The sequence below is a fragment of the Dendrobates tinctorius genome, unplaced genomic scaffold (assembly GCF_039654945.1).
Source record: "Dendrobates tinctorius isolate UK_male_01 unplaced genomic scaffold, ASM3965494v1 ptg000015l, whole genome shotgun sequence".
NCBI classification, from domain to species: domain Eukaryota; kingdom Metazoa; phylum Chordata; class Amphibia; order Anura; family Dendrobatidae; genus Dendrobates; species Dendrobates tinctorius.
In genome coordinates, this window is record NW_027361683.1 from 21,394,678 (window position 1) to 21,971,393 (window position 576,716).

The 576,716-nt window shown below is 45.3% G+C and overlaps 1 protein-coding gene and 1 long non-coding RNA gene across 3 annotated transcripts; one reads left to right on the forward strand and one right to left on the reverse strand.

Annotated features, from left to right (window-relative positions):
* Positions 1-95,081: 95,081 nt before the first annotated feature.
* Positions 95,082-479,232, reverse strand: COL8A2 (collagen type VIII alpha 2 chain). Of its 2 annotated transcripts, XM_073562830.1 has the most exons (4): positions 479,081-479,232; positions 388,761-388,816; positions 246,726-246,900; positions 95,082-97,496 (listed from the first exon to the last, which is right to left on the reverse strand). In XM_073562830.1, the coding sequence occupies exons 3-4, from the start codon at positions 246,886-246,888 to the stop codon at positions 95,584-95,586; spliced, it is 2,076 nt and encodes a 691-aa protein (XP_073418931.1). In that variant the 5' UTR covers positions 246,889-246,900; positions 388,761-388,816; positions 479,081-479,232; the 3' UTR covers positions 95,082-95,583. The 2 variants fall into 2 exon arrangements, with proteins under 2 accessions (XP_073418931.1, XP_073418941.1); XM_073562840.1 differs by lacking the exons at positions 388,761-388,816; positions 479,081-479,232 and adding an exon at positions 304,424-304,534.
* Positions 479,233-514,173: 34,941 nt separating this feature from the next.
* Positions 514,174-516,347, forward strand: LOC141074693 (uncharacterized). Its single transcript, XR_012227200.1, has 3 exons — positions 514,174-514,293; positions 515,313-515,398; positions 515,529-516,347. It is a non-coding gene; the product is annotated as an uncharacterized lncRNA (long non-coding RNA).
* The last annotated feature ends 60,369 nt before the right edge of the window (positions 516,348-576,716 follow it).

Genomic DNA, 576,716 nt, shown 5'->3' on the forward strand with positions numbered 1-576,716 from the left:
GGTGCGCATATGTGCGCATTGGCATGCTTATGTATGCGTTTTTTTGCACATGCGTTTTTTTTGTTAACCATGGAATTTAGGGGTTTGGGTTAGAGTTAGGGTTAGTTAAGGGGGTTTAGGGTTAGGGTCAGGGTCAGGGTTAGGGTTAGGTTTAGGGTCAGGGTTAGGGTTAGTTAGGGTTTAGGGTTTGGGTTAGGGTTAAGTATGGTTTGGTTAAGGGTTAGGGTCAGGGTTAGGGTTAGGGTCAGGGTTAGGGTTAGGTTTAGGGTCAGGGTTAGGGTCAGGGTTAGGGTTAGTTAGGGTTTAGGGTTTGGGTTAGGGTTAAGTATGGTTTGGTAAAGGGTTAGGGTCAGGGTTAGGGTCAGGGTTAGGGTTTGGGTTAGGGTTAGGTTTAGGGTCAGGGTTAGGGTTAGTTAGGGTTTAGGGTTTGGGTTAGGGTTAAGTATGGTTTGGTTAAGGGTTAGGGTCAGGGTTAGGGTTAGGGTTAGGGTCAGGGTTAGGGTTAGGTTTAGGGTCAGGGTTAGGGTTAGTTAGGGTTTAGGGTTTGGGTTAGGGTTAAGTATGGTTTGGTTAAGGGTTAGGGTCAGGGTCAGGGTTAGGGTTAGGGTCAGGGTTAGGGTTAGGGTTAGGGTCAGGGTTAGGGTTAGTAAAGTCATGGTTTGGGTTAGTGTGAGGGGCCACCTAATGTTTGGAAAAAACGCAAACGCGGTAAAAACGCACTAAAAACGCATACAAACGCATAAAAACGCTGCGTTTTTTTCATGCATGCTCATAAAAATGCTTGAAAAAAACGCAGCAGTTGTATGCTTTTGTATGCGTTTTTTCAATGCGTTTTTTTGCGGGAAAAACGCGCTGCAAAAAAAAGCAAGTGTGAAACCAGCCTAAGGCATGCATTTCAAGCGCAGAAACAGATAACGAATATGACGGTACAGAGAGATGTGGTGTTGGATTATGTGTGTGCGTCCGGGGGTACGAGAGGCGTTATCTCTACCATTTATAGAGATTTATTATTCTCTTGCTTGGCGGGGTTTCCTCTAACGGTAAAATCTAAATGGGAGAGAGAAGTGGGGGATATAGCAGATGAGACATGGGAGACTATCTTAGAATACATACCTAAACTCTCTTTGAGTGAGCCAGGTAGGATATCCCAACTATATATCATACATAGGACATATAAGACCCCAGAACTTATGAGGAAAATGGGCATGAGGGACAATGCGGAGTGTCCAAGATGTGGGTATGAGCCTGCGGGAATGCTTCATATGCTTTGGTCTTGTCCAAGACTCTCGCCATACTGGGAAGAGGTTATAGGTCTTGTCGAGAAGATATACCGATGTGATATAGGAAGAGATCCAGTAGTGTGTGTGTGTTGGGATACGTAGAAGAGGTGTTGGTGGGAAGCGTCTATAAGTCCATCATAGCAAAACTTTTATATATTGCCCGTAAGTTGATAGCACAAAAATGGATTGATGCTAAACCCCCAACGATTGGGGAGTTTGTTACTCGTGTGAATAATGTAATCCGATTGGAAGAGAGAATTTATAGAAGACGACATACAGAGGCACACTTTGAAAAAATCTGGGCCATGTGGTTACAGTGGAGACAAACACATTGAGAAATGTCGGTATTGCAGTTGGGCAGGGGGGGGAGGGAGGGGGGAGGAGGTTGGGATGTTTGGGTTTCTTTTTTTTCTATATGACGGGGAGAAAATTGAATGTCGTATTTTTCTTTTTTTTCTTTCTTCTCTGTATGTAGTGGGGATGATTTGCAAGCTTTGTCTAAATGTAATTATAACGACATTTGAATATAATAAAAAATCTTTGGTTTAAAAAAAAAAAAGAATACATAAAAAAGTGAGAATGTTTAGAATTTCAGTCAGTTCGGGGTCAGTCAGTCAGAGTGTCACTCAGAGAGGAGTGAGGAGAGAAGATCCCTGAGAGAGGGATGGAGGAAGGAGTGCTGCAGCTGCCTCAGTGATCTGAGCCAGCTGGCACAGGAAAGGACAGAAGGAGAAATACGTTGAACAGAAACCTGATCTTCCATAAGAAGGAAAGACTAGTACGGAACTGTTACGCGGGGCTTAGGTCAAAGAAGGCTGAAATACCCGGGGCCCCTGCGGAGTCCCTCCAACTAGGGAAAACCCTGTCTGACCCTCAGTCCAGGGTTTTTGCTAATGGTGCAAATGCCTGAGCCTCCAACCTTTCCTTATCTCCTGCTCAGCCCTAAGCTGAACCCTCCACCCTCCACCCAGTGAGTCGTCAAACCACCCAAGCCCGCACAGTAATGACAAACAGGGAGAACGTAAACCGCACCGCGCCGCATACACACAGGACAATACCGTAATGTGAACAGGGCAAAACAAAACACAAATATAGGAAGGCGAAAAGGTAACAACGGATCATACGCGACCAGCTACAAATTTCTCTCTCCAACACCTCCTCTCCAGACCGGATCCACTTGGCATAAAACACAAGCTATAATCGGCGACGCCCATAGGCCAGCACGACTATTTAAAGACCGTGGGCATGACCAAACATCCCACCTGATTTCCAGCTAGATTAACCCCCAATAACCTGAGCAAAATCAAGCCGGCGCCACTGAGGCTATAGTGGACGGAGATGGAACTAACGCTGCCTGCCGGACGCTGTGGTGTGAATAGCGTCCGACATGACAGTACCCCGTCTTCTACGAGGGACCCCAGGGCCCTCAAGACTCATAGGACCCGGCTTGTCCGGATGACGGCGGTGAAACGAACTGACCAGCCGATCCGCATGTATGTCCGTGGCTGGTACCCAAGACCTCTCCTCCGGACCATACCCCCACCAGTGTACCAAATACTGAAGAGTATGGCGCAGTACTCGAGAGTCCACCATCTTGGAGACTTCAAACTCTAACTCGCCATCCACCATGACTGGAGGTGGCATCGGCGTCGTGTCCACAGAGCCTACCACCTTTTTCAATAAAGCCCTGTGAAACACGTTGTGTATCTTGTATACCGCAGGAAGTTCCAACCGATAAGCAACCGGGTTAATGATGGCAGCAATCTTAAAAGGGCCAATAAACCTTTGACCCAATTTCAATGATGGAATTTTGAGTTTTATGTTTTTAGTAGCTAACCACACCCAATCACCCACACACAGGTCCGGACCTGACACGCGTCTAGCATCAGCCACTCGTTTGTACCTTGCACTCATGCTCAGCAATCGCTGTTTCACACTCCTCCAGACCGATGATAGTTGAATTCCTAGCTGGTCCTCCTCCGGGACGCCCCCAGAGCCACCCTGACGCAAGGTACAAAATTGAGGATGGTGCCCGTAAACACAAAAGAACGGAGACTCCCCCGATGATTCTTGGCGGTGATTATTTAACGCGAACTCGGCCAGGGAAGGAATGTCGACCACTCCTCTTGGTTGTCAGACACAAAACATCGCAAATACTGCTCCAGATTTTGGTTCATGCGCTCAGTTTGACCATTTGACTGCGGATGAAACGCCGACGAATGAGACAACTTGATCCCCAATCGTGAGCAAAAAGCTTTCCAAAATTTCGCCACAAACTGGGTACCCCTATCAGACACTATGTCCGACGGAACTCCGTGTAGTCTGACCACCTCCTGCACAAAAACCTGAGCCAACGTCTTCGCGTTGGCCAAGGAAGGCAATGACACAAAATGCGCCATCTTCGAAAATCGATCAACCACCACCAGGATGACCGTGTTCCCCACCGAGGCAGGCAAGTCCGTGATAAAGTCCATGGAGATTTCTGTCCATGGCCTACTAGGTACCCCCAGAGGCTGCAGAGTGCCAGCAGGACGGGATCTGGGTGACTTGGCCCTGGCGCACGTGATGCAAGCTGCCACGTACGAGACCACGTCCTGCCGGATCTTTGGCCACCAGAAGCGGCGCAATACCAGCTCCAAGGTGCCCCTAACCCCTGGATGACCGGCCAGGACAGATTCGTGGTGTTCCCCCAACACCTTAAGACGAAGATGAAGGGGTACGAATGACTTGTTAGCGGGAAGTCCTGGCGGTACCTCCTCCTGGGCCTCGGCAATCTCCGCCTCTACCTCAGTCATGAGAGCCGATACCACTACACCTTCCTGGAGGATGGGTACCGGATCTTCCCGAGGTTCTCCCCCCGGAAAACACCTGGACAAGGCATCCGCCTTGGTGTTTTTAGCCCCAGGACGGTAAGTCACCAGAAAGTTAAATCGAGTAAAAAACAATGCCCAGCGAGCCTGCCTGGGAGACAGACGCTTGGCCGACTCCAGATAGAGCAGGTTTTTATGGTCGGTGATGACTGTGACCTGGTGGACCGCCCCCTCCAAGAAGTGTCACCATTCCTCAAAAGCCAATTTGATGGCCAACAACTCCCTGTTGCCGATATCGTAATTCCGTTCGGCAGGCGACAGCTTCTTGGAGAAGTAGGCGCATGGACGCATATTGCGCAAGGACGAGCCCTGTGACAGTACTGCCCCCACTCCCACCTCAGACGCATCGACCTCCACAGTAAAAGGTTTAGATACGTCCGGTTGCACCAGAATGGGGGCTGAAGCAAAACGGTTTTTCAGAAGCTCAAATGCACGCACCGCCACCTCAGACCAGATAGCGAGATTGGTACCTTTTCTCATCATGTCCGTGAGCGGTTTGGCTATAGTAGAAAAATTCTTAATAAACTTCCTATAATAGTTGGCAAACCCAAGGAACCGCTGGAGTGCTTTTAGATTATCAGGCCGTTCCCATCGCAGCACCGCTTGCACCTTCGCGGCGTCCATTTTAAACCCTGCGGTGGACACAATATATCCCAAAAAAGGCAACTCCTGAACAAAAAATACGCATTTTTCAAGCTTAGCATAGAGCTTTTTCTCACGGAGCAACTGTAACACCTGCCTGACATGCTCTAAATGAGTGTCCCGGTCGCTCGAATAAATGAGGATATCATCCAGGTACACAATCACAAATTTCCCCAGCACATGATCGAATACATTATTTATGAAATGTTGGTAAACAGCAGGCGCGGTTGTCAACCCAAATGGCATAACTAGGCTTTCAAAATGACCCTCAGGGGTATTAAACGCCGTCTTCCACTCATCCCCCTGACGGACCCTTATGAGGTTGTACGCCCCCCTGAGGTCAAGTTTGGAAAACCACTTCGCACCAGCCACCTGGTTGAACAAATCAGGGATCAGAGGCATTGGGTAGGGATCACGGACCGTAATCTGGTTTAACTCCCGGAAATCCAGACATGGGCGTAACCCCCCATCTTTCTTCTTAATGAAGAAAAACCCCGCTGCTACAGGCGAGGATGAAGGCTGGATGTGCCCTTTACTTAGACTCTCTGCGATGTAGTCTTTAAGAGCTTGTCTCTCCGGACCAGAAATACTAAACATCCTAGCCTTTGGCAATTTGGCCCCGGGTTTTAACCTAATCACAGTCATAGGTTTGATGTGGAGGTAGTTCTGAGCAACCCCTCTCAGAGAATACGTCCGCAAAATCCAGCAATGCCTCCGGAAGGCTGGACTTCACGGCGGACACACATGTGGCCAAGCAATTTTCCTGGCAGAAACCACTCCACTGGACTATGTCCTGGGTTCTCCAGTCAATCACCGGGTTGTGCTTGGACAACCATGGGAAACTCAGGACCATTTGTGCTGGGAGATTATTGAGTACCCTACACGTAACCCACTCAGAATGTAGGACCCCAATGTGGAGTTTAACCTCAGCTACAAACTCAGTAATCTCCCCCTGTGGGAGAGGAACGGCATTAATGGTAACCACGCGAATAGGATGAGGGAGTTTTTCGATCTTAAAACCGGCCGTGCGTGCAAACTCCTCATCCATGAGATTGGTGGTGGAACCGCTATCCACAAACACTGATATTGGTAGCTCTCTGCCCGCAATAATATCCCTGGCAGGGAGCATACATTGAGATACCATCATGGAGGATATGCATACGCTCAGTTGGGCCTCCTCCATACCCTCTGAGCTTACCAGTTTTCCGCCGATGCGACTTTCTTAGGTAGCACAGGACAAGCATTTACATAATGATCTCTTTTACCACAGTAAAAACATGCTCCTTGCTTCCTGAACCCAGGAACGCGACGCTTAACATGTGATACCCCAGCGATTTGCATAGGTTCCGTGAGCTCACCTGCAGCAACCACACTTGCACCCCTGCTTTCCCCCAGAGGCAGCGTCTCCTGCGCCCCCTGACGCAAACGGCGATCAATACGAATAACCAAACTCATGGCAGACTCTAACGATGCAGGAGTCTCATACATCAGGAGGGCCTGTTTAACTCTTCCTGAAACCCCATGAATAAACTGACTCCGCAACGCTGGGTCGTTCCACTGTGAGTCTACTGCCCAACGGCGAAATTCTAAACAATAGTCTTCCGCCATACGTTCCCCCTGACGGAGGGCGCGGATTTTAGATTCCGCTAGAGCCAATCTGTCGGGATCATCATAAATGAGCCCGAGTGCTGAAAAAACATTCTCAACTGAATGAAACGTAGCAGAGTCAGCTGGTAAGGAAAACTCCCATGCTTGGGGGTCCCCACTCAGTAAGGATAACACCAGACCCACCCGCTGAGCCTCATTACTTGAGGAGACAGGGCGCATGCGAAAGTATAACTTGCAGGCCTCCTGAAAGATGACAAATTTGCTGCGCTCCCCAGCAAATCGTTCAGGCAGCGGAATCTTCGGCTCTGCACCTGCACCTACAGAAGCCGCTTGCACATTAGCTACAACCAGGCCCTGCTGTTGAACTGCCCCCTTCAACTCAGTGACCTCTAAGGACAGCGCCGCCAACTGGCGGTTTATGGAAGTCATGGAATCCATGGACTACCAAAATATTGTGGGCTGATTATAATGTTACGCGGGGCTTAGGTCAAAGAAGGCTGAAATACCCGTGGCCCCTGCAGAGTCCCTCCAACTAGGGAAAACCCTGTCTGACCCTCAACCCAGGGTTTTTGCTAATGGTGCAAATGCCTGAGCCTCCAACCTTTCCTTTTCTCCTACTCAGCCGTAAGCTGAACCCTCCTCCCTCCACCCCGTGAGTCGTCAAACCACCCAAGCCCGCACAGTAATGACAAACAGGGAGAACGTCAGATTCTAGACAAATTCACTTATCCAGGTTATGAGAAAGATTAACCGTTTATTTCCCAACGCGTTTCAAAGTGTATACCACTTCTTCATCAGGGGATGACATATCAACATATATCGTGCTGGGAGGCGGGTGGAGTTAGAATACATAAAAAAGTGAGAAGGTTTAGAATTTCAGTCAGTTCGGGGTCAGTCAGTCAGAGTGTCACTCAGAGAGGAGTGAGGAGAGAAGATCCCTGAGAGAGGGATGGAGGAAGGAGTGCTGCAGCTGCCTCAGTGATCTGAGCCAGCTGGCACAGGAAAGGACAGAAGGAGAAATACGTTGAACAGAAACCTGATCTTCCATAAGAAGGAAAGACTAGTACGGAACTGTTACGCGGGGCTTAGGTCAAAGAAGGCTGAAATACCCGGGGCCCCTGCGGAGTCCCTCCAACTAGGGAAAACCCTGTCTGACCCTCAGTCCAGGGTTTTTGCTAATGGTGCAAATGCCTGAGCCTTCAACCTTTCCTTATCTCCTGCTTAGCCCTAAGCTGAACCCTCCACCCTCCACCCAGTGAGTCGTCAAACCACCCAAGCCCGCACAGTAATGACAAACAGGGAGAACGTAAACCGCACCACGCCGCATACACACAGGACAATACCGTAATGTGAACAGGGCAAAACAAAACACAAATATAGGAAGGCGAAAAGGTAACAACGGATCATACGCCACCAGCTACAAATTTCTCTCTCCAACACCTCCTCTCCAGACCGGATCCACTTGGCATAAAACACAAGCTATAATCGGCGACGCCCATAGGCCAGCACGACTATTTAAAGACTGTGGGCATCCCACCTGATTTCCATCTAGATTAACCCCCACTAACCTGAGTAAAATCAAGCCGGCGCCACTGAGGCTATAGTGGACGGAGATGGAACTACCGCTGCCTGCCGGACTCTGTGGTGTGAATAGCGTCTGACATGACCGGAACGTAGGAGTAAAAGGGAACAGAGGACGTGGGTTAGAGGAAGAACCCTGCCTAGAAGTTCTAAGCGCAAGGCCGGGGCCAGGTCCCCGAGGTTGTATGGACACTAATGGTTCTGCAACAGACACCAGTGGAGTAGTGGGCTGTAAATGCACTACTCCCATCTAAGACTTGGGGGCACAACAGCAACATTGATAGTGAGCCGGGATTCAGGAGTAAGGAGTCCCCGAAGCAGGCTACAGCTGTCTGCCATTCAAGTAGAGTTCTTGGGAACATCTGTCAGGAGGAACTCCAGTGTAACTCAGTACTAGGAGATCTTCACACTAAAGGGCGCTATAAGAGGAGACGTTCAGAAAGGTACATGTTGATGGAGTGTTGGAAGGGAGCATTCCATCTGACCTGGAGGTTGACTGAGTCCCTGACCCGGAGGACACGGCACGGAGGCAGGCACCTGTGGGTACTACAGACTGTGAGTAAAGCTTTGGAACTACAAGCCCCGGTGTCCTCCATTCATTCCTGCGCCAACACACTTAGTACCGCTAAATCTGGGTACCAGCGTCCACACTGCCCTGGGACTACAGCTCCACCTGTGGGGAGCTTCACCATCTTGGCTGCAACACACCACCAGTCCCAGAGGATCTGCATGCAGCGTCGGCTTAACATCCCCCTTGCCTGGCACCACAGGTAGCATCACAAACTATTCATCAATTCTACTTCATTGTTCTTTCACCCATTTTGCCATGGAGCCCCAGGGCCACGGACCAGGTCACAGCTTCCGTGACAACTCCCATTGAGATCAACGGGCCCGGCGCCAAGTTCACCGATAGCCCCGGCCCGGGGGCGCTCCATATTGCATCTTTCCTTCCCAAGGGCCATAATCAGGATCAATTGTGCCCCTTATGTTTATTGTGATCAGCAATTCCTGGTACTGACATAACACTTATACTTACCTGTCTTCTCTGCAGTTTAACTCCTGTTTTAATTGTTTTTACTTGCGTGTTGTTATTATTTGTATTTTCAATAAAGGAATAATTTGTTTAAATATGAGAGTATATTTATCGGCTTTTTAATACAGAAAGTTGTAGTGTTGCCTTAGTTTCAAGTAGTTTTGTTTGTATTTTCCTATTCTTAATGCATCAGTATCACCAAAATCCCATATATCATGAATAATTCATGGGAATATGAAGAGATCCCAAATGCAATAATGTTAAAAAATAACTTTTATTAGTAAAAAAGATAAAAGCAAGGTAACAGGTAAAAAGCAAAAAATACTGTCAAGAGGACACCAAGTGGTTAACACCAAATTATAATATACATGGGAAGAATATCCATAGAAATATTATGCCATTATAGATGTAATTTATGAGGCATTTATGAGGCACTAAAAATAAATAATCTTAATAAATAATATATTTAATCATATAAATACAATCAAAATATATAAACTCCTTATATATTACCATAGGACATGGGACTATAAAAATATATAAATATGTAAGACAACGCCACCATGCCTATCAATGTGCAATATTAGAAGGCACCAAATATTATAATAATACACCTACAAGGTTATCAGTCCAATGGACAACATCGTATGACATTATGTAAAGTCCCTATATATGTCAACAAGACCATGGTGGATGGAAGGGGGTGGAAAGAGCTGGCGGCGAAACGCACATCGGGGTGAAGGGACACCGAGTGGACACAGCACCTGCCTTCCGGTAATTATCAGTTTAGGATTTTAACTTTGGGGCTATCATTTGACCTTTTGATAACACTGACTTTCAGACCCTCGTGAATCCCGGGTCTTGTTGATATATATCTTAATTGTTTGGACACATTGGTTGATCCAATTCTTAATGCATAGCTAATAAATTTGACATTTTAAATATGCACATAATGGTCACTTTTATGTGGATCTAATAACAATAATATTTTTTGATGGTTGTTTTGAGTCCACTTCATTATGTCCTGGATTATATCTCAGTTTCTTTCTTGGGGTTTGTTTTGAAATTAATGGTATGCAAGTGATATCCTGTACCAAACTTTGAATTTAAAAGGACATTTTTTTTTCGTTCATCACAACAATTCTAAGTTGCAGTTTACTGGAATGCTGAAATGATGCCAGGCCCCAACACACGATTCAGTGCTAACCTTGCATATATTATTCATACATTCATATATTTTAAAGTATTATATCCATTGCTTAATACATTTTATGCATTTGAATTGTACAAATGATTTGTCTTACCCCATCTCCTCCTGCAGTTTTGTGCTGCCCCAGTCAGTGTACTTGTGACACCCAGTCACTTCTCATGGCCAAGCCGTGAGTCAGGATAGTCAAGGAGTCCGAGGTCAGAAGCCAGGAGGGCACGTCATAAACAGAAGGAAGATACAAAATCATAGTCAGGTAACGTTCTGAGGACAGAATAGCAGAAGGAAAGTGGATCAGAGCAGAAGGGGTTAAACAGACCAATGGTCATAGTGAGGTCCAAGGTCAGGCAATGAAAGATCTACAAACGATCGAAAGGCACAGAGGAAAAACCACACAATAGCTGAATGTACATCTGGCAGAGGTGTGGAAGAAACAAGTCAGTTAAGTAGCCTGGCAAACACCTGGGATAATGAACACTTGGAGACAGCCAGCGCCTCCCAGTCTCAGATTGGAAAGCAGAGCTGTCAATCAAAACACTGACAGCTCAGCACGCCCCTGCACCAGACTGGATGACTGAGCTGTCAATCAATGCATCTCAGACACACTGGGGTTTAATATAATTTCTGAAAATACATTTTGTAAGGCTGGTTTCACACTTGCTTTTTTTTGCAGCGCGTTTTTCCCGCAAAAAAACGCATTGAAAAAATGCATACAAAAGCATACAACTGCTGCGTTTTTTTCAAGCATTTTTATGAGCATGCATGAAAAAAACGCAGCGTTTTTATGCGTTTGTATGCGTTTTTAGTGCGTTTTTACCGTGTTTGCGTTTTTCCAAACATTAGGTGGCCCCTCACACTAACCCAAACCATGACTTTACTAACCCTAACCCTAACCCTAATCCTGACCCTAACACTAACCCTAACCCTGACCCTAACCCTTAACCAAACCATACTTAACCCTAACCCAAACCCTAAACCCTAACTAACCCTAACCCTGACCCTAAACCTAACCCTAACCCTAACCCTAACCCTGACCCTAACCCTAACCCTGACCCTAACCCTAACCCTAACCCTGACCCTAACCCTTAACCAAACCATACTTAACCCTAACCCAAACCCTAAACCCTAACTAACCCTAACCCTGACCCTAAACCTAACCCTAACCCTAACCCTAACCCTGACCCTAACCCTTAACCAAACCATACTTAACCCTAACCCAAACCCTAAACCCTAACTAACCCTAACCCTGACCCTAAACCTAACCCTAACCCTAACCCTGACCCTAACCCTAACCCTAACCCTGACCCTAACCCTTAACCAAACCATACTTAACCCTAACCCAAACCCTAAACCCTAACTAACCCTAACCCTGACCCTAAACCTAACCCTAACCCTAACCGTGACCCTAACCCTAACCCTAACCCTGACCCTAACCCTTAACCAAACCATACTTAACCCTAACCCAAACCCTAAACCCTAACTAACCCTAACCCTGACCCTAACCCTGACCCTAAACCTAACCCTAACCCTAACCCTGACCCTAACCCTAACCCTAACCCTAACCCTGACCCTGACCCTTAACCAAACCATACTTAACCCTAACCCAAACCCTAAACCCTAACTAACCCTAACCCTGACCCTAAACCTAACCCTAACCCTGACCCTGACCCTAACCCTAACCCTAAACCCCCTTAACTAACCCTAACTCTAACCCAAACCCCTAAATTCCATGGTTAACAAAAAAAAACGCATGTGCAAAAAAACGCAAACATAAGCATGCCAATGCGCACATATGCGCACCCATAGACTATAATGGGTGTCTTGCTGTAAAAAAACGTATTGCGCGCGCATGCGTTTTTTTGAGGCAAGTCGGACGCACCAAAAAATGCAACAGGTTGCATTTTGTGCGCCCGAGCGCATACCGCAAAAAAAGCATGCGCGGAAAAACGCGTACAAACGCATGTGTATGCGCACATAAGCGCATCCCATGCAAAGTATAGGAAAAAAAAACGCATGCGCTATTTAGCGCTAAAATACCGCGAAAAAAAACGCAAGTGTGAAACCAGCCTAATACACTCATAGCTATATATGTGTGAACAGGTTTTTCTATGTATGTATGCACGTATATCTGTGCATGCAGCATGACTCTGTATGTATGAGCTCTGTATATGTATGTATCTGTATGTATGTGCTCTGTCTATACATATATGTCTGTATATGCTTGGAGTATACTTGTTTGTATGCTATGCGTATACACATGTGTGTTAAGAACTGTGCATCCACATGTTGAAATATGGGCAATGTAGACAAGAGTTTATAGGGGTACAAATGTTGGCAAAATGCTGCTCATTCATTGGGTGATTGAATTGTTTATGCCGGAACAAAAATCATTGTTCACAGCAGCACATCACTCAGGGTAAGCTGAAGATGTGCTGCCAAGAACATGATATGTATGGGAACAAATCGATCTACTGTACTAGTGATTGTTCTATGCCCATCATTCTTCCTCATCACTTGTAAAAAGGCTGTATACATGTAAGCAGGTTGTGGGATGCAGTGACAGACAGGAGGCAGAGACAGGTTAACAATTTTAACAATTTTAATTAAACAGGGGATTTACTCCTCGCAGGGAGATGAAAGGTTAAACGCGAAAATGCACAGTTCAATTGTAAAGGATGTGCAGAGATAATGAACCCTTGGTAATGGCAGTTCTTTTGCACACTTATCGTGTCAGAAGTTTCTCCGACTGTAGATGCTGCTTGAAAGTCAGGAGCACCAACAACAGCTGGTGCAGTGATTGTCCAAGAAGGTCCTGTTGGTAATGGTGGTCAGTCTTCTGGTGGTCGGTGTCCGATACATTCCACTGGGCCCCTAGTCCATAAGTGGCTGCGGCCAAAGCAGGCAAGGACGCAATACTGTCAGGGTCCTGGTTGAACGATGTGGCAACGTCTGGCAATCTGGGCAGCGACAAACAGTCCTGCACCCTTCCCTGGCTCTTAAGGTTATGTGCAGCGCTCAGCTGAACAGGGCTCCAGGCTCTCTCCCTGTTACTGCGGCAGGCTCCGGCAGCGTCCTGCTGTAAGGTCGGCCGTGTTTCTGCCCGGCCCGCCTGCGCATCTTGCAGAGCAGTCTTTTTGCCTTCCCACAGGAAACAAGGGACGCAGCATCAACAGTTCCGGACCAGCTCTGCACAGGTACTCACAGCCCGGTCTTCCTCCTTACATACAAGTGCTGAATGAGTTGAATATTGTCGATTGTACTCGTTTAACGTTCTGAGATGAGATCATATAAATGCAACCTAAATGTTTGTGTTTGATGGTGCAATATTTAGCATTGGGGTTCCATTTTAAGATTTTGCCCCTGGCCCCACCTTGTCTCAAACCATCTCTGATACCCTTGAGGAGTCCTTACGACATGCAACTATAGTGAGGGGGGCCACCATCTACTGGCTGGGCGCAGTCAGGTAGAACCAACTTGTACTGGAAAGGTTTCCGGGGAGGGAGAGCTTCATGTGCTGATGCAGGTCAGGTGGCTCACAGGGCGAAGTCTTGGATTATAAAAACTTTGCGAACCAAACCTCAGTGGGATTTAGTGCCAAAAGGAAGCAAGGAGAAGTAGCTGACTAGGAATGGCGTGGAGACGGGTGTGATAAACCTCAGCGGGAGACCTACGCCACAGGAGTGCTGAATACCCGCTGTTAAGGATCGTACAGCATGTGTGAAGACCCAGAAACCAGTCTGCATTAGTCAGGAGTCAAGACCCAGTCCTCTCCCCTCTGGGCCAACAGAAACTCGCCGACGATCAGGCCGTGAAGATCGGATTGGAGACGACAAGAGGCACGACTGTAGCCTCAGTGAAACGTCCCAAAGAAACAGGACCGTTACTTCCAGCCTGGACATATGGTACCAAAGTTGGTTGTGGCTAGTAAGACAGGTTGGGAGGGGGTTGTTTGGGGCGCAGGTGGCTCAGGGCATGCAAATAAACTACGTCAGAGAGAGACTTGTAGCCTAGAGGGTAAACACGCTGACCACCGCTAGGGTCAGAATTCTGGAGATATCGAGAGCACCTGCATAGTAACTCTGTTATGTGAACAACTGCTGAATTGCGTGGAGAGGAACTTCCATTGCTAATTATCTCATACTAGTATTTGATTTAATGCTTGATTCGTACTGTTACTGACTGTTCAGTATCGCTGTAAATTATTGCCATATTTAAATAACGTTAAATCATTCACCGACTGTTCTAACCTTATGTTTGCTCTGGGTATTGCATTCGATCACCTGCTTTACATATGATCATGGGGGGTGTATGGTATTTAAACAATTAAAACAGACATTTAAAACAGGTATTTAAAAAATAAAGGGATAACTTTTATACTAGAGGTGAAAAAAAATCTTAGCCATGTGCCTTTACAAAATAAGATGGGACCAGAAAATCTAGGTAAAATCAGGTCCCCAAAACAAGCACTTGAAACTGGCAGCTGTATTCAGTTGTACACATCTAACATTTGATTATCATTCCCAGTTTCTATCTGGTACGTCAGTACTGAAGTAACACACCATGTGCTCTGAGCTCTTATGCATTTTTACTTGCTGTGATATCCCACACATCCTGATTGCTGCAAGGCATTATGGAGAAACATGCATGGCCGAGCCATTAGCATGATCATTGAGTCTTCAGCAGTGTTTGAAATTTGCACCAGGAATATATATATATATATATATATTTTCCAATCCTCTCAAATCGAATCTCAGAGTGTTCAGGAAATTCATTTCAAATCAGTCCTCCGTGGATCAATCAGCTCATTAGTTATTTATTTATTATGCTATGCTATGCACATCATATTCCACAGCACTTTACAGCTCATCTCTAGTAATAACAACTCTATATTCACTTTTGGGCTCTGTCAGTAGCTTTGTATAGAAGTCTATTGTCCATTGTACCTTGATCAAAGCTTAGACTTTATATTTTCATCAGGCTTCTTACACAATATTATGTACCGTATATACTCGTGTATAAAACCTACAAAAGACAAAATGAAAAAAACCCTGCTATAATTAAATAAGTAAAAAGCAAAAGTGCATTTAAATCATACAGAGTTCTTAGTAATACAGTATTTAATCAAACATAGCATAAAAGCCTTCCCACCATCGACAAGGTGACTCTGTGGTCGGGGCGGTCATACAAAACCTACAAAAGACAAAATGAAAAAAAACTCTGCTATTAACTCTGTATGATTTAAATGCACTTTTGCTTTTTACTTATTTAATTATAGCAGGGTTTTTTTCATTTTGTCTTTTGTAGGTTTTGTATGCTTTTTGGCCATGTGAACATGCATTAATATGCTGCATGTGTACCAACTCAAACCAAGCTCAATTTTTGTGTTTTTTCTTTGTATTTTTGCATTCTGTGCAAGCTGGGGTGTGGCCTCTCTCTCCTGAGCTGGAAATTGTATTTAAAGGCTTCCCCTGACTTGTGTCCAGTGGTTGGGACCCGGTCCTTGTCTGCCCTTATTCACACAGACGTCAACTTTGACACATGATAAGGTTATTAATACTAGACAGTGTAGGACCACCCCGAACACAGAGTCACCTTGTCGATGGTGGGACGGCTTTTATGCTATGTTTGATCAAATACAGTATTAGTAAGAACTCTGTATGATTTAAATGCACTTTTGCTTTTTACTTATTTAATTATAGCAGGTTTTTTTCATTTTGTCTTTTGTAGGTTTTGCATGCTTTTTGGCCATGTGAACATGCATTTATATGCTGCATGAGTACCAACTCAAATCAAGCTCAATTTTTTTGTATACTCGTGTATAAGCCGACCCGTGTATAAGTCGAACGCCCTAATTTTGCCAAAAAAACCTGGGAAAACTTATTGACTCACGTATAAGCCTAGGGTAGAAAATGCAGCAGCTACTGGTAAATTTCTAAAATAAAAATAGATACCAATAAAAGTAAAATTAATTGAGACATCAGTAGGTTAAATGTTTTTGAATATTCATATTGAATCAGGAGCCCCATATAATGCTCCATACAGAATACACCCCATATAATGCGCCATAAAGGTTAATAATGGCCCCATAAGATGCTCCATAGAATATGCTGCCCCATAAGATGCTCCATAGAATATGCCCCCATAAGATGTCCCATACATTATGCCCCCATAAGATGCTCCATAGAATAAGCCCCCATAAGATGCCCCATAAGATGCTCCATAAAATATGCCCCCATAAGATGCTCCATAGAATAGGCCCCCATAAGATGCCCCATAGAATATGCCCCCATAAAATGCACCACAGAATATGCCCCCATAAGATGCTCCCTAAAATAGGCCCCCATAAGATGCTCCACAGAATATGCCCCCATAAGATGCTCCACAGAATAGGCCCCCATAAGATGCTCCATATAATAATCCCCATATGCTGCTGCAAATAAAAAAAATGACATACTCACCTCTCCGTTGCTGCTAGCTCAGGACCTGGCACCTGAGACATTCACCTGTCCCCGTTCCCACGCTGCTTGCCGCTGTCCGCCACATCATCTCTAGTGACATTCAGGCAGCAGAGGGCGCGGCGCACATTAACAACGTCATCACGCCCTCTGACCTGAACATCACAGACAGAGGACACGACAGACAGCGGTGAGCAGGGTGGGAACGGGGACAGGTGAATATCGCTATACTTACCCCCTCCTGGCGTAGTCTCTGCAGCCCCATTCTCCCACGGTCTCCGGCGCCTGCCTTCAGCAGTCACGTGATACCTCTCATTAAAGACATGAATATGCGCATATTCATGTATTTAATGAGTGCTACCATGTGACTGCTGAAGGCAGGTGCCGGAGACCGTGGGACAAACAGAGGAGCTGTAGAAACCACGCCAGGAGGGGGTATGATCTCTGCCACCCCTGCTCCCCCTCCCCCGCCAACCCCCGGTATATGACTCGCATATAAGCCGAGAGGGGGACTTTCAGCCCAAAAAAATGGTCTGAAAATCCCGGTTTATACGCAAGTATATACTGTATTTATGTTGCTTTATGCATGAGTGCATATCCAGGAAGGTCAGCTTTTTAATTCTACAGATGGACATTCATAAGGACATTTTTCCATATCGTTTTATAGTTAGATCGATCCCCTGAGGAAGCTTTTGGGAAATAAAAATACCTGTTTTGTGAAGTTGGCTTTCTGTACAATATGCCTGCCCGATGTTTCTAAATATTCAGCATCTTAGTATATTCTTAAATATGTCTCTCCTTTGACTCTCCAGACTAAAAATATTCAATTTTAATGCCATAACCCACAGTCTCCAGCATCCCTCCTAGTCATGTTTTGCAGGCAGCTGGAAAGCTATGTATACGGTGTCAGACTTGTAATGGATCTGTCTAAATGTAACATTCTTAAAATGACATTACACCGCTCTAAAGTGGTTCCAAGTGGCAGATCAAGCACACACCAATGAAAATAACTGCTGAACAGTTGATTTGTTTGACTTAGGTTTATATGTGTATAGTTTATGTGCAAGAGAAAATTGACAATGGGCTGAGTTATCAGAAGCTAAGCCAACTGAGAAGTATGATACTTTGGTATGACATGGGAAAGCTGAGCAAGGCAGAAAGACCGGGTCACACTTACGAGTGCAATGCGAGAAACTCGCGCGAGTCTCTCGCATCAATGCCCGGTACAGCCGCCGGGACTCGGGACCGGAGCGTTCAGCTGCATAGAAATACATGCAGCCACACACTCTGGTCCCAAGTGCCGGCGGCAGTGCCGGGTATTGAGGCGAGAGGATCGCTCGAGTTTCTCGCATTGCAATTGCAAGTCTAACCCTGACCAAATGCATTTCATTTTAGACACACCTATGTAGAGTAGGGGTTAATGAAGTTTATGCAGGAATGTATTCAATGCATTGTATTTGCTACTCTTTGAGGGATTGTCTTCAGTGTGACTGCAGATGTGAATACTCTCAGCTCATGCACTGTAAGCTGTGAAGATTCACTAGTGTCTGCTCTGGGAATGGGTCGTCCTCCCAGGGCTGTGGAATACTCGGTACCGGGCCGGTGTCAGGGGGATGTGTCACAGCAGTGGTGACCTGGTCCGTGGCCCTGGGCGCCCAAGTAATGGGGAATGTAGTTAATGGAATAGTTTGTGACGCCACCTGTGGTGTTTGGCAAGTAAGATGTTAAGCCAACGCTGCTTGCAGATCCGCTGGGACTGATGGTGTGATGCAGCAAAGATGGTGTAGCTCCCCACAGGTGGAGCTGTAGTCCCAGGGCAGTTTAGGTGCAATGGATATGGAGAAATGCAGGATGGTGTGGATGCTGGTACCCAGATGTAGCGGTGCTGAAGGTGTTAGCGACGAAGGAATGGAGGCCACCAGAGCTTGCAGTTTCAAAGCTTTACTCACAGTTCGTGGTACACACTGGTGCCTGTCTCCGTGCCGTGTCCTCCGGGGTAAAGACTCAATCAACCTCCCGGGCAAGTCAGGGCTTTCCTCTCCAACACTCCGCCAACATGTACCTTTCTCCTCCAATGCGCCTTGTGGTGTGAAGCACTCCAGTACTTAGTTACCCTGGAATACCTCCAGTCTACATGTTCCTAGAACTCTACTTGTATGACAGACAGCTGTTGCCTGCTCGAGGATGCTCCTGGATCCTGGCTCTCTATCTGTGTTGCAGTTGTGTCCCAAGTCTTGGATGGGAGTAGTGCATTTACAGCCAACTACACCACCGGTGTCTGCTGCAGAACTATAAGTGTCCATACAACCTCGGGGACCGGGCCCCGGCCTTGCGCTGAGAACCTATAGGCAGGGTTCCTATCCAACCCACTCCTCCTCTCTGTTCTCATTACTCCTTCATTCCGTACTTGTCTCTACTTCGTATGGATGCTTAGGTTACAGTTCTACATCTCTCTCCTTCTCCTTGGACCAGTCCTCAGACTCTCCTGACTGACTGTCCTTCTCTCAGACGGCCCCCTATGGGACTGACCTGTAATTCTAAACCTTCCCAACCTTTTATATGGATCTAAACTCCACCCACCTCCCAGCACATCTCATGTTACGAAGCAAGGACCCACGAAAGGTGCTCTGCTACCCTCTAAGCATGGAGCTGCAATCTGGTCCTTTGCTGAACTATCCTGTGTGTGGGTGCAGGTGTTGGTGTGTGGAAAGGAGCTCCCAACTTACCAGGATGGTGGGGCACTACACCTTAGGAGAAGGTGCAGTACCTGTGGCGACTGAGCCTCAGGGGCGCCACAGGAACAGCGGTCAAGTATGCAATATGCATATTACTGGGCAGAACCCATCTAGTAGGTGTAAGGAGGTCGACTGGACCACAGGTACCTGCATGCCGGGTCCGGAACTGAAAGGGCTGCATACTGCTGTCTGGGGGAAGCTTGAGCGAGTCAGAGCTTCCTGCTGTCCCAGGAGGGCGGGGAGAAACTGAAAAGGGCGCGCAGCGTCGGAGGCATAAAAAGAGAAAGCGTGCGAAGCCGGTCAGTCTGGCACCGCCACTGAGCAGTGCAGAGGGTGGGACAGAGAGCAGCTCGGAGAGCGATGAGCGGCACACCCTGCTTCCCCCGCCAGAGAGTAATGGCGTGGCGATGGGCCATATAGAAGGAGCCCCCGTCTAGTGCAGAGAGAGCCATGCAGAGCAGAACCCTGCAGAACAGAGCAGAGCCCTGCAGAACAGAGCCGCGCAGTACAGAGCTTTGCAGAGCGAAGCTGTGTGGAGCAGAGCAGAACTCAGCAGAGTGTAGCAGCACGCTCAGTAACTGGCAGAAATTGAAGTGCCGTGTGCTTAGAGACTGAGCAATACAGCGCACGTGCCACAAGTAGAGTACTTAGTGCTGCATAGACATTGGTGCCCCTTCACCTGTTTACACCACGGAGCAGAGTTACGCTCTGGCGGTTTCTCACAGCGAACTGAGCACAGTATGAAGGAAGTGTGGGAGCAGGATCCCACTTAACCCAGTAAAGACCCTTGCCTGCATCGGAAACCAGAACTCCATCTGCGCCGGGCAAGTTAAAGACTACACATGCCGCTGTTGTCGGTGCCACCATTGGAGACCAAGGAGCGGCAATCAAGAAGACTACAGACTGACAAGTTCTTCTTATCTTTTCTTACTGAACTATCATTCATCCCTGTCCTGCCCCATCACGCTCCCAGTTCTGCCCCACTCCCTTCCACATCCCCGTGTCCTGCCACTCCCTGCGTGGAGTATACGTATTGTTCATAAAACTGTTAACTCTTGACGTGCCTCCTGTCCATCTACATAGGCATGGCTTCGCTGAAAACAAGTGTAGTGAGCCAGACTGCGCATTTGATGGCCATGCCTACTAGATGCTAGATGGGTGTGCCCACTAGATGGAGCTGAGAGAAAATGGAAACGGTCTTAGAGAGCAGGAAAGAGACTCAGACAAGAGATGGGATTAAACTACAATGCATTTCGACGGAGAATCCTTCTTCATCAGGTGGAAGTTCGACATGATGAAGACGGATTCTCCATCGAAACGCGTTGTGGTTTAACCCCATCTCTTGTCTGAGTCTCTTTCCTGAGCTCCTAAGACCGTTTCCATTTTCTCATTGCTCCTATCCTCCATTGGAGGTTTTCGGCTGGAGCTGCGATGGAGACCTGACATTTTTGTCTGCCCCTGGGTGGCTTCTTAAGCGCTCCTCTATGATCGCTCATCACTGACTCTTATTCACTCGATGGAGCTGGACCCGGGAGTATGCATATCATATGCTTGACTGCTTTCTCAGGTCATACAAAGGCAAATCCTTGCAGAGCACATAGTGTTGGTAGGATCCACAGGTCTGCAGGAACAGACAGTATCTACAGACTTGCCATTCTAGACCGGACAACTCCTTTCACCATATTTTATCAAGTACTATGCACACTTGCCATTGTTGCCCACAATAAAAAGAGATGTATTGATTGAAATACTCGGAATCGCTAGACTCTAACGAGTCCGACTCGGAAACTCGCTATTCGTTGCGAGTCTAGCGAGTCCAATGTTAATGAATGGGGATGCGAGTATTGCAGCGATTTCTGTGCTGCCATTTTTTTTACTCTTTAGGAATGCATTGTTCCGCTTACTTCCCGCATGTGCCTGTGCACACCATGCGGAAAGTAAGCAGAACAATTGCGGATGGTACCCACGGTCCGAAGGAGAGGAGGAGACTGTCCTCCGGGCTTTGGGTACCATATCCCTGTAAAAAATAGAATTTAAAAATAAAAAATATAGTTATTCTCACCCTCCGGCGTCCCGCGCAGCCTTCCCACCTCTCCACGCATCCGTTCCCAGTAGTCCTTTGCGAAAATGCCCGCGATGGCGTCCGTTCTCGCGGGATCGCGAAGTCTTGCGGTCATTCGCACGACGTCATCGCGAATTACCGTGAGACATCGCGATCCCGCGAGGGACGGACGTCATCGCGGGCATTTTCGCAAAGGATTACTGGGAACGGATGCGTGGAGAGGCGGGAAGGCTGCGCGGGACGTCGGAGGGTAAGAATAACACCATTTTTTATTTTTTTTTACATTTTATCTTTAACTACTGAAGCCGCATAGGCAGCCTCAGTAGTAAAAAGTTGGTCACACTTGTCAAACACTATGTTTGACGAGTGTGACCAACCTGTCAATCAGTTCTCCAAGCGATGCTACAGATCGCTTGGAAAACGCTAGCATTTTGCAAGCTAATTACGCTTGCAAAATGCTAGTTTTTCGGCGGGAAAATCGCTGGAATTTAAAATGCGATTTTCCCGCGGAATGGAATTCCGGAATTCTCGCGGCAATTTCCGCGAGAGTTCCGGTACGTGTGCACTTAGCCTTATTTGCATTGGACTCGTTACTGTGTGAGTAATCGCTTGGAAACTCGCAGAGTACCGACTCCTGCGAGTCCCCTACTACTCGCAGAGTAACGAGTCCTAACGAGTAGATTCGCCCATCCCTAGTATTGATTTGGAGACTATAACATACTGACTAGAGATGAGCAAACCCAAACTATAAAGTTCAAGCTCGGACTGCCAGTGAACTATGGTCATGTCTGACGGGAGATGAGAGCAGAGAATTGCTGGATGTTGTGGGATCAATGGATTATGTCAGAGCTGCTGAAATTATTTTGTAATAATAAATGGGTAAATCAGTGAATGTTTGGATGAGTCTTTATTCAAATAAATGTTTTTTCCTGTGTGTGTATACTTTTAAATACGGGGTTAGTAATGGGGGTGTTTGATAGACACCTCTCCATTACTAACCCATGGGCTTGTTACCAGCTGACATTACAAAGCTGACATCAGCCCCAGAAACTTTTACCTTAATTGCCACCGCACCAGGACGGTTGAGGCAAAGAATCAGAATTAGGCTGGCTTCACACTTGCGTAGTCTAGCGCTGCGGATGGCAGCCTACTTTCTTCTTTCTTCCTCCGTTAAGCCCCGCTCATTGTCACACCTCTTCCTTCAGCTCCGCCTACTTATGCATGCGTCCTACTTACCTATCTTTAACATTGGGTACGCAGGTCATGCGGATGTATGCTGACGCATCCGCATGTGTCATTTTGACGCTGCGCCAAGCTGTGCCGAACGCAACAAGTTGCATTTTGTTTGCGGGGGCTTATCTACAGCATTACAGAATGCTGTAGATAAGCCCCTAATGGCGGTGCCGGCAGCTAATACGGCTAAAATGGGGTGACAGATTCCCTTTAATTTATTGATTTGATTGCCAGGTGGCTCAGATTTAAAGGGTTATAATCATTAATCTCCTTTATAATGTAGATTGCAAGTTATTTGAATTTCTGTACTACTGGCATATTTGAGACCGTATCCACCCCATTCATATCCCTCCCATCTAGATTTTGACTAATTTATACTTCGACTTGAGAAGTTCTCAAGTGCACCTATTATTTTCATTACAATGGGAACAGAAGTACTATAATTATTAATAAACAATAACAGGTTAACAGCATAGAAGGCATCCCTTTCTTCCTTAGTTCCATATTTAAACCCTAGCTCCAGGTGCTTCCTAATAATGCAAGCCAAAGGTACTATTGCAAGAGCAAACAGTAGATGAAAAAGTGGACAGCCCTTCCTCCTATGCATATGTGGCACCACCAGGAGTATGGTCGCCACAGTGGCATTGCCTTCCTCCAGGGAGGGTGATGTCAGGTTTGGAAGCAGTGAAGGGTCTCTCTAGCAGTTAACCATAACATGCAACACAGTTCCCACTCTGGGCCAGCAGAGGGAGCTCTGAACCAGAATTGGGGGAGGAGTGCTCTCTGAGGGCCAAGAAGGGAAATTAGTCAGTTCTGTGAGGAGGCTGTGTAGATGTGGAGAGAGAAGCTGGGGGACTGAGCAGAGTTGAGAGCTCGTTCCCAGCTGGAGCGCATGATCTGGAGCCTGGTCTCCACGGTTGTATGGATACTGAAGGTCCTGCAACAGAAACCAGAGGAATAGGAAGCTGTAAATGCTCTATTCCCACCTAAGACTCAGAGGCACAACAGCAACAGGTGAGCCAAGAGAAGAGAAAGAAGGCTACAGCTGTCTGCCATATGAGGTAGATCTAAAAGGAAACAAGGAGGAACTTCAGTGTAACACAGTACTGGATTTACCTCAAGTAAGCGCTAGGAAGGAGACTACACAACCTATCTGCATAGAAAGATTCCTGAGTTGCTTCCAGGCTAATCAGCTCCTGTGCCATCTGTAATCTGGACCCTGGACTGCACTTACAAAGTAAAGGTAAAGAAACTACATTCCGCTGTGTCCTTGCCTTCTTTCTGCAACTTCTCCAGCACTGCTACATCTCTGTGCCAGACACTGCACACTCTTCTCTAACACCGATCTACACTGCCCAGGGACTACAGCCCTACCTGTGGAGGGCTACAACATCATTGCTGCACCACACCATCTGTCCCAGAGGATCTGTCTGCAGCGTCGGCTTAACATTTTCATTGCCGAATAGCACAGGTGGCATCAGGAATCACTCATAAACTTTATTCCACCACTCTACCCCTTTTACATGGGCGCCCAGTGACATTCCCCTCTGAGAGACCGGCCCGGTAACGAGTACCCCACAGCCCTGGGAGGGCGACCCACATAAAAAGTTCAAAACTGTCAGAGGTGTCTCTATTAGCCCTCACGCTAGCGGTCAGAGCTTTATATAGTAGCATAATCTACTTCATAAACTTAAGGCCAAAACCCATCTCTTTTAGCACAGCTCAGATTATCCTCACTCTACACTATCGATGGCTTGATTAGCATCCAGTGAAAGGTTAGCAATATGACCCAGAATCAGCTTGTGCTGCTTATAAATTGATAAATAGTCTCAGTAAATTAAGGGAAGTAGGTTTTGAGGGCCTGAAAGCCACTTGATTAGGTAGAATTACTGAAGTGATGACCAGGCTTAAGCGTGTTGTGAGGATTTTGTCCAGTATTTTAACATCAGAAGTTAATACATTTCTTTCAGCTCTTATGAGTGTCCAACTGTAAGGAAATAGATAAGAAAGACTGAGTAACTGTAAGCGAACGCCTCCATCTGCAGGACCAAACTGAAAGTGAAAGTAAAAGAGAAAAAAGAAAGAATTGTGTTAGCGGGAACCAAATTGTTCTGGGAGGTTTGCAGGGGGAGTGAAATAACCTGCTGGTCCTGATTAGGTGACACAGAAAGGACTTCCTGAAAATAAAAGGCCTGGCCAGACTGAGAAGGGCAGTTGGCGCCAGAACCTGCACCGTGGCAGGTTGTATGCCTGTGAGGTGGGCTAGCAGCCACCATTGGCACAGAAGAGGGGGGCATTTATGTACATGTAATCGAAGTACATGTATCAAAGTACGCTGGCAGTTATAACATGGCTGAATCTAACACGCATCTCTATTCTCTTCATGCAGGTATTTAACTATTTCCAGCAACTTCACTGAATCCTGCATGTGTCCAACCTCTATCATTCATCTTTGCAGCATATATAATGGTATATAATTATTTCAACTCACCCTGCTTGTCCGCTTATGCTATTGAGGTCAAGTAGCTTTTCAAAGTGGTTTATGATCCATGTAGGCCTGGACACTTGTTTATCTGCTAAATACATTTATTGTGTCCTGCTGTCCTAACTTAGTTTGATTGCTAACGAGTAAGGAGAGAAAAAAAAAAAGGTAGATCTTAGAAATGGCCTTCTATAAATTCAGAGCTAGCCTGGGGAAGGCATTTATGCAGGGGGGCATTTATGTAGATGTAATTGAAGTACGCTGGCAGTTATAACATGGCGGTGGGGCAGGAGACAGGTAAGACAAATAAATAAATCTCCCTGTACATTTGGGCTACCGCAAATATTTACCATATGCATTTGTATAATTTATATCCTGGCTGCTGCATTTACACACATCCACCACCCTGGTATTAACTTTCTACACTCCGTCCATATTGGCCCCTCACTCCTTTCCTCTCCTATGTAAAGCACTCATGCTCTTTTCACATTGCTACACAGCACAGATCCATTCAGTCCCACCATTCAACATCAGAGACGCTCTCACAAATCACTTAACCATCTGCTCACTCTTTCTATCCTCCTTCTTCTAGTCGCTGGAGACATTGCTCCCAACCCTGGTCCCCCATGTTATAGAAAGTAAAACCTCCCAACTGCTACACTCAGAAACCCCTCTAATCTTATTAATATTCCCTGCCTGCCATCTGTCTCTCTTAATTGTGCCCTTTGGAATTCTCGCTCAGTGTGTAACAAACTCTCCTTCATTCATGACTTTTTCCTTTTTAATTCTCTTAACCTTCTGGTTCTTACTGAAACCTGGATCCAGCAGTGAGACACTACCGCTGCTGCTGCGCTTTCATATGGTGGACTACACTTCTCCCATACCGAAAGATTAGACAATAGAGCAGGTGGAGGCGTTGGTCTGCTCCTATCACCAAAATGTACCTTTCAGGTTATCCCTCAAGTACCCTCACTTGTTTTCCCTTCTTTTGAGGTCCATGCTGTCAGACTCTACACCCCCTTCTCCATGCGAGTGGGAGTGGTATATCGTCCTCCCAGCCCCTCCCATCAGTTCCTGGATCATTTTGCCACTTGGCTTCCACATTTTCTCTCTTGTGACATCCCTACCCTCATCACGGGCAATTTCAACATCCCCATTGCTCTTCCCCTCTCCCCATCTGCTACTCACCTCTTATCTCTAACCTCCTCGTTTGGCCTTTTGCAGCTTACTAATTCTCCAACGCATGAGGATGGAAACTCCCTCGACTTGGTCTTCTCTCGGCTTTGTGCATTGGATGATTTTGTAAACTTCCCTCTCCCGCTCTCTGACCACAACCTTCTTTCATTCTCTATCAAGAACTGCCAGGCTGCTCAGGTCACCCCCACTGTCCATATTTATAGAAACATACAGGCCATTAACACCCAGAAACTTATGAAGAACTTGCAGTCTTCATTGGCCCCTATCTCCTCCCTCTCATGTCATGATTCTGCATTGAAGCATTACAATGAAACTCTTCAAAGTGCCCTGGATGAATTTGCACCTCCTATATATAGAACACCACAACACAGACGGCAACAATCCTGGCACACCCTGCAAACACGCTTCCTGCAGCGGTGCTCCAGGTGCGCCGAACGTCTGTGGAGAAAATCCAACCTACCTGAAGATTTCATCCATTATAAGTTTATGCTTCGAACATACAACACTGCCCTTCACCTCTCAAAACAAACCTATTTCAACACCCTCATCACCTCACTGTCCAATAACCCTAAACGTCTCTTTGACACTTTTCATTCTCTACTCAACCCAAGAGTACAGGCCCCAACCACGGAGCTTCGAGCTGACGATCTGGCCAATTACTTCAAAGAAAAAATTGACCAGATCCGACAGGAAATTATCTCCCAATCACCTCATACCATTTACTGTCCTCCCTCCCCCACTGCATCTAGCTCACTCTCTGATTTTGAACCAGTCACAGAAGAAGAAGTAAGCAGGCTCCTTGCATCTTCTCGTCCAACCACTTGCACCAGTGACCCATTTCCGTCACATCTCATCCAGTCCCTTTCCCCTGCTGTCACCCCTCACCTAACTAAAATATTTAACCTCTCTCTCTCTTCTGGTATCTTTCCCTCCTTATTTAAGCATGCCGTCATACATCCACTACTTAAAAAACCCCATCCCTCGACCAAAACTGTACCGCTAACTATAGACCTGTCTCTAATCTTCCCTTCATCTCTAAACTCCTGGAACGCCTGGTCCACTCCCGTCTTACCCGCTATCTCTTTGATAACTCTCTTCTCGACCCTCTCCAATACAGTTTCCGCTCTTTACACTCTACTGAAACTGCCCTCACTAAAGTCTCTAATGATCTACTAGCATTTAAATCAAATGGTCATTACTCCATGCTAATTCTCTTGGATCTCTCTGCAGCATTTGACACTGTGGATCATCAGCTCCTCCTCACTATGCTACATTCCATTGGCCTCAAGGACACCGTTCTCTCCTGGTTCTCCTCCTATCTCTCTGACCGCTCCTTTACTGTATCTTTTGCTGGCTCCTCCTCTCATCTTCCCCTTACTGTTGGGGTTCCTCAAGGATCAGTCCTAGGCCCCCTCCTTTTCTCTTTGTATACTGTCCCTATTGGTCAAACAATCAGTAGATTTGGATTCCAGTACCATCTCTATGCTGACGACACCCAATTATACGCTTCTTCTCCTGACATCATGCCAGGGTTTCTAGAAAACACCGGCGATTGTCTAAACGCTGTGCCTAACATCATGTCCTCTCTATATCTGAAACTGAACCTGTCAAAGACTGAACTCCTTGTGTTTCCTGCCGCTACTAATGTACCTATACCCGACATTACCATTTCCGTGTGTGGTTCCACTATTACTCCGCAGCAACATGCCCGCTGCCTTGGGGTCATACTTGACTCCAAGCTTTCCTTTGTCCCCCACATACGATCACTGGCTTGCTCTTGTCATCTGCACCTCAAAAACATTTCTAGAATTCGACCTTTTCTTACTTTTGACTCCGCAAAAACTCTTACTGTTTCTCTTATTCATTCTTGTCTCGACTATTCTAACTCTCTTCTAATTGGTCTCCCTCTTACCAAACTCTCCCCCCTCCAATCTGTCTTGAATGCTGCTGCAAGGATCATATTCCTCGCCAATCGTTACACCGATGCCTCTACCTTGTGCCAGTCATTACACTGGCATCCACTCCAGAATCCAGTACAAACTTATTACCCTCACCCACAAAGCTCTTCATGGCTCAGCACCACCCTACATCTCCTCCTTTGTTACAGTTTACCATCCTACCTGCGTCCTCCGTTCTGCTGATGACCTGAGGTTAGCATCCTCAATAATCAGAACCTCCCACTCCCGTCTCCAAGACTATACACGTGCTGCGCCAATTCATTGGAATGCACTTCCCAGGTCGATACAATTAGTCCCCAATCCCCACAATTTTGCCCTGAAAATGCATTTTTTCAGACTGGCCTACCCCCTCAACACATTAACCTAATCTATGCCTATGTGGCACAGCCAAAAGTTTTTACCATAACCAGGTTCCCCGCATCATGCTCCCACATGCTTTATGCATCCATTAGCCCTCTGCATCTGTACTGTTTCACACTTAACATTATGGCTGGTCCATACAATCAGGGCAACTGTTACCACCCACCTTTCGTGTCTCCCTTTTTTCCTCATAGATTGTTAGCTTGCGAGCAGGGCCCTCATTCCTCTTGGTATCTGTTATGATCAATGTGATTATTGTTATGCCGTAAGGTCTATTGTCTGTACAAGTCCCCTCTGAAATGTAAAGTGCTGCGGAATATGTCGGCGCTATAGAAATAAAATTTATTATTATTATTATTATATAAGAGTCTGAGAGCGGTCAGATGCTGGAGAAGGCCTAAGTTGTGAGGAAGATCCATGCACCGCTCCAGTGGAAGGCTGTGATCAGAGCCAAGCCAGGCCCAAGAGACTCTGCGGCCGAGTTACTGGGACATGCTTGGAGAGCGAGACAGGCAGGACATTGTGCATCAGTGAGCAAGATTTTGGTGACTCCAGTCAAGGTGCGTTCTCCAGAATACGCTGATCAAGTACTGAAGACCAGAGCAACACCGGTCAAGATCCAGAACCAAGGAGACGTCGGTCGTCGGTCAAGCACCAAAAATACCTGAAGAATACACGACCGGAGACTCTCACCTCAGCTGGTGATCGGAGGACGCAAGTGAGCAGGGCCATTGCTTTCAGCACAGACTCACGTTACCGGGAGTGGGCAGGGGGAGGCTGCAGATGAGACGGGGCGTGGTTGACGATAAAGAGCCCCAGAAAGTTTTTTCAGATCCTGCAAAGCTGCCCTAGAAACTGTTCCTGCTAAATACAGCATTTGCCCCCCCTTCCCGGTTAGACCTAGGTTAGACTGTAAACCCCGAGTTAATATCGAGGATACATCTCTCGTAATGTACTAACCAATATACCTATATGTACAGTGGGTATGCAAAGTATTCAGACCCCTTTACATTTTTCACTCTTTGCTTCATTTTAGCCATTTGGTAAATTCAAAAAAGTTAATTGTTTCTCATTAATGTACACTCTGCACCCCATCTTGACTGAAAAAAACAGAAATGTATAAATTTTTGCAAATTTATTAAAAAAGAAAAACTTGAAATAACACATGGTCATAAGTATTCAGACCCTTTGCTCAGTCACTCATATTTAAGTCACATGCTGTCCATTTCCTACTTGAGATGGTTCTACTCCTTCATTGGAGTCCAGCTGTATTTAGTTAAACTGATAGGACTTGATTTGTAAAGGCACACACCTGTCTATATAAGAACTCACAGCTCACAGTGCATGTAAACCAAATGAGAATTATGAGGTCAAAGGAACTGACTAAGGAGCTCAGAGACAGAATTGTGGTAAGGCGCAGATCTGGCCAAGGTTACAAAAGAATTTCTGCAGCACTCAAGGTTCCTGGGAGCACAGTGGCCTCCATAATCCTTAAATGGAAGAAGTTTGGGACCACCAGAAGTCTTCCTAGACCTGGCTGTCCAGCCAAACTCAGCAATCGTGGGAGATGAGCCTTGGTGAGAGAAGTAAAGAAGAACCCCAAGATCACTGTGACTGAGCTCCACTGCTGCAGTATGGAGATGGGAGAAAGTTCCACAAAGTCAACTATTACTGTAGCCCTCCACCAGTCGGGCCTTTATGGCAGAATGGCCCGGCGGAAGCCTCTCCTCAGTGCCAGACAGAAAGCCAGCATAGAGTTTGCTAGAAAACACATGAAGGACTCCCAGACTATGAGAAATAAGATTCTCTGGTCTGATGAGATGAAGATAGAACTTTTTGGTGATAATTCTAAGCAGTATGTGTGGAGAAAACCAGGCACTGCACATCACCTGCCCAATACAATCCCAACAGCGAAACTTGGTGGTGGCAGCATCATGCTATGGGGGTGTTTTTCAGCTGCAGGGACAGGATGGCTGGTTGCAATTGAAGGAAATATGAATGCGACTAAGTACAGAGATATCCTGGATGCATGGGTGGACATACCGCCTGTTTAACCAGTGCGGCTACATGGGGCCCAGAGGCTTCAGGGGGCCCCTGCAAGGCAGCTAATGATGAGGACAATCTGGCCGGTTTCTCTGGGCCCGAGGCTCCGGGGGTCCCCTGGCCAGATTGCCCTTATGTGCGGTGGGCAGGGAGCGATCCCAGCAGTTCTGCTGCCTGCAAGAGAAAATAGGAGGAGCAGAGCTGCAAGGATCCGTCCTGCTTCCTGCCCGGCACCCGCGCTTTCTGTCTCTGACACAGAGCGCAGTGCCGCTGGATGACGTCATCATTCAGCGGCCACTGTGCCAGAGCGAGGAAGCGCGGGTGCCGGTGATGCTGCGGACAGGTGAGAGGTGCTGTGTGTATGTGTGTGTGTTTATGTGTGTGTTTGTGTGTATGTATGTGTGTGTGTGTGTATGCGTATGTACAGTGCCTTGCGAAAGTATTCGGCCCCCTGGAACTTTTCAACCTTTTCCCACATATCCTGCTTCAAACATAAAGCTACCAAATGTAAATTTTTGGTGAAGAATCAACAACAAGTGGGACACAATTGTGAAGTTGAACAAAATTTATTGGTTATTTAAAATTTTTGTAGAAATTCAAAAACTGAAAAGTGGGGCGTGCAATATTATTCGACCTCTTTACTTTCAGTGCAGCAAACTCACTCCAGAAGTTCATTGTGGATCTCTGAATGATCCAATGTTGTCCCAAATTAATAATGATGATAAATATAATCCACCTGTGTGTAATCAAGTCCCCTTATAAATGCACCTGCTCTGTGATAGTCTCAGGGTTCTGTTTGAAGCACAGAGAGCATCATGAAGACCAAGGAACACAACAGGTAGGTCCGTGATACTGTTGTGGAGAAGTTTAAAGCTAGATTTGGATGCAAAATGATTTCCAAAACTTTAAATATCCCAAGGAGCACTGTGCAAGTGATCATATTGAAATGGAAGGAGTATCATACCACTGCAAATCTACCAAGACCCGGCCGTCCCTCTAAACTTTCATCTCAAACAAGGAGAAGACTGATCAGAGATGCAGCCAAGAGGCCCATGACCACTCTGCATGAACTGCAGAGATCTACAGCTGAGGTGGGACAGTCTGTCCATAGGACAACAATTGGTTGTACACTGCACAAATCTGGCCTTTATGGAAGAGTGGCAAGAAGAAAGCCATTTCTCAAAGATATCCATAAAAAGTGACGTTTAAAGTTTGCAACAAGCCACCTGGGAGACACATCAAACATGTGGAAGAAGGTGCTCTGGTCAGATGAAACCAAAATCGAACTTTTTGGCAACAATGACAAACGATATGTTTGGCATAAAGGCAACACAGCTCATCACCCTGAACACACCATCCCCACTGTCAAACATGGTGGTGGCAGCATCATGGTTTGGGGCTGCTTTTCTTCAGCAGGGACAGGGAAGATGGTTAAAATTGATGGGAAGATGGATGGAGCCAAATACAGGACCATTCTTGAAGAAAACCTGTTGGAGTCTGCAAAAGACCTGAGACTGGGACGTAGATTTGTCTTCCAACAAGACAATGATCTCAAACATAAAGCAAAATCTACAATGGAATGGTTCACAAATAAACATATCCAGGAGTTAGAATGGCCAAGTAAAAGTCCAGAAATGAATCCTATCGAGAATCTGTGGAAAGAGCTGAAAACTGCTGTTCACAAACGATCTCCATCAAACCTCACTGAGCTCGAGCTGTTTGCCAAGGAAGAATGGTCAAGAATTTCAGTCTCTCGATGTACAAAACTGATAGAGACATACCCCAAGCGAGTTGCAGCTGTAATCGCAGCAAAAGGTGTCGCAACAAGGTATTAATTTAAAGGGGCCGAATAATATTGCAAGCCCCACTTTTCAGTTTTTGAATTTCTACAAAAATTTAAAATAATCAATAAATTTCATTTAACTTCACAATTGTGTCCCACTTGTTGTTGATTCTTCACCAAAACTTTACATTTGGTATCTTTATGTTTGAAGCATGATATGTGGGAAAAGGTTGAAAAGTTCCAGGGGCCGAATACTTTCGCAAGGCACTGTATGTGTATGTATGTATGTGTATGTGTATGTATGTGTGTGTATGTATGTATGTGAGTGTAAGTGTGTGTGTATGTATGTATGTGTGTGTGGGTGGACGAGGGGAATGATGGGGGTGATGAGGAGAAGTCAATGATGGGGTGATGGAGAAGGCAATGATGGGGGTGATGGGTAGAAGGCAATGATGGGGTGATGGGGAGAAGGCAGTGATGGGGAGAAGGAAATGTTGGGGGTAATGGGGAGAGGGCAATGATGGGGTGGTAGGGGAGAAGGCAATGAGGGAGGTGGTGGAAAGGGCAATGATGGGGTCGTGGGGGGAAAAGAAATGATGATGGGGTGATGGGGGAGAATGCAATGATGGTGGTGGAAAGGGCAATAATGGGGGTGGTGGGGGAGATAGCAAAGATAGTGATGGGGAGAAGGCAATGATGGAGGTGGTGAAGAGGGCAATGATGGGGTGGGGGAGAGGACAATAATGGGATGCGGGGGGATGAGGAAAATGAGGGGTGTGGGGGATTGGGATGGGAGGAAGGGGGACTTATATTAGCCTTAGGAACAGGGGAGGTGGAGGAAGGCATTATCGCTTATTATGTCTAACACAGTCCCTTAGTATATAGTGTACTCACTTATTATGTCTAACACAGTCCCTTAGTATATAATGTACTCACTTACTATATCTAATACAGTCCCTTAGTATATAGTGTACTCACTTTTTATGTCTAACATAGTCCCTAAGTATATAGTGTGTATACTTATTATGTATAACACAGTCCCTTAGCATATAGTGTACGTACTTATTATGTATAACACAGTCTCTTAGCATATAGTGTACTCACTAATTCTGTATAACACCATCCTTAGTTACATAGTTTCCTCTTTTACTATATATAACACTGTCTCTTATTACGTACCATCCTCTTTAGTTATACTGTATATGGTGCCGTCCCTTATTATATAGCTTCCTCTGCTGTTACAGTATGTATAGTGCTGTCTCTTACCTAGTGTATTCTTGTTAATTTTGTTATTCACAGCACCCTCTTTTATTACATAGTCCCCTCTCTTTTTAGATATAAAATGACAGCTGATCGAGGAGCCGGTGACCAGACTACCAGTCCATCAGCTCCTCCATTAGAAAGGAAGCTTTCCCATGATCCATCAGCCATCATTGCATTACATATCTAACAAGAGAGGAGGGTATGTAATAAAAAACAGGTCTCTATATAATCCAATATGTGAGGGAGGGTACTGTACATAACAAGAGAGGGCACTGTAAAAGGGACAGCAATATACAGTACATAATAAAGGAGACTATGTAATATATATACACATGCATGTGTGTGGCTATATGTATATATATATATATATGTAGCTTTGTCGCCATAAAAGGAAGGGGGCTTCGACAAATTTCTTGCACAGGGGCCCCAACCTGTCAGTGTCTGCCCCTGCCTGGATGAAAACCGCTTCCAGAGTGCTCAGACTTGGCTGAAGGTTCACATTCCAACAAGACAATGACCCTAAGGCCTGTTTCACACTTCCGTTTTTGACCATCAGTCAAAATCCGCCGGTTTTTGAAAAAAACGGATCCGCCATTTTTTTTGGCGGATCCGTTTTTTTCCCCATTGAGTTGCAATACCGGCAGATCTTGACGGATGGCCATCCGTTGGATCCGTTTTTTTGCGGATCCGCCAAATTTTTTTCATCCGCCGACATGCCTGCACGGACCCTGCAATGTTTTTTTTGCTGCAGGATCCGCATTTTACAGTGCGCATGCCCAGAGAAAGGAAGTCAGCCGGGAATTTAACCCTGAAATCCTTTCTGGCGGCCGAAAAAAATTCTCTCTCTCTCTCTCTCTCCCCTTCCCGGGCAGCGGTTCCTTTAAAACCCGTATGGGTAGCAGAAGCTGCAAGCTGACGGTGCTGGAACACGGTTACTAAGCAGGAGGTACCTGTGCTACAAAGCACTACCGAGGACCAGCTGACGTTGCTGGAACTCGGATACCGAGAAGGAGGCACCTCAGCCAAAGGCACTGCTGAGAATCAGCTGACGGTACTGGAACCCGGATGGGTAGCAGAAGCTGCAAGAGCAAATGAAACTAGCGAGGACCAGCTGACGGTGCTGGAACCCGGAGGGGCAGCAGAAGGAACCAGAGCCAATGGCACAACCATGGACCAGCTGACGGTGCTGGAAAACGGTTAAGAAGCAGGAGGTTCCTGTGCTACAAAGCACTACCAAGGACCAGCTGACGTTGCTGGAACTCGGATACCGAGAAGGAGGCACCTAGGCCAAAGGCACTGCCGAGAACCAGCTGATGGTACTGGAACTCAGAGGGGTAGCAGAAACTACCCCTGAAAAACAACGCTGCAAGGCCGCGAGTCGGCCGCAGTTACCGAAACCCACAGTCCTACAGGGGGTGCTTGTTCTATTGGCACTACGGAACCAGCCTTTATTACAGGAACCCGCAGCCCACATAGGAAGCACCTAAACTGCAGGCACCATAGACTCGGCTAACCCGACCTCAACACGACTGGACAACGTTTTGGTGGCAAAGTGATGTTGACACTAAACGGAAACAGCAGGCGTGCTGGAACCAGGTTGGGCAGGAGGGAGTACCCGTGCCAAAGACACTGCCGAGGACCAGCTGACGGTGCTGGAACCCGGATGGGTAGCAGAAGCTGCAAGAGCCAATGGCACAACCGTGGACCAGCTGATGGTGCTGGAACGCGGTTACTAAGCAGGAGGTACCTGTGCTACAAAGAACTACCAAGGACCAGCTGACGTTGCTGGAACTCGGATACCGAGAAGGAGGCACCTCAGCCAAAGGCACTGCTGAGAACCAGCTGACGGTGCTGGAACCCGGATGGGTAGCAGAAGCTGCAAGAGCAAATGAAACTAGCAAGGACCAGCTGACGGTGCTGGAACCCGGAGGGGCAGCAGAAGGAGCAAGAGCCAATGGTACAACCGTGGACCAGCTGACGGTGCTGGAACACTGTTAATAAGCAGGAGGTACCTGTGCTACAAAGCACTACCAAGGACCAGCTGACGTTGCTGGAACTCGGATATCGAGAAGGATCCCCACTACTAGTAGTAGGAATGTGGACAGAGCAGGAGACATTGCCGGACACACATCAGGGGATCAACTGACATTACTGAGCACCAGTAGCACAGGAACAAGTGTTGATTGTGCAGACCGCACTTTTGAGCAGCAACTGGCGGTGTTGGAGGCCAGGGTAAATACTAGAGACACTGGAGCCAGAAGCCTAGTTGGAGCACGGTTAAAAATCAGTAGTAGTGTGACTGTGTAGGCAGCAGGAGACTTTGACATCCACACAGCTGGGGAGCCTCTGGCATTACTGAACCCCACTGACACAGGAGCTAGTATTTTTCTCTGTGCGGACGGCACTTCCAAGCAACAACTGGCTGTGTTGAAGCCCAGGATCAATCAAGGAGCAGGCTGTGGCCTACTTGGAGCGAGTTGAAAATAAGATGTAGTGTGATTTTGGAGGCAGCAGGAGACTTTGTCGTCCACACAGCAGGGGAGCAGCTGGCGTTACTGAACCCCACTGACACAGGAGCTAGTGTTTTTCACTGTGCGGATGGCACATCCAAGCAACAACTGGCTGTGTTGAAGCCCAGGATCAATCAAGGAGCAGGCTGAGGCCCACTTGGAGCGAGTAGAAAATAAGATTCAGTGTGATTTTGGAGGCAGCAGGAGAATTTGCCGTCCACACAGCAGGGCAGCAGCTGGCGTTACTGAACCCCACTGACTCAGGAGCTAGTGTTTTTCTCTGGGCGGACAGCACTTCCAAGCAACAACTGGCTGTGTTGAAGCCCAGGATCAATCAAGGAGCAGGCTGAGGCCTACTTGGAACGAGTTGAAAATAAGATGTAGTGTGATTTTGGAGGCAGCAGGAGACTTTGTCGTCCACACAGCAGGGGAGCAGCTGGCGTTACTGAACCTCACTGACCCAGGAGCTAGTGTTTTTCTCTGTGCGGACGGCACTTCCAAACAACAACTGGCTGTGTTGAAGCCCAGGATCAATCAAGGAGCAGGCTGTGGCCTACTTGGAGCGAGTTGAAAATAAGATGTAGTGTGATTTTGGAGGCAGCAGGAGACTTTGTTGTCCACACAGCAGGGGAGCAGCTGGCGTTACTGAACCCCACTGACACAGGAGCTAGTATTTTTCTCTGTGCGGACAGCACTTCCAAGCAACATCTGGCTGTGTTGAAGCCCAGGATCAATCAAGGAGCAGGCTGTGGCCTACTTGGGGCGAGTTGAAAATAAAATGTAGTGTGATTTTGGAGGCAGCAGGAGACTTTGTCGTCCACACAGCAGGGGAGCATCTGGCGTTACTGAACCCCACTGACACAGGAGCTAGTGTTTTTCTCTGTGCTGATGGCACTTCCAAGCAACAACTGGCTATGTTGAAGCCCAGGATCAATCAAGGAGCAGGCTGAGGCCTACTTGGAACGAGTTGAAAATAAGATGTAGTGTGATTTTGGAGGCAGCAGGAGACTTTGTCGTCCACACAGCAGGGGAGCAGCTGGCGTTACTGAACCCCACTGACACAGGAGCTAGTGTTTTTCTCTGTGCGGACGGCACTTCCAAGCAACAACTGGCTGTGTTGAAGCCCAGGATCAATCAAGGAGCAGGATGAGGCCTACTTGGAACGAGTTGAAAATAAGATGTAGTGTGATTTTGGAGGCAGCAGGAGACTTTGTCGTCCACACAGCAGGGAAGCAGCTGGCGTTACTGAACCCCACTGACACAGGAGCTAGTGTTTTTCTCTGTGCGGACGGCACTTCCAAACAACAACTGGCTGTGTTGAAGCCCAGGATCAATCAAAGAGCAGGCTGTGGCCTACTTGGAGCGAGTTGAAAATAAGATGTAGTGTGATTTTGGAGGCAGCAGGAGACTTTGCTGTCCACACAGCAGGGGAGTAGCTGGCGTTACTGAACCCCACTGACACAGGAGCTAGTATTTTTCTCTGTGCGGACGGCACTTCCAAGCAACAACTGACTGTGTTGAAGCCCAGGATCAATCAAGGAGCAGGCTGTGGCCTACTTGGAGCGAGTTGAAAATAAGATGTAGTGTGATTTTGGAGGCAGCAGGAGACTTTGTTGTCCACACAGCAGGGGAGCAGCTGGCGTTACTGAACCCCACTGACACAGTAGCTAGTGTTTTTCTCTGTGCGGATGGCACTTCCAAGCAACAACTGGCTGTGTTGAAGCCCAGGATCAATCAAGGAGCAGGCTGTGGCCTACTTGGAGCGAGTTGAAAATAAGATGTAGTGTGATTTTGGAGGCAGCAGGAGACTTTGTCGTCCACACAGCAGGGGAGCAGCTGGCATTACTGAACCCCACTGACACAGGAGCTAGTGTTTTTCTCTGTGCGGACGGCACTTCCAAACAACAACTGGCTGTGTTGAAGCCCAGGATCAATCAAGGAGCAGGCTGAGGCCCACTTGGAGAGAGTAGAAAATAAGATGCAGTGTGATTTTGGAGGCAGCAGGAGACTTTGCCGTCCACACAGCAGGGGAGCAGCTGGCGTTACTGAACCCCACTGACACAGGAGCTAGTGTTTTTCTCTGTGCGGACGGCACTTCCAAGCAACATCTGGCTGTGTTGAAGCCCAGGATCAATCAATGAGCAGGCTGAGGCCCACTTGGAGCAAGTAGAAAATAAGATGCAGTGTGATTTTGGAGGCAGCAGGAAAATTTGCCGTCCACACAGCAGGGGAGCAGCTGGCGTTACTGAACCCCACTGACACAGGAGCTAGTGTTTTTCTCTGTGCGGACGGCACTTCCAAGCAACAAATGGCTGTGTTGAAGCCCAGGATCAATCAAGGAGCAGGCTGAGGCCTACTTGGAACGAGTTGAAAATAAGATGTAGTGTGATTTTGGAGGCAGCAGGAGACTTTGTCGTCCACACAGCAGGGGAGCAGCTGGCGTTACTGAACCCCACTGACACAGGAGCTAGTGTCTTTCTCTGTGCGGACGGCACTTCCAAACAACAACGGGCTGTGTTGAAGCCCAGGATCAATCAAGGAGCAGGCTGTGGCCTACTTGGAGAGAGTTGAAAATAAGATGTAGTGTGATATTGGAGGCAGCAGGAGACTTTGTTGTCCACACAGCAGGGGAGCAGCTGGCGTTACTGAACCCCACTGACACAGGAGCTAGTATTTTTCTCTGTGCGGATGGCACTTCCAAGCAACAACTGGCTGTGTTGAAGCCCAGGATCAATCAAGGAGCAGGCTGTGGCCTACTTGGAGCGAGTTGAAAATAAGATGTAGTGTGATTTTGGAGGCAGCAGGAGACTTTGTTGTCCACACAGCAGGGGAGCAGCTGGCGTTACTGAACCCCACTGACACAGGAGCTAGTATTTTTCTCTGTGTGGACGGCACTTCCAAGCAACAACTGGCTGTGTTGAAGCCCAGGATCAATCAAGGAGCAGGCTGTGGCCTACTTGGAGCGAGTTGAAAATAAGATGTAGTGTGATTTTGGAGGCAGCAGGAGACTTTGTCGTCCACACAGCAGGGGAGCAGCTGGCATTACTGAACCCCACTGACACAGGAGCTAGTGTTTTTCTCTGTGCGGACGGCACTTCCAAGCAACAACTGGCTGTGTTGAAGCCCAGGATCAATCAAGGAGCAGGCTGAGGCCCACTTGGAGCGAGTAGAAAATACGATGCAGTGTGATTTTGGAGGCAGCAGGAGACTTTGCCGTCCACACAGCAGGGGAGCAGCTGGCGTTACTGAACCCCACTGACACAGGAGCTAGTGTTTTTCTCTGTGCGGACGGCACTTCCAAGCAACATCTGGCTGTGTTGAAGCCCAGGATCAATCAATGAGCAGGCTGAGGCCCACTTGGAGCAAGTAGAAAATAAGATGCAGTGTGATTTTGGAGGCAGCAGGAGACTTTGTCGTCCACACAGCAGGGGAGCAGCTGGCGTTACTGAACCCCACTGACACAGGAGCTAGTGTCTTTCTCTGTGCGGACGGCACTTCCAAACAACAACGGGCTGTGTTGAAGCCCAGGATCAATCAAGGAGCAGGCTGTGGCCTACTTGGAGAGAGTTGAAAATAAGATGTAGTGTGATATTGGAGGCAGCAGGAGACTTTGTTGTCCACACAGCAGGGGAGCAGCTGGCGTTACTGAACCCCACTGACACAGGAGCTAGTATTTTTCTCTGTGCGGATGGCACTTCCAAGCAACAACTGGCTGTGTTGAAGCCCAGGATCAATCAAGGAGCAGGCTGTGGCCTACTTGGAGCGAGTTGAAAATAAGATGTAGTGTGATTTTGGAGGCAGCAGGAGACTTTGTTGTCCACACAGCAGGGGAGCAGCTGGCGTTACTGAACCCCACTGACACAGGAGCTAGTATTTTTCTCTGTGTGGACGGCACTTCCAAGCAACAACTGGCTGTGTTGAAGCCCAGGATCAATCAAGGAGCAGGCTGTGGCCTACTTGGAGCGAGTTGAAAATAAGATGTAGTGTGATTTTGGAGGCAGCAGGAGACTTTGTCGTCCACACAGCAGGGGAGCAGCTGGCATTACTGAACCCCACTGACACAGGAGCTAGTGTTTTTCTCTGTGCGGACGGCACTTCCAAGCAACAACTGGCTGTGTTGAAGCCCAGGATCAATCAAGGAGCAGGCTGAGGCCCACTTGGAGCGAGTAGAAAATAAGATGCAGTGTGATTTTGGAGGCAGCAGGAGACTTTGCCGTCCACACAGCAGGGGAGCAGCTGGCGTTACTGAACCCCACTGACACAGGAGCTAGTGTTTTTCTCTGTGCGGACGGCACTTCCAAGCAACATCTGGCTGTGTTGAAGCCCAGGATCAATCAATGAGCAGGCTGAGGCCCACTTGGAGCAAGTAGAAAATAAGATGCAGTGTGATTTTGGAGGCAGCAGGAGAATTTGTCATCCACACAGCAGGGGAGCAGCTGGCGTTACTGAACCCCACTGACACAGGAGCTAGTGTTTTTCTCTGTGCGGACGGCACTTCCAAGCAACAACTGGCTGTGTTGAAGCCCAGGATCAATCAAGGAGCACGCTGAGGCCTACTTGGAGCGAGTTGAAAATAAGATGTAGTGTGATTTTGGAGGCAGCAGGAGACTTTGTCGTCCACACAGCAGTGGAGCAGCTGGCGTTACTGAACCCCACTGACACAGGAACTAGTGTTTTTATCTGTGCGGACGGCACTTCCAAGCAACAACTGGCTGTGTTGAAGCCCAGGATCAATCAAGGAGCAGGCTGAGGCCTACTTGGAGCGAGTAGAAAATAAGATGTAGTGTGATTTTGGAGGCAGCAGGGAACTTTGCCGTCCACACAGCAGGGGAGCAGCTGGCGTTACTGAACCCCACTTACACAGGAGCTAGTGTTTTTCTCTGTGCGGACGGCACTTCCAAGCAACAACTGGCTGTGTTGAAGCCCAGGATCAATCATGGAGCAGGCTGAGGCCTACTTGAATCAAGTTTTATGTCGGTTGGACACTACTACTGATTGTAATCGTGTTCCATTTAGGCCTCTGGCTCCACTGTCTCTAGTATTTCCCCTGGCGTCCAACCCCGCCAGTTGCTGCTCAGAAGTGGCGTCTGCACAATCCACACTTGTTCCTGGGTTGCAGGGGCTCAGTCACGTCAGTTGATCCCCTGATGTGTGTCCGGCAAGGTCTCCTGCTCTGTCCACATTCCCACTACACGGTTAAAAATCAGTAGTAGTTCGATTTTGGAGGCAGCAGGAGACTTTGTTGTCCACACAGCAGGGGAGCAGCTGGCGTTACTGAACCCCACTGACACAGGAGCTAGTATTTTTCTCTGTGTGGACGGCACTTCCAAGCAACAACTGGCTGTGTTGAAGCCCAGGATCAATCAAGGAGCAGGCTGTGGCCTACTTGGAGCGAGTTGAAAATAAGATGTAGTGTGATTTTGGAGGCAGCAGGAGACTTTGTCGTCCACACAGCAGGGGAGCAGCTGGCATTACTGAACCCCACTGACACAGGAGCTAGTGTTTTTCTCTGTGCGGACGGCACTTCCATGCAACAACTGGCTGTGTTGAAGCCCAGGATCAATCAAGGAGCAGGCTGAGGCCCACTTGGAGCGAGTAGAAAATAAGATGCAGTGTGATTTTGGAGGCAGCAGGAGACTTTGCCGTCCACACAGCAGGGGAGCAGCTGGCGTTACTGAACCCCACTGACACAGGAGCTAGTGTTTTTCTCTGTGCGGACGGCACTTCCAAGCAACATCTGGCTGTGTTGAAGCCCAGGATCAATCAATGAGCAGGCTGAGGCCCACTTGGAGCAAGTAGAAAATAAGATGCAGTGTGATTTTGGAGGCAGCAGGAGAATTTGTCATCCACACAGCAGGGGAGCAGCTGGCGTTACTGAACCCCACTGACACAGGAGCTAGTGTTTTTCTCTGTGCGGACGGCACTTCCAAGCAACAACTGGCTGTGTTGAAGCCCAGGATCAATCAAGGAGCACGCTGAGGCCTACTTGGAGCGAGTTGAAAATAAGATGTAGTGTGATTTTGGAGGCAGCAGGAGACTTTGTCGTCCACACAGCAGTGGAGCAGCTGGCGTTACTGAACCCCACTGACACAGGAACTAGTGTTTTTATCTGTGCGGACGGCACTTCCAAGCAACAACTGGCTGTGTTGAAGCCCAGGATCAATCAAGGAGCAGGCTGAGGCCTACTTGGAGCGAGTAGAAAATAAGATGTAGTGTGATTTTGGAGGCAGCAGGGAACTTTGCCGTCCACACAGCAGGGGAGCAGCTGGCGTTACTGAACCCCACTTACACAGGAGCTAGTGTTTTTCTCTGTGCGGACGGCACTTCCAAGCAACAACTGGCTGTGTTGAAGCCCAGGATCAATCATGGAGCAGGCTGAGGCCTACTTGAATCAAGTTTTATGTCGGTTGGACACTACTACTGATTGTAATCGTGTTCCATTTAGGCCTCTGGCTCCACTGTCTCTAGTATTTCCCCTGGCGTCCAACCCCGCCAGTTGCTGCTCAGAAGTGGCGTCTGCACAATCCACACTTGTTCCTGGGTTGCAGGGGCTCAGTCACGTCAGTTGATCCCCTGATGTGTGTCCGGCAAGGTCTCCTGCTCTGTCCACATTCCCACTACACGGTTAAAAATCAGTAGTAGTTCGATTGTGGAGGGAGCAGGAGACTTTGCGTCCACACAGCAGGGGAACAGCAGACGTTAGTGAACCCCACTAACACAGGAGCTAGTGTGTTTTTCTCTGTGAAGACGACACTTCTGAACACCAACTGGCGCTGTTGGAGCCCAGGATCAAGCATGGAGCAGGCTGAGGCCTGATGGTTTTTGAATGTGGAGGCAGCAGGAGACATTGCCGTCCACACAGCAGGGGAACAGCAGACGTTACTGAACCCCACTAATGGGTCGCCCTCGCATTCCCAGGGCAGCGGGGTTCTCGGTACCGTGCCGGTGTCAAGGCAGGAATGTGTCACAGCAGCGCTGACCTGGTCCATGGCCCTGGGCGCCCAATATCAATGGCGGTAATGTTAATGGTGTTAAAGTTTATTAGAATAGTTTGTGACGCCACCCGCGGTGTTTGGCAAGTAAGATGTTGAGCCAACGCTGCATGCAGATCCGCTGGGACTGATGGTATGGTGCAGCAAAGATGGTGTAGCTCCCCACAGGTGGAGCTGTAGTCCCAGGGCTGTGTAGGTGCAATGGATGAGGAGAGGCGCAGTATGGTATGGATGCTCGTACCCAGGTGTCGTGGTACTGGTATAACTGGAGGACACCAGGGAGTGCGGTTCCAAAGCTTTACTCACTGTTTGCAGTTCACTCCACTGCCTGCCTCTGTACTGTGTTCTCCAGGTCAGAGCTCCAGCCAACCTCCAGGCAGGATAGGATTCTCCCTTCCACCCTCCGCCAACATGTACCTTACTGAATGACTCCTCCAATGCGCCTTTAGGTGCGAAGCACTCCAGTACTTAGTTACCCTGGAATGCCTCTCTCTAGGTGTTCCTAGTCTTTACTTGTATGACAGACAGCTGTAGCCTGCTTCGGGGACTCCTCACTGCGTCCCGGCTCTCTATTCAGTTGCTGTTGTGTCCCAAGTCTATGATGGGAGCAAGGCATTAGCGGCTCACTACTCCTCCGGTGTCTGTTGCCGGACAAAAAGATCCAATCAACCTCGGGGACCGGGCCCCGGCCTTTGCGCTCTCTGGACTGGAAGGGTTCTCTATCTTTCTTCAACCAGCTTCCCACTGTCCTTCTATTCTCCTTCGTTCCGATCTGTTCTATCTCTCTTATGGAATCTGTAGTCTCCAGTCTACGTCTCTTTCTCCTTCTCTTCCTTCCCTAGGGAGCTCGTTCCACTAAGAGCAGTCTCCTGACTGACTGCCTTCCTCCGCCTTGAGCTCCTCTCAGGCTGACCTGCTGTCAGCCTGCTCTCTCTCTCAGACCCTCGTCTGACTGACTTCCTTCTCTGGGACTCACCCCAGACTGACCTGAAATCCTACACCTTCCCTCTCTTTTATATCTAACTCCACCCGCCTCCCCAGCACCGCTCATGTTACGAAGCCAGGGATCACAAAAGGCACCCTATGACCTTTCCAGCATAAAGCATGGCTGGGTCCCTGCTGAACTATCCTGTGTGTGGGGTGCAGGAGCCTAGAACCTGGATGGTGGGGCACTACACCTTAGGAGAAGGTGCAGTACCTCTGTGGCGACTGAAACCTCAGGGGCGCCACACTAACACAGGAGCTAGTGTGTTTTTCTCTGTGAAGATGGCACTTCTGAACACCAACTGGCGTTGTTGGAGCCCAGGATCAAGCATGGAGCAGGCAGAGGCCTGATGGTTTTTGAATGTGGAGGCAGCAGGAGACATTACCGTCCACACAGCAGGGGAACAGCAGACGTTACTGAACCCCACTAACACAGGAGCTAGTGTTTTTCTCTGCGGACAGCACTTCCAAGCGACAACTGGCTGTGTTGAAGCCCAGGATCAATCATGCAGCAGGCGGAGGCCAACTTGCAGCAAGTTTTATATAGGTTGTAGACTACTACTGATTGTAACCGTGCTCCACTATGGCCTCTGACTCCACTTACTGGGGCTCAGTCACGTCAGTTGATCCCCTGATGTGTGTCCGGCAAGGTCTCCTGCTCTGTCCACACTCCCACTGCTAGTAATGGGAGTCGTCTGTGATGATGTAGACATTTGTGGCGGACACACAAAACTTTGCCACATTTGGGCCATAGTGGTCTTGCCTTGTGCTGAGGCGCTGCCTCTGCTCCCTCTTTGTGCCGAGCTTCCTCCACTGCCTCGACGCACAGAGCTGCTTTGTAAAGCACTGTCGGGTGGAATGGAGAACATGATGGACTGCACCAGTGTGTCTTGGTACTCCCGCAGTTTACGCTCCCGGTTCAACGGAGCTATGAGGCTTTGTAAGTTGTCCCGGTAGCGAGGATCTAGGAGGGTGTACACCCAATAATCAGTCGTGTTGAGAATGTGGGCGATGCGGTGGTCGTTTCTCAGGCACTGCAGCATGAAATCAACCATGTGCTGCAGACTCCTCACTGCCAAAGAAACGCTGTCCCCTGCTTGAGTCATCATCTCTGCCTGCTCTGCATCACCCCACCCTCGCTGTACAAACTGACTAGAGCATTGTGTACCTCACTCCTCTGGAGAGATGTCTTCCTCCTCTATTGACTCCTCCTCATCCTCCTCACAAAGTGTCCCCTGCCTAGGCCTTTGTGATGAACCACGTAGCGCAGACTGTCCAGAAGCAGATAGCATTTGTGACTCCTCATCCTCCACCTCTTCTAAAACCTCCACCCTTAGTACTTGCAGTGTTTTTTGAAGCAGGCAGATAAGGGGGACAGTCATGCTGACTAGTGCATCATCTGCACTCGCCATCCGCTTGGAATCATCGAAGGCATGCAAACGAGGCAGATGTCCTTCATAGAGGCCCACTCAGTGGTGCTGAAGTGTGACCGCTGCACAGTGCGACTTGTTTGCGCCTGATGCAGCTGGTACTCCATGACTGCTGCCTGCTGCTCACACAACCACTCCAACATATGTAACGTTGAATTCCACCTGGTGGGTAGGTCACATATGATGCGATGTTCTGGAAGGCGTAATCGGTGCTGCAGAGCAGCAAGGTGCGATCTTGCCGTGCTGGAATGCCGCAAGTGAGCACACTCTATGCGGACATTGTGCAGCAGTGCATCAAGATCCGGATAGTCCCTCAGAAAGCTCTGCACAACCAAGTTCAGCACATGTGCCAGACATGAGATGTGAGTGAGGTTGCCTAGGCCCAGAGCTGCCACCAGATTTCAGCCATTGTCACACACTACCAGGCCCGGCTGGAGATTCGCTGGCACAAACCACACGTCGCTCTCCTGCTTGATGGCATTCTAGAGCTTCTGCGCTGTTTGGCTTCGATTCCCCAAAGAAATTGAATACGGCCTGTTGACATTTGGCCACGGCTGTGCTAATATCGGTCGTAACAGGCTCCTGCAGCGCTGTTTCTGAGGAACTTGAGTAGGAGGAGGAGTCAATGTGTACAGACTGGATTCCTGCAATCCGTGGAGTTGGCAGAACACATACAGCGCCACTCTCCAGATCTGTACCCGGCTCCACAACATTGACCCAATGGGCAGTGAGGGAAAGGTATTGTCCCTGTCCATGGTTACTGGTCCACGCATCGGTGGTCAGGTGGACCTTGCTACTGACGGCGTTTAGTAGTGCATGTTTTATTTTTCCCTCCACATGTTTTTGCAGGGCAGGGACGGCTTGCCTGCTGAAATAAAAGCGGCTGGGCACGGTGTATTGTGGGACTGCCAATGCCATGAAGTTCCGGAAGGTGTCAGTCTCCACCAGCCTGAATGAGAGCATTTCAAGGGCCAGTAGTTTGGCAATGCCAGCATTCAGAGCCTGTGCTCGGGGATGGTTTGCCGAGTATGGCCGCCTTTTATCTCATGCCTGTGCTACCGATGGCTGTAGAGTGGCCTGGGAGTGTGAGGATGACTGGGAATGTGGTGCTGTGGGTGGAATGTCACTGGGTCTCCGGACAACAGTGCCAGAGGTTCTTCTTTGGCGATCCTGTGAGGAAGCCGAACCAGCTGTGTGTGAGCTGGAGGAAGAGGACTCAACACGAGCTGAAGAGGTGGTAGGTGGTGCTGTACGTTGGCCTACGTCTTCAGTGTGTCTGTGTAACTCCACCTCGTGCTTGGTCCGCACATGTTTCCACATATTTGTGGTATTGAGGTTGCTGACATTTTTCCCTCTTTTGACTTTCTGATGACACAGCTTGCATTTGACAAAGCAAATGTCATCTGCAACTGTGTCAAAAAAGGACCACGCACTGCAAGTCTTGGGAGCGCCCATTTTGGCTTTTGAAAGAGGAATGCTCCTAACGGGTGCCGAAGTGGAGGCTACAGGCAACCAAGTCTGCCCCTTCCCTCTCCCTCCTATTTTGGCCGTTTGGGGAATCTCTTCCTCAGAGCTGCTCCCACCACCTTCCTGTTCCTCACGCCATGATGGGTCAAGGACCTCATCATCTACACTCCCCTCTTCAAACACCTGCTTCTCCTGGGTTGTCTCGCCAGCACCGTACACACCAGAAAATGGCACCTGAGTCTCGTCATCATCTGATGCGTACTGAGGTGTGCTGACCATAGGCACTGGCCCACCTGCCTCTTCAGATTCAGAGGGACAAAGAAGTTGCGCATCACTGCATACTCCCTCTTCACATTCTTGAATGCTGCTAGGCTGGCCCCCTCTTTCCAAACCAACAGATTCAGAGAACAGAAGTAGAGACTGTGATGGCTCCAGTCCAGGGCTCTCTGACTGCCTGGGCACTTTGGCAGGTGGTGAAGAGAGAGATGGTTGCTCTTCAATGCTCTGGCCCTGAGAGGACGTGGAAGTCATTGAAGTCGATGCGTTAGCTGCCATCCATCCGGCAACGGCTTCAATTTATTCCTTCCGCAGCAGTGGGGTACGGCAATGTCCTACAAAGCTGCGCAGAAAGGACTGTTGCCTGCTAAAACTGGGGGATGCTGACTCACTGGTGCCCGCAGCAGGCACAGAATCCCCACGTCCTCTCCCTGCAGAATCCCCACGTCCTCTCCCTGCTGAAACTCCACACCCACGTGCCTTGCTCCCTGCCTTCTTCATCTTGGTAGACTGATAAAGATAGGCAGAAAAGTACAAAGGGGGGGCTTAGTGTGCTTATTCCTGAACAGCTGGTAACAGGTATAAGAAACACTAATTTTATGAAGTGTGTGTGTGGACTGCACTTTAATAGGAGCTAATGTGGCCTACACAACTGTCAAATGGAGTGTTTAGTGAACTTTATTTTGTTTTTTATTTTTTTAAAAAACAAAAAGGATGTGACCAAACATTTGAAAGCGATAGTATCACAAACTTTTTGGAGCTATTACTATGCAGGAAGGTAACCTACAATGCAAAAGATGAGGCTCCAAAAAATAGGGTAATACTAATCTGGCTGCAGCTGAAGGGCACAAGCTAGAAAAAAGGCTCCTCTATCTACTCCTATATAGTGTTTGCAACCAACCAATGTAGATGGATACGGATGGATGCACACTAATAGGAGAATAAAAAATGAGCTGCAATAAAAGAAAAGTATGTGTGAGGCAGTAACGCACGCTGAGCAGCCTACAACCAGACGTAGCTGCAGGACACACTACTCAGCGTGAGCTGCACTCACACACAGTCAGAGACCTCTCAGACAGCCATGAACAGTGCAGATAAGTGGGCACTAGCACTGAAAGACTGCAGAGAGGGTCCGCTGTCTATTCCTATAGTGTTTGCAACCAACCAATGTAGATGGATACGGATGGATGCACACTAATAGAAGAATAAAAAATTTGCAGCAAGAAAAAAAAAAATTTGTATGAGGCAGTGACACGCTGAGCGTCCTACAAGCAGACGTGCCTGCAGGACACACTACACAGCGTGAGCTGCACTTACACAGACCTTGCAGACAGCTGTGACTAGCGCTGCTGCAAGGCAAAAGAAAGCTACACTTATTGAGAATGTAGCCTGGTTAAAGCACAGTGATTTGTAAAATCACTATCTCTAACTGTCCCTCACAGTCTTGAACAGCAGCCTGTCCCTAACTGAATTCACAGCAGAGTGAACCCTAAATGGCGGCGGCGGCAGCTTTTATAGTGCATCATGACATCATTTCAGCAGCCAATCACAGCCATGACATTAGTTAACATGCCTACATGCCTAACAGGATGTGCCCACACTTCTGAGGATTGTCATTGGCTGAATCAAATCAAACTGGCTCATAGCATTATGGGAACTTCCGATTCCAGTATTCGATATGCTAAAAGTATCGGAACTCAGTATCGGAATTCCGATACCGCGAATATCGGCCGATACCCGATACTTGCGGTATCGGAATGCTCAACACTATTGGTGGCGCATTTTGTCGAGTTCAGAGAGAGAGAGACACAGTTGCTCAATACGTGAACGCTCTGCAGGAGGTAACGGCCCAGATGATCAAGAAAACCAGTGGTAAATATGGTTAACCAGGTGCCTTGGATGAAGTATTGAGAGGTCAGTTGGTTGCAGTAGTGAGAGACACTTAACAGAGGCAATCCCTGAAAGAAGCCCGCCCTATAATCCCAACATGAGCTTCCTTGAGGTCGGAGAAGATGCTTGAATCATAGAACAAGAGGTCCCAACTGAGGCAAGTATGGTCCGAAGCCAAGAAGTAACAGTCTTGTTGGCTTTCAATGCTGAACCAGACTGGGCCCATGAATTACGGCAGGAAATGTGTGAAATTAGGGCAGAAATATGGAACATAAAAGAAGCACTTGCTGCTACCCTGGAATCCAATCCCAGAACCTCGGGGTAACTTACGGCAGGAGATAAGAGAAAGTAGAGGAGAGATACGGAGCATAAGAAAAACTCAAGCATTTGTAAGGGGATATATTATGTTCTTGCTTTTTTGCTCACCCCGGTACCATATACTCTGACATAATGTTTTTTTGCTGATTTGTGCTATTTTTACATGCCCCATGTTATACATATTTTCTGTTGCTGCTATATGTACGTTTACTATTGTAAGTGTCTAGTAAATAGGGAAAGCGTAGTGCCCTTGCTTGGCCACTAGATGGGGGGCATTTTATTATACATAGAAGGATACTATAGAGACAGGTACATAGAGTTAGGAACCAGTTAATCTTGGAGGGGTCAACTACAGCTAAGGTAGGGAGGACTTCCTCAAAGGAGTCAAATGGGCCATGGTGCCCAATCCACCTGCACAGGATTAAGTGTCCAGAATTAGGATGCAGGTGACTCCATTATGTGGAAACTAATAGCATGGGCTGATGCCCTCAGATCTGGGGCAAAACAGCTGAGGGAACGTCCAAATGCAGTGAGTTTGGACCTAGAGAATGCTGTGTCACCACAGGAAATGGTACAGAAGGGCAGGTCACTCGCCATGTGGCAACTGACTTCGGGAACAGATGATCTTGTGCCTGGGGCAAACCAGGCAGAAGAATGTCTAACCACGGCAGAGCTAAATGAAGGATGCTAAGGAACCATATGAGGCGGTCCGACCCGGGAATGTGCTGTGGGACAGTGCGCGAATTACAGGGAAAGGAAGAGATGTGTAAGGTGCAACATGCGACTTATGATGTGAAATACTTTGATTTGCTGAGAAGTGAATACAGTAAAGTTGTCTTTTTGAAAGTTGAAATAGACTGTGACTCATTTCATGTGAAAACTTTTACAGATAGCCTTCAGTGGTGCAGATTTCCGTATGATGCTGGAACTGGTATGCTGACTAATGGACATTGTTTTCCTGTGATGGGAGGCCAGAGCACAGATGCCCCAATGACTTGGCCATGACTTCCTTCCCTCACATTTGGCAATGCGGAGAAACCGCAAAGAAAGGAGAAGCTAATTACTTAAATGTGACCAGAAAAAGTGTGGATGAAGATGGCATGAATATTGATGGAAAAACAAATGTGATGGACTTGTCTAAAACCCCATATGTGACTGCCATGGTGATGGCAAAGATGGTGGCCATGAAGGTGAGGGAGGATGGCACCAAAAAGGAGAACAACAACATGGACTTCACCCTTCATGGGCGTGCTGATGCTGAATTGGTGCCAAAACAAGCCGGGTTACATCCTCCGGTCCGCCCCTGGTAGGTGCAGGTGAAGAGAAAAAGACCTTGTCCCTCTCTATCTAATGCAAGGAAATTGGTGGAGTGGTCGGAAGTGGCCTCACTTTGGAATGGGTGGGGTCCATAAGTAAACACCGAGTGCAGCTGCGTGGCGCCATTGTGTGACCTGATACCGGCAGCGATGGAGCACTCGTGCACCCGGCACTGCAGAGGAGTAGGTCGCATGGAGTAGAGGTGGCAGCAGGAAGAGGAGTAGAACCAAGCCAGACAGCTTACCGGAGTAGCGGACAAATTTTGGGCTCAGCGGTTTCCGGTGTTGTCGGTGGAGCTGTTGGAAGAACCCACAAAGGAGAACGAGCGGGTGGGATGTTCACAGGAGCCGCAGAGTCAACATAAGCCGGGACGTCCGCAGCAGCAGGGGCCGGAACTACTTCATCGGGAGCCGGAACCAATTTGCCCAGGATTAGAGGCCGGGCGAAGTAGCGACCACCCCGGAGGAACTTGAGATGGAGATGGGAGCAGAGCTGGAGCTGTATCAGTCAACACCAGAGTGCACAGCCGAAACCGCGGAAGAATACAGCGGGCCCGGGACAAGCATGATCATCAAAAGCAAGCAGGAGAGGGTGAGTGCAACACAGCCCTTGACCCCGGATAGATGGTCCCTGCCTCAGCCCGCTGCTGTGGGAGCTGTTGCCCGATCCCTCACCACTGATGAGTGGTCTGTGTCTCGACCTCATACCCCAGAGGCTGGGCCTACTGTTAGCAAGGCCATGTCCCTGGGGGCCTCGCACTTCCATCACTCAGTGGAGGGCCTTTTCCCAACCCCCAGGCAGTCTGCCTGGATTGCGGACATTGTAGAAAAGAAGAAGCAGCGGGAGAAGGAAATTTGGGTTCAGCTGCGACAATATGGAGAAGGTGCTATGGTAGGGCGCCGCTCTCGTGGACGGTTGGGTCATACCAACGTCGACCATAGGTACAACTTCATAAGGGAAGTTGGGACAAATGATAAAATATATGTAAATGCCGCCTCTGTGAAATTTGGGAGACCCCTAGTGGAAGGGGACTGGGTCTACTTTTTTAAAGAGGACAGTCCCAGGGGTTACTTCGTGGTGGCAGTAACCCTGTGTATGCAGGAGGAAAAAGAACAGCATGAGGGCCCAGGTCGGGAACGCTCGGTACCCTATGCCTCTTCTGCATCGCAGTTCCACACTGACTCTGCCACCACCTGGCAACCAATGATGCCTGCGGCTGCAGAAGCGTCAGCCCAAAACCGGGCATGGAGTCCTAAAGAGGACAACGCGGCATGGGACGCGTGCTGTTGAATTGTAAAAAAACCACACTGCTATATAAAAGTTGTGCTTGCTGCACGCTGATGACATGCATTTACCGGGACTGTTCCGTGTCCCTGCGCCCAAAGTAGCCCTACTCACTCCAAGGATGGGGGTAATGTGACCGGATCAGGTCACCAAATACACGTTGAAGGATTTTTTTTTGTTGCGCTTGTTGTGCTCTTTCTGCTGGTAAGCAGCAACTTGCTCTGGGACTATGTGCACTACAGCAACAGACTGTTTCCAGGACAGGCAGTACCATAATGAAAGGAAGGGGGGATGCCTCCCCCTTACGGACTGTAAACCTAATGAACATGATTATATGTTTGGTGCTAATATATGGGACCGTGCTTTCCCCAAAGGAAGGGGGGCTCACCCCCAGAGACTGTGGACCCCACTAATGAGTCATCTTGTATATACGTTTGACTTCAGAGGACTGGAGTTAATGGACCTGGATATCACCTGGAGGACTGTGAGCTGGACTATTGTGCACCGCTGAGTAAAATTGGCTCAAATTAAGCTAACTTAACTAAATGGACTACCTTATTTTGCCTCCCTGCATGGATTATAATCTGTATAGAATAAAATTTACATATACCTTGGTCGGGGATGACCAAATTTCAGGAAAGGGAGAATGTAAGGAGATATATTATGTCCTTGCTTTCTTGCTCACCCCGGTACCATATACTCTGTTTGACATAATTTTTTATTGCTGATTTGTGCTATTTTAACATGTCCCATGTTATACGTATTTACTGTTGCTGCTATATGCACATTAACTATTGTAAGTGTCTAGTAAATAGGAAAAGCGTAGTGCCCTTGTTTGGCCACTATATGGGGGCATTCTAGTATACATAGTAGGATACTATAAGGAACATAGAGTTAGGAACTAGTTAATCTAGGAGGGGTCAACTGCAGCTAAGATAGGGAGGAGTCAGACGGGCCACGATGCCCAAACCACCTACACGGGCTTAAGTGCCCAGAATTATAGCATGGACTTAAGTGTCCAAAAACGTAGCAGTGACAACACAACGTTTAAGGGAGAAGCCCAGTCATCCATAGCTACAGGACAGAACAGCGGTGAATCACAGCAGGTTAGGAACAAAAGCTTAAGGCAGAAACAGTGGCAACAAGGGGACGCAGGTGACTCCATTATGTGGCAGCTTATAGCATGGGCTGATGCCCTCAGATCCGGGGCGAAGTGGCTGAGGGAACTTCCAAAGGCAGTAAGTTTGGACCGGGAGAATGCTGTGTCACCACAGGAGACAGTACGGAAGGGCAGGGCACTCACCATGTGGCAACTGACTTCAGTAACAGATGATCTTGTGTCTGGGGTGAAACAGGCAGAAGAGTGTCTAACCGTGGCAGGGCTAAACGAAGGACACTGAGGAACCGTATGAGGCAGTCCGACCCAGGAACATGCTGTGTGACAATGAGAGAAATACAGGGAAAGAGGAAGAAATATGTAAGGTGCAACATGTGACTAATGCTGTGAAATACTTGGATGTGCTGAGGAGTGAATACAGTAATGTTGTCTTTTTGAAAGTTGATATAGACTGTGACTCAATTCATGTGAAAATGTTTGCAGATAGCCTTCAATGGTGCTGAAGGGATCCGGATGATGCTGGTCTTGAAGTCACAGGTATGCTGACTAATGGATATTGTTTTCCTGTGATAGGAGGCCAGGGCACAGATGCCCCGGTGTCCTCGGCCGTGATTACGGCCCTGGCCCTCCCTCACACAGACACAGCAACCCCAGAATCTAATCCTATATCCTGGGATGAAGAACGAATACAGAGGGGGTATGCCTTTCCCGGAGGACAGCGATAGGGACCGAAGCACCCACCAGACAGGCTCAGAATTTAGTGTTGACTCGTGGAAAAATGGGACAACATGTCAAGGAGTTGCCCTACACGAGGCAGCCAATGACAAAGATTCGCCTACTTCTCCAATGGTTATGCCCACTGGAGAGAATGCTACACCTGGAAGAGACAGTCCTTAGACAGGAATGCCTGACCCTGAAGAATAGAATGGAGAGAGAAGGTCCGCCCGTTGCAGAGTGACCATAGAGGATGCACGAAAACCTGAAAGAAATGGAATGGTGAGCAGAGAGGAACCTCACCCAGAGCAAGGCAGAGCCATGGCGCCAGACACCGAGAAGTGAGAAGGCGTCACTTGCCTGTAGCGAGATGTCTACATTTTTCAGGAGCATGGAAGTGAATCGGGTGGAGCCAGTGTGCGTCATAGAAGTTTAAGATGATGGCAGCTCCAGTGAAGAGGCGGAGGTAGGACTCACATCTAGTGCACAGTCAGATGACTTAGTGAAGGAGGGCACTGAATGCCATGTAGGAGAGCCAGATGTCAAAATTCTGCATGAGGTACCTGAAGTTCTGAGTACTCCGGACCAGAAAATTCAAGAGGTGCCTCAAAGTACTCAGTGTGTCCACGCTGGTGTCCTGTCCATGAGATATGTGCAGAACAATTTTCTTTGGTAAAACATAGCGCAAGAGAGGCAAAAATGGGTGCAAAAACTGTGGGCATCTGGCCCACCTCTGAAGAACATTAAGGGGCACAAAGATTCTTCTCATCTGAGGATTGGCGAGTTTAAAGAAGGGGGAGTGTAACGAGATAGATAAGAGAGACTGAGTAACTGCAAGCGAACACCGCCATCTGCTGGACCAAACAAAGTGAAAGTAAAAAAGAGAAAAGAAAGAATTGTGTTAGCAGGAACCAAGTTGTTCTGGGACTTTTGCAGGGGGAGTGAATTAATCTGCTGGTCCTGATCAGGTGACACAGAAAGGACTTCCTGAATATAAAAGGCCTGGCCAGGCTGAGAAGGGCAGTTGGCGCCAGAACCTGCACCATGCACCAGTCATCATCGGCACAGAAGAGACTGCATTACACAACCATCTGAGATCACCATTAGAGTTATCAAAAAATGTAGTACTACCTAGGCCAAACACTCTCAGCTTAAGAGTCAGTGATAAGCGGTCATAGAGGAGCGCTTAGGAAGCAACCCAGGGGCAGACAAAAATGTCAGGTCTCCACCGCAGCTCCAGCCGAAAACCTCCAATGGAGGATAGGAGCAATGAGAAAATGGAAACGGTCTTAGGAGCGCAGGAAAGAGACTCAGACAAAAGATGGGGTTAAACCACAACGATTTCGATGGAGGATCCTAAGACCGTTTCCATTTTCTCATCAAACACTCTCAGCTTGGCAGGAACAATCATAGAATATTGTAGACCAAGTGCTCTCATTCACCTTTTGATGTCTAGAAACATGGATCTCTTGCAATGAATATCTGCCAAAAGTCCAGAAAGAATGAGAATATTTGTCCACCAAGCCTGATAGCCAGGTTTTCCCAATCTTTCAATAACATTATGTCTAGATTTCTTTACTTTCAAGGACAGATTTTTCCTTCAGCTCTAGGGAACAGCTATGGGGGCAACTTGTGTGCCCTCATATGTTAATTTGCTCCTGGGGCTGTGGGAGAGAGAAGTGGTGTACGATTTGGAGGACTTTGCTGCTGTGATCTCATGGTCCAGATATATCGACGATATATTATTCATATGACAAGGGTCTGAGATGTTTATTGACAAATTTAATGAATCAATACAACACCAAATTAACTTGCAATTACAGTAGAGAGAAAGGAGAATTCCTTGATGTTTTGATTGAGATTGACGAAACCAAATTCATTACAACAGACGTTTTTCGTAAAAGTACAGCGACAAACACTCTCTTACATTGTACCTCGGGGCACCATCCACAGACGATTAGGGCGATACCGGTGGGAAAATTCTTGCCTATGAAATGGATTTGTTCTGACAACACTAAATTCCAAAATCAAGCAAGAATCCTCACCACAAATCTCCAACAGCATGGGTACAATCAAAAGTATATCAGAGCAGGCAATAGGAGATCTCAGCGCATTCCTAGAAGCCAACTTCTGATACAAAGGAGGAAACCACAACATGTGGAACAACTGATTAGGCTTATCACTACATTCAGTTACAGGTGGACAGATATTATGGATATCCTGAAAATACATTGGTCCATTTTAAGGGCAGATGAAGATTTATGCAGATTTTTACCTGCAAATCCATCTGTCATCTGGAGGCACTCAAAAAATTTGAAAGATCTGCTCATGCGCAGTCATTATGTGGCTCCACAAAAATCCTTTTTTTCAGATCGGATAGGTCTTAAATGGGGTAGCTTTCAATGTGATGATTGCTCTGCATGTCAATGCATTGAGAGAGCATTTACATTCGACAATAGTGTTGCTACTAGGACATAAACAATAACACACCATATTTCATGTACAATGGAAATGGTTGTTTATTATGCTTATTGTCCTTGTAGACTCATTTATATTGGGATAACCACCAGGCAATTAAAATTGAGGATTTTAGAACACATAAGGGACATTAAAAATGTGGCAACAGTTCAGGATGTGACAATTTTAAAAACAATACCTAGACATTTCAGAGCACATCATAACAGCAATCCTAAAAGGGTTCAATTAGGTATTCGAGGCGGGGATTATAAAAAAGAGACTAAATGGATCGTTTGCCTTGATACGGTTCCCCTAAAGGCCTTAACGAGTCATTAAGCTTCAAATCCTTTGTCTAAATAGTAAGCGCGAATTTTAAACATTTTTTTATATTTTTTTTGTTTTTGTGTCTGTGCACATTTCATTATTATTTCTGTTCTTTTCTTTTTTGTCTTTTTTTCACAGTTTAGTATTCTATATCACTCCCTTATACACTAAGTTGCAAAATATGTGATGAGACATTGATGCCCTTTATGTATTACAAGATATGCATAATACCACTTGGGTGGATATTTATAGTTTTGGTGCTCCAGCATATATATTTAAATCTAGTACTTAGTTTATATTATGGTACACATGTCTAATTTAGATTGTGAGCACTCATTTTGAGCCCGGTAACAGATTAGGATCATAAATTTTTAGTAGTACACATACCCTCTGGATTACATTGGTTCATCACGGAACAGACAGCTGGAGAGCGTACCGCGCATGCGATGCCTCTTGATGCGGGGATTGGTGCTCTACACAGGCATTGCATTGTCCTGGTAACATGTCCGGTCATCTGACCGGGTCATGTGACCTGGTGACGTACGCCCTGAGTGCCGCTCTCCTCGCGATGCAACATGGCGGGGACGCGCAGGATGCAGCTGCATGGAGTCAAACAATTTATCCTCACTATATAATCTAGCCATATACAGCACTTACCTACCTCCTGATGAAACTGCAGAGGCGGTGAAACGCGCATCGAGGTGCGGTATAGGACCATATATTTTGGTGGCAGCATGAATACAGGTAATCCATGGTGATAATTTATAAGGGCTCCTTAATGGTATATAGATCTCTTAACACAGCTGTTATTTGCACCTAAGTTTATTGTTCAGACCAATATTGTTTAGAATAATATAATCCAGGTGCAGTTTATTGGATGGATATATGTATGTGAATATATTTACCAACGTGGATGCACATTATTAATATCAATATAACCCTTGATTTATCCTGCATGTTGGAGATAGTAGGATATAGGGCAATTGCCACTGACATTTATATTTAATATCTCTATTGCCCTAATGGTTTGCTATTGGAGCATTACCATAGGTGTATGGCTCTATATATTTTCCCTTTATCTGCAATCACTCTAGACTCTTTAGGATAGGTATTTACCATCGAGCATGTACTCTATCTATGTATTTATAAGTGTATTTGTTATGATATCTTATACTTTGAAATATAAATAAATTAGCATTTTTGGATCATATTGTTCCTTCATTTTCTCTATTAGTTTAGATTTTTATAGTGTAGGATTTTAATCACATCAGGTTGTGGGGGTCTTCCCACTGGACCCTGCCTTATAGGAACCCTATGAGCTCTCTACTGCAAACAAGTGGCTTCTTTACTGAAGGTGTTAAGGAACCATTTTTCAAAGAAGCTATCAGGGTCACTCCCCTCCTTTCTCCGGAACCCCCCCTAGTCTGATATTATTGCGTTCCTATCGTTTTTCTAGGTCTTCCACCCTAAACAGCAGGTCTGCCACTGCTTGTATATGACTGAATGTCTCTACTGACAGACAGCTCATTTACTCTGCCCTCGACAACCATGATGTGCTCTAACCCCTTCTGCACCTCTTGTCATATTATGGAAATGAATCCCTGATTCAGATTCCTGAAAGAATCCCACCTGACCAGCCAATGTATAAAGGGTGGTATTACATTTATTGACTGCGTTCAGAATATCCAGTAAAGAAGGAAATTTTACCACTGTTGACTTTACAGGAGCATCCTTTTTCTTTCTTTCCGCATTTGGGTAACCCCGAGAGGTGGAGGTCATTTAAGGGGAACTATCCTCCTCATTCTCCTATTCTAGGGCCATGTATTTGAACCCTGTTGGGCACTTATTTGAGGATCCCTGAATGCTCCTTTCCGGCTTTTGCCTTATTGGTGTTGTATTTTGTGCACTATGGGTGAACTGCTCTAGTCTGGCCTCCTATTCTCCACTATGTTATTAGTGGAGAATAGGAGGCCAGACTAGAGCAGTTCACCCATAGTGCACAAAATACAACACCAATAAGGCAAAAGCCGGAAAGGAGCATTGCTCTAGTCTGGCCTCCTATTCTCCACTAATAACACTGTCTCTGTCTTAGTTCCAGCTGGCTAAAGACCCTTTGTCAACAGAAAGTTCTTCTCCCCCCAGCAGGGATAGTGCCAGAAATAAGAACTGAATCATGCGTGTTTCCCCTCCTTTTTCAGGATTATCTAGCAGAGGCAACCTCTTTATGTTTCGACCGAGGTCTCCCTGGGCCCAGACTATCTCCCTTGCTTGCAGTCCATACACGTTCTTATTAACTTTGACGCTCGTGGAAAGAGGAGTATGGTGACTCTAGGACACTGTGGCATCTTTTCTCCTACCCGTACAATACATAGGAGAGCTTATGCCGCTGTCGAATTGGAGATTGCAGGACCATCTGCTCACCTGGAGACCTGATGATGTACAGTAGGTATGTAGTGTCCACGTGACTCCTCACGAATCCCTCTCCTGCTCTTAGCACCCCTCACCATGCAGCACTAGGCCCTGACATCAAGATGGTTGCTGTCTCAGCAGAAGGTGACCGTCTCCCTGCCCCACTAGCAGACTCTCTCAGCCAAGCAGAGTCTTCCCTACCTTGGACAGGCTCAGCTTCGAGTGGATGTCTTCAGGGTCGGACTGGGGTGTCTGGGGCCCACCAGGGGAATGGACTCTAGGGGCCCACAATACAGCTATATGCAAATATCTGTCAGTCGCTATCCTCATTATAGTGGAGCTTCAGCTGTAAACCACAGGCAGCACCTGCACATCTACTGTGCACCCCCCATAACTGGATGTATAATTACGGTAGTTTACATTAATGGGGTTCTTTGGTTAACACAAGTTAAACTTATCACCGATCCATGGGCTCCACAGGATAGGTGATCACTTAGGTCCGACCATTAGAAACTGCACCAATCGGAAGAATGATGAAGTTTTATCCCTGATAGGACACTTATCCCCATTTTAAAATGGAGTGGCAGGTGGGATGTCTGACCGCAGCTCCATTCATTCTCTTTGGGGCTTCTATAAAAAACAAGTGCAGCCACTGAGGGAATGAATGGATCAGTGATCACGTCAGACATGCCACTCAAGTCTAATGGGGATAAAAGCTCCACATTCTGCTTTTATCTCAATACGTTATCACTTATCCTGTGGAGAGGTGATTACTTTTTTCACAGGAAAACCCCTGTAAGTGCATCTCTACCGCTGTGTGCCAAGTATTTAATTATTAGAGAGAACAAATGACCACTATACACAACACAATCCACTATACCAAGACCAATAATACCACATACAGGGAAGAAATTCCACCACACCATGACCAGACCACATAGTGACCAAATATTACCAGCATAGAGCGACCAAATAATACCACATACAAGGAGAAATACCACCACACCATAACTAGACTACATATTTCACCACATGGTGACCGAATAATACCACATCCAGAAAAGAAATACTGCCGCACCATGATCAGACCACTTAGTGACCGAATAATACTGTATACAAGGAACAAATACCATCACACCAAGATCAGACCATATAGTGACTCAATAATATGACATATTACCAGCATATAAGGACCAAATAATACCACATACAAGGAGAAATACTGCCACGCCGACATCAGACCACAAATTGCCACCACATAATGACCAAATACTGCAATACTGATCATGAATACAACCCACAATACTAACACAGTTATTACCAGCAGTGACATTATACACAGGTGCACTGTATATAGTGTCAGTGTACAGGTAATACAGTGATCACTGGTGACATTATACACAGGAGCTCTGTATACAGCGTATAGTTTATAGTGTCAGTGGCCAGGTAATACAGTGATCACCAGTGACTAGTGTTGAGCGATACTTTCCGATATAGAGAAATATCAGATTGGATTGGATCGGACCGATTCCCAGAAAGTATCGGGTATTGCCGATTCCGATACAGGAAGTCCCATTCAAGTCAATGGGACAGAAATATCGGAATTAAAAAAACCCTTTCTTTACTTGCACATCCAGTTCGGGAGGGGGGAAGAGTGTGGACGGTGCGTGGGCGGACACTGTGCGTGTCTGTGTGTGTGGGCGGGGTCTGTGCGGGCCTGCCGGGGGTCTGTGCCGGCTGCCGGGGGCCTGTGCCGGCTGCCAGGGGTCTGTGCCGACTGCCGGGTGTCTGTGCCGGCTGTCGGGGGTCTGTACGGGCCTGCCAGGGGTCTGTGCCGACTGACGGTGGTCTGTGCGGGCCTGCCGGGGGGTCTTGTGTGTGTGCAGGCATCGTCCGATGGGACTACAAGTCCCATCGGGCTATGCCTGCTACAATGACAGTGATTGACACATTAGCCAATGATGGGACAGTAGTAGTCCCATCATCCGGCTAATGTGTTGAATGCTTTAAAAAAAAAAAAAACATTCACACTACATACATACTACATATATACAACATTCATACAACATACATATATGCTACATACTACATACATACTTCATATATACTACATTCATACAACATACATACATACGTACTACATATATACTACATTCATACAGCATACATACATACATGCTACATACTGCATACATACTACATATATACTACATTCATACAGCATACATACATACTACATACTACATACATGCTACATATATACTACAGTCATACAGCATACATACATACATACATACTACATACATACTACATATATACTACATTCATACAGCATACATACATACATATATACATACTACATACATACTACATATATACTACATTCATACAGCATACATACATACATACTGTATATATACTACATTCATACAGCATACATACATACATACTACATACATACTACATATATACTACGTTCATACAACATACATACATACATAGTACATACTACATACATACAACATACATACAACATGCTACAGACATACAACATACATACAACATACATACTACATACATACTACATACTACATACAATACATTCATACATTCATACAATACATACATATAGACATACAGTACATATGACATAGAGTACATACTCACCATTACTTGTCACTTTGCTCCCCGAAGCCAGTGTCATCTGTGAAAAATATGAAAATAACAAACAACCTATATACTCCCTGATCCGCAGAAATCCACGAGTGTCCCACGACGATCTCTCTTGGAGAACAATAGCAGCAGCTGATGCCACCGCTCTCTAGGGGCCCCAGGAATACAATGATGGGAGGTAGGTATCCTTCCGCACTGTATTCCTCCACCACTGTAAAAAAATAGTCCCTAGTGTCACTTTTGGCATTGCTGTGTGAGAAAGTTCCCACGCAGCTTTTGCCATAAAGTGAGACCAGTGAACTATAGTAACCTCCCAGTGATGCAGTGCAGGAGATCGTCGTGGGACACTCGTGGATTTCTGCGGATCAGGGAGTATATCGGTTGTTTGTTTTTTTCATATTTTTTAAAATTAGATGACACTGGCTTTGGGGAACAAAGTGACAAGTGATGGTGAGTATGTACTCTATGTTATATGTACTGTCTATATGTATGTATTGTATGAATGTATGAATATATTGTATGTAGTATGTTTGTAGTATGTATGTTGTATGTATGTAGTATGTATGTAGTATGTATGTAGCATGTTGTATGTTGTATGTATGTAGTAAGTATGTAGTATATAGTATGTATGTTTGTTGTATGAATGTAGTATGTATGTAGTATGTATGTATGTATGTATGTTGTATGAATGTAGTATATATGTAGTATGTATGTAGTATGCATGTATGTATGTTGTATGAATGTTGTATATATGTAGTATGTATGTAGTATGTATGTATGCTGCATGAATGTAGTATATATGGTACGTAAGTGACTGGAAGAACGACATCATCAGCTCACAGAAACTGACCATGTACCGGAGTCTACAGAGAGACTACAGACTGGCCCCATATCTGGAGAAACTCCCGGACCCCAAAAACCGCAAGATCCTGAGCCGATATAGACTCAGTGCCCACAGTCTAGCCATCGAGGTTGGCCGACACAGGCAGAGCTACAAGCCCAGGGAGGAAAGACTCTGCCAAAACTGTGACCAGGAGGCCCTGGAGGATGAGACCCACTTCCTGCTACACTGCTCCAAATGCTCAGCAGTGAGGGACACTCACTTCAGGAGATTCTCACAACTCTTCCCGGATTTCATCACCATGAAGGAGGAAGAGAAAACATATATCCTGCTGGGGGAAAAAGAGAGAGCAGTGGAGATAGCAGCGCGGTATGTGAGCGAATGTCATAGACTGCGAGAAAGAGAACTATGATATGCCATGGACTTCTATGGCCCCCACCCTGGATATGCCCCATCCCCCCATCCACCTTCCCTATGCCATGGACTTCTATAGCCCCCATCCTGGATCTGCCCCCACCCACCTTTCCTACAGCCTCCTACAGCCCTTTCCCAACATCCCTACAGTCCCTATCCCTATCCCCTTTTGTACACTTGCTTTGGCAAAACTAATGTGTATTTAGTCCTGCCAATAAAGCTTCTTTGAATCTTGAATCTTGAATCTATATGTAGTATGTATGTATGTATGTATGTATGTTGTATGAATGTAGTATACAGTTGTGGCCAAAAGTATTGACACCCCTGCAATTTTGTCAGATAATACTCAGTTTCTTCCTGAAAATGATTGCAAACACAAATTCTTTGGTATTATTATCTTCATTTAATTTGTCTTAAATGAAAAAGCACAAAAGAGAATGAAGCAAAAAGCAAAACATTGATCATTTCACACAAAACTCCAATAATGGGCCAGACAAAAGTATTAGCACCCTCAGCCTAACACTTGGTTGCACAAGCTTTAGCCAAAATAACTGCGACCAACCGCTTCCGGTAACCATCAATGAGTTTCTTACAATACTCTGCTGGAATTTTAGACCATTCTTCTTTGGCAAACTGCTCCAGGTCCCTGATATTAGAAGCGTGCCTTCTCCAAACTGCCATTTTTAGATCTCTCCACAGGTGTTCTATGGGATTCAGGTCTGGACTCATTGCTGGCCACCTTAGAAGTCTCCAGTGCTTTCTCTCAAACCATTTTCTAGTGCTTTTTGAAGTGTGTTTTGGGTCATTGTCCTGCTTGAAGACCCATGACCTCTGAGGGAGACCCAGCTTTCTGACACCGGGCCCTACATTATGCTGCAAAATTTGTTAGTAGTCTTCAGACTTCATAATGCCATGCACACAGTCAAGCAGTCCAGTGCCAGAGGCAGCAAAGCAACCACAAAACATCAGGGAACCTCCGCCATGTTTGACTTTAGGGACCGTGTTTTTTTCTTTGAATGCCTCTTTTTTCTCCTGTAAACTCTATGTTGATGCCTTTGCCCAAAAAGCTCTACTTTTGTCTCATCTGACCAGAGAACATTCTTCCAAAACATTTTAGGGTTTTTCAGGTAAGTTTTAGCAAACAACAGCCTGGCTTTTTTATGTCTCCGGGAAAGAAGTGGGGTCTTCCTGGGTCTCCTACCATACAGTCCCTTTTAATTCAGACGCTGACAGATAGTACGGGTTGACACTGTTGTACCCTCGGACTGCAGGGCAGCTTGAACTTGTTTGGATGTTAGTCAAGGTTCTTTATCCAACATCCGCACAATCTTGCGTTGAAATCTCTTGTCAATTTTTCTTTTCCGTTCACATCTAGGGAGGTTAGCCACAGTGCCATGGGCTTTAAACATCTTGATGACACTGCGCACGGTAGACACAGGAACATTCAGGTCTTTGGAGATGGACTTGTAGCCTTGAGATTGCTCATGCTTCCTCACAATTTGGTTTCTCAAGTCCTCAGACAGTTCTTTGGTCTTCTTTCTTTTCTCCATGCTCAATGTGGTACACACAAAGACACAGGACAGAGGTTGAGTCAACTTTAATCCATGTCAACTGGCTGCAAGTGTGATTTAGTTATTGCCAACACCTGTTAGGTGCCACAGGTAAGTTACAGGTGCTTTTAATTACACAAAATAGAGAAGCATCACATGATTTTTCGAACAGTGCCAATACTTTTGTCCACCCTCTTTTTATGTTTGGTGTGGAATTATATCCAATTTGGCTTTAGGACAATTCTTTTTGTATTTTTTTCATTTAAGACAATTTAAATGAAGATAATAATACCAATAATTTTCAGGAAGAAACTGAGTATTATCTGACAAAATTGCAGGGGTGTCAATACTTTTGGCCACAACTGTATATGTAGTATGTATGTAGTATGTATCTATGCTGTATGAATGTAGTATATATGTAGTATGTATGTAGTATGTATGTATGTTGTATATATGTAGTATGTATGTAGTATGCATGTTTTTGTTTTGTTTTTTTTTACATTCAACACATTAGCCGGATGATGGGACTACTACTGTCCCATCATTGGCTAATGTGTCAATCACTGTCATTGTAGCAGGCATCGCCCGATGGGACTGCCTGCACACACACAAGACTCCTGGCAGGAACGCACAGACCCCTGGCAGTCGGCACAGACCCCTGGCAGGCCCGCACAGACCCCCGGCAGTCGGCACAGACCCCCGGCAGTGGGCACAGACCCCCGGCAGGCCCGTACAGACCCCCGGCAGCTGGCACAGACCCCCGGCAGTCGGCACAGACCCCTTGCAGCCGGCAGAGACCCCCGGCAGGCCCGTACAGACCTCCGGCAGCCGACACAGGCCCCTGGCAGGCCCGTACAGACCCCCGACATTCGGCACAAACCGCGCATCATGATGCGCACAGACCGCGCATCATGATGACATAATTTCAGCAGCCAATGACAGCCACAACAGTGGCTCATTGCATTATGGGGACTTCCAATTCCGGTATCCGATATTGAAAAAATATCGGTACTCGGTATCGGAATTCCGATACAGCGAATATCGGCCGATACCTGATATTTGCAGTATCGGAATGCTCAACACTACCAGTGACATTATACACAGGATCTCTGTATATAGTGTCAGTGTACAGGTAATATAGTGATCACCAATGACATTATACACAGAACCTCTGTATATAGTGTACAGGTAATACAGTGATCACCAGTGACATTATACACAGGCACTCTCTGTATAGTGTCAGTGCACAGGTAATGCAGTAATCACCAGTGACATTATACACAGAAGCTCTGTATATAGTGTCAGTATACAGGTAATACAGTGATCAACAGTGACATCATACACAGGAGCTCTGTATATACTGTAGTGTACAGGTAATACTGCGGTCACCAGTGACATCATACACAGGAGCTCTGTATATAGTGTACAGGTAATACAGCGATCACCAGTGACATTATACACAGGAGCTCTGTATATAGTGTCAGTATACAGGTAATACAGTGATCAACAGTGACATCATACACAGGAGCTCTGTATATAATAATAATAATAATAATAATAATAATAATCTTTATTTTTATATAGTGCTAACATATTCCGCAGCGCTTTACAGTTTGCACACATCTTCATCACTGTCCCCGACGGGAGCTCACAATCTAAATTCCCTATCAGTATGTCTTTGGAGTATATGTATATAGTGTACAGGTAATACAGCGATCATCAGTGTTATTATACAGAGGAGCTCTCTACACAGTATACAGTATATAGTGTAAGTGTACAAGTAATACATTGACTCACCGGTGACGTCTGTAGTTGAAGTCTTTCATCTATCATCCAATGCAGACCATCACTACTTGTTCCAGCAAGGACTCATCTCTGCAGAAAATAACACAGTTATCTATAGTGATCACTTCCAGAGCACATTCCCCACTATTTTCCCCGACTTCTACACTATGTCAGATGAAGAAAAAAAGACATAGTGCAGCCCTTCACAGTAGCAGGACCCCCTTTTGTTCTCCTCTATGGAAGACAGTAGCCTCAAAAGTAAATTAAATTACAGGAGTATTAATGTCCCCTGATTGGCCCCTACAGTAATTATATCCCCACCATAAACCAATAATGTATGTTACTCATCCTACCCTCCATACAGTAATTATGTCACCCCTTTATTTAGACCCTGGGGCCCTTTAATGTCCCCATCCTGGTCCCCAATGTTCACTTTAATAAGGTCCCTATCCTGGGCCCCTTCCAGTAATAATGTCCCCATCCAGGGCCCCTTTATTTAATGTACCCTCCCTGGGCCCCTATGGCCACTACCTTGCCCAATCACAGAGGGGGGATCCTCCTCACCTTGTTGCGCTCCCCGGCGTTGTGGCTTCATATTCGGCGTGGTCATTAAAATGGCTACTGACTGCAGCTGTGACAGGGCACTCTGCTCTGTGACAGGCCCTGCGCTGACGGCATTCATCTTGATGTGCGATGTCACCAGGGTCAGCTCTAAGTTTTCATGGGCCTCGGGCCCCTTTAATACATGCCACAATTCATGATGCACAGATAAAAAATACAGGTATAGTACAATATGGGCACCACATAGTCCTCCATACAGTATTATGGGCACCATGTAGTCCTCCATACAGTATTATGGGCACCACATAGTCCTCCATACAGTATTATGGGCACCACATAGTCCTCCATACAGTATTATTGGCGCCACATAGTCCGCCATACAGTATTATGGGCCCCATATAATGCTCATTCATACAGTATATCACAGGCTACATATACTGCTCATCCATATAGCACATCACGGGCCCCATGCAATACTCAATCATGCAGTATATCACGGGCTACATATACTGCTCCTCCATACAGCATTATGGGCCCCCTGCTCCTCCATACAGAATTATGGGCACCCTGCTCCTCCATACAGAATTATGGGTCCCCCTGCTCCTTCGTACAGCAATATGGGCCACCCTGCTCCTCCATACAGTATTATGGCCCCCTGCTTCTCCATACAGTACTATGGCCCCCTGCTCCTCCATACAGTATATTATGGGCCCCTGCTCCTCCATACAGTATATTAGGGGCCCCTGCTCCTCCATACAGTATTATGGGCCCCCATGCTCCTCCATACAGTATTATGGGCCCCCATGCTCCTCCATACAGTATTATGGGCCCCTGCTCCTCCATACAGTATTATGGGCCCCTGCTCCTCCATACAGTATTATGGACTCCTGCTCCTCCATACAGTATTATGGGCCCCTGCGCCTCCATACAGTATTATGGGCCCCTGCTCCTCCATACAGTATATTATGGGCCCTCTGCTCCTCCATACAGTATTATGCCCCCCCTGCTCCTCCATACAGTATTATGGGCCCCTAGCTCCTCCATACAGTATTATGGGCCCCCATGCTGCTCCATACAGTAGATAATGGGCCCCTTTCTCCTCCATACAGAATTAAAGGCCCTCTGCTCCTCCATACAGTATATTATGGGCCCCCATGCTCCTCCATACAGTATATTATGGGCCCCCTGCTCCTCCATACAGTATATTATGGGCCCCCATGCTCCTCCATACAGTACATTATGGGCCCCCTTCTCCTCCATACAGAATTATAGGCCCCCTGCTCCTCCATACAGTATATTATGGGACCCCATGCTCCTCCATACAGTATTATGGGCCCCCTGCTCCTCCATACAGCATATTATGTGTCCTCATGCTCCCCATACAGTATTATGGCCCCCTGATCCTCCATATAGTATATTATGGACCTCCTGCTCCTCCAGACAGTATTATGGGTCCCTGCTCCTCCATACAGTATTATGGGCCCCCTGCTTCTCCATACAGTATTATGGCACCCTGCTCCTCCATATAGTATTATGGGCCCCCTGCTCCTCCATACGGTATATTATGGGCCCCCTTCTACTCCATACAGAATTATAAGCCCCCTGCTCCTCCATACAGTATATTATGGGCCCCCATGCTCCTCCATACAGTATATTATGGGTCCCCTGCTCCTCCATACAGTATATTATGGGCCCCCTTTTCCTCCATACAGAAGTATAGGCCCCCTGCTCCTCCATACAGTATATTATGGCCCCCATGCTCCTCCATACTGTATATTATGGGCACCCTGCTCCCCCATACAGTATATTATTGGCCCCCATGCTCCTCCATACGTATATTATGGGCCCCCTGCTCCTCAATACAGTATATTATGGGTCCCCTGCTCCTCCATACAGTATATTATGGGTCCCCTGCTCCTTCATACAGTATCATGGGCCCCCTGCTCCTCCATACAGTATATTATGGCCCCCCTGCTCCTCCATACAGTATATTATGGACCCCCTGCTCCTCCTTACAGTATTATGGCCCCCTGCTCCTCCATACAGTATTATGGGCACCCTGCTCCTCCATACAGTATTATGGCACCCTGCTCCTCCATACAGTATTATGGGCCCCCTGCTCCTCCATACTGTATTATGGACCCCCTGCTCCTCCATACAGTATATTATGGACCCCCTGCTCTTGCATACAGTATTATGGCCCCCTGCTCCTCCATACAGTATATTATGGACGCCCTGCTCCTCCATGCAGTATAATATGGACCCCATGCTCCTCCAGACAGTATTATGGGCCCCTGCTCCTCCATACAGTATTATGGCCCCCTACTCCTCCATACAGTATTATGGGCCCCCTGCTTCTCCATACAGTATATTATGGTCCCCCAAGGTCCTCCATACAGTATTATGGCCCCCTGCTCCTCCATACAGTATTATGGCCCCCTGCTCCTCCATATTGTATTATGGGCCCCCTGCTCCTCCATACAGTATATTATAGGCCCCCATGCTCCTCCATACAGTATTATGGCCCCCTACTCCTCCATACAGTATTATAGCCCCCTGCTCCTCCATACAGTATATTATGGGCCCCTGCTCCTCCATACAGAATTAAGGGCCCGTGATCCTTCATACAAAAGAAAATCAAATCCTCACCTCTTCCATTCCACCGCAGGTCCTGTTCAGTCAGTGACTCAGCGTCTCTCCCAGCTCTGCAGCGCTCAGGACAGAGAGGCTGAGCACGCAGTGATGACGTCATCGCACACTCTGCCCTGAGACGCCGCAGAGTCAGAGAGCGCTGAAGACCTTGCAGCTGCCGGAATGAGGAAAGGTGAGTATTAGAGGGGGCCCAGATCGATGACAGCGCTGGTGCCGGGGGGTCCCGGACTCACAGACCCTATGCTGCGTTCTGCGTTTCCCACCCCTCATTTGGTCAGGGCCCCCATGGCTTACCTGGGTTCACCGGGGCGGGTGGTGCTACCAGCCCTGGTCGGGACGGGACTGCGTGCACGGGACAGCATGCATCCCGTGCGCACGCGCGCCTGGGCCTCCTTCAGTGTTAACGGGCCAGTGTCCTTTTTTTTTCTGCCGCCTAATTTTTTTCCCTTCTTTTTCCTCCTCTCTGGGGCGGGGCCCACCGGGCATTTCCCCGGTATCCCGGAGGACCAGTCCGACCCTGGATGTCTTGAATTGCTGACTTTTTTGTAAGTTATAAATCAGGATGATGGTGGCTCTGCTCCAGTGCAACCGCTCAGCCCGACAGTATAGTCATGCCCCCATCCAAAACCCTTCTTTAATGACATATTAACCTTCACAAATCTTATGGTAGAGAGTTCCATAGTTTCCCTGTTCTGTATACATTCCATACCTCCCAACTTATTAAAAATAGAAACAGGGATGGGTTATGCTACGCACGCTGCGGCAAGTTTTGGCCACACCCCAATCCACATCCATTTACCATTTGTTTCTGCCCTGGCAGGAGAAAATGTCAGGGGGGAAATGGTAGTAAGAGGAAAACAGATGAATGAAACTGCAGGGAGTAGATGCAAATGCAGGACTGTCCTCTGCATCCAGGAACTAGAGATGAACTGATGGATTCGTGGGTGTCTGGTCCAGGGTCCAGCTCAGCTGGACATGGCGACTCAACTTGAGGCCTGTGAACCTCCAGCATGGCTATTGATTCACCAGGGTTGGCGTGATGTTTTCTCTGCCTCATGCTCATTTCTAGCTGGGACCTGTGGATTTGTTTTTTGTTCATTTATTCACAGTTGAAGCAGTCAGAACTTTCTCATCCTTAAGTAGTTTCACTACATGACATTCGTTTTTTTGGTGTCTGTAACGCCATGTTCACACGTAGCATAAATGCCGTGTTTTTACATTTTCTGTAGGTGTTCGCAGAAAAGCACTCCATAACAATCTTCTTTGATTATTGCATTTTTGCTGCATTTTTGTGTATTTTCCCCCTATTTGATGTGTTTATGATGCAGATATTAACCCACATTTTTAATTGCTTTTTATAGTACAGGAAAGCTTTGATTCTGCATTTAAAAAAGTAACTCCAGTTTTTTACAAGTGTTTTTTTAGGCTCCACATAGTTCTTCCAAGGGAAAAAAGACACAAAACCACATAGCTCAGCAGCATCATTAGACGCACAGAGGGCAAAGTTTTCACGAAATCACATCCACTTTACTTGGACAGTTTAACACAGTAGAATTTCTGTGCAACAAAGCAGCAGAAAAAATGCAGCAATTACACTACATGTGAACACTGTAAATGTCAAAGTGGATGTGATTTCATGAAAATGCCTGCTCTCAATGTGTCTATATGCTGCTGGATTCTGCGGTTGTGGTGCTTTTTTTCTCTATAGGCTTCTATGTGGAGATTGAAAAAGCCGCAAGAAAAAAAAAGACTTTTTTCATTCTTCTACTTCTAGTATATGAGCTGTCGTTTTCCGGTCTTTGATGTTTACTATTTTGGATTTGACGTATTAGGAACAGGATCTGAGTCCGGATTTGGAAACTACTGGGAAGATCATTCCTCCATTTTGTTACTTATTTATGTATTGTCAGTTGTGGTGTCATTTTATATTGTGTGTATGGATTCCTATCAGGGGCGTAACTCCGATCGGCGCTACCCGGTAGTGCAATTTAATTACCCCAACCACCGGTCCGCGGCCCAGCACCAGGCCGTTGCAGTGCTCTTGCCGGGCCGCGGACACAAGGGGAGCCAGCGGTTGTGTAGCAGCTGATACTCATCCTGCATAGCAGTCCCTGTCGGCGCTGCGGCTTCATCCATCGCTGAGCTGTCAAGTGTACCGCTCATTTAAGGTCATTAATATGGACGCCACTCCTCTCCCATAGGCGTGGCGTCCATATTCATGCACCTTAATGAGCGGTAGCACGTGACGGTTCCGCACAGGAAGAAGCTGAAGTGCCGTGAGATGCAGAGAGGGAAGTTCAGCGACGGGAGGGAAGTTCACCGACGTGAGGGTAAGTATGATGGGGGAGGATGGGGGAGCCGAGCGGAGCCATATATACAAGGGAGGGAGAGTGGGAGCAGAGCCATATATACAAGGGAGGCCAGGAGAGTGGAAGCAGAGCCATATATACAAGGGAGGGACAGTGGGAGCAGAGCCATATATACAAGGGAGGGAAAGTGGAAGCAGAGCCATATATACAAGGGAGGGAGAGTGGAAGCAGAGCCATATATACAAGAGAGGGAGGGTGGGAGTGGAGCCATGCATACAGGATGGGACAGGGGAGCCATGTATACAGGATGGGACAGGGGAGCCATGTATACAGGATGAGAGGGTGGGAGCAGAGCCATGTATACGGGATGGGAGGGTGGGAGCACAGCCATGTATACAGGATGGGAGAGTGGGAACAGAGCCATGTATACAGGATGGGAGAGGGGAAGCAGAGCCATGTATACAGGATGGGAGGGTGGGAGCTGAGCCATGTATACAAGGATGGGAGGATGGGAGCAGAGCCATGTATACAGGATGAGAGAGTGGGAGCAGAGCCATGAATACAGGATGGGAGAGTGGGAGCAGACCCATGTATACAGGATGGGAGGGTGGGAGCGGAGCCATGTATACAAGGATGAGAGGATGGGAGCAGAGACATGTATACAGGATGGGAGAGTGGGAGCAGAGCCATGTATACAGGATGGGAGAGTGGGAGCAGAGCCATGTATACAGGATGGGAGAGGGGAAGCAGAGCCATGTATACAGGATGGGAGAGTGGGGGAAGAGCCATGTATACAGGATGGGAGGGTGGGAGCGGAGCCATGTATACAAGGATGGAAGGATGGGAGCAGAGACATGTATACAGAATGGGAGAGTGGAAACAGAGCCATGTAAACAGGATGGGAGAGTGGGAGCAGAGCCATGTGTACAGGATGGGAGAGTGGGAGCAGAGCCATGTATACAGGATGGGAGGGTGGGAGCGGAGCCATGTATGCAGGATAGGAGCAGAGCCATGTATACAGGATGGGAGAGTGGGAGCAGAGCCATGTATACAAGGATGGGACAGGGGAGCCATGCATACAACAGGGGAAGCCACACAGAGCTGGACAGGACGGGGGAACCACACATACATTTTCTGATGATTAGAAAATAATCAGCATGTACAGTACTCCAGTACAATTTTTCTTAAGTGCTCAATCCTCCATTTCCTTGTAGGTTCCAATCATCATTAGCAGTGACGGTCATCAGTAGAAGTAGCCCAGTGCTCCCACTGAAACAGAGAAACAAACAAGCCAGGTGCTCCCACTCATTCAAAACCTATGGTGAGTTGAGTCACATTATAAATGTTATAATTAAATGATAAGTATGCACTGCTAAACTACAACCGCGTCCATAGCCCCGCCCCCTTACTACAACTTTGTCCATAGCCCCGCCCCCTTATGACCAAAGCCCCGCTCCTGTCACACCTCCATCCCCGCCCTGCCGGGCCATGGAAGAATGGTCTTGCTTGAAGCCGGTCCCTGGTGCAAAAAAGGCTTGGGACCATTGGTGTAGGGGATCCGGGGCCTCGGCGGAAAAAAAATTACACTATGATTTCGCAGCCTACGCTGCATTTCTGTGCCTGCTGTGCGGAGTGAAGCACATATTGGGCCCGCCTCCCTGCCTGCAGCCAGTCACAGAGTGTATTGCTTCAGACTAGTTCAGTCCCGCCCCTTCCCAGAGCCCTCACTGTCTATTAGCTCTCTGCAGAGCTGCCTGCCGCATGGACCTCTGGGAAATGTAGTTCCTGGAGGGGTGTGTCTTTGAGGGGGTGTGTCTTTGAGGGGGCCCCATTTAAAAGTTTGCTATGGGGCCCAATCAGTTCTAGTTATGCCCCTGATTCCTATTGTATAGCATAAGTGTTGTCATGGTCACTCATTTTGTTTTTTACATAATAAACTGAGTACATGTCCTTTTTTCAGATGTAGCACCATAAGTCTCAACACTTGCTAGGTCATTTGACATGGTCACTTAGTAAGGACATTAATATTTATGGAGTTAATTATGCACTGTCACTTTAAATAGGATTAAATCATTTGTGCCATTAGGAATGTATTATGGGCACAATGCATATATATTGTTGTAGGTATATTTAAATATTGGCACTTGTAACACAGAGGTTTTATTAGAGGACAATAATGGGTATGATTATTTATTAATATTAATTTAATATATAGAAAGCCCTGAGTTTGCTAATATATTGATCTTCGTTCTTTCTATTTTGCTTTTGAGAGTATGGTCTAGCTTCTGCGCATACGCCGCTGTCCTCAGCCCCTGTCATTTCCGATGACGCTCTGACACTGAAACGCAGGTTACAGCTTACGTGTCATAGAGTGTTGGGAGGAAGTACATCATAGGGGGCAGGGTTACAGCTTCATGCGCCGCTATTGCAGACTGGCTCTGAGCATTACGGCGCTCATATAAAAACCGGGACGCCCCTCACCTTGGACACGCCCCCTGGAAGAAGCTGGCGTCGAAACGCACGTCGGGGGTAGGGGACGCCACAAGCACTAGCACATACTATTGGTAAATATGACTGTATAGGATTCATGTCTCTGGCATTGATATTTCATGGATTGGGGAAGGTCCCTTCTGTTATAGGATCTGTTTGTGTTACCTCACACGTAGGTCGCCTTTACCTTTACTGCCAGTGTTATGTCCAACTATTTATTATGTATTGAGGCACTCTCTTACGCTCTATCCTTTTTCATCTGGTTTCATGTACTAGCAGGCAATTTTTGTATGGGCACATTTATCTAATAGCAATTTTGGAAATATGTGTGAGTTTGATAGCTCACTTGAATATTATTATTTGTGTGCCTTCCTTTATGCATTGGATTATTGCACTGCTGTCGCATAGCATTATTTACTGTTCTCATTATTGGTGAAATATTGATTGTAGCATTATTTATATGCCCAATGTAATGCTGTATTAATAACCCTTGGATATATAATATTGCAGGTACCTTATTGTTGTATTATTGCATTTTGTGCTCCAGCATCCCCTATAATGGCATTTTGCTTTTTTATGTATTTTTTAACTTTATTTGAAATAAAAAATTGGTTTTACTATATTTGGGATCTCTTCGTTGTCCTGTATAGCGGTGTATGGGATTCGTGATATAACCTTTGTGAAGTGCCCTCAGCAATTGTTTTTGGACACTGGTTGATAAGGAAAAAAAGGTGTATTTTTAAGTGCAGAATCAAAGCTTTTAAAAAAGCTTTAAAAGTGCAGATTCACATCTGCACAAAAAAGGAATCCAGGTTGAAAACTGATTATCCCCAGACATGGATTACGGCGTGGGACAGAATGATGGACAGGTGAGGGATATGGTTGCTTTTTATTTTTGTTTTATTACAGGAGACGAGGGATTAGCAATGGATATGTGTCTTATAGACGCCTCTCCATTACTAAGTCATGGGGCTTGAGGTCACTGGACAAATATGAACCCCACTTGCCACTGCTAGAGAGCCAGTGGGAAGAGCCTGGCAAAGCACCAGAATTGGTGTATCTAATAGATGTGCCTTTTCTGGGCAGCTGCAGGCTGCTATTTTTAGGCTGGGGGGCAAATATCAATGGCCCTTTAACAGCCTGAGAATACCAAAACCCCAACTGTCTGCTTTAGCAAGGCTGGTTGTCAAAAAATGGGGAGCCCACATGCTGTTTTTTAAAATTATTTAGTTAAATAATTTAAAAACACAGCATAGAGACCCCTCTATAATTGATAACCAACCTTACTAAAGCTAACAGCTGAGGGTTGTAGCCTCCAGTGGTCAGATTTGCTTTCAGTTATCAAAAATACAGGGGAACCCTCGCCTTTTTTTATTTTTTTAAATCATTTATTTAAAGAGCAGGTAGACGTCGGCAGATGAATACTCTCATCAGCCACTCCTGCTCTCGCTGTTATTAGCGTCAGTAGGCATAGGTTGATGGGACCGGAGGTAAAGTTTATACCTCCAATCATAGCTGCGTGCTCATGCTGTCATTTGACAGCGTGGGAACCGTGGCTCTCTGACTGGCAGGGATGATTTCACCGCCAATCAGAAGTGGTATTTGCGTTGCTGCCATGCACATGACAGCGCGATAAACACCCAGTGTTCAGGGGGCCAAACCCAAGAAGTAACACCGACTTCCTGGTGAAGTCCGTGTTCGGTGTCCATGCCCAAACAATAGGTGTTCAGTACGGACACCAAACTTTACCATTTGGGTTCTCCCATCTCTATCCATATGTAGTCTGCTTAGTGCTTTGTATAAAAGCAAAAAATATTGTCATCGTGTACATCTAGTTCCCTTGTGATATGTTCCATATACTACCGTATATACTCGAATATAAGCCGAGATTTTCAGCCCAAAAAATTGGGCTGAAAGTCCCCCTCTCGTCTTATATTCGAGTCATATACAAAGGGGGTCAGAGGGGGAGGGGGGGCGGGGGTGTCAGGTCATACTTACCCGTCCTGACGCTGTGTCTTGAGCCCCCAGCTTCTCCCCGTGCTCTCTCTTCCTGCCTTCAGCGGTCACATGGTGCTGCTCATTAAAACTCATGAATATGCGCATATTCATGAGTTTTAATGAGCGGTACCACATGACCGCTGAAGGCAGGAAGAGAGCGCGTGGAGAAGCTGGGGGCTCAAGACACAACGTCAGGACGGGTAAGTATAGCGATACTCACCTGTCCTGCGTCCATGGCTGCTTGCTGCTGTCTGTCATCGGTCAGTGACTTCAGACAGCAGAGGGTGCGGTGACGTGGTTAGTGCGCGCCGCGCCCCCTGCAGTCTGAACGTCACTGACTGATGACGTGGCAGAGAGCGGTGAGCAGCCATGGACGCAGGACACGTGAGTATCTCAGGTGCCAGCAGTGACACCAGCACCTGGCACCTAGCGACGGAGAGGTGAGTATGTCATTTTTTTTATTTTTACATGCAGCAGCAGCAGCAGCAGCATGGGGGCAGCATATGGGGGAATAATCTATGGAGCTTCTTCTGGCGTCAGCATATGGGGGAACAATCTATGGAGCTTCTTATGGGGGAGGCATATGGGGGAACAATCTATGGAGCTTCTTATGAGGACACCATATGGGGGAACAATCTATGGAGCCTCTTATGGGGACACCATATGGGGGAATAATCTATGGAGCATTTCCCACCCTAGGCTTATACTCGAGTCAATAAGTTCTCCCAGTTTTTTGTGGCAGAATTAGGGGGGTCGGCTTATACTCGGGTCGGCTTATACTCGAGTATAAACATAGTTGCTAAAATTAAATTTAGTGTCCATCAATTTCCCAAAGACTCTATGAGTCTCTGTTTGCATTTATATTACATTTTATTATGAAATTACAATATGTTCTAGTCCCAAATGCATAACTTTACATTTAGCTACATTAAACTTGAACTCGAATTAATCTACGTTTGGCACCAAAAGTTTTGAGACTGACACAAATTTTGCTTTTTGCAAAGTTTTCTGCTTCAATATTTTTCAATCTTTTAGTTGAATGTTCATAAGTTTGCTCAAGTACAATTATAAGCATTTCATAATATTTTTCAACTTTATTGACAAATACATCAAATTTACGCAAATACTCAATTTTTATCCTGTTGATCCGTATTTTTCAAGACTTCTGCAATTCACCTTAGCATTCTGGATATCAGCTTCTGAGCCAAATCCTGACTGATGAGAGCTCATTCTTGTCTATTCAGTGCTTAGAGCTTAGCACAATTTCTGTTTTTGTTTTTTTTTGTTAACTCACTTTCTGAGAACTGACCACAGCTTCTCCGTGGGTTTGAGATCTGGGGAGTTTTCTGACCATGGTTCCAAAATGTCAATGCTTTGGTATCCACTTTATATGTTTACAGTTGAATATTGTCATGGTGTGTTTTGAGTTTTGGGTAGGTGGTGTAGGCGTTAACTCTGAGTGTCTCTCTGTGGATCTGGGGAGGGTTTTTATAGCTTCAGGGGAGAGCCATCCCCTGTCGCTTATACTCCTATCTGAGTGTGCCCGACCCTGCTCTGTCTGTGTGTCATGCCAATCATTGTCCGTCTGCCTGGTATTCTGACCCTGCTCTGTTACGGTTTACGTCTCTGGTTTGCTGACTCTGTACCTGCTTTGCCTGTGCTGTGTATGACCCTTGGCTTTGTCTGACCTCCCTCCTGAATATCCCTCCTGTACCGCGCTTGCCCATACTGTGTATGACCTTTGGCTTGGTCTGACCTCCCTTCTGTATATCCCTCCTGTACCTTGCTTGCCCGTACTGTGCATGACCTCCGTTTTGCCTGACTCTGAGTTTTCTGTATAGTGTCCTGCCATCTCTGAAAGCAGGACGCTAAGCCCTGCCCCCTTGCAGTCACAGGACCGTAGGTCCTGTGACTGCTTGCTAAACTTCAGCGTCCACAGGTCCTGTGCATCTGTACTTTCCGGCTGTACCTGTCCCCGGGCCCCCTACAGTGCGGGTGAGTCCCTGCTCAGCGGAGGCTGTACGCTGGCGCTGTCAGGATCCTGACATTATACGTGACCTATAACAGTTCATTCCCCCCGCCCCTGAGAGTAAGGTGTGTGAGTGTGGGAATTACAGCTTGCATCATGGACCCCATGCAAACATTATCTGACCAGGTTAAACAACTATCACAGATGTTTCAGAAACTTAATGTGGAGCAGCGCTCTATGGCCCAAACCCAGCAGCAGCAGGTTAATACTGTACAGGGAGCTCTCGGTCCTGAGATCAGGGACGTGTCACTTACTTCCCCGGAATCTCCGGTTAAACTGCCAGACTCTTTTTCTGGGGACAAAAGGGAGTACAGGGCTTTTAGAGAGGGATGTAAATTGTTCTTTTCTGTGAGAAACGTTCGTCTGGGGGAGAATTTCAGAGGGTGGGGGTGATTATTTCCCTACTTCGGGGTGCCCCCCAAGCCTGGGCGTTCTCTCTAGCCCCCACAGCCCCAGACCGTATGACTGTGGATGCATTTTTTGAGGCCTTGGGCCGCATTTATGACGAACCAGACAGGGTTCGCTTGGCAGAGGACAATGTGATGAGCACACGCCAGGGTCGGCACTCAGCAGAGTGGTTCTGCTCTGAGTTCCGACGGTGGTCAGTGTAAGTCTCCTGGGATGATGCTGCTCTCCGTGGACTATTCTGTAGGGGCCTGTCGGAACGCCTTCAGGACGCCCTGGCTCTGCATCCACCTCCTGACAGTCTGGAGGATGCCATAACCTCAGCCGTGCGGATGGATCGCCGGCTCAGAGCCAGAGGGGTTATGCACTCCGAGTCGTCCTTGTTTTCCAGTAGTAAAGAGGTGGAGGCCAGTCCTGTGCCTATGGAAATTGGTGTCACCTCGGTCAGAGAGAAAGAGAGGAAGCGCCGCCGTGAGAAACAACTTTGCTCCTACTGTGGGGAACCAGGACATTTGAGGAGAGATTGTCCAGTATGTCCAAAGTCCTCCAAGCCGACGGGAAACTACTAGGTCTGGGTAGTGATCGAGGAGGCTGCCCAGACCCCCCAGGTACTTTTTTCCTCATGCCCTAAATTTCTAATTATTGTTGAACTGGTAGTAGACAACTGTCATTTTAGTTCTACAGCCTTGGTGGACTGCAGTTCATCACTTAACCTGGTCAGTTCCAGTACCATCTCCAGGGTCAAGATAGGGACAGTCAGGTTGGAGACCCCTCTGAAAATCGTGGCCATTGACTCTTCCCCTCTCACCCGTTCGGGGATTCATTATGTTACTAACAGTTTTGTTTTGCATGTTGGTTTCTCCCATGTTGAGGAGATGAAATGTTTTGTCATGGACAACCTGCCCGAAGGGCTGATATTGGGCATGCCATGGCTTCAATGGCACAACCCAGTTATTGATTGGGAGAAAAGAGAAATTGTTAAGTGGGGTCCTAAATGTATTGACTGTGTCTATAAACCGGTGTTCTGTGTTACACAGGCAAAACCTGCCTGTGAGTCTTCTGTTTGTCTGGAGGGTATTCCGGAGTACCTCAAGGACTTCGAGGACGTGTTCTCCGAAAGCAAGGCCGAGGCATTACCCCCTCATAGGTCATTTGACTGCACTATAGACCTAATCCCTGGGGTCAAATTGCCCAAAGCCCGTTTATTTAATTTGTCAGGACCTGAGCGTCTGGCAATGAAGGAATACATAATGGTAAGTCTCCGAAAAGGACATATAAGACCCTCAGTTTCTCCGGTAGCAGCAGGGTTTTTCTTTGTTAAAAAGAAAGATGGTGGCCTGCGCCCCTGCCTCGACTTCAGAGAACTCAACAAAATTACTGTCAGGAATACGTACCCCTTACCCCTGATTCCAGATTTGTGTACCCAACTTTCAAGGGCAAAATGGTTTTCCAAATTGGATCTTAGAGGGGCTTATAATTTGATAAGAATTAAAGAAGGGGACGAATGGAAAAGTCTTAGTTACTCACCGGTTAACGGTATTTTTCGGAGTCCATGACAGCACCACCTGAGTTGGTTCCCTGAGAGAGGGGATCCGCCCTTCAGGAACAGGAAACCTACAGATACAAAAGGGCGGCACCTCTCCCACGCATCAGTTGGATTACAGAGCACAAGAGGACCACAATGGTTAATAGCAAAATTATATACAGTACTTTACACAACTATTCTTTACCGGTGTACATACAAGAGGAAGAAGTGCACACCCAAATTTAAACTAAAGGGAGGGAATATACGGGTGCTGTCATGGACTCCGAAAAATACCGTTAACCGGTGAGTAACTAAGACTTTATTCGGTCGTCCATGACAGCACCACCTGAGAGATTTACAGAGAGTAATAACTATTTTAGGGAGGGACTACAGCCTGCAGTACCCTTAAACCAAAAGAGAGGTCTGTGGAAGCACCCAAGTCTAGCCTATAATGATTATAAAAGGTGCTCGGAGAGGACCAAGTAGCCGCCTTACATATCTGGTCAATGGAGACTTCTGATCTCTCGGCCCACGAGGACGCCATGGCTCTGGTGGAATGCGCCCTCACTTTTGCAGGTGCCGGTCTGCCCTTTGAGGTGTATGCAATTGAAATAGCCTCTCTAATCCACCTAGCTAGTGTATTTTTTGACACTCTACAGCCTTTCCTGGGACCTTGATGGGAGATAAATAGGGCATTCTCCTTTTTCCAGGGGTCAGTAACCGCCAGATATTCTTTAAGGCATTCTCTAACATCTAAGGTGTGTAATTTCTCTTCCTTCTCATTAGCTGGATTAGGGAGGAAGGATGGAAGGACTATTTCCTGTGTTCTATGAAAGCTAGAAACTACCTTCGGTAAGTACGCCGGGTCAGGTCTGAGTATTACCCTATCGTCCTTAAACTGTAAATAAGGAGGACGCCTAGATAATGCCTGGATGTCGCTTACTCTACGAGCTGAGGTTAGAGCTACCAGGAAGGCTACCTTGAGGGACAGGTTTTTTATAGAGGCTGATGAGATGGGTTCGAATGGAGCTTCTGTCATGGCTGTGAGGACTAGGTTCAAGTCCCATGGCATGAATCTATCCTTCACCACTGGCCTGGATCTACCTGCTGCCTTGATGAATCTACTGACCCAGTAATTACCCGCGATGTTGCAGCTAAAGAGGGCCCCCAAGGCTGAAACTTGTACTAGTGGAGAGCCCCATTTCTAGACCTTTCTGAAGAAATTCTAAGATTTGATTTATAGGAGCCGAACCCCCAGCGACTACTCTAGAGTTCTTTAGGAATCTCTTCCAAATTCTGACATAGATCTTGGTAGTAGTGATCTTTCTACTTTTAAGTAGAGTGTCAACCAGGTCTGGGGAGAAGCCTTTATCTTTCAGCAGTGTCCGTTCAAACTCCACGCCGTCAGATGTAGGCCAGCCACCTGAGGATGAAAGACTGGGCCCTGGGATAGGAGATCCGGGATCTCCGGCAGGACCCAAGGATCGGACACTGACATGGTCCTGAGGCATGAGAACCAAGCCCTCCTGGGCCAAAACGGAGCGATCACTATAACTTTCGCTCTGTCTCTCCTGATTTTCCTCACCACTAGAGGTAATAGCGATAGGGGAGGGAAGGCATAGGATAGCCCGAAATCCCACTTTATCAGCAAGGAGTCTACCGCCAGGGGGTCTTCTCTGGGATTTAGTGAGCAAAACTGCCTTACTTTCCTGTTTTCTTTGGTGGCGAAGAGATCTATCTCTGGCAGTCCCCACTTCTGTACAATCAGGTCGAAGATAGAGTTTTTTAGGGACCATTCTCCTTGCCTTAAGAGATTGCGGCTCAGGAAATCTGCCGTGGTGTTTTCTTTCCCCTTTATATGTAGAGCTGTTAATGATAGGAAATGCTGCTCTGCTACCTGGAACAGCCGTTCTGCTACATTCATCAGGGATTTGGAACGGGTCCCGCCTTGGTGGTTGATATATGCTATGGTGACCAGATTGTCGGAGAACACTCGCACTTGATGGCCCTGTAGATACACAAGCAGTTCTTTAGCCGCCAGCTCTACTGCTGTCAATTCTTTCAAGTTGGATGACATCTCTATCTGATGATGCTCCCATAGGCCCTGGACCAGAATTTCCCCCATATGAGCCCCCCAACCGGAAGGGCTAGCATCCGTGGTGATTATGCGGGATATGTCATATTCCCAGGGAACCCCTCTGGATAAATTATTCTCATCTAGCCACCATTCTAGGGACTCCCTTGTGTTTCGGGACAAGGTTAGCTGGCCCTCTAAGTAACCCCCAAGCATTTTTTGATGCCTTAAGACCTCGCCCTGTAGAGTTCTTGAATGAAACTGGGCCCACTGGACCGCCGGGATACAGGAGGAAAGTGAACCTAGAAGGGACATGGCTTTCCTGAGGGACATGGTCGGGTTATTGGAAGCGTTCAGGACCTGATAGTGTAGGCGAACCAGCTTCTCTGGGGGCAGACGGCATTCCTGTTTTACGGAATCTAGGATGAGGCCCAAGAATTGTTGGATTCTCATCGGCTGTAACCGAGATTTTTTAATGTTAAGCAGCCATCCTAACCGTTCTAGGGCAGACCTTGCCCTTTGTAGCTGTTGCAAACAATGGTTAGCCGTTTTCCCTACAATCAAGAAGTCATCTAAGTAGGGAACTACTAAAATGTCTGATTCACGTAGATGGGCCATAACTTCCGCTACTACTTTAGTAAACACACGGGGAGCGACTGCTACCCCAAAGGGGAGGGCCGCATACTGGAAATGTTGAACTGACCCATCTAACTGCACTGCCACTCTGAGAAAACTCTGATGATCTGCATGAATGGGTATATGGTAGTAGGCATCTTTCAAATCTAACACCACCATGAAGCAGTTTTGAAACAGTAATTTTATTGTTGAATTAATTGTTTCCATCTTAAATGGACGTGTGACCAGGAATTCATTGAGGGATTTAAGATTTATTATGGTCCTAAAGGAACTGTCTGGCTTGCGGACCAGGAACAAAGGGGAGTAGAAACCTTTCCCCCTTTCTTCCTCTGGAACTTTAGTTAGGACCTTTTTATGGCAAAGATCCCGAACTTCAGCTTCCAGGGCAGACTGTTCTGATGAGGATGACCTAAGAGGAGTGACCTTAAAACGATCTTGGGGAACCCGGGAGAATTCTAGTCGTAGGCCCGCAGTTACCACCCCCAGTATCCAGTTGCTATTAGAGATTAATGCCCAGGCCGGGTAGAAGGCAGCTAGTCTCCCCCCTACCGGAGCAACTAGTCATTGGGGTGGCTTTTTAGTGTCCCGTGCTGGACCTTCCTGGCGCCCCCCTCCTCCGAACATGAATCCAGTACCTCTCCTTCTTTTGTCGTCCCATCTGCCCTGATCCCTGGACGGCCTCCTACGGAAATATCCTTTCCTGGTAAAGGGGCGTCTAAAAGAGGGGTTCGGCAGACTGGGGAACTTCTTTTTATCATCCCCGGCCTTCTCTAAAAGTTCATCCAGGACGGGCCCAAACAGGTATTCGCCCTCACAAGGAATGGAACAGAGTCGAGATCTGGCCTGGATGTCTCCTGGCCAGCATTTTAACCAGAGAGCCCTTCGAGCTGCGTTGGATAAACCTGCGGTCCTAGCCGCCATCCTCGCAGAATCTGCTGACGCATCAGCCAGAAAGGCAGCAGCACTTTGGATAACTGGTAAGGCTTTTCGAATGTATGCTCTCGAGGTTCCATCCTTCAATTGGGAATCCAGCTGATCCAGCCAGACCATCAAGGATCTGGCCGTACATGTGGCCGCTACCGCTGGTCTCAATTCACCCGCTGACATCTCCCATGTTCCTTTCAGAAAAGAATCCGCTTTTTTATCTAGCGGGTCTTTTAAGGAGGCCATGTCATCGAAAGGTATGGAGGACTTTTTGGAGGCTTTGGCCACTGCCGCGTCCAGCTTAGGGGCCTTGTCCCATTTGGTTACCACTGGGTCATCAAACGGGTACCTTCGTTTGAAGGCAGGTGGCAAAGAACCTCTTTTTTCAGGCTTTTTCCATTCTCTATTTATTAGGTTCTGGACTTTATCATTCAACGGGAAGGATCTACGCTTTCTGGGATCTAGGCCTCCGAACATCACGTCCTGTGCCGAAAGTTCCGGTTTTGTGTCTGCTACCCCCATAGTGGACCTTACTGCTTTAACTAACTTATCCATCTGGTCTAAGGGAAAGCAGAAACGGCTCGAGTCTTCCTCTGAAGATGATGAAGTGGAGGCCGGGGAATCTGAGGAGATATCGATTCCAGGTGCGGCCGAGGACTCTGAACCAGAGAGGTTAACCTCTCTTCCCTTAGAGGAGTCTTTTTTAGATAGGGCCTTCATTTCTGTCCTGATTATCTCCCTCAGGCTTGTGGTGAAGTCCGGTGTTTCTTCCGCCACCTGTATGGACGGGGAAGAGTGTAAGGGCCTGTCAATCTACCCCTAGGGTACCCCTATCCAACCCCTACCGTTTGTCGCACGCATGGCTGACACAACTTTTTAGGGTGGCCGTCTGGCAAAGGGCAATTACAGAGGGCACATTCCCTGTGCTTCTGCTTCCCCGTAGCTTTCCTTGCCTGCGAAAGAACAAAAATAAAACACTGCATCAGGGTACATTCACGGAGATCTCTTACCCATGCAGATGAGGCAGGTACCGGGTCACGGAGGGAGGCAGGAGGGTCCTTTAGCCTGGAGGAACTTCTGTGGCTTTGTTCGCCCATCCGTTTCCTCTTCTGCTGGCCACTCGCCTGTGAATTCACTGTGGCCTGTTTCTCTGGGCGCTCCTGCACCTCGTCCTGCTGCTCTGTGGGGGCTTCTGTCGAATCCATTGCTGGGCCTTCAGAAGCACCCCAGCAGCGTCACCTCCTGTCTTTTAATGCCTCCCACAGTGTCCGGGTCAGCAGGGCTCTGGCGCGGCACCTCCCCCCCCGGGTCCTCCCCCCGCGACTCCCCCCCACATGCTCCGTCCCCCCCCCCTCCCCGGGTACCGCGCGCCGCCCCAGACCGCCGAGCACCGGCGGCGCATCCCGGAAAGCCGGCCGGCACCCGACTTCCGGTTTCGGCGTTCCCGGCCCCGCCCCTTCCGCTGCGTCACTTCCGCCGCGCGATCAAGACCGCGGGAGCGCGCGGAAAGGAGCCGGCACGGCGCCCCCGGCTGCGGAATGCCTGCCGCCCCCACATGCGCCGACCTGCGCCCGCCGCACAGGCGCGACCGCCAGCCCCCGGAGAGAGAGAGAGAGAGAGGAGCAAGCGGAGACCGGGTGGATGCAACAGGAGGGGTTCCAGGGGTCATACGTACCTTGTGCCGGCCCTATGGAGACGGCTGTCCACCGGACCCTCTGCTCCGCCTGCTCCAACCTCTGTCGTGGTGACCTACCCGGCCCCACCGTGGCGCATCCAGGGACCCGAGCTTGACCGAGGTAGGAGACCCCCCCGCTACCTGGGTCGGTCAGCCGGCCTGGGAATCCCTCGACGACTTCATGATGGACCATCTGTAGGAAGTCCCGTCCTATAGGAACAGGAAACCAACTGATGCGTGGGAGAGGTGCCGCCCTTTTGTATCTGTAGGTTTCCTGTTCCTGAAGGGCGGATCCCCTCTCTCAGGGAACCAACTCAGGTGGTGCTGTCATGGACGACCGAATAAACTGCCTTTCTCACGTCAGAGGGATTGTTTGAAAAGTTGTGATGCCGTTTGGCCTCACTAATGCTCCAGCGATCTTTCAAAATTTCATTAATGTGGTATTTGCGGACCTCATCGGCCACTTTGTTGTAATTTACTTGGATGATATTCTGATTTACTCGACTGACAAAGAGTCTCATTTGTTCCATGTCAAAACGGTACTTCAAAGACTCAGGGAAAACCAATTATTTGTTAAACCTGAAAATTGTACTTTTTTTTGTCCAGGAGCTAACGTTCTTGGGACTCATAATCTCGCCACAAGGGTTTCAGATGGATCCCAAGAAAGTGCAAGCCATTGTGTAGTGGGTCCAACCTCAGGACCTGAAAGGACTCCAGCACTTCTTGGGATTCGCAAACTATTACCGTAGATTTATCAAGGGCTTCTCACAGATTGTGAAACCTCTCACCGATTTCACATGCAAAGGGGCTGATATCAAAAATTGGTCCCCCTCGGCGAAACAGTCCTTTCTGGTTTTAAAAAATTGTTTTATGTCTGCTCCAATACTTGTGCAACCAGATCCGTCCTGGCCATTTGTGGTGGAGGTTGACGCCTCTGAGGTAGGGGTAGGGGCTGTGTTGTCTCAAGGGCCAGCTACCCTGACTAACCTTAGACCTTGTGCTTACTTTTGCAAAACGTTTTCTCCGGCAGAGAGAAACTACGATGCTGGGAATAGAGAGCTTCTGGCAATTAAGCTGGCATTTGAAGAATGGAGACATTTTTTGGAAGGGGCAGAACATCCGATTATGGTCATCACTGATCACAAAAATCTGGAATATATCAAAACTCATCCATTCCTCAACCTGGGGTAGTTTTAGCTGCACTGTCATCGGAACTGGAGCGGGAGATTATGGAGGCTCAATCTTTAGCTCCAAGGTCTAAACCCGCTAAAAATTGTTTGTCCCGCAACACTTGCGTTCTGATCTCCTGCAAGAGTTTCATGACTCTAAACTGGGCGCTCATCCAGGTATTGCTGCCACAGGTGAGGCAATAAAAAGAGTCTTCTGGTGGCCATGTATGTCGGGGGAGATTAAGAAACATGTCACTGCATGCGGGGTTTGTGCACGTTCAAAGAGCTCTCATTGTCGGCCGGGGAATTGGTGCCTTTACCAATTCCAAGAAGGCCTTGGACTCATTTGTCCATGGACTTCATCACTACCCTCTTTCCTTCTCGGGGTAATATGGTAATTTGGGTAATTGTGGATAGATTCTCTAAGATGGCACATTTTGTACCCATGACTAAATTACCGTCTGCAGAAGTTCTATCTCGACACTTCCTTTCTCAAATTGTTCGCCTCCATGGAGTACCTACTGACATTGTCTTGGACAGGGGGACACAATTTGTGGCTAAGTTTTGGCAGGCTTTCTGTAGGAAGTTGGGGATATCTCTGTCTTTCTCCTCAGCTTACCACCCAGAGAGCAACGGGCAGACGAACGCACCAATCAGTCATTGGAACAGATCCTCCGGTGTTTAACTTCCACGTTACAGGACGACTGGGAGGCCTTACCATTGGTGGAGTTCGCCTTTAACAGTCGAATAAACCAATCCACGAGTAGGTTACCATTTTTTATTAAATATGGATTGAACCCTCACTTTGGTGAGTTCTCACGGCTGGATTCAAGTTGTCCAGGGGCGGAAGACTGCGTCAGCAGAATAAGTGATTTATGGGCTAAGGTTCGGATGAACATTTCCACAGCACAAGAGAAATATAAACGTTTTGCTGACAATAAGAGGGATCCGGGTCTGACACTACAGTGTGGGGATAAGGTATGGCTTTCTATGTGAAACATAACCTTAAAATTACCTTCCGCCAAGCTGGGACCTAAATTCATTGGCCCTTATGTAATAACCGAGGTAATCAACCTAGTGGGATATCGTTTACTTCTCCCTGCATCCTTGAAACTTCATAATGTGTTCCATAGGTCTCTACTCAAACCTGTAGGCTCGGTGGTAGAGGAACCTGGTTCCATATCAACTCCAGTGTTGGTAGACGGTCATATGGAGTTCGAAGTGCAAAACATTGTACAGTCTCAGTGGGTACGCGGTTCCTTGCAATATCTTGTACATTGGAAGGGGTACGGTCCGGAGGACCGATCGTAGGTACCAGCCAGGTTAGTGCATGCTGATCGTCTGGTTAGAGCTTACCATGCTCGGTATCCTAAGAGACCTGGGGGTCCGGATGCCCCCAGTTAAAGGAGGGGTACTGTCATGGTGTGTTTTGAGTTTTGGGTAGGTGGTGTAGGAGTTAACTCTGAGAGCCTCTCTGTGGATCTGGGGAGGGTTTTTATAGCTTCAGGGGAGAGCCGTCCCCTGTCGCTTATACTCCTATCTGAGTGTGCCCGACCCTGCTCTGTCTGTGCGTCACGCCAATCATTGTCCGTCTGCCTGGTATTCTGTCCCTGCTCTGTTACGGTTTATGTCTCTGGTTTGCTGACTCTGTACCTGCTTTGCCTGTGCTGTGTATGACCCTTGGCTTTATCTGACCTCCCTCCTGAATATCCCTCCTGTACCTCGCTTGCCCATACTGTGTATGACCTCCGTTTTGCCTGACTCTGAGTTTTCTGTATAGTGACCTGCCATCTCTGAAAGCAGGACGCTAAGCCCCGCCCCCTTGCAGTCACAGGACCATAGGTCCCGTGACTGCTTTCTAAACTTCATCGTCCACAGGTCCTGTGCATCTGTACTTTCCATCTGTACCTGTCCCCGGGCCCCCTACAGTGTGGGTGAGTCCCTGCTAAGCGGAGGCTGTACGCCGGCGCTGTCAGGATCCTGACAGATATATTGCGCACAAGATTTTATAATGAAAAAAAAGGTATTTGTTTATTTATTCTGCAGTATTTTTAGCATGTACTTAGAGTCAAATTTGATAATAACATACATTGAGCAATTTTTATTATTTTCCAATGCCTTCTATATTGGGCTAGGACATATTTCTTATCTACAGTTTTGCATAATTTTAGCAAAACTCTCCCATTCATTCACTGTGCTATGAGCTATCATTGTAGAGCTAATTATACTTCCCCGGGTTTAAAGGCTATAGACATCTTTGACAATTAAAAAATGTGTTTAGATTGGTTAGTAGTAGTTACCTTTATTTAATAAAAAAATGCAATAAATTTCAGTCTGCAATCTTCATTCATTTTCAGAATCCCTAATTTGCAGCCTGCTCGCAGTTTTGGATTTTTCTCTTGTCAAAGGGTTTCTCCAATAAGTGTAGGGTGGATGTGAGATTGGTGAGTATCCAGGGTGCCCTACAGCACTAAAGACAGGGGCCGGAGCGAGCCGCACAACCCCCTCCCCCCAACAGCGGTTAAGTGGAGGCCCTTCATGACGGTGGGTTGGAGGGAAGGGGTTAATAATACCAGGGGGTGGAGGAGGTGGTTAGAGGGGGATATATTAGGAGGCTCTAGGGGCGGTTACCTTTAGTTCCCGCTCTGGAGCCACGAGGGATTGTCCCGCCCGCCCTAATTTTGTGCAGGATTGGCATCCAGGGGGTATGTTATTCAATGTCACGGGTCATGGTGGCCGGTTGGCGTTTGGGGGGAGGGGGTCCTTGAAGTTGGTGCTAAATTGTTTTTGGGGGATCTGTGGTAAGATGGATTCCTCAATGTTATTATCCGTTGTTTGGGTCTGGTGATTTGGGGGGACTTCTGGCAGTGGTTGGTCGGATCCCCAGTGATTAAGTGGACAGTGCAACCCCGATGGGGTTTTGGTGCTCCCGAGCCAGTGGGGTAACGGCTGGGAGTAATTTATGGTATGTGCTTGTCCACAAAAAGTATTCTTTACATTTTGGTCACCAGATTTGGAGTTTCAAGGACCCTCCCCAAGGTTGCGTTATATTTACAAATGTTGTATGTTACTTAAATAAAAGGCTGCTGTGGCCATTATATTCCATTCTGGTGTCCTGGTGTTATTTGGGGCTCAGGTGGGTGGGGAGTTAAATTGGGGTTAGGGGTTGTAAGTGGCAACTCAGCCGCACATCGCCAACTCCAATGTCATGCTGTTTTCTTTTATCTGGTTGTGCTTTTCTACTCAACTGCATTCTGTTTTCTCTGCATTCCATGAGACTAGAGATAATTTCTCCTCTCTCCACAGAAATCTGTTTATAACACACTCCCTTTAATATTTTTTTCAAAAGCACTGAGCTCGATAAAGGACTTACAGACAGAGATGAGCAAATTTGTTCGGCTTTTGTCCCTGAATCTAATTTTGACATATTCGTGCCATATGTGCCGAATGTATGTCTTATGATTGGTTCTGAACATATTTGATAATTTCTACTCCCATTGGCTCCAATGACGTTCGGCTGTGTTTTACGATTATTGCAAAAACAATATTAGATGCAAATCGTTTTCAGAACCGAATCCGAACAAATTCGTTCATCTCTACTAACAGAGACTCTGCAGCAGCAGATTATTAGCAGATAGTAGATTATCTTTTAATGGAGACTATTTGCAAGTAGAAAGCAATTAAACCATAACAAATGTGCAAAGAGTACATATCCTTTAATTTTTCACATCCATTCTAATTGCATACTTCCTCTGCTTACCATATAAGTAAGGTTGTGAGTCTGGGGTCCGTTTTTATTTCTCAGACTTTTCTTACTTGGAATGATAAGGCAATTTCCTTCTTGTGAGTAGAAACACAAACATATAAAAACCATGCAGTCACAGATAAAGCACACACATGGACGCTGAGCTCACAGCCACCCACATCTATCCAGCACACCTCGTTCCTTCAAATAAAACCACAGACAAGACAGAGTTCAGATATTTTATTAGGAAACTGTCTCTATGTTATCCAGTCAGCAAAAACATAGGCAGTCAGCTCTGGCCGGACAGGAAAACCACCCAATAGAAATCCTGTTTCAGCCACCCAGAAAGAGGCCCTATATAAGTAAGCAGAACAGGGCAAATCCCCAGCAGAACCCCATTCATATTGCTGTGTCAGACAACAGATTCTAGGGTTCTGCTGAGCTTCTCTTTAACTTGTTATTCAACCTATTACTTTAAATGATTTCTTAGAAATGTTCACTGTATAATTGCCCTAATATTTATGATGGAATCAGAACAAGTTTTAATACTTGTTGGGAGCAGATTCAAGTAATATATTTGTCTGTTTGATTAATGATGGTTGATTATTACTTGGCAAGAGAAAACCCTACAAAAGCTAGAACAGTGCAGCTCTGATGACATTCTTATCATGAGTTTATGTGCCATAAAACACTTTGGTCTGCAATGGAAATGTAACCGGACCGTCTAGACAAATAATCCTTTTAATTTCTTGAAAAGTAACAAATGTATCATTAATAGCCAAACAGTTGTGTGGGAAGACATGGAAAACAGAAACCTTCAGGTGATATTACAGATGGTCATTGTTCACATTGAAAAGTACAGACCGAGCTGTAGAAAGAGATGAATTAGAAGACTGCTTCTCTTTCCATGACTAAAGTATATAAAGAGTTGAGATGAGCGAAGAACTCTGGTCTATATTCCATAGCTGCTGAATCGGAGTCCTGCGAGCCGCCTCCTAACTGACATCTGTGGCATCTTCTTCTTTCGATTAGCCAGCCTGATGCATCGCCATCATTGAGGAGTGATGCACGTATGATATCGAGCTAGGCTGACTAATCGAAAAAGAGGAGCTGCAGCTGCCAGAAAGTAAGAGGCAGTTCACACATCTCCCATCCAGTGGCCGGAATACTAATCCGGTTGTTGTTAAAAAATTGAAATGATTTCCCAGGAAATGCCACACTTTTCCATGGGTTGTGTATGGTATTGCAAGAATGGTGCTGTTTCTATGATAGAATGTGAACTACTTCTTTCTAATCTTAGAAAGCTCATTTAGGGGTTTCACTAATATGAAATTGATGTCCTATCTCAAGGTTGACATGACACCCCTCCCTACCAATCAGCTGGTCTCAGTCGGATCTGTACAGCACAGTCAACTGTTTGGTGTAATGAATTGGTGCAAAGATGCAGTACCCCGCAATGGCCACTAAACAGTCATCAATATCATACTAGAGAAACCCCCCTATAATGTTTGGCTGTCTAACACAACACCTCACAACTGCTAGTCAAAAAGTAATAGAGCATCATGTCTGCACACTATATAGAGGTGCATTTTGAAAACATCATAAGTTAGGGGTACTTATGTTTAACCCGTGATCATTAACCACTTCTCTGCAGAATAACCCTGGTCACCCGGCATGTTCACAGCCTAATTGTGCAGTGAGAAGGTTAATATAATATGCACTATGACACATCTCCTTAACCCAAATACAATTACAGTTCAAGCATTATCAATACAAAATCCATTAATATTAGCAGGACAAAACAGGAATGATACTTGAAAAAAAAAACAAAAAAGATGCTGTTTTGAGAATAATATTGCACTATATGAATATATAACATGGGTAAGTAGGCCATAGCACCATTGCAAACGATTGGATAATAAAGTAAAAAAAATATTACAATGAACAGTCATTTATTAAAAAAGCACTGATTGGTAAAAAGAAACCAATGCTTCCTTCCCAATCAAAAATGTCATATCCTTAAAAATGTAAGCATCATATAATGAATGGCAAGATTAAAATAAAAAAAGACTTGGGCCATGGAACAGCTACAACGTTTTCTGGCCAATGGATGAGGACGCTTTAGATCACATTCTTGGTTTCAATGTGGAATAAAAAATATAGATATTAAAAAAAACAAAACAAAACATCTGTTAATGTTAAAACTGGATGTCTTCACTTACAAATTGTGATACTGTTCAATATATGGGATTTCTCTGTAATAGTAGTTTATGATAGAAGGCAATATGAGTAGAAGTACCATGAATAGGTCAGTGCATTATTGCATATGCTATGTAGAGGGTGATTAAACATAACTTTACCATACATTACAGCTGTCCACAATAACATAAATTACACCAGGAACAGTAAATATCAGGTTTCAAAAGTGCCAGTTGGTCATGGACAACTCTAGTCCTACAGTTGTGGCCAAAAGTATTGACACCCCTACAATTCTGTCAGATAATACTCAGTTTCTTCCTGAAAATGATTGCAAACACAAATTCTTTGGTATTATTATCTTCATTTAATTTGTCTTAAATGAAAAAACACAAAAAGAATTGTCCTAAAGCCAAATTGGATATAATTCCACACCAAACATAAAAAAGAGGGTGGACAAAAGTATTGGCACTGTTCGAAAAATCATGTGATGCTTCTCTAATTTGTGTAATTAACAGCACCTGTAACTTACCTGTGGCACCTAACAGGTGTTGGCAATAACTAAATCACACTTGCAGCCAGTTGACATGGATTAAAGTTGTCTCAACCTCTGTCCTGTGTCCTTGTGTTTACTACATTGAGCATGGAGAAAAGAAAGAAGACCAAAGAACTGTCTGAGGACTTGAGAAACCAAATTGTGAGGAAGCATGAGCAATCTCAAGGCTACAAGTCCATCTCCAAAGACCTGAATGTTCCTGTGTCTACCGTGCGCAGTGCCATCAAGAAGTTTAAAGCCCATGGCACTGTGGCTAACCTCCCTAGATGTGGATGGAAAAGAAAAGTTGACAAGAGATTTCAACGCAAGATTGTGCGGATGTTGAAAAAAGAACCTCGACTAACATCCAAACAAGTTTAAGCTGCCCTGCAGTCCGAGGGTACAGCAGTGTCAACCCGTACTATCCGTCGGTGTCTGAATGAAAAGGGACTGTATGGTAGGAGACCCAGGAAGACCCCACTTCTTACCCCGAGACATAAAAAAGCCAGGCTGGAGTTTGCCAAAACTTACCTGAAAAAGCCTAAAATGTTTTGGAAGAATGTTCTCTGGTCAGATGAGACAAAAGTAGAGCTTTTTGGGCAAAGGCATCAACATAGAGTTTACAGGAGAAAAAAAGAGGCATTCAAAGAAAAAACTCGGTCCCTACAGTCAAACATGGCGGAGGTTCCTTGATGTTTTGGGGTTGCTTTGCTGACTTTGGCACTGGACTGCTTGACCGTGTGCATGGCATTATGAAGTCAGAAGACTACCAACAAATTTTGCAGCATAATATAGGGCCCAGTGTGAGAAAGCTGGGTCTCCCTCAGAGGTCATGGGTCTTCCAGCAGGACAATGACCCAAAGCACACTTCAAAAAGCACTAGAAAATGGTTTGAGAGAAAGCACTGGAGACTTCTAAGGTGGCCAGCAATGAGTCCAAACCTGAATCCCATAGAACACCTGTGGAAAGATCTAAAAATGGCAGTTTGGAGAAGTCACCCTTCAAATATCAGGGACCTGGAGCAGTTTGCTAAAGAAGAATGGTCTAAAATTCCAGCAGAGCATTGTAAGAAACTCATTAATGGTTACCGGAAGCAGTTGGTCGCAGTTATTTTGGCTAAAGGTTGTGCAACCAAGTATTAGGCTGAGGGTGCCAATACTTTTGTCTGGCCCATTTTTGGAGTTTTATGTGAAATGATCAATGTTTTGCTTTTTGCTTCATTATCTTTTGTGTTTTTTCATTTAAGACAAATTAAATGAAGATAATAATACCAAAGAATTTGTGTTTGCAATCATTTTCAGGAAGAAACTGAGTATTATCTGACAGAATTGCAGGGGTGTCAATACTTTTGGCCACAACTGTAATTCATCAATTCATGGTTCCAGGAGGAAAAATGCTTGCCCCAGTAATTACAGTACTTTGCTATACTTACTTCTCTAACAAGCATATCAGAACTTGTTCTATGTAGGTTTAACTTGAAACAATATTTTAACGTGATTCTAAAATTGGTTATTGTGGGCCAGAGTATGAAGAACTAGCTAAAAGCAACTTACTGCAGCTTCTACACCACTAAAGACAAGCCCTATCACACATACTCACAGTTTGTGCATCTCCTTAAACATTCAGCAAATTTGCTTTATTTCCTACAAATGTCTTTGAAAATAGAAAGTGTAGGAAACAACTGTAATAAGCATGTACTAGAGGCTTCAGACAGAGTGCATAAAACTTTGAAACCATTATTAAACTGGCAAGGTCATCCTCATTGCATTGTGTGATGCAGTGTTTTACAACTAATATACTATCCAACATATGTAGCAATTACAGATAAATTATTAAAATATCCACAAAATAATCAATAATGAACTTCTAGGCTGTAGAAAACTAGCATAGCATAGTCATCTTGCCATAAGCTTGCTGGTCTGCTCTGTTTTTATATCACTGGGTGATAATGTGACTTTAGTTAATAGTCTTGTTTCAGCATCTTAAACAAGTATCCATGTCTTTTCTCCCAGTGGATATATACGTGTAGAAAGTCTTTGTTGTTGCTTTGCATGTAATTTTTAAAAGATTTAAAAAAAAGTTTATCACTAGTGTTAGAAATGTTACTGTGAGTCCATTATGTGGGACAAAGCAGAAAACCAGAGAATGAGGAATGAATGTACTCTGTTGAATACAACCCATTTGCTTGGTCTGACGGCATCTGCACCCAAACTTGGTCATTTTCCTTGAGTTCTAATACTGCACTCCCAGAGGCTTGGTCCATGTACCCTTTTTTGTATTCATCATATGTGTAAGTAGCAGGAACATTGTTCTTGTAAAGAGCAACCCAGATGTTGGTTCCTTTGATGTGGACATGATAAGCAAAGTAATAAATTCCAGGAAGAGAACAAGTAAATATCCCAGTAAGAGGATTATAACCATTATGGCCATTATATAAAGTCCGATCAAATTTGATTGGCATGCCAGAAGGAGGGAATGGTGTAGTTAATATGGCAGTAAATGCTGGGGCTACTTTGGCAGATAGTTCTCCAGTGCCATACTGAGGCTTTCCTGATTTTTCATTGCCTACTGTACCTCCTTCAACTCCTCCATCTGGCAAGTGCAAGCCAGCAATTGTGCCTTCACTATAGATTCCTGGTGGACCTGGTGGTCCAGGTGGACCAGGTAGCCCAGGCTGCCCATTTAAACCAGGAGGCCCAGAAACCCCCGGAGGTCCTATAGGGCCCATTAGACCTGGCTCACCATTGATGCTTTTTCCAGGTAGCCCAGGGATACCAGGCTCTCCCTTTAATCCAGGTAGCCCTTGCGGCCCAATAGGGCCAGATGATCCTTGCATACCGGGAATTCCAGCTGGACCTCTTGGGCCTGGTTGTCCTGGAATTCCACCTTCTCCTTTTGAACCTTGACTACCTATTTGACCTGTCAAACCCGGAAGTCCCATTAACCCTCCCTCTCCTTTTGGCCCAACTGGCCCTGGAAGTCCTTTCAGACCTGGAAGTCCCCTTTCACCTGGGATACCTGGTTTACCTGCAAATCCATTGGGACCCAGACTCCCTGGAATTCCAGGTACACCTGTAGGCCCTGTAGGCCCAATGTCACCTTTCAAGCCAGGCAAACCATTTTTTCCTGGCAATCCCATGGAACCTGGAAGTCCTGGAGGCCCTATAATACCTTGTGGCCCTTGATCACCTGGTTCACCATCTAACCCTGGCTCTCCTTTGTCTCCTATTTCTCCAGTTATTCCAGCAGGTCCTCTATCTCCTTTCAATCCAGGCAGACCTGGCTTTCCATACCCTGGCGACCCTGGCAGCCCTGGTAAGCCTCGTATACCTGTTTCCCCCTTAGGACCTAAAGGCCCTTGAAGTCCTGGCAATCCATCTAAACCTGGTTTGCCAATTCCATCAATGCCAGGTTTACCTTGTAGGCCCTGTGGCCCAGGTGGGCCAACTGCCCCTGGTGGCCCACGTGGACCTATATCGCCTCTATCCCCTGAGCCCCCTGGCGATCCATTAAGTCCTGGTTTTCCATTACCTGGTGGACCAGGTGGGCCCATTGGCCCAGGTAGACCCCCAGGGCCACGAGTACCTGGCAGGCCAGGTTTTCCAAGTCCAGCTTCTCCTTTAATGCCGTTATCTCCACGAAGTCCTGGCTCACCTTTTGCACCAGGTTCACCCCTGACACCTGGCTGTCCTGGAGCACCTTGAAGACCTGGTTTTCCATTTGATGAGATTCCTGCAGGGCCAGGAATTCCAGGAGGCCCAGGCATTCCTCTAGGTCCATGCTCTCCCCTCATTCCAGGTTCCCCTTTTGTGCCAGGTAGACCCTTAGGTCCAATTTTGCCAGGCATACCTGGTAATCCCGATTTTCCAATGCTAGAAAAGCCAGGAGGGCCCGCAGCTCCTGGCATTCCTTGTAATCCTGGTTTTCCTATTCCTGGCTTTCCGGGAGGTCCAGGAGGTCCAGGTGGTCCACGTGGGCCTGGTTTTCCAGCTGGTCCAGGTTCACCTTTAAGGTCCATTGGAAGCATATCTATAAAGATAATACAAAAAAAAATTGTGCTTCAATGAATATCTTAAGTATTTGTATATATCTTCAGAATATTTAACATTTTCAAATACTGACCAGAAAAGCATTAACTAATCCAATTAAGCTTATGACGTTGTTTATTGTCCAGATTATTCATCATTACTGTAGTTTATTCTTCTACTTTTCTAGTTTGTATAAATACTGTAGCCTATGTACTTTTTCTCAGTGATATACAGTCATATGTTAAAGTTTGGGCACCCCTATTAATGTTAACCTTTTTTCTTTATAACAATTTTGTTTTTTGCAACAGTTATTTCAGTTTCATATATCTAATAACTGATGGACTCAGTTATATTTGTGGATTCAAATGAGGTTTATTGTACTAACAGAAAATGTGCAATCTGCATTTAAACAAAATTTGACCGGTGCAAAAGTATGGGCACCCTTATCATTTTCTTGATTTGAACACTCCTAACTACTTTTTACTGACTTCCTGAAGAACTAAATTGGTTTTGTAACCTCATTGAGTTTTGAACTTCATAGCCAGGTGTATCAAATCATGAGAAAAGGTATTTAAGGTGGCCACTTGCAAGTAGTTCTCCTATTTGATTCTCCTATGAAGAGTGGCATCATGGGCTCCTCAAAACAACTCTCAAATGATCTGAAAACAAAGATTATTCAACATAGCTTTTCAGGGGAAGGATACAAAAAGTTGTCTCAGAGATTTAACCTGTCAGTTTCCACTGTGAGGAACATAGTAAGGAAATGGAAGAACACAGGTACAGTTCTTGTTAAGCCAAGAAGTGGCAGGCCAAGAAAAATATCAGAAAGGCAGAGAAGAAGAATGGTGAGAACAGTCAAGGACAATCCACAGACCACCTCCAAAGACCTGCAGCATCATCTTGCTGCAGATGGTGTCACTGTGCATCGGTCAACAATACAGCGCACTTTGCACAAGGAGAAGCTGTATGGGAGAGTGATGCGAAAGAAGCAGTTTCTGCAAGCACGCCACAAACAGAATCACCTGAGGTATGCAAAAGCACATTTGGACAAGCCAGTTACATTTTGGAAGAAGGTCCTGTAGACTGATGAAACAAAGATTCAGTTGTTTGGTCATACAAAAAGGCGTTATGCATGGAGGCTAAAAAGCACAGCATTCCAAGAAAAACATTTGCTACCCACAGTAAAATTTGGTGGAGGTTCCATCATGCATTGGAGCTGTGTGGCCAATGCCGGCACCGGGAATCTTGTTAAAGTTGAGAGTCGCATGGATTCAACTCAGTATCAGCAGATTCTTGACAATAATGTGCAAGAATCAGTGACGAAGTTGAAGTTACGCAGGGGATGGATATTTCAGCAAGACAATGATCCAAAACACCGCTCCAAATCTACTCAGGCATTCATGCAGAGGAACAATTACAATGTTCTGGAATGGCCATCCCAGTCCCCAGACCTGAATATCATTGAACATCTGTGGGATGATTTGAAGCGGGCTGTCCATGCTCGGCGACCATCAAACTTAACTGAACTGGAATTGTTTTGTAAACAGGAATGGTCACAAATACCTTCATCCAGGATCCAGGAACTCATTAATAGCTACAGGAAGCAACTAGAGGCTGTTATTTTTGCAAAAGGAGGATCTGCGAAATATTAATGTCACTTTTATGCTGAGGTACCCATACTTTTGCACCGGTCAAATTTTGTTTAAATGCAGATTGCACATTTTCTGTTAGTACAATAAACCTCATTTGAATCCGGAAATATAACTGAGTCCATCAGTTATTAGATATATGAAACTGAAATAGCTGTTGCAAAAACCAAAATTGTTATAAAGAAAAAAGGTTAACATTAATAGGGGTGCCCAAACTTTAACTTATGACTGTACTTCTGTTCTTAAAGTATACCGGTCATTTCATGCGACTGTACAGAATAAGCTATTATGTCTGTGTATTTGAGGAATAATACTTTTTCATTACATTATATGACTTCTGTAGTCTGTAATGTTATATGAAGTTAAGTAAGTTTTCTAAGGGACCATCTCCTAAATGACCAGGAGATACTCCAATATGCATGATGACATGATAATGTGTACAGTGACATATAAAGGTTTGGGCACCCCTGGTCAAAATTACTATTATTTTGAATATTTATGCAAGTTGAAGTTGAAATGATATCTAAAAGGCCTAAAGTTAAATATGACACATTTCCTTTGTATTTTAGGATATATATATATGAAAACCTGACCAGCACCTCCTAATGTGAACACGGGCAAGCTGCCAAACTGCATTATATAGACAAAAAAGAGCACAGCAGCACTGTGCATGACTCAAGGCCATGTGAAAACACAGAAAAACATTAAAAATATTCAATTTAGATTATACTCCTCAAAAAGATTTAAAAAAAAAAAAAATTTAAACTTACGGTAATAGATGAAAATGAAGGTTCTCAGCATACAATTGGCCAATTCATGTATGCCCATCAACCACGGCAAGGTGACCTCCCTCTGATGGGTCCCTGCTCTACTGTATATGCCTCTTTTGGGCTACCAGCCTACATTTATGGACACTCATGTCGCTCCCAGGCTAAGTCTACAATTTATGGGCAGGTAGAGCTGATTACGGCCACCTGCAGGTCAATGGGAGGAGTACAAAACACTCCTTCCATTGACCTGCAGGTGGCCGTAATCAGCTCTACCTGCATCTATTACTGTAAATTTAAAAACATTTTTAGAAAAAAAAATCTTTTTGAGGAGTATAATCTAAATTGAATGTTTTTAATGTTTTTCTGTGTTTTCACATTGCCTAGATTCATGCACAGTGCTGCTGTGCTCTTTTTGTCCATATACAGTATAAATATATATATATATATATATATATATATATATACACTAGCTGAAGAGCCCGGCATTGCCTGGGCATAGTAACCAACTGTGGTTAGTTATAACAAATTATAATGATTATATTGCACATAAAATAATTTCACATCATATATTCAACACTACAGATTTGCAACACAAATTAACTAAACGATTACCCAAGTATTGATAGTATTTTATTTTCAACTCATTCAAGAGCCTTTTGATAAACATTTTTGGTTTTTCCTTACGGTGCAAAGATGAACAGATTTTTAGCAGTTCAAACTCTTGAACAGACCACGTAAAGTTGACCATGAGAAAAGCATGGAGATTGCAAATCGATCCCTACTACTTTCAAGGACTGTCCCTGAGCATTGTTTATGGACATTGCAAATAGCAGTTGAACTGGAAACTGGAGGCGTTTAAAATCAAAAAACAAATCAGATGGAATGAGTGGAATTGTTGGAATGAAAATGTCCTCTCATTTGACACATCCTGTTTCTGAGCTGTGTATCTAACCCTATTCTGTGTGATAATGTCGCTGAGCTGTGTACCTAATCCTCTCCTGTGTGATACTTTCTGCTGAGCTGTGTATCTAATCCTATCGTGTGTTACTGACTGCTCAACCATGTATCTAATCCTATCCTGTGTGATACTGATTGCTGAGCAGTGTATCTAATCCTATCCTGTGTGATACTGTCTGCTGAGCCGTGTATCTAACCCTATCCTATGTGATACTGACTGCTGAGCCGTGTACCTAATCCTATCATGTGTGTTACTGACTGCTCAGCTGTGTATCTAATCCTATTCTGTGTGATATTGGGCTCCCCTGCAGTCTGTGTCAGAGGGTGGTCTGTGTTGGCATGGTAATAAATTGTGTTATTTCCAGCTTTACAGAAGGACGATAACACCATAGAAAAGATAAGAATAATAGGCAAAATTGTTTGGTGAATTGGAATGCGCGGGGTTAAAATTTCGCCTCACAACATAGCCTATGACGCTCTCGAGGTCCAGACGTGTGACTGTGCTAAATTTTGTGGCTGCAGCTGCAACGGTGCAGATGCCAATCCCAGATATACACGCATACATACACACACACACATTCAGCTTTATATATTAGAGATTATATATATATATACAGTATATATATATATATATATATTTTTTTTTTTTTACATTTTAAAAACTACAAAAGGAAAATGGGCAGATGCAAAATTTTGGGCATCCTGCATGTTTACTACCTAGTTTCACACTGTTTTGAAAGTATCACAGCTTGTAAATGCTTTTTGCAGTCAGCCAGGAGTCTTTCAATTTTTGCTTGAGGAATTTTCATCCATTCTTCCTTGGAAAATTCTTCCATTTCTGTGAGTTTAATGAGTCATCTTGCAAGCACTGCTATTTTAAGGTCTAGCTACAGATTTTCAATGATGCTCAGATCAGGGGACTGTGCGGGCCATGGTAAAACCTTCAACTTGCACCTTTTGAGATAATCTGGTGTGGATTTTGATGTGTGTTTAGAATCATTATCCATTTGTGGAAGCCATTTTCTTTTCAGCTTCAACTTTTTTACAGATGGTGTTATGTTTGCATCAATAATTTGTTGAAATTTCATTTAATTCAATCTTCCCTCTGCACGTAAAATATTCCCTGTGCCATTGGCTGCAACAAAACATGATTGATCCATTTCCATGCTTAGTGGTTGGTGAGAAGTTCTTTCCCTGAAATGTTGTGCTCTTTTTTCTTCACATATACCTTTCATCATTGTGGCCAAAGAGATCTATTTTAACTTCATTGGTCCACGGGACTCATTTCCAAAATGCATTATTCTTGTTTGCATGTTCTTTTGAATACTACAGATGCTGAATTTTATGGTAAGGAAGCAGGATAGGTTTTTTTCTGATGATTTTTCCATGAAGGCCATATTTGTGCAGGTGTCTCTGAACAGTAGAACAATGCACCATAACTCCAGAATCTGCTACATCTTTTTGAAGGTCTTTTGCATTCAAACAGGGTTTTTGATTTGCCTCTGTAGCAATCCTACAGCTCTCACTCAAATTTTGCTTGGTCATCCAGCTATTATCTTGACCTCCACTATTTCTGTTAACTGTCATTTTTTAGTTACATTTCAAACTGAGGAAAGGGCAACTTGAAAATGCTTTTCTATCTTCTTACAGGCTTCCCCTGCTTTGTGGGCCTCCACCATTTTCATTTTTAGAGTGCTAGGTAGCTGCTTAGAAGAACCCATGGCTGCTGTTTTTTGGCACAAGGTTAGAGGAGGCTGAGATTTTATAAGCTGTGAAATTTGCATCACCCAGCCTTTCCTAACAATGATAGCGAACAAGCCGTAACCCTAACAGACTAATTAAGGTATGAAACCTTGGTCAAAGTTATTTGAGTACACAAATCTCCAAGGGCGCCCAAATCTTTGCATTGGCCCATTTTCCTTTTAGCAATTTTCAAAATGTAAAAGATGAATAAGTTAAGATTATGAAAAGTTAATTTATTTCAATTCTTCAATACAAAATATTGATGATTATGGCTTACAGCCAATGAAAACCCAAAAGTCATTATCTCAGTAAATTAGAATACTTTATAACACCAGCTTGAAAAATGATTTTAAAATCTGAAATGTTGGTCTACTGAAATATATGTTCAGTAAATGCACTCAATACTTGGTCAGGGCTCCTTTTGCATCAATTACTGCATCAATACGGCATGTCATGAAGGCGATGAGCCTGTGGCACTGCTGAGGTGTTATGGAAGCCCAGGTTGCTTTCACAGCAGCCTTCAGCTCGTCTGCATTATTGGGTCTGGTGTCTCTCATCTTCCTCTTGACAATACCCCATAGATTCTCTATGGGGTTAAAGTCAGGCGAGTTTTCTGGCCAATCAAGCACAGTGATACTGTTGTTTTTAAACCATGTATTGGTACTTTTGGCAGTGTGGACAGATGCCAAGTCCTGCTGGAGAATGAAATTTCCATCTCCAAAAAGCTTGTCAGCAGAGGGAAGCATGAAGTGCTCTAAAATTTTGTGGTAGATGGCTGAGCTGACTTTGGTCTTGATAAAACACAGTGGACCTAAACCAGCAGATGACATGGCTCCCCAAACCATCACTGATTGTGGAAATTTCACACTAGATCTCAAGCAGCTTGGATTGTTTGCCTCTTCACTCTTCCTCCAGACTCTGGGACCTTGATTTCCAAATGAATGCAAAATTTACTTTTATCTGAAAGCAACACCATGGAACACTGAGCAAGAGTCCAGTTCTTTTTCTCCTTGGCCCAGGTAAGATGCTTCTGGTGATGAGTGGCTTGACACAAGGAATGCGACACTAGCAGCCCATGGCCTTTCATGGCTGCGGTTATCCCGGTTGCTTGTGCACCTTTTTCTACCACACTTTTTCCTTCCACTCAACTTTCCATTAATATGCTTGGATACAGCACTCTGTGAATAGCCAGCTTCTTTAGCAGTGACCTTTTGTGGCTTATCTTCCCTGTGGAGTGTGTCAATGACTGCTTTATGGACATCTGTCAAGTCAGAAGTCTTCCCCATGATTGTGGAACCAACTGAAACAGACTAAAGGACCTTTGTAAATGCTTAGGAAGCCTTTGCAGGTGTTTTTTGTTAATTATTCTAATTTACTGAGATAATGACTTTTGGGTTTTCATTGGCTGTAAGCCATAATCACCAACATTAACAGAAATAAACACGTGAAATAAATCACTCTGTTTGTAATGACTCTATATAATATGAGTTTCACTTTTTGTATTGAAGAACTGAAATAATTAACTTTTTGAAGATATTCTAATTTTTGAGAAGCACCTGTATATATCTGAAATACAAAGGAAATGTGTTATCTTTAATTTTAGTCCTTTTAGAGATAATTTCATCTTCAACTTGCTTAAACGTTCACAAGAATAGTAATTTTGACCAGGGGTGCCCAAACTTTTACACACCACTCTATATGTTTTGACATTGTCCAAAGCTTATAAGATATTTGAAGAAATTTCAAAATAAGGTGGATATTATATTTGATGTTTTCGTTCCTTTGGATATTGGGTCACCAATTTTCAAAATAATAATAATAATAAGAATAACAAAAACATATATACATACAGTGCTTATCATAAATGACTGCAATCTAATTGCCTGAAAACCTTTAGTTTTCTCTCAGAATAAAAATTTTCTACTGGTTACCATACTACAAAATACTCCCAGAAATGTTGGCCAGTAATTGCAAACAAGATTTGTTATTTTGAACATCTAAAATAAGTTATTTTTCTAACAAATTAATTCAAGACCACGTAGAAAAATAAGCAAACCCCAATGAAAGTTTTAGAAAGCAAAAGTTTAGACTACAAAATTCTATTTAACAAGAATTTAACCACAGATATGTCTATTTATTAACCCCTTCACCTAGAAGCCTGTTTTCACCTTCCTGACCAGAATTTTTTTCAATTCTGACAATTTTCAATTTATGAGGTCATAACTTTGAATCGCTTCAATGGATCCTACTGCTTATAAGATTATTTTTTGTGACATGTTGTACTTCATGATAGTGAAAAAATTTATTTTGTATGACTTATGTTTATCTCTGAAAAAATCAAACATTTATCGAAAATGTTGAATATTTTGCATTTTTAAGACTTTTTATTTTTATGCCCTTAAATCAGAGAGTCATGTCACACAAAATAGTTAATAAATAACATTTCCCATATTGTCTACTTTACATCAGCACAATTTTTGAAAACTATTTTTCTTGTTTTTAGGGAGCACATTATATGTGAAGTGACTTTGAGAGGCCTATATAATAGAAAATTCCCAAAATTGACACCATTCTATAAACTGCACTCTTCAAGGCGCTCAAAATCACATTCAAGAAGTTTATTAACACTTCAGGTGCTTCACTGGAATTACAGGAATTAATGGAATATGGAAGGAAAAAATAAACATTTACCTTTTTTTAAAAAAAATTCCTTTAGTCTCAATGTTTTTTACTTTCACAAGGGTAACAGGAGAAAATGGACCATGCTATTTGCTGTGTACTTTGGAAACTAGACCCCTCAGGGAACTTAAGCTGGAGTCACACATAGCAATCTCGCTAGCGAGATCGCTGCTGAGTCACAACTTTTGTGACACAACAGCGATCTCACCAGCGAGACAGCTGTGTGTGACAGCGATCAGCAACTGGCCCCCCTGCCAGTATCGCTGATCGCTGGAAGAAACCTGGACTTTTTTTTCACCGCTGGTCTCCCGCTGGCCAGCACGCATCGCTGCGTGTGACAGGTGGGAGACCAGCGATCAGCTGTAAAAAATAATAAAAAAAATAAAAAATATTGTTATTCTCACCTTCCGACGTCCCGCGCAGCCTTCCTCTCTCCACGCTCCGGTCCCAGTGATCCTTTGCACGAATGACCGTGAGACGTCATGCTCCCGCGAGACGGTGACAATCTCGCGGTCATTCTCGCAAAGGATCACTGGGACCGGGAGCGTGGAGAGAGGCGGGATGGCTGCGCGGGACGTCGGAAGGTGAGAATAACAATATTTTTAATTTTAATTCAATTTTTTTAAAGGGATGGCATCAGCGCTAACGAACACAGCGATGCCGCGCGCTCGGCATCGCTGTGCTGATCGCTGGTGAAGCTGTCTGCGTGACAGCTCAGCAGCGATCACATAGCGACTTACCAGCGATCCTGACACGTTGACATCATTGTCGGGATCGCTGGTAAGTCGCTATGTGTGACTCCAGCTTTATATAGATGTGTCTTGAGCACCTTGAACTTCCAGGTGCTTCACAGAAGTTTATAATGTCGAGAGGCAAAAATAAAAAAATTTTTTGCATTTTCATAATGGTAACAGGAGAAATTGCACCATACAATTTGTTGTGCAATTTTTACTGAGCATGCCGATAGCTAATATGTGGAAGAAAATTACTGTTTGGGCGCACGGCAGGGCTTGGAAGGGAAGGAGCGCCATTTGACATTTTGAATGCAAATTTTGCTGGAATAATTAGCGGATGACATGTCATGGTTGGACATCCCCCAATGTGCCTAAACAGTGTAAACCCCCACAAGTGACACTATATTTGAAACTAGACCTCTCAGGGAACTTATCTAGATGTGTGATGAGCACCTTGCCATCCCAGGTGCTTCACAGAAGTTGATAATGAGGTGTGAAAAAAAATCAAAATTTTCCCACAAATATATTTTTTAGCCCCAAATTTTGTATTTTCACAAAGGTAACAGGAAAAAATGAACCCCAAAGTTTCTTGTGCAATTTCTTATGAGTTCACCAATACCTCATATATGGTCGATAACTACCTTTGAGGCACAGTGCCTTTAAGGCTGTGTGCACACGCTGCGGATTTTGCTGCGGTTCCGCAGCGGTTTTGGCCGCTGCGGACCCGCAGCAGTTTCTGCTGCGGTGTACAGTACAATGATTCCCTATGGGAATCAAAAACCGCAGTGCAGACGGTGCGGAATTTTCCGTGCGGATTATCTGCGGTTTTCAATCCGCAGAAAGAATTGACATGTCAATTCTTTCTGCGGATTCTCCTGCGGTTTGCCATCTCCTCCATTGAGGAGATAAAAAACCGCAGGGCAAAACCGCAGAGCAATCCGCAGGTAAAACCGCAGGTCTTTTGACCTGCGGTTTCACCTGCGGATTGTACAAAATCCGCGCGGATGAATCCGCACCTTTTCCGCAGCGTGTGCACACAGCCTAAAAAGACACCTGGCAGTAGTATAGGTTGCTATGTAAATATTTAGAGATTAGACTTACTTAAAACAGTGAATAATACTGAATGTTGTCTGTAATCTGGCAATATAAACTAATATTAAATATTCTTTACAAATTACAAATAAGTATATTGGAGAGAGTTTGAAAAAACGGTGGGGCACTTATTGTTGCTCTGTCTTAAAACTACCAACATCCTAGTTTAATGCCTATTAAGTGTTCAAAGGTTGGCACTGAGCCAACTTTTAAACACAACCAAAAGTAATGATTTTTAAAGGATATTATAGATCATTATGTGTAACATTTATAGGGGGTGAGACTTTGAATAAAAATATATTTTTTTCTATAAAACGTATTCTCTTCCTAATATATGCACATATACAGTGGCATATAAAAGTTTGGGAACGCCTGGTCAAAATTACTCTTATTGTGAACTGTTAAGCAAGTTGAAGATGAACTGATATCTAAAAGGCATACAATTAAAGATGACACATTTCCTTTTTAGTAAATTTAGCAGACTCTGGAGTTGCGGTACATTGTTCTACTGTTCAGACACACATTTACCAATATGGCCTTCATGGAGGAGTTATCAGAAGAAAACTTCTCCTGCATCTTCACCATAAAATTCAACATCAGAAGTATGCAAAAGAACATCCAAACAAGCCTGATGCATTTTGAAAACAAGTCCTGTGGACCTATGAGGTTATTATTATTATTATAACGCCATGCATTCCATGGCGTTTTGCTTATGAAAAAGGGTATACATAAAAAGAGCAAGTACAATAATCTTGAACAAAATGAGTGAGGACCCTGCCCGTGAAGGCTTACAGTCTACAAGGGATGGTGAGGATTCAGTAGTTGAGGGTGGAGCTGGTCATGCAGCGATATGGTGGAACGAGGGTTACTGCAGGTTGCATACTTGTTGGAAGAGGTAGGTATTCAGGTTCCTTTTGAAGGTTTCCTCAGTAGGTGACAGTCTGATATGTTGAAATAAAGAGTTCCAGAGTAGGGGGGATGTGCGGGAGAAATCTTGTATGCAATTGTGGGAGGAGGTGATAAGAGGGGAGTAGAGAATGAGATCTTGTGAGGATCGGAGGTTGTGTGCAGGTAAGTACCAGGAGACTAGGTCACAGATGTATGGAGGAGATAGGTTGTGAATGGCTTTGCATATCATGATTAGGATTTTGTACTGGAGTCTCTGGGTAATGGGGAGCCAGTGAAGGGATTGACAGAGAGGAGAGGCCGGGGAATAGCAGGAGGGTAGGGAGATTAGTAGAGCAGTATAGTTTAGGATAAATTGGAGGGGTGTGCGAGTGTTAGGCTACTTTCACACATCAGGTTTTCGGCGTCAGGCGCGATCCGGCGTCGTGACGGAACGCCGGATCCGGCAAATGTTTTGTAAAACCTGATGTTCCGGATCCGGTTTTCTGCCGGATCCGTCTTGTTCTTGACAGATAAAACCGGATCCGTCTCATCCGGTTCATCCGTTTTTCTATCCGTTTTTCGACGGATTACGCCGGATCCGGTTTTTAAAATTGACCCTTGTGGCCTTCCGAACGGGATTGGCTACTGGAAAACTATATATAGAGTGTTCCTACAGCCCTTCTTTGACAGGTTGTCGAGGAGAAAGTGCAGGTTGGGGAGAAGAGCAAGTTACTGGCGAAGATGGATGTTGTGATTGGAAATATTTTGAAGAATTTGGCGGATTTTATAGCGGAGGCAAATCGTTTGAGGGTGATTGTTCTGGAGAAGGAGAGAGCGAGACAGCAGCGCATCAGGCATCGTAGACGACGTTTGTGGATCCACCCCATCACAGCCAAGAGAATGACGCGTGGGGTCTATTCTACACTCTGCATGGACCTTCGACGAAACCCGGATACATTTTTTGGATATGTTCGGATGAAAATGGAGAATTTTGATTACTTGGTGGAGCGCATTGCACACCTCATAAGAAAAGCGGACACCTATTGCCGCTTCTCTGTTTCACCCGCAGAGCGTCTGATGGTGACTTTAAGGTAAGCCACATTTATTGGATGTGATCGCATCAGAGCACACTTTCACTGCAATCTTGTTGGTGGTAGTTTGTATCTCCAAGTGTTATAGCTGAGTTTTGGTATGTAATGCTGTGATTTTAAACTAATTGATTGTTTTTTAATTCCCCACAGATTTCTTGCAACTGGAGAATCCCTTTCATCACTGCATTTCCAGTACAGACTCGGGATTTCCACCATATCAGGAATAGTGAAGTACACATGCCGTGCACTGTGGGACTCCTTAGCTGAAGAGTTTTTACCAGAGCCCACAACAGAGAGGTGGATTGAAATTGCTGACAAGTTTCAACAGATATGTCAGTTTCCCAACTGCTTGGGCGCTGTGGACGGGAAACATATCCGCATTGTAAAGCCAGCCGGATCGGGATCGGAATATTTCAATTACAAGAAATATTTTTCAATTGTCCTCATGGCCATCGCTGACGCGGAATACAAATTTATTGCTGTTGATATTGGGGCCTATGGCCGCTCCAATGACTCTCAAGTTTTCAAACTGTCTGCCATGGGGCGTAAACTGTATGGAAACACCTTCCAGTTCCCACCACCTAGACCGCTGCCGCAAACATCTGGTCCACCTATGCCATTTGTCTGTGTAGGGGGTGAAGCCTTCCAGCTGTCAGAACACCTTTTGAAACCGTACTCTAGCAGAGGATTGACAAGACCAAAACGCATTTTTAATTACCGCCTCACAAGAGCAAGAAGAATGGTTGAATGTACCTTTGGTATTCTGACAGCCAAATGGCGGGTCCTATTGACTGCGATCAACCTCAAGACAGAAACTGTTGACGAGGTGATCAAAGCTTGCGTGGTACTCCACGATTTTGTTATCTGCAAGGAACCCATTTCCATTGAGGACACCTCTGAAGAAACCACCTTGCAAGATTACCATGACATTACCACTAGAAGTTCTGTGACGGTTTCAGTAATGAGGGACAATTTTGCACTATACTTTATGTCACCTCAAGACAGAGTACACTGGCAGGATGACAGAGTGTGAAAGATTTATGCCCTAACCAAACTTGTGTACCTTCTGTACCAACAGTATATACCTTTGCCAACCAAAGTTGGCTATCTTGTCATGGTCTCTATTTTTAGCTTTAGGCCACAGGTGTGTACCTGGTTGTGTTTTATGCAAAGTATTTCACCTTTTAACAAAAGTTGTGTACATTGTTAGGAAATCACCAACAATAAACACAACTTTTTAGGTGAAATACTTTGCTTCAAACACAACCAGGAACACAACTGTGGCAAAAAGCTAAAATTTACCCACAGTTATATACCTGGTTTTGAATACCTTTTTACCGAAATATGTTTAAAAAAAAGGTTAAATAAAGGGTATATTTATTTAACCTTTTTTTTAAACATATTTCGCCGCAGAAAGAAATGACAGACAACCAGTGTAAACAATAATTTAACTTTTATTTAAAATATTTTTTTGTTTGTAAACTGTTTTTAAAGTTAAAAAAACTTTTTTAATAAAGGTTTGAAAAAAAACTGGGCATTTTTATTACAAAACACACATTACAAATCTGTGTAGTGTGGGGTGGAAATACTGCTGGAGGGGCTGCGGGACACTTCGACAATGGGAGTGTGGAGAGAGGACTGGGATCGTGGTGGGGAAGGAACAGTTAGAGGTGATGGTGTGGAAAAAGCTACAGAATGGGTGGACATGTGGGAGGCAGAAGAGGTGGTGGGCGGTGGAGTTGAGGGTTGGGCAGGGACTGTAGGAGCAGATGATGTTGATGGAAAGTTGTATGGGGAAGGAGTTTGGTACGGGGAAGGAGTTTGATACGGGGCAGGTTGCTGGAAGTGGGGAGATGTCTGGTACTGGGGAGGTTGCTGGTACTGGGGAGGTTGCTGGTACTGGGGAGGTTGCTGGTACTGGGCAGGTTGCTGGTATGTAATAGGAGGGGGAGGATGGAAAGTGGCTGGAGGGGGTGCAGATGTAATAGGAGGGGGAGGATGGAAAGTGGCTGGAGGGGGTGCAGGTGGAGGAACTACAGTGGTGGGAGGTGGAGGTTGGGAGGTAACCTGCTGTAGAGCACCATGGCACGAATGCATTACATGCATCTGCTGGATAGGAGATAGTGTTGCCATGCGCTCCACAACAGACCTGAAAAAGGTGTGGTTTGGCGAAGATCTTGCTTCTGAATGCATGGTTTGCAGAAGTGTCTTCACCTCCAGAATGCTGGAGTTGATCTGCTGAAAGCCTGCGGAGATTTGCTCTGACAAGACTTTTAGACAGTTCTGGAAAGATGCATTCAGATGCAAGAACTCTGGCGCATAACTCTTTTCCTGACCCCTCTGCCGCTGCCGCCCAGTACCCGCAGGTGTACTAGAGGTGGCAGGGGAAGAAGGGTGGGGTAAAGGGAAAGCGATCTCCTCACCAGCAGCTTCATGTAATGTAGGCGGCCACGATGCTCCTGTGCTGGTGGATGGGACAGATGGGTCGAATGTGTGGGAAGGCTGGGAAGGTGCAGATGTACCGGGGCGGTCGAAGTGTCCCTCGGTGCCGGTCTCCTCAGGGATTGCCTCAGAAGGGTCCAATCGTGCATGCTCCCGAGTGCTGATCACCGTGCTGTGGAATAAAGAGAAAAAAAAACAATTAAAATAGTGACATGGTATGGCCCTGGCTGAAAAAAAAAAGTTACATCTAAACATTTTTTTGTCACATGTGGTGTGTAATATTTACCTTCTGGTGAGCATTGTCTCCCGGAGGAACGACAGGGTTCGTGCGTACTTGTACTTGCTCCTGCGTCCTCCAGATCCACTCGGGGCCCGCATCTCTTTATTGAACTCCTTCTTGAAACGATCCCTCACAGACCGCCACCGCTTCACAATTCTCTCCCCTGAAACGAGAAAGGACAAAGTGGTTAGTATACAACATCAGTGTTTCCCAAACTCCAGTCCTCATGGTCCCCAGGGGTCATGTTTTCAGGATTTCCAAAGTAAATAGAAATCCTGAACACATAATCCGTGGGGACCACGAGGACTGGAGTTCGGGAAACACTGGTTTAAATCAAGCAACCGGTACTGTATATACTTACGCTCTTTAATCTGGGCCCGAGCTTCGAGGTCCTCCCAGCGGTCCACAAGGAGCGAACAGATTTCCTCCCAGAGTCGTCGGGTAACGATAAGGTCAGCGTGGCGGCGGTCAGCCATATTCCATAGCGGCTCCCTTTCTCTGACGAGATCGATGAGGCGGTCCACATCAATCCCTCCATCCTCACCGTCAGAGTCGGGAGCACGCTGTGAAGGCTGTTAAAGAAAAAGACAAAAATAACATAATTAGCCTCCACAAAAGAAATGAAATAAAAAGTGCAAAAAAAACAAAGCAAAAATATTTATACTTACACGCTGGTGACCGCCGCGTTGCTGTCGCCGACGACCCCGGGAGGCACTGCGAGGACCTCTTGGCCGAGCACCAGATTGGGAAGACTAGAGAAGAAAACAAAAAATGTTATGTCTTTGGATGTAGGCATTTGTTTGCTGTGTGTGGTCTGCAGAACATTGTTTTCTATGTGTTGTGTGTAGTGTGATGTTGTGTTTCTGCGTTTGATGCAAAAAACTTACCAATTGTGAGCCCACTCCAAGTGTCTGTCCACCCCTTCCTTCTTCTTCTGGGAGCTCCTCTTCATCTTGTGATTCCTGTTTTGAAATAAAAGGCAATGAATAGACATATATTACAGAGATGATGGATTTTGGAAATAAAAACTTACCATCAAACGCTGACGATGCGAGGGAGGGCTCCCAGAAGAAGATGTGCTGTCTTCCTCATGGCCAGACTCCATGGCTGTGGGTGGTGTTTCTGCTGCTGCCATTGCTGCTGCTGCTGCATCTATTGGGCGGCTGTTGAATAAAGAGAAACAAAGGGCCAATGAATATCTTGATATTCCATAGCCCTAGTTTGGAGGAATGGGGGATTTGATAATTACCGTCTCTCATCTGCTGCTGGACTCCCCTCCCGTTGTTCAGCATGCTGCTCCATTTGGGGTGGTGCTGATGGTGCTGCTGCAGATGTCTGCTGCCTTCTCCTGCTCCTGGTTCTTGGCTTGGGTGTCATGTTGGGTGTGGCTGAGGGTCCCACTGTCTTGCTTTTATAAATGTCTTGTGGGCAGAGCTACTGAGCATGCTCAGACCAAAAAAACCGGATCCGGCCGCCGGATCCGGCTGTCGCCGGATCAGGCGCATTGCGGCGCTCATAGGCTTTCATTGTATGAAAAAGCCGGACACGCCGGATCCGGCGTGTCCGGCTTTTTCGCCGGAGACAAAAAACGTTACAGTAGCCGTTTTTTCCAGACACCGGATCGCGTCACATTGCCGGATCCGGCGAAAATCGGATGAAACGCATGGCCATCCGGCTCGATCCGGCTCTAATGCAAGTCAATGGGGGGGAAACCGGATCCGGCATTGCATTTCGCCGGATCCGGTTTTTGTCAAAAGCGCCGGATCGTGCCTGATGGCGAAAACCTGATGTGTGAAAGAGGCCTTAGAGGAGAGGCCACAAAGCAGGAGGTTACAGTAGCTGAGACAGGAGATGATAAGGGCATGCACTAGTGTTTTTGCAGATTCTATGTTAATAGAATCTGGTAAATATTTTTGAGTTCCAGTCGGCAAGAAGTTGAAAAGGGTTTGGATATATGGTTTGAAGAAGAGATCAGAGTCAATGGTTACCCAAGGCAGCAAGCTTGCGGGACTGGAGAGCGTAAGCAGCCATTGACTTTGAAGGATAGGTCTGTTGGGGGGATTGATTGAGATGGGGGAAAGATGATGAATTCTGCTTTATCCATGTTAAGTTTTAGAAATCTAGCAGAGTAGAAAGATGAAATAGCAGGAAAACATTGTGGGATTCTTGATAGTAAGGAGGTGATATCAGGTCAGATGGGTAGATCTGTGTGTCATCAGCAAAGAGGTGAAACTAAAAGCCTTGGATCTCTATGAGTTGTCCCAGGCCGAAGGTGTAGATGGAGAAAAGCAGGGGTCCTAGAACTGAACCTTGGGAGACACTGGCAGATAGAGGGCGAGATGAGGAGGTGGTGTGTGAGTGGGAGACACTGAATGTCCGGTGATAAGTATGAGGAGATCCTAGATAGAGCCAAGCCTGTGATGCCAAGAGATGAGAGAATCTATAGTAAGAAAGAATGGTTAACTGTGTCAAAAGCAGAGGAAAGGTCCAGTAGGAGTAGGACAGATTAGTATTGCTTGGATTTGATGGTTAGTAATATTCGCCGACCATAGCCAGACACCATTTAAGTCAATGCGAGACAGAAAAAAAAATACATAACACCTTCAAATGGGCCCAAAAGCTGCCAAAACACATTAAATGAGGGACAGACATCAGGAAAATGGCCTCAATTCATCCACAGTACAAATTGTAGAATGGCATGGCAGCAATCAGCCATGCATGAGGTATCAGGGTCTGGGCCAGCATTTACAGCTTTGAATTGAACTTCATATTAAGTCAAGGTGGGTGAGGGATCGGTGTAGGCCTGATGTGCTGGGAGCCCTGATACTACATGCAACAGCTAAACCTGCTATCATGCTCAGCGACACAAATATCAGTTTTGTATACTACTATTGTCGAAAAATGTAAGGATAGTAACACGGGTAGCTGACACAATGGAAGTGGAGGCCTGATGGTCTCGGAGGCCTACTGCTACAGGCAGCACACATGAAGGATACCCAACCAGGAGTCTACACATTTCCAAAAATTAGTGGCAGACACCAACAACATGGCATCAATTTCACCACAGTAGAAATCGTATAATAGGGAGTAACATCTCTTCCACTACAGCCATACCAGCACATGGACACCCAACCAGGAGTGTTCACATTTCCAAAAATTAGTGTCAGACACCAACAAAGTGGCATCAATTTCACCACAGTAGAAATTGTATAATAGGGAGTAACATCTCTCCTTTTACAGCCAACCCAGCAGTTGGACACATAACCAAGAGTGTTCACATTTCCAAAAATAAGGGCCTGACATCACTGAAGTTACATCAATTTTACCAGAGTAGAGATAGTATAATAGGGACTGACTCATCTTCCACTACAGCCAACCCAGCAGATGGACACTCAACCAGGAATGTTCACACTTCCAAAAATTAGTGGCAGACACCAATAAACTGGCATCAATTTCACTACAATAGAAAGAGCATTATATGGAGCAAGCAGATGAACACCCAACCAGTTGTCCTCAAATTTAAAAAAATGAGGGCCTGACACCACCAAAGTGGCATAAATTTCACGAGAGTTGAAATGGTATAATAGGCACCAACACGTCTTCAACTACAGCCAGCCCAGCAGATGGAGACTAACCATCCATGACTGCTCACATTTTCACAAATTTGTGTTACAATGTTTGTAAAATCTGTGATTGGGGTGCAAAAGTCCTTGGAGATCCATGACTTGTTCACCTTAATGAAAGTTAGGTGGTCCACACTTTCAGGGGACAGCCAGCTGCGCTTATACATCAGGACACCGCCAGCAGAGCTGAAGACACATTCTGAGAGAATTCTGGCTGCCGGGCATGATAAAACTTCCAAAGCATGAGAGACAAGCTCAGGGCACTCATCCATTTAAGAAGACCAAAATGTGAAAGGGTCCAAACTCTCCCTGATGGTATTGATATTCAGTTATAGATATCACTGCACCATGCTCTCCATTCGTTCAGACTTGAACTCTTTTGTACTGGTTCACAAGCTGGTCTAAAAAAAGTGTCAAAGGACTCACTTGCACCATCACTAACAGTTCATCTGTTATCACCAGCCCTACTCGATCGCAGTAATCCACCCTCCCTTGGCACCAGCCTGTGTGATGACTGTCTGTAACTTTGAGACAATGTTATCCCTCCTGCATCCTCCTCTGCTTCCTCCTCTTACTCTGCGTTTACCACCTCCTCCCACAGGCTATTTCAAAGTTTGCTCCAGCATATAGATGACCAGAATAGTGATGCTGATGATGGCATCATCATCGATAACCATCTTAGTAGTCATTTTCGAAACTGTGCAGAAGTCCTTAATCTGTGCCAACTACGTAAACGTGACATGCGCCACATCTGTACTGCATTGGCTCAGGCTATACGACATGACATTATGCGTGAGGTTTCCTTGCTGCTGCCACAGTCGCTGCAATATGTATAGAGTGGAATTCCACCATGTCGGCACATCGCATATCAACCTGTTAACTGGCATGGACAAAGACTTCTGTATCGATGAAAGTTGATAACCTGAGGGGAGCGAATGGCAGAAGTGAGCACACAACTTACATGCTTTCTGCAGCAGCTCACCCAGGCCAGGATAGTGGCAGACAAAATGCTGTACCACCAGGTTGAAGATGTGAGCTTATCTCGGAGTAGGGTCGCCACCAGGTTCACACCATTATTGGACACGGCCTTCCCTAAATGTAGGTTCAGCAGAGACAGTCATTGCTCAAACTTGGCCTGAAGAGCTGTCCACTACTCTTCAGCTGTATGACTGCAATCTCCAAGGCATATCAATTTTAACACTGCCTGACTGCAGAGAGCACTGACCGCGCAGTACGGAGGTGGTGGGGATTCACTCTGCACTGTTGGAACTCGTGTCTCATTAGATCAGAGGTTGAGGGCGCTGTTGGAGGTCCTAGAGCAGGTAGAGTAGGAGGCAGAAGCAGTGGAGGAAGTGTGAAATATAGAGGTTTGTCCTCCAAAACTTTTGGAGCAGCTCCTGCCCCAACAGCCACCAGAGTCACCCAGTGCCCAGTAAGTCAAATATAATGCCATTGGCGACGCTTACTCGTGCAAGTGTCTGTGGTGAAAGGCATCCTGGCAAACAAGGATTTAGTCAAGGAATGGGTGATGTTGTCTGCGACATGCTGGTGTAGCAAAGGCACAGCTTTCTGAGAAAAGTAATGGCGACTGGACAACTAGCACTGTGGGACTGCGACGGCCATCAGCTTTCGGAAACCGTCTGTGTCTACCAGATTGAAAGGCAACATTTCTGTGGCCAGCAGATTGGAGATGGTGGAGTTCAACCTCTTAGCTTTGTCATGTGTAGGAGGAAACAATTTTTACATGACCACAACTGCAGGACCGTGGGCTGGCTGCAGTATTGAGAGAGGGCACAATATGGTGAACTGGACAAACTGCTGGACTGTGATGAAGGTGCAGGCGGAGATGTTACGGTGGATTGATAAAGTTATGGTGTGCTCATTCATTGATATGGGTCAAAAACAACAGGCATGTTCACTTCTGTTACAGCTGACGGCGGGCTCTCAGTCAGCGTGACTGGAGTATGTAAAGAACCCGAGGTTCTTTTGTTCTTTTCTTTTGGCCTGTGGATGGATGAGGCCTGTATAACACTGTCTAGATGCTACAAACATTTTGAAAGTGAGATGTCCGCTACTGTATGACGTTAGTAACAGAAGAAATATTTTTTGGCCTGTGGATGAGGCCCGTATAACATAGACTATAGATGCTACAAACAATTTGAAAATTACATATCCCCTACTGTATGACATTAATAACTGAAGACATTTTTGGGGGCCTGCAGATGAGGCCTGTATAACATAGACTAGATGCTACAAACAATTTGAAAGTGAGATGTCCCCTACTGTATGAAGTTACTAACAGAAGAAATATTTTTTGGCCTGTGGATGATGCCCGTATAACATAGACTAGATACTACAAACAATTTCATAGTGACATCTCCCATACTGTAGAAAAAGAAATGTTTTGGGTTTTTTTGGATGAGGAATGTATAAATAGACTAGATGCTAAAAACAATTTCAAAGTGAGATCTCCGCTATTGTATGACATTAGTAATCAAATAAATTTTTGGGGCCTGTGGAAAAAGGAGAAGGAAGCACAAACGCTAGGGAAAGGACAAGTGAAGATACCTAAGCAGATCTAATAGCATCTTGATTCCTTCCCGTCTCTATATTGGTTCTGTGGTGCCCTGTGTCTTTATCACCACAAAAGGGTTAAATATGTACTTTTCTGCATGTGTTTTGTGAGCAATGGGAGTTATGCTTTCTCTGCTAGACACACACACACAATTTGCCTCACTCCCCCACTTGTCTGAAGCTGAGAGCTTTGCAGACATACCCTAACTGGGAGGGGGAGGGGCCGACTTGTTGCTCTCAGAGTGTGAAGAATGAGGAAGTACGCCTGGACGCTATGATGACATGTGGCTGATCCAGGAGTAAGAGCTAAAAAGCAGGGAACCAGCCCCTAGATCATCCATGCTTTCAGAGCTGGGTGGTAAGCTGAGAGACTGCGTGGGATTACACAACCAGCAGAAAGGTGTTTACCCTCAGAAATACAGCAATAACCTGGAATCAGTGAAGGACAGTGCAAGTGGGAACTTGAGCTGCGTCACAAAGGATTCAAACTGCAAGTTGCTGAAGGCGAAATACACAGTGAGTAAAGGCAAAACTGGGAAGTTCTAAACTCCAGAAAGCCTTGGTCCCAGAAGGGATTAGAATAGCAGGAGGTACACTGAGTCAAGGAAAGAGAAAGATAACTCCCATTCTCCAGAGCAGACTGTAACCTGATGAGAGTTGTAATATCTCCTTTGAACTGCACCTGAACTACAGTAAATGATAAAATGACTTTCCTTGTCTCCTGCCTTATTATTCCGTGCCTTCTACTTGCATCACAATCTCTGGGGGTCCTGCCCTGGTTGGAGAGGGTTTTAACATCTGCACTGCCATCACCATCTATCCTCCAGGGATCATCTGCAGCGCCGGCTATATTACAGTCGAACACTCCAACTGACGTCAGAAATCACTACATAAACTTTATCCCCATTCAATTCTACCCCTTTTACATGACCGCCTGGGGCCAGAGACCGGGTCACAACCACTGTGACATCTCCCATTGAAGTTAACGGGCTCAGTACCGAGTATCCCACGGCCCCTCGGGTGCAACATATTTTTGGCGTCTACGAACAGGATCCGGACAGGATACCGTGCGTGCCTAAAGTCCTACAGGAGCAACGACCTGCAGCAACTGAAACGGTGAGTCGCACCCTGCAAAGGTTAACTAGGGGGGAAGATGTCTAATCCCAGCGACGCTCAGGGTGGAGCAGCTGCATATTGCCTCTCACCATGCCTTATATACCGGGTGCAACATGGCTGCCACAGTACAATGGTGAATCGCACACCTTAAGTGCTTTAAAGCGAAGCTGCACAGCATGTTTGAAATTTACCCTATGTCAGAGGAGCAGAAAGTCAGTACACTGATATGTCAGCTCAGTGGCTCTGCCCAGAGAGAAGTTAAATCTTGGCCAGCGACTGATAAAAAGACTGTAAAATACATTTTTGCTAAATTAAAAGATGCTTTTGACACCCGTACTGCTTCAGAAATAAAGATGCGATTTTTCAGCTGCAGACAGAAGTCACAGGACACTGTCAGAGACTATTCCCTTAATCTGCAGGAAGCACTGCAAGCCATTAAACAAATTGATCCAGGCAGTGTAGGAGATGAGAACAAAATGCTGAAAGAACAGTTTATTGAAGGTCTTCTTTCTCACTCCAGTAAGGCACAATTGCACATGATGTCATTGCAGAACCCTGACATGGACTTTGTTCAGTTTAAGGACAGATCCATCCATATCTTAAGACAATCTACTCATGTCTGCACTGAGCCAGTTAAACATCCAGCAGTTACGTACCACCAGGGGGCAGTATCAACACCCCAGGTTCCTGCAGTACAGCATGTGCAGACCCCAGTTGATGATTCTATTGCAGATTTACGGCTGCAAGTACAGAAACTGACTAAAAATATGGCTGGTCTAAATAAAGCTGTTCAGACTCTCCAGACTTATTCCCCCACAGAGAGGATCCAGCTAGCATCAAGCCCGGATGATCTCCCATGGCGACGGCCAAAGAGGATGTCACAACATCAGTAGTGACTGACTCGCTCCGGCAGGAGAACAACAGACCGATTTCACTCTTCTGGGAGACCCATCTGCAGACGGTGCAATAGGGTGGATCACATCGAAAGAGAATGTCCTTTAAATGGGCGACCCCTGGGGGCGAGGACCACCCCCCAGGAGTAAGACAATCTGGTCCAACTAATTGGAGAAACAGGTATGTTGGAGGACGTCCACTTATACCCGTGGTAGTGGATGGTATCCCCTACACCGCCCTCTGGACACTGAATCACAGGTAACCACCATGCCTCACACACTGTACCAAAGATATTGGACTGAGACTGATTTCACCCAACTTCCTGATGGTAACTTGTCTTTAATAGCAAGTAATGGTCAACCTCTGATACAGGTGGGGTACAAAGAGGTTACTATTAAAGTGGGGAAGGTGGAGCTCAAAGCTCAAGGTCTTGTGGTGGTAGAGGTGGAAAGAGGAGAGTGTCCACCTATCATAACATTGGGCACAAATGTGATTGAAAATTGTTTAAGTGAGGTCATAACCATTTTGAAAGACATAGCCGAGTCGGCCCCATACAAAGAACAGCATGCCCTCAATAAAGATATCAAGGCCCTTATGCAGCCACAGCAGGTGGTGTTAACTGGTGGAGAGATTGGTAGTGTAAGGGTTAGTGATCCCTACTCCATTATGTTTCCCCCTAGGAGTGAGACCCTCATCTGGTGCAGAGCAGCCATAGGCATCAGAGAACGGGACTACCAAGCTCTCCTTGAACCAGTCTATTCAGACAGCAGACCTACTATGCTGAGGGACAGGGGAATTGTTGATGTTAAAAGGGGCAGGGTTCCGGTACGTGTGCTGAACTGTGGAGAGGAGGAAGCTTGCTTGCCCCGTTATGCAGCCATAGCCAAACTATTCACAGTCAGCAACAATGATATTCAGGCTGTAGAACCCTTGACTCCGTCAGAAGCGACGGATGGCAATGGATCTTCTGTTCAGACGGAGGAATGGTTCCAAAACATACATAATGGCACCGACTCCACTCCTGTGCATCAGAAAAATGGAGTGCAGAGGGTGGTGCAAGAATACGAGAGGGTTTTCAGTAAGCATCCTTTGGATTTTGGGCAGGTAAAAGGGTTTCAACATAACATCCATACAGGAGATCACCCACCTATCAAAGAAAGGTATCGTCCTGTACCTCCAGCTCATTATCAGTGTGCAAAAGGTATGCTAAGAGAAATGAAACAAGCAGGGGTAATCGGGGATAGCTACAGTCCTTGGGCAGCTCCCCTGGTGTTAGTCAAAAAGAAAGATGGTACAATGCGCATGTGTGTAGATTACAGACAGCTTAACAAAATTACTCACAAAGATGCATACCCCCAGGGTTGGACTGGCCCACCAGAGAACTGGACAATCCTCCATTGAGCCCTACCTTCTCCTTCAGGAGAGTTCATAGTGCAAATCTTGCAGCTGGTATGGGACTCTTGAGTGGGGGAGAAAAGTGGGCCCTCAGAATCATATCCTCTGGTGGGCCCAATGTTCTTCAGTCTGACACTGCATACCCCTTACCGCAGCATTAAAATCAGCTAGGTACTTCTCCACTTTGGACTTAACCAGTGGGTACAGGCAGGTTCCTGTTGCTGAGGCAGACAAAGAAAAAACTGCGTTCACTACCCCTAATGGGCTATGTGAATTTAACTACATGCCATTCGGATTGAGCAGTGCTCCTGGAAACTTTCAGAGAATCATGGAATGTTGCCTGGAGCACATGAATTTTGAGACTGTGCTGTTGTACTTGGATGATGTGATTGTATATTCCAGGACCTATGAGGAACATCTGCAACACCTGGCAGAGGTCTTGGAGGCGTTGTCCAACTTCGGCTTAAAGGTAAAACCATCTAACTGTCATCTCCTAAAGCCCAAAGTGCAGTATTTAGGCCAATGCGTGAGTTCAGAAGGTGTAGTACCCGACACAGACAAAGTGACATCAAGTGTCATCAAGGACTGGCAAGTACCCACCAACATCCAAGAGGTCAGACAATTCCTAGGCCTAGTGGGATACTACAGAAGCTTTATCAAAGACTTTACTAAATTGTCAGCCCCTCTTCAAGATCTCCTAGTTGGCCAATCCAAAAAGGCCAGAGGCAAAAATCCCCTGATTGAGTGGAATGTTAGGTTGCATGAGTCACTCAACAGCCTTAAGCAAGCACTTACTGAAGAAGAGATCTTAGCGTATCCAGACTATGATCAGCCGTTTATCCTGCACGCCGATGCCAGCAATGTTGGGTTAAGAGCTGTCCTATCTCAAGTGCAGCAGGGTAAGGAGAAAGTCATTGCTTATGCCAGTCGGAAGCTTCGTCCTACTGAGAGGAACCCTACCAACTATAGTTCCTTCAAGCTAGAATTCTTGGCTATCGTTTGGGCAGTGACCGAGAGGTTCAAGCACTATCTGGCCTCATCCAAATTTACCATCTACATGGACAACAATCCGTTAACCCATCTGGAGACCACCAGGCTTGGCGCCTTGGAACAAAGCTGGATGGCTCGGTTGTCAAATTATGAGTTCGTCATTAAATACCGAGCTGGCACTAAAAACCCCAATGCCGATGCCTTGTCCCATATGCCAAATGCTCCTGTTCCAGCAGAAGATCGAGAAGATCTGGAAGAAATAGAGATGCTATCATTCCACCGCCACAGTGTCTCCCAAGACTCTAACCACGTGACAGGGAGAAGTCTTGCCGTTCACGAAGTTTCCCTTAATCCACTACCTCACCATGGTTGGGCAGAGACGCAGAGCAGTGACCCAGCTATTTGTATGGTTAAAAAACTCCTTGGAGAAGCAGATTCATCTCCAGCTCCTGATGCGCCTGCAGAGGTCCAACAGTTGTGGAAAGAGAGAAAGAAGCTGTTCCTTTATGAAGGCAAGTTGATCCGAAGAGCTATTAACCCTCGTACACATGAACTAGTATGGCAGATCATGGTCTCTAAAAAGGACGTGCCCATGGTCTTAGAAGCTTACCGCAATCAAGCGGGACACTTTGGTTGGAAAAAGCTGGAAGTAGTCATCCGTGACCGCTTCTTTTGGACAGGTATGAGACAGTCCATTGAACAGTGGTGTAGAGAATGCGGCCTATGTAATCTCAGAAGAAAGAATTCTGCCAATCAAAGGGCCCCCTTGAAGCCCATCATCAATAAACAACCTTTGGAACTGGTGGCCTTAGACCACGTGCAACTAACCCCAAGCCGATCAGGGTATACCTATGCCTTAACAATAGTGGATCACTATTCCTGTTTCCTAGTGGTCGTTCTGGTGAAAGACCAAACAGCAAGAACTGCAGCAAAGGCATTCCAAGAATATTTCTGCAGACCCCATGGCTACCCAGATCAAGTTCTGACAGACAGAGGTCCAGCCTTCGAAGCAGAAGTCTTTCAAGAATTTTGCTCCCTCTATGGATGTAAAAAGATCAGAACTACACCATACCATCCACAAGGCAATGGTCTTTGCGAAAAACTAAATCATCTGGTGATCAATTTATTGCAGATCCTACCACTAGAAGAAAGGAACCAGTGGCCTGAGAAATTGCCTGATTTGATTGAAATGTACAACCATATCTCAACCAGCTCAATAGGATATGCCCCAGCGTACTTGATGCGTGCACGTCCAGGTAAACTCCCCATCGACTTGGAAATGTAAGTCTTAACTCCTGAAACCATATCCAGCCAAATGGACACGGATTGGAATACAGAAAGACAACTGCAGTATCAAAAAGTGTTGAAGTGTTGAAGAAAGTCTTGCGCAAGCTAGGCAAAAACAGGAAAGGAACTTTAATAGACATGCTGTGGCAACCCCCTTACCAACAGGTGAGCAAGTGCTGAAGAAAAAGAGAAGAAACCACAAGTTAGATGACCAATGGGAGGCTCAGCCTTACACTATTCAACCATCTAGCTATGACAACAGCAAAGTGTGTACAATCTCAAAAGACAGCGGAAAAACGTGTACTACCGTATCCAGAGACAATCTGAAAGTATGTCCAGCACAATTGCGTGAAAGAGTTGAGAATAAGGAAGACTCTCAGCAAAAAAGAAAACACTGATACCAAAATTCGCACTGTTCTAGGTGAATTCCCTAGTTCTTGGCTACAAGTTAACAACACAGTGGTAGTTTCAGTGATGGTGTTCCCACAAAGGTCTTTACCAGAGACACCAAATTGTTCAGGAAGCGATGAATCGCAAATGCCAACCACTAACGCTGTGCATGAGGAAGAATCAGAAAACTTGCCCACAGTCAGCAGTGAACCTGTTGTACCCATGGTAGGTTCAAAGATTAGTAGGAAGTCGTCTAGTATTCCTATCTTGCGCAAATCACAGCGTAGCACACAGGGCCAAACCCCTTCTTGCTATAGAAATGATTTGTAAAATATTCTAAGATTAATAATTTGTTTTTGAGTTGTACTAACATTGAACTTTGCTTTAGGTAACGTTATTGAAAATGTTAAATAAATTGTGCCCATATGGACTAATGTGAGATTTTAATAGTTATTATGCCTTTTTCTACTACAAGAACTCTTGTAAAGACTCTTAAACTCAAGAAGAAGAAACTGTTCATCGTGCCTTGGCAGGAAGCCATCTAAAACAGCCAGTCAAGTGAATGTTCTATTATGGTCTGTGTGCCCTGCAGCTGCACTCAGGGATGATCAAAACAATCTGAAGTGGTTTTGGGCTGTAATCCACGACTTCAACTCAGTTAATGTGACTGTTTATTTATACTCATGTTAACTGTTATGTCATTTGTTATGTGCTTATGTTCCTTGTGTAGCCCGAGGACGTGCTACCTTTAACTAGGGGGAATGTGGCGCCCTGCGTCTTTATCACCACAAAAGGGTTAATTATGTACTGTTCTGCATGTGTTTTGTGAGCAATGGGAGTTATGCTTTCTCTGCTAGACACACACACAATTTGTCTCACTCCCCCTCTTGTCTGAAGCTGAGAGCTTTGCAGACATACCCTAACTGGGAGGGGGGGGCCGACTTGTTGTTCTCAGAGTGTGAAGAAGGAGGAAGTACTCCTGGACGCTATGATGACATGTGGCTGATCCAGGAGTAAGAGCTAAAAAGCAGGGAACCAGCCCCTAAATCATCCATGCTTTCAGAGCTGGGTGGTAAGCTGAGAGACTGTGTGGGATTACACAACCAGCTGAAAGGTGTTTTCCCTCAGAAATATGGCAATAACCTGGAATCAGTGAAGAACAGTGCAAGTGGGAACTTGAGCTGCGTCACAAAGGATTCAAGCTGCAAGTTGCTGAAGGCAAAATACACAGTGAGTAAAGGCAAAACTGGGAAGTTCTAAACTCCAGAAAGCCTTGGTCCCAGAAGGGATTAGAATAGCAGGAGGTACACTGAGTCACAGCAAAGGGAAAGATAACTCCCATTCTCCAGAGCAGACAGTAATCTGATGAGAATTGTAATATCTCCTTTGAACTGCACCTGAACTACAGTAAATGATAAAGTGACTTTCCTTGTCTCCTGCCTTAATACTCCATGCCATCTACTTGCATCACAATCTCTGGGGGTCCTGCCCTGGTTGGAGAGGGTTTTAACATCTGCACTGCCATCACCATCTACCCCCCAGGGATCATCTGCAGTGCCGGTTATACTACAGTCAAACACTCCAACTGGCATCACGAATCACTACATAAACTTTATCCCCATTCAATTCTACCCCTTTCACATGACCGCCTGGGGCCACGGACCGGGTCACCACCACTGTGACATCTCCCATTGACGTTAACGGGCTCAGTACCGAGGATCCCACGGCCCCTAGGGCGCGTCAGTTCCACACCAATCACCGAGCAGGAACCTAATCCCTATATATCCCTAGAGCTAGGACCTATATAGTGAAGGGGGATGAGCATTGGTCAGTCCCCACTGTACACTAAAGAGGAGGGAGACAAACAGGAGGGAAGCAACTTGAGCAGACTCAGAGAAATAACACCAAATGTCCTCAAACAGCATCAGAGAGGAAGTAAGCTGACTGCTATAGCTCCAGACCTTCACAAGGAAAAAATGTGAATATCACCGGTGACTCCCTGAAGCAGACTAGGAATTTATAAACACCCAAGTCAAGGTGTGTCAGTTTGAGCCTGAGGGAGATTGCCACTGGGTCCAAAAGTCAGAAGGATTAATAAGGCAACTGCCATGCCAAATGCAGAGACCTTCTGCAGCCAGATGCAGAGCAACTGTCTTTAGCATCTGGCACACCAGCAACAGTACCCCCCTTTCTACGAGTTGCCTCCAGACACTCAGGAACAGGTTTCTCAAGATAAGAGGTTTGGAATGAATGAATCAGAGTTTGGGCATTCACCTCTGATGCTGAAACCCACATCCTTTTCTCTGGACCATAATCATTCCAGTGCACCAAGTATTGTAATGAACGACATTGGAGGCGAGAATCTACAATCCTCGAAATCTGAAACGCTAGATTTCTATCAACCATTACTGAGGGCGGAGGTAGGGGTGAGAACCCAAGAGGTTCCACATATTTCTTGAGCAAAGACCTGTGACAGACATTGTGGATCTTAAGGCCTTGGGGAAGCTCAAGCCGAAATGCTGCTGGGTTAATGACGGCAGTTATTTTATAGGGACCAAAAATCTAAGAACCAACTTTCAGGAAGGAACCCTCAACTTGATATTCCTGGTTGACAACTACACAAAGTCATTCACATTCAGGTCCAGATCTGGCAAGCATTTTCTGTTAGCCATACGTTTGTACCTGTCTCCCATGATCTTCAAATTACTCAGATACAAAATATTTCTCCTCAGGAACTCCCGAAGCCCCTCCCCCACTAAAGTACCAAACTGTGGATGATAACTGTATGCACCAAAGAACGGTGACATGCCAGTAGACTCCTGATGCTAATTATTAATAGTAAATTCTGCCAGTGGTAAGTAGGATGCCCAATTTTCCTGATTATGGGAGCCAAAACACCTAAGGTAAGTCTCCAAATTCTGATTAATGTGCTCGATATGTCCATTCAACTGGGGATGGAAGGCAGAGGAAAAGGACCCCTAGTCGAGAACAGAATGTCCTCCAGAACTTGGAAACAATTTGGGTCCCCTGATCTGACACCACATCGGAGGAAATCCCTTGAAGCTTCACAATCTCATTTAGAAACATCTGAGCAAGAGTCTTGGCATTCGGAAGTGCCGGTAATGAGACAAAATGAACCATTTTACTGAAACCTATCTACAACCACCAAAAACCACAGTCTTGCCTGCAGATACCAGTAGGTCAGTAATAAAATCCATGGACAAATGCGTCCATGGCCTGCTGGAAATAGGTAGCGGAAGAAGAGTACCAGACTGACGGGTATGCGATATCTTAGAAAGCGCGCAGATACTACAAGCAGATACGCGTTCAACCACATCCCGATGCAACCCTGGCTACCAGAAACTACGAGAAATGAGGTCCGCAGTTGCCTTACCAACTGGATGGTGAGCAAGCACAGAGTTGTGATGTTCCTTAATCTCTTCGCGGCACAGATTAGATGGTACAAATAACCTTCCTGAAGGGCAGGAGGCCGGGGCATCCCCTTAGGTCTCCAACACCTCACCCTCCAGCTCAGGGTACAATGCCAAAATGACTACCCTCTTCTGCATAACCGGGGCAGGGTTCTTATGGTCACCACCACCAGGGAAGCTCTGGGACAAAGCATCATCCTTGACATTTTTGACCCCTGAACAGAAAGTGACAACAAAATTTAACCTAGTAAAAAACAGACCATTTAGTTTGCCTAGGGTTGAGACGTTTAGTGGACTGAAGATATGAGAGGTTCTTATGGTCAGTAATAACAGTAATGGGATGGATAGCCCCCTCCAACCAATGATGCCATTCTTCAAATGCCAATTTAATCACCAAAAGTTCCCTAATGCCCACGTCAGAATTTCTCTCAGCCGAAGACAATTTCTTAGAATAAAAAGAACATGGATGCCGTTTACCCAGGGACAAACCCTGAGACAATACAGCCCCAAACCCCACCTCTGATGCATCAACCTCCACAACAAAGGGGCGGGAAACATTGGGTTGGTTGAGCAAAGAGGCCATGGCAAAACAGCTCTTTAGGGAGGAACAAGCCTGCAGGGCAGCATCTGACCATTTGGAAAAATCAGACCCCTTCCATGTCATGTCAGGAAGGGTTTTCACAACAACAGAATAATTTTGGATGAATTTCTAGGAAAAATTAGTAAAGCCCAGAAAATGTTGTAGAAACTTCAGGTTCTCAGGATGGTCACAGTCAAGAACAGCTGTCATAGTTGTGGACAGGGTTCCTTCCCTGTCCTCTCAGGGTTAATTTTGTATGACCTCCTTTTGGTTTGGGGAGGGCTATATTTACCCGCCTTCATCTAGGGACCCTTTTCACTGATACACCTGTCTTGGCTGTATGTCTGACCCCCTGGTGTGCTTGCATACTGTTTAGTCTGATTGTTTCATCGGGTATGACCCAGTCTGATTTCTCATTCTGTGCATTGCCTTGCGACTCTGTGCTTGTTGTCTGTTTCTGGCTCTGACCTTCTGCTTGATACTCTAACTTCCCACCTGTCTGTCCCATTTGTACTGCACCGCTACCTCCGGCTTCCCGGCCTTTTTGCTACATCCTGACCACTCTTAGCGTCTCACCCTTTGGCACTTTATCGATCTCCCCTGGCTTGACTTTGGCACGTTCAGACTACTCTCCGACTTTGCTGGTCACCGCCACTACTCTGCCTTTGGCTCCACCTCCGGCCACTCCCCCACTGGTCACGTGTCTCAGGTCCTGCGCTCCGGCAGGTAAGCTCACCGCAGCACTCCTCACACACTCTCTGTCCTTCTGTAACACGTGCTTGATAACAGCACAGACTTTCTTTGGATCCATCTGAAAACCTGAAGATAACAAATAACCCAAAAACTGTACCTCCTGGATGGTGGAACCACATTTTTCTAGTTTGGCATGTAGTTTGCTATCCCTTAATATTTGCAACACCTGTTTAACATGCACCCGATGTGTCTCAAAATCTGGTGAGTAAACCAAAATATCATCCACATAGACCACCACAAACCTGCCCACCAAATGATAGAAAATATCATTAATGCAATGTTGGAAAACCGCAGGTGCATTGGTCAGACCGAAAGGCATAACCAGACTCTCGAAATGACCCTCAGGGCTATTTAACACTGTTTTCCATTCATCTCCTTCTCTAATTGTAACCAGGTTGTAGCCCCCCCTTAAATCCAACTTGGAGAACACCTTTGCTCCCATGACCTGGCTGAACAGATCCGGAATCAGAGGAAGAGGGTATGGATCTCGGATGGTAATCTGATTTAATTCCTGGAAATTTAAACAGGGTCGTAGACCGCAATCTTTTTTCTTCACAAAGAACCTTGCCACCATGGGCGTAGATGAGGGTCTGATTTGTCCCTTCTGCAGACTTTCTGCAATGAAATCCTTCATGGCTTGTCCCTCAGGGCCAGGAAGATTATACAGTCTAAACTTTGGAAGGGGTTATGTTAATTGGACAGTCATATGTACGGTGAGGAGGCAAATTCTAACACCCCCTCTCAGAAAAAACGTCCGCAAAACCAGACCAAAATGCAGGTACAGTTGCTGTAGGGATTCTAGAAAGAGAAATAATTAACCCCTTTCCGACATATGACGTACTATCCCATCCATGTGCCCCGGGCCTTAATGCCCATGGACGGGATAGTACGTCATACCGATCAGCCGCGCTCAAGGGGGAGCGCGGCGGATCGCGGATGGGTGTTAGGCTAGCTGATTCTCACAGCCGACACGCGGCACTAATTGCCAGAAGCGGTCACGGACCGCTCCAGGCACTTTAACCCCCGTAACACTGCGATCAAACATGATTGCAGCGTTCCGGGAGCAGGCAGAGGGGCTGTCAGCTGTGACAGCCCCTCTGCTTTTTAATCGGAGACCCCGCGGCATGACATGGGGTCCCGATCGCTCCCACGGTAACCTGATGTTGTCATGACAACATCCAGGTTACCAGAGCTCAGAGTGTCAGTGCACAGAAACTGCAGCGCTGACAGCTTATATGGAATGCAGATCTGCATGCCAAATAAGCAGTCAGCCTGCACAAAATGAGTGTCCAATAGTGGGACACAGGGTAAAAGTAAGAACAAAATTAATTTTTTTTAAATAATTGCAAAAATATTTAAAAAATAATAAATAATAATAAAAAATATTTATTCCATCATTAAGTCAATATATGAATAAAAAAATCTAAACAATAAAAGTACACATTTAGTATCGCCTCGTTCGTAATGACCCGACCTATAAAACTGTCTCACTAGTTAACCCCTTTAGTGAACACCATTAAAAAAGGCAAAAAAACAATGCTTTATCATCATACTGCCGAACAAAAGTGGAATAACACACAATCAAAAAGACAGATATAAATATATGTGGTACCGCTGAAAATATCATCATGTCCCGCAAAAAGCAAGCCACAATATAGCTCCATCACCGGAAAAATAAGAAAGTTATAGCTCTCAGAATAAAGAAATGCAAAATTGATTTTTTCTATTGGGTTGCCCTCCCAGGGCTGTGGGGTACTCGGTACCGGGCCAGTGTCAGTGGGATGTGTCACAGCAGCGGTGACCTGGTCCGTGGCCCTGGGCGCCCAAGTAATGGGGGAGATTGAATGGTGGAATGTAGTTGATTAAATGAATAGTTCCTGATGCCACCTGTGGTATTCGGCAAGTGAGATGTTAAGCCGACGCTGCATGCAGATCCTCTGGGACTGGTGGTGTGCTGCAGCCAAGATGGTGAAGGTCCCCACAGGTGGAGCTGTAGTCCCAGGGCAGTGTAGATGTAGGGGTAGAGAGGCACAGGCGGTGTAGAAGCTGGTACCCCAATGTAGTGGTACAGGATGTGTTAGCGCAGGAATAATTGGAGGACACCAGGGCATGTAGTTCCAAAGCTTTACTCACAGTCTGTAGTACACACAGGTGCCTGCCTCCGTGCTGGGTCCTCCGGGTAAGGGACTCGTTTCTGTTCAATGTCTTTCTCCTTCTTTCCTTTCCCGTGCCAGCAGACCCAGGTCACTGAGATCTGCTGCAGCACCTCCTTCCTCCATCCCTCTCCCAGGGATCTGCTCTCCTCACTCCTCTGAACTGACTGAACTAGACTAAACTGAAATCCTAAACCTTCTCGCTCTTTTATGTATTCTAACTCCACCCACCTCCCAGCACGTTTCGTGTTCCAAGCAGGGAGCCACCAAAGGTGCTCTGCTACACTCCAAGCAGGGAGCCGCAATGTGGCTTTGCTGAACTACTGTGTTGTGATGGATGCAAGTGTTGGAGCATGGTCAGGAGCCTCCAACCTACCTGGATGGCGGGGCACCACACCTCAGGAGGAGGTGCAGTACCTCTGTGGCAACTGAATCCTCAGGGGCGCCACACTCTAAAATAGTTTTTATTGTATAAAAGTGCCAAAACATAAAAAAATATAAATCAGGTATCACTGTCATCGTACTGACCCAAAGAATAAAACTGCTTTATCAATTTTATCACCCGCGGAACAATATAAACGCCCCCTCCCAAAAGAAATTCATGAATTGCTGATTTTTGTTCATTCTGCCTCTCAAAAATCGGAATAAAAAGCGATCAAAAAATGTCATGTGCCCGAAAATGGTACTAATAAAAATGTCAACTCGTCTCGCAAAAAACAAGAACTCACATGACTCTGTGGGCCAAAATATGGAAAAATTATACGTCTCAAAATGTGGTGATGCAAAAAATATTTTTTGCAATAAAAAGCGTCTTAGTGTGTGACAGCTGCCAAACATAAAAAAGGGTTATAAAAACTCGCTATAAATAGTAAATCAAACCCCCCTTTATCACCCGCTTAGTTTGGGAAAAATGATAAAATTAAAAAAATGTATTTATTTCCATTTTCCCATTAGGGTTAGGGTTAGGGCTATAGTTAGGGTTAGGGTTGGGGCTAAAGTTAGGGTTAAGGTTGGGGCTAAAGTTAGCATTAGCATTTTTAACAGAACAAATGCAAAGTACTACATCTGGGCAATAAAAATGAAAAAAGCATATACAGAATTGGAGGAATAGGGCTAAGCAGAAGCACATGTGAAAAAGACTTGGGTATACTAATAGATCACAGACTGAACATGAGTCAACAGTGTGATGATGCAGCAAAAAAGGCAAATACAATTCTAGGATGTATTAACAGAAGCATACAGTCTAGATCACGTGAAGTCATTATTTCCCTCTACTCCTCTTTGGTCAGACCTCATCTGGAGTACTGTGTCCAGTTTTGGGCACTACATTTTAAAAAAGACATCAACAAACTAGAGCAAGTTCAGAGAAGAGCGACCACAATAGTGACTGGTCTGCAAACCATGTCCTATGAGGAACAGTTGCAGGACTTGGGAATGTTTAGCTTGCAAAAGAGAAGATTGAGAGGAGACTTTATAGCTGTGTACAAATATTTGAAGGGCTGTCACATTGTAGAAAGATCATCTTTATTCTCATTTGCACAAGGAAAGACTAGAAGCAATGGGATGAAACTGAATGGGAGAAGACACAGATTAGATATTAGAAAAAACTTTTTGACAGTTAGGGTGATCAATGAGTGGAACAGGCTGCCACGAGAGGTGGTGAGTTCTCCTTCAATAGAAGTCTTCAAACAGAGACTGGACAGACATCTGTCTGGGATGATTTAGTGAATCCTGCTTTGAGCAGGGGGTGGGACCAGATGGCCCACGAGGTTCCTTCCAACTCTACCATTCTATGATTCTAGTGTTTGGATCACAGTTAGGGTTGGGATTAGGGTTAGGGTTGGGAATAGGGTTAGGGTTGGGATTAGGGTTAGGGGTATGTTAGGGTTAGGTTTGTGGTTAGGGTTATGGTTATGGTTGGGATTAGGGTTAGGGGTGTGTTGGGGTTACGGTTGGAGTTAGAATTGGAGGATTTCCACTGTTTAGGCACATCAGGGGTTCTCCAAACGTGACATGCGTCTGATCTCAATTCCAGCCAATTCTGTGTTGAAAAAGTCAAACGGTGCTCCTTCCCTTCCGAGCTCTGCCATGCGCCCAAACACTGGCTTACCCCCACATATGGGGTATCAGCATACTCATGACAAATTGCACAACAACTTTGGGGTCCAATTTCTCCTGGTACCCTTGGGAAAATAAAAAATTGGGGGCAAAAATATCATTTTTTGTGACAAAAATAAGATTTTTTATTTTTACATTATAAACTTCTGAGAAGCACTTGGGGTTCAAAGTGTTCACCACACATCTAGATAAGTTCCTTAGGGGAGATACTTTTCAAAATATTGTCACTTGTGTGGGGTTTCCACTGTTTCGGCACATCAGGGGCTCTCCAAACGCGACAAGGCGTCTGATCCCAATTCCAGCCAATTTTGCATTGAAAAGTCAAACAGCGTTCCTTTCCTTCCAAGCTCTGCCATGCGCCCAAACAGTGGTTTACTTGCATATATCAGGTATCAGCGTACTCAGGACAAATTGTATAACAACTTTTGGGGTCCAATTTCTCCTGTTACCCTTGGTAAAATAAAACAAATTGGATTTTAATTAAATTTTTTGTGAAAAAAAGTTAAATGTTCATTTTTTTAATCATTCCAAAAATTCCTGTGAAGCACCTGAAGGGTTAATAAACTTCTTAAATGTGGTTTTGAGCACCTTCAGGGGTGCAGATTTTAGAATGGTGGCACTTTTGGGTATTTTATATCATATAGACCCCTCAAAGTGACTTCAAATGCGATGTGGTCCCTAAAAATAAAATGGTGTTGTAAAAATGAAAAATCGCTGGTCAACTTTTAACCCTTATAACTTACTAACAAAAAAATTGGTTCCAAAATTGTGCTGATGTAAAGTAGACATATGGGAAATGTTATTTATTAACTATTTTGTGTGACATATTTCTCTGTTTTAAGGGCATGAAAATTCAAAGTTGGAAAATTGCAAAATTTTAAAAATTTTCACCAAATTTCCATTTTTTTCACAGATAAACGCAAGTCATGTCAAAGAAATTTTACCACTGTCATGAAGTACAATATGTCACGAGAAAACAATGTCAGAATCACCGGGATCCATCGAAGCGTTCCAGAGTTATTACCTCATAAAGGGAAAGTGCTTAGAATTGTAGAAATTGGCCCGGTCATTAACGTGCAAACCACCCTTGGGGTAAAGGGGTTAAACAGTTCTCATGGCAGTAATCTCCCCCCTTAATGATCTTCCTGGCTTGCCAATCCACCAACGGATTATGTTTCACCAATCAGGGAAGACCCAATACAATCTGGGTGGGAAAACTGTCCAGGACACAGCAACAGATTATCTCACAATGAATCGACCCCACCCTCAGTCTTACATTATGTAAAATCTGAGTCAGAGATTTCTGTGGAAGTGGCGATGAGACAATGGCAAAGATGGGAATGGGCTTAACTAAAGTTCAGCAAGCCAGCCCATGAGTTCTAGCAAACTCAGCATCAATCATGCTGACTCCAGCTCCACTGTCAACAAACACAGAAATCTCCTCGGTTTTGCTCTCCAGCATCACACCTGCTGTCAGGACAAACCAGGAACTGCAGATTGATGATAAATGCACCCCTTGCTTATTCAACTCCAGACTACCAAGGATTAAATGAGAATCCTTTCGCTTAGGCATCAAAGGACAGGCTCCAATAAAATGTCCCTTTTTTGCACACAAAAAACACTCCCTTCTTTTTGCCAATCTCTGGGGAAATGTACAATGAGGAGACACCCCCCTAACTGCATGGGTTCCTCCACCTTCCCGAGATCTGGTTCATCGCTAGACCGTTCCCCTGGCAAAGGGGCAATACCCCGAAAAAGAGGCTCCGGAGAAGGTGGTCTTATCCACCTATTTCAAAGAAATCTATCAACACGTATAGCCAATGACATAACAGCCTCCAATGACTCTGGGGTTTCATATACTGGCTAACAAAAATAGATATTTGAGTAGGGTGTATATAAACAGCTAACTTACAAAAAAAACCTTTAAAATGTAACTTTTACTAAGTATTTTACTAAAATATGCATCTACCCAACATAAAGGTGAAAGTGCAACGTGCAGAAAATGTATCAAACAAGAATACTAGATAAGAAAGGCTGGCATGAACAGGAAGTCGGCTAATACAGTATATCTAATATATGAAGCTCAAAGTGTGTATGTATGTATGTGTGTGTGTATGTATGTATGTATGTATGTGTGTGTGTGTATGTCCGGGATAGGCATCAGCACCGTCGCAGCTACAGCCACAAAATTTGGCACAGTCACACGTCTGGACCCCGAGAGCGTCCTAAGCTATGTTGTGAGGCGAAATTTTAACCCCGGGCATTCCAATTCACCAAACAATTTTGCCCCTGTCTACATACTGGGGAAAAAGTGTGTGCGTATCAAGCCCCGCCCCTCATTATGTCACAATGGTTGCCATGGCGACGCTGATGTCATCATAGGTTGCGAGCCCCGCCGCTCATTATGATGTCATAATGGTTGACTACGGGATGGAGGATGAGTGATGGGTATATGGGCACTGGACTATGGGATGGAGGATATGTATGATGGGTATATGGGCAAGGGACTAAGGGATGGAGGATGTGTGATGGGTATATGGGCACGGGACTATGGGATGGAGGATATGTATGACGGGTATATGGGCACGGGACTATGGGATGGCGGATATGTATGATGGGTATATGGGCACGGGACTATGAGATGGAAGATGTGTATGATGGGTATATGGGCATGGGACTATGAGATGAAGGATGTGTGATGGGTATATGGGCACTCGACTATGGGATGGCAAATATGTATGATGGGTATATGGGCATGGGACTGTGGGATGGAGGATGTGTGATGGGTATATGGGCATGCGACTATGAGATGGAGGATGTGTGATGAGTATATGGGCACTCGACTATGGGATGGCGAATATGTATGATGGGTATATGGGCACGGGCCTATGGGATGGAGGATGTATGATGGGTATATGGGCCCGGGACTATGGGATGGAGGATATGTATGATGGGTATATGGGCACGGGCCTATGGGATGGTGGATATATATGATGGGTATATGGGCACGGGACTATGGGATGGAGGATAATTTTAATTTGTTATAACTAACCACATTTAGTTACTATGCACGGGCAGCGTCGGGCACGGGCCTATGGGATGGAGGATGTGTGATGGGTATATGGACACGGGACTATGGGATGGTGGATATGTATGTTGGGTATATGGGCATGGGACTATGGGATGGAGGATATGTATGATGGGTATATGGGCACGGGCCTATGGGATGGTGGATATGTATGATGGGTATATGGGCACTCGACTATGGGATGGCGAATATGTATGATGGGTATATAGGCATGGGACTATGGGATGGAGAATATGTATGATGGGTATATGGGCATGGGACTATGGGATGGAGGATATGTATGACGGGTATATGGGCACGGGACTATGGGATGGCGGATATGTATGATGGGTATATGGGCACGGGACTATGAGATGGAAGATGTGTATGATGGGTATATGGGCATGGGACTATGAGATGAAGGATGTGTGATGGGTATATGGGCACTCGACTATGGGATGGCAAATATGTATGATGGGTATATGGGCATGGGACTGTGGGATGGAGGATGTGTGATGGGTATATGGGCATGCGACTATGAGATGGAGGATGTGTGATGAGTATATGGGCACTCGACTATGGGATGGCGAATATGTATGATGGGTATATGGGCACGGGCCTATGGGATGGAGGATGTATGATGGGTATATGGGCCCGGGACTATGGGATGGAGGATATGTATGATGGGTATATGGGCACGGGCCTATGGGATGGTGGATATATATGATGGGTATATGGGCACGGGACTATGGGATGGAGGATAATTTTAATTTGTTATAACTAACCACATTTAGTTACTATGCACGGGCAGCGTCGGGCACGGGCCTATGGGATGGAGGATGTGTGATGGGTATATGGACACGGGACTATGGGATGGTGGATATGTATGTTGGGTATATGGGCATGGGACTATGGGATGGAGGATATGTATGATGGGTATATGGGCACGGGCCTATGGGATGGTGGATATGTATGATGGGTATATGGGCACTCGACTATGGGATGGCGAATATGTATGATGGGTATATAGGCATGGGACTATGGGATGGAGAATATGTATGATGGGTATATGGGCATGGGACTATGGGATGGAGGATATGTATGATGGGTATATGGGCACGGGCCTATGGGATGGTGGATATGTATGATGGGTATATGGGCACGGGCCTATGGGATGGTGGATATGTATGATGGGTATATGGGCACAGGACTATGGGATGGAGGATAATTATATTTTGATATAACTAACCACAGTTAGATACTATGCCTGGGCAGCGCCGGGCTCTTCAGCTAGTTATATATATGATTAGCCCTAGAAATTCCTGACCACTGCAATAGTCCACTTGATACAACATACTGTTCTATAATAATTTGTCGGCCACACATGATTAAATCATACACAGTAAAGTAACTGTCAGTAGGTGACTTCAGTCCTATATGCAAAGCCTCAACAATAAAAGTGATGTAATTAATTGCCTAGGGAATATCAAAATCAAACACAAACTGCTATGACTAGAGTTGAGCGAAATGGGTCGAAAAAATTCAAAAGTCGCCGACTTTTGGCAAAGTCGGGTTTCATGAAACGAAACCCGACCCTAGGATGAGGTCGGCCACGAGGTCGGCGACTTACGCGCCAAAGTCGCGTTTCAAAAGTTTGTTTTGCGCTCTTTTTCAGCCAATCAGGATCCACGGACACTGTGGGCAACGTGATGACATAGGCACGGGTCACCACCATCTTTCAGAAGGGCATGCAAGTGATTGGCTTGCTTTGGTGGGCGTCACAGGGGGTATAAAAGGGCGTGCACGCCGACCGCCATCTTACTTCTGCCGATCTTAGTATAGGGAGAGGTTGCTGCTGATTCTGTAGGGAGAGCGTTAGGCAGGGGAGAAGACAAAAAAACTGCTTCTGCTGCTAGCGATTTGGCCTGCACAACACACAAGTCACTGTGTGTGCAGTGCAAGGGGAGGCTATATTGTGGTGTATCAGTGGTGTTGGTTGTTGGGCTGCCTTTTAAGGCTTCCTGACACGCTGGCATTGCTGTTTACCCACTGCTCCGCAAACTGCTTTTTTAAAAGCAATCCAATCTCCCTTATCCTCTAGTCACTTTTGTCACAGCTGTGCCATCGAGCGTGTCACATAGCGCTCAGATATCAGTGGGCCTCACACAATCCACAAGTGTCCAGTGTCCAAAAGTGTACGCAGAGATTCAAAATCTCCATTATCCTCTCGTCACTTTGGTCACAGGCAGCTGTGCCATCGAGCGTGTCACATAGCGCTCAGATATCAGTGGGCCTCACACAATCCACAAGTGTCCAGTGTCCAAAAGTGTACGCAGAGATTCAAAATCTCCATTATCCTCTCGTCACTTTGGTCACAGGCAGCTGTGCCATCGAGCGTGTCACATAGCGCTCAGATATCAGTGGGCCTCACACAATCCACAAGTGTCCAGTGTCCAAAAGTGTACGCAGAGATTCAAAATCTCCATTATCCTCTCGTCACTTTGGTCACAGGCAGCTGTGCCATCGAGCGTGTCACATAGCGCTCAGATATCAGTGGGCCTCACACAATCCACAAGTGTCCAGTGTCCAAAAGTGTACGCAGAGATTCAAAATCTCCATTATCCTCTCGTCACTTTGGTCACAGGCAGCTGTGCCATCGAGCGTGTCACATAGCGCTCAGATATCAGTGGGCCTCACACAATCCACAAGTGTCCAGTGTCCAAAAGTGTACGCAGAGATTCAAAATCTCCATTATCCTCTCGTCACTTTGGTCACAGGCAGCTGTGCCATCGAGCGTGTCACATAGCGCTCAGATATCAGTGGGCCTCACACAATCCACAAGTGTCCAGTGTCCAAAAGTGTACGCAGAGATTCAAAATCTTCATTATCCTCTCGTCACTTTGGTCACAGGCAGCTGTGCCATCGAGCGTGTCACATAGCGCTCAGATATCAGTGGGCCTCACACAATCCACAAGTGTCCAGTGTCCAAAAGTGTACGCAGAGATTCAAAATCTCCATTATCCTCTCGTCACTTTGGTCACAGGCAGCTGTGCCATCGAGCGTGTCACATAGCGCTCAGATATCAGTGGGCCTCACACAATCCACAAGTGTCCAGTGTCCAAAAGTGTACGCAGAGATTCAAAATCTCCATTATCCTCTCGTCACTTTGGTCACAGGCAGCTGTGCCATCGAGCGTGTCACATAGCGCTCAGATATCAGTGGGCCTCACACAATCCACAAGTGTCCAGTGTCCAAAACTGTACGCAGAGATTCAAAATCTCCATTATCCTCTCGTCACTTTGGTCACAGGCAGCTGTGCCATCGAGCGTGTCACATAGCGCTCAGATATCAGTGGGCCTCACACAATCTACAAGTGTCCAGTGTCCAAAAGTGTACGCAGAGATTCAAAATCTCCATTATCCTCTCGTCACTTTGGTCACAGGCAGCTGTGCCATCGAGCGTGTCACATAGCGCTCAGATATCAGTGGGCCTCACACAATCCACAAGTGTCCAGTGTCCAAAAGTGTACGCAGAGATTCAAAATCTCCATTATCCTCTCGTCACTTTGGTCACAGGCAGCTGTGCCATCGAGCGTGTCACATAGCGCTCAGATATCAGTGGGCCTCACACAATCCACAAGTGTCCAGTGTCCAAAAGTGTACGCAGAGATTCAAAATCTCCATTATCCTCTCGTCACTTTGGTCACAGGCAGCTGTGCCATCGAGCGTGTCACATAGCGCTCAGATATCAGTGGGCCTCACACAATCCAAAAGTGTCCACTGTCCACAAGTGTGTGCAGAAATTCTAAATCTCCCCTGTCCTATAGACACCTTGTACCTTGTTTTACATTACTATATAGTTTGTTGGATTTTGTCTACATTTCTACCAAAAATGAGGAAGGCTGGTGGAAGAGGTCGTGGAATTGGGCGGGGGTTGGCAGCTGGTAATGATGGTGTTGGTGGTGGATCTGATGGTAGTGGCAAGAGCAAAATAGGACCGAATGCAGGAGGTGCTGACCCTGCGTCATCGTCTGGCTACATAAGGCCTCGAACGCTTAGTTTTCTAGGAGTTGGCAAACCGCTTTTAAAGGCAGAGCATCAGGAAAAAGTTTTGTCTTACATTGCTGACTCAGCCTCCAGCTCTATCGCCTCCTCTTCTTCAGTTGTAAAAAGTAAAAGCACTGAGTCATCATTGGAGGCTCATGTTCATGAACCACACCTTTCCTTGTGTCCTTCACCCCAACCAAGATTGAAGGATGACGCAGGCCATACTACTGATTACTCCATGGAGCTGTTTTCACATACCATGCCTGGATTATCAAGTCAAATGGTGAATTACCCAGGCCAAGATGAATCTGACATGGAGTGCACTGATGCACAGCCGCTGATGGATGATTCTGCTGGTACATTCACTCAGAGCACTACATTGTCCTCGCAGTGTACAGAGCCAGATTTTGACCCTGATGAGACTCAGGTGCCCCTTCCCGCACACTATACCACCATACACGGTGACACAGAGAAAGGTGCACATGACATAGAAGAGGAGGTGATGGATGACCCAGTTGTTGACCCAGATTGGCATCCATTGGGGGAAGAGGGTGCTGCTTCCAATAGCTCAGATGAGGAGCATCCACAGCAGACATCGACATCGCAACAGCTGTTATCTGGCAGGCCCGGAGCACTCCAAAGACAGGTTCCAAACATCAAAGGAGTTGCTGGACAGCTTGTCCAGAGGGTCAAAAGATCACAGCGTGCTAGGCCGCAAAATGTCTGCCAAAGTAGGAAGAGTGCAGTGTGGCACTTTTTTGAACAAAATCCTCATGATCAGGCCAAGGATATCTGTAAGAAGTGCGCAAAGACCTTTAGCCGAGGGAAAAATCTGAAAAATTTGAATACCAGTTGCATGCTTAGACATTTAACCAGCATGCACTTGCAAGCGTGGACACAACACCAAACCTCAAGTGCCACATGTGCAACTGATCACAACGAAGGTAGTCAGCAACGCTACATTGTTTCCCCCACTGTAAGCCCACCGGTTAGCACAGCAGCAAATGTTGAGGTGTCGTTGCAAGGCCACAGCAGTCAGGGAATCCCACTGTTATATCAACGAAAGACTAATTCTAGGCCATCAGAAAGAACACCAACTCCATCACCATCATCAACCCTCTCTCAGTCCGCCCTGTCCACTGCTACTTCCACCATATGCAGCTCTCAAGTCCAGCTCACCCTCCCAGACACTATGAGTAGGTCAAGAAAGTACTCAGTCTCTCATCCGCGTACACTGGGTTTGAACGCCCACATTGCCAAACTAATCTCGTTTGAGATGATGCCCTTTCGGTTGGTGGAAAGCACAGCTTTCCGCGAACTCATGACCTATGCAGTACCACGCTATGACATACCCAGTCGCCACTTCTTCTCTCGCAAAGCCATCCCAGCCCTCCACCATCATGTGAAAGACCGCATTGTCCATGCACTCAAGCAGTCAGTGAGCGGAAAGGTGCACCTCACAACTGATGCATGGTCCAGTCGGCATGGCCAGGGCCGTTACGTGTCCATCACTGCGCACTTGGTTAATGTGGTGGATGCAGGGTCCACAGGGGACAGTGGTGGTGGGACAGTGCTGCCTAGCCCACGGTATAGGAAACAGATGGCTGTAGGTGTTCGACCCTCCTCCTCCTCCTCCTCCAGAAGCGAAAGCTCGTCCACAGAGCGCAGTCGTACGAGCACTCCATCTGCAGCTGCCACTGTTGCACACAATGTTTCCCCCTATCGAGCAGCTAGTGGAAAGCGTCAGCAGGCTGTGTTGCAGATGATGTGTTTGGGCGACAGACACACCGCCGAGGTGCTGGCCGAGTACTTGAAGCGACAAACTGAGTCATGGCTGGGCAGTGTACATCTTGAGGCAGGCAAGGTAGTTAGTGATAACGGCCGTAATTTTGTGGCAGCCATAGCCCTTTCAAAACTCAGCCACATACCTTGCTTGGCTCACACCTTGAACCTGGTGGTGCAGTGCTTCCTCAAAAATTATCCGGAGTTAACAGCCCTGCTCCAGAAGGTGCGAAGACTGTGCGCGCACATCCGCCGGTCGCCTGTACACTCCGTTCGTATGCAGAAGCTGCAGCGATTGCTCCACCTTCCCAACCACCGCCTCATTATCGACATTGCAACAAGGTGGAACTCCACCCTGCACATGGTGGAGCGGCTGTGCGAGCAGAGGCAGGCCATAATGCATTTGTGGGAGGATACACGGCCAGGCACTTTGAGAGCAGACATGGAGTTGACAGGCGTGCAGTGGTCGAAGCTGAAAGACCTTTGTAAAGTCCTTCAGTGTTTTGAGGAATGCACACGGCTGGTAAGCGCAGACGACGCCATCCTAAGCATGAGCATCCCACTTATGCGTCTGCTCATGCAAACTTTGACGCACCTTAAGGAGCAGGCGTCTGCAGCCAATGTTGATGAGGAGGAAGAGGAGGAGGGAATCCTTGATGACATTCAGCCATTGTCTGCTCAGGGACCTCTCCTGGACGAGGTGGAGGAAGAAGAGGAGGAGGAGGAGGAGGATGATGGGGATGATTACTTAGGGGAGGAGGATGCATCTCGTGGGGCAAGTGAAAATGTTGGCGTGGCAAGGTCTGGTACAGGGTTTGTGCGTGACTGGAGGGATGTGGATTTGCTAGAAAGTGCTCCTCCACCCAGCACTCGCAGTGCATCATTGACACCGGGAACATTGGCCCACATGTCAGATTATGCCTTGCGGATCCTAAAAAGGGACCCCCGCATTGCCAAAATGATGAACGATGACGACTACTGGTTGGCCAGCATCCTGGATCCACGCTATAAAGGCAAATTACAAAACATCATGCCACAGGAGAACCTTGACCTAATATTGGCTAATAAACAAGCAACTCTGGTAAATCGGTTGCTTGAGGCATTCCCAGCACACAGCAGCGGTGATGGTTCTCACACGAGCCGTACGGGCCGGGGGCAGCTTGGCAGAGGTGTTCGTGGTGCACACAGCAGAAGTGGCATTGGAGACAGGGGTTTCATGACAATGTTGTGGACTGATTTTTCAAATACCGCTCACACAACTGGTAATACTGCATCGATGGAAAGTGACAGGAGACAGCAGTTGTCAACTATGGTTACAAACTACTTTTCCTCCCATATCGATGTTCTCCCACACAGGTCATTCCCCTTTGACTATTGGGCCGCTAAACTGGACACCTGGCCTGAATAGGCCCAATATGCCTTACAGGAGCTCGCTTGCCCAGCTGCAAGTGTGCTATCGGAAAGAGTCTTCAGTGCAGCTGGATCAATCCTGACAGAAAAAAGGACCCATCTGTCAACCCAAAATGTGGATGATCTAACCTTCATTAAAATGAACCACGCATGGGTTTCCAAGGATTTTGTCCCACCTTCCCCTGATGACACATAGGGTGACAGAAAAATGGCTTGCTTTGGTCCACCTCTTCCTGGTACTTCACCTATTTCGCCTTTTGCATCAGCTGAATGTCCAACATCAACATATGCCACTTTCTAAAACTCCCTAACTGTGCTGCCTCCCCCCCCATGGCCGGGGTAACCACCTAGCGCACGACACCGTGTGAGTGCCGTTGCCCTGGACAGGTGGGTAGGCCGACTCTTGGGCGCGGGCACTGGCACAGGGTCCCTCATAGTGCAATCAAGTGTCTCTGACGGTGGTGGTGCACACCCGCCGTCAGACACACCGCTGTACTATGAGGGGCCCAGTGCCAGTACCGACGCCCAAGAGTGGGCCCCCCTTGCTTGGGCAGGGCCCCAGCATTTGCAATCTTTACCTCTCCCTGCTCCTCCGCTGTGTAATCTGGGCCGTCAAATCCATACTGTGCCTGACACCGTCTGAGCCTGCCTCCTGAGACATATATTTTGAATGTGTACGCTATCCATACATGTTATCCAGGGATACGGTACCCTTTCTAACCTTTGTGCAATGACGTGCAATCCATACTGGGCCTAACACCGTCTGAGCCTGCCTCATGCTGTATAGACATATATTTTGAATGTGTACGCTATCCATACATGTTATCCGGGGATACGGTACCCTTTCTAACCTTTGTGCAATGACGTGCAATCCATACTGGGCCTAACACCGTCTGAGCCTGCCTCATGCTGTATAGACATATATTTTGAATGTGTACGCTATCCATACATGTTACCCGGGGATACGGTACCCTTTCTAACCTTTGTGCAATCACGTGCAATCCATACTGGGCCTAACACCATCTGAGCCTGCCTCATGCTGTATAGACATATATTTTGAATGTGTACGCTATCCATACATGTTATCCGGGGATACGGTACCCTTTCTAACCTTTGTGCAATGACGTGCAATCCATACTGGGCCTAACACCGTCTGAGCCTGCCTCATGCTGTATAGACATATATTTTGAATGTGTACGCTATCCATACATGTTATCCAGGGATACGGTACCCTTTCTAACCTTTGTGCCATCACGTGCAATCCATACTGGGCCTAACACCATCTGAGCCTGCCTCATGCTGTATAGACATATATTTTGAATGTGTACGCTATCCATACATGTTATCCAGGGATACGGTACCCTTTCTAACCTTTGTGCAATGACGTGCAATCCATACTGGGCCTAACACCGTCTGAGCCTTCCTCATGCTGTATAGACATATATTTTGAATGTGTACGCTATCCATACATGTTATCCAGGGATACGGTACCCTTTCTAACCTTTGTGCAATCACGTGCAATCCATACTGGGCCTAACACCGTCTGAGCCTGCCTCATGCTGTATAGACATATATTTTGAATGTGTACGCTATCCATACATGTTATCCGTGGATACGGTACCCTTTCTAACCTTTGTGCAATGACGTGCAATCCATACTGGGCCTAACACCGTCTGAGCCTGCCTCATGCTGTATAGACATATATTTTGAATGTGTACGCTATCCATACATGTTATCCAGGGATACGGTACCCTTTCTAACCTTTGTGCAATCACGTGCAATCCATACTGGGCCTAACACCGTCTGAGCCTGCCTCATGCTGTATAGACATATATTTTGAATGTGTACGCTATCCATACATGTTATCCGGGGATACGTTACCCTTTCTAACCTTTGTGCAATCACGTGCAATCCATACTGGGCCTAACACCGTCTGAGCCTGCCTCATGCTGTATATACATATATTTTGAATGTGTACGCTATCCATACATGTTATCCGGGGATACGGTACCCTTTCTAACCTTTGTGCAATGACGTGCAATCCATACTGGGCCTAACACCGTCTGAGCCTGCCTCATGCTGTATAGACATATATTTTGAATGTGTACGCTATCCATACATGTTATCCAGGGATACGGTACCCTTTCTAACCTTTGTGCAATGACGTGCAATCCATACTGGGCCTAACACCGTCTGAGCCTGCCTCATGCTGTATAGACATATATTTTGAATGTGTACGCTATCCATACATGTTATCCGGGGATATGGTACCCTTTCTAACCTTTGTGCAATCACGTGCAATCCATACTGGGCCTAACACCGTCTGAGCCTGCCTCATGCTGTATAGACATATATTTTGAATGTGTACGCTATCCATACATGTTATCCGGGGATACGGTACCCTTTCTAACCTTTGTACAATCACGTGCAATCCATACTGGGCGTGAGAACGGCTGGCGAGCTGTTAAGCAAGCTACAGCACCTGTCCAGACAAGTACAGGGATTCCCTAGCGAGGATACTTATTTGATTGTTTTCAATGTTGGGACAGCAATTTTTGGGGAGCACTATACTCTGGAGAATGATAGATGGGGCCCACCATACACTGGAACATTCCAAAGGTGGACATCAGACACTGGAGCAGCATTTACAGGGCCCATTATACACTAGAGCATTAGAAATGGGGCCCATTATGTTTGGAGCATTATTTGGGCCCATAAGACAGTGGAGCTTCATCCATGGGGACCAACATATACTGTAGCATTATGTGGAGCTCATCATATACTGTTTCAAACATTATATGGGACCAATGATTCTGTATGGAGAAATAGATGGGCCTCGTCATGAGATGTAAAAAGTGAGGTATTTTTCATTGTACTATACCGCTATTTATCTGCCGTATCGGAGCATGATGAGTTGTGGTATGTGTTAAAGGGGCGCTCTTTCGCCCAGGGCACATGAAAACCTGCAGCCAGCCCTCCCCCCCCACAACTTTAGCCAAATAACCCCCATTTTTCAGTGCGTAACTTATATTATGAAGTTAATTAAGGTTGACAAGCTTAAGTAAGAAGAATTGATGCTTTTGGCATTCAAATGGGCACTGTAGGTGTGTTTCCTGTCCTCCTCTCACTGCCGACTTTTATTCCCCATTGACTTACATTGGGTTTCGTGTTTCGGGACGACCCTGACTTTTCCCTATAATCGGACGATCTTGCTCGACCCGACTTTTGGAAAAGTCGGGTTTCACGAAACGAAACGCGACCCTAAAAAACCAAAAGTCGCTCAACTCTAGCTATGAGTAAGGATACATGATATATTGGAGCCCCTTACTGTTAATAGTGTGTTTACCAGATCAAAGATGTACGCTATAACTTCACGATTCACATCAAGCTGAGGTGAAGAAGGCGTGTACTAGCCCTATTGTAGCGTCCTTATGAGCCCCTACCTGATTGGGGAGGTTGGCAACCTAAGATTGTGAGAACTGGTGCGCCTGCTTGTGCGACGGCTCACCATATACTCCTTATACTACTGCAGTAAACCCTATAATAGACGTAAAGTAGAAAAGAGAGGGCTAACTGGCCTGTATTACCTCATAAAAATCCTATTGGCTGTCAAATAGGGTTTCTACGATGATGCTGCAGGGAGGTTATACAAAAACATCAATAGGAGGGAATATAGAGATATATGTGTAAAAAGTGATAGACTTAAAGAGAAGGCACACCTGAATACACACTGGAAAGACCACCAGAGCAGATCATTCATTTTACCCTGGCATTATTCAGTATATATAGGACTAGAGAATAGATGCTCATACATGAATAAAGCTCGAGCACTTGAAATATCCCAGAGCACATGTAGATAAATCACATGGCCTGCACAAGGCAGGAAAGAGATGCCAAAAATATAAAGTCAAAAATGATAGCTTATCAGTTCAGATGTGTAGGTCCAGGTTTGTAAAATTTTGCCAAATGGAATCACAACTTGTTTCTCCCATGCCTGGGTTCATCAGGACATGTATTGATATTGGCACATGGCAGAGGATCAATGTCAGCAGTCTCATCCAAAGGACATTGATCATCTGCCATGTTCATTTTTTTATCATCAGTTAGTAGGTCATTGTTGACTTTAGTCAGGGCAGTTTCAGTGGAATGATGCGTTCTGAAGTCAGATTGTAAGCGTTCGAAGAAGGAGTGGGCGGAGAGGTGGGAGGACAGTTCAAAATGGACGTGTTGTTCCAGTAGTTTTGAGACAGGGGAGAAGTGATATGAGACGATAGATAGGCAGTGAGGATGGGTCAAGAGAGGATTTTTTGAGGATGGGTATGATCAGGGCTGCCATCAGGGCATTACTGTCCTAACAGGCATATGGGGCCCAATTGGAGGCTGGCAGCTGACGTCAGCACGCACTTCGCCGGCGTATGACGTCATTGTCATTCGCCAGTGAGTGCGCACTTGAATTGCCTGGAGGGATCGCCGCCACAGGAGCGCGGCCAGGTGAGAAGAAAGGGTTTTTTTTTTTACATTTTTTTGAAAGGGGCAAGCCACAAAATGTTTCACCTGCAGGATGGAGACACATGGTTCTCCTGTAATAAACCAAAAATAAAAAAACAACAATATACCATACCTGTCCATCGTTCTGTCCCACGCCGCAATCCATGTCTGGGGGATAATTATTTTTCAACATGGACAGTGCCAAGATGCAACTGTTAAGCCTGAAACCACTGGTGAATGAACAGCTGCGAGCGCAGCCTCAGTGATTAGCAGTGATGTCACTGAGGCTCTTTTTCCAGTCGGGATGAACTGCAGTGATCTCAGTGAGATCCCTGCTAGCACCGTGAGAAAATCGCACTGTGCAGAGGCGAGTTCACAGCAGTGAAATTCTCCCGGTGAGATTCCATGGGTGAGAATTCTTGTAGTATGCATTGACACTCTTCTATGTTTTGAATGATTTGTTGCCAAACAAAATAATCCTGATCGAACCAGTTGGGCGGTCTTCCAGCTGTTGACTGCTCAAAATGTCATAAACTAGAAGGATATGTTGAATCCCAGTTGGGTAGTCGAATCAGGTTGGAATGATGGGGGCAGGGACTCACCCAGCTCTTGAGAAACAGCCACTTCAGGAATTTCAGGAGCCCCAGGGGCCTCAGGTATCTGCTCTTCCTCTGATCCAACTTGTAGTGGTACAGGGCATTCTTCATCTTCACAATCACTAATGACTGGGGGAGGTTCTCGGGAACACTGAGTTTCTATTCCTCGTTTTGTACAGTGTCTCTGGATATGCAAGGGCGTAGCATGTTCCGGTGCACAACATGCATAGGAGCATTCTCTTCGGCTTCAGACTAGACTTCATAGATGGGCCCCTTAGAACTAATTTGCCACTTCACCTGGTAAGGTGGTTTCTCCCATTGATGATTTAGTTTTTCTCGTGGGCGTTTTTCTCGAACACCCGATCTCCGGCCTGCAGAGCTGTCCCCCATAGAGGCTCCGTCTCTGGATGTTCCAACTCTCGAAACCAGGTCTGCACCAGACGATGCAGCGTCTGTAGTCGATGGCAATGTTCACGTACCCAGGTGGACACTCCCATCCATGGGTAGTCCTCTTCTGGGTCCAATTCCAAGCTCGGTGACCTACTTCCCTGGCCTGCCGAAGAGTAGGGTGTAAGGGGTGTACCTTGTAGTACGATGCACACGGTTGTTGTATACCCACACCAGTTCAGCAACGAATTCTGGCCAGCACACCTTACGGTCCTCCTCCAATATCTGCAACATTTGATGAGAGTTCGATTGAATCGCTCACACGCTCCATTGCCCTGAGGATGGTATGGTGTTGTTCGAGACTTCTCAATTTGGTACAAGTGATGCAACCCTTCCATTACTCGTCCCAAGAAACAAGCACCCTGGTCTGAGTGTATCCTATTCGGACAACCAGACACCTGAATAAAGTTCTTACAGATGGCATGAGCTGTGGATTCAGCAGTTTGGTCCTGAGTCGGCGTCACAACGGCAAATTTAGTGAAATGATTCACCGTTACTAAATAGTGTTCGTTCCCCTGATGGGCTGGGCCTATTGTCAGATAGTCAATCATCAGCACTTCCAACGGGGCTGAGGTCACTATTGTTTGTGTGGGTGCTCTCTGCTCCGGAGGTTTGAACAGCTTGCAGCTCCTACAGTGCCGGCACACCTCTTCAACCTCCATCTTCAGCATGGGGTGATAAACCAGTTTCTGCAACCACTGAAAGGTCTTTTCCGGGCCAAAGTGAGCCCCTCTCTCATGTGCCTCCATGGCCACTTGATACAGCAGCGCTTCAGGGATCATGACTTGCCAATATATGGACAGGGCCCGCTGCAATTGAATCTTCCTGCACAGCAATCCATCTCTCAAGTGGAGCCTCTCCTATTGTCGAAGAATTTGTAGTGTCCCAGGAGATAGGGCCTCTCTCTCATTCCTACAGGGCAGCTATTTGAGAGCCACCCACTTGGGCAAGCTCTCCATCTTCCTGTTGAACCCGCTCCCACTCGTCACGGGGCTGTCCCAACACGTTTCCTTTGGGGTCCGCTTGAGCTTGCTCCTGTGTAGCTGTCAACTTCCTGACAGAGCCTCGAAACTCAGGAACTTCTTCAGCTTCAAATTCTTCATCTTGATTAGTCCGGGCCTCATGTGTCACTCTGGATAATGCATCTGCATGTGTGTTTTCGGCTCCCGGCCTGTAAGTAATTTTGTAACGGTATTTGGCCATTCTGGCCACCCAGCGCTGCTCCAGGGCCTCTAACTTTGCATTCTCCAGATGGGCCAAGGGGTTGTAATCAGTGCGCACCAGAACTTCAGACCTGAACAGGCACTCCGCAAACTTCTCATGGTCCTCACTAACGCTAACAACTCTAACTTGAACGAGCTGTAATTGTCCGGATTCCGTTCTGAGTCATGGAGAGAGCAAATCGAGTATGCTATCACCTGCTCTTTTCTTGAACCTGTGACAGCACAGCTCCGAGTCCATGCAAGCTTCCATCAGTATTGAGAATGAAGGGTAGGGAGAAGTCGGAATAGGCCAGGACTGGTGCTTCCATCAGAGCCACTTTCAAGGCTTGAAACGCTTTTTCCTGATGCTCTCACCACTGGACTTTCCATTTTTTAGCTCCAGATGGCACTCCTTTCAGCAGCTCTAACAACCGATTCACGATGCGGGTGAAGTCTTTCACGAACCGCCGGTAGTACCCAGACAATACAAAGAAGGCTCAGACATCCTTCATGGTCTTCAGAATGGACCAATCCTGCACCACTGCAATCTTCTCACGGGATGGCCTCACACCTTCTGCAGAGACCACGTGTCCTAGGTACTCAACCTGAGTGCAAAACAGGTGACACTTGGGAGGCTTTATTCTCAGCCCATATTACTGGAGCCGGCTTAATACTTGTTTCAGACGCTGCAAATGCTCCTCGAACGTTGTGGCATACACAATGATATCATCCAGATAAATGAGGGTAGCTTCAAAATTTAGAACTCCCAAACATCGGTCCATGTGTGGCTGAAAAGTACCAGGGGCATTAGCCAGCCTGAATGGCATTCGGTTGAACTCAAACAGGCCCATGGGTAGTATAAAGGCCGTCTACGTTCGGTCATGTTCTAAAATAGGTACTTGCCAATAACTGCTGGCCAGGTCCAGTATGGAGAAGCATCTCGCGTTTCCCAGTGTGGACCTGGATTCCATTATATGGGGCAGTGGATATGAATCTCGACAGTGCAGGCATTTAGTTTGTGATAGTCCACACAGAACCACAGCGAACCGTCCTTTTTCCGCACTAGAACGATTGGGACATCCAACAGGCTTTCTCGAATGACACCAGTCTGAAGCATCTGTGTAAGCATCCCTTTCTGATACATTTGTGGAGGGATTTGAAAGTAGCGTTCTCTCACTGGCGAAGCATTACCCTTTGGAATCTCCTGTCTGATTGCAGTCAGACAGCCGAAATCATCCTCATGGCGAGTGAACACGTCTTGATAGCATCCCAGTAAGGCTTCCACCTGCTCTACCTGTTGTGGAGTGAGTTCCGACAATTTAGCCCGGGTTTGTTCGAGAATGCGATGCTCCGTTTGCTGTTGTTGGTGTTCCGATACTGGGACTGTCTCCACATCTACAGTCCATGGGTCTTCCCTTTTTACCTTCAATTGGACAGCCTGTGGTGGTATCAGCTCCTCTGGCATGCCTACAATTTGCGCTATTTCGCTCTTGGGGGGGAAGCGTCAGTGTGTCCTCCCTGAAATTCACACACCGCACGGGTACCGTTCCATCACGCAATGTAGCCAGGGTCCAGACAACTACGAGTCCTGATGGTAAATCCTGCATTGTAGCCTGCTCTAGTTGTACCTCAACTCCCTCCAGTGGAGTGCAAGCTTGAAAAGGCAGCGAGAGCACACTTTGCCCCGTTGGTATGACAAGATTGGTTGAAGCCAGGATGATCACTTTTCCCAGTACTTTTCCATCACAGGAAACCTCCTTGGTCACTGTCTCCCACTCAGGCCTCTTTGCTTCAGGAAAATGTCTTGTAAAATATTGCTCCGGCATCATAGTTACTTGAGAGCCCATATCTACCAGACAGCGTATGGCCCGACCATCCACTTTGGCCCAGACTACTAAAGGAGACCCAGAAATTAAATTGGTGGGACTTCTGGTTCTCCTTTCTGGCTCAGGGAGGCATCCCTCAGCCTCGGAGCCTCCTAGTTTAACGGGCGGTGCTGGAGCAGCCGTCCAAGTTGTGGGCCAACACGGGCCATATGTGTTAGGAGTGGTGGAACGCACTAAATAAAATTATAAATAAAGTGCGTTCACCGCTCGGGGTCCACCGTGCGGTAGATGGTAAGACCGCTGCTAGGTGGTGGCAGAAGGTATCTGGCGGTAGAGTGCACAGGGTTCAAACTTCACCCAGATGCACTGAACAAGCTCTGTTGCACTCACAGAGCTGCAAGGATAAGCACATGAACAGATAACGCTGGAGCAAGCTCTGTTTCACTCACAGAGCTGCAAACATGCACAAGCTCTGTTGCACACACAGAGCTGCAAGCATGCACAAGCTCTGTTGCACACACAGAGCTGCAAGCATACACAAGTTCTGTTACACATACAGAGCTGCAAGCGTACACAAGCTCTGTTACACTCACAGAGCTGCAAGCATATACACATGTGCAATAACGCTGAGTCTGTTTTAAATGTCACAGGAGCTCAGCGACACAGACGCGGTATCTGGTCACAGGAGTGGCCCTCGCTGATGGCACCAACTCCGTCTAGACCTACCGTGGATGTCTGGAAAATAGGGCGTTGCACGTGTGAATGCACGGAAATCTCCAGAACTCCAATAGGAGCCAATAGGATTCAGAGCAGGACCTGAGCACCTGACTCCTGAGCTCCAATAGGAGCTTGTCCTGTGAGCATGCTCAGAAGCTGGCACAAAGGACTTAGCCTCTGGAGATAAATGTAAGGACCTGGGTTTCTGCATAGGTATGGCAGAACTCAGATTCCTAACATTACCCACCCTCCTAAGGCCCCCCCCTCCCTGAGCCTTCCGACCCACAAGCCTGTGCCCCACATTGGCGTAGGTCTTAGACTCGTCCGAAGGCGAGGCTGGTGTCCTGGTAGGTGGCATGATAACCCGGGACACGTGGAAGGCATCGGTGGAGGCAAGATCACCAGGTCTCAGAAGGGACACCGGGGAGATGGCAGGAGCGGGAGTGACAGTGGGACACCGCCGTGTGTCGACGGTTGTCACCACACTCTGCCTAGGAAGGCTATGGCGAGCACATGAGGTGCATGCCTGAATGTATCTCTTAACATCCCGAGCCCTGTGTGGCCACCAATACGCACCAGCCAACAGCTTCATGGTTTGCATATATCCACGATGGTTGTTCGCATTGGACGCGTGTGCCCACGCAAGAATCTTAGGCCGGAAATGAGGAGGGACAAAGGTCTCGTCGTCCGGCACGGAATCTGAGCATTGCGAGGCGCTGTCTTCCTGGGAAGCAGCGTGTAAACAGTGACAACCACAAACAGACTCCTGAGCCGAAGGTGTATTAAACATGGCACGAGACACCTCCATGGGTTCTGGGGGTAGAACCTCCGGTTCAGGCAATTCCAGAGGCAGAAAAAATTCGGGAGCCGGAGTACCTCTCCGTTTGGAGTGGGCACGCTCCAAACCGCGCTCAGAAAAACGGAGGTCAATGCGTGAGGAGATCGATATTAACTCCTCCAGGCTAGTAGGGATCTCTCTTGTAGAGAGAGCATCCTTGACATGCTCCGCTAATCCCCTCCCAAATACAGGGATGAGGGCCCTAGCAGACCACTCCAACTCGGACACCAGTGTCCGAAAACGTACAGCATACTGGCTCACTGAGAGGGATCCCTGAGTGAGTGCGAGTAGTTGTAGAGAGGTGTCGTGCATGACCCGAGGACCGAGGAACACCTGCTTGATAGCCATAAGCATGTGAGCTGCGGTCCGAATATCGGGATTGCCACGCTCCCACAAAGGCGTAGCCCATTGCAGAGCCTTGCCCGACAGTAGGGATATAATAAATGCGACCTTGGCCCGTTCCGAAGGGAATTGTTCAGCCAGCAGCTCCAGATGGATTGAGCACTGGCTGATAAAACCCCTGCAGGAGGTGCCATCGCCGGAAAACTTATCGGGCAACGGGAGGCGGGTAACTGTCAGCGCAAGGGTGGACATGGACAGACGCGCTACTGCATCGGTTAAAGCCTGGACAGCAGCATCAGTGGCTTGAGCAGCAGAGATAGACTTCTCAAGAGCGGCCACCCGGTCGCCAAGCTGCTTAATGCACTGCAGGAGCTGCTGCTGCTCTGCCATCACTAGCCAGACCCTGGCGCTAGTATAATGTTAGGAGTGGTGGAACGCATTAAATAAAATTATAAATAAAGTGCGTTCACCGCTCGGGGTCCACCGTGCGGTAGATGGTAAGACCGCTGCTAGGTGGTGGCAGAAGGTATCTGGCGGTAGAGTGCACAGGGTTCAGACTTCACCCAGATGCACTGAACAAGCTCTGTTACACTCACAGAGCTGTAAGGATAAGCACAAGAATAGATAACGCTGGAGCAAGCTCTGTTTCACTCACAGAGCTGCAAGCATGCACAAGCTCTGTTGCACACACAGAGCTGCAAGCATACACAAGTTCTGTTACACACACAGAGCTGCAAGCGTACACAAGTTCTGTTACACTCACAGAGCTGCAAGCATATACACATGTGCAATAACGTCTGTTTAAATGTCACAGGAGCTCAGCGACACAGATGCGGTATCTGGTCTGGTCTAGACCTACCGTGGACGTCTGGAAAATAGGGCGTTGCACGTGTGAACGCACCTAGTGCTGCAACTGCAGTGCGGCGATAACTAAGCCGCTGAAGAAACGCCGCTGTCAAGCAGGTGCAAGCTGACGCTAGCTGCTGAGCGCTGGAGCAAAGGCGCGCTGGCGCTACTACTGGCTCTAACTCAATCTCTCACACACTCGTAATAACCAAGGAATGGGGGTTTCAAATGAGTCATTCACCAGTTCATGCATCCATCAACAAACATACAGCAGCAAGTATGACTATACTAGCGCATGGCGGAACAGCCATGCGCGCTTTTTATAGCGTACGGGACCTGCCGGAAATCTCCAGAACTCCAATAGGAGCCAATAGGATTCAGAGCAGGACCTGAGCACCTGACTCCCGAACTCCAATAGGAGCTCATCCTGTGAGCATGCTCAGAAGCTGGCACAAAGGACTTAGCCTCTGGAGATAAATGTGAGGACCTGGGTTTCTGCATAGGTATGGCAGAACTCAGATTCCTAACAGTATGCCCCAGCTCTCCACAGAGATAAACTGTAGGGGGCTCTTCCAGATGGGACAATCTTCCACCCCATTGTGGTTCTGAGAGGGTTCTGCCCCCAGATGAACTTAGCGAGGTCACCTTCCTTTTGGTTTTGGTCGAATCTTCCCGCATGACTTGGATGTCCTTTCGCAAGTCTTCCATCCATCCTGGTTCGGCGATTAAATTCACAGACACCTCCCTGCTCTGGACCTTCGCCGCCGGAACTGTCACCCCCTATTCCTGCTCACACGCCTCGCCTCCAATCTCTGCAAATGTCATGCGTGGGTTACTCGCAAGCGTTCTCGCAGGGCCTGCTTTAACAGCGTGTCTGTCATCCCGGTCACCAACTGGTCTCGAAGCACTACGTCAGTCGGGCCTACTGTCACACTGTTCTTCCTGACTATGGCCGTGCGGATCTCTTGTAATACATTCATGTACTGCGTCACCATCTCCTCCTCTCTTTGAACCCGGCTAAATAGCCGCATGGGCAATTTCCCTACATCTGTGGGGTCCCCATGAGTCTCATCCAGTATGCACAATACTTTGTCAAACGTATCCCGTTCTCGAGGGGGTCGCAGCATAACTGAATCCCTCACCTCTCCCTCCAACGCCATAATAGCGACCTCCACCTGCAGGGCGGGAACCATAGGGTGCATACGCATCATCCTTCTAATCCGCTCAGTCTAACTTCATAACATGGTGTTGTTCCCATTGAACTTTGGAAGATTGTTTAATATTACCCCCAGGGAGATTCTGGACCTAGGGCCCTCCCCAGATGCTTGGTCCGTACGGGTATACTGCATCCTGCCGACTATGCCAAGTGTAGGAAACAGCATGACTTATGGATATGGGACCCCTACTCTATCTTAAAACCACCATAACTACAGTAAACCTAGGCACTAGAATAAATACACAACATATTATTTTGGTTGTCAAAATGGCCACAGCTTTATTTAAATCACAGGATTAAAACAACCACAGTAGGAGTCAGGTGAAGTGCTAGTACATTGGGATTCACAAGTACTGTGATATCCCCAGCTGTCTGACATACAGAACCAGGACAGACAGCCATAAAGGGGCGGCACGCACTGGCTTGCCATTCAAGCAGAGCCAGTAAACTTTCAGGGCACCAATGACCCTATTATCCTTACTCCTGTGCTTAACCACTGTGCCCGCCCCTGATTGACGTTACCATTACAACGTCCTTGAGGCTGGCCACCAAAGCCGAGCCTGTTCATCACCATGAGGTTTTACATCCTATATTAGTTAAATTGAGTCCACCTTAGCTTGTCTGCAACTTCCACCTGACTCCTAAACCGCAAAGCTGTGACGGGTTATAAATTCACATTTGACACCTTTTTTTTTTTCTTTTTTTTAATAAATCACTTTAGTAAACTTATAAACTAGAAGTCCCTGCAAAAGCATTAAGGGGACTAACTTGGCAAACCTCTGACTCACAAAGAGTCATCCTACAGTGCTCAGGAGAGGAAAAACCTGTGGAGGAAACCTCTAGGGAACCATGGCTGAAGGATGGCCCTTCCCTTGGCTTTAGAAGGTTAATGCTGTTAACTCTTTATAGCCATGATAAAATTGAACCTGGAACAAAATATACAATGGTAATTTCAAAAATACAACAAAGCATTCATTATACAAGCAATAATTAAAACGTTTTAGGACATTGATTATAAACAGGGGCGGGAGATGCTTCCTCCTGTTCATCCTGTGTAAGAAAGAGGGAGAGAGACAGATTTCCTGTTCTATATAAGCCCCACCCTCCTCACAGTAACTCACCAGGCACAGACATATTGTGCTTCTTACTCTGAAAGCAACATCACTCTTGCTTAAAATCTGCACCACTATACAAAAAAGCTGCAGGAGTAAAGGTCCACCCATCACCAAGTCATGTCCTCCTCTGCCTATTATGGCTCCAGTGGTTTCTGGAACGCAGAATGCAGTAATGGATTGGAGGCAGAGCAAGGGTTAAAGGGGTTTAATAACACAGAGGATACTCCACGCAGGGAGAAGAAGGGAAAAAAGCCTACTTCAGCGGCGATATTATAACTAGGGAAAAAATAGGTTTAGGCAAATATGGCAAGAAGTTCAGAAGTGTTACACTTATCAAACCAGCAACTTCAACAGTTGGAGTCCTGGGGGTAAATGTTGGCACCAAGGCCGTGGCACGTATGGGGTCCGGCGTGGTCCTGGAGAAGGTGACGTCCTGGTTCCTGGTGACGGCGGTGTTTCCTCGTGGTCCTGGTGACGGTCTTGGGTCCAGAAGATGAGGGAATGGAGAGGATAAAGTCTCTATCCAGGGCAGTAACTGCGCAGAAATTGTATGCGGACTTATCAGGGCACAGTTCAAAACGGGTCACCCTGCTTCCTTGCTGGTTCAGGCATGTGTCTGCGTTCCTCACATGGGCCTTATAACTCACTGTTAGATGTGCCATCAACCTCATTGGTGTCAGCGGTAACAGCGGAGTCGGTGATGTCAGCAGTAGCAGCGGAGTTGGTGATGTCAGTGGTAGCAGCAGTCGGTGATGTCAGTGGTAGCAGCGGAGTCAGCGGACACGAGGCAAGTGTCTGTCGACAGCCTCTGGTAGTGATGCTGCAGCCCTTCAGCCTTGGGCCTGCTCCAACAAGATGCTCTGAGGTCGGAGCACTCACACTGTCCACTTGTGCACTGTACATTCCCGCCAAGACTGACTTGTTTCCCAAGTGCTGCAGCCTTTTTAGCTTAGCTGCGCCCCCTATCACCGGGTGCAAAAGACGGTCCGGGAGTCCGGGACCTTAACCTTTCCCCCCATGCAACAGAGGTTACAGCCCATAGTCCTCCACATAGCATAATGCACCCCATAATCCTTCACATAGTATAATGCACCTGTTACATCTCCCGAATCTCACCTAGGGACCTCCTCCTCCCGGCGCGCGCCCTGTCCACTCTCACGCCGTCCCTCGCCTGGTTTTGCAGGGTCACGGCGCTTCGGAGGTCTGCGCAGGCGCGCTCACGCTTCCCCGGCCGCCAGGCATCCTGGGACCTCATGACCCAGTAGCTCCGCCCCATCATGGTGGCGCCCACCGGGTATTTCTACTTGGCGTCTCGACAGGTAAGACGCCTGTCTGTCATCCCTTGTGGCGCTAAGCTCTCTATGCGCAGCGTCACCCCCTGACTCTCAGGTCTCTTTGCTCCCTCTGTGCCTCTTGCCTGGCCTCCTCGTCCTGTGTCTCCCTGCTCTCGGTTCCTCCTCCGTCCTTCCGTCCTACCTTCCTCTCCTGTACCGTTGCCCCTGTATTTGTCATTTCCCTGTGCTTTGTGCCTCTCCCTCATCACCTTGTATTCTGGTAGTTCCCCTCACCTTGTATGCTGGCAGTGGTTCCCCGTTCCAGTGTCTCCTAGACTCCTTGTTTCCTCCGTCTATTTCAGCTATAGGTTTCCGCTCGTTCTGATCCACTCCAGTCTTCCCTGCCTGTCCCCGCCTGCCTCGGGACCTTACCCTCCCTCGAATACTCTCCTGCTCTATGACCTTCTCTCCTGTATACTCCCCGGGTCGTCCCTTTGGTTCCGGCTGTCGTGGTTCCATCTCCCTTGGGCCTGCCCCTAACGCTCCCTGTATAGGGGGTGGTCATCACCTGGTCCGCTCGCCCTTGGGGGATCTGGGGCCACGACCCAGAGGGTCCACTCTCGGGTTCCTACCTAGAACCCTAACAGAACAGACAGGCCATGGACCCCGCTGGAGCCGCTGCAGCTCAGAAAGACCTAGTCTACTTACGGGAGAATCAAACCCGTACTATGGCTTTCTTGAAGTCTATGGACTCCCGTCTCTCCGCGCTCCAGGCCTCTGATACTGGGAACACTTCCCAATTGGCTGGACTGCAGCAAGAGTTGGTTCAGCAGAGAGATACCCAGACTCATATCCTCAGTTATATGGCCTCTGTAGATGACCGCCTACTCTCCCTGCAGTCAGCCGCCGCATCTCCCGCCCCAGCTTTGGCTCCTCACCCATCACCCCGCCTTGCTAAGCCACCTCGTTACAACGGGGACCCCAAGCTGTGTCGGGGCTTCCTGAACCTGTGCCGCCTCCACTTTGAACTCTTGCCTCAGCAATATCCCACTGAGCGGGCCAAGGTAGCTTTTATTGTCTCCCACCTTGAGGGAGACGCTTTGGCATGGGTTAATCCTCTCTGGGAGCGGGACGATCCGGTGGTCTCCCAGCTGAGTGCTTTCTTTGAGACATTCCGTCGAGTGTTCGACGAGCCGGGTCGTCTGGCCTCTACCACAGAATCTTTATTTAACCTTCACCAGGGGTCCCAAACCGTAGGTCAGTACGCCATCCGCTTCCGTACCCTGTCCTCTGATTTAGGGTGGAACAACGAAGCGTTGGTACTGGTCTTCTGGCGAGGTCTCGCAAGTTGAATTAAGGAAGAGTGGGCTGGTCGCGATACCCCCACTGTCTCAGAAGATCTGATTTTGCTGGCCACGCGTATCGATCTTCGATTTCAAGAACGTGCTCGTGAGAGAGGGTCTTCCCCGGCCATCCGTGGATCGCCCTGTCCTCGGTCCGGAACGTCCGGAGAATTCCTCCGCCTAGGTCAGGTAAGAGAGGCCTCCCTAGGTGTGTGTGATTCCTCTCTACCCCTCACTCTGCCCGTCTTGTTACACGTTGGTGGTAAACGTTTTTCTTTGGCAGCCTATGTGGATTCCGGCGCAGCAGGAAATTTTATTAGGCTCAAGGAGGTCCTTAAATTTTCGGTCCCGGTTAAGACTTTAGAGACCCCATGGATCCTCGCTTCCGTGGATGGCAAACCCCTTCAAGAGGTCATTACCCTAGTTACCCATGAGGTAGAACTTCAGGTAGGGGCCCTGCACAAGGAGAGAATCGTCTTTTATGTCTTAGCGGACATCTCTCATCCTATTCTTCTTGGTCTTCCCTGGTTACGGGCACACGAGCCTACCTTGGACTGGCATAAGGGCAATATTTTGCGCTGGGGGGAGTCCTGTGGGGCGAGGTGTTTGCTGCCGGTGCGTCCCATGGGTGGTCCCCGTTCCCTTTCCATTCCTCCCGGGTTGCCCATTGCTTACAGTTCTTTCTCGGACGTCTTTAACAAGAAGGAGGCTGAGAACCTCCCGCCGCACCGACCCTACGATTGCCCCATCGATCTCGTCCCTGGAGCCATCCCTCCGAGGGGTAGGATTTACCCGCTCTCACCGGCAGAGACGCAAGCCATGTCGGAGTACGTTCAAGAGAATTTGGCCAAAGTTTTCATACGAAAGTCTTCCTCTCCTGCTGGCGCAGGCTTCTTTTTTGTCAAGAAGAAGGACGGCTCGCTCCGTCCGTGCATCGACTACAGAGATTTAAACAGAATTACAATAAAGAACAAGTACCCGTTGCCCTTCATCCCCGAACTCTTGATCGCCTGAGGGGAGCTCAAATATTTACCAAACTTGATCTTTGAGGAGCCTACAACTTGGTCTGAATTCACGCTGGGGATGAGTGGAAGACCGCATTCAACACCCGTGACGGCCACTATGAGTGCCTTTTGGCCTCTGTAACACACCCGCAGTATTTCAGGAGCTCGTCAACGATATTCTTCGAGATCTCCTCTACTCCTGTGTCGTAGTGTATCTAGACGACATCCTTATCTTTTCTCTGGATCTCTCTACCCATCGGCGGGATGTACGACAAGTTTTATAACGTCTAAGAGAGAACCACCTTTTTGCCAAGTTGGAGAAATGCGTCTTCGAGCAACCATCCCTGCCTTTTCTTGGTTACATCGTTTCGAAGTCTGGTCTGAAGATGGATCCCGAGAAAGTGTCCGCTGTCCTTAACTGGCCTCGTCCCCTTGGACTCAAAGCCATTCAACGCTTTCTCGGCTTTGCCAATTATTATAGGCAATTCATCCCTCATTTCTCCACCTTAACCAAGCCTCTCTCTGCTCTCGTACGCAAAGGGGCAAACCCCAATCTCTGGTCCCCTGAGGCAGAAGACGCATTTCAAACTCTGAAGAAAGAATTCTCTACAGCGCCTGTTCTCCACCGTCCGTATGCCGATAGGCCCTTCATTCTCGAGGTCGACGCATCATCAGTTGGAGCAGGAGCAGTTTTTCTGCAAAGAACCTCCACAGGCCGGACAGTCACATGTGGATTCTTCTCTAAAACCTTTTCTCCTCCCGAACGCAATTATTCCATCGAAGACAAGGAACTACTTGCAATAAAATTGGCTTTAGAGGAATGGCGTTACCTCCTCGAAGGAGCCCTCCATCTCTTCATCATATTTACCGACCACAAGAATTTGGCCTACATTCAGTCTGCTCAAAGGCTCAACCCTCGACAAGCCAGATGGTCCTTGTTCTTTGGACGCTTCGACTTCGAGCTCCACTTTCGGCCGGGTAATAAGAATATTAAAGCCGATGCTCTCTCAAGGTCATTTCTCCCTACCGATGAAGATGAGAGTCCTGCTCACATCATCGACCCAGGTAAGATTGTCACCCTAGCTTCCCTCACTCTGGCCAATCCACCACCTGACAGGACCTTGGTATTGGACCATGACAAAGTAAGGGTTCTACGTTGGGGACACTCCTCTAAAGTCGCCGGACATGCTGGAGCCAAGAAGACTCTGTCCCTCATCTCCCACCATTATTGGTGGCCCTCGCTCCGCCAGGACGTCTTAGAGTTCATCGCTTCTTGCTCCTCCTGCGCCCAAGACAGTTGCCCTCTGGTCTCTTGCACCCGTTGCCTGTACCTTCGGTCCCGTGGAGCCATATCGCTATGGATTTCATCACGGATCTACCTCCATCTTCCAGCTGTACCGTCATTTTGGTGGTGGTGGATCGTTTTTCCAAAATGGCCCACTTCATCCCTCTGCCTGGTTTGCCTTCTGCTCCCGAGTTGGCGAAGATCTTGCACCATATTTTCCGACTTCATGGTTTTCCCCGGCATATCGTGTCAGACCGCGGTGTCCAGTCCACCTCTCGTTTCTGGAGAGCTCTCTGCGGCTTAATGAAGGTATCCCTGGACTTCTCCTCTGCCTACCACCCGCAATCCAACGACCAAGTGGAGCGGGTCAATCAAGTGTTAACCTCCTATCTTCGGCATTTTTCTAATGCACACCACAGCAATTGGGTCTCGCTGTTCCCTTGGGCAGAATTCGCCTACAATAATCAACCCAACGAATCCTCCTCCAAGTCTCCTTTTTTTGTAGTTTTTGGGCAGCATCCGGGCATTCCCCTTCCTATTTCCCCCGCCTCGGGGGTGCCGGCAGCGGACTCCTTCTCCTCAGAATTCTCTAAGATTTGGGAGGAGACAAAAGGGGCCCTAGAGAGAGCTAACAATCGGATGAAGAGGTACGCCGACAAGAAACGCCTTGACGCCCCTCCTTATCATCCGGGCGATAAGGTCTGGCTAGCCTCGCGCTTCATCTGACTTAAGATTCCCTCTTATAAGTAGGGTCCACGTTATATTGGTCCCTTTGAGGTTTTAAGTCGCATCAATGATGTGGCCTATAAGTTAAAACTACCTCCCTCTCTGCGGATTCCCAATGCCTTCCACGTCTCGCTCCTCAAACCTACGGTATTTAATCGCTTTCGCCCAGCTTCGTCCCACGCTCCTCAATCTAGCACCACTGAGGACATATTTGATGTCAAGGACATCTTGGCTAAGAGGACCATCAGGGGTAGGACCTTTTTTCTTATTGACTGGAAAGGGTTCGGTCCTGAGGAGAGGTCATGGGAGCCCAGGGAGAACATCAATGCTCCTCACATCATGAGAAGGCTTCTGTCCCGCCTTAAGAAGGAGGGGAGTAAGAGAGGTGGTACTGTTACATCTCCCGAATCTCACCTAGGGACCTCCTCCTCCCGGCGCGCTCCCTGTCCACTCTCACGCCGTCCCTCGCCTGGCTATGCAGGGTCACGGCGCTTCGGAGGTCTGCGCAAGCGCGCTCACGCTTCCCCGGCCGCCAGGCATCCTGGGACCTCGTGACCCGGTGGCTCCGCCCCATCATGGCGGCGCCCAACGGGTATTTCTACTTGGCATCTCGACAGGTAAGACGCCTGTCTGTCATCCCTTGTGGCGCTAAGCTCTCTATGCACAGCGTCACCCCCTGACTCTCAGGTCTCTTCGCTCCCTCTGTGCCTCTTGCCTGGCCTCCTCGTCCTGTGTCTCCCTGCTCTCGGTTCCTCCTGCGTCCTACCTTCCTCTCCTGTACCGCTGCCCCTGTAGTTGTCGTTTCCCTGTGCTTTGTGCCTCTCCCTCATCACCTTGTATGCTGGCAGTTCCCCTCACCTTGTATGCTGGCAGTGGTTCCCCGTTCCAGTGTCTCCTAGTCTCCTTGTGTCCTCCGTCTATTTCAGCTATAGGTTTCCGCTCGTCCTGATCCACTCCAGTCTTCCCTGCCTGTACCCACCTGCCTCGGGACCTTATCCTCCCTCGTATACTCTCCTGCTCTATGACCTTCTCTCCTGTATACTCCCCGGGTCGTCCCTTTGGTTCCGGCTGTCGTGGTTCCATCTGCCCCTGTATAGGGGGTGGTCATCACCTGGTCCGCTCGCCCTTGGGGGCTCTGGGGCCACGACCCAGAGGGTCCACTCTCGGGTTCCTAACTAAAACCCTAACAGCACCCCACAGTCTGTAGCGCCCACATCTCTGCCTGCAGTTCTTCTCTCCTTGCAGAGATATCAGCATACTGACCGCCAAGGTTCCCATCCTGCTCCTTTCGGGTCTGCTGCTGCCTGGGGTGCACGCACTCCTAGCAGGGCTCCAGGCACTGTGCTTAGAGTGCGCGCACGTACATTTCCTCTTTCTTAATGGGGCCGTGCGCATTCCTCTAAAGTTTCCCCAGCCAATAGCTGGATGTCTCTTACTATTTAAACCACCTCCTCCAAGATGGAGATGCCTTTGCAATGCTGTGAATTTGATCCTAACACACTTGTCAGTTCTCAGGTTCCGGTACTTGCATCTCAGCCTGCTGCACCTGACAGTGCTTTCTTCAACGGTAAGTTAGTCTGCTGCACCCGCCAGTGCTTCCTTCAACTGTAGCTGAGTCTGCTGCACCCGCCAGTGCTTCTTTCAATGGTAGCCGAGTCTGCTGCACCTGCCAGTGCTTCCTTCAACAACCGCTGAGCCAGCTGCACCTGTCAGTGCTCACCTCAATAGCAGCTGAGCTAGCTGCACCCACCAGTGCACACCTCAATGGCAGGTGAGCCAAGTGCACCGGCCAGTAGTCACCTTAATGGCAGCTGAGCCAGCTGAACCCACCAGTGCGCACCTCAATGGCTGCAGAGCCAGCTGAACCCACCAGAGCTAACCTCAACGGCAGCAGAGCCAGCTGCACCCACCAGTGCTCACCTCAATGGCAGCCAAGCCAGCTGCACCTGCCAGTGCTCATCTCTTCGTCAGACTGTCCTGTCTGCACCTGCGGTTCCTGCTATCTTCTCTGCCTGCCTGCATCTGTTGGACTTTCTCCCCTGGGCCATTCCAGCTAACCGCTGCTAGGGGTCAGCTGCCATCTACCCAAGGTCAGTCCTGGATTAGTACCTGGATCACCTCCCTTGTCTCTCCATGGACTACAATGTCGTTAGCTGCTGTGTGTCCATGGCCGGCTTGGCTAAGGCTCCTAGTCATGCCCCTCCAGGTCTTCCTTGGGTTTTGGCTCCACCACCCAGCCTGTTAAACAGTCCTCCATGTAGTATAATGTGCACCACAGTCTTCCATATTGTATAATACACACCCCATAGTCCTCCATATAATATAATGTGCACCATAGTTCTCTGTATAGTATAATACACTGCCCTTAGTCCTCCATATAGTATAATACACTCCCCATATGTAAGGTACTCCTGGGGTGGACCCACTAGACCGTGGCAACGAACCTCCCGAGGGCGAGCTGACCAGGTGGACCACCCCCTATACAGGGAGTGTATGGGGCAAGCCCACGGGTAACTATCACCACGGTAGCCGGTACCCGGGAAAGTATAAGCGGACAGACGGGTAGATCCAAATAGCAGGCACTGGACAGACGACACGGCTCGGAGACACAGGAGAGACGGCACGTCTTGGCGGGACAGGAGGGATGGCTCGGCTAGAAGACACAGGAGGAACGGCACAGCTTGGCGAGACAGGAGGGATGGCACGGCTTGAAGACACAGGAGGGAAACGGACGAGGACTGAAGCCACAGAACCTAGGAGAGAGAGCACAAGAGGAACTGGGTAAATGCACGGGAGAAAGCTAGGGAGCACTAGGAGGGCGGCCAGAGTCACTAGCAAGTTCTAGTGATAGTCAGGCATCGCCTCCAGAAGGAGGCGGCCTGATATAGGGAGAGAGAAGGGCTTCCCGGTCATGACCTCCAGCTGGAGGAGGAGACGCGCGTCCTCAGGTGGGGGAGGGCGCGCGCCCGGCCATAGCGAGGAAACGCGCCCGCCGAGGAGGAGCGGGAGCGCGCACCAGGGGGCTGGACCGAGGCGGCCGTGGGCCGTGGACGGGAGACCGGGAGAGACCGCGCCGAGGCCTGCAGCGGCCGGCGTGGCAGCGAGGAGAACCCCGGAGAGCGGGTGAGCCGGGGCCGGAGGGAGGTAAGAGGAGAAGTCCGCGGCAGCCGCCGCGTGACAGTACCCCCCCCCCTTACGCGCCCTCCTCCGCAGACCGGACAAAAATTTAGCCAGGATTCGAGGAGCTTGGATATTCTCCTGGGGCTCCCAGGATCTCTCCTCAGGACCAAAGCCCTTCCAATCAACCAAAAAAAAGGTTTTCCCTTTTTGCTTTCTCATGGCCAAAATATCTCTCACCTCAAATACATCGTCTGCGGCGGCAGGCGGAGGTGAATGAGAAGCTTCAGAAAGGAAACTATTGAAAATAACTGGCTTAAGCAAAGACACATGGAAAGCATTGGGGATGCGGAGAGAGGCGGGAAGACGCAATTTATAGGAGACATCATTAATACGGGACAAGACCTCAAAAGGTCCAATATAGCGGGGACCCAGTTTGTGGGACGGGACTTTGAGGCGAATAAACTTGGAGGCTAGCCAAACTTTATCACCTGGGTGATATGGTGGAACATCCAGGCGCCTCTTGTCTGCGTATCCTTTCACCCTGTTACGCACCAACTCGAGAGCGGTCTTGGTCTCCTGCCAGATCCTGGAGAATTCGCCGGACAGAAGATCAGCCGCCGGTACACCCGAGGCGGGGGGAACTGGTAGAGGTACACCAGGATGTAGACCGTAGACGACAAAGAACGGGGATTTGCCAGAAGATTCACTGATGTGGTTATTATAGGAAAACTCAGCCCACGGGAGTAATTCAGACCAGTCGTTCTGGTGGATATTAGAAAAGTGCCGGAGGTAGTTCACCAAACTCTGATTCGTCCGTTCTGCCTGACCGTTGGACTGTGGATGATAAGATGAGGAGAAGTCGAGAGTGACATCCATCGATTTGCATAGAGCTCTCCAGAAGCGAGAGGTGAATTGGACTCCTCTGTCCGAAACAATATGTTGGGGCAGTCCATGGAGACGAAAGATGTGCTGGACAAAAATCTTCGCCAAGGCGGAAGCCGATGGCAAGCCAGGCAAAGGGATGAAGTGTGCCATTTTAGAGAATCTATCTACTACCACTAAGACGACAGTACACTTGGCAGAGGAGGGTAGGTCCGTAATAAAGTCCATGGCGATGTGTTGCCAAGGTGACGAGGGTACTGGAAGCGGATGTAGAAGACCAGAAGGCAGCTGCCGAGGCACCTTGATCTTGGCACACGAGAGACAGGAGGCGACGAAATCCCGGACATCTTGGGAAAGGGTCGGCCACCAGTAATAGCAGGACACCAGAAGAAGTGTCTTTTTATGGCCGAGATGACCCGCCAGCTTAGAAGCATGGCCCCAGTGGAGGATTCGTCTTCGGTCCCTCTCAGAAACAAAAGTCTTGCCAGGTGGGGAAGCGAGGAGAGAAAGTGGTGCCACGGTGATGAACCTGGATGGGTCCAAGATATGTGCAGGTTCCTCCTCGACATCCGTGGAAAGAGAGGACCTGGACAAGGCGTCGGCTTTGAGGTTCTTGTTGCCTGGACGAAAATGCAGGTCAAAATCGAATCGGCCGAAGAACAGAGACCACCTGGCCTGCCGAGGGTTGAGTCTTTGTGCAGACCGCAGGTACGCTAGATTCTTATGATCTGTGTAGATTGTGAAGGGATGTGCGGCGCCCTCCAACAAGTACCTCCACTCCTCTAGGGCTAACTTGATGGCAAGCAGTTCTCGGTCTCCGATGGAATAATTCCGCTCTGGGGTGGAGAATGATTTTGAAAAGAAACCGCACGTAACGAGCCTGCCGGAGGAGGACTTCTGAGACAAAACAGCTCCGGCTCCAGTTGCGGATGCATCCACCTCAAGGACGAATGGTTTGTTGACCTCAGGGCGATGGAGTACGGGAGCCGTGGCAAAGGCACGTTTCAGAGATAGAAAGGCTCCTTCTGCTTCAGGGGTCCAGACGTGTGGGTTGGCTCCCTTACGGATCAAAGACGAGATAGCGCCAGTCAAAGAGGAGAAATGGGAGATGAACTGCCGGTAGTAGTTTGCGAAGCCGAGAAAGCGCTGAATGGCTTTCACCCCTTGAGGACGTGGCCAGTTAAGCACGGCCGAAACCTTCTCAGGATCCATACGCAGACCAGAGTCGGAGATGATATAGCCCAGAAATGGAAGAGAGGACTGTTCAAAGGCACACTTCTCCAACTTGGCGTACAGACGATTCTCCCTCAAACGGAACAGTACGCGGCGGACATCTCTTCTATGGGTGGACAGATCAGGAGAGAGGACCAGGATATCGTCGAGGTACACCACCACACAGGAATACAGAAGGTCTCGGAAGACGTCGTTCACAAATTCCTGAAAGACTGCGGGAGCGTTGCATAACCCAAAGGGCATGACGAGATACTCATAGTGTCCATCTCTGGTGTTGAAGGCGGTCTTCCACTCATCTCCGGAGCGAATACGGATGAGATTGTAGGCTCCACGGAGATCCAATTTAGAAAAGATTCGTGCCCCACGTAGCCGGTCGAACAACTCGGGGATGAGAGGTAGCGGATATCTATTCTTAACGGTAATCTCGTTGAGACCACGATAGTCAATACAGGGGCGCAGGGACCCGTCTTTCTTCTTGACAAAAAAGAAGCCAGCTCCAGCAGGGGAAGAAGACTTTCGGATGAAGCCCCTGGCCAAATTCTCCTGTACATATTCGGTCATGGCCTGGGACTCGAGTGGACTCAATGGATAGATCCGCCCTCGGGGCGGAGTCGAGCCAGGAACAAGCTCGATGGGACAATCATATTGCCGGTGCGGAGGGAGGACCTCCGCTTCCTTTTTATCGAAGACGTCCGCGAAGGCCCAGTAAGCCGAAGGCAACTCCACAGGGCCCGAGACAGGAGACGAGCATTTGAGGGGTCGTACTGGGCGGAGACATCTGGTTTGGCAGAAGCGGCCCCAGCGAAGAATGTCTCCGGACCGCCAATCCAGAACAGGTTCATGCATCCGCAACCACAGAAGACCCAGGAGCACGGTGTGGGACAAAGACGGCAGCACGAAGAAGGTTATCTTTTCACGGTGCAAGACCCCGATCTGTAACTCCAGCTCTTCAGTGACCAGTGTAACAGCTTCGCGCAAGGGAGCACCGTCGACAGAGGCTAACTGCCGGGGAACCTCCAAGGACCTGACAGGTATCCCTAATCTCTTCACTGCCTCGAGTTGGATGAAGTTTCCCGCAGCCCCAGAATCATAGAATCATAGAATCATAGAATCATAGAATCGTAGAGTTGGAAGGGACCTCCTGGGCCATCTGGTCCAACCCCCTGCTCAAAGCAGGATTCGCTAAATCATCCCAGTCAGATGTCTGTCCAGCCTCTGTTTGAAGACTTCCATTGAAGGAGAACTCACCACTTCTCGTGGCAGCCTGTTCCACTCATTGATCACTCTAACTGTCAAAAAGTTTTTTCTAATATCTAATCTGTGTCTCCTCCCATTCAGTTTCATCCCATTGCTTCTAGTCTTTCCTTGTGCAAATGAGAATAAAGTTGATCCTTCTACAATGTGACAGCCCTTTAGATATTTGTAGACAGCAATTAAGTCTCCTCTCAGTCTTCTCTTTTGCAAACTAAACATTCCCAAATCCTGCAACCTTTCCTCATAAGACAGGGTTTGCAGACCGGTCACCATTCTGGTCGCTCTTTTCTGAACTTGCTCCAGTTTGTTGATGTCTTTTTTAAAATGTGGTGCCCAAAACTGGACACAATATTCCAGATGAGGTCTGACCAAAGAGGAGTAGAGGGAAATAATGACTTCACGTGATCTAGACTGTATGCTTCTGTTAATACATCCTAGAACTGCATTTGCCTTTTTTGCTGCTGCATCACACTGTTGACTCATATTCAGTCTGTGATCTATTAGTATACCCAAGTCTTTTTCACATGTGCTGTCACTTAGCCCTATTCCTCCCATTCTATATATGCTTTTTTCATTTTTATTGCCCAGATGTAGTACTTTGCATTTCTCCCTGTTAAAAACCATTCTGTTAGTTACTGCCCACTTCTCCAGTTTATTTAAATCTTTTTGAATCCTCTCTCTCTCTTCTCTAGTATTAGCTATCCCTCCTAGCTTTGTGTCATCAGCAAATTTAATCAGTTTACCCTCAATTCCTTCATCTAAATCGTTGATAAAGATGTTGAACAATACAGGGCCCAGGACAGAGCCCTGTGGTACCCCACTTGAGACATTCTTCCAACTGGATGTGCAGCCATTTACGACCACTCTTTGGGTCCGATCACTAAGCCAGCTATGAATCCACCTAACAGTTGCCTTGTCCATTCCATACTTAGTCATTTTTTCAATAAGGATTGTATGAGAGACTTTGTCAAATGCTTTGCTGAAGTCAAGATATACTATATCTACAGCATTTCCTTGATCCACCCAATCAGTGATACCGTCATAGAAGGAAATTAAGTTAGTCTGACATGACTTATTAGTTACAAACCCATGCTGACTCTGTTTGATCACTTCATTCTTATCCAGGTATTGAATCAATATAGGCTAACTCCAAAAAACGTTTGGAGCCCAGGAAAAACACAACAGAAAGGGTCAAGGGTAGAGAGGTGTCAGTGACACCTAGGGAGGCCTCTCTTACCTGTCCTAGGCGGAGGAGTTTCCCGGCCTCACAGGACAGGAACGCAGGAGATGGGAGGCGCTGCCACAATAGAGACAAAGGCCATGAGCGAGTCTGTCCTGGCGGTGAAGCTCCGCGGGCCTGAGTCGGTCCACTTGCATGGGTTCGGGAGCTGCGGCCGTGGCGGCGGACCGCGAGCGTGGTGGGCTGTGTGTCGGAGGAGAAAAACGATTGGGCCTTCTCTCCCTGGCGATCCCGCGGGAACGCTCCCGGAAACGTAGATCCACTCGTGTTGCCAGCGAGATGAGGTCCTCCAAAGACGTGGGTGTATCCCGGCCTGCCAGCTCGTCCTTGATTCGGGACGATAAGCCTCGCCAAAAAGCCCCAACCAGGGCCTCATTGTTCCACCCCAGCTCCGAGGATAACGTACGGAACTGGATGGCGTACTGTCCTACCGAGAGAGTACCCTGGCGAAGGCAAAATAAAGACTCGGTAGCAGAGACCAGGCGACCGGGCTCATCGAGACCTTACGAAAGGTCTCCAAGAAGGCCGCGAGCTGGGAGACTATCGGGTCATTGCGTTCCCACAAGGGATTCACCCAGGCCAGTGCCTCACCCTCAAAGTGGGAAATCATAAAAGCCACTTTGGCCCGGTCGGAGGGATACTATAGGGGAGCCAACTCGAAATGCAACTGGCACTGGTTGATGAACCCCCAACAGAGTTTGGGATCTCCGCTATAACGTGGGGGTTTGGCCAACTGGGGAGAGGAGTGTGGGACTGCCACAGGTGCCGGGACTGCGGCTGCAGTCTGTAGGGCTAGTAAGCGGTTATCTACAGAGGCAATGTAGTTCAAAATATGGGCCTGGGTGTCGCGCTGCTGGGCCAGTTCCTGCTGCAGGCCGGAGATCTGGGAGGCAATTCCCGGATCGGAGGTCTGCAAAGAGGAAAGTCGGGACTCCATCGATTTGAGGAACGACATGATCCTCGCCTGGTTCTCACGAAGGAACAAAAGTTCCTTTTGGGTCGGGGTCGAGGTACCAGCGGGATCCATGGCCTGACTATCCTGTAAGGTACTCCTGGAGTGGACCCACTAGACCGTGGCAACGAACCTCCCGAGGGCGAGCTGACCAGGTGGACCACCCCCTATACAGGGAGTGTATGGGGCAAGCCCACGGGTAACTATCACCATGGTAGCCGGTACCCGGGAAAGTATAAGCGGACAGACGGGTAGATCCAAATAGCAGGCACTGGACAGACGACACGGCTCGGAGACACAGGAGAGACGGCACGTCTTGGCGGGACAGGAGGGATGGCTCGGCTAGAAGACACAGGAGGAACGGCACAGCTTGGCGAGACAGGAGGGATGGCACGGCTTGAAGACACAGGAGGGAAACGGACGAGGACTGAAGCCACAGAACCTAGGAGAGAGAGCACAAGAGGAACTGGGTAAATGCACGGGAGAAAGCTAGGGAGCACTAGGAGGGCGGCCAGAGTCACTAGCAAGTTCTAGTGATAGTCAGGCATCGCCTCCAGAAGGAGGCGGCCTGATATAGGGAGAGAGAAGGGCTTCCCGGTCATGACCTCCAGCTGGAGGAGGAGACGCGCGTCCTCAGGTGGGGGAGGGCGCGCGCCCGGCCATAGTGAGGAAACGCGCCCGCCGAGGAGGAGCGGGAGCGCGCACCAGGGGGCTGGACCGAGGCGGCCGTGGGCCGTGGACGGGAGACCGGGAGAGACCGCGCCGAGGCCTGCAGCGGCCGGCGCGGCAGCGAGGAGAACCCCGGAGAGCGGGTGAGCCGGGGCTGGAGGGAGGTAAGAGGAGAAGTCCGCGGCAGCCGCCGCGTGACACCATAGTCCTCCATATAGTGTAATACACTTTCCATAGTCCTCCAAATAGTATAAAACACTCCACATGGTCCTCCAAATAGTATAATACACTCCCCATAGTCCTCCATATAGTATAATACACTTTCCATTGTCCTCCAAATAGCATAATACACTCCACTTGGTCTTCCAAATAGTATAATACCGTCCTCATAGTCCTTCATATAGTATGATACACCCCCCAAAGTCCTCCATATAGTACAATACGCTCTCCATAGTCCGCCAGATAGTATAATGCATCCCATAGTCCTCCACATAGTATAATATACACCCTATATTCATCCATATAGTATAATGCACTCCCCATAGTCCACCATATAGTACAATACATGCCTCATAGTCATCCATATATTAAAATACACTCCTCACTTCTCCATATAGTATAATATACTCCTCAGTCCTCCATATAGTATAATACACTCCTCATAGTCCTCCATATAGTATAATGCATGCTCCATAGTCCTCCATATAGTATAATGCACCCCCATAGTCCTCCATGTAGTACAGTGCACTCCCCATAGTATAATGCACCCCATAGTTCTGTATATAGTATAATGCATTCCCCATAGTCCTCGATACAGTATATTGCAGGTCCTATATAGTTCATATAGTATAATGCATTGCCCATAGTCCAATAGAATATAATGCAGCCCCAATATAGTATAATGCAAACCCCAGAGTAAAATGCAGCCACCCACAGAATTTAATGTAGCCCTTCACAGAGTGTTAGCAGCCCCCTTTAGAATATAATTTATCCCCCTCATAGAGTATAATGTTTCCCTCCCACAGAATATAATGTTGTCCCTCATAGAATATAAGGCAGTCCCTTCATATAGTATAATGCAGCCCCCCCATGGAATATAATGTAACCCCTCATACAGTATAATACAGCCCCTTCATATAGAGTAATGTAGCCCCCCCACCAAATATAATGCAGCCCCCCTCATATAGTATAATGCAGCCCCACAGAATATAATGTAGCCCCCTCATAGAGTATAATGCAGCCCTCTGGAATATAATGTAGCCCCCATAGAATATAATGCAGCCACACAGAATGTAATGTAGCTGCCTCATAAAGTATAATGCAGTCCCCTTTTAAATATAATGTCATGCAAATCTAGATCATGAGTGCTGATCAACTTGGCATTGTCAATTCAGATCTGAAGCTGGGTGTACGCTTCCCAGATTCAGAGGTGCACTTTGCATAACCGGAAGCCATCTTAAGAACTTCCAGTCATGCTGAGCTCTCTGAAGGCGGATGGCATCATTCCTCAACTTTGTGCAGAACCTATTTTCATCCAGCAATGATATGTCATACAAGCACTCACATTATATAAATAAGGAGACCATAAGCTTGTAAAGCTGAAGTTCTCACCCTCTTTATCTGTTTAAGGGCTCTTTCACACGTTCTGTTATTTCTGGTACTGGAAAAAACAGTACTGGAACTGTACATGTCCGTGTGTTCCATGTGTGTACCACTTTTCCAGGCGCTGGTATGTATAAGTGTGACACGTTCCAGCGCCTGGAAAAGTGGTACAGTTCGCACTGTTATCAGGCACTGGATGCTGAAGGCCAAATTTTCTCATGGTGCTAGCGGTAACGTAATGAAGGTTTCCCCAGTTCATCACCTGCCTCACACTGAACTGAGTGTGGGAACAGCTAGCAGTGACCAGCGGTAATCTCTATGAAGTTACTGCATGTCACTGAAGCTACGCCCCAGCTCAGCTCAGTGTGTCCTGGATTCATAGTTGAGTCGCATGTCACTGCTCAACCATGTAGTCCAGGTGTAGCAGAGATGGAGTTCTTCGTGGGACAAAAGGATTGTTGTCCGATAGGTGAAAAATATGTTTTTTTTATTTTTATTTTTACAGTAATAAATGGGAAAAATGGGCAGGGTGTGTTTATTTCAAATAAAGGAGTCTGTCTCTTTCAATTAAATGACTTTATTATTTCTATGTAGTTTTAACAATATCACTATGGGGTTAGATATGGGCATCTTATAGGCTTGATGTCAGTTGTCAAAGCTGACAACAAACCCAATTCTATTACCCCACTTACCACTGCACCAGGGCAAGAGTGAAGAGCGAGGCTAAGTGCCAGATTTGATGCATCTTATGGATGTGCTATTTCTGGGTTGGCTGAGGGCTGATGTTGTTAGCATGGGAAGGAGGTCAATATCCATGGCCCCTTCATAGGCTATTACTATCAGCCCCCAGCTGTCTGTTTAGCCTTTGCTTGCTAGGATTTATAGGGGGACACTAAGTCATTTCTTTTCTGGGGTTCTCGTAAACTCACCAGTAAAGGCTAAGAAAACAGCTGTGAGCTGTTATTAATAGTCTGGCAACCTTTTGGGATATTGTCCTCTTTCCCAGATTAGTAACATCAGCCCAATGATGGGAGTTGTTTTCAGCATCCGCTGTGTACATCGCGTGTAAAATAAATAATGAACCAGAAAATGGCACGGACTCAGGCTCTGTTCAGACTAATAGGATCAGGATCCATGGATATAGACTCAGAGTCTCAGACAGGGCTGATTCGGAGATTGATAGAACAGTCCGGATACAAGGAATACTTGGATAGGCACACATTCAGACACAGTCTCGGACACTGATTCAGGTACTGGGCGCACATGGATTAGGAGACGAGGTTCAAGCACTGTGACCAAGGACTACGGGTTCAAGACTGGCTACGCAAGGACCAGGGACTATGGATTCGGGACTGGCCACACAAGGACCAAGAATTCAGGATTAGGACCTCACAACACACTAGTAGACTACCATATTACCTAATAATAATCGTGCTTTGACACCTCCCTATTGGGGAGGTTTCCTTTTAAAAAAGATGCCTCCTAGCTATTGGCTTAAGGCATCTTAGCAGGCGTGCGCATTGTCCCTTAAAAAAAGGACATACTAGGTGGGACTCAGAATAAGAAATAAAGCAGGGAGCATGCCGAGGACCATGTTGCGTGGCCAGCGCGGTGAGTATGCCAGTGTCCTGCATGGGGAGGGAAGGGGAACTATGCTGTGGCACCGGCAAAAATGTTACAGTTAGACTGTGTAAAGAGGCCAATACACAAACGCGAAAAACTTCAATATTGTTGTTTGTGCTCATTTAATGATCTGAACTCAGCGCATGTAAATTCAACTGAAATGCTTGTATGAGATGGTACAATATGTTAGCATTTAGAACCCCACTTTAAACTTTTGCCCATGACTCCACTTTTTCTAAAACCGGCTCTGTGTGTGTGGGGAGGGAGAGAGGAGGTGTCTTTTTACTGCAGTTTGTCCTATTCATTTTTATTATTATTTATTTATTTATATAGCACCATTAATTCCATGCTGCTGTACATGAGAAGGGGGTTACATACAAAGTTATAGATATCATTAACAGTAAACAAATTTACAATGACAGACTAGTACAGAGGGGAGAGGACCCTGTCCTTGTGGACTTACATTCTATGGGATAGTGGGGAAGAGACAGAAGGTCGGGGATGCAGCAGCTCTGGTGGTTTTGAGGCGGCGGTTCGGGTGGTGGTGAGGCGGCAGAATGGTTATTGCAGGCTGTAAGCTTTCCTGAAAAGATGGGTTTTCAGGTTCCGTTTGAAGGATCCGAGGGTGGTGGATAATCGGATGTGTTGAGGCATTCCAGAGGATAGGGGATATTTGGGAGAAATCTTGGAGGCGGTTGTGTCAGGAACGAATAAGTGTGGAGGAGAGTAGGAGGTCTTGGGAGGATCGAAGATTACGTGAGGGAAGATATTGGGAGATTAGTTCAGAGATATGGGGAGGAGATAGTTGTGGATGGCTTTGTAGGTCAGTGTTAGTAGTTTGAACTGGATGCGTTGGTGAATTGGGAGGAATGTTCATTTGAACATTAGAGGTGATGTTCCCGTTCAGAAAATCTTGCTCCCCTGGTGCAGTATGTCATTACAAATCAAATCCCAACCCGTACGACCATTGTACCCCTTGAAAATAAAACATTACTCATCAATTCTTTGAATAATATTGGCCACAGCGGCCAGTTTATTAAAAAACAATAACATTTAACAAATACATTACTGTTCAAAAGTTTAGGGTCACTTAGAAGTTTCCTTATTTTTGAAAGAAAAGCACAGTTTTTTCCAATGAAGCTAACATTAAATGATTCAGAAATACACTCTATACATTGTTATTGTGGTAAATGACTATTCTACCTGCAAACGTCTGGTTTGTAATGCAATATTTTCATAGGTGTGTAGAGGCCCATTTCCAACAACCATCACCCCAGTGTTCTTATGGTACAGTTTGCTAACTGTGTAAGAAGGCTAATGGATGTTTAGAATACCCTTGAAAACCCTTGTGCAAGTATTTTAGCACAGCTGAAAACAGTTTGGCTGATTAGGGAAGCTATAAACCTGACCTTCCTTTGAGCTAGTTGAGTATCTGGATCATTACATTTGTTGGTTCCATTAAACTCTCAAAGTAGCCAGAAAAAAAGAACTTTCATGTGAAACTCGACAGTCTATTCTTAGAAATGAAGGCTATTCTATGAGAGAAATTGCCAAGAAACTGAAGAATTCCTACAACGGTGTGTACAACTCCCTTCAGAGGAGAGCACAAACAGGCTCTAACCAGAGTAGAAAGAGAAGTGGGAGACCCCGCTGCACAACTGAGCAACAAGACAAGTACATTAGAGTCTGTAGTTTGAGAAATCAACGCCTCACAGGTCCTCAACTGGCAGCTTCATTAAATAGTACACACAAAATGCCAGTGTCAACGTCTACAGTGAAAAGGTGACTCTGGGATGCTGGCCTTCAGGGCAGAGTGGCAAAGAAAAAGCCATATCTGAGACTGGCTAATAAAAGGAAAAGATTGATATGGGCAAACAAAAACAGACATTGGACAGAGGAAGATTGGTAAAAATTGTTGTGGACAGACGAATCCAAGTTTGAGGTGTTTGGATCACACAGAAGAACATTTGTGAGATGCAGAACAACTGAAAAGATGCTGGAAGAATGCCTGACGCCATCTGTCAAGCATGGTAATGTGATGGTCTGGGGATGCTTTGGTGCTGGTAAAGTGAGAGATGTGTACAAGATAAAAGGGATTTTGAATAAGGAAGGCTATCACTCCATTTTGCAACGCCATGCCATACCCTGTGGACAGCGCTTGATTGGAGCCAATTTCATCCTACAACAGGACAATGACCCAAAGCACACCTCCAAATTATGCAAGAACTATTTAGGGAAGAACCTGGCAGCTGGTATTCTTTCTGTAATGGAGTAGCCAGCGCAGTCAGCAGATCCCATTGAGCTGTTGTGGGAGCAGTTTGACCGTATGGTACGCAAAAAGTGCCAAGCCAAACCAACTTGTGGGAGGGGCTTCTGGAAGCATGGGGTGAAATTTCTCCAGATTACCTCAGCAAATTACCTGCTAGAATGCCAAAGGTCTGTAATGCTGTAATTGCTGCAAAGGGTGCATAATTTGACGAAAGCAAAGTTTGAAGGGGAAAATTATTATTTCAAATAAAAATCTTTTTTTCGAACCTTGTCAATGTCTAGACTAGGTTTTAAATTCATTTGGCAACTCATTTGAGTAATAAAAGTGTGAGTTTTCAAGGAAAACACAAAATTGTCTGGGTGACCCCAAACTTTTGAACGGTAGTGTGTATATATAGCAATTATTGATATAATCTCTCATCCACCATGAGGGGAGGGTTCTTGAGGTAAAAGATCTGGCTTTTATTTGGCAATAACACCAACGAACTTCAACCACCATGTTACCCTCAGCCGTAAACCACCAGCTCGAGGGCACCAAACAACCCATTCATGGAAGACTAACCACCAAAAGCTCCCAGGGTAAAACCCCGTCCAGAGGCCATAACCAAATGCCAGATCAACCCCACATCCTTTTTAACTGTCCGGAATTTTCTCACAATTCCTTATCCGACGAATCAGCGTCAACTCCAAGAACCCCCAACCCCGCCAACCTAGCTACTGTGACGAGGTACCTCTCTACTCCCAATTCTAAAACATCCATCAACAATATGAATGTCCCACCCATCTCCACTTCATTGACAAACCCCCTTTTTTTTTCTTTTTTTTACACATTAAACAACCCATAAATAGATACCTGCAAATAAAAAAACACACATGCTAATCCAATCTACCAACAACAAAAAAGCGGGTCTTCACTCTCCGAATTCTTTTTGAAAATGGCATCATTCCTGCATTATTTTTTTCCCCCAAACTCCTCCCTAATCCCGCCCTTATAACACTCCCCTCTTCACCTCCTCCAATCCCCATCCATCATATTAACATCTGTGCTTTTTACAATTCCCTGACTGCGTTTGGCTAAAATTTTGGAATTATCATTCCACTAATTACAAAAATGGTTTTATATGTGGAAAAGGGTGATATATATGCTTATGCTTGGCTTAAATAGAAATATTAATCAGCTAGGTTTGAAAACATTGTCTATTTTCGCTTGACAAATATCCCTCTAATGGGGAAGGCGGAACCTTTCATAATCCAAATGCTAAAATTAGACTGTTAGCTCTATGGATGGGGAAGCAGCCTCTAAAGAATGCTAAGACTGCACTTTCCGCTGTACACCTCCATTACCCACAGGACACCCACTGATTGTAGTGTACTTTAAATCCCCATAAAAGGAAAGCTGCCTTTCTTCACTTGAAATTCCCATTTATTTTCCAAATAAACACCACTCCACACATCCACATATGTGATGGATTTGGATATAATTGCTAAATATAATTTGATTTTGAATGGGCTGCTGTTTTACATTCCCATACAGTACAAAATCACAGACATGCTCATACTTCACCCTGGAAGCATTTGAACAGGCAGCTTGAGATGGGAATGTAACATAATATAAACGCAGTAATTGAGTAATTCACAATGTTGTTTTTCTCATTTTTCAGATTCCACTCCCCTCCATTATTTGCAGATTAGGAGCATTTACCAGATGCCAGAAAAAGGTGGAATTTCCTCTTTATTGTATAAAAGAAAAATAAAGTAAATTTAGGCAATTTTCTCTAAAATATTTATATTTCTAAAGGCACATTTCAGTGATGCAGCAGACATTAAAGACATGCAATAATACTATTTCAAATTAACACAATCCAGTTATCTTTCCACTGGATAAATGATAAGTGCTAGAAGGGATCCCCACTAATTGCCTGAATGGGGACAGTGATTTCTTTTTTTTCCCACTGAAAGACTGCAGTCAGGAAGATATTGAATGGAGTAGCTGTGACATACGTGCTGCCATAATATCCAGCTTTCATGTACTTGAATTGCATAGCAGAGGGTGCCAAATGCTTGAGAATGGCGGGGTAAGGAGGTACGACGTGGACAGGGAATGTGTGTGTATTGCTGTTTCTGTGAGTGCAGATGCAAGCAGAAATCATGCGTGTACGTGAGAGTAAGGCCGGGGTCACACTAGAGAGGAATACGGACGAGTGAGAGGCGGTAAAAGCACGCATTGGCCTCTTTCACACTTCAGTTTTTTACAATCAGTCACAATCCGCCAGGTTTTGAAAAAAAACGGATCCTCAATTTTCTTTTGAGGATCCGTTTTTTCCCCATTGACTTTCATTAATGGCGGATTGTGACGGATTGCTGTCCGTTGTATCCGTTTTTTTTGAGGATCTCTCTCGATCTGTCTCTCTCTCTCTCTCTTCTTCCCGGCCAGCGTTTCCTTTAAATTTCCTCATTTTCAGGATCCGTCTGAAAACGGATCCTGTGGCATCCGTTCACATCAGTTGAGAACGGATCCGCTTGTCTGACTTTTTGGCGGATTTGAACTGATGCAAAAAACTGAAGTGTGAAAGAGGCCTAACAGGAACCAATGATTCTCTATGGGTTTGCTCCCAACAGCCGTATATTTCTCGGCCGTATTCTACGGTCTGTGCCAATCGCAGCATGCTGCGATTGTCAGCGTACTTACACCCGTAATACGCCAATGCAAGTCTATGGGTGCGCTAAAAATACGGATTACACACGGACCACACGTGTGACTTGCGAGAAATACGCAGGTCTTTTGGCTGGTGACAGGAAATGGGCCAATCCATCATCAGGAAGCCTAGACATGCAAATGAGCTCAAAAAGCGCTCCAGACATCCAGGAAGTACGCTTCCATGGAGTACAGCAGCGTCATGGCGCCATATTTCCTAAATGTGGAGATGCTCATTGTACTGGTGCAGGAGCGGCCAGAACTCTGGAACTAACATGATGCCCAATATGCGAACTGGGCAAGAAAGGAGGCATCATGGAGGCGCATATGTCGCCAGATGTTCCATGACTTTGGTGATCGGCCACGTGAGGAGCAGCAGAAACTGAGTAAGTACAAGGCCAAAAAATGATTAAAATTACCTCACATCAAAAAATGCATACAGAATCAGCCGCCCCCCCCCCTTCCTGTGCTTCTACTTTTTTCCTCATGAGGCGGGTAGATTTTGATGTGACACATGGTTTGACACTGCCATAATTTTGCCCAGGCCACAAGCCCCTCATCCTCTTGGCCAACCAAGTTATTAAGTGTAGTTACTTGATACATGAACTATTCTGACCCTGTGTATCTGGCCTGGATGGCCCAATTAGATATGCCACCATGGGTAGAAAGCACACCCCAGAAGGCCACATGCCTAGACTACTGGTAGCAAATGTGACCGATCAAATATGTAAAATTGAGAATATTTCCTGTCACATTGCAGTGGAAGATGTGATGAAACGCTGGCGCAGCATCCGCGATCAGTACAGGCGGGAACGTCAGCAGAGGTCCAGGAGTGGGGATGCTGGCTACGTCAAACGAAAATACATTTATTATGACCGCCTCTCCTTCCTCGCCCCTATTCTGGATCTGAGACCGTAAGTAGATACCTCACACCACACCACATTACACCGATACTTTACAGGGCCAAAAATATTGATGTATTTTTGGCTCTGTTCTATTTCATAACAGAACTCACTCCAACCTTACGGATAGAGGAACGGGCTCAGATACAGAGCCCATAATTGACCCTGTAGGGGATGAGGTGGCTGGCCCATCTTCTCCCCCTACAAGAAGCATGGGTGAAGAATCCTCTCAGGAGAACCCATTGCCTGCGCCCCAAACCCCACCACCAGGACTGTCTGCTGCTGCACCATCACCCATGCTGGAGGAGCAGGGCAACATGAGCAGCAGCAGCCCAACTGCCCAGATCCGGGGCTCCCCACAGCCTGCTGTAACATCCCGGCGAGGATGAAGAAGGCGCCAGATCCCTGCCCAAGATACCAGGACCAATGTGGACACAGGGGTCCTAAATTATCTGGCTAGAGTGAATACAGATGATGGGGAGGAGGCATACTTACGTAGCCTGGCCCTTTATCTCCGTGCCCTTTCCTGTGAGGTGAGGCTCCATATTCGAGGATATTTTCAGATCCTGCTTGATGCAAGCACACCCCCCAATACCCCATATGAGCTGTTTGAATATCTGGAGAGGTGGCAGCTTTCCCCCGAAATCTAATGCGCATGAGACCACCCACACAGATGCTTGCTCAAGCAGGGTCTGAAGATCCTCAAATACGTGGGCCTACACCTCACCCCCTTCCTCCCCCTACCCAACCTTCACAACAGCAGCAACATATGTCTGCCTCTAGCCAACCCCACCAATATGGCCACTTTTACCCACCCAGTGTTGGAGGCTGGTCCCAACCTGGTTGGGGACGACATGGCTATATTGGTGGGTATGAGACACGGGCCTACCCGAGCCAACAAGATGCCCCTCATCATTATTACTCTGGCCAGTACCCCCAACAATCCCAGAAGGAAGGACACTACCCACATCATGGGCAACAGTATTCCCCCACACAGGGCGATGTTGGTCAAAGTAGCCAGCAGCAACCACAGGCTGCTCTTCCGCCTTCTCCTTCCCCAACTTTCCACAAATTATAACAGCATAAAAACATGCAAATTGTTTACGCATACCATACATCAGTGTCCATAAGCGGTCTGATGGCAGGAGATGTCCAGTGTGGTTCAACTGGTACTCAAAATCCCAATCCAAAGGAAAAAAGAGGTGGTCTCCATCATCAAATTTAGATAAAAAGGCTAAAACACACATTTATTAGGAAGGTTTTCTAATCATATTAATAAGCCACCATGACAGGCAAGGCTACCTTATGCGTTTCTGACACATATTACATGTCTGTAAAAAAGACTATATTTCACCAAGCTATACTGGGAAAGTCAAAGGATCAAAATAGACTACTCACTTGATAATGCTGAGAAAAGGCGTGCTGCCCTTATTCAAGTAGTCACTTTTTTGGCAGCTAAATATATTCCAGAATCAAGATGTACAGCCTCAAGAACATCACGCTCTCTCTATGTATTATCAAGTGAGTAATCTATTTTGATCCTTTGACTTCCCCAGTATAGCTTGGTGAATAGTGTTGAGCATTCCGATACCGCAAGTATCGGGTATCGGCCGATATTAGCGGTATCGGAATTCCGATACTGACTTCCGATACTTTTGTCATATCGGATACCGGAATCGGAAGTTCCCATCATGCTATGAGCCTGCTTGCTTTGATTAAGCCAATGTGAATCCTCCGAAGTGTGGGCACATCCTGTTAGGCATGTTGGCATGTTAACTATTTGCATGGCTGTGATTGGCTGCCGAAATGATGTCATGATGCACTATAAAAGCCACCGCAGCCGCCATTTCTGGTTCACTCTGCTGTGAATTCAGTTAGGGACAGGCTGCTGTAGAAGACTGTGAGGGACAGTTAGAAATAGCGATTCCACCAAACATCTAGTGCTTTACCCAGGCTACATAAACCACCACTGTAGCCTTCTTTGCCCTAGCAGCAGTGTTCTCAGCTGTCTGCAAGGGCTGTTTGAGTGCAGCTCACGCTGTGGAGTGGGTCCTGCAGCCACGTCAGGTTGTAGGCCACCCAGCGTGCCTCACTGCTGCCTCATACATCTTTTAATTTTTGAGCTGCATTTTTTACATAATTTCAATCTAGTGTGCTTCCATCCGTATCCATATACGTTGGTTGCAAACACTAGTAGTAGACAGCGGAGCCTTTCTGCAGCCTTTCAGTGCTAGTGTCCACTTTGCTGCACTGTTCACGGCTGTCTGAGAGGTCTCTGACTGTGTGTGAGTGCAGCTCACGCTGAGTAGTGTGTCCTGCAGCTACGTCTGGTTGTAGGACGCTCAGTGTGCGTCAGTGCCTCACACATATTTTTATTTGAGTGCAGCTCATTTTTTCTTCTATTAGTGTGCATCCATCCGTCTCCATCTACGGTGGTTGCAAACACTATATAGGAGTACACAGCGGAGCCTTTCTGCAGCCTGTCAGTGCCAGTGCCCACTTAGCTGCACTGTTCATGGCTGTCTTGAGAGGTCTCTGACTGTGTGTGAGTGCAGCTCACGCTGAGTAGAGTGTCCTGCAGCTACGTCTGGTTGTAGGACGCTCAACGTGCGTCACTGCCTCACACATATTTGTCTTTGAGTGCAGCTCATTTTTTCTTCTCCTATTAGTGTGCATCCATCCGTATCCATCAACATTGGTTGGTTGCAAACACTATATAGGAGTAGATAGAGGAGCCTTTTTTTCTGGCTTGTGCCCTGCCGGCACAGCCAGATTAGTATTACCCAATTTTTTTGGAGCCTCATCTTTTGCATTGTAGGTTACCTGCCTGCATTGTAATAGCTCCAAAAAGTTGGTGATACTATCAGTTTCAATTCTTTGTTCACATACTTTGAGTTTGTTTCCAACAAAGAAACCACAGAAAAAGTTCACCAAACACTACATTTGGAACTTGTGTAGGCCACATCAGCTCCTATTAAAGTGTAGTCCACACACACACACTTCATAAAATTAGTGTTTCTTGTACCTGTAACCAGCTGTTCAGGAATAAGCACACTAAGGCCCCCCTTTGTACTTTTCTGCCTATCTTAAGCAGTCTGGCAAGATGAAAAAGGCAGGGAGTAAGGCGCGTGGGCGTGGGCGTGGAGTTTCAGCAGGGAGAGGACGTGGGGATTCTGCAGGGCGAGGACGTGGGGATTCTGCAGGTAGAGGACGTGGGGATTCTGGGCCTGCTGCGGGCACCAGTGGATCAGCATCCCCCAGTTTTAGCAGGCAACAGTCCTTTATGCGCAGCTTTGTAGGACCTCAACGTACCCCACTGCTGCGGGAGGAACAAATTGAAGCCGTTGTCGGATGGATGGCAGCTAACGCATCGACTTCAATTACTTCCACAGCCTCTCAGGACCAGAGCACCGAAGAGCAACCATCTGTCTCTTCACCACCTGCCAAAGTGCCCAGGCAGTCAGAGAGACATGGACAGGAGCCATCACAGTCTCTACTTCTGTTCTCGGAATCTGTTGGCTTGGAAAGAGGGGGCCAGCCAAGCAGCATTCCTGAATGTGAAGAAGAGGGAGTATGCAGTGATGCGCAACTTCTTTGTCCCTCTGAATCTGAAGAGGCGAGTGGGCCAGTGCCTATGGTCAGCACACCTCAGTACGCATCAGATGATGACGAGACTCAGTTGCCACTTTCTGGTGCGTACGGTGCTGGCGAGACAACCCCGGAGAAGCAGCTGTTTGAAGAGGGGAGGGAAGATGATGAGGTCCTTGACCCATCATGGCGTGAGGAACAGGAAGGTGGTGGGAGCAGCTCGGAGGAAGAGATTCCCCTACTGGCCAAAACAGGAGGCAGAGGGAGGGGGAAGACTTGGTTGCCTGTACCCTCCACTTCGGCACGCGTTAGGAGCATTCCTCATTCCAAAGGCAAAACGGGCGCTCCCAAGACTTGCAGTGCGTGGTCCTTTTTTGACACAGTTGCAGATGACATTTGCTTTGTCAAATGCAAGCTGTGTCATCAGAAAGTCAAAAGAGGGAGAAATGTCAGCAACCTCAATACCACAAATATGTGGAAACATGTGCGCACCAAGCACGAGTTGGAGTTGCAGAGACACCCTGAAGACGTAGGCCAACGTACAGCACCACCTACCACCTCTTCAGTTCGTGTTGGGGCCTCTTCCTCCAGCTCACACACTGCTGGTTCGGCTTCCTCACAGGATCGCCAAGGAAGAACCTCTGCCACTGTTGTCCGGAGACCCTGTCAGATTCCACCCATAGCAGCACGTTCCCATCCATCACAGCCATCGGTAGCACAGGCATGGGATAAAAGGCGCCCTTACTCGGCAAACCATCCCCGAGCACAGTCTCTGAATGCTGGCATTGCCAAACTTCTGGCAGTTGAAATGCTGTCATTCAGGCTGGTGGACACTGACACCTTCCGGGACTTAATGGCATTGGCAGTCCCCCAATACAACGTGCCCAGCCGCTTTTATTTCAGCAGGCGAGCCGTCCCTGCCCTGCAGAAACATGTTGAGGGCAAAATAAAACATGCGCTACTAAACGCCGTTAGTAGCAAGGTCCACCTGACCACCGATGCGTGGACCAGTAACCATGGACAGGGACGATACCTTTCCCTCACTGCCCACTGGGTCAATGTTGTGGAGCCGGGTACAGATCTGGAGAGTGGCGCTGTACGTGTTCTTCCAACGCCACGGATTGCAGGACTCCAGTCTGTACACATTGACTCCTCCTCCTACTCAAGTTCCTCAGAAACAGCAGAGCAGGAACCTGTTACGACCGATATGAGCACAGCCGTGGCCAAACGTCAACAGGCTGTACTCAAATTAATTTCTTTGGGGAATCGAAGCCACACAGCGCAGGAGATCTGGAATGCTATCAAGCAGGAGAGCGATGTGTGGTTTGGGCCAGCGAATCTCCAGCCGGGCTTGGTAGTGTGTGACAATGGCCGAAATCTGGTGGCAGCTCTTGGCCTAGGCAACCTCACACACATCCCATGTCTGGCACATGTGCTTAATTTGGTCGTGCAGAGCTTTCTGAGGGACTATCCGGATCTTGATGCACTGTTGCACAAGGTCCGCATAGAGTGCGCTCACTTGCGGCGTTCCAGCACGGCAAGATCGCGCCTCGCTGCTCTGCAGCGACGATTTGGCCTTCCGGAACATCGCATCATATGTGACCTACCCACCCGGTGGAATTCAACGTTACATATGTTGGAGCGGTTGTGTGAGCAGCAGGCAGCAGTCATGGAGTACCAGTTGCATCAGGCGCAAACAAGTCGCACTGTGCGCCGGACACACTTCAGCACCATTGAGTGGGCCTCTATGAAGGACATCTGCCTCGTTTTGCGTGCCTTCGATGAATCCACGCGGATGGCGAGTGCAGATGATGCACTAGTCAGCATGACTGTCCCCCTTATCTGCCTGCTTCAACAAACACTGCAAGCACTAAGGGATGAGGTTTCAGAAGAGGTGGAGGATGAGGAGTCCCAAATGCCATCTGCTTCTGGACAGTCTGCGCTACGTGTTTCCTCACAAAGACCTAGGCAGGGGACACTTTGTGAGGAGGATGAGGAGGAGTCGATGGAGGAGGAAGACATCTCTCCAGAGGAGGGAGGTACACAAACCTCTACTCAGTATGTACAGCGAGGGTGGGGTGATGCAGAGCAGGCCGAGGTCACGCCTCAAACAGGGGACAGAGGTTCTTTGGCAGTTGGGAGTCTGCAGCACATGGTTGATTTCATGCTGCAGTGCCTGAGAAACGACCGCCGCATCGCCCACATTCTCGTCTCGGCTGATTATTGGGTGTACACCCTCCTAGATCCTCGCTACCGGGACAGCATACAAAGGCTCATACCAACGTTGAACCGGGAGCGTAAACTGCGGGAGTACGAAGAGTCACTGGTGCAGTCCATAATGTTTTCCATTCCACCCGACAGCATTGTTGCTAGTGCTTTACAAAGCAGCTCTGTGCGTCGAGGCAGTGGAGGAAACTCTGCACAAAGAGGGAGCAGAGGCAGCGCCGCAGCACAAGGCAAGACCACTATGGCCCAAATGTGGCAAAGTTTTGTGTGTCCACCACAATTGTCTACACCATCAGCGACGCCTCGAGTCAGCAGGAGGCAACGCTTCCGTCAGATGGTGTCAGACTACATGTCTTGCCCTGTCACTGTACTCCCAGATGGCTCTTCCCCCTTCAAGTTTTGGGTCTCTAAGCTGGATACATGGCCAGAGCTTAGCCAGTATGCATTGGAGGTGCTGGCTTGCCCTGCTGCCAGTGTATTATCGGAACGCGTCTTTAGTGCCGCAGGTGGTGTACTAACAGACCGTCGCACGCGAATATCTTCCGATAATGTTGACCGGCTGACTTTTCTGAAAATGAACAAGGCCTGGATCTCCAAAGACTTTGCCATTCCTCTTACAGACTAAATTAGTGGTTGGCAACTGTATCCAGGTCTGCTGGTGTGTTCATTTTTCTACCACCTGAACTATAATCCCTGTGCTTCAACACAGCCAGTTGTCCCTCAGATGTGTCGTCTGCACAGAGAAACACACTAGCTCCTGTGTTAGTGGGGTTCAGTAACGCCAGCTGATCCCCTGCTGTGTGGACGGCAAAGTCACCAGCTCCATCAACATTCAAACCACTACTGATTTTTAACCGCGCCCAACTTAGGTCTCTGGCTCCACTGTCTCTACTATTTCCCCTGGCCTCCAACCCCTCCATCTACATCTCTGAAGTGGCGTCAGCACAATCTACACTTGTTCCTGTGTTCCTGTGGCTCAGTCCCATCAGTTTATCCCCTGATGTGTGTCCGGCAAGGTCTCCTGCTCTGTCCACATTCCCATAACCAGTAGTGGGAATGAGGACAGAGCTGGCGAACTTGCCGGACAAACATCAAGGGATCAACTGACGGGACTGAGCACCAGTAACACAGGAACAAGTGTAGATTGTGCTGACGCCACTTCAGAGATGTAGCTGGCGGGGTTGGAGGCCAGGGTAAATAGTAGAGACAGTGGAGCCAGAAGCCTAAGTGGAGCATGGTTAGAATCAGTAGTAGTCAACAACCTCCATAAAAACTGCTGCCCATTGGCCTCTGCATGCGGCATGCGTAATCCTGGGCTCCAACAGCGTCAGTTGGTGTTCAGAAGTGTCGTCTCCACAGAGCCAAACACATTCGTTCAAGTGTTAGTGGGGTTCAGCACTGCCAGCTGTTCCCCTGCTGTGGAGTTGGCAAGTCTCCTGCTGCCTACACCTGCCAAAATCAAGTAGGCCCCAGCCTGCTCCTCGCCTGATCCTGGGCTCCAACAGCATCAGTTGGTGCTCAGAAGTGTCGTCTCCACAGAGCCAAACACATTCGTTCAAGTGTTAGTGGGGTTCAGTACTGCCAGCTGTTCCCCTGCTGTGGAGATGGCAAGTCTCCTGCTGCCTACACCTGCCAAAATCCAGTAGGCCCCAGCCTGCTCCTCGCCTGATCCTGAGCTCCAACAGCGTCAGTTGGTGTTCAGAAGTGTCGTCTCCACAGAGCCAAACACATTCGTTCAAGTATTAGTGGGGTTCAGCACTGCCAGCTGTTCCCCTGCTGTGGAGATAGCAAGTCTCCTGCTGCCTACACCTGCCAAAATCCAGTAGGCCCCAGCCTGTTCCTCGCCTGATCCTGGGCTCCAACAGCGTCAGTTGGTGTTCAGAAGTGTCGTCTCCACAGAGCCAAACACATTCGTTCAAGTGTTAGTGGGGTTCAGTACTGCCAGCTGTTCCCCTGCTGTGGAGATGGCAAGTCTCCTGCTGCCTACACCTGCCAAAATCCAGTAGGCCCCAGCCTGCTCCTCGCCTGATCCTGGGCTCCAACAGCGTCAGTTGGTGTTCAGAAGTGTCGTCTCCACAGAGCCAAACACATTCGTTCAAGTGTTAGTGGGGTTCAGCACTGCTAGCTGTTCCCCTGCTGTGGAGATGGCAAGTCTCCTGCTGCCTACACCTGCCAAAATCCAGTAGGCCCCAGCCTGCTCCTCGCCTGATCCTGGGCTCCAACAGCGTCAGTTGGTGTTCAGAAGTGTCGTCTCCACAGAGCCAAACACATTCGTTCAAGTGTTAGTGGGGTTCAGTACTGCCAGCTGTTCCCCTGCTGTGGAGATGGCAAGTCTCCTGCTGCCTACACCTGCCAAAATCCAGTAGGCCCCAGCCTGCTCCTCGCCTGATCCTGGGCTCCAACAGCGTCAGTTGGTGTTCAGAAGTGTCGTCTCCACAGAGCCAAACACATTCGTTCAAGTGTTAGTGGGGTTCAGCACTGCTAGCTGTTCCCCTGCTGTGGAGATGGCAAGTCTCCTGCTGCCTACACCTGCCAAAATCCAGTAGGCCCCAGCCTGCTCCTCGCCTGATCCTGGGCTCCAACAGCGTCAGTTGGTGTTCAGAAGTGTCGTCTCCACAGAGCCAAACACATTCGTTCAAGTGTTAGTGGGGTTCAGCACTGCTAGCTGTTCCCCTGCTGTGGAGATGGCAAGTCTCCTGCTGCCTACACCTGCCAAAATCCAGTAGGCCCCAGCCTGCTCCTCGCCTGATCCTGGGCTCCAACAGCGTCAGTTGGTGTTAAGAAGTGTCGTCTCCACAGAGCCAAACACATTCGTTCAAGTGTTAGTGGGGTTCAGCACTGCCAGCTGTTCCCCTGCTGTGGAGATGGCAAGTCTCTCCTGCTGTCTCCGCATTCCAAAGACAGTAGGCCTCAGCCTACACCCAGATTTTGCCTGGGCTTCAACACAGCCAGTTGTAGCTCGGAAGTGCCGTCCACACGGAAAGAGACACTTGCTCCCGTGTCTCAGTGGGGTTCAGTAACACCAGCTGTTCCCCTGCTGTGTGGATGGCAGTCTCTCCTGCTGTCTCTGCATTCCAAAGACAGTAGGCCTCAGCCTACACCCAGATTTTGCCTGGGCTTCAACACAGCCAGTTGTAGCTCAGAAGTGCCGTCCACACGGAAAGAGACACTTGCTCCCGTGTCTCAGTGGGGTTCAGTAACGCCAGCTGTTCCCCTGCTGTGTGGATGGCAGTCTCTCCTGCTGTCTCTGCATTCCAAAGACAGTAGGCCTCTGCCTACACCCTCCTATTTCCTGGGCTTCAACACAGCCAGTTGTAGCTCGGAAGTGCCGTCCACACGGAAAGAGACACTTGCTCCCGTGTCTCAGTGGGGTTCAGTAACGTCAGCTGATCCCCTGTTGTGTGGATGGCAGTCTCTCCTGCTGTCTCTGCATTCCAAAGACAGTAGGCCTCTGCCTACACCCTCCTATTTCCTGGGCTTCAACACAGACAGTTGTACAGTTGTAGCTCGGAAGTGCCGTCCACACGGAAAGAGACACTTGCTTCCATGTCTCAGTGGGGTTCAGTAACGCCAGCTGTTCCCCTGCTGTGTGGATGGCAGTCTCTCCTGCTGTCTCTGCATTCCAAAGACAGTAGGCCTCTGCCTACACCCAGATTTTGCCTGGGCTTCAACACATCCAGTTGTAGCTCGGAAGTGCCATCCACACGGAAAGAGACACTTGCTGCCGTGTCTCAGTGGGGTTCAGTAACGCCAGCTGTTCCCCTGCTGTGTGGATGGCAGTCTCTCCTGCTGTCTCTGCATTCCAAAGACAGTAGGCCTCTGCCTACACCCTCCTATTTCCTGGGCTTCAACACAGCCAGTTGTAGCTCGGAAGTGCCGTCCACACGGAAAGAGACACTTGCTCCCGTGTCTCTGTGGGGTTCAGTAACGTCAGCTGTTCCCCTGCTGTGTGGATGGCAGTCTCTCCTGCTGTCTCTGCATTCCAAAGACAGTAGGCCTCTGCCTAAACCCTCCTATTTCCTGGGCTTCAACACAGCCAGTTGTAGCTCGGAAGTGCCGTCCACACGGAAAGAGACACTTGCTCCCGTGTCTCAGTGGGGTTCAGTAACGTCAGCTGTTCCCCTGCTGTGTGGATGGCAGTCTCTCCTGCTGTCTCTGCATTCCAAAGACAGTAGGCCTCTGCCTACACCCTCCTATTTCCTGGGCTTCAACACAGACAGTTGTAGCTCGGAAGTGCCGTCCACACGGAAAGATACACTTGCTCCCGTGTCTCAGTGGGGTTCAGTAACGCCAGCTGTTCCCCTGCTGTGTGGATGGCAGTCTCTCCTGCTGTCTCTGCATTCCAAAGACAGTAGGCCTCTGCCTACACCCTCCTATTTCCTGGGCTTCAACACAGACAGTTGTACAGTTGTAGCTCGGAAGTGCCGTCCACACGGAAAGAGACACTTGCTTCCGTGTCTCAGTGGGGTTCAGTAACGCCAGCTGTTCCCCTGCTGTGTGGATGGCAGTCTCTCCTGCTGTCTCTGCATTCCAAAGACAGTAGGCCTCTGCCTACACCCTCCTATTTCCTGGGCTTCAACACAGCCAGTTGTAGCTCGGAAGTGCCGTCCACACGGAAAGAGACAATTGCTGCCGTGTCTCAGTGGGGTTCAGTAACGTCAGCTGTTCCCCTGCTGTGTGGATGGCAGTCTCTCCTGCTGTCCCTGCATTCCAAAGACAGTAGGCCTCTGCCTACACCCTCCTATTTCCTGGGCTTCAACACAGCCAGTTGTAGCTCGGAAGTGCCGTCCACACGGAAAGAGACACTTGCTCCCGTGTCTCAGTGGGGTTCAGTAACGTCAGCTGATCCCCTGTTGTGTGGATGGCAGTCTCTCCTGCTGTCTCTGCATTCCAAAGACAGTAGGCCTCTGCCTATACCCTCCTATTTCCTGGGCTTCAACACAGACAGTTGTACAGTTGTAGCTCGGAAGTGCCGTCCACACGGAAAGAGACACTTGCTTCCGTGTCTCAGTGGGGTTCAGTAACGCCAGCTGTTCCCCTGCTGTGTGGATGGCAGTCTCTCCTGCTGTCTCTGCATTCCAAAGACAGTAGGCCTCTGCCTACACCCAGATTTTGCCTGGGCTTCAACACATCCAGTTGTAGCTCGGAAGTGCCATCCACACGGAAAGAGACACTTGCTGCCGTGTCTCAGTGGGGTTCAGTAACGCCAGCTGTTCCCCTGCTGTGTGGATGGCAGTCTCTCCTGCTGTCTCTGCATTCCAAAGACAGTAGGCCTCTGCCTACACCCTCCTATTTCCTGGGCTTCAACACAGCCAGTTGTAGCTCGGAAGTGCCGTCCACACGGAAAGAGACACTTGCTTCCGTGTCTCAGTGGGGTTCAGTAACGCCAGCTGTTCCCCTGCTGTGTGGATGGCAGTCTCTCCTGCTGTCTCTGCATTCCAAAGACAGTAGGCCTCTGCCTACACCCAGATTTTGCCTGGGCTTCAACACATCCAGTTGTAGCTCGGAAGTGCCATCCACACGGAAAGAGACACTTGCTGCCGTGTCTCAGTGGGGTTCAGTAACGCCAGCTGTTCCCCTGCTGTGTGGATGGCAGTCTCTCCTGCTGTCTCTGCATTCCAAAGACAGTAGGCCTCTGCCTACACCCTCCTATTTCCTGGGCTTCAACACAGCCAGTTGTAGCTCGGAAGTGCCGTCCACACGGAAAGAGACACTTGCTCCCGTGTCTCTGTGGGGTTCAGTAACGTCAGCTGTTCCCCTGCTGTGTGGATGGCAGTCTCTCCTGCTGTCTCTGCATTCCAAAGACAGTAGGCCTCTGCCTAAACCCTCCTATTTCCTGGGCTTCAACACAGCCAGTTGTAGCTCGGAAGTGCCGTCCACACGGAAAGAGACACTTGCTCCCGTGTCTCAGTGGGGTTCAGTAACGTCAGCTGTTCCCCTGCTGTGTGGATGGCAGTCTCTCCTGCTGTCTCTGCATTCCAAAGACAGTAGGCCTCTGCCTACACCCTCCTATTTCCTGGGCTTCAACACAGCCAGTTGTAGCTCGGAAGTGCCGTCCACACGGAAAGATACACTTGCTCCCGTGTCTCAGTGGGGTTCAGTAACGCCAGCTGTTCCCCTGCTGTGTGGATGGCAGTCTCTCCTGCTGTCTCTGCATTCCAAAGACAGTAGGCCTCTGCCTACACCCTCCTATTTCCTGGGCTTCAACACAGACAGTTGTACAGTTGTAGCTCGGAAGTGCCGTCCACACGGAAAGAGACACTTGCTTCCGTGTCTCAGTGGGGTTCAGTAACGCCAGCTGTTCCCCTGCTGTGTGGATGGCAGTCTCTCCTGCTGTCTCTGCATTCCAAAGACAGTAGGCCTCTGCCTACACCCAGATTTTGCCTGGGCTTCAACACATCCAGTTGTAGCTCGGAAGTGCCATCCACACGGAAAGAGACACTTGCTGCCGTGTCTCAGTGGGGTTCAGTAACGCCAGCTGTTCCCCTGCTGTGTGGATGGCAGTCTCTCCTGCTGTCTCTGCATTCCAAAGACAGTAGGCCTCTGCCTACACCCTCCTATTTCCTGGGCTTCAACACAGCCAGTTGTAGCTCGGAAGTGCCGTCCACACGGAAAGAGACACTTGCTCCCGTGTCTCTGTGGGGTTCAGTAACGTCAGCTGTTCCCCTGCTGTGTGGATGGCAGTCTCTCCTGCTGTCTCTGCATTCCAAAGACAGTAGGCCTCTGCCTAAACCCTCCTATTTCCTGGGCTTCAACACAGCCAGTTGTAGCTCGGAAGTGCCATCCACACGGAAAGAGACACTTGCTCCCCTGTCTCAGTGGGGTTCAGTAACGTCAGCTGTTCCCCTGCTGTGTGGATGGCAGTCTCTCCTGCTGTCTCTGCATTCCAAAGACAGTAGGCCTCTGCCTACACCCTCCTATTTCCTGGGCTTCAACACAGCCAGTTGTAGCTCGGAAGTGCCGTCCACACGGAAAGATACACTTGCTCCCGTGTCTCAGTGGGGTTCAGTAACGCCAGCTGTTCCCCTGCTGTGTGGATGGCAGTCTCTCCTGCTGTCTCTGCATTCCAAAGACAGTAGGCCTCTGCCTACACCCTCCTATTTCCTGGGCTTCAACACAGACAGTTGTACAGTTGTAGCTCGGAAGTGCCGTCCACACGGAAAGAGACACTTGCTTCCGTGTCTCAGTGGGGTTCAGTAACGCCAGCTGTTCCCCTGCTGTGTGGATATCAGTCTCTCCTGCTGTCTCTGCATTCCAAAGACAGTAGGCCTCTGCCTACACCCTCCTATTTCCTGGGCTTCAACACAGCCAGTTGTAGCTCGGAAGTGCCGTCCACACGGAAAGAGACAATTGCTGCCGTGTCTCAGTGGGGTTCAGTAACGTCAGCTGTTCCCCTGCTGTGTGGATGGCAGTCTCTCCTGCTGTCTCTGCATTCCAAAGACAGTAGGCCTCTGCCTACACCCTCCTATTTCCTGGGCTTCAACACAGCCAGTTGTAGCTCGGAAGTGCCGTCCACACGGAAAGAGACACTTGCTCCCGTGTCTCAGTGGGGTTCAGTAACGCCAGCTGTTCCCCTGCTGTGTGGATGGCAGTCTCTCCTGCTGTCTCTGCATTCCAAAGACAGTAGGCCTCTGCCTACACCCAGATTTTGCCTGGGCTTCAACACAGCCAGTTGTAGCTCGGAAGTGCCGTCCACACGGAAAGAGACACTTGCTGCCGTGTCTCAGTGGGGTTCAGTAACGCCAGCTGTTCCCCTGCTGTGTGGATGGCAGTCTCTCCTGCTGTCTCTGCATTCCAAAGACAGTAGGCCTCTGCCTACACCCAGATTTTGCCTGGGCTTCAACACAGCCAGTTGTAGCTCGGAAGTGCCGTCCACACGGAAAGAGACACTTGCTGCCGTGTCTCAGTGGGGTTCAGTAACGCCAGCTGTTCCCCTGCTGTGTGGATGGCAGTCTCTCCTGCTGTCTCTGCTTTCCAAAGACAGTAGGCCTCTGCCTACACCCTCCTATTTCCTGGGCTTCAACACAGCCAGTTGTAGCTCGGAAGTGCCGTCCACACGGAAAGAGACACTTGCTCCCGTGTCTCAGTGGGGTTCAGTAACGTCAGCTGTTCCCCTGCTGTGTGGATGGCAGTCTCTCCTGCTGTCTCTGCATTCCAAAGACAGTATGCCTCTGCCTACACCCTCCTATTTCCTGGGCTTCAACACAGCCAGTTGTAGCTCGGAAGTGCCGTCCACACGGAAAGAGACACTTGCTCCCGTGTGTCAGTGGGGTTCAGTAACGCCAGCTGTTCCCCTGCTGTGTGGATGGCAGTCTCTCCTGCTGTCTCTGCATTCCAAAGACAGTAGGCCTCAGCCTACACCCAGATTTTGCCTGGGCTTCAACACAGCCAGTTGTAGCTCGGAAGTGCCGTCCACACGGAAAGAGACACTTGCTGCCGTGTCTCAGTGGGGTTCAGTAACGTCAGCTGTTCCCCTGCTGTGTGGATGGCAGTCTCTCCTGCTGTCTCTGCATTCCAAAGACAGTAGGCCTCTGCCTACACCCTCCTATTTCCTGGGCTTCAACACAGCCAGTTGTAGCTCGGAAGTGCCGTCCACATGGAAAGAGACACTTGCTGCCGTGTCTCAGTGGGGTTCAGTAACGTCAGCTGTTCCCCTGCTGTGTGGATGGCAGTCTCTCCTGCTGTCTCTGCATTCCAAAGACAGTAGGCCTCTGCCTACACCCTCCTATTTCCTGGGCTTCAACAAAGCCAGTTGTAGCTCGGAAGTGCCGTCCACACGGAAAGAGACACTTGCTCCCGTGTCTCAGTGGGGTTCAGTAACGTCAGCTGTTCCCCTGCTGTGTGGATGGCAGTCTCTCCTGCTGTCTCTGCATTCCAAAGACAGTAGGCCTCTGCCTACACCCTCCTATTTCCTGGGCTTCAACACAGCCAGTTGTAGCTCGGAAGTGCCGTCCACACGGAAAGAGACACTTGTTCCCGTGTCTCAGTGGGGTTCAGTAACGCCAGCTGTTCCCCTGCTGTGTGGATGGCAGTCTCTCCTGCTGTCTCCGCATTCCAAAGACAGTAGGCCTCTGCCTACACCCTCCTTTTTCCTGGGCTTCAACACAGCCAGTTGTAGCTCGGAAGTGCCGTCCACACGGAAAGAGACACTTGCTGCCGTGTCTCAGTGGGGTTCAGTAACGTCAGCTGTTCCCCTGCTGTGTGGATGGCAGTCTCTCCTGCTGTCTCTGCATTCCAAAGACAGTAGGCCTCAGCCTACACCCAGATTTTGCCTGGGCTTCAACACAGCCAGTTGTAGCTCGGAAGTGCCGTCCACACGGAAAGAGACACTTGCTGCCGTGTCTCAGTGGGGTTCAGTAACGTCAGCTGTTCCCCTGCTGTGTGGATGGCAGTCTCTCCTGCTGTCTCTGCATTCCAAAGACAGTAGGCCTCTGCCTACACCCTCCTATTTCCTGGGCTTCAACACAGCCAGTTGTAGCTCGGAAGTGCCGTCCACACGGAAAGAGACACTTGCTCCCGTGTCTCAGTGGGGTTCAGTAACGCCAGCTGTTCCCCTGCTGTGTGGATGGCAGTCTCTCCTGCTGTCTCCGCATTCCAAAGACAGTAGGCCTCTGCCTACACCCTCCTATTTCCTGGGCTTCAACACAGCCAGTTGTAGCTCGGAAGTGCCGTCCACACGGAAAGAGACACTTGCTCCCGTGTCTCAGTGGGGTTCAGTAACGCCAGCTGTTCCCCTGCTGTGTGGATGGCAGTCTCTCCTGCTGTCTCTGCATTCCAAAGACAGTAGGCCTCTGCCTACACCCTCCTATTTCCTGGGCTTCAACACAGCCAGTTGTAGCTCGGAAGTGCCGTCCACACGGAAAGAGACACTTGCTCCCGTGTCTCAGTGGGGTTCAGTAACGTTAGCTGATCCCCTGCTGTGTGGATGGCAAAGTCTCCTGCTGCCTACACAGTCCTACTACTACTGATTTTTAACCGTGCACCAATTAGGCCTGTGGCTCCACTGTCTCTCATATTTCCCCTGTCCTCCAACCCCTCCAGTTACAGCTCCGAAGTGGCGTCTGCACAATCCACACTTGTTCCTGTGTTACAGGTGTTCAGTCCGGTCAGTTAATCCCCTGATGTGTGTCCGGCAATGTCGCCTGCTCTGTCCACATTCCCATAACTAGTTTTGGTTTTATGCTGGTGTGGTGGTGGTAGATCCAACTGGTTGGTGCGTAGCCGCCGAGCCATAATGGAAGTATTGAAGACTCGAGAGTCTCCCGTCCTTCCTTAGGCCCCAATGTCAACAATTATAAACTTGTATTGAGGGTCGGCCAGAGCCAACAATACAACAGAAAAGTATTGTTTATAATTGAAGAATTGGGAGCCAGAGTTCGGCGGCTTACGCACCCGGATATGTTTGCCATCAAGGGCCCCAATACAATTAGGAAACTGGCATTCCTCCTCAAAGTCCCTTGATATCCTCAACCAGTCTTCCATCCTGGGCTTGGGCATGACGACTTGATGTAGTCTTGTCCAGATTTCAATACATGTTGACCTGACTATGCCAGAAATGATAGGTCTTCCAATGAGAAACTCATGGTGGAGGGCGGCATAAGACAGGCCAGTGGACAGGAAGCTGAAGAACAACAGAAAAGGAAGATTTTAGAATGCACAAATTCCAAAAAAAGCAGGTACATACATATCTAGTTTGTTAGGAATTCAGAGCGACTACACACACATATTTGGTTGCACAAGTACTAAGTGAGATTCAGTACATATTACACATAACATTCTGGTCTGTAAGTTGAAATATATAGGTGGACTAAGATGAGAGCATTAAACTTAGTCCAATAAGCCAAAAATACATACTTTGGCCAACACATTATGAACATAGAGAATGTGGTTGTGTAGTACATACCGTATTGTGAGTAGAAGTCGCTCCTCTGCAGATATAGCTTTGCGCATCCTTGTGTCCTGAAAGGTTATCCCAGGGCGCACTGTCTCCAAGAGTAGATCAAATGTTGCAAGGCTAATGCGACAGTATTGGTAGAATTTTACAGGATGCTCCCGCATAGAAGAATAGAGGCAGTGAAAATGACCTCTTGTGAGTAGTTGCCTCAAAAGTGGATGGACCCACATGCATCTTCTCCTCCGCGGATCCACTATCACTGGGTATGGTTGGCCAAAGCGGCGTGACAAAAGCCAGATGAAGAGAACCTGCTCAGTTGTGTTGAAACTCAGACTGTTTGCCATGTTGCACATACAACACCAACACACCTAGTGAAGGCAAGGTCACAAATGGACAGAATGGAGGCAGCCACCTGTTCCTGAGGCAATAAATAGGGTGCAGGCTAATGATTTAAATAGTTAGCAGGCCTCAAAACCGTTAAATGTCCATTTTGCAAGGCTGGGAGAAAATCTCGCCATATGGATTGCATACGGATGCCATACGGATTACATACGGATGCAGACATGCGCAAAATACGTGTCCACACCTTGCTTACGGATGACATACGGAGCACTATTTAGGGGTCATTCATCCGTATTACGCATGTAAACTACAGACCGTATTTTGCGTAGTGTGACTCCAGCCTTAGAGTTCATACATCGGAGCAATTAGAGTGGAGAATCAGAGCCACAAGAGGAGTTACAACCAATATGAGGGGTGTGTTGGGGGGCTAAGTTATGCCCTGCATCCCTTCACATTTCTTCCTAATAAAGCAGGTATGTTTCATCTGCAAAGTGATGTTTGTGTACTGTGTACAGTAAGGCTAGGTTCACATTAGCGTTTGAGTCAACAGCGTATCATCCGCATGCGCAAACACATGCAAAAACGCATGTTTACACAGCGTTTTTTATTCGCATCATCTTACGCATGACGGGAAAAAACGCTGCGTGTGCATGCGTTTGAATGCGTTTTTGCAAGCGTTTGTGTTGTTTATGCGCATGCATTCGATTTGACACCAGACACCCTATGGGCGTGTCTCATTGGATTTCTATATATAGACACACTGCACAGATGAAATCCTCGTCTTTTGCTGCTGTATCCAGCTTCAAGATGGATCTTAACGTGGAGAGCTTCCTTTTTCATCTTGATTTTCATTGAAATTGGCTCTTGCCTTTGCTTTTACTTGTGAAGAAGAAAGAAGAAGAGAAAGACAGAGAAGACGTCGTTGTCGCTATTGGCAACACCCCCTCGTTGAAGTCCGAGAGCTCCGTGGAGCCTACCACTCCTTGTACACTGAGCTGTGTGAAAACCCGGAGAAGTTTTTTGAGTACACGAGAATGTCGGAACAGAGCTTCCATGACTTGCTGCTATGTGTCTGAGGATCCATCACCAGGCAGACTCACAGCTACGTTGAGCAATTTCTGCTGAGGAACGTCTGTTGGTGACCCTGAGGTATGTAATTTTGAAAAACAAACATATGTCGTTATTATTATTGTTATAAAAGCCATGTACTTAATTTTTTTTTCCATTTTCTGTCTGACAGATTCTTGGCTACTGGAGAGACCTTATCATCTCTACATTTTCAATTCTGGATTGGAGTGCCCACGCTTTCTGGGATTGTTGGAGACACCTGCCGTGCTTTATGTGACGTTCTGCATGAATAATTCCTCCCCCAACCCACAACTGAACTCTGGCTGGAAAATGTTGCAAAATTCCAGGACATTTGCAATTTTCCTAACTGCTTGGGGGCTGTGGATTCGGATTATGAAACCTGCTGGAAGTGGATCCGAGCATTTTCAATTACAAAAAATACTTTTCCTTTGTTCTCATGGCGATTGCAGATGCTGACTGTCGATTTGTCGCTGTGGACGTTGGCTCATTTGAACGAGGAAATGACACAGAATTTCAAAAACTCTGACATGGGCCAATGTTTGTATGGTAGTGATTTTAATTTTCCACAGCCACAACCTCTTCCAAACACTGAAGGACCACCAATGCCATTTGCTGTGGTTGGGGATGAGGCATTTCAAATGTGTGCCAACCTCATAAAACCATACTCAAGTCGGGACTTGAATCACACCAAAAGGATTTACAACTACCGATTGACAAGGGCACGAAGAACTGTGGTGTGTGCCTTTGGATTGCTGGTATCTAAATGGTGCATTTTGGGAAACGCCATCAATCTAAAATTTTAGACAATTGTTGAGGTTGTGAAAGTGTGTGTTGTTCGGCACAATTACATCCTGGTGAAAGAGCAACAAAAATTAGAACTTGACGAACCTGTTCATACCACATTGCAGGATTACCAAGATCACCCTCTGAGGACTACAGTGGAAATTGCCCAAACAAGGGATAAAATTGCTGCCTACTTTCTTTCGGAAATTGGACGTGTTGCATGGCGAGATGAAATAGTTTAAGCTGCTAAGTAAACTGTACCTGTAATGTTATGTGCCTGTACTGTTTGCTGACTTTAATACTAACACCTTGACTGTAACTTTAATAATAGACACCTTTACTGTAACACCCATTAATACTTCACTCAACAATACACACATGTTTAGATAAAGAGATAAAGAAAACACAGGGTAACACAGGTATTGTGAACCAAAAGAATTTTTATTAACAAACCTAACACCAAGAGGAAATTTGACAAATAAATAACAAAAAAGAGAAAAAAGGGCTTTACTTTTGGGATCTGCGGGAGGGAGTTACATTGTGGACCTGGGGGGTGTTGGGCTCTGAGGGTAGGCTAGGAGTGGTTGGGGAAGTTGTTGTAGGGGAAGTGGCAGTCAATTGGAGGATTGTTTAGTCTGAAGTATGCACGCATATCGAATGCATACGTATGCTTGTCCTTGCGTTTCAATGCATTCCCATAGACAGTAATGCGTTGTTTTGATGCACTCATACGTATGCGCATGCCTGTGCATATTTGACGGATTTTTGATGCCTCAAAAAATGCAACATATTGCGCTCTCTGTGCACCGCCGCACACCGCAAAACGACACATGCGTACGCATCCACATGCGAACGCATGCAAACACATGTTCCTACGTATCCCTGCATACACCATGTTAAAGATCTGTACATATGACGCATGCGGATCATACGCTGCGTACCAAAACGTAAATGTGAAACCAGCCTAAGTTATGTATCTGTATGGACTAGGGATAGAGATAGGGAGATACAGTGTTAGAGTAATGTTTAGTGATAGTACTGGGTAATATACAGTTTAGTACAGTGGGGAGACACTGTAAATTAGAAGATAAGATTAGGTTAGGATAAGAACTGGTTAAGAAATAGAGGATTTCCAAGTTGGGAAGGGGCAGAGTAGTGACAGTTGAGACACTTCATAATTTCAGACAGAGTGTGGGACGAGGTGAAGTGAGGTTGCTGAGGTGACAAGTTCAAGAGGAGTCCAGTGGTCCAGGGCCTTGGGGGCCGAAAGTTATACAAACACGAAGAGACAAGTGCAGAGAGGAAGGAATAGCAACTAGGTTCAGCGGGAAATCCCAAAACGTCCGACACCTACGGTCTGAAAAGGTTTGGAAGCGCCAGCCTTGATTTCGCCCAAGGAGGGGAAAACGGGCGGGCAACCTCAGGCTTGAACTAGTTTGGCTAGTCGGGAAGCTGCAGTACCGGAGGATAAGGTACAGGAATAAAGAATTGCAGGAGAGCAAGGGACAGCACAGAGGAAAAGATCTAGGATTATTACAGATTACTGTGCAATGCATGTGACTGAACTGGATGAATTAAGTAAAGTTGCTTTGTTAAAAATAAACTTGGACTCTGTCAATCAGTGTTTGAAGATGTCTGAAACTGGGACTCTACAACCTGAGGAGGACTCTAACCTAAAAGTGAGTGATTTGTTCTGCACACACATCAAACAACAGATAGACTGTAATTTATTTGCGGGGTGCCAATCCCTCGCCATGACTACCACCCTGGCCACCTCATACAGGGCCGTACTGGGACAAAAAAGCAGCCCTGCCACACAAATTCCACCAGCCCATAAAGTATAACACTCCTCACCCCGATCAGCGAATTTTGCATTACTTTGTCATGCCCCTCACTCTCCTAAAAGGAGATATTTGAAGAGCCACACGTGATTGCCGCCACAGTGCATATGTTTGACCACAGCTGCATTTACATGGTGCTCTACAGAGCTTCAATTTTCAGGATCATGGGGGTCCCAGCAGTTGGATCTCCAGCAATAGGAAAGTTATCCCCTATCCAGAGGAGAGCAGAATACTTGGGATAATCCATTTAAACAGCTTTTCCAATATTTTATTTTTATTTGGCCATAGTAATATTGAAAATACTAAACCTACATTGACCCTCCCAAATTCCAATGTCGACTCTTCGACAACAGGACAGGAGAAGTGGTACTGTGCAGTGTATACAGGGCCAGCTTCAGGTTTTTGTGGGCCCAGGGTGAAAGTCTCAGTTGGCCCCTTTTACACATACCACAATTCATAATACACAGATACAGCAGAAAAATATAGGTATACAATTTAAAAGATTTCACTTCTTACATTACATGAGTGATAACTATTGTAAATTCTACAATAGGTCATAAATCAGACAGTATAGACCTCCATACAGTATTATGGGCACCACATAACCCCTCAATACAGAATAATGAACCCCATATATTGCTTCATACAGTATAATGAGCCCCATATATTGCTCCATACAGAATAATGAGCCCCATATATTGCCCCATACAGTATAATGAGCCCCCATATATTTCTCCATACAGTATTATGGGTACTGCATAGCCCTCCATACAGAATAACGAGCCCCATATATTGCTCCATACAGAATAATAAGCCCCATATATTGCTCCATACAGTATTATGGGCACCACATAGTCCTCCATACAGTATTGTGGGCACCACATAGCGCTCCATACAGAATAACATGCCCCATATATTGCTCCATACAGAATAATGAGGCCCATATATTGCCCCATATAGTATAATGAGCCCCATTTATTTCTCCATACAGTATTATGGGCACCACATAGCCCTCCATACAGAATAATGAGCCCCATATATTGCTCCATACAGTATTATGGGCACCACATAGTCCTCCATACAGTATTGTGGGCACCACATAGCGCTCCATACAGAATAACAAGCCCATATATTGCTCCATACAGAATAATGAGCCCCATATATTGCTCCATATAGAATAATAAGTCCCATATAATGCTCCATGCAGTATTATGGGTACCACATAGTGCTCCATACAGTAAAATGAGCCCCATGTATTGTTACATACAGTATGATGAGCCCCATGTATTGCTCCATACAGTTTAATGAGCCCCATATATTGCTCCATACAGTGTTATGGGCACCACACAGTCCTCCATACAGTATTGGGGCACCACATAGTCCTCCATACAATATTGTGGGCACCACAATGTTAGGTGTCAGGTTTCTGCATCTGCTCTGCAGGAATCCAGAACCTCACATTCTGCGGTCTCCTGCTGTCTTTCTACTGCTGAGGAGATTACTTTGCAGCAGACTGCTCCAGAGACTAAATCCCTCTGTGCTCCTACTGAGCATGCTCACGAGACGATCTCCCATTGGAGATCGGGAGTCATGTGTCCAGGTCCTGTTCCAGATCTCATTGGTCCATCTCGGAGATCTGGAAGGTCCCGCACGGCTGTAAAAAGTGTGCATGGCCATTCCGTCATGCGCTAGTATAGACTATACTGCTATGTGTGAATGGTGATGGATGTATGATTCTGGTGACTGACATTATGAAACCCCTTCCCTCTGCATGTGGTTAGGGAATTAGTTCAGTAGTCTGCGCCAGTCTGTGGCAAGCCTTAGGCCACTGTGCACACCGCTCCTCTGCGCTAGTGGCAGTGTCCTGCGCCGCGCTGCAGTTGCAGCCCTTCTTGGCGTTCGCAGTAGCGACGCCACACACACGGTAGGTCTAGACGGATGCAGACCCTCTGTCTTAGTTCCTGCTCCTGTGACCTTATATCGTGTGTGCATTTACCTGAGGCCTGTGACTCTAACAGGCTCAGCCTTTTGTATGTTTTTGTTGCGGCGCCTCTGTGTGTGAACAGAGCCCGCTATGCGCACTTCAGGTGAAGTTGAACCCGTGCGCATTATATTGCCATATTGCTCGTCTGCCATTACTCAGCAGCGGTTGTAACACCTACTGCACGGTGGACCGGGAGCGGCGAACGCACTTTATAATTATTTTTATTTAGTGCGTTCCACCGTTCCTAACACATAGCATTCCAAACAGAATAACAAGTCCATATATTGCTCCATACAGAATAATGAGCCCCATATATTGCTCCATAGAGAATAGTGAGCCCCATATATTGTTCCATACAGAATAATAAGCCCCATATAATGCTACATACAATATTATGGGTACCACATAGTCCTCCATACAGTAAAATGAGCCCCATGTATTGTTCCATACAGTATAATGAGCCCCATGTATTGCTCCATACAGTTTAATGAGCCCCATATATTGCTCCATACAGTATTATGGGCACCACATAGTCCTCCATACAGTATTGTGGGCACCATATACAGTAGCTCTCCATACAGAATAACATATAGTGCCATATAGTGCTCCATACAGTATAATGAGCCCCATATATTGCTCCATATAGTATAATGAGCACCATATAATGTTCCATACTGAATAATGATCCTCATATATTGCTCCATGCAGTATAATGAGTCCCATATAATGCTCCAAACTGTATAATGCGCCCCATATAATACTCCATACAGTTAAAATGAGCCCTATATATTGCTCCAAGCAGAATGGGCCCCATATTAGTCTCCATATGATGCTCCATATATACTGGGCCTCATATGATGCTCCATATATACTGGGCCCCATATGATGCTCCATATACTGAGCCCCATATGATGCTCCATATACACTGGGCCCCATATGATGCTCCAGTATATAATTGGCCCCATATGATGCTCCAGGGTATGATGGGCCCCATATAATGCTACAGTTTATGATGAGCCCGATATATTGCTCAAAACCTTAAAAAAAAACCTGAAATCCTCATCTCTCCTTGCTGGCTGCTGCTCTGCTTCAGACTCCTAAACTTCTGCATCTTCTGTCTCTCTGCACTGTGACTGTTCAGCCAGAGGGAGCACAGACGTGATGTCATTGTACCCTCTGACCTGAAACGTCACAGTCAGAAGACGCAGCAGCGGAGGAGCGGGAAGAGGTAAATATCGCAAGTGCCGGGGCCCTGAGCAAGCTGGGGGGGTGGACTCTTTATTAGCCCATGTGGCAACATTTCAGTTCCACAGCAGAGAAAGGTTATCTTAGGGATCTGAAACACTGCCACATGGGTTAATAAAGAGTCCGCCACTTTTTTCAAAACTTATCGGAGGATAGGAGAAGTATATACAGCTCCACAATATATACTGTGTCAAGGAATATAGAGTGGAGCTGTGTATATAATATATAGTGTAGAGATGTGACCGTGTATATAGTGTGGATTCCACACTATATACACAGCAACATACTCTATAAACATCTGTACATTCTATACTATATACTCGTATATACACACAACTCTATATTATACACTATATATTAAGACAATCAATATACCTGAAATCAGTCCAAAGACCACATATATTCTGGCACTTCTAAATAATATCAAAACAAAACATTTTCGGATCTATATACCATGGTGGAGCTGAAAAATATGAACAGATCCAGTATTAGAATAAAATATCAAATTTTATTGAAAAAACATTAAAATTACTTTTAAAATAACAAAAATGCCCAGCAGGAGGCGCTCAAAACACCAATGACTGAAATAGTATAGTCATGGGGTGGAGGAGGCCGCGCCATTCACTGTCACCAGTTATCTGTCACCTGCGTCCTCACAGGTATAATCTATTTGGGTTTCTTTCGGATTAATCCTTCGGGTCTTATGTGGCTAGTTTTTAGTAACTCTCCAAATTCAGATATACACGATTTTCTCACACACTGCGGTCATTTATTTTAGTTGTATATACCTGGTTGAATTACCCTTATCTTGCCACATCCCGTTTTCGATATATAATATATTTATGGAGATGGTGTACTCCTTTTGATATTACTGATATTTACCAATGTGTTAGGATTTATATTTTGCTACACTGTTTGTGTGACTATACTATTTCATTCATTGGTGTTTTGAGTGCCTTCTGCTGGGCATTTTTGTTATTTTAAAAGTAATATTAAAGTTTTATCAATAAAATTTGATATTTTCTTCTAATACTGGATCTCTTCATATTTTTCGGCACCACCATGGTATATAGATCCAAAAACGTTTTGTTTTGATACTATATTAAGATGGAATTATACTATATACTATATACTATATTATGTTGCATATATCATACAGGTGAGTGCTGTATATACATTATATAGGTGATACTGTGACTGGTGTGTATAGGTGCAGTATCACCTATGTAACATATCAACAGCAGTATCACCCACATATTGTATTTATAAGTCACAGTATCCCCTATATAATGTATATAGACTGCTGTATATACATTATATAGGTGATACTGTGAGTATACACAGATTTAGCAGCCAGTATCACCTATATAATGTATATACAGTATACAGGTCATAGTGTAAGTGCTGTACATACAGTGGGGCAAAAAAGTATTTAGTCAGTCAGCAATAGTGCAAGTTCCACCACTTAAAAAGATGAGAGGCGTCTGTAATTTACATCATAGGTAGACCTCAACTATGGGAGACAAACTGAGAAAAAAAAATCCAGAAAATCACATTGTCTGTTTTTTTTCATTTTATTTGCATATTATGGTGGAAAATAAGTATTTGGTCAGAAACAAGCAATCAAGATTTCTGGCTCTCACAGACCTGTAACTTCTTCTTTAAGAGTCTCCTCTTTCCTCCACTCATTACCTGTAGTAATGGCACCTGTTTAAACTTGTTATCAGTATAAAAAGACACCTGTGCACACCCTCAAACAGTCTGACTCCAAACTCCACTATGGTGAAGACCAAAGAGCTGTCAAAGGACACCAGAAACAAAATTGTAGCCCTGCACCAGGCTGGGAAGACTGAATCTGCAATAGCCAACCAGCTTGGAGTGAAGAAATCAACTGTGGGAGCAATAATTAGAAAATGGAAGACATACAAGACCACTGATAATCTCCCTCGATCTGGTGCTCCACGCAAAATCCCACCCCGTGGGGTCAGAATGATCACAAGAACGGTGAGCAAAAATCCCAGAACCATGCGGGGGGACCTAGTGAATGAACTGCAGAGAGCTGGGACCAATGTAACAAGGCCTACCATAAGTAACACACTACACCACCATGGACTCAGATCCTGCAGTGCCAGACGTGTCCCACTGCTTAAGCCTGTACATGTCCGGGCCCGTCTGAAGTTTGCTAGAGAGCATTTGGATGATCCAGAGGAGTTTTGGGAGAATGTCCTATGGTCTGATGAAACCAAACTGGAACTGTTTGGTAGAAACACAACTTGTCGTGTTTGGAGGAAAAAGAATACTGAGTTGCATCCATCAAACACCATACCTACTGTAAAGCATGGTGGTGGAAACATCATGCTTTGGGGCTTTTTCTCTGCAAAGGGGCCAGGACGACTGATCCGGGTACATGAAAGAATGAATGGGGCCATGTATCGTGAGATTTTGAGTGCAAACCTCCTTCCATCAGCAAGGGCATTGAAGATGAAACGTGGCTGGGTCTTTCAACATGACAATGATCCAAAGCACACCGCCAGGGCAACAAAGGAGTGGCTTCGTAAGAAGCATTTCAAGGTCCTGGAGTGGCCTACCCAGTCTCCAGATCTCAACCCTATAGAAAACCTTTGGAGGGAGTTGAAAGTCCGTGTTGCCAAGCGAAAAGCCAAAAACATCACTGCTCTAGAGGAGATCTGCATGGAGGAATGGGCCAACATACCAACAACAGTGTGTGGCAACCTTGTGAAGACTTACAGAAAACGTTTGACCTCTGTCATTGCCAACAAAGGATATATCACAAAGTATTGAGATGAAATTTTGTTTCTGACCAAATACTTATTTTCCACCATAATATGCAAATAAAATGAAAAAAAAAACAGACAATGTGATTTTCTGGATTTTTTTTTCTCAGTTTGTCTCCCATAGTTGAGGTCTACCTATGATGTAAATTACAGACGCCTCTCATCTTTTTAAGTGGTGGAACTTGCACTATTGCTGACTGACTAAATACTTTTTTGCCCCACTGTACATAAAACAAAGTTTCCATATTGGGACTCACCCAGGTCCCTGAGATGGGGGAGGATGAACATCTGAGGTGCGTCCATCGTTGGGCATGCACAGGAGCGGGTCCCTGGCTTGGACAGTGAGTAGAGCAGGAAATAAAAAAAGGGGGATATACAGCACTGGTGGGGACAGGCATCGCCGGGGAGGCACATAGATCACCGGGGAGACACAGAAGTCACAGGAGGGCACATAGCTGGAGGGCACAGAGATCACGGAGGGGCACATAGCTGGGGGGCACATAGCTGGAGGGGACAGAGATCACAGGAGCACAGAGATCACATGGCAGCACAAATATCACAGCGGGGCACATAGGGGGCACAGGAATCACAGGGGTGCACATAGCTGGGGCCACAGAGATCACTTGGGGTCACATAGCTGGCGCCACAGAGATCACACGGGGGCACATAACTGGGGCCAGAGAGATCACAGGGGGGCACATAGCTGGGGCCAGAGAGATCACAGGGGGGGCACATAGCTGGGGCCACAGGGGTCACGGGGGCACATAGCTGGAGCCATACAGATCACGGGGGGCACATAGCTGGGGCCAGAGAGATCACAGGGGGGGCACATAGCTGGGGTCAAAGAGGTTACATGGGGGGCACATAGCTGGGGCCAGAGAGATCAAAAGGGGGTCACATAACTGGAGAGCACAGAAATCACAGGGGGAACAGAGATCAAGGGGGGCACAGGGATCACAGAGGGACATATAGCTATGGAACACAGATTACAGGGCGGCACATAGCTGGGGCCACAGAGATCACAGGGGGGCACATAGCTGGGGCCACAGTGATCACAGAAGGGGCACATAGCTAGTGCCACAGAGATCACGGGGGGAACATAACTGGAGGGCACAGAAATCACAGGAGGAACAGAGATCATGGGGGGCACATAGCTGGGGCCACAGAGATCACCGGGGGGCACGTAGCTGGGGCCACAGAGATCAGAGGGGGCACATAGCTGGGGCCACAGAGATCACGGGGGCACATAGCTGGAGCCACACAGATCACGGGGGGCACATAGCTGGGGCCAGAGAGATCACAGGGGGGCACATAGCTGGGGTCAGAGAGGTTATATGGGGGGCACATAGCTGAGGACATAGAGATCACAAGAGGGTACTTAGCTGGGGCCACAGAGATCACAAGGGGGGCACATAACTGGAGGGCACAGAAATCACAGGGGGAACAGAGATCATGGGGGGCACAGGGATCACAGGGGGACATATAGCTATGGGGCACAGATTACAGGGAGGGCTCATAGCTGGGGCCACAGAGATTACAGGGGGGCACATAGCTGGGGCCACAGAGGTCACGGGGGAACAGAGATCATGGGGGGCACAGGGATCACAGGGGGACATATAGATCACAGGGGGCACTTAACTGAGGGGCACAGATCTCCAGCAGTCACAGAGCTGCCAGAACAGAGATTTCTCTGGCAGCAGCAGCACCTCTAGTTCCGGGACAGAAGAAACTAGAATGGAGTTGATTTTATGAGGTATTGATGTCACTGGAAGGGACGTGACTAGCGCTGTCTAGATTGGAGTGGCTAAAATGTCGAGGATCACAAAAAATCAACTCTAATCTAGACGGCGCTAGTCCTGCCCCTTCCAGTGACATCATTACCTCATACAATCAACTCCATTCTAGTCGCAACTCTCGTGCTCTCAGATTTAAAGGGCTGGCGGCCTGAAAAACGGGCTGGTAGCTGGATAAGCGAGCATCACCGGCCCGCGGCCCACTATGATGAAAACCATCGCAGCCCAGCGGGAAAATGCCCAGTCGGGCAGATTACCAATCCAGGCCTGACCTCACGCCAATGCAGACTCTCAAGGTAGAACCTGGAACTACTAGCCTCAAATGGAGATTAGAGGGACTCTACTCTGTCAGCACAGAATGACTGTTGAAACTAAGTACCGTCGTTCTGGTGGTTCACCACAGGGCCAATCATTTATATACACATTAACACCTGCTTGTTTTCCCTCTATCTCACATACCCCTCTTGTTTTGATTGACAGATCTGGCTTCATAGAACCACAGACGTGTGGAGATAGGTAGAAACTAAGCAGGTGGTAAAGAATATATAAAGTATTGGCCCTGCCATGTGGTATCAAGCACTTGTACTTAGTTTCAACACTCATTCTGTGGTCTTCCTTGGGCTTTGGTATAGTGGTTCCACCACCCTGCCCGCTACCCTCTTACAGTTAAATGCACAGAAACAGTTAACAAAAACAGTAATCAGGGGTAATGAAGTAACATTTTATTATACCCTTAACGAATATTGACATTAGAACTCAGCGGATCTTTTTAAATTCAAATTTTCCCCAAAAAATTAGATTTGCTAGGCATAATTTTGCGCTAATCTCAATACTGGAAAGCTCATAATTTCTCAGAAAATACATGGGGAAGAGAAGAGAGAAACCTGCTGACCATAAGAGCTTATGCACTACAGGCGAGAGAGAAAGAGAGAGAGGACACAGCTCACCATAATGCATTTTGGCATATCAATTTTTTTTTATAATTGGGTTTTTTTAAAAATGAAATTTCTTTTTATTTCTGTGCACATTGTGGAGAATGGATCAGTGAGTGTTTCTAATACAATACAGAATGAAGCCCCCATGTCTCCTGTGATGTCAATACTGTAGTCTCTGTGCCTCCTGTGATGTTTATACCACAGCTCCATGTCTCTTGTTATGTCTATACCGCAATCCCATGTCTGCTGTCATGCACAATGTCTCAAGTGATGTATATAACGCAGCCCAATGTCTCGTGTGATGTACAGTGATGAGCAAAAGGGTAACAATGTTTTGAACTTTTGAATTTCAGGCTCAATATCTCACCATCCATTACTGCTAAGATAGTGAACTACCATCATTTTATAGACAATCATCTTGGCTATCTCATACATAAATTTGACTTGCAACTAATTGGCATATGATGCAGATTCTTCTCATGTTACTTCATTGTTACTATTTTGTTCTGAAAAAATCTAAATTTTAACTTTTATTATTTTTTAAATCCACCTTTTGGCTTTCAACACTGCCTAAATTCTTCTGGGTATGCTCTCAATCAGATTCAAGCGTGTCTTGACCGAAATCTGATCCCAGGTCTCTCCTACACGTTCCCAAAGTTGGTGCATACTGGTCGACTCACTTAGGTATGCATACAGTTTTTTCTTCAACTCTACCCACAAGTGTTTGATTGAGTTGAGGTTTGGGGACTGTAGGGGCCAATCAAGCACCTCTACTTCATTGTCATTGAGCCATTTCTTCTCCAATCTCGATGTACACTGTGGGTCATTGTCCTGCTGGAACACTATGTCATCCTTTTAATACCCATAATACTCAAATGTACAAAGGAACTCGTCTTGTGGGATACTCACATATTGTTCAGTATTGAGGCTACCATCAATACCAGGTTCAAGCATCCAACGCCTTTGGTTTGAAAAAAACCCATATCATCAGGCTTCCTCCAAAAAACTTGACAGTTCCTTCCATTTCTTATTTTTTTGGTCCCTTTTTCCCTTGTTTCTACCAGACCCATTTGCACCAATCAGAGCCTAGTCTATTGACTTTCTTCTCATCGCTTCATATCACCAGTTTACAATCGTCTAATGTCCACTTTTCATACTTTTTTGCAAACTCAAGGTGATACTTCTTATGGCGATATTGAAGTTGAGGCTTCTACACTTTTTTTCAAGCCACCATTCCAGACTTGTGTAAAGTGCGTTGCTTGTATGGGCAACTGTGATCTCACTACTATGAAGCATTTGAACCACCTCCACAGCCGTGCTTATCGCTACAGAACTGATAAACCAATGAGCAATGAGCTTACTTGTTGACTCCAATATTTTGCCTGGATGACCGACTCTTGGCTTCATTTCGCATTCTTCTGTCATGGGACATACGATGCACATGATGCTTACATGATACAGTTTGGCAATTTTCTTGGCCGAGAGACCGCTATCAATGAGCTGGATGTTGTTTCTCTTTTCTTGGGAAAGCTTCTTCATAGCTTCTTCAAAACTCAATTCGAACCAGTGACTTTTCAATTGGGAATAAACTTAATAACACACTAAGCTATTAGGGAATATGAGAACAGGTTGTATTTTGTAGTACACAGAAAAAAGAGTTTTCCACCACCAGGAGCAAAACAGTAACAATGCAGTGATATGACAAAAATCTGCATAACTATCATATGTTAAATAGTTTCAGATAAAAAAGTTATGTATGAGATAGCCAAGATGATTGTCTATAAAATGATGGTAGTCTATCTCACATTCGAAGCATCAGTGGATGGTGAGATATGGAGCCTGAAAGTCAAAAGTTGAAAACATTTTTACCCTCTTGTTTGTCACTGTATACACCACAGCCCCCATGTTTCCTACGATGTATAAACTGCAGCTCCATTTCTCCTGTGATGTATCTGGGGCAGCCCCATGTCTCCAGTGATGTATATACTGCATCCACCATGTCTCCCGTGATGCATATACTTCAGACCTAGTGTCTCCTATGTGATGTATATTCAATGGTCTCCATGTTTCCTATGTAATGGATACAGCAGTCTCAGTGTCTCCTATGTGATGTATACACAATAGTCTTGGTGTCTCCTATGTGATGCATATACAGCAGTCTATTTGTCTTCTATGTGATGTATACACAGCAATCTCAGATTCTCCTATGTGATGTATACACAATTGTTTCAGTGTCTCCTATCTGATGTATATACAGCATCTCAGTGTCTCCTATGTGATGTATAAAATCCTTTCTGTGTCTCCTATGTGATGTATATACAGCTCTTTCTATGTTTCCTATGTGATGTATACACACCAGTTTTACTGTACAGTATGTAATGTACACAGCAGTATCAGTGTCTTCTATGTGATGTATACTGCAGATCTCTCACTGCTTGAGTTCAACAAATGGATGGTGAGATATGGAGCTTGAAAGTCAAAAAGTTCAAAACATTGTTACCCTTTTGTTTGCTACTGTATATACCGCAGCCCCATGTCTCCTGTGTTGTATATACTGCAGCGCCATTTATCCTCTGATGTAAGTGGCGCAGCCCCATGTCTTCTTTGATGTATATACTGCATCTCCCATGTCTCCTGTGATGTCTCCCCAGTGTATCCTATGTGATGTATATACTTCAGCCATGGTGTCTCCTATGTGATGTATATACAACAGTCTCTGTGTTTCCTTTGTGCCAGCAGTCTCTGTGTCTCCTATGTGATGTATACACAATAATCTTAGTGTCTCCTATGTGATGTATAAGCAGCAGTCTCAGCGTGTCTTATGTTATTTATACACAATTGTCTCGGTGTCTCCTATGTGATGAATGCACAATTGTCTCATTGTCTTCTATGTGATGTATAAAATCCTCTCTGTGTCTCCTATGTGATGTACATACAGCTCTTTCTGTGTTCTGTGTTTCTTATGTGATGTATATACAAAAGACTTAATGTCCCTTATGTGGTGTATACAGCAGTCTTAGTGTCCTCTATGCGATGTATACTGCAGATCTCCCACTGTGTGAGTTTAATAAATGTAAAGTGAGCAGTGCTGAATTTCCCACTGTGAAGAGATATGTAGTGTAATGCACATACTGTATGTGTTAAATACGACTTACTGCTACAAGTTCTTTACAAAACTTATTGCAAAGAGTCATCAGCTCTCCAGACCAACGCAAATCTGTAAAAGCATTTGTGAGTAGTAACATCACTGATTAGCCCTAATAACTGACTTGAGTATTGGTTGATTAAACCTACTTAGAAAGAATAGTGTCACAAAGTGAACACCCATTACAAAAAATTGCTAATAGTTGTGTTTTTTAAATCTTATAACAACACAAATGCAATTGGTGATGAATAGAGTTGAGCGAAACGGGTCGAAAAAATTCAAAAGTCGCCGACTTTTGGCAAAGTCGGGTTTCATGAAACGAAACCCGACCCTAGGATGAGGTCGGCCACGAGGTCGGCGACTTACGCGCCAAAGTCGCGTTTCAAAAGTTTGTTTTGCGCTCTTTTTCAGCCAATCAGGATCCACGGACACTGTGGGCAACGTGATGACATAGGCACGGGTCACCACCATCTTTCAGAAGGGCATGCAAGTGATTGGCTTGCTTTGGTGGGCGTCACAGGGGGTATAAAAGGGCGTGCACGCCGACCGCCATCTTACTTCTGCCGATCTTAGTATAGGGAGAGGTTGCTGCTGATTCTGTAGGGAGAGCGTTAGGCAGGGAAGAAGACAAAAAAACTGCTTCTGCTGCTAGCGATTTGGCCTGCACAACACACAAGTCACTGTGTGTGCAGTGCAAGGGGAGGCTATATTGTGGTGTATCAGTGGTGTTGGTTGTTGGGCTGCCTTTTAAGGCTTCCTGACACGCTGGCATTGCTGTTTACCCACTGCTCCGCAAACTGCTTTTTTAAAAGCAATCCAATCTCCCTTATCCTCTCGTCACTTTGGTCACAGGCAGCTGTGCCATCGAGCGTGTCACATAGCGCTCAGATATCAGTGGGCCTCACACCATCCACAAGTGTCCAGTGTCCAAAAGTGTACGCAGAGATTCAAAATCTCCATTATCCTCTCGTCACTTTGGTCACAGGCAGCTGTGCCATCGAGCGTGTCACATAGCGCTCAGATATCAGTGGGCCTCACACCATCCACAAGTGTCCAGTGTCCAAAAGTGTACGCAGAGATTCAAAATCTCCATTATCCTCTCGTCACTTTGGTCACAGGCAGCAGTGCCATCGAGCGTGTCACATAGCGCTCAGATATCAGTGGGCCTCACACCATCCACAAGTGTCCAGTGTCCAAAAGTGTACGCAGAGATTCAAAATCTCCATTATCCTCTCGTCACTTTGGTCACAGGCAGCTGTGCCATCGAGCGTGTCACATAGCGTTCAGATATCAGTGGGCCTCACACCATCCACAAGTGTCCAGTGTCCAAAAGTGTACGCAGAGATTCAAAATCTCCATTATCCTCTTGTCACTTTGGTCACAGGCAGCTGTGCCATCGAGCGTGTCACATAGCGCTCAGATATCAGTGGGCCTCACACCATCCACAAGTGTCCAGTGTCCAAAAGTGTACGCAGAGATTCAAAATCTCCATTATCCTCTCGTCACTTTGGTCACAGGCAGCTGTGCCATCGAGCGTGTCACATAGCGCTCAGATATCAGTGGGCCTCACACCATCCACAAGTGTCCAGTGTCCAAAAGTGTACGCAGAGATTCAAAATCTCCATTATCCTCTCGTCACTTTGGTCACAGGCAGCTGTGCCATCGAGCGTGTCACATAGCGCTCAGATATCAGTGGGCCTCACACCATCCACAAGTGTCCAGTGTCCAAAAGTGTACGCAGAGATTCAAAATCTCCATTATCCTCTCGTACTTTGGTCACAGGCAGCTGTGCCATCGAGCGTGTCACATAGCGCTCAGATATCAGTGGGCCTCACACCATCCACAAGTGTCCAGTGTCCAAAAGTGTACGCAGAGATTCAAAATCTCCATTATCCTCTCGTCACTTTGGTCACAGGCAGCTGTGCCATCGAGCGTGTCACATAGCGCTCAGATATCAGTGGGCCTCACACCATCCACAAGTCTCCAGTGTCCAAAAGTGTACGCAGAGATTCAAATTCTCCATTATCCTCTCGTCACTTTGGTCACAGGCAGCTGTGCCATCGAGCGTGTCACATAGCGCTCAGATATCAGTGGGCCTCACACCATCCACAAGTGTCCAGTGTCCAAAAGTGTACGCAGAGATTCAAAATCTCCATTATCCTCTCGTCACTTTGGTCACAGGCAGCTGTGCCATCGAGCGTGTCACATAGCGCTCAGATATCAGTGGGCCTCACACAATCCACAAGTGTCCAGTGTCCAAAAGTGTACGCAGAGATTCAAAATCTCCATTATCCTCTCGTCACTTTGGTCACAGGCAGCTGCGCCATCGAGCGTGTCACATAGCGCTCAGATATCAGTGGGCCTCACACCATCCACAAGTGTCCAGTGTCCAAAAGTGTACGCAGAGATTCAAAATCTCCATTATCCTCTCGTCACTTTGGTCACAGGCAGCTGTGCCATCGAGCGTGTCACATAGCGCTCAGATATCAGTGGGCCTCACACCATCCACAAGTGTCCAGTGTCCAAAAGTGTACGCAGAGATTCAAAATCTCCATTATCCTCTCGTCACTTTGGTCACAGGCAGCTGTGCCATCGAGCGTGTCACATAGCGCTCAGATATCAGTGGGCCTCACACCATCCACAAGTGTCCAGTGACCAAAAGTGTACGCAGAGATTCAAAATCTCCATTATCCTCTCGTCACTTTGGTCACAGGCAGCTGTGCCATCGAGCGTGTCACATAGCGCTCAGATATCAGTGGGCCTCACACAATCCACAAGTGTCCAGTGTCCAAAAGTGTACGCAGAGATTCAAAATCTCCATTATCCTCTCGTCACTTTGGTCACAGGCAGCTGTGCCATCGAGCGTGTCACATAGCGCTCAGATATCAGTGGGCCTCACACAATCCACAAGTGTCCAGTGTCCAAAAGTGTACGCAGAGATTCAAAATCTCCATTATCCTCTCGTCACTTTGGTCACAGGCAGCTGTGCCATCGAGCGTGTCAAATAGCGCTCAGATATCAGTGGGCCTCACACCATCCACAAGTGTCCAGTGTCCAAAAGTGTACGCAGAGATTCAAAATCTCCATTATCCTCTCGTCACTTTGGTCACAGGCAGCTGTGCCATCGAGCGTGTCACATAGCGCTCAGATATCAGTGGGCCTCACACAATCCACAAGTGTCCAGTGTCCAAAAGTGTACGCAGAGATTCAAAATCTCCATTATCCTCTCGTCACTTTGGTCACAGGCAGCTGTGCCATCGAGCGTGTCACATAGCACTCAGATATCAGTGGGCCTCACACCATCCACAAATGTCCAGTGTCCAAAAGTGTACGCAGAGATTCAAAATCTCCATTATCCTCTCGTCACTTTTGTCACAGGCAGCTGTGCCATCGAGCGTGTCACATAGCGCTCAGATATCAGTGGGCCTCACACCATCCACAAGTGTCCAGTGTCCAAAAGTGTACGCAGAGATTCAAAATCTCCATTATCCTCTCGTCACTTTGGTCACAGGCAGCTGTGCCATCGAGCGTGTCACATAGCGCTCAGATATCAGTGGGCCTCACACCATCCACAAGTGTCCAGTGTCCAAAAGTGTACGCAGAGATTCAAAATCTCCATTATCCTCTCGTCACTTTGGTCACAGGCAGCTGTGCCATCGAGCGTGTCACATAGCGCTCAGATATCAGTGGGCCTCACACCATCCACAAGTGTCCAGTGTCCAAAAGTGTACGCAGAGATTCAAAATCTCCATTATCCTCTCGTCACTTTGGTCACAGGCAGCTGTGCCATCGAGCATGTCACATAGCGCTCAGATATCAGTGGGCCTCACACAATCCACAAGTGTCCAGTGTCCAAAAGTGTACGCAGAGATTCAAAATCTCCATTATCCTCTCGTCACTTTGGTCACAGGCAGCTGTGCCATCGAGCGTGTCACATAGCGCTCAGATATCAGTGGGCCTCACACCATCCACAAGTGTCCAGTGTCCAAAAGTGTACGCAGAGATTCAAAATCTCCATTATCCTCTCGTCACTTTGGTCACAGGCAGTTGTGCCATCGAGCGTGTCACATAGCGCTCAGATATCAGTGGGCCTCACACCATCCACAAGTGTCCAGTGTCCAAAAGTGTACGCAGAGATTCAAAATCTCCATTATCCTCTCGTCACTTTGGTCACAGGCAGCTGTGCCATCGAGCGTGTCACATAGCGCTCAGATATCAGTGGGCCTCACACAATCCACAAGTGTCCAGTGTCCAAAAGTGTACGCAGAGATTCAAAATCTCCATTATCCTCTCGTCACTTTGGTCACAGGCAGCTGTGCCATCGAGCGTGTCACATAGCGCTCAGATATCAGTGGGCCTCACACAATCCACAAGTGTCCAGTGTCCAAAAGTGTACGCAGAGATTCAAAATCTCCATTATCCTCTCGTCACTTTGGTCACAGGCAGCTGTGCCATCGAGCGTGTCACATAGCGCTCAGATATCAGTGGGCCTCACACAATCCACAAGTGTCCAGTGTCCAAAAGTGTACGCAGAGATTCAAAATCTCCATTATCCTCTCGTCACTTTGGTCACAGGCAGCTGTGCCATCGAGCGTGTCACATAGCGCTCAGATATCAGTGGGCCTCACACCATCCACAAGTGTCCAGTGTCCAAAAGTGTATGCAGAGATTCAAAATCTCCATTATCCTCTCGTCACTTTGGTCACAGGCAGCTGTGCCATCGAGCGTGTCACATAGCGCTCAGATATCAGTGGGCCTCACACCATCCACAAGTGTCCAGTGTCCAAAAGTGTACGCAGAGATTCAAAATCTCCATTATCCTCTTGTCACTTTGGTCACAGGCAGCTGTGCCATGGAGCGTGTCACATAGCGCTCAGATATCAGTGGGCCTCACACCATCCACAAGTGTCCAGTGTCCAAAAGTGTACGCAGAGATTCAAAATCTCCATTATCCTCTCGTCACTTTGGTCACAGGCAGCTGTGCCATCGAGCGTGTCACATAGCGCTCAGATATCAGTGGGCCTCACACAATCCACAAGTGTCCAGTGTCCAAAAGTGTACGCAGAGATTCAAAATCTCCATTATCCTCTCGTCACTTTGGTCACAGGCAGCTGTGCCATCGAGCGTGTCACATAGCGCTCAGATATCAGTGGGCCTCACACCATCCACAAGTGTCCAGTGTCCAAAAGTGTATGCAGAGATTCAAAATCTCCATTATCCTCTCGTCACTTTGGTCACAGGCAGCTGTGCCATCGAGCGTGTCACATAGCGCTCAGATATCAGTGGGCCTCACACCATCCACAAGTGTCCAGTGTCCAAAAGTGTACGCAGAGATTCAAAATCTCCATTATCCTCTTGTCACTTTGGTCACAGGCAGCTGTGCCATCGAGCGTGTCACATAGCGCTCAGATATCAGTGGGCCTCACACCATCCACAAGTGTCCAGTGTCCAAAAGTGTACGCAGAGATTCAAAATCTCCATTATCCTCTCGTCACTTTGGTCACAGGCAGCTGTGCCATCGAGCGTGTCACATAGCGCTCAGATATCAGTGGGCCTCACACCATCCACAAGTGTCCAGTGTCCAAAAGTGTACGCAGAGATTCAAAATCTCCATTATCCTCTCGTCACTTTGGTCACAGGCAGCTGTGCCATCGAGCGTGTCACATAGCGCTCAGATATCAGTGGGCCTCACACCATCCACACGTGTCCAGTGTCCAAAAGTGTACGCAGAGATTCAAAATCTCCATTATCCTCTCGTCACTTTGGTCACAGGCAGCTGTGCCATCGAGCGTGTCACATAGCGCTCAGATATCAGTGGGCCTCACACAATCCACAAGTGTCCACTGTCCACAAGTGTGTGCAGAAATTCTAAAACTCCCCTGTCCTATAGACACCTTGTACCTTGTTTTACATTACTATATAGTTTGTTGGATTTTGTCTACATTTCTACCAAAAATGAGGAAGGCTGGTGGAAGAGGCCGTGGAATTGGGCGGGGGTTGGCAGCTGGTAATGATGGTGTTGGTGGTGGATCTGATGGTAGTGGCAAGAGCAAAATAGGACCGAATGCAGGAGGTGCTGACCCTGCGTCATCGTCTGGCTACATAAGGCCTCGAACGCTTAGTTTTCTAGGAGTTGGCAAACCGCTTTTAAAGGCAGAGCATCAGGAAAAAGTTTTGTCTTACATTGCTGACTCAGCCTCCAGCTCTACCGCCTCCTTTTCTTCAGTTGTAAAAAGTAAAAGCACTGAGTCGTCATTGGAGGCTCATGTTCATGAACCACAAATTTCCTTGTGTCCTTCACCCCAACCAAGATTGAAGGATGACGCAGGCCATACTACTGATTACTCCATGGAGCTGTTTTCACATACCATGCCTGGATTATCAAGTGAAATGGTGAATTACCCAGGCCAAGATGAATCTGACATGGAGTGCACTGATGCACAGCCGCTGATGGATGATTCTGCTGGTACATTCACTCAGAGCACTACATTGTCCTCGCAGTGTACAGAGCCAGATTCTGACCCTGATGAGACTCAGGTGCCCCTTCCCGCACACTATACCACCATACACTGTGACACAGAGGAAGGTGCACATGACATAGAAGAGGAGGTGATGGATGACCCAGTTGTTGACCCAGATTGGCATCCATTGGGGGAAGAGGGTGCTGCTTCCAATAGCTCAGATGAGGAGCATCCACAGCAGACATCGACATCGCAACAGCTGTTATCTGGCAGGCCCGGAGCACTCCAAAGACAGGTTCCAAACATCAAAAGAGTTGCTGGACAGCTTGTCCAGAGGGTCAAAAGATCACAGCGTGCTAGGCCGCAAAATGTCTGCCAAAGTAGGAAGAGTGCAGTGTGGCATTTTTTTGAACAAAATCCTCATGATCAGGCCAAGGTTATCTGTAAGAAGTGCGCAAAGACCTTTAGCCGAGGGAAAAATCTGAAAAATTTGAATACCAGTTGCATGCTTAGACATTTAACCAGCATGCACTTGCAAGCGTGAACACAACACCAAACCTCAAGTGCCACATGTGCAACTGATCACAACGAAGGTAGTCAGCAACGCTACATTGTTTCCCCCACTGTAAGCCCACCGGTTAGCACAGCAGCAAATGTTGAGGTGTCGTTGCAAGGCCACAGCAGTCAGGGAATCCCACTGTTATATCAACGAAATACTGATTCTAGGCCATCAGAAAGAACACCAACTCCATCACCATCATCAACCCTCTCTCAGTCCGCCCTGTCCACCGCTACTTCCACCATATGCAGCTCTCAAGTCCAGCTCACCCTCCCAGACACTATGAGTAGGTCAAGAAAGTACTCAGTCTCTCATCCGCGTACACTGGGTTTGAACGCCCACATTGCCAAACTAATCTCGTTTGAGATGATGCCCTTTCGGTTGGTGGAAAGCACAGCTTTCCGCGAACTCATGGCCTATGCAGTACCACGCTATGACCTACCCAGTCGCCACTTCTTCTCTCGCAAAGCCATCCCAGCCCTCCACCATCATGTGAAAGACCGCATTGTCCATGCACTCAAGCAGTCAGTGAGCGGAAAGGTGCACCTCACAACTGATGCATGGTCCAGTCGGCATGGCCAGGGCCGTTACGTGTCCATCACTGCGCACTGGGTTAATGTGGTGGATGCAGGGTCCACAGGGGACATCGGTGGTGGGACAGTGCTGCCTAGCCCACGGTATAGGAAACAGTTGGCTGTAGGCGTTCGACCCTCCTCCTCCTCCTCCTCCAGAAGCGAAAGCTCGTCCACAGAGCGCAGTCGTACGAGCACTCCATCTGCAGCTGCCACTGTTGCACACGATGTGTCCCCCTATCGAGCAGCTAGTGGAAAGCGTCAGCAGGCTGTGTTGCAGATGATGTGTTTGGGCGACAGACACACCGCCGAGGTGCTGGCCGAGTACTTGAAGCGACAAACTGAGTTATGGCTGGGCAGTGTACATCTTGAGGCAGGCAAGGTAGTTAGTGATAACGGCCGTAATTTTGTGGCAGCCATAGCCCTTTCAAAACTCAGCCACATACCTTGCTTGGCTCACACCTTGAACCTGGTGGTGCAGTGCTTCCTCAAAAATTATCCGGAGTTAACAGCCCTGCTCCAGAAGGTGCGAAAACTGTGCGCGCACATCCGCCGGTCGCCTGTACACTCCGTTCGTATGCAGAAGCTGCAGCGATTGCTCCACCTTCCCAACCACCGCCTCATTATCGACATTGCAACAAGGTGGAACTCCACCCTGCACATGGTGGAGCGGCTGTGCGAGCAGAGGCAGGCCATAATGCATTTGTGGGAGGATACACGGCCAGGCACTTTGAGAGCAGACATGGAGTTGACAGGCGTGCAGTGGTCAAAGCTGAAAGACCTTTGTAAAGTCCTTCAGTGTTTTGAGGAATGCACACGGCTGGTAAGCGCAGACGACGCCATCCTAAGCATGAGCATCCCACTTATGCGTCTGCTCATGCAAACTTTGACGCACCTTAAGGAGCAGGCGTCTGCAGCCAATGTTGATGAGGAGGAAGAGGAGGAGGGAATCCTTGATGACATTCAGCCATTGTCTGCTCAGGGACCTCTCCTGGACGAGGTGGAGGAAGAAGAGGAGGAGGAGGAGGATGATGGGGATGATTACTTAGGGGAGGAGGATGCATCTCGTGGGGCAAGTGAAAATGTTGGCGTGGCAAGGTCTGGTACAGGGTTTGTGCGTGACTGGAGGGATGTGGATTTGCCAGAAAGTGCTCCTCCACCCAGCACTCGCAGTGCATCATTGACACCGGGAACATTGGCCCACATGTCAGATTATGCCTTGCGGATCCTAATAAGGGACCCCCGCATTGCCAAAATGATGAACGATGACGACTACTGGTTGGCCAGCATCCTGGATCCACGCTATAAAGGCAAATTACAAAACATCATGCCACAGGAGAACCTTGACCTAATATTGGCTAATAAACAAGCAACTCTGGTAAATCGGTTGCTTGAGGCATTCCCAGCACACAGCAGCGGTGATGGTTCTCACAAGAGCCGTACGGGCCGGGGGCAGCTTGGCAGAGGTGTTCGTGGTGCACACAGCAGAAGTGGCGTTGGAGACAGGGGTTTCATGACAATGTTGTGGACTGATTTTTCAAATACCGCTCACACAACTGGTAATACTGCATCGATGGAAAGTGACAGGAGACAGCAGTTGTCAACTATGGTTACAAACTACTTTTCCTCTCATATCGATGTTCTCCCACACAGGTCATTCCCCTTTGACTATTGGGCCGCTAAACTGGACACCTGGCCTGAATTGGCCCAATATGCCTTACAGGAGCTCGCTTGCCCAGCTGCAAGTGTGCTATCGGAAAGAGTCTTCAGTGCAGCTGGATCAATCCTGACAGAAAAAAGGACCCGTCTGTCAACCCAAAATGTGGATGATCTAACCTTCATTAAAATGAACCACGCATGGGTTTCCAAGGATTTTGTCCCACCTTCCCCTGATGACACATAGGTGACAGAAAAATGGCTTGCTTTGGTCCACCTCTTCCTGGTACTTCACCTATTTCGCCTTTTGCATCAGCTGAATGTCCAACATCAACATATGCCACTTTCTAAAACTCCATAACTGTGCTGCCTCCCCCCCCATGGCCGGGGTCACCACCTACCGCACGACACCGTGCGAGTGCCGTTGCCCTGGACAGGTGGGTAGGCCGACTCTTGGGCGCGGGCACTGGCACAGGGTCCCTCATAGTGCAATCAAGTGTCTCTGACGGTGGTGGTGCACACCCGCCGTCAGACACACCGCTGTACTATGAGGGGCCCAGTGCCAGTACCGACGCCCACGAGTGGGCCCCCCTTGCTTGGGCAGGGCCCCAGCATTTGCAATCTTTACCTCTCCCTGCTCCTCCGCTGTGTAATCTGGGCCGTCAAATCCATACTGTGCCTGACACCGTCTGAGCCTGCCTCCTGAGACATATATTTTGAATGTGTACGCTATCCATACATGTTATCCGGGGATACGGTACCCTTTCTAACCTTTGTGCAATGACGTGCAATCCATACTGGGCCTAACACCGTCTGAGCCTGCCTCATGCTGTATGACATATATTTTGAATGTGTACGCTATCCATACATGTTATCCGGGGATACGGTACCCTTTCTAACCTTTGTGCAATGACGTGCAATCCATACTGGGCCTAACACCGTGTGAGCCTGCCTCATGCTGTATAGACATATATTTTGAATGTGTACGCTATCCATACATGTTATCCGGGGATACGGTACCCTTTCTAACCTTTGTGCAATGACGTGCAATCCATACTGGGCCTAACACCGTCTGAGCCTGCCTCATGCTGTATAGACATATATTTTGAATGTGTACGCTATCCATACATGCTATCCGGGGATACGGTACCCTTTCTAACCTTTGTGCAATGACGTGCAATCCATACTGGGCCTAACACCGTCTGAGCCTGCCTCATGCTGTATAGACATATATTTTGAATGTGTACGCTATCCATACATGTTATCCGGGGATACGGTACCCTTTCTAACCTTTGTGCAATGACGTGAAATCCATACTGGGCCTAACACCGTCTGAGCCTGCCTCATGCTGTATAGACATATATTTTGAATGTGTACGCTATCCATACATGTTATCCAGGGATACGGTACCCTTTCTAACCTTTGTGCAATCACGTGCAATCCATACTGGGCGTGAGAACGGCTGGCGAGCTGTTAAGCAAGCTACAGCACCTGTCCAGACAAGTACAGGGATTCCCTAGCGAGGAGACTTATTTGATTGTTTTCAATGTTGGGACAGCAATTTTTGGGGAGCACTATACTCTGGAGAATGATAGATGGGGCCCACCATACACTGGAACATTCCAAAGGTGGACATCAGACACTGGAGCAGCATTTACAGGGCCCATTATACACTAGAGCATTAGAAATGGGGCCCATTATGTTTGGAGCATTATTTGGGCCCATAAGACAGTGGAGCTTCATCCATGGGGACCAACATATACTGTAGCATTATGTGGAGCTCATCATATACTGTTTCAAACATTATATGGGACCAATGATTTTGTATGGAGAAATAGATGGGCCTCGTCATGAGATGTAAAAAGTGAGGTATTTTTCATTGTACTATACCGCTATTTCTCTGCCGTATCGGAGCATGATGAGTTGTGGTATGTGTTAAAGGGGCGCTCTTTCGCCCAGGGCACATGAAAACCTGCAGCCAGCCCTCCCCCCCCACAAATTTAGCCAAATAACCCCCATTTTTCAGTGCGTAACTTGTATTATGAAGTTAATTAAGGTTGACAAGCTTAAGTAAGAAGAATTGATGCTTTTGGCATTCAAATGGGCACTGTAGGTGTGTTTCCTGTCCTCCTCTCACTGCCGACTTTTATTCCCCATTGACTTACATTGGGTTTCGTGTTTCGGGACGACCCCGACTTTTCCCTATAATCGGACGATCTTGCTCGACCCGACTTTTGGAAAAGTCGGGTTTCACGAAACGAAACGCGACCCTAAAAAACCAAAAGTCGCTCAACTCTAGTCATGAATATAAAGTTAATTCTTGGCAAAAATAAATTATTGAATTCATAAAATACAATGATTCAATATAATTACAGTCAGCAGGTAGCAGCATTATAATAGAAAAATATATTTGATCTTCAAAGTAAATTAAGTGTATGTGCGTTAATACATTATTAAATAGATAAATAGATAATGAAGTAGTAAGGTAACCACCAAGCTGAGACATGATAGCCCAAATACAGCAAAGACCGGACCACGGTGGCAACCCCAACTTGCATTTTGCATTCAGCTTTTTCAAGAGACTGAATGAATGGGATGATGTATAAGTACGAGGAGCAACCAATAATAACCAGAGGCCAGCAAGACCAAAGATGCACATATGCATGTAGGAATTAATCAGAGGCAGCTCATACCTGCCCACAAGGGCACTACAATCCAGATAAGGAGCACCCATGTACTACACCAGTATTCACATTAGCTATAGGCAACCATGCTAATTGAGTTTGTCATGAGTCATAGTCCAGAGATGGAGCATGCATGCTCTAACTGCATACTCCCCACCAGTAATCATATTAAATGAGGGCAATTATACCGTTAAAGAGAACCTGTCACCATGAAAATGCAGTCCAATCTGCAGGCAACAAGTTATAGGGAAGGGAAAGCCAAGCAGATTCATATATAGTTTTGTGAGAAATATTGAGTATAACTGTGCCTTAATCATGTAAATCTCAGCTATTTCTGGGATTTTCTGTCTAATGGGCGGTCCTATCAGTGACTTCTTCCTTCACTACCACCTGGCAAAGGCCATCTGGTTTCAACACTTGAACTGTTTCTTTTCTGATAGTGCTAGTTTCTATTTTTGCTGGAAGCTAACTTCATGTTTCACAATGGGCTATCTTCTTATAGTCTTTTCTTTTCAGTCTTTCCTACCACTATTTGCTCCTCCATTTTTCAGGCATCTATTCCACTGCTAAGTTTATTGTGCACTCCAAACTTATGATAGGGGCATTTCCTAGGCCAGACCTGGCAAAGTGCGGCCCGCAGGCCACATCCGGCCCTCTGGCTGTTCCAGTCCAGCCCGTGGACGGAGACAACCGAGGGGCTGAAAACAGTGGCCCACGGTCCGCACCGTGCCCGCCGATTGTTGTCTCCACCCACCATCTCCACCCGCCAACAGTCTCCACATGCCTGCACGCCTCCCTGCAGGCTCCGCAGTCTTCGCTCTCCATTCACGCTGACTGCATTGGTGGAGGAGGGGCCTCCGGCCACTTCCTCCATCAATCAGTGTGTGAAACAGCTGACGCGATGACGTCATGTCAGCGTGTCAGCTGTGTACTGCCGAGAGTCAGCGCATCGGTGACACAAGCATAGCAGAGCGCCATGGGAACGGGAGGAAGGTGAGTATGTGTTTCTTTAAATTTATGTGTGTCACGATCCAGGTTGGATCTGACAGAGTAAATGCACAAAGTAACCTTTTTTTTTCCTTTGGCTGTGTGCCAAAGGTGGTTTTGCCCCCAGTGGCCATTAGGGTCATTGCACTGTGGTGATTTCAGTTGTAGTTTTCCCCCCGGTGGCCATTAAGGTCATTACACTCTGGTTACCTTAAGTTTGTGCACGTGATTATATAACAGGTGTGATTGCTCTATAAAAGAGTATCAGGTATGTTAATCACGGTTGGTGATAATGTCACGTGCCCCGTCCTGAGTGACACGGCCAGAAGGCCGGTAACTGATACAACAGGACGAGGCACGTGTAATTGTCCTATGTGACACGGCCTGCAGGCCGGTAACTAATACAATAAGACAAAGGGAATAGGGAAAACCTGGGTAACAATAACAATGGTGGCCCTGCGATAGGGAACGGGGAAGTGGAGACCTCTTGCACTCCCCTGAGTCAGTGTCTCTACACTCCTAATGTTCCCTAGGCCGGTTCCGCACCAGGCACTGATCAGGAACCTAAAAACCCTGACTCACCCTGCACCTAAACCCTCATTAGGGAATTGGTCGGTGGAGGAAAAGATGCATGCAGGTGGTGGGCTCTGTTGCTGGGAGTGTAAGCAACAGAGCAAAGCTAAGTGGTGTTCCCCTGTTATGTCACTTTTCCTTATGTGTGTTTAGTGCAGTGGTGGGATTAGTTTCCGCACCGACCAATTCCCTAGTGAGGGTTTAGGTGCAGGGCGAGTTAGGGTTTTTAGGTTCCTGATCGGCGCCCGGTGCGGAACCAGCCTAGGGAACGTTAGGAGTGTAAAGACACTGACTCAGGGGAGTGCAGGAGGTCTCCACTTCCCCGTTCCCTATCGCAGGGCCACCATTGTTATTGTAACCCAGGTTTTCCCTATTCCCTTTGTCTTACTGTATTAGTTACTGGCCTGCGGGCCGTGTCACATAGGACAATTAGACGTGCCACGTCCTGTTGTATCAGTTACCGGCCTGCTGGCCGTGTCACTCAGGACAGGGCACGTGACGATGTGAATGGGATGTTTGGCTACACATGGGGAGGCTGTATGGGTCTTATCATGGGCATGGGGAGACATATGGGTCTTATGGACATAGGGAGGCTATATGGGTCTTATAGACATAGGGACGCTATGGGGATCTTGACATGGGGAGGATATGGGGGTCTTAAGGACATGGGGAAGCTATATGGGTCTTATGGACATGGGGAGGCTATATGGGTCTTATGGACATAGGGAGGCTATGGGGATCTTGACATTGGGAGGCTAAGGGGGTCTTATCATGGACATGGGGAGGCTATGGGGATCTTGACATGAGGAGGCTATGGAGGTCTTAACATGGACATGGGTAGAGGCTGTGTGGGCCTCATGATGGCCATGGGGAGGCTGTGTGGGGCTCAAATGTGGGACATGGAAAGGCTGCATTGGCCACATGCTGGACATTGGGAGGCTGTGTGGGGCTCATATGCTGGACATGGGAGGCTGTGTGAGGCTCATTTGCTGGACATGGGAGGCTGTGTGGGCCTCAGATGCTGGCCCTGGGGAGACTGTGTGGGCCTCAGAAACTATCCCTGGGGAGGCTGTGTGGGCCCCAGATGCTGGCCCTGGAGAGGCTGTGTGGGCCTCAGACACTGGCCCTGGGGAGGCTGTGTGGGTCTCAGACGCTGGCCCTGGGGAGGCTGTGTGGGTCTGAGATGCTGAATATGGGGAGATTGTGTTGGCCTCAGATGCTGGACATTGGGAAGCTGTGTTGGCCTCAGACGCTGTACATGGGGAGGCTGTGTGGGCCTCAGATTCTGGACATGCGGAGGCTGTGTTGGCCTCAGATTCTGGACATGCGGAGGCTGTGTTGGCCTCAGATGCTGGACATGGGGAGGCTGTGTGGGCCTCAGATGCTGGACATGCAGAGGCTGTGTTGGCCTCAGATGCTGGACATGGGGAGACTGTGTGGGCCTCATACGCTGTACATGGGGAGGCTGTGTTGGCCTCAGATGCTGGACATGGGGAGGCTGTGTGGGCCTCAGATGCTGGACATGGGGAGGCTGTGTGGGCCTCATACGATATATTAAAGGGGATGTATTCAGGTTCAAATGGTATATAGCATATGGGGGATGTTAGCATACTTAAGCTGCTCAATATTAAGTTATATAATTGATCTTACTATAATTATTAATATAATTATAATTAATATGTTGGTATTTATACTGAGTAGAATTGATTTCAGCCTATTGGTTCCGCCCTCCATAACACTCATTGTCTCTCGTGTGGCCCCTCGAGAAAATTTATTTCCCACCCCTGTCCTAGGCTATGGTAAATCTGCACCACTTTATTGTTAATTAGCATGAAGTTGGGTCCTCCATTGCCTCCAGTTCTTCATCAGTAAGATCACAGTCTACTTTCACTCTGTTTTTAAATAACATCCTAGCATTTACATTATTACTGCACAATAGGTACTACTTGAACTTGCTGAGCTTGGCCATCTAACATTTCTCCAAGATCCTTTCCCTTGCAGTGTAGAAATGGCAACATAAAGGACCTGTTGTCAGTCCCTGGTACAAAATCTTTTCCTAACAAGATATCAGCTAACTTCTCTGTAAGAGACACACAACTGCCAGCAGCTCAATTGAATCCCTCATGGTCCTGCTAGTATATGCAATTACTATCTACCTTTCACTTGGGTCCAGCCCCTTCCAGAATTAACCAGTATACATTATTATTAGAGACTAGATGGTGGCCCGATTCTAATGCATCGGGTATCCAAAATATGTATGTAGTTTATTTATGAAGTTTTAATAATAATGCAATAATGCACCCCCAATCCTGATATGCGTGGTCCTCTCACCCCCCAATCCTGATATGCATAGTACCCCCCCATCCTGGTATGCATGGTCCCCTCACCCCCCATCCTGATATGCATGGTCCCCTCACTCCCCAATCCTGGAATGCATGGTTCTCTCCCCATCCAATCCTGGTATGCATGGTCCTCTCACCACTCTTTCCTGGTAAACATGGTCCCCTCACCCCCCTTTCCTGGTATGCATGGTCCCCCTCACCCCCTTTCCTGGTACGCATGGTCCCGTCACCCCCCTTTTGTGGTATGCATGGTCCCCTCATGCCCCAATCCTGATATGCATGATGCATGGTCCCCTCACCCCCAATCCTGATATGCATGGTCCTCTCACCCCCCAATCCTGATATGCATGGTACCCCTCACCCCCCAATCCTGGTAAGCATGGTCCCCTCACCCTCCAATCCTGGAATGCATGGTCCTCTCACCCCCAATCCTGGTATGCATGGTCCCCCTCACCCCCCTTTTCTGGTATGCATGGTCCCATCACCCCTCTTTCCAGGTATGCATGGCCCCCCTCACCTCCCTTTCCTGGTATGCATGGTCCCGTGACCCCCCTTTCCTGGTATGCATGGTCCTCTCACCTCCCTTTCCTGGTAAGCATGGTCACCCTCACCCCCTTATCCTGGTATGCATCGTTACCCTCACCCCTCCTTTCCTGGTATGCATGGTCACCCTCACCCCCCTTTCCTGGTATGCATGGTCCCCCTTCCCCCCATTGGTGGTATGCATGGTCCCCCTCACCCCCTTTGCTGGTATGTATGGTCACCCTCACCCCCCTTTCCTGGTATGCATGGTCCCCCTCCCCCATTGCTGGTATGCATTGTCCCCCTCCCCCCCATTGCTGGTATGCATGGTCCCCCTCCCCCCATTGCTGGTATGCATGGTCCCCCTCCCCCCCTTGCTGGTATGCAAGGTCCCCCTCACCCCCTTTGCTGGTATGTATGGTCACCCTCACCCCCTTTCCTGGTATGCATGGTCCCCCTCCCTCCCCCCATTGCTGGTATGCATGGTCCCCCCACCCCCCTTTGCTGGTATGTATGGTCACCCTCACCCCCCTTTCCTGGTATGCATGGTCCCCCCTCATCCCCCTTTCCTGGTACGCGTGGTCTCTGTTAAAAAAAATAGTCATATACTCACCTTCCGACAGCCTCCGATCTTCTTTCCACGTGCCCGGCCTCGCTGTCCCAGTAATGCATTGCGCGAAACACCGCTGATGACGTCGCACTCTCGCAAGAGTGACGTCATCTCCGGTCTAAGGCGCAAGGCATTACTGGGACCGCGAGGCCGGGTGCGTGGAAGGAAGATCGGAGCCCGTTGGAAGGTGAGAATAACATTTTTTTATTTTAATTCTCTTTTTTACAGATCAAGGCCTGCCGCCACATTGAGCGCTGTGCCCGACTGCACCCGCCGCTGACTGGTCGCGGCCGCCAGGCTCAGCTTACCATTACAAACAGCTGCGCCTGTCACTGACTGGAGGCCACGACCAATCAGCGACCCTCGATTTCGGTTACAGACAGACATGATTAGTCATTTATATATAGATGAGAGACCCCAAACAGTAAAGTTCGGTGTCCGTATCAAACACCAACTGTTTAGACATGGGCAATGAACACGGACTTCACCAGGAAGTCCATGGTGCTGTTCGAGTTCGGCTCCCTGAACACCGGGTGTTTCTCGCGCTATCATATGCATGACAGCGTGGCAAACACCATTTCTGATCGGCCGTAAAATCATTACCACCGGTCAGACAGCCGTGGTTCCCACGCTGTCAAATGACAGCGTGAGGCCGTAGATGTGATTAAAGGTAAAAAGTTTTCCTCTAGTCACTGGTGTCGGGTGAACTGCTGCTCCTATTAGACTACGTCTGCTGCTGCTAATAACAGCGAGAGCAGGAGACGGCTGATGAGAGCTCTAAATAAACTAAAAAAATGCTATGGGTTCCCCTGTATTTTTGATTACCAGCCAGGCAAAACTGACAGCTGGTCACCGGACAATGGAAAGGTGACATCAACCCCACAAATATTATCCCACCTGCCATCGCCACAAAGCAAGTGGGAAGAGCTGGGAAAAGTGACAGAATTGGTGCATCTAATAGATGTAGCTTTTCTGGTTGGCTGTGGGCTGCAATTTTTATGCTGGAAGGGCCAATATCCATGGACCCTTACTAGACTGAGAATACCATCCCCCAGCTGCCTGCCTTAGCTTGGCTGGTTGTCAAAAATGACCTCACACTTTTTTACATTGCTCATTTAAAAACAGCGTGGGGACCCCTCTCTTCTTGATAACCAGCTTTGCTAATGCTGAAAACTGAGGAGTGCAGCCCCCAGTTGTCAGTTTTGCCTGGCTGGTTATCAAAAATACAGGTGAACCCACGCCGTTTTTTTTTATTATTCATTTAGAGCGCAGGTGCCGGCTGATGAATACTCCCATCAGTCACTGCTTGCTCTTGCTGTTATTATCAGCAGCAGGCGTAGGCTGATGGGAATAGTAGTCACATCAGCAGATGCCAGTGACTGGAGGTAAACTTTTTACCTCTGATCGCAGCTGCAGGCTCACGCTGCCATTTGACAGTGTGGGAACCGCGGCTGTCTGACCGACGGTAATGATTTTAATGCTGATCAGAAGCTGTGTTTGCCACGCATGGCAAACACTGGATGTTTGGGCCCCACATTTAAGTGAATCTGGTCAGGGTTCGGGTTCAGGTCCAGGTACTGTTCTAGTACCTGAACCCGAACTTTGTTTAACTGTTCGGCCGAACCCACTGGTTCCGAATATCCGGTGGTCCGCCCATCTCTAGGTATGATAGATTGTCAAGAATTTAATTATTTGATATTTAACCATAGATATCATAGGACCAAAATAAATGGCAATATAGTGACCGCTAAAATGTATCATATATATACTGTATACTTAACACCCCATATCCTATAATTCATTATTGCTTTTTTCCCTGTTTTAAAGGGCATCTTCAGTAAAAAAAATCATCAATTTAATTTTCTCTGTAAGTTTGGTTAAAAGCGACTGTGTGTAAAAATGCTCTATGCGAAATTTTTACAAGACATAATTTTTTTTTTACCTTTTTTGCCACTAGTCTATTTTTTTTTTTTTTAAGATGATAATATTAAATAGAAATATTAGGATTTCCAGTAGTAGCAGAGGTAATATTTTCACACACCTGGATAATATGTAATATCTTTAAATAAATAACATGAAATGTCTCTAGAATGATAGATTCAAGTAAGCAGAATCTGATACTTCTGTTGACATTTTGTTGCCCCCTAGTGGTAAATTCTGAGTATGTAAATTGCAGATTCCTGCCAACAAATTTACTTAAAAAGTGTGTTAGGGACAGACAGCTGAAAATACATTCATTAGGAAAGGAACACGTTTCATTTGTGAAATCCGATATAAATAACTCTAAAACTTAAGGTACAGACATGCAAATGTAATTTTCCTGGCCCAAGGCAGACTTCAATTTTGACAAACAAATGCAAAACAACTGCTAGAGGAAATGCATTAAAGAAAACGTTAGCTATTTTTAGACTTTTTCCACAGTGTTAGTAACACAATGTAAGAACTTTGAATAGAGATTCTTCTTGTCTGGACTTTGTGTATTTCCTATTTTGTCTGCAGTCTGTGACCCTATATTTCAATGTGCCCCTCGCTTATGTCTGTCTTCCATCCCTTTGTTTTGTACTCTATCCACCGCATTTTATTATTAGCATTTTTTTATTGTTCTCAACCTTCATTTAAATAACTAAACTGTCTTCCCATATATTGTCCTCTTTTGTTTCCACTGCTTTATGTTTCCTGCTCCTCTCATTTTTGTCTTTCTCCTGCTTTGGCTTTTTATGTCAATTTAAATCAGTGTTTGCCAAACTCCAGTTCTTGTGGCCCCCCAACAGATCAGGATTTCCTTAGTATTGCACAGGTGATGTTCCCTAACTGCCGTCCTCGCGGACCCCCGGCAGACCGTGTTTTCTGGATTTCCTTAGTATTCCACAGGTGAGGGAACCTGAGACTATTCCTGATGTCTTGATAATTATTCCATCACCTGTACAATACTAGGGAAATCCTGAAAACCTGATCTGTTGGGGGCCCTGAGGACTGGAGTTTGGGAAACACTGATTTAAAGGGAACCTGTCACTTGATTTATGCTGCCCAAACCACGAGCAGCATGATTCAGCACTTGGCTGCACCACTGCAGCCTGGTATAGCCACTTCTGAAATGCTCTAGCCTTTTAGTGAAAATATAGTTAGAAAATCCAATTGGGGACCATAGTCTTATTAATCACCTGAAGCTGCTCTAGAAAAAGCCAGCAAGGGGTTGTAATCAGCCGGATCTTCTAACTATATTTTCTCTGCCATTTCTATATATACCTGATTGCAATTCTGCAGACGGACTCTGATTGATGATCCCAGTGGTTTGGTCAGCATTCATCAAATGAATAGTTTCTCCTGTGATGTATGCTATATAGGGTCCGTCTAGTCTGATGGGTGTGGCTTCGGTTCACTCACTCGCTGTGAGATATCGCGCCTGCTCAGTTAATTGACCCCCTCCCTTGTGGGCCATGTAAATGTGGCGCCCCTGAGGGTCCGGTCGCCACAGAGGTACTGCACCTCATCCAGAGGTGTGGTATCCCACCCTCAGGTAAGGAGGGATCACCACCCAGGACTCCTAACACTGCACTCAACACACACACTAGCTAGTCAGGGCACCTGGCGTACCCTTCGGGAGGATGGCCTCATCCCAGACTGGCTAGGAAAGGGGTGGGGGGTTAGTGTAGAAGGTAGGTAGAGTGGCAGGAGCTTAAGTAGTGGAGTGATGGTTGGGCATCCAATCAGAGTTAGTAAGGTGACAGTTGGTGGGAGGAGTTAGCTCTGAGGTAAAGAGATCCTTCTAGAAACTAGTGAGTCGGTGATAGGACCAGTGAGAGAGCAGGATTGCTGTAGAGGACTGTGGGTGGAAGTGAGAGGAACATCTTGTCCACGCTCCTGGACTGGGAAGAAGGGGTCCTAGGGGCACGGGTAGTGCGACTGGCCACCCGTGGAGCCCGCATCCCAGAAGGGAAGGATTTGGCCGAAGTGGGGGAGCCGGCCCCTGAAACTAGTGGAGGAGCCGGCCCCTGAAACTAGTGGAGGATTATAGGACTCAGCTAGAAGCCGGAGGCTGAGGTAACTTTAAGTGCCTCAGCCACAGCCACAAGCACCCTCCAAAAGGCAGCGATATGAGTAACGGACCTCGGGGCCTGACCCACGTCGCCTGAGGTGATCCATGGCTACCAGCTGGGGGCACTACTTGTGAAGGCGCAGGGCAGGGAAAGTAAGGAGAATTCAGCACAGAGACACGGCCTTGAGAGAAGACACAAGGAGGAGTCCTGAAGGGTTTACCCAATCTGCCTGAGAGTTTGCCGGACCCCTCCCTCGTAAGACACAGCACTAAGTGGAGTACCCAAAACTTCTGAGTAAAAACCCAGGAACTGCACCCAACCGTGTCCTTCGAGTTATTTAACAACTGCCTGCCTCACACTGCAAACACCACCTTCCCCGTCACCGGCTCAACTGCCCTGGGATACAGCTCTATCTGTGGAGAGCTTCACCAACTTAGCTGCTAAATCATTGTAGGTAACAGCAGGTTCGCAGGATGCAGTGACGAGACGCGAGACTGGTTGAACTTTGAAAAGCAAACTTTTTATAATTTAAAGCCGCTAGGGCTATACTAGGCAACCAAAAAGGGATAACAACAGTTGTTCTCACAGGGACTCAGCACAACCAAACACTATTTGTAAAGAACACGACTAACCCGGCCGAGGCCGGTTACTATGGGGCCACGGTATGGCCGTCTACGGGTCCTTATATTCTATAATGTCACTTATCCGTCCTGACGTCCCTCGGCGCCTCTGTGGAAGTTGCGTTGCTGATGAAGCTGCTTTGGCATCTTTGATAAGGCTGCTTTGGCTTCTTTGATGAGGCTGCTCTGGCATCTTTGATGAGGCTGCTCTGGCATCTTTGATGAGGCTGCTGTGGCTTCTTTGATGAGGCTGCTGTGGTGTCGCAGCCGCTGGGCTCAGCTGCTGAAGATTTGGAGTAGTCATCGGTTGCCCCACCGCCCAGGAGGCGTTGGGGCCCAACAGGCCCTGATGGAGTCCTGAGATGAAGTAACCCCCTGTTGTAACAGCGGGGTTGCGCTTGTTAGCGAGTTCAACGGGACTCCTTTCCCCAAACAGGGTTGTGTCGCAGTGCTCAAGAGTGGTGGTTTACTGGCAGCGTGCACAGCCTGGGGCTGTGTGCAGAGTGTCTCTGTTGATGAGGAACAGGCCCCAACTGCCAACTGCAGCGGGGTGAAGGCGACTGTGAGCGGTGATAGACAGGCCGCAACCACGGGCTGATGTGAAACAGCTGTGTCCGCGGGTGGCAGCGGGCAGGCCGCAACCGCGGGATGAAGGGGGATGGCAGCAGCCAGGAGAGGGAGCGGACAGGCCACGGAGGGCTCGAGCTCAGCGGTAACAGCCGAGGATGACCGGGGGCAGATCGTAACCCGGGATTGGGGTGAAGAGACAGTCCCCTGTCGGTAAGCTCGGTGCCTCTTTCCTGAGGACCACTGCGTATCCACCCTCTGCTGCTGGTGTCTTCTCTGAACTGTCAGTGTCCTTCCTGCTCTCTCACACCCCCTCTGTCTCCTGCTCCGTGTCTGACGTATCACCAATGGACTCCTCTGGAGCTCCCTGCCCCTTTTATACTCGCCCCTGCCCTTGCTGTCAGGTCACTCTCAACAGTCCACTCTCCTCCTCTGCTCCCCGAATATTGTTTCCTTAGGAACTCAGATGGTGGCCCCCTTGGTTTTCGGCCCGGACACTCTGTGGGGGTCCTCCTCCCTACACTCTCCCATCCTGTAAGCTCATCAGTCCTCAGGCAAGGGCCTTAGTATACTTGGGCTGGTCTGCGGAGGTGTCAGTTTTCGTTGCGATATGAACTGGTCCTGTTCGTATCGTTCGGGGGTTTGCCGGCTGTCGCCTGCTTGAAGCGTCTTAGTTTGGCTAGGGTGGAGTCTTCTGGGGTGGTGGCCGGTGGTGGGCTAGCTGGTTCGGGTGGGCTAATTGTGTCAGTTGGTTTGTCATTGAGTAGAGAGCCCCTGGTTATTGTGGGGAAGTCTTCTTCGTCGTCCGAGTCCCAGAACACGGGCAATGGTTCAGAGACCTGAGAAGCAGCTTCAGGTTCTTTAGGGTCAGTAGAAATACAGGGGCGTAGCATATTCCGATGCACTATGCGGGTAGGCAGCGTTTCATCTTTCTCGAGTAGTATATCGTACACAGGTCCTTCAGGGTTTATACGGCGTAGGACCTGATAGGAACCCTCTTCCCAGCGTGGCTCTAATTTGTTCTGGGGACGTTGATCTAGTACGAGTACTCGGTCTACGCTTTGGAGGTCGGGAGATAGAGATGAACTCTTTCCTGGGTGTTCTAAGTCTTGAAGTTTGGTATATAAGATTCGATGAAGAGTTTGCAGCCTGTGCCTGTGACTTTAGACCCATGATGATACCCCAGTCCATGGCTGAGGTTCCTCTGGGTCCATCTCTACCTCCGTGATCCCCTTGCCCTCGCGTCCGAACAACAGGGAATAAGGGGTATAGCCGGTAACTCGATGTACTCGGTTGTTATAGACCCATACTAGTTCAGGGACATATTCGGGTCAACGAGCCTTCTTGTCACTCTTCAGAGTACGCAACATTTGGATAAATGTCTGATTAAATCGCTCGCAGGCCCCGTTTCCCTGCGGGTGGTATGGCGTGGTCCGGGATATGTCAATACCGTAGAGATGGTGTAGTTCCTCCATTATTTTTCCCAAAAAACATGCTCCTTGATCGGAATGTATCCGTTGAGGGCAGCCGTAAACTTGTATAAAGTTTCTACAACTTGTGGAGGCGGCCGACTCAGCGGTCTGGTCTCGAGTGGGGGTGACCACAGCGAACTTAGTGAAATGGTCTACCATGAGGAGGCAGTGTTCATACCCCTGGAATGCGGGACCAAAGGTCAGGTAATCCACCGTCAGGAGCTCGAGGGGCGCTGAGGTCACGATTGTTTGTACTGGGCTCGCTGTGCGGGCGGTTTAGCTAATTTGCATAGGCGACAGGTCCGGCAAGTCTCGTCCACAACAGCATGCAAGTGTGGATGGTAAATTTTCTGTTGTAACCATTGCAAGGTCTTTTGAGCTCCGAAGTGAGCCCCTTTTTTGTGGGCTTCTCTAGCCGGTTCGTTAAGTTGGGCTCCTGGCGTAACTACCTGCCAAATCGTCATAGATGTTGTTCGTGATGTCATTTTACGATACAATAGTCCCTTTCGGATAACCAGTCTCTCCTATTGTCGTAACATCAGCGACATGTCCTGAGTCAAAGTTTATCTTTGGGAGTCAGTGGGCAATTTGCCAGCGGTTACCCATTTCCAGAGAAGCCCAATTTCTTCGTCTTCTTGCTGCTGTTGGATCCACTTATCTTGGGATTGCTCCAGCATGCCCCTTAGGGTCTCCGTGGGAGGTACTTCCTGGGTGGCAGCTGTAAGCACGGCAGCGGTGAGGGTGAATGGTATCTCTTCCCCTTCTAGTTCGTCATCTCGACTATTCCCTGGGGTTGTATATTGAATCCTGGAGAGAGCATCAGCGTGTACATTCTCGGCCCCTCTTTTATAGATAAATTTATAGTTGAATTTCGCCATCTGGGCCACCCATCTTTGTTCCAGAGCTCCCAGTTTGGCGTTTTCCAAATGGGCCAGTGGGTTATTGTCGGTCAGCACCACTACTTCGGAGCCCGCCAGGTACTCTGCAAACCGCTCTGTCATGGCCCACACTACTGCGAGGAGCTCGAGCTTAAAGGAGCTGTAATTGTCAGGGTTGCGCTCGGAATCATGGAGTGAGCGGCTTCCATACGCGATCACTCTCTCCCGGCCATCTTGAACTTGTGACAACACAGCCCCCAGCCCGTGAAGACTCCCGTCAGTGTGCAGGATGAACGGTTGCGAGAAATCTGCATAAGCCAACACCGGAGCACCCGAAAGCGCAGCCTTAAGGTCTTGTATGGCCTCTTGTTGAGGTTGTTGCCACTGGATTTTTTGTCCATGTGCCCCAGCGGGAGCCCCCTTCAGCAGATTGTGCAGGGCTCAAGCCCGACATGCAAAATTCTTTACAAAACGACGGCCGAATCCGCAGCAGATTCCGCAGCGTGTGCACACAGCCTCAAACCTCACCCATACAAGTGATTGGCAACTTTCTTTGTACATTGTATACAGACAGAAAGCTGCTAATCACTGCTCGGGGGGCCTTGGTTGTGATTGGACTAGAGGGCATGAGAAAGTTTCACCTCTATTGAAAATGTCCATCTGATAAAAATTTGTTCTGAAACAGAAAAACACAGCCTAGTAAGTGTCAAAGTGTCATATCTCTGGAATCAGGTTCTCCTCCCCTTCAACAAGGTTTTCGAAGATTACACAGCAAAAACATGATGACAGATTACCTTTAAGCAATAAAAGAATAACTGCTTATGGCAAATTTTGGCCACACCCCAATCCACACCCTTTAACCATTTCTTTCTACCCTGGCAGGAGGAGATGTCAGAGAGGTGGTGACAGTGATGGACATTCAGCAGACACCCGAGACTGAAGGGCGTAGACCCAAATCCGGGACTGTCAGCTGTATCTGGAATGGCTAGAAACTAGAGATGAACGGATCGATTCACGCGACTCCGGTCCAGCATCCAGATCAGTTGTACCTGGTTGATGGATGGGAAGCCGCAAATCATTTTTTGCTGCAAAAAAAGCAGCATTTATGCTACATTTGGACACAATCTAAATGTCAATGCAAAGTAGATATGATTTCATGAACTTTCCGCCCCCTCAGATCTGAAGACGCTACTGTAGTCTAGGGTTTTGGTGCATTTTTTCTCTGTAGACTTCTTCTGAAAAAAACGCATGAGGAAAAAAACTGCCATTGCATTTTTTCAGCACAGGATCAAAGCTTTTCTGTAGTATTAAAAAAGCTTTAAAAAAACGGATTCACATGTGCACAAAAAGCACATCAAATAAAGGGAAAATGCATAAAAGAAAGTCAGGAAACACGCAATAGTCAGAGAAGATTGTTATTGTGTCATGTGTAGTGTTGAGCATTCCGATACCGCAAGTATCGGGTATCGGCCGATACTTGCTGTATCGGAATTCCGATACCGACTTCCGATATTTTTTCAATATCGGAATTCGGCATCGGAATCGGAAGTTCAGTTGATTGACGGCCTGACGTCATCATGATGCGCGGTGTGTGCGCATCATGATGCGCCGTCATTTCGGGCCTTCCGGGGGTCTCTGCCGGCCTGCCGGGGGGCTGTGCCGGCCTGCCGGGGGGCTGTGTGGACTGCCCGGGGTCTGTACCGGCCTGCCGGGGGGCTGTGCCGGCCTGCCGGTGGTCTGTGCACCCTGTGGGGGTCTGTACCGGCCTGCCGGGGGGCTGTGCCGGCCTGCCGGGGGGCTGTGCTGATGTCCGGGGGTCTGTGCAAGCATCGTCCGATGGGACTACAAGTCCCATCGGGCGATGCCTGCTACCATGACAGTGATTGACACATTAGACAATGATGGGACAGTAGTAGTCCCATCATCCGGCTAATGTGTTAAATGTTAAAAAAAAAAAATAAAAAAAAAAATACTACATACATACTACATGCATGCTACATACATACTACATGCTACATACATACTACATATATACTACATACATACTACATACATGCTACATACATACTACATGCATGCTACATACATACTACATGCTACATACATACTACATGCATGCTACATACATACTACATATATACTACATACATACTACATACATGCTACATACATACTGCATGCTACATACATACTGCATACATACTACATACATACTACATGCATGCTACATACATACTACATATATACTACATGCATGCTACATACATACTACATGCTACATACATACTACATATATACTACATACATACTACATACATGCTACATACATACTGCATGCTACATACATACTACATACATACTACATACATACTACATGCATGCTACATACATACTACATGCATGCTACATACATACTACATGCATGCTACATGCATGCTACATACATACTACATGCTACATACATACCACATACATACTACATACATACTACATATATACTACATGCATGCTACATACATACTACATGCTACATACATACCACATACATACTACATACATACTACATACATACTACATGCTACATACATACTACATATATACTACATGCATGCTACATACATACTACATGCTACATACATACCACATACATACTACATACATACTACATGCTACATACATACTACATATATACTACATGCATGCTACATACATACTACATGCTACATACATACCACATACATACTACATACATGCTACATATATACTACATGCATGCTACATACATACTACATATATACTACATGCATGCTACATACATACTACATGCTACATGCATGCTACATACATACTACATACATACTACATGCTACATACATACCACATATATACTACATACATACAATACATTCATACAATACATACATAGACATACAGTACATATAACATAGAGTAACATACTTACCAATACTTGTCACATTGTTCCCCGAAGCCATTGTCTTTTCCGGAATAAATATTAACATAACAAACCACAAAAATACTCACCCACGATCCGAAGCAGTCCACGAGTGTGTCCCACGACGATCTTGGGTAGAGAACTGCAGCATCAGATGATGCTGCCGTTCTCTACGGGCTGCAGGAATCCAATGACGGAAGGTAGGTATCCTTCCGCACTGTATTCCTCCGCCACTTAAAAAAAAAAAAGTCCCTAGTCTCACTTTATGCCATTGCTGCGTGGGAATTTCCCACACAGCAATGGCATAAAGTGAGACTAGGGACTTTTTTTTTTTTTAAGTGGCGGAGGAATACAGTGCGGAAGGATACCTACCTTCCGTCATTGGATTCCTGCAGCCCGTAGAGAACGGCAGCAACAGCTGATGCTGCAGTTCTCTACCCAAGATCGTCGTGGGACACACTCGTGGACTGCTTCGGATCGTGGGTGAGTATTTTTGTGGTTTGTTATGTTAATATTTATTCCGGAAAAGACAATGGCTTCGGGGAACAATGTGACAAGTATTGGTAAGTATGTTACTCTATGTTATATGTACTGTATGTCTATGTATGTATTGTATGAATGTATTGTATGTATGTAGTATATATGTGGTATGTATGTAGCATGTAGTATGTATGTAGTATGTATGTAGCATGCATGTAGCATGCAGTATGTATGTAGCATGCATGTAGTATATATGTAGTATGTATGTGGTATGTATGTAGCATGTAGTATGTATGTAGCATGCATGTAGTATGTATGTAGCATGCATGTAGTATATATGTAGTATGTATGTAGCATGTAGTATGTAGCATGCATGTAGTATATATGTAGTATGTATGTAGCATGTAGTATGTATGTAGCATGCATGTAGTATATATGTAGTATGTATGTAGCATGTAGTATGTATGTAGCATGCATGTAGTATGTATGTAGCATGCATGTAGTATGTATATGGTATGTATGTAGCATGTAGTATGTATGTAGCATGCATGTAGTATATATGTGTTATGTATGTGGTATGTATGTAGAATGCATGTAGCATGCATGTAGTATGTATGTAGTATGTATGTAGTATATATGTAGTATGTATGTAGCATGTAGTATGTATGTAGTATGTATGTAGCATGCATGTAGCATGCAGTATGTATGTAGCATGCATGTAGTATATATGTAGTATGTATGTAGCATGTAGTATGTAGCATGCATGTAGTATATATGTAGTATGTAGCATGTAGTATGTATGTAGCATGCATGTAGTATATATGTGTTATGTATGTAGCATGTAGCATGCATGTAGCATGCATGTAGTATGTATGTAGTATATATGTGGTATGTATGTAGCATGCAGTATGTATGTAGCATGCATGTAGTATATATGTAGTATGTATGTTGCATGTAGTATTTATGTAGTATGAATGTAGCATGTATGTAGTATGTAGTATGAATGTAGCATGTATGTAGTATGCATGTTGTATGTATGTAGCATGTAATTTTTTTTTTTTTTTTTTTTTTTACATTTAACACATTAGCCAGATGATGGGACTACTACTGTCCCATCATTGGCTAATGTGTCAATCACTGTCATGGTAGCAGGCATCGCCCGATGGGACTTGTAGTCCCATCGGACGATGCCTGCACAGACCCCCGGAGCCTGCACAGACCACCGGCAGGCCGGCACAGCCCCCCGGCAGGCCGGCACAGCCCCCCGGAGCCTGCACAGCCCCCCGGCAGGCCGGCACAGCCCCCCGGCAGGCCGGCACAGCCCCCCGGAGCCTGCACAGACCACCGGCAGGCCGGCACAGACCACCGGAGCCTGCACAGACCCCCTGGCAGGCCGGCACAGCCCCCCGAAAGGCCCGTACAGACCCCAGAGAGGCTGTACAAGGGCAGGAAAGGGTTTTTCTTATTCCGATACCGGAAGTCCCATAGACTTGAATGGGACTTCCGGTATCGGAATCGGCGATACCGATACTTTTTTTAAAGATCGGCCGATACCATCCGATACGATACTTTGAAGTATCGGACGGTATCGCTCAACTCTAGTCATGTGGTGAAGACACCTGCAGAAAGAACGCAGTAAAAAAATGCAGCATTTATTCTACATGTGAACATGCCACAGCGCTACATTTTTATTACATTTTTTATGGGTTAATACAGAAAAAATATCAATCATGCCAGTTTTTTACACCATTTACCGATCCCCATAAATAATTTAATCAATGTGATGTGCAGGTTATTGTGATTACAGGGACACCAAATATGTCTATTATTTGCTAATTTGTAATGCTCATTATTGAAAAAAAAACATTAAAAATGACAAAATTTTAAGTGTTTTTCATTATTTTTTAGCAATTTTATAGGATAAAATACTCTTGTATTCTCCGTCTAGAATACAAATACATAGAAATACACTGCGGTGTACAATGTATCAGTACAATCTGCCTGGGGACAGATCAAGTATACAAAATTCTCTGCAGAACTTGTGACTCAATTGTTTTAGCTCTTCCTGTAATGTTGAGGGTTGTGGGCTGGAATACAGGGGAAAATAACATTTAAAAAAAATTACATTTTTAGAATTAATTTTTAATATTTTTAGCAGTTTTATAGGAACAAAAAAAAAAATCTCTATGTACATACAAAATCTACCTCTTTGTTAACTGCCTGCAATACAGGTCAAGATTACCAAATTCTCCTATGCTTATCATTATCAGCTGTGGTTCATAGATAAAACTGCGGCAAACAAACATTGAGATGTGAATTTGAGTCCTGGGGAGACCTGATCGCAGGAGGAGAAGCAGTGAATATTATAATTTAATTTATGCCCCTGAGGAGGAGGATCGATGGAGAGATGAAGACAACAGAGAGATGTGAGTATCAGAAGCAGGGCCAAAGCTCTAACGTGCCGACACTGAGCCCTGAAAGTCCTACTGAATCTGGGACGTTTGGAAGCTATGAGTTAATTTGTACTCCCATGGGTTTAATGCTCAATGGTAACATTTATGTCAAACTAGCACAGAAGAGGAAAACTGCTGGTGGGGGTCTTCCTATTTTGAAAGGAGTAGTAATACTAAGTAGGATATTCTTCCTAATTTTAACCCCTTTACCCCCGGAGGTATTTTGGTTTTGCCTTTTCGTTTTTTGCTCCTCTACTTCCCAGAGCCATAACTTTTTTATTTTTCTGTCAAAATGGCCATGTGAGGGCTTGTCTTTTGCAGGATGAGTTATACTTTTGAATTACACCATTGGTTTTAACATATCGTGTACTGAAAAATGGGAAAAAAATTCCAAGTGCTGTGAAATTGCAATAAAAGTGCAATTTCACAATTGTTTTTTGTTTTGCCTTTTTACTAGGTTCACTAAATGCTAAAGCAGACCTGCCATTATGATTATCCAGGTCATTACAAGCTCATAGACACCAAACATGTCTAGGTTTTCTTTTATCTAAGTGGTGAAAAAAAATTCCAAAGTTTGTAAAAAAAAAAAAAAAGCGCCGTTTTCCGATACCCATAGTGTCTCCATTTTTCGTGATCTCAGGTTGGTTGAGGGCTTATTTCTTGCACGCTGAGCTAACATCTTTAATTATACCATGGTGCAGATAAGATCTTTTGTTTGCCTGTTATTGCATTTTAATGCAATTTTGAAGCGACCAAAAAAACTTAATTCTGGCATTTTCACTTTTTTTCTTGTTACGCCGTTTAGCGATCGCGTTAATTCTTTTTTCATATTGATAGATTGGGCGATTCTGAATGTGGCAATACCATATATGTGTATCTTTGTTTTTTTTATTGTTTTATTTTGAATGGGGCGAAGGGGGGGGTGATTGGAACTTTTAATTTTTTTTATTTTTATTTTTTAATATTTTTAAAACTTTTTTTACTTTTGGCATGCTTCATTAGTCTCCATGGGAGACTAGATGCTGCCATAACATGATCGCCTATGCTACATACAGATAATGATCATACACCTGTATGTAGTAGAATTGCCAACCACCTGGCAGTGCTCATCGCAACTCTGGCAGTGACAACCATTGAGGCCTGCTGGAGACCTCTAGTTGTCATGCCAACCCATCGGCGACCCCCGATCATGTGACACGGGCGCTGATTAACTAGTTAACAGCCATGGGTGGATTGCAATTCCACCCAAGGCTGTTAGAGGCACATGTCAGCAGTTCAAAACAGCTGACATGTGCCAGAAAAGATGTGGGCTCAGTGCCAGAGTTCACATCAAAGGGAGGGTGCCCAACATAGGTGTACTATTACTCCCAATGTTGGAAAGGGGTTAAAATTACTGTTCATTTATTTATTTTCCCTCAAGATCAGTGGATTATAACACTTGGTCAAATGAGTGATCACCAATAACTATTAACTAATTTTTCTGATCTTGTTTTGCTGCTCCTCTACGCTGTTATAAAAATACCCCCTATACAGGTACGGACTGGGACTGAAATTCAGCCCTGGTATTTGAAGTCACACAGGCCCATGTTGCCCCTGTCCCCAAGAACCAGATGAGATATATTACTAATATTTCCCTGGATGGAGGAAAGGAAGATTTACTACAAGACCAATATTTCTAATGATTCCCTTGGCCTGCTGGGGTAAATGACGGAGTCAGCGACTTTGTGCTCCTTCACAACTCTTAAGCCCCCGTCACACACAGCGATCTTGCTAGCGAGATCGCTGCTGAGTCACAAGTTTTGTGACGTAACAGCGATCTCACCAGCGAGATTGCTGTGTGTGGCACCTATCAGCGACCGGCCCCCCTGCCGAGTATCGCTGATCGCTGTGGAAAACCCTGGACATTTTTTTGATCGTTGGTCTCCTGCTAGCCAGCACGCATCGCTGCGTGTGGCAGGCGGGAGACCAGCGATCAGCGAGCTGGAGCTGGTAACCAAGGTAAACAGTGGGTTTCTAAGCGCAGTGCGGTGCTTAGAAACCCTCTGTGTACTTTAGTTACCAGCGCGCTGATGCAGGGAGCAGGTAACCAAGGTAAAAAACAGCAGGTTTCTAAGCGCTGCGTGGCACTTAGAAACCCGCTGTTTACCTTGGTTACCAGCTCCCTGCACCAGTTTGTCAGCTCACTAGCGATCATGTAGCGGCACACCAACGATCCTGACAAGTTCATATCGTTTTCGGGATTGCTGGTGAGTCGCTGTGTGTGACGGGGCCCTTAATAGTATGGATGTCTTGAGAATTCTGTTAGCAACATAGCAGACAAGGCAGCCCACGACCAGACAGGCCCTTCTGGTATTTTTCCAGATTTGCCAAATGGCCAGTCCGGCCCTGCCCCTATAGCTTATCATGTGATTCCATTTTTTTATGTGAATAAATAACAATGGGTATCATAAAGTGAAAATTAAAACTACATTTCTAGACAAAGAAAGAAATGGAGAAAACTCTTACCTAAATATTGCCCCTTTCCTTCTCTGAATGGAGGCCCCAACGGTCCTTTCATCATTGGATTTACGTATTTCATTTGAGGATATTGTCCTCCTGCAGGCCCACCTCCAGATACAGATCCCATTGCAGCCACCAAAAGGAATAAAGTGCCACGTCCCAGGGACATCTTTACTTCACTCTATGAAATGGAATTTAAGAGTTAGGAAATTCATGATAGTAAGATACATTTTTACACATTATGTAACCTTTTCTTAATTTAAAATGCTTATCTCTCACTTACCAACTTACAAAAGTCTCCACCAGTAACTAAATAGAGCCCCTAAACGAACAATATACGAAAACAAAAAATAATTTTCCAATGAGGATAATAACATAAATATAGATAGTGCACCCAATAAAGGAAAAAGAAAAACAATAGGGGCGACCAATATAATCAATGAAGAAAATAAAGTTTATTGATAAATAACAACAATAAATACATAATGTTAAGGAAAGGTCAGAGTAAAAGACAAATATCAGGAAAAATTATGGAAAATGATCCACAATGATCAAAGGATCCCTGATGTGACATAAAAGCGCACTGGCAAATAAAGCATAGTGGGCTGCTAGCTCAGAGTGAGCTAAATAAGTATGCAAATTCCAAATACAAGTACATAATAATAAAAGTGCTTAGCACTTTAGGACAGAATTTAGGACAAGCAGTCAAGTCACCAAATATCTCTTTAGCTACATCCTATCCGATAAGTGTGTGCGATTATGTAGGAGAATTGATGTAGACATTGATTTCATGCCACACATGTGTCCGTCACAGCACTGTACTTGACAGAAATCAGCATGAGATATGAGAACTGTGCAGTAATACAGCCTTAGTCATTGGGAACTAGTTTTGACTTTTTTTAATGTTTCACTAAAGGACATTTTTTAATTTCTTTTGGACTGGAACCAGAAATCTAGATCCTTATAGCTTGTTTAATATACGAAGATAAGGACAATACAGTGACTGTCTTAGATGTTGTTACATTAACCAACTTCTATCCACAAAGCGGTAGATGTCACGTCATTTTTAAATCTATATATATAAAAGTGAATGTATGTGTGTGTGTGTATCACCAACCAATCATGAAGCATCTTTCATTTCACAAGAGCTGTTTAAAAGAAGCTGAGCTGTGATTGGTTGCTATGAGCAACAGCATGTGTGTGTATCAGCCACGTCCATTCCACATAGCCCCAGCCAATCACTAAGCATGTGTGTGTATCAGCCAAGCTCACTCCACATAGCCCCAACCAATCACTAAGCATCTTTCATTTCACCACAGCTGTTTAAAAGATGCTGAGCTGTGATTGGTTGCTATGAGCAACAGTTTTCCTTGTAGTCAGTTGTAGTAACTGAGGCTTATTATTCTATGGTGTTATTGTCCTTCTGTAAAGCTGGAAATTACACAATTTATTACTAGTGCTGAGCATTCCAATACTGCAAATATCGGTTATCTGCCGATATTCGCGGTATCGGAATTCCGATACTGAGTTCCGATACTTTTTGCATATCGAATACCGGAATCGGAAGTTCCCATAATGCAATGAGCCAGTTTGATTTTATTCAGCCAATGAGGAATCCTAAGAAGTGTGGGCACATCCTGTTATGCATGTTAGGCATGTTAACTAATGGCATGGCTGTGATTGGCTGCGAGCAGACCACCCAGCTGCTCCTCCCCCAGACACACGCCGAACAGTGATCTATGGAAAGTGAAACTAGTGAGGGAGGAGGAAACGACCAGTTCTCATTTCAATGCCAGAACACCCCCCCCTGGATGTTTATCTTAGAAGCAAGAGATGACATCTTGGAAACCGTGCAGACTGTGCAGACTAGCCACAGAAGGTAAATTACTTATTGTCAGCATTCTGCAGCCTAGATATGCACTGAAATTATGTGAAAAGCCCTGTCAACCTGTTCTGTTATGTATTTCCGCCAAGTTGGATCGCCCGCCAGGGCTGGTGGGGTACTCGGTACCGGGCCCGTTGGTTTCAATGGGAGATGTCACGGTAGCTGTGACCCGGTTCGTGGCCCTGGGCGTCCATTGTAAAAGGGAAATGTTGAACGTGTGGATGATGATTAAAGTTTATGAGTGAATGATTTGTGACGCCACCTGTGGTGTTCGACAATGAAGATGTTAAGCCGACGCTGCAGACAGATCCTCTGGGACAGATGGTGTGGTGCAGCTTTGATGTTGTGGCCCTCCACAGGTATGGCTGTAGTCCCAGGGCAGTGTAGATGGAGAGGTAGTGAAGAGATGTAGATGGTGCAGTGCCAGGCACAGAGATGTAGCAGTGCTGAGTGTGTTGGCGCAGGAATAACTGGAGGACACCAGGGCATGTAGTTCCAAAGCTTTACAGTCTGTTGTGCATACAGGTGCCCGCATCTGTGCCGTGTCCTCAGATCAGGGGCTCAGTCAAACTCTAAGCTAGATGAAGCGCTCCGTTACAACACTCCGCCAACATGTGCCTTTTCTGAACGTCTCCCTCTATTGCTACACAACCCCTTTAACATAGTCAATATCTTTGTAACTCCGAACGTCTTTAAAAAAAAATTAATTCCTACTATTCCATTTGATTGGGCTAAACCTCTATGCCTTTAATGTCTCCTCCACCTCCCCCAATACATTCTACATTATTCTTAGTTGTTTTCCTTCATGTAGAATTAACCTACAAGGAAAGTAAGGGTTTATTTTCATTCCGATATGTGTGTCCCATTGACTTGCATTGGTTTCCGGTATCGGAATTGGCGATATCCGATATTTTTGGGGTATCGGTCCGATCCAATCCGATATTTCCCGATATCAGAAGGTATCGCTCAACATTATTTATTACTGTGCCAACATAGACCACCCCCTGTCACAAACTGCAGGGAGAGCCCAGAATCAGGGACTTCTCTTTGTCTGGTATGAAGCACCTCATTAACTTAAAAATTCAAGCACAGATTTAAAAAAAAACAAAAAAAACACAAGACGGATTTCTCCAACCCAGGTATCATTATAATCAGTTTAACAGTGCCATCCTGACAATGTTGGCTCTGATGGGATGATCTGAGATATTAGGGGTAGTAGTCCGGTGGCTCTGACAGGATGATTTAGGATATAAGGAGCAGTAGTCCGGTTGTTCTGGCTGACGGGATGATGTGGGATATTAGGGGTAGTAGTCCGGTGGCTCTGGCTGACGGGATGATGTGGGATATTAGGGGTAGTAGTCCGGTGGCTTTGATGGGATGATGTGGGATATTAGCGGTAGTTGTCCGGTGGCTCTGGCTGACTGGATGATGTGGGATATTAGGGGTAGTAGTCCAGTGGCTCTGGCTGACTGGATGATGTGGGATATTAGGGGTAGTAGTCCGGTGGCTCTGGCTGACGGGATTATGTGGGATATTAGGGGTAGTAGTCCGGTGGCTCTGGCTGACGGGATGATGTGGGATATTAGGGGTAATAGTCCGGTGGCTCTGGCTGACGGGATGATGTGGGATATTAGGGGTAGTAGTCAGGTGGCTTTGACGGGATGATGTGGGATATTAGCAGTAGTTGTCCAGTGGCTCTGGCTGACTGGATGATGTGGGATATTAGGGGTAGTAGTCCGGTAGCTCTGGCTGAAGGGATGATGTTGGATATTAGGGGTAGTAGTCTGATGGCTTTGGCTGACAGGATGATGTGGAATATTAGGGGTAGTAGTCCGGTGGCTCTGATGGAATGTTGGATATTAGGGGTAGTAGTCCAGTGGCTCTGACGGGATGATATGGAATATTAGGGGTAGTAGTCCGGTGGCTCTGGCTGATGGGATGATGTGGGATATTAGAGATAGTAGTCCGGCGGCTGTGACGGGATGATGTGGGATATTAGTGGTTGTAGTCCGGTGCCTCTGGCTGATGGGATGATGTTGGATATTAGGGGTAGTAGTCCGATGGCTTTGGCTGACGGGATGTGGAATATTAGGGGTAGTAGTCCGGTGGCTCTGACGGGATGATGTGGGATATTAGGGGTAGTAGTCCGGCGGCTGTGACGGGATGATGTGGTTTATTAATGGTAGTTGTCCGGTGGCTCTGGGTGACAGGTCGATGTGGGATATTAGGGGTAGTAGTCCGGTAGCTTTGGCTGACGGGATGATGGGGGATATTATAGTGAATGTGGCTATGCGGAGTGGGCGGGGCTCTACACTCAGCTTTATATATATATAGATATAATCATTATAATTTGTTATAACTAAGCATAGCTTGTTACTATGCCCGGGCAGCGCCGGGCTCTTCAGCTAGTAATTCTATAATTCTGAGTCTTGTAAACTAGGTACCAAACTGCCAAACTCTTCTGGCAGTAGCAAATACTACAACAGAGCAGTATATACTAATAATTTCTTTATTTTTATAGTGTCAACATACTCCATAGCACTTTACAAATCAGAGGGTACATGTACAAAGACTAGCCAAACATTACAGAATAACACATGATTCAACCCCTTTCCGGCATCGAGCGTAATAGAAACATGGTGGTGGCAGCATCATGCTATGGGGGTGTTTTTCAGCTGCAGGGACAGGATGACTGGTTGCAATTGAAGGAAACATGAATGTGGCCAAGTACAAAGATATCCTGGATGAAAACCTCTTCCAGAATGCTCTGGACCTCAGACTTGGCCGAAGGTTCACTTTTCAACAAGACAATGACCCTAAAAAAACAGCTAAAATAACAAAGAGTGGCTTCAGAACAACTCTGTGACTATTCTTGACTGGCCCAACCAGAATCCTGACCTAAACCCAATTGAGCATCTCTGGAGAGACCTGAAAATGCCTGTCCACCAACGTTCACCATCCAACCTGACGGAACTGGAGAGGATCTGCAAGAAAGAATGTCAGAGGATCCTCAAATTCAGGTGTGAAAAGCTTGTTGCATCATTCCCAAGAAGACTCGTGGCTGTACTAGCTCAAAAGGTGCTTCTACTCAATACTGAGCAAAGGGTCTGAATAATTATGACCATGGGATAATTCAGTTTTTCTTTTTTAATAAATTTCTACATTTCTGTTTTTTTCAGGCAAGATGGGGTGCAGAGTGTATATTAATGAGAAAAAAATGAACTTTTTTGAATTTACTAAATGGCTGCAATGAAACAAAGAGTGAAAAAATTAAAGGAGTCTGAATACTCTCCATACCTACTGTACATACAGTTAGGTCCATATATATTTGGACAGAGACAACATTTTTCTAATTTTGGTTCTAGATATTACCACAATGAATTTTAAACAAAACAATTCAGATGCAGTTGAAGTTCAGACTTTCAGCTTTCATTTTAGGGTATCCACATTAAAATTGGATGATGGGTTTAGTAGTTTCAGCTCCTTAACATGTGCCACCCTGTTTTTAAAGGGACCAAAAGTAAGTGGACGGATTAAATAATTGTAAATAAAATGTTCATTTCTAGTACTTGGTTGAAAACCCTTTGTTGGCAATGACTGCCTGAAGTCTTGAACTCATGGACATCACCAGACGCTGTGTTTCCTCCTTTTGATGCTCTTCCAGGCCTTCATTGCGGTGGTTTTCAGTTGCTGTTTGTTTGTGGGCCTTTCTGTCTGAAGTTTAGTCTTTAACAAGTGAAATGCATGCTCAATTGTCACTGTCCTGTGTCACATCATCAATAAACACTAGTGACCCAGTGCCACTGGCAGCCATGCATGCCCAAGCCATCACACTGCTTCCGCCGTGTTTTACAGATGATGTGGTATGCTTTCATTTGAGGATATCCACATTAAACTTTGATGAAGGGTTTAGTAGTTTCAGCTCCTTAACATGTGCCACCCTGTTTTTAAAGGGACCAAAAGTAATTGGACAATTGACTCCAAGGCTATCTCATGGACAGGTGTGGGCAATCCCTTCATTATATCATTCTCAATTAAGCAGATAAAAGGCCTGGAGTTGATTTGAGGTGTGGTGCTTGCATTTGGAAGGTTTTGCTGTGAAGGAAATATGCGGTCAAAGGAGTTCTCCATGCAGGTGAAACAAGCCATCCTTAAGCTGCAAAAACAGAAAAAAACCATCCAAGAAATTGCTACAACATTAGGAGTGGCAAAATCTACAGTTTGGTACATCCTGAGAAAGAAAGAAAGCACTGGTGAATAGGGATGAGCTTTCCGATATTGAAGTATCGGAAATTGGCCCGATATTTGCGATATCAGAATTCCGATTTCCGATTCCGATTTTTTTTTCACATCGGAAATCGGAAATCCCATAATCCTTCAGCCTCTGAGCGTTCCGTGGAGCCAATCAGGAGCTGAAGAATTGCTGACAACATTGTGTAACTCCTCTAAGCTTGGTAGGAGACATCCAAACTTGCTAGCTAGGGGCTGCGCTGCGATTGGCTGGCTGGATGGTGTGATCAGGCAGTATAAAAGGCTGCGCCTGCCATTTTAGCCTCACTCTACTGTGAAAGCAGATAGGGATAGGTTGCTGTTGGAGATAAGGAGAGATCTCGGATCTAATAGCGAGCAATAGAAATTGTTGTTCAGCTACTGTAGCAGCCCCTGTGTGTTACAGAAGCAGTCTTTTTCCTCACAGACCCCGCTCAGTTTTTTGTGCTGTGCAGGCTCTTAGTGAGGTGCTTTGTGGGAGTGCAGAGCACATTCACTGCAGCTGCTGCAGATCCTCTTGCTGCAGCACTGTGTGGTGTGTGTCTCACTGCCTTTTCTTTTCATCCCTTAAATCCCCTTCCCCTATTTTTTCCTAAAAGTTAAACACTATATAGGGATTGTGCTGTGAGGGACCCAGACAACCTCTGTGGCTGGTGCCATACAGCACCTGGCCCAGTCCCGGAGAATCCTTCTTTTTTGGTATCACAGCAGTGTCATTTACTGCGCTGTGACATCCGACCGTAACGTATACACCAATACCACAAAAACACGTTACTCTTTGTGTAGGCCACACTAGCTTCAAATAAAGTGTAGCAGACACACCATCATCATACAGTGCCATTAGTGTTTCTTATACCAGTTTGTAGTCCTACAGGAATAAGCACACTAATTCCTAATAATTACTTTCTTGCCGTTCTGAATCCATCAATAGAGATGAAGAAGGCAGGGAGTAAGGGATGTCCCCGCGGTGGCCGCGGAAGAGGTGCATCAGCAGCTAGACATGGTGCACATCCAGAGCAAGCAGCAGGCCCAAGTCACTCAGCACCTACTTTCACCCGGCAGCAGTCATTTATGCGCAGCTTGTTAGGAGTACAGGGCCATAGGCTGACAAGAGAGGATCAAGTAGAAACCGTTGTTGGTTGGATGGCAGCTGAGGAATCCACCTCAATGAGCGCAGCATCCTCCCAGGACCTCTCCACCACATCGGGTCAGGCCACTGAAGAGCAGCACCCATCTGCTTCTTCACCGCCCACTAAATTGCCCAGACATTCAGAGGGCCAGGAGCCAACCTTAATCCTCTTCTCAGAATCTGTTGGCTTGGAATCTGTGTGCCAGCCAGACAGCATTCCTGCAGCTGAAGAAGAGGTAGTGTGCACAGATGCGTAACCACTGTGTGCGTCTGAGGAAGAAGTGGAGGGTGGGTCAGTGCCCACAGTGACCAGACCCCAGTCAGCAGATGATGATGAAACTCAGCTGCCAGTTTCTGCTGACGAAAGTGTATTGGATGACGAGGTCCTTGACCCATCATGGCATGCTGAGGGGCAGCAAGCAAGTGGGGATAGCTCAGAGGAAGAGCTTGCAGGTGTGGCGCAGCGTGGCCGTCCACGTGGGAGAGGAAGAGGGAAAAATTGGTTGTCGGCTCCCTCAACTTCAGCACCCATTAGGAGCAGGGCTCTTTTAAAGAACACAAGGGGTGCGCCCAAGAGTTGTGGTGCATGGGCCTTTTTCGACCAAGTTGCAGATGACGTTACAGTAGTCAGATGCAAGCTTTGTCGACAAACTGTGCGGAGATGGAAGAACGTCAGCAACCTTAATACCACCAATATGTTGACGCATGTCAGGAAGAGGCACCCTGTGGAGTGGCAGCATCACACCCAAGATGATTCACCACCTGCAGCTGGTTCCCCACCTTCCACCTCTTCAGCCACAGTGGCCACCTCTTACTCCAGCTCACAAACAGCTGCTCCCACTTCCCGCTTCCTCCAGAATGCCAGGGTGCATTTGCAGGCAGTGTTGTACGGCGGCACACTGTCTGTACTTTGTCAGCATCAGCATCCCAATCGCTGGCATCCTCACACTCCCAATCCAGTGTGCAGTCATCTGTCACACAGGTGTGGGAGAAAAGGCGCCCGTACTCGGCAAACCACCCACGAGCACAGGGCATGAATTCTCGCATTGCCAAACTGCTTGCAATGGAAATGCTACCATTCTGGCTGGTGAGCAAGCCAGCCTTTATCGATATGTTGGGGTATGCAAACCCACAATACAGCATTCCCAGCCGCTTCTACTTCAGCAAGCAAGCCGTCCCCGCCCTGAAACAGCATGTGGAGCATAAAATTAAGCATGCGCTACAAAATGCAGTTAGTAGCAAGGTCCACCTGACCACCGACGCGTGGACCAATCAGCATGGCCAGGGACGCTACATTTCCATCACCGCCCATTGGGTAAATGTAGTTGAGCCTGGAACTGAAGTAGACAGTGCAAGTGCGTGGGTCCTGCCAACTCCACGGATTGCAGGCCTCTCCTCCGTACAAATTGACTCCTCCTCGTCAGACTCGCCTGCACCCAGATGTACCACAACAACCGATCTCAGCACTGCATCGGCCAAACATCAACAGGCCGTGTTGAAATTGGTTTATCTGGGTGATGTTAGCCACACCGCAACCGAGCTGTGGAACATGCTCAAGGAGCAGAGCGACATGTGGCTTGCGCCGCTCAACCTCCAGCCAGGTATGGTGGTGTGTGACAACGGCCGAAACCTGGTCACGGCTCTGGGCCTAGGTGGTGTGACTAACATTCCAACACTCCATGCCTTGCCCATGTCCTAAACTTGGTGGTGCAGAGTTTCCTTAGGAACTATCCTGACCTTGAGGAGCTGCTGCACAAAGTCAGATACGAGTGCTCTCATTTGCGGCGTTCAAGCATGGCTGCATCGCGCCTTTCAGCCATGCAGCGCAGATTGGGCCTGCCCGAGCACCACATCATTGTTGACCTCCCCACCAGGTGGAATTCGACTTTGCATATGCTGCGGAGGTTGTGTGAGCAGCAACCTGCAATTATGGGGTTGCAGCTGCAGCAGGCGCAAAGTAGGCGACACACATCTCAGCACTCCCACTTCACAACCACAGAGTGGGCATCCATGAAGGACATATGCACCATTTTGAAGTGCTTCAAGGACTCCACTCTGATGGTGAGCGCGGATGCTGCCCTACTCAGCCTGACTATTTCCCTTAAATGCCTTATAGAATCATCACTTAAAGGACTAAGGGATGAGGTTTCTCTGGAGGAGGAGGAGTATGATGAGACACTTGCACCAACCAGGCAATCTTCATCGGCCCGGTTTGTACAAAGCTCTGTGGGTGCCTCACAAAGGTCCAGGCAGGACACAGCAAATGAGGAGGATGGATGAGGAGGACTATGAGGATGAGCCAGAGGAGGAAAGTACACAGCGCTCTACCAGTAGTCACCAGATAGAGTGTGGATGGGGTGACGCAGAGCAGCCAGAGCACAATCCTCCAGCTGGTGACAGCGATGCATGGCCAGTTAGCAGCCTTCAGCACATGAGTGACTTCATGCTGCAGTGTCTGAGAAATGACCCACGCGTGGCTCGTATTCTTCACACAAATGACTACTGGGTGGCCACCCTCTTAGATCCACGTTAACGGGACAGCCTTCAAAGCCTAATTACACCATTGAACCGGGAGCGTAAAATCCAGGAGTACCAAGATGCACTGGTTAATTCACTCATGTACTCTTCTCCACCGCATAGCAGTGATGCGCATGCACTAGCAGGCACCTCAGTGCGTCCTGTGCCCAGCGGAATCCATTCCGAAGCCGGTAGCAGAAGCAGTACATCTGCTACTGACAGGTTCAATATACCCAACCTGTTCCAACGGTTTCTGAACCAGCAAACAGTTCGGGCACCATCAGCACAGACAGTGCAATCCACTAGGAGGCAACGTTACCGTGACATGGTGGCACAATACCTCTCCACCCCTATCAGTGTGCTTCAGGATGGATCTGCCCCCTTCAAGTTTTGGGTCTCCAAATTGGATACATGGCCCGAGCTTAGCCAGTATGCCTTGGAGTTCCTGGCTTGTCCTGGTGCCAGTGAGATTTCTGAACGTGTCTTTAGTGCAGCTGGCAATGTACTAACAGACCAACGTACCAGACTATCCGCTGCAAATGTGGACTGGCTTACATTCCTAAAAATGAACCAGGCCTGGATTTCTGATGACTTTTGCTGCCCTGGGCCAGAGTAGACAGGTTCCATGCATGGTTGGTAGCAGTATGCATGCTCTGTCATGTGCCTATGTTGCACACAGCGTCATCTGTTATGCCAGTGCTCTGGCCTCTACTACCAACATCTACCTCTTGGTTCTGTGACTGACTCTTTCACCTCATACTGTTTTCCATGGGCTCCAGTACCGCCAGCTAGTGCCCATTTCCGTGACTGCTGATTTCACAGCATGCCGTGTTTCTGGGCTCTAGTACCGCCAGCTAGTGCCCATTTCCGTGACTGCCACTTTCACAGCATGCTGTGTTTCTGGGCAACAGTAACGCCAGCTGTACCTCGTTAGACCAAAGTGGAAAAAAAGGACGACAGATGCCAAACACCTATAGGCAGAAGCACAAGAGGCGGGATCCAGCCACGCCGGCTGTTTCATGGCAGTGAAGTGCGGACACAGGTGCCTCCCCCGAGGGGTAAACCGAGTTCCAGCATCGCCAGCTGGTTCTCGGGAGTGCCCAAGGGCACGGGTACCTCCTGCTCCAAACAGTGTTTCGACAACGCTCGCCGTTACACGGTTGTGTCCACCGCACTGTTCCACGCCCCTGCCGTATATCATTCCGGCTCAGTTTGCTGTTATCCGTGGTGTCGGCAGTGTAGGAGCCCCCTACATGGACTCCGGGACCTGGCTCTCAAGGCTGGTCTCGACAGTGCCAGTAAGCCCTCCTCCTCCCCTGCTGCGACTGTGGAGTAAAGAAGACTGTGTCCGGGTTGCGGAGGCAAATGTGGCTCTTGCACCTTCTGCCGAGAAGACATTACTCTGGTAGAAGACCCAAGACAGGAAGACAGATGCAGAAGACCCAAAACAGGAAGACAGATGCAGAAGACCCAAGTAACATTAGCTGGTGCCCGTTAGTTCCATTGGCTCTTATGCTGATTTCTGCTGCCTATACGGGTTCCAGACTCACCAGCTGGTTCTCTCAAGTTCCTGTGCCTACTGTTACTTCTGCGTATTTCCTCTGGGTTTGGGACATTCTGCGACCAGCCAATAGCAGGATAACCATAGACAGAGGTTTAGGAAGCAGTAGGAGCAGATGTACATGAACCAAAAGCAGAATATCAATATGCAGAATTACTGAATAACAGTAATATAATCAGCAGAAGAAGACTAAGCATGGTTTAAAGGGAAGATGAAGGTAGCACACACCAACATAGCTAATACAATGGGGTATGAAATATAATATACGCTACCAGCAGAAGGATAATAATAACCCCATAATACTCATGGTGTTGTGGACTAGAAAAAGACCATTTGTCAAACAGACATATGCAAGGGGGAGGAAGAAAGAAAATCTGAAGAAGATCTGAAGCTGCGCATGCGCCGTCCCCGGACCGGCGGCCATCTTGCCGGCGTCCATGCTCTCGGAGGCCACCGCAACATGGCGGCGCCCAGCAAGGGGTGTGCGGTGGCCTCCGGGCTGCGAAGAAACGCCGGCGGAGCCGCCGCCCCTGCACCAGAGCACAGCCCGCTGCCACCACCGCACCGCAGAGCGCCGCCCGCTGCCACCACCGCACCGCAGAGCCTCGCCCGCTGCCACCAGCTTACCAGATACCGTGCATTGCGACCATAAGATGCACCCCCCACTTTCCCCCAAAATTTTTGGGGAAAAAAGTGCGTCTTATGGTCCGAAAAATACGGTATGTCAGGCACACAAGGTGTAATGTGGGGACATAGCCCACTCAGTATAGCAGTGATACCATCTAGATACATTAAACAGAGTCATGACACAAGAAATAAATCTGTCCTACATTACCTATTAAATGCCCATGCACAAAGACAGGTGGGAGGACCAGGTACCCCTGTCTTTGTGCACGGGCAGTTTTAATTTAATAATGTAAAATCACTAACCCTAACCCTAACTATCCCTAACCCCTAACCCTTACCCTACTAACCATAAACCCTAACCCTACCCCAACTAATCCTAACCCAAAGAAAAAACACCACTGTTAAGAAGATGTTTTCCTGCTACAGCTTTCGCTCTGTGCATTTTTCTAGCGATTTTTTTGCTCCTCTGCAACCTCCTTCCCCATTATCCTGAGGTGTTTCCCCTCCATTTTATCCATTATATAGCACTGTAGTTGTCATTTTGTAATTCCGATTTTTTTTCTCCCATTGACTTGCATTGATATCGGAAATCGGAAATTCCGATATCCGATATTTTTTCAATATCGGAAATCGGAATTCCGATACGATATCAGGCAATATCGCTCATCCCTACTGGTGAACTCATCAATGCAAAAAGACCTGGGCGCCAACGGAAGACAACAGTGGTGGATGATCGCAGAATAATCTCCATGGTGAAGAGAAACCCCTTCACAACAGCCAACCAAGTGAAAAACACTCTCAAGGAGGTAGGCGTATCAATATCCAAATCTACCATAAAGAGAAGACTGCATGAAAGTAAATACAGAGGGTTCACTGCACGGTGCAAGCCACTCATAAGCATCAAGAATAAAAAGGCTAGACTGGACTTTGCTAAAAAACATCTACAAAAGCCAGCACAGTTCTGAAATAACATTCTTTGGACAGATGAAACCAAGATCAACCTCTACTAGAATGATGGAAAGAGAAAAGTATGGCAAAGGCGTGGTACAGCTCATGATCCAAAGCATACCACATCATCTGTAAAACACGGCGGAAGCAGTGTGATGGCTTGGGCATGCATGGCTGCCAGTGGCACTGGGTCACTAGTGTTTATTGATGATGTGACACAGGACAGAAGCAGCCGAATGAATTCTGAGGTATTCAGAGCCATACTGTGTGCTCAGATCCAGCCAAATGCAGCCAAACTGATTGGTCGTCGTTTCATACTACAGATGGACATTGACCCAAAACATAAAGCCAAAGCAACCCAGGAGTTTATTAAAGCAAAGAAGTGGAATATTCTTGAATGGCCAAGTCAGTCACCTGATCTCAACCCAGTTGAGCATGCATTTCACTTGTTAAAGACTAAACTTCAGTCAAAAAGGCCAACAAACAAACAGCAACTGAAAGCCACCGCAGTGAAGGCCTGGAAGAGCATCAAAAGGAGGAAACACAGCGTCTGGTGATGTCCATGAGTTCAAGACTTCAGGCAGTCATTGCCAATAAAGGGTTTTCAACCAAGTACTAGAAATGAACATTTTATTTACAATTATTTAATCTGTCCACTTACTTTTGGTCCCTTTAAAAACAGGGTGGCACATGTTAAGGAGCTGAAACTCCTAAACCCTTCATCCAATTTTAATGTGGATACCCTAAAATGAAAGCTGAAAGTCTGAACTTCAACTGCATCTGAATTGTTTTGTTTAAAATTCATTGTGGTAATGTCTAGAACCAAAATTAGAAAAATGTTGTCTCTGTGTATAAAAATCTAACTATAAATATAAAAATTGTGTATAAAATTCTTGTAAAAATAGAATGTGAATAGCTTAATTTTCTCAATTAGCAAATTGCAAGGTGAGTGAACAAAAGAGAAATGGAATCCAATCAATATTTAGTATGACCACCATTTGTCTTCTAAACAGTTTCAATTCTTCTACAGACAGTTACACAGTTTTTGTACAAACTCAACAGGGAAATTGGAGAACTAATCACAGATTGTCAATGGGTGTAAGCTTGATTCCATGATGTTGAGATCAGGTCTTTGTGGGGGCCATATCATCGTTTCCGGGACTCTTTGCTCTTCTTTATGCTAAACATAATTCTTATTGACTATTACTGTATGTTTGGGTTGTTGTCCTGCAGCAGAATAAATTTGGAACTAATCAGATGTTTCTCTGATGGTATTGCATGATGAATAAGTATCTGCTTGTATTCCTCAGCATGGAGAACATCATTATTACTTTCCAAATTCCCCATTGCACTTGCTAAAATGCAGCCCCGAACTTCCAGAAAACCTTCACCATGTTTCGCATTTGCCTGCTCATTAATGTACTGCTCTCTAGCCATTCGGAAAACACCCTTGATCCCTAAAGTTATGACTCATTTCCTTTTGTATTTTAGGCAATATATATATATATATATTTTTTTTTTTTTTTCCATCTTTTACATTTTAAAAACTACAAAAAGAAAATAGGCCAATGCAAAAGTTTGGGCACCCTGCATGGTTAGTATCTAGTAGTACCCCCATTTTGAAAGCATCACAGCTTGTAAACACTTTTTGTATCCAAACATTCTTGTTTGAGGGATTTTCATTCATTCTTCCTTGGAAAATTCTTCCAGTTCTTTGAGATTCCTGGGTCGTTTTACACCCACTGCTATTTTGAAGTCTAGCCACAGATTTTCAATGATGTTCAGATCAGGGGACTGTGAGGGTCATTGTAAAACCTTCACTTTGCTCCATTTGAGGTAGACTATGGTAGATTTTGAAGTGTTGTTAGGGGCATTATTCATTTGTTGAAGCCATCCTCTTTTCAATTTCAGCTTTTTTACAGATGGTGCTATGTTTGCATCAAAACCTTGTTGAATTTTCATTGAATCCATTCTTCCCTCTACCTGGGAAATGTTCCTAGAGCCATTGGCAGCAATACAACCCCAAGGCATGATTGATCCACCTCCAATGCTTAATGGTTGGCAAGATGTTCTTTTCCTGAAATTCTGTGCCCTTTTTTCTCCCCACATACCATTGAGCATTGAGGCCAAGGAGTTCTATTTTAATCTTATTGGACCACAGGACTTGTTCCCAAAATATATCAGGCTTGTTTAGATTTTCTTTTGCATACTTCTGACACTGAATTTTATAGTGAAGCTGCAGGAGAGGTTTTCTTTTGAGGACTCCTCCATGAAGGTCATATTTCTGCAGGAGTCTCTGAACAGTAGAACAATGTACTACAACTCCAGAGTCTGCTAACTCTTTCTGATGGTCTTTTGCAGACAAGAGGGGGTTCTGATTATCTCTCTAGCAATCCTATGAGCAGCTGACACTGAAATGTTGCTTGGTCTTCCAGACCTTATCTAGACCTCCACTATTCCTGTTAAGTGCAATTTCTTAATTACATTTCTAACTGAGGAAAGGGCAACTTGAAAACGCTTTGCTATCTTCTTACAGCCTTCTTATGCTTTGTGAGTCTTCACCATTTTCATTTTCAGAGTGCTAGGCAGCTGCTTAGGAGAGCCCATGGCTGCTGTTATTCTGTTATTTGGCACAAGGTTAGAGGACCCTGCATTTTTATTAAGCTGTGAAATTTGCATCACTTGGCCTTTCCTAACAATGATAGTGAACAAGCCATAACCCTAACAGGCGAATTAAGGTATGAAACCTTGGTTTAAATTATCTGAGCACATAAATTGCCAAGGGTACACAAACTTTTTCATTGGTCCATTAAAATGTAAAAAGTTACAAAAGATATTTTTGCTTGCCTAAAATAGAAGGGAAATGTGTTATCTTTAACTTTAGGCCTTTTAGAGATCATTTAATCTTCAACTTGCATAACTGTTTACAATGACAGTAATTTTGACCACGGGTGCAAAAACTTTTTCATGCCACTGTAATTTAGATTTTGACTTATCAGCCCAATGCACCAGCTAGAAATGTTCTATCCCCCCAGTTCCTATGTATTCCTGTATAGTTAAGTCAATTGGCCTTGTTTCCATGTCAAAGGTATGAAGTTTTGGCTACAATTCTTACATGAAAACCACTTTTGGCCAGACTTCTCCGAACATTAGATGGGTGTAGCTGTGTCCCACTGTTTGCTGCCAGTTCTAAGCTCATGGCCCTGCTGGACTTCTTCCAAAAGGAAGTAAGCATAAATGACTTTTGTCTGCTGCACTACATTCAGGGTTGTCAACTCGACATTTTATTTTTTCTGGACAGCTTAATAAAAATTCACGGACAGACAAAAATTTTTACGGACACATTGGAAAACTATAATAAATGATAACGATTATAAGTGATACATGTCTACAGCCTAGAAATCTGATATGAAGACATCTGCTGCATCTACTGTAAAATGCTGATAATTGCAATCAAAATAATCAGTATAAGTTTCTTCAGCTTGAAAAAAATTGTGGAGGCCTTACATTTTTCTTATGGAAAGGAAAGAAAAGTGCCCTATTATTGCTGACTGTCCTGGAATTTCTGGATGGTTGGCAACCCTGACTACGTTTCTTTGGCTTACCACTGCGCCTACAGTCTTCAATCTTTCTCAGTTCTTTGAATTTTCAGTGCTAAGAAATACAGGCAGAAACTTATCCATCATGCAATACCATCAAAGAAGCATCTGATTGGCTCAAATATATTCTACAGAAGGACAATGATGCCAATCATACAGCCAATCTCATTCAGAACTTTCTTCTGCATATAGAAAAACAAAGAGTCCTGTAAGTGATGATATGGCACCTCAGAGTCCTGATCTCAACAACATGGAGTCTGCCTGGGATTACATAAGTAGACAGAATGAATTGTGCAAGCCGTCATCCACAGAAGATCTGTGGCTAGTTTTCCAAGATGTTTGGAACAACCTCAGTTCTATCAGGCGTGTGAAAGGGAATCTAGAAGAATAGATGCTTTGATGTTGATTTGAAGGCAAAGGGTGGTCACACCAAATTTTGATTTGATTTAGGCTGTTGTATTGGTTATTCACTTTGCATTTTGTTACTTGATAAAAATAAATCCTAATTTTCTCTAGTTTTTAAAACACATTCTTACTTGGCAGCATGTGCCCCACACCTACTTCCTACTTTTGCACAGTACTGTTTATATATATATATATATATATATACAGTATATATATATAAGCAGCGAGTGAAATAAATATCGACCAGTCCATGTAACCAATTTTGTAAGTAAATAATGTTTGTCTCTAATTGGTTTCTTGTTTCTGCAAGATGTGGAGGTTTCCACCATTCTGTTATGGGCCATGCACACAAAAGCCGTCTTCCTTAGCGTGTCCGCATCGGACATTACCTGCCTGAATCCTGCTCATACAGGTACCATACACATGATCAGGTTTTTAAATACATCGGTTAGGGACTGCTCTGAGATGGGTATACCTTGACGTTTGGTAGAGCGGCTTAGTATACATTTTTTGCAAAAAATATATCAACCAAAAACCCTGTTTTGTTATTTTGTTATCATCTTTTACTAGCACTTGCTGTTTACTGTCACTTTTTTACAACAGAATATTTTTATACGTTTGTTTTACTGTGTTTTTCTGTGATTCAGTCTTTTGGTAGTGTGAACACTGTCATACAGACTTGTTCGCTGTGTTCTTGGCCCATGTGTTTGTGTCTAATTGGTTCCTTGTTTCTGCAAGATGGGTAGGTTTCCACCACTCCCTTATGGGCCATGCACATGTAGGCAATAGCAGGTACGCAGGATGCAGTGACGAGACGTGAGACTGAGTTGTACTTTGAATAGTAACTTTATAAATTGAAGCCGCTAGGGCTATACTAAGCAACCAAAAGCAAAATAACAACAATTGTCCTCGCAGGGACTCAGTACAAGCAAACATTATTAAAGACAACACGAATAACCCGGCAAAGGCCGGTTACTATAGGGCCGCAGTATGGCCGACTACGGGTCCTTATTTCCTATAGTGTCACTTATCCGTCCTGATGTCCCTCAGCGTCTCTGATGAAGCTGCTTTGGCGTCGCAGCCACTGGGCCCAGCTGCTGAAGATCTGGCGTAGTCTTCGGGCGCCCCAGCACCCAGGAGGGGTTGGGGCGCAACAGGCCCTGGGTGAGTCCTTTGATGAGGTAACCCCCTGTAAAGACAGCGGGGTTCCGCTCGTTAGCGGGTTCAGGGAGACTCCAGTCCCCAAGCAGGGGTTTGTCACAGTTACCAGGAGTGGTGGTTGGTAGGCCACATGCATGCCCTGGGGCTGGGCAAAGAGTCTCTCTGTTGGCGAGGAGTAGGCCCCAACTGCAGTCTGCAGCGGGGTGATGGCAGCTGCGGGCGGTGATGGACAGGCCGCAGCCGCGGGCTGAAGCGGGGCGGCAGCGGGCAGGCCGCAACTGCGGGCTGGAGTGAAGTGGCAGCGGCTGCGAGAGGCAGCGGACAGGCCGCAACACGCTGGAGCACAGCAACAACAGCCGCGGATGACTGTGGGCCGGTCGTGACCCCGGATTGGAGTGAAGCGGCAGTCTCTTGTCGGTAAGCTCGGCGAGTCCTCCCTGAAGGGTACTGTAAATCTCCCCTCTGTTGCTGGTCTCCTCTCTGGTCACTGTTTGTTGCTCTGGCTCTCTCACGCCCCCACAGTCTCTTGCTCCGTGTCTGCTGTTCTGCTGACCTCCTTGTGCGCTTCCTGCCCCTTTTATACTCGCCCCTCCCCTTGCTATCCTGTCACTCTTAGCCGTCCACCTTCCTCCTCCGTTCCCCGGGTACAGTTCCCTTAGGAACCTAGATGGCGGTCCCCTTGGTTCCAGCCTGGACACTCTGCGGGGGGCCCTCCTCCCTACACACACAAAAGCTGTCTTCCTTAGCATGTCCACATGGGACATTACCTGCCTGAATCCTGCTCATACAAGTATGAAACACATGATCAGGTTTTTAAATACATCGGTTAGGGACTGCTCTGAGATGGGTATACCTTGATGTTTAGTGGAGCAGCTTAGTATAAATTTTTTGCAAAAAACGTATCAACCAAATACCTTGTTTTGTTATCATCTTTTTACTAGCACTTGCTGTTTACTGTCACTTTTTTACAACAGAGTAATTTTATACGTTTGTTCTACTGTGTTTTTCTGTGTTTCAGTCTTTTGGTGGTGTGAACACTGTCATAAAGACTTGTTCACTGTGTGCATGGCCCATATGTTTGTGTCTAATTGGTTTCTTGTTTCTGCAGGATGGGGAGGTTTCCACCACTCCCTTATGAGCCATGCATACAAAAGACGTCTTCCATAGCGTGTCCACATCGGACAATACCTGCCTGAATCCTGCTCATACAGGTACTATACACATGATCAGGTTTTTAAATACATCGGTTAGGGACTGCTCTGAGATGGGTATACCTTGACATTTGGTAGAGCGGCTTAGCATACATTTTTTGCAAAAAAACGTATCAACCGAATACCCTGTTTTGTTATCATCTTTTTACTAGCACTTGCTGTTTACTGTCACTTTTTTACAACAGAGTATTTTTATATGTTTGTTTTACTGTGTTTTTCTCTGTTATGCTCCTGTTAAACCCTGATCTGTCTCCTTTCCCACCCCATGAGGCATGGGACAGCAATGTAAGTTAACAAGAGACAAAGACAAAACAGGGATAACAGAAAACCTCTATCATACATAAGCACTAACCAACAATAGGGAGGATAGAGATGGGGAGGAATAAACTAAATGGGAACATGGACCAAGGGAGATAAACACACACATACTACAGCAAACCACAGATCACTACTACAACTTCACTCCAACCACTTAGCTTTAGCACACAGCACAGGAAGATTAATCTTTATCGGGTGAGGACAAGAAGGTCTGGCTGGTTAAAATGCAGCTGAATAATTCTGACCAGCATAGAAAGGGTCGTTAACCTCTTCAGCACCATTGGAAACTAAATCCATTTAATAAGGGACACAAATCACACCATCTCTAAAGAAGACCTGCGATTCATTACTTGACGTGACCGTCTAACTCCAGGTCTTTCATGGGAACGTGACACCATCGTGACACAAATGTATTAAAACAAAAACATCAAGAAAAAATGAGAGTTTTTAATCCCTCAGAAAATATATATAAACAAAAAAGTAAATAGAATTGTAAGAAAAGTCTCGTCATATATGCAAAAAATTCACATTATTAAATACAAGATTTCCCCAAAGACAAGACATAATAAAGTTACAAAAATTACAAGAAGTAACATACATAAAAAGGCAGACAGTGATGCAGCCATGATAGTGGCGTGGGGACTTATGTAAACAGATAGGGGCCAGAAACTCCCATGTTAATATATAAAACAATCGCCATATTGTTAATACATAAAAATACCACCTCATAACATAGAGGTGAACAAAGGTGAAGAGAAGTAAAATGCAAATAGGAGCTCCCTATGTAAAGGGAAGCAGTCACAGTATAATCCTTCAAAAAGCGTTAACAATAGTAACCATATACATAAGCAGCAGGAGTTCCCTTATCCATTGTAAAGGTGTCACCACGTCACATGAACATTTAAAATTTGCTAGGTTGATGAAAATGAAATAAGAATGAACATTTGAGCAAAACATTGATCCCAAACACACGGCAAAAGAAACTGTCAATTTGTTTCAAATAAAGAAAATAAAGCTGCCGGAATGGCCAAGCATAGTTACAAAAGTGGTGACGTATTCAATACGTATTTCACCCACTGCATATAAATGAATCTGGTTAATGAAAACCAATGAGGTGGAAGTTGTTAAATTAGAAAGTGTAGAGACCATAGAAAATTTGGAATAACAACCAAAGAACCAGTGGTAGGATTATAGGCACTCAAGGCTCACTGTTGTGTGTTGAGAATAAAAGCTAGCACAGCTGGTTTGATCTTACTAAAGAAGTGTTCTAACATAAGGCTGGCTATGATAGAAATGCACCAGAACATTGCAGCTTTTTGCATAATTGGATGCATAGCAACATACCATTCAAAGTTCCCAGGTTGACCCCTGTCCATTGCTAGAATGGGTAATTGACTATTTGAGTATCAGATTTGGACCATGAAGCGATGAAAGAATGTCCTGTAGTCTGATGATTTTTTTTTCTTTTAGATTGTGTCATCATGTGAACGGGCAAGTGGACGTTTCATAGAGTTTGTATTTTAGAAAGTTTTCACTGCACTGAGGGCATAGATCCATAACGGCAGATTATGAAGTACTTGTAAAGCCCTTGGATAGAAGGGGTCATGTGTGTCCTGTTTGGTCACACACGTATGTAAAAACCTGGCATCATGACCCTCTGTATATTATTGCCACTAGTTGTCTGTTTTTGATACTTAGACATGTACTGTACAAAATTGGTTACACTTAGCAAATCTGTCTACGTTTCACGTTCTTTGACACCTAGTAATAAAGTTCATAGTCTACTTTTTAGACACTGCCTGACTTTTATTCTAAAGTCTGTAAATCCTGCTTGCTTATGTGTGAGAATAAAAGCATTTATCCAAGTCATAGATGTGGTTAAAATGCCTTTACAGCACAGCCGGGTGGAGGTGTAGAAATGTATGAGTGTTTTTAAGTTTTTAAAGCACACTTGCAGTGATTTAAATATTACATCTGGGAAAAGTCTGTGTTATATTAGGGGAGCCAAGGCTGGCAATTGTTTGAATACCAGCAGTAGGAGGAGGCCCAAAATATATACTTTTACAAATATCACAGGGTAAAAAATATGTGAAATAAGGGAGTAGGAAAACATGCGTTTCTACAACAGACGCCTCTGTAATACAGAAGTCCTTGCCTGACTCTCCTGCTTATGACTGTCTAACTAGCTTTCTCCCACTCTCATTAACCTGCCAAGCTATCAGATCTTCTTGACCTCAACATTCTATTTCAGTCCATTAGCTTCTTCAGCAACTTCTGTTTGTTTGTAGTGTAGCCTCATAATTTGCTTTTTTACATTGTGTCTGCTGGCTATTCTCCTTAAAACTAATCTAAACCTTTTGTTATTTACTGATCAGGCACCGGCCTCACAACAGAGCTATGAAACAGACCTGTACTTCTATTTTATGATTGGGTAAAAGAAACCAATTGATATGTAAAAAAATTCATAATTTGTCTTGTCTCTTTTAGAGATGGGTGAACCCGAAATTGTAAAGTTCGGCGTCTGTACCAGACACCTACTGTTCAGGCATGGACACTGAACACAGACTTCACCAGGAAGTGTTAATGTTCGGGTTCAGTCTCCCGAACAGCGGTTGTTTGTTGCGCTGTCAGTGCATGACAAAGCAGCAAACACTGATTCTGATCGGCAGTAAAATCATCACCGCCAATCCGACAGCTGCGGCTCCCATGCTGTCAAGTTACAGCATGAGCCCACAGCTGTGATTGGAGGTATAAAGTTTATCTCCAGTCACTCACTGGTGTCAGCTGATGGGACTACTGCTCCCAGCCGGGATGAACTGCTGTGACCTCGGTGAGATCCCCGCTAGCATCGTGAGAAAGTCTCATGGTGTGGAGGCGCGTTCACGGCAGTTCAAATTCACCGCAGTGAAATTCTCCTGGTGAACTGCGGTGATCTTGCTTCTGCACCGCAAGACTTTTTCTCACTGTGCTAGCGGGGATATCACCAAGGTCACCGCAGGTCAGCACTGCAGGGAACGCAGCCTCAGTGACAGGTAGTAACCTCAATGACCTCACCGCTAGTCACTGATGCTGTGCTCGTAGCAGCTTAGGGTGGTTTCACATTAGCGCTTTTTAAGCGCACGCACGGCCGGGGGTAGCTCCGCCCCCGAGCCGGCTCTCTGCCCGGCGTGCCCGCCCCTTGCTTGTAGCGCCGCCTCCTAGCGCACAGCGGCGCCTGCGATCGGCGCACCCTATCTTTAGCATAGGGTGCGCAGATCGTGCGCAGGCCGTGCGCTAGTTGCGCTTTGACCTGCGCTGCGCACTTTTGACGGTGCGCCGTGTGCGCCAAAATCCGAAAAGTTCGATTTTGGCACGCACGGCGCACCGTCAAAAGTGCGCAGCGCAGATCAAAGCGCAACTAGCGCACGGCCTGCGCACGATCTGCGCACCCTATGCTAAAGATAGGGTGCGCCGATCGCAGGCGCCGCTGTGCGCTAGGAGGCGGCGCTACAAGCAAGGGGCGGGCACGCCGGGCAGAGAGCCGGCTCGGGGGCGGAGCTACCCCCGGCCGTGCGTGCGCTTAAAAAGTGCTAATGTGAAACCAGCCTTATTCACCAGCGGTTCTCAGCCTGGTCGGTCACATCTTGGCGCCATTCAAGTTAAAACCTGTTTACCCTGCAGATATGGATTACGGCGTTGGACAGAACGATGGTCAGATGAGGGATATTGTTGATTTTATTTTTGTTTTATTACTGGAGACAAGTGATTCAGTGCAATTAGGCATTAGGTGCGTATATCTGTGTTTGTTATTTTTAAATAAAAAAGTAATAGTGTGTTTTGTTATATTTGAAACAAAATACTTTATTCTGACTGTGTGTTTATTTACAATATAACTATAGGATTAGTAATGGATAGGTGTCTTATAGACGCTTCTCCATTACTAAGCCGTGGGCTTGATATCACCTGACAATACAAAGGTGACATCAACCCCACAAATATGAACCCCACTTGCCACTGCTGCAGGGCAAATGGGAAGAGCCAGTCAAAGTGCCAGAATTGGGGCATCTAATAGATGCGTTTTTTCTGGGTGGCTGCGGGCTGCTATTTTTAAGCTGGGGGGTCAAAATCCATGGCCCCTTACCAGCCTGAGAATGTTTTTCATTACATTTATTTAAATTAAAAATACGGCTTGGGGACCCCTCTATTCTTAATAACCAGCCTTGCTAATGCTGACAGCTGAGGGCTGCATCCCCCGGCTGTCAGTTTTGCCTGGCTGGTTATCAAAAATACAGGGGAACCCATGCTGTTTTTTTTTTTAATTATTTATTTACAGGAGTCGGTTTAATGAATACTACCATCAGATGTTCCTGTTCTCACTGTTATTAGCGGCAGGCATTGGCTGTTAGGAGCAATAGTCCCATCAGCAAACACCAAAGACCAGAGGTAAACTTTATACCTTGGATCATAGCTGTGGGCTGTTTTGTGCCATTCTTATTGACACCTCTCCATTATTAACCTGGCTTAATGTCACCTTTCAATAGCAAGGTGACATTAAGCTCTTTTATTAACCTATGAGCCACCGCTAAAGGCCATGGGAATAGAGAAGCTAAGTGCCAGAAAAGGCGCAACTTATAGATGCGCCTTTTCTGGGGTGGCTGGGGCAGATTTTTTTAGCCAGGGAGGGGCCAAAAGCAATGGTTCCTCTCTAGGCTATTAATATCTGCCCTCACTCACTGGCTTTCCCTCTCTGGCGGAGAAAATATCACGAGCCCACGCAATTTTTTACAACAAATTTACCCGTTAATTTAACACCTACATGTCCCAAATTTCACACATATACAATAATCTAATTATTAGGCAAATACATATAAAAAGCTAAATAAAATAGTTTGCTGTATGTAAACCATGTGTCCTTTCATGTCGGGTTCTGTAATGATTTTACAGAAGCCGGCAATGGATTTAGAGGCTATTATGCTATGTAGAACTCTATGAACTATAAAAATATATATATGTCTCAATGACATGTATATATATATATGTATATATCTATTCTTTCGTTTGTGTTTGAACCTGTCTTTGGGATCCATTATATGTCCATTTTGCAAGCCGGCGAGAAAATCTCGTCATACGGATGCCATATGGATGTCACACGGATGCTTAGATGCGAGAAAATATGATTATCGCATTACAAAATCGTACCGATTTTTTACACATTGCGTCTGACTCCAGCCTTATAGTCCACAATTACTTTCACACTTTTGCTGGTTGGCATTAGAATAAGCTAGAAAACTCATTATCAGACAAACTTCTACCAGCAAAGCCAAACTTTTGCACTGGAGAATATGTTAATTTTCTAATCATACATGGCCTGATTCATTAAATATTTTACGTATAAAACGTTGAAAAGCTGCATAACTTTGATGCAACTCAAGATGGCACTAAAATTTTTGCTCCTTTTGGTGTTCACACGCCATTTTTGCTCACCTCCGACAAAGCAGCGGTGTTCCCTATGCCACAAAGGGACTGTGGTGAGGTGCATACAGATGTGTACTCTACTTGTCCAATGATCCTGATTCATGAAGAGGCTTAGGTCTCTTCATGAATCAGTAACGTTTGACTCCAGCAAGCTCCTCATGAAGACCAGCATGAACAACGCCACTCTTCATGAATCGGGCCCATGGTGTTAAATCTCATATTATTTGGAATCATACAAGATGTATTAAAAGTGTTTTTTCACTCATTGAGGAAATTATAAGATATGGCAATCACAACAAACATTTTCAATCTGGACATAATAATGAGTATTTACACTATAAATAAGTATTAACGTATATTTGAGTATGCGTGTTATAGTATATTTGACCCCTGGCCATAGGATAGAATGAAAGACTGTTTGAGACTCTGACCAAGTAGCCCATCAGCTCCTGGAGTCAGAGGTGTCAGCCAAATTTGCTTGTGCTTCTGTTCTCTCATGTTAACTGGGTCTGAACACTTTCCAGATTCTACAAACTCAAATATTTTTGCTCTAACAGCAAGGCTTCACACATCTGCCAAGTAGCTGCCATTATATAAAGTACCACAAATGTTGAGATGAAGTAAAAGAATTGAAGAAAAGGTGCGCACGAAGCTGTCTCACTTCTTGACCCTTGCCCACTGTAGCCAAGCAGATGTAGTGTTACTCTCTGGCCCCTAGCCTAAAAATTGGTAATGTTTCAAGCAGGTCATTTACTTTAATTTGTAATAAACTCTATGGTGAGAGAATATAAACATAGAACTCACTTTCTTTCAAGCAGGAGCTCCCGCCCCAGCAGTAAAATTATTTTACATCAATATTTCTCTGAAATTGGAGCCCGCCGGAGACTTTGACGAAAAGAAAAGAAGGAGACGAGGGTGCACATGTGGGGAATTAGTGAAATCAGAAAAAGAAAAATATTTTTCTACTGTCTAAGAGAGTCTGGGGCTTTAAATGTTAGCAACTTGTTTAACAAGCAAATGACAGCCGACAAGTCGATTTAAGTTAAACATTTGTCAAACATAATCACATACACAAATATACACATATGTACTTGAAGGGGCTCTCCGCTGATAAAAAAAATAAATAAGTAATTAAACTTATATTGTGATTGAATTAGCACTTTAACCAAGAGTATTATCCCAAGACGGAACGGAACATCTGAGAATCATCACATAGTGATATTTACAGGCTCGCCACTTGTAGAGGACTTGTCACCAGGTCGAAAGTGACCAGTTTTTGCACTTATTTTATTATGGCTGTTTCCCTGAGCATGCCATTTTCTGTCTTTTGTATTTTTTTTTTACATTTTACAATGGGGTTCCTTGAAATATCAGACTTGGAAAATTAGTACAACATTTTCTGGTCTTTACAAAGTACAAATGAGGTGTGGCTCACAGTGTAATAATGCAGAGCAGCCTAAAGAAGCCCCAACCCCCCAAGGAATTCTGTGAGCCATGTCCCCTGGGTAAAAAAAAAAGAAAAAATAGCACTAACTAAAAAGCCCTGTATCTCAGGAACAAAATCTTCAAAAAAAGAAAATGCCATACTCAGCGGAACCAATAGAATGAAATAAGAGTGTAAATTCCACACTGTCACTTGGGAGGCGCTGTTGCTCTATATATCAGGAGGTTGCATGAAGGTAGAGAAGAACAGTGGTGCAAAAGACACAATCAGGCATTTTCAGCTGTCACATGGCTTAATGTGTCTCAGAAGCACAATAGCATTCATTTTGTAAAATATATAAAGAATAAAAACACTACATGTTTCAGAGCCAACTCGGCTCCTTCATCAGGTGGCCAATATTTCAAATAAAAAAATGTCTCCAAAGAACAAGAATGAGCCAATCATTTGTGACCAAATAACCAGGATCATATTGCCATAAATGAGTAAGTGATCATAAACAAAATACAATCAACTCTAAAGACAAAATCCTTATAAGGAGAGCCATTTTGGTAAAAAACACATTTGAATCCCATAACACACATATGAGTTGCCCAATTTTTATGAAGTGTTTAACCCCTTTCTGACATCAGACGTACTATTCCGTCCATGTGACCTGGGACTTAATTCCCATGGACGGAATAGTATGTCATGCCCTTTAATGCGGCACTGCGACTTAAGTTGTGGCGATCACATTAAAATTATGACGCCATCTTATCTGTAGGAAGATGGTATCAGCGTCCCGGGCGGCATCTTCCCCCATCCAGCCTCCCGATCGCTGTGATTGGTTGTTCAATTGCGAACAGCCAATCACAGCTTCTCATTGTTTTAGCCAATCAGATTGGCTGAAACAGTGACGTCCCAGGCTAGGATTGCAGTTACACATGTTTTGTTATACACATGTTTATTTCTTTTATGTATTCTAACAACACAAAAACAGAAAAAAAGGCAATGTGGACATAATTTCACACAAAATCCCAAAAATAGTCCGGATAAAATTGTTGACACCCTCAACTTAATATTTGTTTGCACACCCTTTTAATAAATAACTGCAATCAATCACTTCCTATAACCATCAACAAGCTTCTTACACCTCTCAACTGAAATTTTGGACACTCTTCTTTTGCAGATTGCTCCAGGTCATATTTGAAGGGTGTCTTCTCCCCAGGGCGGCCATCAGGGCCATTACTGCCCTGACTGCCATATGGGGCCCGATCAGCAGAGGGGGCCCGCATCAGGCCCCGTCACCTCTACCCCTCGGGCCCCACTACCTCATCCCCAGCAGCAGGATTCTACTGATCAAGTAACTGAACCTGCGTCCAGGAAGCAGGTTCAGCTACTCTATTGCCGTGTGGGCCCGCATGGCAATAGTTAAAGCTGCCAGCCAATCGGAGGCTGGCAGCTGACATCAGCGCACACGTCGCCGGCGTCTGACGTCATTGTCAGTCGCCGGCGAGTGCGCGCTTTCAGGTGAAGATCGCTCGCTGCTTGAGTGCAGAAAGGTAAGAGGAAAGATTTTTTTTTAAATTAGTATTGAAAGCGGCAAGCCGGGCCCAGCATGATGGAGATGGGGCAGGATGGAGACAGGGCAGGATGGAGATGGGGAAGGATGGAGACGGGGCAGGATTGGAGTCACTGAGGGCAGGATGGAGACGGGGCAGGATTGGAGTCACTGTGGGCAGGATTGGAGATACAAGGGGCAGGATTGAAGATATTGGGGGCATGATTGGAGATACAGGGGGCAGGATTGGAGACATAGGGGGCAGGATTGGAGACACGGGGGCATGATTGGAGACATGGTGTGAGATGGAGAGAGATGGGGCAGGACCATGGGGCAGGATGGAGACAGATGGTGCATGATCATGGGGCAGGATTGGAGACACTGGGGGCACGATTGGAGACACTGGGGCATGATTGGAGACACTGGGGCAGGATTGGAGACACGGGGGGCATGACTGGAGACATGGTGTGGGATGGAGACAGATGGGGCAGGATCATGGGGCAGGATTGGAGACACTGGGGGTAGGATTGGATACATTGGTGGCAGGATTGGAGACACGGGGTCAGGATTGGAGACACTAGGGGCAGGCTTGTAGACACTGGGGGGAGGATTTGAGACCATGGTGGCAGGATTTGAGACACTCGGGGCAGGATTGGAGACAGATGGGGCAGGATTGGAGACAGATGGGGCAGGATTGGAGACTGATGGGGCAGGATGAAGACAGATGGGGTAGGATCATGGGGCAGGATGGAGACAGACGGGGCAGGATGGAGACAGATGCAGCAGGATGGATACAATGGAGACAGATGGGGCAGAATAGGGAGCTCATATGGGGCAGAATGGATACTCATGAGGGAAGGATGGGAGAACATATGGCTGGAGCCAGGAATGAGACACACGGAGGTCAGGATGGGGGATATTATTACCATAGGGGCTAATTAAGGGATATTTTTACTGCAGTAATGTATATATTTTATTTTTTGAGTACACTGTTTTAAATGGGGGGGATTCCTGTTACTGTGTAGAGTGATACTATGTTGCCTTCTTTTCTTCATGCGGTGTAATGTAGAAGTTGGGAAAAAAATAAGTAATGTGTTCTGCAAGCAAAGCTCTAGATAACTGTGTTATTTCCTGAAGATGAGCCCTGGCTGGAAGAAGTGACGGTGTTCTGTGCTGGATGAAAGATGAAAACGGAAGGTGAAGGACTTCACCTAGAAACATCACTGGTGAGTCAGTGTGTTACCTATACACTGACACTATACACTGTATACTATATACAGCGGTCCTATGTATAATGTCACCAGTGATCACTGTATTACCTATATAATACAGTATATACAGAGTTCCTGTGTATAATGTCATTGATCACTGTATTACCTGTACACAGACACTGCATACTAAGTACAGATCTCCTGTGTATAGTGGCACTTATGGTGATAGTACTGTGTTTTTTTATTACTGATCATTATTGTAATATTCAGTCACTTTGTGGTGGTAATATGTGGTCTGGTCATGGTGCGGTGGCATTTGTTCCTTGTATGTGATATTATTCAGTCACTGTGGTGGTAATATGTGGTCTGGCCATGGTGTGGCAGTATTTGTTCCTTGTTTGTGATATTATTCGGTCACTGTGGTGGTAATATGTGGTCTGGACATGGTGTGGTGGTATTTATTCCTTATATGTGGTATTATAGGTCACTATGTGGTGGTAATATTGTGTCTGGTCATGGTACAGTGGTATTTGTCCCTTGTATGTGATATTATTGGTAATTTTAAAAATTGAAAAATAAATAAAAATATATCTAAATTGCTTTGCCTATTTTAACAAATGTTTAATAGGTTACAGTAGAGTAGAGCTCGGTCAAAAGAGTCTACCGTGTTGTGGTAGCGGCTTAAAAAATCTTTTGGCCAAAACAAAAGCTGCCAGCTATATGTGTTATCTGGTTATGGGAACTGTTAATGATTTTCCAAGAGAGAGCGGTGGGACTGTGGACAGTTTGAGGGGTGGAGGCGGGGTTGGGGTGGAGCCTGGGCAGAGTCTCAAGGGGGCCCCAAAAATTTTGCCAGTTAGGGGCCCCGAAATTTCTAGTGGCAGCCCTGCTTCTCCCAACAGCAATTTTAAGATCTCTCCACAGGTGTTCAATAGGATTTAGACCTAGACTCATTGCTGGCCAACATCAACGCATCAAGCAACACCACCTACCAAGCTATTCACTATTTGGCTGGGGTTAGACTTGTGAGTACAATGCGAGAAACTCGTGCGAGTCTCTAACATCAATACCTGGCACTGCCGCCGATACTCGGACTGGAGTGTGCGGCTGCATGGAAATACCTCTGAGTGTTGGCGGCAGTGCCTTGTATTGATGCCAGAGACTTGTGCGAGTTTCTCGCATCACACTCGCAAGTGTGACCCCGGCCATATGGGAAGGATCTGACGACTGCAGTTCCGCTCCATTTCATCATTCTTAGTGGCCGTGCACTTGGCACAATAACACCAGGTGAATTTCACTGCACCTACACTTACGACTGTTGTGTCGGGTGATGCCTTATGTGCCTTAACACATTGTAAATTAAAAAATTAAAAAATGCCAAAATTACATCGTTTTGGTCACTGCAATTCCACAAAAAAGGCTGTTTTTTTTGCAAACTTCTGATTTTTTTCCACCACTAAAATAATTAAATAAACTGGACATGTTTGATGTCGCCGTAATCGTATCGATGAGGAGAATCATATACCCAGGTCATTTTTACCACAAAATGTACACCATAAAAACAGTTCTCAAAAAAAAATGTCAGAATTGTGTTATTTTTGCCGCACTTGGAATCTTTTTTCCCATTTTCCAGTACACTATATGGTAAAATAAATGGTGACATTGAAAAGTGTAACTCATCCTGCAAAAAACAAGCCCTCAGTTATTTTTTCTTATAGAAAAATTATATTGTTAACACTACTCAACCCACTGGAACACTAAAGCATTTTATTGGGGTCTTCTGTATGCAAATCACACCCAGCTGACATAAGAAGCAGAAAATTTCAATATTCTTATATAAAACAGCATATTTACCTTTTCTTTAAACCAGGGCTGCCATCAGGGCAGTTCAGGATGCAGGTTCAGTTAAACTCTATTGTCATGTGGGCCCAGGCTCGCACGGCAATAGTTAAAAGCTGTCAGCCAATCGGAAGCTGGCAGCTGATGTCAGCATACACGTCGCCGGTGTATGACGTCATTGTCATTCGCCGGCGAGTGCACGCTTGAACTGCATGGAGGGAACATCGCCGCAGGAGCGTGGTAAGGTAAGGAGAAAGTTTTTTTTCCAATTTTTATTGAAAGCGGCTTGGGGGAAGGATGGAGCAGGATCACGGGGCAGATGGGACAGGATCACAGGGCAGATTGGCAGGATCACAGGGTAGATGGGGCAGGATCACGGGCAGATGGGCAGGATCATGCGAGAGATGGGGCAGGATCACGGGACAGATGGGGCAGGATCACGGGACATCACATGGGGGTAGAATGGATACTCATGAGGGCAGGATGGGAGAACATATGGCTGGAGCCAGGAATGAGACACACGGGGGCCAGGATGGGGAATATTATTACTATAGGGGCTAAATAAGGAATATTATTACTGCAGTCATGTATTAATTTTATTTTATGAGGATACTGTTTTAAATAGGGGGGTGGTCCTGTTACTGTGCAGAGCGACACTATGTCGCCTTTTTTTCTTCATCTAGTGTAGTGTAGAAGTTGGGAAAAAATTAAGAAATGTGTTCTGCAAGTGGTGCTCTAGATAACTGTGTTATTTCCTGCAGAGATGAGCCCTGACTGGAAGCAGTGGTGGCGGCCTGTGCTGGATGAAGATGAAAAGCAAAGATGAAGGACTTCACCTAGAGACGAAACTGGTGAGTCAGTGTGTTACTTGTACACTGACACTATGCACTGCATACTACATACAGGTGTTCTGCGTACAATGTCACCAGTGATCACTGCATTACCTTTACACTGATACTACACACAGAGCTTCTGTGTGTAATGTCCTCGCTCACTGTCACGCTCGCGCCTTGGCTGAATGGCGCAAGCCAGGGGTTTGTGGCCCCACTGTGCCACAAGCCAGACTACCCTGGAAGGGTCGTGACTACGACAGCTACCTCGGTCTTCGCTGGAGCCTCTGATGGTGAGGTCAGGCTTGTGCAGCAGATAGCTGTCGGGTGCCACTCCAGGGTGGTGTTTGGCTGTGGCTGCTGGTCCCACTCGGGGACACGTCACTTTGACAGAAGCTATAGGCAGGCAGGTAGACACGACAGGCACGGCTGAGACACTGGGCAAGCAGGCGTGGCTTGGAGTCACAGGACAGGCGGGCATGGCTTGGAGACACCGGACAGGCGGACACAGCTTGGAGACACCGGACAGGCGGGCACAGCTTGAAGACACCAGACAGGCGGGCACGGCTTGGAGACACAGGACAGACTGGCATGGTAAGAGAAGGGACAGGTAGGGACCTGTTCACACAGCAGGTGTAGGCAGGAGGGAGTGGTGTATGATGGAACAGGATTTGGACCTGCTCACACAGGAGGTGCAGGTATGGATATAGGCAGGAGTGTGGAGTAGGCTGGGCTGCAAAGGAGCCGTGCAGGCAGAGCGGCTAGAGAGCCGTGCAGGCAGAGCGGCTAGAGAGCCGTGCAGGCAGAGCGGCTAGGGAGCTGAGCAGGCAGAGCGGCTAGGGAGCCGAGCAGGCAGAGCGGCTAGGGAGTCGAGCAGGCAGAGCGGCTAGGGAGCCGTGCAGGCAGAGCGGCTAGGGAGCCATGCAGGCAGAGCGGCTAGGAAGCCGTGCAGGCAGAGCGGCTAGGGAGCCGAGTAGGCAGAGCTGCAAGAGAGCCGAGCAGGCAGAGCTGCAAGGGAGCAGAGCTGCAAGGGAGCAGAGCAGGCAGAGCTGCAAGGGAGCAGAGCAGGTAGAGCTGCAAGGGTGTAGATGCACAGACAGAGCTGCAAGGGTGCAGATGCACAGACAGGGAGGACACAAGGAAAGACACAGCAGGGAAGGAAGCCACAGACAAGGAGAAAGGGGGACTAAGGTAGGACAGGGCACAGACAAGGTACTGGGACCAAGACTCAAGGGCCAGGATATTCAGCCTCCTGGCAGGCAGACAAGGTACAAAGTAAGACAAGAAGTATTCCTCCAGAGAAGGAGGAAATACACAGGAAAGAGCCTGGCTTCCTCAGCAGCAAGATACTAACTGAGATTAGACATTGCACAGGCAATGTTTCAGTGGGTGTGGCGGAGCTAAATAGTCAAGGGCTCTAGGTGATTGGTCAGGGACAGATTAGACAGGTGCACCCTGACTGCATAAGAACCAAAGAGTTCTGGCGCCGCCCCCCTATACACACATAGCCAGGAAACATACAGGAGAGCAGAGGCAAAGAGCACAGGACTGGCAACAGACAGAATTCACAGCATGACCCGGAGCAGTGAGTAAGTTGATGTGCGGGGGATGGGAGGCCATGCAGTGACGCCAGCAGGGTTGTTACACTCACTGTATAACCTGTACAATATAAACAGCGCTCGAGTGTATAATGTCACTGTTGATCACTGTATTACCTGTACACTGATACCGTATACAGAGCGCCTGTGTATAATGTCACTGGTGACCACTGTATTACCTTTACACAGACACTGCATACTAAGTACAGATCTCCTGTGTATAATGGCATTTATGGTGATATTATTATTGTTTTATTATTAATGATCAGTATTGTAGTATTCGGTCACTATGTGGTGGTAATATGTTATCCGACCATGGTGTGGTGGTATTTGTTCCTTGTATGTGCTGTTATTTGGTCATTATGTGGGGGTAATGTGTGGTGTGGACATGGTGTGGTGGTATTTGTTCCTTGTATGTGATATTATTTGGTTACTGTGGTGGTAATATGTGGTCTGGACATGGTGTTGGAGATCTGTCCCTTGTATGTGGTATTATTATTATAGGTTACTGTTATGAATGAGTCACCGAGGAGGAAAAAACAAAAAGCAAGCTAAGCCCAGAAAACCGGAGAGGTTGGTAACTAGCAGATTGCAGACCCCTGATCCTATCGACAACAACTAGCAGTAGCCATGGAGCGTGCCTACGGTGGTCCTAGATGCCTCGTCACGGCCGGAGAACTAAATAAGCCTAAAGAAAGAAAGGGAAAATCTAAACTGCCCCAGAGCAGACCCCAAAGCAATAGACAGCCCCCAACATGTATTGTCGGTGAAACAAGATGAAAACACAGACACAGGTAGAAAGATAGGCTGAGCAAACGATGGGGCCCTCGCTAACTTGAAAGGACAGGAATGAAAAGCTGCGGTCTGCAATCACGCAAAAAACCCTGCCAAATGGAATGCCCAACACGTTTGATAGAAAAAGGCCCTGAAGTTGATAGACTTCAAATCACTATATCAGCACTCAGTTATATTCTGAAGACAGAGCAAAAGAGATCAACTGATCAGAGACAAAATGGGGATTCAGCCCAGTCCCAGCCAGGGCTGGCTGAACACAAAAACTAAGCAAACCAGACAAAACCTCATATGAACAATAGCAGAGAAAACTTAGCTTTAGGAAGGCAGGAACCAAACTGGAAACCAGGAGCCACAGTCAGGAAAAATCACCAGCAAGAAACTAGGAAGTCGGCTGCCTTAAATCCAATCAGAAACTCCTGATGTCCAATCGTAGTCCTCCTCCTCAGGTGGTCAGTCTCTGCCATTTAGATCAGCTTCATTACCTCCCTTCACCAACAGAGGGAGTCCAGATAGAGAACTCACTACTCCTCTGTCAGCACAGCCAGCTCCATAACCCTCACCAGAAGCCAGAGGCAAACTCGAAAATGAGCTCACAACAGTACCCCCCCCTTGAGGAGGGGTCACCGAACCTTCATCCACGCCACCGGGCCGATCAGGATGGGCCCGATGAAAAGCACGGACCAATCTATCGGCATGAATATCAGAGGCAGAGACCCAAGAATTGTCCTCCTGGCCATAACCCTTCCACTTGACCAAATAATGGAGTCTCCGTCTAGCCAGACGAGAATCCAGTATTTTCTCTACCTCATATTCCACATTACCTTCGACCAATACAGGGTCAGGATGTGCAGCCATAGGAACTACTGGTTCAACATATCTCTTCAACAGCGACTTATGAAACACATTATGGATCTTAAACGTAACAGGAAGAGCCAATCGAAAAGAAACCGGATAAAGAATCTCCAAAATCTTGTAAGGTCCAATAAATCTTGGCTTGAACTTTGGAGAAGCCACCTTCATAGAGATATTCTTTGATGACAACCAAACCATATCACCCACTTTAAACCGGGTACCAATGGTCCTATGCCGGTTAGAAAACCGCTGGGCCTTTTCCTGGGAGAGAGACAACTTATCCACTACTTGGTCCCAAATCTGCTGCATTCTCTCTACCACAGTGTCAACACCTGGGCAGGCTGAAGATTCCACTTGCCCTGAAGAAAATCGAGGATGAAACCCAAAGTTACAGAAAAAGGGTGACATCAAAGTGGCAGAACTAGCTCTATTATTTAAAGCGAATTCGGCCAAGGGCAAAAATGAAACCCAATCATCCTGATCAGCAGATATAAAACATCTCAAATAGGACTCGAAAGTCTGGTTTGTTCTCTCCGTCTGCCCATTGGTCTGAGGGTGAACCACAGAGGAGAAGGACAACTGAATTCCCAGCTTGGAACAAAAGGCTTTCCAGAATCTGGAAACAAACTGAACTCCTCTGTCCGATACAATGTTCTCAGGAATCCCATGCAACCGAACCACCTGTTGTAAAAACAAGGGTACCAACTCTGAGGAAGATGGCAACTCTGGGAGTGGTACAAGATGGACCATCTTAGAGAATCTATCACAAATCACCCAGATAACAGTCATTCTCTGAGAGACAGGAAGATCAGAAATAACATCCATTGAAATATGGGTCCATGGCCTCTTAGGCACCGGCAAGGGCATCAACAACCCACTAGAGCGAGAACAGGGTTTAGACCGGGAACAATTCCCACAGGACTGCACAAAATTCCTGACATCACGAGATAAGGCGGGCCACCAAAAAGACCGACTCACCAAATCTCTGGTACCAAAAATACCTGGATGACCAGCCAATGCGGAGCAATGAACTTCAGACATCATTCCCTTCCTCCACTGGTCAGGAACATATAATTTTCCCATAGGACAACGCTCAGGTTTGTCCTCCTGGAATTCTTCCAGAGCACGTCTCAAATCGGGCAAGATGGCAGAAAGAACTACCCCCTCACCTAGGATGGTAGTAGGCTTGGTAACAATAGGAGAATCAGCAAAGAAACTCCTAGAAAGGGCGTCTGCCTTAACATTCTTAGTGCCTGGAAGAAAGGAGACCACAAAATCATAACGCGTAAAAAACAAGGCCCACCTAGCCTGTCTAGGATTCAAGCGTTTGGCCGACTCAAGGTAAATCAAATTCTTGTGGTCAGTGAGGACCACAACTTGATGTCTAGCTCCCTCCAACCAATGTCTCCACTCCTCAAATGCCCATTTCATGGCTAACAATTCCCGATTCCCCACATCATAGTTGCGTTCAGATGGGGAGAACTTTCGGGAAAAGAAGGCACAGGGATTCATTTTAGACGTCACCGGATCTTTTGGGGACAAAACAGCTCCTGCACCAATCTCTGAAGCGTCTACCTCCACCTGAAAAAGAAGTGAGACATCAGGTTGCTGCAAAACCGGAGCAGAAGTGAACCTCCACTTCAGCTCCTGAAAGGCCGAAACAGCCTCTGAAGACCAATTTAGCACATCAGCACCCTTCTTAGTTAAATCAGTCAGTGGTTTAGCAATACCAGAAAAATTAGCTATAAATTTACGATAAAAATTAGCAAAACCCAAAAACTTCTGAAGAGCCTTCAATGAAGTGGGTTGAACCCAATCATAAATGGCCTGTACCTTGGCCGGGTCCATTTCAATAGTTGATGGAGACAAAATAAATCCCAAAAATGAAATCCTCTGTACACCAAAAAGGCACTTCGATCCCTTAACATACAAGGAATTCTCCCTCAAACTGGAAACCAGGAGCCACAGTCAGGAAAAATCACCAGCAAGAAACTAGGGAGTCGGCTGCCTTAAATCCAATCAGAAACTCCTGATGTCCAATCGCAGTCCTCCTCCTCAGGTGGTCGGTCTCTGCTATTTAGATCAGCTTCATTACCTCCCTTCCCCAACAGAGGGAGTCCAGATAGAGAACTCACTACTCCTCTGTCAGCACAGCCAGCTCCATAACCCTCACCATAAGCCAGAGGCAAACACGAAAATGAGCTCACAACAGGTTACTATGTGGTGGTAATATGGTGTCTGGTCATGGTGCAGTGGTATTTGTCCCTTGCATGTGATATTATTGGTCATTTTAAAAATTGAAAAATAAAAATATACCAAAATTGTATTGGATATTTTAACAAATGATTAATAGGATACAGTAGAGTAGTGCTCGGCCAAAAGAGTCTACCTTGTCGTGGTTGCAGCTTAAAAAATCTTTTGGACAAAACAAAAGCTGCTGGCTATATGTGTGATCTGCTGATGGGAACTGCTAATGTGTGATAGGTGACAAGTGATGTTTTTCAGAGAGAAAGCGATGGGGCTGTGGACAGTTCGAGGGGTGGAGCCTGGGCGGAGTCTCAAGGGGCACCGAAAATTTTGCCAGCATAGGGCCTCAAAATTCCTAGTGGTAGCCCTGCTTTAAACAACCACTTTAGCTTTGAAGAACTACACTGGTGGTACCGTATATAGACGAAAATCAATCCAAACTCAGTTGTATATAGGATATTGCTAGGATATGCCATCACTTGGTGATAGCTGGAGGTCCTATTGCAGTGCTGTCATTCTTAGGATTGGTGAGAGTCCCATAGGTCAGACCCCAGTATCTGATATTAGTGACCTATCTTCTGGATAGGTGATCAATATCAGATCAGGGTCCAACACCTGGCATCCCTGCTAATCTGCTATTCTTAGCTGGATGTATACAGTGTACAGAGCAGAAGAGCACAGCTATTTACACTGTTTAGTGGTGATTGTTATGCAGCGCAGCTAGGCTTCTATTCAACTGAGCTGATAATAGGTGATTGGTGAGTTGCTGGATGTTGTACCCCATTAGTCTGATTTTGGGGACCTATTCATAGGATTGGTCATCAGTATTAGAGTACTGGATAACACTTAAGTGAGAGCATTTCCTTTCAGCATGCTATTACCGCACTTGCTGAGATGGCAAGTAAGTTAAGGCAAAGGTTGAGTCTAAAAGTCAAAGCCATCATCTAAAGCTCCTGCCACACTAAGCAAGATCGCTAGCGATCGCTCGTGAGATCGCTGCTGAGTCACAAGTTTTGTGACGCAACAGCGATCTCGCTACGTTTGACATGTAGCAGCGACCAGGCCCCTGCTGGCCTGTAGCAGCGACCAGGCCCCTGAGGTCGCTGGTTGTGTCGGAATGACCTGGACATTTTTTCGATCGTTGAGGTCCCGCTGGGTAGCATGCATCGGTATGTTTGACACCTTACCAACAACCTCGTTAGCAACTCAGAAGCGAAACACTTAGGCGTGGATTGGCGTTGATTCGAGGTCTGAATCGTTACAAAGGTCACTAAGGGTCGCTGTATTGTTGCTGCGTCGTTGGGAAGATCTGACTGTTTGGTGTCTCACCAGTGACCACATAGCGAAGCAGCAACGATCCCTACCAGGTCGTATCATTGTTGGGATCACTGTAGTGTCGCTGAGTGTGACGGGAACTTTAAGCATAACTAGGCTTTCATTTACTGAAAATAAATATTTAGTTGACCTACATCTAAGTACTGGACTCCCTGGCATTCTCCAAATTAGCTGACCTCTAGGTATGCTCCATTGCATGACACATTTGGTGGCTATTTCCGTAAAGGGAATCTGTCACCACATTTGACCTATTTAAACTATTAATTTGGCCACACAGGTTATAGACTGCTGAAAACAGTCCTCCCTGTGTGCCTCATATCAGATGCCTTGTTACTGAGAAATCATCTTTTATCACTTTATATACAGTCATGGCCAAAAGTATTGACACCCCTGCAATTCTGTCAGATAATATTCAGTTTCTTCCTGAAAATGATTGCAAACACAAATTCTTTGGTATTATTATCTTGATTTAATTTGTCTTAAATGAAAAAACACAAAAGAGAATGAAGCAAAAAGCAAAACATTGATCATTTCACACAAAACTCCAAAAATGGGCCAGACAAAAGTATTGGCACCCTCAGCCTAATACTTGGTTGCACAACCTTTAGCCAAAATAACTGCGACCAACCGCTTCCGGTAACCATCAATGAGTTTCTTACAATGCTGTGCTGGAATTTTAGACCATTCTTCTTTGGCAAACTACTCCAGGTCCCTGATATTTGAAGGGTGCCTTCTCCAAACTGCCATTTTTAGATCTCTCCACAGGTGTTCTATGGGATTCAGGTCTGGACTCATTGCTGGCCACCTTAGATGTCTCCAGTGCTTTCTCTCAAACCATTTTCTAGTGCTTTTTGAAGTGTGCTTTGGGTCATTGTCCTGCTGGAAGACCCATGACCTCTGAGGGAGACCCAGCTTTCTCACACTGGGCCCTACATTATGCTGCAAAATTTGTTGGTAGTCTTCAGACTTCATTATGCCATGCACACGGTCAAGCAGTCCAGTGCCAGAGGCAGCAAAGCAACCCCAAAACATCAGGGAACCTCCGCCATGTTTGACTGTAGGGACCGTGTACTTTTCTTTGAATGCCTCTTTTTTCTCCTGTAAACTCTATGTTGATGCTTTTGCCCTAAAAGCTCTACTTTTGTCTCATCTGACCAGAGAACATTCTTCCAAAATGTTTTAGGCTTTTTCAGGTAAGTTTTGGCAAACTCCAGCCTGGCTTTTTTATGTCTCGGGGTAAGAAGTGGAGTCTTCCTGGGTCTCCTACCATACAGTCCCTTTTCATTCAGACGCCGACGGATTGTACGGGTTGACACCGTTGTACCCTTGGACTGCAGGGCAGCTTGAACTTGTTTGGATGTTAGTGGAGGTTCTTTATCCAACATCCGCACAATCTTGCGTTGAAATCTCTTGTCAATTTTTCTTTTCCGGCCACATCTAGGGAGGTTAGCCACAGTGCCATGGGCTTTAAACTTCTTGATGACACTGTGCACGGTAGACACAGGAACATTCAGGTCTTTGGAGATGGACTTGTAGCCTTGAAATTGCTCATGCTTCCTCACAATTTGGTTTCTCAAGTCCTCAGACAGTTCTTTGGTCTTCTTTCTTTTCTCCATGCTCAATGTAGTACACACAAGGACCCAGGACAGAGGTTGAGTCAACTTTAATCCATGTTAACTGGCTGCAAGTGTGATTTAGTTATTGCCAACACCTGTTAGGTGCCACAGGTAAGTTACAGGTGCTGTTAATTACATAAATTAGAGAAGCATCACATGATTTTTCAAACAGTGCCAATACTTTTGTCCACCCTCTTTGTTATGTTTGGTGTGGAATTATATCCAATTTGGCAAATAGGACAAATTAGGACAATTCTTTTTGTGTTTTTTCATTTAAGACAAATTAAATGAAGATAATAATACCAAAGAATTTGTGTTTGCAATCATTTTCAGGAAGAAACTGAGTATTATCTGACAAAATTGCAGGGGTGTCAATACTTTTGGCCATGACTGTAAATTACCTCTTTCAGGCTTGGGGGTGGATGTTGCCTGGAAGAAAACTCTACCTCTGAGATCATTTTACATGACGGGGTAGTTACCAGTGTGAGAAAAGTAACCAAGGCTGCTTTCACACATCTGGTGGTTTTGTTCCGGCGGCTTCCGGTGGAAAGCCGTACCACCGGATCAGGCCTGCAGCGATGACACCGGATGCAGATGCGGCGCCTGATCCGGCTTGGAAAGCATTTCAAGGAGCCACACCAGGGACGAGAGAGGCGGCAGTATGCGGGGGAGAGAGAGAGAGATACGCTCGCGCGCCGGGCACTTGTGGGTTAAACCTCACAGTGTCCACGCATGCGCTGTAGAAAAAGCCGTTCCGGCGCTGCAAACAAAGTTTCCGGCTTAAAACGGAGGCGCCGCATCTCCTTCCGACACGATGCGGCGATCATTAAATTCTATGTGCCAAAACCGGATTTAATTCCGGATCCGGTTTTCACACTTTTCGCCGCATCGTGCTGGATTCAAAAAGCCGGATGTGTGAAAGCAACCTAACACAGAACAGGAGAAATGAAATCTGTCTTCTTGCCAACACATTTTCTGCAGTTCTCTTAACTCTGTTGTATTGTAACAATATTGCATCTCTGTCTGCACGTGAGATGGAAGCTAAGAGGAACCTGTAGATGTGTCAGGTATAATCACACACAGCTCTGCAGTGAGATCAGAGAACGGCCATTACACATCACATTGGTAACGATTACACATCACACCGGTAACACTGGTAATCATTACACATCACACTGGTAACACTGATAACCATTACACATCACACTGGTAGCTCCTCCTTCATGTATAATAAGCTCTGGAGGCAGAGTTATCTTCCAGGCAGTGTTCTCCCCAGAGCCTGGAAGAGGCATTTATATAAAGTGATAAAGATGATTTCTCACCAACAACACATCTGATATGAGGCACACAGGGAGGACTGTTCTCAGCAGTCTATAACCTGTATGGCCATATTAATAGTTTAGATATGTCAAATGTGGTGACAGATTCCCTTTAAGATATAACTAAATCTGTGATTTATCCATAGTATAAAGCTACACCTCTTTCTGCATTGTTAGACAACTTAACCAAGCAATTAATATAAACTAAGCCATAGTGCGCAGCTTTTTTTCTCCCAAAACGTTTTCATACATAAACTCCAACTGTATCTATGTCGCCATCTGTTGTGCTCAGCTCTTGTTCTTAGCATAAGCATTTGCAGTCTCTGATGTTTCTTAAATATTCTGGCGAAGTGTTCACCAGGAGTATGAGGAAATCATAACTCTGCTCTTGTGTTGTTAGCCAACATAGAAGAAGGTCATTATTGCAGACATAGATCACCTGTGTGCCAAATTGTTAGCAGTGTCCCGTAAGGTGAGATGCTATTCTGAGCGTTCCTTGATACTAGCTCTGCTCAGCAGGTGCACTGACTGCCCAGAGGGCCCTTGTGTGCCAAGCCTTAGGGGCTTTATAATCTTTTTCCTGTTATGAGAAATGATTCCATAGGTTTGGTCTGAGCCTTTTTCCTTTCCAGCTGTTCTGCTGGCTCCATAAAGCTTATAATTGTCCTTCTTCCATTGTGGCAATATTGAAAATGTTTTTTACTTTTTACACTAAGCAGTCTTTATATTGCCTTATATGGGGCACGAACCGAGGTGGAGCCCACCCGAACAGACTATCTATGAATTTTGTGCATGAATAAAGACTTTGTGAGTCTTACGCATAAAATACATTAATTTTTCCCCTTGTTTTAATTGGCCAGAAATGTATTTTCATGTAATACGTTTGGAAAACTAGCAGATTCTGATTTACTTACTGTCTGCTTGTTCCTAAAAATTCAATAATGCTACTTTTTGTCAATGATTTGTTAATTAGCAAGAATGTGAAATGGGATCTGCCTCGGCATAAATCTATGCTGGTGGCCCTCTGGCAGCATGTTGGGCACATAAAAAGTATTAGTCTGGTGTTCCCTTTCACACATCATACTCCTTGGCAATGGCATCAACCTACAGATGTAGACTTTCTTAAAATGGCAAAGATATCCCGATGCAGAAAAGTATACCTCAAGACCGAAATCAATGCCTTTTGTTACATCAATACTTCACTTTCTGTGCTATGATGTCTTTCTTATGTGTTAGTTTAAATGACTACATCTGCATGGAGCTTAGTGGTAGCAATAGCAGAAGCATATTGCTGCATAGAACCCCCCAGAAAAGCTACACATGATTAAGTGCAATAAGGCACCTTGCTAATGAAAGTATCATCAGTATATATTTAACTATTCATTATATAAACTAGCACTTTTTTAGTCTATAGAAATTATACAGTTCAATAATAACACATACAGTATGGTACAGTACTGGTTTGTTATTAGAGAGGTTGTCCACTACTTTATCATTGATGACCTATCCTATGTTTAGGATAGGTCATCAATGTTTGATCGGCCGGGGTCTGACACCCAACACCACCGCCGATTAGCTGTTATCGGTGACGGCGTCCAATCAGAAATACTTAATTGCAGAGCTAGCTGTCTACTTGTAGTGGTCGGGGCTTGGTACTGCACATCCATCTCCTATTCCAATCAATAAGAGGTGAATGTGTAGTACCCTGCGGTAATCACTACAAGTAGACGGCTAGCTCCGCAAGTAACTACTTCCGGTTGGCCTCCTACACTAATAACGGCTGATCAGCGGAGGTGCCAGGTATTGGACCCCAGCCAATCAGACATTGATGATCTATCCTAAGGATGGGTCATCAATGTAAAAAGTAGTGGTCAACCTCTTAAAGCTCAATGACCGCATTCGCACTGGAGCCCACATTCTTCATGAGCCCAAAAAAATATGAAAAACAATTTTCATGTAGAATTGACATTTACATTACAATCTAAAGACTTTATCAGTCAAAATGGGAAAATGGATCTGCGGACTGACAGACCACAACTTGTTCTTTCTCTTTGTTGACTTGAGGCAAAACAATTATATTCCTCACAAAATGAACAAAGTGAACTGAATGAACTATATGAACAAAGTGGAAGGAATCCATCATGCAATCCATTATTTCTTTAACATTTGGAAGTAGCTTATTTATTCCAATAAAATGTTCACATAGACAGATAAATAACGTGATAGACAAACCTACGCGTCTCGAACTTCAGCTATTTTTACTCATGGTATAAATCTAATAGTGAAAAGGCAAGCTATAAGTGCAATGGGCAATTACAAAACTACAAACTTTACCTTATAGACATTTATCTTATAGACATGTCACATGATTGAATGCAAAAACACGTATGGAGTATTTTGTATGTCTAGAGTATTATATAAAAAAATGATACTTATTATTAATGGGAAAATCAACAATTATTGTAACAAGTCATATTATCACAGATTACTATATAATACCTTGAAAACTATTTTCAATAGAAAAGCAGTAGTTCATTTTTATGGTTTATAACAGAGGACATTCTGGTATCTAAAGGCAGGATCCAGAACGCCTATCTGGCTCGGACTTGTTTAGCCTAAATCCCACCATTGATTAATTTGTTCACCTGTTCAAAAAAGGAAAAATTATCTCAATTTATATTATAGAATCATAGAATCATAGAATCATAGAATCGTAGAGTTGGAAGGGACCTCCTGGGCCATCTGGTCCAACCCCCTGCTCAAAGCAGGATTCGCTAAATCATCCCAGTCAGATGTCTGTCCAGCCTCTGTTTGAAGACTTCCATTGAAGGAGAACTCACCACTTCTCGTGGCAGCCTGTTCCACTCATTGATCACTCTAACTGTCAAAAAGTTTTTTCTAATATCTAATCTGTGTCTCCTCCCATTCAGTTTCATCCCATTGCTTCTAGTCTTTCCTTGTGCAAATGAGAATAAAGTTGATCCTTCTACAATGTGACAGCCCTTTAGATATTTGTAGACAGCAATTAAGTCTCCTCTCAGTCTTCTCTTTTGCAAACTAAACATTCCCAAATCCTGCAACCTTTCCTCATAAGACAGGGTTTGCAGACCGGTCACCATTCTGGTCGCTCTTTTCTGAACTTGCTCCAGTTTGTTGATGTCTTTTTTAAAATGTGGTGCCCAAAACTGGACACAATATTCCAGATGAGGTCTGACCAAAGAGGAGTAGAGGGAAATAATGACTTCACGTGATCTAGACTGTATGCTTCTGTTAATACATCCTAGAACTGCATTTGCCTTTTTTGCTGCTGCATCACACTGTTGACTCATATTCAGTCTGTGATCTATTAGTATACCCAAGTCTTTTTCACATGTGCTGTCACTTAGCCCTATTCCTCCCATTCTATATATGCTTTTTTCATTTTTATTGCCCAGATGTAGTACTTTGCATTTCTCCCTGTTAAAAACCATTCTGTTAGTTACTGCCCACTTCTCCAGTTTATTTAAATCTTTTTGAATCCTCTCTCTCTCTTCTCTAGTATTAGCTATCCCTCCTAGCTTTGTGTCATCAGCAAATTTAATCAGTTTACCCTCAATTCCTTCATCTAAATCGTTGATAAAGATGTTGAACAATACAGGGCCCAGGACAGAGCCCTGTGGTACCCCACTTGAGACATTCTTCCAACTGGATGTGCAGCCATTTACGACCACTCTTTGGGTCCGATCACTAAGCCAGCTATGAATCCACCTAACAGTTGCCTTGTCCATTCCATACTTAGTCATTTTTTCAATAAGGATTGTATGAGAGACTTTGTCAAATGCTTTGCTGAAGTCAAGATATACTATATCTACAGCATTTCCTTGATCCACCCAATCAGTGATACCGTCATAGAAGGAAATTAAGTTAGTCTGACATGACTTATTAGTTACAAACCCATGCTGACTCTGTTTGATCACTTCATTCTTATCCAGGTATTGACTTACATGTTGTTTAATAATTTGTTCAAAGATCTTTCCTGGTATAGAAGTCAGACTCACCGGCCTATAGTTGCCTGGGTCCACCTTCTTCCCCTTTTTGAAGATAGGAACAACATTTGCTCTTCTCCAGTCTTCTGGCACTTCTCCTGTTCTCCAAGAATTTTCAAAGATTATGGAGAGTGGTTCAGAAATTTCTTCTGCTATCTCCTTCAGTACTCTGGGGTGTAATTCATCTGGACCTGGAGACTTGAATTCATTTAGGTTAGCTAAGTGTTTCCTCACTATCTTTCTGTTTATAGATATCCTGGATTCTTCTATTCCCTTAATAGGACAGTGAATAACAGTTGGTGTTACATTTCCTTTCTGAGAGAAAACAGATGCAAAATAGGAATTTAAAAGTTCAGCCTTCTCAACATCCTGTCTTACCATTTCATCATTTTCATCCTGTAAAAATCCTATAGCATCTTTGACTTTTCTTTTACTTTTGACATATCCCCAAAATCCTTTATTATTGCTTTTGACATCTCTTGCAAGCCTCAATTCATTTTCAGCTTTAGCTAATCTGATTTGTGCCCTGCAGATTCTGAAGACAGCATTATATTCTTCTTTAGATATGCCTCCCTCTTTCCATTTTATAAACATTTTTTTCTTCCTTTTTAGCATGTGCTTAAGTTCTGTGTTCACCCATCCTGGTTTCCTTAAATGCTTCCTATTCTTCCCTCTTTTCGGAATTGTTAACAACTGTGCTTTGAGAATTTCATTTTTCAAGATTTCCCATCCTTCCTGGACATTTTTGTCTTTAAGGATATCCAGCCATTGGATCCCTCCAATTATCTTTCTGAATCCCTTAAAATCTGCCTTTCTGAAATCTAACCTTGACGTCTGAGTCTTCACAGGTCTTCCGCCTCTAGTTATCCAAAATTCTAAAATAGCATGGTCGCTACCTCCTAGGGTTCCAGCCACTTTTACCTCCTCAACCATTTCCTCCCTGTTTATAAGGATTAGATCCAAGGTAGCAGTTCCCCTTGTTTTCTCCCTTACCTTTTGGAAGATAAAGTTGTCAGCAAGAGAGGATAAGAATTTCCTTGACCTGTTAGTTTTGCCTGAGAGAGATTCCAAACAAATGTCTGGATAGTTGAAATCTCCCATGACAACTATGTCATATTTTTTGGAGAACTTGGCCATTTGATGCATAAAGAGTTCATCCATATCTTCAGCTTGCACAGGCGGCCTGTAGTAAATGCCTACAATGGTGTCCTTTCCATTGTTCTGTCCTTGTATTCTTACCCAAACAGTTTCCACAGAACTCCCAGTCTCTGAAGCTTCAATCTCTGTGCAGATATACGCGTTTCTAACATACAATGCGACACCTCCTCCTCGTTTATCAAGTCTGTTTCTTGCAAATAAGTTGTATCCTTCTAGTCTTGTATTCCAATCATGTGTATCGTCCCACCAAGTTTCAGTGATTCCAATGACATCATATTTCGTTTCCTGTGTTAGTAGTTCCAATTCTCCTTGTTTGTTGCCCATGCTTTGTGCATTAGTATAGAAACATTTTAGTTTGTGATTGGTTTCTCTTTCTCCAATATTTTTATTAATTAGATTCTTTCGTCTTTGTTCTTCCTTTCCACTTCTATTAGCAGAGTTCTCAATAGCATTTGTCAGGTGTATGGCTTTTTCTGGTCTTTTGCTTCCCTTCCCATGTAGTTCTAGTTTAAAGCTCTCCTTACAAGTGTAGCAAAGCGACTTCTAAATACATGCTTTCCAGTCTTCGTAAGGTGCACCCCATCTCTAGCAAGTAGTCCATCGTATAAGTAGTTCACTCCGTGATCCAGAAATCCAAATCGTTGCTGACGGCACCATCGACGTAGCCAGTTGTTCACCTGCAGAATCTTATTCCACCTCCTTGTTCCATGGCCATCCACTGGAAGGATAGAAGAGAAGACCACCTGCGCTCCCAGTTCTTTCACTTTCTTGCCTAAGTCTTCAAAGTCTCTGCAGATGGTTTCCAGGTCGTTTCTTGCGGTGTCATTTGTCCCCACATGTAGTAGCAGGAATGGGTAGTCATCTGCAGGTCTGAAGAGTCCTGATATCCTGTCAGACACATCTTTAATTTAATTATTAATTATTATTAATTAAATTAAATTAAATTAATTAAATTTAATAATTAAATTAATTTAATTTAATTATTTAATTATTAATATTTATTATGTTTCTCAATAAAAATGTTTTGCTGCTCCTGATATTTTTCATCCCTTCTTATTGATGTTATTATTGTGTTCAGAAATGAACCTTTATTTTCTGTATGTGCAGCCTACTTAAAAATGTCACAACAAATCCAGTGTATTCTATATACTACATGATGGCTATCCCAATTTATAACAAAGGATTTGATTTAGAAGGATTGCTGTTTATCACTAGTGAAAAAAAGATCTGTTCTTTTTTTGGCCCATGTACACATATTGCATTTACAGACGCAACCCTGTTTTTGTTTGAAAAACATTCGGAGATAAATCATTCCTCAATATTCGCAGTGTACGTGGAACAAATTGAATACCTTGTTGTAATATATAAGACAAAATGTCTTGAATAAGACTGAATATTTGTGAACATTTCTCTTTATTTTTAATTATCCAAAAAACTAAAATGTGCTAAAAAACACTTTTTTAAGCTTTTTTATTTTTTTACGTAGCAGTTCATGTTGTGCGTTATTTTTTACTATAATTTTTGCATTGCAAAGTGAGATTTCTGAGTAAGCTCTTTTCTTATTGTATATTTTAGTTCTTCTGTTTGAGATAAATAGTCATGAGTTCAGTTTCAGTCTCTTTTTCAGGCAAACAAATTTGCTTTTCAGTATGACTTTAATTGCATATCATGAAGTCTATGGACATCTACAACCGTGTTTCCATATTAATGCCTCAGCATCCCATAAGCAAAGCATCACAGAAGCTAAGCATCATGAAAACGGCAGTTATACATGGCATGGAATTAACATTCATCTTCTCTTCTATATTCACACAGGTAATGAACTGAGCCACCCTGCATGTATTTACTACATTCACTGCTAGCAAGCAGCCTGAATCGTATAGCTTCCTACCTCTGCTGACTATTTCTCTGCTGCAATATATCCAAATGGTAATATACTGAGCCACCCTGCATGTATTTACTCCATTCACTGCTAGCAAGCAGCCTGAATGGTATAGCTTCCTACCTCTGCTGACTATATTTCTCTGCTGCAATATATCCAAATGGTAAAACTTTGTAGTTCTGCTGCTTTACCATTTTGCCACATATTTTAATGTACTTGCTAAAGCTTTGGAATAACTCATTTGTTGCACTGTATGTAATACTTACTGCTTTAGATCCATGACTGGGGCCTGTGTAGATGTTATCAGGTGGAAGGTGCTATAGCACATTAACACCGCCTGGTCTAGTGCCTTTGATCATCTAACCATCCCTTGGTGTGCTGGCCCCAGCTGCCAAATTATACCCAACCAGCTCCCACAATCCCTCTCTCCTGACCCTGTAGTGTGGCCTATATATGTAGTAGTTGCTAAGGGGAAGCACGCAGTGTAGGGTACAGCACACAAGCATCCCATAAGCAAAGTATCACAGAAGCTAAGCATCATGAAAACGGCAGTTATACATGGCAGTTAGTCAGGGCAGGAGTCAGGTAACCGACACTTTGCTCTCCCCCTCAACCATGTGCTTTATTTTTATCCTCCTGTGTTCCTTTGCCATCCATATTCACCACCCTATCCCCCCTCCTTCATGACTCTTACACATCAGCCCCTCTATACTACCCTCTCCCATGTACAGCTCCCATGCACTCCTCACCTTCCTGAGAAACCTCAGCCCATCTTGCCCAAACACATCGCAGAAAAAAACTACCTACAATTCCAACAACTATTTGCTCTTTATCTTCCTACTCCTACTGATTTCAGGTGACATCTCCCCCAACCCTGGTCCCCCATCCCCCAACCTCAACCCCTACCTAACCTCATATCGAAACCATAATAATCTCATTAATATTACTTGCACTCCCTCATCTCAATCTTTTAATTGTGCCCTCTGGAATCCAAGGTCTGCTTGTAACAAGCTTCCTTTCCTACACAACTACTTTCTGAACAACTCTCTTAATCTGTTGGCCCTCACTGAAACCTGGATTCAGGATTCTGACACTGTCTCTCCTGCTGCCATTTCCTACGGTGGCTTACAATTCTCCCAGTCCCTGAGATCCACAAACAGACATGGTGGTGGAGTCGGCATACTCCTGTCCCCACAATGCACTTTCCAGGTCATCCCCCCCAGTTCCATCACTCTTATTCCCTTCTTTTGAGGTCCACACCATCAGGCTCTTTCATCCCCTCTCCCTCAGGGTAGCGGTCATATACCGGCCCCCAGGCTCACCCACCCACTTCCTTGACCACTTTTCAGCCTGGCTGCCGCCCTTCATGTCCTCAGAACTTCCAACCCTTATCCTGGGAGACTTCAACATCCCCATTAACAGCCCTAATTCCACATCTGCATCCCAGCTCCTATCACTAACCACCTCTCTAGGCCTCTCACAGCTTTCAACCTCTGAGACACACAAGGACGGTAACACCCTTGATCTGGTCTTTGTCCGGCTCTGCTCAATCTCCCACCTAAATAACTCACCGTTTCTACTCTCTGACCACAACATTCTCTCCTTCACGCTCACAAATCCTCGCCCACCCCAGCTCACTCCTACCTACCACACAGTCAGAAATCTACAAGCCATTAACCCTCAGACACTTTCAGACTCCCTACACTCATCACTGTCCCCAATCTCCTGTTCTTCCTGTCCTAATCTGGCTGTTCATCACTACAATGTCACTCTTAGAAGCACCCTTGACCAAGTAGCTCCCCTCACCCTCAGAACCACCAAGCACAGAGTAAAACAGCCTTGGCTCACATCGCAAACTAAACTTCTCCAGCGATGCTCTAGGAGTGCTGAACGCCTATGGAGAAAAACCCGCACACCAGAAGACTTCATCCACTTCAAATTTATGTTAAGAACCTATAATGCTGCCCTTCACCTCGCCAAACTGACCTACTTCACCACCCTGATCTCCTCACTAGCCAACAACCCCAAGAAACTTTTTGACACTTTTCACTCCCTCCTCAGGCCAAAAGCACAAGCCCCTATCACAGACATTTGTGCTGATGACCTGGCCTCCCACTTTACAGAAAAAATAGATAACATCCGTCAGGAAATCTGCTCCCAACCATCAAGTGCTGTGACTCCCATCCCTTCCTGCATCTCCCCTGGCTCACTTTCACATTTGATCCCATCACAGAAGAAGAAGTCTCCAGACTCCTCTCTTCTTTTCGTCCGACTACATGCACTACCATCCCATTCCCTCACATCTCCCCCAGTCTCTCTCTCCAGTCGTCACAACCCACCTAACTACAATCTTTAATCTCTCCCTCTCCTCAGGCATTTTCCCATCCTCCTTCAAACACGCCATTGTTACTCCATTACTAAAGAAACCCGCTCTCAACCTATCCTGCACAAACAACTACAGACCAGTCTCCAATCTCCCCTTCATCTCTAAACTTTTGGAGCGCCATGTCTACTCCCGCCTTACCCGTTACCTCTCCACTCACTCCCTTCTAGACCCTTCACAGTATGACTTCTGCCCCCTGCATTCGACTGAAACTGCACTCATCAAAGTGACCAATGACCTTCTGAAAGCAAAACGTAATGGTCACCACTCTCTGCTCATTCTTCTTGACCTATCTGCAGCTTTCTATACTGTTGACCACCATCTCCTACTCTCTAGGCTCCAGTCACTAGGCATTAAAGAAGAGAAAAAAAAAAGAAAAAAAAGCCAGCTCACCTGAAGGCATGTGTAGTGGATAGCCCGGACCACGTGCAGTCTTCACGCAGTAACCAAGGAAAAAGAAAAAAGGTCCAGCTTTGCAAATTCAAGTGCAATTTATTGTTAAAAACAAGTCCAAAACAGAGCAAAAAATGGTGTGTTCACATGAGTAACAAGTAGTAGATTACGCGTTTCGAACAATAGCTTGTTCTTTCTCGAGAAAGAACAAGCTATTGTTCAAAACGCGTAATCTACTACTTGTTACTCATGTGAACACACCATTTTTTGCTCTGTTTTGGACTTGTTTTTAACAATAAATTGGACTTGAATTTGCAAAGCTGGACCTTTTTTCTTTTTACTAGGCATTAAGGACACTGCTCTCTCCTGGTTCTCTTCCTATCTCTCTGACCGCTCCTTCAGTGTTTTGTTCTCTGGCTCCACTTCATCTCCTCTTCCTCTTGCTGTCGGGGTACCTCAGGACTCAGTCCTTGGCCCCCTTCTCTTCTCTCTCTACACAGCCCCAATTGGACAGACCATCAGCAGATTTGGCTTTCAGTACCATCTTTATGCTGATGACACACAACTATACACGTCATTCCCCGACCTTACCCCCTCTGTACTACAGAACGCCAGTGACTCTCTGTCCACAGTCTCCAATATCATGTCCACTCTCTATCTGAAACTCAACCTCTCCAAAACTGAACTACTTCTGCTCCCGCCGTCTACTAACCTCCCTAAATCTGACATTTCCCTCTCCGTGTGTGGCACCACAATAACACCCCGGCAGCAGGTGTGCTGTCTGGGTGTTATGTTTGACACCAATCTCTCCTTCACATCCCATATACAATCTCTTGCCCGCTCTAAAGAACATCTCTAGAATCCGCCCTTTTCTCACCATGGAAACGACAAAAACCCTCACTGTAGCATTGATCCACTCCCGGCTGGATTACTGCAACGCTCTATTAATTGGCCTCCCCGTCACTCGACTATCCCCTCTCCAGTCCATACTTAATGCAGCAGCCACGGTTGTCTATCTGGCTAATCGGTACTCGGACGTGTCCGCTCTTCGTTAGTCATTACACTGGCTGCCCATTCATTATAGGATCCAATTCAAATTACTTGTTCTCACCCACAAAGCTCTCCACAGTGCGGCACCCCCCTACATCTCCTCCCTCAATTCTGTCTATCGGCCTAGCCAATCGCTGCGCTCCGCAAACGACTTTCGACTAACCGCTGCACTAATCCGTACCTCCCACTCCCGACTCCAAGACTTCTCTCGTGCTGCTCCTATCCTCTGGAATGCTCTACCCCAAGAAATTAGGACTAACCACAATTTGCACAGTTTTAGGCGCTCCCTCAAAACACATTTGCTCAGAGCGGCCTATCACGTTCACTAATCAAAGTCATTCTATGTGTAAGGGTGCGTGTGTAGCCCATTCACTATCTCCATCCATCTTTCACTCCCTCAAGATGGCTGGACCATCATTATAAATACACCATTGTAAATACACCCCTGTACTCTGTATCTCCCCCACCTCATTGTGGATTGTAAGCTCTCACGAGCAGGGTCATCTTATTTCGTCTTATTTTGCTTTATTGTATTGTTAATGTTGTTACTTATGACTTGTGTTTTGAAACTGTTAAACTGTAAAGCGCTGCGGAATATGTTGGCGCTATATAAATAAAGATTATTATTATTATTATTAATGCCTATGGTTTTCGAATGGCATAATAGGAAAAAGAAAGCACTACCGGAAATTTACGCACCACAAAAGTATACAAAGTAAAAAACAACAATTTTATTGGCACACAAATACAATAAAAAACACTTAAAAACCATGATACTGTGTCCACAAAGAGTAAATGACTCAATAATGACTCCAATACATGAAAGTAAACAATAATGACCCAAAATGACCCCTCTCCTATTGGCTTATGAGGCTAAAACAATATCCATATGAATATCATATCCCCAATAAGGACCTAAGAAACCTGATGAAATAAACAACCCCAAAAGAAAAGAGCAAAGATGACAATAAGATAATAGTAGTGACCTGAATCACCAGTCTAATAGCTGGTAATCAGCAAAACCTTAATAAGGAGCTCAAACATATGGAGAAACCTCCCGTGAAAACCCTAATATCAGCATATTACCCAGGGAGAGTCAGGAACCAAATGCTCCCATGGATCAGGAATCTAAGTGGACAGCCAAAGTGGCCCCACGCATATCGCCCCCGCAAGTGGGGCTGCGTCAGGGGAAGTGAGACACATTTTGGCCAAACAACATTAAATACAATTGAGACAGATATTTAATAATCCACCAGTGTGGAGCATGCCAGAAACCCGGAACAAGGATACCTCGGGATAAACTGTGCATGACTGCTGTAGTCAAGGTGGGCAGGACAACAAGCCCATGTAATGTAATATGGTTTTAGAATGGCATGTAACAAAAGTTCCTCTTTAAACCATCCAAGTAGAGATGTCAAGTACAATAGGCTTTATTCTATAACTGTAGTTAATACTGTGAAACTGTTTTCTAAAATTAAATGGGTTTTCCCACTAACAAAAGTTTATTTTAATCAATAGATCTTGGAATAATAATAAGTTCCACAATTGGATGTGTTTAAAATAAAATGTTCCTGTGCTGAGATAATCTTATAAATATGTCCCTGCTGTGTACTGTGTAATGGCTGTGTCTTACCATGCAGGAACATGGTCGGATTATATCACAGCTCCTGAGCAGGGGAGGAAGCAAAAGAGAGGATACAGACAGGACAGCACGGGATCACAGCTGATTCTTTTTGTAAAACATTTCTCTGCCTGTTTGTTAGGCTATCCCTGCATGTGTTTCGGCTGTCAAACAGCCGCAAGACCTGCAGCCACGGCGACTTGAAAATGCTATTAGAGTATGCCAAAGACACTATATTAGCACTCGAGCACACTCGCTCATCACTAGTGCTAATGTAATTTAGGATTAGTGTTAAAGTTGCTTTGTGATAATGTTAACATTGCTTATATTCTGCTAACATTTCCTGAAACCACACAACATTTTAATTCCATGTGGCCCTACCAGGTTATTATTCGATTTTTCCCATTCTTTTGGTTCAGCATGTCCTTTTGAGGTGTACAGAGACAGGAGTAATACCAATAGATGTACGAGATTTATAGAAGCTTATTCCTGGATTATAAGAAGGTTGTTTATGTTCCACACACTTATTTCTATAAGTCTGAAAAATCAAATTGTAAATCTGGCTTGTGGTATCCAAATTAGTCAGAACAAGTCAGGCTTTGATTTCCCACAGAATAGTCCTGCCTTGGATCTTGTGATCACATTCAGGGGGCATGACGTCTTCATCATCAGGGCTCAGCAATGGAGGCAATGTTCACTGTTCTTAGTCAAGCACACTGATGAAGATGGGTGTACGCTCCACTTATTTATCTGAACGTTGCGCTCATGCCTGAGAGGTGCAAAGCCTTGATGGTATTGTTGAGTGTGGTGTTTGAGGTGTTGAAAAATCCTAGGCAGGACAAGTCTTGGAAAATCAACACCGCTAGCGTAGTCCTGGCTAATTTGCATACCACAAGATTTATAACTTAATTTTTGAGACTTAAGGGCCTTTAATACATAGCTACAGTATATCGCTAGCGATATCGCTAGCGCAGCACCGATTTTGAGACGCAACAGCGATATCGCTAGCGATCTCACTACATGTGACACTTACCTCTGACCTGCCCCCCCGCTGGATATCGCTGATCGCACGAGAACGTCCTGGGCCGTTTTTTCTCGCTGGAGACATGCTGGCGCCAATGAGCGACGCATGAACGGAGGCGGAAGACGTCATCATCGCTGCTGTCTGACAGGTAAGTAACGACCACCGAGCATCACTGCGTCGCTGGTGAGATCTGCCTGTTTGGCAGCTCACTAGCGACCATTTAGTGATGCACCAGCGATCCTGACCGGGTCGTATTGCTGTCGGGATCACTGGTGCATCGCTAAATGTAACAGGACCTTTAGAAGTAAATGTTCAGCATATAAAGGACATTCTTCTAGTTCAAGAATAGGTTTAAATAAATTTATGCTAGTGGTTTAGAAGTGGCTGGGGAGAAAAATAATCTTATAATATTATACGTTTGTCCACAATCTGTTGTATTAAACATTTATGTGTGGGACTAAAGATGTACGATATTTCCCTAAAATTAGCCATTAATGTATCATCAGTACAGTTGTGACCTCTGAGACCTCCCTTTTCTCAATTTTACAAATAAAACCACTGTCTAGAGTTCAATACAAAGATAAGTATCCTTGCATCTGAGACACTTGTGGTAATCTAAATCTGGGCAGAGATAAGCAGCCTTGTCCCCAAGGAGGAGCAACAGAACGATGAAGACATTGAACAGGTGAGTATAAAAGCCGGGACAAAACTCTGACATGCCAAGGCGGTGAGACTAGGCCGTCAAAGTGGAACAGTTACACTAAATCCAGGATGGATGGGAGCTGTGAGTGTAGGCTAAGTGCTCAGATGTTGTGTACACCTAGACTTAAATGGAGCTTTGCAGTACCAGTCTAAGCTACAGCATAAGAGCAATGCACGTGGAAGAACTGTGCTTCGCATTTCTTTGCATGATCTGTGAGGTAAAAAAAAACAACACATTTGAAAGGTAGACTCACCAAGACCCTGACTAATGCACTAGCAGGATGCAGCAGACCTCCATTGATAAAGGCTGGGGCAGCACAGGTGCAAACCACTGATGAAAACAGCAAGTAACCCAAAGTGGTCTGGCTGCCTAGTGGAAAAATGCACACAAATAGGGCTTGCATACGACATCAGTCACACAGAAAAGTGTGGCGCAAAGTGAATGAACAGCCTATTAATGACGCCCATAGTATTAGCAGGCGGGCTGCGCAGCACTATATATATGCATCACACAGAAAAACCAAGCCAACATAAAGAGGTCCGGCTGCATCCTGCAAGAATGATAAAAAGTGCAAAAAGATAAAGATATGGGGTATTAGTTACTATTTTGGCCAACGCAGATAGGCTCGCAACCCAACGTTGAGGGACCCCAAATTTTGCGAGTCCCTAACACTAAATCTGAATAGCGCTCATAAGGAAAAAATTCCCAAAAATTCAAAAAAACTCATTTGAAAGGTAGACTCACCAAGAATGAGCCACTAGGCAGCCAGACCACTTTGGGTTACTGGCTGTTTTCATCAGTGGGTTGCACCTGTGCTGCCCCAGCCTTTATCAATGGAGGTCTACTGCACCCTGCTAGTGCATCAGTCAGGGTCTTGGTGAGTCTATCTTTGCACGATCTGTGAGGTCCCTACTTCAAAACTAAGACAAACTGGTCTACAACTCCTGCTCCCCCAATTATGTGCTCTAACCAGACGTAATATCCTTTACATTGCAATAAAACAAAATTATCATACTGGATGCTTCTCCCTCAAACTGACCACAACAACCGCATGCACTCTAGTAAGGTCTTCTGGTGTTAGGTTGCTAAATGAAAAAGTTGTTTTATGCTTTTTTATTTTTATTTTTTCCCTAAGAGTTTAGTTACTTTGTATGAGCCGTGTAATCTAAACGTTAATTATCCTCAGGCTACGCACACTACACAGGGAAATAGAAGAGTTGTCATACAATAGGTGTCAGGTTAGCCACACAGGAAAGCCTTTCATACTGACAACATCCCTAGCAGAGGTGACTTGAATATGCTGTCTGCATAGTTGGAATTTCTGCATGCTGTAAGCTCAGCCTGGAATCTACAGTGACTGGAAGCCTTGGGTCAAGCAAAGTATTAAACTGGAGTCTGTGTCCTTGGTGACCTTATAGAACGGTGATCCTTACCAACTCATGGCACATGCGATTAGTAAGGGAATGCAAGTCATTTGACCACCCGGAGATCTGAACAGTATTAACACTGCTACTTTCATAGAAACTTTCTAAACACACCTTATTGCACTAGAAATTTCCATACCTAAAATAAAGCAGCAAAATATATTCCAGAGTTAGAATAACATGTATATTTAAGTAGGATCATTTTGATTTGACTTTGGAGTTGAAGTTTTTTTTTTTTTTTTTTTTAGAGATTTCAAACTGTACCTCCTATTTAAAGGGAATAAGCAGCATAATGTAGAGAAAGATACCCTGATTCTAGCAATATATCACTTACTTTACTGGTTGAAGCAGAGTTTCCTCTGCTGTAGATATAGTATTGCTTAGACTGGTTTCACACTAGCGTTGTGTAGCACTGCGGATGGCAATTTACTTCCTTCTTTCTTCCTCTGTTAAGCCCCGCCCACTGCCACACCTCTTCCTTCAGTTCCGCCTACGTCTGCATGCATGCTACGTACCCTATCTTTAACATTGGGTACGCAGGTCATGTGTATGTAAGCTGACGCATTCCGCATGAGTCATTTTGACATTGCGCTGAGCTGCGTACCCAATGTTAAAGATAGGGTATGCAGGACGCATGAAGACGTAGGCGGAGCAGAAGGAAGAGGTGCGGCAGTGGGTGGGGCTTAACGGAGGAAGAAAGAGGGAAGTAGGCTGCCATCCACAGCCCTGCCGAATGCTAGTGTGAAACTAGCCTTAGAAAGCTGACGATGCTCGCACCAAAGCTTTCTATGTACATTGCATATTGACAGTAAACTGCTAAACAGTGTTAGAGGAGTGGTTGGACTAGGAGACACTGGGAAGCAAATCCAGCAGAGATAATCTCCTGCAGATAAAACAGTGATGTAATTGAAAAAGCGCACAGCCTAGTAAGTGACACATCACTGAAATCAGCGACTCAGCTCCTACCTCATGGTGCTGTCAGATTACTAGAAAAAAAAACTGCTGATTGATTCCCTTTAATTAGAAATGTAAAATTAGCCATTAACCTTCAAGACTCTTCTTTGTGTATACAGAGAATAAATCCCCTGTATTTTTTAAAGTCCCCGAAATTCTTCCTTAACAGAGTATAGAGTTTAGTTTGTCTAATATTGATCTGAATACTTTAAAAGATATAGACACTTTGAAGGGGGAGAGTAGGGAAAGGGCTTTTTTTGTATTTTGAGTTAAAATTTATTTTTGCAATTGAGTTTCATTTAAAATTTTGAACCATATGACTTTTATACCGTATTTGTTTCCCTAAGCATTGATGGCTGCAGTTAACTCAGAATCCATTAGCAAGCGCTTTCACAGCATAATGCAGCCCTCAGAGACACAGTTTAGTGCAGACCCCCACACACAGTATAGTGGAGCCCCCACACACAGTACAATGCAGCGCTCCACACAATATACTGCAGGCCTGTCACACACATAATAATGCAGCCTCCCACACACAGTATAATGCAGCCCCCCCACACACATAGTTTAGTGCAGCCCCCCACACAGTATATTGCAGTTCCCCCACTCATAGTGTAGTGCAGACACACACACTATAATGTATACACTTATATACACACACAATATAATGCACACATACACACAATACTTACCACTCCCCCACTGCTATGGCTTCTGCAGCGTGTCTTATCAGCTCCACTGCTGGCACAGCGTGGCGCACGATGAAGTGACGTCATCGCGCGACCGCTGAGTCACAAGCAGAGGAGGAGTGATGGGAGAGAGTGCATCATCTGACGCTCTTTCCTCCATCACTGCTTTCAACTGTATCGGCATCTATGCTGCCAATAAGTTGAATGTGTGTTGCAGGGGGACAGTGCCAGGCCCCTCTTATGGGCCCCATAGTGACGACGTGGCATGCCACTGGCTGGTGGCCACTGGAGGAGTGGGGGCCCTAGGCAGTGGCCTAGTCTCCCTGCCCTTAACGCCAGTCTTGCACGGCTCCCTACCCGACCTCTGAGGCATCCTTAGTGAAGTCTCGTGAGATCAAGACCAGCTGCTTACACAGGGAGAGCTTCAGCTCTTGGAATGCCATCTCCGCTTCAGGAGACCACTTGGCGATCAACATCTTTGTACCCTTAAGAAGGTCGGTTAGGCTTGGGGCTATCATGGCGAAATTCGGGATAATTTTGGATTACCTCTACCTTACTTGCAGCTTTATTTAGCCACCTCCGATGATGTAGACAAGTATTTTGCTTCCTCCAGTATGGTCTTCTGGTGTTAGGTTGCTAAATGATAAAGTTGTTTTATGCTTTTTTATTTTAATTTTTTCACTAAGGCAGTTGTGGCGAACCTATGGCACGTGGGCAAGAGAGAGCATGCAGAACCCACCCTGTGGGCACGCAACGTCAGCCCTTACTTCAGCTGGATCTGCATCTTCGGACACACATCCAGATGAAGTATATTGCAGCGCACAAACTTGCCAAGTCTATGAGCAGCATGACAAGTTAAAGAGGGATTATTGGTCATTTCAATTATTACCATTATAACTTAAACCTTAAATAAACACATAACTGCTTGTAACTTGGGTAAAATTGGCCACAGCAGGCTTTTATAACATTACAGACAAACTTGGGGCACCCTCAACCCTGGCACCCCAAACATTATAAACAATGTAAACATTATATAAAAATAAATAACATTAATAACCTGATAGGTCTGATCTAGAGGAATTAACCACAACCTTCCTATTTTTCCCTGGCCACACCACACCAGTCCAGAGAATGAGGTATTAATAACCCTTAATTAATACCCCTAATTTTGCAGGACCTACTCGCGCAAGTTACCTTGGCCTATCACAGAAGCCACAATACCCTTCCGAGTGCCTTCCGACCCAAGGCTATCACTACTTGACCAGCCTCTAACTCTCTAACCCAGACCTATCCACTATATTTTTTTTAGCCGGAAACCATAAGAAAACAGAAGGAAGGTGGATGGGCAACTGGATCCAGTAATCAAGAGAAGGTAGAAATTCTCACCTATCCCTTAAATAACAACACCACAATCCTGCCTCCAAATTCCCACCCACCAATCATACCCCCTGCACTTACATCATCAAAACTTCCCTCCCATCCTTATTTTTCACCGGTTAACCCCTTCACTCCCACTCTCTAAATTGTCATGAGGCCTGTGCCCCCTATGGGCTCCCCAGCCTTTCTATACATGCTGCTGGCCAATCAGAGGCCAGCAGCTGACGTCAGCGTACATGTGACTGGGCACATGGCAGTGACATGATGTGCACCCGTCGCTTGGACACTAAAGTCACCTTCTGACTTCAGAAGATGATGCGGCACAGAAGAAGGAAGATGACTAGGAATGCTTATTGTGCTTTTTTCTATGCATGGAACAATGTGTGGAGCAACAGCGGCATCGGCATGGTGGGGAACATATACCAGGATGGGGGAATATGCATGGATGGAGGTCATATACAAGGATGGGGGGCATATACATGAAATGGGGGAGCATATACAAGGATGGATGAGCATATACATGGATGGAGGTATATAGAAGGATGGAGGAGCATATACATGGATTGAGGGAGCATATATGTGGTTTGGGGAAGCATATATATAAAGTTGGGAAGCATATGCAAGGATGGGGAGCATATACAAGGATGAGGAGCATATACAAGAATGGGGGCATATACAAGGATGGTGAGCAAATACAAGGTTGGGGTGCATATACATGAAATGGGGGCATATTCAAGGATGGGGAGCATATACAAGGATGGGGGAGCATATACATGGATTGGGGAGCATATACAAGATTGGGTGCATATACAAGGATGGGGGAGCACATACAAGGATGAGGGGAGCATATACCATGATGGGGGATCATATACCAGGATAGTAGGTATATTCCTTTATATCTGTAGTCTGGTACCCCTGCTTCTGTCTGTGGCTGCTCTCTGTTGCCCCCCTCTGCTCTCTGCTGCCCCTGCTTGCTCTCTGTATAAGTTGTTTTTTTCTAAACTAAAACCTCATTATTCATGTTAAATTGCTTTGTTGGCACTTTGCCATAAATAAGTGGGTTTGGGGTTGCAGTTTGGGCACTCAGTCTCTAACAGGTTTGCCATCAGTGGTGTAAGGTGTTTCTGTGAAGTCTGTGCTAGGAAGCTTCTTCTCACATGGTTTAGTATTGCTGGAAGCTCAGTCCCTTAGAGTTAATAGTTTCTCATTATTTCAAGGTCATAGGCCTAGGAGGCATCTTTGGGTTCAAGACAGCATGATTTGGGATGCCTCCTTTTATGGCTAGACACATTTCACAGTCACTGTAGATCCCTTGCTCGGTAGCGATATTCATATCACATATACATTAAATAGCCTTCTGTCCCACATTCCATACATGGAAGAGTGCCCATCTGACAAGCAATAAGAGTTTAGATTACTTTAAGTTAATGAAATACTTTGCTAAGTTCCTAATTATCACTAGTGATCTGAAATGATTTATTTTGTCTTATAGCACAAATTTCCCCACATATTAGGTTTTGTTTTCTCTTTTCTTTGGTTTAAGTAAGACTAAATATTTTCCAGTTCTTTTTTTCTTCATAGGTCAAAGTTTCAACCTTCAGCAAAGAAACAAATTTTGCACAATGGGCAATACTGTGGTTTCAAAAAGTCCTATCTCACTTTTATATATTCACTAGCTGAAGAGCCCGGCACTGCCCGGGCATAGTGACTAACTACGGTTAGTTATAACAAATTGTAAATATTATATATATACAGTGGGGCAAAAAAGTATTTAGTCAGTCAGCAATAGTGCAAGTTCCACCACTTAAAAAGATGAGAGGCATCTGTAATTTACATCATAGGTAGACCTCAACTATGGGAGACAAACTGAGAAAAAAAAATCCAGAAAATCACATTGTCTGTTTTTTTTTCATTTTATTTGCATATTATGGTGGAAAATAAGTATTTGGTCAGAAACAAAATTTCATCTCAATACTTTGTGATATATCCTTTGTTGGCAATGACAGAGGTCAAACGTTTTCTGTAAGTCTTCACAAGGTTGCCACACACTGTTGTTGGTATGTTGGCCCATTCCTCCATGCAGATCTGCTCTAGAGCAGTGATGTTTTTGGCTTTTCGCTGGTCAACACGGACTTTCAACTCCCTCCAAAGGTTTTCTATAGGGTTGAGATCTGGAGACTGGCTAGGCCACTCCAGGACCTTGAAATGCTTCTTACGAAGCCACTCCTTCGTTGCCCTGGCGGTGTGCTTTGGATCATTGTCATGTTGAAAGACCCAGCCACGTTTCATCATCAATGCCCTTGCTGATGGAAGGAGGTTTGCACTCAAAATCTCACGATACATGGCCCCATTCATTCTTTCATGTACCCGGATCAGTCGTCCTGGCCCCTTTGCAGAGAAACAGCCCCAAAGCATGATGTTTCCACCACCATGCTTTACAGTAGGTATGGTGTTTGATGGATGCAACTCAGTATTCTTTTTCCTCCAAACACGACAAGTTGTGTTTCTACCAAACAGTTCCAGTTTGGTTTCATCAGACCATAGGACATTCTCCCAAAACTCCTCTGGATCATCCAAATGCTCTCTAGCAAACTTCAGACGGGCTCGGACATGTACAGGCTTAAGCAGTGGGACACGTCTGGCACTGCAGGATCTGAGTCCATGGTGGTGTAGTGTGTTACTTATGGTAGGCCTTGTTACATTGGTCCCAGCTCTCTGCAGTTCATTCACTAGGTCCCCCCGCGTGGTTCTGGGATTTTTGCTCACCGTTCTTGTGATCATTCTGACCCCACGGGGTGGGATTTTGCGTGGAGCACCAGATCGAGGGAGATTATCAGTGGTCTTGTATGTCTTCCATTTTCTAATTATTGCTCCCACAGTTGATTTCTTCACTCCAAGCTGGTTGGCTATTGCAGATTCAGTCTTCCCAGCCTGGTGCAGGGCTACAATTTTGTTTCTGGTGTCCTTTGACAGCTCTTTGGTCTTCACCATAGTGGAGTTTGGAGTCAGACTGTTTGAGGGTGTGCACAGGTGTCTTTTTATACTGATAACAAGTTTAAACAGGTGCCATTACTACAGATAATGAGTGGAGGAAAGAGGAGACTCTTAAAGAAGAAGTTACAGGTCTGTGAGAGCCAGAAATCTTGATTGCTTGTTTCTGACCAAATACTTATTTTCCACCATAATATGCAAATAAAATGAAAAAAAAACAGACAATGTGATTTTCTGGATTTTTTTTTCTCAGTTTGTCTCCCATAGTTGAGGTCTACCTATGATGTAAATTACAGATGCCTCTCATCTTTTTAAGTGGTGGAACTTGCACTATTGCTGACTGACTAAATACTTTTTTGCCCCACTGTATATATATATATATATATATAAAGCTGACTGTAGAGCCCCGCCCACTCCGCATAGCAACATTCACAATAATATCTCACATCATCCCGTCAGCCAGAGCTACCGGACTACTACCCTTATATCCCACATCATCCTGTCAGCCAGAGCCACCGGACTACTACTCCTAATATTCCACATCGTCCCATCAGCCAGAGCCACTGGACTACTACTCCAAAGCGCAGAGTGTATTTGCCCTAAATTCCATACCAATGATCCCTTTAAGAGACCCAGGGGTCAGAACCACAGAGCTGAGTGGAGCGGTCCTAACTTCCATACCGGAGATCCCTTTAAGAGAGGCATGGGGTCAAAACCAAAGCCCTGGATGGATTTGCTCTGGCTTCCATACCAATGATCCCTTTAAGAGGGAAGATGTGCCTATGGGATGGAGGATGTGTGATGGGGATATGGGCAGGGAGGGGGGGATTCATTTCTGTCATGTGCTCTCTGCTCCTTTCTGGGGGCAGACAATGGCTGGGAGCTTATGTTCCCGGGGATGCTAGATTTCTCTTGCCATGTTAGTGTCTGCTGAGGTGTTGTCAAGTGGGAAAACTTGCTCATAGCAACCAGTCACAGATCAGCTTCTTTTAACCAGCTCTGGTGAAATGAGAGATGCTTAATGATTGGTTGCAAGGAAAACTGTTGCTCATAGCAACCAATCATAGCTCAGCTTCTTTTGAACAGCTCTGTTGAAATGAAAGATGCTTCGTTATTGGTTGGTGATACACACACACATTCAGTTTTATATATAGAGATATAGTTAAATTGCAACAAAGAACAACATGATACTGATATCAAGTGCATATCTTCTGCACATCACATATGTCCAGAAAGAGGGGCTTAGGCTACTTTCACACTTGCTTTTTTTTGCAGTGTGTTTTTCTAGCAAAAAAAGCATTGAAAAAACGCAAACGCATACAAATGCTGCGTTTTTTTCAAGCATTTTTATGAGCATGCATGAAAAAACGTAGCATTTTTATGCGTTTGTATGCGTTTTTAGTGCGTTTTTACCGCGTTTGCGGTTTTTTACAACATTAGGTGGCCCCTCACACTAACCCAAACCATGACTTTACTAACCCTAACCTTAACCCTGACCCTAACCCTGACCCTAACCCTATCCCTTAACCAAACCATACCCTGATCCTAACCCTAACCCTGACCCTAACCCTAACCCTTAACCAAACCATACTAACCCTAACCCTAACCCTTAACCAAACCCTACTAACCCTAACCCAAACCCTAACCCTAACCCTAAACCCTAGCTAACCCTAACCCTAAACCCCCTTAACTAACCCTAACTTTAACCCAAACCCCTAAGTTCCATTGTCTAACTAATGGTAAAAAAAAATGCATGCGCAAAAAAACGCATACATAAGCATGCCAATGCGCACATATGCGCACCCATAGACTTATAATGGGTGTCTTGCTGTAAAAAAAACGCATTGCACGCGCATGCGTTTTTTTGAGGCAAGTCGGACGCCCAAAAAATGCAACAGGATGCATTTTGTGCGCCCGAGCGCATACCGCAAAAAAACGCATACAAACGCATGTGTATGCGCACATAAGCGCATCCCATGCAAAATATAGGAAAAAAAACGCATGCGTTTTTTAGCGCTAAAATCCAGCGCAAAAAAACGCAAGTGTGAAACCAGCCTTAGACAATAAGTAATCATCAACTAGCAAACAAAAACATAATTCTTTGATGACTTGCACCTTACAAAGGATTAAGATGTGAAACTAACTTTTCATTTAGTTTAGATTAAGGTTTTGTTCAGTACTAAGCTTGAGATTTGGGATGTTTAATATCATGCCCTAGTGAATTTTGGAAATGTTCAGGCTTGGTTGCTTTGTACATAATAGAAAGTTATTTTCTGGTTCAGTGGTTTCTAGATCTTTGATAGTGTGAGTTGATTCTTCATGAGATCCTTGTAGTAGAATCAAAACTATTTAGGCTGGCTGTGTAGGCATTTATTCTGCCTGGCAATCCATTACTGGCCTATTTCCAATAGTAGAGGGGTTAATAAAGAGCCAGGAAAGGTAACCACGGTATGAAATAAACATCTGCAAAAACAGAGCAGTAGACAAACCACATGGAGGTCTCAACAGCCACAAAAATGCACCGGGCCCCGTTTTTGTTCCCTACATCAACTCAAGCAGTACAGCAGACTTTTACACAAGTAGTAAGTCAACGCACTATGATTTCACGACAGAGAGACAGAAAGCGAACAATTAGAAATGAAGGCTTAATAAATGAAAAATATGTGATAAATGCAGAATATAAGTCATTTTCTGCCCAGAAACACTGATATATATTCATTGCATACATACTATACACAGCAGCTTATTCTAAAGTCTTCTAAAAACACAGCAAAAGGGGTACAGTGACCTCACACATTGTTGACTTATTGATAAAATTATCTATAAATGTATATCAGATGTGAGTCCAACTTCTCTGATGACTTGCACCTTTTTTGAGAAAAATGGTCTCTCCACCCTTGACTTGCAGTAGCTGTTAATGGAGAGGTGATCGCACTTGCGTGGCTCTGTTCATTCACTTCTACGGGAGTTACAAAACTAGCAAACATGCATGTGTGATGATTGCCTCTCCATTCAAGATGCTACAAGTGCTCAAGTTACTGTAGGTGTGGGTCTCAGAGATAGGAACACTTCTGGTGTTCTGATGAGTAATATTTATGGCATATCCCAATGAATACAGAGAACAGTTGTCTTACTTGAAACCCTTGAAAAAAGTCTAGTTATATACAAAAAAAGTAAATAAAAAAATAGCATTCTCATCTGTATACATACATTGCTGGTAGGACTATATTATACTTACACAGCAAACATACTAGTGTATATTTTATTCTATAGTTATACAAACCATGGACATTGAAACGACATAAATCACTTGATGACACAAAAAGATTTTACAGTTTACAAACCATACTGGTCACTTTTCCCCTCTTCACTGACTCATTTGGTAAAAAAAAATCATTTTTTTTAGCTATATTTCAACTTTCATGCAGTCTTTTGACTTAGGAAATCCTGAGGACCAGCACACTTTTTAAAATACTTTTGGCAGCAAATGTTCTAACATTTCCACCTCTACAATGATTAACATCTACTGTAATTTCGCAAGCACCATTGACAGATTTGTTATTTTCACAACTGAGATAACATTGCACCACATGGGTACTATGTTATGCTGAAATCTCTTCAATTGCTTGCTCCCAATCTAGTTATTTTTCTCGGTTTCAGCTGTTTACATGGCACATTCCTTTGGTCACTTTGCCAGTACTCAAAACTATTGCTGACTCCATCTTCACCAATAATTTATCTGTCTATATCCTAAATGTTATCAAAATTTTTTACCATGTAAATTATAACTGGCAAATAAAAAATCATATCAACTAGCCATACAAATGAATTACTTAGGTGTTCCTTGGTGAGATCTGTAATATGGACATGGATAGTATGTACATATTGTGAGGTAGCGCTGTCATTCAGTTAGGGGATCCTCGCTAGGCAGCGAACAAAACACATCCGGCACAGATTTTCCATAAACTCATAACAGTCCATGCGGTTTATTTAGCAGCATAAACCCACAGAAGCAACACAAAGTTCATATACAGCATAGCGTCCATTATAGCTTCACTCTGGCTATCCTTATATCACACAGGTCAAGCAAATGTCCATTACACAGGCTCTTCAGCCTCAGTGTTATCTCACCCACGTCAGGGTCACTCATGGTTCCTTCACCATCATACGGCAGACGTCCATTCCCTCCAGGGAATTACCAGGCACGTGCAGCCATTAACACAGCATTCACTTGCTGTCATAAGGCAGCCCCACCTCACTCAGACGGGACCTTCCACACTGGACCAACCAGGTCCCAGCATTCACCACATGTGACCTACCCTGGCCACATTATATGGTCCATAGCCACACCCACCGGGTCAGATGACTATGACCTCATCACAGGTCCTTCAACCACTCACACTCTTTACAACAGTGTTCTTTAAACACACCCCCTGGGTGGGTTTGTAGGTAACCAGGCCACCCCATCTCCCTAGTTACCTGGAGACTTCTCCCTGACACATTGAAGCAACACCTCAGCAATGTCATTGCTGATCCACAAACATACATAAGTCTCCATCTCAAGGCCACCCACCTTGAGATACATAACGGTCCTTCCATATTCTGCCACTCATCCGCTCTCTTGGGACATCCACACAGCGCCCCCTAGCGGACACAGTGGTCATTACACCACAATATATATATAGAACTTAGAAAATATGGAAAATATGGATAAAGGATCACATGAGATCACATAGGATCAGTAGAAATGTTAATTATGGTAATATAATACATATACATAAGGTAGCTATAGAACAAAGGTTTGATTTGCCCTCAGTTATCTCCCCTACCTCATGTACATGCCTGCTCACTTTGCCCAAGCATGTGTGTCTACTTCAGAGGGATAAGCTGCAACAAAACATCTCTGAAATCCATGGCCAAATCAAAATCTGTAGAATAATGGTTCAATAGAGTGCGGGGGGAGACTTCTTTATTTGGCGAAAAAGAAATCAAGCACTATGGAAAAGTGAAAGCCATCATTGCTGTACAGTACCAAAATGGTACAAATAATAATGAGGCAAGGGCCCCTAATGGCCTTGATGCCTCTCAATGTACCAAGTTCCAACGTTACAACGTGCTCAACAACATTCTTGGTTAGCTACCCCATCATAACATATTGTCAGCAACTCTATGGCTAGCTTTTGGGAATGATCTGACAGCTGATTGATCATGCAGAAAAAGTAGACCCTGATTTGAAAGATAATCCATGGCAGAAATCTGAGACTGACCCTTGAATTTCTCCCATGGACTTGCAATTTGCACTACTGTGGATCTGAACACTGGTTAGCCCTATTCAGTATGAATAATCCATGCATGGTTTCTGTGTACTACCTCTGCAGAAAGTACCTGAAGAACTGACCTGACAATTCTTTTGTTCCCACAACACAAATTTCTAATCCATGCACAAAAAAATGGTTTCATGTTAATTTTAGCTGATTTTACGTTGATTTCAGAGTAGAAAATGAATTCTCTGTTATACCCTGATTTCTAGACAGAGAGGCTAAATGTCTTAAATGTCTGAAAATGCAGGAAAGTCACTCAAAAGCATAAACTACTGTACTGTATCACTTAGACATAATTCCATTAAGTTAGTTCATGACTTGGTTATCAGAAACTGTGGGATGAAAACAAAATATAGTAGAATTAAGGGCCAATTCATCAAATTGTTTTTGCCACAAAAGTGGGATAAAGGCTTTGAAAAGTCACAATTTTTTGTGGAGCTGGATAGAACTTAGTCACAAACCGCCTATCCAATTAATAAAAAATGGCGGCATTTTTTACATCAGAAATGCTACATTAGTCTTTTTCTGGAGTTGCTTTTCTGACATGGCACATGGCGCATGCCACTCTAATGCCTCTTCTTCTTCTTCATCAAGACTGGCGTAACGCAAGCCTTCATTACCTAAGTCTTGATGAATTTGGCCCCGAAGTATGCATTTTATATATTGTTCACACCACTAATATTTTGGATATTACAAGTCTCTGGTAAGATTGAGCTATGGCTAGATCACAGAGTATATAAGTTAACCGTCTAATTTGTTAAACCGTAAATCAGTTCACCTGCTATTTGGCTTCGATAGAATCCTCCTTCTGCATTTCACATGAATATTTACTCTGAGTCTCTCTTGAAAAATGTGGAAATACTTTCCATTGTTTATAATGGAACACATTCTGCAGCTCTTCAGAAAACGTGGAAAGGTTTGCAGTTCTGCCTTCATGTTTCATCATGGAGAATAATGATTCAAAGATTACATACGGAGAAGGTGAGTAGCCAAAATATTCCCTGACCTCTACAGTTCTTTACGCCAAGTAATGCATGGTTTGGAACATAATGTCTTAATGGGGTTAAATTTGATAGTGAACCTATACTGAGATTATATATACTTGATGGTATGTATAGTTATCTTCTAGGTCCAAAAATCAAGATGAAAAATCTGGCACTGAACCAGATTTCTCTTATTGAGCTGCTAGCAGTAGCTTGTTGTTTATAGCTTTTATTGAGGCAAATAAACAGGTATTATGGCCAAGAACATTTCAGTGTTACTAAAAGCAAGGCATATTCATACACAGTGCTGTTGACATTGTGCGACCTATTATATTTTGCATCAATAATTGTTTTTTTTGCATGAGTTTCATATTTTTGCTTAATTATTACCATAAAGTAAGGCCGTATTGGGCCCTGCCATAAAAGGGATGCCAACATGACAGGGTTTGAGATGGGAATTAAGTGAAAAGGAGGTTTAGGTGCAGGAAGGGTTAAAAGTAGAGTTGAGCGAAACGGGTCGAAAAAATTCAAAAGTCGCCGACTTTTGGCAAAGTCGGGTTTCATGAAACGAAACCTGACCCTAGGATGAGGTCGGCCACGAGGTCGGCGACTTACGCGCCAAAGTCGCGTTTCAAAAGTTTGTTTTGCGCTCTTTTTCAGCCAATCAGGATCCACGGACACTGTGGGCAACGTGATGACCTAGGCACGGGTCACCACCATCTTTCAGAAGGGCATGCAAGTGATTGGCTTGCTTTGGTGGGCGTCACAGGGGGTATAAAAGGGCGTGCACGCCGACCGCCATCTTACTTCTGCCGATCTTAGTATAGGGAGAGGTTGCTGCTGATTCTGTAGGGAGAGCGTTAGGCAGGGAAGAAGACAAAAAAACTGCTTCTGCTGCTAGCGATTTGGCCTGCACAACACACAAGTCACTGTGTGTGCAGTGCAAGGGGAGGCTATATAGTGGTGTATCAGTGGTGTTGGTTGTTGGGCTGCCTTTTAAGGCTTCCTGACACGCTGGCATTGCTGTTTACCCACTGCTCCGCAAACTGCTTTTTTAAAAGCAATCCAATCTCCCTTATCCTCTAGTCACTTTTGTCACAGCTGTGCCATCGAGCCTGTCACATAGCGCTCAGATATCAGTGGGCCTCACACAATCCACAAGTGTCCAGTGTCCAAAAGTGTGCGCAGAGATTCAAAATCTCCATTATCCTCTCGTCACTTTTGTCACAGGCAGCTGTGCCATCGAGCCTGTCACATAGCGCTCAGATATCAGTGGGCCTCACACAATCCACAAGTGTCCAGTGTCCAAAAGTGTGCGCAGAGATTCAAAATCTCCATTATCCTCTCGTCACTTTTGTCACAGGCAGCTGTGCCATCGAGCCTGTCACATAGCGCTCAGATATCAGTGGGCCTCACACAATCCACAAGTGTCCAGTGTCCAAAAGTGTGCGCAGAGATTCAAAATCTCCATTATCCTCTCGTCACTTTTGTCACAGGCAGCTGTGCCATCGAGCCTGTCACATAGCGCTCAGATATCAGTGGGCCTCACACAATCCACAAGTGTCCAGTGTCCAAAAGTGTGCGCAGAGATTCAAAATCTCCATTATCCTCTCGTCACTTTTGTCACAGGCAGCTGTGCCATCGAGCCTGTCACATAGCGCTCAGATATCAGTGGGCCTCACACAATCCACAAGTGTCCAGTGTCCAAAAGTGTGTGCAGAGATTCAAAATCTCCATTATCCTCTCGTCACTTTTGTCACAGGCAGCTGTGCCATCGAGCCTGTCACATAGCGCTCAGATATCAGTGGGCCTCACACAATCCACAAGTGTCCAGTGTCCAAAAGTGTGCGCAGAGATTCAAAATCTCCATTATCCTCTCATCACTTTTGTCACAGGCAGCTGTGCCATCGAGCCTGTCACATAGCGCTCAGATATCAGTGGGCCTCACACAATCCACAAGTGTCCAGTGTCCAAAAGTGTGCGCAGAGATTCAAAATCTCCCTTATCCTCTCGTCACTTTGGTCACAGCTGTGCCATCGAGCCTGTCACATAGCGCTCAGATATCAGTGGGCCTCACACAATCCAAAAGTGTCAACTGTCCACAAGTGTGTGCAGAAATTCTAAATCTCCCCTGTCCTATAGACACCTTGTACCTTGTTTTACATTACTATATAGTTTGTTGGATTTTGTCTACATTTCTACCAAAAATGAGGAAGGCTGGTGGAAGAGGCCGTGGAATTGGGCGGGGGTTGGCAGCTGGTAATGATGGTGTTGGTGGTGGATCTGATAGTAGTGGCAAGAGCAAAATAGGACAGAATGCAGGAGGTGCTGACCCTGCGTCATCGTCTGGCTACATAAGGCCTCGAACGCTTAGTTTTCTAGGAGTTGGCAAACCGCTTTTAAAGCCAGAGCATCAGGAAAAAGTTTTGTCTTACATTGCTGACTCAGCCTCCAGCTCTATCGCCTCCTCTTCTTCAGTTGTAAAAAGTAAAAGCACTGAGTCGTCATTGGAGGCTCATGTTCCTGAACCACACCTTTCCTTGTGTCCTTCACCCCAACCAAGATTGAAGGATGACGCAGGCCATACTACTGATTACTCCATGGAGCTGTTTTCACATACCATGCCTGGATTATCAAGTGAAATGGTGAATTACCCAGGCCAAGATGAATCTGACATGGAGTGCACTGATGCACAGCCGCTGATGGATGATTCTGCTGGTACATTCACTCAGAGCACTACATTGTCCTCGCAGTGTACAGAGCCAGATTCTGACCCTGATGAGACTCAGGTGCCCCTTCCCGCACACTATACCACCATACACGGTGACACAGAGGAAGGTGCACATGACATAGAAGAGGAGGTGATGGATGACCCAGTTATTGACCCAGATTGGCATCCATTGAGGGAAGAGGGTGCTGCTTCCAATAGCTCAGATGAGGAGCATCCACAGCAGACATCGACATCGCAACAGCTGTTATCTGGCAGGCCCGGAGCACTCCAAAGACAGGTTCCAAACATCAAAAGAGTTGCTGGAGAGCTTGTCCAGAGGGTCAAAAGATCACAGCGTGCTAGGCCGCAAAATGTCTGCCAAAGTAGGAAGAGTGCAGTGTGGCACTTTTTTGAACAAAATCCTCATGATCAGGCCAAGGTTATCTGTAAGAAGTGCGCAAAGACCTTTAGCCGAGGGAAAAATCTGAAAAATTTGAATACCAGTTGCATGCTTAGACATTTAACCAGCATGCACTTGCAAGCGTGGACACAACACCAAACCTCAAGTGCCACATGTGCAACTGATCACAACGAAGGTAGTCAGCAACGCTACATTGTTTCCCCCACTGTAAGCCCACCGGTTAGCACAGCAGCAAATGTTGAGGTGTCGTTGCAAGACCACAGCAGTCAGGGAATCCCACTGTTATATCAACGAAAGACTGATTCTAGGCCATCAGAAAGAACACCAACTCCATCACCATCATCAACCCTCTCTCAGTCCGCCCTGTCCACCGCTACTTCCACCATATGCAGCTCTCAAGTCCAGCTCACCCTCCCAGACACTATGAGTAGGTCAAGAAAGTACTCAGTCTCTCATCCGCGTACACTGGGTTTGAACGCCCACATTGCCAAACTAATCTCGTTTGAGATGATGCCCTTTCGGTTGGTGGAAAGCACAGCTTTCCGCGAACTCATGGCCTATGCAGTACCACGCTATGACCTACCCAGTCGCCACTTCTTCTCTCGCAAAGCCATCCCAGCCCTCCACCATCATGTGAAAGACCGCATTGTCCATGCACTCAAGCAGTCAGTGAGCGGAAAGGTGCACCTCACAACTGATGCATGGTCCAGTCGGCATGGCCAGGGCCGTTACGTGTCCATCACTGCGCACTGGGTTAATGTGGTGGATGCAGGGTCCACAGGGGACAGCGGTGGTGGGACAGTGCTGCCTAGCCCTCGGTATAGGAAACAGTTGGCTGTAGGCGTTCGACCCTCCTCCTCCTCCTCCTCCTCCAGAAGCGAAAGCTCGTCCACAGAGCGCAGTCGTACGAGCACTCCATCTGCAGCTGCCACTGTTGCACACGATGTGTCCCCCTATCGAGCAGCTAGTGGAAAGCGTCAGCAGGCTGTGTTGCAGATGATGTGTTTGGGCGACAGACACACCGCCGAGGTGCTGGCCGAGTACTTGAAGCGACAAACTGAGTCATGGCTGGGCAGTGTACATCTTGAGGCAGGCAAGGTAGTTAGTGATAACGGCCGTAATTTTGTGGCAGCCATAGCCCTTTCAAAACTCAGCCACATACCTTGCTTGGCTCACACCTTGAACCTGGTGGTGCACTGCTTCCTCAAAAATTATCCGGAGTTAACAGCCCTGCTCCAGAAGGTGCGAAGACTGTGCGTGCACATCCGCCGGTCGCCTGTACACTCCGTTCGTATGCAGAAGCTGCAGCGATTGCTCCACCTTCCCAACCACCGCCTCATTATCGACATTGCAACAAGGTGGAACTCCACCCTGCACATGGTGGAGCGGCTGTGCGAGCAGAGGCAGGCCATAATGCATTTGTGGGAGGATACACGGCCAGGCACTTTGAGAGCAGACATGGAGTTGACAGGCGTGCAGTGGTCGAAGCTGAAAGACCTTTGTAAAGTCCTTCAGTGTTTTGAGGAATGCACACGGCTGGTAAGCGCAGACGACGCCATCCTAAGCATGAGCATCCCACTTATGCGTCTGCTCATGCAAACTTTGACGCACCTTAAGGAGCAGGCGTCTGCAGCCAATGTTGATGAGGAGGAAGAGGAGGAGGGAATCCATGATGACATTCAGCCATTGTCTGCTCAGGGACCTCTCCTGGACGAGGTGGAGGAAGAAGAGGAGGAGGAGGAGGATGATGGGGATGATTACTTAGGGGAGGAGGATGCATCTCGTGGGGCAAGTGAAAATGTTGGCGTGGCAAGGTCTGGTACAGGGTTTGTGCGTGACTGGAGGGATGTGGATTTGCCAGAAAGTGCTCCTCCACCCAGCACCCGCAGTGCATCATTGACACCGGGAACATTGGCCCACATGTCAGATTATGCCTTGCGGATCCTAAAAAGGGACCCCCGCATTGCCAAAATTATGAACGATGACGACTACTGGTTGGCCAGCATCCTGGATCCACGCTATAAAGGCAAATTACAAAACATCATGCCACAGGAGAACCTTGACCTAATATTGGCTAATAAACAAGCAACTCTTGTAAATCGGTTGCTTGAGGCATTCCCAGCACACAGCAGCGGTGATGGTTCTCACACGAGCCGTACGGGCCGGGGGCAGCTTGGCAGAGGTGTTCGTGGTGCACACAGCAGAAGTGGCGTTGGAGACAGGGGTTTATGACAATGTTGTGGAGTGATTTTTCAAATACCGCTCACACAACTGGTAATACTGCATCGATGGAAAGTGACAGGAGACAGCAGTTGTCAACTATGGTTACAAACTACTTTTCCTCCCATATCGATGTTTTCCCACACAGGTCATTCCCCTTTGACTATTGGGCCGCTAAACTGGACACCTGGCCTGAATTGGCCCAATATGCCTTACAGGAGCTCGCTTGCCCAGCTGCAAGTGTGCTATCGGAAAGAGTCTTCAGTGCAGCTGGATCAATCCTGACCAGAAAAAAGGACCCGTCTGTCAAACCAAAATGTGGATGATCTAACCTTCATTAAAATGAACCATGCATGGGTTTCCTAGGATTTTGTCCCACCTTCCCCTGATGACACATAGGGTGACAGAAAAATGGCTTGCTTTGGTCCACCTCTTCCTGGTACTTCACTTATTTCGCCTTTTGCATCAGCTGAATGTCCAACATCAACATATGCCACTTTCTAAAACTCCCTAACTGTGCTGCCTCCCCCCCCCATGGCCGGGGTCAACACCTAGCGCACGACACCGTGCGAGTGCCGTTGCCCTGGACAGGTGGGTAGGCCGACTCTTGGGCGCGGGCACTGGCACAGGGTCCCTCATAGTGCAATCAAGTGTCTCTGACGGTGGTGGTGCACACCCGCCGTCAGACACACCGCTGTACTATGAGGGGCCCAGTGCCAGTACTGACGCCCACGAGTGGGCCCCCCTTGCTTGGGCAGGGCCCCAGCATTTGCAATCTTTACCTCTCCCTGCTCCTCCGCTGTGTAATCTGGGCCGTCAAATCCATACTGGGCCTAACACCGTCTGAGCCTGCCTCCTGAGACATATATTTTGAATGTGTATGCTATCCATACATGTTATCCAGGCATACGGTACCCTTTCTAACCTTTGTGCAATCATGTGCAATCCATACTGGGCCTAACACCGTCTGAGCCTGCCTCATGCTGTATAGACATATATTTTGAATGTGTACGCTATCCATACATGTTATCCAGGGATACGGTACCCTTTCTAACCTTTGTGCAATCACGTGCAATCCATACTGGGCCTAACACCGTCTGAGCCTGCCTCATGCTGTATAGACATATATTTTGAATGTGTACGCTATCCATACATGTTATCCAGGGATACGGTACCCTTTCTAACCTTTGTGCAATCACGTGCAATCCATACTGGGCCTAACACCGTCTTAGCCTGCCTCATGCTGTATAGACATATATTTTGAATGTGTACGCTATCCATACATGTTATCCAGGGATACGGTACCCTTTCTAACCTTTGTGCAATCACGTGCAATCCATACTGGGCCTAACACCGTCTGAGCCTGCCTCATGCTGTATAGACATATATTTTGAATGTGTACGCTATCCATACATGTTATCCAGGGATACGGTACCCTTTCTAACCTTTGTGCAATCACGTGCAATCCATACTGGGCCTAACACCGTCTGAGCCTGCCTCATGCTGTATAGACATATATTTTGAATGTGTACGCTATCCATACATGTTATCCAGGGATACGGTACCCTTTCTAACCTTTGTGCAATCACGTGCAATCCATACTGGGCCTAACACCGTCTGAGCCTGCCTCATGCTGTATAGACATATATTTTGAATGTGTACGCTATCCATACATGTTATCCAGGGATACGGTACCCTTTCTAACCTTTGTGCAATCACGTGCAATCCCTACTGGGCCTAACACCGTCTGAGCCTGCCTCATGCTGTATAGACATATATTTTGAATGTGTACGCTATCCATACATGTTATCCAGGGATACGGTACCCTTTCTAACCTTTGTGCAATCACGTGCAATCCATACTGGGCCTAACACCGTCTGAGCCTGCCTCCTGAGACATATATTTTGAATGTGTACGCTATCCATACATGTTATCCAGGGATACGGTACCCTTTCAAACCTTTGTGCAATCACATGCAATCCATACTGGGCGTGAGAACGGCTGGCGAGCTGTTAAGCAAGCTACAGCACCTGTCCAGACAAGTACAGGGATTCCCTAGCGAGGAGACTTATTTGATTGTTTTCAATGTTGGTACAGCAATTTTTGGGGAGCACTATACTCTGGAGAATGATAGATGGGGCCCACCATACACTGGAACATTCCAAAGGTGGACATCAGACACTGGAGCAGCATTTACAGGGCCCATTATACACTAGAGCATTAGAAATGGGGCCCATTATGTTTGGAGCATTATTTGGGCCCATAAGACAGTGGAGCTTCATCCATGGGGACCAACATATACTGTAGCATTATGTGGAGCTCATCATATACTGTTTCAAACATTATATGGGACCAATGATTCTGTATGGAGAAATAGATGGGCCTCGTCATGAGATGTAAAAAGTGAGGTATTTTTCATTGTACTATACCGCTATTTATCTGCCGTATCGGAGCATGATGAGTTGTGGTATGTGTTAAAGGGGCGCTCTTTCGCCCAGGGCACATGAAAACCTGCAGCCAGCCCTCCCCCCCCACAACTTTAGCCAAATAACCCCCATTTTTCAGTGCGTAACTTGTATTATGAAGTTAATTAAGGTTGACAAGCTTAAGTAAGAAGAATTGATGCTTTTGGCATTCAAATGGGCACTGTAGGTGTGTTTCCTGTCCTCCTCTCACTGCCGACTTTTATTCCCCATTGACTTACATTGGGTTTCGTGTTTCGGGACGACCCCGACTTTTCCCTATAATCGGACGATCTTGCTCGACCCGACTTTTGGAAAAGTTGGGTTTCACGAAATGAAACGCGACCCTAAAAAACCAAAAGTCGCTCAACTCTAGTTAAAAGCATTATGGGAGGTGATTGGAATTTGTCAGTATGGGCAGGACAGAGTTAGTGAAAGGTGAGAACAGGGAGAGTCTATAAGGGGTTGTCCATCAGGAGAAGGCAGCCAATTTAGGCATCCATGGAATAAGCAATCTCATTGTGCACTTTCTAAAGCCACAGGAATGGACTCTGTGGACGCAGCGCTCTAGCACCTGAGAGGCGTCACTGGGGTCATGGGAACAGATTGATTGCTGGTAGCTGTTCAGAGCTTGCTCCAGGGGGCTGAGGGTGACCAAGTTCAGTCAGCCCTGAAGTTCTTCGGCCGCTGAGGACTAGGTCTAAAGCATGATAAAGTCCCAAAGTAACCCCCAGGCCAGGGTCCGGTGCCACTTACAGAGCACCTCAAAAGGCCCTCCAGGCCAGGTGGTGGGCCAGCCTGCCGCCTCCAGCCATTCCAGGACTGGGAGGAATCCAGCATCATGGTGGGGCCTACAGTGGGGGGAGGAGTTGGCCTCCCTCTTGATGTTGACGTCAGTAGGGACCGGAACAGCAGCGGCGAGTCTGTAGGACTCTCAAGGACCTGCCCGGCAAAGTGCGCACAGAGAAGCCTACAGATCAGAGCAGGAGTGGGGTCCCACCTGGGGCCTCTCAGCGCTGGGATGTGAATGGGCAGCAGTCGTCTGGCTCCACTCCCAACAGCTACAACATGGCTGCACTTACCCCAAGCCACTATCCCTTGGTGCTACAGGGCGATGACATCATTGGGCAGTGGCTGGCTGGCCCTGCCCCTAACAGTGCTATCATGAATGTGCTCACATTGAGCCTTCCTCCTATCAATGGGTGTTCTGCTAGTGCTGACAGGAGTCCTTCCACAGCACCAGAGGAGGGACAACATCCTCAGGCTTCTGGATCTGCATCTCCTGGGGACACAGCACACAGGCAGTTAGGTGAGAACCCACAAAACTTTTTCTATAGTCATCCGCTACCTGTAGACAGTGGGTTAGGGGTCAAGTCTGGGGGGAGTGGACCAGGGGTTATGTCTGGGGGGGTGGGGGAGGCGTGGGTATGTTATTATGGGGAATACGATAATTAGCGGCAGTACTAGGGTCTGAGGGATGCAAGGTGGGGTTTCACCTTCAGCAGCGTGGACAGGTGTTTCAAGATTAGGTTTGCGGATAGGAGCAAGTATCCAGAGTTTGGCTTTAGGGGGCACTGGGATGGGAGATTAACATCAGGATCAGGAGGCAAGTTGTCAAATGCCAATGGTGACACTGCTATAGCTTCCACACAGATGACAGGAAAAAAAGAAAGGGAGGATACAATCAGGCTAGACGACTCAGCAAAAGGCGAAGTCTATGTGTGTTTTGAGGGGCCACTAGGGGCTCATTTAAAACAGGAAGATAGAGAAAAGATATGGAAAAATAAGTATGTGAATGTTTTTTCACTTTTACCATTGGTGCATTTCAAATTAGATAGACTTAAAAATGACAACACTAGAGAAAAAGATGAGAAGAGAAGGTACCACTTAATTCCGCTTACCTTTTCCAATTGGTTGCAAGCGTTCTCCATTTTGGCTAGTGTCATTGGGGAGAAAGCACCAGAAAAGTGTACGGCTCTATTCTGCTATATGGATGCTATATGAGAGGCATATAGGGTCTTTTGGGTGGCTACATTATGACGAGCAATTTCGTTAACGTAAGGCAGTGCGGTCCAACATTCATTGGGACCATAAAGATATTGCCTTATGGCTTATGATTAATGTTCCTAATAGGTCGGGTCAAAGGGGTCAGTTCTTTCCAGGGAACACTGGGGGTTCAGGATAGTCAGGGCACTCACTGGCTATGCAAAGAGATATTTGCTTCTTATTTAATGAAGGAACTTGTAGATTCGTGGCCAAGTGCAAATTCAAGCATGAATGCCCCTCATGTGGTGGGGTTATAAGTGCACTAAAATGCTTCCAAGGTGGATAACAGAAATGGGGAGATAGTTATGAAAAAAGGAGTGATATTGGATCAGCTGGTAGAGATGCAATCCTTCCTAAATAGATACGCCAGTAGGGCAACATCGATGTTTTAAGAAGGTTCTCGGAATGTTTTCAGGATTCCATTTGTTGGCCAAAAAGTTAAGTTTTCTACAAAAAAAATTGAATTCAAAAGTTTTGTTGGGTCGCATGGATGGGTCTTTTTCCATTGTTCCCCTTGAAAATTTTAGGGTGTCAGCTTCACGGGTTGTGCCAAAAAAGGAGCCAAATAAATATACGGTAGGCTGATTCACCACTTATCCTTTCCAAGGGGCATATCGTTGAATGATAGCATAGACCCGAATTGTATTCAGTAAAATATATGGCGGATATCATGTTAGAGAGAGCTATAAACTTGTGGAGAGTAACGTTGAGGGGGTTACAGTCTTTGCTGGCAAACTAAATTTCGCCTGTCACATTATGCTGATGTGGAAAGTTTTTTGCCGGAAGTTGGCTGCGGCAAACGGCTGGGGTTTAAGGCACCACATCATTTTGTGAGATTAAAAAAGGAATTAAGAGATGCAAGTTTGGGCTGAATTTTTAGGAACGTATAATGGGAGATCCTTGTGGATGGAACCAGTGATTAATGCTGGAGAATTGGGGCTATTCACAGATGCAGCAGGACAGAATGGTTTTGGAGCATACTGCTAGGGTAGTTGGGCTTTTGGCAAATGGCCAGAGGAATGGTACGCTTAAAGTTTAGTCAAAAATCTTTTTCTTTTCTACATTACTGTTTCCCATTGTAGTGTATTTGGCAATTTGGAGGGATAGGTTCAGGAATAAAAAATTAAAAATTTTCTGTGTTAGTATGGGGGTTGTGCCTGCAAGTAATTCTTTATCCGTGTCATCTCCCCCAGTGGTTAAGGTTTTACAACGGTTGGTATTGTTGGGTCTATAGCTGAATGTGTGGATGGTAACAAAATTTATCCCACACATTGAGAATTCTATTGCTGCCTCCATTACTTGCTCACATTGGGAGCAATTTTGAGAATTGACACCTTTGGTGGATTCAACAGGCTTGAAATTCCCAATGGAGTTGTGGGATTTGCCATAGGTTTGATTTCCTCATCTTTATCAGGCGGGCCATGATCAGCATATTCTCTAGCTTTGAAGGTCTGTGAGGAATGGATGATATATTTGGGCAATAGTGTTGGGAGGAAGATTTGTTGTTGCTATTGGTAGGTCATTGCTGGCAAGTAGGATGGTGGGTCCTAAAAATTAACAGATTTATGGCTAGCTAAGCTTTTAGCTTTAAAGAAGGAGGCATGAAGTATCAGACAAAATTCTTCTTAGTGGTACAGGCATTAAGGGGATGGAGGAAGGGTTCGAAGGTATCTGATAGAAGAAGGCAAGTTTTCGTACAAACTGGGAAGGCAAGCAGATGTGGTTTGTAAGTCCCGATGGGAGATTGGCCTATTTAAACTGGCTTTTTTCTTAGCCTTCTTTGCAGCATTGAGGTTGGGGAACTTAATCAGCCACACAAAAAGCAAAAGTGGGAGTTTGTAAGGAGAGGATGTGGACTTATACAATGATAGGATCGAGTTAGTGATTTGTTCATCCAAAATGAATCAGTCAGGAAAAGGTCATAGAGTAACAATTTTCCCAGTCACAGGTTCAGTGAATTGCTGGGGGGAATTTGGTGAAACTAGAGGAGGACTTAACATTCCTTTGTTGGTTCACGGAGATAGCTCGTTCTTGCCTCTCTTTCAATTTGTTTCCATTTTATGTCTGCAATTAGGAGAGGTTTCGCCAATGGATAATTTATTTATTTTACTCACTTATAGAGCACCACTAATTCCACAGCACTTTACAGACATTATCAGCACTGCTCCACTGTGGCTCACAATCTAAATTCCCTATCAGTATGTCTTTGAAGTGTGGGAGGAAAACGCAATAACCATAGGAAATCGACACAAATGCGAGGAGAACATACAAACTCCTTGCAGATGTTGTCCATGGTTGGATTTGAACCCAGGAATCCAGGGCTGCAAGGCTGCAGTGTTAACCAGCCATCATGCTGCCATGCATTATAGTGGTCATTCTTTTAGAATTGGAGCCTCTACAGATGCTGCAGGGAGAGGGCCAGGCGACGAGGTCGTGAAGCAGATTGGTTGGTGGGAATCGGCTATTTTAAGGTCTTGAGTTCAAACCAATTATGTGTTTTGTGTTAAAAAAAAAAAATTCTGAGTAAGGTTATTTTTGCTTTACTTTTCCAAGGTGTCGGGCCTCAGCTAGTGTGTTATGGGCCACTCTTTTATTCTGGGCAGCATTGAGGCTTCAGTTTGGCCCCTAGGCAGGCAACTGTGAATTTTAAGGGAGGAGGCCATTCTATGATGAATCCGAATTCTGGGGATGTTTTAGAGTCAATTTCTTCTAGAATTTCACCAGATTGTGAGGCTAGATCAACCTCCAGATGTATTAGTGCTGCACATTGAGGGTAATGATTTGGAAAGGAGCACAATGCGAGAGTTGATAAGCGACATCAAATTTGATCTCTTAAGGTTATAGGTGATGTTTCCAATAGCAATTACTGTTACTTTCTGACATTATTCTGAGAAAAGTCTGGGGGGTGCTATATCTGTTGAGATGATAAACAAATCAAGAACAAAATTTAATAGAGCGGTGGCTCATTTTATGGCAATGAACTGAGCCGTGGCTGTGCGGCACACTGATTTGGAATCATGTGAGGGCGAATTTTGGAGGCAGGAAAGGGTGCATCTTAATGCAATATGATTAGATATGAGGTATTTAGTAATTCCGGAGGGTATCAAGCTTGGTTTGAAGCTGTAGAGGGACATAAATGTTTGAGAGATATAAAACATTTACATTGGTGGTAAAAGGGGGAAGGTCATCGAAATTGGTGGTGGATGCTGGCGGAATGGTGGGGGGTAACACATAAGGTTCTAGAACCCCCAAGTGGACGCAATTATGGCAATTATGTGGTGGCAGGTAGTGGGACCTCATTGTTAAGAGCTGGAAGGGAGCGAAATAGTGGACTACGGTAGGAAAAGCCTGGTTGGTTAGCAGTTGCCTCTGAGCTGGTGATAAAACAGCTAGAGGTAAAATTCAATCTGAGCGGTTGTGGATATATACTGTGTGTATGTATATATATATATATATATATATATATATATATATATATATATATATATTATACACTGCCCGTTACAGGTCAGGGGCTTCGAGGACCATCCTCCAATGTTCATAAGATTAATGTGTTATCTTTGTTGTTTTTATAATGAAAGGCTGCTGGGGCCAATTTATTCAACCCTGATGTTAGGACTGTTTATTTCAGGAAAGGGGGAAGGGGCAGGATAGGACAGAAGTAGCATCACGTATGACTCGCCAATACCCCAAAGGCATTGGGAATAAGTTGCAGCACCAGACACCCCACTAATCCATCATCTTGATGATCACAAAAGAACAATTATGTATTTTTAGCCTAATCTAAGAACAAGCCATGAATATTTTGGAAGAGTATACTCGGTGTTTCTATAAATTACAATCTACTGCCAATAGGCAAATATAAAGAATAAAATGTATGAGGTAATTATGTGGTTATGTTGTTTTTCTAGAAGATGTCCTATAATATGCATTATAATTTACATTCATGGTAGGTGGTAAAATCCTATGTAACTCCTTAAATGCTAGATTAAATCCCTGGATCAAACACCCATGTAAATGAAACTTAATACTGGTAACTTGACTTTCCATTTCATCCAAGAATGGAATCCAACCATTTAAATATATTTGTAGAAATAACTTTCACTGGCAGAGAATCCCTTAGGTCTAGACACACAGGATATCCTCTTGTTATTCTTACAATCTTTGTATTTATAAAGATCTTAGTATTTTATCTATTGTATCTCATGGCAGGGGCTGATGGCCTAAAATAACAAATAGGCATATACTCACCTATTTAGTCCCACGTGCTAGTCCAATGCTGCCAATTTTGTGACCCTGTGCTGTTCTATATTATATCCACATGCAAGTCACTTGACAAATGGTAAGGTTTTTAATATTAGAGTTTGGAGTGTCCCAATTACGGTCACTGGACTGGTGAGATGTCTATCACGTTTTTGATAAAAAATATGTTAACTAATTACCGTTTATTATTTTCATGCACAATGCTGTTTATTTACAGTGGGGAAAAAAAGTATTTAGTCAGTCAGCAATAGTGCAAGTTCCACCACTTAAAAAGATGAGAGGCGTCTGTAATTTACATCATAGGTAGACCTCAACTATGGGAGACAAACTGAGAAAAAAAAATCCAGAAAATCACATTGTCTGTTTTTTTTTCATTTTATTTGCATATTATGGTGTAAAATAAGTATTTTGTCAGAAAGGTATTTAATCATTATGTTTATGTCTTTGTTTTTTTTTATATTAACATTGCTGCAGCATTGACCACTGCAGCCAGTCACTGACCTTACTGACAGGTATACGGGGCAATTTCCCATGGCTTGGGTGCCCCCTGCCACTGCAGCAGAAGCTACACTGATAGTAGCATTAAAACAATTAAAAAAATACACATATTTGGTAAAGCTGCCTTCATGAAAGTTCAATCTATCAAAATATAAAGTAAATTAGTCAGATTGGTAAACGGTATAGCAGAAAAAAATCAAAACTCCAGAATTATGTTTTTTTGGTACTTGCAAAATTGCAATAAAATGCAATAAGAGGAGCTCAAAATCCTGTATCTGCCCCACAATGGTATCAGTAAAAACGTCCGTTCTGGGCGCAAAACTTATGCCCTAATACAGCCACATATATTGAAAAATGAAACATTACAGGTTTAGGAAAATGGCGACAAAAGCTAATTTATTTTTTTTTACAAATTTCAGGGCTTTTTTCTACCACTTAAAATAACCTTTTTTTCATCTCTTAAAATAAAAAAAAACGATACATGTCTGACATCTGCGTACTTATACTGACCTGGAGAATCATATTACCAGGTCAGTTTTATCATATAGTGAAGATGGTAAATGAAAAGCTCAAAAAACAATTGTGGAATTGCACTTTTTTTCCAGTTTCAATGCACTTGGAATTGTTTTCCAGTACACTATGTGGTAGAATGAATGGTATAATTCAAAAGTACAACTTGTCCTGCAAAAAATAAGCCTTAATATGGCTAATATGGCTATGTGGACAGAAAAATAAAAAAAGTTATGGCTCTTTGAAGAAGGGGAGGAAAAAACGGAAAATTGCCTGAGGGGGTGAAGGAGGTAAAATCCGTGTAATAGCCATATTATAGCAGCGTGATAACTTCCTGCAGGCTTCATTCTTTAGATGTTCATGATTGGTTTACTAACAAACTAAAAAAAATAATCATATCTATGAAATGTAATGAGGGTCAGGTTACCTCCTTAATTCATAAATGTGCAGACAGTTATCAGTCAGGCAGAACTTACAAGGCATTAAGGTGAGCATTTCCACTATTGAGCACACTAGTAAGTCCTAATGAGTCCATAACAACACAAGACAGGAAGTGTTGTCATAGGGATTTTGAAACACCAGGATGCTGCTTAATAATTCAAATTTTACTTAGGTATATGATCCTATGAAAATGGTGCTCTTGCTTACTATTCAGTTTGTAAAACCTTTTTTTTAGGTAACTGTTAAAGGGAATCTTTCACCCCTTTTTTGAGATATCATATAATGATATCATTCAATTCTGTGTCACATAAGGATTCTCTTAGTACTTTTCCTTCCCCCTGACCTCGCACCTTTCATGCATAAATATCTTTTTTATATCGGTTCAGATGTATGTAAACTGCCACGGTTCAGTCCGATAGACGGGGCTTATTCAACTGCTCCCCCCTCCCTGTGTTGCTCTACACAAGAAGAAATGCATAGAACAAGACAGGGAGGCGGGAGCAGTTGAATAAGCCCCGCCCAGCGGACCAGACAGCGGCAGTTTACATACATCTGAACCAATATAAAAAAGGTATTTATGCATGAAGGGTGCGGGGTCAGGGGGAAGCAAAAGTACTAAGAGAATCCTTATGTGACACACAATTGAATGATATCATTATATGATATCTCAAAAAAGGGGTGACAGATTCCCTTTAATTAATAGAAATGGGTGAATCCTTGGATGGTAGGGTCAGGAGGGTTTGGCCGTACAATTTGAAAAAGTTCTGGTACCTGAACTTGAACCCGAACACTATTCAAATGAATGGGGGGCCTGAACATACAGCGGGGGAAATAGTTATTTGATCCATTGCTGATTTTGTATGTTTGCCCATTGACAAAGATATGAACAGTCTATAATTATAAGGGTTGGTTAATTTTAACATTGAGAGATAGAATATCAAAAATAAAATCCACAAAATCACAATGTATAACTTATATAAATTTATTTGCATTTTGCAGTGAGAAATAAGTATTTGATCTCCTACCAACATTAAGAGTTCTGGCTCCCACAGACCAGTTAATCGCTCATAATCAACTCATTATCTGCATTAAAAGCAGCTGTCTTACATAGTCACCTTTATAAACGACTCTTGTCCACAGACTCAGTCAGACTCTAACCTCTACAACGTAGACTAGACCAAAGAGCTTTCTAAGGATGTCAAGGAGAAGATCATAGACCTGCACAAAGCTGGAAAGGGCCACTAAAACGTAAGTAAGATGCTGGTTGAGAAGGAGTCAATTGTTGGTGCAATAGTATGAAAATGGAAGAAATACAAAATGACTGTCAATCTGGGGCACCATGCAAAATCTCACCTTGTAGGGTATCCTTGATCATGAGGAAGATGAGAGATCAGCCTAAAACTACACAGGGGGAACTTGTTAATGATCTTAATGCAGCTGGGACCACAGTCACCAAGGAAACCACTAGTAACACATTATCCCGTAAAGCTTTAAAATTCTGCAGTGCCCGCAAGGTCCCCCTGCTCAAGAAGGCACATGTGCAGGCCTCTCTGAAGTTTGCCAATGAACCCCTGGATGATTCTGTGAGTGATTTGGTGAAGGTGCTGTGGTCATATAAGACAAAAATTTAGGTCTTTGGCATTAACTCAACTCGCCGTGTTAGGAGGAAAAGAAATGCTGCCTATCACCCAAAGAACACCCTCTCCACTGTCAAGCATGGACGTGGAAACATTATGTTTTGGGGGTGTTTCTCTGCGAAGGGCACAGGACTACTTCTACACATTAGTGGAAGAATGGATGGATCCATGTAACATAAAATCCTGAGTGACAACCTCCTTCCCTCCATCAGGACATTAAAAATGGTTCGTGGCTGGGTCTAAGCAAGACAATGGCCCAAAACATACAATCAAGGCAACAAAGGAGTGGCTCAAAAAGAAGTACATTAAGGTCATGGAGTGGTCTAGCCAGTCTCCAGACCTTAATCCCATAGAAAACTTATGGAGGAAGCTTAAGTTTTGAGTTGCCAAGCGACAGCCTCAAAATCATAATGATTTAGAGATGATCTGCAAAGAGGAATGGACCAAAACTCCTCCTGACATGTGCGCAAACCTGACCATCAACTACAAAAAACATCTGACTGCTATGCTTGCCAACAAGGGTATTGCCACCAAGTATTAAGTCTTGACGCTACCCTTCAGGAATGCTAATGTCAACGGATTAGAGATGATGTTGGTGCAATTAACTGGGACGATATCCTGAGACATAAAAATACACAAAGAACATGGGAGACGTTTATTAGCATCCTGAATAGGACCTGTGCACAATATATACCATATGGGAATAAACATGCTAGAAATAGGAGGAAACCACTATGGCTAAATAGAACAGTAAGGGGCACAATAAGTGACAAAAAGAAAGCATTTATAGAATTAAAGATAGTAGGTAGTGATGAGGCATTAAATAAATACAGAAAATTAAATAAATTCTGTAAAAAGCAAATCAAGACAGCAAAGATTGAGACAGAGAGACTCATTGCCAGAGAAAGTAAAAATAATCCCAAAATATTCTTTAACTACATAAATAATAAGAAACTAAAAAATGATAGTGTTGGCCCCCTTAAAAATAGTCTGGGTGAAATGGTGGATGAGGATGAGGAAAAAGCCAATATGCTTAATGACTTTTTTTCAACAGTATTTACACAAGAAAATCCCATGGCAGACAATATGATCAGTGACAAAAAAAATTCTCCATTAAATGTCACCTGCTTAACCCAGCAGGAAGTACGGCGGCATCTAAAAATCACTAAAATTGACAAATCCCTGGGCCCGGATGGGACACACCCCTGAGTACTGCAGGAATTAGGTAGAGTCATAGATAGACCATTATTTTTAATCTTTAAAGATTCCATAATAGCAAGGTCTGTACCACAGGACTGGCGTATAGCAAATGTGGTGTCAATATTCAAAAAGGGGATGAAAACTGAACTTGGAAATTATAGGCCAATGAGCTTAACCTCTACTGTGGGTAAAATACTGGTGGGTTTTCTAAGAGATACTATACTGGAGTATCTGAAGAAGAATAACCTCATGACCCAATATCAACATGGGTTTACAAGGGACCATTCCTGTCAGACTAATCTGATAATTTTGATATGGTACCACACAAAAGGTTGATACATAAAATGAGAACAAAGGGGAAAGGAGAAAATATGTGTAAGTGGGTTAAGAGCTGGCTCAGGAATAGGAAGCAAAGGGTGGTTATTAATGGAGCATATTCGGACTGGGTCACGGTTAGCAGTGGGGCACCACAGGGGTCAGTATTGGGCTCGCTTCTTTTTAGCATATTTATTAATGACCTTGTAGGGGGCATAGAGAGTAGAATTTCAATATTTGCAGATGACACTAAACTCTGCAGGGTAATCAATACAGAGGAGGACAATTTTATATTACAGGAGGATTTATGTAAACTAGAAGCTTGGGCTGATAAATCGCAAATGAGCTTTAATGGGGATAAATGTAAGGTCATGCACTTGGGTAGAGTAAATAAAATGTATAATTATGTGCTTAACTGTAAAACACTGGGCAAAACATCAATGAAATAGACCTGGGTATATGGGTGGACAACAAACTCACATTTAGTGGCCAGTGTCAGGCAGCTGCTGCAAAGGCATTTAAAATAATGGGATGCATTAAAAGAGGCATAAATGCTCATAAGGAGAACAGAATTTTACCTCTATATAAGTCACTAGTGCGACCACACTTAGAATACTGTGTACAGTTCTGGTCTCTGGTGTATAAGAAAGACATAGCTGAACTAGAGTGGGTGCAGAGAAGAGTGACCAAGGTTATTAGGAAACTGGGGAGTTTGCAATACCAAGACAGGTTATTACACTTGGGGTTATTTAGTTTGGAATAACGATGGCTAACCGGTGATCTTATTTTAATGTATAAATATATGAGGGGACAATACAAAGACCTTTCTAATGACCTTTTTACTCATAGACCTGAGTGGAGGAAAGAAGGTTTAAGCATACTCACAGACACGGATTCTTTACTGTAAGAGCAGTGAGACTATGGAACTCTCTACCATATGACGCTGTAATGAGTGATTCCCTACTAAAATTTAAGAAAGGACTGGATGCCTTTCTAGAAAAGTATAATATTACGGGTTATATACACTAGTTTCCTTGTTATTGCGTTGATTCAGGGAACTAGTCTGATTGCAGTATGTGGAGTCGGGAAGGAATTTTTTTCCCCCAATGTGGAGCTTACTGTTTGCCACATGGGTTTTTTTTTTTGCCTTCCTCTGGATCAACATGTTAGGGCATGTAGGTTAGGATATGGGTTGAACTAGATGGACTTAAAGTCTTCCTTCAACCTTAATAACTATGTTACTATGTTACTATGTTGTTTGCAAGAGAGATCAAATACTTATTTCTCACTGCAAAATGTAAATAAGTTTATATAATTTATATAATGTGATTTCCTGGATTTTAATTTTGATATTTTATCTCTCAGTGTGAAAATTACCCTACCCTTAAAATTATAGACTTCATGTCTTTGTCAGTTGGCAAACTTAGAAAAATCATCAAGGGATCAAATACTTATTTCCCCCACTGTAGGGTGTTTCCCACGCTGTCATCTGTGTGACAGTACAACAAACACCGAATCGGCGGCAAGTATGTTACAGCAGGTAAGAGAGTTGCAGTTCTCACACTGTCACACAGATGACAATGTGAGCTAGTAGCTTTGACCTACGGTAAAAAGTTTACTGCTGGTCACAGGTGTCGGACGATGAGAGTACTACTCCAAGCTTCCTACACCTGGTCTTGATGATAGCAGTGAGAGCTAGTGGCAGGTGTGCGATAATGAGAGTATTCACCTGCCTGCACCTGTGCAATAAATAAAAAAATAAATGACGTGTGGTCCCCTCTATTTTTGACAACCAGTGCAGGCAAAACAGACAGCTGCTAGCTACATCCCTTAGCTGTCAGCATTATCTTGGCTGGTTGTCATAAATAATTTAAAAATAAGGCGTAGCGTTCCCTCTTATTTTTGAGAACTAGGCACGCTAAAGCAGAGAGTTGGGAGCTGGTATTCTCAGACTGGGAAGGGGCCATGGATATTGGCCCCCCCAGCCTAAAAATAGCAGCCCGCAGCCACCATAGGACAGTCGCATTTATTAGATGCACCAATTCTAGCTCTATGCCTTGCTATTCCCACTTGTCCATGTGCAGTGGTAAGTGGGGTAATAGTTATGGGGTTGATGTCACCTTTGTAATGTCAGCTGACATCAAGCCCACAGGTTAGTAATGGAGAGGCGTCTATAAGGCGCCCCCATTGCTAAGCCCATAATAAGATTGTAATAAAGACACAGCCAGAATAAAGTCCTTTATTTGAAATAAAATTCCCCACCCTCTTTTACCCATTTATTTAAAAATAAAATAAAAAAACACTGTATTTCTCACTTGTACGACGAGAAGATATTCCATATCTGTCCCAAGAAGAAGTCCAGCTCTGCTATATCTGGGTGGTTTGTTGAGTACTGGCATGCTGCAACAGCTTAGCAGGTCAGCCAGAACACAAGGAGACAGAAGAGCAAGAACGCTACTGCAGTGTGTAGCACTGACTTATGAAATGTAAACGGAGTTCATAACTGATGAATCCTAGTCACCTCATTGACATCTCTGCTCGCTGTGTGAAAACATTAATTTTTAAAATTAATAGGCAAAAGGAGGAAGGGAGTTTTATTTCAAATAAAGGACTTTATTCTTGCCGTGTCTTTATTGCAATCTGACTATGGGGTAAGCAAGGGGGTGTCTCATAGATGTCTCTCCATTACTAACTCTGGGCTTGATGTCAGCTGACTTTACAAAGCTGACATCAACTCCACAACTATTACCCTACTTATCATTGCATTAGAGCAAGAGGAAAGAGTTGGGCAAAGCACTACAATTTGCACATCTAATAGATGTGCCTTTTCTGAGGCGGCTGCAGGATGATATTTTTAGGCTGTGGTTGCCAATATACGAGGGGCGATCCAAAAGTAATGATAATCGGTTATTTCTATTGCACACAGAAATTAAAATAAAATGTTTTCTTCTCTCTTAGGTACCCACTAGTCCAGGAAAAAAAAATCACTTAAATAGGCCACGATTCCCAGGAGCTACATTCATTTGAATATGAACTGCCAATGAGTGAACATCAAAATGGAAAAAAACGAGCTCAGAGCTGTCATCAAATACCTCTGCTTGAAAAAAATAACTACCAAAGACATACACAGCGACTTGGTGGAAACATTGGGGGACTCTTCTCCTCCATATTCCACAGTTGCACGCTGGGCCAAGGAATTTAAGCTGGGAAGAACATCGATGGACGATGTACATCGCAAAGGACGCCCATCCACGTCCCTTAATGAAGAAAACGTGAAAAAAGTTGATGAAGTTGTGCTGACAGATCGAAGAGTGACTATCAGGCATGTAGCTGAGGTCACAGGGATCTCATATGGCAGTATTCAAAGAATCCTTGCAAAAGAATTGCATATGAGAAAGGTCTCCGCGCGTTGGGTGCCAAAAATGTTAACCGACGAGCAAAAGAAGAAACGAGTTGACATTTCAATAGCACATCTCGAAAAGTTCCAAGCAGACAAGGAGAATTTTTTATCACGTTTTTTGACCATGGATGAGACCTGGATCCACCACTTTGATCCCGAAACTAAACAACAATCGATGACATGGAAACGAGCCGACGAACCAACGCCGAAGAAATTCAAAGTGTCAAGCTCAGCAGGGAAGGTTATGGCGTCCATTTTTTGGGACGCTGAAGGAATTATTATGGTGGACTATTTGGAGAAGGGAGCCACTATTACGGGCTCCTACTACGCAGAACAAATAAGAAGATTGCGGGAGGCTATCAAGGAGAAAAGGCGCGGCAAACTGCGGGCTGGAGTGCTGTTTCACCAAGATAACGCACTGGCTCACAAAGCTGCAGTTGCCATGGCTACCATTCAAGAAGCGGGCTTTGAACTGGTGGAACACCCCCCCTATTCGCCAGATCTAGCCCCCAGTGACTTCTTTCTCTTTCCTCGGCTCAAGGAACACCTCCGGGGCAAGACATTTGATGACAATAGCGACGTGATAACCGCTGTTGGGGATTTTTTGAGGGTCAAGATCAAGAATTTTTTTTTAAGGGAATTCTAAGTTTAGAAAAGAGATGGACTAAATGTATAGACTTGTTAGGAGACTATGTAGAAAAATAAAAAATTTTTTTGACTATATTCATTGTGTTTATTATTGATTATCATTACTTTTGGATCGCCCCTCGTACATGGCTCTTTCCTAGTCTGAGAATACCAGCCCCCAGCTGTCTCCTTTAGCTTGGCTGATTGTCAAAAATGAGGGGGACCATATGCCGGTCTTTAAATTATTTATTTAAACAATTTTTAAAAAAATGATGTGTGGACCACTCTATTTTTGATAACCAGCCAACATAATGCATCCGGTAATGCTGTAAATTTAACCTGGGTTGGTTGTCAAAAATAGAGGGGACTGCACATAATTTTTAAAGAAAATATATTTATCGTACAGGAGCCAGCTGTTGAATACTCTCATCGTTATACATCTGCTCTCGCTGTTATCAGTGAGTGCATGCGTGCAGGCATACAATGACCTTTTTACTGCTGGTCAGAGCTACTGGCTCACATGCTGTCATCTGTATGACAGTGTGGGAACTGCAGTGCACTGATCTGTGATATCAAACTTATCGCCGATCAGAGCTGATGTTTCTCGCGCTGTCACAGAGATGACAGCATGGGAAACAGACGAAGATCGGGCTGCCAAACCTGAACAGTAACACGGACTTCCTGGAGAAATCCGTGTTGGGGGACCGTGCATGGACACTAGGTGGTACATGAAGCTGAAGCCGGATTGGCAGTACATGAGCCTGAAATCGCTCTGGTGGCACATGAGCCTGCAGCCGCTCCAGAGGAATATGAACCAGCACCAGTGTCCATTCAGGGAAGTGTTCCAGGATCCACGCTGTCTGTACATGCTTCAAGATGCAGTCTTGCACAGAACTCCAAGTCTGTGTCTGTGATCCTGCCACAATACCGGGCACTGTCCTTGGAGTGGTACCTGGCATCCACCTGCAGTGCAAACCAAACTACATCATCAGGAGGTCTATTGAAAACCAGGTTGTCGCTTAATAATAATAATAATAATAATAATAATCTTTATTTATATAGTGCCACCATATTCCGCTGCGCTTTACAGTCGCTTAGCTATGCCCCTCCGAGGGTAAGCCCGGACCGCTTCGCAGTGGGTCCATAATCCACATCCGTAACACAACGTGAGAAGAAGCTTCCTACCAGAGACTCCAGAGGAACACCTGACACTAGTATACTGGGCTTTCTACATGTGCAGCTACTCCAGAGACCTGTAGTGGGAATCACAATTGAATTAGGGATCGTTATCATATACAGTATGTCTAATAGGGATAGACAATAAGAGGACATCCCATACATATAAGCCAAATAGTTGAGATTGAGATATGAGCTAATTCTGGGATAATTTAGGTTGAGCTGCAATATAGGAGCTTGGTGAACAAACCACAGTCGTTCAGGCGCATGTCATGATTGAGTTGGGATTGAGGCATGAGCTAATTCTGGGGAATTGAGGTTGAGCTGCAGCATAGGACAGATAGCTTGGTGAACCAACCTCAGTCATTCAGGTGCACATTGTATTACACTCAACAAAACAGTTAATTCAGCTATGTGGCACATTCAAATTTAGGGCATTGGTATTTAGTGGGAAAACAGAAGGGTTGTAGCTTTTGCAAGTCAGTGTACCCAAGTTGAAGTTTCAATTGTCATCTTTAGAACATTATAGAATAGGAGAGACAATATGAAAGACAATTGTGCCTATGTGGCACCACACTCCCTTTTGAGTGAGGCTCTTGTAAATAAAATAGATTACAGTTTGCTGTATTTTGTTCTGTTAAACCTCACAATGTTTTATGCATAAGCGTCACCTAGTGTGTAGAGTTGAGCGATACCGTCCGATACTTCAAAGTATCGTATCGGATGGTATCGGCCGATCTTTAAAAAAAGTATCGGTATCGCCGATTCCGATACCGGAAGTCCCATTCAAGTCTATGGGACTTCCGGTATCGGAATAAGAAAAACCCTTTCCTGCCCTTGTACAGCCTCTCTGGGGTCTGTACGGGCCTTTCGGGGGGCTGTGCCGGCCTGCCAGGGGGTCTGTGCAGGCTCCGGTGGTCTGTGCCGGCCTGCCGGGGGGGCTGTGCCGGCCTGCCGGGGGGCTGTGCAGGCTCCGGGGGGCTGTGCCGGCCTGCCGGGGGGCTGTGCCGGCCTGCCGGTGGTCTGTGCAGGCTCCGGGGGGCTGTGCCGGCCTGCCGGGGGGGCTGTGCCGGCCTGCCGGGGGGCTGTGCAGGCTCCGGGGGGCTGTGCCGGCCTGCCGGGGGGCTGTGCCGGCCTGCCGGTGGTCTGTGCAGGCTCCGGGGGGCTGTGCCGGCCTGCCGGGGGGCTGTGCCGGCCTGCCGGTGGTCTGTGCAGGCTTCGGGGGTCTGTGCAGGCATCGTCCGATGGGACTACAAGTCCCATCGGGCGATGCCTGCTACCATGACAGTGATTGACACATTAGCCAATGATGGGACAGTAATAGTCCTATCATCCGGCTAATGTGTTGAATGTAAAAAAAAAAAAAAAAAAATTACATGCTACAAACATACAACATGCATACTACATACATGCTACATTCATACTACATACTACATACATGCTACATACATGCTACATTCATACTACATAAATACTACATGCAACATACATACTACATATATACTACATACATACTACATATATACTACATGCATGCTACATACATACTGCATGCTACATACATACTACATGCTACATACATACTACATGCTACATACATACCACATATATACTACATACATACTACATACATACTACATGCATGCTACATGCATGCTACATGCTACATACATAACACATATATACTACATGCATGCTACATACATACTACATGCTACATACTACATATATACTACATGCATGCTACATACATACTACATGCTACATACTACATATATGCTACATACATACTACATATATACTACATGCATGCTACATACATACTACATGCTACATACATACTACATATATACTACATGCATGCTACATACATACTACATGCTACATACATACTACGTATATACTACATGCATGCTACATACATACTACATGCTACATACATACCACATACATACTACATACATGCTACATGCTACATATATACTACATATATACTACATGCATGCTACATACATACTACATGCTACATACATACTACATATATACTACATACATACTACATACATACTACATGCATGCTACATACATACTACTTACATACTACATGCTACATACATACCACATACATACTACATACATACTACATGCTACATACATTCATACATATATACTACATGCATGCTACATACATACTACATATATACTACATACATGCTACATGCTACATATATACTACATATATACTACATGCATGCTACATACATACCACATACATACTACATACATGCTGCATGCTACATATATACTACATGCATGCTACATACATACTACATGCTACATACATACTACATATATACTACATACATACTACATACATACTACATGCATGCTACATACATACTACATACATACTACATGCTACATACATACCACATACATACTACATACATACTACATGCTACATACATACTACATATATACTACATGCATGCTACATACATACTACATATATACTACATGCATGCTACATACATACTGCATGCTACATGCATGCTACATACATACTACATACATACTACATGCTACATACATACCACATATATACTACATACATACAATACATTCATACAATACATACATAGACATACAGTACATATAACATAGAGTAACATACTTACCAATACTTGTCACATTGTTCCCCGAAGCCATTGTCTTTTCCGGAATAAATATTAACATAACAAACCACAAAAATACTCACCCACGATCCGAAGCAGTCCACGAGTGTGTCCCACGACGATCTTGGGTAGAGAACTGCAGCATCAGCTGATGCTGCCGTTCTCTACGGGCTGCAGGAATCCAATGACGGAAGGTAGGTATCCTTCCGCACTGTATTCCTCCGCCACTTAAAAAAAAAAAAGTCCCTAGTCTCACTTTATGCCATTGCTGTGTGGGAAATTCCCACACAGCAATGGCATAAAGTGAGACTAGGGACTTTTTTTTTTTAAGTGGCGGAGGAATACAGTGCGGAAGGATACCTACCTTCCGTCATTGGATTCCTGCAGCCCGTAGAGAACGGCAGCATCATCTGATGCTGCAGTTCTCTACCCAAGATCGTCGTGGGACACACTCGTGGACTGCTTCGGATCGTGGGTGAGTATTTTTGTGGTTTGTTATGTTAATATTTATTCCGGAAAAGACAATGGCTTCGGGGAACAATGTGACAAGTATTGGTAAGTATGTTACTCTATGTTATATGTACTGTATGTCTATGTATGTATTGTATGAATGTATTGTATGTATGTAGTATATATGTGGTATGTATGTAGCATGTAGTATGTATGTAGTATGTATGTAGCATGCATGTAGCATGCAGTATGTATGTAGCATGCATGTAGTATATATGTAGTATGTATGTAGCATGCATGTAGTATATATGTAGTATGTATGTAGCATGCATGTAGTATATATGTAGTATGTATGTAGCATGTATGTAGTATGTATGTGGTATGTATGTAGCATGTAGTATGTATGTAGCATGCATGTAGTATATATGTAGTATGTATGTAGCATGTAGTATGTATGTAGTATGTATGTAGTATGTATGTGGTATGTATGTAGCATGTAGTATGTATGTAGCATGCATGTAGTATGTATGTAGTATGTATGTAGTATGCATGTAGTATGCATGTAGTATGTATGTAGCATGTATGTGGTATGTATGTAGCATGTAGTATGTATGTAGCATGCATGTAGTATATATGTAGTATGTATGTAGCATGTAGTATGTATGTAGTATGTATGTAGTATGTATGTGGTATGTATGTAGCATGTAGTATGTATGTAGTATGCATGTAGTATGTATGTAGTATGCATGTAGTATGCATGTAGTATGTATGTAGCATGTATGTGGTATGTATGTGGTATGTATGTAGCATGTAGTATGTATGTAGCATGCATGTAGTATATATGTAGTATGTATGTAGCATGTAGTATGTATGTAGTATGTATGTAGTATGTATGTGGTATGTATGTAGCATGTAGTATGTATGTAGCATGTAGTATGTATGTAGCATGCATGTAGTATATATGTAGTATGTAGTATGTATGTAGTATGTATGTGGTATGTATGTAGCATGTAGTATGTATGTAGCATGCATGTAGTATGTATGTAGCATGCATGTAGTATGTATGTAGTATGCATGTAGTATGCATGTAGTATGTATGTAGTATATATGTAGTATGTATGTAGCATGTATGTGGTATGTATGTAGCATGTAGTATGTATGTAGCATGCATGTAGTATATATGTAGTATGTATGTAGTATGTATGTGGTATGTATGTAGCATGTAGTATGTATGTAGCATGCATGTAGTATGTATGTAGCATGCATGTAGTATGTATGTAGCATGCATGTATGTATGTAGCATGCATGTAGCATGCATGTAGTATGTATGTAGTATGTATGTAGCATGCAGCATGTATGTAGCATGTATGTAGCATGTATGTAGTATGTATGTAGTATATATGTAGTATGTATGTAGCATGTAGTATGTATGTAGTATGTAGTATGTATGTAGTATTTTTTTTTTTTAACATTTAACACATTAGCCGGATGATGGGACTACTACTGTCCCATCATTGGCTAATGTGTCAATCACTGTCATGGTAGCATTCATCGCCCGATGGGACTTGTAGTCCCATCGGACGATGCTTGCACAGACCCCCGGACATCAGCACAGCCCCCCGGCAGGCCGGCACAGCCCCCCGGCAGGCCGGTACAGACCCCCACAGGGTGCACAGACCACCGGCAGGCCGGCACAGCCCCCCGGCAGGCCGGTACAGACCCCCACAGGGTGCACAGACCACCGGCAGGCCGGCACAGCCCCCCGGCAGGCCGGTACAGACCCCGGGCAGTCCACACAGCCCCCCGGCAGGCCGGCACAGCCCCCCGGCAGGCCGGCAGAGACCCCCGGAAGGCCCGAAATGACGGCGCATCATGATGCGCACACACCGCGCATCATGATGACGTCAGGCCATCAATCAACTGAACTTCCGATTCCGATGCCGAATTCCGATATTGAAAAAATATCGGAAGTCGGTATCGGAATTCCGATACAGCAAGTATCGGCCGATACCCGATACTTGCGGTATCGGAATGCTCAACACTACTAGTGTGTATTCTTCACCATTACAGCAATAAACTTAAAAGGGAACATGTCACCTCCAATAATGCTATTTATCTTCAAAAATTTTGATAATTTGCAGGTAAATAGCATTTAAATTATGTCTGGAAGGCTACTTGGAGAAAATGAAGTTATAGTCTCTTTGCAGCTGGTCGTTTCTTATTATCGGGACAGTGCAGTCAACTGTTTGTCACTAGGAATGGGTGAACCCAAACTGTTAAGATCGAGGTCCATACTGAAAACCTACTGTCTGTGCACAGGCCCAAACTTGGGCTTCTCCAGCAAGCTTTGCCGGTGAGGGCACTTCCGACTCTATCACAGCTTTGACAAGTATTGACATGGCTGTGATTGGCTGGGACACTGTTAAAAAAATGCCTCTATTTTTGCTAACCAGCACAAACAAAGCTCGAAGCTTTCAGCTTTATATTGGCTGGGTATCAAAAACAAAGGGCTGTCACATCGTTTTTTAATTATTTAAATCCCACCATTTTTGACAACCAGGCAAGCTAAAGCACACACCTGGGGGCTGGTATTCTAACACTGGGAAGGGGCTATGGATTTTGACCTTCCCCAGCCTTAAAATTAGCCCACAGCTGCCCCAAAAAAAGGCACATGTATTAGATACAGGGCCGCCATCATGGAATTAAAGCCCTTACTGCTTATGGGGTCCGGTGAACAGAAAAAAAGAGTGGAACCCGGTCCGGGCCCCCCTCTTGTCCTTCTGTTCACTGGACCCCAGGGTATCATGTGCTGGCGGGCCACCACCGGCGGCATACATCTCGGCGTAGTGAGGCTTGGAGCTATCACAGCTGGTGCAGCTCCAAGTGAGTCCCTCCAGTTTATCTGTGAAGTGCTGCTCACAGCGCATACGCGATGACATCACTGTGTACGTGCTATTATGTCAGAGTGCCAGGATGCTAGTCCAGAAGTGCAGCTGTAGGGGACTGTATGACAGGTAAATGTATAACACTTTTTTTTAAATAGAATTAATTAAGTGGTCTTGTGGACAGCAAGAGATGAATTGGGTGTGGGAGGTGGGTAGAGCAAATGACGAATTGGGAGTGAGGGGTGGAGAGAGCAAATGACAAATTGGTAGTAAGTGCTGGAGACAGCAAGTGATGAATTGTGAGTGGGGGTGGGGAGCGTAAATAATGAATTGGGAGTGATGGTGTGGAGAGCAAATGATGAATTGGGAGTGAGGGGTTGTTAGAGGAAATGACGAATTGAGAGTGGGGATTGGGAGTGCCAATGATGAATTGGGAGTAGAGGGTGGAGAGAGCAAATGATGAATTGGGAGTGGCATGACAGAAAATGGCGAATTGAGGGTGGGGGACGATGGAAAGCAAATGATGAACTGAGGGTGGAGAGAGCAAATGATGAATTGAGGGTGGGGGACAGCAAATGATGAAATGAAGGTGGAAATGGGGAAAGAAAATGATGACTTGAGGGTGAAGGGGAAGAGCAAATGATAATGAATTGAGGGTGGAGAACAACAAAAGATAATGAATTGGAGGTGGGGGAAAGTAAATGATGATTAATAAAAGGTGGAGGTGGTAGAGAGAGAAGATATGACATAATGAATTGGGGTAGAGGGGTGTATGTAAATATAATGAATCAGGGGAGCAAGCAGTACAGAGTGGGAGGCATTGAGGATAACAGAGTGTAACTGCTAATGAATTGGGGCAAAGGGTACAGGTGCTAATTCATTTATCCACTAGAAGAAAAGGAGATAATCCACACCACAATCAATTTTTCAGCTCCAATGGCAGTGTGCAATAACGTTATAGTCATCCGAATGGAAAAGCAGGCAAAAAATGGACTTTCGGGTGCTCAACCAGTGTGATCATATGTAGAAATCTTGTATAGAAGAAAAAGAGGTGGCACTCACCAGTCTCAGAAGTCCATGCTTTATTAACGGCAATTAAAACATGCTGGCGGGGAGAATAGGAACAGGAGTCAGCGAGCGACGACGGCCATTTCGCGCTACTGTGCTTCAATGGGTTGACCCGTTAATAAAGCATGGACTTCTGAGACTGGTGAGTGCACCTCTTTTTCTTCTATACAAGATTGCTAATTCATTTATGTTTTTATTGATTGGGGAAAGTGGCTATGTATAGTTAGTGGGAGCGCAGTGGTGGATTACAATTTAATTTGGAATGGTCGGTTGCATAATAACTGTCATTATCCAGGACAGGGTTTCGCTTTTGCCCGTCCTGGTCAGACAGGGGGTTAATTGTTTCTGCCTCTCTCTGGCAGAGGGTAGCTATTTAATGCTCACTTGACCTAGGTCCGGTGTCAGTTATACTCCTGCCCTCGGCTTAGTTAGTTGACCTCTTGTGTACGTGTGCCTTGTGCCTGATAACTTGCTGCTTGTTTGGTTTTGATCCGGTTCTGTCCCTGTTATGAGTTCTGCCTGTCCCTCTTGTTCCGCTCTGCCCTCTCATGTAAGACTCTCTGCTTGTGACTTGACTATTCTCTGCTTATCCCTTTTGTACTGCACCGCCCTCTCGTGAATGACCTCTGCTTGTCTGACCTGCGTTTTCCTCTCCTCTACTACAGTATTCCTGCAGTAGGTATATTACATCATCTGCAGTAGTAGGACGCTAAGCCCCGCCTCCTGCAGTCACATGATCGTAGGTCCTGGTACTCCTTACTATTTTCCGTGCCTCAGGTCCTGTCTGCTTAAACCTTCACTACCGTATTGGGCCCTGTGCTCTCCCACAGTGTGGGTAAGTCACCCTGCTCAGCTGTGGCAGTTGCCGACGCTGACAGCTTCCTGACAATAACCAATTATATTATATTTGTATTCAGCTGTGTAGTGTAGAAGTTGGGAAATGTCCTCTGGAAGCAATGCTCTAGATAACTGTCTAATTTTTTGTAGAGATGAGTTCTGGCTGGAAGAAGTGATTGTGGATGAAGGAGAAAAGCGAAGACTTTACACTATATACTACATGCAGAGTTTGTATAATTTCACCGCTGATCCCTGTATTACCTGTACACTGACACTATATACAGAGTCTCTGTGTATAGTGTCACTGGTGATCACTGTATTAACTGTACACTATACACTATATACAAAGCTCCTGTATATCAGGTCTCTGGTGATCACTGTATTACCTGTACAGTGACACTATATACAGAGCTCCTGTACCCTGTATTACCTGGACAATGACACTATATGCAGAGCTTCTGTGTATAATGTCACTGGTGATCACTGTATTACATGTACATGTCAGGAAAACCGCACTGCACTTGCTCACTGAGCCAGTGCGTGTGTCCTGAGTTCAAAGACTGTGCACAAAGATACCTGCGGAGCGGGGTCTCAGTGGTGACAATGCATGCTCCAAGCTCACAGGACCTGAAGTATGTGACTGCTGGGGGCGTGGCCTCAGCGCCACAGAGCCAGGAGCTGCAGGGAAACTCCTAGAAAGGTAACTACTGGACAATGTAACCAAGGGGCATAGACAGAGACAGAAACCAGATCAAGCCGGGTCAAAGCGCGAGATAGTAATACAGTACTAAAGGGTTAGACAGAATGGATAGTCAGGACATAGAAATAGATCAGAAAACCAGAACGGGCAATAGACGGTACAATAGGGACAAACTGTAATGAAGTAACGATAGCCAAGCCAGGAGGTCAGAACCAGAAAAGACAATAGTGCCAAAACGAGAAATGGAGTACAGAGTGAGGGAACGGACCAGGTCATACACGGGAAGCAAACAACGCAGAATACACGCACACCAGGGGTCAGACACACCAGAACAACAGTATAGCTGACAGAGAACCCTGGTAAAGAGGGAGTATAAATACCCCTCCCAGATCCAGAAAGAGACCATGAACACTTAACCCATGACTGCAGGGCAAGAACCCTGTTAAAACCATGACATTACACTTACACTATACACTGTATACTATCTACAGAGCGCCTGAGTATAATGGCACTTATGGTAATATTAGTATTGTGTTTTGTAGTATTCAGTCACTCTCTGGTGGTAATATGTGAACTGGTCATGGCATGGCGGTATTTGTCCCTTGTATGTGGCATTATTCGGTCACTATGTGGTGGTACTATGTGGGCCTGCTGTGGTGTTATGGCATTTGTCCATTGCATGTGGTATTATTCGGTTACTATGTGGTGGTAATATGTGGTCCGGCCATGGTGTGATGGTATTTGTCCATTGTATGTGGTATTATCGGTCATTTAAAAAAATGTATGTGACACATTCCCTTAAAGATAAATTAAAATATACCTAAAAAGAGTATTGGCTATTTTAAGAAATATTTAATAGGTTAGAGTAGAGTAGGGCCCTGCCAATAAAGTCTAAGATGTCATGGTGGTGGCTTAAAAAATCTTTTGGACCAAACAAAAGCTGCTGGTTATGTTTGTGATATGCTGTTCGATGGGAACTGTTAATGTGTGATTGGTGTAGAAGTGGAGTTTTTCAAAGAGAGGGCAGTGGGACTGTGAAACATTCGAGGGTTCGGCAGAGTCTCAAGAGGGCCCTGGAAATTTTGCCAGTATGGGGCCCTGAAAATCCTAGTGGCAACCCTGATTAGAAATGCCAATTCTGGTATTTTACCTGACTCTTTCCATTTGCCCTGGTGCAGTGGCAAGTGGGGTAATAGTTTTGGGGTTGATGTCAGCTGTTTTATGTCCCAAAACTAGTGTTGAGCATTCCGATACCGCAAATATCTGGTATCGGCCGATATTCGTGGTATCGTAATTCCGATACTGAGTTCCGATATTTTTACAATATCGAATACCGGAATCGGAAGTTCCCATAATGCAATGAGGATCTATGATGTCTTCATGATGCATTATAATGGAGTGTGGGCGGTGCGTGGGCAGAGACTGCGTGTCTGTGGGGGCCTGCCGGGGGTCTGTGCGGGCCTGCCGGGGGTCTGTACGGGCCTGCCGCGGGTCTGTGCGGGCTGCCGGGGGTCTGTGCGGGCTGCCGGGGGTCTGTACGGGCCTGCCGGGGGTCTGTGAGGGCTGCCGGGGGTCTGTGCGGGCTGCCGGGGGTCTGTGCGGGCTTGTCGGGGGTCTGTGCGGGCCTGCCGGGGGTCTGTGCGGGCCTGCCGGGGGTCTGTGCGGGCTGCCGGGGGTCTGTGCGGGCCTGCCGGGGGTCTTTGTGTCTGTGTGCAGGCTTCTTCCGATGGGACTGCAAGTCCCATCTGGCTATTCCTGCTACGATGACAGTGATTGACACATTAGGAAATGATGGAAGAGTAGTAGTCCCATCATCCAGCTAATGTGTTTAATGTAAAAAAAAAACCCACAAACAAACATACATACTACATACATACATACACACTACATACAACATACTACATACATACATGCATTCTGCATACATACTACATACATACATACTACATACATACTACATATATAAAACATACATACATACTACATACATACTTCATATATACTACATTCATACAACATACATACTATATACATACTACATATATACTACATTCATACAATATACATACATACTACATAATACATACATGCTACATATATACATATATACTACATTCATACAACATACATACATACTACATACATACTACATATATACAACATACATACATACATACTACATACATACTACATGCAATACATTCATACAATACATACATATAGACATACAGTACATATAACATAGAGTACATACTCACCATCACTTGCACTTTGATCCCCGAAGCCAGTGTCATCTGTAAAAAATATTAAAATAACAAACAACCAATATACTCCCTGATCTGCAGAAATCCACGAGTGTCCCACGATGATCTCCCCTATAGAACAGTGACATCTATAGGACCTTCAGTGTCACACTGACAGGAGACAATGGCTCCTGCAGTGCATCACTGAGAGGTTACTATAGTTCACTGGTCTCACTTTATGGCAAAAGCTGCATGGGAACTTTATCACACAGCAATGCCAAGAGTGAGACTAGGGACTATTTTTTTACAGTGGCGGAGGAATACAGTGCGGAAGGATACCTTCCTCCCGTCATTGTATTCCAGGAGCCCCTAGAGAGCGGTCGCATCAGCTGATGCTGCTGTTCTCCACGGGAGATCATCGTGGGACATTCGTGGATTTCTGCAGATCAGGGAGTATATTGGTTGTTTGTTATTTTAATATTTTTTACAGATGACACTGGCTTTGGGGATCAAAGTGACAAGTGATGGTGAGTATGTACTCTATGTTATATGTACTGTATGTCTATATGTATGTATTGTATGAATGTATTGTATGTAGTATGTATGTAGTGTATATATATATGTAGTATGTATGTATGTAGTATGCATGTAGTATGTTGTATGTAGTATGTATGCATGTATGTAAGTAGTATGTATGTTTGTTTGTGGGTTTTTTTTACATTAAACACATTAGCCAGATGATGTGACTACTACTGTCCCATCATTGGCTAATGTGTCAATCACTGTCATTGTAGCAGGCATAGCCCGATGGGACTTGTAGTCTCTTGGGAAGATGCCTGCACACAGGCACAAAGACCCCCGGCAGGCCCGCACAGACCCCCGGCAGACCCGCACAGACCCCCAAGAGGCCCCTCCAGACCCCGCCCACACGCACAGACACGCACAGTCTCCGCCCATGCACCGCCCACACTCTTCCCCCTCCCGAACTGGATGTGCAAGGAAAGAAAGGGGTTTATTTTCATTCCGATATTTGTGTCCCATTGACTTCCATTGGTTTCCGGTATCGGAAACGGCGATACCCGATATTTTTGGGGTATCGGTCCGATCCAATCCGATCTGATATTTCCCGATATCGGAAGGTATCGCTCAACACTACCCATAACATCAAGCCCATGGGTTAGTAGTGGATAGGCATCCATAAGATGCCCATATTACCAACCCGTTGTTAAAATTAAATAAAGACACACACATGAAAAAGTCCCTTAATTGAACAAAACACACAAAAAATCCTTTATATGAAATAAACACTCCCCACCCTCTTTTACTCATTTATTACTGTAAAATGACAAAAAAAACCATATTCCTGACCTGTCTGTCGACAATCCATTTGTCCCACAAAGAGGCCAACTCTGCTTCATCTGGATTGCATGGCTGAGAGGTGGCATGATGCGACAGCTCAGCCATGAATCCAGATGACACTGAGCTGAGCCTGAGAGAGCAGCTTCAGTGACCTGCGGTGATGTCATTGAGGTTACTTCTGGTAACAGCCAGCGGTTCTCAGGTTCTTCTCAGTATCTCCTGGATTCACGGCTGAGCAGGCGCATCATGCCACCCCTCAGACATGCAATCCAGATGAAGCAGAGTTGTCCTCTTCATGGGACAAATGGATTGTCATTGGACAAGGGAAGAATATGGTGTTTTATAATTTTTAATGGGTAAAAGAGGGGGCGGGATGTTTATTTCAAATAAAGGAGTTTTTCTGAGTGTTTATTTCAAATAAAGTACTTTTTTCTGTGTGTGTCTTTATTTAATTTTCACCATGGGGTTAGTAATGGGAGCGTCTTATAGATGCCTCTCCATTACTAATCCCTGGGCTTGAGCAGTTGATATTACAAAGCTGACATCAACTCTAAAACTATTACCCCAATTGTCACCGCATCAGGGCAAGTGGGAAGAACTGGGAAAAGGGCTAGAATTGGGGCATCTCATTTTCTGGGGCAGCTGTGGGCTGCTGTTTTTAAGCTGTGGAGGGCCAATATCCATGGCGCCTTCCAGTCTGAGAATACCAGTCCCCAGCTGCCTGCTTTAGCTTGACTCATTATCAAAATGGGCGGGACCCCATACCATTTTAACAAATGACTTATTTAAATAATTTAAAAAAACGGTGTGGGGCTCCTCTCTTTTTGATAACCAGCCAATATAAAACTGACAGCTGCCCCAGCGATTTATAGCTATGCCAATACTTGTCATGGCTGTGATTAAGCCAGAAGTGTCAACACTGGCAAATCTTGTTGATTGACTGCGCTGAAGCCATTCAACACACTTTGTTCAGGCTGCCGAACCTGAACAGTACCACAAACTTCCTGGAGAAGTCCATGTTCAGAGTCCATGCGTGGACACTACATGTTCGGTAAAACGTCATGTTCTCCCTATAGCCGCTGCTCCATTAAGCCTGCCAGACATGATTTAAGCATTATTTTCCTGACGATTACCACTAATCGTGACAGATTCACTTTATCTGCAGTTGTGATCATTAAAATAGAATTGCTAGCATATAAACTGATCTTTGATTGTTTAATTTAAAGCAGAACTATTTGTGTGACACCACCACTCTACAAGTGTGTGGGTTTATTTAGAGACTGTGGACAGTACAGCAGATTATGCTGAGTAGAAGAGATGCTCACCAAACACCTTGCAGTTACATCATTGTTTAGTCTGCTGTACTTGTACTGTACAGCCTGCCCTGCTACTACTTTTAGTAAAGACTTTCCACCAACATACAGAGAGACTGAATAAATAAATTAATTCAGTCTCAGCCGGTTGTAGAAAAAAGTATTTGAATATGGTGAAATATTATATCCGTAGAGTCTAACCCAACATTTAGAGTTATTTTGATAAACCCACATGGCACGTCAATTGCCTGGGAAAAGATGGGTTAGGCAAGTTGAGTTTCAACTTGAGTAATCCTTACTCTCAAGGTAAATAGGTCAAAGGTGTCTGGTATCAGCTCACCTTATACTCAATAATTCACATTCATGCTTGCATATGTATGGTGGAAGTTGGAAGAAAAGATGTCAGCTGATTAATCTGCAGGGAATGATCAGCTTTACCAATGACTTTCCTTAACCACTCATTAAAATTAGATGAGTTAAATTACTTGAAGGCTTCTCCGGTATCACACACTCAGCAGAGCAAGAGAAAAGAGAACAATCCCAAGATCTTTATTTAGGCAAAAATACGAAAGGTCCATATTCAATTCACCACACAAAGGATAAGATAGAACCCGAATGCAGTTCAGTAACAGGATAAAGCCCTGGGAAATGGGAGTACAACAATCCAGCAGACAGAGGATAACATAGTCCATATACTCTTCTTTCTCTCTGAAGTGCTGTGATCACATCCTAGTTCCACACATGATCTGCGATTGTGTCTCACCTCACTGATATTTTAAAAGTCTCCCTCCTCATTCACAGATCAGGAAGGAAAGGTGGCAGGGGCTCATTGTTTCACCAAGCTAGGTTAATATATCATTAGCATATGAGTAAACAATACAGTACTGTGGGGCTGATATCAGATGGCAACAACAGCCATTCATCCATTAACAAATAACAACTCATCCTACAATAGAACACCATGAAAATCAGTAAAATATTAATACAAACAAAATGATACCCACATACCCTACCCCATCATCACAATGATCATGTATTAGACTTGCGTTTCTATGTAAAATCTAAGTTTGGTCTAAAATACAAAAAAAAGAGAAAAAACGCTGTCATCTTAATAGATTGGGGATGAAGAGAGAACGAGACGTGGTTTCGGCATTACTTTGGTATGCAGGATTTTGGCACTATCCTAAATTCTTGTGGTATAAAGCCCTTTTGATCTTATACACATTGCAAAGAAAAGCATCCACAAGGTTTAGACAAACTTTGAACATTTTAAATGATTGTAGCTAGATCACTGCCAAAATTGTAGGTGGAAAAGTGTCAGCCAAAAGGGGTACAATGTACCTGTGCTCATATAATTCAATTATTTTCTATTTTCTTTAAATAGAACTCTCTTCTAATATTTATCAGTCCCAAATATGTAAAACCAGGAAAAGGACATAATAGACTCCATGTACCAAAGATGGCATTCCACTGCTATAGGACAGGGAAGTGAGGGGATACCTGTCACCAAAATGATTCTTCCTCCAGCGCGTACGCTAGGTTGTGGAAGTGACCACTGCCATATTTAGCATAAACAGCCTTTACAGTGTAGAGCAGGAAATTCAGCTTACCCATGATGTTGTTATGGATTTGGTAACATCTTCAAGATATCACAGTAGTAGTTTAGTGTGTTGAAGAGTATATAACTCCTGGTGTCTAGTGTTAAGTGGAAATATTGTTCCATTTCAATGGAACCAAGTGATGATCTAATTTATATGGGGGTGTACTGACTCCTAGGATGGCTGATATTGAGGGAAAGAAAAACAGTACATGGATTTGGGGTTATAAGCAAATGACAGACACCACTGCCAGTGGCTATTCCATCTTCCTTATTGAGAACACATGTATGGTTAGCTAAGCCCAGTGGGCATGTATGTCGAGGGGTCAAGAAGAATAGCAGTTGGCTAAACTAGCATTTGACCAAAAGCCATCTAATATGCATTGCCACATTTGCTCCCCTTCCCATGCTCCAGTGACATCTCTGCACTTACAGAATTTTCAACATAATTTAGACACAATGGGGCAGATCTACCAAGGTGAGAATACCAGAATTTGGTCTCTAATTTATCAACAAACTAGCAAAAGTGTCTTGTACCACATTTATCACCTTTTCTAGACACCTTTTGTGCTAAGCTAGACAATTTCAAAAATGTCAAGAAAAGGTAGCATGAATTTGTAAGTACATTGGCCAGATATAAAAACGATACAAAGAAGGTAACAGAGTCTAACTGGTGCCAAAGATTCACTATATTAGTCAGCTCCTGCTACTCCCCTGCATCCCCTGATCAGAGAAATCAGGCAAGGACAGAGGACCATGGGGTGCAATGTACCAACCTCAAGGTTCTCACTGTGTTTGGCTAAGAAAAGATGTGCCTACTATCACAATAAGAGAAGAAATCAGAATTGGACAGTCATAAAGTCTAACTTTAAAAAAAAAATATTTACTATTGTAACCTCCAAAGCAAGTCAGAAGCAGTTAAGAAACACCATCCCAAAATCACCAGTCAAAATCATTTAATTCCATCTTACTCCTGTTCCAAGGCTAGCAGAAAATCTTGTTTATTCCTTGCTAATAGGCGCCTCCTGTTTCAGATTTGCTGTGTGTTTAGATATATGTCTCTCCGCCTGCCAAGATTCCTAGGCAGATATATCCTTAGAAATGTAGACCATTTTCTCAACCAAATTCAAAGAAAACAAACGACAGGCCAAGGTCTGATATGAAATAGTTTGAAAATGAGAAAAAGCTGCCTTAGAACTCAGTTTACATTCAAATAAGTTTCTGCGGGACAATGTGGTCTGCTGGGTTTCTTGTACATGCGAGACATAACAAGGGAGAGGCTGCCCTGCTGGTAGGTGTGTGGTGTTGTTACGAGGGAAAGAAACATTTGACATGTCTGGCTATGTAATAAGAACAACAAAACATATTTGGGGTCAAAGAGGAAAGGGAGAGTTGCTTCACAATAATAGGCTATACTTTAGTGTTATGTCCACACCCTGCTGAAACAGAAGTAGCCAGTACACAATTTATAGGATGTGTCTTTTGGCACTGGATCCTTAGCTGCAGATCTGAGTTCATCATTCATCTCTAAGGTAGCTATAGGGCGTACAGATGGATCTGGGGCTTTGTGACTGTATGTGTGCAAAAGCAGTAATCACGGTAGCCCAGTGGTAATAATTTGAATAGATTTGTTCTTTGTCTTTGGCAAGCAATATATAAAAACACAATGATAAATATTAGAAGATCCTTGGAGGATTGGAATTGAGTCAAATTAGTGTCTTCATGTGAATTTGAATATTTTGAGATTCAATTGTTGATTCATCAAAACAAAAACTTACCTGACACCATTTCCCACACTGCTGAAGTATCAGAGAGAGAAATATTGTTTTTCTTGTGTGGTTGTGCGGACCTCTACATAATGCCCTGCAGCTATGACATCTACCAGACTATTATACCTTGCACAGCAGCGGTCAGTACCTGAGTCATCACAGATCAGCTGCTCCCAGTGGAGCACAGTTTTACGATAGAGTCATTTACCATATAAGATCTTATGGTCACCGGTAGAGTTGAGCGACTTTTGGTTTTTTAGGGTCGAGTTTCGTTTCGTGAAACCCGACTTTTCCAAAAGTCGGGTCGAGCAAGATCGGCCGATTATAGGGAAAAGTCGGGGTCGTCCCGAAACACGAAACCCAATGTAAGTCAATGGGGAACAAAAGTCGGCAGTGAGAGGAGGACAGGAAACATACCTACAGTGCCCATTTGAATGCCAAAAGCATCAATTCTTCTTACTTAAGCTTGTCAACCTTAATTAACTTCACAATACAAGTTACGCACTGAAAAATGGGGGTTATTTGGCTAAAGTTGTGGGGGGGTAGGGCTGGCTCCAGGTTTTCATGTGCCCTGGGCGAAAGAGCGCCCCTTCAACACCTACCACAACTCATCATGCTCCGATACGGCAGAGAAATAGCGGTATAGTACAATGAAAAATACTTCACTTTTTACATCTCATGACGAGGCCCATACAGAATCATTGGTCCCATATAATGTTTGAAACAGTATATGATGAGCTCCACATAATGCTACAGTATGTGTTGGTCCCCATGGATGAAGCTCCACTGTCTTATGGGCCCAAATAATGCTCCAAACATAATGGGCCCCATTTCTAATGCTCTAGTGTATAATGGGCCCTGTAAATGCTGCTCCAGTTTCTGATGTCCACCTTTGGAATGTTCCAGTGTATGGTGGGCCCCATCTATCATTCTCCAGAGTATAGTGCTTCCCAAAAATTTCTGTCCCAACATTGAAAACAATCAAATAAGTCTCCTCGCTAGGGAATCCCTGTACTAGTCTGGACTCCTCGTCGTCCCCCTCTTCCATCTCACTGCACAGTATTTCAACCTTGCAAGTGCTGTGATCCTGAGCAAGCAGGGGGGCCCACTCGTTGGCGACGGCACTGGCACAGGGCCCCTGATAGTACGGTGGTGTGTCTGATGGCGGGTGGGCCGAACCTGCACTTTCATCTGCAGCTTCCTCTTTGTCACCGTGTAAGATGGAACTGTATATGGGAAGGGTAACCTGAGTTTCATCAGGGTCAGATTCAGGCCGTGTAGCGTGCGAGAGGAATGTAGTGGTCTGGGTCAATGTACCAGCAGATTTATCGAGCAGTGGCTGGGCATCAGTGCACTTGTGTCGCCCCCAGGAGTACGGTCGCCACAGTGGCATTACCTTCCTCCTAGGGAGTGTGATGTCATGCTTGGGAGCAACGAAGGATCTCTCTAGCAGGTTAACTGATTGGGCGGCGTTATTCCCACGAGTCATGACCCTCCAAACAGCGTTCATGAAGGCAAAGTGTTTGTTTTACGTGGGCAGTATGGTTGCAAAGCTGAACCTTAAAGGAATGTCCAGAAGGGCACCACCAGGAGTGGAGCCTACGGTTAAATTCGACTCCACCTGGGAAACCTCAACCATGCCAGCTACAGAAAAGATGCACACATTGCAAGCTTAATTCCGTTAACGAACGAGACTCCATCATGCCCCGCGGTCCGAGTCCGGCTTACTAGAGGGACACATGAGGCTCTGGCACATGAGATTGGCCAATAACTGGTGTGTCATGCCCTTACATGTCCGTGGCTGCATGTGCGCTACACTGAAAAGGCCAGCGTTTGTCGCTTACAGGTGCAGATAACCCGCTGAACAACGTTAGTGATGGGGATCACTGATTACAATTATTACCCGCGAACGATGATTTCCCAGTAAGTGCAGGTTAACCACAGTTCCGGAATTAGGCCTAACCGTCATTCCTGAAAAAATGAAAAACTTACGTATGCAAACCACAGGTGCTGTAGCTTGCTTAACAGCTCGCCAGCCGTTCTCACGCCCAGTATGGATTATACGTGATTGCACAAAGGTGAGAAAGGGTACCGTATCCCCGGATAACATGTATGGATAGCGTACACATTCAATATATATGTCAATACATCAGGAGGCAGGCTCAGACGATGTTAGGCCCAGTATGGCTTGCACGTGATTGCACAAAGGTGAGAAAGGGTACCGTATCCCCGGATAACATGTATGGATAGCGTACACATTCAAAATATATGTCTATACATCAGGAGGCAGGCTCAGATGGTGTTAGGCCCAGTATGGATTGCACGTGATTGCACAAAGGTGAGAAAGGGTACCGTATCCCCGGATAACATGTATGGATAGCGTACACATTCAAAATATATGTCTATACATCAGGAGGCATGCTCAGACGGTGTTAGGCCCAGTATGGATTGCACGTGATTGCACAAAGGTGAGAAAGGGTACCGTATCCCCGGATAGCATGTATGGATAGCGTACACATTCAAAATATATGTCTATACATCAGGAGGCAGGCTCAGACGGTGTTAGGCCCAGTATGGATTGCACGTGATTGCACAAAGGTGAGAAAGGGTACCGTATCCCCGGATAACATGTATGGATAGCGTACACATTCAAAATATATGTCTATACATCAGGAGGCAGGCTCAGACGGTGTCAGGCACAGTATGGATTTGACGGCCCAGACTACACAGCGGAGGAGCAGGGAGAGGTAAAGATTGCAAATGCTGGGGCCCTGCCCAAGCAAGGGGGGCCCACTCGTGGGCGTCGGTACTGGCACTGGGCCCCTCATAGTACGGCGGTGTGTCTGACGGCGGGTGTGCACCACCACCGTCAGAGACACTTGATTGCACTATGAGGGACCCTGTGCCAGTGCCCGCGCCCAAGAGTCAGCCTACCCACCTGTCCAGGGCAACGGCACTCGCACGGTGTCGTGCGCTAGGTGGTGACCCCGGCAATGGGGGGGGAGGCAGCACAGTTAGGGAGTTTTAGAAAGTGGCATATGTTGATGTTGGACATTCAGCTGATGCAAAAGGCGAAAAAGGTCAAGTCCCAGGAAGAGGTGGACCAAAGCAAGCCATTTTTCTGTCACCCTATGTGTCATCAGGGGAAGGTGGAACAAAATCCTTGGAAACCCATGCATGGTTCATTTTAATGAAGGTTAGATCATCCACATTTTGGGTTGACAGACGGGTCCTTTTTTCTGTCAGGATTGATCCAGCTGCACTGAAGACTCTTTCTGATAGCACACTTGCAGCTGGGCAAGCGAGCTCCTGTAAGGCATATTGTGCCAATTCAGGCCAGGTGTCCAGTTTAGCGGCCCAATAGTCAAAGAGGAATGACCAGTGTGGGAGAACATCGATATAGGAGTAAAAGTAGTTTGTAACCATAGTTGACAACTGCTGTCTCCTGTCACTTTCCATCGATGCAGTATTACCAGTTGTGTGAGCGGTACTTGAAAAATCAGTCCACAACATTGTCATGAAACCCCTGTCTCCAACGCCACTTCTGCTGTATGCACATGAACACCTCTGCCAAGCTGCCCCCGGCCCGTACGGCTCGTGTGAGAACCATCACCGCTGATGTGTGCTGGGAATGCCTCAAGCAACCGATGTACCAGAGTTGCTTGTTTATTAGCCAACATAAGGTCAAGGTTCTCCTGTGGCATGATGTTTTGTAATTTGCCTTTATAGCGTGGATCCAGGATGCTGGCCAACCAGTAGTCGTCATCGTTCATCATTTTGGCAATGCGGGGGTCCCTTTTTAGGATCTGCAAGGCATAATCTGACATGTGGGCCAATGTTCCCGGTGTCAATGATGCACTGCGAGTGCTGGTTGGAGGAGCACTTTCTGGCAAATCCACATCCCTCCAGTCACGCACAAACCCTGTACCAGACCTTGCCACGCCAACATTTTCACTTGCCCCACGAGATGCATCCTCCTCCCCTAAGTAATCATCCCCATCATCATCCTCCTCCTCCTCTTCTTCCTCCACCTCATCCAGGAGAGGTCCCTGAGCAGACAATGGCTGAATGTCATCAAGGATTCCCTCCTCCTCTTCCTCCTCATCATCATTGGCTGCAGACGCCTGCTCCTTAAGGTGCGTCAAAGTTTGCATGAGCAGACGCATAAGTGGGATGCTCATGCTTAGGATGGCGTCGTCTGCGCTTACCAGCCGTGTGCATTCCTCAAAACACTGAAGGACTTTACAGAGGTCTTTCAGCTTCGACCACTGCACACCTGTCAACTCCATGTCTGCTCTCAAAGTGCCTGGCCGTGTATCCTCCCACAAATGCATTATGGCCTGCCTCTGCTCGCACAGCCGCTCCACCATGTGCAGGGTGGAGTTCCACCTTGTTGCAATGTCGATAATGAGGCGGTGGTTGGGAAGGTGGAGCAATCGCTGCAGCTTCTGCATACGAACGGAGTGTACAGGCGACCGGCGGATGTGCGCGCACAGTCTTCGCACCTTCTGGAGCAGGGCTGTTAACTCCGGATAATTTTTGAGGAAGCACTGCACCACCAGGTTCAAGGTGTGAGCCAAGCAAGGTATGTGGCTGAGTTTTGAAAGGGCTATGGCTGCCACAAAATTACGGCCGTTATCACTAACTACCTTGCCTGCCTCAAGATGTACACTGCCCAGCCATGACTCAGTTTGTCGCTTCAAGTACTCGGCCAGCACCTCGGCGGTGTGTCTGTCGCCCAAACACATCATCTGCAACACAGCCTGCTGACGCTTTCCACTAGCTGCTCGATAGGGGGACACCTCGTGTGCAACAGTGGCAGCTGCAGATGGAGTGCTCGTACGACTGCGCTCTGTGGACGAGCTTTCGCTTCTGGAGGAGGAGGAGGAGGGTGGAACGCCTACAGCCAACTGTTTCCTATACCGTGGGCTAGGCAGCACTGTCCCACCACCGCTGTCCCCTGTGGACCCTGCATCCACCACATTAACCCAGTGCGCAGTGATGGACATGTAATGGCCCTGGCCATGCCGACTGGACCATGCATCAGTTGTGAGGTGCACCTTTCCACTCACTGACTGCTTGAGTGCATGGACAATGCGGTCTTTAACATAATGGTGGAGGGCTGGGATGGCTTTGCGAGAGAAGAAGTGGCGACTGGGTAGGTCATAGCGTGGTACTGCATAGGCCATGAGTTCGCGGAAAGCTGCGCTTTCCACCAACCGATAGGGCATCATCTCAAACGAGATTAGTTTGGCAATGTGGGCGTTCAAACCCAGTGTACGCGGATGAGAGACTGAGTACTTTCTTGACCTACTCATAGTGTCTGGGAGGGTGAGCTGGACTTGAGAGCTGCATATGGTGGAAGTAGCGGTGGACAGGGCGGACTGAGAGAGGGTTGATGATGGTGATGGAGTTGGTGTTCTTTCTGATGACCTAGATTCAGTATTTCGTTGATATAACAGTGGGATTCCCTGACTGCTGTGGCCTTGCAACGACACCTCAACATTTGCTGCTGTGCTAACCGGTGGGCTTACAGTGGGGGAAACAATGTAGCATTGCTGACTACCTTCTTTGTGATCAGTTGCACATGTGGCACTTGAGGTTTGGTGTTGTGTCCACGCTTGCAAGTGCATGGTGGTTAAATGTCTAAGCATGCAACTGGTATTCAAATTTTTCAGATTTTTCCCTCGGCTAAAGGTCTTTGCGCACTTCTTACAGATAACCTTGGCCTGATCATGAGGATTTTGTTCAAAAAAGTGCCACACTGCACTCTTCCTACTTTGGCAGACATTTTGCGGCCTAGCACGCTGTGATCTTTTGACCCTCTGGACAAGCTGTCCAGCAACTCTTTTGATTTTTGGAACCTGTCTTTGGAGTGCTCCGGGCCTGCCAGATAACAGCTGTTGCAATGTCGATGTCTGCTGTGGATGCTCCTCATCTGAGCTATTGGAAGCAGCACCCTCTTCCCCCAATGGATGCCAATCTGGGTCAACAACTGGGTCATCCATCACCTCCTCTTCAATGTCATGTGCGCCTTCCTCTGTGTCACCGTGTATGGTGGTATAGTGTGCGGGAAGGGGCACCTGAGTCTCATCAGGGTCAGAATCTGGCTCTGTACACTGCGAGGACAATGTAGTGCTCTGAGTGAATGTACCAGCAGAATCATCTATCAGCGGCTGTGCATCAGTGCACTCCATGTCAGATTCATCTTGGCCTGGGTAATTCACCATTTCACTTGATAATCCAGGCATGGTATGTGAAAACAGCTCCATGGAGTAATCAGTAGTATGGCCTGCGTCATCCTTCAATCTTGGTTGGGGTGAAGGACACAAGGAAAGGTGTGGTTCATGAACATGAGCCTCCAATGACGACTCAGTGCTTTTACTTTTTACAACTTCAGAAGAGGAGGCGATAGAGCTGGAGGCTGAGTTAGCAATGTAAGACAAAACTTTTTCCTGATGCTCTGGCTTTAAAAGCGGTTTGCCAACTCCTAGAAAATTAAGCCTTCGAAGCCTTATGGAGCCAGACGATGACGCAGGCTGAACACCTCCTGCATTCGGTCCTATTTTGCTCTTGCCACTACCATCAGATCCACCACCAACACCATCATTACCAGCTGCCAACCCCCGCCCAATTCCACGGCCTCTTCCACCAGCCTTCCTCATTTTTTGTAGAAATGTAGACAAAATCCAACAAACTATATAGTAATGTAAAACAAGGTACAAGGTGTCTATAGGACAGGGGAGATTTTGAATTTCTGCAGACACTAGTGGACACTGGACACTTTTGGATTGTGTGAGGCCCACTGAATATCAGAGCGCTATGTCACAGGCTCGATGGCACAGGTGTGAAAAAAGTGACTACAGGATCACAGAGATTTTGAATTTCTGCACACACTAGTGGACACTGGACACTTTTGGATTGTGTGAGGCCCACTGAATATCAGAGCGCTATGTCACAGGCTCAATGGCACAGGTGTGAAAAAAGTGACTACAGGATCACAGAGATTTTGAATTTCTGCACACACTTGTGGACACTGGACACTTATGGATTGTGTGAGGCCCACTGAATATCAGAGCGCTATGTCACAGGCTCGATGGCACAGGTGTGAAAAAAGTGACTACATGATCACAGAGATTTTGAATTTCTGCACACACTAGTGGACACTGGACACTTTTGGATTGTGTGAGGCCCACTGAATATCAGAGCGCTATGTCACAAGCTCGATGGCACAGGTGTGAAAAAAGTGACTACAGGATAAGGGAGATTTTGAATTTCTGCACACACTAGTGGACACTGGACACTTTTGGATTGTGTGAGGCCCACTGAATATCAGAGCGCTATGTCACAGGCTCGATGGCACAGGTGTGAAAAAAGTGACTACAGGATCACAGAGATTTTGAATTTCTGCACACACTAGTGGACACTGGACACTTTTGGATTGTGTGAGGCCCACTGAATATCAGAGCGCTATGTCACAAGCTCGATGGCACAGGTGTGAAAAAAGTGACTACAGGATAAGGGAGATTTTGAATTTCTGCACACACTAGTGGACACTGGACACTTTTGGATTGTGTGAGACCCACTGAATATCAGAGCGCTATGTCACAGGCTCAATGGCACAGGTGTGAAAAAAGTGACTACAGGATCACAGAGATTTTGAATTTCTGCACACACTAGTGGACACTGGACACTTTTGGATTGTGTGAGGCCCACTGAATATCAGAGCGCTATGTCACAGGCTCGATGGCACAGGTGTGAAAAAAGTGACTACAGGATAAGGGAGATTTTGAATTTCTGCACACACTAGTGGACACTGGACACTTTTGGATTGTGTGAGGCCCACTGAATATCAGAGCGCTATGTCACAGGCTCGATGGCACAGGTGTGAAAAAAGTGACTACAGGATCACAGAGATTTTGAATTTCGGCACACACTAGTGGACACTGGACACTTATGGATTGTGTGAGGCCCACTGAATATCAGAGCGCTATGTCACAGGCTCGATGGCACTGGTGTGAAAAAAGTGACTACAGGATAAGGGAGATTTTGAATTTCTGCACACACTAGTGGACACTGGACACTTTTGGATTGTGTGAGGCCCACTGAATATCAGAGCGCTATGTCACAGGCAGAAATTGGCTAGTGTATCACAAACTACAAGGTGTATGTAGAATTGGGCAGAATAGGAATCTCCCTAGAGTGTAGGTCTGTAAGAACGGAACAAGTCCTCCACTTATCCTTCCACAGTGACACACAGATAGCTTCACTGTGGCCGTGATAACAGCCGTTACACGGTTCTGAGAGGAGCGTGCACGTACACGGCTGTCCGGTGTACGTAAAGTTGTCAAGCTCCGTGATTTTTAAGTATACGGACTGACACACGCTGTCTCTCTATAGTTTTGAATGTGATCAAACAGCAAATATATTTAACTGTTTGAAAGCTAGACAAAACTAGTAGGTGTAGGTCTGTAAGAACGGAACATGTCCTCGACTTATTCTCAGAGTGACACACAGATAGCTTCACTGTGGCTGTGATAACAGCCGTTACACGGTACTGTGTGAGGAGCGTACACCACTGTATGGTGTGAAAAAATGCACGCTCAGTACCTCAGCAGGAGAAAAAAAAAATTGGGATTGCTTTTAAAAAAGCAGTTTGCAGAGCAGTGGGTAAACAGCAATGCAGCTGTCAGGAAGCCTTAGAAGGCAGCCTAACAACCAACACCGCTGATCCACCACAATATAGCCTCCCCTTGCACTGCACACACAGTGACTGGTGTGTTGTACAGGCAAAATTGCTAGCAGCAGAAGCAGTTTTTTTTTCTTCTTCCCTGCCTAACGCTCTCCCTACAGAATCAGCAGCAGCAACCTCTCCCTATGCTAAGATCGGCAGAAGTAAGATGGCGGTCGGCGTGCACGCCCTTTTATAACCCCTGTGATGCCCACCAAAGCAAGCCAATCACTTGCATACCCTTCTGAAAGATGGTGGTGACCCCTGCCTATGTCATCACGTTGCCCACAGTGTCCGTGGATCCTGATTGGCTGAAAAAGAGCGCAAAACAAACTTTTGAAACGCGACTTTGGCACGTAAGTCGCCGACCTCGTGGCCGACCTCATCCTAGGGTCGGGTTTCGTTTCATGAAACCCGACTTTGCCAAAAGTCGGCGACTTTTGAAATTTTTCGACCCGTTTCGCTCAACTCTAGTCACCGGATTTTTCTCTCTCCTGTAGAGTGTAAGCTCTTAAGGTCACCAAGGTTTTCTCTATTCTGTGGAGCAGTGTTCCCCAACTCCAGTCCTCAAGAGCCACCAACAGGTCATGTTTTCAGGATTTCCTTAGTATTGCAAAGGTGGTGGAATTATTGCCTGTGCAGGTGAGCAGATATTACCTGTGCAATACTAAGTGAATACTGAAAACATGACCTGTTGGTGGCTCTTGAGGACTGGAATTGGTGAATTCAGCTGTAGAGTGTAAGATCTTATGGTCACCGGATTCTTCTCTCTCCTGTAGAGTGTAAGTTCTAATGGTAATCGGAGACTTCTCTCTGTTTCTTCTTTAGTGTGTAAGTTTTTTTGTCAGTAGGATCCTCTCCCTCTTTCTCACTCTCTCTCTTCTATAGAGTGTAATCTCTTTTGGTCTGTCTCCTATCCCCCACATGTATTTTCTTAGCAATTAAAAGCTTTCCAGTAATTAGATTCGCAAGAATTCATTCACCGCAAATCAAATTTTTGAGGAAAATTCAGCAATGCCAGGGAATTTCAATTTCAAAAGAATCCCTCATCTCTAATAAATACCAAGACATAGTAAGCGATGCACACCCCTTCTGTTTAGGTCTGACCATGTTAGCCAAAGAAATATGTAAAAGTAGTTAAATAAGCATAAATCTATATAATCCTCATAGGCACACAATAATGAAAATCGCAAACTACATCTGAATGAGCATTGTTTAGGGGTAGATAGAGTTCAAAATAAAGGCAGTGGACCACACTTGCACAAACAGTAGACCCACCCAAGATATGTAGAAGCAAATGAAAAATCATTTCTTTTCAATTCCAAAAGGTACTATTGAGCTTCAAGCTGCCTCCCTGGTTAACGTTAATCCAACAACTGTGTTTGTAGCCTCATGAAATGGGTTTCCCTGGCCAAACCAATACATATTTACTTGAGATGGTATCACCAGGAACTATTCCAAGCAAGGAGTGGTGTAACACACACCACCATTGGACTCTACATTAATGGAAACTGTTTGCTTGACTGATAAACCATGCTTGATTATTTGGTTGACTGCAAGAAGAATTTAGGTTGGGAAGATGCTTGTACAATGATTTCATGCTGGATACACAGTGCTAACTGTAAGCTTTACTTAGGAAACAAGATATTGCACCATAGTGTCAGTGAGGGCAAAAATTGGCATTTTAGAGAATTGTGTGATTTCACCTTTGCATCAACAGTTTTTGTGCAGTTACAAATGTCCAATGTACAAAGAAGGGTTGATAAAAAGTGGCCTGCACAAATGTTTTAGCTCTCTGCCAAACGCTTTTAGAATAAGTGCTTAATGCAAGCCAGGTCTGATCATCATCATTGCTATGGTTAAAGAGGAGGGTTTTCTCTTCTGCCCTGAGTATTCTACTGTTTTTTTAATTAAATTCACCACATGGGCCCAGGAATATGGGCTTTTTTTATTTACTACTAATTATTAGGGCCTTTATTAATGGTGCATGGCTCACAGGTTAATAACACAGAGCAGCCTAAAGACAAGCCCCAGAGAATCTTGTAAGCAACACCTCTTTAGTCAAGGTCATAAAAATCATCACTGAATAAAATGGCCCATGTTCCTGGAACTGTATGGTGGATTTAAAAAGAAGAAAAAGCAAAAACAGATTAATCTGAAGAGCAGCATGAATAAAGAGCAAAAACTGGCTACTTTTGACCTATTGACAGATTCTCTTTTAAGATCACCAGTGGGAACTAGTTGGAAATTTGCTACTTGCTATTCAGGAACATAGTACTCAAGGGGTTGCAATGGGACCTCTTTCACCTGCATTATACTGTCATATAGCAGCTATATAGAGTGTTCGTTGGCTAAGTCGCCATGTAGACCCAGCCTTAATGCAGCATTCCAATAATATAATTCCAAATTCTACAGTCAAAAGCGAAAGTAAAACTAAACAACAATAGAGCTTCCCTCACCACAAAACAGCAAACATTTAACTTCACACTATTGCCATCTGCTGTCAGGCTAGTGTAAAGTCCTCCTTTACATAAACAATAAGTCCATTTCTGTTGCATATGCCAACACCCTTTCTCAGCAGTAAGGACTTATTCAGTCAAACCCAACTTTTTTAGCTGGGTTTGACTGAATCAGTCCTTACTGCTGCAATACCAGTCATGTCCATGGTATGAAGAGTGGGTTGATAGTCCCCGTCATCCATTGTAATCACTATACTGTCTTCTGGTTTTACCACTGTGTTGTTGTACCCAGGGACCTGAAACTGAGTCTGACCCTGAAGGACTGGATATATCCCTGTGCCCTTGTAGGGTCTTGGTCTCCCGCAGACAGAACATTGTTCACGCCAGTCGGGGTTTTGCTGTCCACACACACAAGTCCATCCTTCTGGCCCTGCTGGAGCAGGAGCCATGGGATGGGCTTGACATCGCGGAGGCGTTTTCACTTTCCTTGCATACCTCACTCCTTTCGGAGTCTCTTCTTTAACCCAACAACCTTCTCTCTTCATTTCCTTTGCTACCTCTGCCCAAGCCTTTGCTTGTTTTATTAACTCATTGTCAGCAATCCATCCCCTGCTCGTTACTAGAGCAGACTCCCAGAGAGAGTAATCCAGTGGATCACTCTCCATTCCTAAACCTTTCAACAACTTTCTTGCGTCTTTCACAGCAAACTGGTTAAAAGACACACACGGAAACCACTGGAGCCAAGGTTCGACGGTCCATTCCAAGTCCTCCTCACTACATCCACATCAGTAAAACTTGAAGGAAAACCCACTTGGATCCATGCCAGCCACTGCAAGGCCCTGGAACGGAAGAGTGATGATCCTGTTCCTACTGATGATGACAGCCTCGCTCCAAAAGGGACAGACGCAGAGAAACCAAAATGACATTTTAAAGACAGCAGCTCCTTTTAGAATTGATTTTAAGAAAAATGTGGACTGGATGAATTACACTTACTATAATCAACAGAGGTTTATAAATTACACTAGAGATACAATAAGAGGAATAGCAGATCAAGCTAGGCCCAACACCTTTCAGTAACACAATAAAATATGTGAACACTCCCCCAAGAATTGATAAGGTTGAGAATGAGATATGATCTCTCAGCCCACTTCAGGGAATTTGGTGAAGAAAATAATGATAAGCCCAACACTGGCGCTTAGGCCTTTGAAGTACCTGGAGGGAGGAGGGCGAGAGAGTCATATCTGTTCTCAAAAGGGGGGACTGATAGGGATGCACTGATTCTTTGGGATCCCTTTATTCACTCTTAGGGTCCTGCTCTCCATACTTATATGAAACATTTCATATATGAGCTCTCAGAGAAAAGATCACCTCTTACCTAAATCTTGTTATTCTCATTACTTAAGCTATTCTTGCCTCTTACCTCTGTACCACTTATGATTCATGTAAATAATGGGCATATCACAAGTCCCACGCAGGCCTAATGATCAGGCTAGGTAGCTAATGAGGACTCAGTCCTAGAATTAGATGAATCATTATAGATAAAGGGGTTATGAACCCTCACTAAGACAGGTTAATGAAACTAATATTAGAGTCTTGTGTAACTAATACCTGTTTCCACCTTTTTCTGGAATTTCCCAAATGCATTAATGAGTTCTAATGATTAACATACAGGGAACAAGAATCTGATTGGTTGAAAACCATTTATGCTTACTGTTGATTAAGTTATTGTCCAATGAAATATGATTATGTAATGTTAACGCCCACTAAAAAGGGTATATACAACCAGCTCATTAAAGTTTGCCTGCACAGGATCTTTGATACAGATACACTTTGTCTCTGTGTTGATCTGTCACACTGCCTGGGCAATAAGCTTATCAATCTGGCTACCATCCGGTATATCTAAAGATCTCCCCTTGAGAGATAAAGATCAAAAACCCATCAGTCTCTGGTGTTTATCAGCATTCAACGCCTTCATGAAGATGTCTGCTTTCATTTCTTTAGTAGGACAATATTCTAACTTCAAGACTCCATTTTCCTGATGCTCTCTCAAGAAATGATACTTCACATCAATATGCTTGGTTCTTGGATTGACTCTTTCCATCTGAGCAAGTACAAGACATCCTTGATAGTCCTCTTTCAATTTTGTCGGTTCCAACTGTCGTTGTCCTAAGTCTGTGAACAATTGTCTTAACCACAGAACTTCTTGAGCTGCATGTGCTGTGGCAACATGCTCTGCTTCTGTTGAAGACAGTGTCACAATTGACTGTTTCTTATTTGTCCAACTAATTGGTCCACCTGAGAGGAAACAAATATGTCCACTGGTAGATCTTCTGTCAGTTGGATCTCATGCCCAATCTGCATCAACGTATCCTGTTAAAATGCAATTATCACTTGTGGGTAGTTTGAGCTTAACATTGCTGGTTCCTTTCAAATAACACATTACTCTCTTCACAGCATTCCAGTCAGCTTTATTTGGTTTTGACGCCTTTCTACTCAGGATTTCTACTGCTGCTGCGATGTCTGGCCTTGTAACAGTCGCTAGATACAGTAGCTTTCCTATTGCTGTTCTGTACTTTTCATTATTTGGTAGCATATTTTTCTCACTATTCATCTCTTTAAGATAATTAGTTTCCATTGGAGACTTTACTGTTTTTGCATCCTTCAATCCAAATTTTTCTGTTATGTCTTGAATCATGTGATTTTGATTCAGTAGGAAACTTCCATCTTCTTCTCTTTCTATCTGTATTCCTGGGTACTGTTTCACATTTCCCAAGTCTTTGATTTTGAAATGTCACTTCAGGACTTTTAGAATGTATTCTTTATCCCTTTCTTGTTCAGAACAAATCAAAATGTCGTCTACATATATGAGTACATAAATCCATCTATTCACCAGCCTTTTTGTGTACAAGCATGGATCAGCTTTGCTTCTTTGAAATTTTTAATTTGTAAGCACTTCTGTGATTTTGTCATTCCACGCTTTAGCTGCTTGCTTTAAACCATATATGCTTTTCTGTAGTTTGCAAACTTTGCTTGGGTTTCTTTAATCTTTGAATCCTGGAGGTTGTTCCATGTAAATGTGTTCTGTTAAATCTTTATTCAAAAATGCTGTCTTTACATCCAGATGTATCAGTTCCATCTGTTTCATTGCTGCAACTGTAAGTAAAGTTCTTATCATAGTCTTCTCCATATTTTTGAGAATACCCTTTAGCTACATGTCTTGCTCAGTATCTTTCAGGTGTGCCATCTGTTTGTTATTTTACTTTAAAAATCCATTTACATCCTATGGCTTTTCTTCCTTCTTGTAAATCTGTCAGTGTCCATGTATTTGAGTCATGCATGGATTTCATTTCTCTTTCTGTTGCTTCTATCCATTTATTAGCTTCTTCTTGAGGGAGGTTAGATATGTCTTCCCAAGAGGTAGGTTCATAAATTTTACTTGTGCTTGTCTTGTATGAGAGATGTTTTGGTGGTTTACCTTTGTTCTCTCTCATTGAACATCTTGGTTCTGTGTCTGTTTGTAGTTATATTTCTTCATTTTCAGTATTCTCTTCTTCAACAATTTCAACTACTTTCTCATCAGATACCTCTTCAGCTGTCACAGCTGTTTTTCTCATTTTTGTTTCAATTGAAATCATAGTGTCTTCATTTAGATCCTCAATGAATGTCACACCATGACTCTGTCTGTTTTGGGATCTAGGATTCTGTATCCCTTGCAATTTTTACTATATCCAACTATATTCCCTCCATGGATCTGTTTTGAAGTTTGGAACGTTTTTCTGTTGAAATGAATACAAAAACTTTACATCCAAATACTTTTAAATGATTGACACTTGGTTTCATACCTTGCCACAGTTCATATGGAGTTGTCTTCAGTTTTCTGGAAAAAAGTCTGTTCTATAGACATGTAGCTGTCATTGCTGCCTCACCCCAATATTTCTCTGGTAGTTTGGAATCTGTCAGCATACATCTCATCATTTCTGTCAGAGTTCTGTTTTTCCTTTCTGCTTCTCCATTTTGTTCAGGTGTGTACGGAACAGTTTTCTGGTGTTCTATTCCATTCTGTCTTAAGTAGTTTTCTATTTTGTGACCTGTAAATTCACCTCCTTTATCACTTCTGATGACAACTGGCTTCCTTTGAAATGTGTTACTCGACCTTGTTACATAGTCTACTGGTTTATCAAAAACTTCACTTTTGTTCTTAATTAAGTATGTGACTGTGCATCTTGAGTAGTCATCTATGAAAGTCACCATGTATCTATTTCCTCCTGATGTAGTCACTTGCATGGGTCCACATATCTCAGTATGCACCAAATCAAGTGGTCTTTTGCTTTTCCTCTCACTTTCTTTTGGAATAGATATTCTTGTGGCTTTAGATTTTATACAACATTCACATCTTACGGTAATTGAGCAATCTGATATCTTTAGATCTTTTGTCAATTCTTTTCTTTGTAGTTCTCGTATACTGTCAGGGTGTCTGTGTCCTAGACATCTATGCCACACGTGAATACAGTTCTTGTGATCATGTGTACATACCTTCATCTGTTCCTTTGGTGTGTTAAGATGATATAATTGTTCATCTACCTTGACATTAGTTATCACCTTGTTTCCTGCTAGAATTGCACACTCATTATCTTTGAATTTTACAGTGAGTCCATTTGCTGTTAAACACTTCACAGATAACAATCCACCTTCCAATTTTGGAACATACAACACATCCTGTACAAGTATCTTTGAATCTTGTCCAAACTTGTTTGAACAGTTTAGCATACCTTGGCCTATACCTTCTGCAGTTATTTTGCTTCCATCTGCAAGATAAATGGCTTATTTCTTATCCAAATCAAGATCAGTGAAGAAATTCTTGTCACTTGTCTTATGACTCGTTGCTCCTGAATCAATAAACCAACCAAGTGATGATTTCTTGTCTGTTACTTTAAATGTGCCATTGCAATTATTCTCACATGAATCGGAAATTGTGTTTTTCACTTTCTGTATATGCTCTTTATGTTGTAATTTTTGCTGTTCTGCTTTCCATATGGTACAGTCTTTCTTTAAATTACCTTTTTTCTTACATCTAAAACATTCTCTTGTCTCTTTATTATAGGGTTTTTTAAATTCTGTAGCTTTAAGAGTGTTTCCACTGTCCTTTTCAGTAGAAGAATCATTTGTCTGTTCTTTTCTTCTCTGATATTCATCTATTAGTCTGGTTTTCACAAAATCTAATGTGATGTCTTTTTCTGGTCTTGTCTCTAGGGCAGTTATAAAGGCTGTATATGAATCTGGCAAACTGCACAATAATATTTCTGCTACATGACTTTCTTTAATGCTTCACCAATAGACCTTAGCTGTGATATTACTTCCATCATTGAGAATATGTGCTTCTGCATATCGTCATTTGCACTCAATCTCATACTGTAAAGCTTTCTTAATAGAAATAACTTGTGATTTAAACTAGATCTTTCATATAGCTTTTTCAATGCGTCCCACATTCCTTTTGCTGTTTCTTCATTCCTTACAGTATGTGTATTAATTGAGCGTCATCCACTAATAAGCTAATGGTGGCTCTGACTTTTCTATTCTTTCTATCCCATGTCTGATTATCTTCATCAGGTGTATCTGTAGAAATTACTTCCCATAAATCATCTTTAGATAACAATATCTCTACTTTAAAATTCCATAACTGATAATTTTCACTGTTCAGCTTAGCTACTGTGAGTTTCAGCTCAGTGCTGCACATCATTTTTAAATAATCTTACTTGTTTTATGAAGATATTCTTCTTTCTTCTTGAGTTCCTGTATGTCCTGTGTGTAGTGATTCTCTGTAATTATCTCCAGTGTGCGGCCCTCCAGTTCCTGGGTCATAAATTCCTTTGTCCCTCTGTATCTGGATTTTTCCTTTTCAGCCTCCGTTCACTGGGTTTTAACTTCTTCTCTTAAGAGAGCTTATCTGCTTCTCCGGTGTCTGAGGTTATCTCCTGGGTATCTCTGTTCTGGGTGTCTGGGACTATCTCCTGTTCTGGGTGTCTGGGATTCTGTGTTCTGGGCCCATAACCTGTAGCAGAGTGTATCTTTTGAGAATCCACCGGTACACAGGAGAACTTCACTGAGCAAGTTATCTTGAGTAAACAGCATTTACTTCTTATAGGTAAACATGAGATACGAATTCAGAAGCACACAGCCGTGCTGCTGGTATAATACAGTCAAAAGCGAAAGTAAAACTAAACAACAACAGCAGAGCTTCCCTCCCCACAATACAGCAAATATTTAACTTCACACTATCGCCATCTGCTGTCAGGCTAGTGTAAAGTCCTCCTTTACATAAACAATAAGTCCATTTCTTTTGCATATGCCAACAGAAACTACATTCAACCAGTCCTCCTTGCATATTAAATGTTCAGTAAGTTTTGCAGCTGGTCAAATGCTAACAGTGTGTAATATACACAATCTTAGGATTCAGCTCCAATTGCCAGTTCAAGCAGCTGTACCTATTAACTCAAGTATGCGGTTTATATACTTGCAATCACTTGCTAACTTCTCATCCATTTCTCTGAATACAACATTGAGGAAAGTGGATGAAAACCTACATGCTACTACAAGTATGCAAACTTGTGGTCCTGTAACAACCCTTTGAACTGGCAAGTGGAATCCAATCTATATTGTGTATGTACGCACTGTTAGGATTCGGCAAGCAGCAGCACCTGCCAAAATCTTCCCTTGGTTGGACAACCAGTTTAATATTGCTGGGGAGATGCCTAAATATACTTCATTTTTACTTAATCACTTCTATCAGTAGGTCACTGCTAGGACTCAATCCCATCATCTGGTACATCAGAGGCAGAAATACCAACAGTGCGCCATAGGCCCTGATTTTGTTTTGGGGGAATATTTTTGTCTAAAATCCTAGTATTCTTCATCTTCACAAAAGTTATATATTTTTCAAATTTACTAAAAATAAAAACACTAAATTCCAGACATAGCTGATATTCCTGTAACAGCTGCCATATAATCAACGCATTAATTATGCTAGTAGCTATTTTGGCATTTTTCCCCCATTAGATACAGAATATAAAACAAAAGTCAACTTGGGTATAGCAACAGTGTGCCTAAAAACGTCCCGCTACACCTTTGTTAAAAGTAGAAAAGTTAACTCTGTCCTGTTTGAAGGCCAAACTAAGAAATTTTTTTTTCCGCTATCTAGTGAGGTACAGTAAACACATCACCTACATTTTCAGTTAAAGGGTATGTCGCATATAGCTGCATTTTTATCTTTTAGGATATGTGCACATGTAAGGAGATGTATATATGTTACCCTTTTCCCCTTAAAGACATCAGTGCTGTGTATAATGTTATGTCATGTGGTGTACTATAATGTTGTGCAGATGTGATAAAGCTGTGTTCTTCCCAGCAACAGGTAGCTGACAGGGACAGCTAGAGTTAATAGTTGGGACGAGCCCAGAATGGGAAGGACAAAGCTGAAGGTACAAGAGAGAGTTTCCTAGAATCCATTGTGGGCAGTGCTGCTTGCAGTGGATGTCCCTTTGGCAAGAGAGGAACTACCGGAGAAGATAGTAAGAACCTGGAAGAGAAAAGATAGCAGAGAAAAGAAGGGAGCAGCAGTCCGTAATTGGGACAGACAGTGAGAGAGTATAAGAAAGCATATTTGGGCCTGGGGCAGAAAGCCTAGCAGGATGGTACGAAGTCTTCGGACAGAGAGGTAACGGAAGACAAAAGTAAAGGGGAGCAAAAGGAAAAGAATAAATATATGGAGTCTATGACTCTTGTGGACGGGACTTTGGGAGTGCTAGTGCTATTGAGGATTAGTATCAACAAACCCCACTTCCTGGGTCCTCATTAGTCAGCCAGGAACTGAAAGTCGTTGTGAGGGACCGTAGCATTACACCTCGACCCGGGCAGTCCCCACAAAAGAAAACGGAAGCTCCCAAGATAATGTGCTGGGCTGGGCAAAGAGTAGAATAAGTAAGCAAAGAAGTTATAATGTTTCCAGGAAAGAAGGAAATGTGTGTGCTAATGTCGCTATTTGTTAAAGCAACATCCTTGAAGATAAATGCTAAATACTAAAGTTAATCTTCCGTAAAAAGCAGTTTAATTTGGTATGGTGGTCTCCCTCTTTGAACTGTAAAACAAATGGTCCTCGCAAACCAGCAACATCGGTAACATGCGGCCTGTACGGACATAGCAACCTCACAGCACAAGTCTACACACCCAGCCAGGACCCCCACTTTCATGTAAGGTCCTGGGGCATAAGAGATGAGTACTTCGCCCATGGCTATTGCTCCGCACCACATTGCACACACTCTGCATATTTGCAGTTGATTTTTCACCACCAAAAACCAGAGCATTGACAGTAAAAACGTTGGGTCAAAACATGCATATTTTATGTATCTTTATGTGTTTCTGATTCATTGTTACTTGTGATTTTTCCCCATTCATTTTAATGAATGAAAAATACTGCAAAACGCTGAAACAATTGCGATGATGCAGATGATTTGAAAAAAAACCCAAACATTTAGAAGGTTCAAATAGGCAAGGAAAAATAAGCATGAGATTTCAGAAATGTCATTCACTTTGCTGTTACTAAAGTGCAGCATTTATATCCTTGAAAAACACACGGAAAAATAATAGTGAAAATGCAACGCGTGCACAAGCTCTAACACTACATTCACATGTTGCATTTTGTTTTAGTCTTTCTGGTAAAAATGTCAGGGAATGATACTTTATAATTTCCAATAAACAACTGTCAGGTTATGATGGTCTTCGGCAAGGAAGGGGGGTCTCAAACTGTCCCTGGAACTGGGTTCCCTAACAATCCCTGTCCCGTGGGTACTCTAAAAGGTAGGGAAGCTGAGTCTCCGACCATACTATGCTCGTGTTAATGTCCTAAGCTGTCCCCTCCCCCAGGAGGCCTGGGACAGAAATGTTTGTGTAAGTGCACATAAGACAAGCGGGGATAACAAAAAGCAACTTACATACATAAACACCAAGGGTAGGATAGGCAATAGGATAATGGAAGAAACATACACCCAGAACAGCAGACAATAGTCTCCAGCAGCTACTATAAACTCCAACTTCAGCGTACCAACTCCAGCAAGCCAGGAAGCAAAACTTTCACAGGCATGGATGTGAAGGTCTGGCAAGGTTTTATAAATAGAGTTAACAAGCAGATCAGGAGCAGCTGTAAGATGGAGCTGCATGTCCTTAACCAGCATACAAAGAGTCCTTAACCTCTTCAGCACAAAAGGAATCAAAGTCTAATTATTATTAGGAACAAATCAAACGGGACATACTAAATGGTAGACCTGCAATTTACAGTATGTAAAGATCACGTAACCCCAGTTCTCCAAGGAGGACATGACACACTTGTGACAACAACACCCCCACACAAATAAAATGATAAAATGGCTTTGGTGACATTATTTTTGTAAAGTATACTAGGCTGATTAAAATACTTGAGATATTACTGGGGCCCTATCTGAATTTACTGCTGAAGGGCCCACATAAACCTGCAGCTGACGGTACATCCTCTTTAAGTATGACATGTATGCAAAGGTGATAAGCTTTTAAAGTGCCAGGACAAAAATTCTCCAAAAATCAAATACTAAGTAAAAGGCATATGGTTATGTGTATATGTAAGGGTCGGCTAGGACTGTAGTCGTGGCTGACGACTCCGGGGCAATGGTGTCCTGGCCTCCCCTCACATAGACATGACAGCTTCCTGTCAGCACACCTGCAGCTCCATTCTTCTCAGGGATTTCCGTAATGCGCTGCACGTTCTCCTCAGACGATGTGGAACAAACAGTCACAGTCCCGTTCAACATTAACAATAACAACTTTACTCATTTTTGTACATAGCACATCCATTTTTTTACAGTGATTACCTGAGATTCCACAGTAAACAATTCTGTCACTTTCCTTATGCTCTCACTGTCTTCCTTCAGCATATCTCCGGGACGTCCTGTCCCGTTCAACATGACATTTCGGAATAAATTCTTGGACTTTTGTGCGCTACCAGATAAAATCACTAATCCAGTGTATAGGAGAAAGATTAATCCATTTATTTCACAACGCGTTTCGAAATGTATACCATTTCTTCTTCAGGGGATGACATATATCATATATATGTCATCCCCTGAAGAAGAAATGGTATACATTTCGAAACGCGTTGGGAAATAAATGGATTAATCTTTCTCCTATACACTGGATTAGTGATTTTATCTGGTAGCGCACAAAAGTCCAAGAATTTATTCCGAATTCTGATGTTGAAGCGGTCGCAGAGTTGACCTTTGGACGTGCAGCAAGCAGATTACTGATCCTACATGCTTTAATCTCTCCTAAAAAGGGTGAGTAAACTCTAATTTATTTTTTCTGCAATAACCCGGATAAGACCCTATTGCGCTTTTTTTTGTTCCTTTAGCTATATTACCGTTCAACATGACAGCATCCTCTCTGTCCAGCTTCACCATTTTTGGGAGTTCCCCTGTTTTTTTCGCCTCAGACAAAAAGGTGTCTGCCCACGTAGCAAGCTGCCTCATAATGAGCGATCTGTGCTGCCGTACCACTGCCAAGTGTCTCACTACCATCTGTAGTGTAGTCATCTGCACTGCTATGTTCTGCGCTGCTGTGAACTGTGCAGCTGTGATCTGCGTTGCCGTGTTCTACAGTGTTGTCATCTGTAGCCCTCAGGCCCTAGACGGCTGGGCTCGTGTCTTTAATGTTACAGATCTGACTGCCCTGTCAGGGTGCTCCCATCCAACTGATTCAAATCTCAGCTGTTCCTCAACTTAACAGCCGTTAGCTCCTCCTACTTTAACTATTTACAGGCTGATTATGCGCGCCACCCCATCTAGTGGCCTAACTGGGGTACTCCGCTTTCCCTACCACTATAACAGTAGTTATACTCAGCATTAACATAAATATATATTACACTTTTATCTCTTAAGGTAATACACAGAATAGTGTAGCAGTACCTATGTGACACACACATAATGGTAATACACATGAACGTGTAGCAGTACCAGTAAAATACGAGAAAGAGGTAAAAAATAGACCAATAACATTTTCCATTCATATATATATATATATATGTATGTGCCCCCAAGTCTTGTGTGGGAATAAAGTGGTGACAACTTCTATTCCTCCGGTGTCTGCTGCAGGACCATTAGTATCCATACAACCTCGGGGACCGGACCCCTGCCATGCGCTTAGAACTGGGAAGGGTTTTGCGCTAACCCGAATCCTTAGTTCTCTTTTTCTCCTCACGTTCCGTTCTAATCTTTCTTTCTTATGGAGAATTAGGCTTTCTGAATATCTCTTTCCTGTGCCAGCAGACCCAGGTCACTGAGATCGGCTGCAGCACTTCCTTCATCCATCCCACTCAGGGGATCTTATTTCACAGACTGACCTCGTCAGACTCCTGTGACAAACTACTCAAATCCTACAATCTTCCCGCTCTTTGAGTGCAAACTAAACTCAACCCGCCTCCCAGCACACTTCGTGTTCCAAGCAGGGAGCCACCAAAGGGTGCTTTGCTACACTACTATATTGTGTGGGATGCAGGTGTTGGAGTGTGGTCAGGTGTCTCCACATTACCTGGATGGTGGGGTACCACACCTCAGGAGGAGGTGCAGTACCTCTGTGGCGACTGAACCCTCAGGGGTGCCACAGTATCATGTCTTATGTTATATCAAAGACTTTGCCCAAACTTTGGTGCATCATTTGCCATATGGTGACACATGTTAAGCCACAACCCCCTTATGCAAAATCACCCCCCTTTTCAGCAAAGGCAGGCCTCTTTGTCAGACAAGATACTGGAAGTTTCTAAAACACAAAATAAATTATAAAGTATTAATAAATATTCCTTAGTACCATAATTTGCCAGGGGCCGGGGTCACACAAGCAATGATTTTCTCATGTGAGAGATTCAGATCGATTATGTAAATGACACTCGGATCAAATTCTGATCAGAGTTTGAGCCAAGTGGCGGTGTACAGTGATTCGATACCCTTGGAGGAGAGAATCGTATCATGGGTGAAGAAGAGACGGAGTCGTGCATTCTGATGTTTTACTTGCACCCACAGACTGCGATTGTTTTCAGCATGACAAAAAAATGCAGATCTGTGCTCCCCATAGTATTACATTCGTCCGAGTGCTATCGAATAAAACATTGGAGAACACTCGGCCATGTTATACGCTCATTTCAGCAATCCCAAAAGGGGCAAAAGAACATGGTAGTATAAGGGAAACCTGTCTGAATGATAGAAAGATTAGCAATAGTCTCCTTTTACCGATAAGCATTTCATGGATTGTTGTGAATCGCCCTCCACAAACACAATCTGCTAATTATGGTAACTAACTGCACAGTAAACCAAACTTTTCTACATCATGGTTTTTAATACAATAAAATAAAATGTATTCACATAGAAAAAATGTTGGCAGTCAGACTCCACTTAGAACACTCTTACAATTATCCATGATAAAGTTATGATGATGAATTTGTGAATCCTGATATTCGATTTTATGTTCTTGTTCCGTACATTGAATCTACTTCAATACAAGTTCTCCTATTCAAGGCTTGACTATAGAGAGTGTTAAGGGTCAAAATGCACCGAGGCCTCGGCCAAAAACAGACCTGATTCACTTTGGCCCAACTTAGTTAAATGCAACAGGTTAGAGGTGTAAAATTACTAGATAATTAAAAATGAGAGTGAACATCACACAATTTCAATTAGGGCCCAACCAACTCTCCATACATATGCTATAATTACTGAACTCTTCTCTGTCAGTGATTTTTCTAAACAGTTCTCAACTCCTGTATCCATGGTAATCTCACCCGCACTTTGTCACATGTCCTTAATTCTATCCTCCTTAGAGTCTATCCTTATGATCACATGCAGAGAATAATAGGATAATATCTGCATAAAAACCCTCTGAACGCTTGTATTCTACAAGTGTCCTCAAGAATAGATTTTACTGAAGGAAAACCCAACAAAACTTGCATTTGTACATTTGCTGGATCTTTCATTTGTAAACAATTAGTGACAAAAATACCACACGTCATCATGCCCATTTTGTAGAAGTATATGTAGCAGCTGTCTAATACAGTTCTTGCTATTTGCATTGCAAATGGTACATAATTACCTGGCATGACAGCAGGTAAAACAGCAAGGACTCAATTCAAGACCACGGCAGACACTCAACCTTCATGTCCTGCTGTTGACAGATCCTGGTTTGCTGTTCTCACAGTTTTGTGCCTCATGCTCACAAGGGAGTCTAATTAGCTTAAGAAGCCAATATATGTATTGTGGCTCCATATCACATGAATAACAGGAGTAGTTCAGTAATGTGTATACAATTATATTGCACAGTCAATATGGTTGAAAAACGATGTCTATCAAGTTCAACCAAAGGCCGGGAAAGGACAAAGGGAAGGGGCACTGTCGACACAGACAGAAAAGGGTCTCTAGGCAAGAACAATATATGGGCCCTTTGCAGCCTAAAAATGCAAAATTACACCTGCTTTGTAAATTGGCCCCTATGCGGCCACACAGGTTGCACCAATGATATGTCACTCAAGGCTAATAGTTTTGAGACTGACATGAATGTTGGTTTTCATAAAGTTGGCTTTCAGGGTTTTAAAATCTGTTAGTCTGATGTTTCCATGATTATTGAAGTACAGTTATAAGCATTTCAGAAGTTTTTAAACTTTTATTAATAAATACATCAAGTTTATGCAGACTCAAGTTAAACCCTGTTGACTATTATTTTTAAAGACTTCTGCAAATCACTCTGGCATGCTGGATATCAGCTTCGGGGCCAAATCCTGACTGATGGGAATGTTTCTTGCCTAATCAGTGCTTGGAGTTTATCACAATTTCTAAGTTTTTGTTTGTTTTTGCTTTTAAGGTGCTTACCTTCTTTCTGGGCAATGATTCTTCCAGAGGTCTCAAACAGTCTGAAGCAGGCTTCATCAGAGAAATAACTTAGCAGAAAGTACAAGGGTTAGACTGTAGATGACTGAGATAGAGTCATTTTCTCTGATGAAGACCCCTTTAGACTATTTGGGACATCTGAGAAAACCAAAAGCAAAACACAAAACAAATATCCTGGAATAAAAAAGTAAAAAAATATATTGCAAAAATTGCATGAAGGTAGTAATAATAGTAATAATAAGGGTATTTAGTTAACATAATTTTGATCAAAATAATGTAGGAGCCATCCCGCCACGTCACGGCAACCTTTGTGGGACAGTCCTAACTCTTGTATTTAAAACCTTTCCACTTGTCAAGTGACGTAAATGTGAACAAGGACAGAGGGACTGAACCACCAGTAATAGTATAGGCCAGACAGGATGGATTTTCCAACTCAGAAACAGGGCGGTCACACCCTTATATGCACAGAATGCACATTGAAACAAATAAGAAACTGGGTCTGAGCAGAAAAAGTAAATTAATGTGCATGCAAAATGTAATTGCATATGAACACATGACCTTTACACAGAGAAAACCAAAAGCAAAACACAAAACAAATATCCTGGAATAAAAAAGTAAAAAAATATATTGCAAAAATTGCATGAAGGTAGTAATAATAGTAATAATAAGGGTATTTAGTTAACATAATTTTGATCAAAATAATGTAGAAGCCATCCCGCCACGTCACGGCAACCCTTGTGGGACAGTCCTAACTCTTGTATTTAAAACCTTTCCACAAGGGTTGCCGTGACGTGGCGGGATGGCTTCTACATTATTTTGATCAAAATTATGTTAACTAAATACCCTTATTATTACTATTATTACTACCTTCATGCAATTTTTGCAATTTATTTTTTTACTTTTTTATTCCAGGATATTTGTTTTGTGTTTTGCTTTTGGTTTTCTCTGTGTAAAGGTCATGTGTTCATATGCAATTACATTTTGCATGCACATTAATTTACTTTTTCTGCTCAGACCCAGTTTCTTATTTGTTTCAATGTGCATTCTGTGCATATAAGGGTGTGACCGCCCTGTTTCTGAGTTGGAAAATCCATCCTGTCTGGCCTATACTATTACTGGTGGTTCAGACCCTCTGTCCTTGTTCACATTTACGTCACTTGACAATTGGAAAGGTTTTAAATACAAGAGTTAGGACTGTCCCACAAGGGTTGCCATGACGTGGCGGGATGGCTTCTACATTATTTTGATCAAAATTATGTTACCCAAATACCCTTATTATTACTATTATTACTACCTTCATGCAATTTTTGCAATATATTTTTTTACTTTTTTATTCCAGGATATTTGTTTTGTGTTTTGCTTTTGGTTTTCTCTGTGTAAAGGTCATGTGTTCATATGCAATTACATTTTGCATGCACATTAATTTACTTTTTCTGCTCAGACCCAGTTTCTTATTTGGGACATCTGCAAGAATGTCCGGAGAAGAAAACGTGAGAGCTACCATGAGTCTCGTGTCAAGCCACCAGTAAATTATCCTAAGACCCATTCATGTGTGGTGTTGATTTTCATCCAAGGAAATGAACTCATTCACAATTTTGCCTAAAAACACTGCCACAAATATGGAATGGTATCAAAATATCCTCCAAAAAACAGTTTCTTCTAACAATCAAGGAGCAATGTGGTGAAGAACAATGCTTTTTCCTGCATGATGGAGCATCATGTCACAAGGTAAAATTGATAACTAAATGACTTAGTGAACAAAATAATGAAAGTTTGGGTCCATGGCCAGCAAACTTTGCAAATTTCAATCTCATTGTGGACTTTTGGTCACGCCTTAAAAAGTATGTTGACAAACAAAAACACAGCACTGATTAGGTAAAAATTATTTGCCATTAGTTTAAACATCCTCCAAGAACAATGTCTCCAAGAACAACGTCTCCCAACAATCCAAGAGCAATTTGGTGTTGGAGATGCTTTTTCCGGCATGTTGAAGCACCAAGTCACAATGCAAAAATGATAACGCATTTTCTCAATGATCAAACCAGTCAATTTTGGAATCCATGGCCACAGATATTTCAATTTTATACAGAACTTGAGGTCAATCATCAAAAAGAGAGTGGAGGAATAAAATCTCAGAAATTGGGATAAACTCCAAGCACTGATTAGGCAAGAATCAGTCACAATTTAGTCTACAAGCACTGATTAGGCAAGAATCAGTCACAATTTTGTCTACAAGCTGATATCCCAGATACCAGGGGCACATTTCAGAAGTCTTTGAAAAATAGATCAAAATATTGACTCTTGGCATAAAACTGATGTACCATATTTCTTAATAAAGGTTTTATCTCTAATTAAAGGCTAAGAATTGTTCTTCAGAAATCATAGGAACATCTGAATAAATCTATCTAAAACACTTAAGCAGCAAATTTCAGTGTTTGCTGACTGTACACTGTACAGCCACAATGACTGATCTAGTCCTCCCCAAAAAATAGCTTCTATAGCATAGCATAACTATCAGCCTGCAGAAAATGATAGTGGGACAAAGTGTAAAAGTTAAAAAAAAAGTTAATTTTTTTTAAATAATTGTAAAAATATTTTAAAAAAATAAAAAATACAAAAATCAATATTTATTCTATCACTAAATATATATTTGAATGAAAAAAAATCTAAACAATAAAAGTACACATATTTGGTATTGCCGCGTCCGTAATGACCCAACCTATAAAACTGTCCCACTAGCTAACCCCTTTACTGAACACCATAAAAAAAGGCAAAAAACAATGCTTTATCATCAAAAAGACGGATATAAATAAACATGGTACCGCTGAAAATGTCATCTTGTCCCATAAAAAACAAGCTCCCATACAGTTCCATCAACGGAAAAATATAAAAGTTATAGCTTTCAGAATAAAGCGATGCAAAAATAATTATTTTTTATATAAAATAGTTTTTATTGTAAAAAAAGCGCAAAAACATAAAAAAAGATATAAATGAGGTATTGCTGTAATTGTATTAACCCGAAGAATAAAACTGCTGTATCAATTTTACCACACACGAAACGGTATAAACGCCCCCGCCAAAAGAAATTCATGAATTGCTGGTTTTTGTTCATTCTGCCTCCCAGAAATAGGAATAAAAAGTGATCAAAAAATATCATGTGCCCGAAAAAGGTACCAATAAAAATGTCAACTTGTCCTGCAAAAAACAAGACCTCACATGACTCTGTGGGCCAAAATATGGAAAAATTATAGCTCCCAAAATATGGTGATGCAAAAACTATTTTTTGCAATAAAAAGCATCTTTTAGTGTGTGACAGCAGCCAAAGAGATAAACCGGCTATAATGTCTCTTTCACACATCCTGATATTTACGGTACCGGAGATGTCAGTGGCCGTGTGTGTAATACTTGCAGCACACGTTTGGCATGCATGTGCTGCATCAGTACCACAAGGATGGGCACCAGGGAAGAAGCGTTACAGTAAGTGCTGTTCCCCGGCACCGGGTGCTGAACATAGCTCTCATCATTCTCCCCTGCTCTGCTGGCGATGAGAACCGTGTTCAGCACCCAGCGCTGGGGAACAGCACTTACTCTAATGCTTCTTCCCTGGCGCCGATGTATGTCACATGTATGACATGTGTGTTAGGCATATACAAGTGCACTAGATGTTTTGAGGCCCATGCTGACATTAAAAAATGGACATGTCAGCGTATTTTGCCCACAGACACATGGTCCGTGGAAACACACTGACGTGCACAGACCCATTTACTTGAATAGGCAAATAGTGCTCCGTTCCTCCCAAGTCTCTCCACATGGCTAAGTAGCACGGTACAGCCACATATGGGGTATTGCCATGTTCAGTAGAAATTGTGGGACAAATTTTGTTGCCATTTTTAACCACTTCTTGTGTGAAAATGTAAAATCTTTGACTAAAACAAAATTTTTGTGTTAAAATGTGGTTTTTTTTCCTCACTGCCCAATGGTATAAAATTCTGTGACACACCCATGGCGTCAATATGATCACTGCACCCATAGATGAATTCATTGAGAGGTGTAGTTCGAAAAATGGGGTCACTTATATGGAGACCTGCTGTTTTGGCACTTCATGGGCTCTCCCAGTGGGTCATGGCACCTGCAAACAATAACAGTAAAATCTGGCTGCACAATATCTCTTGGGGTCTTTCTTCTGTTACCCTTGGGAAAATAAAATATTGGGGGTAAAAAGATCATTTTTGTGGAAAAAATATGATTTTTTATTTTTATGGCTCTACGTTATAAACTTGTGTGAAGCACTTGGGGGTTCAAAGTGCTCATCACACATTAGATAGAAAAAAGACATGTGTAGTCAGCTCATCGCTTTGCTGAGTGCAGATTTTTTCACCAACTCCCTGCACGGATCCAAATGAGCACACAGAAATACCAGCACAGGAAGGAAGGATCCAGCGATGTCAGATAGCTGTTAAAAATAAGACCGGTTGAAAAAGACCTCGGTCGAAATGTGTAGATCTGTCTTCTAATACAGTTTTGCCAGACATTATGTGCCTGAATATGTTTTAATAATATTCTTTGGAATAAATATTGTTTTTAACTGCTATCCGACATTGCTTTATCCTTCCTTCCTGTGCTGGCACATCTAGATAAGTTCCTTAGGGGGTCTAGTTTCCAAAATGGTGTCACTTGTGGGGGGTTTCCACTGTTTAGGCACATCAGGGGCTCTCCAAATGCGACATGGCGTCTGATCTTAATTCCAGCCAATTTTGCATTGAAAAAGTAAAATGGCGCTCCTTCCCGTCCAAGCTCTGCCATGTGCCCAAACAGTAGTTAACCCCAACATATGGGGTATCAGCATACTCAGGCCAAATTGCACAAGAAACTTTGCAGTCCAATTTCTCCTGTTACCCTTGGAAAAATAAAAAATTGGGGGCAAAAAGATTATTTTTGTGGAAAAAATATGATTTTTTATTTTTACAGCTCTACGTTTTAAACTTCTGTGAAGCACTTGGGGGTTCAAAGTGCTCATCACAAATCTAGGTAAGTTCATTGGGGGGGTCTCGTTTCCATAATGGTGTCACTTGTGTTTCTTTTTTGCTGTTTAGGTACATCAGGGGCTATCCAAACGTGACATGGCGTCCGATCTCAATTCCAGCTAATTTTGCATTGAAAAGAGTCTCTCGCATGAAAACCTGCACTGCTGCCGGCACTCGGACAGGAGCGTGCAGCTACATGTATTCTTATGCCGAGTGCCGGCGGCAGTGCCAAGTTTTCATGCGAGAGACTCGCAAGAGAATTGTGCGAGTCTCCCACAAGTGAATACGAGCCCTAACTCTCCAACTTCCTCAGGGATGTTTGGGGATGGGGAAGGTCTATAGATTCCACCAAAAATATAGTTTTTCTCTCTTTTCACAATTTCACCCACAAGGTTTCCTCTTCCTCACAATAATCCCCCTTATTGCCTGTATCAAACAAGCTTTACATCACTCATAACATTCAGACATATTCCTCCTTTCCTATTTGCGCTGCTTTTCTGAAAAAAGGTAAATGTATAAGCTTGTGTAGGTTATTGAAAGATAAATGCATTGATACTTTTTTATTTGCTGTTCAGTTCATTATACCATAGAAATCCATGACTTTATCATCAGGGTCTCTTTCTCTATATCGTGCTACCTCAGATGGGGCACCACAAACTTGCGGACAGATTTCCTTTGATATATGTCACAGTGATTTTTTTTTTAGTTACATAAAGAGTCTAGTAATTTTAACCAAATGCATTCTCATAGAAAATGATACCATACCTATTATAAGTGAAGTAAAGTATAGGAATAGCCCTGGTCTATCCAATGTGACTTTCGTTACTCTATATACTTTAGTCTGCTTTTCCTGACCACTTTCAATACATCAGATTGGCAAATAGACAGCTAGATTTGCTAACTGACTTCCTTTAATGTTCAGGGAGCAAAACCAAGAAGGCAAGTACTGCTGCTCTCCATAGTGCCACTTGAGTTAACAATGTCTCCAGCCACCAATTTAGGCTAGTGCTACAAGGAAGCATGTGTTGCGCGACAGCAATTCTCAGTAAAGTCGTACTACAAAATCATTTATGCGATTTGCTGTCCTCTGACTATTTTAGGGCTCTGATTTTGTTGTAAAAAACCACCAAGTTTTAGATGAGTCACGTATCACATGTGATTTGCATCAAAGTTTATGGCAAGGATGTTGCATGCGACGTTGCATGCAACAGCAGAAAATCCAATGAATTTGTCCTACTTTGCCTTTTTTAAATGAGTTCAGGTTTTTTTTACTACATAGCAAGATCAAGTATAATAGTAATAGATCAAAAAGCTACAGTGTAGACACAGAGGAAGAGTGTGTCATAAACTGTTATTTACAGAACTATTCAGTCTTACCTGGTCTTGTCACAGTGTATTCAGTAGCACTTGCTCTAGCCAAATTGCAAATAGATCTGTAATTTAGAAAAAATAAATCAGAAAATGTTTGTTTTTGTTGTTTAGTGTTGTTTTTAGATTGGCATTTATATAGTTTTTCTATTGCAGTACAAATATAGTAACATAGCTGTAGTACAAAACTTTCTTTATGGTACATAATATACACCACTGTGATTAATTACACCAATAATCTGAAATAATACATGCAAGTAAGGCCCGCTTTCACTCACTACCATAGATGCACAGCTCATAATGGTCAAATAAAATAAATTATTTGTGTCCTCAAGATAAAAGAAATTAAATAAGCTGTGACTGTATGCATTGTAGTGTAAGGCCGGAGTCACACTAGAGAGAATTACGACGAGTGCCATACGAGAAAAAAATCGCATAGCACTCGGACCAATGTTAATCCATGAGGCAGCTCCCATCATCATCAGAGTCGCCAATGCAAGTCTATGGGTGCAAGAAAAAAACGGATTACACACGGACCATGCGTGTGACCGAGAAATACGCACCGGTGTCCTTTAGAAAAGTTGGCAATTCAGTGCACTACACTGTATATTCACAATGACAGGTTAAAACAGAATAGATAGAATACATGTTAGATAAATAGATGGCAGAATAGGTGAAAATTCAATTGTCGGCATCTGTAAAGTCATTACAGAACCCGACAGGATATGAGACATGGTTTACATACAGTAAACCATTGCATATCCGTTTATAGATTTATATATGTCCCTCACTAATAATGTTAGTAGTGTGTGTGTGTGTGTGTGTGTGTGTGTGTGTGTGTGTGTAAAATTTTGGATCTGTACGTTTTAAATTAAAGGATTTATTCATAGAAAAAACTTGAGTGGGCTCCCGTGCAATTTTCTCCGCCTGGGGTGGCTGGGGGCAGATTTTTTTTAGCCAGTGGGGGGCCAAAAACAATGGTCCCTCACTAGGCTATTAATTTCTGCCCTCAGTCACTGGCTTGCCCTCTTTGGCTGAGAAAATTGCGCGGCAGCCCACGCAAGTTTTTTCCATGAAGTAATCACACAGACACTACTAACATTATTAGTGAGTGACATATATAAATCTAATGGATATGCAATGGTTTACTGTATATAAACCATGTCTCATATCCTGTCGGGTTCTGAAATGGTTTTACAGAAGCCGCCAATTGAAATATCGGCTATTCTGCTATCTTCCTCTGTATGAAACATACATACATACATATATATATATATATATACACACTGTATATGTGTCTCACTGACATATATATATATCTATAATATAACCGGCTAAGCGTCACTCTGTCCGAAGCCTTTATAGACTGCTTAAGCGTGACGCACCTGCGCAGTCTGGCTCCAGACAGAATGAGGCAGCCAGCGGTGAGGAGTGTGTATGGCGTCGGAGATGGCGGTATGCATACACACTGCATACCACTATTTCCGGCACCATACTTACCTGACCGGGAGGAGTGTTGCCGCGGCGCTTCTCTTCGGCCGGAGACCAGGGCAGGAGTGCGGCCGGAATCGCGCATGCGCATAGCGCAATCTGGCGCCATTTTACTGAAGACACATTTGCAGTGTGTCTTCAGCAATATGGCGCCGGACAGCGCTATTTTGTGTGTAGTTTAATAGGGGTGATGGGGACCATGCATACCAGGAAAGAGGGGTGAGGGGACCACGCATACCATGAAAGGAGAGTGAGGGGACCACGCATACCAAGAAAGGAGGGTGAGGGGACCATGCATACCACGAAAGGGGAGTGAGGGGACCATGCATACCATGAAAGGGGGGTGAGAGGACTATGTATACCAGGATTGGGGGCGAGGGGACCATGCATACCAGGATTGGGGGGTGAGAGGACCACGCATAAGAGGATAGGGGGGGAGAGGACCATGCATACCAGGATAGGGGGGGTAAGAGAATCATGAATACCAGGATAGGGGGGGTGAGAGGACCATGTATACCAGGTTAGGGGGGTGAGAGGACCATGCATACCAGGATAGGGGGGTGAGAGGACTATGCATACCAGGATAGGGGGGTAAGAGGACCATGCATACCAGGATTGGGCTTGAGGGGACCATGCATACCAGGATAGGGGGGTGAGGGGACAATGCATACCAGGATTGGGGAGTGAGAGGGCCATGCATACCAGGATAGGGATGAGGGGAGCCATGCACACCAGGATAGGGGGGGCAGCACATACCAGGATGGGAGACCATGTACCAATAAAAACGCCCACCACCCGGGCGTAGAACGGGTTCATAGCTAGTATATATATATATATATATATATATATATATATATATATATATATATATAGACTGTATATATGTTTTCACGAATATTTGAGGCCATGAAACCATTATATTTCCATTTTGCAAGCCGGCGAAAAAATCTCGTCGTACAGATGCCATACAGATGTCACACGGATGCTTAGATGCGAGAAAATGGCATCCTCGCATTGCACATGGATGACATACATCAAAATATTCAGTGAACATGTCTGCAATTCTCGTCTTTGTAAAATGGACCATATTTTTATACATTGTGTGTGACTCCAGCCTAAGTGTGTTAATATACTCACCTACCACCATCTTCTCCGGTGTCCAGTGACATTCTGCTCCTCTTCTCAGTAATGTCACTGCTCTTCAGACACTCCGAGTTACTCTATGCTGTATGTGTGAGGGAGGGCCAGGGCCATAGTAATGAGAACACTAGTGTATCTGCGCCCTGTCCTCCCATCACATGAAAATAGCGTCCATTACTCTGCATTCCTGACTTCACTTTCTGCACTGTCAGGGTCCTCTCTGCACTGCTGAAGGATTCCTATAGATGGTTCCGCAGTCTATTTCAACTTTCAAAAGAACAACTTTACTGGTTTCTTTACGCAGCACATCCATATTCTTCACAGCATTAATAACATGTTTAGCATTGCACATTTCTTCCTCTTTCCCTGCACTTCTCTCTCTGTCACACAGCACATACCCAAGTCGGACTACATTGTATGGTTCCTCAGCATCCTCCCTGTTTAGCTCTGTTACGTTAGACATTCCCTAGACTGTTTTGCCCCAGACATGAGATTATCAGCCTCCGAAGTCAGCTGCCACATGGTGAGCAACCTGCCCTTCTGTACTGTCTCCTGCAATGACACAGCATCCTTCTGGTCCAAACCCACTGCATCTGGGAGTACCCTCAGCCGTTTTGCCCTGGATCTGAGGGCATCAGCCCATGCGATAAGCTGCCACATTATGGAGCCACCTACGTCCCCGTACTGCCACTGTTTCTCTTAAGCTTCTGTTCCACGACTGCTGTGGCCCACTGCTGTTCTGGCCTGGTGCTGCAGATGGCTGGGTTTATTCCTTAACAAACGTTACATGGTCACTGCAACCATTCCGGACTCTTAAGCCCATGCAGGCGGTTTGGGCACGCTGGCCCGTCTTACTACCATGAGGAAGTTCCCCCTCTCTTAGCTGCAGCTGACCCCTCCTATGTTTAACTGTTTTCTAATTGGTTTCACTATACTATATTACATCTACTATACTGCCCCATCTAGTGACCAGAAATGGGTACTACACTTTCCCTAATAACAGGTACAAGAAATAACAAATATATACATTATGTACATAGCAGCATTGTTATAACACTAAGGAAGGGAGTGAGGTATTACACGGTCCCAGTACTCCCCTTACATATGCGTGAGCTGGAAGTCTCTTTAACAATGTAAGTCTATAGAACCTCGTTCTGACGCTCCCCAGGATTACATTGTCAAAGCCACTTCTTGGTCACACAAAGTGCAGTGTGACATAGAGGGTCTGAAGAGCGGAGATGTCACTCAGAAGAGGAGCAGAGCAGTGGTAGACACCGACGAAGATGGTTTTAGCTGAGCATATTAGCACACTTAAACTGCAGTACATACATACATATATATATATTTACTGTACACTGTTGAAAGGAGAAAACAGATCATGGGAGAGATTATTTAATGCTGAAATTTGAAACAACAGCCATTTATCCAAATTCAGTTTAAAATCAGGGTGGTCCTAATGGTGGTAAAACTTCAGTTCTTATTTTAAGCCATTACCCACAAATTATTGCCAAGTAATATTTCCTTCTTTCTTCCTTTCCAAAGTTTTTTTATATTAATAGCTGAATGAAGCTTTTATATTCACACATTTTTCCTGAATCAATGACCTGCCATAATATCTTAAATTAAAATATTTTTCCACTTAGTTTCAGTATTGGTAATGTAAATGTTAATTGATGTTACTTTTCAACATTAATAGTACTAATAATTATAGTAATAAGATGGGTATACTATTTATACTTTTTTCCAAATTATCTTAATATACAGTAAACTTTCCAATGCACATTAGATGGTTCGAATGATTACTTGGCCGGCAGACACTGTATCTCACCCAACTGTCCCATAAACAGGAGTGTTCACTCTGCCAAGTGATCCTATGTTCCTATGCTTTCTATGATAGAGCCACTGGCAGACATCTCTGGCAGCAGCTTATCTAAAAAAACAAAGGGATCAGCAGTCCGAAATCAGACATGCCACAGCCTTATCTCCTCTGACATTATCTGTCTGGGGCCCGCATTCAAATTAGAATGTCAGCCAAACTCGCCGATATTAGCTGGTTTTACCGACATTAGTCATATGTGTATAAGAGCCTTAAATGGGTTTTCTCCATGAACAAAGTACATTTTAAATAACAGATCTTGGAATAATAGTAAATTCCACAATTGGATGTGTTAATAAAATGTTCCTGTGCTGAGATAATCTTATAAATGTGTTCCTGCTGTGTACTGTGTAATGGCTGTGTCTGACCGTACAGGAACATGGTCTGATCATACCACAGCTCCTGGGCAGGGGAGAAAGAAAAAAGTCTATAGACATTACAGCACAGGATCACAAATAATTATTTCTTTGAGGCAAAACAAGTTTAAAAACAGGCCGAGAAATGCTTTACATCACTGAAAGAATCAGCTGTGATCATGTGCGGTCCTGTCTGTATACTCTCTTTTGCTCCCTCCCCTGCTCAGGAGATGTGGTATGATCAGACCATGTCCTTGACCTTCCACCCTGGGTGAAAAAATGATGAAAGTTATCCAGCAATCTCCTTTAGTATTTCACATTTTCCTTAAAGTTTCTGAAAAAAATCCTTAAAAAAATCTTATAGCAGTGAATGTGAGCCAAAGATACCTTAAAAAGCCTGATTTTATGCCTATAGTACCGCATAAGTACCACTTCCAGTGCATTAAACAGGTGGTTCCTTTAGTGTTTGCCACAGGTGCCCTCATAAATACCCTTCACAGATTGGATCCCTTATACCACTAGCTACACACTGCTTCAGATATCTACCCTAGGATATCTGGGCTGGCCAAAATTCTCATAGTCTGAAAAAATGAAGCTCTTTGCTTTTGCCAGTCAGCGTATTGTAAATCAGTCAATCTTTAATGGATTTGAAACAATGTACAGTATATCTTATCAGTGGATCTGGACAGTGAAGATCTTAGAAATTGGATCCTTTATTGCCAACATTGGTACACTTATACTATGTTATTAACATTTATTGTAATTTAAACAATAGCTATATTGTCGACATAATATTCCAAAAAATAACATATATCTGTATGTTTCACATTAGTAAAGTAAATGGAATTCATAAATAAAACTACAGTAAATCCTTATGCAGTAATGCTACTTTTTGTTAATAGTTCTTGGGAATGACCTCAAAGACAAAGCACAAAAACACGGAAATACGTTCAAAGTCCCTGATGTGTCCGGTTCAGACCACAATACACAGTTATGCAGGGCTGGAAAATTCTGGAATTTCAATCAGTATGTAAAAAGGAAAAAAATCTAGGTCTTTGCCTCTCACTCCCTCCTCGGCTCGTGGAAAGACGCTTCAGTTGCCAAAGCCTTTACCGTGTTCTTCTGAAACTAGACTTTTTTAAGGAAAAAAAACTCTTCAAAAGCCCTCAGTTTGAGGAGAGAAGCGTTTTTCTTGTCATTAGATTAGTCTTGGGAAATAGTCCCATTTTTGAAATTCCTTTGTAACTTATTTCTTTAAAAATGTACAAAGGAAAAATATGTAGGCATAAAAAGTTCTTGTTGTTCCTTACAACATATAATTGACATGCATTTTTTAAAATAAAACAAATGAATGTAGTAATATACTGTATTTCAGATGGTTTGCATCTGTATTTGTTCATGCTGAATGTGGAAAGAAAAAAATTATCCTTACTCCACTTTCCTAGTTTATTGAAGCAGTATAGTGTAATTTTCTTGTTTTACAGACTGTGTATTCTCTCAGGATACCCTAGTTTTTCAACTTGTTGTTTTTGCACCTGAAGTGCTATATTCTAGGTTACTTGCACTGTCCTCATAATGATTTTTATAGGAGGCAGAGTCTCATCAGACTGCACTTGTTTCACTCTGAATCCAATCTAGCTGCAGCCAGTGATAGATTAATGACATGGAACTTCTCGCACTTGAGTCTCACACTGAGGCCAGGGTCACAAGAGCATAGATTATGTCATGCAAGATACTGTATATACTCGTGTATAAGCCGACCCGAGTATAAGCCACCCTCCTAATTTTGTCACAAAAAACTGGGAAAACTTAATGACTTGAGTATAAGCTGAGGGTGCAACATGCTCCATATTAATATATGCCCCATATAATGCTGCACAAAGGATAATGGTGGCCCATAACATGCTCCATATTAACATATGCCACATATAATAATGCTGCACAAAAGTTATTGGTGTCCCATAACATGCTCCACATATGCCCCATATAATAAAAAAATGACATACTCACCTCTCCTTATGGCATGGCTGGCTCACCCTCCCCCAGTGCTACTCACCCTCCTGGCATCTGCACATCCGACTCTGCTACATCTCAGTCCCAGTGTCTGTATCTCCCTTCCTGCCTTCTTCCTGTGCGGTCACATGGTACCATTCATTAAAGTCATTAATATGCGGCTCCACCCCTATGAGAGTGGAGACACGTCCATATTCATGACTTTAATGAGTGGTACCATGTGACCGCACAGTAAGAAGACAGGAAGGGAGATACAGACGCCGGGACTGAGATGTAGCAGAACCGGATATGCAGACGCCAGGAGGGTGAGTATCATGTCTCCTGCTCCTCCTCCCTCACTGGCTTTCAGCTGTATGACTCATGTATAAGCTGAGAGGGTCTTTTTCAGCCCAGAAAAGGGGCTGAAAAATTCGGCTTGTACACGAGTATATATGGTAATCGGATCGATTATGTTAATGACACTCTGATGAAACTCTGATCAGAGGTGAAGATAAGATAATAAACAAAATTTCTCCATCTTCTCCATACTGTGAGTCAGCGGAAATTGGACTGCACTTGGATGTGCAGCTCTCATCATTGGCTCCTGGTTGTTTAGCGTGACCAGGAGACAATGATGGGAGTTGTATTCAGAACCAGCTGTGCCTCTCCTGTGTAAATTAAAATAATTAAATTTAAAAAACGGCATGGGCTCCAGCACAATATTCATATTCAGCAGAGGGAAAGCCCACAGCTGGGAGCTGATGAAAATAATATGGAAAAAGGGTCAATATCCCAAAAGGTTCTCAAGCTATTAATAACTGCTCACAGCTTTTTGCTTAGCCTTTCCCAGTAAATTTACCAGGGACTCCTCCCAAAGAAAAATGACGCATTGTCCCCCTATAAATTCAAACCAGCAAAGACTATACAGACAGCTGTGGGTTGATATTAATAGTCTGGGAAGGAGTCAGAGATATTGCCCCCCAGGCTACCAACATCAGCCCTCAGTCGCCCCAGAAATAGGTTGCATCCATAAGATGTGCCGAATCTGGCGGTTAGTCTTGCTCTTCCCACTTGCCCTGTGGTGGTGACAAGTGGGGTAATATGGTTGGGATTGATCTCACCTTTTTATTGTCAGGTGACATCAAGCCCAAGTGTTAGTAATGGAGAGGCGTCTATAAGACACCCCCCATTACTAACCCCATAGTAAGTATTGAAATAAACTCACAGCAAGAATAAAATCCTTTATTTGAAATAAAATAAAGTCTTTTTTGCTCATTTATTATAAAAAAACACAGTTAGGCCGGGGTCACACTAGCGATTAAAACGGTCGAATGCAATGCGATAAAAAATCGCATTGCATTCGAACCCATGTTATTCTATGGGGCAGCTCACATCATGCGATTTTTTATCGCATCCGATCCTCGGACCGAGACAATCGCAGCATGCTGCGATTGTCACCGATTTTCGGATCGGATTCCCCAATGCAAGTCTATGGATGCGATAAAAAAACGCATGGAAAACGCACCAAACGTGTGACTTGTGATTAAATCGCACAACTTCTCCAGGTCTACAGGATAGGGCATCAGGCATTGGCATTGGATGTCAATTTGATGCTTAGATGCGATTAAAATTGGTTCCTTGCCGGAAAATGGGATGACAGACGGATATCTGGCCAAGAATTCTTTGTGCGATTTCGTACCGTTAAAATGGGACCGATTTTTTAATGGTTGTGTGTGACTCCAGCCTTATACTCACCTTACCATTATTCCTTTGAAGCCCTTGTCCCCTGTAAAAGACAGAAAATATTAAGCAACAATACTCACCTTACGCCTGATCCATTGAAGCCCTTGTCCCCTATAAAAACTAAAATAATAAACAACCATATCCGTCACTTGTCTGATGTGAAGATAAACCATACTGTCCCACGCTGTAATCCATCTCTCAGACATCTGATTTTCAACATGAACATTGCCATGATGCTGAAAAGTAGGACACAATGAGTTGCTACGAGCACAGTTCAATGTGAGCGGCCAGATAAACTGCAATAACTTCAATGAGATCACTGTGAGCACCGTGAGAATTTTTTCATCAGTTCATCAGGCTGCTCACAGTGAAGTGAGCCCGGGAATGCACCTTCAGTGAGCGGCGGTAAGCTTTATGATGTTATTGCTCATCACTGAAGCTGTGCTCGCAGCACCACATTGACTAATGGTTTTCAGCCCGGATGGTCACATCATACCACCACTCAGGTTGTAAATCAGATTTTGCAGAGGTGGATTATGGCATGGGACATTATGGCTTATCTTCACTTTGGACAAGTGAGTGATATGGTTGCTTACAATTTTTGTTTTTTTACAGGGGACATGGCATCGGTGGATTAGGCAAAAAGTGAGTATAATGGTTGTTTATATTTTTCTGTCTTTTAAGGGGACAAGGACTTCAATGGATTAGGTGTAAGGTGAGCAGAACTTTGTTTTTTTATTGTTAAATAAATGTGTTTTGTTTAATTTCAAAAAGAATTTTATTCATGCTGTGTGTTTATTTCAAAACTATGAGGTTAGCAATGGGAGCGTCTTATAGATGCCTCTCCATTACTAACCCCTGTGTTGATAGGGAAACGCGTCGGGATGCATCCGACTCATGCTAAGTTTACTCCTCACTATTTATCGCTATGATTTATCGCCTGTTTATTATTTGGTCTTTATAAAATATATGTGCCTAACACACTATGATGAGCCATGTTGTGGATTGTTTAAAAGGGATGCATTGAATCCATACTAGACTTGGACATGTAATTATCAGTATTATTGTGATTTTTCACATGTCCTGTTCATATGCCTATTTTATGCCAAAAGCATTCCAATATATGCATTATTGTGGCGTACCAGTCATGATTTGTGATGTTTTTGATATTTTATCTTGTTGCCATTAAGACACACTTCATATGAACTTCCTATGGGTATCTGGATTTAAGAAAAGACTCTCTTCATTTCTATCCTATATGATATTGTTTTCCAACCTATATTGATAGGGCTGTGATAGGGAAGTGAGGGATAGTCCATGTTGAGTACGGGCGCAAAAAAAAACTCCACAGCCAGGCAGGGGCAATTCTAGGTCTACTGTAGGGAATCTATAGGCAAATTGATTTTTTTTGGTCCGTTTATCCTTTGGTATCTAACCCTGTTTTTTCACTGGGTATGTGTTTTTTAATATTGTTCAATAAAAGTTGTTTTATGGGGAAATATATGTTCACATGTTAATTCTATTTTCCTGATATATTGGATTGAGATTAGTACTTGCTAATGGATGCAATATATCTGGGCGGGCCAACTGAAGGCTGATGTTGGTAGCCTGGGAGGGGTGGCATTATCTCTGTCCCCTTCCCAGGCTATTAATATCAACCAAAAGCTGTCAATTTATCCTATGTTGGTTTGAATTTTTACAGGGGGACCCATTGTCATTTTTGTTCTGGGGTCCCCAGTAAATTCTCCAGTAAAGGCTAAGAAAACAGCTATGAGCTGTTATTAATAGCCTGGGAACAATTTTGGATATTGTTCCATTTCCCAGATTATTAATATCGGCACCCATGCTGCTTTTTAAATTTAATTATTTATTTTACACAGGAGGGACACACACAGCAGGTGCTAAATACAACTCCAATCATTGTCTCCTGGTCACTCTGATCTCAGCGAGACCAGGTGACAATCATGAGAGCTGCCTTCAGTAACTGGCTGGCACCTGGGAACAGCGCAAACTGTACTGCTTCTTCCCAGGTGCTGCTACGTGTCACACAGACACAAGGGCGACACACGGATGTGACACATGGACAGCAAACAGATACATAGATGTCACATATGGAAACAGACTTTGGATCTCACCAACACTGTTTTTTTCCTGTACACGAATCACCAGCACTTGTGAAGGAGATCTAATACAGCATCAGGCTTTCTATCTTGCTTCTTACTTGTGAAATATATCTCCCTGTCAGCCTTTATAATCGAAAAGGAAGTTAACACTGCAACTCCTAGGCTACGTCGGAGATTTTGCACATAGCATACACAAATAGTATAGCTAATCATTGTACAAACACACATTATATAACTGAACTCATACAGGTGCTTCTCACAAAATTAGAATATTAGCAAAAAGTTAACTTATTTCAGTTCTTCAATACAAAAAGTGAAACTCCTATACTATATAGAGTCATTACAGACAGAGTGATCTGTTTCAAGTGGTTATTTCTGTTAATGTTGATGATTACTGCTTACAGCCAATGAAAACCCAAAAGTCATTATCTCAGTAAATTAGAATGATTAACAAATACCACCTGCAAAGGCTTCCTAACAGTTTAAAAAGGTCCCTTAGGCTAGTTTCACACTAGCGCTTATGAGCGCAGCGACGGCCTGCGCACGGCCGCCGCTAAGCCCCGCCCCTGCCGCGCCTCCGCCGGTAACTCCACCTACCGGCGCATGACGCTGCATGCTCCCTGCGTTCCCTATCTTTATCACTGGGGGTGCAGGCCGTGCACAGTATGCGTTTGGCGGCGCATGCGCCTCTTTGACGGTGCGCCGGCGCAACCAAACTGCAGCAGGTTGCGTTTGGCGCAGGCCGGCGCACCGTCAAAAAGGCGCATGCGCCGCCAAACGCATACTGCGCACGGCCTGCGCCCCCAGTGATAAAGATAGGGGACGCAGGGCGCATGCAGCGTCATGCGCCGGTAGGCGGAGCTACCGGCTGAGGCGCGGCAGGGGGCGAGGCTTAGCGACGGCCGTGCGCAGGCCGTCGCTGCGCTCATAAACGCTAGTGTGAAACTAGCCTTAGTCTGTTTCAGTAGGCTCCACAATCAGGGGGAAGACTGCTGACTTGACTGATGTCCAGAAGGCAGTCATTGACACACTCCACAAGGAGGGGAAGACACAAAAGGTAAAAACACAGTATGAGGAAATTGGATAAGTATGGTCATATATATATGCTATAAACAATTCAACATACTTTGAATGACATCCCCCATAATCCGAACCTCGCACCTCCGTCTCCAAGACTTCTCTCGTGCTGCTCCAGCTCTCTGGAATGCACTTCCCCAGACGATCAGACTGATACCTAGCCCTGACCTATTCAAGCGCACTTTGAAAACCCATCTCTTCAAACAAGCCTACCACATCAACTACTCAGCAAGCTAACTTTGCCCTGTTCCCTCCTTCCAAATATTATTCTGAATCTGCACCCTACTATTCATCTGTCTCCACACCCTTCATGCACATGATAACTGCACTTGATACTTGTCTATTGCACTTAAACACACAGGCTGATGACCGGATCATGCAGCTTTATATGAAAATCCCTATTATAATTGCCAGACCTGAATTAACAAGCATTTCTCACCTACTGTGTCCCCCCATTTCCTTGTAGATTGTAAGCTTGCGAGCAGGGACCTCACTCCTAATGTCACTGTTTGAATTGTCTTAACTTGTATTGAATTTATTGTCTGTACATGTCCCCGCTTAATTGTAAAGTGCTGCGGAATATGTTGGCGCTATATAAATAAAAATTATTATTATTATTATTATTACTTTAACTATGGTTTTTGAAAGACATGATAATCTAAGGTTAGCAAAGTAAATGTGCAAGTGACAGTATTGCAAAAGCATAGATCATAACAAAGTAAACTTATAAATACAAAAGTACAGATTACCTATATTCATCTCCCCCTGCTGGAATGGCACCAGAACGCAACTTGTATTTTGGCACCAGCCTACATCAGGGATATACAAGGGTTAAGAGTGGCAGTAACTCCACGTATGCTCCTCCAAGCAAGGTGCCCTGGGTGACTGCCCCCTGCGATGTTGCCTGCCAGTGATATTCTCATTTGGATGTCCATCCATACTGTCATTGTTTATGCCAGTCAGTGAAAGACCAGCTAAGGTTTATCTCTCTGCTGATTATACTTTTCGCCCTGCATCTATTGTCTTCTTTTTGTTAGGAATTAGGAAGCATACTGTCTAGCAGTACGTACCTGATATGCTCATTTTGTATTTTGTGGTTTGCTTTAACTCACTGAGATCTCTATCCATCTCAGCACTCCTTCCCTTCTGTAGGTAAATTGCACTCTACTCTGCATTCCGGAACCTTAAGAACAATGTGAAGTGCTCAATGGCCTTTTTGGCAGCATAGGCCCGAGCTGCCTTGTTTTAGTCTGTTAGGGCTATTCCTGCCCATGGAGGAACCATTAAGGACTGCAGGGTCAGAATCTCTAATCTGTACATGAACCTGCCGGGTCAGTTGCAGTTTCTAGTGGTTTACCTTTTTTACTATGTGAGTTGTTGCACAGTCATAAAGTAGCAAGCCCTGTAACTAGATAAAGTGGCAGTTTGGCTCTTAATACAGCCAGAACATCCTGGATCCTGGGGAGTGGAATAGACGGGGAAGGAGAGCTTAGCAGCAATGAGTACAGCCGTGAGCTGAAGGAGGTATACCTGTAGGTTGTGGGTTACCCTGAGATGGTACAAGTGAAGTTTTCTATTGATACCTGACAGTCTATTTTTTTTATGAATACCTATTATAGGGTCATCAACATTATATTACTATGTTTGATTGATTTGATTGTTATATTCTACCCTTCTACCCTGTATATTCTAATTTATTAATATGGGTATTGGTACTGTACCTTATATATCATCCATTGCTATATTATATCAAGTTTTTGTCCTAACCTCATTGAATGCACTTTATGTTTCAGATATTTTATTAATCATTCTGAAAAATGTGTCTATCTTAATCTGCTTTATAGATGTCCATCATAATATTGTCAAAATTGATCAGTCATTATTACAAAATTCTCAATTCTGAGGCACAATCTGTATTCAGAGAAGACAGGCCTTCTGATTACCGAGATAGGAGATGGCAGCTGCTACAGATATAATTCTATTTTGACAGGATGAGCTAGAGGCAGAGATCCTCCCTCCTCCCCTCCCTCCCATCTAGACAGAATTGTATTTGTAGCAACTACCATTTCTATCGCAGTAATGGGAAAGTCTGTCTTCACTTAATACAGATTTTACCTCAGAATTGAGAATTTTGATGACTGATCAATTTTGACAGAGAAAGAAGCAAATTACAAAGCTGCTGATTTTCATGTGTACTATTGATTTATGAAAGAGAAATTTAACCCCTTTCTGACATCTGACGTACTATCCCGTCCATGGCACCGGGGCCCGTATGACTGGGGACGGGATAGTACGTCAGTGCGATCAGTGGCGCTCTCAGGGGGGAGGGCTGCTGATTGCGGCCGGGTGTCAGCTGATTATCACAGCTGACACCTGGCACTATGTGCCCCTGGCACACTGCGATCAAACATGATGTGCTGCACTGCTCCGAGGGTCTCCTCCCTGCAGGCCCCCAGATCCAATATGGCTGCGGGGACCTTCGGGGGCCGGCAGGGAGGCGGCTTCCTCAGTGCCTGCTGAGAGCAAGCACTGAGAAAGCCTGTGCAGTGCCTGTCAGATCACTGATCTGACAGAGTGCTGTGCAAACTGTCTGATCAGCGATCAGACACTTCATTATATTGTCCCACACTGGGACAATATAATAAAGTGAAAAAAAAACAAGTGTAAAAATAATTTTAAAAAATTCCTAAATAAATAATAATTAAAAAAAATCCCTAATAATTTTTTTTTTGTAAATTAACCCCTTCACCCCCAAGGGTGGTTTGCACGTTCATGACCGGGCCAATTTTTACAATTCTGACCACTGTACCTTTATGAGGTCATAACTCTGGAACGCTTCTATGGATCCCGGTGATTCTGACATTGTTTTCTCGTGACATATTGTACTTCATGTTAGTTGTAAAATTTCATTCAAATAACTTGCATTTATTTGTGAAAAAAACAGAAATTTGGCAAAAATTTTGAAAATTTCACAATTTTCCAACTTTGAATTTTTATGCCCTTAAATCACAGAGATACGGCACACAAAAAACTTGGTAACTAACATTTCCCACATGTTTACTTTACATCAGCACAATTTTGGAACCAAAATTTTTTTTTGTTAGGAAGTTATAAGGGTTAAAAGTTGACCAGCGATTTCTCATTTTTACAACACCATTTTATTTTTAGGACCACATCACATTTGAAGCCACTTTGAGGGGCCTATATGATAGAAAATACCCAAAAGTGACACCATTCTAAAAACTGCACCCCTTAAGGTGCTCAAAACCACATTCAAGAAATTTATTAACCCTTTAGGTGCGTCACAGGAATTTTTTTGAATATTTAAAAAAAAATGAACATCTAACTTTTTTTCACAAAAAAAATACTTCATGTTCAATTTTTTTATTTTACCAAGGGTAACAGGAGAAATTGGACTGCAAAAGTTATTGTGCAATTTGTCCTGAGTACGCTGATACCTTATTTGTGGGGGGGAACGACTGTTTCGGCGCATGGCAGAGCTCAGAATGGAAGGAGCGCCGTTTGACTTTTTCAATGCAAAATTGGCTGGAATTCAGATCGGACGCCATGTCACGTTTGGAGAGTCCCTGATGTACCTAAACAGTGGAAACCCCCTACAAGTGACCCCATTTTGGAAACTAGACCCCCCAAGGAACTTACAGTCATATGTAAAAGTTTGGGCACCCCTATTAATGTTAACCTTTTTTCTTTATAACAATTTTGGTTTTTGCAACAGGTATTTCAGTTTCACATATCTAATAACTGATGGACTCAGTTATATTTCTGGATTCAAATGAGGTTTATTGTGCTAACAGAAAATGTGCAATCTGCATTTAAACAAAATTTGACCGGTGCAAAAGTATGGGCACCCTTATCATTTTCTTGATTTGAACACTCCTAACTACTTTTTACTGACTTCCTGAAGAACTAAATTGGTTTAGTAACCTCATTGAGCTTTGAACTTCATAGCCAGGTGTATCAAATCATGAGAAAAGGTATTTAAAGTGGCCACTTGCAAGTAGTTCTCCTATTTGATTCTCCTATGAAGAGTGGCATCATGGGCTCCTCAAAACAACTCCCAAATGATCTGAAAACAAAGATTATTCAACATAGCTTTTCAGGGGAAGAATACAAAAAGTTGTCTCAGAGATTTAACCTGTCAGTTTCCACTGTGAGGAACATAGTAAGGATGTGGAAGAACACAGGTACAGTTCTTGTTAAGCCCAGAAGTGGCAGGCCAAGAAAAATATCAGAAAGGCAGGGAAGAAGAATGGTGAGAACAGTCAAGGACAATCCACAGACCACCTCCAAAGACCTGCAGCATCATCTTGCTGCAGATGGTGTCACTGTGCATCGGTCAACAATACAGCGCATGCATAACACCTTTTTGTATGACCAAACAACTCAATCTTTGTTTCATCAGTCCACAGGACCTTCTTCCAAAATGTAATTGGCTTGTCCCAATGTGCTTTTGCATACCTCAGGCGACTCTGTTTGTGGCGTGCTTGCAGAAACGGCTTCTTTCGCATCACTCTCCCATACAGCTTCTCCTTGTGCAAAGTGCGCTGTATTGTTGACCGATGCACAGTGACACCATCTGCAGCAAGATGATGCTGCAGGTCTTTGGAGGTGGTCTGTGGATTGTCCTTGACTGTTCTCACCATTCTTCTTCTCTGCCTTTCTGATATTTTTCTTGGTCTGCCACTTCTGGGCTTAACAAGAACTGTACCTGTGTTCTTCCATTTCCTTACTATGTTCCTCACAGTGGAAACTGACAGGTTAAATCTCTGAGACAACTTTTTGTATCCTTTCCCTGAAAAGCTATGTTGAATAATCTTTGTTTTCAGATCATTTGAGAGTTGTTTTGAGGAGCCCATGATGCCACTCTTCATAGGAGAATCAAATAGGAGAACTACTTGCAAGTGGCCACCTTAAATACCTTTTCTCATGATTTGATACACCTGGCTATGAAGTTCAAAGCTCAATGAGGTTACAAAACCAATTTAGTGCTTCAGGAAGTCAGTAAAAAGTAGTTAGGAGTGTTCAAATCAAGAAAATGATAAGGGTGCCCATACTTTTGCACTGGTCAAATTTTGTTTAAATGCAGATTGCACATTTTCTGTTAGTACAATAAACCTCATTTGAATCCAGAAATATAACTGAGTCCATCAGTTATTAGATATATGAAACTGAAATAGCTGTTGCAAAAACCAAAATTGTTGTAAAGAAAAAAGGTTAACATTAATAGGGGTGCCCAAACTTTTACATATGACTGTATCTAGATATGTGGTGAGAACTTTGAACCCACAAGGGCTTTACAGAAGTTTATAACGTACAGCGGTACAATTAAAAAATCATATTTTTTCCACAAAAATGATCTTTTCACCCCAATTTTTATTTTCCCAAGGGTAACAGGACCCTAAAAGTTATTGTGCAATTTGCCCTGAGTATGCTGATACCCCACATGTGGGGGTAAACCACTATTTGGGCGCATGGCAGAGCTCGGAAGGGAAGCAGCGCCATTTGACGTTTTTGGATGGAATTGAGATCGGACATCATGTCGCGATTGGAAAACCCCTGATGTACCAAAACAGTGGAAACCCCCCACAAATGACACTATTTTGGAAACTAGACCCCCTAAGGAACTTATCTAGATGTGTGGTGAGAACTTTGAACCCCCAAGGGCTTCACAGAAGTTTATAACATAAAGCCGTACAATTAAAAAATCATATTTTTTCCACAAAAATGATCTTTTCACCCTCAATTCTTATTTTTCCAAGGGTAACAGCACCCTAAAAGTTATTGTGCAATTTGTCCTGAGTACGCTGATACCCCACATGTGGGGGTAAACCACTATTTGGGCGCATGGCAGAGCTCGGAAGGGAAGCAGCGCCATTTGACGTTTTTGGCTGGAATTGAGATCGGACACCATGTCGCGATTGGAAAACCCCTGATGTACCTAAACAGTGGAAACCCCCCACAAATGACACCATTTTGTAAACTAGACCCCCCAAGGAACTTATCTAGATGTGTGGTGAGCACTTTGAACCCCCCAGTGCTTCACAGAAGTTTATAACGCCCGGGCGTGAAAATAAAAAATTCGTATTTTTTCCACAAACATGATCTTTTAGTCCCAATTTTTTTTATTTTCCCAAGGGTAACAGGAGAAATTGGACACCAAAAGTTGTTGTCCAATTTGTCCTGAGTATGCTGATACCCCATATGTGGGAGAAAACTACTGTATGGGCACACGTCGGGGATCGGAAGGGAAGTAGTGACGTTTTGGAATGCAGACATTGATGGAATGGTCTGCGGGTGTCATGTTGCCTTTGGAGAGCCCCTAATGTACCTAAACTGTGGAAACCCCCCACAAATGACACCATTTTGAAAACTAGACCCCCTAAGGAACTTATATAGATGTGAGGCGAGCACTTTGAACCCCCAAGGGCTTCAAAGAAGTTTATAATGCCCGGGCATGAAAATAAAAAAATCGTATTTTTTCCACAAACATGATCAATTAGTCCCCAATTTTTTCATTTTCCCAAGGGTAACAGGAGAAATTGGACCACAAAAGTTGTTGTCCAATTTGTCATGAGTACGCTGACACCCCATATGTGGGAGAAAACTACTGTATGGACACACGTCGGGGCTCGGAAGGGAAGCAGTGCCATTTTGGAATGCAGACTTTGATGGAATGGTCTGCGGGTGTCATGTGCGTTTGGAGAGCCCCTGATGTACCTAAACTATTGAAACTCCCCACAAGTGACCCCATTTTGGACACTAGACCCCCCCACAGAACTTATCTAGATGTGTGGTGAGCACTTTGAACCCCCAAGTGCTTCACAGAAGTTTATAACGCTCGGACGTGAAAATAAAAAAATCATTTTTTTCCACAAAAATGATATTTTTGCCCCCAATTTTTTATTTTCCTAAGGGTAACAGGAGAAATTGGACCCCAAAAATTGTTTTGCAATTTGTCCTGAGTAGGCTGATACCCTACATGTGGGGGTAAACACTGTTTGGGCACATGGCAGAGCTTGGAAGGGAAGGAGCACCATATGACTTTTTCAACTCAGAATTGGCTGGAATTGAGATCAGACGCAATGTTGCATTTGGAGAGCCCCTGATGTGCCCAAACAGTGGAAACCCCCAATTCTAACTCCAACCCAAACCCCAACACACCCCTAACCCTATTCTCAGCCCTAACCCTAGCCCTAACCCAAGCCCTAACCCTAGCCCTAACCCTAGCCCTAACCCTAGCCCTAACCCTAGCCCTAATGGAAAAATGGAAATAAATACATTTTTTTTAATTTTATTATTTTTCCCTAACTAAGGGGGTGATAAGGGGGGGTTTGATTTACTATTTATGGCGGTTTTTATGTTTGGCGGCTGTCGCACGCTAAAAGACGCTTTCTATTGTAAAAATAGTTTTTGCATCACCACATATTGAGAGCTATAATTTTTCCGTATTTTGACCCACCGAGTCATGTGAGGTCTTATTTTTTGCGGGACGAGTTGACGTTTTTAATGGTACCATTTTCGGGCACGTGACATTTTTTGATCGCTTTTTATTCCGATTTTTGGGACGTAGAATGAACAAAAACCAGCGTTTCATGAATTTCTTTTGGGGGAGTGCGTTTACACCGTTCCACGTGCGGTAAAATTGATAAAGCAGTTTTATTCTTCGGGTCAGTACGGTTACAGCGATACCTCATTTAGGTCTTTTTTTATGTTTTGTCGGTTTTATGCAATGAAAACTATTTTATATAAAAAATAATTATTTTTGCATAGCTTTATTCTGCGAGCTATAACTTTTTTATTTTTTCGCTGATGATGCTGTCTGGAGGCTCGTTTTTTGCGGGACAAGATGATGTTTTCAGCGGTATCATGGATATTTATATGCGTCTTTTTGATCGCGCGTTATTACACTTTTTGTTTGGCGGTATGATAATAAATCATTATTTTTTGCTTCGTTTTTTATTTTTATTTTTTAAGGGGTTCGCTAAAGGGGTTAACTAATGGGACAGTTTTATAGGGCGGGTCGTTATGGACGCGGCGATACCTAATATGTGTACTTTTATTGTTTTGGGTTTTTTTTATTTTCAAAAAATGAATTTATTGGGGAATATTTTTTTTTTTTTTTACTAATTTATTTGGCGATTTTTTTAAAATTATTTTTACACTTTTTTTAATTTTTTTTTTACTTTATTACATAGTCCCAGGTGGGACATCACTGTCCTGTGACAGATCGCTGATCTGTCACATCACAGATCACTGTGACTGATCAGCAATCTGTCACAGGCATTGAAGAAGACTTCCTCTTGCCTGCGCTTTGCAGGCACTGAGGAAGCCAGCTTCCTGCAGGCCCCCGAAGGCCCCCGTCGCCATCTTGGATTCGGGGACCTGGAGGAAAGGAGTCCCCCGCAGCAGCGCTGCACATTGCGCTGCCGTGGGGGGCTTAGGGAAGCAAGGAGGGAGCCCCCTCCCTGCCGATGCTTCCCTTTAACTCCCGGTACACCGCGATCATGTTTGATCGCGGTGTGCAAGGGGTTAACGTGTCGGGGGCGGTCCGTGACCGCCCCTGACACATTGTGCCGGGTGTCAGCTGGCGATAATCAGCTGACACCCGGCCGCGATCAGCGGCGCTCACCACGTGGGCGCCGCTGATCGCGGTAGACATACTATCCCGTCCATGGGCATAGGGGCCCGGGTCCCATGGACGGGATAGTATGTCGGATGTCAGGAAGGGGTTAAAAGAAACCCAAAACAATAAAAATACACATATTTAGTATTGCCGCGTCCGTAACAACCCGCCCTATAAAACTGTCTCACTAGTTAACCCCTTTAGTGAATCCCTTAAAAAAAAAAACTAGGCAAAAAACAATGCTTTATCATCATACCACCAAAAGTGCAATAACATGCGATCAAAAAAAGTATATAAATAATCATTGTACCACTGAAAACGTCATCTTGTTCTGCCAAAAACAAGCCATCATACAGTGTCATCAGAAAAAAATAAAAAAAGTTATAGCTCGCAGAATAAAGCGATGCAAAAATAATTATTTTTTATATAAAATTGTTTTTATTGCATAAAAGCGCCAAAACATAAAAAAAACATAAATGAGGTATCGCTGTACTGACACGAAGAATAAAACTGCTTTATCAATATTACCACACGCGGAACGGTATAAGCGCACCCCCCAAAAGAAATTCATGAAATGCTGGTTTTTGTTCATTCTGCGTCCCAAATATCGGAACAAAAAGCGATCAAAAATGTTACGTGCCCGAAAATGGTAGCAATAAAAACGTCAACTCGTCCCGCAAAAAGTAAGACCTCACAAGACTCAGTTGGTCAAAATATGGAAAAATTATAGCTCTCAAAATGTGGTGATGCAAAAACTATTTTTACAATAAAAATAGTTTTTTAGTCATGCGCCCAAACAGTGGTTTACCCCTACACATGGGGTATCAGCCTACTCAGGACAAATTGCACAACAACTTTTGGGGTCCAATTTCTCCTGTTACCCTTGGCAAAATAAAAAATTGGGGGCAAAAATATCATTTTTGTGGAAAAAAAATATGATTTTTTTATTTTTATGGCTCTACGTTATAAACTTCTGTGAAGCACTTGGGGGTTCGAAGTGCTCACCACACATCTAGATAAGTTCCTTGGGGGGTCTAGTTTCCAAAATGGGGTCACTTGTGGGGTTTTCCACAGTTTAGGTACATCAGGGGCTATCCAAGGGGAACATGACACCCGCAGACCATTCCAACAAAGTCTGCATTCCAAAACGTAACTATTTCCCTTCCGAGCCCTGACATGTGCCCATACAGTAGTTTTCTCCCACATATGGGATATCAGCGTACTCAGCACAAATTGGAAAACAACTTTTGGGGTCCAATTTCTCCTGTTACCCTTGAGAAAATAAAATAAATTGGGGTCTAAAAGATCATGGTTGTGGAAAAAATATGATGTTTTTATTTTGACGCCCGGGCTTTATAAACTTCTGTGAAGCACTTGGGGGTTCAAAGTGCTCACCACACATCTAGATAAGTTCCATGGGGGCCCTAGTTTCCAAAATGGGGTCACTTGTGGGGGTTTCCACAGTTTAGGCACATCAGGGGCTCTCCAAATGCCACATTGCACCCGCAGGCCATTTCATCAAAATTTGCATTCCAAAACGTCACTACTTCCATTCCAAGCCCCGATGTGTGCCCATACAGTAGTTTTCTCCCACATATGGGATATCAGTGTAATCAGGACAAATTGCACAACAACTTTTGGGGTCCAATTTCTCCTGTTACCCTTGGGAAAATAAAAAAACTGGGGACTAAAAGATCAGGTTTGTGGAAAAAATATGATTTTTTTATTTTGATGCCCGGGTGTTATAAACTTCTGTGAAGCACTTGGGGGTTCAAAGTGCTCACCACACATCTAGATAAGTTCCTTGGGGGGTCTAGTTTCCAAAATGGTGTCATTTGTGGGGGGTTACACTGTTTAGGTACATCAGGGGCTTTCCAAACACGACATGGTGTCCAATCTCAATTTCAGCCAAAAAAGTCAAATGGTGCTGCTTCCCTTCTGTGCTCTGTATGTGCCCAAATAGTCGTTTACCCCCACATATGGGGTATCAGCGTACTCAGGACAAATTGCAAAATAACTTTTGGGGTCCTGTTACCCTTGGGAAAATAAAAATTGGGGGTGAAAAGATCATTTTTGTGGAAAAAAATGATTTTTTAATTGTACGGCTGTACGTTATAAACTTCTGTGAAGCCATTGGGGTTCAAAGTTCTCACCACATATCTAGAAACATTCCTTGGAGGTCTAGTTTCCAAAATGGGGTCACTTTTGGGGGGTTTCCACTGTTTAGGTACATCAGAGGCTCTTCAAACGTGACATGGAGTCCGATCTGAATTCCAGCCAATTTTGCATTGAAAAAGTCAAACGGCGCTTCTTCCCTTCTGAGCTCTGCCATGTGCCGAAACAGTGGTTTCCCCTAACATATCAGATATCAGCGTACTTAGAACAAATTGCACAATAACTTTTGCAGTCCAATTTCTCCTGTTACCCTTGGTAAAATTGGACCTGAATTAATTTTTTTGTGAAAAAAAGTTAAATGTTCATTTTTTTTAAACATTCAAAAAATTCCTGTGAAGCACCTAAAGGGTTAATAATGTGGGTTTGAGCACCTTGAGGGGTGCAGTTTTTAGAATGGTGTAACTTTTGGGTATTTTCTATCATATAGACCCCTCAAAGTGACTTCAAATGTGATGTGGTCCCTAAAAAAAATGGTGTTGTAAAAATGAGAAATCGCTGGTCAACTTTGAACCCTTATAACTTCCTAAAAAAATATATTTTGGTTCCAAAATTGTGTTGATGTAAAGTAAACATGTGGTAAATGTTACTTATTAAGTTTTTTGTGAGCCATATCTCTGTGATTTAAGGGCATAAAAATTCAAAGTTGGAAGATTGCGAAATTTTCAAAATTTTCACCAAATTTCCATTTTTTTCACAAATAAACGCAAGTTATATGAAAGAAATTTTACCACTATCATGATGTATAATATGTCACAAGAAAACAATGTCAGAATCACTGGGATCCATGGAAGCGTTCTAGAGTTATTACCTCATAAAGGGACAGTGGTCAGAATTGTAAAAACTGGCCAGGTCATGAACGTGCAAACCACCCTTGGGGGTAAAGGGGTTAAATGGTTATAAATATATATGGATGACCAATAAAAACTATTAAAAAACGGAAATTAAAATCTATCCACCATGGCATATGATATAAACATGTATGCTCAGATGCAAATGTTATGATATACACCTATATGAAATATGTTTTATATTTTTTTATGAAATGAAAATTAAAATGACACTTAAAGTTACGCTTTAAATATTTATTATAAATATACATGGACAAAAAACTGGTCAGTGTCTAGGCCAGATCTAGGAATTAAAGTGAAGAAATATTGGACTTGTCACGCCGGGGCATGAGTACCACACGCAAGTGGGCTGTGGTCACTGAAGGATATTCGAGTATTCAAGCTACCTATGCCGATTTGCTGCTAACAAGTGATGTGCTGCCACATATGACCAACATATCTGTACCTTTCTGTAAAATAAAAGATGTGAACAACAAACTTTATGCCTCCTATCTACTGAACATATGTTTCACCAGTTCCACTAAAAGTAAATTCCCCTTTATTTTATAAAATGGACTCTATCCTTGCTTTCTAGTTCATTTACATCTGAGGTTCCTGTGTCAAATTACATCACACACAGAAGAACCCATGTTACTGGTGCTTAGGGTCATGTGAGGGTGGAAAGGATGGTATTCTGCAGAGGCTACGGAAAGTATTCAGACCCCTTTAAATTTTTCACTCTTTGTGTCATTGCAGCCATTTGGTAAATTTAAAAAAGTTAATTTTTTCTCATTAATGTACACTCTGCACCCCATCTTGACTAAAAAAAAACAGAAATGTAGACATTTTTGCAAATTAATTAAAAAAGAAAAACTGAAATATCACATGGTCATAAGTATTTAGAACCTTTGCTCAGTATTGAGCAGAAGCACCCTTGTGAGCTAGTACAGCCATGAGCCTTCTTGGGAATGATGCAACAAGTTTTTCACACCTGGATTAGGGGATGCTCTGCCATTCTTCCTTATAGATCCTCTCCAGTTCTGTCAGGTTGGATGGTAAACGTTGGTGGACAGCCATTTTCAGGTCTCTCCAGAGATGCGCAATTGGGTTTAGGTCATGGCTCTGGCTGGGCCAGTCAGGAATGGTCACAGACTTGTTCTGAAGCCACTGCTTTGTTATTTTAGTTGTGTGTTTAGGGTCATTGTCTTGTTGGAAGGTGAGCCTTCGGCCAACTCTGAGGTCCAGAGAACTCTGGAAGAAGTTTTCATCCAGGATATCTTTGTACTTGGCCGCATTCATGTTTCCTTCAATTGCAACCAGTCCTGTCCCTGCAGCTGAAAAACACCCCATAGCATGATGCTGCCACCACCAAACAAGTTTCACTGTTGGGATTGTATTGGGCAGGTGATGAGCAGTGCCTGGTTTTCTCCACACATACCACTTAGAATTATAGCCAAAAAGGTCTATCTTCATCTCATCTGACCAGAGAATCTTATTTCTCATAGTCTGGGAGTCCTTCATGTGTATTTAAGCAAACTCTATGGAGGCTTTCATATGTCTGGCACTGATGAGAGACTTCTGTCGGGCCACTCTGCCATAAAGTCCGAACTGGTGGAGGGCTGCAGTGGTAGTTGACTTTGTGGAACTTTCTTCCATCTCCCTATTGCATCTGTGGAGCTCAGCCACAGTGATCTTTGGGTTCTTCTTTACCTCTCTCACCAAGGTTCTTCTCCCACGATTGCTCAGTTTGGCTGGACGGCCAGGTCTAGGAAGACTTCTGGTGGTCCCAAACATCTTCCATTTAGTGATTATGAAGGCCACTGTGCTCTTAGGAACCTTGAGTACTGTAGAAATTCTTTTCTAACCTTGGCCAGATCTGTACCTTGCCACAATTCTGTCTCTGAGGTTCTTGGCCAATTCCTTTGACCTTATGATTCTCATTTGGTCTGACATGCACTGTGAGCTGTGAGGTGTTATATAGACAGGTGTGTGCCTTTACAAATCAAGTCCTATCAGTTTAATTAAACACAGTTGGACTCCAATGAAGGAGTAGAACCATTTCAAGGAGGATCACGTGTAAATGGACAGCATGTGACTTAAATATGAGTGTTTGAGCAAAGGGTCTGAATACTTATGACCATGTGATATTTCAGTTTTTCGTTTTTAATTAATTTGCAAAACTTTCTGCATTTCTGCTTTTTTCAGTCAAGATGGGGTGCAGAGTGTATATTAATGAGAAAAAAATGATGAACTTTTTTGAATTTACTAAATGGCTGCAATGAAGCAAAGAGTGAAAAATTAAAAGGGGTCTGAATACTTTCCATACCCACTGTACTTCTCTGACAACTCCTGCCATTTAATGTATGGTAATGTATTTGACTGTACTGTATTTTATTGCTAACTTCCTGTAGCTGTAGTTCCGATTTAGTTAGGTGTCATGGGGATAACTGTAGGGCTGGCCCATAGTGGGGAGGAGGATTAGGAATCTCTGGGTTAGTTGCACAGAAAGGGATGTCAGTTAAGGAACAGAAGAGGAAGAAGTAAGGACACCCTCTGGTCAAGGTGATCATAACCTGGGGGAGGGGATGAAGAGAGCAGAAAAGCAGGAAGAGAGGGTGGAAGCTTCTAAGAACTCCATTGGTGGCAGCAGAATACTCGAAGCAGTTTAGTTGGGGAAGCGGACTTATGTCCTTTAAACATTATAAGAGTCCATAATAGTCTCTGGGGAATGGGAAAAGTAGCAGCCCAGCTTTGAAAGCTGCAGGTTTTAGAAGAGATGAGTCAGCAAGGCTGGGGGCACACTCAGTAAAGTGACAGCCACAGGTGCATTGTTACGTGGTTCACGAAAAGTAACTGAAGGGAAGAGGTCACTGGTCATCTAAAGTGTCTCAATATATAAAAAGGTTTGAAGGTCCCTAAGTGCTTCAATTTACCAACTGTGTAACTGAAAATGTTTATTGAACACATGCCACTATACTGTAACCAAGAGAAAGATATCTGCATCTCCTGTTGTTCTTTGTGTAGAAGTGAAACTGTTAGTAATGATGATTTGGGTATTATAGACTGTTGTGGTTTCCTGTTCATGGTGTTGCTTGGAATCGGAGCCATATAATGCGTGGTAGACCAGAGGAGCTGGGAGGTGTCCATTGTAGTAATCTGTTCACACACACTGAAAACAGACCCTGTTTTTCTGAAGCAGGCTGGGAAGTGGAAGATGTTTCCCTCGCCCGCGGTTACCACCCCAAGCTCCATTACAGTCAGAAAAGAACACCTCGGCCTGTATGGCCTCTGCCTGTCCTGACGTCATAAAAGTAGCTGCTGATGTGCGCATGCTCAGTGCGTCTAAGCACTGTGGTATTCTTTGCCAGCCATCAATGACACATCACATGCATGTCATTAACATCACAGGGTCATATTGCACCTGATAACCGATGCAATGATGGCGGTCTTATCAATATGGTGTGGCTCACATTGATCATGCGCCACTTAATTGGCTTCACAGGTGGGGACATGCATATATAACCTGACAGGAGATCATTGTTTGAGACCCTCCCTATGAGAAAGCAAAACACACGTCAGGGCATTGTGGGTTGTCCATATTGTTAGGGTTGGCAGATCTCACTAAATAAAATAAATATTTAAGTGCGACTGCAACCCGGGGTCCACTGTGCAGAGATGTAAAACTGCTGCTAATGTGAGCAATGACGAACTAAAGACATCAGGCGAACTCCAAAATAGGACTGCGTTAACTCCAAGCAATATGAACAGAACGCACAACACTCAGCTCTTTTAGCTTCACAGAGAGGTAGAGCTAAAGGTTTGCGCTCACTCTGTAACTGGCCTGTGCCCATTGCACATGTGGCCAAAACAGATGCTGAGTCACAAGAAAAATACAAAAACTGACGTTAAAGGGAATCAGTCACCTATTATTAGCCCTACTAGCTGTCGGCACCGCCATCAGGGGCTTATCTACAGCATTCTTTAATGCTGTAGATAAGCCCCCAATGTAACCTGAAAGATAAGAAAAACAAGTTAGATTATACTCACCCTGGTGTCCAGTCTGGTCCGATGGGTGTCTCGGTCCTGTCCGGCGCCTACCTTCTAGCGATGCCGTCCTCCTTCTTACTTCTGCCACGGCTCCGGCGCGCTGCTCTGCCCTGTTGAGGGCAGAGTAAAGTACTGCAGTGCGCAGGCGCCGGACTTCTCTGACCTTTCCCGGCGCCTGTGCACTGCAGTACTTTACTCTGCCCTCAATAGGGCAGATAAAGTACGCCTGCGCAAGAGCCGCGTCAGAAGTAAGAAGGAGGTCATCATCGCTAGAAGATGGGAGGCGCCGAACCAGACCGCAACACCCACTGCACAGCCCCCTGGTGAGTATAATCTAACTTGTTTTTCTTATCTTTCAGGTTACATCGGGGGCTTATCAACAGCATTACAAAATGCTGTAGATAAGCCCCTGATGGCGGTGCTGGCAGCTGATAGGGCTAAAAATAGGTGACAGATTCCCTTTAACTACTAACCTTGTAGACTTCACAGGAGAGCACAGCTCTTTCGTTGGATCTTGCCGTGAACGTCCATGTGCTAACCGCGCACATGCAGGAAACAGATGCAAAGCCAATCGGGGTACAAAAAGCCCTAACTGGCTAAAACTCAGGAGGTATCTAAACACACACACGTGCATACAGAGTGGTAGCACATCCACTCACACACACCAAAGATAAATGATACTAGCACCCCGGCGTGCGCCTCTGAGAGCTTTTTATACATTAGGCTCATGTCCAGGTATACAGGACCTTGCCCGTGGACCAATCCAGAGCTGCCATATCACCTGAGCAGCTGACGTCCGACCTCCCATAGGAATACGTCACATCACAGACATGCTTAGTAAAGTGATCTCTGGACTTAGCCTCCAAGGCGCAAGGCTGAACCTGCATGCCACTGCTTACTAAAGGCTTAGCTGGAGAGTCAGCAGTAACCAAACGCATTACATGAATCTGAGCAAGACACCGGGACCGAAGCCTGCGCTCAGCAGCAGACTCAGTGGCCGGACCCGAATGGGAGACTGAGGGCCAGACAAGGCTTGGTATCCATCCCGTTCAGCGGGAAAATCCCGGCATGTAACACCTATCTCAATATACAGACTCAGTGGCCGGACCCAAATGGGAGACTGAGGGCCAGATAAGGCTTGGGATCCATCCCGTGCAGCGAGAAAATCCCGGCACCTAACACCTATCTCAATATACTATGGGTAAGTTTTGCCCTACACTGTAGGCTTGCATCTATTTTCTATTGGCACTTATGGCTGTTGTCCATGACACTTCTCTATTTTCTTCTTTTTGATTAGTTTATTGAATCTATGCACGATCTATTATACTGAGATGACACATAGTCTCTCAATAACGTTGTTACTCGCCTTTTGTGCAGTTGTTTATTTCATGTTGCCTGATATTTGTACTCTCATGTATGACTCTTTACATGTATGGGCCTCTCTTTCTTGTTCCTCCTAAAAATACCTCTTTTTTAATTGTTATGTATTTGTTTTAGATGTTGTAATAAAATTGTGGCTTTTATTCTATTTGGTGTTTTTTGCATGTATATGAGTACTCCACCCTCTCTAACCTTCTATGTAAATTGTGTGGGGGAACTGTACTATTTCTCTTGTTCCTAACCAGATTTATCCATTATGTGCTATTTGTATATTTGGTTAATGCTTTAAATATATTTCATGTATCAGAAGGATGTCATAATTATAGGACTTTGGATCCAAACACAAATGTGAAACCAACCTAGGTCAATTCCAATTAAGTGGCTGAAAGCACTTCTTTCTCATCAGTAGGAAAACTTGTCTTTGTCATTTTTATTTTTTTAAATATAAAACAAAGCAGTATCCAATTCAAAGTCATGACAAGGCTGTTTCATATGCTAGGGTAAAAACAAACCATACATATAATAAATAAACAGCATAAAATACAGATACTATGACAAAATATAAAAGAAAATGGGAAATTTACATGTCAGCAATACCCTGTCCATACCTTTCCATATGTCCTAAAATGGCATATAGACATCGAAATTGGGGCTCTTCAGCTTACCCATTCAGAAACAACACAGTATTTTCTTAGTTGGACAAATGACTGCCAAATATCTTAAGTTAAGTAAATGACATGTGGTTACTTAGCGTAATATTGCAATATTCAACTACCGAAAGTGATGAGAGTGATTGGGATCACACAGAAATCTAGCAGGATTGAATTTTTAATAATTACCCCACTCACTAACATCACTTACAATGTGGCCACCCTTCATTACAATCTTATGCCTTTGAGTCTGGCAAATGTCTTCTGAGTGATGAGAGTGATGTAAAAATCTGTAAGAAATGAATTAACTGTAGTGCCTCCAAAGGGGCTGGGGGTTGGCCAAAAGTCTCTACTGCCATACATTCACTTTTCCATTGTGTTTAGCTTTAGGCTGTGTGCCCGCGTAGCGCTTTTTAAGCATTTCTGCAGCACTTTTAGACAAGCGATTCTGCTGCAGAAATGCTTAAGAAAAGCATCAATTGATTTTTAATGAAAAATGCACATGTTGTGCCAATGGTGCGTTTTTAACCGCTGCGGAAACGCTAAGCGATTAAAACCGCAGCATGTTCATTAATTTTGCGGAATCGCATTCGATTCTGCATACCATCAATTATATGGGCAAAAACGCTTAGGAAAACGCATGCAAAAACGCTTGACAAACACTTAAAAAAGCGCATCAAAAAACGCATGTGCTTTCCCGGGAGCAGGGTGTGCGATTCTGCTCAGGTTTATTCTGCTTCAGAATCGCTACGTGGACACATAGCCTTAAAGTTAGAAAGGTTAGAAAACTGGATTAATTTCTCTCAAACACAGAGCCTCACCTATCCAAGATTTTATCGTGTAAAGTAGTTCAGCTCTATGTAGATACAGTGGGGAAAAAAAGTATTTAGTCAGTCAGCAATAGTGCAAGTTCCACCACTTAAAAAGATGAGAGGCGTCTGTAATTTACATCATAGGTAGACCTCAACTATGGGAGACAAACTGAGAAAAAAAAATCCAGAAAATCACATTGTCTGTTTTTTTTTCATTTTATTTGCATATTATGGTGGAAAATAAGTATTTGGTCAGAAACAAGCAATCAAGATTTCTGGCTCTCACAGACCTGTAACTTCTTTTTTAAGAGTCTCCTCTTTCCTCCACTCATTACCTGTAGTAATGGCACCTGTTTAAACTTGTTATCAGTATAAAAAGACACCTGTGCACACCCTCAAACAGTCTGACTCCAAACTCCACTATGGTGAAGACCAAAGAGCTGTCAAAGGACACCAGAAACAAAATTGTAGCCCTGCACCAGGCTGGGAAGACTGAATCTGCAATAGCCAACCAGCTTGGAGTGAAGAAATCAACTGTGGGAGCAATAATTAGAAAATGGAAGACATACAAGACCACTGATAATCTCCCTCGATCTGGTGCTCCACGCAAAGTCCCACCCCGTGGGGTCAGAATGATCACAAGAACGGTGAGCAAAAATCCCAGAACCACGCAGGGGGACCTAGTGAATGAACTGCAGAGAGCTGGGACCAATGTAACAAGGCCTACCATAAGTAACACACTACGCCACCATGGACTCAGATCCTGCAGTGCCAGACGTGTCCCACTGCTTAAGCCTGTACATGTCCGGGCCCGTCTGAAGTTTGCTAGAGAGCATTTGGATGATCCAGAGGAGTTTTGGGAGAATGTCCTATGGTCTGATGAAACCAAACTGGAACTGTTTGGTAAAACACAACTTGTCGTGTTTGGAGGAAAAAGAATACTGAGTTGCATCCATCAAACACCATACCTACTGTTAAGCATGGTGGTGGAAACATCATGCTTTGGGGCTGTTTCTCTGCAAAGGGGCCAGGACGACTGATCCGGGTACATGAAAGAATGAATGGGGCCATGTATCGTGAGATTTTGAGTGCAAACCTCCTTCCATCAGCAAGGGCATTGAAGATGAAACGTGGCTGGGTCTTTCAACATGACAATGATCCAAAGCACACCGCCAGGGCAACGAAAGAGTGGCTTCGTAAGAAGCATTTCAAGGTCCTGGAGTGGCCTAGCCAGTCTCCAGATCTCAACCCTATAGAAAACCTTTGGAGGGAGTTGAAAGTCCGTGTTGCCAAGCGAAAAGCCAAAAACATCACTGCTCTAGAGGAGATCTGCATGGAGGAATGGGCCAACATACCAACAACAGTGTGTGGCAACCTTGTGAAGACTTACAGAAAACGTTTGACCTCTGTCATTGCCAACAAAGGATATATCACAAAGTATTGAGATGAAATTTTGTTTCTGACCAAATACTTATTTTCCACCATAATATGCAAATAAAATGAAAAAAAAAACAGACAATGTGATTTTCTGGATTTTTTTTTCTCAGTTTGTCTCCCATAGTTGAGGTCTACCTATGATGTAAATTACAGACGCCTCTCATATTTTTAAGTGGTGGAACTTGCACTATTGCTGACTGACTAAACACTTTTTTTCCCCACTGTACATAATGCTGAAGTGCAATATTTGTCCATGGGCATGTGAGTCACTTTTTTGGAAGAGTATTTTCCACCTTAAATTTAAAACAACACATATACCCTGAATTGTCAAGACTGGCTGGTCTTGAAGAGGAAGCCTGATTGAGCCAGATGCTCCTGATTCATGAAGAGGTGCATACCTCTTTATGAATCTGGAGAGTCTCACATGTGCCTCCGTAAGTAAGTTTTCTGGCATTGGCAAAGCTACAGCTAATCATGAATTAAACAAGGTGTGGAGTCACACACCTGCCAATTCCACCCCAGCTACACCAATTTTGGAAGAATTAAAAAAAAACTGTAGTGAAAACACCAAAAGTCACAAATATTTGCGCAACTAAGTTTTGTCAACATTTTTTGATGTTTCAACCAATTTAAGATAGAATTCTAGCCTTGCTTTGAAGAATCGAGGCCATAATTTTGAGTTCTCCTTTCTTTAATTCAGCTTTTTGTTTTGTTCTTTTCTGTCATTGCTGGTCTCCACTAATAGTAGCAATTATAGCACATTTATTTCTTGATAATTCAGTCCTATATCTCTGCATTACTATGCAAATTTGTTTTTCAATTGTCTGTGGAGATGACTGGCTAACTTTTTTAAGAGCAGTAACAATGGCCTTTAGTTGTTTGCCAATTCTGGAAAGCAGACAGTTACAGTAAGAACACAATAATGAGAAGTCAAGGACATAGGTAGCATTACAATGTTGCCTGGTTGCCTTACTGAAAGTGTGGCTGCAGGGAGAAAATTAATTTATTTCCTCCAGGGAGTTGCTGGCTTTCAGTCATAGTGGCGTGTATGGAGCAGCTGGAAGCACTCCCTAGTAGTGATGGACAAGCATGCTAGGCACTGCTTGATACTAGATTGACCATTGGGAAGCTCGATCGAGTATCGAAGAGTACTGGGTATCACATGGTGCTTGAATGTTTGAGTCACCGTAAGAAGCTCATGTGAATTAACTGAGCCGCTCGCTGCACTGAAGCAGGGTATTCTGCTAGAAGAGCAGGCACTCCCCTGTCAGCCAAACTCTTTGTGAGCTGTAGAGCTCTGGGGACAGTGAGAGGGAGAAATGCTCAAGTTTCACATTTACTTCTATTATGCTCGCTACTCCAGTCGAGCACATCCGAGCAACCAGGTTCCAAGCACTAGAGCATTTCAGTGCTCGATCTTCACTGCTCCCCAGCTCTTTGATAGGTGTCTCCTCACAGTGCTGTGAGTGGTGACTCTAGTCACTTCGTGCATGCCCCTGTGACTGAAATCCAGCAGTTCCTAGTAGGAAATAAGTTTATTTACTCCCAGTAGCTGAACTTTCAGTCTGACAGCCAGACAGCACTGTAACATTATTTACCTGGACATTAATAAGTAAGTAGTGTTTTTGGAAGTGACAGATTCCCATTAAATCTAGAAGGGAACGGATAAGAACAAACTTCATTCTACAGCAGAAAACAAACTGAAACTGTAGATATTGATGTAGCATTGACATGTGTTCATATTTTCCATCTGAATCTGTGTCTTTGAATTATAAAATGAGAAGAGTTCTTCATAATTTGGCATTGGAAGGGGCACATATTTGTGTGCAAGATTTAAAAAAGAATGTGAATATGATACATATAAAAACACAATAAAAACAGGAGGAAGCTTAGACATTGTGTATTGTGTCTAGCATAAAACTACTGTAACTCCATGGAAACTCTGCTGTCAACAGAACCAAACTTCAGCTGAAGCGGACTTTTCTTTTGGCAGGCTGGAGAGCCGTTTATATACTTGCGGTTTGGGTCACTGACCCATATTCATTTAGAAGTGATAATTACCAAACATTGCCGTTATTGAATTTAAGACCCAAAAACTGTAACACCTCTCATAATGCTCAGCTGTAAATCCCGTCACTTTTATAGAAAACTACCATAACGTTGTCAGTTAGGCTTCCATAGACAGAGTATGAGCTACTTGTGCCCTGTCTGACATCGGCTGCCAGTTAGTAAGAGTTAACAGCAATGCAGTAATGTGTTATTTTTATATTTCTCCTTTTACCCCTTTTCTAGGAACCAAGGAGCCTGTGGTTTGGATAAAATGGAACATTTTAAGCACATTATGGCGAAATAGTACAAGGGGCTTTTAAAACAATTCAACTGTGTGTTTTTAAGCTCACAAAGGCTTTATGGAGTAAAATGCTGGGAGTCATTTGCAAATGCATAGAAATGTTGATGAATAGAAAAAGCTGTATATGACATATTGGGACCCCAAATGTTTTCTGTGCAGTTGCATTTGTTTAAAGCACATTCACATCACACTGGCCAGGAAATATTGGATAGGTGCTATGAGAAATTTCTAAGTCTTGCAAAGTTTTCACAGGTATTGAGGAACAGACTCATCTTAACAAAATGTAGAAAATCTTCAAAAATTATTTAGGAAAACTCTGTAAGCAAACTATTCTCATTGAAACAGTATAGAACTAACCAAATTAGTGCAAAAATGAAGTTCTGTGTTTCCATATGCAAGATATTAATCATCTTCAGGATTTACCGTATGTGGCATTAATTTGATATGAATACAGCCCACAGAATATGTAGGTGTTGTATAAAAAAATTAATGATGTCAACAGAGGAGAAAATGATGTCTCTTATAGTTATAAAATACAAAAAGGCAACTAACTATAAAATGGAAAAGATTAGATTAAGGAGGTTAGGCACTGAGGGAGTGAGCATGCTCACTTCCATAAACAGTGGATGAAGCAGTGGTCATACAAGTCCCCTACTGCTCCATTCACAAAGGAAACTTTGAGACCACTGTTTTCATGATTAGTGGAAGTCCCGATGATCAGACCCCCAGTTATCATATATTCCTACACAATCCTATGGGACCTCAGAGGGCTATACACATCTGTTCAGGGCAATTGGAGCACCCATGATTTTTTGTGAATATATTCCCTACAAATAAACTATTTTGGTAAAAATTTGCCGAACCTGGTGAATTTGAATTTCAAAACATTTGATTATCTCTATTTATCACATATCTTGAGGAAAGCTCATACATGCTATTTATGGGACAAACCTTTAAGACACTTGGCTGCAAAATTCTGTGGCATAGCATAGAAATACTATTCCAAATTATGCTATACTGTTATCTCAGGAGATTTTCTTAATGTATGTATCAAATCAGTTGACACAAAGTCATTATTTTTAAACAATATTATCAATAACTATTGTAAGATATTTGTCACAGTAATTGTTACACGAATTCCACTGTCACAATCCATTTTTGGATTTGTGGCAGCTCTGATTCCACTCAGTTAAAATTTTTTTCCTTTCAGGCCAGTCGGGGTTAATGTCAGTTTTACCCCCACTGGTGATCTGGTGTAATTGCAATGCTGCTGGGTCAGCTGGTGTGGTCGGTGACCACTCCCACCATCATTTAAAAGGTCACCTGATACATCAGCTGAGTGTCGGTGATAAAGCAATCTTCAGTGATGAGGAGCTTTCCTGGTGCCTTTATTTCACTGTGCGGTGCTTTGCAGCAGAGAAAGCTAAGTTGTTATTTCCTCGTCCCTTTCTTGTTTGTCACTATCCCCTGTGTGGTAATATTTGCAGTTTTGAGGCTAGCACCCCTCGCCGTCCAGTGCACTAACCAGGGCAGTTAGGTGACAGTTAGGGACGAGGTATCCTGAAGGCGGTGGGGGGGAGGACCCACATAAGGACGTTAGGGGAGTGCAGGGACAGGCTCAGGTTTGAACTCAGGTGGTGACCATCCCTCATTTCCTATTGGTAGGGCCTTCCTCTCCCCAATACCATCCCATTGTGTGAGTGTTGTGCCAATTGCTGACCGGCCACCCGTTGGGTCGCGTCACATCATGAATTCCACATTCTACATTTCGTACAAGAAGAGGGCCACAGTACTCATGTGATAAGTGATTGTGACTGCAATAGTACTACATGTTACCCCAAGGTCTGTTTACCAATTAACGACATTGGTAGTAGAAGGAAGGCTTGTTTTTGGTGATGACCCTTTAGAGAATTAAAGGGTGGGTATATATGGGGAAAGGAAGGTAGGCTGCTTGATATTGGCTGTTATGTGTCCCAACATTGGATATAATGTTATCTCCACTGATAAATTTATAATTATTTTAGAGACAAACCCATAGATCAAGGGGATGAGGGCTAATACCAGGTCAAAACCATACTCCTTCAATCTTCTTGACCATTGGGTAGAAAGTAGGATGTCCTTGATTTGTCTGACTGGGGTATGGATCAAATTAGTTATTTACATGCATGCTTGCTTTTCAGTATGCTTTTTTTAATTATGTGCATCTGGACCTGTTGAAGCCCCCGGTCTGAATGACCCTTGGTTAGTGCCTGCTGTCCCTGTCTGCTAAAGAGGCTTAAAAAAACAAGTCATGTGTCTCCCCAAAATTCTTTGCAACTTGGTCAAAATAAACTTCTACTTCCAGGAACTTTGTTAGATTGTTTCCAGCTTACATCATGGTATGGTTTGGAACTAATAAAAGTCTGGAAATCTATTAGTTTAGCTGTTTACAAAGCCTACTTTATGGTACCATAATGAGTCATATGGAGGCTCATAAGTTCCTTACTTCAATTTAATGCTTAATGATCAGTCTGCACAAGCGAGTGTGATGGGGTGACTTGCTTGCTTTTGTTGTTTTTACATCTAGTTATATTACATGCAAAGCCTTTTACACATTCTAAAATGCAATATTCATGGTGTATCCATGTATTAAAATGAACATTTTATGATGGATCCTCAATGGATTTGAGAAAGGTTAATATAACGTAATGATATATCTGTTAACTGAATTAACTTGTAATTTATGTTAGGAAATGTATATATCACCAGGGTAGTCAACACTTAATAGGAACAAGTTATTTGAGGAAGACAATTTAGAGGGTTGCACTGTCTGCTATCACATGCCTTCCCTAAGTATGCACTTGGAATTGGTTTCAATTTGCTGTAGATTCTTTTACCATGAATATTTATATGTGGATATCAAAGTGAGAATGTTTCGAGAAAAAACTGGGGGGACAAACAAGCGCAATAGGGCAGATAACAGCATTATATGGTGATGTGTCAGTGCTCACCTGGTATTGTGGTAAGAAAGAACAATGCTTTGACGGCCCAAGATATAAATTCAGCTGATTTTCAGGTTGGAGGGTCCAATGTAGAAATTAATAGTAAGAGATGCGTGTGTGCTGCATTGCTGATTGGCATGGAATGTGAAATATCCAAATAGTCCAAGGTATAGTAAAATAGTTGCAGTTTTATTTTTAAAGTGTTTTGAAGTATCTAAAGTATCTAAAGCTTCATCAGGAGAAAGGTTTCTCCTGATGAAGAAGTTTTAGATACTTTGAAACGCATTGAGAATAAAATGGCAACTATTTTACAATACACGGGACTCTTTGGATATTACTTATGGGAATGCTTCTGTATATATTGGGAAAATTTCCAGACATATATTGTACGCTTTGTGTAGTGATGAAAGTTTCTAAGCAAGGGCTTTTTAATATGACTCCCTTAATCAGTCCCAACATGTCTATAACCCACACCTAGATATTCTACTTCAGTGTTAAAGAACCTTCACATTGGGTAAACACCCATGGGCATGACACTGGGAATAACATATTAAGTATAATGTCAGATTGATAAAACTCTTAGGGCAATCCAAGTCCACTTTCTATTGCTACCTTTAGTGTATCTATATCCCTTTTTGGACTCATCGAGTTAAGCTAAATGGTACCTTAAAAATAATAATTCAGACAGTGAAAGAGAATTTAGTTTTCATATGTTTCTACACTTTTGCGATTCTGTGAATTATGTGAGAATACCCAGTTCTGGGGGACGTGTGATGTTGAATATGTACTGAGTGGTCCTCTGTATTGTATATTTACATATACTGGGAGTTTATAATGCTAAGCGCCAGGATGTTTACTTTGTAATTAGCTTGGCATTTTGTGTCTGGTGATTGAGCTAATATCCTTTTAATCTGCAGCTCTAAGTGTCTTATAATGGCACTGCTGGTTATTATGTGCTTCATATTACCTTGTTTTATTTGTTGTCTAAAAGGCCAATTAAATAGAAAAGTTATTAAAAAAGCATACATTTTTTTCAACATGACGACTTCTATAAACCATCCCTCATAACAGATTTGACTTAACACCTCACTTTTTGATGAACATCTTTGTAAACAGTCTAAGCGAAATGGGTGAATAATGAGAACTGATTATATAATTCTATATAAGCTAATGTACCCCTTTCTGTATATTATATGGATGGAAAAAGTCACAAAGAAGTTCTTCTAAAAGAACAAAGCTACAAGTGGCAGAGACTTATGAATGGCTTCGAAGCAGATCGCACAACCGTTATGTAGACACATTAATTTAAAAGCTTCATGACATGTACTATCCGTTACATGCAGGATCAATGAGGATCTTTCTGCTTCATACATTCTGTTCCTTTAAATGTAGAGCTGGCAGTAAATATAACACGATGATTGGACAGAGCAAAGCTAAGCATTTATCCTTTCAATCGTTGGTAGGATCGATCATTCAAGCTTCAGCCAACAATGGGTGAAAACATTTAACTTTACTGATGACTTAGTCTGCTGTCGGCCATCACATATAATTCTCAAACAATAGTTGGCAGAAATGGTCAAAATTGGCCATTTTATCTGACTTTTATCTCTTGCTTATTGTCAGCCTAAATTAATTGCACATTGACATATATGCACAGCTTAGGATCTGTTCACATCACGTTGTAGCCACATGTCAATGGCTCCGCCAGGGCTTCTATCTGAAAATGGGATTAACGCGTCGTATCTGCTGATGGGGCTACTGACTTTAATGAAGCAAACTGAGTCACTTTTTGTATTGTTGCATGTCATTTTTTGCAGTGTCTGCCTTTTCTAGGCAGGCACAAATATGCTGTCTACTGTGTTTTTCTGCCTGCCTAAATAAGGCAGACACTGCCAAAAATTAGGTCACAAAAAGCAAAATGTGACCCAGTTGCATCACTAAAGTCAATAGCTCCTTTAGGGGTTATGCCTAAATGCTATTTTTCAGAGCTTTCAACTTTAGCCCTTTAGCTGTGTGCAAGAAACTGGCATGAGTTGTAATTGTTGCCTATTTTGGATCTGTTGCCTCTCCATGTGCTGTTTTAGAGCAGGTAAGAGTAGTATATAATGCTCTTCTTTAACATTAGTAAAGAGGATGCATAATTCTACTCATACCATTTTTGCCATAGGACATCATATAATGTAATGCACATCTATAGGGTTAACACCACCAGTGAGTAGAAGTCGAGCAATTATCGTTATTCCTTTTTTTCCTGCTTGGCTGGACTTAAGGCTGGCGTTTTCTGGTTTGAATTAAAAGAAAACAGCAGCAAAATGAGGCTTTATTGTAACTCTGAAAGAACCAGCTGGGAATAAGCCAAAGTAAGCAACTGCTTATTGCCATAAAAAAAAAATGAAAGCGAGGAAACACAACGCGAAAATGTACAACTTTCTCCTTTCTTCAATAGAAGAAACAACTCAATTCATTTTGTTTCTTCTATAAAAGTGTGGAAATGTCCTAGAAATAAGGTAGGGAAGGACATGTTTTTAAAGTCTTATGTTTCTATTTAATTGAGATCCGGAATTGGCTGTGTTTTCATTATAAACCGCTCCTGAATCAAATAATAGGCTCATTTTACTTGTTTAGTTAGGGGTGGATAAAATGACTATCCAGCCAAAAACAATTATGAATGAAGAATATGTGTCATGAGGGTGATACTGTAACTATACATGAAGCACCATAGTCATCAGCTAGACCTTTATAATATGGGCTGACATTGTCCTGGTCCACACAGATACTTAAAGGGGTTGTCCACCTTTGGGGGCAATTTTGTTTCAACTTATATGTAAGTATTCAGAGCTAAATATCATTTTTGCTATTGGATTTAATTAAAAATATTGCACCGTTTAGAGACTGTTTTCCTGTATATTGAACTTTGATGTGGTCTGTAGTCATAAATCAGCGTTGAAAATGATTAAATAAAAAGTTACAAGCTCCCCAATAATGGTGGCTGACTGATGGACAGTCAGTTCATTCTGCAGCCAGTAATAAGCAGTGCAACACAGAGGTTATAGAAGGCAAGGTTGCATTATATTTAATGAAACCTAGCTGCAAAAATTATTTTTTGTCCCAATTACATACATTGAGGTAAAAAAAGCAATGTCCTCCAAAGTGAACAACCCCTTTAACACTCCTTGTTTGCACTGGACTGGATACCATGTTTAGTATTTGCATTGAAAAAAAAAATTATGGTTAATATTTACTGACAGGTTATTATGCCAGACAGATTTTTGCTATCAACATATATTATGCCAATACAACAGTCCTTAAAGTAAGTACACCTGTATCTAGAATGACACTAGACAGCCACAGGAACTTTAGGCTACCTGAAAATGCAAAATAAATAATATTAAAGGTCTACAGTCATGGCCAAAAGTATTGACACCCCTGCAATTCTGTCAGATAATATTCAGTTTCTTCCTGAAAATGATTGCAAGCACAAATTCTTTGGTATTATTATCTTCATTTAATTTGTCTTAAATGAAAAAACACAAAAGCGAATGAATCAAAAAGCAAAACATTGATGATTTCACACAAAACTCCAAAAATGGGCCAGACAAAAGTATTGGCACCCTCAGCCTAATACTTGGTTGCACAACCTTTAGCCAAAATAACTGCTACCAACCGCTTCCGGTAGCCATCAATGAGTTTCTTACAATGCTCTGCTGGAATTTTAGACCATTCTTCTTTGGCAAACTACTCCAGGTCCCTGACATTTGAAGGGTGCCTTCTCCAAACTGCCATTTTTAGATCTCTCCACAGGTGTTCTATGGGATTCAGGTCTGGACTCATTGCTGGCCACCTTAGAAGTCTCCAGTGTTTTCTCTCAAACCATTTTCTAGTGCTTTTTGAAGTGTGTTTTGGGTTATTGTCCTGCTGGAAGACCCATGACCTCTGAGGTAGACCCAGCTTTCTCACACTGGGCCCTAAATTATGCTGCAAAATTTGTTGGTAGTCTTCTGACTTCATAATGCCATGCACACGGTCAAGCAGTCCAGTGCCAGAGGCAGCAATGCAACCCCAAAACATCAGGGAACCTCCGCCATGTTTGACTGTAGGGACCGTGTACTTTTCTTTGAATGCCTCTTTTTTCTCCTGTAAACTGTATGTTGATGCTTTTGCCCTAAAAGCTCTACTTTTGTCTCATCTGACCAGAGAACATTCTTCCAAAGTGTTTTAGGCTTTTTCAGGTAAGTTTTGGCAAACTCCAGCCTGGCTTTTTTATGTCTCGGGGTAAGAAGTGGAGTCTTCCTGGGTCTCCTACCATACAGTCCCTTTTCATTCAGATGCCGACAGATAGTACGGATTGACACCGTTGTACCCTCAGACTGCAGGGCAGCTTGAACTTGTTTGGATGTTAGCGGAGGTTCTTTATCCAACATCCGCACAATCTTGCGTTGAAATCTCTTGTCAATTTTTCTTTTCCGGCCACATCTAGGGAGGTTAGCCACAGTGCCATGGGCTTTAAACTTCTTGATGACACTGCGCACGGTAGACACAGGAACATTCAGATCTTTGGAGATGGACTTGTAGCCTTGAGATTGCTCATGCTTCCTCACAATTTGGTTTCTCAAGTCCTCAGACAGTTCTTTGGTCTTCTTTCTTTTCTCCGTGCTCAATGTGGTACACACAAGGACACAGGACAGAGGTTGAGTTAACTTTAATACATGTCAACTGGCTGCAAGTGTGATTTAGTTATTGCCAACACCTGTTAGATGCCACAGGTAAGTTACAGGTGCTGTTAATTACACAAATTAGAGAAGCATCACATGATTTTTTGAACAGTGCCAATACTTTTGTCCACCCTCTTTGTTATGTTTGGTGTGGAATTATATCCAATTTGGCTTTAGGACAATTCTTTTTGTGTTTTTTCATTTAAGACAAATTAAATGAAGATAATAATACCAAAGAATTTGTGTTTGCAATCATTTTCAGGAAGAAGCTGAGTATTATCTGACAGAATTGCAGGGGTGTCAATACTTTTGGCCATGACTGTATATGGGACATTCTAGTCTAATATATAGAATCTCTAAGCCTCCCCTGCTCCAACAGATGCCTTCTCTTCTCTGCTAATGAAGCAGCCCTGAGAGGGATAGATTAAAGACAGCTGTTTTGGCCAAGCAATGAATTTATAAGGAATCTGCCATGAAGATCAACTTCCCCAAAACATCTATAGTATAATGAAACTTCTTGAAAGAAGATCCAGTCTGTATCTATATTTATAAAACCTGCTCCTCCTTAACAGAAAACCATGTTGCAGTCCATGTGTAAATGAGGATGAAGTGCTCTGTGCATGATCGGAGCACTTCCTGAACCTCTGCCTCACTGGTCCATTTCTCCAACTAGTGCCACTTTCTGCTTGACTAAAGGCCCCGTCACACATAGCGATCTCGCTAGCGAGATCGCTACTGAGTCACAAGTTTTGTGACACAACAGCGATGTCACCAGCGAGAACGCTATGTGTGACAGCGATCAGCGACCGGCCCCCCTGCCGATATCGCTGATCGCTCTTGGAAACCTCTGGACATTTCTTTCGTCGCTGATCTCCTGCTGGCCAGCACGCATCGCTGCGTGTGACAGGCGGGAGACCAGCGATCAGCGATAAAATAATAATAAAAAAAAAAAATATATTACTATTCTCACCTTCTGACGTCCCGCGCAGCATTCCCGCCTCTCTCCACTCTCCGGTCCCAGTAATCCTTTGCAAGAGTGACAGCGAGACTTCGCGATCCAGCGAGAACGGACGTCATCGCGGTAATTCTCGCAAAGGATTACTGGGACCGGAGCGTGGAGAGAGGCGGGAATGCTGCGTGGGACGTCAGAAGGTGAGAATAACAATATTTTTTATTTTAATTCTATTTTTGACATGAATCAGCGCTGAACACAGCGATGCCGCACGCGCGGCGTCGCTGTGCTAATCGCTGGTGAAGCTGTCTGTTTGACAGCTCACCAGCGATCACATAGCGATTCACCAGCGATCCTGACATGTTGATATCGTTGTCGGGATCGTTGATAAGCCGCTTAGTGTGACGGGGCCTTAACACTTCACTAGCTTTACTTCACAGCAAGTGAGCCATTAGTCAAGCAGAAGAAGGTAGCGCTAGGCAAGGAGTAGAGTTGGAGAGGCAGAGGCTTGGGAAGTGCTCTGATAATGCCTATAGCACTGGACATAATTTACATATGAATTATATTGTGGATTTTGCAGTCGCAGAGTGGCAGATTTTATAAATACAGGTACAGATTCTCTTATCTTCCAAGAAAATACGTGTTTATATAAGCACTTTGAAAGGTTGATCGTCATGATTGATTCCCTTGAAAGAGCGTAGACAACTTTTCTAAATCCCTTTTGGAAATTGTTAGGTAATGAATTGGGTTTCTGTATATAATATCCTCATGTTTTGTAAGTGTAGAGAGTGGCTGCAAGGGTCCTGTCCTGCATAACATACAGTCTATTGCTTTGAAGAGGCCTTGGGTTACCTAGTTTTCCTTGTGATGGAGTTGCAAGAAGTGTAGCACTTAATGCTAGGTTTAATTAGAAATGCTACATTATTACTTGGTAATGGCAGGTGTACACTTTGTCATTTGCTTTTTGGAACCCTTACAACAAGCAATTGTCCAAGGTGAAAAGTACCATTATCTTTTTGTAACCCTCACAAAAATGTGATAAATTCCTCACCATTGTGATGTTTCTCAACCATCACATGCCTGCCACAGTCAACACGGAGATGGAAAGGAGCTAGTAGAAGTTGATTACCCTCATTTCCACAGACCATATTAATCACAATGACTCCTGTTTTTGCATTCATATTAGAAAAACTTATTGTAAGTCTGTGACACCTCTGCCATATTCAGCAAGTTCCATTATTGGTGCTAAGAGTCTAAGAAGCCCCATACACAATAGATAATTGTCAGCAAAACTATGGTTCGGTCAATCATACAGCCAACAACTGTTAGGAGTGGCGGAAGGCACTAAAAAAATAAATAATTAAAGTGCCTTCACCACTCGGGGTCCACCGTGCGGTGGATGACAAAACCGCTGCTGAGAGAGGCAGAGCACTAAAGCGGTAATATGCACAGGGTTCTAACTCACCCAGGTGCAAAAAGGCAAGCTCTGTTAAATGACACAGAGCTGCAGGGAAAAATAACACCAAAAGTATCGCTGAGTCTGTTAACAGCACAGGATCTCAGTGGCACATGTGCGGTAGCCGGAAACCGGAGTAGTTAAGTACAGTCACTACAACAGAGCGGACTTACCGTGTACACGTGTGCTCGGCGTCGCAACTGCGCACGCCTGGACAGGCTGCAACCGCAAATATCGCAAGCGCGATGCAGGACGCTAAGCTGCTGTAAAGATGGAGCTTGTGTGCGCTGGCGCTAGCGCAGGTGCTGACAGAATACCACTCACTCACACAGACGTAATAACCGAGGGAAGGGGTTTCTTAATGAGTCAGTCACCAGTCCAAGCATCCGTCACCATACACACAGCAGCAGTATAAAAATACTAGCGCATGGCATAACGGCCATGCGCACTGTTTATAGCGTACGGGACCTGCCGGAAATCTCCAGAGCCCTGAGCTAAGCCAATGAAATCAGGAGCAGGACCTGAGCACCTGACTCCTGGACTCCAATGGGAGCTCGTCCCGTGGGCATGCTCAGAAGCTGGAAAAAAGGACTTAGCCTCTGGAGACAAATGCGTGAATCTGGATTCCCGCATAGGCATTATAGAACCCAGATTCCTAACATTACCCCCCCTCCTGGGCCCCCTCCTCCCTGAACCCTCCGGTCCACCAGCCAGTGCCCGACAGTGGTACAGGTCTCAGACTCGTCAAAAGGCGAGCCTGATGTCTCGATAGGTGAAACCGAAAAGCGGGACACACGGACAGTATCAGGAGAGACCAGATCACCAGGTCTCAGGAGGGACACCCGGGAGACAATGTGAGTTTTAGGAGACGGCCGCCATGTATCGACGGGCGTAGCCACACTCCGTTCGGGAAGGCTATCCCGAGCAAATAGGGTGCATGTCCGAATAAATTTTTTTACGTCCCGAGCCCTGTGCGGCCACCAATATGAACCGGCCAAAGACTTCGTGGTTTGCATATAGCCACGATGGCCGTCCGTATTGGGCACGTGTGCCCACGCGAGGACTTTAGGCCGCTGGCAGGGGGGGGGGGAAGTCTTGCTTACCGGCTCACAGTCAGAGCATTGCGGGAAACTGTCTTTCTGGGAAGCAGCAAGTAGGTGGTGACAACCGCATACGGGCTCTTGAACCGGACATGTCTCAGAAATGGCGCGAGACACCTCCATGGGTTCAGGAGGTAGAACCTCTGGCTGGGGCAGGTCCAGAGGCTCAAAAAATTTGGGAGCCGGAGTACCTCTTCGCTTGGAGTGTGCTCGCTCAAAACCACGCTCAGAAAAACGGAGGTCAATCCGTGAGGAGATAGATATTAACTCCTTCAGGGTGGTAGGAATTTCTCTCGTGGAGAGAGCATCCTTGACGTGCTCCGCTAATCCCTTCCAAAATACAGTAATCAGAGCCTTGTCAGACCACTCTAACTCGGACGCCAGTGTCCGAAAACGGACGGCGTATTGACTGACTGAGAGTGATCCCTGAGTCAAGGTGATCAGTTAGAGAGAGGTGTTGTGTGTAACCCGTGGACCGAGAAACACCTGCCTGATAGCAGCTAGCAGATTAGCTGCGGTCCGGATATCCAGGTCACCACGCTCCCATAGTGGCATATCCCATTCCAGCGCCTTGCCCGACAGTAGGGATATAATAAAGGCCACCTTGACCCGCTCAGTAGAGAATTGTGCAGCAATCAGCTCCAGGTGAATCAAGCACTGGCTGATAAAACCTCTACAGGAGGTGCCATCCCCAGAATATTTTTTGGGTAACATGAGGTGGGTAACTGTCAGCGCAAGGGCGGACATGGACATATGCCCAACCGCGTCCGTGAGGGCTTGGACAGCAAAGCTGCGAGAGCTCTCTCAAGGGTAGCCAAGCGAGTCTCGAGCTGTCGCACGCACTGCAACAGTTGCTGCTGATCTGCCAACCCTAGCCAGACCCTGGTGCAAGTATTATGTAAGGAGTGGCGGAAGGCACTAAAAAAAATAACTAATTAAAGTGCCTTCGCCACTCGGAGTCCACCGTACGGTGGATGACAAAACCGCTGCTGAGAGAGGCAGAGCACTAAAGCGGTAATATGCACAAGGTTCTAACTCACCCAGGTGCAAAAAGGCAAGCTCTGTTAAATGACCCAGAGCTGCAGGAAAAAATAATACCAAAAGTATCGCTGAGACAGTTAACAGCACAGGATGCCAGCGGCACACTTGTGGTAGCCGGAAACCAGAGTAGTTAAATACAGTCACTACAACCGAGTGGACTTACCATGTACACGTGTGCTCGGCGTCGCAACTGCGCATGCCTGGACAGGCTGCAACCGCAAATATCGCAAGCGTGATGCAGGAAGCTAAGCTGCTGGAAAGATGGAGCTTGTGCGCACTTGTGCGCGCTGGCACTAGCGCAGGTGCTGACAGAATACCACTCACTCACACAGATGTAATAACCGAGGGAAGGGGTTTCTTAATGAGTCAGTCACCAGTCCAAGCATCCGTCACCACACACACAGCAGCAGTATAAAAATACTAGCGCATGGCATAATGGCCATGCGCACTTTTTATAGCGTACGGGACCTGCAGGAAATCTCCAGAGCCCTGAGCTAAGCCAATGAAATCAGGAGCAGGACCTGAGCACCTGACTGCAGGAGTCCAATGGGAGCTCGTCCCGTGGGCATGCTCAGAAGCTGGAAAAAAGGACCCAGCCTCTGGAGACAAATGTGTGAATCTGGATTCCCGCATAGGCATTATAGAACCCAGATTCCAAACAACAACTATGCCTCCCAACTTCTCCATACACAGTAGCGCTCTCACCTGTAGTCTCTATTAGAAAGCCATGGCTAGACTTCTTTTACCGCGGCTTATTTCACAGAGAACAAAATGATTGGCAGTCAGAAATTAGACATGCCAGACATTTATGTCCCCACACACCACCTAATGGGATACGGTCGAGAGGCCTCCATACACATTAAACTGTAAACTCAGAAAATTCGGACAACATTATTCGAATATATAGAGAGAAATTAAGATTTGGAGAAGATGCCAAATACAGAAGATGTATTAATGTAAGTGTAGTAATACTGTGTAAACATTAGTGTGTGTAGATAAATGCAAGATCAATTGAGATACATTTATCTCATCATTTAATTGTGCACATAGCGACATATTTTCATACAATGAAATAAAATGTGTAATACAATTTTAAATACCTTTTGGACCTACGGCTTACCCTTAGTATGACTAATTCATTCATACACATTCATTTGTAGGGAAGGTGACCTGATGGACGGACAGACTTGTCAGAATAGAGAAAGGAAGGTTTGCACAGTTTAGACAGGTGTCAGTTACTACAGTGGGGAAACAGCTGAGAAAGTGTAGTGGACGTGCAGTACCTTGGGTTGACCATTAGAGGGCAGGGAGGAGTGTGAGCAAAGGACTTGACATCAGCTTAGGAAACCGTTGGTCACGGGGGGCGGAGTTTCAGGGAATCGGGAATGATATAAATTTGACAGGAGGTTTCCAGAAAGTTCCAGTCCCCAGGGGGAGCTCCAGTGACAGGAGGACTACGACAGTTTGTGCACTGTGAGGAAAACCAAACCAGGGGGACTGAGGAAAGAGAAAGTCAGGGGGGTGGTCCTGACACAAGAGTACCGCAGTATAGATGAGGCACTGAAGTAAAGCATACCGTACTGAGGGAGAGACGACTGTTCAGTAAAAGTACTGTTGGTTTACGGGCCTAATGCGGCTCAGTTACGGATCTGACAGGAGCGTCGAAGAGTGAAGAGGGGGACGGTGCGTATATGTACGTCCCTGGTGTAAAGTACGGTGTGTGGGAAGCGGCCCTGGAAATGGAGGGCCGATAAGTGAAGTGAAGTAAAGTGAATTGAAGTGCGGTGTACTTCGGAGGCCGTCAGGTGGACGGCAAGAGAATAAACTTGGACCTGTTGTACCCGAAACCTGCCTCATATTGTGTCTGTACGTTACTGCGCGGTATATCGAGGGACCACCCCCCAGCCCGGCCCACCGACCCTACACTTGGCGTAGTCGGCGGGATCGCCGCCGCTAATACATCATCTTCTGCGGCAGGCCTGCCCTAAAGAATGGAGAAAGACTTGGACTACACTGCTTGGATTACAAACACCTGTGGATTACAAATTACCCACCTGTGGAGTACAAATTGGGAACGCTGTGGCGGATCTGCGTTGCCAGCAGAGGATCCGGGGCGGTACCAGGTGCTGTGCAGTATGGCCGTGTTGCTTCAGCACAGAGGAGAGGTCCAGGTGTTTGCAGTTGTTCTGAATGGACTGGGACCCTCTCCAACGTACCCCAGGGGGAAGTGGTATGTACCCGGAGGCCGACGTTCCCATAGACTGGACCCTGGTAGATGGGTGGAGAGGCCTGCCATTGCCCCACCCAGCAGAGGGAGTGGCACAGAGGAAAAGCTTGGCTGTGGCTGCTTGGCGCAATTCGACTGCTGCCCAACGGACGGTATGAGACGCTGCGGGTGTCGAGGCATCGGGCGCCTGGAGTGGCGATGGCGGCGGGAGGTCGAGCTCTGCCAGAAAGCATCTCTGTTGTGAGTTCATTTTCTCTTTCGTCACTGAGGTCTGATGAACTCCCTATTCCTGTAAAGGAAGGTAATGAGCCTGATTATCAGGCACCTGAGCCTAATGATGATGACTGGCTGAGTGGAGTCACGGACTGGATATAAGGCTGCCGACGCCCTTCTACCCTGCGGGTGATTTCTCTGTGGACTTCTAGGAGACCAGTCTGATTCCTGCTCCTCTAAAGCTAAGTTTTCTGCTTTGCCTGTTAACATTTTTGTTTTGTTTTTGTTTGCCTTGCTTTTCTGGATTCTGCCATTCCCTGCTGGGGTGAGCTGAATCTCCTTTTGCCGGTTGCTCTGTCTTCAGAATATTCCTGAGTACTGACATAGCCTTTTTGAAGCCTAGCGTCTTCAGGGCCTTTTTCACTGTCAGTTTGTTGGCTCTTATTTTCATAGGGTTTTTCACGGATTGCAGACAGCAGCCTTCCTGTCCTTTCCTATCTAGTTAGCTTGGGCCCCGTCTTTGCTCAGTCTATCTTTCTGTCTGTGTTAGTGTTCTTTCTTCTTGCTTCACCGTCATTATATGTTGGGGGCTGCCTTTTGCTTTGGGGTCTGCTCTGGGGCAGTTTAGATTTCCCTTTCTGTCTTTAGGCTATATAGTCCTCCGGCTGTGATCGAGGGGTCTAGGGCATCGTAGGAACCCCCCACGGCTACTGCTAGTTGTGTTGATAGGTTCAGGGGTCTGCAATCCGATAGCTGCCAACTTCTCTGGCTTTCTGGACTTAGCTAGCATTTCTGTTTTTGCCTCCTACGGTGACTCATTCATAACAGAATCACCCGCCATACCGCAGATCCTAGGGTACTCAATAGCAGGAAAGAATTGTGTTTAAAAAAAAAAAAAAAAGTGTGTATATTCTTTCCTCTTTATCTCTGAGGCCGTTTGGGGAATTTTTTTTTTTCTCTCTCAATGGAGATAAAGCAATTGTCTGATCATGTGGAGCAGCTCGCTGCGGAAGTGCGGGGAATTTCCGCCTACCTTGCTCGTTCGCATGCTGTTGAACCAAAGATCCCTACACCTGATGTATTTTTTGGGGACTGATCTAAATTTTTGAGTTTCAAAAATAATTGTAAATTATTTTTTGCCTTGAAGCCTAACTCGTCAGGGAGCTCCGCGCAGCAGGTTAAAATTGTCATCTCTTTGCTGCGTGGCGATCCCCAGGATTGGGCGTTTTCTTTGAAACCAGATGATCCTATTCTGACTAATGTGAACGCATTCTTTCAAGCCTTGGGGTTGTTGTATGACGAACCTAATGCTATTGATCAGGCTGAAAAGACCCTGTTGGCATTGAACCAGGGTCGAGATTCTGCAGAGTTGTACTGTCAAAAGTTCCGAAAGTGGGCGGTCCTTACTACCTGGAATGATAATGCCTTGGCTGCTCTCTTTCGGAAGGGTTTGTCAGAAGCCGTAAAAGATACTATGGTGGGATTTCCTGTTTCCTCTGGTCTGGACGATTCTATGTCATTAGCCATTCAGGTTGATCGGCGTTTACGTGAACGCAGGATTGCACGAGAGGTGTTGCCACCGGTTGAACAGACGTCTGAACCTATGCAATGTGATAGAGTTTTGTCTAGGGCGCAACATCAGGAGTTCAGAAGGCGTAATAAGCTGTGTTTTTTCTGTGGAGATGCCTCGCATATTATTTCTGTTTGTCCTAAACGAGAGAAACGCTTTGCACACACATTTTATGTTGGTGGTGTTCAACCTAAGTTTCTTCTGGCAATTACTCTGATCTGCTCCCTGTCCACATTTTCCGCCAAGGCTTTTGTGGATTCAGGAGCAGCGCTAAACCTAATGGACTTGGATTTTGCTAAACGTTGTGGATTTCCGATGACACCTCTGCAGACGCCTATCCCTTTGAGGGGGATTGATGCTACTCCTTTGGCAAAAAATAAACCTCAGTTTTGGACCCAGGTGGTCATGCGGGTCGCCCCAGACCATCAAGAAAATTGCAGATTTTTGGTGTTGCATGGTCTGCATGATGCCGTTGTTCTGGGGTTTCCCTGGATGCAAATTCATAATCCAGTTTTGGATTGGAAATCTGTGTCTGTGGTGAGTTGGGGTTGTCGGTGTGCCTTTAGTGAGGCTCCAGTTTTTTCCACCTCTCCTCAGTCGCATGATGTTCCTGACTATTTGGCGGACTTTTATGATGTATTTAGTGAGAATGAGTCTGCATCTTTGCCTCCTCATAGGAGTTATGACTGTGCAATTGAACTGAGCCCGGGATGTAAATTTCCCAAGGGTCGGCTCTTCAATTTATCTGTACCCGAGCACGAGGCTATGCGATCCTATATTAAGGAGGCGTTGGAGAAGGGTCATATTAGACCATCCTCTTCACCCTTAGGTGCCGTTTTTTTTTGTGGCCAAAAAGGATGGTTCTTTAAGGCCTTGTATTGATTATCGTGCCCTCAACAAAATTACTATTAAATATCAGTATCCATTACCCCTGATTTCGGGTCTATTCTCTAGAGTTAGAGGTGCTTGCTGGTTTACCAAGCTTGACCTCAGGGGGGCGTATAATCTTATCCGCATTAAGCAGGGGGATGAATGGAAGACGGCGTTTAATACTCCGGAGGGACATTTTGAGTACCTGGTGATGCCTTTTGGGCTCACTAATGCCCCTTCTGTCTTCCAGTGCTTCATGAACGATATTTTCCGAGACTTTGTTGATAAATTTTTGATTATCTATCTGGATGATATTTTGATCTTCTCCAAGGATTGGGATTCTCATGTGGAACATATTCGGACTGTGTTCCGGATCTTGAGGGAGAATTCCCTGTATGTCAAAGGATCGAAATGCCTTTTTGGAGTGCAGAGGATTTCATTTTTGGGATTTATTTTGTCTCCGTCAACTATTGAAATGGACCCGGCCAAGGTACAGGCCATTTATGATTGGGTTCAGCCCACTTCTTTGAAGGCCCTCCAGAAGTTTTTGGGTTTTGCTAATTTTTATCGGAAATTTATAGCAAAATTTTCTAGTATTGCCAAGCCATTGACTGATCTGACTAAGATGGGGGCTGATGTGTTGAATTGGTCTCCGGAGGCTGTTGCTTCCTTTCAGGAGCTGAAGCGAAGATTTACCTCCGCCCCGGTTTTGCGGCAATCTGATGTCTCACTCCCGTTCCAGGTAGAGGTGGATGCTTCTGAGATTGGTGCAGGAGCTGTTTTGTCCCAAAAGGATCCTGTAACATCTAAAATGAATCCCTGTGCTTTCTTTTCCCGAAAGTTCTCTCCATCTGAACGTAACTATGATGTGGGGAATCGGGAACTGTTGGCCATGAAATGGGCATTTGAGGAGTGGAGACATTTGTTGGAGGGAGCTAAACATCAAGTTGTGGTCCTCATTGACCTCAAGAATTTGATTTACCTAGAGTCGGCTAAACGCTTGAACCCTAGACAGGCTAGGTGGGCCTTGTTTTTTACACGTTTTGATTTTGTGGTCTCTTTTCATCCTGGAACTTAGAATGTCAAGGCAGACGCCCTCTCTAGGAGCTTCTTTGCTGATTCTCCTGTGGTGACCAAGCCTGCTACCATCTTAGGCGAAGGGGTAGTTCTTTCTGCCATCTCGCCCGATTTGAGACTTGCTCTGCAAGAGTTCCAGGAGGACAAACCTGAGCGTTGTCCCAGTGGAAAGTTGTATGTTCCTGACCAGTGGAAGAAGAGAGTGATGTCTGAAGTTCATTGCTCTGCATTGGCTGGTCATCCAGGTATTTTTGGTACTAGAGATCTGGTGAGTCGCTCTTTTTGGTGGCCCACCTTGTCTCATGATGTCAGGAATTTTATGCAGTCCTGTGGGACTTGCTCCCGGTCTAAATCTTGTTCTCGCTCTAGTGGGTTGTTGATGCCTTTGCCGGTCCCCAGGAGGCCATGGACCCATATTTCAATGGATTTCATCTCTGATATGCCGGTCTCTCATAGAATGACTGTTATTTGGGTGATTTGTGATAGGTTCTCTAAGATGGTTCATCTTGTACCACTCCCTAAGTTGCCGTCTTCCTCTGAGTTGGTGCCCCTGTTTTTGCAACAGGTGGTTCGCTTGCACGGGATTCCTGAGAACATTGTATCTGACAGAGGAGTTCAGTTTGTGTCTAGATTTTGGAGGACTTTCTGTTCCAAGCTGGGAATTCAGTTGTCCTTCTCCTCCTTTTCATCCTCAGACCAATGGGCAGACAGAGAGAACAAACCAGACCTTGGAGTCGTATTTGAGATGTTTTATTTCCGCTGATCAGGATGATTGGGTTTCATTTTTGCCCTTGGCCGAATTTGCTTTAAATAATAGAGCTAGTTCTGACACTTTGATGTCACCTTTTTTTTATAACTTTGGGTTTCATCCTCGATTTTCTTCAGGGCAGGTGGAGCCTTCTGCCTGCCCAGGTGTTGACACTGTGGTGGAGAGAATGCACCAGATCTGGGACCAAGTGGTGGATAAGTTATCTCTCTCCCAGGAAAAGACCCAGCGGTTTTCCAATCGACATAGGACCATTGGTCCCCAGTTTAAGATTGGTGATATGGTGTGGTTATCATCAAAAAATATTGCTATGAAGGTGGCTTCTCCTAAGTTTAAGCCTAGATTTATAGGACCTTACAAGATTTTGGAGATTATTAATCCGGTCTCTTTTCGTTTGGCTCTTCCTGTCACATTTAAGATACATAATGTGTTCCATAAGTCCTTGTTGAAGAGGTTTGTTGAACCAGTTGTTCCTGGGGTGGCACCTCCGGACCCTGTATTGGTTGAAGGTAACATGGAATATGAGGTAGAGAAAATACTGGATTCCCGTCTGGCTAGACGGAGACTCCAGTATTTGGTTAAGTGGAAGGGTTATGGTCAGGAGGATAATTCCTGGGTCTCTGCCTCTGATATTCATGCCAAAAGATTGGTGCGTGCCTTTCATCGGGCTCACCCTGATCGCCCCGGTGGCGTGGTTGAGGGTTCGGTGACCCCTCCTCAAGGGGGATGTACTGTTGTGAGTTCATTTTCCCCTTCGTCACTGAGGTCTGGTGAACTCCGTATTCCTGTAAAGCAAGGTAATGAGCCTGATTATCAGGCACCTGAGCCTAATGATGATGACTGACTGAGTGGAGTCACGGACTGGATATAAGGCTGCCGACGCCCTTCTGCCCTGCGGGTGATTTCTCTGTGGACTTCTAGGAGACCAGTCTGATTCCTGCTCCTCTAAAGCTAAGTTTTCTGCTTTGCCTGTTAGCATTTGTGTTTTGTTTTTGTTTGCCTTGCTTTTCTGGATTCTGCCATTCCCTGCTGGGGTGAGCTGAATCTCCTTTTGCCGGTTGCTCTGTCTTCAGAATATTCCTGAGTACTGACATAGCCTTTTTGAAGCCTAGCGTCTTCAGGGCCTTTTTCACTGTCAGTTTGTTGGCTCTTATTTTCATAGGGTTTTTCACGGATTGCAGACAGCAGCCTTCCTGTCCTTTCCTATCTAGTTAGCTTGGGCCCCGTCTTTGCTCAGTCTATCTTTCTGTCTGTTAGTGTTCTTTCTTCTTGCTTCACCGTCATTATATGTTGGGGGCTGCCTTTTGCTTTGGGGTCTGCTCTGGGGCAGTTTAGATTTCCCTTTCTGTCTTTAGGCTATATAGTCCTCCGGCTGTGATCGAGGGGTCTAGGGCATCGTAGGAACCCCCCATGGCTACTGCTAGTTGTGTTGATAGGTTCAGGGGTCTGCAATCCGATAGCTGCCAACTTCTCTGGTTTTCTGGACTTAGCTAGCATTTCTGTTTTTGCCTCCTACGGTGACTCATTCATAACACATCTCCCTCGGACAGGCAGCTGGCTGTTGATTGGAGAAGCGGAGTCTGTGCGGAGCCAGCGGGAATGGCCACCGAAGTTACTAGCAGAGATGCCTCCCTGCGAAGCCCCTGAGCCTGGAGGCTAGCCCCGCCGGATGGCAGGGTGAAGAGTGGAGACTGAGGGAAGAGCCGCGTGATGACGTGACGGAGGCTATGGCGCCGGGGAAGGTGAGAGTTCCCCTGGCCCTGACAGTGGCTCCGCAAGCGGCCCCCACCATTCAGCCGCAGCACGCGGCATCCTATGTCCCCGAGAGCCCGGCCAAGGAGGGCCCTACCATATACGGAGAACTGAGCAGGGCCTCCGCTCCTAGTCCCGAACCACTCCGCCCAGTGACGCCACGCCTGGTGTCGCAGACATGGAGTCTGACCGTAGAAGATGCTGCTGCGTCCCCTCTGCCGCTAGCGACCGCATCTTCAATGGCGGCCGCTGCCCCGGCTCCGGATGAAATTTCAGGTGCGGCCTACCCTGCTGGCACTGGAATCGACTGAGGCCTGTGTGACAGGCCCTGTTGCCCAATCTCCTAAGAACATGGCCGCTCCCATCCGCCACCCGGCCCCAGCGACTACTGGGCCGCTGACATCATCAGCCGCCTCTGCCCCGATCTCTTCCTCGGCGGAGCGCCGCCCACTGGACTCCAGAGCCTGCGCTGTACCCTCCGTCTGGGTCGCGGAGGTTATTAAGAAAAAGACGGCCCGGGAGCAGGAGATATGGAACCTGCTCCATGAAAAGGGAGAGGCAGGTATGGCGGCAAAGAGATCTTTGGGACGGCTGGTGTATACCAATATCGCCAAAGGGTACGGCTTTATTCGGGATGAGACTGGCCAGAAAGTCTATGTAAACGTGACTTCCATTCGTCACGGTCGGGCTTTGGAAGAAGGAGACTTAGTGTCATACTACAAAAAGTACTGTCCCCGTGGTTATTATGCGGTGGCCGTACATGCAGAGCCCGAAGGATGTGAACCCCCATAAAGAGGACTTGTGTGGACATCCTCGGTATCCCAGGAGCTCCACGGCTGTGGAGACCCTCACTTCTGACCACTAAAAGTGGGTTAGACTGTCGGGAGTCCAATGCACCGTTGTGCAGGTCATATGGACAGTTATGTTAAAGAAAAAAAAACAAACAACAAAATATTTTTGTTGTTGTGGTTTAACTGTTGTTTCTATTTCCTTTTTCTTTCTTTCTTTCTTTCTTTCTTCTATGTTCCTTTTAAAGGAGAGTATTCGTAAATATGTTTGCCTGACAGAGCGGGGATACGAAGAAGAGAGGGAGTGTCCATGTCCAAGGAAGGGGGGGGAAGAAGATATGCAATGTTATGTTGTTATACGTTGGTCAGGTCCCCGACACCACGGACACCCCTGAAGGAGGAAGGTGGACGCCGGCAATGATCTGGTAGGTGTGAAGCCTCAATTATGGTGTACCGGACAGTGGAAGGTGACAGAAGGGGAGAGTAGGGGAAGGTACACGCCATAGAGAGAATATGGGTGTACCTAGCCCAATTTGAAAGACGTTGTCATGTGGCATGCGAGCTGGTGAGTAGCAGTAGGCTGCTCAGAGCATGGTGCTCCCAGTATGGTTCGGCCCCGTGGGTAGTGGGTTTGGCCCAACAACTGGTCCGACAACAGAGTGTAGGTGAAGCTTCAGAACGACGAAGGCAGGGATTACGATTGTCGAGGATGACAATAGACAAAGGAAGGGAGAGTGTAGGGAAGGTGACCTGACGGACGGACAGACTTGTCAGAATAGAGAAAGGAAGGTTTGCACAGTTTAGACAGGTGTCAGTTACTACAGTGGGGAAACAGCTGAGAAAGTGTAGTGGACGTGCAGTACCTTGGGTTGACCATTAGAGGGCAGGGAGGAGTGTGAGCAAAGGACTTGACATCAGCTTAGGGCTTAGGAAACCGTTGGTCATGGGGGCGGAGTAACAGGGAGCCGGGAATGATATAAATTTGACAGGAGGGTTCCAGAAAGTTCCAGTCCCCAGGGGGAGCTCCAGTGACAGGAGGACTACGACAGTTTGTGCACTGTGAGGAAAACCAAACCAGGGGACTGAGGAGAGAGAAAGTCAGGGGGGTGGTCCTGACACAAGAGTACCGCAGTATAGACGAGGCACTGAGGTAAAGCATACCGTACTGAGGGAGAGACGACTGTTCAATAAGTACTGTTGGTTTACGGGCCTAAGACAGCCACTGTGATGGATCTGACAGGAGTGTCGAAGAGTGAAGAGGGGGACGGTGCGTATATGTACGTCCCCGGTGTAAAGTACGGTGTGCGGGAAGCAGCCCTGGAAACGGAGGGCCGATAAGTGAAGTGAAGTGAATTGAAGTGCGGTGTACTTCGGAGGCCGTCAGGCGGACGGCAAGAGAATAAACTTGGACCTGTTGTACCCGAAACCTGCCTCATATTGTGTCTGTACGTTACTGCGCTGTATATCAAGGGAGAGTAGAACCGTGCCTAGAGTGCCTATCCGTGGAAGTGTCACCACTTGTCATGGTTGCAGTTTTGCTTAGTTGTGTTGTAGTTACCTTGTCACACAGTCAGGTATGATTAGAATAACTCAAAGGAGATCTCTACAGTGGCGCTCAGAGTGTATAGTGCTGCAAAATTGAACAAAAAAACACTATTTTGTCAGTATAATCAATAAGAAATATATATAAAATAATTTCGCGCAGAATAACTGATGTTTCAACAGAGAAGGAGGAGGAGTAGTAAGGCTATGACAAACAGTAGATGATAATGCTCATTATGATAACGCTGAACAGTTACCACTTGAGAGCGTGGCCTGGCTTCCAGAAATACATTCATGAGAAAAAGTAGGAGAAGGACAGACTGAGGCTTGCATATATTGCTGGCCAGTTTCTCTTTCTCAAATGAGAATGTGGTGTTGCTTAATCTGTTGATGAGGGGTTATAGTTTCTAGATGATTTGTATTGGAACGTCCTTGATTTTCTTAATGTAAAGCCTGCACATTGCAAAAAATTTGTCAGCAAAATGGAAAAGAATTCCCCACACTCCAGATGACCACCCATGATCTGTCCTTTATCTAATGATCTAGTAATTTTGACATCAATTACCCCTTTGTATTTTACCTGTACAATAGATACAGATATCATTTGCATTATCTCTATTTAATATATAGCTAGAAATTGAATTATGTAATTGTTTGTATATATAAATAATAATGGTTATATGTCTCATTTCAGGTGTGTATGTACTTTTGTAGAAGTTATAAAGTTATAAAGCATTTATCTTCATGCTCAATGTATGTTGGGATTAAAATGTTTTCTGTAAGGAGTCTATATACCTTAGCTTTACAAATGGGTATCACGGGTAGGCTCAGCATAAGTCATTCCATTTACCAGATCTTAGGAGTTGGACTGGCCTTCCCCCTTTAAGCTCTGAATGTGGTTTTGGACTTACACAGGGACCCCTGGGGGGGCCAAGGAATTGACTACTGTCCAATGGTGCAAGCTGGTATTAGTGGTCAGGAAGCCTTTCCAGAACCAGGAGGGCAGACAAGATACAAAATCAAAAGATGGAAGAATAGTCAGGAAATGGGCATAGGTCTATAGCAGGAAAAAGCACAAGAACCATAGGAGCTGTAGTCAAGGGGTGTGAACCAGGCAAGGAAAACTATATGTGGCAGCTCACAGTAGTAATCTAGAAGTTTTAGTAGGGCAGACAAGATACAAAATCAAAAGATGGAATCAAAAGATGGAAGAAGCACCAGCAGGTACTAAATGTTTATTTCCTGGACATTAGTTGGCAATACTCCCCATGCCTATTATCTGTTTTTATCACGTGTTACTTTTGCTATGAGCTACCTACATTCATAATGTTGGAATAAAGAAAATATTATTGCATTTGGTAAATGCCACTGGAGCTTTTTTTGGTGAACTGGACTGTCCTGCTTGTTTAAGTGGCTGAACACCTCTTTGTGGACATAAGTAGCGTTCATGTTTTCAGATAATGCATGACGAGAGGACAACAGTACTGAATATGAGAAAAGGTAGTGCCAAGCTTTTTTGCTTTTCTCCTTTTTTTTTATTTCTTCAGCTGGATAGCATACACAACGATAATGCAGACAGGATGTCCCTACAGGTCCCAGCCAACCTAGTCTCAGTTGCTGGACACAGCCTGCACTGCCCACAACTTCCGGTCCCATTGACTCTGCCATTATCAGCACCAATAGCAGAATGAATAAGGTGGCACCTGAATATAGGTGCGGAAACCCCAGGAGTAGGTCCCGGATGAGATGTGAAACTGTGTATTTAGTAATCCATGCTTTCTAGTTGTTTTAGTATGATGTTTGGTGCACGGTGGCTCAGTGGTTAGCTGGGGTCCTGGGTTCGAATCCCACCAAGGACAACATCTGCAAGGAGTTTGTATGTTCTCCCCGTGTTTGCGTGGGATTCCTCCGGGTACTCCGGTTTCCTCCCACACTTCAAAGACATACTGATAGGGAATTTAGATTGTGAGCCCCCATCGGGGACAGTGATGAAAATGTGTGCAAACTGTAAAGCGCTGCGGAATATGTTAGCGCTATATAAAAATAAAGATTATTATTATTATTTGACTTAGGGTGTGTTCTCATCTGTGTTATGATCCATGCTGGATCAGGACTGATATAAAGCACCGGTAACCTTTTTTTTCCTAAGCTGTGCTTAAAGTTTGGTTTTTGCCCCCGGTGGCCATTAGGATTATTGCACTGTGGTGTCGTTTTTTCTAAGTTTCCCCCCGATGGTGGTGAGCGTCATTGCACTCTGGTTTCTTAGTTAAGTGCACATGATTAAAATGCAGGTGTGATTGCTGGCTCTGCTATAAAAGAGTCACAGGTGTTGCAATCAGTGTTGGTGAGAGTGTTCATTTCAACCATCCTTGGTGGAGGAAGGAGCTGGAGAGCAGCTCTGACAGAGCCTGGTGTGAAAGGAGTCATAGAGGATTTCCTTAGCTCTGACAGAGCTTGGTAGCAGCGATTCAGGAGGAGAGCTGTATGCTGGTGGTGGACTCTGTTGCCAGGAGCAAGTGCAACAGAGTATAGCTATGTGGTGTTACCCTGTTTGTGTTTTTCCTTAGTGTGTATTAGTGCAGCGGTGGGGCCAGTGCCTGCACCACCCAGCTCCCTAGCAAGGGATAGGTGTAGGGTGTACTAGGGCGACAGGTTCGTGATCGGCGCCCAGTGCGGAACCAGCATAGGGAACGTTAGGAGCGTTAGGGACACTGACTCAGGGGAGTGCAGAGGGTCTCCACGTCCCCTGTCCCTATCGCAGGGCCCACCGTTGTCACTGTTTCCCTACCCCTTGTCTTGTTGTTTTAGTTACCGGCCTGCGAGCCGTGTCACACAGGACAGTATCACGTGCCGCGTCGTTACCGACCTGCTAGTCGCGTCACACAGGACAGGTCCACGTGATAATCTGCTTTGGAGGCTCCGTTATTATCTTTTATCACACATTTTTACTAAGAGAAATAGCACATGTTGGATATTATGACAAAAACTTGATTGATCCTCTTATAGTCAAAGTGTATCTTGTGTGCTAGTCTGCTGCATGTACAGTATTTGCTTTTTTTCCAGAAAAAACATAAAGCAGATATCAACATGGTGTAATACCGTAATAACCAGGAACGAACATACTATTGATGCAAATGGTCACAGAAGTGCCCAAGTGGTAAGGGGGCCCTCATCTACCTCTAAAGCAGGTGTAAATGTGCATTATAAGGAGCAATTGCACAGAAAAATGTCCATATATGCTCCTGGCACAAAGGGTCCTCTTCTGTCTTTGTCCACACCTGGTAATATCATGCTGTAAACTAAAATGACATCAATAATAGGAAATGTGTGTAATCATATCTCAATCTCTACATTATGCTAGGAATAGAAATAGATACTCATAGACAAAATAACATATGCTTCGTACAGATAGTTGGCACACAGCATCATTACCAATTGTGGGTGACCACATGTAATCCGGAACAGCGGTTATTTATAAGGAGAATGAAATTACTAGGCATTCAGTTGACATCTGCCTACTTATTACTATGCTTTGTCTGGTGGTCAGGCATTCAGTTGACATCTGCCTACTTATTACTATGCTTTGTCTGGTGGTCAGGTCTGGGATGTGCTGGGGTTTCAGGCCATTACTTTCGTTTACACGAGCGTTCAACCAGATGCTTTAAATTGATACTGTGCTTCCCAACAGTGCCACCACAAATGATGGTGATGATCTACAGAAAAGCAGAAGATGGGATTTGCAGATTTAAATGTATTTTTATCTTAATAGCCCATTTATTGCAGCTAATCAGGGCTTACACCCTCATGTATTGTACATGCTAATTAATCATATGGCCATTACAACAATAGTGATAATGTCTCAGAAAAGGGCGGTGAAAGTAGAATAGAGAGGAACCTGAAAAAATAAAGTGTCAGCAGAGCAAGGCAAAATGAGGACATCTGGCAATATTATTCTTATATCAAATCACAACTTAGCTAATACTTAAAGCAACCAAAGTTATCTTAAGAGTTGAAGTATTAAGAACTTTAATATAGCTACCCGGAAATGGCTGCTGATATCACACAGGTGATCTATTTTAAACATAGCACAATTTATACTCACACATATCCATTGAAAAGTGGTTAAATCACTTTTAACAAATGATGTTAAACTAGCAGAGCATTTCATTTCCTCTAAATTCCTAAAATAGGTTTTATTAAAAGTTAATCCCCCAATATAAAACCCATAGTAAGAAATGGGGAAGGGGGCTAGTGTTAATCTATAAACGTTTCTTAGACAAAGGTTTAGCTATAGTCAGAAGACCATCCTTATTGATGAGATATACTGTAACAAACACTACCCAAGTAACCTCAAGTTCCATCACTGATGAAGGATGAGACATTTTTGTTGCATATAAGGTTACTGCACTTTAAACCACCAGAGATTTTTTTGTTTTTTTTTCAGCACTGGCTGGGTGTCACTAAGTTCCCTGGTCCTAGCATTATACTTCTGACTGAAGTCAGAGGTAATGGTCCCAAGCTCTCAGTGTAAGTCTTTAAGAGCCACTTTCTACCTTCTGGATCACGTATAGTTATGTCATATGTTATGTCCCTGCCTTTGATATGGACTCACTCACCGAGCCTGCACCTATCCACACACATAACAGCTGATTTATTTAGCCATTAAGTGTATTTAACAGCTGCGGGTGGATCTGTGCTCCACCCACGGCTGTCAACCTATTAAATCCCAGAAACACAGAAAAACATAGTAAAACAAACGAATAAAAATACTTGCTGTAAAAAAGTAACAGTAAACAGCAAGTGCTAGTAAAAAGATAACAAAACAGGGTTTTTGGTTGATACTTTTTTTGCAAAAAATGTATACTAAGCCTCTCTACCAAACGCCAAGGTAACCCCATCAAAGCAATGCCTAACCAATGTATTTAAAAACCTGATCATGTGTATAGTATTCAATTGGTTTCTTGTTTTTGCAAGATTAGGGAGTTTTCCACCCCTCCCTTGTGGGCCATGGACATAAAAGCCGTCTTTTACAGCGTGTCCACATCGGACATTACCTGTCTGAATCCTACTCATATAGGTACTATACACATGATCAGGTTTTTAAATACATTGGTTTGGGACTGCTCTGATGGGGTTACCGTGACGTTAGGTAGAGCGGCTTAGTATACATTTTTTGCAAAAAACATATCAACCAAATACCCTGTTTTGTTATCTTTTTACTAGAACTTGCTGTTTACTGTTACTTTTTTACAGCAGAGTATTTTTATACATTTGTTATACTGTGTTTTTCTGTTTCAGTCTTTTGGTGGTGTGAACACTGTCCTACAGACTTGTTCACTGTGTGCATGGCCTATGTGTTTGTATTCTATTAAATCCCAGTGTCAGTTTCTGACAGCGGCTTTCCACGCTCCCATTGGCGCACCTGTGGACCAGTTAATGAAAAAATGGCCTAGGGATGAAGAGGTTTAAGACAATTTGGTCTCATTTGATAGATAATGCACTAAATATTTTAATCATTTTGTTTTAAAATTAAGTTGTCTTACCCCTGAAAAATGCATTTGTTCACTAAGTGTATTATTTCAGTCTAACTTGTTTTCTACTACTTATGGTGAAGTCCATCTCTAAGTGCAAAGACAACAGATAGGTTATTGGAATTTGAGGCAGGTGTTATAAGCTCAATTATTAACTTAGCAATAAAAAAATATTTTGCTAAGGCTATAATAGAATTATTTTGGGGACTTTTAAAGTTTTCTTTTATTTCTTTAGCTGTGCTTTTTATTTGACTGTAGTGTAGGAACTAACAAGACAGTTAGGATCCTTGACGTGGGTTGCAAGCTCTGTACTTTGTGCTAAACTTGTTGGTAGCTTACAAACACTTGTGCATAAAATGTGAAGAAGTCAAGAGAGAATGCTCTTTATGCTTACAGCAGATGATGGGTTACTTGCAAGTTTGAGCCTGGAGGTAAATGCAGATTGTAGAAAATAGAAGGGGTTGTAGAGATGATTGCCAGCTGAGAGAACTGAGGAGATAAACCCTAAGGCACAATGTAAATTAACATAAAGCTCATTAAATACCCAGCCATAAATGAGTGTCAGTATCAGCATTTTTAGGCCTTAGGTGATGATGTCACTGGAGTTCACCAGGCAACTTATAAAACACAACATGGAAAACAGCAAAGGGTGGTGGACAAAGGGGCAGGGCCCTGGAGACAATATATGAGTGAAATACCAGTTCTTTTTTTCTCTATGCCTTCTCTCCTATCTGTAAAACTGCATACAGGCATAACAGATAGGGTAATTTATTAGTCAAGGCAGTCAATCCATTTGACAATGGCAAGAGCAATGAATTCTGGTTAGTGAAGAAAAGAAAGCAAAAAATGGCAAAAGACCAAACTTTTCTTACAGGTCTTGTGTGAAGGTACACTTTCAGCATTGGGTTTAGGATTTACATAGGCTTACGAGTTCTAGATCTTTTGCTCTTTAACTGCAGATATTCTGTATCATTATCACTAAATCAGTAATGTTCCCATATGGAAACTGCTCTTCTGTCAATCAGCGTGCCATGCCTTTATTATATATTCTTATTGGAAAGCTGATAGTTCCTGTAAGAATCTAAAGGAAGCTCTTATTATATTAAAGATAAAGACGTTGAACGTGCTGCATATATTACATTAATAGCATTAATGATCACCTTTTCTACAGGCTCCACATAGTTAAGTTTCTCTGCCCCCTGCCTCCCCGTCTTTATATGATAGAGCACCTAATGCACAATAAGCCCATTTACATTCCGACTGCATTCCCCGTGTAAGCGCTGTGGATTTTCCGGGCTTTATAAAAATATGAAAAGAATGTTTTTAATGAAATTAAGTCTTCTGAGCCTGGCTGTTTCATAAAAGACTAATTTGGAGGTGAACACACAGCCCAGACAAATCAGCACAAAGTCATTTTTCCCTTCGGGACATTTCACAAAAGAATGTAACAGGAAGGCGAGGGTGTGCCCTTGAGGTGGGCAGCTTGTCTATGAAGCTAGAGAAAAGAATGCCCAATAAGCCTGGCACTTGCTACTTAATAGACTAGTTACTGGATTACTATGCAGGGAAAAAAAAAGCTACAGATTCAAAGGGGTGTGGAATGATAACTTAGGAGTGAGCTTCCTTTCCCACTACTAACAGTTTTCCAAGTGAAGTCCTATGCTATGTCTAGGTCTCAGGAAGCATAGATTACATGGTGGCACAAAAGTCTGCTGTGATGGGAAGTGAGGGTTAACCCTAGCATTGTTATAACAGTAAAAGACTAAGCTAACCATGTTATTATTGGCACTGATGGTGTTGGCTATAGTCTCTGAGTGTTGGATTGGCAACTCAATAAAAAAAGCTAATAAGTTATGGCACATAATGTGAAGTTATAATGAATATACAGTGCCAAAATATTCCGCATTCAGCATAATGCTAAACAGTAGCAGCACATTATGTCCTGCGAGGATATAGACCAATTTTTATACTAACCTCACCACCACTTATATCTTTTATTGTACTAACCTAACACTAAATTTTCATGTGCTCCAATTGTAACGAGAAAAATATGAAATACTTGTAGATAAATTGTACATAAAAGTGCATGCATTCTGAAATATTGAAATGAGTGGTTGATTACGGTTAAAGGGATTCCATAGAACTTCCCAAAAATGGCGGTTGAAATTGTAGTCATTAATGAGGAACTGCTTGCTTTTTTCTTTTCTTTTTTTTAAGGGAATTGTCACCAGATTTCACAAAATAAACTGCATGCATTATTAAATAGATCTCTTAGACTTGATGAGGCTGGTGTACTTAGCGTATATGCACGTCTTTTGCAGTGTTTTTCCAGAAGCTTCTAATTTGGTGTAACTGTAGCCATTTTTTGCAGCAGCTTCACTGACGGCTTCTCTTTCTCATTGAATATATATTTAATTTTCCAAACAGACATATAGGCCGGTCACTTGTTTTCTCATTTTCAGGGCTTTTAAAGCCTAAATATGTAAAAAGAAACTCAAAGGGAAGGAACATATACACAGCAAGATGATTTGACTTTGATATGCATATGTTCATTCTTTCTATTTGGTGTTTTTGTATTTAGCGCTTTTCAGGTGGGTTCCAAGTAGGTTTCCCCCTAGAAAAGACATTGTGTGCACATTCCCTTATTTTAAGATTCCATATCAAAATGCCTGGATGATTATGAACTTTACAGGGGTTGTAAGGACTTAAAGAGGTTGTCCGGTCCAAACCGATAAGTCTGTAGTAGTCACTCTGTGTTTGACTGCAGACTTATGAATCCTCCCAAGGAATGCACTGTGTGCTGCAGGGATTTTCTGGTTTCCGATCTGGGAACAGAGGGTATGTATGAGTTATACATACCCCCGGCCAGTGGGGTGACTTCACTCTACATACCCTTGTATGAAGCAAGGTCATGCCCTCTAGTTGGCCTTGCCCATCACTGGCCAGGGGGGTATGTATAACTCATAAATACACACTGTTCCCGGGTCTGAAACTGTGTGCTGGGAGGATTCATAAGTCTGCAGTCACACAGAGTGACTGTAGACTTATCAGTTTCGACCAAACAACCCCTTTAAGCTACAAGTTTGCAATCACTCTACATTGCATTCTCTGGTGCCAAATTCCAGCTAGATTGTGTCAGACCTCGCTTAATGTAAATGCACTAAGCAAGGTCACACTCACTGAGTTGGCACGTAACCGCATGTATGCAAATCACATACTTGCGATCACAAAGGATGACTGCAGACTTGTAGCTTTAGATCGAACAACCCCTTTAACCCCTTCTTGCTGAAGTCTGTTTTTACCTCCTGACCAAGCCACATATTTGAAATCTGACACGTGCCACCTTATGTGGTGATATCTTTGGACTGAGTCAATATATCCTGCTGAGATTTTTTTTATATAAATGAATGCACTTAATATTCAGGGTAAATTTATGTCCATATGATTGGTGTTTATTTATGAAGCTTTTCAATTTCAAATTTTTAACTTTTATGACCTTAAAACAGATCATACTACACAATATACTGTAGGTGTCAAATTCAATTTATTTCATGTCTACTTTACCTGAGCATCATTTTTAAAAGTATATTTTTTTAGGATGTTAGATGGGTTAAAAGTTAGCAACAGTTTTTAATTTTTTTAATGAAATGTATACCTTTAGGACAACTTCACATTTGATCTGACTCTGAGAGGCCTGTATGTCAGAAATCCCCCAATCAAGACTACATTTTAAAAACTGAATGCTTAAGATTATTCATAAATGTATTCAGGACATTTGTTAACCCTTTAGGTGCTTCAAAGGAATTAATGAAGAGTGGAACGAAGAAAACAAAAATTATGCTTTTTTTCACAAAAATGTTACTTTAGCCCCAAATGGTTTTTTCCCCAAGGGTTACAGGAGAAAGTGGTAACAGATGGTATTGGTAACAATGATAACAGATTCTTCATATTTGGTCAGTATTTCCTTTCTGGACACACATCAGGGCTTGGAGAAGAAGGAGCATTATTTGACTTTAAGAGCTCAATTTTGTCTGAATCAGACTGAGAACGCCATGTCACATTGGAAGAGCTCCTGCGATGCCAAAACAGCAGAAATCCCCCTCAAGTGACTTGATTTAGGAAAGTACATCTCTCAAGAAATTCATTTAAAGGCTTAGTAACCATAGTAACCCACAGGTGCGTTATAAATGTTTATAACATTGGGACGCGATACTGAAATTCTTGGTTCTAGGAAGTTTCGCCCCCAGCAGTTTGCCCCAGGTACATTTTGCCCCTGCACATTTCGCCCTCAGGAAGATTTGCCCCTGCACATTTCGCCCCCAGTATTTCGCCCCTGAATGTTTAGTTCCCGGATGTATCACCTTCGGATGTTTCACCCCTGGATATTTTGCCCCCGGATGTTTCGCCCCTAGCATTTTGACCCCAGATGTTTGACCCTCCGTTTTTGGGGTCAGCATGCAGGGAACAAAACATCTAGGGCTGAACATACCTGGGGTAAAATATACAGGACCCCAATTGCTGGGGATTCCTGTGGCTGCCTTTTCAGCAGCTCACCCAATGTCTCGTCTGTCTGGCCTTAAAGGAGTATTATCACCCTAGAACACAAAAAAACTGACATACTTACCCATCGCAGCTGCAGCTCCTTGGGTCCCGGAGTGCAGTCTAGCGGTTCCCCGTGACATCTTCTCCTGCTTCCGCCTATCTTTTCATCTTGCCTGGATCACCGATCCATGAAGCATGATGAATGCCACGGCAGTGAGGCCAAATGTTTCCTGGCCGCTCACTGACATGATGTCACTCCAGCCACATTCATCAGTCAATCCAGGGGGCAGGATGCCTGTCCTATCACCAAGACACTGCTGCGCATGCGCAGTGCCGCGATGAGATCAGGCAGAAGAAGAAGAAGCTGGGAAGAAGGAGATGACTCGTGGTGGCCTCCGGATCCAGCATGACGATCGCCAGCCCACACAGCCAGGAGAAGATCAGGCAAAAAAGATGAGCAGAAGACCTCTAGGTAAGTACCAGGAGGGGAAGATCGGCAGCATGCTTACCGCAGCATGATTGCTGAAAGCATGCTGCCTTATTTTGCTGTTCGGCATGAGAATACCCCTTTAATGCAGGCTATGTATGGAAGCAGGGGGACTGTTGATTGACTACAGGGTTAATCCCACCAACCATCTCTGCAGAACTGAGATATTTGCTTTGCTGAACTAAAGTGGTGGTTAACCAGCTTCTACAGAACCTCTTTATCAGGTCTTCAGAAGGGGGGTTTTGGGATTAGCCGTCACAGAACACTCTGCCAGTATACCAAAGAATGGAGCAGCAGATAAAAGTGGTATTCTCACTTCAGAATCCCTTTTTCTATTGATGCCCATTTCTCAGATTAGGCCAAGAATAGGGTCCAGTTGTATTCTACATTGAACCAGCTGTTTAACAGCAGCTTTCAGCACCAACAACAAGGACAAGTGACTGGAAGCTGCAGCCATAGCTCTCCATGATTTCAGTGAGATCCAGGGAAGATGTGACAGCACCTGGTAAAGAGCTGATTCACTGTGACATGCCTTATACAGGGGCATGCACTGCTCTGTGCAGAGAAATGCATGTTCTGGATGGGACTCGGTTGTGTGCATCCGGTCTTTCAGTAACAAACGGCCCTTTGGGGACAACCATTAAATTGGTGTGGCCCTTGGTGAATATGAGTTTGACACCAGTGATCTAAGACAAGTGACCATCATTTTACTGACATGTACTAGTGGTGTTACACTTAATGGCTTCTTTTTGTCATCCATTCCATATCATACTGTATCTAGTGATGAGCAAACCCGATCTGGAAAGTTCAGGGTTCGTATCAAACATTGCCTACTCGGGTTCAACCACACCGACCCCCAACAGGCAATGTTCGGAGTTTGCTCATCAGAAAATAAAAATCGCTTCTCTCCCCTTTGCTGAGGTCCCGACCTGTGTGGAGAGTCTTCTTGACCAAGAGAATCCCTAATTAGGAATCCTGAAAGGGATTCCCTCGGGTACGATGACATATTCACACAATGTGGAAGTGCATGGAAGAGGACTGAAGAGGACCCTCTGTGTCTGTCGGTACCTCAGCAAAGGGGTAAGTAGCGATATATATATATTTTCTTTTTACTATCTGGTCAGTGATGAGGATGTGGTGGACAGATCCTCCACTCCTCTGATTCTCCATACCCATTGAGTTCAATGGAGATGATAGTTTGAGGGTGCTGAATCCGAACCTGGATTTTCTTGTGTGTTTGGGATGGAACTGCCCAAACTGAACTTTGGCAGGTTCACTTCTCACTAATCATATTTTGGGTCTAAGATGTATATAAGTGATCAAGTTACTTTTTTTTTAATTCCAAAACTTTCAGTTTTCTAGATAAGTAACTTTACAAAACAGACAGAAAAATATTAACAATTGGTCAAACCAACCAACACTGCAGAACAATATATTTAAAGCGTAACTCTAAAAAAAAAAAAAAAACTTTTGATTTGTTATAGTACCTGTGGAACTGATCTTTCAGCAGCTTTAGTTTTTTTTAAATATAATTTTTTTCTAAATTTGATTTAGTTTTGTGTGAAAAGTCCCATCGAAGTTACAGCAGCAGGCTCTATGTGCTGCATCCAAACACACAATTCTGCGGGCAAAACAGGGTACAAATATCCGGGGGCGAACTGCTGGGGGCGAAACATTGATGACGGACGGGAATTCATGAACCACAAGGACAAACTGGTGAAACATCCACACACAAAATTCTGGGGGCAAAACAGAGTACAAACATCCGGGTGCGAACTGCCGGGGGTGAACTGCTGGGGGCAAAACCTCCGGGGGCGAACTGCTGAGGGCAAAAAATCTGGGAGTGAATTGCTGGGGACGAAACATCTGGGGGCAAACTGCTGCTGGCGATATGTGCGGGAGTGAAATGTGCGGTGGCGAAACATCCTGGGAACCAAATGCTGGGGACGAATTGTGGGGGGCAAAATGTACCTGGGGGCGAACTGCTGGGGGCGAAACATCCAAATCCCGAAATTCTTTTTCTACTAAAATTTTGCTTTAGCCCTACATTACCCATAAGTGGCCAGAAACTACTGTTTGGAACTTAGCAGAGCTTGGAAAGGAAGACGTGCTGTTTACCTTTGGGCATGCAATTTTTATTGGAATTGTTTTGCCCTTTGTTTGTCTTAACAAAACAACTTAAAACCCACTCCGAAACCCTTTTCATTTTCCACCCCTTGTCATTTGTATAAATGTAAACTCTACATTTAATTGTCATGGCAAATATTACTGTTATCTTTAAAAATTCCAATAAAGTTATTTGAAAATGGAATAAATTGCTAATAACATGTTGCATTTGAAGTGCCATAGAGATGCCAAAGCAACAATAAACCCAACAAGTAACATCATTTTTGAAATTACATGCCTCAAGGAATTCATCAAGGGTTGTAGTGACCATCTTGGACCCAGAAGTGATTAACAGAATTCCAATTGGCTGGGAAAATGAAAAATTACATTTTTTTTGTCCACTAAAATGTTGCTTTTGCCCCAAATTTTCATTTTTACAAATGCGTAATAGGAGAAAATGGGCCACATAATTTGTATCACAATTTCACAACGCCAATTCCCCATATGTTGCGTAAACTACTGTTCCAGCACACTGCAAAGCTTTAAAGAAACATCGCGCCATTTTTAAGACTTTGCTAGAATAGATTGTAGGAGCTATGTCTCATTAGCAGAGGCCCTGAGGTGCCTGAATAGCATAACTCCCAATGGCCCCTATTCAACAAACAATCTCATATTTAAGAGGAGAGATAAGTAAAAGTGGAACTCAGACTTTGCTACGCAATTTTTCCCTATGGCAATACCCCATATATATAGTCAGAAACTAGTATTTTGGCACATGGCAGGGTTAGGAAGGAAAGAGTGCTATATGACTTTTCAGTGCTGAGTTTCTGAAATTGTTTGTGGGTGTCAATAGCAAAGACCCTGAGGTGCCAGAACATCAGAACATCCCACCTCAAGTCACCCCTTTTTGGAAATTACATCCCTCTGAGAATTTATATACAGGTGTATTGAATATTTTGACTAAACAAGCATTTTTGAGAAACACAGCTGGAGTCACAGATTGAAATTGATAAATATGCAATTTTTGTGTCCATACATTGTGCTCAGCTTGTGCTTCTGGAGGCATGTACCCCATAAGTTTTTAAGTGGTTTCAGTGCACTACAGTAATGCCAGACTTGTACAAAATATCAACCTATTAGACACACTGTAGAGCTCAGAAGGGAAGGGGACTTTTGAATTTGGGAATACAGATTTCGATGACTTTTTTGGGATGAGCCATGTCACTTTTCCAGAGCCTTTCTGCTGCCAATAACATGAAAACCTCCTATACTTCGATTGACAGATGACATATCTGAGTTGTGACTTTTTGTGGGTTGAGTTGAAGTTTTTTTTGTACCATTTTGTGGTATATAACATTTTGGATAATTTTTAAGGATAGGCTCACATTTATCCTGTGCTCTACTCTAAGCAATTACGTTGAGGTTTCCATATAAATCTGCAAAATGCATGATTGAGACAGAACCATTCCCTTTAACGAGGCAAATAAAGACACTTTGGAGTCTGTCTGACCTCTGTTCAGTGGTGTCCATCTTTTTAGTGGTGCACAAAATTATGTTCAACTGCGCTTTTCTGCATGCCTAAAAAGATAGTTCCCTGCCTGGGAAAGAGGCCAGATGGAGTCTAAAGTGACTCTGTTTGCCACATTAAAGTGAATTCTATCTGAATAAAGCTTTTCAGAGATTTAGTCAGAAACCCCAACATAAGTGTTCAATGTAGATAGGTTTTTTAGGATTTGCCAATTTTACACTCTAAAAAATACTATTTTGCAAAAGTTAATCTTTTTGCATTGCCATGTCATGAGAACCATAACTTCTTTTAGTTTTCCACCAACATAGCTGTATGGAAGCTTGTTTTTTGAGGGATAAATTGAAGATTTTATATATACCATTTTGAGATACTATATTTTTCGGACTATAAGACGCACCGGACCATAAGATGCACCCCAAATTTTCAGAAGGAAAATAGGGAAAAAAATAATAATGTGTCAAATGGGGGTCAGTCTTACAGTCCGAATTCAGCTTACCAGGGAAGGGATCCGGCACAGGTGAAGGAGTGGTCACAGGGGTCATTCAGTGGTCCAGGCTGGTGCTGTGGCATCGGTTCTGTGCTGGGGCAGGTGGGCTGTGCTGGGGCAGGTTGGTTGTGCTGGGGCTGGTGGGCTGTGCTGGGTCACTGTGCTGTGCTGGGGCAGGTGTGCTGTGCTGTGGCAGGTGGGCTGTGCTGGGGCAGGGGGGCCCTGTGTTGTGGTGGCGGCGGCGGGCTGTGCTCCGGTGCAGGAGCAGCGGCTCCGCCGGCATTTCCTCAGAGCCCGGAGGTCTTCGCACATCCGTTGCTGCCATGTTGCGGTGGTTTCCGGGAACATGGACGCCACGAAGAAGGCCACCGTCCAGGGACAGCGCATGCTCAGGTTCAGATCTCGTCCCGAGATCTTGGGAGACGAGATTCAAATCTCGGCAACGAGATGTCGTCCCGAGATCTCGGGACGAGATCTGAACCTGAGCATGCGCTGTCCCCGGACCGGCCGCAATCTTCCCGGCGCCCATGTTCCCGGAGGCCACCGCAACATGGCAGCAATGGATGTGTGGGGGCCTCCAGGCTTTGAGGAAATGCTGGCGGAGCCCCCCACGGAGCACAGAGAGTCGCTGCCCCTGCACCGGAGCACAGCCCGCCGCCACCCACACACCACAGAGCCCCACGACACCCGCACCAGCCACCAGCCATGGTCGCAAGTGAGTATATTGTGACCATAAGATGCACCCCCCACTTTCCCCCAAAATTTGTGGGGAAATTGCGACCATAAGACGCGGGGGTGCGTGTTATGGTCCGAAAAATTTTTTTGGGAAAAATGCGTCTTATGGTCCGAAAAATAAGGTATGTATTTTTTTTTTATCTCTTTCTACTTGCTCTTAGACCACCCCGAAAAAGACGACGACCCCAAAGACGACCCTGAAGACCACCCCGAAAAAGACGACAACCCCAAAGACGACGACCCTAAAGACCACCCCAAAGAAGACCAAAAATATGACCCTGAAGAAGATGACCAAGAGGACAAAGAACATGAAGACAATCACCAAGATGCAGAACAACAAGAGACAGAAGACCAAGAAGCAGAAGACCAAGAAGCAGAAGAACAAAAAGCAGAACAAAAAGCAGAAGAACATTAAGCATAAGACTAAAAATCAGAGCAAAAGATATTATCTAAATTATAAGCAGAAGAAGACTAAGCAGTGTATGGGGGTGAGTCCGTTCCTCCTCGTGGTGCCCCTGGAATATGCCTGCTGCTGCAGGAAAAACTGAACGCGGACAAATCTTGTTGTAAATCTTTTGTGACAGGCAGAACGGAAGGTGTAATCTTCAAACTTTTATAGATAACAACTACAGGAATGCCTGTCACAAATAAGAATATGATGAAGAAGAAGAATAGGAAGAAGATGAAGATGTAGAATATGAAAAAGAATAATAGTTGAATAAGAAGAATATGAAGAATGTAGAAAAAAAAGAATAATAGGAAGAAGGTGAAGAAGAAGTTGATGAAAAAGATGCTGCTCCTGCTGAGAATCATGAAGGAGAAAGTGTGGGAGAAGAAAAAAAAAAGAAGGTGAAGAGCATGGTGAAGTAGTGAAACATACATATCTGATAAAATATAGAAAAAGTTAACATAGTCAATATCTTTGTAACTCCGAACGTCTTGAAAAAAAATTAATTCCTGCTATTACATTTGATTGGACTAAATCTCTATGCCTTTAATGTCTCCTCCACCTCCCCCAATACATTCTACATTATTCTTAGTTGTTTTCCTTCATGTAGAATTAACCTACAAGGAAAGAAAGGGTTTATTTTAATTCCGATATTTCTGTCCCATTGACTTGCATTCGTTTCCGGTATCGGAATCGGCAATATCCGATACTTTTTGGGTATCGGTCCAATTCAATCCGATCCGATATTTCCCGATATCAGAAGGTATCGCTCAACACTAGTGTTAGGTAAGTATTTTTGTTGTGTATTATTTTCTGTTTTTTTTTACAGGGGATGAGGGCTTCAATGCAATGAGGCATTAGGTGTGTATAACTGTCTTCATTATATTTTAAATAAAAAGGTAAAACTGTGTGTCTTTTTATTTCAAATAAAAGACTTTATTCTTGCTGTGTGGTTATTTACAATATTACTATAGGGTTAGTAATGGATAGTTGTCTTATAGATGCTTCTCCATTACTAACCCATGGGCTTGATGTCACCTGACAATACAAAGGTGACATCAACTCTACAAATATGAATGCCACTCGCCACTGCCACAGGGCAAGTGGGAAGAGCCGTGCAAAGAGCAAGAATTGGGGCAACTAGTAAATGCCCCATTTCTGGTGCAGCTGCGGGCTACTATTTTTAGGCTGGGGGGCCAATACTGATGGCCCCTTACCAGCCTGAGACTACCAGCCCCCAGTTGTCTGTTTTACCTTGGCTGGTTGTCAAAAATTGGGGGAACCCCAAGCTGTTTTTTTTAATTATTTATTTAAATAGTTTAAAAAAAACGGCATGGGGACCCTCTATTCTTGTTATCAGCCTTGCTAAAACTGACAGCTGAGAGTTGCAGCCCGCAGCTGTCAGTTTTGCCTGGCTGGCTATCAATAATACAGGGGATAAATATTAGGTTTAGGGTCCCATCAAAGAAAGGTCACCTTGCAATGGTTGATAGGCTCATATTGGACAATTTACAGTATGTGCTAAGTACCTTTATTTTTATAAGTATATTTCTATATAGCCATAATGCAGTTCAATCATAGTGAGAGACTGAACATTCCTCTCACAACCTTCTAAATATCATTATTGACATTGACCATGACATCTAGAGGGATAAACAGCAAGAGATTGAGCTGCAGGATCTTGAGTGTCAGTTAACTGAAGTTCCCACGGTGTTTGTGATATGCATAGCTCAGTGCCAGCATGAAAATGAAGATATACCAGTATGTGCGAGAATTCCTTCCTGAATGAGATGTACTATTATGTCATATCAGAAAGGGGTTATCCCCTTCCTGACCTGTGACGCCACATAGACTTCATGAGACTGTGTGCCTTCCCGACCTGTGACGCCACATAGGCGTCATGGCAGGGTCGCGTTCCTGCAGGTCGGGTGACCGGGGTCACTGAAATGTCACCTGACCTGCAGGTACACCAGGACCTGTACTTGACCCTGGGGGGGTGGCTTTGCCCCCCATGGCTATGATCGCTCTGATGACCTCTGTGTCACCCCCCAGATATGATTGGAGCTAGCTTCCATGTGACGCTATCCTTCCAATCAGATGTGGAGGAGCGGAGTGAACTACGCCTGCCCTCGCTCTTCATCCTCATTCTGTCAGTGGAAGCTGAAGAGCGAGGACCCTGCCGCCTGACAGCGATCTGTCATCCAGTACTCCCCTCTGCTGCCCTCCGCTACCCCGGCCGTCCGATTCCACCCACCCGTCCTCCGCTCCCTCCCCCCACCCCGGTGATCACCCCCCTGCTCCAGTTATCAACCCCCCTGCTCCCACGCCCGTGATCACACCCTCACCCTGGTAATCACCCCCCTGCCCCGGTGTTCTCCCCCTGCCCTAGTGAACACACCCCCACCCCGGTGATCACACCCCCACCCCAGTGATCACACCCCCTGCTGTTGTCGGCTCCTGCATCTCCTGAGTCCCCTCCTGCCCACGGTGATCACCCCACCCACCTGCCCCAGAGATCATCTCCCCCTGGTGTTCACCCCCACTCTGGTGGTCACCCCCCCACTGCTGCATCTCCTCATCCTTCTCCTTCCCCCCATGCCTGAGGGTCCCCTCCTGCCCGCCCCATGCCTGACAGCCCCCTCCTGCCCCCCCACGCCTGACAGCCCCCCAGCCCCCGGTGTTCACCCCCTGCCCCGGTGATCACCCCCCTGCTGCTGATGCTGGCTCCTGCATCTCCTCATCCCCCTCCTGCCCCCTGTCCCTGACAGCCCCCTCTTGACCCCCATGCATGACAGCCCCTTACTGCCTCCCCCGCGCCTGACAGCCCCCTCCTGCCCGCCCCATGCCTGACAGCCCCCTCCTGCCCGCCTGCGCCTGACAGCCCCCACCTGCCCCCCTATGCATGACAGCCCTCTCCTTCCCCCCCACGCCTGACAGCCCCCTCCTGCAGTAGAAAGCTTCACCAAACACTCACGCATATATACACACACACGCATACTATAATAAAGTTTAGCTTTTTTTACACATGCACACACACCACACACACACAATGTTCCACTCGTCCCTCTCATCCCAGTCATCCCAGTCACAAAGGGTGTACTCAGCTGAGGAGGCATATGCCATTATTGCCTGAAAAACTGATAGTGAGGGAGAGGACCATACTTTTCTCTATTCCTCCCCCTCTTCCTCCTCCAGTGACACAGACTCACTACAACGAAGACGTCGCAGGACAAGAAATTGTCCAGAGCCCATGGAAGAATAGCCGGAGGCCGGGGGAGAAGACCCACAGCCAAGTGTGAGTATCCCCCAACCTAGTGCTAGTCACACCCAACCTAGCACTAGTGCCCCTGTCTGGACACCCGTCCCTGAATATTTTGCTCCACGGATTACCGATTTCGTTCCCCAATCAGGAATCCAGTTCGAGACTGCCAACCTTAGGGAAATAAACTTTTTCAAAGTCTATTTCTCTGAGTCAATTGTCAGTCTTATGGTGGAGCAAACTAACTTGTATGCCCTGCAATTTTTTTCCAAAAACCCTAATTCATCATTTTCTACTTTTCTACTGGTCCTTCACATGGGGATTGTGAAGAAACCAGAAATTCGAAATTCGCCAATACTGGAGTACTGATATTTTATATCAAACTCCAATATTTGGCATGGTTATGTTTCGCAAATGTTTTGAGGTGATACACAAGTTTCTCCATTTTAGGGACAATACAGACAGCCTTCCCCGTGATGACCCGAATTTTGATAGACTGTTCAAAATTCAGCCCGTCATCGAGCACTACAGCAACAAGTATGCTGAAGTGTACATTCCCCAAAGGGAAATTTGTGTGGATGAATCCCCCATCCACTTCAAAGGGAGGCTTCAATTCCATCAGTACCTGCCCAGTAAGAGGGCAAGGTACGGGATAAAATTCTATAAGCTGTGTGAGAGTACCTCAGAGTACATTCACAGCTTTAGAGTTTACCAAGGGAAGGATAGCAGGATCCAGCCCCCAGAATGCCCACCTGCTCTGGGGGTGAGTGGGAAAATAGTGTGGGATTTGGTCCATCCACTGCTAGATAGAGGTTACCATCTGAACGTTGATAACTTTTATAAAAGCATCCCACTCTTTCAATCCCTCTCTGCCAGAGCTACCACAGCTTGTGGTACCATGCGCAGAAACCAGAGGGGTCTCCTTTTGTCGCTAATTGAGCACCCTCTCCCAAAGGGTGAGAGCCGACCCAATGTAGTGGCAACATGGTTGTGGTCAAGTTCAAAGACAAAAGGGCCGACTTTTTCTTGACAACAATCCATGGTACCGGCACCACGGCCACCACCGTTAGAGGTACTCTAGCACAGGTCCACAAACCAGGGCAACATTTTCCCCATGAGGGGAGAGCAAAAAAAAAGGTGCCAGGTATGCTATAAAAGCGGGATAAGAAAGAAAACTAATTTCCAATGTGAAACGTGTCCTGACAAACCTGGACTGTGTTTGAATGAATGCTTCCGAATTCATCACACGTCCATGGACTAAACACATCCTGACATTCCCCTACAGAACTCACCCACACCAGCCTGACATACACAACACCACATGCAAACACACGCACCAACCTGACATACACTAAACCACACACACCAACCTGACATACACTATACCACACCAACCTGACATACACTTCATCAGGTTGGTGTGTGGTATAGTGTACGTCATGTTGGTGTGTGTTGTAGTGTATGTCAGGTTGCTGTGTGTGTGTGGTGTGTACTACACCACACACACCAACCTGACATACACTACACCCCACACAACAAACAGAAATACATGCAGCCGCACACTCCGGTCCGAGTGCCGGGTATTGAGATGCGAGACTCGTGTGAGTTTCTCGCAAGTGTGACCCTGGCATAAGGCTGTCTATCATTACATGTCCCATACGAGAAGGCAAGTTCTTTTGACCTTCTGGCAGCATTTCTTTTTTTACTGCAACATGACATCACCTGTATATGATTGGATAACTTCACACAGAGTAAAAAGTACATGTCTGCAAAAAAAGGATCCTTGGGCTTATCATAAATTAGAATCTAAACTTTACAAGCTAATATCTCTGCAAAGGAGATCAGAAATTAAAAAATAAAAAGGCATTTTATTTATTCCATTCCTAAAACTGGTGAAATATCGTTTTTAACTGTTATTTTTTGTCCACAATCAGTCATTTAAGTACATAATGTCATGTGTTTTTTTTTTCTTTTTCTTAACTTACTATGACACAGCACATTTTAGTTTTATAATATAATTCTTTTAATCTTATTCTTATTTTCTATTTGTAAGTACAGAGTGTAAGATTGTAATGGTCATTTGATCTTTAAGATTTTTTCTTCAACATTACAGTCTTCAATACATATAGTTTGTATTTCAGCTACAATTCATTATTGCCAGCTACCAAATGTTAATGAAGGAATTTCATCACTTTTGATGTATTGCAATAACAATCAACAGCAGTTATGCTACATTTATTCAAGCTGACCCATTGTGTATTGTGTAAGTATCAGAATTCTGTACTCCAGCAGACTCAATTACGAGAAGAATAGGAAGCCTTTGTGGGCATCAAATTAAACATGGTCCTCACTTAATTTCCCAGTACAGTGTGGGCCACTTATATGGAAACACCAAAATAAAATGGGAATGGTTGGTGATATCAACTTCCTGTTATTTACAAGATCATGACTACTTATAAAATGTGTTCAAAGTGCTGCCCATTGTGTTGATTGGTAATGCAACCCTCTTCTCCCACTCTTGACACACTGATTGCATTGTTTTCCTTGTGAAATTCTCAATAAGTTTGATGTGTCACATGACCCTCTTCCCATTGGAAAAAATAAAGTTAGATACAAAATGGCCAACTTCAAAATGGCCACCATGGTCACCACCCATCTTGAAAAGTTTCCCCCCTCCCATATACTAATGTGCTAGAAACAGGAAGTTGATATCACCAATGATTCCCATTTTATTTAGGTGTATCCATATACATGGCCCACCTTGTATAATTTAAACACTTAGTCAAACAGTTCTGACTTCTGTGAAAATGTAAGAATGACTAGGTCTATAATTAGAATCATCAGAGTATAATGTGGGATTTTCAGGTTTCAATACTTTTGAAAAAAAATGACAATGGCATTCCATTAACAGACACTTTTAGAACTACTATGTCTTCAGTAGTCATTTTATTGGCAATTACAGTGGTTGACTTCAGTATTTAGAAAGGTAAAATTGCAAGTAGTGTGAAAACAAGCAACTTTGCAAATTCCCTCCTATTAAAAATCCTTTGCAGCAAAAGCGGGCTGGATCTGAATAGCCTCAATGCTCCTGCACTTCTCACTTCTCAAATAGGAGCCAGACCAAGCCAATGTTCAGGAGTGGACCACTCATGACAAAGCGGGAAGCTGGTGCTGTGAGTGGTATGTCCTGAAGATGGCACAACAGAACAATCCTTTAAATGGCTCCTGTTGGACTGAAAAAATGGACAAGGGATCCATATAAAAGGGAAACTTCTATCTCAATAAGCCACATGGCTGTTATAAAGAGGTCCATTTCAAATACTATGACTCCATAAGCTTGGGGATGCAAACAATACAAACAAACTGAGCTTTTACTCATGTTCTTGGGGTCCAGTTCTGCCACTCATCACTGCTCTTGTCTTTGTTGATCAACTGCAGTGGTGATATTACATGTAAACCAACAGGACCACTGAGCTCAGTGATTGACTGCAGCTCTGTCTGTGTGATGTCACCACTGCAGCCAATCAAAAAATATTGGTGATGTGGTGCGATGGGTGAGTAAAAGCTCAGCATGCTATTTTTTATGCAAGCTTGAGCTTATTGGGTAATAATCTTTGAAACAAGACAACCACTTCAATGGTTTATTTACGCAGACCCTTTAAGCATAAAGGTCATTGTTAAATACAAGGGAATCAGCGAAAGCCACACGACAAAGACTGTAGAGTAACATAAGCATGTACAAATCTGAGCCATCATTATTTGCTGCTTGACCACCTTGAATGCAACATATTTGCATGCAGTACCCACCAAAGCGTAAGGAAAAGGCTGAGGGTTTCCAGCTCTGAAGAATCACTATCTTTAGGGCTGCTTTATCCCTACACAATTTTTCATATTTCCTAAAAAAAAGTCATAAAATTCAGGCATTTTTAATAAATATTTTTGCTCAGTGTCTTTTGTATTTTTTTTTACTTTTGTAACATTTGTATTTATTTCTGTCATTTTTCAAGTCTCACGGAAAAGTCCAAATAAAAAATAGCTGAATTAACACCATGCCTAAATATTTTACCTGCAGCATTCCCAGTGTCTCTTCTAACTAGTAATGACATCATGGGGCCTACTACTCAGAAGAGAAATTCACAGGTAGTATGAGGTGTGTACTTCACTGATGTGGCTAATGATCAGGTCCATTATTTGCTCAACTCCAGAACCAATTTACTTTTACACCACTATAATAACTTTTGTTGAAACCTATACAACAGGGAATGACAATGTGGTAGAATAGAACTTTGTCTCTTGACCATATAGTACAGTAACTATTTGTCCATTGACAATATGGAACAGTAAATTTATTCCTTGACCATATGGCACAGTAACCATTTGTCCCTTGACCATATGGCACAGTAACTATTTGTCCTTTGAACATATGCCACAGTAACTATTTGTCCCTTGCCCATATGGCACAATAATTATTTGTCCCTTGACCATATGGCACAGTAACTATTTTTCCCTTGACCATATGGCACAATAACTATTTGTCCCTTGACCATACGGCACAATAAGTATTTGTCCCTTGACCACATGGCACAGTAAATACTTGTCCCTTGACCATACGGCACAATAACTATTTGTCCTTTGGCCATATGGCACAATAACTATTTGTTCCTTGACCATATGGCACAGTAACTATTTGTCCCTTGACCATATGGCACAGTAACTATTTGTCCCTTGACCATACGGCACAATAAGTATTTGTCCCTTGACCACATGGCACAGTAACTACTTGTCCCTTGACCATACGGCACATTAACTATTTGTCCCTTGACCATATGGCACAGTAACTATTTGTCCCTTGACCATACGGCACAATAACTATTTGTTCCTTGACCATATGGCACAGTAACTATTTGTCCCTTGACCATACGGCACAATAACTATTTGTCCCTTGACCATATGGCACAGTAACTATTTGTCCCTTGACCATATGGCACAATAACTATTTGTCCCTTGACCATATGGCACAATAACTATTTGTCCCTTGACCATATGGCACAATAACTATTTGTCCCTTCACCATATGGCACAGTAACTATTTCTCCTACATCATAGGTCACAGTAAGATTTTGGATTTGGCTAAACTCAGGTTTGTAGGTAGAAAATTAAAGATACATTAAAGGGGTTTTCCAATATTAAAAAGATGCAGCTTCTTCATTAAAAAAAAAAAAATAAACAGTGCCACACCGTCACATAGATTTTACAGCGCACTGCAATACTAAACACAACCCATCGTTGGTGGGTGGCACTGTTTGTGGAGCAAAACAGCCATGTATTTCTAATTCTGTACAATCATTGTGTTTCTATTTGCTGTTAAGCTGCTAAATAAATACTGGCACTTGCTATTTGCCCACATGCATGAAAAAATATGACACTTACTAGCCTCATTTCTTATTTATTGTACAATGAAGATCTCCTGGGATTTAAACAAGTTGTGCACTAATTTTAGATTGGCAGCCACTGCTGGTTACTGCGGAAGAGATCCTGCCGAGGGAATACTAGGCATCCCCACGGACCACCTACAATAAGCTCTAGTGGTCGCCAGTTGTAAACACATTTCCAGAGCTACAATGTGCAGCTCCATTTAACATGCAGAGATCATTGTCAGGTACAGCAGAACAGCTCCTATTCATTTGAAGCCCACAGACAATATGATCCCCATGCCATACCTCAGAAAATTAGTGATGCATAGTGCAAACTGTGACAAAATTTTAAGTTCTGTCAGCTTTCTTGACATGTTTGTAAAAAATATTCTAATCTTAGACATTTTCTAATGTTTCTAATAAAGACACTTCTAATGTTAGACATTTATGGTATCTCTACAGAATATGGTATGTATCTCAAGAAAGGGAATCTCCAACACGCCATCCTTCTCCTTACTCCCCCAGGTGCAGCACAGGATGTCAGTGATGTGTCAGGGCTCTCTTCATTGAGCTTAAAAGTATCTTAGGAAATAGGCAAGAGCAAAATATCTCCCCGGCAGTGCTAAACACACTGCAACGTAACATACCTCCTCAGATGGTCAAATGCCAGAGCACAGCAAGATATGAAAAACAAATATAATAATGCAGCAATGAATACCTTCCCAGGAGTGGCACACATATATAACATTGCTAAACCATTGCCTACCTTCCTAGCCCTATTTCAATGGTGGCAGCATTCAATCCCATGTCACCCCTTTCTGCAGTACTGTGCCACGAATAAACCCCTACCCTACTGACAGCAGCATTGTGTGACCCCTTTTCACCTCTCCTCCCCTTTCAGGAGCAGCATTGTGCTACCCCTTCTCACCTCTCCTCCCCTTTCAGGAGCAGCATTGTGCTACCCCTTCTCACCTCTCCTCTCCTTTCAGGAGCAGCATTGTGCTACCCCTTCTCACCACTCCTCCCCTTTCAGGAGCAGCATTGTGCTTACCCCTTCTCACCTCTCCTCCCCTTTCAGGAGCAGCATTGTGCTACCCCTTCTCACCTCTCCTCCCCTTTCAGGAGCAGCATTGTGCTACCCCTTCTCACCTCTCCTCTCCTTTCAGGAGCAGCATTGTGCTACCCCTTCTCACCACTCCTCCCCTTTCAGGAGCAGCATTGTGCTTACCCCTTCTCACCTCTCCTCCCCTTTCAGGAGCAGTATTGTGCTACCCCATCTCACCACTCCTCCCATTTCAGCAGAAGAACTGTGCTACCCCATCTCACCACTCCTCCCATTTCAGCAGCAGCACTGTGCCCCCTCTCATCCTCTGGCTCACTGGCAGCAGTATTGTGTCCCAACTTTTTATTTCAACCCCAATGATAGCAGTACTGTGCCTCCCATTTACACCTCTCCACCACTGGCAGCTGCACTGTGCCCCCCATCCCACCACTATTACCTGGCAGCAGCACTGTTCCTTGCCATCCTATCTCTACTCCAGTGCCAATAACACTATGCCCCTCACTTCCAAACCATCCCCCACTTTCAGCAACACTGTGCCCACTGCCTTCTCAACCTTCCTACATTGGTAGTGGTACTGTGAGTCCCCCTTCCTACCTCTTTCCCAGTGGCAGCAACACTATACCCAACTCTCCTGACATCAGAATTGTACCTCTTCTTACCCCTACAATCTTGATAAGATTCTGCCCCAAACCACGCTAAATACTAAAACTTTGAAATTTCTCCCATCTCCTGGAGCTTGTGTTTATGGTGGAGGAAGAGAGTAGAGGCAGCTTTCCAGTCTCTCTCTTTGTGTGCAGCTACTCTAGGTTCCTGCAGGGTGGACTACCTTTGGTCATGTAATTTTTATGTCACATGGGTCCTTTTCCTCCCTTTACATGGGAGAGTCCACCGATAATGAAGGAATTGTTTTGTCACTACAATTCCTGCTTTGTTATGGCAGATAGCCCCCTCACTGATCGGCCGACCAATAATCTGCCCGGGCCCATTCATGACCTATCCTAAGGCTCGGTTATCAATATCTGGTGACCCCAAGTGTGCTGAATCACAAAAATGTTATGGTCACATTTAAATGTAGTATGTGGAGCAGCTAAAAGTTCCAAAATGCCCTCCAATCTCAGGCGACCCACTTGAAACTTGCTGATTAATATATGTTGATGACTTGCACCATGTTGCATGTGATTTTTTTTTATATTATATGCTGTAGTTTCACTGGCAGACACAGACAGGAGAGGACCCCTATGCAAGAACAGTACATAGGAGCTTTGCAGTCCACTAACTCATCACAATGCACAATTCCACCTGTTTTGGGGGGTAGAAGTGGGCCCCCTTAATACTTGGGTTCATTGTGCAGCTGCACAAGTTGCATTAATGATATGTCCTCCCCTCAGTAATTTTTCTAAACTTCTAGTAGTGTGACTTAGGGCTCCAACTTATTTATGATCTGTACCTTTAACAAAAGTACGGCATATTCACAAATAATAGACAAAATTCTGAAATCAGGGTGTCTGTCACCACTCCATGCTGCCTTCAGATAAAACTGATCACTAACCCTATTTAAGCAATTTCCTAACATTATATTTGCTAGTGGCACGGCTCTGTAGCTTCACTTTAAATATCTGAGTTAACAGGAAAAAATCCTTGGATGCTCTTAACTTCGGCACATGTTTCAAAATCCTAACTTTGTTCAGAAAGAACATTGCATAGGAAAGAATGTATTCACTTTTTTTTCCATCCAACTTTTGGTGCATATTTCCTACAGTTCTGACACCCCACAAAGAAAAACTTGTAATAAAGATCTAGATGTACAGTATATGACTTTACAGAGGGAAACCTATGGAGAGTAAAACGCCATGACATAAAATGCTAAAAGCGTCATAAAACACTGGGAAGAAACAAAGGCAGCATTTACACAGGCACGCATTATATTGCAGTATCTCAGAGAGAAACGACAGAAACTGTACATGCTGGGCCGGGATGTCTCCCTAGTCTTAATACACAGCACCAGCCATATAGCTTCACCGCGCTGCCAGACTGCTTGTGAACACCTCTTCTACTGTTGCCAGAGCACGTGGCAACTAGAATAGCAGCAGGACACAGAGGCAAATGTCATCACATTTCCACTCGGTCTGCCCAAACATCTTAAGCTTACTTTTCGTTATTTCAGAGCACAGAATACTGACTGTACTCAGATTAGGGTAAAAGGTGGCATAAGCGGCTTCCTTAGGATCAGCGTTGTTATTGTAATTCCCCCTTTCTCTGTAGGGTGATGGCACAACTATATACCGAACTGTGTTAACATTTCACCTGGATTTTAAGTTTAAATGATAGCACAGAGGCTACTGACACAAAACTATTGTTAGAGTTGGCGGATTGCACTAAATTAAATTAAACCATAAAGTGCAATCGCAACCCAGGGTCAGCCGTGCAGAGATGTTAAACTGCTCCAAGTGTGAACAATGATGGACAAAAAACTACTAGCGAACATTCCTTCTTAAACACACCGAGTCAACTCCACACAGTGTGATTGGAATGCAAAAAACCCAACACCAGATAATACTCAGGAATGCACAGGAAAGAGTACCAGCTCAGCTAACCACCAAGGTGTACAAGGGGACCAGCTTAGCTAACCACCGAGGGGTACAAGGGAGATGAGAACCAGCTTAGCTAACCACCGAGGGGTACAAGGGAGATGAGTACCAGCTCAGCTCACCACGAGGGGTACAAGGGAGATGAGTACCAGCTCAGCTAACCACCGAGGGGTACAAGGGAGATGAGTACCAGCTCAGCCAACCACCGAGGGGTACATGGGAGATGAGTACCAGCTCAACTAACCACCAAGGGGTACAAGGGAGATGAGTACCAGCTCAGCTAACCACCGAGGGGTACAAGGGAGATGAGTACCAGCTCAGCTAACCACCGAGGGGTACAAGGGAGATGAGTACCAGCTCAGCTAACCACCGAAGGGTACAAGGGAGATGAGTACCAACTCAGCTAACCACCAAGGGGTACAAGGGAGATGAGTACTATCTCAACTAACCACCGAGGGGTACATGGGAGATGAGTACCAGCTCAACTAACCACTGAGGGGTACAAGGGAGATGAGTACCAGCTCAGATAACCACTGAGGGGTACAAGGGAGATGAGTACCAGCTCAGCTAACCACTGAGCGGTACCAGGGAGATGAGTACCAGCTCAGCTCACCACTGAGGGGTACAGGGGAGATGTGTACCAGCTCAGCTAATCACTGAGGGTAACAGGGGAGATGAGTACCAGCTCAGCTAACCACCGAGGGGTACAGGAGAGATGAGTACCAGCTCAGCTAACCACTGAGGGGTAGAGGGGAGATGAGTACCAGCTCAGCTAACCACTGAGGGTTACAGGGGAGATATGTACCAGCTCAGCTAACCACAGAGGGGTACAGGGGAGATGAGTACCAGCTCAGCTAACCATTAAGGGGTACAAGGTAGACGAGTACCAGCTCAGCTAACAGCTCAGCTCACCACCGAGGGGTACAAGGGAGATGAGTACCAGCTCAGTTAACCACCGAGGGGTACAAGGGAGATGAGTGCCCACTCAGCTATCCACCGAGGGGTACAGGGGCAATGGGTACCAGCTCAGCTAACCACCGAGGGGTATAAGGGAGATGAGTACCAACTCAGCTAACCACCAAGGGGTACAAGGGAGATGAGTACCAGCTCAGCTAACCACCGAGGGTTACACGGGTAGTAAGTACCAGCACAGATAACCACCAAGGGATACAAGGGAGATGAGTACCAGCTCAGCTAACCACTGAGGGGTACAAGAGAGATGAGTACCAGCTCAGCTCACCGTCGAGGGGTACAAGGGAGATGAGTACCAGCTCAGCTAACCACCGAGGGGTACAAGGGAGTTGAGTACCAGCTCATTTAACCACCGAGGGGTACAAGGGAGATGAGTACCAACTCAGCTAACCACCGAGGGGTACAGGGGAGAGGAGTACCAGCTCAGCTAACCACCGAGGGGTACAGGGGTAATAAGTACCAGCTCAACTAACCACTGAGTGGCACAGAAAATATAAATACCTTACTCAACTAACCACCGATTGGCATAGAAAATATATGTACCATGCTCAGCTAACCACCGAGCAGTACTGAAAAATGAAGAGAGTGTGCAATACCCAGTTAAAACAATAGGGAATAAGCATGTGACATGTGGGCTGACTGTGCCTCAAAACTGACCCGTGCTAACCACACAGGTGGCCAAGACAGGTGCTAGGTCAAGCGAAAAGCAAAAACCTGCCTGACTAAGGAAAACTAGGCACACATACGAGCCAGCAGAGCAGCAGAGTATCCACCCACACACACCAAACACAAGTGATGCCAGCTAGCTTTGCTGAAAGCCTTTTATGTGCCAGGCTCCACCCCAAACACTCATGCCCAGTCGGATGGGGCATCATCCATGGGCAAATCCAGAGTTGCCACATCACCAGAGCAGTCCGAGCACCAATTAGAAGGCTCCACATCACGGACATGCTCAGTAAGGTGACTTCTGGACTTAGAGTCCACAGAGAAGGGCTGCCTCTGTATACCACTGGTTACCATAGACTTTAGCTGGGGAGCCAGGAGTAACAACATGTATAACAGAAGCCTGAGAAAGTTGATGGGACTGACGTCTGCGCTAAGCAGCTGGGCCTGAATGGGAGACCACAGCACCAGACAAGGCTTGGGATCTATCCCGCACAGCGGAAGAATACTGGAGCCTAACAACCATTTTTATATTAATTCCAATATAGTTTATGAGCCTAGTTCTTTCTGATATAATACTGAAATCATCTTTGTTGCATATTACATAATTTGCTGGGAATAACCACTACCTTCACAAAGGAGAAGAATCCATATGTGATTGGACTACTCTGTCTTATACATCCAGAAAGTACTAACATTTCCATAATATATTAAATGAGTTCTGATTGAGGAGATTGCAGGCTATGAAATGAAGAATTAATTAGGTTCCCCAGCACTGGAACTCCCCTCTGATCACTAGAACAAGGTTTCAAGCCACTAGTTCTCAATCCATGACTGTAGTGAGAAGGACACACAATGGAATGGTTGAAACCATGCTCAACCCGCCATACCAATCAAACTCTTCTTGACTGCAGTTGTGCAGTCCCATCTTAATGATAAACAATACCTATGCAAGAAGTATACCCCAGCATGGATGACAAGTAAGGCAACTAATGTCCCCACATTTTTGTGTACATTTTAAAGGATTTGTCCTGTTAAAGCAAGTAATCATCTATCCATGGGATTGGAAAGAAATTGTTGATCATTGGGAGTCCCAGCGCTGAGATCCACACAGATTGGCATTCTCTATGGTGCTGCTGGAAAAGTTGAGAGCATGGAATAAAAGAGTGCATGTCAAGCGTGCGCACTGCCCCTCCATTCTAAAGGACATAAAAGGTTCCCTCTCTGCTGATGGGTGCGGGTACCAGCAGTTAGACATCAAATGATCAACAAGTTCTTTGAGTAGCTAAAATTTGTTTTAGCCGGACAACCCCTTTATATGGTATAAAAGAACCTTTACATTTTTGGCCAAAAACTCAATAAATTCATGAGTAGATATGAATATTATTTTAGTTGTTTTAAATTCTATGTCCTAAAGAGTAGGCTGCAACCTATTCTAGAGTAAAACCTAGATGAAGTATTAACAAACACGGATGGTAGTATGGAACCTTACTGGATGGGTATCACAGTGGATTCGAAAATAGTTGTGAAATAGAACTAACCACCAAGGTAGGAAATATTATCTGTAATACAATGCTTTCAAACAATGTACAGTATACAGATGTATGGCATCGCCACCTTCTGGAAGGATGCCTCACAGCCCAATTGAAAACCATTGAGAAGGCTTTTTCCTAAAGTGGCAAACGTCTCAAGCTGTCCCACCTACTTAACAGACAAGAATTGGTATGAAAAAGTTGATACACAACTATATTTGATGGGGAACACAGTGGCTCAGTGGTTAGCATTGCAGCACTGGGGTCCTGGGTTCAAATCCCACCAAGGACACTGCAAGGAGTTTGTATGTTCTCCCTGTGTTTGCGTGGGTTTCCTCCAGGTTCTCTGTTTCCTTTCAGACTCCAAAGATAGGAACTTAGATTGTGAGCGCAAGTGGGGACAGCGATGATAATGTCTGTAAATCACTGCGGAATATGATGCTATATAACCAACGCATACTAAATACTAACTGTAACTAGAATTCTACTACGCACATAATTTCCATATGCAACAAATGAGCCAAGTAGATAAAATTCAAGATTGAAAAGATAAGATCTCCCTTAAAAGGCAAGGTGTAAGAGCTAGCAGAGTAAAATTCTGCTACTACATGGCAGAAGTCCTTTGAGGCTCAACAGAACAAGTGCAGTATCAGTCAAATTGTTCTGACTTTTTAGTATACTTACCACATAGTGCCCTAAGGCATACAAGTACTACCTAAAAAAGTCGCAACTGATCAGTAATAGTAGAACAGCTACATTGTAGCCATGCTCCTAACTTGCAAAAGCAGGATACATTCAATACACATGTTTCTATCTCAGGCACTCAATTTCATTGAAGATACATTCTGAAGGACAACTACCTTTTATGCCCTTTAATTTATTATGCGTTACTTATATAGCGCCATCATATTCCACAGCGCTTTACAGACATTTTCATCACTGCCCAATACTTGTTCAGCTGATTGACCCTCATCAGATCACAAGCGCCATATTCTTTTCTGATACATTCAGTAGGTCACTTATTACTCCCATATTACTGTAAGGCGCATTCAGCAGATCACCCTCTGCCATCCTATCAGGCATTCTGTAAATGACTTACTCCTTCCTACAAGCATACTTACACCCAACATCCATATCAGAGTAATGCATTAGGTAGGTACCTAGGCTACCTTTTCCATCTTATTACTGCACATTCTGGAGATCACTTACCTCTGGCCAGATATATATTTAAAGACTTGGTAGTGTTGCTGATTAAAGGGGCTTCCAGGTCTAAGAATTCATTGATTAGTGGATTCCCAACAATCATCTGAAATCTGCTCTCTGGATCTATAGGGTGTAATACAGCATCCCTATACATTGCAAGTGCCCGCGCTTTATCGCCCATTTGACAGAATGGGAGTTAAACAGGTCATCAGTTGTTTAGTCCTGGACAACCCCTTTAATCTTTGCAGTCATGTGAGTACATTATGCCTGCAGCCTTGCGAACTGCAGCTGTCACTTGATAAAATCAATCAGTAGTGCTACACAAAGTCCTTATGCACCTGCTGCTCTACAATTACTAGATGGTTCTTGCCAGAGGAATTCAGTCCCAAGATGGCATTTTCCAAGTCAAACTTTCACCATGATTACAATTAGTTGAAGAATGAAACCCACAGTTGTCTACCCACTAAGAAACTTTCTTTCTGCAAACATTATACTTTGTATTTTCTGAGAAACCCTTTTTTTAAAGCTAAGTAAAGCAGATCAGAATAACCAAGTACCATCTAGTTAACTTCTTGGAAAAAGTGCCTGCAGGGTGACTGCTTACCTTTGTGATCCCAGCTGTCTGCTTTGCATCAGGTTGCTCCTGTCTCTGACTCCTGAAGAAGACAGCAATGATTGTCTGCAGCTGGAACAGAGGGATGAGTGCAGTCTACTACTACTAGCACCTTGCAGCCTGAGAGCAGTCAGTGGTGCACAGCTCAGCTTTTCACATGTGAGTAGTCAGGATGGGTAAACTCTTTAAGAAAGAGGGGTGGGAGTAAGTAAGAAGAGAGAAGGGGCAGAGACCAAGAGGTTCTGAGTGGATTCCAGCCCCCAGATTACTTTTCAATTTCACAGAAAACCAAAAGTCTATTTATTCTCTTTTCGTCTTATTTTTTTTCCTGAAGGAAAGCAAAATCTTTAGAGCGATGTATGACCATAATAAGAGTGTTTTGGGAGGAGGTGAAAGGAATGGCTTCACCAATGATGCTGTAATATTAGAAAGTTGTCTTGATTTAACCAGAACATTAAAGCAATATGATAGAAGCTACTGACGGGAGAGGAGAGAACCATTAGAAACTATTCCTGCAATGCACATAGTAGTATTGAAGCATTCCTCATGAGAATTTGTCTAGACTTCACCTGGATTGATATGGACAGTTATAAGATATTCTTTAAGAAGTGATCACAGTCTCTTCTGGTCATCTTAATATGTCTATTAATAATAGTCTATCAGGAACCATCCTTTTGACATGTCTCCTACCCCGAATATTGATAACTACTCTGGATTATCAGTGACATTGCGCTGGGGTGTTCCTCATTTATTCCTCCTAGGACATTCTGAAGGCTTTGACAACTGGGTTCTACCACTTCTCTTCTTGAGCTGTACCCCTACAGCTACCGCCACAGTCTCACAGTGTGTAGGGGCCTCATCTGGTATCACCCAGTTGTCAATTTATTCATAAATGTTAGGAACTTAGGAGGAATTATGAAGAAATAGCACAACATAAGGAAATATGATCCACAATTGTTATATTATAGAGAATACAATAATTTACAGAACCTGACATGTTGGGAGAGTTGCAGGGTCTTCCTTAAAGGGGTTGTCTTTATGTAAAACATGTGTTAGGTCTTTGATTTTATCGCAATTACCAATGTGTATATAATGTTTTTCATCTTCTTTTGTGAAGCATCACCCACTTATAACTGCAGCTTTCTTCGCAGACCACTGCATTCCTTTACACAACATAGCCCTTTGTAGAGGAGAATGTCACCAGACCTGTTCAAAACTTTCCTCCAATTAAAAAACATCTTTCCCATATGCAGTGTTTTTCAATTGCAGGAGGCTGATGGACAAGTCTGGTCACATGCCCACCACATCAACTGCCATGATGAGAGTGGGGCACTAAGCAATAAGTAAGCAAGGCAGCACTAACCGGCACAGATACTAGATGAGCTATGGGATGAAAACTTTCACTTAAAAGCTACGGATTAGTGCAATAACTTTACAGTTCCAGGGAAGTTGGTTCAGTTAAGCTTTGGTATCTTATTATATAATTATTAATGTCCATTCCAGTAGCAGCGTAATGATGATTATGAACTCCCATAGGCAGGCTGCAAGGTGTAATTCATTTTTATAGTTGTGTAAAATATGTTGGTAGTATGTAGGGTTAGTCAGACCTAAGTCAATCATCTGATGGTCAGGCAGCTTCATTCTTAAAAATGTGGCGCCTCTGAGGGTTCAGTCGCCACAGAGGTACTGCACCTCATCCAGAGGTGTGGTACCCTACTCTCAGGTGAGGAGGGAGCACCACCCAGGACTCTAACACCTGCACCCAACACACACTACAGAAGCAGGGCACCCTGGACGTACCCTGCGGTAGGGTGGTCTCATCCCTGACTGGGTGGTAAAGGGTGTTGGGACGTGGGTGGAGCTATTAGGAAGAGAGTGGGAGAAGACAGTTCAGTCCATCAGGAGGAAGGAATGTGGAGAGATGTGTCTGAAGCAGCTCCCTGTCAGGAGGAGCTGCAGAAGGAGGGAAAGAGACAGAAGGAAGCTCCTGGAGAGCGGAAGGGGTCTTAGGGGCACGGGGCGTGCGAGAGCCACCTGTGGGGCCCAATTCAGAATTGTAGAGACCAGGTTGCAGGGGGGTAGCGGCCCCCTAGCCTAGTGGAGAAATTATCAGACTCAACTAGCAAGCCAGAGGCAGAGGCACCTGTAGAGTGTTTCAGCTACAAGCCACAGTCATCTTCTCCAGAAAGGCAGCCATAAGGGAGCAAGGGGACGCAGAGAGGACGTCACCCGACAAGGTCCGCGACTGCTGGCCTGGTACACTGACTGTGAGGTGTTGGGCAGGAAAGGTGGACAGCCAACACAGTGAAATGGCCAGGAGAGGCATATACTGAAGGGAGTCCTGGGAAGGTGAATCCTGATCTACCTGGGAGTTTATTGGACCCCTCACCTGGAGGATGCAGCGTCAAGTGGGCATACGTGCACCAGAACAGAGAGTAAAGCTTTGGAACTGCACCTCACTTGTGTCCTCTGAATTCTTCCTGCGTCACCTACCAACTCTGCTACATCTATCATCACTACCTCTAACATCTACATACCAACTGCCCTGGGACAAAGCTCTGCCTGTGGAGAGCTGCATTACCATCAGTCCCAGAGGATCTGCCCGCAGCGTTGGTCACCTCTGATCAGAAACTACAGGTGGAGTCACAAGCACTTTATTATAAACTTTATTTCCTTGTAAATATTCCTTTTATTGTACGCCAAGGGCCACGGACCGGGTCACCGCTGCTGTGACACATCCCCTTTAAATACCAGCCCGATACCGAATACCCCGCAGCCCTGGCAGGCGATCCATTTTGGCGTCACGAGCAGGATGAACCGACAATTTAACAAGGGTAACGTGCGCCTAATAGAATGTGCAAAGGAGTGAATTTATCGTACTGTATAGATGGCTGCCGTTGCTGTTCCACACGGTGCACAGTGAGGCGTGCCGTCCTGGGCGATACCAAGACTATGACGCGAAAGACGGTGGCTGCCCCTTGCCTTTAGTTCTATGTGACTCAATCATGGCCAACAGCCAGGGGGGGTTTGGCTCCTGTCTTGGTATGGCGGCAAAGGAAAAAGGCTCAGCCCCCAGAGGAGTGCAGAAAAAGATCCACTGGCAGGAAAAGAAGCGGAAGAGAAGTGTGGACACCAGGAGGATGCCTTGGTGAGCGGTGGATGGAGGCCTGTCGGGCACAGGGTGGAAGCGGAAGGCTTCCCCGACCAGGAAGATAGAGGCTTCACCCAGTCATCTGCAACTGACCTGGCGCTCCTGGAAGGAGAGGTGGAGGAGCTGACATGCCACTTCCTGAGAACACAGCTTACTGCTGGAGAGAGCCACCGGGCTCTGGGTACCCACACCATCAGTACCCTCTGCCCCGGAATTTGCAGCCAATAACAACGGCACTGAAGGAGCAGGTATGTGTGCTGCCCCCGGGGAATGGGACACCCTACTGGGATCCCTAGAACCACTGCCAACCCCTAGACCTGGCAAGGTGATGCTTGATGTAGCCTGGGACCAGATGACAGACTCCAGGGGTGGGCTACTAGAACCAGTAAGGCCCGAGTACCTGCTTCCATTGGTGTGCCGCCGACCGGAGGTGATCCCATGGGAGAGCAAGGGACCAGATTTAATGGGATTCCCGGTAGATGTGGAAGAGTTTTGCCGCCGGCAGTTGCTGAAGCTAGAGCAGGAGGAGAGAGAGCATCAGGCTCGCTGGGAGGCAATGGAGGCCCGGAACTTGCAGGCCAAAGCCCAGGCCCACAAAATGCACATGGAGAGCCGGAACCCACTGAGTTGGGGTACCGTGGTGAGCTTCAACCTGGACAGAGGTTGGGGGTTCATCAGGGAACCAGGCAAATCACAAGATCTATTTGTAAACCGGCAGGATGTGGAGCCCCATCTAATTAGAGGACACCCAGATTGTAACCTTTTCCTGGGGGAACGCGTGCCTTTCACCCGGCAATATGGCGAAAGTGGGTGTTACTCCCTCAATGTCAGGCAGATCCCGGAGGAACTGCTAGCTAGGAATGAAAACCTGGGAGCAGTAGTACTCCCGTCCCAAGGCCTACATTGGGGGTTTTGGGACGGGTCCCCCATTTTGCACTTAGAACTTAAGAAGAACACCTCTATGCAGCCGCAGCTCTGGCCCTGAGTGCTGGCAGCAGCGCTGGGTGTTGAAGCAAGAGACTCGTGCGAGTTTCGCGCATCACCCACGGTAGTATGATCCCGGCCTAAGTCCCACTCCTGAATTTGGCGTACAAACACTGATGCAAAATACTGACCAGCTACTGATTTATGAATGAGGCCTTAAATTAACTAGAATATTTAATTGCATAATAACTGTAAATGAGGCTTCTGATCACTCAGATTCTCAGAATTCATATGCACACAGGGACTTTATTAGTATGATGAATGTCTCATCATAGCCTGCAAATGAGAAGAAATGTACCACATTTTTTATGTACAACTTTGTAACGTTTTTAGCTTTCACGTCTCTCAGGAACAACGTACCAAGTGTCAACTGATGTTAACATCTAGGCAAATGCACTTGCCAAGAATGAACATGGTCTGATTGTTGACATTCTGTGTAGAGATAGGAAATATAAGCAGAAATATTACTGTGATTTCCTAATTAACGGAAGCACTTCAGTAGCTTGTCATTAAAATAACTGAAATATCTTAAAACAAACTTGGTGCAGTGTGAATATAAAAATAGATGTTTTGAGCCCATATTTAATTATACAGAATGCATTCAGACCATTCCAGAGCAGCATTGCTGGTCATACATTTACAGGCAGGTGACATAATCTTGAGAGCTGTTTACTTATTGTCTGAAAGCATACACCTCACAAACAGTTCTATGTTTCTCTGTTTTCTGTTTTTGTAAAACATGAAGGTTTGTTTAACCTCTGTCTGTGGTGATTTTATCTAGTACTCTTGGACTTTAAAGGGGGTTTTACACATAGCGATATCGCTAGCAATATCACTAGAACGTCACCGATTTGGTGACGCAGCAGTGATATTGCTAGTGATATCACTATATGTGATACTTACCTCCGACCGGCTCCCCCACTGTCTGTCGCTGATCGCGCGAGATTGGGCGGCTCCATTTCTCGTCGTCTGCTTCCTGCTGGGCTTCCTGCTGGCGCCGACGAGCGACGTGTGGAGGCGGGCGAGAGGACGTCAGGATCGCTGTGTGTGAAAGGTAAGTATCGTCCGCTGTATCGCTGCTGCATCGCTGTGAGATCTGCCTGTGTCGCAGCTCACTAGCAATCATTTAGCGATGCACCAGCAATCCTGACCGGGTCATATCGTGGTCGGGATCGCTGGTGCACCGCTAAATGTAAAAGGGCCTTTATATTCAGAGTTTATGGCCCATTGTTTGATGTTTGTATCTCTGATTCATCTGATCTTGAAAGCTGGCCACTGGAGGGGTAAGGTGAAACCAGAATTAATACATAGTGTAAATCACTATATAAGGCCAGAGAAACATGACTGAGATAGAAGAGGAAACTTGGGTAACTGTATGTGTACAGTGTTGTGATACCTGTATAAGTGGGGACGCCCGTGCACTGTTGTGAATTTCCCAGGGGTTTCCTGTCTTGGTGTTGCTTCTCTAATATTCCAGATGGATGATGTTGAAAAGTTCCTTGGTGATGATGTGAGAATATATAGATAATCTTTATATGTACTTATTTATTATATGCATTTAATGTTAATATGTACTTAACCTTTGTATGTTAAAATATACAAAAGTATACGACTTTGAAATAAAATTGTGTTATATCGCAAGTAGTTGCCTTCTTTAAAGCCGTATCCGAACCTTAGTGTTAAAAACTTGGCAAAATACTTGGTCTTTGAGTGTCTTTGGCATTATGTGGGAAGAAGGGATCAAATTAAAATGAATCGTTCACCAGATTTTTGTTATCTAATCTAAGAGCACCGCGATGTAGGGACAGAGACCCTGATTATAGTGATATGTCAAATGATCAGCTGTTTGCTGTAATTTTAATACAATTACTGTTTTATTAGCAAGAGATTATCACTAGAGTACTACTTGTCCTAATGACAGGTTGTCCAATCTGACCCCACCACTATTTGGCAGCTGTCTGCTTATGCTCAGTGTGCACAGAAAGCTGTCAGTCAGTGCTATGGGGGATATACGGTGCTCAGAATTCAGATAACTGGAAGATCTGCAGCAGTTAAAACAGTTTTTAATTAAAAAAACTGCAGCACTAAGTAAATCAGGTTAAATCAAGTTAAAACACCTGAGATCAAGGTTACTGTTCCTATATTATGCTTCTCTCAAATAGAATAACAAAACTTGGTAATGGATTCCTTTTAATATGAGAACATGTAAGGCAATGTAAAATGTTCCATATTTGTCATCATGTACCTGCATACATGTAGTTTACAGAATACAAACTTAAAGGAAAGGGCTTGGGCAGCCCTTTCAGGAAATTTAACTTTTATTTCTATACGTGGCCCTGTTGTGCTGTAAGCCTCGGAAAATGTATAGTCGCGTGCCTGCACGTCAAGCATATGTAAATTGCAAATGAATATTTACCCCATCCTCCACCCATAATACCATCCACCCCTCTGAACTGATGTTACTGATTCAGTCAGATTGCCATATAACCAAGGATCACATCGCAATTCTCAGACTGGCCATCTGCTCTCTTGATCTGAAAGTGACAGCTACATAGAAATACATGCTGTTACGCTTATGCCAGGATAGCAGATGGCCAGTCTGAATTATGATGCAATCCCCAGGCGTCTGACTGAGTCAGTGATGCCTGCACAGAGGGGTAGGTGGGATTATGGGTAGGGGAAGGTGTCACGATAATGTGAATATGATCTATGGTTTCCCTTATTAACACACCATTCCAGAACGTTCCACACACACTGAGCTCTGCTGCATTCATAGCTGCACAGAAACAAGCGACCCCCCCTCCTTCCCCCTCACAAAGCAGTACAACGACACACTGGGGTCTTTGTCGACCCCCCCCTTCCCTCACAGCGTTCTTCTCCCCTGCCTAGCTGTAATCCAATACTCTAGTGTGTGATCTCCTCACCCTTCCCTAAGGAATGTTGTTTGTCTTCCACATGTGCTGTGGATTTCCCATAGCATAGAGTTAGAATCTAATCATTTGGACATAATGTGACGCCAGTTTATGTTAGGAATCGGAAAATTACATATCTGGGATGTGCTTTGACGTAGCTTTTTAGCCTGGCTTTTTCCAGACTTCAGCATCAGCAGAATCCGAGAAATGGATTTCTCCTGAACCGAAGTAAATAGACAGTCCATGTTTAGAGTCAATAGGAAGCTAATATCAAGACAAGATGAGTGATGGTTCTGGCATTATTCTGCTAGGTTCTCCTGCCCAGTTATGTAGCCAAGAATTTTTCAGAGCCAAAATTGCAACTCAGAGAAAAGGGGAGGACACCGGTAACTCAGGCCCTTTAGTGATGTCATGACCCACAACTATAAGTTACTGTCAGTCTCAGTCTGCCTGGGGAAACAGATACAGAGCCACTCTGTAATGAATTGCGATGTTTGGTTCCTCCCACCAGCCTGGTCTGCCTGAGATGATCTAAGCAACATGTCAGTTTCTTTCCGTTAACCCCTTTTTTTTGTAATTGCCTTGTACATTCTTTAATTGTCTCATATTGCAAAATCTTTTTATACCTTCTGTAAGCATTGCCTACCTTTTTGGAGTAAAATATAAAATTATTAGCTTCGTCTTCTCCATGCTCTATAACAAATTTACACGTGTCTGAAGTTAATTACACTACGAATTTGGATTGGCTTCGGACCCCTTTATTAATTTAGAAATTAATAGAGAAATCGGAGCTGGTGGCAGAAAAGTGTGTTCTGGGATAAATGGGTACGCTGGCAGTGACGGACCAGGTTTTATAAGCTATTGTTTGGCTGCAGCCAGAGCATTTATAATTCTCTTGCTGCAGCATGCCTGATAGCCAGGCCACAGTGACACGGCCCATCTGGCGACCAAATATCCGAGGTGCAGTTCCATGACTGACCTGAGGGTAAGGGGGCATCAGACAGCTGTGAGTGCCAAAGTGGAACCAGAAAGTGGGATATACATAAATCCCTGCAGTTCGTGACATTTTGTTGGCAGAGCAGTAGGATAACTAAAATAAGCCCCTGCAGTAAATTGATAGGTCAATAGCCTTGTTTGCTTTTCCTGACAAGAGAGGTGAATATTTATTTCATAATTACATGTGCCATGGCAAGTCAAGCATATGTAAATACCAAATGAATTCCCCCCCTCCCCCCATAATCTGCCCACCTCTCCCGGCCTGCATCACTGATTGTTTGCAGTCAGACTGATATGATACCCACCCAATGATTGCATTTCAATCCTCGAAGTGGCTGTCTGCATTTTCCCTGATATTTAATGCGTTTATTGGTGCAGATTTGAATTATCGTTTTAAAATGATGTAGAACAGAAAACCTTTGATTCTATACTTTAAAATCCAACTGCAATCCAATTTTCACATATGTTTTTTCAGGCTCCCTCTAGAAGTCTATATTAAAAAAACAAGCAAAACTTAACAATTCAACAGCTTCTTTCGATGCAAAAAAGGCAGAAGGTTTTCATGAAATCAGATCCACTGTCACAGCACTGTTGAAGGATCTCTTGGGGCTAGGGGTTCCATCCCTATTCCTAAACCTATGGGTGCCCTAGCTATCTCTGCTTCCTGGATTACTTCTGATGGTGAAGATGCTGGGGCCACGTTCCTTGCTGCGCTCCTAATGTATACAAACTGTGTACTGGAATAATCTCTCCCAGAATACAGCGGGTCAAGGACAAAGAACACATCAGTTTGTCAAATAACTACTTTTTGCTAACAATAAAACCTGAGAATTCTGACAACACAAGAAGGAAATACAGTTAAATTCCAAACACACCTAGCCTGGGTTGACTAGGACCAATGTACTGCACAAACAATAGTCCTAGGATATTCTATCATATACACTATAATTTGCCTTACCTGTGGTTGTGCCTCATGTGGTAACTGAGAGTTGCCAAGGGCAAAGGTGTAATTAGATGGATGCAAGAGGCGGTCCCTGCAGCAGTGCAGCACAGAGATTCACAAACTTAACAATTATCTAAGATTACAATTCTGTTCATATAGGCTACCTGTGCACAAGTTCCCCCCTAATGAGGTGAGTACTTAGCTCTGGTTTTCACAGTCCTACTAGCAAACAATGTCTCTAGCTGAGAAGCTATGTTTGACGCCAAACTCTCTCTAAAGTCTGTGTGCACACTGCCACCAGAATCCCTGTGGTGGGGCCTGAGCTCAGGACTTACCAACCAAAAACTGAATGTAGCAGAAGGCAGTCGATAATCCGTTCACTCTTTAACCGGGAGACCGAGGAGTGGATCATGGACTTGTCACCTGGAGTGTTGTTTCATCCGGATCAAGTAGAGGAGGGCAATGCATGTCACAGCAGATGCTTTGGGGAGAATCCAACTCTGCATCCAACCCTAGCCTCCCGCGTCCCAAGGTAATGCTTCCTTTCAAAAAGTAGCCACACGAACAGGTACACTTTTCTCCAGTACTCTGATCAGTTTCTAGTGCGCAGCGAAGATTCAGCTTCCAGGATCGCAGTGGATTGAACTCTCTCAGACCTCTCCCACTTCCTTCTCTCTCACTTCCTTCTTTCTTACACTATGAGGTCTGCCACAGAGTGGATTCAAGCGGAAACAGTGACCTCTGGTGGCTGGAGTCTGATACTACAGTCATTGCCATCTCACATGCCACCCCACTAGAGGTTGGCATCCCCGACACACCTTCCCAGATGAAATTATCCTGCACAAAGCATTGTGGGGTTATGCCCGCAGTAGCCCGAGTAGTTCTTTGCAAGATCGGGGATGTCATCTCCCCTTGTGTATTATCGCTGGTATTGAAGCAGTCAATTCTACCTGTATGTCGCCCCTGAGGGAAACCATAGATTGTGGAATAGTCTCTCTGGAGGGCAATATTACAACAGATGGGACCTCTGTTTGCAAGGGAGCAGGTACAGTCCACCCATCAACAACTATGACTAGATTCGCCTCCCTTGGCTCAGGTTCAGGTGTTGCCTTCACGACTACCAGTTCTTTAAACTGACACTGTCGCAACATGTTGTGATGGAGTTTTCTAGTTGGCTCCCCCCCATTTCCACGGGTTCCAGCTCATATGCACGTATATTTGCACCTACTTTCGTTTTTAGCGCATACTGTACCGCATCCCACCGGTCATCTAACTTTCCAGACCGCTTTTTGACTCGGACCAGCACTCTTTCCCCTGGGGCAAACATTTTCCTCTGTACCAGTCTCTGATCATGATGTGTCACCTGTCTCAACCAATCATCCACCACCCTGTACACCGCTCTTAGGCACCGCTGATGCTCCTGGGCCCAAGTAGTAGTGATGCAAGGAGGAATAGCCATGGGATCAGGCATATTTGGTTTTCAATCTCCATACCTGCCCTCCCGAAAATCAACATGTGGGAGAGTACCCTGTTGTGCTGTGCACCCAATTGTTATAAGCCCACATCAGTTCAGGCAGGTACTCAGGCCATTGGGCAGTTTGCTCATTCTTCAGGGTCTGCAACATTTGCAGGAGGATGTGGTTGAAACATTCACAGTCATAGTCTGAGAAATAAATAATTGGCATCAGCAGTCTCGTTGACATTTCTAGGCACAAAAAATAATAATTCTGTACCCAAATAGAACACCTTCCTCTGGTGCATGCAGGAGACCGGACGTTATGTGCACAAATGGTGAGGCCACAAGATGTTGAAAAGGTGTTAGATTGGATGGCTGAGAGTACCTCCAGTTTCTTCGCATTATCTTCCACCTGGTCCACTGCAGAAAGTGCACAGTTGGCACCTGAGAACCTTGGTCATCCAGTTTCTACCTCACCACCTTGCAAATCAGACAAGCAGTCTGAGCCCCAAGTCATGCAGCAGTCACTTCTGCTTTTGGTGACTCCACTGGCTTGGTTCTGTGGCCCATCTACCTAGCACTGCCCCGGAAGTGGAAAAGACTTCGTGCACTGATGTCCAGGAACCTGTTTATGTTAGCGCATGAGTATGTGGGAAGGCTAGTGCACACGGTCAAGGGATGATGAGATCCTAGACCCCACATGGAGCTAAGGCCATCTTTGTGAATGCACATTTTGGGGGAAGAGTAGATGGCCATACTGCCACAGCAGCACAGCAAAGAGAGAGCAGGGTGCAAACCCACGGCAGACGTCCCCTAGCCAGTACATCGGCTGCTACTGCCAACCGCACAGCTGAAATCAGCACACAAAAGACAGCTCAATAGAGCTCATTGGCAAGGCATTTCTTCAGGGAAGTGCTACCGACAAGTGACTGGTTGTTTGTACTCTGTGCCATCAGACCCTGAAGTGAAGCATAAATGTTCTGAACCTGAGCACCATCTGTATGACAAGGCATCTGAATTCCAAGCATGATGTGCAGTGGAGTACACACCTTAAAAAGCATGACAGATCTGAGCCTCCTCCTGCTCCTTCTTCTGCTGTGGACTCTGCCTCTTCCCGTTCATGATGAACAGGGACCTGTTATGAATGAGTCACTGAGGAGAAAAAAACAAAAAGCAAGCTAAGCCCAGAAACCCGGAGAGTTTGGTACCTAGCGGATTGCAGACCCCTGATCCTATCCACAACAACTAGCATTAGCCGTGGAGCATGCCTACGGTGGTCCTAGACGCCTCATCACGGCCGGAGAACTAAATAAGCCTAAAGAAAGAAAGGGAAAATCTAAACTGCCCCCCTAAGCAATAGACAGCCCCCAACATGTATTGTCGGTGAAACAAGATGAAAACACAGACACAGGCAGAAAGATAGGCTGAGCAAACGATGGGGACCTTGCTAACTAGAAAGGACAGGAAAGAAAAGCTGCTGTCTGCAATCACGCAAAAAACCCTGCCAAAAAGAATGTCCAACACGTCTGATAGAAAAAGGCCCTGAAGTTGCTAGACTTCAAATCACTATATCAGCACTCAGGTATATTCTGAAGACAGAGCAAAAGAGATCAACTGATCAGAGACAAAAATGGGGATTCAGCCCAGTCCCAGCCAGGGCTGGCTGAACACAAAAACTAAGTAAACCAGACAAAAACTCATAAAAACAATAGCAGAGAAAACTTAGCTTTAGGAAGGCAGGAACCAAACTGGAAACCAGGAACCACAGTCAGGAAAATTACCAGCAAGAAACTAGGGAGTCGGCTGCCTTAAATCCAATCAGAAACTCCTGATATCCAATCGCAGTCCTCTTCCTCAGGTGGCCGGTCTCTGCCATTTAGATCAGCTTCATTACCTCCCTTCACCAACAGAGGGAGGCCAGATAGAGAACTCACTACTCCTCTGTCAGCACAGCCAGCTCCATAACCCTCACCAGAAGCCAGAGGAAAACCCGAAAATGAGCTCACAACAGGGACCCTTGCCTCACGCAAAGAGAGGATGTGACAACATCACCACAACCACCGCCATCAGTGTCTCTGAGCATCTCCACACCATGTTATGGAAGTGTTCAACTTTCCATCTCCAAAATCATAAAAAAAAAGGAGATAACACCCAGCCACCCACAAGACATAGCCCTGAATGACAGCATTTCCAATTTACTGGCCTTTGAAATGCTGCCATTCAAGCTGGTAGAGACGAATAGGTTTAAAATACTGATGGCGGTAGCTCTCCTGCAGTACCTTGTTCCCAGGCACCACTACTTTTCCAGATGGGACATTCCTGCACAAACATGTTGCGAACCAAATCAGGTGGGCACTGCGCAATGCTGTAGGGAAGTGGACTGACCTATGGACCTGTCTGAAGAGGAACAGCAGATGTAAAATGTGTAGCAAACATCTTTGAAGTGAATTCGTATATACATGTGGGGAGACAGCTATAAACAAAGAAAGATGGTGAAGTACTGGGTTTTGACCATTAGGGGGAGACAAAGAACAGCAGTAGAAGGAGACGGTGCACTACTAAGGTTTAGCCACTAGAAGGAGACAGAAGGAGGTAGGGAAAGGGTAGGGAAAGGACTTAACAGCAGCAAATGCTAAAGAAACCGCAAAGTCATGTCAAAGTCAAAGCCGCAGGACAGAGGAAGCCTGGGGGTACCAGACTGATGGACTCGGACAGGCAAAGCGCTGTGGTGGTAGGCCTAGGGCAGCCACAGCGATAGAACCGCGAGGGACGTCAATTTAAAAGGGAGAAAAAGGTGCAAGGTACCCGGGCCTGTGTGTACGGAAGCTGTTGTGTTGCTGTGGTCATCGGGAGGATGGCCAATAAAGAGGACCTGTTGAACACACATCGGTTTCTGTCTACAGTCTGTTCGCGGCAAAAAGGGACCACCCCCAGCCAGCACACGTACCTACAATGCCATAAGTGGCAAGGTCCACATAAACACCGATACATGGACCAGTAAGCACGGCCGGAGACATTTCATCTCCCTAACTACCCACTGGGTAAATGTAGTGGTAGCTGGGACTGAGGCGGAAGGCTTTCTAGCTCATGTCCTACCACCACCTAGGATTGCTGGACATTTCTCTGTCCAAGTTTCCTCCTCCTACTTCGTTTCCTCCACTGCCTCCTCATTTGGTCACAGGAAGAAGTGCACCACCATTGTAGTGAAGACAGTTCATATTTTCCATGTGCACAACTTAAAAAAACACATTCTATGTGTATTCTGCACCCGTGTCTGTGATAGTACTGTGCATAACCTAAAGTTTAAATAATTTTAAACTGTGTCGGTGCGAATGATGTGCGGGAAATGTGAAAACATGCTTTGTGGGTGAAATTTGTTATCACTTATCACCTTCTGTGGGTGAAATTTGTCATCACTTATCACCTTGTGTGGATGAAATGTGGAAATATGCTCTGTGGATGAGATTTGTTATTTGCTTCTGTGGGGGTACTGTGTAGAAAAGCATCTGTATGAGTAGTGTGCCTAAAAATAATTTTACTCTTCCTTTGTGTCTGGGACTAATGCGGGAACCCTGACTGATCAGCCTGTGGGTTTAATGTGCATTGCCCTCTTTTCCTAGGTGCAGGGAAAGGGTCAAAGGAAGCGAAACTCCACCCCCATTTAATTTTGCATGTGGGTCATTTCCGGTCCCGGGGGGTTGTATACTCCTCCTCCCCCTAAGGGGAATATAAGGCGGGGCCTGAGGCAGCCGGGCCTCTTTGAACCTGGGATCAAGAAGCTTCACACTCCCAGTGGTGCGTGAGGTAATTGAGGTTAGGGATGTCCTTACCATTAGAAGATGTCATTAGAGTAAGGGTTGCAGGGAAGGAGGGGGTGGCTGGCAGTGTTATTGCTGGAGCTGGGTCCAAGTGTGCCATCTGGTCAGTCAGCTTTCAGTGAATGGAGGTCGTGGCGGAGGCTGCGTCCCCCAGAGTGATTAAGCCCATCCCCGCCTCCTGTAATTTTGCCGATGCCGGGGGAGGATTCAGGTCCTCCGTGTGTGGCCTCGCCTCACTGCAGAGGCAGGATAGGCAAAGGCGGGAAATTGCTGAGCGCAGTTTAAGGGAGCTTGTCAGGTCCTGTGCCCAGGCAGCCCCAGGCCGCCTCACAGAGCACAGCGCAGTCAGCCCAGAGGATAATGCCTGTCACAGCTTCAGCCCTAATTTTATGTAACAAGGAGGCCATTCAGTTGTGTCATATTGGAGGCACACATAGCACCAGTTCATCCTCATTGGATGATGCTAGGAGTAGTAGTATTGCTGCTATTCAGCAGCCAGTAATTTTTACCTCAGACTAGTGGGGAGCGTTTTTGCAGTGGACAGGGTGGCTACAGATAATCTTCTTGCAGTAGTTAACCCCCACCTGATCACATTAGTTTCTACAGTAGTTGTGAGTCAGTTTTCACACATGTCCCTAGACAATTACCTCATGCTAATCAGCAGCTGATTGTTTTTTCCTACTCTCAGGCATCTCAGCTACACAATTCTCCTTAGTTCATTTGACACCTCTGGCACTAGCTGCATTATTTAATACTTCACAAGCATCAGGAATAATGATTTATCTTTTTATTTTTCAGGGCTGCAGTTGCAGACCTGGTTGTTAATTCAACCTCTGCGTGTGTCTCTTGATCCCTGGGGGGGTTTTTTCGCACAAAACACGGAACCTGTTGGATGTTCAATGATTACCACTGCAGATACTAGGGATTATGTAAGTATATGTGACACCCCAGAGTCGGGTTGTCACAGTGACATTGACTCCCTGTTAGGCGTCGGATTTCCAGCGCTGCACAGCGGGAATTCCGAGCCTTGCCTCCGACGGTCTCCCATTCCTCCCCAGCCGCAGAGGAGCTTGCTCAGCAAACTCGGCGGTCCCGGCGCTCTGTCCAGACCAGCTCCATGGGTTTGCTTGCTGCTGCCACCCCTGGTTCAGCTTTGGCAATGCATGCTGCCCAGCAGCAAGATCCTCCAGGGACTAAGTCCTCATGTCGGGCCACTGAGCATGCCTGTGGAGTGATCTCCCATTGGAGATCAAAGGTCATGTGCTCAGGTCCTGCTCGTGTTCGGATTGGCCCATCCGAGAAGCAAGGAAGATCACGGACGCCTGCGGCTATAAAAGGTTCGCATGGCCGCTCGGCCATGCGCTAAGATAGACTCAAATAGTTTGGTGTGTATGAAGATGGATGCATGTATCTGGTGTCTGACTCATTATGAAACCCCTACCCTTTGATATGTCTGTTGTTAGGGTTTAGAGACTGAGTCAGCGCCTGCTAGTGGCTAGCCTGTAGGCCACAGTGCATACCGGCCGTCTGCACACTTGCACATGCCATTTATTGACCCCTGTTGGTATCGCAGTCGCGGTGCCGGGCGCTAGCGGTCTAGAGGGACTTCAGTCCTGCTGTCTAAGGGCTGAGTTCTGTGACGTTACGCTAGCGCTTACTCTGCCGAGCTCTGTGAGCGAAAACAGGCTATGGCATCTATTATTTGCGGTAGTGCGGCTCTCAGTCATAAGAGTTCGCCTCGGTACACCTTGGGTGAGGTTAACCCCGTGTGTGCCGTTATTTCACCGCCATATCACGTCCGCCATTACCGAGCAGCAGTTAACACCTCTGCACGGTGGACCCCGGGCTGCGAACGCACCTAAACACCATCTTATTATTTGGTGTGTTCCGCCAGCCCTTAACATTATCTTAGCGCCAGGGTCTGGCCGATAATGGCTGATGAACAACGACTGCATAGGTACATCCAGCAGCTGGAGGGTAGGTTGGCAGCGCTAGAGCGTTCCACCTCAGCTGCGGATGTTACCTCGGTCGCCGTTCAGGCAGCTACAGAGGCTGTCGCTCGTGTCTCCACGGCCAGTCCTGCCCCGACCTTGTCCCACCTCCCGCTGCCCGAGAAGTTCTCAGGGGATAGTGCTCGTGTAGGGGTTTCGTGAGTCAGTGCTCCATTCACCTAGAGCTGCTGGCTACACGATTTCCCTCTGAGCGGGCCAAGGTGGGATTTATCATCTCCCTCCTGTCGGGCAGGGCCTTGGAATGGGCCACTCCACTGTGGGAGCGTGGGGATCCCCTGGTACAGAGTGCCACCCACTTCTTGGTCGCTCTTAAACAGGTGTTCCTGGGACCTCAGGTCACACATGATACGGCACTCCAGTTGCTGGCGCTAACCCAGGGTTCGTCTTTGGTCAGCCAGTATGCCATCCTCTTCAGAACTCTGGCCTCTGAGCTGGAGTGGCCAGATAAGGTGCTCATACCCATATTCTGGAGAGGCCTGGCTGATCATGTCAAGGACGCCCTGGCCACCAGGGAGGTGCCCACCACCCTAGAGGAGCTCATTACAGTCTCCACCCGGATTGACGTTCGCTTCACTGAGCGAGGGTTGGAGCGCTCCAGGTCCCGCCAACGCTATAAGTTGGCTCCAAATTTTGCCAGACCGCTGGAACCCCTCAGCCCACCGCCTGAGCCTCCAGAGGCCATGGAGGTGTCCCGCACAGGGTCCAGGGCCCGGTCCGTGCGGGTACCCCCAGTCTGCTTCCGTTGTCGGCAGACTGGGCACCACGCTAACCAGTGCCCACAGTGGCCGGGAAACGCCCCCGTCTAGTGGTTATCGGAGGGGGCCTACTAGACACAGCTAATTTCTCCTCCAAGCTCCTGTTTAAAGGGGCGTTAGAGTTTGAGTCTTCCACTCTGATGGTGGAGGTTTGCATGGACTCTGGGGCGGAGGGCAACTTTATGTCATCTGCCTTCGCTCAACAACACGCAGTCCCTCTGGTCTTGCTACCTCAGCCAGTCACCATTAGGGTGGTGAATGGGGCGACACTCCCGTCCCAAATCACCCACCAGACGGCTCCACTGAGACTCTCACTGTCTCCGTCTCATCAGGAGATGCTGTCTCTCCTTGTGATGCCAGAAGGTATCGACCAGGTCCTCCTAGGGGTTCCCTGGTTACGGGCCCACTCTCCCCACATAGACTGGTCCTCGGGGAAAATCCTCGCTTGGAGTAAGTCCTGCGAGGGTAGGTGTCTGAGGGACTGCATTCAGGTCGCTACTTCTGAGGTTCCTGCAGATCTCTCCTCGCTTCCCAAGCCATATCGGCAGTATGCAGACGTTTTCTCCAAGAAGGCGGCGGAGATCCTTCTGCCGCACCGCCCTTACGACTGTCCTATTGACCTCTTGCCCGGCGCCGAGCCTCCCCGGGGTCGAGTATACCCCCTATCTCTCCCAGAGACAGAGGCCATGTCGCAGTATATCAGGGAGAATCTGGCAAGGGGATTCATTAGGAAGTCGGTGTCCCCGGCGGGAGCGGGATTCTTCTTTGTCCAAAAGAAGAATGGGGAATTACGTCCATGCATCGATTACAGGGGACTTAACGCCATAACCATTAAGAACAAGTATCCTCTGCCCCTGATATCGGAACTATTTGATAGGCTACGGGGAGCAAGAGTGTTTACTAAGCTTGATCTGCGGGGAGCCTATAACCTGATTCACATCCGTGATGGGGACGAATGGAAGACGGCATTTAACACCAGAGATGGGCACTATGAATATCTGGTGATGCCCTTCGGGCTATGTAACGCCCCAGCCATCTTCCAAGATTTTGTGAACGATATCTTCTGGGATATGCTTGCCACCTCGGTAGTAGTCTATCTGGATGATATTCTTATTTTTTCTCCAGATATTTACTCCCACCGGAGAGATGTTCACAAAGTTTTCGATCTCCTGCGGGCCAACTCCCTCTATGCCAAATTGGAGAAATGTGTGTTTGAGCAGGAGTCCTTGCCTTTCCTGGGTTACATCATCTCAGCCCAGGGTTTGGCCATGGATCCTGCCAAGCTACAGGCGGTGATGGATTGGCAGGAACCCCATTCTCTCAAAGCGGTGCAGCGCTTTATGGGGTTCATAAATTACTATCCCCAATTCATTCCCCATTTCTCAACTTTGGTTGCACCCGTGGTAGCCCTCACCAAGAAGGGTGCGAACCCCAAACTGTGGTCGGAGACTGTCTCTAAGGCTTTCGCCTCCATTAAGTCCCATTTTGCTAGCGCTCCCATTCTACATCGCCCTGATGTAGATAAGCCATTAATTCTAGAAGTGGATGCCTCCTCCGTCAGTGCTGGGGCGGTCCTTTTCCAGAAGGACTCGCAAGGTTGGAAGCACCCATGCTTCTTCTTCTCCAAGACCTTCACACCGGCGGAGAGGAATTATTCCATCGGGGACAGGGAGTTGCTAGCAATGAAGCTGGCCTTCTCAAAATGGAGACATCTCCTGGAGGGGGCTCGCCATCCTTTCCAGGTGTTCACCGATCACAAAAATTTGGTCTATTTGCAGATGGCTCAGCGGCTGAATTCTCGTCAGGCCAGATGGTCCTTATTCTTCTTCCGGTTCCATTTCACACTACATTTTCTCTCCGGGGAGAAGAACGTCCGAGCCGATGCTCTTTCTCGCTCTGTGGTGTCATTAGAGGAGGAGGAGGAGCCTCGACTGATAGTCCCATCGGAGAGCCTGAGGACCGTGGCTCCGGTTGCTCTTGAGTCTGTACCTCCGGGCAAGACTTTTGTCGCTGTCCATCTGCGACCGGAGGTTCTCTCGTGGGCTCATTCGTCCAGAGTGGGAGGTCATTTCGGGATCAAACAGACCACTGAACTACTGGCAAGGACGTACTGGTGGCCGCATATGGCCCGTGACGTCAAGGACTATATTCAGGCGTGCATCTCTTGCGCCCAGAATCGGCCCTCTCGGCAGCGGCCCGCTGGGACTCTATCCTCTGCCGGTTGCGGACAGGCCCTGGGAGATGGTTGGTATGGACTTTGTGGTGGGTCTGCCCAAGTCCAGTGGCAGCACCGTCATCTGGGTGATCACCGATCATTTCTCCAAGATGGTGCACCTAGTACCACTCTCTCGGCTACCGTCGGCACGAGGCCTAGCAGCATTGTTCATTAAACATGTTTTCCGCCTACACGGCATGCCGGATAAGATTGTCAGCGACCGAGGTCCCCAGTTTGCTTCTCGGTTCTGGAGAGAGCTCTGTTCTCTGCTCAGCATTGAGCTAAATCTCTCTTCGGCCTATCATCCCGAGACGAATGGGTTGGTGGAGAGAGCCAACCAGACCCTGGTGACATATCTGCGACATTTTGTCTCGGCTAGGCAGGATGATTGGGCGTCATTACTGCCGTGGGCGGAGTTCGCCTTGAACAACGCGGTAGCCGATTCCACCGGTCAGACCCCATTTCTCTTAAATTACGGTCAGCATCCGCGCGTCCCCGTGCCCATGCCCGTGTCATCCACCGACTCTAGGGTGGCAGACTGGGCGGTGGAAGCACGTGACATTTGGGACCACACACAGGATGCTATCCGGGTCTCCAAGGAGAGAATGAGGTCCTCCGCTGATACCCGCCGGTGCCCTGCTCTGACCTTTGCCCCTGGCGACTTAGTGTGGCTCTCTGCCCGTAACATCAGGCTGCGGGTGGAATCCGCTAAGTTCGCACCACGCTACATCGGTCCTTTCAAGGTCCTCGAGCAGATTAATCCTGTGGTCTACCGTCTAGCCCTTCCACCACACTTGGCTATCTCGGACACGTTTCATGTGTCTCTCCTCAAGCCAGTTCACATGTCCGGTTTTCTGAGCCGGCTGCCAGAACATCAGATCTGTCGTCTGACGAGTTTGAGGTCAATGCCATCGTGGGATGCAAGGTGATGCGGGGCAAAAAGTTTTACTTGGTGGATTGGAAGGGTCATGGTCCAGAGGCCCGGACCTGGTGGAGAATATCCACGCTCCTCTTCTCATTGCAGAGTTTGAGCGGAGCGAGGCTCAGAGAGGAGGGGGCCCTAGGGGGGGGGGTAATGTTAGGCGTCGGATTTCCGGCGCTGCACAGCGGGAATTCCGAGCCTTGCCTCCGACGGTCTCCCATTCCTCCCCAGCCGCAGAGGAGCTTGCTCAGCAAACTCGTCGGTCCCGGCGCTCTGTCCAGACCAGCTCCGTGGGTTTGCTTGCTGCTGCCACCCTTGGTTCAGCTTTGGCAATGCATGCTGCCCAGCAGCAAGATCCTCCAGGGACTAAGTCCTCATGTCGGGCCACTGAGCATGCCTGTGGAGTGATCTCCCATTGGAGATCAAAGGTCATGTGCTCAGGTCCTGCTCGTGTTCGGATTGGCCCATCCGAGAAGCAAGGAGGATCACGGACGCCTGCGGCTATAAAAGGTTTGCATTGCCGCTCGGCCATGCGCTAAGATAGACTCAAATAGTTTGGTGTGTATGATGATGGATGCATGTATCTGGTGTCTGACTCATTATGAAACCCCTACCCTTTGATACGTCTGTTGTAAGGGTTTAGAGACTGAGTCAGCGCCTGCTAGTGGCTAGCCTGTAGGCCACAGTGCATACCGGCCGTCTGCACACTTGCACACGCCATTTATTGACCCCTGTTGGTATCGCAGTTGCGGTGCCGGGCGCTAGCGGTCTAGAGGGACTTCAGTCCTGCTGTCTAAGGGCTGAGTTCTGTGACGTTATGCTAGCGCTTACTCTGCCGAGCTCTGTGAGCGAAAACAGGCTATGGCATCTATTATTTGCGGTAGTGCGGCTCTCAGTCATAAGAGTTCGCCTCGGTACACCTTGGGTGAGGTTAACCCCGTGTGTGCCGTTATTTCACCGCCATATCACGTCCGCCATTACCGAGCAGCAGTTAACACCTCTGCACGGTGGACCCCGGGCTGCGAACGCACCTAAACACCATCTTATTATTTGGTGTGTTCCGCCAGCCCTTAACATTATCTTAGCGCCAGGGTCTGGCCGATAATGGCTGATGAACAACGACTGCATAGGTACATCCAGCAGCTGGAGGGTAGGTTGGCAGCGCTAGAGCGTTCCACCTCAGCTGCGGATGTTACCTCGGTCGCCGTTCAGGCAGCTACAGAGGCTGTCGCTCGTGTCTCCACGGCCAGTCCTGCCCCGACCTTGTCCCACCTCCCGCTGCCCGAGAAGTTCTCAGGGGATAGTGCTCGTGTAGGGGTTTCGTGAGTCAGTGCTCCATTCACCTAGAGCTGCTGGCTACACGATTTCCCTCTGAGCGGGCCAAGGTGGGATTTATCATCTCCCTCCTGTCGGGCAGGGCCTTGGAATGGGCCACTCCACTGTGGGAGCGTGGGGATCCCCTGGTACAGAGTGCCACCCACTTCTTGGTCGCTCTTAAACAGGTGTTCCTGGGACCTCAGGTCACACATGATACGGCACTCCAGTTGCTGGCGCTAACCCAGGGTTCGTCTTTGGTCAGCCAGTATGCCATCCTCTTCAGAACTCTGGCCTCTGAGCTGGAGTGGCCAGATAAGGTGCTCATACCCATATTCTGGAGAGGCCTGGCTGATCATGTCAAGGACGCCCTGGCCACCAGGGAGGTGCCCACCACCCTAGAGGAGCTCATTACAGTCTCCACCCGGATTGACGTTCGCTTCACTGAGCGAGGGTTGGAGCGCTCCAGGTCCCGCCAACGCTATAAGTTGGCTCCAAATTTTGCCAGACCGCTGGAACCCCTCAGCCCACCGCCTGAGCCTCCAGAGGCCATGGAGGTGTCCCGCACAGGGTCCAGGGCCCGGTCCGTGCGGGTACCCCCAGTCTGCTTCCGTTGTCGGCAGACTGGGCACCACGCTAACCAGTGCCCACAGTGGCCGGGAAACGCCCCCGTCTAGTGGTTATCGGAGGGGGCCTACTAGACACAGCTAATTTCTCCTCCAAGCTCCTGTTTAAAGGGGCGTTAGAGTTTGAGTCTTCCACTCTGATGGTGGAGGTTTGCATGGACTCTGGGGCGGAGGGCAACTTTATGTCATCTGCCTTCGCTCAACAACACGCAGTCCCTCTGGTCTTGCTACCTCAGCCAGTCACCATTAGTGTGGTGAATGGGGCGACACTCCCGTCCCAAATCACCCACCAGACGGCTCCACTGAGACTCTCACTGTCTCCGTCTCATCAGGAGATGCTGTCTCTCCTTGTGATGCCAGAAGGTATCGACCAGGTCCTCCTAGGGGTTCCCTGGTTACGGGCCCACTCTCCCCACATAGACTGGTCCTCGGGGAAAATCCTCGCTTGGAGTAAGTCCTGCGAGGGTAGGTGTCTGAGGGACTGCATTCAGGTCGCTACTTCTGAGGTTCCTGCAGATCTCTCCTCGCTTCCCAAGCCATATCGGCAGTATGCAGACGTTTTCTCCAAGAAGGCGGCGGAGATCCTTCCGCCGCACCGCCCTTACGACTGTCCTATTGACCTCTTGCCCGGCGCCGAGCCTCCCCGGGGTCGAGTATACCCCCTATCTCTCCCAGAGACAGAGGCCATGTCGCAGTATATCAGGGAGAATCTGGCAAGGGGATTCATTAGGAAGTCGGTGTCCCCGGCGGGAGCGGGATTCTTCTTTGTCCAAAAGAAGAATGGGGAATTACGTCCATGCATCGATTACAGGGGACTTAACGCCATAACCATTAAGAACAAGTATCCTCTGCCCCTGATATCGGAACTATTTGATAGGCTACGGGGAGCAAGAGTGTTTACTAAGCTTGATCTGCGGGGAGCCTATAACCTGATTCACATCCGTGATGGGGACGAATGGAAGACGGCATTTAACACCAGAGATGGGCACTATGAATATCTGGTGATGCCCTTCGGGCTATGTAACGCCCCAGCCATCTTCCAAGATTTTGTGAACGATATCTTCTAGGATATGCTTGCCACCTCGGTAGTAGTCTATCTGGATGATATTCTTATTTTTTCTCCAGATATTTACTCCCACCGGAGAGATGTTCACAAAGTTTTCGATCTCCTGCGGGCCAACTCCCTCTATGCCAAATTGGAGAAATGTGTGTTTGAGCAGGAGTCCTTGCCTTTCCTGGGTTACATCATCTCAGCCCAGGGTTTGGCCATGGATCCTGCCAAGCTACAGGCGGTGATGGATTGGCAGGAACCCCATTCTCTCAAAGCGGTGCAGCGCTTTATGGGGTTCATAAATTACTATCCCCAATTCATTCCCCATTTCTCAACTTTGGTTGCACCCGTGGTAGCCCTCACCAAGAAGGGTGCGAACCCCAAACTGTGGTCGGAGACTGTCTCTAAGGCTTTCGCCTCCATTAAGTCCCATTTTGCTAGCGCTCCCATTCTACATCGCCCTGATGTAGATAAGCCATTAATTCTAGAAGTGGATGCCTCCTCCGTCAGTGCTGGGGCGGTCCTTTTCCAGAAGGACTCGCAAGGTTGGAAGCACCCATGCTTCTTCTTCTCCAAGACCTTCACACCGGCGGAGAGGAATTATTCCATCGGGGACAGGGAGTTGCTAGCAATGAAGCTGGCCTTCTCAAAATGGAGACATCTCCTGGAGGGGGCTCGCCATCCTTTCCAGGTGTTCACCGATCACAAAAATTTGGTCTATTTGCAGATGGCTCAGCGGCTGAATTCTCGTCAGGCCAGATGGTCCTTATTCTTCTCCCGGTTCCATTTCACACTACATTTTCTCTCCGGGGAGAAGAACGTCCGAGCCGATGCTCTTTCTCGCTCTGTGGTGTCATCAGAGGAGGAGGAGGAGCCTCGACTGATAGTCCCATCGGAGAGCCTGAGGACCGTGGCTCCGGTTGCTCTTGAGTCTGTACCTCCGGGCAAGACTTTTGTCGCTGTCCATCTGCGACCGGAGGTTCTCTCGTGGGCTCATTCGTCCAGAGTGGGAGGTCATTTCGGGATCAAACAGACCACTGAACTACTGGCAAGGACGTACTGGTGGCCGCATATGGCCCGTGACGTCAAGGACTATATTCAGGCGTGCATCTCTTGCGCCCAGAATCGGCCCTCTCGGCAGCGGCCCGCTGGGACTCTATCCTCTGCCGGTTGCGGACAGGCCCTGGGAGATGGTTGGTATGGACTTTGTGGTGGGTCTGCCCAAGTCCAGTGGCAGCACCGTCATCTGGGTGATCACCGATCATTTCTCCAAGATGGTGCACCTAGTACCACTCTCTCGGCTACCGTCGGCACAAGGCCTAGCAGCATTGTTCATTAAACATGTTTTCCGCCTACACGGCATGCCGGATAAGATTGTCAGCGACCGGGGTCCCCAGTTTGCTTCTCGGTTCTGGAGAGAGCTCTGTTCTCTGCTCAGCATTGAGCTAAATCTCTCTTCGGCCTATCATCCCGAGACGAATGGGTTGGTGGAGAGAGCCAACCAGACCCTGGTGACATATCTGCGACATTTTGTCTCGGCTAGGCAGGATGATTGGGCGTCATTACTGCCGTGGGCGGAGTTCGCCTTGAACAACGCGGTAGCCGATTCCACCGGTCAGACCCCATTTCTCTTAAATTACGGTCAGCATCCGCGCGTCCCCGTGCCCATGCCCGTGTCATCCACCGACTCTAGGGTGGCAGACTGGGCGGTGGAAGCACGTGACATTTGGGACCACACGCAGGATGCTATCCGGGTCTCCAAGGAGAGAATGAGGTCCTCCGCTGATACCCGCCGGCGCCCTGCTCTGACCTTTGCCCCTGGCGACTTAGTGTGGCTCTCTGCCCGTAACATCAGGCTGCGGGTGGAATCCGCTAAGTTCGCACCACGCTACATCGGTCCTTTCAAGGTCCTCGAGCAGATTAATCCTGTGGTCTACCGTCTAGCCCTTCCACCACACTTGGCTATCTCGGACACGTTTCATGTGTCTCTCCTCAAGCCAGTTCACATGTCCGGTTTTCTGAGCCGGCTGCCAGAACATCAGATCTGTCGTCTGACGAGTTTGAGGTCAATGCCATCGTTGGATGCAAGGTGATGCGGGGCAAAAAGTTTTACTTGGTGGATTGGAAGGGTCATGGTCCAGAGGCCCGGACCTGGGAGCCGGTGGAGAATATCCACGCTCCTCTTCTCATTGCAGAGTTTGAGCGGAGCGAGGCTCAGAGAGGAGGGGGCCCTAGGAGGGGGGGTAATGTTAGGCGTCGGATTTCCGGCGCTGCACAGCGGGAATTCCGAGCCTTGCCTCCGACGGTCTCCCATTCCTCCCCAGCCGCAGAGGAGCTTGCTCAGCAAACTCGTCGGTCCCGGCGCTCTGTCCAGACCAGCTCCGTGGGTTTGCTTGCTGCTGCCACCCTTGGTTCAGCTTTGGCAATGCATGCTGCCCAGCAGCAAGATCCTCCAGGGACTAAGTCCTCATGTCGGGCCACTGAGCATGCCTGTGGAGTGATCTCCCATTGGAGATCAAAGGTCATGTGCTCAGGTCCTGCTCGTGTTCGGATTGGCCCATCCGAGAAGCAAGGAGGATCACGGACGCCTGCGGCTATAAAAGGTTTGCATTGCCGCTCGGCCATGCGCTAAGATAGACTCAAATAGTTTGGTGTGTATGATGATGGATGCATGTATCTGGTGTCTGACTCATTATGAAACCCCTACCCTTTGATACGTCTGTTGTAAGGGTTTAGAGACTGAGTCAGCGCCTGCTAGTGGCTAGCCTGTAGGCCACAGTGCATACCGGCCGTCTGCACACTTGCACACGCCATTTATTGACCCCTGTTGGTATCGCAGTTGCGGTGCCGGGCGCTAGCGGTCTAGAGGGACTTCAGTCCTGCTGTCTAAGGGCTGAGTTCTGTGACGTTACGCTAGCGCTTACTCTGCCGAGCTCTGTGAGCGAAAACAGGCTATGGCATCTATTATTTGCGGTAGTGCGGCTCTCAGTCATAAGAGTTCGCCTCGGTACACCTTGGGTGAGGTTAACCCCGTGTGTGCCGTTATTTCACCGCCATATCACGTCCGCCATTACCGAGCAGCAGTTAACACCTCTGCACGGTGGACCCCGGGCTGCGAACGCACCTAAACACCATCTTATTATTTGGTGTGTTCCGCCAGCCCTTAACATTATCTTAGCGCCAGGGTCTGGCCGATAATGGCTGATGAACAACGACTGCATAGGTACATCCAGCAGCTGGAGGGTAGGTTGGCAGCGCTAGAGCGTTCCACCTCAGCTGCGGATGTTACCTCGGTCGCCGTTCAGGCAGCTACAGAGGCTGTCGCTCGTGTCTCCACGGCCAGTCCTGCCCCGACCTTGTCCCACCTCCCGCTGCCCGAGAAGTTCTCAGGGGATAGTGCTCGTGTAGGGGTTTCGTGAGTCAGTGCTCCATTCACCTAGAGCTGCTGGCTACACGATTTCCCTCTGAGCGGGCCAAGGTGGGATTTATCATCTCCCTCCTGTCGGGCAGGGCCTTGGAATGGGCCACTCCACTGTGGGAGCGTGGGGATCCCCTGGTACAGAGTGCCACCCACTTCTTGGTCGCTCTTAAACAGGTGTTCCTGGGACCTCAGGTCACACATGATACGGCACTCCAGTTGCTGGCGCTAACCCAGGGTTCGTCTTTGGTCAGCCAGTATGCCATCCTCTTCAGAACTCTGGCCTCTGAGCTGGAGTGGCCAGATAAGGTGCTCATACCCATATTCTGGAGAGGCCTGGCTGATCATGTCAAGGACGCCCTGGCCACCAGGGAGGTGCCCACCACCCTAGAGGAGCTCATTACAGTCTCCACCCGGATTGACGTTCGCTTCACTGAGCGAGGGTTGGAGCGCTCCAGGTCCCGCCAACGCTATAAGTTGGCTCCAAATTTTGCCAGACCGCTGGAACCCCTCAGCCCACCGCCTGAGCCTCCAGAGGCCATGGAGGTGTCCCGCACAGGGTCCAGGGCCCGGTCCGTGCGGGTACCCCCAGTCTGCTTCCGTTGTCGGCAGACTGGGCACCACGCTAACCAGTGCCCACAGTGGCCGGGAAACGCCCCCGTCTAGTGGTTATCGGAGGGGGCCTACTAGACACAGCTAATTTCTCCTCCAAGCTCCTGTTTAAAGGGGCGTTAGAGTTTGAGTCTTCCACTCTGATGGTGGAGGTTTGCATGGACTCTGGGGCGGAGGGCAACTTTATGTCATCTGCCTTCGCTCAACAACATGCAGTCCCTCTGGTCTTGCTACCTCAGCCAGTCACCATTAGGGTGGTGAATGGGGCGACACTCCCGTCCCAAATCACCCACCAGACGGCTCCACTGAGACTCTCACTGTCTCCGTCTCATCAGGAGATGCTGTCTCTCCTTGTGATGCCAGAAGGTATCGACCAGGTCCTCCTAGGGTTTCCCTGGTTACGGGCCCACTCTCCCCACATAGACTGGTCCTCGGGGAAAATCCTCGCTTGGAGTAAGTCCTGCGAGGGTAGGTGTCTGAGGGACTGCATTCAGGTCGCTACTTCTGAGGTTCCTGCAGATCTCTCCTCGCTTCCCAAGCCATATCGGCAGTATGCAGACGTTTTCTCCAAGAAGGCGGCGGAGATCCTTCCGCCGCACCGCCCTTACGACTGTCCTATTGACCTCTTGCCCGGCGCCGAGCCTCCCCGGGGTCGAGTATACCCCCTATCTCTCCCAGAGACAGAGGCCATGTCGCAGTATATCAGGGAGAATCTGGCAAGGGGATTCATTAGGAAGTCGGTGTCCCCGGCGGGAGCGGGATTCTTCTTTGTCCAAAAGAAGAATGGGGAATTACGTCCATGCATCGATTACAGGGGACTTAACGCCATAACCATTAAGAACAAGTATCCTCTGCCCCTGATATCGGAACTATTTGATAGGCTACGGGGAGCAAGAGTGTTTACTAAGCTTGATCTGCGGGGAGCCTATAACCTGATTCACATCCGTGATGGGGACGAATGGAAGACGGCATTTAACACCAGAGATGGGCACTATGAATATCTGGTGATGCCCTTCGGGCTATGTAACGCCCCAGCCATCTTCCAAGATTTTGTGAACGATATCTTCTGGGATATGCTTGCCACCTCGGTAGTAGTCTATCTGGATGATATTCTTATTTTTTCTCCAGATATTTACTCCCACCGGAGAGATGTTCACAAAGTTTTCGATCTCCTGCGGGCCAACTCCCTCTATGCCAAATTGGAGAAATGTGTGTTTGAGCAGGAGTCCTTGCCTTTCCTGGGTTACATCATCTCAGCCCAGGGTTTGGCCATGGATCCTGCCAAGCTACAGGCGGTGATGGATTGGCAGGAACCCCATTCTCTCAAAGCGGTGCAGCGCTTTATGGGGTTCATAAATTACTATCCCCAATTCATTCCCCATTTCTCAACTTTGGTTGCACCCGTGGTAGCCCTCACCAAGAAGGGTGCGAACCCCAAACTGTGGTCGGAGACTGTCTCTAAGGCTTTCGCCTCCATTAAGTCCCATTTTGCTAGCGCTCCCATTCTACATCGCCCTGATGTAGATAAGCCATTAATTCTAGAAGTGGATGCCTCCTCCGTCAGTGCTGGGGCGGTCCTTTTCCAGAAGGACTCGCAAGGTTGGAAGCACCCATGCTTCTTCTTCTCCAAGACCTTCACACCGGCGGAGAGGAATTATTCCATCGGGGACAGGGAGTTGCTAGCAATGAAGCTGGCCTTCTCAAAATGGAGACATCTCCTGGAGGGGGCTCGCCATCCTTTCCAGGTGTTCACCGATCACAAAAATTTGGTCTATTTGCAGATGGCTCAGCGGCTGAATTCTCGTCAGGCCAGATGGTCCTTATTCTTCTCCCGGTTCCATTTCACACTACATTTTCTCTCCGGGGAGAAGAACGTCCGAGCCGATGCTCTTTCTCGCTCTGTGGTGTCATCAGAGGAGGAGGAGGAGCCTCGACTGATAGTCCCATCGGAGAGCCTGAGGACCGTGGCTCCGGTTGCTCTTGAGTCTGTACCTCCGGGCAAGACTTTTGTCGCTGTCCATCTGCGACCGGAGGTTCTCTCGTGGGCTCATTCGTCCAGAGTGGGAGGTCATTTCGGGATCAAACAGACCACTGAACTACTGGCAAGGACGTACTGGTGGCCGCATATGGCCCGTGACGTCAAGGACTATATTCAGGCGTGCATCTCTTGCGCCCAGAATCGGCCCTCTCGGCAGCGGCCCGCTGGGACTCTATCCTCTGCCGGTTGCGGACAGGCCCTGGGAGATGGTTGGTATGGACTTTGTGGTGGGTCTGCCCAAGTCCAGTGGCAGCACCATCATCTGGGTGATCACCGATCATTTCTCCAAGATGGTGCACCTAGTACCACTCTCTCGGCTACCGTCGGCACGAGGCCTAGCAGCATTGTTCATTAAACATGTTTTCTGCCTACACGGCATGCCGGATAAGATTGTCAGCGACCGGGGTCCCCAGTTTGCTTCTCGGTTCTGGAGAGAGCTCTGTTCTCTGCTCAGCATTGAGCTAAATCTCTCTTCGGCCTATCATCCCGAGACGAATGGGTTGGTGGAGAGAGCCAACCAGACCCTGGTGACATATCTGCGACATTTTGTCTCGGCTAGGCAGGATGATTGGGCGTCATTACTGCCGTGGGCGGAGTTCGCCTTGAACAACGCGGTAGCCGATTCCACCGGTCAGACCCCATTTCTCTTAAATTACGGTCAGCATCCGCGCGTCCCCGTGCCCATGCCCGTGTCATCCACCGACTCTAGGGTGGCAGACTGGGCGGTGGAAGCACGTGACATTTGGGACCACACGCAGGATGCTATCCGGGTCTCCAAGGAGAGAATGAGGTCCTCCGCTGATACCCGCCGGCGCCCTGCTCTGACCTTTGCCCCTGGCGACTTAGTGTGGCTCTCTGCCCGTAACATCAGGCTGCGGGTGGAATCCGCTAAGTTCGCACCACGCTACATCGGTCCTTTCAAGGTCCTCGAGCAGATTAATCCTGTGGTCTACCGTCTAGCCCTTCCACCACACTTGGCTATCTCGGACACGTTTCATGTGTCTCTCCTCAAGCCAGTTCACATGTCCGGTTTTCTGAGCCGGCTGCCAGAACATCAGATCTGTCGTCTGACGAGTTTGAGGTCAATGCCATCGTGGGATGCAAGGTGATGCGGGGCAAAAAGTTTTACTTGGTGGATTGGAAGGGTCATGGTCCAGAGGCCCGGACCTGGGAGCCGGTGGAGAATATCCACGCTCCTCTTCTCATTGCAGAGTTTGAGCGGAGCGAGGCTCAGAGAGGAGGGGGCCCTAGGAGGGGGGGGGTAATGTTAGGCGTCGGATTTCCGGCGCTGCACAGCGGGAATTCCGAGCCTTGCCTCCGACGGTCTCCCATTCCTCCCCAGCCGCAGAGGAGCTTGCTCAGCAAACTCGTCGGTCCCGGCGCTCTGTCCAGACCAGCTCCGTGGGTTTGCTTGCTGCTGCCACCCTTGGTTCAGCTTTGGCAATGCATGCTGCCCAGCAGCAAGATCCTCCAGGGACTAAGTCCTCATGTCGGGCCACTGAGCATGCCTGTGGAGTGATCTCCCATTGGAGATCAAAGGTCATGTGCTCAGGTCCTGCTCGTGTTCGGATTGGCCCATCCGAGAAGCAAGGAGGATCACGGACGCCTGCGGCTATAAAAGGTTTGCATTGCCGCTCGGCCATGCGCTAAGATAGACTCAAATAGTTTGGTGTGTATGATGATGGATGCATGTATCTGGTGTCTGACTCATTATGAAACCCCTACCCTTTGATACGTCTGTTGTAAGGGTTTAGAGACTGAGTCAGCGCCTGCTAGTGGCTAGCCTGTAGGCCACAGTGCATACCGGCCGTCTGCACACTTGCACACGCCATTTATTGACCCCTGTTGGTATCGCAGTTGCGGTGCCGGGCGCTAGCGGTCTAGAGGGACTTCAGTCCTGCTGTCTAAGGGCTGAGTTCTGTGACGTTACGCTAGCGCTTACTCTGCCGAGCTCTGTGAGCGAAAACAGACTACGGCATCTATTATTTGCGGTAGTGCGGCTCTAAGTCATAAGAGTTCGCCTCGGTACACCTTGGGTGAGGTTAACCCCGTGTGTGCCGTTATTTCACTGCCATATCGCGTCCGCCATTACCGAGCTGCACGGTGGACCCCGGGCTGCGAACGCACCTAAACACCATCTTATTATTTGTGTGTTCCGCCAGCCCTTAACACTCCCTCTAAGAGGTGAAGTCATGCTTGGAGGCAGAAAGGGGACCCCCATGCCAGGTAACATAGATTAAATCACAATTCCTGCTGCAGGTCAGAAAAGGGAGCTGCCTTATAAATTCTTGCCAGCAAAGGGGATTGGTGAGCCAGCTATAAGTGAGCTGAGGGAGTTGTCATGGAAACGAGAGCAACTGTGAGCTGTGAGGAGAAATGACAAGACAGTTAAACGTGAGGTAAAAAGATCTTTCTGGAAGATCCTGTCAGTTCATGACAGGAAGCTGATCTGTGAAGAGGGAAAAGGACAAGAGCAGAGACAGAGAGGCTCTGGGGAAGCTAAAAAACTGCTTATAGCAGGGCACGGCAGCAGATAAAGTGAAAAGGACTGTACCCGTGGAATAGGCTCATGCTGACAGCCGTACAGGTTAGTGAAACCATCACGCAATAGAGGGTCTCAGCTTAGTTATAAACAGCAGAGACCCACACACAAAGCACAGAAGGAAGGTCCTAAACCCCCACCTGGCAAGGTGGATCCCCTGAATGCCTCCAGGCGAGCCGGACTCATTCCATCACCTGTACGTAGTACTCCAGATTACAACAAATTGCCAGTAAAAGGTAAAGAAACTGCACCTCTCTGTGTCCTCCTCTCATTTCTCTGCACCCCAACGTTCACAGCCATTTTGACTATTAATCTAATATCTTTGCTCTGGGACGGACTATTGCTCTACCTGTGGAGAGCTATTTTCACCTCAGCTGCACCACATCAACAGTCTCAGGGGAACAACACCACAGCGCTGGTCACCACTGACCAGAATACCACAGGTGGCGTCACGTATTTAACCATCTATAAACTTTATCTTCATTTCTACCACATCTAACAACATCGCAAACAACTTTCCCCTCTATTTTATTATTTATTGGACGCCCCTGGGCCACGGACCGGGTCGCCGCCGCCATGACACTGTCCCCCATTGAAGTTCACAGGGCCGGTACCGAGTACCCCACGACCCTGCCTGCCCACGCTCTCGTACGCGCCCGTAGCACTCCATATAAGTATGAATGCTCGTTCTGCGGCTTTTCGCATGTAGCGGCAAAGTGTTCCTGCTTCCCTCAAAGGCTATGATCATGAAAAAAAAAAAACAAGCATGAGAGCAAGGACCCGGTGAGTATTACTGCGATGGAGTGGTAGATATCAATTACCCCAATAAAGTGGCAGCAGCTGAGTTGTGAGTGGGATTCACATATGGTTTCTTCATACTGTTTAAATTTTCCAAAAGCGCGTTGTTTTTTTTTTTGATAATTTGAAATCGGCTAAGGAGCTCCCATTAGTATTGTAAAATAAAATTGAAAAAGAAGTCTCTATAGGTCGCATGATGGGGCCTTTTTCCTTCTCCACCTTTTTTTCAACCTCAGGGTATGCCCCTTAGGTGTTATTCAAAAAAAAAAAAAAAAAACTGGTGAGTTCAGGCTGATACATCATTTGTCAGTGGCATATGCTTTTTTTTTTTTGATCAGGCAGTTAGGCTATTGCGTCAGGCAGGGCATGGTGCATTGATGACAAAATCGTATATCGTTTCCGCTTTTCGTCTTTCAGTTTATCTGGATTATTATCAGTTGCTAGGTTGCTTTGTGGATGTAATTATTATGACACTTGCCTTCCCATGGGTTGTGTCATTTATGCAGTTATTTTGAATTATTAGTAGTTTCCTCGAATGGTGGTTAATATGGGAAACAGGATCGCAATGGGTGACTCACTATTTGGACGATTTCCTTTTTGTAAGGCCAGCAGATTCAGAGAGTTGCAAAAAAGTTTTGGACAGTTTCTGGGAGTTAATGAAAGTATTTGGGTACAGTCATCGGAGTAGAAGCGGTTTGTCTGTCTTCTCGCCTTTGTTTTTCTTGGCATTAAGATTGATGCGGTTAATATGGTTTTCTGTTTGCCCCATGACTAATTGACAATTTGTTAGGTTTGATTGATGGTTCCTTTCTGTAAAAAAAGAAAAAAAAAAGTGACACTGATACAAATGCAATCCCTGCTGTTTTATTGGCATTTGCGTGACGTGTCATGCCTATGGGCAGGATTTTTTCTTGCCGGCTGGTGATGGCCATGCGGGGTGCCAAGCTTCCTCATCATATGATTCGGCTTGGTCTTCCTTTGATTGAAGACTTGCAAGTGTGGAGGAGTTTTGTTGTTGAATTATGATTGCACTGCCTTTCAAAGTGAAGAATGGGTGAGTCAGGATATTTCAAGAAACCACTGGAGCCATAGGCGGAGGAGGACATGACTTGGGGATGGGTGGACCTTTACTCTTGCAGCTTTTTTGGTATAGTGGTGTAGATTTTAAGCAAGAGTGATGTTGCTTTCAGAGTAAGAAGCACAGTATGTATGTGCCTGGTGGGTTACTGTGAGGAGGGTGGGGCTTATATAGAACAGGAAATCTGTCTCTCTCCCTCTTTCTTACACAGGATGAACAGGAGGAAGCATTTCCCGCCCTCCCGCCCTGTTTATACTCATTGTCCTAAAATGTTTTAATTATTGCTTGTATGATGAATGCTTTATTGTATTTTTGAAATTACCATTGTATATTTTGTTCCAGGTTCAATTTTATCATGGCTATAAAGAGTTAACAGCATTATCCTTCTAAGCCCAAGGGAAGGGCCATCCTTCAGCCATAGTCCCCTAGAGGTTTCCTCCACAGGGGTTTTTTCCTCTCCTGAGCACAGTAGGATGACTCTTTGTGAGTCGGAGGTTTGCCAAGTTAGTCCCCTTAATGCTCTTGCAGGGACTTCTAGTTTATAAGTTTACTAAAGTGATTTATTAAAAAAAAGGTGTCAAATGTGAATTTATAACCCGTCCCAGCTTTGCGGTTTAGGAGTCAGATGGAAGTTGCAGACAAGTTAAGGTGGACTCATTTTAACTAATAGAGGATGTAAAACCTCATGGTGGTGAACATGCTCAGCTTTGGTGGCCAACCTCAAGGACGTTGTAATGGTAACGTCAATCAGGGGCGGGCACAGTGGTAAAGCGCAGGAGTGAGGATAATAGGGTCATTGGTGCCCTTGAATGGCAAGCCAGTGCGTGCCGCCCCTTTATGGCTGTCTGTCCTGGTTCTGTATGTCAGACAGCTGGCGATATCACAGTACTTGTGAATCCCAATGTACTAGCACTTCACCTGACTCCTACTGTGATTGTTTTAATCCTATGATTTAAAGCTGTGGCCATTTTGACAACCAAAATAATGTGTTGTGTATTTATTCTCATGCCTAGGTTTACTGTAGTTATGGTAGTTTTAAGATGGAGTAGGGGTCCATCCCATATCCATAAGTCATTATTTGTAGACGCTGCCGGGTCTGTCAGTTTTGGTATCATCCTTTATGATCAGTGTGTGCAGGACATTGGATGCTTAATTGGTTTCAAAATGGTTGAACAAAGAACTTTACTTTTCTTGAGCTGCTCCCTTTGGTGGTGGCAGTGTGCAGTTGGGGTGATCAGTTGGTCAATTCACGCATTCGCTTTTGGTCTGACAATGAAAGCGTGGTTCATGCAATAGATCATTTGTCGTCATCTTCTATTCCTGTCAAAAAGTTGATTTGTTTCCTGGTATTGAGGTGCTGGCATTTTAATATCTATTCCGATCGCGGCATGTACCAAGTAGTCAAAATGCTATTGCTAATGCCCTTTCAAATTTTGACTTTCAGAAATTTCAAGATCTCGCCCATCGGATAGGCAGTGTCCAGGATACCTGTGGAAAATTCCGGAAGTCACTTAATGCCATTGGTCATGGCGTTGGTGGCTCCGTCAACGTGGTCAGCATATGGTAAGGTGTCTCAGGAGTGGGGGGTTTTGCTAGTAGTCTCCCGGTAGTTCCTCTAACGAGGCAAGGTTGGAAGAGATAGAGATTTATTTAGAGCATCTACATTCACATGGTTCCTCGGCAGCGGTTGCCAGGAACTGGTTAGCAGGGTTGTCTTTTCATTTCAAGATACGTGGGAGGGAAGATATCACCAAAAAAAAAATATTTAACATCAGGCTATTAAGGGTTGGGAAAATTACAAAAAAAAAATTAATTTTCTTAGACGGACAATCTATTTTTCTCTGTTGGTCAGAATTATATGGCTGTGTGTCCACGTGAGCATTTTTTACTCGATTTTGAAGCGCTTTTCCTGGTAAAGATGCTTCGAAATCGCATACAAGAAGCATCCCATTCATTTTAATGCATTCTGCACTTTTTGTGCACATTGATGCATTTTTTACTGCTTAAAAATCGCTTGGCGGTTAAAAACGCAGCTTGCTCATTAATTTTGCAGAAAAGTCCACGTTTTTAGCTATTTCCTATGAGACAGAAGACGGGCGGGAAAAAACGCATAAAAAATGCACGGTTTTTATGCAAAAAACGTGCAAAAACGCGCAGAAAAAGACGCACTTTTTCTGTGAAGTTCGGTTTTCAAGCAGAAATTTTCTGCTTACGTGGGCACATAGCCTTTATAGCACAAATACGATTTGTAGCTCTCAGGGTGAATCTGCTCTATTTTCTGCGGCATTTGTGATTGCAATTTTTTGGGGCATTGGGTATTAGTGAGTTGGCTGCACATTCAGCTCGTATACAAGGGGGATTGCAGCATAATTATGTATCATTTTGTAATGATGGTATTCGTGTTCATATTCGGTGTTCGAAAACTAACAACCAGTAAGGGAGCATGATTTCTTTATTTTCCATTGAGGCCCAGTGTGCCCTATTAAATTGATTACTCAGTACTTGGCGATTAGGCCAGAGAGCCAAGCATTTTTTGTGCATGACTGACGGGTCCCCGTAAACCAGATTTCATTTCTTGGCAGTTATGCGTCAAAATTTTGATCGCTTTGGGTCTTCCACCGGGGGAGTTTGGTACCCATTCTTTGGTGCGGTGACGGAAGCCGCTCGGGTGAGTTTTCATGGATGAGGAAATCATGAGAATAAGCAGGTGGCGTTCCACTTGCTTCTTTCATTACATAAGGCCAGAGTTACTAATGTCATAATTAATATACAGTTGAATTTCAATGTTCTCATTATAGGTGGTGCAAGAACAAGTGTATGGATCCTGGGTCATTCTTATGTATGGTGGGCCGAACAGAGGGCGGAGATGCGTTCTGGTGGGAGATCGTTTCGTTTCTTCAATGCCGATGTAATTGGAGAGGCATTCGAGGGCTAACAGGATCGCAAGTGCTGATTGAAGTGGTTCACATCTCTAGAGTAACGGCCTCCACAGTTATTTTGGGTGCTGCATGCGGGGGGGGGAATGATTTAGGTGGATACAACTGACGGAGCTTCTCACGCTAATGCGAGCGGATATTGATAAATTTCCAGGTTTTTTTCTCCCAACTCGTCAGTTTGGTCAGAAATAATTCCCACGGTGGTGTGGTGCGGTGCTCGAGACTGGGCTGGCATCGAACGTGCTTGGAGAGCTTTACAGTAAATCACCTAATATCTCGTTTTTTTCATTTTTAAATGGGGTGTTATAGTTCGGCACAGGCAATTGGAAGGTAACAATGCCAGGCTGATGTGTCCAGATGGGTGTATTTAACGGACATTGGCTGGGACAGATTTCTTTCAGGTTTACAAGATGGTATTGAGGAGGCGCTATTTGTTCTGTGTGGGGGATCGTAGCTCTACTGCATCTTGCTACTCTTTGGCAATAGAATAAGTCGGGGTAACATGTGCCGGGAGTCCGGTGGCATATCACCCACAGTTTTCGGTGTTTAATTAATCCAGAGCTGCGACCATACCCCTCCAACAATGGGTTTTTGTGAAGAAGAGAGTTATTGTAATTGTGTTACTCTCCATTAAAGATATGTTTTTGTTAATGACTGGATTCTTTCTTTGCGTTGGGGAAAAGGGGCAAGGGTTTTTCTTGACGTATGAGCCGTCTGCTCATTAAAGGACTTAACTACTCATTCCAATTACAGAGCCTCTAAATTGTCATGGATGGCTATTTTGTCTTGCAACATCAACTGCTGACTCAGTTGAGAATTGGTTACCTTGCTTGACTGTTGCCTTCCTTGGATGTGCCACATGTTTATCAGGCTGCCTCTCTGGAATAGAACCCTGATTCTTTGTTACCCATACGTACTCTGCAACCCTGCCTGTGGACGGTTTGAGCTTGGATGGCAAAGATTGCCTGCAGTTCTTTCACTTTGTGTTCCATTGGGTCCCATCTTAATCATGGCCCCAGTTCGAACAGACAAGAAAATAGAAAAGTACAGTTCCATTATCCCTAGCTGAAGTATTTAGAAATTTATTTACTTAGAAAATTGGTTATGTGTTTAATATATTTCACCTCCTGTATATGCTAGAAATTCTTATATACACAAATCCACACTATGTTCTACAGTACTGTATATGTGAGGATTATACTAGTACAGAAACTATATTGTGATATGTACTGTGATGCTGTGACTATAGTATTTAGTTTGGAGCTATGCCACTGTATATAATTTGGATTTTAAAGCCCACACTACATACTATATACAGAGCTCCACACTATATACTGTTATAGAATATAGTGTGGAGCTGTGTTCATACAATAAAATGTGAAGATGTTCCTGTGTATATAGTATACAGTGTGAAGTCTACACAATATACTATGCATGAAGCACCATATTATATATACATATCTACACTATGTATACACACATCACCATACTTTATACTATATATATATATATATACAGATCCATACTATATACTTAATTTTGCTGTTTACATCACAAAAGAGACACTGAGGCTGCTGTATATACATCACAAAGGAGACATGAGACTGCTGTATATATGTCACATAACATTCACTGAGGCTGATACAGTACACTGGGACTTGTGTGCGTACATCATTTAGGTGACAATGGGACTTGTGAATATATATCACATAAGAGACATGGAGTCTATTGTATATAAATCAGGGGCGAACATACCGTATGTTCTGGCGGTGTGCATGCACCAGGGCCCAGAGCTTGAGGGGGGCCCCTGCAGGACGGCTATCACTGAGGGTAATCTGGCCTGTTTATTCAGCCCCAAAGCTCTGTGGAGCCCCTGGCCAGATGACCGTCATGTGCAGCAGGCAGGGACTGATCCCTGCAGCTTCGCTGCCTACAGGAGGGAAAGGCAGCAGAGAGGGCAATGATTGGGGTGATGGAGAGAGCAATGATGGAGATGGTGGAGAAGGTAATGATGAAGGTGGTGGAGAAGACAATGATGGGGTGGAGGGGAAGATCAATGATGGAGGTGGTGGAGAGGGCAATGATGGAGGTGATGGGGAGAGTAATGATTGAGTTGGTGGAGAGAGCAATGATTGGGGTGTTGGAGAAGGCAATGATAAAGGTGATGGAGAGGGCAATGATGGAGGTGATGGAGGAGGGCAATGATTAGGGTGATGGAAAGGACAATGAGGGAGGCAAAGGATAGGGAAATGATAGAGGTGATGGCGAGGGCAATGATTGGGGTGGTGTGGAGGGTAAAGATGGAGGTGGTGGAGAGGGCAATTATTGGGGTGGTGGAGAAGGCAATGATGGAGGTGGTGTAGAGGGCAATAATGGAAGTAATGGGGAGCAATTATTGGGGTGGTGGAGAGCGCAATGATGGAGGTGATGGGGAGGGCAATGATTGGGGCGGTGGAGAGGGCAATGATGGGGGTGGTGGCGAAGGCAATGGTGAAGGTGATGGGAGAGGGCATCGAGTGGGGTGGTGGAGAGGGCAATGATAGAGGTGATGGGGTAGGGCAATGATTTGAGTGGTGGAGAGGGCAATAATTGTGGTGGAGAGGGCAATAATTGTGGTGGTGGAAAGGGCAATGATGGAGGTGGTGGAGAGGGCAATGATGGGGTGGTGGAGAGAGCAATGATGGAGGTGCTGGAGAGGGCAATGATGGAGGTGATGGGAGAGGGCAATGAGTGGGGTATTGGAGAGGGCAATGATGGAGGTGATGGGGATAAAAATGATTGGGGTGGTGGAGAGGGCAATGATTGGTGTGGTGGAGAGGGCAATGATGGAGGTGGTGGAGAGGGCAATGATGAAGGTGATGGGAGAGGGCAATGAGTGGGGTGGATGAGAGGGCAATGATGGTGGAGATGGAGAGGGCAATGATAGAGGTGATGGGGTAGGGCAATGATTGGAGTGGTGGAGAGGGCAATAATTGTGGTGGAGAGGGCAATGATGGAGGTGGTGGAGAGGGCAATGATGGGGTGGTGGAGAAGGCAATGATGGAGGTGATGGAGAGGGCAATCATGGAGGTGAAGGGAGAGGGCAATGAGTGGGGTTGTGGAGAGGGCAATAATAGAGGTGATGGGGATAACAATGACTGGGGTGGTGGAGAGGGCAATGATTGGTGTGGTGGCAATGATGGAGGTGATGGAAAGGGAAATAAGAGGTGATGGGGAAGGCAATGATGGGGTGATGGAGAAGACAATGAAGGGTGGTGGAGAAGGCAATGATGGAGGTGATGGAGAGGGCAATGATGCAGGTGGGGAGAGGACAAGGATGGGATGTGGGGGGAGGAGGACAATGAGGGATGTGGGTGACTGGGATAGGAGGAAAGGGGACTTATAATGGACTTACAAACATGGGGGAGGAGGATATTAGATATGGATATAAAATGAAGTGTGGTAGAGAAGGATGCTAAGCCCCTGAGAGCGTCTTCTCCATCTCACAATTCATTGTGATGCTATCGGGGACTTAAAATTTATTGTGGATTGCGTCTGCAAAAGTGGGCAGCACATCCACACTGCACACAGATACAGGAATGTAGCCTTATTAAGGATAGCACAGTCCCTTAGTATATAGTGTACTCACTTATTATGTCTAGCACAATCTCTACGTATATAATGTACTCACTTACACTATGTATAGCACAGTCCGTTAGTATATGGTGTACTCACTTATTATGTATAACACCTTCTTTAGTTAACAGGTTTCCACTTTTATTATGTATAACACCATCCCTTATTGCGTAACATCTTCTCTAGTTATATATAATGCTGTTCCTTATTATATAGCTTCCTCTGCTGTTATATACAGTGCTGTCTCTTGCATAGTTCAATCTTGTTATTTTTGTTATTCATAGCGCCCTCTTTTATTACATAGTTCCCTCTCTTGTTAGATATAAAATGACTGCTGATGGAGCAGCCGATACATGAGGAACGGTGCTGTACATAAGAAGAGAGGGCACTGTGTAATAAAGGATAGCAATATACATAATAAAGGATTCTATGTAAGATGAATACATGTATGTGTGTGAGTGGCTATATATATTGTGGAAGGCAGGCTCACTTAGCTGCTCCTCAGTGTAGACACAACACCATGTTTGGTTAAAGTCTCTGGGTGGTTTATTACTTCATAAACCAATACCTCAAACTGGTAAAAGAAAAACAGCCTTTCTGGCTCAAAAGACAGTAAATAGTTGATACATAGTCCTGCCCAGTGCCTCTGCGACAAAACATATAGCAGCTCTCACAGGAACTAGCAGTCTGGAGGCTTCCTTCCTCCACACAAAGCATGCAGAGAAAAAAAACTGGCTGGACATTTAACTCCCTCCAGCCACACCCTGGAGATGGAGATATGGTGAGTGTAGCCATCCCATTCATCTCTGACCTATCCACCATAAAAGCTATGCCCATATTGCAACTGGATAGTTCTCAGCACATATCATGCTGGAGAAAACACTTATAGCTTTCACATCAAGCAGGAAAGCAACCTTTGTGACACATATCGCCCCTCATGTACGGCACCAGTAACCCTGTCACATTCCCCCCCCTAAAGCTAGGGGCTTTAGCACCTTCGGACACCAAAAAAAGAATTCGGAAGAGGGCATCTGCATTCCTGTGTAGCTTCCTGGGCCTATGTCCTATGTGAAACTTGAAATCCTGTAGGACTGAGAACCACCTAGTCTCTTTAATAATTTAAAGAGCTCACAGCCATAAAACCTACTTTGGCTGACCTCTATGCAGCTGAGTGCGGCAACCTGCCAAGAATCTGCCCAATGGAGCAGATGACCAAGCTAGGCCTGCTCTGTTAAATTGCATAAATTCGGACTAACTCTATAAGATGCCAAACGAAAAGATCCAGAAAATAAAATATCAATACTAGAGTGCCCTAACTAAGAGGGATGCTGGGCTGCATGACAAGAATCCACTATATGTAAAGTCAATAGCACATGGCTATATTTGTAACAAATAATCTTTAAATCCAATCAAGTGACATGTAACAGATATGATTAAACATCCATAATGCATATGTTGCTTATATTACTCAATTCCACTTTCATCTAAGGTCAATAACATATGGCTATATTTATAGAAAAAAAGTATTTACATCAGGTCTAGTGACCCATGGCAAATGTAAATATACTTTCACAATGCATATATTACTTCAAGCATAGAGGCTGTAGTAGCACACAATGTAAAAGGGTGAAAATAATGCATATTACCAGAACAGTGGTGTGGAATGCAGATCCAAGAAAATTACAGGCGTCCCTCCTCATCCCGATGCACGTTTCGCATTCAGCTTCTTCCGGGGGTGTGCCAGTCATTGTTGACATAATTGGATGTGTTTAGATTTATTCTGCTCTGTTAAATGTACCAACGTATACTGTTGTCCTGTTGACTCTCTTTACTATACAAAGAATGCCTATTGGATTCTAATATGAACCAGGGGAGATTCCCGGTCTTTCTATGAGACTAAGTTCACTTGAGCATTTAAAAAAAATCCTTGTTTCATCCTGGAAAATCTGCATTAAAATCCACAACAATATCCGTATGTGTAAAATGAAGATTTATTAAGGATTTTGATACTATTTTCCCACAAAATCTCATACTACACACTGCAAAAGTTATAGAGGAAGTTTGAAGAACTGTGTGCTGTAGTGAAATGCAAGTGGTTCTTCAAGAATCTAGGGCATTTTTTGCTTATGTGTATGTGTACTCCAGTTCTCTGAATTAAGGACACTAGCTAGAGTGGTGTCAAATATGATGATTTAGTCTGAAACACTAGGTCATTGCCCCTCACAACCGAGCCCCACGCACTTTTCAAAAAGTTGATGTAGCTGGCCCGAACTGTAGAAATGCAAAAGCCACAACATTTTTGAGAACATGCTTTAAAAGGGTTAGTAGACTGTCAATAATTCTTATTTACAGAGCAGTTGGACCTTTTTACTGGATTTGTATAATTTAATCTCCTCCAATTGCCAATGTTTCACTCATTGTGGACAGTTTTCCTTTTATTTTCTGTACCCTTCATTCTAACATCATGCACCCTGGTATTAAAGACGCAAATTTTCCCTTTCAACCAACTTCTCTGTGAGCATTTGCTTTTTCTCCTCTATGACAGGTCCACTGAAAGGTCTTCTTTAAGTCCTTGAAAACTTGATGGACTTGGGCATTAGTAGTGTGAGCAAGCAAATGCCCTTGTAGACAAAAGTACTACAAAACTTTAATAAAATCCCAAGTCTGTTGGTATGGTAATATACACCTTAGGCCTCTTTCACACTTCAGTTTTTTGCATCAGTCAAAATCCGCCAAAAGGACGGGTGGCGGATCCGTTTTAGTACTGATGACAACGGATGCCACCTGTCCGTTTTTTTGACGGATCCGCAAAATGAAGAATTTTAAAGGAATCGCAGCCTGGAAAAGGAGAGAGAGAGAGAGAGAGAGAGAGAGAGAGAGAGAGAGAGAGAGAGAGAGAAGCTTTTTTTGTTATGTCCGGCACCCAGAAAGAATTTCGGGTTAAATCAGTGTCTGGAGGATCCGCCAGAGAAAAAAACGTTGCAAGCTCCGTTTTGAAATCTTTGAGGATGGTGACGGACAGCAACTTTTGGCGGATCCTCAAAAAAAAGGATGCAACGGACGGCAATCCGTCACAATCCGCCATTAATGGAAGTCAATGGGGAAAAAAACGGATCCTCAAAAGAAAATTCAGGATCCGTTTTTTTCAAAACCTGGCGGATTGTGACTGATTGTAAAAAACTGAAGTGTGAAAGAGGCCTAAGACTTACAAAGCCAAGTCATAAGAGGTTATTCTCCTGGTTTCTCGTTAACCTCAAATTACTTATTACTTCCAATTATGTATTCTCACAAATAATCAACAGTTTTAGACCTTTCATTTAAATAGCTGTTAATCAACCAATTGAATCTTTACAACTTTGGCTACATTCAGCTGTCGTCTATAGGTATGAATGTTTGTGTTAAGTATAAGAACAAATTCACATTACATCTTCTAAGCAGTAGTGTGTGAAACATTTGTCATTGTGTTTTCATGGAGATTCTGTCTAATAACTTTACCTCCAATGTGAAGGATTCATAGAAAGCATGAAAAGGAGGCATACTTCAACAAGCACAGACTTGTAAAGAGCTTTAATCATTCAGATATGCATTAAATGTCTTTTATAGACTTCATGATTTAACCTTTAAATGGTGCCCATTGTTCTTAAATTATCCATCTTAATTTGTAAGGAAATTTGCTCTGATTTCCTCCACAGACAGGTCTTGGCAGTAATAGTGAGGAGCTGGCTCCCTTTGTAACCGATTGAAACCTCTCCTGGGTACGAGCTTACTAATCATACGAAATACGAGTACAACTCTACTGTTGAAGTTTATGGCACTGGTACAATAAAATGTCTAAGATGTAGCTGTACGTGAGCAAGAAATGTGGAAATCAGCTATCAATTTACATTAAGCCTGAATTATTGGACATAAAAAGCCAAATTTAACTAATCTTTTGAGGTATCTTCCAATCATACCAGTCATTCCACTTTCTAGCAATATGATGACTGTGAAGAGTGAAGGCTCTTCCACACTAAAATACTTTTGATACATATAGGCTTTAGTGGAAAAGGATTATTCTTAAAATAATCTCTGAAGGCTAAAACGTCAATTAAAAAAATATTTTACTTTATTCTTTTTAAGTATCGTATGTGGAAATAGACAGGGAGGCTTGTAGAATGTACATCATGACCTACTGGCATTCTGCTCTCTAAAGGTGTGGTTCTACAATTTAATATTAACCACAAGCATTTTATATTAGTAGGAACTTGGGCATTTTGCCATAGCCTAACTGGTATCCTGACTCTGCCCTCTTTTGGTATACTAATCTTTTACAAGCAAGAAATGTGACAGAGAATGTTGTTCTAATTTTAAAACCCCAGTGACTAGTGCAAGGATTTGCCATTAATTTAAGGTCAGAGAGGTCCAACTTCTGAGGCCATCACCTATATTGGTGCAAGGATTTGTCATCAATTTAAGATCAGAGAAGGTCCAATTCCTGAGGCTCCTACTTATCCTAGTGCAAAAGTTTTCCATTAATTTATGATCAGTGGAGGTCCAACCTCTGAGGCCATCACCTTATATTGGTGTAAGGATTTGCCATCAATTTGTGATCAGAGAAGGTCCAATTCCTGAGGCTCCTACTTAACCTAGTGCATTAACCTAGTCCATTAATTTGTGATCAGTGGAGGTCCAACCCCTGAGGTTACTGCTCATCCTAGTGCAAGAATTTGCCTGCAGTTTATGATCAGCCGAGGTCTAACTACTGAGGCTCCTACCTATTCTAACGCAATAATTTGCCATCAATTTATGTTTAGAGGAGGTCCAACCCCAGAGGCTCCTATTTTTCCTAATGCAAGAATTTGCCATCAATTTATGATCAGTGGAGGTCCAATCACTGAGGGCACCAGCTATCTCAGTGCATGGATTTGCCTCAATTTACGATCAGCGGTGGTCCCTTTCCTGATAACCATACATATCATGAAAATGATGAGACTGCAGAAGTCAGATTCTCTCCCTCACTGGAATAGGAACTGGGACACCCTCACACCCAGGGCCGTGGGATACTCGGTACCGGGCCCGACGAGCTTCAATGGGAGATGTCACGGCAGCGGTGACCCGGCCCGTGGCCCTGGGCACCCATTATAAAAAGGGGGTTGTTTTCAGTGTGCTGGTGGTAGTGAAAGTTTATAAGTGATTTGTGACGCCACCTGTGGTGTTCGGCAATGTGGATGTAAGCCGACGCTGCAGACAGATCCTCTGGGACAGATGGTGTGGTGCAGCAATGATGTTATAGCCCTCCACAGGCAGGGCTATAGTCCCAGGGCAGTGTAGGTGAAGTGACATGTAGATGGTGTAGTGTCAGGTGCAGAGGATGCAGCAGTTCTGGGTAGGTTGGCGCAGGAATAAGTGGAGGACACCAGGGCATGTAGTTCCAAAGATTTACTCACAGTCTGTTGTACAAACAGGTGCCTGCCTCCGTGCCGTGTCCTCCGGGTCAGGGACTCAGTCAACCTCCAGGCCAGACGAAATACTCCTTTCCAACACTCCGCCAACATGTGTCTTTCTGAACGTCTCCTCTTATAGCGCCTTTAAGTGAAGTACTCCTAGTACTGAGTTACACTGGAGTTTCTCCTGTCCAATGTTCTTATGAACTCTACTTGTACGGCAGACAGCTGTAGCCTGCTTCGGGGGACTCCTTGCTACTAAGTCCCGGCTCACTATCCAGTTGCTGTTGTGCCCCCAAGTCTTGTGTGGGAATAAAGTGGTCACTACTTCAGTCATCAATGAGATGAGTATATTTTTTTACAGCCTGCTGCATGGGTATTTAGATAAGACCAGGTAAGGAATGCCCCTTTAATATAAGTAGGAAGCATAACATCACAAACTGATATTCTTATACTGTTGTTACAATTTATTGTCTGTTGGCATCCATAATGTTTTGATTCTACTTCTTTGCAGGAAGTTTTTAAACCACATACAATGCAATCTACTTTTACATCACAACAGGTTGATGTAGATATCTTTGTTCTGAGCAAATCAGATGTCTGAGTATAATTTTCAGTAGTCGATATGCTCAGGTTTAGTAGTCTGTGTAACAGAATGCGCCTTCCCATGGGTACAAAGCGTGAAAACATTTCCTTTTGTAATCATATCTGAGAACCATCGGGAGCACTAGAAATGGAGGAAAAGATAAAGTATGGAACCAAATGAATGTTTACAAAAGCCTTGAGGTCATGTCCCAACTGGCAGAATATCAAATCAGATGTGCGGTATACTAGCTAGGCCAGCTTTTGTGAAATTAATGGAACATTACAACAACACATTAACCCTTTAATGAGATATCACAGGTGTTTTTCAGTTTTTCAACTATTTTATACTGTGTTGGCATTCGGCTGGGCTTATACAAGGGCAGCACTTGCAGTCAGGCCCAATTTTAGGCAAAGTGTTGCCCTGGGCAAAACTTAAAAGTAGGACCTCTATTGCTAACATGTTTGTTCCATCACATAGAAGCATATAGGGTGCGAACTGATTTCAGACCGTTAAGCGAGTGCTGTATGACTATATTTAAGCGTTTGGTGCTTGTTTACTGACCTCTTTACAAAGGCTGATGAAGAATAATTAATAATCATCCTCATATGTATTATGCAATTGGCAGCACATCTCCTTTTTACATGGGGCGATGTGCTCACAATAATAATGATTTTCGGTAAGCAATATGAAAAAAACAAGACCAATATTACCGCTATATCGTGACTGTACTGTAGATACCAGATCTGTAGAACATATTAAGAGATTACTGATATAGATAGTGACTCTCATGCAGTCAATCACTTTTCACATCTTTTCCATTGTACTCAGACCAACACGAGTTATCGAGCAGCGAGCATCTTTACAGTTTACAACAAAGTCAATTGACTTCTCATATTTCCAGCATCGTCCCCATCTTATTCCAAGACTACACAAAGCTACTTTTCCTACTGATTCCCCAATTCTGAGCTACTGCTATATTTTTCAATGTGACTGTATCTGCTGTGTGACTTGGTAACAATGCTCCTTTTTCTGTTCCACATTCACACCATTGTGTTCCTTACATAGTAACATGCCACTTTTATACACTATAGATTGTAAAATTGACCCCTAGAAAATAATAAAGCTCTCTGCAAGTGTGTAACGTTAAAGACATGGGCCCAGCCGTCTAGGGCCTGAGGGCCACAGATGACAACACTGCAGAACACAGCAGTGCAGATCACAGCCACACAGATCACAGCAGCGCAGAACATAGCAGTGCAGATGACTACACTACAGATGGTAGTGAGACAGTTGGCAGCAGTACAGCAGCAGAGGTCGCTCATTATGAGGTAGCTTGTTACATGGGCAGATGCCCTTTTATCTAGGGCGAAACAGACAGGGGAACTCCCAAAAATGGTGAAGCTGGACAGAGAGGATGCTGTGGTGCTGAATGGGACTGAATGTCCCAGGAATGTTCTGGAAGATGACAGTGAGAAAATAGGGAAAGAGAAGAATGTGCACGCTGTAACTGCACTGGACGGACTGAGAACACAAATAAGTAAAGTTCCTTGTTCAAAGTTGGAATTGGACTGTGTCTCTGTTTTTGCCAAAAAAGAAGAGAAAGGTGCGCTATCACCTGGAGAAGACCCTGAGGGTGAGAAGAATGGAGTTACAGGAATGCTGATAGAAAGCTGTCATGTCTATGTGAGGGGAGGCCAGGACACCTTTGCCCCAGAGTCCTCGGCCAGGACCGTAGTCCTTACAGAAACACAGGTGCAAAATACTGATACTCAGTATCTGAGACCTCTTTTGTCACCATCTTTATTACATGTGTTTGCTGCATCCTGATAGTGCATTAGTTCTGAGACCTTGACAGGTAAATACTAGGGATGAGCGAAAGTGCTCGGTGATACTTGAATGTGATAAAAAGGGGGATAGGGTGTACCTCCATATTCAAAACACCCAATATATATGGAGCAGGGTGCAACACCATGCTTGGGAGAATAGCATGAAAAGAGGCAAGAAAGACCAAACATAGGTTGGTGTGCACACCAGATTCAATAATATAAATAGATAGTATAAAATGCATGACTTTATTAGAAAACTGGAACATGAGTATATGAGTATAAATGGCACAATGATAACTCACTATGAGGGTTAACATATGACAGATCCTTTTTGTATTTTGAATATTTGGATCCATATTACTCCATGGGTGGGGTGATTATTGTGAATACTGATGAATTAAATATGAGACATATATGTTTCTAAACCGCTTTATTTCAGAAGAAGGACATGCAACATGATATGATCCATGAGTGGATGTATGTGGGGCTTGATTGCCAATAATAGAAACATAATCACACTACGGAGGATATATTTGTGTATGCAATTGTGGTAGTAATCAGAAACCAAAAATACCTGGTCGATACCTGGATATTAATACCAAGGTATTATTTGTACTAAGACATTATAACTAAAGTACCAATCTTCAGACATATTGATATTGCTACCAAGGTGATATACACTGGGTTATCAATAAAATATTGGTCCTTCAGAAAAGTGAATTAACAAGGAAGCGGTATAGCACAGGTTGCTGTTTTATTTGCACTATAGCACAAGCACTTTTTAACGCACTTCTTGGCACTTTAGGTTTTTAATTGTTGTGAAATAAATGTTAAGTTTTAGTACCAATTTGCTCTAATCAAAATTGAATTTGTATTGGTATCTTGGCCCCTGCTTTACACTGGCCGGGTTCTTGCATCTTCCTGCCGCCACCTCCACTCCACGAGGCCTATGCATCGGCAGCTCCGGGTGCAGGAGTGTTCCATCACTGCCGGTCCAGGATCACAATTTTGCACTGCGCAGCTGCCCTTGGGGTTTTCTTCTGGGTCCCACCCGTTTCCATGTGGGGTCACTTTCTACAACTCCACCCATTTACTGTTGTTCTGTAGGGGAAGGCGAGCTTTACTTCTCTTCGTCCACATCCACCAGGGCTGGACTGGGGCATTTTAACAAGAGGATTTTAGCGCCAAGACCGTGCTGAAACGCACACGAAGGGAGAGATAAAAGTTGTTCTCTTCTTCTTCACTGACATTTCCCACCATCTTAGGCCGGTTTCACATTAGCGCTTTTTAAGCGCACGCACGGCCGGGGGTAGCTCCGCCCCCGAGCCGGCTCTCTGCCCGGCGTGCCCGCCCCTTGCTTGTAGCGCCGCCTACTAGCGGACAGCGGCGCCTGCGATCGGCGCACCCTATCTTTAGCATAGGGTGCGCAGATCGTGCGCAGGCCGTGCGCTAGTTGCGCTTTGACCTGCGCTGCGCACTTTTGACTTTTAGCGCACGGCCTGCGCACGATCTGCGCACCCTATGCTAAAGATAGGGTGCGCCGATCGCAGGCGCCGCTGTCCGCTAGTAGGCGGCGCTACAAGCAAGGGGCGGGCACGCCGGGCAGAGAGCCGGCTCGGGGGCGGAGCTACCCCCGGCCGTGCGTGCGCTTAAAAAGCGCTAATGTGAAACCGGCCTAAGTTATCACTATGTCAGTCTTTTTTGGTATTTTAGACAAGTCCATTCTGTTTGACACATCTGGTACTTTGAAAACATTCAGTGCTCTGTACACAGCAACTTCTTGCACATTTTCATTGTCTTTCTTCAGGGGCACAGCAGTCACACACATAACATCATTAACTCCTTTCTTCGTGGGTTCTATGCATTGCGAGGTAGTCGCATCCTGCCGACTACGCCAAGTGTAAGGTTCTGTCAGGAACGTAGTAGTAGCTAAGGACACCGGGGCTCTGGTGTCCTGGTCTCCCCTCACAGAAAAATCACATTCACTCTTCAGCATACCTGTGTCTCCTGCTTCAGCTCCTTCAGAGTCCTCCCTCTGCCTTGGGAGATCGTTCCTGGATAAATCCCCATTAACTGAGATACAGACGTTCTTAACTTGGTTCGTTACACAGCACTTCCAAAGACTTCACAACATTTAGCAGGTTTCACATTGCAAGGCTCTTTCTCTTTCCCTGCTCTTCCTTCACTGTTACACAGCATGGACCCAGGCCGGATGGTTCCTGACAGTTTCTCAGTTTCTTCTCCATTTAGCTCCACTATGGTTAAGCAACATCCCTCTGTCTGTTTCGCCCCAGACTCAAGATTGGTACCTGCAGTCAGTAGCCTCTGAGAGAGCGACTTGTTCTGATGTACTGTCCCCTGCTCTGGCACCACATCTTCACTATCTGTACTCACTGCTTCTGTGGGTACTCTTGGCAGTTCCAGCCCGGTCCTAAGGGTTTGTGCCCAAGTGAAGCGTTGCCACATTCTGGAACCACTGTTGGCCCCTAGCTGCGCTGGTCTGCCGCTGCACTTTGCTATGCTGTGATAGGCTGGGATTTTTGCTTAAATCATTTTGTGACTGCTGCAGCGTACTGGGCCTATAGCCCATGTGGGCCCTTTAGGCGCCTCTGGCCCTGTAACCTGTTCTATAACTGTACAATGCCTTAACATGCAGCAGCCTCTCCTACAATTAACCATGTACTAACTCTATTCACTGCTATAAACCGTGAGCACTAGGATGCCCCCCATCTAGTAGGCCAAACTATAAACTACACATTCCCTGATATAACAGTATACTGTATATATACATTACACATCAATACAGTAAAGGTAATACAACTGATGATGTAGCAGTACCAAGATGGCATGGTTAATGGTAATACACATTATTGTGTAACAGTACCAATAACATATGCATTAATATGAGATAAAAGACAAATACTATATCAACGACATTTCTCTATCCCCTTACATAGTGGCCATATGATGACATGTTATCACTGAAGGTTTGTATTCAGAGGTTGGCAAGAGTCCAGAGAAGCTTTTCCACAGGAGCATCAGGTGAAGTGATTGTTTTTTTTTTCTTTATTTTGGATTTGCAGATTATGCTCCAGATTTGTGAGTAATCTACATCCGAATCTCCACCAATTAGTATTTGCTAAGGATTTTGAAGTCCCCACCAGTTGAACTGAAAGTAAAAAATCTTCAACAAATCTGTGACATAAACTGACACAAAACAGAAAACTCTGCACCACTGGTCTGTTACTGCATGTCCAGCTTCTGCAGTACGTGAATTACACTTGTTCAAATCTCATCCACTATGCTGCTATTTTCCACCACAAATTTTCCATGTTAAATTACATACAAAATAAATCAGCAATAATACTGATAAATGTGAATATACTCTTTAAGAGGCTGACTAGTTATCAAACAATCATTTTTTTTCGTAAATGCACTGGTTCTGATTACAATACTGTGATGTCTGATTAAAATAATGTGGATTAATAACTCTCACAGATCATGGAGTTGATAAAAGAAGAACAGTGTAAAGTTTTGGTATCGCTCCAGGGAATTTGAACACATCTTTCCTCACATATTAGAGCTGATCATTGTGGTTCCCAGCAGCATACTACCTTGGGATCATGCGTTCTTGTCAGGAGCTAAACCACAAAAGTTGTCCAAATCAAAACACTGAAAAAGGACAGGGATCCCACATAATGATTGTAGTAAATTTTGTCAAGGATAACCGCATACAAGACTTCTCCCGTGCTTCCCCCATACTCTGGAACTCTCTGCCGCAACACATCAGACTCTCACCATCAACGGAAACCTTCAAGAAGAACCTGAAGACCCACCTGTTCCGACAAGCCTACAGCCTGCAATGATCCTCGGTCTACTGAACCACCGCACGACCTGCTCTACCCTCTCCTACTGTATCCTCACCCATCCCTGTACACTGTGAGCCCTCGCGGGCAGGGTCCCCTCTCCTTATGTACTTGTGTGTACCTTGTCATACACATGTTTATTATGCTTGTCTATATTTCCCCTTTTCACATGTAAAGCGCCATGGAATAAATGGCGCTATATAAATGCATAATAATAATAATAATGTACTCAAGACTCAATTAGATGCCAAAGCCAATTTTGACAGCCTGTAAAACCAGTAATATACTCACACATTAAAATATATTGACTACATGGGCTTCTGCATAGACAACATTGCATATTAACCCCATAACGACCAAAGGTACTTTTGGTTTTGCATTCTCATTTTTTGCTCCCCTTCTTCCCAGAGCCATAACTTTTTTTTATTTTTTAGTTAAAATGGCCATGTGAGGTCTTGTTTTTTTGTGGGTCGAGTTCTACTTTTGAACAACACCATTGGTTTTATCATGTCGGGTACTCGAAACTGGAAAGAAATTCCAAGTGCAGTAAAATTGCAAAAAAGTTCAATCCCACAGTTGTTTTTGGACTTTTTTTTTACCATGTTCACTAAATGCTCAGTAAATACAGGCGATGATCAGATCGCCTGTATGTAGCAAAACTGAACGCCGACCACCGGGCGGATCTCATAGCAATATGGCAGTGACAACCAAAGAGGTCTGCTGGAGACCTCTAGTTGTCATGCTAACCCATCAGTGACCCGCAATCACATGACGTGGTCACCGATGTGCGGGATTTCCAGCACGCTTGCCGAGAGCGTGAGTTAAATGCCGTAGTCAAAGTTTTGTAAGGGTTGTATCTGGATCGTGTGATACTCCTCTTCTCTCCTTGATGTAGCTATTGCCTTGTATGATATATACATGTATATATATTTCTTGTACTAGTGTATAGGAATATATGTCATATAATGTACATATGGTGTTAAATAGGGAAAGCGTAGTACCTTAGTTGGACCACTAGATGGGATACGTAGTGTATATAGTTAATTAGGAGGAGCCAACCATGGATAAGATAGATGGTTTTCCCTTTATAGAAAAGTAGGGCCATGGAGCAAGTATAGGGCGGACAGCTCCGCAATGTTTAAATGTGAAGCCCAGTCATCCAGGGCCCAGTGGACCAAAAGTTCAGCTGAAGCAGCAGTGGTGACAACAGTAGTGGAGCAGAAGCTAAAGCAAAGGTCACAACAGTACAGGGACACAATTTGGCGGCCTTGCAATTAGTCTCAGCCACGACTACGGCCCTGGCGCTCCCTCACAATTTGACAGCAGCATTTAACAGGTTAACAGCCGTGGGTGGATTGCAATTCCACCCGCGGCTGTTAGAGGCATATGTCAGCTGTTCAAAACAGCTGACATGTCCAGGGATAGATGTGGGCTCACAGCCGGAGCCCACATTTAGGCTATGGGCCCACGTAGCATTTTAAAACGCACAATGAAAACCGGACTCCTTCCCAGAAATCGCGCGGTTTTTTCCCGCGCGATTTCACCGCCATTTTACCCCGATTCTGTTCGCGATTTTGCCGCGATTTTCTCAAGCATTTTCCAAGCGATTTGAAGCATCGCTTGGAAAGTGATTGACAGGTTGGTCACACTCGTCAAACATAGTGTTTGACAAGTGTGACCAGCTTTTTACTATTGAGGCCGCCTATGCGGCCTCAATAGTAAAAGATAAAATGTTAAAAATGATAAAAAAAATAAAAAATCGGGGTATATTTACCTTCCGACGTCCCGCGCTGCCATCCCGGGCATTAGCGTTCCCAGCGATGCCTTGCGAGACCTGTGATGACGTTGGTCTCGCGTTACTATAGCGATCTCGCGAGACTGCTAGATTCACGCGAGACTACGTCATCACAGGATCTTGCCGCAAGGCATTACTGGGAACGCTGAGGCCCGGGAATGCAGCGTGGGATTTTGGAAGGTAAATATACCCCGATTTTTTATTTTTTATTCTTTTTTTCATGGGTATGGTACCCAGGGCCTGGAGGACAGTCTCCTCTCCTCCACACCGTGGGTACCAACATGAGACGCTTAACTTCCTGCATGGTGGGCATAGCCACATGCGGGAAGTAAGTGATTCTCATGCATTCCTATGGGTGCAGAATCGCGGCAATTCTTTGCGATTCTGCACAAAAGAATGATCATGCTGCGATTTTTTCCGCGATGCGATTCCGCCGCGGAAAAAAGCGCAGCATTAGCACAGCATGTGCGGAATGCCATAGGAATGCATGGGGTGCGTCATGTATGAAGAGGAGGATGAATGAACTCATGGAGATCAACATCCGACACTGCGGAGACACCATCACGTGTTTCTCAACGCAGTGATTCTAGAGCACTGCCCCCATCCCTTATGGGAAATATGCAAAACATGCAAAACAGAAGCCGCGGAGACACCATCACGTGTTTCTCAACGCAAGCAATGACCAGCCAGGTCTTTGTCCGGGAAGGAACAACCACGGGAAGGGCAGTCTCCAATGAAGGAAACCACCTATGCCAAAACATGGTATCCATCCACATACAGCTGTTTCGGGGTATTGCCCCTCATCAGTGTGGAGTAGGAAACTGGCTGGTAGGAGCAATGCCTAGTAAAAAGACTATGAAGAGGAGGATGAATGAACTCATGGAGATCAACATCCGACACTGCGGAGACACCATCACGTGTTTCTCAACGCAGTGATTCTAGAGCACTGCCCCCATCCCTTATGGGAAATATGCAAAACATGCAAAACAGAAGCCGCGGAGACACCATCACGTGTTTCTCAACGCAAGCAATGACCAGCCAGGTCTTTGTCCGGGAAGGAACAACCACGGGAAGGGCAGTCTCCAATGGGGTGCGTCATGTACAAGATTTGTAAACATTTTTGCAGCGTTTTCGCGCCGAAAATCGCGGCAAAAATGCTTAAAAATCGCATCGTGGTCACACAGCCTTAAGTAACGGCGTACTATTACGCCTGATTCGGAAAGGGGTTAATGGACACAAACTGAATAGGGATTATGCGATATCTGTAATTAAAGTGATGTCATGGTAGACTTCAAATGTCATAGTGTAATTTTACAGAATTACATAAACTCGGTTGGATTGGTCAAGTAATTCACTAGAAGAGTCTACACAAGTCCATCAGAAGACAACTCTATTTGGGGATGAATTTGAAGGAAATCGCTAGCTATTCAGGAAATTTCTTGTGGATTTATCCATAAATAAGCTATTAGACCTTATTAATTATATGTCCAAAAATGATAAAGTTTAAAATGAAATTAAAAGTGTATATTCACATACTCTTCAGATGATAATGATAAAAACCCAAAATAGTTTTCTGTGGTGGGTCCAAGAAATTGCAGTCTGATTATGTATAGAAAGATATAAAGAAATAAGTCTTGTAACATTGATGCAAAGTAGAGAATAATTTCATGACAATACACCTTTTAACGACGGCAGTTAAGGGTACTTATTCTTCAGCGCCGCTTTTTAACAGTGATCAAAATAAAAAAAATAGTAAATCAAACCCCCCTTTATCACCCCCTTAGGAAAAATAATAAAATAAAAAAAAGGATTTCCATTTTTTCAATAAGGTTAGTGTTGGGCTAGGGTTAAGGTTGGGTTAGAGTTAGGGCTAGGGTTAGGATTGGGGCTAGGGTTAGGGTTAGGGTTGGGACTAGGGTTGGGGTTGTGGTTAGTGTTATTATTGTGCTTATGGTTGGGATTATGGTTAAGGTTGAGATTAGGGTGTGTCAGGGTTGTGGTTAAGGTTATGGTTAGGGTTGGGATTAGGGTTAGGGTTGTGTTGGGGTTAGGGTTGTGGTTAGGTTATGGTTAGGGTTGGGATTAGGGTTAGGGGTGTGTTGGGGTTCAGGTTGGAATTAGAATTGGGGTGTTTCCACTGTTTAGGTACATCAGGGGGTCTCCAAATGCGACATGGCGCCCACCATTGATTCCAGCCAACTTTGTGTTCAAAAAGTCAAACGGTGCTCCCTCCCTTCTGAGTCCTGCCATGCTCTCAAACAGTGGCTTTCCACCACATATGGAGTATCGGCATACTCAGGAGACATTGCACAACAAATTTTGTGGTTTTCTCCTGATACCCTTGTGAAAACAAAAAAAATTGGTTCCAAAGTAAATTTTTTGTGAAAAAAGTAAAATGTTTTCCTTCCACATTTGTTTAGTTCTAGTGAAGCACCTGAAGGGTTAATAAACTTCTTGAATGTGACTTTGTAAATATCGTTATAATAATGTGGACTTCAGAAAAATGACAGACTATTATTGTTTCACAGTAGTAGGAGAAACTACTGACCAGAACTGTGACTCAAGGAGGAGTTCTCACCAGCCATAAGGAAGTCAGGAGACTGTAGAGCTTTGTGCTGTTTGAAATAAAACTAGAAAATAAGACTTTAAAGGGAACCTGTCAGCAGGATTGTGCACAGTAACCTACAGACACTGTCAGGTCAGTGATATTATACTGATTAAAATGATACCTTGATAGATTAAATCCATCATATGGTTGTTTTTCAATCTTTATTTTCAGTTTTGTGTTAATGATATCCTTGTGCTGAAGGGGGGTCTTTATGTGGTGCTTCAATAAGGTATTCATAATGAAGACTGCTCACAGGTCACTGATCCTCCAGTGACCTGCCTCCTAGTTTACATAATGAATATCTGTACTTAGTGAAGAAACAAAAAATGCTGCTACTGCGCAGACTCGGGCGGCGCGATCTTGGAGGAAGACATTTTTTTTTCTTCTCCAGCAAGATGGTGTTGCTGGCGCCTGTGGAATAGCAGCTATCAGATCTCTATACACACTGATAGCTGCTACTGCGCAGATGCGGCAGATGCCATTTTCAGATTTTTTTTACTTGCTCATTAGCATCAAAAATAGTTATTAACTGGACAGTAAACATGCGATTATGCTCAGCGTCGGACTAGAGCACCTTGGGCCCACCAGAGAAAATCATTCTTGGGGCCAACTATGTAGTTACATAGAAATAAATACAAGACCACTAATTGTGTGGTAAAACACGCTAATATCAGGGTATAATATAAGGTTGTACACATCTTATTTATGTGGCAGGGTTTGGGGTAGCCCCCTCATAGAATTTAAAGTAGCCCCCTCATAAAATATAATATAGCCCCCTCATAGAATATAAAGTAGCCCACCTCATAGAATAATAATGTAGCCTCCCTCATGGCATATAATGCAGCCCCCTCATAGAATATAATGCAGCCCCCCTCATAGGGTGTAATGCAGCACCCCACAAAATATAATGCAACCCCCTCATAAGGTATAATGCAGCCCCCCATAGAATATAATGTAGAACCCTCATATGGTATAATGCATCCCCCCCTCTTATATTATAGTATAATGCAGCCCCTCCACAGAATATAATGTAGCCGCTCAGAGTATAATGGAACCCCCTCATAAGGCAGCCCCCCCATAGAATATACTGTAGCCCCATCATAGGGCATAATGCAGCTTCCCTCATATAGTATGATGTAGTCCCCTGAGAGAATAATGCAGCCCCCACACAGAATATAATGCAGCCCACACACAGAATATAATGTAGCCCCCTCATAAAGTATAACACAGCTCCCTCACAGAATATAATGTAGCCTCCCTCATGGCATATAATGCAGCCCCCTCATAGGATATAATGCATCCTCCCTCATAGGGTATAATGCAGTCCCCCTCCACCTCCATCATTGTTCTCCCCCTCCACCCCCATCATTGTCCTCATTACTACCTCCATCATTGCCTTCTCACCCACCACTCCTATCATTGCCCTTTCCACCACCTCCATCATTGCCTCCTCCCCATCACCATTGTAATTCCACCACCACCATCATTGTCCTTTCCATCACACCCACCATTTCCTTCTTCCCCACCACCCCATCATTGCCCATTCCACCACCTCCATCATTGCTTCCTCCCCCACCACCCTCATCACTGTTCTCTCCATCACCCACATCATTGCCAATCTCCAATAAACACACAGCACCACTCTCACACACATAACACCACACACACACAGCACCATACTACTCACTCACACACACAAACAGCACCGCATGCAGGCAGACAGACACACACACAGCACCAGTCGCCTCTCCACACGTTCCCCACAGCACATCCCGACAGCTTTCTCTCTGAAACGTCATTCAACTGCACTGTGTCGTGCATGAAGTGCCGGGCAGAAGCAGGATGGCATCGGAACCCTGCAGCTCCGCTATGCTGCCAAGCTGCAGGGATCGCTCCCTGCCAGGCAATTGCCCTCAGGGTTAGGTGCCCTGCAGGGACCCACCTCCAGAGTACATCACATGAGGTATGTCCGCTCCTGCGGGCAGTGTTAGCCTCAGCCTGCTGCTAACACTGCTCGCTATTAAAGTGAAATAGTATTCACTCCTCTCCACGCCCATGGGGGTGTGAGGAAGCGTGAATATTCATTTCTCTTTAGAAGTGGGGACAGGCTCCTCTCTCCAGCTGCTGCTCCACTGGCACCGGAAGGGCCCCATGACTCAGGGGCTCCATAGCAGCTGGCTGTGCCGCTATTAGTGACATCCACTGGCTGGGGGCCCCTGGAGCAGTGGGCGCCCTAGGCAGCTGCTGGCCAGTATGCCAGCAGGTGTCAGTGCCTGGACCCACCGGAGAATCCTCCGGTTCTCCGGTGGGCCAGTCTGACCCTGATTATGCTGCAGCGCAGGTGCCATGGCTGTCACTTGCCTGCAGAAGCGTTTTTTTTCTTCATTATGTACAGATATTCATTATGCAAACTAGGGGGCAGTGACCTGTCAGCAGCCTGGATTAAGAATACCTAATCAGGGCCCCACATAAAGACCCCCCCCCTCCAGGCCAGCCCTGTAGCAGGCGCAAATCATTAACACAAAACTGAAAATAAAGATTAAACAATTTTAATCAGTATAACGGCGCCGACCTGACACTGTCTGTACGTGCACAATCCTGCTGATAGGTTCCCTTTGAAGATGCACTATAAAAGTTTTTATCTTCCTAATATATTGCAATCATATTATATGATGCTGTGTACTTACAAGTGCTCATTTTGCCTTTCTACCCAGCTAACTCATCTTCATTTTCCATTAGGTCTGTGGCATCATGTGATTAAAAACTGACTAGCTGAATCCTGGAATAATTACGGTACATTTTTACCAATAGAATGTTGTTTTAGCCCCAAGTTTACCCTACATGTAATTGTGAACTACATTTCAGATACAGAGGAATTCTCAGAAGGGAAGGAATGCCATATTGTAGTGCAGATTTTGCTGTTATAGCTTGCGGATGAAATGACCCACTGGAAAAACCTCTAAGGTAGCAGAACTCTGCACGATAAGTGATCTCATTTTACAAACTACACATCACAATTAATTCAACTAAGAGTGCAGTAAGCATATTGACACCACAAAAATGTTGTTTTAGCTCAAGAGTTTACATTTTCAAATTGGTAAATGGGTAAAAATGGCAACAACTTTTCTGCTGAATGTGCCAATATCTCATATGTACTGTATAGTACTTCTTAGACACATAGTGTGACTTTTTGTAAAATAGTTTGCAGATTCCATATAGAGAGCACATAAGTGCCAGAAGAGCAGAATTCCCCTTCAAGTGATCCCCATTTCAGTAATTACACCCCTATAGGAATTTGTCTACAGGACTAGTGAGAATTTTGACTCCATGTGCGTGTTATGATAGTGTAGCAACTCCTTCTTGAAAATAGGTAACACACTAAAAACTGCAACTGACCCTGCCAGTTCCTGTACAGACTAGAGAACCTAACTCCGCAGTCCCTAGTGATCCCTGCGTGAACTGAGATAGGCACAGGGTAAAGAACATAAATAGGAGAGAGATAAACCCTAGCTGGTCTTTCACTGACTAGCTTAAACTACAGCAGTATGGCTGGACACCCACTTGAGACTATCACCAGTAGGAAATACCAGCAGGGGGAAAGTATAAAAGGCACACCCGAAAGGTGATAGGGCAGACAAATGAGTAAATAAAAACACCTGTTACACTAAAAAGACTGAAGCAAAGATTACAAAAACTAAACACCCGGAGAAAAGGTGCATCTGGTCTGGCTCAGCAGACAGAGAAGACGATCACGAGTTGTCATCCGGGGGCGTTGATAGAAGCATGGTAAACTACAACAGCTTCCCCCCCGATGACGATTTGCTTGTGGGCAGGGATGGAAGCTGTGTGGCCGTGCTGCTATTAATCACCCTGTTCCTATAATTGCTCTGCAATTATGTCTCTTTGATGTCATCTCATTTCAGGGAAAAAGGCTGCATGGACAGATGGACTGTGATCGTCACAAAAAAGAGGCAGGTTGTGGTCATTTCTCCATCCCTCCACCTAAAACTGGACAACATTAGGGGACAGCAGTGACAGATGCTGTGGTAAGTGAATGAATACATCCTGTTTCGGGGGAGAAGTTGTAGAGGGTGCTGGAAAGTGACTGCAGGTCCATCCTTCTGTGACATCCCATTTGAACTCTCCTCAAATGAAATTTCACAGGAAGTAAAGAAATTAAAAGCATATATAGGGATTAGTAGAACTGGGAGAATAGTGGGGAATTTTATAATAAAGCAAATTAAAATATAGATATTTATAAAGTACAGGCCGGAGCAAGCCGCCCCTCCCCCCACGGCGTAGGTAAAGGCCAGCATGACAGGGGGTTGGAGGGGGTGGGGATAGAGTTAGTGGGATGGGGTATGCAAAAAGGGTGTATTTATAGGGCGAGCTAAGGGAGGGGTTTAGGCACTTCCTGTTCCGGAGTCAGCGTGAGCAGTCCCCTCGTCCCCCTGCGCTTACCATGGGGTCCGTTGCACAGGTTCTGGAGAGGCTGCAGTTGACTGCGGAGATGCATCTGCCTGGCTGGCTGGAGACCCAGGTTCAGCGCTCAGCGGAGGTGGCGGCGGGTCTGTGCCAGTTGAATTAGCAGGTGCGCGACGTCACTGGCAAGTTTGGCCTCCAGAGCACTAGTCCTGGGACGCACCTCCTCGATCCCAGTGCCAGCGCAGGAGCCCCTCTAGGGACCCTCCAGACTGGGTGCCTGCCCGCAAGTGTCCAAGCAGGCCCCGGTCTGGGAGGAATCTGACAGCTGGGCTGGGGCCTGCGGCAGTTAGTAGGCCTTCTCCTTTGTTGCTGCTGGGGGTGGAGCCTGTGCATGCCGGGACCTCTGCTGCTTCCTGTGATGTCATGGTGGGTCGATAGATAGAGACGTCAGGGGGTGCCCGCTTCTGATGCAGCAGCAGGCGGTGCCCCAGGGGATTCGGGGCTGTCGGACCTGTCGGGGGACCTTGGACCACCGCCGGGGATGTCCTCCAGCAGGGCTGGAGATGAAATGCAGCAGATACTCCTGGGGAGCAGAGCGGGCTGTGGGCTTGTGTCCGATGGCTAACCTCTCAGGATCGGTCAGTTCCAGGGTCGAGAGGCCCATCAGGGCCATGGCATCAGGATCTTTGAGGTCATCTGGATGCAGACCTCAGGCCTCTGAGGGTCCGGGGGGCAGAATGGGGATGATGGACAGCTGGAGGGATGCGAGATCTGCAGCTGGGGGATCATAGCTCCCTCGCAGTCTGGTGAGTATGATTCTATGTCTTGTCTGTTACCATTGTTTTTATTGTCACCGTCATTGGGGGTTAATCAGTCAGTAGGGTCTGTAGTCCCAGGCCAGGGTGTGGGAACTCAGACTGATTTAGGGGGCGATGGGGTTACAGAGATATTGAGTAATGTGCGAAAGTTGCTTACGCATTTGGAGAGGGATAGGTCAACTCCGGCGCATGGTTTTCCAGGCATAGGTTTGGTGGCGCCCAGTAGAATTTTGGATCCGGTGTCAGTGTCTGTTCAGACAGAAAAAGAGAAGGAATGTAGGATTCATATGGATGATAGGGCGCATGGTGAAGTTTATGTTTGTTTTGCGGGCCCGCTTGGGACTCATCTAAAAAAAGAGGTGCGTGAGAAGATTTGGAAAAATGAATATGTTGAGATCCTTTCACTTCTTCCATTGTAAAAGTTTAACTTGGATAAAGGTATAAAAGATGAGAGTAAAGGAAGTGGAGGAAAAACAGGTGGCGCTTGATCCTTCAGACGTTTGTCAATTGGCTGCAGGCGATTGCGATTTTGGCGAGTGTAATAGGGGAGAAGGCTCCGGAGAATTGTTGTGCTCTGTTCTGCTGTATGGACTCCATACGGGAGGCGCATAGGGTTTATGGGAGCCAAGCTTGGCTACGCTATGACGAGCAGTTCACGCAGAGGAAGGCAATTCGCCCGGTAATCCGATGGGACCAGAAGGACATAGGTTGGAGGCTGCGGGTTATGGTGCCGACAAGGGTTGGTCATTCCTTTCAGGGTGGGGCCGGGATTGCCAGTTAGTCTACCTCCCAGGGGAGTAAGCAGAGGGCTGGGGGTCAGTCGGGTCAGTCGGGAGTTCAGAAGCATGGATTATGCTGACAGTTTAACGAGGACCAGTGTAAATTTGGGACCACATGCAAGTTCAAGCACATGTGTTTGCATTGCAGTGGTTCCTCCCATGGCGCCGCTAGATGTTTCAGAAAGAACAAGGCAAAGCCGGAGAATAGTAATACATAAGAGGGTGATGTCAGTGAAGCTTGACGCGATGGTTATCTAAGTAGGTTTCTGGATAGGAGTAGGTCGGACTTTTTTTGATGGGTTTCCGAGATGGTTTTAGGATCCCTGCTCCTCCTTTTGAAATACCGCGAGTTCTTAGGAACCTTAGGTCGGCTGAGCAATATGCCAAAGTTGTTACGGAGAAGTTGGGTAAGGAGGTTGCTTTGGGTAGGGTGTCCAGTCCTTTTAAGGTCCCTCCTTTGGCAGATTTGGTGGTTTCACCCTTGGGTATGGTTCCGAAGAAAGAGCCGAATAAGTTCCAGCTTATTCATCATCTGTCATACCCCCGTGGGAGGTCAGTGAATGAAGGGATAGACCTGGAGCTTTGCTCCGTTGTTTATACATTATTCTATGAGGCAGCGTGCTAGGTGCGTATATGTGGCAGGGGTGCACTTTTGGCAAAAACTGATATTGAATCTGCTTTTCATTTGTTACCTGTTCATCCTGAGAGCGTGAATTTGTTGGGTTGTTATTGGGGAGGGTTTCTTTTTGTTGACAGATGCTTGCCAATGGGTTGTTTTCTGTCTTGTGCGTTTTTTGAGGCTTTCAGTTCCTTTATTGAAAGGGTTGTTCGGGATGTGTCAGGTTTTGATTCCCTGATACATTACTTGGATGATTTTTTGCATATCGGGCCCGGTCAGTCCAGGTGCTGTGAGGTGATTTTGAGGACAGTTGTATGGGTGGCGGAGCGTTTTTAGTGTGCCGCTGGCTCCGGGAAAAGCAGAGGGGCCCTATACGAGACTTTCTTTCTTGGCCATCATGACTGACTCTGTCAATTGGGAGTTTAGGTTCCCTGAGGAGATGGTGGTAGCTTTGCTGGGAGAAGTGGCAAGGCTCAAAAAAGCTGTCGCTACGGGATTTCAATCGCTTCTCGAGAAGTTGAATTTTGCTTGTCGCATTATCCCGATGGGGAGAGTTTTGTCACGTAGGTTGGCTAGCGCCACGGCTGGAGTGCAGGCTCCACATCATTTTGTTCGTCTGTCTAGCGAGCACAAGGCTGATTTGGAGGTTTGGGATAGGTTTTTAGCGCATTACAATTGCCGTTTTTTGCTTATGGAGGAGGTGGCATTGTTGATTTGGAGTTTTTTTATTGATGCTTCCCGTGGTGTTGGTTTTGAGACATATTTTAGAGGTCAGTGGTGTGCTACTAGGTGGCCTGAAGAATGGTTTGTGTTGGGTTTAGTCAAGAATGTAATGTTACTGGAGATTTTTCCTATTTTGGTAGCTGTGCATATGTGGAGAGCTGATTTTCAAGACAACATGGGCATAGTGTGCGCCATCAATAGTTTGACGGCATGTTCACCTCCGGTAATACGGGTTCTTCAGCAGTTGATTTTGTCTTGCTTGTCCATAAACTTGTATCTTACTGCCTCTCACGAGCCAAGTGTAAAGAATTCCATCGCTGATTCCTTATCTCGTTTGCAGTGGGTGCGTTTCCAGTTGCTGGAACCGGATGCAGAGAAACAGGGTTTGGAGTGTCCGGCGGCGCTTTGGAGTGTGGCTTCCGGGCTGCAGAACCTTTGATTCGGGCATCTTTGGCTCCCAGCATGTGGGCCACTTATCAATTGGTATGGTGTAGGTGGGAGGGTTGGTTGGAGTCATGTAGGGGCAACAGTACCGGTGAGGATCAGGTGGGAGCATTATTATTGTGGTTGAGTCGTAGGGCCACGGAGGGGTGGTCAGCAGCAAAGGTAGGGCGGATTAGTGCAGCTTTGGCCTTTGGTTTCAAGCTTCAGGGTCAGAGAGATTTGCCAAAAACATTTTTGGTAAAGCAAGCACTTAAGGGGTTTAGATGAAGGGGTGGTCGGGGGGAGGCGCCCGGTTTCTTTTCAGGTGTTGGAACAGTTAGGTGCGAGTATGGAGAAGATTTGCATTTCTAACTTTGAGGCTGCACTTTTTCGTCTGGCTTTTTTGTTTGCCTTGTTTGGGGCGTTAAGGGTTGGGGAAATTGTGGCTCCCAGTAGGAATAGGCAGGGAGGCTTGCTAGCTAAGGACGTGGTGATTACTGACAGTCGTTTGGAATTTTGGATCAGGCGGTCAAAAATGGATCAGGAGGGGAAGGGTAAGTGGGTAGTGTTGGGTGTAGTGCTGGGTTCTTTAATATGCCCGATACGCTGTTTTCAGGTTTTTAATAATTTTCAGTCAATAAAGAAGGGACCATTATTGTGTCATGTGGATGTTTTTTTTCTTTCGAAATTTCGGTTTGTTGCAGTTTTCAGGCAGGGTTTGGCTTTGTTGGGTTTAGATGCTTGTCGGTTTGCGTCTCATTCATTACAGATTGGGGCAGCAACGGAGGCAGCTGTTGGTGGTTTAGCCCCTGAAATAGTGCAGCGGATTGGGAAATGGGTTTCCAGGCGTTACAGGAGTTACATTAGGCCTCAAGGTGTGGGGGCGGTTCTGTGAGGTGGGTTGTGGACTGTTGTTGTTTTGTTATAAGAGTTGGTGGTAAGATGTTTATATTTTGTTGTAGGTTCAAATCCTCTGTTGGTCTGGATCTTGGGCAATTCCTATGTCCATTGGGGTGCAAGGTGTGCGGATGTGCAGCGTGAGGGAAGGCAACTCGGTTTTCCCAGAGACGTAGTAGTCATCCGGTGGGGTTTCATGGGCATGGAATGGAACAGGGTCATTCAGTAGGTACATAATAAGCCACCTGATATTTTGGTGCTGCACATTGGGGGTATGACCTGGGGGTTTGCCCGTTTCGAGAATTGGTGAGGGACATTAAACATGATTTACTAAGTTACTAAGGTTATTATATCTTTTAGCGGTCTGACTGTAGTGTGGTCAGATATTGTTCAGTGAAAATTTGGCATCATGCTAGATCTGTTGAAAAGATCAATAAGGCGAGAATAAAGGTGAATTGGGCAGTATCCAGTTTTGTTCTCAGAAACAGGTGTGGCGGTGCATCATTTTGAGTTGGAGGAAAGGGATGAGGAATTCTTGTTGGGAGATGGGGTGCATTTGACTGCTGTGGGCATTGATCTGTGGGTAATCGGTCTACAAAGTGGTATTGTGAGGGCCATAGCTGTTCGGTGTGGGGGGGGGTCTCGTGCATTTGAAGTGGTCAAATACCCTCGTTGTGGTGGTTGGGGGGGTCCTTGAAGTTGGTGCTAAATTGGTCTGGGGGAACTGTGGGTATATGGATTCCTCAGATGGTGTTATATTTTGGCTTTCTGGTCAGATGATTTTGGGGGGATTTTGGAAATGTTTGGCTGTATCTCCGGGGCTATTTGGACAATGGAACCCTTAATTTAATCCTACTGACATGGGACCTTTGGTCCGTTACACCAGCACCTCAGAAATTCACACAGTGTGCACACCAATCCATTTATCTGCACTACATGGTGACATGAGGAATGCTGATAAATAATGAAACAGTTAATAAGTGTAAACCTCTATGTCACATTATAGGCTGTGGTTTTTGATCAGCCTTTTAAAGTTCCGATGTCTTTCTGTGTTTCCCTTTGCTTGATGAAGCACACACACATGTAACACTGCACAGGCGTGTGGCAGGACAAGGGTCTCCTTGTTCTTTGTTATAATTGCCTTTTGAATTTACCTTTCTTCAGGGAATAAGAACTAACAAAAGCACAGCTATTTGTACATCACCCTTCCTATGCAACTGGTGCCAGGCTAACCTCGGTGTAATGAAGAAATCCTTTAATGTCAATGTAGATATAAGTTTGGGCATTGGTTGGAAACCATGGAACATTGCTACACAGTTTCCATCTGTATTTACCTGAGTAATAATGAAGCACTCATGGGGATAAAGTCCTGGCAGTTTCTAAAGAGTCATACTCCCAATGGACTGCTGTACTATATGGGCTTGATTTTTGGCCACAATCACAAAACTTTTTTTATAAACATAAAACATCACAAGTGTTAAAATTATATTCCTTTTCCTAATTGCTAAATTAAATGACATCATAGTTATTAGCAGAAACTCTAGAATTCCCCATTCTGTGGCATAGAAGATGTACATGTAAAACTGACCTCAAACGGACTGACTTAAGCTTCGAAGTTACTATTCCTGCTAAAATAATTGCATTTTGAAGGTGTTAGGTTTTTTGAATTTCATATGGTTAAGCTCCTAAAGTGTACAAAAAATGTCTAGCGCAGGAAAATTATGGAAACTCTATTCTCGTGCCACTGAGTAAATAGTAGTGAATATAAAAAAGGATTATTTTGCCTTTAAAAATTGATAGCCATCAATATTAGATTAGTGAGAGTTGGACAGTCAACACCCCCCTCTTCCGATCATCCATTTGAAGAGGCTAGAGCAGTGGTCCCCAACCTTTTTTGCACCAGGGACCGGTTTCAAGCAAGACCATTCTTCCATGGCCCGGCAGGGCGGGAATGGAGGTGTGGCAGGGGCGGGGCTTTGGTCATAAGGGGGCAGGGCTATGGACGCGGTTGTAGTGTAGCAGTGCATACTTATAATTAAATAACATTTATAATGTGACTCAACTCACCATAGGTTTTGAATGAGTGCTCCATCACCCCCTTCTCCCCATCATTGCCTTCACCCCATCACTGCCGTCTCTCCATCATTGACTTCACCCCATCACTGCTGTCTCTCCATCATTGCCTTCACCCCATCACCCCCTTCTCCCCATCATTGCCTTCACCCCATCACTCCCTTCTCCCCATCATTGCCTTCACCCCATCACTGCCGTCTCTCCATCATTGCCTTCACCCCATCACTGCTGTCTCTCCATCATTGCCTTCACCCCATCACTCCCTTCTCCTCATCATTGCCTTCACCCCATCACTGCTGTCTCTCCATCATTGCCTTCACCCCATCACTGCTGTCTCTCCATCATTGCCTTCACCCCATCACTCCCTTCTCTCCATCACTGCCTTCACCCCATCACTGCTGTCTCTCCATCATTGCCTTCACCCCATCACTGCTGTCTCTCCATCATTGCCTTCACCCCATCACTCCCTTCTCCCCATCATTGCCTTCACCCCATCAATGCTGTCTCTCCATCATTGCCTTCACCCCATCACTGCTGTCTCTCCATCATTGCCTTCACCCCATCACTGCCGTCTCTCCATTACTCCCATCATGGCCTTCTCCCATTACCCCCTCATGGCCTTCTCTCCCCATCACGGTCTTCTCCTCATGTCCCCATCTCCTCCAGGGCCAGGCTCCACCTACACAAACACAGACAAACACACACACACACACACACACACAGACATACATGTACACACACAGACAGACATACATACACACACACATTATACATACACACAGACACCACCTCTCTCCTCTCACCTGTCTGCAGCATCGCCCGCGCTTCCTCGCTCTGACACAGCAGCGGCCGCGCTCCTCTCTGTGTCAGTCAGAGACAGGAAGCGCGGGCGGCGGGCAGGAAGCTGGGTGGGTCCTTGCAGCTCCGCTCCTGCTATTCCCTCTTGCAGGCAGCGGAGCTGCTTGGATCTCTCCCTGGCTGCCGCTACGCATGAGGGCAGTCTAAGAACTGCTGCGCGCCGCCCCAGCCCCCGCTACGCCACTGACCGCCCCTGGCTCCCCTTGTGTCCGCGGACCAGCAAGGGCACTGCAGCGGCCCCGTGCTGGGCCGCGGACCGGCGGTTGGGGACCCCTGGGCTAGAGCACATTTGTGAGCATCATTGGCTGTAGGATGGTTCATAGATGCTCACATCATACACACGTGGTCAAAATTGTTGGTACCCGTCGTTTAATGACAGAAAAACACACAGTGATGACATAGATAACTTGAATCTGACAAAAGTAATAATAAATAAAAAATCTATGAAAATTAACAAATGAAAGTCAGACATTGCTTTTCAACCATGCTTTCACAGAATTATTTAAAAAAAAAATAAAACTCATGAAATAGGCCTGGACAGAAATGATGGTACCCCTGAAAATAATGTGACAAAAGGGACATGTTAAATCAAGGTGTGTCCATTAATTAGCATCACAGGTGTCTGCAATCTTGGAATCAATGAGTGGGCCTGTATAGAGCCCTACAGATTCTTATTGTGCTGTTTGGTGACATGTTGTGTATCACACTCAACATGGACCAGAGAAAGCGAAGTGAAGAGTTGTCTCAGGAGATTAGAAAGAAAATTATAGACAAACATGTTAAAGGTAAAAGTTATAAGACCATCTCCAAGCAGCTTGTGACTACAGTTCCACGTAGTCTTCAGAAATTTAAGCTCCATGGGACTGTAGCCATCCCTGGACGTGGCCGCAGGAGGAAAATTGATGACAAATCAAAGAGACGGATAATATGAATGGTAACGAAAGAGCTCAGAAAAACTTCTAAACAGATTAAAGGTGAACTTCAAGCTCAAGGAACATCAGTGTCAGATCGCACCATCCGTCATTGTATGAGCCAAAGTGGACTTCATGTGAGACGACCAAGGAGGACACCATTGCTGAAAAAACATCATAAAAATGCCAGACAAAGCCACAAAGCTCCAGGAAGAATGTGCTATGGAAAGATGAGACAAAATTGGAAAAATGGAACTTTTTGGCAAGGCACATCAGCTCAATGTTCACAGATGGAAAAATGAAGCATATCAAGAAAAGAACACTGTCCCTACTGTGAAACATGGAGGAGGCTCTGTTATGTTCTGGGGCTGCTTTGCTGCATCTGGCACAGGGTGTCTTGAATCTGTGCAGGGTACAATGAAATCTCAAGAATCAAGGGATTCTAGAGAGAAATGTGCTGCCCAGTGTCAGAGAGCTTGTTCTCAGTCGCAGGTCATGGGTCTTGCAACAGGATAATGACCCAAAACACAACGCTAAAAATGCCCAAAAATGGCTAATAGGAAAACATTGGACTATTCTGAAGTGGCCTTCTATGAGTCCTGACCTAAATCCATCTTTGGAGAGAGCTGAAACATGCCGGCTGGAAAAGGCAACCTTCAAACACGAGACAACTGGAGCAGTTTGCTCTTGAGGAGTGGGCCAAAATACCTGTTGAGAGGTGCAGAAGTCTCATTTACAGTTACAGGAATCGTTGGATTGCAGTGATTGCCTCAAAAGGTTGTGCAACAAAATATTAAGTTAAGGGTACCATCATTTCTGTCCAGGCCTATTTCATGAGTTTTATTTTTAAAAAAGTTCTGTGGAAGCATGGTTGAAAAGCAATGTCTGACTTTCAATTGTTTATTTTTATAGATTTTTTATTTATTATTACTTTTGTCAGATTTACGTTATTTCTGTCACCATTGTGGGTTTTTCTGTCATTAAACGAGGGGTACCAACAATTTTGACCACGTGTGTATATTTTTTAATATATGGAAGGGTTGTTCCATTCACTTCTGTGGAATAATAGTGATAAGTCTTTGGCTTTGTGATCTTTTTTTGTTTCTATGGCAATGAATGTTACATCACATGAAAGCCTTATGTGTCTAATATATGTTTACAAAATTTTGTGTTTTTATCTTATGGCAACAGTGTTTTAAACACACGCAGGAAAACAAAATGGCGGAGTCTAATGCGATATTACAGCAAATGAGAGCAGAGGAGTGATAAAATTCTTGTTTTTGAAAAGAAAGTCCACAAAGGATATTCATGGTGATATGTCGTAGACGTGGGAGGATCAATGCACTTCATATTCTACAGTAAAAAACTGGGTTGACAAATTTGAAATGGGCCACTTAAGCACCAACGATGAGTAACATCCTGGTCGACCGAGAGTGGTTGTTGTTCCGGAGATCGTCGATGCTGTGCACAACCTCATACTGAAGAATCGGCAAATTTCAGCTAAAGCAATAGCAGACATCATGTGGATTTCCTGTGAATGTGTTTGTGTAACTATCCATGAACATTTGGACATGAAGAAGCTATCTGTGAAACCCCAGAGTCCGGTTGTCACAGTGACATTGCCTCCCTCTAAGAGGTGAAGTCATGCTTGGAGGCAGAAAGGGACCCCCATGCAGGCAGCATAGATTTAATCACAATTTCCTGCTGCAAGTCAGAATAGGGAGATGCCTTATAAATTCTGGCCAGCAGAGGGGGTTGGTGAGTCAGCTAGAAATCAGCTGAGGAGTTGTCATGGAAACGAAGCAGCTGTGAGCTGTGAGGAAAAATGACAGTTAAGCTTGAAAATGTGAGGTAAAGAGATCTTTCTGGAAGATCCAGTCAGCTCAGAGGAGGGAGCTGATCTGAGAGGAGCTCAATAGACAGGCAGTTGATCTGTGAAGAGGGAAAGGACAAGAGCAGAGACTGAGAGACTCTAGGGAAGCTAAAATACTGCATATAGCAGACCCCTGAGTGAAGCGCTAATAAAGAGAAAAGCGACATCAGAGTCTTAGGCTGACAGGAGCTGTACGCCCTGATAGCCAAATCTGAAAGTACAGGGGATTGTAAATTCCTGTGCACATTGAACACCTGAGGGCATGTCAGCGGATAAGGAGCCCGGGGCTGATGGTGAAAAGGACGTTACCCGTGGAATAGGCTCTCGCTGACAGCCATACAGGTTAGTGAAACCATGACGAATAGAGTGTCGCAGCATAGTTATATACAGCGGAGACCCACACATAAAGCACAGAAAAGAAGGTCCTAAATCCCCACCTGGCAAGGTGGATCCCCTGAATGCCTCCAGGCGATCCGGACTCATTCCATCGCCTGTATGTGGTACTCCGGACTGCAACCTATTACCAGTAAAAAGTAAAGAAACTGCACCTCTCTGTGTCTTTCTCTCATTTATCTGCACCCCAACGTTTACAGCCATTTTTACTATTTATTTAACATCTTTGCCCTGGGACTACAGCCCTACCTGTGGAGGGCTGCAACATCATAGCTGCACCCAACATCCATCCCAGAGAAGCAACACCGCAGCACTGGTCACCCCTGACTAGAATACCACAGGTGGCGTCACGTATTTCACCATCACATAACTTTATTTTCATTTTTTTTACCACATAGATACCACACAACTTTCCCCTATTTTATTTCTGGACGCCTCTGGGCCACAGACCGGGTCGCCGCCGCCGTGACACCGTCCCCCATGGAAGTCGACGGGCCCAGTAGTACCGAGTACCCCCAGGCCCTGCGGGGTGCTCTATATCTGCAAAGTGGGTCCCCAAATGTTTGACAACAGATCAGAAAAGCATGCAAGTGAAACCTTCCCGGTCCATTTGTCAGCATTGTCAGACTGATAAAAACTTCCTGGATCATTTGGTCACTATGGACGAGACCTGGATTTATTTGTATGACCCTGAAACTGAGGAGAAGTCAAAAGAGTGGAGGCACAGTTGCTTCTCCTCGTCCAAAGAATTTCAGGGAGCAAAAATCAGCCACTAAAGTGATGGCATCTGTGTTCTGGGATAATGAGGGCGTGCTGCTAGTGGACTACCCTCAAAAGGGTTCCACCATCAATGCAAGATATTACATTGAACTTTTGGACCAATTGAAGGCAGCTCTAATGGCCAAAAGGCACGGCAAGCTGTTCAAAGGAATCTTATTCCTGCAAGACAACACCTCCGCTCATACTGCGCAAGCGACCAAGGCAAAACTGGTGGAGCTGGGCTTCCAGCTGGTTGACCACCCACCTTATTCACCAGATCTAGCTCCCCCTGACTATCATCTGTTTCCAAACCTGAAGAAGCACCTCAAGGATACAAAATTTCACTCCATTTCTGATGCCATGGCTGTTACAAATTCCTGGTTTGAGGCACAACCGAAATCCTTCTTTTTGCAAGATTTACATAACTTGAAATATTAATGTAAGAAATGGGTTGACGTCATTAGAGAATAATAGGAATAAATGTAAAGTTTCATCTTCCTGTCTTGTTTCTTTCTGGGTAAAGTCAAAGACTTATCAGCAGCCCATTGTACTCTGAATGGGGGCTATAAAATAAAGTGCAGTTGAGTTTGAACCAGCCTGCAGCCAAAGTAAACATTGTAGAGGCTGCAGCCTCTTCAAACAGTAGATCAGAAGAAGGGGTGCCGAAAGATCCAAGATGGCCACCGTCACCAGCCGACGTGCTTGAAGCAGCTCCTGCACAATGGTGCCAATCCACTGCATCCTGCAACAGCAAGACCTCCCATCTGTCTTCCCTGACATGGATCTCCACTGCCCACCCGAGAAGACTCTCCGGAAAAGTTATCATCCAGGTACCTCAAGCCCGGTGACTCTACCGCACCGCGACCTGGACCTTCATTGCATATCTACTCTCCCACCACCTTACGGCTGCGATGAGCCCAGTGGCAGAGGAAGCTTCCAGCCATAAAGTACCTTGCAGGAAAATCCAGGGAGGTAGCTGGAGTTATAAGACATCCGCGCCACCCCCCTCCCCCGTCACCCATACCTCGTTTGCCAGGAGTGACAGGCCTCCTGCTGAGGCACTTGGACTTGGTGTGTGCAGCACCTGGTCCGGCGGTTGGTCAAGACATCTGCTCTGTCTCCTGTGCCACACGTTGGGGATTGCAGGCAGACATCGGTTTGCCGCATGGGCTCTGGGGATCTGAATCGGGGAGATTTGGCTGCGGCCTGTACCTCTGGGTTGAAAGCTGGCCTCTAGCACACGGGAAGCCTGCGGTGAGACTGTCAAGCACCGGAACAGCGGTAATACGCTGCATAAGACCACTGGTGACAAAAAATAAGGGTCGAAACACCTAAGGACAGAGAGGAGGTCTTTTAAAGGCGCAAGGGCCACATTATATAAGGTCCTAACTGGGAAACTGACTCAGCCTCAAAGGATTTACTGTTACCTCATTCTGAAGGAATTAACATAAACTGTACAAAATACCTTTCAGCAAGCCTCCCCGAGTTCTGGGACAGTTTTATCAAACATTAAGTCTATATAATTTTTTTTCTCCTTTTTTTTGTTTCTTATTTCCTTTTTTTTAAAAAAAAAAAAAAGAAAAGAAAGAGAAAGAAATAGAGAAAAAGGGGGAGAAAACGGCAAGCTGCCATATACATACCTCGTTATAAATCTCTAAATACCCTGCACTTAACATATCTCGCTATTCGCCAGAACTGAAATCTTATTGATTTCGCATTTGAAGAACTAAATAAGATGGCATTCTAAATATCCTCACCTGCCAGTCAAGGAAGGCACAGAGAGCTGTATTAAACTACATTTAACATCATAGCCAAAATCGTCAAATCATGGGTCCAAACTTTAAGAGGCATCCTCAAAATTTATCGCTCAGCTACCCAGGTGGACTTAGATAAATTCTTAAAAAAAAATCTTCAACCCCAGCAGTGGTTAGGGTACCATTACACTTAGCGATGCACCAGTGATCCCGACAACGATATGAATCGCTGGTGCATCGCTAAGTGGTCGCTAGTGAGCTGCCACACAGGCAGATCTCACCAGCGAAATAGCAGGGGTTGGGAGTCGCTACTTACCTGTCAGACGCGGCGATCCTGACGTCCTCCTGCCCGCGTCCACGCGTCGCTCGTCGGCGCCACAGGAAGCCCAGCAGGAAGCGCCCGATGAGAAATGGTCCAGGACGTTCTCGCGCGACCAGCGATGAGCAGCGGGGGAGCCAGTCGGAGGTAAGTATCACACATAGAGATATCGCTAGCAATATCGCTGCTATGTCACAAAATCGGTGACGTTACAGCGATATTGCTAGCGATATCGCTATGTGTAACGAGGGCTTTAGACCTAACAGTATAACAGATTCTGCATGAGGGGGCGACACATACTCAGACATGGAGAGCGATTCAGATATTTGCTCTAATGCCAGATAACAACCAGTCATTTGTTCCTTTATCAACCAAATCTTATCAAAGGCGCTAGAACCCATTGAGAAAGAACTAATAGACATCAAACAGATCTTGTCCAACTTGGCCAGTAAACCTAATCTATCCATACACACCATACAAACGCTATGCTGACCTGTCTCAAAACACAAGATGAGGAAATCCACCTTATTCACTCTACACTGGAAGACCACGAGAATCGAGAACGAAGAAATAATATAAGGATACAGGGGCTGCCTGAGTCAAGGGCGTTTCAGGCATTAGGTGGAGCCGCACTAGAGAGTTATCGTGGAATTCTCCTTGAGCAAGATCCTCAAGACATTGAAATAGTTCGGATGCCCAGAGCACTTTGCCATAAACCTAGACAAGGAGACCCACCATGAGATGTTCTATGTAGATTTCTGGACTTCCGCACTAAAGATCTATTACTGAAACATGCCTGAGAATCCCAGGACATCAAATACGAGAATGCTCAACTAAAACTCTTTCAAGACCTATCGACAATCACACTGAAAAAATGCTGGCTTCTTAAACCATTCACAGAAGCGATACTCCAGAAAAAACTCTAATACTGCTGGCTTTTTACATTTGGGATCCAGGTCTCTGCAGAGGATAAAAGGCACCAGGCCAGAACATCAGCAGAGCTCCGAGAACTGTGCATCACTCTGGGCATAAACCTAGAAACTTACCAGGACCTTGAATCCTTCCATGCTGCCTCTCTCATACAACCACTGCATCTCCTGATGCCTTGGCAAGTGATCTCGACACCAAAATCGCGAAGAACCAAGAGCAAATCGGCAAAGATAACTCCCACTAAAGAACAAGACACCTGAACAACTTCTTCACCCAAATGCTGTGAGAGGCACGCAAGGCAGTAATTCGTGGAGAGATTATCTTCATTACCTCATTTCTAAATTAATCAAAAAAACAGAAAATTACGTCACTTTATAAAGAAATATTAATCTTAGAAACCCAGCACAAAAAGACATTAATACAACAATCTCTCGCAGAATTAACGGCCATACGGCAACAATTAAAAGATTTACTTATGGCGCAGTCAGTCAAATTATACGTATCATGGAAAAACCGTATATATGTCCATGACGATAAAGCCTCCTAACTGACAATGTCAATGATCAGGAGAAGACAGCAGTGGACCTTTGTTCACTCAATAACCACTAAAACAGGCACTAAAGCCCAAAGCTACTCCCAAATAGAAGCAGAATTTTTACAGTTCTACAGAGATCTTTATAACATACGTCCAAATGAAACCCCACTAGAGAAATCTCAACGGAGACAAGACATTAGAACATTCCTAAGTGACTTGAACCTCCCTAAATTAACTGATACACAACATCAGCAACTAACAAGGCCGTTCACTCTCAAGAAACTCGAATCTGCCCTGTCAGGGTGCCCAAAAGGGAAGACTCCTGGACCTGATGGACTCTCAACTTATTATTATAAATCTTTCCCCTCAATCTTGCTTCCACATCTCCTAGACATGTGCCACTCAATGTTGAAGGGAGGTGAGGCCCCGCATCAAATGCTGGAAGCCAGAATCTCAGTAATCTACAAAGAAGGGAAAAATACTGAGCAATGCGGTAGGTATATACAGATTTCACTGCTCAATACCGATCTAAAACTCTATGCTAGAATACTGGCCAACAGGATTGCGGACCTATTACCTCTATTAATCTCAAAAAAACAGTCTGGCTTTGTGAGAGGAAGAGATTATGCATATAAAATTCTACACTTAATGCAATATGCGAGATCCTGTAAAATACCACTGGTGTTATTGGGCATTGACGCCGAGAAAGCCTTTGACAGGGTAGACTGGACCTTTCTTGAAGAAACTTTGACTAAATGTAGCTTTCCTCCCAATCATAAATGCTGTAATGGGAATGTACTCAGCCCCTTCGGCGCGGATCAGGCTTAATGGCTCATTACATAAACAAAAAGCACAGAATGACAAATGTGCAAAAATACCTTGCAATAAGACATGCACATAAGGAGCTGTCTTGCACCACGTGCCCATACCAGAAAGCGCCTGTCTTAATCCTGCTCATTTAGACACTGCTCATATGTTCAGGTTTTAAATACATTAGATAGGGACTGCTTCAATACGGGTTACCTTGACGTTGGTGAAGCAGCTTGGCATACATTTTTTTGCAAAAAAACGTATCGACTAAATACCCTGTGTTTGTTATTACCTTTTATCAGCACTTGCTGATTACTGTTATATATCTTATTGCAAGGTATTTTTGCATATTTGTTGTGCTTTTTGTTTGTGTTTCAGTCAGGGTGGTGTGAACATGGTGCAACAGACTTGTTCACATTGTGCATGTCACATGTGTGTTTTTAATGGCTCATTAACAGATTAATTTCAAGTTTGTAATGGAACAAAGCAGGGCTGCCCGTTATCACCTCTCCTGTTTGTGATGACCATAGAGCCCCTGTGGCAGACTGTCCAACAGAGTGCTGAAATCAAGGGTATTCACATGGGAAACGATCATTATAAAGCAGCCGCCTTTGCGGATGACCTCTTATTTGTGCTCTCCCAACCTTTGAGGGGACTACCGGCCTTAACGAGTATTCTCAACAGATATGGTGATCTATCAAATTTTAAAGTGAATGCAACTAAATCTGAGGTGTTGGGCCTGGGCCTCCCTGGGGAGTTGGAAAACAAGCTTAAGCTAAATTATCCCTTCACCTGGCCACCTAAATTTATATCATATCTATGTATTAAAATAGGTAAACAGACAGAGATCTCTTCAATTTGAACATAAAACTCTTAATAGAAATTACGAATACTTGCATCCGATCCTGGACAGACCCCTTACTTTCATGGATGGGGAGAAAGAATATCCTAAAAAGTCTAATCTTACCTAAATTTATATATCTTTTTAACATGCTACCCTTACCAATTCCCTCAAACTTTTTAACAAAAATCCTTTCGATTTTTTTTAAATACATATGGCACAAATGCAAACCCTGTATCTATTCTAAAACACTTACTCTACCTAAAACCCTGGTGGGAATGGGGGCTCCAGACATTGCAAAATACTATCAAGCAGCCCAACTCACTAGGACAGTAGACTGGATCAGAGGTAGTAAAGATAAACAGTGGTTCAAAATTGAACAGTAAATGTCCCCTTGCTCACTACGCTCGCTGCTGTTGTACCCCACCAAGATCCAGGATCCACCTTGTTTTACCAATGCCCACACTCAAACCACAATTAGAATCTGGAAAAGGACATCTCACATTTTGGAAACCTCCCTTTCCCCATTAACAAAACTAGAGGATCTTTTGGAAATCCCCTCCCATCAGGCAAATTTATGCTCGATCAGCTCTTTGTAGATGGCGCACTCTTGCCACTACAGGAAATGAACGAGATGCCAGGGCTATCTGGTCTTACATTTCTACAACATGGGACACTATCCTCTTTCTTTTATCGACACAAACAACAACTAGACCTAGATAGACCTTTCACTCCTTTTGAAGACCTCTGCGCCAAAGCCAAACCCCCCAACAGAGTGCTCTCTACAATATACCAGCAATTACTAAAAGCTGATACTACTCTGAAGCGAGTATACCTAGCACTTTGGGGAAAAGACCTTGGTCACAACTTTTCAGATGCACAGATAAAGCATATATACCAAAATTCACATGGACCCTCGCATTGTGTACGAATCCAAGAGAATTCCTTTAAAATAATACCTAGGTGGCACACCACTCCTAAGCTGATACACAAGTGGCACAGATCGACACCCGTTTCATGCTGAAGGTGCTGCAAAGGAGGAGGAGGATTCATCCACATTTGGTGGTCATGTCAAACCCTGCAGAAATTTTGGAAAATAACATCCAAGACTATCTCTGAAGTCACAGGCAAACTCTGACACCTGAATCTGCATTACTAAATTTTCTAACTTGACCAAATAATAAACTAGATTCCAAACTAGCACAATCTTTAATCGCAGCTGGGAAGTCCTTGATCCCCGGACACTGGCAGTCTGCTGTTATACCTACCACACAGCAACATTACCATAAGATAGACCAAATCTACCACATTGCGGAGTTAGCGGCCAGAGTGAACCATTGTGTTAATAAATTTTAGGAAACCTGGCAACCTTGGATCCATTTTCGAACCAAACCTGTTTATTACACTACAATCTCATCTTAACAAAACATTACTCACACCACCCGAGACGTTCCCCCTCTCCCCCCCTCCCCCTACCTCTGACCCTTCGCCCCACCCTTCACCACCCCTGCCTTTCTAGACTCTTCCTTCCCTTGCCATGCTAATTCCCCCTCTTTAAGCTATATCTTCTTTACTATCTACAGTATCTCTAGGTTGTCTAAGGAAAATAAATAACTTAGATACAATTTAACATCATTTAAAAAAAAATCCTAAAAGTAACTCTACTTTAATCGATCTAGCCATGTTAGGTCATTTTGTACATTAAGCTATACCTTGGAAATCTAGTATCTTTCTGTGACTTCCCACTCTCATGTTGTTGCTGTGCTTCCTCGTGTTTGGGGAACTTTAATTTCCTTTCTACTAAGATGACACAGTTATGCTTGCTTTACATAATTGTAATATCTACCCTTATCTGTTTTAAATTCTTCTACATGCTTTACAATTCTCATATGGTTTTGATACTAACTTCGACTGTACGATTTATCCCTTCTATGCATGGTTTATTACTCAATGTACATTTTATTATCATTAACTAAAAAGACCATTGAAAGAAAGAAAAGAAGAAGGGGTGCCAATAGTAGTATCTCCATGGAAGTAATATTGATGGCATAATCTACAGATTAGACACTTATTTTGAACGGCTGGATAACCCATTTAACATTTTCCCATATTGTATGTAGCAATTTTGCAAAATAAAAATCTATGATTGCAGTTAATAGTAGGATAAATCCTTATTTCATGATTACTTCTTTTTTAAATAAGAGTATTTTATAACTCCAGCTAGAGCAGGGAAACTTTCAAAATGGATTATGTGACAAGAATTTTTTTAAAATAATACAGGTTTAATAATGTTTAATAATGTTGCAGTCTTTATTATGAAATCTGGGAAAAGATCCAATTTAAAGGGTAACAATGCTGTCTAAATGTGAATCAGCTCTAGAGTGAGAGGAAAAAACTTGTAATAAAATTGACCTTGATCTTTCTATATTTCGCTCTGCTTGCTTCCTCCTCTCCTTGTTCTTCACTCCTCCCTCCTCATCTCTCCATAAAGTATAATGGACTGTGTCACATGACAAAACACTGAGCCTAGAGTCCATCTTGTCTAGGCTGCTTTCACATTTGCATCTGTTAGTGCAGCGTTTCATCCACAGCAATCCGTATGCGTCATGTTTCCCAATCTTTAACATGGTGTATGCAGGGAGATGCGTTTGCATCAGTTTGCATGCGTCAGCGGACGCATGCGTTGTTTTTCGTGTGCGGCGGGGTCTGTTGTGGTGAGGACAACAGTGTCTATGTATGTATAGAAGCTTTGGAAATGTGTGTCTCTCTGAATGCTTTTTCTGTTCCTTGTAGATTGGCCGATTCTCTCTGGCGCAGTGGGTGTCTCCTGGTGCAGTGGTTTTCTCGTGGTTGTCTCCTGGTGCTGTGGTTGGCTCCTGTTGCTGCCGTCTGTCCCTGGCCTGTGCTGACTGCTGTGGTGTTGGACTACTGCCTGTAATGTAAGTATTGTTGTTCTTTTTTTTGGGTCTACATTGTTTTTGGATCTTTACAAGTTTAATTTTTCTTCTGCTCTTTTCTGTAGTGTTTCACTTGACTGCTGCCTGCTCTTCAAAATGTCCTCAAGTGAAAAACAGACTTCTTCCCAGGGTGGACCGGAAAAAGATTATGTAAACACATTTGCTATACTGATTGGTATGTATTGACTGGCAATACTACACATGTGTTAAATCATGTAATTTCTTTACAGGCACCCAGCAGTGATGAAGAGCAGAAGCAGTCCAGTGGAAAAGATTCTTCCCAGGGTCGTCGGGCTCATGTGTCTCAGGAGGAAAGACGGGGTGTAAGTATTCCTTTTATCAGAGTTGTAATACAATTTTTTTCAGTTTACTTACAATTCTTTTTTTCTGTTTTATCTATAGGTTTCACAACGGGAAGAAGCCACACTGGATATAGACAGCGAACAACTAATCCACCTTGTGCAAGAGCGAATACCGTTGTGGGACACCCATGACCATCAGCACTTCGATAATGTGGTGATTTGATGGCTCTGGGAAGAAGTGGCTACATCACTGCTGCCTGGTTGGGACCGTGCCACGCTGCGTGCCAGGACAGATTTTGGTAAGTATTGCAATGTGATCTGAAACAGCAGTGAACCTGTGAATGGATGTGCATTGTTTTCTAATATTTTTTTTTCCCCTTCACAGTGAAGTGAATCAAAATCCGTTGGTGCTCGATGAAGGATCCCTTCAACAAGGACATGAGAGAGGAGGTTCGGGTTCGTAGTAGGTCTGCAGCAAGTTTTCGCAAATACAAGTTTCACCGGGACCTTGCCTTTTTAAGGCCTGCGCTTGCTCAGCGAACGTAAGTATAGAATTTTTTTTTCCTTTTGACTAATTTTTTTCCACACACAGAACCAGGAGCAGTACAACACAACCTTGATTTTTGCACTAATGTTTTTCTCTTTTCCATACAGAACCTGGTGCAGCACCACACAAACCGGATCATCCTCGGTTGAAGAGGCCTCTCATCTACCAGCCACTGAACAGACACAGTCCCAGTCATCCACAAGCCAGCAACCTTGCAGGCTTCACAGGCTGGGGAAGAGGCAGCCGGTCCATCAGGTTTTCCTCTCTCCCAGCCCTCTGCCTCTGCTTCTGCTGGGTCTTCTCATCAGTGGCAGAGGGCCTGGGAGAGGTCAGGCATGCCTGAGTTTCTGCAATTAAGCTCGGTCTTCCAGGATGGGGTTAGGTTGATTGCTGACAGAGTGAAGAGTGGGTTCAAGGAAGTCAACAATCACCTTGACCGCCTGGAAGCCGACCTTAATAGACCGGTGCAACATTTTTTTTCTGCAATTGAGCGGTGCGTGTCGGAAAACCTTACGCCTCAACTCCAGCTGACCATCATGCAGGCCTGCCAGGTTGCTTACAGCCACGCATTACAGCAGCAGCAGAGGTCCCAGCAGCAGTCACAATCCTACAATCAACAGGCCAAAGGATACTACCAGCAGCCAATCTACTATCCAGCTCCCACAGCAACGAACTATCCGCCACCACCACCACCTCCAGTTCACCAAGCGACCACGCTGCCAAGTGTATCAACCCTGCAGCCAGCAGCATCCACGATGCTCCAGAGTCCAGCACCCATGCAGCCAGCAGTCTCCACAATGCGGCCCAGTCCAGCACCGTGCCAGATGACTGCTACAGGGCCCAGCACTCCCATTCGGCCAAGAAAAGCGAGGTCCAAAAAAAAATCTTATCATCAGGACCAAAACCAGGAGCCAAAAAAATCTGCCCACCTTGAACCCACCACCTCCACCTTCACCTACCAATTTGTCACTACCTTCCCTTGTGTCTCTGTCTGTTCCCTCCAGTTTGTCTATCGATTCCCATGATTCCACTTTGTCATCTATCCCAATGTCTCCACTTCCATCCCTGATCCAATCCTTCAATTTTTTGCCCCTTCCCCTGTAGACCCTTCCTCTGCAACCCCTTTCTCATCAACTACCACCCAATCCTCACAGCTCCACACCCCCAAGGACCTCCCCATTCCACCTTCACATAAACCCCGAAGAAAAAACAAATCATCCCAACCTTAATCCTGTTTTTTTTAAAAAAAGTGTTTAAAATATAAGTTGTTTAAAAGTGCTGAAAATAAAATTTGTATTTTGTTAGCACTATATCTTGTGTTTTTTTCTTTATGCACCACCGCCGACACAAATACACTTCACTTTTGAGCTAAGGTACAACACAAACACACTTTATTTTTGAGGGAAGGTAGTTTATATTTAAGTCAGCAAACCTTAGAGGTAAATTACATTACATGTACATGGTAATATCACAGGTACATTTAAACATAACAGGTATGTAATGTTTGACATTACAGGTATGTTTTAAACATAAAAGGTACAAAACATAACAGGTACATATTTAGCGGCTTAAATCATTTCGTCTTGCCATGCCACACATTCATTATCTGAAACAAAGTAAGCGGCAAACTTAACCCTCATCTCGGCAACTTCCACTGTGGTTCTCAGAGGGTGAAATTGGTAATCATGCAATGTAATGGGTTCCTCAGGTTGTAAGCTTGGTCTCTCTTTTACCATGATGTAGTTGTGCAGAACTACACATGCTTTCACAACCTTTCACAATAGTGTCAATTTTTAGATTAATGGATGTGCACAAAATGCGCCATTTCGATACCAGCAATCCAAATGCACACTCCACGTTTCTTCGTGTCCTCGTCAGTCTGTAGTTGAAATGTTTTTTTGTGTGATTTAATTTCTGACTTTAGTATGGTTTAATGAGGTTGGCACACATTTGGAAAGCCTCATCACCAACAACAACAAAAGGCATTGGCGGTCCATCAGTGTTGGGTAGAGGTCGTGGTGGCGGAAAATTAAAATCATTCCCATACAGATGTTGGCGCATGTCTAAGTTTTTGAACATCTGCGAGTCATTGCCTCGTCCAAATGATCCAATGTCCACGGCAACGAATCTACAATCGACATCCACAATAGCCATTGGAACATTAGAAAAATATTTTTTATAATTGAAGCAATCTGTTCCACTTCCAGATGGTTTCATAATCCTGATGTGTTTGCCGTCCACAGCCCCCACACAGTTAGGAAAATTGGAAGCATTTTCAATCCAGAGTTCACTTGTGGGCTGGGGGAGGAATTCTTGCCACAGAATGCCAACTAAAGCACGATAAGTGCCTAAAATAATTCCAGAAAGGGTGGATACTCCAATCCAGAATTGGAAATGTAACGAGGACAATGTCTCTCCAGTAGCCAGGAATCTGCGGAAAAGAAAATGAAAAACAAAAATCGGTACACTGCTTAGGGTTCAGGATAGGGTTAGGGATAGGGTAGGGTTAGGGATATTTGTGACAGGAGTTTCTTTTTCAACACTATGTACCTCAGGGTGACCAGGAGATGTTCCTCAGCAGGAATTGCTTGACGGAGCTGTGTGTCCTGCCTGGCGGTGGATCCTTGGACACGTAACAGCAACTCATGGAAGCTCTGTTGCCACGTCCTCGTGTAGTCAAAAAACTTCTCCTGGTTTTGCTGTAGCTCGGTGTACAAAGAGTGGTAGGCTCCACGGCTCTCTCGGAGTTCAAGGATGGGGTGTTGCCAATAGCAACGATGATTTCTTCTCAGTCTTTCTCTTCTTCTGTGTTCTTGACAAGCAAAAGCAAAGGCAGCAGTCAACTTCAGTTGTAAATCCAGATCTTCTAGGAAGTGTCACGTGGACCCATCCTGTGTGAAACAGCTCGCAGGCCGGTAACTAAAACAGCAGGACGCAGCTCGTTCACACACTGGTCCGGACCTGAACGTTTATTGCCACTCGTCCGTTTGTCACCACTTGGAGAACTCTTTCTGGGATTGACAACAGAGGCGTCCCCCTGTGTCACCACACTCACACCCCTGCACCTCACCAAGGGGTACACCACCCTCCAACCCTTTCCACCACGAGGTCTGTGCCTCCCAGGGTTGGCTAATGGCGAGAGTTGAGACTTGCCCCTACTCTCCTGCAGCACATCTGCTGCTCTCACTGGAGAGAAAGGGGTCGGTTGAAGAGAGACGGCAGAGACAGTAGTCCCTAGGCAGCAGCCCTCACACGACTGCCTCCAGCTGACCACTTCCCTCGCCCGCCAATCAATCACCTCTGGTACTCCGCCAGCCAACACCTCGGCTGACATGGTAACTTGGGAGGGCAAAATGGAGGAAATATACACTCCCTGGTCATCTCCCTCCAAACCACCAGGGGAAGGCAGCTTCTGAGATGACACAGATAATTTGGCACGCATTGGGCAAGCCTTAAGGACATGACCAGTCTGCCCACAGTAAAAACATGCTGACACCACTCCCTCAACTGTAGGCAGGCCTGAACACACACTAGCACCTCCTATTTGCATAGGTTCGCCTGGAGACTTGGCGCGCACTGGGCAGGCTCTCATGAAATGGCCCGGCTTCCCACAGGAAAAGCATACCCCCCCACCACGATGAGCCGCAGACACCCCCTTTTTTGTACCAACAACACCGGGTTGTCTGGGTTCCTCCGTCCGCACTGGTGGGTCCTCCTCCCTAGCGAGGACATCAGGGGGCACATTTTGTGTATATCTCTCCCTAAGGCATCTATCCACCCGGATGGCAAGGGACATGGCGGCCTCCAGCGACCTGGGGGCGGCGTACTGCACCAGAGTATCCTGCAACTTTGGAGACAGACCCTGCACAGATTGACTCCCTAAGTGCAGGGTCATTTTACTGAGTGTTAGTGGCCCACCTCCTAAACTCTGAGCAGTACTCCTCAGCAACCTGGGCTCCCTGTTTACACCTACGGAGTTGGGATTCCGCCAGGGCGACGCCATCAGGATCCCTATACACTTGCGCCAAAGCCGCAAAAAACTCGTCCACGGACTCTAATGATGGTGAATCGTCCGGTAGGGAGAAGGCCCAGGATTGGGGCTCCTCCTTAAGAAGGGATATAATGATTCCCACCCATTGCTCTTCACTCCCTGATGAATGAGAGCGCAGCCTGAAATATAATTTGCAGGCTTGCTGAAAAACCAAGAATTGATCTCTCCCTCCAGAAAATCTGTCAGGGAGGGATATCTTGGGTTCTGGCTGAGCCTGTTTCTGGATCAAGCCCCCAGAGCCCACCAACAGCCGCAGCTGCCGCACCAACCCTCTGCGCAGCCCTTAGGGCTCTTTAGTAAGGGTCTGCAGCAATTTGGCAAAGGGCTGAACTGGGTCCATAGCTCAACAGAAAAAAAAGTTTGGTTGGTGATAATGTCACGTGGACCCGTCCTGTGTGACACGACTCGCAGGCCGGTAACTAAAACAACAGGATGTGGCACGTGATACTGTCCTGTGTGACACGGCACGCAGCCCGGTAACTAAAACAACAAGACAAGGGTTAGGGAAACAGTTACAACGGTGGGTGTGATAGGGAAAGGGGACGTGGAGACCTTATGCACTCCCCTGAGTCAGTGTCCCTAACGCTCCTTACGTTCCCTATGCCAGTTCCGCACCAGGCGCCGATCACGAACCTGTCGCCCTAGCACACCCTACACCTATCCCTTGCTAGGGAGCTGGGTGGCACAGGCACTGGCCCCACCGCTGTACTAATACACACTAAGGAGAAAACACAAACGGGGAAACACAACTTAGCTTTACTCTGCTGCACTTGCTCCTGGCAACAGAGTCCACCACCAGCATGCAGCTCTCCTCCTGAATCGCTGCCACCAAGCTCTGTCAGAGCTACCAGGAAATCCCCTATGACTCCTTTCACACCAGGGCTCTGACTGAGCTGCCAGGACCTCTCTCTAGATCCTTCCACCACCAAGGATGGTTGAAATGAACACTATCACCAACACTGATTGCAACACCAGTGACTCTTTTATAGCAGAGCCAGCAATCACACCTGAATTATAATCATGTGCACTAAACAAAAGAAACTAGAGTGCAATGATGCTCACCACCACTGGGGGGAAACTTAGACCAAACGACACCACAGTACAATATTCCTAATGGCCACCAGGGGCAAAAACACCTTAAGCACAGCTTAGGAAAAGAAAGGTTACCTGTGCTTTATATCTGTCATGATCCAGCATGGATCATGACAGGAAGCTGTCCAGGTCAAGATCCATCTTGCAGCTAGATACAGCATCCAAAGACGAGGATTTCCTCAGTGCAGTTTGTGTATATATATATACAAATCCCATGAGACACGCCTACTGGGTGTCTGATCTCAAGAAAAAGATACTGGAAAAAATTGGAAATTTCCCACGCATGTGCATAAAAAACACAAATGCATGCAAAAATGCATACACAAGCATGTAAATGCAGCGTTTTTTTTCCGTCATGCGTAAGATGATGCGGATAAAAAATGCTGCGCTAACATGCGTTTGCATGCGTTTTTGCATGTGTTTGAGACTGGCCAATTTTTTTTAAGTCTCACGTGACAACTTATGTAGTAATAGCTCTGGAATGCTTCAAAATATTCCATTAATTTTGAGAGTGTTTTTGCGTGACACATAAAACTTTATGATAATGGTAAATTTAGGTTGATATGTTTCGCATTTATTTCTAAAAATATCATAATTTTGACAAAAATGTAAAAAAAATTGCAATTTTCAAACTTTGAATGATTATCCCCTTAATCCAGTCATATCACACAAAAACATTAGTAAATAACATTTCCCTCATGTTTGCTTTGTATCTTCACCATATGTAAAATGTTGTTTTATTTTGTTAGCATTTTAGAAGGTTTAAAAATGTAGTACTAATTTTTTATTTTCTCAAGAAAATTTACAAAGTTTGTTTTTTTAGGGACCTGTTCAGTTTTGAAATGACTTTGAGGGTCCTAGATATTGGAAAAGCCCCCACAAGTGATACCATTTTAAAAACCACACCCCTCAACAGATTCAAAATTGCTGTCAGGTAGTTTATTAACCCTTCAGGTATTTCTCAGGAATTAATGCAAAGTGACATGACAGGAATGAAAACGTTTATTTTTACCACCTTAATGTCGCTAACTTCTGAATAGGCCACTGTACCCAGCAGATTTTAAAGCTGTTATTTGACCATGAACTGCCATAGCAAACATCAGGACCCCATGATCATGATGTCTGGGTACCAATGGTGTTAAAGAGGGAGCCCCCAGACTCTGTTAGCCATCTAGATGCCGAAGTCACTATTGACAGAAGAATTTCAGGGGTTAAATGACTATAGTTGGCGCCAACACTGATCGTGGCTGATGGAGCAAGTTGTCAGATATAGTGTGCAGCTGACAGCTGCTAGATTGTCACCCGTCGGGAGATACAAGTCTTTTATATCACAGCTAAGTAAAAAGACGTATTGGTGGTTATTAAGGGGTTAAGCTGTTTTTTCAGAGTAGACAAGTTCAGGAGGCAGGGGAAGGATGCTGATTTTTTTTATAACAAATAAAATAAAGTTTCTTATGCTCACCTGTACTATTGATTAACGCAAAGTTTGTGAAATATACAGTTCCCATTATAAAGAATACATGAGGTACAGAGATTCCAATTATTGTCTCATTGTAACACAGCATACAGTATTCAATAATTGTTAGAATGACTATTAATGTCAGTTTACAAAAGAAATCCTCTAAAAACAGATTTTATTGATAATAAATTAAAACAATTATCCTCTGGGACTACAAAAACAAAACAGTGAACAAATAAAATCACTAAGGTATACAACAGTCTTTTAAACGTACCTATTAGATAGATATGGGATCATGAGATGCAACATGTCTAAGGTCAAAAAATGTGATCAGGTTAAATTGTTCCAAAGTAAAGGATAACAGGCATGCAAGAGAATGGAAAACAACAGCACCAGTACAGAAACTACTTTTATCTAAACAAATAGTACCAAATGGCCTTAAGTTGTCCCTGTCTAGGCTTGGAGGTTGGCTATCAAGGTTGTGTCAGGTGTGACAGACAGTCATCCTGGATACAGCTGTAGAAGATCATTGCGATTAGCTCAAGCACCTTCTTGATTTTTGCATCACTTTTATGGAGTGACATCCTTTTCCCTCTAGGACGCAACAGTTACCTCCACCGTCTGCTGTTAATTACACACCTTTGCTGAAGGTTTAAATACATTAAAGGGAATCTGTCACCCCTTTTTTGAGATATCATATAATGATATCATACAATTATGTGTCATATTGTGTCAACTAAAGACAGAGAGGGTGGACGAACAAGATTGAGAAGGCCACTGAGATGTCACGTCAGCAATCCTCCAAGAGTCCTTTAAGAACAAACTAACAGACTACTACAGTAGTTCTTCCAACAAGACAGAGGAAAATTTGAGCTAACATCAGCACCATGCTTAAAGGGAATCTGCCACCCCTTTTTTGAGATATCATATAATGATATCATACAATTATGTGTCATATAAGGATTCTCTTAGTACTTTTGCTTCCCCCTGACCCCGCACCTTTCATGCATAAATACCTTTTTTATATCGGCTCAGATGTATGTAAACTGCCACGGTCCGGTCCAATGAGCGGGGCTTATTCAACTGCTACCCCCCTCCCTGTCTTGCTCTACACAAGAAGAAATGTGTAGAGCAAGACAGGGAGGGGGGAGCAGTTGAATAAGCCCCGCCCAGCAGACCGGACAGCAGCAGTTTACATACATCTGAACCGATATAAAAAAGGTATTTATGCATGAATGGTGCAGGGTCAGGGCGAAGCAAAAGTACTAAGAGAATCCTTATGTGACACACAATTGAATCATATCATTATATGATATCTCAAAAAAGGGGTGGCAGATTCCCTTTAAGCATGGTGCTGATGTTAGCTCAAATTTTCCTCTGTCTTGTTGGAAGAACTACTGTAGTAGTCTGTTAGTTTGTTCTTAAAGGACTCTTGGAGGATTGCTGACGTGACATCTCAGTGGCCTTCTCAATCTTGTTCGTCCACCCTCTCTGTCTTTAGTTGTAGTGGGAGTTGACTAGTGCCTATCCCATCGCCTCCCTATCCAGGGCCTATCGCTAGGGTCAGGCAAGGATTAGGTTCCTGCTCGGCTATAGGTTCAGAACATATTTAGTGACCTTTAGGGCAAACAGGGTGTTATTAGATCTACCTAGGGGTCTCCACTCCCCCCTTCCCTAGCGTTTGGGTTTAACCCTCCCTTTCCCTGTTGTTGTGCACTTTACTTCTCCCTCACCCAGTGTGATATTAACACCAGCCATACACTTTTATAAAAGAAAAAACTGACACTTTTTTTGTGTGGTTTTTTTTCGGTGTGGGTTTTTTTTTTTCCAGGTTCATGGATCCCATTTCTGTGCTGGCAGAGCAGCTGCAGAGGTTGTCACTGGAGGTGACTGGCCTTCGATCTGAGGTTCAGCAACAATGGCAGCGGCTGAAGACTCCTACTGTGGGGGGCTCTATGAGTAGGACAGTCCAGCTTGAACCCAAAATTGCCCTCCCAAACAGGTTTCAAGAGGTAGTTTTTTGTATTTAAGGGTCCATGTAAATTGTATTTTAAACTTCATCCTTACTCCTCTGGAGATGAGGAGCAATGAGTGGGAATTGTGATTTCACTGTTGCAAGGGGACCCTCAATCCTGGGCTTTTTCTTTGCCACAGGGGTCTATTTTTCTTCAGTCTGTAGAAGGGTTTTTAAGGGTTTTAGCCTTATCTATGATGATGTTGACTTTATTTCCTTTGCTGAATCCAGGCTGCATCTCCTTCAACAAAAGACTTGTGCTGCTGAAGTCCCCGGGATGTGCCACCCCCGACACGCGTTTCGGCGTACCTTTGGGAACTATAAAAAGGGCAAGGTAACCAATGAGAGAGGAGCAAGTGTGACGCAATGCACACTAGCATCAACCGCTGCCAGGCAACCCCACACCACCGGCCCACGTGTATCCCCCGACGTCGCAAACAGATGATGTGGTGCTGAGGGACGCAGGCACAGCGGGTGGGACCCCTGGAGCGTGACGCCAGCTCGCATTCCACTCGGCCGACTGTCATTGGACAAAAGGATCAAGTGATGTAAAGGTCCTGAGGGATCACTTTCATAGGACAAAAAAAGGGGGTCACATGGTACGAAGGTCCTAAAAGCCCATTACCATTGGACAAAAAGAGGTCACATGGTACAAAGGTCCTATTAGGAAAATGTAAACAAGAGAAAATATTTGAAAATACACTGTGTTCCAAATTATTAAGCAAATGATATTTTTCTCTGATTTTCCTAAATAGTCGGTACAAATGACAGTCAGTCTAATAAAGGTCATAACCGGTTAGAGTATACATCAAATTTTATTGAAGAAACCTCCCAATGATAACAGTATAATCTCCAAAATGAATAAAAACTCAAATTGCACTGTTCCAAATTATTAGGCACATTAGAATTTCTAAACATTTGATATGTTTTAAAGAACTGAAAATGCTCATTTGTGGAATTTGCAGCATTAGGAGGTCACATTCACCGAACAAAAAAGCTATTTAACTCCAAAACATCCTAACAGGCCAAGTTACATGTTAACATAGGAATCCTTCTTTGATATCACCTTCACAATTCTTGCATCCATTGAAATTGTGAGTTTTTGGAGAGTTCTGCTTGCATTTCTTTGCATGAAGTCAGAATAGCCTCCCAGAGCTGCTGTCTTGATGTGAACTGCCTCCCACCCTCATAGATCTTTTGCTTGATGATGCTCCAAAGGTTCTCCATAGGGTTGAGGTCAGGGGAAGATGGTGACCACACCATGAGTTTATCTCCTTTCATGCCTATAGCAGTCAATGACTCAGAGGTATTCTTTGCAGCATGAGATGGTGCATTGCCATGCATGAAGATGATTTTGTTCCTGAAGGCACATTTCTGCTTTTTATACCATGGAAGATAGCTGTCAGTCAGAAACTCTATATACTTTGCAAAGGTCATTTTCACACCTTCAGGAACCTTAACCCCTTCCTGACATGAGACGTACTATCCCGTCCACGGTACCCGGGCCCGTATGACCGGGGACGGGATAGTACGTCTACCGCGATCAGCGGCGCCCACGTGGTGAGCGCCGCTGATCGCGGCCGGGTGTCAGCTGATTATCACAGCTGACACCCGGCACTACGTGTCAGGGGCGGTCACGGACCGCCCCCGACACGTTAACCCCTTGCACACCGCGATCAAACATGATCGCGGTGTACCGGGGGTTAAAGGGAAGCATCGGCAGGGAGGGGGCTCCCTCCGTGCTTCCCTGAGCCCCCCACGGCAGCGCAATGTGCAGCGCTGCTGCGGGGGGCTCCTTTCCTCCAGGCCCCCGAATCCAAGATGGCGACGGGGGCCTTCGGGGGCCTGGGGAAGCTGGCTTCCTCAGTGCCTGCAAAGCGCAGGCATGAGGAAGCCTTGTGCACTGCCTGTGACAGATTGCTGATCTGTCACAGTGAGCTGTGATGTGACAGATCAGCGATCTGTCACAGGACAGTGATGTCCCACCTGGGACTATGTAATAAAGTAAAAAAAAAATTAAAAAAAAGTGTAAAAATAAATTTAAAAAAATCGCCAAATAAATTAGTAAAAAAAAAAAAAATATTCCCCAATAAATTCATTTTTTGAAAATAATAAAAAAAAAAAAACAATAAAAGTACACATATTAGGTATCGCCGCATCCGTAACGACCTGCCCTATAAAACTGTCCCATTAGTTAACCCCTTTAGCGAACCCCTTAAAAAATAAAAATAAAAAACGAAGCAAAAAATAATGATTTATTATCATACTGCCAAACAAAAAGTGCAATAACGCGCGATCAAAAAGACGCATATAAATATCCATGGTACCGCTGAAAACGTCATCTTGTCCCGCAAAAAACAAGCCGCCACACAGCATCATCAGCGAAAAAATAAAAAAGTTATAACTCGCAGAATAAAGCGATGCAAAAATAATTATTTTTTATATAAAATAGTTTTCATTGCATAAAACCGACAAAAACATAAAAAAACGACCTAAATGAGGTATCGCTGTAACCGTACTGACCCGAAGAATAAAACCGCTTTATCAATTTTACCGCACGCGGAACGGTGTAAACGCACCCCCCCCAAAAGAAATTCATGAAACGCTGGTTTTTGTTCATTCTGCGTCCCAAAAATCGGAATAAAAAGCGATCAAAAAATTTCACGTGCCCGAAAATGGTACCAATAAAAACGTCAACTCGTCCCGCAAAAAATAAGACCTCACATGACTCGGTGGGTCAAAATAAGGAAAAATTATAGCTCTCAATATGTGGTGATGCAAAAACTATTTTTACAATAAAAAGCGTCTTTTAGCGTGCGACAGCCGCCAAACATAAAAACCGCCATAAATAGTAAATCAAACCCCCCGTTATCACCCCCTTAGTTAGGGAAAAATAATAAAATAAAAAAAATGTATTTATTTCCATTAGGGTTAGGGCTAGGGTTAGGGCTAGGGTTAGGGCTAGGGGTGTGTTGGGGTAGGGTTGGGGTAGGGTTAGGGCTAGGGTTAGGGCTAGGGCTAGGGTTAGGGCTAGGGTTAGGGCTAGGGTTAGGGCTAGGGTTAGGGGCGTGTTGGGGTTCGGGTTGGAGTTAGAATTGGGGGTTTCCACTGTTTGGGCACATCAGGGGCTCTCCAAATGCAACATGGCGTCTGATCTCAATTCCAGCCAATTCTGAGTTGAAAAAGTCAAATGGTGCTCCTTCCCTTCCAAGCTCTGCTATGCGCCCAAACAGTGTTTTACCCCCACATGTAGGGTAGCAGCCTACTCAGGACAAATTGCAAAACAATTTTTGGGGTCCAATTTCTCCTGTTACCCTTAGGAAAATAAAAAATTGGGGGCAAAAATATCATTTTTGTGGAAAAAAATGATTTTTTTATTTTCACATCCGAGTGTTATAAACTTCTGTGAAGCACTTGGGGGTTCAAAGTGCTCACCACACATCTAGATAAGTTCCGTGGGGGGTCTAGTGTCCAAAATGGGGTCACTTGTGGGGAGTTTCAATAGTTTAGGTACATCAGGGGCTCTCCAAACGCACATGACACCCGCAGACCATTCCATCAAAGTCTGCATTCCAAAACGTCACTGATTCCCTTCCGAGCCCCGACGTGTGTCCATACAGTAGTTTTCTCCCACATATGGGGTGGCAGCGTACTCAGGACAAATTGGACAACAACTTTTGGGGTCCAATTTCTCCTGGTACCCTTGGGAAAATAAAAAAATGGTGACTAAAAGATCATGTTTGTGGAAAAAATACGAATTTTTTATTTTCACGCCCGGGCGTTGTAAACTTCTGTGAAGCACTGGGGGGTCAAAGTGCTCACCTCACATATAGATAAGTTCCTTAGGGGGTCTAGTTTACAAAATGGTGTCATTTGTGGGGGGTTTCCACTGTTTAGGTACATTAGGGGCTCTCCAAAGGCAACATGACACCCGCAGACCATTCCATCAAAGTCTGCATTCCAAAACGTCACTACTTCCCTTCCGAGCCCCGACGTGTACCCATACAGTAGTTTTCTCCCACATATGGGGTAGCAGCGTACTCAGGACAAATTGGACAACAACTTTTGGGGTCCAATTTCTCCTGGTACCCTTGGGAAAATAAAAAAATGGTGACTAAAAGATCATGTTTGTGGAAAAAATACGAATTTTTTATTTTCACGCCCGGGCGTTGTAAACTTCTGTGAAGCACTGGGGGGTCAAAGTGCTCACCACACATCTAGATAAGTTCCTTGGGGGGTCTAGTTTACAAAATGGTGTCATTTGTGGGGGGTTTCCACTGTTTAGGTACATTAGGGGCTCTCCAAAGGCAACATGACACCCGCAGACCATTCCATCAAAGTCTGCATTCAAAAACGTCACTACTTCCCTTCCGAGCCCCGACGTGTGCCCATACAGTAGTTTTCTCCCACATATGGGGTAGCAGCGTACTCAGGACAAATTGGACAACAACTTTTGGGGTCCAATTTCTCCTGGTACCCTTGGGAAAATAAAAAAATGGTGACTAAAAGATCATGTTTGTGGAAAAAATACGAATTTTTTATTTTCACGCCCGGGCGTTGTAAACTTCTGTGAAGCACTGGGGGGGTCAAAGTGCTCACCACACATCTAGATAAGTTCCTTGGGGGGTCTAGTTTACAAAATGGTGTCATTTGTGGGGGGTTTTCACTGTTTAGGTACATTAGGGGCTCTCCAAAGGCAACATGACACCCGCAGACCATTCCATCAAAGTCTGCATTCCAAAACGTCACTACTTCCCTTCCGAGCCCCGACGTGTGCCCATACAGTAGTTTTCTCCCACATATGGGGTAGCAGCGTACTCAGGACAAATTGGACAACAACTTTTGGGGTCCAATTTCTCCTGGTACCCTTGGGAAAATAAAAAAATGGTGACTAAAAGATCATGTTTGTGGAAAAAATACGAATTTTTTATTTTCACGCCCGGGCGTTGTAAACTCCTGTGAAGCACTGGGGGGGTCAAAGTGCTCACCACACATCTAGATAAGTTCCTTGGGGGGTCTAGTTTACAAAATGGTGTCATTTGTGGGGGGTTTCCACTGTTTAGGTACATTAGGGGCTCTCCAAAGGCAACATGACACCCGCAGACCATTCCATCAAAGTCTGCATTCCAAAACGTCACTACTTCCCTTCCGAGCCCCGACGTGTGCCCATACAGTAGTTTTCTCCCACATATGGGGTAGCAGCGTACTCAGGACAAATTGGACAACAACTTTTGGGGTCCAATTTCTCCTGGTACCCTTGGGAAAATAAAAAAATGGTGACTAAAAGATCATGTTTGTGGAAAAATTACGAATTTTTTATTTTCACGCCCGGGCGTTGTAAACTTCTGTGAAGCACTGGGGGGTCAAAGTGCTCACCACACATCTAGATAAGTTCCTTGGGGGGTCTAGTTTACAAAATGGTGTCATTTGTGGGGGGTTTCCACTGTTTAGGTACATTAGGGGCTCTCCAAAGGCAACATGACACCCGCAGACCATTCCATCAAAGTCTGCATTCCAAAACGTCACTACTTCCCTTCCGAGCCCCGACGTGTGCCCATACAGTAGTTTTCTCCCACATATGGGGTATCAGCATACTCAGGACAAATTGGACAACAACTTTTGGGGTCCAATTTCTCCTGGTACCCTTGGGAAAATAAAAAAATGGTGACTAAAAGATCATGTTTGTGGAAAAAATACGAATTTTTTATTTTCACGCCCGGGCGTTGTAAACTTCTGTGAAGCACTGGGGGGGTCAAAGTGCTCACCACACATCTAGATAAGTTCCTTAGGGGGTCTAGTTTCCAAAATGGTGTCATTTGTGGGGGGGTTCCACTGTTTTGGTACATCAGGAGTTTTCCAAACGCGACATGGTGTCCGATCTCAATTCCAGCCAAAAACGTCAAATGGCGCTGCTTCCCTTCCGAGCTCTGCCATGCGCCCAAATAGTGGTTTACCCCCACATGTGGGGTATCAGCGTACTCAGGACAAATTGCACAATAACTTTTAGGGTCCTGTTACCCTTGGAAAAATAAGAATTGAGGGTGAAAAGATCATTTTTGTGGAAAAAATATGATTTTTTAATTGTATGGCTTTATGTTATAAACTTCTGTGAAGTCCATGGGGGTTCAAAGTTCTCACCACACGTCTAGATAAGTTCCTTAGGGGGTCTAGTTTCCAAAATGGTGTCATTTGTGGGGGGTTTCCACTGTTTTGGTACATCAGGGGTTTTCCAAACGCGACATGGTGTCCGATCTCAATTCCAGCCAAAAACGTCAAATGGCGCTGCTTCCCTTCCGAGCTCTGCCATGCGCCCAAATAGTGGTTTACCCCCACATGTGGGGTATCAGCGTACTCAGGACAAATTGCACAATAACTTTTAGGTCCTGTTACCCTTGGAAAAATAAGAATTGAGGGTGAAAAGATCATTTTTGTTGAAAAAATATGATTTTTTAATTGTATGGCTTTATGTTATAAACTTCTGTGAAGCCCATGGGGGTTCAAAGTTCTCACCACACATCTAGATGAGTTCCTTAGGGGGTCTATTTTCCAAAATGGTGTCATTTGTGGGGGGTTTCCACTGTTTTGGTACATCAGGGGTTTTCCAAACGCGACATGGTGTCCGATCTCAATTCCAGCCAAAAACGTCAAATGGCGCTGCTTCCCTTCCGAGCTCTGCCATGCGCCCAAATAGTGGTTTACCCCCACATGTGGGGTATCAGCGTACTCAGGACAAATTGCACAATAACTTTTAGGGTCCTGCTACCCTTGGGAAAATAAAAATTGGGGTGAAAAGATCATTTTTGTGGAAAAAATATGATTTTTTAATTGTACCGCTGTACGTTATAAACTTCTGTAAAGCCCTTGTGGGTTCAAAGTTCTCACCACATATCTAGATAAGTTCCTTGGGGGGTCTAGTTTCCAAAATGGGGTCACTTGTAGGGGGTTTCCACTGTTTAGGTACATCAGGGACTCTCCAAACGTGACATGGCGTCCAATCTGAATTCCAGCCAATTTTGCATTGAAAAAGTCAAACGGCGCTCCTTCCATTCTGAGCTCTGCCATGCGCCGAAACAGTTGTTCCCCCCCACATATCAGGTATCTGCGTACTCAGGACAAATTGCACAATAACTTTTGCAGTTCAATTTCTCCTGTTACCCTTGGTAAAATAAAAAAAATTGAACCTGAAGTATTTTTTTTATGAAAAAAAGTTAGATGTTCATTTTTTTTTAAATATTCAAAAAAATTCCTGTGACGCACCTAAAGGGTTAATAAACTTCTTGAATGTGGTTTTGAGCACCTTAAGGGGTGCAGTTTTTAGAATGGTGTCACTTTTGGGTATTTTCTATCATATAGACCCCTCAAAGTGGCTTCAAATGTGATGTGGTCCTAAAAATAAAATGGTGTTGTAAAAATGAGAAATCGCTGGTCAACTTTTAACCCTTATAACTTCCTAACAAAAAAAAATTTTGGTTCCAAAATTGTGCTGATGTAAAGTAAACATGTCGGAAATGTTAGTTATCAAGTTTTTTGTGTGCCGTATCTCTGTGATTTAAGGGCATAAAAATTCAAAGTTGGAAAATTGCGAAATTTTCAAAATTTTCGCCAAATTTCCGTTTTTCTCACAAATAAACGCAAGTTATTTGAACGAAATGTTACCACAAACATGAAGTACAATATGTCACGAGAAAACAATGTCAGAATCACCGGTATCCATGGAAGCGTTCGAGAGTTATGACCTCATAAAGGTACAGTGGTCAGAATTGTAAAAATTGGCCCGGTCATGAACGTGCAAACCACCCTTGGGGGTGAAGGGGTTAAAGAGCCCTACCAGCTGTTTCCCCATGATTCCGGCCCAAAACATGACTCTTTCACCTCCTTGCTGACGTCGCAGCCTTGTTGGGACATGGTGGCCATCCACCAACCATCCACTACTCCATTCCTCTGGACCATCCAGGGTTGCTCGACACTCATCAGTAAACAAGACTGTTTGAAAATTAGTCTTCATGTATGCCTGGGCCCACTGCAACCATTTCTGCTTGTGAACACTGTTTAGGGGTGGCCGAATAGTAGATTTATGCACCACAGCAAGCCTTTGAAGTATCCTACACCTTGAGGCTCGAGGGACTCCAGAGGCACCAGCAGTTTTAAATATCTGTTTGCTGGTTTGTA

Coding starts and splice junctions, on each gene's coding strand:
- COL8A2 (XM_073562830.1), bottom strand. CDS start 246,888: ATGTCCCTGGGACGTGGCACTTTATTCCTTTTGGTGGCTGCAATGGGA. Junction 97,497..246,725: donor AGGAAAGGGGCAATATTTAG/GTAAGAGTTTTC, acceptor TTATCTTTATAG/ATATGCTTCCAATGGACCTT.